We start from the raw sequence: 453,227 nt of genomic DNA, 5'->3' as shown, positions 1-453,227 counted from the left end.
TCAGCTTCCACCACCATCCCTGGCAAGTCATTCCAGGCACTCACAACCCTCTGTGTAAAAAACTTACCCCTGATGTCTCCCCCAAACTTCCCTCCATTAATTTTGTACCTATGCCCTCTGATGTTTGCTATTGGTGCCCTGGGAAACAGGTACTGACTATCCACCCTATCTATGCCTCTCATAATCTTGTAGACCTCTATTAAGTCCCCTCTCATTCTTCTACGCTCCAAAGAGAAAAGTCCCAGCTCTGCTAACCTTGCTTCATATGACTTATTCTCCAAACCAGGCAACATCCTGGTAAATTTCCTCTGCACCCTCTCCATAGCTTCCACATCCTTCCTATAATGAGGTGTCCAGAATTGAACACAATACTCTATGTGCGGTCTCACCAGAGATTTGTAGAGTTGCAATATGACCTCTCTACTCTTGAACTCAATCCCCCTGTTAATGAAGCCTAGCAACCCATAGGCCTTCCTAACTACCCTATCAACCTGAGCAGTGACCTTTTGGGATGTATGGATCTGACCCCCAAGGTCCCTTTGTTCATCCACACTCTTAAGTAACTGACCATTAGTCCTGTACTCAGTCTTCTGGTTTGTCCTTACAAAATGCATCAACTCACACTTGTCTGGATTGAGCTCCATCTGCCATTTTTCTGCCCAACTGTGTAGCCTGTCTATATCCTCTTGTAACATTCAACCACCTATAGCTCCATCCACAACTCCTCCAATCTTCATGTCATCTGCAAACTTCATCCTTCCACCTCTACATCCAGGTCATTCATAAAAATCACAAATAGCAGGGGTCCCAGGACAGATCCCTGCAGCACTCCACTAGTCACCAAACTCCAGGCAGAATACTTTCCTTCCACAACTACCCTCTGCTTTCTTCCTTTAAGCCAATTTTTTATCCAAACTGCCAAGGTTCCACTTATCCCATGCCTCATGACTTTGTGGATGAGTCTCCCATGAGGGACCTTATCAAATGCTTTGCTAAAGTCCATGTAGACCGCATCCACTGCCCTACCCTCATCAATTTCTTTTCTTACCTCTTCAAAACACTCAATCAGGCTCATGACGCATGATCTTCCCTTCACAAAGCCATGTTGACTATCCATGAGTAGACTGTACTTCTCCAAATGCTCATAGATCCTATCCTTAAGAATCCTTTCCAGTAGTTTGCATAAGACTGATGTAAGACTCACCGGTCTATAGTTCCCAGGTTTCTCCCTATTACCTTTTTTAAACAAGGAAACTACATTTGTCATTCTCCAGTCTTCCAGCACTTCCCCGGCAGCCAAAGAGGATTCAAAGATCATAGCTAATGCTCCTGCAATCTCTTCTCTCAATTCCCACAACAACCTGGGGTGTATCATATCTGGCCCTGGGGATTTATCAATCTTAATGTTTTTAAGAAGATCCAGCACTTCTTCCTTAATCTCCACATTGTCCAGCACACAGATCCGCTCTACTTCGATCTCATCCTGATCAAGGTCCTTTTCACTTGTGAATACTGAAACAAAGTATTCATTTAGGACCTCCCCAACCTCCTCCGCTTCCAGGCACATGTTGCCCTCTTTATCCTTTAGCTGTCCCACCTTCGTTCTCGTCATCCTCCTATTCTTCACATACGCATAGAATGCCTTGGGGTTTTCCTTAATCCTACATGCCAAGGCCTTCTCATGCCCCCTTCAAGCTCTCCTAAGTCCTTTCTTTAGCTCCTTCCTGTCTACCCTATATTTCTCACAAGCCCCTCCTACTTCCTGCTTCTTATATCTAACATATGCTTCCTTTTTCCTCTTGACGAGTTGCCTCACATGTTTTGTCAGCCACGGTTCCCTTTTCCTACCATTTTTTTCTTGCCTCAGAGGGACAAACCTATCCAGAACACAGCACAAGTGGTCTCTAAACTTCTCCCATATTACTTCTGTGCTTTCCCCTTTGAATATCTGTTTCCAATTTACTCTTGCTAGTTCCTGCCTCATCCCTTCAAAGTTAGCCCTTCCCCAGTTAATCACTTTACCACTTCATCTGATTTTATCCCTTTCCATAGCTATGCTGAAGCTAAGGGAGTTGTAGTCACTCTCAGCAAAATGCTCCCCCACCAAGAGGTCTGTCACCTGACCAGGTTCATTACCCAGAACTAGATCCAGTATAGCCTCTCCTCTCGTCAGCTGGTCCACATACTGTGTCAGGAATCCTTCTTGAACACACCTGAAAAATTCAGCCCCATCTCTCCCCCTTGCACTCAGGAGGTGCCAGTTAATATGAGGGAAGTTGAAATCACCCATAACTACTACCCTGTATTTCCTGCTCCATTCTAAAATCTGCCTGCTTACCTGCTCCTCGGTGTCCTGAGGGCTACTTGGGGGCCGATGGACTACTCCCAGCACTGTGATTGATCCCTTCCTATTTCTGACTTCCACCCAGACTGACTCCGTGGACACTCCTTCTCCAGTGTCCTCCCTTTCCATAGCCGTGATACTATCCCTGACCTGCAATGCCACTCCCCCCCCCCCTTTTCTACCTCCCATGCTATTCCTTTTAAAACACCTGAACCCCGGGACCTGCATCATCCAATCCTGCCCTTCCTCTAACCAAGTTTCAGTAACTGCAACAACATCATAGTTCCACGTACCAATCCATGCTCTAAGCTCCTTGTTCCTAATACTCCTAGCATTGAAATAGATACATTTCAACCCCTTTAACTGCAATTATGTTCTGTCCCCTGCCTGTCCTTCCTCATCACTCCAAACTCTTAGCATCATGCCCTTGTCCTTCTACCTTAATCCCTGCACTCACATTCTGATTCCCACCCCCCTGCCAAACTAGTTTAAACCCTCCCCAACAGCTCTATCAAACCTGCCCGCCAGGATATTGGTCCCCCTGGGATTGAAGTGCAACCCGTCCTTTTTGTACAGGTCACACCTGCCCCAAAAGAGGTCCCAATGATCCAGAAATCTGAATCCCTGCCCCCTGCTCCAATCCCTCAGTCACTCATTTATCCTCCACCTCATTCTATTCCTATTCTCACTGCCGCGTGGCACAAGCAGTAATCCCGAGATTACTACCCTTGAGGTCCTGCTTTTCAACTTCCTTCCTAACTCCCTGTAGTCTGCCTTCAGGACCTCTTCCCTTTTCCTACCCATGTCATTGGTACCAATATATACCATGACCTCTGGCTGTTCTCCCTCCCACCACAGGATATCTTGGATGTGGTCAGAAACATCCCGGACCCTGGTACCTGAGAGGCAAACTACCATCTGAGTTTCTTTCCTGTGTCCACAGAAATGCCTGTCTGAACCCCTGACTATAGAGTCCCCTATCACTACTGCCTTCCTCTTCCTTTCCCTACCCTTCTGAGCCACAGGGCCAACCCTGTGCCAGAAGCACGGCCACTGTCGCTTCCCCCAACAGTACTCAAACAGGAGTACTTATTGTCAAGGGGTACAGCCACAGGGGTACTCTGTAGTACCTGACTCTTTCCCTTCCCTCTCCTGACTGTCCCCCTCATCGACATCTCTCTATGTTGACAAACCTAATCTCATGGATTTTAGAGTCTACACACAGAAACTCTGATCAAATGGTTGAACCTCTCCATCACAAGCTAAGAACTAATTGATATGACCATTGATTTGTCACCATGGTAAGTACAGCAATTAGCCTGATGCCATTACAGCTCAGGTATTGAAATTCAGAGTTCAGCTCCAGTGTGCTCTGTAAGCAAGTTTGTACACATTTGTTCAGTAAACACATGGGTTTCCTCCAGGTGCTCCAGTTCCTCCCGCAGTCCAAAGACATACCAGTCAGTAGGTCATTGTAAATTGTCCCACAATCAGGCTAGGGTTAAACCAGAAGTAGCTGGGCAACATGGCTCAGGAAAATGGGGAGGCCTGTACCATGATGGATCGCTCAATAAATAAAAGAAGCACATTTTAAAGGGTTATTTGTTAGGGTTTTCAGCAGAGGAATTTTCTAAATCAGCCGAGTTGGTACACAATTGTGGGATAGAAAATTCCTAACTGAATCTTCTGCTGACTTACTTTTAAAGAGGAATTCACCTGCAGTCAAATTCACAGCTTTCATTGCTGCTTCAAGAGGAAATGAATTTCTCACTAGCATGATTAACCCAGGACGCTCAGACCAGTGGTGGAAAAACAGACGTGCTGTATTTGTCAGGGGGAACAGTAAATCGCGTAACCGTGACCATTTAAAGCATACCGGATGCTCCAGCATTACTGGGGCAGTTTTGTCCGTTCTTGCCTGTGCACAGCACACAACTAAAAGAGTTATTCATACATTAGTGGCTCCAAAAATCTTATGCCCAGTTCAAAATTTACCCCAGGAATGCTAGAGGCTGACATTTAAAAAAAAGTCACTTAAAGGATGTGTGACAGGATGTGCTTTTTATGGTAGCATAGGGGTTAAACTGCTGGACTTTGCGTTCAGAAACCAGGATTACTGGCATGAAGGGATCAGAATTCAGCCTCACAGCAGAAAAGCTCAAAGTCATGTAATTAAATCTGGAATAAAAGATTTGACTATGGATTATTGTTAACATACTCATCTAATTCAGCAGTGTCCACCAGGAAGGGAAATTTATATCCTTTCCTGGTTTGCCAACAGGCAATAAGTTGCTGCCATCTAGAAAAATCAGAACCCAACACACCACTTAGCTGAGGGTGTTCGGGAATGGATAATATTTTTTACCAACCCAGTAAATCCCTCATAAATTACAGTTAATGGAAATGTATGTGTCTCCCTAATTCATAAAAAATGGATTGTGATTATTCAGTTTTACTGGCCTTTGATAGAGTTATCCAATTTTAACCCTTGGTCCTGCAAAAATTTTAAAATATTGGCTTACACTCAGTAACCACTTTATTAGGTATACCTACTGGTTGATGGAAATATCTAATCAGCCAATTATGTGGCAGCAACTCAAGATGGGGGTGGGGGGTGGTTTGAGTATCTCAAAAACTGCTGATCTCCTGGGATTTTCATGTCCAACAGACTCTACAGTTTACAGAGAACTATGCGAAAATCAAAAAAAAAATCCAGTGAGTGGTAGTTTTGTGGGTGAAAACACCTTGTTAATGAGAGAGATCAGAGGAGGACGGCCAGACTGGGTCAAGCTGAAAGCAAAGTGACAGTAACTTAAATAACCACGCATTAAAATAGTGGTGTGCAAAAGAGCATCTCTGAATACAGAAAATGTTAAACCTTGAAATGGGTGGGTTACAACAGCAGAAGACCATGATTATACACAGAGTGGCTTCCTTATTAATTACAGGGGGTGCCTAATAAAGTGACACCGAGTGTATATTACCAATCGAATGGTTAAATTGCACCCTAAGCCAACTTAAAGGATCAAGAGGCCATTGGGGTTGGGCAGAACAAAAGGGACATGTTTACTCAGGAAATAATGATAAAGGGACAACATTGATCTGGAAGCTTTAACATGAAGGACTCATAAAACAAAAGGAAATGCAGAGTGGTGTACTTCTGAAGGTTGAACTGTTTGAGTTTCCCTTCTCATTACATCTTGCTAACCATAAAATTTTGTTTAATGCCTGTTCTCTGTTTCTTGCTAGCCATCTGACCTTTTGTCCAATATAATACCTCCTACATGATTAGTTTTTATTTTATACTAAAAACTTTGATGCCACACATGTCCTCTGGAAAAGTTAGTTTCGCACATTCACCAGTTTCCCTTATTACAGCACATGTAATTTTGTTTTTGAAGAACAAAACTAATCAAATATAATTTACCTTTCACAAAACTGTGTTACCTTTGAATTCAGATTTCCATTTAATATCACTGACATACGTTGTGAAGTTTACAACAGTACAGTGCAATAATAAAAACTATAAATTAGAAACATAGAAATATAGAAAACCTACAGCACAATACAGGCCCTTCGGCCCACAAAGCTGTGCCGAACATGTCCTTACCTAAGAATTACTAGGGTTACCCATAGCCCTCTATTTTTCTAAGCTCCATGTACCTATCCAAAAGTCTTTTGAAAGACCCTATAATATCCACCTCCACCACTGTTGCCGGCAGCCCATTCCATGCACTCACCATTCTGCATAAAAAACTTACCCCTGACATCTCCCCTGTACCTACTCCCAAGATCTTTAAACCTGTACCCTCTTGTGGCAGATATTTCAGCCCTGGGAAAAAGCCTCTGACTATCCACACGATCAATGCCTCTCATCAACTTATACACCTCTATCAGGTCACCTCTCATCCTCCGTCGCTCCAAGGAGAAAAGGCCAAGTTCACTCAACCTGTTTTCATAAGGCATGCTTCCCAATCCAGGCAGCATCCTTGTAAATCACCTCTGCACCCTTACTATGGTTTCCACATCCTTCTTGTAGTGAGTCAACCAGAACTGAGCACAGTACTCCAAGTAGGGTCTGACCAAGGTCCTATATAGCTGCCACATTACCTCTTGGCTCCTGAATTCAGTTCCATGATTGATGAAAGCCAATACACCATATGCCTTCTTAACCACAGAGTCAACCTGCGCAGCTGCTTTGAGCATCCTATGGACTCGTACCCCAAGATCCCTCTGATCCTCCACACTGTCAAGAGTCTTACCATTAATACTATATTCTGTGATCATATTTGACCTACCAAAATGAACCACTTCACACTTACCTGGGTTGAACTCCAACTGCCACTTCTCAGCCCAGTTTTACATCCTATCAATGTCCTGCTGTAACCTCTGACAGCCCTCTACACTATCCACAGCACCCCCAACCATTGTGTCATCAGCAAACTTACTAACCCATCCCTCCACTTCCTCATCCAGGTCATTTATAAAAATCACAAAGTGTAAGGATCCTAGAACAGATCCCTGAGGCACTCCACTGTCACCGACCTCCATGCAGAATATGACCCATCTACAACCACTCTTTGCCTTCTGTGGGCAAGCCAGTTCTGGATCCACAAAGGAGGAAGTCATGGAGGGATTGTCTACCGAGTCTCTGTGGGTGGAAGTTAGGAACAGGAAGGGGTCAATAACTTTACTGGGTGTTTTTTATAGGCTGCCCAATAGTAACAGGGATATCGAGGAACAGATAGGGAAACTGATCCTGGAAAGGTGTAATAATAACAGAGTTGTTGTGGTGGGAGATTTTAATTTCCCAAATATCGATTGGCATCTCCCTAGAGCAAGGGGTTTAGATGGGGTGGAGTTTGTTAGGTGTGTTCAGGAAGGTTTCCTGCCACAATATGTAGATAAGTCTACAAGAGGAGAGGCTGTACTTGATCAGGTATTGGGAAATGAACCTGGTCAGGTGTCAGATCTCTCAGTGGGACAGCATTTTGGAGATAGTGATCATAATTCCATCTCCTTTACAATAGCATTGGAGAGAGATAGGAACAGACAAGTTAGAAACATGTTTAATTGGAGCAAGGGGAATTATGAGGCTATCGGGCTGGAACTTGGAGGCTTAAATTGGGAACAGATGTTCTCAGGGAAAGGTATGGAAGAAATGTGGCAAATGTTCAGGGGATATTTGCGTGAAGTTCTGCATAGGTATGTTCCAATGAGACAGGGGAAGTTAGGGTAGGTTACAGGAACCATGGTGTATAAAGGCTGTAATAAATTTAGTTAAGAAGAAAAACTTACAAAAGTTTCAGAGAGCTAGGTAATGTTAGAGATCTAGAAGATCATAAGGCTAACAGGAAGGAGATTAAAAAGGAAATTAGGAGAGCCAGAAGGGGCCATGAGAAGGCCTTGGTGGGCACAATTAAGGAAAACCCCAAGGCATTCTACAAGTATGTGAAGAGCAAGAGGATAAGACATGAAAGAATAGGACCTATCAAATGTGAGAGTGAAAAAGTGTGTATGGAACTGGAGGAAATAGCAGAGGTGCTTAATGAATACTTTACTTCAGTATTCACTATGGAAAAGGATCTTGGTGATTGTAGTGATGACTTTCAGCAGACTGAAAAGCTTGAGCACGTAGATATTAAGAAAGAGGATGTGCTGGAGCTTTTGGAAAGCATTAAGTTGGGTAAGTCGCCAGGACAGAATGAAGTGTACCCCAGGCTACTGTGGGAAATGAGGGAGAAGATTGCTGAGCCTCTGGTGATGATCTTTGCATCATCAATGGGGATGACAGAGGTTCCAGAGGACTGGAGGGTTGCAGATGTTCTTCCTTTATTCAAGAGAGGGAGCAGTGATAGCCCAGGAAATAATAGATCAATGAGTCTTACTTCAGTGGTTGGTAAGCTGATGGAGAAGTTCCTGAGAGGCAGGATTTATGAACATTTGGAGAGATATAATATGAATTTGAATAGGCAGCATGGCTTTGTCAAGGGCAGGTTGTGCCTTACGAGCCTGATTGAATTTTTTGAGGATGTGACTAAACACATTGATGAAGGTAAAGCCGTAGGTGTAGTGTATATGGATTTCAGCAAGGCATTTGATAAGGTACCCCATGCAAGGCTTATTGAGAAAGTAAGGAGGCATGGGATACAAGGGGACATTGCTTTGTGGATCCAGAACTGGCTTGCCCACAGAAGGCAAAGAGTGGTTGTAGATGGGTCATATTCTGCATGGAGGTCGGTGACAGTGGAGTGCCTCAGGGATCTGTTCTAGGATCCTTACACTTTGTGATTTTTGTGGTAATGAATTCCATAGATTTACCACCCTCTGGCCGAAGAAATCCCTCCTCATCTCTGTTCTAATACCCTTGTATTCTGAGGCTGTGCCCTCAGGTCCTAGACTCCCCCCATAATAGGAAACATCCGTTATATGTCCACCCAATATCCTATAGGCCAAGGAGATCTCTCCTCTTTCTTTAAATCTCTAGCAAGTACAGGGTTAGACCCTTCAAACACTCCTTATAGGTTAACCCTTGCATTCCTGGAATCATTCTCATGAAACTTCTCTGGACTCTCTCCAATGCCAGTATATCTTTTCCTACAAAAGGGGCTCACAATACTCCAAATGTGGGCTGACCAGTGACATACATACATGAAAAGCCTGGCATTTCATCCTTGCTGTTATATTTTAGCCCTCTTGAAATGAATGATTGCTAACATTACACTACCCGACACTATATTTCATCTGCCACTTCTTTGTTCATTCTCTCAATCTGTCTAACCCCTTCTGCAGACTCTCCGATATACCCTCCATCTATCGTCACATCGTCCACAAAATTGGCCACAAAGCCACAAAGCCATCAATTCCATCATCCAGATTATTGACATCAAGAAATGGCAGATGAACTTAAAAATACTTTGCAATAGCCTACACTGTGGATGACACCAGCATTATGCTTAAAATTCAAGAGTGATTGTAGTTACTAAGGGAAAGGTGCTTGGGTAGATGCTTGGTCTGAAGGTAGATAAGTCAACTGGACCAGATGAACTACACTCCAGAGCAGACAGATGAAGGAGAGTCACTGAATGATGCACCCACGGATTTACAGAAAGTCTTTGACAAAGTGCCGCCTATGGTATTACAGGAAAAATACTTGCATGGATAGAAAATTGGCTGATCGGTAGGACGCAAAGAGTGGAAATAAAGGGAATCTTTTCTGGTTGGCTGCTGGTAACAAGTGCTGTTTAGGGGGTCAGTATTGGGACTGCTTCTTTTCAAGTTATTTTTTAAAGTTCATCTGCCATTTCTTTGACTCACTGCCTCTCCAGCACCATTTTCCAGGGGTTCAATATCCAACCTATTGTTTCCTGTCCTGCTCTCTGTAGACTAGACTACACTCCAGAGTTCTGAAAGCAGTAGCTGGAGATATTGTGGAGGCATTAGTGATGATTTTTCAAGAATCACTAGATTCTGGGCTGTTCCTGAACGCTGGAAAATTGCAAATGTCACTCTACTATTTCAGAAGGGAAGGAGGGAGATGGAAGAAAGGAAATTATAGGCCAGTTACCATGACTTCAGTGTTTGAAAAGATGTTGGAGGCTATTATTAAGAATGAGGTTTCAGAAAACGAAGCTACATGATAAAATAGGCCAATGTCAGCATGGTTTTCTCAAGGTGAAACCTTGTCTGACAAATCTGTTGGAATTGTTTGAGCAAACAACAGGCAAAATGGACAAAGGAGAGTCAGCGGATGTTGTGTATTTGGATTTTCAGAAGGTCTTTGGCAAGGCACCACACACGAGGCCACTTCACAAGATAAGCAGGAAAGGTACGGACATGGATTGGAGATTGACTGACTGGCAGGAGGCAACGAGTGGGAATAAAAGGAGCCTTTTCTGGTTGGCTGCCAGTGATGAGTGGTGTGCTGCAGAGGCTGGTGTTGGTACTGCTTCTTTTCAAATTACATTGCAATAATTTGGATGAAGGAATTGATGGCTTTTGGTCAAGTTTGCAAATGATAGGAAGACAGGTGAAGTGGCAGGTAGTGCTGAGGAAGCAGGACTTAGGTTGGAAGAATGGGAAAAAAAATGCCAGATGGAATATAATATAGGGAAGTACATGATCATGCACTTCGGAGGAAGGAATAAAGGCATGGACTATTTTTGAAATGGGGAGAAAATTCAAAAATCAGATGTGCAAAAGGATTTGGGAGTTCTCGTGCTGGATTCTCTTGCAGGTTGAGTTGGAAATAAAGAAGGCAAATGCAATGTTAGCATTCATTCCCAGAGGACTAGAATACAAAGTCAAGGATGTAATTCTGAGGCTTTATAAGGCTTTGGTCAGACTGCACTTGGAGTATTGTCAGCAGTTTTGGGCCTGTATCAATTTCTCCAACTTTTGGTGATCTTTCCCCTTCTCCCTTCCCTCTTTTTCATTTGCCCACTCTGGTACTCTTCTCCTTAACTGCCTATCACCTCCTCCTGGTGCCCTCCTTTCTCCCACACTCCACTCTCCTCTCCGATCAGATCACTTCCTCGTCAGCCCTTTTCATTTTCCTTCTATCACCTCCTAGCTTCTGACTTCACCCCTTCTCGCATCCACTGGCTTCTAGCATGTACTCCTTCCCCTCCCCCACCTTCTTATTCAGGCATCTTCCCTCTTCCTTTCCAGTCCTGATTAAAGGCCTCAGCCCAAGATGTTGACCGTTTAATCCTCTACATAGATGCTGCTTGATCTTCAGCATTTTATGTGTGCTGCTCTGGATTTCCAGCATTTGCAGGATGTCTTGTATTTATTCTCCCTCTAGTTATTTTTTCCCCATAAATCAATTATAAAATCTCTTTGGATTCTCCTTAATCTACCCTGCCAAAGCTATATTATGCACCCTCTTTGCCCTCCTGATTTCTTTTTTTTCATACACTTCTGCATCTCCTATACTCCTTCAAGGATTCACTTGATCATAACTGCCTGTAACTAACCCATACCTCCTCCTTTTTTCCTGGCCAGGGTCTCCATATCCTACATCATTCAGAATCCCCATTCTTACCAATCCTACCCTTCATTCTAACAGCAGCACGCAAACCTTGAGATCTCACTATATCACCTTTAAAAGTCTCCCACTTGCCTGCAAACAACCTACTCCAAATCAACCTTTGCAAGCTCCCAACTCATCCCATCAGAACTCACCTTGCCCCAAATTAGAACTAGAACCAGTGGACCAGAATCAGAGTTATATTTACCATCACTGACATATGTCATAAAATTAGTATTAGTAGCATCAACGTATTTTATCACTAGGCTAATCACAGGACAATTTACAATGACCAATTAACCTACTAACTGGTAAGTCTGTGGACTGTGGGAGGAAATCCCTTTGGTCAAGGGGAGAACGTACAAACCCCTTACAGATAATTGAACTCAGCCCCAAGCTGTAATAGTGTCATGCTCCATGAGTTATTATTGTCACATGTACAGTGAAGGGCTTGTCTTGCATGTTATTCATATGGATCAATGCCATATTCAAGTTTGCTGATGACACCACTGATGTGGACTGAATCAAAGGTGGAGACGAGACAGCATACTAGAAGGAGATTGAAAATTTCACTGAGTGGGGTCATAACAATGACTTTTCACTCAAAGTCAGCAAGAGCAAAGAACTGATTATAGACCAAGAGAGGGAAACCAAAGGTCCAAGAGCCAGTCCACAGTGGAGGACCAGGGGTGGAGAGGGTCAGCACCTTTAAATTCCTGGCTGTTACTATTTCAGAGCACTTGCCCTGGACCCAGCATGCAAGCACAACTGCAAAGAAAGCACAGCAGCACCTGGGCTTCCACACAAGTCCAAAAATTCTGCATGACATTTAAAACTTTGACAAACTTCTATAGACGTGCAGCGGACACAATATTGAATAGCTGCATCACAGCCTTGTATGGAAATACCAATGCCTTTGAAAGGAAAATCCTCAGCAGTTAGTGGATTTAGCCCAGTACATCGCATGTAAATACCCTTCCAACCACTGAGCACATCTACATGAAACACTGCCACAGCATCCATCATCAGAGATCTTCATGAACCAGGTCATGCTCTCTTCTCCTGCTACATCATGTAGAAGGTACAAGAGCCTCAGGACTCACAGCATTAGCCTCAAAAACTGTTCCTACCCCTCAACCATGAATATGTAACACTTACCCAACAGGCTGGCATATGTCTAGGGGAAAAGGAGACCCAGCCACACACCAACCCCATCTCCCGTACACGCAGGTGCTGTGAGAATCGAGTTTATGCCTCGCGCCCGCCCACAGTATCAAACCCACAACGAATACCGTTATGAAATACACTTTAAAGAGTTTACTAAAATTAAAAGAGTATTAGGCAATACAATATATATGCAAGGTAAACAAACAAAAAGGCGCCAACTTATCAAAGTTCAGTCAGTTTAGTGCACATCGTTGGAGCTCAAACGTCGAACCATTCGACCCCTCGTCGCTTGCCTCCAACCTCCAAGTCTTCGCACCCGGGACCACGCCTGGTGGTCTTCTGAGCAGTGCAGCGCAGTCCTCCTTCCTCGACGTCTTCCTCCCGCTCCCTCTCAAAAGCCCGCAAAAAAACCCCTCCCCCAAGTTCCCAGCCTCACAAGACAAAATAACATTCCCCATTGGTTAACAAATGAATACAATTACCATATCAACAAGTATAAAGCAAAACAACTGCGAGAGAAACACTTATCAAAGAAGCATTCCTACTCTTAACAAACCAAAAAACCCATTTTGAGTAACATACACAGGACATTGTACAAATAGAAAGGAACAACTACTCTCACTTGTCCTATCAAAGAAATTTTCCCACAACCAATGATCTCACCTTAATTACTGTTTATCACATTATTTCATGTTTATTTATTGCTATTTATTTATATTTGCATTTGCACTTTATTGTCCTCTGCACTCTGGTTGATCTTGCATTGATCTTGTTATAGTTAGTATTCTATAGATTTGCTGAGTTTGTTCACAAGAAAGTCAGTCGCAGTGCTGTGTACTTTCAACTTCTAGAACTTTGGGAATCTATAGAGAAAATGCAGTGCAGGCAATCAGCAAAGTGCAAGATCATAACGAGGTAGACTGTGAGGTTTAGAGTCCAATTTATTGTACAAGAGGTCTGTTCAAGAGTCTGATACCAGTAGGATAGAAGTTGCTTTGAGTGTGCTTTCAGGCTTTTGTATTTTCTGTCTGATGGGAGAGGAGAGAAGAGAGAAGCTTTGGGCTGGGTGGGGTCTTTGATTATGTTGGCTGCTTCATTGAATCGGTGAGAAGTCCATAAGGGGAGGCTGTTTTCCCTGAGCTATGCCCACAAATCTCTGCAGTTTGACAGACTTTCTGGATTTGGTGGGGTTGTCAGATTAAGAGAGATTGAGCAAGCGAAACCTGTATTCTGAATGAGAGGTAACCTCAATGAAGTAAGCAGATTTTTTTTACAGGGCCCAAGAGAGTAGATACTGATAGAAGTTACTTTAGTGAGAACCTGTCTCAAATACTGGCCACAATGACAGGAAAATCTTTAGTTTTTCAGCAACACACTCAAGATGTTGGGAGATCTCAGTAGGTCAGACTGGAATAAAAGGTCAATATTTCAGACTGTGACTCTTCATCAGGAGTGGAAAGGGGGCAGAAGTGAGTAAAAGAAGGTGAAGAGAGCAAGCTGAAAAGAGATAGAGGAAGCCAGTGAGAGGGAAGGTAAAGAGGTCAGGGAGAGGAAGATGGGAAGTGATTTGTGGAAAAGATAAAGAGCTGAAGAAGGAATCTGGTAGAAGTGGACAGTGGCCCATGAGAGAATGTAAAGAGGGTGTGAATCTTCAGAAGTTTATACGGTGGAGGGATGAAGATGCTCTGTTATCATTTGCATTTAAAACAGAGTTTGATAGATTGCTGGATGCTAGATGAATCAGGAGATAGAGAGACATGGGAGAAATAGCTGGACTAGCTGTTGATGTAAAGACCAACCAATATCTTGTTGATAGTGAAGAGGCCCCAAACTGTCTATTCCTGTCGTACATTTTATTTTAATTTTTATTTAGCAATACATTGCAGAATAATACCTTCCAGCCCTTCAAGTTGTGCTGGCCAACAACTCCAATTAAATCCTAACCTATGGGAAAATTTACAACAACCAGTTAACCTAACAAGTATGTCTTTGGACTGTGGGAGGAAACCGGAGCATCCGGGGAAATCCCCCACATTCCTTGGGGAGGACATGCAGAGACTCCTTACAGGGGATGCTGGGATTGAACTCTGAACACCAGCACCCTGAGTTGTATGCTGTGTTCAAACTTAACAAAATAATAATCATCACGTAGGCTTGAGGTTGAGATAATTCAGTCTGATAAGCAGAAATGCTTTAATATGGTAAGAGAACAAATGAAGCATTTGGTTTTGACAGAAAGACACATCAAACATTCTGTGCCAGCATGAATGACACATTTGGTTACTGGCACCAATATAAATATCGAGTGAATTCTTTGCAGTCTCTGGTCCTGTGAAGGACTAGCAAAGGTCCTGGTTGTGAGGCTTATTATGATCCATTTGATAATATTTCAGACTCGAACAGCATATTTATTTAATGAGTTATTAACATTAAAATACATTAACAAAGAGGCCATGGAAAGGGAATAAATGAATTTCTCTTTCAAAGACACAGTGATAGCACAAGGGACTGATTGGATTCTCTTGTGCTATTTAAGGATTCTATGCTGAGTTAGATTCAAAATATTTTTTGAGATCAGTTCATAAGATATAGGAATATGATTAGGCCATTCAGCCTTTAAAGTCAGCTCCACCATTCCATCAGGGCTGCTTTATTTTCCCTTTCAACCTCATTTTCCTGACTTTTCCCCTTAACCTTTGACACCCTCACTAAAGAAGTACCGACCAAACTTTGATTTGAATTCCACAGATTCATCACCCTCGGGCTAAATGAATTCCTCCCCATCGCTGTTCCAAAGAGACATCCTTTTATTCTGAGGCTGTACACTCTAGTCTTTGGCTCTCCAACCATTGAAAATACCCTCAGTTGTTCATAGTCTCATCTCTTTCCTGATAGCCCTGCACTGTGTTTTTCAATCAAAAATGCTCTGCTTGGACGCTGCAACTGAATTTTGACCCCCGCTGTTTTAGGCAGATAATTCTATGTCAATACTGTCATCCACATGACTGGCAATATCTTTATCAACGTCATCTCGACCAACTTTAAGAAAACGATTCAAAAATCACGTATGCTTCAATACTGAACTACCAATTTGAAATTGGACAATGCCTACAAAAATATATTCACGTAAATGGAAAATGTGCTCAAGCACTGTTGCTCAAGTTATCTTTGAAGCACACTCATTTTGTGTGAATATATTTATCCCCAGTACAAATACATTGGATCAAGTATATCCCTAGACTCCGTATCAATTTTAATTGCGCCATATTACTTGTCAAGCCAAGCACAACCTCAGAATACAGGGATGACACTTTGGATCAGAGTTGAGGAGGAATTTATTTAACAAGAGGGTACTGAATCTATGGAATTGATAGTCATAGATGGCTGTGCAAGCCATGTCACTCAGAGGGAGTAATTAAAGCGAAGGTTGACAGATTCTTGATTAATAGGGATGTCAAAGGTCACAGGAGAATGGAGTTGCGAAGGAAAAATCAGCCATGATTGAATGGCAAAGCAGACTCATTGGGGTTAAAGGCCTAATTCTGCTCCTATGACTTATGCTCTAAATATTTGGAAAAATGATAACGTTTATCATTTGCTTGAAGTATTCAAGCAACCTTTCATGGCCTCCAAACATCCCAAAACAATTTAAAATCTAAAAGGGTAACGGAAACAGAGATTCATAGACTTAGTAAACCGAGAAATAAAATGTTCCTCATTGACAGCTTAAACAGATAAGCCCTTAAAATAGATTACATTGTTAGCTTTCCCAATAGCTTGCAGAACCTGGGTAATAATTTTTTACCAATCATGAACTCCAACACCCAGATCCGCAATCTCTAGCAAATGGTGGTCAGAGACAGATCGTCATCATTTCCAGTCCACACCACCACCAGTGCACGGTGAACAGAGATAAATCATCACTACCTCTCATACATGGTGGTCAGACACAGGTCCTCACTAACACCAATCCATGCTGGACAGAAACGGATCCTCCCCATCTCCAGTCCATGTTGAGCAGAGATTCTCACCAACTATAGTCCATGGTGAGTGAAGACAGATCCTCACCATCTCCAGTGCAAGTTGAGCAGAGATTCTCACCATCTCTGGTTCATGTTGAGTGAAGACAGATCCTGAGCAGTTCCAGTCCATGTTGAGCAGACATTGTCAACATCTCTAGTCCATGTTGAGTGATGACAGATCCCCACCATCTCCATCCATGTTGAGTAGAGATTCTCACCAACTCTAGTCCATGGTGAGTGAAAACAGATCCTCACCATCTCCAGTCCATGTTGAGCAGAGATTCTCACCATCTCTAGTCAAAGGTGAGTGAAGACAGATCCTCACCATGTCCAGTCCACGTTGAGCAGACATTCTCACCATCTCAAGTCCATCTTGAGCCGAGATTCTCACCATCTCTAGTCCATGGTGAGTGAAAACAGATCCTCACCATCTCCAGTCCATGTTGAGCAGAGATTCTCACCATCTCTAGTCCACGGTGAGTGAAGACAGATCCTCACCATCTCCAGTCCGTGTTGAGCAGTGATACTCACCATCTCTACTCCATGTTGAGTGATGAAAGATCGCTACCATCTACATTCATGTTGAGTAGAGATTCTCACCATCTCTAGTCCCTGGTGAGTGAAGACAGATCCTCACCATCTCCAGTCCATGTTGAGCAGAGATTCTCACCATCTCTAGTCCATGTTGAGCAGAGATTCTCACCAACCGTACTACATGTTGAGTGAAGACAGATTCTCACCATCTCCAGTCCACGTTGAGCAGAGATTCTCACCATCTCAAGTCCATGGTGAGTGAAGACAGATCCTCACCATCTCCAGTCCATGTTGAGCAGAGATTCTCACATCTCTAGTCCATGGTGAGTGAAGACAGATCCTCACCATCTCCAGCCCATGTTGAGCAGAGATACTCACCATCTCTGGTCCATGTTGAGTGAAGACAGATCCTCACAAATCTCCAGTCCATGTTGAGCAGAGATTCTCACCATCTCTAGTCCATGTTGAGCAGAGATTCTCACCAACCGTACTACATGTTGAGTGAAGACAGATTCTCACCATCTCCAGTCCACGTTGAGCAGAGATTCTCACCATCTCAAGTCCATGGTGAGTGAAGACAGATCCTCACCATCTCCAGTCCATGTTGAGCAGAGATTCTCACCATCTCTAGTCCATGGTGAGTGAAGACAGATCCTCATCATCTCCAGCCCATGTTGAGCAGAGATACTCACCATCTCTGGTCCATGTTGAGTGAAGACAGATCCTCACCATCTCCAGTCCTTGTTGAGCAGAAAATCTAACCTTCTCTACTCCATGTTGAGTGATGACAGATCCCCCAACATCTCTATCCATGTTGAGTAGAGACTCTCACCAACTCTAGTCCATGGTGAGTGAAGACAGATCCTCACCATCTCCACTCCATCCTGAGCAGTGATTCTCACCATCTCCAGTCCATGTTGATTGAAGACAGATCAACACCATCTCCAGTCCATGTTGAACAGAGAACGTCACCATCTCCAGTCCATGTTGAGTAGAGAGAGAGCACCAGCATCTCTCGCCTCCAGTGGGTAGAGTCAGATCATCGGCAAATCTAGTCTACAGTGAGCACAGACAGATCATCACCATATTTATTCCATGTTGGGTGAATGTAGATTCTCACCATCTCCAGTCCATATTCAGCAGAGACAGATCCTCACCATCTCCAGTGCAAGTTGAGCAGAGATGCTCTCCATCTCTGGTTCATGTTGAGTGAAGACAGATCCTGAGCAGTTCCAGTCCACGTTGAGCAGACATTGTCAACATCTCTAGTCCATGTTGAGTGATGACAGATCCCCACCATCTCCATCCATGTTGAGTAGACATTCTCACCATCTCTAGTCCATAGTGAGTGAAGACAGATCCTCACCATCTACAGACAAAGTTAGCAGAGATTCTGACCATCTCTTGTCCATGTTGAGTGAAGACAGATCCTCACCATCTCCAGTCCTTGTTGAGCAGAAAATCTAACCTTCTCTACTCCATGTTGAGTGATGACAGATCCCCCAACATCTCTATCCATGTTGAGTAGAGACTCTCACCAACTCTAGTCCATGGTGAGTGAAGACAGATCCTCACCATCTCCACTCCATACTGAGCAGTGATTCTCACCATCTCCAGTCCATGTTGATTGAAGACAGATCCACACCATCTCCAGTCCATGTTGAGCAGAGATCATCACCATCTCCAGTCCATGTTGAGTAGAGAGAGAGCACCCGCATCTCTCGCCTCCAGTGGGTAGAGTCAGATCATCGGCAAATCTAGTCTACAGTGGGCACAGACAGATCATCACCATATTTATTCCATGTTGGGTGAATGTAGATTCTCACCATCTCCAGTCCATATTCAGCAGAGACAGATCCTCACCATCTCCAGTGCAAGTTGAGCAGAGATCCTCTCCATCTCTGGTTCATGTTGACTGAAGACAGATCCTGAGCAGTTCCAGTCCATGTTGAGCAGACATTGCCAACATCTCTAGTCCATGTTGAGTGATGACAGATCCCCACCATCTCCATCCATGTTGAGTAGAGATTCTCACCATCTCTAGTCCATGGTGAGTGAAAACAGATCCTCACCATCTCCAGTCCATGGTGAGCAGAGATTCTCACCATCTCTAGTCCATGGTGAGTGAAGACAGATCCTCACCAACACCAGTCCACGTTGAGCAGACATTCTCACCATCTCAAGTCTTCATGAGCCGAGATTCTCACCATCTCTAGTCAATGGTGAGTGAAAACAGATCCTCACCATCTCCACTCCATGTTGAGCAGAGTTTTTCATGAACTCTAGTCCTTGTTGACTGAAGACAGATCCTCACCAACACCAGTCCACGTTGAGCAGTGATACTCACCATCTCTACTCCATGTTGAGTGATGAAAGATCGCCACCATCTCCATCCATGTTGAGTAGAGATTCTCACCATCTCTAGTCCATGGTGAGAGAAGACAGAAACTCACCATCTCCACTCCATGTTGAGCAGAGTTTTTCATGATCTCTAGTCCTTGTTGACTGAAGACAGATCCTCAACATCTCCAGTCCATGTTGAGCAGAGATTCTCACCATCTCTAGTCCATGTTGAGCAAAGGTTCTCTCCATCTATAGTCCATGTTAAGCAGAGATTCTCACCAACCGTACTACATGTAGAGTGAAGACAGAACCTCACCATCTCCACTCCATGTTGAGCAGAGTTTTTCATGATCTCTAGTCCTTGTTGACTGAAGACAGATCCTCAACATCTCCAGTCCATGTTGAGCAGAGATTCTCACCATCTCTAGTCCATGTTGAGCAAAGGTTCTCTCCATCTATAGTCCATGTTGAGCAGAGATTCTCACCAACTGTACTACATGTTGAGTGAAGACAGATTCTCACCATCTCCAGACCAAGTTGAGCAGAGATTCCCACCATCTTTAGTCCATGGTGAGTGAAGACAGTTCCTCATCATCTCCAGTCTATGTTGAACAGAGAGAGATTCTCACTATCTCTAGTCCATGGTGAGTGAAGACAGATCCTCACCATCTCGAGTCCATGGTGAGTGAAGACAGATACTCACCATCTCCAGTCCATGCTGAGCAGTGATTCTCACCATCTCAAGTCCATGGTGAGTGAAGACAGATCCTCACCATCTCCAGTCCATGTTGAGCAGAGATTCTCACCATCTCTAGTCCATGGTGAGTGAAGACAGATCCTCACCATCTCCAGTCCTTGTTGAGCAGAAAATCTAACCTTCTCTATTCCATGTTGAGTGATGACAGATCCCCCAACATCTCTATCCATGTTGAGTAGAGACTCTCACCAACTCTAGTCCATGGTGAGTGAAGGCAGATCCTCACCATCTCCACTCCATCCTGAGCAGTGATTCTCACCATCTCCAGTCCATGTTGATTGAAGACAGATCAACACCATCTCCAGTCCATGTTGAACAGAGAACGTCACCAACTCCAGTCCATGTTGAGTAGAGAGAGAGCACCCGCATCTCTCGCCTCCAGTGGGTAGAGTCAGATCATCGGCAAATCTAGTCTACAGTGGGCACAGACAGATCATCACCAAATTTATTCCATGTTGGGTGAATGTAGATTCTCACCATCTCCAGTCCATATTCAGCAGAGACAGATCCTCACCATCTCCAGTGCAAGTTGAGCAGAGATGCTCTCCATCTCTGGTTCATGTTGACTGAAGACAGATCCTGAGCAGTTCCAGTCCATGTTGAGCAGACATTGTCAACATCTCTAGTCCATGTTGAGTGATGACAGATCCCCACCATCTCCATCCACGTTGAGTAGACATTCTCACCATCTCTAGTCCATGGTGAGTGAAAACAGATCCTCACCATTTCCAGTCCATGTTGAGCAGAGATTCTCACCATCTCTAGTCCCTGGTGAGTGAAGACAGATCCTCACCATCTCCAGTCCATGTTGAGCAGAGATTCTCACCATCTCTAGTCCATGTTGAGCAGAGATTCTCACCAACCGTACTACATGTTGAGTGAAGACAGATTCTCACCATCTCCAGTCCACGTTGAGCAGAGATTCTCAGCATCTCTAGTCCATGGTGAGTGAAGACAGATCCTCACCATCTCCAGTCCATGTTGAGCAGAGATTCTCACCATCTCTTGTCCATGGTGAGTGAAGACAGATCCTCACCATCTCCAGTCCATGTTGAGCAGAGTGAGTTCCTCCCCATCTCTTTCCCCACTGGGTATAGAGAGATCCTCGGCAATTCTAGTCTATAGTGGGCACAAACAGATGTTCAACAACTTTATTCCATAGTGGGTGAAGGTAGATTCTCACCATCTCCAGTCCATATTGAGCAGAGAGAGATTCTCAGCATCTCTAGTCCATGTTGAGTGAAGACAGATCCTCATGATCTCCAGTCCATATTGAGCAGAGATTCTCACCAGCTCTGGTGCATGTTGAGTGAAGGCAATCCTCACCATCTCCAGTACATATTCAGCAGAGACAGATCCTTAACATCTCCAGCCCATGTTGAGCAGAGATCCACACCATCCTTAGTCCATGGTGAGTGAAGACAGTTCCTCACTATCTCCAGACCATGTTGAGCAGAGGTTCTCACCATCTCTAGTACATGTTGAGTGAAGATAGATTCTCACCATCTCCTGTCCATGTTAAGCAGAGATTCTGACCATCTCTAGTCCATGGTGTGTGAGGACAGTTCCTCACCATCTCCAGTTCATGTTGTGCAGAGATCTGCAGCATCTCTAGTCCATGGTGGGTGAAAACAGATCCTCACCATATCCTGTCCATGTTGAGCAGAGATTCTCATCATGTCTAATCCATGGTGAGTGAAGTCAGATCTTCACCATCTCCAGTCCATGTTAAGCAGAGATTCTCACCATCTCTATTCCATGCTGAATGAAGACAGATACTTAACATCACCGGTCCATGTTCAGCAGAGATTCTCACTATCTCAAGTCAATGTTGAGCCGAGATCCTCACAATCTCTAGTCCATGTTGAGTGAAGACTGATCCTCACCATCTCCAGTCCATGTTGAGCAGCGTGAGTTCCTCCCCATCTCATGCCCCCACTGGGTAGAGAGAGATTCTCGGCTATTCTAATATCTAGTGGGCACAGACAGATGTTCACCATCTTTAGTACATGGTTGGTGAAGGTAGATTCTCAACATCTCCTGTCCATATTGAGCAGAGAGAGAATCTCACCATCTCTAGTCCATGTTGAGTGAAGACAGATCCTCATGATCTCCAGTCCATATTGAGCAGAGATTCTCACCAGCTCTAGTCCATGGTGGGTGAAGGTAGATTCCCACCATCTCCAGTCCATATTGAGCAGAGAGAGATTCTCACCATTTCCAGTCCATGTTGAGCAGAGATCCTCATCATCTCTAGTCCATGGTGAGTGAAGACAGATCCTCACCATCTCCAGTCCATGTTGTGCAGAGATCTTCACAATCTCTAGTAAAAGTTGAGTGAAGACAGATCCTCACCATCTCCAGTACATGTTGAGCAGAGATTCCGATCATCTCTAGTCCATGGTGGCTGAAGAGAGATCATCACCATCTCCAGTCCATGTTGAGCAGAGATTCTCACCATCTCTAGTCCATGTTGAGTGAAGACAGATCCTCACCATCAATAGTCCAAGTGGAGCAGAGAGAGAGCCTCCCCATCTCTCGCCCACAGTGCGTAGAGACAGATCATCGGCAATTCTAGTCTATAGTTGGCACAGACAGACCATCACCATATTGATTCTTTTGTGGGTTAAGGTAGATTCTCACCATCTCTAGTCCATGTTGCGCAGAGATTCTCACCATCTGTAGTCCATGTTGTGTGAAGACAGATCCTCACCATCTCCCGTCCATGTTGATCACAGATTCTCACTATCTCCAGTCCATTTTGAGCAGAGATTCTCACGAGCTCTGCTCCATGTTGAGTGAAGACAGATCCTCACCATCTCCCGTCCATATTGAGCAGAGTCAGTTCCTCCCCATCTCTTGCCCCCACTTGGTATAGACAAATCCTCGGCAATTCTAGTCTATAGTGGGCACAAACAGATGTTCAACAACTTTAGTCCATGGTCGGTGAAGGTAGATTCTCACCATCTCCAGTCCATATTGAGCAGAGATTGATTCTCACCATCTCCAGTCTATGTTGAGCAGAGATCCTCACCATCTCTAGTCCATGGTGAGTGAAGACAGATCCTCACCATCTCCAGTACATGTTGTGCAGAGATCTGCACCATCTCTAGTCCATGGTGGGTGAAAACAGATCCTCAACATTTCCTGTCGATGTTGAGCAGAGATTCTCACCATGTCTAATCCATGGTGAGTGAAGACAGATCTTCACCATCTCCAGTCCATGCTGAGCAGAGTTTCTCACCATCTCCATTTCATGTTGAGCAGCGTGAGTTCCTCCCCATCTCATGCCCCCACTGGGTAGAGAAGGACCCTCGGCAATTCTAGTCTCTAGTGGGCACAGAGAGATGTTCACTGTCTTTTGTACATGGTTGGTGAAGGTAGATTCTCACCATCTCCAGTCAATATTGTGCAGAGAGAGATTCTCACCATCTCTAGTCCATGTTGAGTGAAGACAGATCCTCATGATCTCCAGTCCATATTGAGCAGAGATTCTCACCAGCTCTAGTCCATGTTGAGTGAAGACAGATCCTCACCATCAATAGTCCAAGTGGAGCAGAGAGAGAGTGTCACTATCTCTCGCCCACAGTGCGTAGAGACAGATAATCAGCAATTATAGTCTATAGTGGGCACAGACAGACCATCACCATATTGATTCTTTTGTGCGTGAAGGTAGATTCTCACCATCTCCAGTCCATATTCAGCAGAGACAGATCCTCACCATCTCCAGCCCATGTTGAGCAGAGATCCACACCATCTTTAGTCCATGTTGAGTGAAGATAGATTCTCACCATCTCCTGTATATGGTGAGCAAAGTTTCTGACCATCTCTAGTCCATGGTGAGTGAAGACACATCCTCACCATCTCCAGTACATGTTGTGCAGAGTTCTGCACCATCTCTAGTCCATGGTGGGTGAAAACAGATCCTCAACATTTCCTGTCGATGTTGAGCAGAGATTCTCACCATCTCTAGTCCATGGTGAGTGAAGACAGATCCTCACCATCTCCAGTCCACGTTGAGCAGTGATCCTCACCATCTCTAGTCCATGGTGAGTGAAGACAGATCCTCACCATCTCCAGTCCATGTTGTGCAGAGATCTTCAACGACTCTAGTAAATGTTGAGTGAAGACAGATCCTCACTATCTCCAGTCCATGTTGAGCAGAGATACTGACCATCTCTGGTCCATGGTGGTTGAAGACATTTGTTCACCATCTCCAGTCCATGTTCAGCAGAGATTCTCACCATCTCTAGTCCATGTTGAGTGAAGACAGATCCTCACCATTTCCAGTCCATTTTGAGCAGAGATTCTCACCATCTCTAGTCCAAGTTGAGTGAAGACAGATCCTAATCATCTCCTGTCAGTGTTGTGCAGAGATTCTCATGCGCTCTGCTCCATGTAGAGTGAAAACAGATCTTCACCATCACCAGTCCATGTTGAGCAGAGATTCTGAACATCTCTAGTCGATGTTGTGTGAAGACAGATCCTCACCATCTCCAGCTGATGTTGAGCAGAGATTCTCACCATCGCCAGTCCATATTGAGTGAAGACAGATCCTCACCATCTCCAGTCCATGTTGAGCAGAGTGAGTTCCTCCCCATCTCTTGCCCCCACTGGGTATAGAGAGATCCTGGGCAATTCTAGTCTATAGTGGGCACAAACAGATGTTCAACAACTCTAGTCCATGGTGGGTGAAGGTAGATTCTCACCATCTCCAGTCCATGTTCATAGATTCTCACCATCTCCAGTCCATGTTCAGCAGAGATCCTCACCATCTCTAATCCATGGTGAGTGAAGACTGACCCTCACCATCTCCAGTCCATGTTGTGGTGCAGATATCTTCACCGTCTCTAGTAAATGTTGAGTGAAGACAGACCCTCACCATCTCCAGTACATGTTGAGCAGAGTTTCCGACCATCTCTAGTCCATGGTGGCTGAAGAGAGATCATCACCATCTCCAGTCCATGTTGAGCAGAGATTCTCACCATCTCTAGTCCATGTTGAGTGAAGACAGATCCTCACCATCAATAGTCCAAGTGGAGCAGAGAGAGAGCCTCCCCATCTCTCGCCCACAGTGCGTAGAGACAGATCATCGGCAATTCTAGTCTATAGTGGGCACAGACAGATCATCACCATATTGATTCTTTGGTGGGTGAAGGTAGATTCTCACCATCTCCAGTCCATATTCAGCAGAGACAGATCCTCACCATCTCCAGCCCATGTTGAGCAGAGATCCACACCATCTTTAGTCCATGTTGAGTGAAGATAGATTCTCACCATCTCCTGTATATGGTGAGCAAAGTTTCTGACCATCTCTAGTCCATGGTGAGTGAAGACACATCCTCACCATCTCCAGTACATGTTGTGCAGAGTTCTGCACCATCTCTAGTCCATGGTGGGTGAAAACAGATCCTCAACATTTCCTGTCGATGTTGAGCAGAGATTCTCACCATGTCTAATCCATGGTGAGTGAAGACAGATCTTCACCATCTCCAGTCCATGCTGAGCAGAGTTTCTCACCATCTCCATTTCATGTTGAGCAGCGTGAGTTCCTCCCCATCTCATGCCCCCACTGGGTAGAGAAGGACCCTCGGCAATTCTAGTCTCTAGTGGGCACAGACAGATATTCACTGTCTTTTGTACATGGTTGGTGAAGGTAGATTCTCACCATCTCCAGTCAATATTGTGCAGAGAGAGATACTCACCATCTCTAGTCCATGTTGAGTGAAGACAGATCCTCATGATCTCCAGTCCATATTGAGCAGAGATTCTCACCAGCTCTGGTCCATGTTGAGTGAAGACAATCCTCACCATCTCCAGTCCATGTTGAGCAGTGATCCTCACCATCTCTAGTCCATGTTGAGTGAAGACAGATCCTCACCATCTCCAGTCCAAGTTGAGCAGAGAGGAGCCTCCCCATCTCTCGCCCCCAGTGAGTAGAGACAGATCATCGTCAATTCTAGTCTATAGTGGGCACAGACAGACCATCACCATAATTATTCCATGGTGGGTGAAGTTAGATTCTCACGATCTCCTGTCCATATTCAGCAGAGAAAGATCCTCACCATCACCAGTCCATGTTGAGCAGAGATTCTCACCATTGCTAGTCCACGGTGGGTGAAGACAGATCCTCACCATTTCCAGTCCATTTTGAGCAGTGATTCTCACAATCTCTAGTCCATGGTGAATGAAAACTGATCCTCACCTTCTCCAGTCCATGTTGAGCATAGATCCTCAACATCTCTAGTCCATGGTGAGTGAAGACAGATCCTCACCATCTCCAGTCCATGTTGTGCAGAGATCCTCACCATCTCTAGAAAATGTTGAGTGAAGACAGATCCTCACCATCTCCAGTACATGTTGAGCAGAGTTTCCGACCATCTCTAGTCCATGGTGGCTGAAGAGAGATCATCACCATCTCCAGTCCATGTTGAGCAGAGATTCTCACCATCTCTAGTCCATGTTGAGTGAAGACTGATCCTCACCATCTCTAGTCCATGTTGTGCAGAGATTCTCACCATCTGTAGTCCATGTTGTGTGAAGACAGATCCTCACCATCTCCCGTCCACATTGAGCAGAGAGAGATCCTCACCATCTCCAGTCCATGTTGTGCAGAGATCTTCACCATCTCTAGTAAATGTTGAGTGAAGTTAGATCCTCACCATCTCCAGTACATGTTGAGCAGACATCCGACCATCTCTAGTCCATGGTGGCTGAAGAGAGATCATTACCATCTCCAGTCCATGTTGAGCAGAGATTCGCACCATCTCTAGTCCATTTTGAGTGCAGACAGATCCTCACCATCAATAGTCCAAGTTGAGCAGAGAGAGAGCCTCCCCATCTCTCGCCCACAGTGCGTAGAGACAGATCACCGGCAATTCTAGTCTATTGTGGGCACAGACAGACAATCACCACATTGATTCTTTGTTGGGTGAAGGTAGATTCTCACCAGTCCAAGTTCAGCAGAGACCGAACCTCACCATCTCCAGCACATGTTGAGCAGAGATCCACACCATCTTTAGTCCATGGTGGGTGAAGGTAGATTCCCACCATCTCCAGTCCATATTGAGCAGAGAGAGATTCTCACCATTTCCAGTCCATGTTGAGCAGAGATCCTCATCATCTCTAGTCCATGGTGAGTGAAGACAGATCCTCACCATCTCCAGTCCATGTTGTGCAGAGATCTTCACCATCTCTAGTAAATGTTGAGTGAAGACAGATTCTCACCATCTCTAGTCCATATTCAACAGAGACAGAACCTCACCATCTCCAGCCCATGTTGAGCAGAGATCCACACCACCTTTAGTCCATGGTGAGTGAAGACAGTTCCTCACCATCTCCAGTCCATGTTGAGCAGAGACTCGCACTGTCTCTATTCAATGTTGAGTGAAGACAGATCCTTAACATTACCGGTCCATGTTCAGCAGAGATTCTCACTATCTCAACTCCATGTTGAGCTGAGATCCTAACAATCTCTAGTCCATGTTGAGTGGAGACTGATCCTCACCATCTCCAGTCCATGTTGAGCAGCGTGAGTTCCTCCCCATCTCATGCCCCCACTGGGTAGAGAGAGATGCTCTGCAATTCTAGTCTCTCGTGGGCACAGACAGATGTTCACCATCTTTAGTACATGGTTGGTGAAGGTAGATTCTCACCATCTCCAGTCCATATTGAGCAGAGAGAGATTCTCACCATCTCTAGTCCATGTTGATTAAAGACTGATCCTCATGATCTCCAGTCCATATTGAGCAGAGATTCTCACCAGCTCTGGTCCACGTTGAGTGAAGGCAATCCTCACCATCACCAGTCCATATTGAGCAGAGAGAGATTCTCACCATCTCCAGTCCATGTTGAGCAGAGATCCTCACCATCTCTAATCCATGGTGAGTGAAGACTGACCCTCACCATCTCCAGTCCATGTTGTGGTGCAGATATCTTCACCATCTCTAGTAAATGTTGAGTGAAGACAGATCCTCACCATCTCCAGTACATATTGAGCAGAGTTTCCAACCATCTCTAGTCCATGGTGGCTGAAGAGAGATCATCACCATCTCCAGTCCATGTTGAGCAGAGATTGTCACCATCTCTAGTCCATGTTGTGTGAAGACAGACCCTCACCACCTGCTGTCCATGTTCAGCAGAGATTCTCACCATCTCTAGTCCATGTTGAGTGAAGACAGATCCTAATCATCTCCTGTCGGTGTTGTGCAGAGATTCTCACGAGCTCTGCTCCATGTTGAGTGAAGACAGATCTTCACCCTCTCCAATCCATTTTGAGCAGAGTTTCTCACCATCTCTAGTCCATATTGAGAGAAGACTGATCCTCACATTCTCCAATCCATGTTGAGCAGAGATTCTCACCATCTCTAGTCCATGTTGAGTGAAGACAGATCCTCATGATCTCTAGTCCATATTGAGCAGAGATTCTCACCAGCTCTGGTCCATGTTGCGTGAAGGCAATCCTCACCATTTCCAGTCCATGTTGAGCAGACATTCTCGCCATCTCTAGTCCATATAACCATATAACCATATAACAATCACAGCACGGTAACAGGCCATCTTGGCCCTCCTAGTCCGTGCCGAACCCTTAATCTCACCTCGTCCCACCTACCCGCACTCAGCCCATAACCCTCCACTCCTTTCCTGTCCATATACCTATCCAATTTTACCTTAAATGACACAACTGAACTGGCCTCTACTACTTCTACAGGAAGCTCATTCCACACAGCTATCACTCTTTGAGTAAAGAAATACCCCCTCATGTTTCCCTTAAACTTCTGCCCCCTAACTCTCAAATCATGTCCTCTAGTTTGAATCTCCCCTACTCTCAATGGAAGCCTGTTCACGTCAACTCTATCTACCCCTCTCAAAATTTTAAATACCCCCTCAACCTTCTACGCTCCAATGAATAGAGACCTAACTTGTTCAACCTTTCTCTGTAACTTAGTTGCTGAAACCCAGGTAACATCCAAGTAAGTCATCTCTGCACTCTCTCTAATTTATTGATATCTTTCCTATAATTCGGTGACCAGAACTGCACACAATATTCCAAATTTGGCCTTACCAATGCCTTGTACAACTTTAGCATTACATCCCAACGTCTGTACTCAATGCTTTGATTTATAAAGGCCAGCGTTCCAAAAGCCCTCTTCACCACCCTATCTACATGAGACTCCACTTTCAGGTAACTATTCCTAGATCTCTCTGTTCCTCTGCATTCCTCAATGCCCTACCATTTACTCTGTATGTTCTATTTGGATTATTCCTGCCAAAATGTAGAACCTCACACTTCTCAGCATTAAACTCCATCTGCCAACGTTCAGCCCATTCTTCTAACCGGCATAAATCTCCCTGCAAGCTTTAAAAATCCCCCTCATTATCCACAACACCTCCTACCTTAGTATCATCGGCATACTTACTAATCCAATTTACCACCCCATCATCCAGATCATTTATGTATATTACAAACAACATTGGGCCCAAAGCAGATCCCTGAGGCACCCCACTAGTCACCGGCCTCCATCCTGATAAACAATTATCCACCACTACTCTCTGGCATCTCCCATCTAGCCACTGTTGAATCCAAGTTGAGTTAGGACAGATCCTCACCATTTCCCGTCCATGTTGAGCAGAGACTCTCACCATTACTAGTCCATGGCTGGTGAAGACAGATCCTCACCATTTCCAGTCCATTTTGAGCAGAGATTCTCACCATCTCTAGTCCATGTTGGGTGAAGACAGATCCTAATCACCTCCAATCGGTGTTGTGCAGAGATTCTCACCATCTCTAGTAAATGTTGAGTGAAGACAGATCCTCACCATCTCCAGTCCATGTTGGGCAGAGATTCTGACCATCTCTAGTCAATGCTGGGGGAAGACATTTCCTCATCATCTCCAGTCCATGTTTCGAAGAGATTCTCACATTCTCTAGTCCATGCTGTGTGAAGACAGATTCTCACCATCTCCCGTCCGTGTTGAGCAGAGATTCTCACCATTGCAAGTCCATGGTGAGTGAAGACAGATCCTCACCATCTCCAGTCCATTTTGTGCAGAGATCTTCACCATCTCTAGTAAATGTTGAGTGAAGACAGATCCTCAACATCTCCAGTACATTTTGAGCAGAGATTCCGACCATCTCTAGTCCATGGTGGCTGAAGAGAGATCATCACCATCTCCAGTCCATGTTCAACAGAGATTCTCACCATCTCTAGTCCATTTTGAGTGAAGACAGATCCTCACCATCAATAGTCCAAGTTGAGCAGAGAGCGAGCCTCCTCAACTCACGCCCCCATTGGGTAGAATCAGATCATCGGCAATTCTAGTCTATAGTGGGCACAGACAGACCAGCACCATATTTATTCTTTGGTGGGTGAAGGTAGATTCTCACCATCTCCAGTCCATATTCAGCAAAGACGGATCCTCACCATCTCCAGCCAATGTTGAGCAGAGATCCACACCATCTTTAGTCCATGGTGAGTGAAGACAGTTCCTCACCATCTCCAGTCCCTGTTGAGCAGCGATTCTCACCATCTCTAGTACATGTTGAGTGAAAATAGATTCTCACCAGCTCCTGTCCATGTTGAGCAGAGATTCTGACCATCTCTGGTCCATGGTGGGTGAAGACAGATCCTCACCATTTCCAGTCCATTTTGAGCAGAGATTCTCACCATCTCTAGTCCATGTTGGGTGAAGACAGATCCTAATCACCTCCAATCGGTGTTGTGCAGAGATTCTCACCATCTCTAGTAAATGTTGAGTGAAGACAGATCCTCACCATCTCCAGTCCATGTTGGGCAGAGATTCTGACCATCTCTAGTCAATGCTGGGGGAAGACATTTCCTCATCATCTCCAGTCCATGTTTCGAAGAGATTCTCACATTCTCTAGTCCATGCTGTGTGAAGACAGATTCTCACCATCTCCCGTCCGTGTTGAGCAGAGATTCTCACCATTGCAAGTCCATGGTGAGTGAAGACAGATCCTCACCATCTCCAGTCCATTTTGTGCAGAGATCTTCACCATCTCTAGTAAATGTTGAGTGAAGACAGATCCTCAACATCTCCAGTACATTTTGAGCAGAGATTCCGACCATCTCTAGTCCATGGTGGCTGAAGAGAGATCATCACCATCTCCAGTCCATGTTCAACAGAGATTCTCACCATCTCTAGTCCATTTTGAGTGAAGACAGATCCTCACCATCAATAGTCCAAGTTGAGCAGAGAGCGAGCCTCCTCAACTCACGCCCCCATTGGGTAGAATCAGATCATCGGCAATTCTAGTCTATAGTGGGCACAGACAGACCAGCACCATATTTATTCTTTGGTGGGTGAAGGTAGATTCTCACCATCTCCAGTCCATATTCAGCAAAGACGGATCCTCACCATCTCCAGCCAATGTTGAGCAGAGATCCACACCATCTTTAGTCCATGGTGAGTGAAGACAGTTCCTCACCATCTCCAGTCCCTGTTGAGCAGCGATTCTCACCATCTCTAGTACATGTTGAGTGAAAATAGATTCTCACCAGCTCCTGTCCATGTTGAGCAGAGATTCTGACCATCTCTGGTCCATGGTGGGTGAAGACAGATCCTCACCATTTCCAGTCCATTTTGAGCAGAGATTCTCACCATCTCTAGTCCATGTTGGGTGAAGACAGATCCTAATCACCTCCAATCGGTGTTGTGCAGAGATTCTCACCATCTCTAGTAAATGTTGAGTGAAGACAGATCCTCACCATCTCCAGTCCATGTTGGGCAGAGATTCTGACCATCTCTAGTCAATGCTGGGGGAAGACATTTCCTCATCATCTCCAGTCCATGTTTCGAAGAGATTCTCACATTCTCTAGTCCATGCTGTGTGAAGACAGATTCTCACCATCTCCCGTCCGTGTTGAGCAGAGATTCTCACCATTGCAAGTCCATGGTGAGTGAAGACAGATCCTCACCATCTCCAGTCCATTTTGTGCAGAGATCTTCACCATCTCTAGTAAATGTTGAGTGAAGACAGATCCTCAACATCTCCAGTACATTTTGAGCAGAGATTCCGACCATCTCTAGTCCATGGTGGCTGAAGAGAGATCATCACCATCTCCAGTCCATGTTCAACAGAGATTCTCACCATCTCTAGTCCATTTTGAGTGAAGACAGATCCTCACCATCAATAGTCCAAGTTGAGCAGAGAGCGAGCCTCCTCAACTCACGCCCCCATTGGGTAGAATCAGATCATCGGCAATTCTAGTCTATAGTGGGCACAGACAGACCAGCACCATATTTATTCTTTGGTGGGTGAAGGTAGATTCTCACCATCTCCAGTCCATATTCAGCAAAGACGGATCCTCACCATCTCCAGCCAATGTTGAGCAGAGATCCACACCATCTTTAGTCCATGGTGAGTGAAGACAGTTCCTCACCATCTCCAGTCCCTGTTGAGCAGCGATTCTCACCATCTCTAGTACATGTTGAGTGAAAATAGATTCTCACCAGCTCCTGTCCATGTTGAGCAGAGATTCTGACCATCTCTGGTCCATGGTGGGTGAAGACAGATCCTCACCATTTCCAGTCCATTTTGAGCAGAGATTCTCACCATCTCTAGTCCATGTTGGGTGAAGACAGATCCTAATCACCTCCAATCGGTGTTGTGCAGAGATTCTCACCATCTCTAGTAAATGTTGAGTGAAGACAGATCCTCACCATCTCCAGTCCATGTTGGGCAGAGATTCTGACCATCTCTAGTCAATGCTGGGGGAAGACATTTCCTCATCATCTCCAGTCCATGTTTCGAAGAGATTCTCACATTCTCTAGTCCATGCTGTGTGAAGACAGATTCTCACCATCTCCCGTCCGTGTTGAGCAGAGATTCTCACCATTGCAAGTCCATGGTGAGTGAAGACAGATCCTCACCATCTCCAGTCCATTTTGTGCAGAGATCTTCACCATCTCTAGTAAATGTTGAGTGAAGACAGATCCTCAACATCTCCAGTACATTTTGAGCAGAGATTCCGACCATCTCTAGTCCATGGTGGCTGAAGAGAGATCATCACCATCTCCAGTCCATGTTCAACAGAGATTCTCACCATCTCTAGTCCATTTTGAGTGAAGACAGATCCTCACCATCAATAGTCCAAGTTGAGCAGAGAGCGAGCCTCCTCAACTCACGCCCCCATTGGGTAGAATCAGATCATCGGCAATTCTAGTCTATAGTGGGCACAGACAGACCAGCACCATATTTATTCTTTGGTGGGTGAAGGTAGATTCTCACCATCTCCAGTCCATATTCAGCAAAGACGGATCCTCACCATCTCCAGCCAATGTTGAGCAGAGATCCACACCATCTTTAGTCCATGGTGAGTGAAGACAGTTCCTCACCATCTCCAGTCCCTGTTGAGCAGCGATTCTCACCATCTCTAGTACATGTTGAGTGAAAATAGATTCTCACCAGCTCCTGTCCATGTTGAGCAGAGATTCTGACCATCTCTGGTCCATAGTGGGTGAAGACAGATCCTCACTATCTGCAGTCCATGTTCAGCAGACATTCTCACCATCTCTAGTCAATGGTCAGTGAAGACATTTCCTCACCATCTCTAGTCCATGTTGAGTGAAGACAGATCTTCACCATCTCCAGTCCATGTTGTGCAGAGAGCCTCCCCATCTCTCGCCCCCAGTGGGTAGAGACAGATCATCGTCAATTCTAGTCTATAGTGGGCACAGACAGGCCATCACCATAATTATTCCATGGTGGGTGAAGTTAGATTCTCACGATCTCCTGTCCATATTCAGCAGAGACAGATCCTCACCATCACCAGTCCATGTTGAGCAGAGATCCTCACCATCTTTAGTCCATGGTGAGTGAAGACAGATCCTTACAATCTCCAGTCCATGTTGAGCGGAGATTCTCATCATCTCTAGTCCATGGTGAGTGAAGAGGGATCCTCTCCATCTCCTGACAATGTTGAGCAGAGATTCTCACCATCTCTATTCCATGGTGAGTGAAGACAGATCATTACTATCTCCAGTCCATGTTGAGCAGAGAGAGATTCTCACCATCTCTAGGCCATGGTGAGTGAAGACTGATCCTCACCATCTCCCATCCAGGATGAGCAGAAATTCTCACCATCCCTAGTGCATTGTGGGTAAATACAGATCCTCACCATCTCCAGTCCTTGTTGACCAGAGGTTCTCACCATCTCGAGTCAATGTTGAGTGAAGACAGATCCTCACCAACTCCAGTCCAGGTTGAGCAGAGATACTCACCATCTCAAGTCCATGTTGAGCTGAGATCTTCACAATCTCCAATCCATGTTGTGCAGAGAGCTTCACCATCTCTAGTAAATTTTGAGTGAACACAGATCCTCACCATCTCCAGTCCCTGTTGAGCAGAGATTCTCACCATCTCTAGTACATGTTGAGTGAAAATAGATTCTCACCAGCTCCTGTCCATGTTGAGCATAGATTCTGACCATCTCTGGTCCATGGTGGGTGAAGACAGATCCTCACTATCTGCAGTCCATGTTCAGCAGACATTCTCACCATCTCTAGTCAATGGTCAGTGAAGACATTTCCTCACCATCTCTAGTCCATGTTGAGTGAAGACAGATCTTCACCATCTCCAGTCCATGTTGTGCAGAGAGCTTCACCATCTCTAGTAAATTTTGAGTGAACACAGATCCTCAACATCTCCAGCCCATGTTGAGCAGAGATTCTCACCATTTCTATTCCATGTTGAGTGAAGACAAATCCTTATCATCTCCAGTACATGTTGAGCAGAGATCCGACCATCTCTAGTCCATGGTGGCTGAAGAGAGATTATCACCATCTCCAGTCCATGTTGATCAGAGATTCTCACCATCTCTAGTCCATTTTGAGTGAAGACAGATCCTCACCATCAATAGTCCAAGTTGAGCAGAGAGGAGCCTCCCCAACTCTCGCCCCCAGTGGGTAGAGACAGATTATCATCAATTCTAGTCTATAGTGGGCACAGACAGACCATCACCATAATTATTCCATGGTGGGTGATGTTAGATTCTCACGATCTCCTGTCCATATTCAGCAGAGACAGATACTCACCATCACCAGTCCATGTTGAGCAGAGATCCTCACCATCTTTAGTCCATGGTGAGTGAAGACATATCCTTACAATCTCCAGTCCATGTTGAGCGGAGATTCTCATCATTTCTAGTCCATGGTGAGTGAACAGAGATCCTCTCCATCTCCTGAGAATGTTGAGCAGAGATTCTCACCATCTCTAGTCCATGGTGAGTGAAGACAGATCATTACTATCTCCAGTCCATGTTGAACAGAGAGAGATTCTCACCATCTCTAGTCCATGGTGAGAGAAGACTGATCCTCACCATCTCCCCTCCAGGATGAGCAGAAATTCTCACCATCCCTACTGCATTGTGGGTAAATACAGATCCATCTCCAGTACTTGTTGAGCAGAGGTTCTCACCATCTCGAGTCAATGTTGCATGAAGACAGATCCTCACCATCTCCCGTCCATGTTGAGCAGAGACTCTCACCATTGCTAGTCCGTGGTGGTGAAGACAGATCCTCAGCATTTCCAGTCGATGTTCAGCACAGATTCTCTTCATCTCCAGTCCATGTTGAGCAGAGATTCTAACGAGCTCTGCTCCATGTTGAGAGAAGACAGATCCTCACCATCTCCAGTCCATGTTGAGCAGAGATCCTCACCATCTCTAGTCCATGGTGGCTGAAGAGAGATTATCACCATCTCCAGTCCATGTTGATCAGAGATTCTCACCATCTTTAGTCCATATTGAGAGAAGACAGATCCTCACCATCTCCAGTCCATGTTGAGCAGAGAGAGTTCCTCCCCATCTCTTGCCCCCACTGGGAAAAGGGAGATCCTCAGCAATTCTAGTCTATAGTGGGCACAAACAGATGTTCAACATCTTTCTTCCATGGTGGGTGAAGGTAGATTCTCACCATCTCCAGTCCATATTGAGCAGAGAGAGATTCTCACCATCTCTAGTACATGTTGAGTGAAGTTAGATTCTCACCATCTCCTGTCCATGTTGAGCAGAGATTCGGACCATCATTAGTCCATGGTGAGTGAAGACAGATCCTCACCATCTCCAGTAAAAGTTGTGCAGAGTTCTGCACCATCTCTGGTCCATGGTGGGTGAAGACAGATCCTCACTATCTGTAGTCCATGTTCAGCAGAGATTATCACCAAATCTAGTCAATGGTCAGTGAAGACGTTTCCTCACCATCTCCAGTCCATGTTGAGCAGAGAGGAGCCTCCCCATCTCTCGCCCCCAGTGAGTAGAGACAGATCATCGTCAATTCTAGTCTATAGTGGGCACAGACAGACCATCACCATAATTATTCCATGGTGGGTGAAGTTAGATTCTCACGATCTCCTGTCCATATTCAGCAGAGAAAGATCCTCACCATCACCAGTCCATGTTGAGCAGAGATTCTCACCATTGCTAGTCCATGGTGGGTGAAGACAGATCCTCACCATTTCCAGTCCATTTTGAGCAGAGATTCTCACAATCTCTAGTCCATGGTGAATGAAAACTGATCCTCACCTTCTCCAGTCCATGTTGAGCAGAAATCCTCACCATCTCTAGTCCTTGGTGGGTGAAGACAGATCATCACCATCTCCAGTCCATGTTGTGCAGAGATCTTCACCATCTCTAGTAAATGTTGAGTGAAGACAGATCCTCACCATCTCCAGTACATGTTGAGCAGAGATCCGACCATCTCTAGTCCATGTTGAGCAGAGATTCTCACCATCTCTAGTCCATTTTGAGTGCAGACAGATCCTCACCATCAATAGTCCATTTTGAGTGCAGACAGATCCTCACCATCAATAGTCCAATTTGAGTGCAGACAGATCCTCACCATCAATAGTCCAAGTTGAGCAGAGAGAGAGCCTCTGCATCTCTCGCCCACAGTGCGTTGAGACAGATCATCGGCAGTTCTAGTCTATAGTGGGCACAGACAGATCATCACCATATTGATTCTTTGGTGGGTGAAGGTAGATTCTCACCATCTCCAGTCCATATTTAGCAGAGACAGAACCTCAACATCTCCAGCCCATGTTGAGCAGAGATTCTCACCTTTTCTATTCCATGTTGAGTGAAGACAAATCCTTAACATCTCCAGTACATGTTGAGCAGAGATCCGACCATCTCTAGTCCATGGTGGCTGAAGAGAGATTATCACCATCTCGAGTCCATGTTGATCAGAGATTCTCACCATCTCTAGTCCATTTTGAGTGAAGACAGATCCTCACCAACAATAGTCCAAGTGGAGCAGAGAGAGAGCCTCCCCATCTCTCGCCCCCAGTGGGTAGAGACAGATCATCGGCAATTCTAATCTGTAGTGGGCACAAACAGACCATCACCATATTTTTTCTTTGGTGGGTGAAGGTAGATTCTCACCATCTCCAGTCCATATTCAGCAGATACAGGACCTCACCATCTCCAGCCCATGTTGAGCAGAGATCCACACCATCTTTAGTCCATGTTGTGTGAAGACAGATCCTCACCATCTCCCGTCCATGTTGATCACAGATTCTCACCATCTCCAGTCCATTTTGAGCAGAGATTCTCAGGAGCTCTGCTCCAAGTTGAGTGAAGACAGATCCTCACCATTTCCAGTCCACATTGAGCAGAGTGAGTTCCTCCCCATCTCTTGCCCCCACTGGGTATAGAGAGATCCTCGGCAATTCTAGTCTATATTGGGCACAAACAGATGATCAACAACTTTAGTCCATGGTCGGTGAAGGTAGATTCTCACCATCTCCTGTCCATGTTGAGCAGAGATCCTCACCATCTCTAGTCCATGGTGAGTGAAGACAGATCCCCACCATCTCCAGTCCATGTTGTGCAGAGATCTTCACCATCTCTAGTAAATGTTGAGTGAAGACAGATCCTCACCATCTCCAGTACATGTTGCGCAGAGTTTCCAACCATCGCTGATCCATGGTGGCTGAAGAGAGATCATCACCATCTCCAGTCAATGTTGAGCAGTGATTCTCACCATCTCTAGTCCATGTTGAGTGAAGACAGATCCTCACCATCAATAGTCCAAGTGGAGCAGAGAGAGAGCCTCCCCATATCTCGCCCACAGTGCGTAGAGACAGATCATCGGCAATTCTAGTCTATAGTGGGCACAGACAGACCATCACCATATTGATTCTTTGGTGGGTGAAGGTAGATTCTCACCATCTCCAGTCCATATTCAGCAGAGACAGATCCTCACCATGTCCAGCCCATGTTGAGCAGAGATCCACACCATCTTTAGTCCACAGTGAGTGAAGAGAGTTCCTCACCATCTCCAGTCCTTGTTGAGCAGAGATTCTCACCACCTCAGTACATGTTGAGTGAAGATAGATTCTCACCATTTCCTGTACATGGTAAGCAGAGATTCTGACCATCTCTAGTCCATGGTGGGTGAGGACATTTCCCCATCATCTCCAGTCCATTTTGTGCAGCGATCCTCACCATCTCTAGTCCATGTTGTGTGAAGACAGATCCTCACCATCTCCAGTCCATGTTCAGCAGAGATTCTCACCATCTCTAGTCCATGTTGAGTGAAGACAGATCCTCACCATTTCCAGTCCATTATGAGCAGGGATTCTCACCATCTCTAGTCCATGTTAAGTGAAGACAGATCCTAATCATCTCCTGTTGGTGTTGTGCAGAGATTCTCACGAGCTCTGCTCCATGTTGAGTGAAGACAGATCCACACCATTTCCAGTCCATTATGAGCAGGGGTTCTCACCATCTCTAGTCCATATTGAGAGAAGAGAGATCCTCACCATCTCCCGTCCATGGTGAGCAGAGATTCTCACCATTGCTAATACATGGTGAGTGAAGACAGATCCTCACCAACTCCAGTTCATGTTGTGCAGAGATCTGCATCATCTCTAGTCCATGGTGGGTGAAAACAGATCCTCACCATTTCCTGTCCATGTTGAGCAGAGATTCTCATCATATCTAATCCATGGTGAGTGAAGACAGATCTTCACCATCTCCAGTCCATGTTGTGCAGAGATTCTGAACATCTCTAGTCCATGGTGGGTGAAGACATTTCTTCATCATCTCCAGTCCATGTTGCGAAGTGATTCTCACCATCTCTAGTCCATGTTCTGTGAAGACAGATCCTCACCATCTCCCGTCCATGTTGAGCAGAGATTCTCACCATTGCTAGTCTATGGGGAGTGAATACAGATCTTCAGCATCTCCAGCCGATGTTGAGCACAGATTCTCACCATCTCCAGTACATATTGAGTGAAGACAGATCCTCAACATCTCCAGTCCATTTTGAGCAGAGATTCACACCATCTCTAGTCCATATTGAGTGAAGACAGATCCTTACCATCTCCCGTCCATGTTGATCACAGATTCTCACCATCTCCAGTCCATTTTGAGCAGAGATTCTCACGAGCTCTGCTCCATGTTGAGTGAAGTCAGATCCTCACCATCTCCAGTCCACATTGAGCAGAGTGAGTTCCTCCCCATCTCTTGCCCCCACTGGGTATAGAGAGATCCTCGGCAATTCTAGTCTATAGTGGGCACAAACAGATGATCAACAACTTTAGTCCATGTTGTGCAGAGATTCTGAACATCTCTAGTCCATGGTGGGTGAAGACATTTCTTCATCATCTCCAGTCCATGTTGCGAAGTGATTCTCACCATCTCTAGTCCATGTTCTGTGAAGACAGATCCTCACCATCTCCCGTCCATGTTGAGCAGAGATTCTCACCATTGCTAGTCCATGGGGAGTGACTACAGATCCTCAGCATCTCCAGCCGATGTTGAGCACAGATTCTCACCATCTCCAGTACATATTGAGTGAAGACAGATCCTCAACATCTCCAGTCCATTTTGAGCAGAGATTCGCACCATCTCTAGTCCATGTTGCACAGAGATTCTCACCATCTGTAGTCCATGTTGTGTGAAGTCAGATCCTCACCATCTCCCGTTCATGTTGATCACAGATTCTCACCATCTCCAGTCCATTTTGAGCAGAGATTCTCACGAGCTCTGCTCCATGTTGAGTGAAGTCAGATCCTCACCATCTCCAGTCCACATTGAGCAGAGTGAGTTCCTCCCCATCTCTTGCCCCCACTGGGTATAGAGAGATCCTCGGCAATTCTAGTCTATAGTGGGCACAAACAGATGATCAACAACTTTAGTCCATGGTGGGTGAAGGTAGATTCTCACCATCTCCAGTCCATATTGAGCAGAGAAATTCTCACCATCTCCTGTCCATGTTGAGCAGAGATCCTCACCATCTCTAGTCCATGGTGAGTGAAGACAGATCCTCACCATCTCTAGTCCATGGTGAGTGAAGACAGTTCCTCACCATCTCCAGACCATGTTGTGCAGAGATCTTCACCATCTCCTGTAAATGTTGAGTGAAGACAGATCCTCACCATCTCCAGTACATGTTGAGCAGAGATCCGACCAGCTCTAGTCCATGGTGGCTGAAGAGAGATCATCAGCATCTCCAGTCCATGTTGAGCAGAGATTCTCACCATCTCTAGTCCAGGTTGATTGAAGACAGATCCTCATGATCTCCAGTCCACATTGAGCAGAGATTCTCACCAGCTCTGGTCCATGTTGAGTGAAGGCAATCCTCACCATCACCAGTCCATATTGAGCAGAGAGAGATTCTCACCATCTCCAGTCCATGTTGAGCAGAGATCCTCACCATCTCTAATCCATGGTGAGTGAAGACTGATCCTCACCATCTCCAATCCATGTTGTGGTGCTGCGATCTTCACATCTCTAGTAAATGTTGAGTGAAGACAGATCCTCAACATCTCCAGTACATGTTGAGCAGAGTTTCCGACCATCTCTGGTCCATGGTGGCTGAAGAGAGATCATCACCATCTCCAGTCCATGTTGAGCAGAGATTCTCACCATTTCTAGTCCATGTTGAGTGAAGACAGATCCTCACCATCAATAGTCCAAGTGGAGCAGAGAGAGAGCCTCCCCATTTCTCGCCCCCAGTGGGTAGAGACAGATCATCGGCAATTCTAATCTGTAGTGGGCACAAACAGACCGTCACCATATTTTTTCTTTGGTGGGTGAAGACAGATCCTCACCAACTCCAGTTCATGTTGCGCAGAGATCTGCATCATCTCTAGTCCATGGTGGGTGAAAACAGATCCTCACCATTTCCTGTCCACGTTGAGCAGAGATTCTCATCATATCTAATCCATGTTGAGTGAAGACAGATCCTCACCATCAATAGTCCAAGTGGAGCAGAGAGAGAGCCTCCCCATTTCTCGCCCCCAGTGGGTAGAGACAGATCATCGGCAATTCTAATCTGTAGTGGGCACAAACAGACCGTCACCATATTTTTTCTTTGGTGGGTGAAGACAGATCTTCACCATCTCCAGTCCATGTTGTGCAGAGATTCTGAACATCTCCAGGCAAAGGTGGGTGAAGACATTTCTTCATCATCTCCAGTCCATGTTGCGAAGTGATTCTCACCATCTCTAGTCCATGTTCTGTGAAGACAGATCCTCACCATCTCCCGTCCATGTTGAGCAGAGATTCACACCATCTCTAGTCCATATTGAGCGAAGACAGATCCTCACCATCTCCAGTCCATGTTGCACAGAGATTCTCACCATCTCTAGTCCATGTTGAGTGAAGGCAGATCCTCAGCATCTCCAGTCCATGTTGAGCACAGATTCTCACCATCTCCAGTCCATTTTGAGCAGAGATTCTCAGGAGCTCTGCTCCATGTTGAGTGAAGACAGATCCTCACCATCTCCAGTCCATGTTGTGCAGAGATTCTGAACATCTCTAGTCCATGGTGGGTGAAGACATTTCTTCATCATCTCCAGTCCATGTTGCGAAGTGATTCTCACCATCTCTAGTCCATGTTCTGTGAAGACAGATCCTCACCATCTCCCGTCCATGTTGAGCAGAGATTCTCACCATTGCTAGTCTATGGGGAGTGAATACAGATCTTCAGCATCTCCAGCCGATGTTGAGCACAGATTCTCACCATCTCCAGTACATATTGAGTGAAGACAGATCCTCAACATCTCCAGTCCATTTTGAGCAGAGATTCACACCATCTCTAGTCCATATTGAGTGAAGACAGATCCTTACCATCTCCCGTCCATGTTGATCACAGATTCTCACCATCTCCAGTCCATTTTGAGCAGAGATTCTCACGAGCTCTGCTCCATGTTGAGTGAAGTCAGATCCTCACCATCTCCAGTCCACATTGAGCAGAGTGAGTTCCTCCCCATCTCTTGCCCCCACTGGGTATAGAGAGATCCTCGGCAATTCTAGTCTATAGTGGGCACAAACAGATGATCAACAACTTTAGTCCATGTTGTGCAGAGATTCTGAACATCTCTAGTCCATGGTGGGTGAAGACATTTCTTCATCATCTCCAGTCCATGTTGCGAAGTGATTCTCACCATCTCTAGTCCATGTTCTGTGAAGACAGATCCTCACCATCTCCCGTCCATGTTGAGCAGAGATTCTCACCATTGCTAGTCCATGGGGAGTGACTACAGATCCTCAGCATCTCCAGCCGATGTTGAGCACAGATTCTCACCATCTCCAGTACATATTGAGTGAAGACAGATCCTCAACATCTCCAGTCCATTTTGAGCAGAGATTCGCACCATCTCTAGTCCATGTTGCACAGAGATTCTCACCATCTGTAGTCCATGTTGTGTGAAGTCAGATCCTCACCATCTCCCGTTCATGTTGATCACAGATTCTCACCATCTCCAGTCCATTTTGAGCAGAGATTCTCACGAGCTCTGCTCCATGTTGAGTGAAGTCAGATCCTCACCATCTCCAGTCCACATTGAGCAGAGTGAGTTCCTCCCCATCTCTTGCCCCCACTGGGTATAGAGAGATCCTCGGCAATTCTAGTCTATAGTGGGCACAAACAGATGATCAACAACTTTAGTCCATGGTGGGTGAAGGTAGATTCTCACCATCTCCAGTCCATATTGAGCAGAGAAATTCTCACCATCTCCTGTCCATGTTGAGCAGAGATCCTCACCATCTCTAGTCCATGGTGAGTGAAGACAGATCCTCACCATCTCTAGTCCATGGTGAGTGAAGACAGTTCCTCACCATCTCCAGACCATGTTGTGCAGAGATCTTCACCATCTCTAGTAAATGTTGAGTGAAGACAGATCCTCACCATCTCCAGTACATGTTGAGCAGAGATCCGACCAGCTCTAGTCCATGGTGGCTGAAGAGAGATCATCAGCATCTCCAGTCCATGTTGAGCAGAGATTCTCACCATCTCTAGTCCAGGTTGATTGAAGACAGATCCTCATGATCTCCAGTCCACATTGAGCAGAGATTCTCACCAGCTCTGGTCCATGTTGAGTGAAGGCAATCCTCACCATCACCAGTCCATATTGAGCAGAGAGAGATTCTCACCATCTCCAGTCCATGTTGAGCAGAGATCCTCACCATCTCTAATCCATGGTGAGTGAAGACTGATCCTCACCATCTCCAATCCATGTTGTGGTGCTGCGATCTTCACATCTCTAGTAAATGTTGAGTGAAGACAGATCCTCAACATCTCCAGTACATGTTGAGCAGAGTTTCCGACCATCTCTGGTCCATGGTGGCTGAAGAGAGATCATCACCATCTCCAGTCCATGTTGAGCAGAGATTCTCACCATTTCTAGTCCATGTTGAGTGAAGACAGATCCTCACCATCAATAGTCCAAGTGGAGCAGAGAGAGAGCCTCCCCATTTCTCGCCCCCAGTGGGTAGAGACAGATCATCGGCAATTCTAATCTGTAGTGGGCACAAACAGACCGTCACCATATTTTTTCTTTGGTGGGTGAAGACAGATCCTCACCAACTCCAGTTCATGTTGCGCAGAGATCTGCATCATCTCTAGTCCATGGTGGGTGAAAACAGATCCTCACCATTTCCTGTCCACGTTGAGCAGAGATTCTCATCATATCTAATCCATGTTGAGTGAAGACAGATCCTCACCATCAATAGTCCAAGTGGAGCAGAGAGAGAGCCTCCCCATTTCTCGCCCCCAGTGGGTAGAGACAGATCATCGGCAATTCTAATCTGTAGTGGGCACAAACAGACCGTCACCATATTTTTTCTTTGGTGGGTGAAGACAGATCTTCACCATCTCCAGTCCATGTTGTGCAGAGATTCTGAACATCTCCAGGCAAAGGTGGGTGAAGACATTTCTTCATCATCTCCAGTCCATGTTGCGAAGTGATTCTCACCATCTCTAGTCCATGTTCTGTGAAGACAGATCCTCACCATCTCCCGTCCATGTTGAGCAGAGATTCACACCATCTCTAGTCCATATTGAGCGAAGACAGATCCTCACCATCTCCAGTCCATGTTGCACAGAGATTCTCACCATCTCTAGTCCATGTTGAGTGAAGGCAGATCCTCAGCATCTCCAGTCCATGTTGAGCACAGATTCTCACCATCTCCAGTCCATTTTGAGCAGAGATTCTCAGGAGCTCTGCTCCATGTTGAGTGAAGACAGATCCTCACCATCTCCAGTCCATGTTGTGCAGAGATTCTGAACATCTCTAGTCCATGGTGGGTGAAGACATTTCTTCATCATCTCCAGTCCATGTTGCGAAGTGATTCTCACCATCTCTAGTCCATGTTCTGTGAAGACAGATCCTCACCATCTCCCGTCCATGTTGAGCAGAGATTCTCACCATTGCTAGTCTATGGTGAGTGAATACAGATCCTCAGCATCTCCAGCCGATGTTGAGCACAGATTCTCACCATCTCCAGTACATATTGAGTGAAGACAGATCCTCAACATCTCCAGTCCATTTTGAGCAGAGATTCACACCATCTCTAGTCCATATTGAGTGAAGATAGATCCTCACCATCTCCCGTCCATGTTGATCACAGATTCTCACCATCTCCAGTCCATTTTGAGCAGAGATTCTCACGAGCTCTGCTCCATGTTGAGTGAAGTCAGATCCTCACCATCTCCAGTCCACGTTGAGCAGAGTGAGTTCCTCCCCATCTCTTGCCCCCACTGGGTATAGAGAGATCCTCGGCAATTCTAGTCTATAGTGGGCACAAACAGATGATCAACAACTTTAGTCCATGGTGGGTGTAGGTAGATTCTCACCATCTCCAGTCCATATTGAGCAGAGAAATTCTCACCATCTCCTGTCCATGTTGAGCAGAGATCCTCACCATCTCTAGTCCATGGTGAGTGAAGACAGATCCTCACCATCTCTAGTCCATGGTGAGTGAAGGTAGATTCTCACCATCTCCAGTACATATTCAGCAGAGACCAAACCTCACCATCTCCAGCCCATATTGAGCAGAGATCCACACCATCTTTAGTCCATGGTGAGGGAAGACAGTTCCTCACCATCTCCAGTTCATGTTGTGCAGAGATCTGCACCATCTCTAATCCATTGTGGGTGAAAACAGATCCTCACCATTTCCTGTCCATGTTGAGCAAAGATTCTCATCATATCTAATTCATGGTGAGTGAGGACAGATCTTCACCATCTCCAGTCCATGTTGTGCAGAGATTCTGAACATCTTTAGTCCATGGTGGGTGAAGACATTTCCTCATCATCTCCAGTCCATGTTGTGAAGTGATTCTCACCATCTCTAGACCATGTTGTGTGAAGACAGATCCTCACCATCTCCCGTCCATGTTGAGCAGAGATCCTCACCATCTCTAGTCCATGGTGAGTGAAGACAGATCCTCACCATCTCTAGTCCATGGTGAGTGAAGACAGTTCCTCACCATCTCCAGACCATGTTGTGCAGAGATCTTCACCATCTCTAGTAAATGTTGAGTGAAGACAGATCCTCACCATCTCCAGTACATGTTGAGCAGAGATCCGACCAGCTCTAATCCATGGTAGCTGAAGAGAGATCATCAGCATCTCCAGTCCATGTTGAGCAGAGATTCTCACCATCTCTAGTCCATTTTGAGTGCAGACAGATCCTCCCCATCAGTAGTCCAAGTTGAGCAGAGAAAGAGCCTCCCCATCTCTCGCCCACAGTGCATAGAGACAGATCATTGGCAATTCTAGTCTATAGTGGGCACAGACAGACCATCACCATATTGATTCTTTGGTGGGTGAAGGTAGATTCTCACCATCTCCAGTCCATGTTGAGCAGAGATCCACACCATCTTTAGTCCACAGTGAGAGAAGACAGTTCCTCACCACCTCCAGTACATGTTGAGTGAAGATAGATTCTCACCATTTCCTGTACATGGTAAGCAGAGATTCTGACCATCTCTAGTCCATGGTGGGTGAGGACATTTCCCAATCATCTCCAGTCCATTTTGTGCAGCGATCCTCACCATCTCTAGTCCATGTTGTGTGAAGACAGATCCTCACCATTTCCAGTCCATTATGAGCAGGGATTCTCACCATCTCTAGTCCATATTGAGAGAAGAGAGATCCTCACCATCTCCCGTCCATGGTGAGCAGAGATTCTCACCATTGCTAACACATGGTGAGTGAACACAGATCCTCACCATGTCCAGCTGATGTTTAGCAGAGATTCTCACCATCTCTAGTCCATGTTGAGTGAAGGCAGATCCTCAGCATCTCCAGTCCATGTTGAGCACAGATTCTCACCATCTCCAGTCCATTTTGAGCAGAGATTCTCACGAGCTCTGCTCCATGTTGAGTGAAGACAGATCCTCACCATCTCCAGTCCATGTTGAGCAGAGTGAGTTCCTCCCCATCTCTTGCCCCCACTGGGTATAGAGAGATCCTCGGCAATTCTAGTCTATAGTGGGCACAAACAGATGTTCAACAACTTTAGTCCATGGTGAGTGAAGCTAGATTCTCACCATCTCCAGTCCATATTGAGCAGAGAGAGATTCTCACCATCTCCAGTGCATGTTGAGCTGAGATCCTCACCATCTCTAGTCCATGGTGAGTGAAGACAGATCCTCACCATCTCCAGTCCATGTTGTGCAGAGATCTTCACCATCTCTAGTAAATGTTGAGTGAAGACAGATCCTCACCATCTCCAGTACATGTTGAGCAGAGATCCGACCATCTCTAGTCCATGGTGGCTGAAGAGAGATTATCACCATCTCCAGTCCATGTTGATCAGAGATTCTCACCATCTCTAGTCCATTTTGAGTGAAGACAGATCCTCACCATCAATAGTCCAAGTGGAGCAGAGAGAGAGCCTCCCCATCTCTCGCCCCCAGTGGGTAGAGACAGATCATCGGCAATTCTAATTTGTAGTGGGCACAAACAGACCGTCACCATATTTTTTCTTTGGTGGGTGAAGGTAGATTCTCACCATCTCCAGTCCATATTCAGCAGATACAGGACCTCACCATCACCAGCCCATGTTGAGCAGAGATCCACACCATCTTTAGTCCATGGTGAGTGAAGACAGTTCCACACCATCTCCAGTCCCTGTTGAGCAGAGATTCTCACCATCTCTATTACATGTTGATTGAAGATAGATTCTCACCATCTCCTGTCCATGTTAAGCAGAGATTCTGACCATCTCTAGTCCATGGTGAGTGAAGACGGATCCTCACCATCTCCCGTCCACGTTGTGCAGAGATTCTGAACATCTCTAGTCCATGGTGGGTGAAGACATTTCTTCATCATCTCCAGTCCATGTTGCGAAGTGATTCTCACCATCTCTAGTCCATGTTCTGTGAAGACAGATCCTCACCATCTCCCGTCCAGGTTGAGCAGAGATTCTCACCATTGCTAGTCCATGGGGAGTGACTACAGATCCTCAGCATCTCCAGCCGATGTTGAGCACAGATTCTCACCAGCTCTGGTCCATGTTGAGTGAAGGCAATCCTCACCATCACCAGTCCATATTGAGCAGAGAGAGATTCTCACCATCTCCAGCCCATGTTGAGCAGAGATCCACACCATCTTTAGTCCACAGTGAGTGATGACAGTTCCTCACCATCTCCAGTCCTTGTTGAGCAGATTCTCACAAGCTCCAGTACATGTTGAGTGAAGATAGATTCTCACCATTTCCTGTCCATGTTGAGCAGAGATAGTCACCATCTCTAGTCCATGGTGAGTGAAGTCAGATCCTCACCATCTCCAGTAAATGTTGAGCAGAGTTTCCGACCATCTCTAGTCCATGGTGGCTGAAGAGAGATCATCACCATCTCCAGTCCATGTTGAGCAGAGATTTTCACCATCTCTAGTCCATTTTGAGTGAAGACAGATCCTCACCATCAATAGTCCAAGTGGAGCAGAGAGAGAGCCTCCACATCTCTCACCCCCAGTGGGTAGAGACAGATCATCGGCAATTATAGACAATAGTGGGCACAGACAGACCATCACCATATTGAGTCTTTGGTGGGTGAAGGTAGATTCTCACCATCTCCAGTCCATATTCAGCAGAGACAGATCCTCACCATCTCCAGTCCCTGTTGAGCAGAGATTCTCACCACCTCTAGTACATGTTGAGTGAAGATAGATTCTCAACATCTCCTGTCCATGCTGAGCAGAGATTCTGACCATCTCTAGTCCATGGTGAGTGAAGACAGTTCCTCACCATCTCCAGTACAGGTTGTGCAGAGATCTGCACCATCTCTAGTCCATGGTGGGTGTAAACAGATTCTCACCATTTCCTGTCGATGTTGAGCAGAGTTTCTCACCATTTCTATTCAATGGTGAGTATATACAGATCCTTAACGTCACCGGTCCATGTTCAGCAGAGATTCTCACTATCTCAAGTCCATGTTGAGCCGAGATCCTCACAATCTCTAGTCCATGTTGAGTGAAGACTGATCCTCACCATCTCCAGTCCATGTTGAGCAGCGTGAGTTCCTCCCCATCTCATGCCCCCACTGGGTAGAGAGAGATCCTCAGCAATTCTAGTCTCTCGTGGGCAGAGACAGGTGTTCACCCTCTTCAGTACATAGTTGGTGAAGGTAGATTCTCACCATCTCCAGTCCATATTGAGCAGATATTCTCACCAGCTCTGGTCCATGTTGAGTGAAGGCAATCCTCACCGTCACCAGTCCTTATTGAGCAGAGAGGGATTCTCACCATCTCCAGTCCGTGTTGAGCAGCGTGAGTTCTTCCCCATCTCATGCCCCCACTGTGTAGAGAAGGATCCTCGGCAATTCTAGTCTCTAGTGGGCACAGACAGATGTTCACCGTCTTTTGTACATGGTTAGTGAAGGGAGATTCTCACCATCTCCAGTCAATATTGAGCAGACAGAGATTCTCACCATCTCTAGTCCATGTTGAGTGAAGACAGATCCTCATGATCTCCAGTCCATATTGAGCAGAGATTCTCACCAGCTCTAGTCCTAGGACAGATCCTCACCATTTCCCGTCCATGTTGAGCAGAGACTCTCACCATTGCTAGTCCATGGTGGGTGAAGACAGATCGTCACCATTTCCAGTCCATTTTGAGCAGAGATTCTCACCATCTCTAGTCCATGTTGGGTGAAGACAGATCCTAATCACCTCCAATCGGTGTTGTGCAGAGATTCTCACCGTCTCTAGTAAATGTTGAGTGAAGACAGATCCTCACCATCTCCAGTCCATGTTGAGCAGAGATTCTGACCATCTCTAGTCCATGGTGGGTGAAGACATTTCCTCATCATCTCCAGTCCATGTTGCGAAGAGATTCTCACATTCTCTACTCCATGTTGTGTGAAGACAGTTCCTCACCATCTCCAGTCCCTGTTGAGCAGAGATTCTCACCATCTCTAGTACATGTTGAGTGAAGATAGATTCTCACCATCTCCTGTCCATGTTGAGCAGAGATTCTGACCATCTCTAGTCCATGGTGAGTGAAGACAGATCCTCACCATCTCCAGTAAATGTTGTGCAGAGTTCTGCACCATCTCTGGTCCATGGTGGGTGAAGACAGATCCTCACCATCTCCAGTCCATGTTGAGCAGAGAGAGATACTCACCATCTCTAGTCCATGGTTAGTGAAGACTGATCCTCACCATCTCCCATCCAGGATGAGCAGAAATTCTCACCATCCCTAGTGCATTGTGGGTAAATACAGATCCTCACCATCTCCAGTCCTTGTTGAGCAGAGGTTCTCACCATCTCAAGTCCATGTTGAGCTGAGATCTTCACCATCTCCAGTCCATGTTGTGCAGAGAGCTTCACCATCTCCAGTCCATGTTGTGCAGAGAGCTTCACCATCTCTAGTAAATTTTGAGTGAACACAGATCCTCACCATCTCCAGTCCATGTTGAGCAGAGATTCTGACCATCTCCTGTCCATGGTGGGTGAAGTCATTTCCTCATCATCTCCAGTCCATGTTGAGCAGAGAATCTGACCATCTCTAGTCCATGGTGGGTGAAGACATTTCCTCACCATCTCCCGTCCATGTTGAGCAGAGATTTTCACCATTGCTAGTCCGTGGTGGGTGAAGACAGATCCTCAGCATTTCCAGTCGATGTTGAGCACAGATTCTCTCCATCTCCAGTCCATGTTGAGCAGAGATTCTAACGAGCTCTGCTCCATGTTGAGTGAAGACAGATCCTATTCATTTCCAGTCCATGTTGAGCAGAGATTCCGACCTTCTCTAGTCCATGGTGGGTGAAGAGAGATCCTCTCCATCTCCAGTCCATGTTGAGCAGAGATTCTCACCATCTCTAGTCCATTTTGAGTGCAGACAGATCCTCACCATCAATAGTCCAAGTGGAGCAGAGAGAGAGCCTCCCCATCTCTCGCCCCCCAGTGGGTAGAGACAGATCATCAGCAATTCTAGTCTATAGTGGGCACAGACAGATGATCACCATATTTATTCCATGGTGGGTGAAGGTAGATTCTCTCCATCTCCAGTCCATGTTGAGCAGAGATCCTCAGCAGCTCTAGTCCATGGTGAGTGAAGACAGATCCTTACCATCTCCGGTCCATGTTCAGCAGAGATTCCCACCATCTCAAGTCCATGTTGAGCCGAGATCCTCACCATCTCTGGTCCATGGTGAGCAGAGAATCAAGCCATCTCTAGTCCATGTTGAGTGAAGACTGATCTCCACCGCCTCCATCCATGTTGAGTAGAGATTCTCACCATCACTAGTCCATGATGAGTGAAGACAGATCCTCACTATCTCCACTCCATGTGGAGCAGAGATTCTCACCATCTCTAGTCCAAGCTGAGTGAAGACAGTTCCTCACCATCTCCAGTCCATGTTGAGCAGAGATTCTCACCATCTCTAGTCCATGGTGAGTGAAGACAGATCCTCACCATCTCCAGTCCATGTTGTGCAGAGTTTCTCACCATCTCCATCCATGGTGAGTGAAGACAGATCCTCACCATCTCCAGTCCTTGTTGTGCAGAGATCTTCACCATCTCTAGTAAATGTTGAGCGAAGACAGATCCTCACCATCTCCAGTCCATGTTGTGCAGAGTTTCTCACCATCTTCATCCATGGTGAGTGTAGACAGATCCTCACCATCTCCAGTCCATGTTGTGCAAATAGATCTCGCCCCCGCTGGTTAGAGAGAGATTATCAACAACTCTAGTCTATAGAGGGCACAGACAGATCTTCACCACCTTTAGTCCATGGTGGGTGATGATAGATTCTCAGCATCTCTTGTCCATGGTGTAGAGAGACAGATCCTCACCATCTGTATTCAATGGTGAGCAGAGGTTGTTCATGTGAAAATGGTTTATTGTATTTAATTGCTCAGATACTGCAGAGTTTGAAGACTAGTTTATTCAAACTTCACGGTGCTGGCATTTAATCCCTAGCGCCCGCCCTCTCCGGGCAGAAATGACGTCAGAGGTGCATTACCAAAGTCTCCCCCTGCGCGCTGGCTATTTGTGAGCCAGTTCGCCTGCGCAAAAGGTGGATCGCCATATAACCCCCCCACCAGAACCGGCGATACACCCCCTAATGTCCACAGTCTGGATCAGCCTCTGTTTGGGAGGTCTGCCTCTGCGCTGCAGTGCCTAAACCTCGACTGGCTGCACCAAATCCACATGGGCTGGTTTGAGTCGGTCCACCATGAAAATCTCCTCTCTCCCTCCAATGTCCAGAACGTACGTGGACCCGTCGTTGTTGATCACCTTGAACGGCCCCTCGTATGGCCACTGTAGCGATGCCTGGTTTCTGCCCCTTCGTACAAACACAAACTTACAGTTCTGCAGGTCTTTGGGTACATTGGTTGGGGTCAGTCCATGCTGTGAAGTTGGTAAGGGGGCCAGGTTGCCCAGCCTTTCGCGTAGTCTGTCCAGGACTGCTGTGGGTTCTTCCTCTTGCCCCCTTGGGGCTGGTATGAACTCTCCTGGGCCGACCAGGGGTGTGCCGTACACCAACTCAGCCGACGAGGTGTGCAGATCATCTTTGGGCGCTGTGCGAATTCCAAGCAGGACCCAGGGAAGCTTATCCACCCAGTTAGGTCCTCTCAGGTGGGCCATGAGAGCAGACTTCAAGTGACGGTGGAAGCGTTCTAATCCTAATGTTATAACTCTGCCTAAATGTGCAAAGTGCCATTTATAGTAATTTATAATAAAAAGTATGTACAACAATATAACATCAAAATACAGTTGTGTCAGCATGAATTAATCAGTCTGATGGCCTGGTGGAAGAAGTCCTGGAGCCTGTTGGTCCTGGCTTTTATGCTGTGGTATCGTTTCCCAGGTGGTCACAGCTGGGACAGTTTGTGGTTGGGGTGACTCAGGTCCCCAATGATCCATCTGGTCCTCTTTTCACGCCTGTCTTTGTAAATGTCCTGAATCATGGGAAGTTCACAGCTACAGATGTACTGGTCTGTCTGCACCACTCTCTGCAGAGTCCTGTGATTGAGGGAAGTACAGTTCCTATACCAGGCAGTGGTGCAGCCAGTCAGGATGCTCTCAATTGTGCCCCTGCAGAAAGTTCTCAGGATCTGGGGGTCATACCAAACTTCCTCCACTATCTGAAGTGAAAGAGTTGTGCCTTTTTCACCACACAGCTGGTGTGCATGGACCACGTGAGGTCTTCGGTGATGTGTATGCTGAGGAACTTAAAGCTGTTAACCCTCTCAATCCCAGATCCATTGATGTCAGTAGGGGTGAGCCTGTCTCCATTCCTCCTGTAGTCCACAACCAGCTCCTTTGTTTTTTGTGACATTGAGGGAGAGGCTGCTTTCTTGACACCACTTGACTTCCTCTCTGTAGGCTGCCTCATTATTTGAGATTAGGCCAATCAGTCTAGTGTCATCAGCAAATTTAATTATCGGATTGGAGCTGTGGGTGACGACACAGTCATGGGTATACAGGGAGTAAAGAAGGGGGCTTAGTACACAGCCCCGAGAGGCTCCTGTGTTGAGAGTTATAGAGGTGGAGTTGAGGGAGCCCACTCTTACCACCTGCCAGCAATCTGACAGGAAGTCCAGGATCCAGCTGCACAAGGCAGGGTGAAGGCCATGGTCTCTGAGCTTCTCGGCAAGCCTGGAGGGAATTATGGTTTTGAATGCTGAACTGTAGTCCAAGAACAGCATTCTCACATAAGCATCCTTCTTTTCCAGATGTGTAAGGACTGTGTGTAGAGCTGTGGCTATTGTCCTTGACCAGCCTCTCAAAGCATTTGCTTATTATTGAGGTGAGTGCGACAGGACACCAGTCGTTCAGACATGTTACCCTGGTTTTTTTAGGTACAGGGACAATGGTGGATGTTTTGAAGTAGGAGGGCACCCCACACTGGGAGAGGGAGAGATTAAAAATGTCTGTAAACACACCTGCCAGTTGTGCTGGACACACTCTGAGTACCCGTCCTGGGACGCCGTCCGGTCCCACAGCCTCGTGACTGTCCACTGGTTGGAAACGTCAGTGTACCTCAGCCTCAGAGATGACCAGGTTGCAGGTTGTAACGGTGACCTTCCTCGGAGGCTCAGAGTTAGCGACATCAAACCGAGCGTAAAAGCGATTGAGCTCGTCTGGGAGAGAGGCCCCGATGTTGACCACAGCACCACATTTGGCTTTGAGATCTGGATGGCATGCAGCCCTCGCTACAAGCCACGTGTGCTATTCGTGGTGAATCTTGACTCAGTTTTGTTCCCGTATTGTTTTGCAGCCTGGATCGGTTTGCTCAAATCATGGCTGCTTTCCTTAAGCTCAAGCTGACTTCCGGCAACACAATCTCTATGTCACTCGGTAAGCACTGCTCCCACAGATCTAGGGTTTCTGGTTCATGAAGAACTGGCTGAGGGGTGGAGGCTTGATAAAATGGCGGGCAAAGACTTTGTTCAGACTAGCGCTGATGTAGCGGAAGTGGTACCTGGGAGTGGGCTTTCCAGGAGGAGGAGAGTGTAGGAGAGCTGGCTGAATGGCAAGCCAAGTCTCTTGTAGCTGGAATCAGAGACTTCAAAGACAGGGCACTCGCATTTCTGTGGAGCGAGGAGGAGGAGTGGCCTGATGAGTCCCACAGCAAATTCTCTCTGGCAAATAGATGACCCAGTGCCCAGGCAGAGGGTCCTAGCTATCGAAAGCTGATGAGGTTTTCTGGAATGAAGCACAACCCGAAGGGGAAGAGGAGTATGAGATTTGGGCGGAGCAGACTCTCAGCTGTTAGACGAGTGGCAGTGCTCTGATGATGTGAAGAGACAGGGCGGACTGCTGACATTGTGAGAGATGTGAAGGCACAGCACCCCCTTTTCACTGGTGCAGCTTACGTGCAAGCACTGGAACAGGCGGTTGGCACAACGGGGATAGGCTGGCTTATGTAGCATTGGGGGGACAGAGTGCTACGGTTATCCCCCTGGTGAGATATTTCACAACCCTTTATAAATGGATTGGAGGTTCTGACATCACAAAATTCTTTTGAAAATAGTGTTATTACAAATGGGATGACAAATTATTTCAAAGTCATGACTATTTTGGTGGGGGAACAGTGTAATTCCCTGGTTCACATGGTTCATATATTTTCCTCTGTTAAGCTTCTCTGTGTGACCTGCCTCTTTGGGTTACTGTTGAAGATAAGACAGGAGAAATGTGTGCCATCCAATGGGGATGAACAGATTCAGGGGAGGTTTCTCTGGTGAGAGATACAAAGTTTAGGCTTGGGACTTTTGAGAGAAAAGAGAAGGCTCTTGAATGTCTGGAATACTGCAGACATCTTCCACTGTGAAGATTGAGGCAAAATACACATTCAGTTCCTCTGCCATCTCTGCATCTCTCATTACAGTATCTCCAGTGTCATTTTCTATTAGTCCTATATCTACCCTCAACTCTCTTTTACCCTTTATATACTTAAAAAAGCCTTTAGTATCTTCTTTAATATTAGTCACCAGCTTCCCTCCATAATTCATCTTTTCCTTCCTAATGACCTTCTTAGTTCCCTTCTGCAAGTTTTTAAAAGCTTCCCAATCCTCTCTCTTCTCACTAGCTTTGGCTTTCTTGTATGCTCTTTCTTTTACTTTTACATTGGCTCTGACTTCACTTGTCAGCCACGGTAGTGTCCTTCATCCATTCAAAAATTTCTTATTTGGAATATATCTGTCTTGCACTTCCCTCATTTTTCGCAGAAACCCCAGCCATTGCTGCTCTTCTGTCCTTCCTGCTGGTATCTCTTTCCAGTCAACTTTGGCCAGTTCCACTCTCATGCCACTGTAATCTCCCTTATTCCACTGAAATACCGACACTTCAGTATTCAGTTTCTCCTTCTCAAATTTCTAAGTTTCAAAGTGAACTTGATCATATTGTGATCACTATTCCCTAAGGGTTCCTTAACCTTAAGCTTTGTTATCACCTTCAGATCATTGCACAATACCCAATCTGGCACAGCCGATCCCCTAGTGGGATCAAAAACAAGCTGTTCTAAAAAGCCATCCCTTAGGCGTCCTACAAATTCTCCCTCAAGATCCAGTACAGGCCTGGTTTTCCCAATCCTCTTTCATGTTAAAATCCCCAACGATTATCATGACATTGCCCTTCTGACACGCCTTTTCTATCTCCTGCTGTAATTTGTAATCCACATCCCGGCTGCTGTTTGGAGGCCGGTATACAATTGCTGTTAGGGTCCTTTTACTCTTGCCATTTCTTAACTCAACCCATAGAGACTCTACGCCTTCTGATTCTATGTCATCCCTTTCTAATGATTTAATATTATTTCTTATACACAGGGCCACACCACCCGCTCCGCCTACTAAGCTATCTTTCCAATACACCATATATCCTTGGATGTCCAGCTCCCAATGACAGCCATTCCTTAGCCAAGTTTCAGAGATGGCCACAATGTCATACTTACCAATCTGTAGCTGAATTTTAAGATTGTCCATTTTATTTCTTATGCTGCGTGCATTCAAATATAACACTTTCAGTCCAGTATTTCTTGCTTCATGTTTTAACTGCACCTCACCTCTATTGCCCTGTAACTCATCCCACTGGCTGTGATTATCCCTCATCTCCTGCCTGATCTTTCTATTATCTCTGTTACACGCTATCTTTGATTTAGTTCTGTTTTCCCCTTCCTCAGCCCTATCACTCCAGTTTTTGCCAAATTAGTTTAAACCTTCCTGAGCAGCTCTATTAAATCTTCATGCTAGGATATTGGACCCCTTTGGGTTCAGGTGTAACCTGTCCTTTTTGTACTGGTCGTTCCTCCCCCAGAAGAGGCCTTAATGATCCAGGAATCTGAAGTCCTGCCCCCTACACCAGTCTCTCAGCCATGCATTATTATGCCAGATCATGTTGTTCAATAGCATGTGGCACAGGCAGCAATCCTGAGATTACTATCCTGGAGGTCCTGCTTTTCAGCTTCCTACCCAACTCCCTGAATTCTCTCTTCAGGACCTCCTCCCTTTTTCTACCAATGTCATTGGTACCAACCTGTACCAAGACTTCTGGCTGTTCACCCTCTCCCTTCAGAATACTCTGCACCCGATCCGTGACATCCCATACCCTGGCACCTGGGAGGCATTTTTGTGGTACTCATTTGTAACAGGAGCATTCACCCCAACAGGGGATTCGAGGTGCTTGCACTTCAGTCTCCCACGTCTTCCCGAAACTTACGCAGCCGACGAAACATAAAATAGTTACATAAAATTGAGGGGTGTAGATAAGGTTGACACCCACCAACCCCCCAGGATATGGCAGTCTAAAAATTAAGAGCATAAGGTTAAGATGAAATGGAAGCGAGAGGCAAGTTTATCGGTGATGTTAGGTATATGAAATGAGATAGCCAATGACGTGCGTACAATTAGAATGTTCCTAAAGACACGTGGATAGGAAAGATTTAGAGGGATATGAGCCGGATGTAGGTGAATGACACTAAGCCAGGAAGACACCCTTGGGTGTTACAGTCGTCAGGCTGAAGGGCCTATTTCTGTGCTGTATAACCGACTCTGACTAAACAAAACAGATTATATGAGAAGACCTTCCATAGCAAATTTTGTCTAAGAATTTGGATATAATGTAGATGCTGGAAGATTACACTTGGAACATTATGTGTCATTCTGGTTGTACTATCACCAGGAGGATGTGATTGAGACAATCTCTGGTCCTTTCTCCTTCAACTTTTATATAATTTTACATTATTTCAGGTTTGAAATTCAAGCAGACACAACACATTCAATTATCAGCTAACACCCTTTATGTCAGTTCTCTTTTGCATTAAGTGTGTGAACTCTGCTATCTACACCACATGCTGCTCTGCAACGGTTTCCACGGCAGCAAGTGGTTAGCGCGACACTATTACAGTTCAGAGTTCATTGTCCATTGTAAGGAGTCACGCTGTATGTTCACCCCATGGAATGCATGGGTTTCCTCTGGGTGCTCCAGTTTCTTCCTATATCCCAAAGACATACCTGTTAGTAGCTTCCTGATTTAGAAGAGGATTAAACTGGGAGTTATGGATAGTGTGGCTTGAAGGACCTAATAATAAAATAATTACAGCTTTTATCTTTAAAATATCCACAAGCTAAAATGAAAAGCCCTAATAAATGAGGCATTTCAGTAAAATTACGCCCCTGCACCATTTGACAATGGAGGGGATGAGCAACATTACTATTTGCACAATTATCAAGAATCGAGAAATCCTGGGGGAAGAAAGAACCTGCATTGCATTGCATTTTTCTTCATAACCAGTGTAAAAATGTGACTACTGTTGCAATATAAAATTCACTAATAATAAGACTGATGGACTGTAAAAGGCAGGATGATCAAGGGAGTTCAGAAAAAAATGCACAGGAACAAGGGGTCATGGGAAAAATGCTCTCTGAGGGAGACAGGGAGGAGTCCTCATTTCAACAGAATGGGTGCAGCCATTATGTGATCACAGATCTCAGGGGGAAGGTACTGTTCACTAAATTACTTTCAGCAAATTAATTCACAGCTCTAAAATTACAAATCCTGAGCGAAGCATGTAGGTTTGACTTCTTGCACAAATAAATTGATTTACTTTTAAAACAAAATTGGTACTTCTTTTAAGCAAACTGAGCTCCAATTCATTTTAAGTTTCAGAAGTTGCAGTAATAGAAACAGAAAAAAATTCGAAGCAACACAAGCGAAATGCTGGAGGAACTCAGCAGACCAGGCAGCATCTATGGGGATGAATAAGTCATCGATATTTCAGGCAGAGGGGACTGCAAAAGGGAGGGGAAAGAAAGAAGACAGAATAAGAAGCAGAGGAATGGGGAAGGAAGATAGCCAGAAGGTGAGTAGGGAAAGAAAATGGCTGGAGAGGAAAGAACCTAATAAGATTGGAAAGTGGACCAAAGGAGAAAGGGTAGGAGGGGGGGCCTAGGGAGAGGTGAAGGGCAGCCGAGAAGAGGCAAGAGGCCAGAATTGAGAATAAAAGCGGGAAGGGGGAGCAAAATTCATTTTAAAAAATTGGAAGGAGAAATTGATATTCACGTTGTCAGGTTGGAGGCTGCCCAGACAAAAGAAATGCGTTGAGAGTGAGAGTGGCTCACCCTGAGAGTGGCTCATCTTGACACACGAGGAGATCATCGATGGGAATGGGAATTGGAATTAAAATGTTTGTACACCAGGAAATTCAGCTTTTGACAGATGGGATGGAGGTGTTCGATGAAGCTATTCCACAATTTATGACGGGTCTCACCAATGTAGAGGAGGCCGCATTGTGTGAATTGGATACAATAGACTACCCAGCAGGTCCACAGGTGAAACATTGTCTCACCTGAAAGGACTGTTTGGGGCCCTGAATGGAGGTGATGGAAGCAGTATAAGATCAGGTGTAGCATTTTAACAGCTTGCAGGGATATGTGCTGGGATGGAAATTAGTAAAATTCCCTTCCCGACGCATTTGACTGCAGCAGCTTCTATGGGGTCAACCAAAGATGTAAGTGCTTTTACTAAATGTATTTTTTTTACAATGTCAAGATCTGCTGAACATTAAGATCTTAAAGTACTGTAAGTCTACCCCATCAGTGAGTTGCTCGTTGGTAGAGAATCAAAGAGCTACAGGTGGTGCAGATTGTGCTGCTGTCTGCATCGAAGAGGCAAGAGATCATCTCAGCAGCTTTTCGTGTGATCACAACACCCTGTTAGAGGTTGTTAAGCCTGATTTACTGATGTAGTGCTGTATGGCAGGGGAGCTGGAAGGCCCCGGTCAAGGACTAGTGCTCATGTCACAGTTTTCAGCTGCCCAGGAGAGAGGCATCAGATTTGGTGTACTCCATCGGAGCTGGTGTGGTGTGGCATTCAAGCTGGAGTCAGAACTGCCCCCTAGTGTTTGCTTGGCAGAAGACAAGCTGTACTCTTGGACTGCAGACTCCTGGGACACTCATGCATCCTGTGTCTTGGACTATTTTTCTGGTGTGACTGTATTTTACGGATAGCTTATGCATGCTGTCTTATATATGCCTTGTGCTGCTTGTGATAATTGGCACCTTAGCCCCAGAATACAGTAACACTGTTTTGTTTGGATGTATCCACGAGTTTTCATGTATGGTTGAATGACCGGAATTTGAAACTTGAACATAATGGGGAGGGACAAATGGACAAAGAACTCATGGAAGCAGCAATCCCTATGGAAAATGGAGAGAGGAGGGGAGGTAAGGACATATTTGGTGGATCCCTTTGGAGGTGGCAAAAGTTGAGAATGATGTGTTGGATGTGGAGGCTCATGAGGTGGTAGGCAAGGGCAAGAACTCTAGCACTGTTAGGGCAGTGGAAAGATGGGGTGAGCATGCATGCATGTCTGGGAAATAAGACCATAAGACACATGAGCAAAATTAGGACATTTGGCACATTGAGCCTGCTCCACCATTCAATTAATGCTGATCCTTTTTAATCCTCCTCAGCCATACTCCTCAGCCTTCTCCCCATAACCTTTGATGCCACGTCAAGAACCTATCATCTCTTTGCCTTAAATACACCTAACGACCTGGCCTCCACAGCTGCCCATGGTACCAAATTCTACAAATTCACCAGCCTCTGGCTAAAGAAATGTCTTCCCATCTCTGTTTTAAATGGATTCCCCTCAATACTGAGGCTGTGCCCTCTTGTCCTAGACTCCCCCACCACAGAAAACATCCTTTCCACATCTACTCTGTCTAGGCCTTTCAATATTCAAAAGGTTTCAATGAGAACCTTCCCCCACTCCCCCCATTCTTCTAAATTCCAGCAAGCGCAGACCCCGAGCTATCAAACATTCTTCATATAATAACCTATTCATCCTTGTGAATCTCCTCTAGACCCTCTCCAATACCAGCACATCTTTTCTAAGATGAGGGGCCCAAAACTCTTCACAATATTCAAAATGAGGCCTCACCAGTGCCTTATAAAGCCTCAGCATCACAACCTTTCTCTTGTATTCTAGACCTCTTGAAATGAATGCTAACATGGCATTTGCCTTCCTCACCACTGACTCAACCCGCAAGTTAACCTTCAGGGTGCTCTGTATCTCAGATTTTTGGATTTTCTCCCATTTAGAAAATAGTCTGCACATTGATTTCTACTACAAAAGTGCATGACCATGCATTTTCCAAAAGTGTATTTCATTTACCACTTTCTTGCCCATTCTCCTAATCTGTCCAAGTCCTTCTGCATACTGCCGGTTTCCTCAACACTACCTGTCCCTCCACCAATCTTCGAATCATCTGCAAACTTGGCAACAAAACCATCTATTCCAACATCTAAATCATATATATACAGCATAAAAAGAAGTGGTTCAAACACCAAACCTGTAGAAACCACTAGTCACTGGCAGCCAACCAGAAAAAGACCCTTTTATTCTCACTCACTGCCTCCTACCAATTAGCCAAAGCTCTAACCACATCAGTAACTTTCCTTAACTTGGTAAGCAGCCTCACGTGTGGTACCTTGTCAAAGGCCTCCTGAAATTCCAAATATACAACATCCACTACATTTCCTTTATAATCTCCTCAAAGAATTCCACAGAGATGTGGATGAGGGCAGCGTCAATGGTGGAGGAAGGGAAATCGTGTTCTTTGGAGGAGGAGGAGATCTCTGATGTCCTGAAAAGGAGGGCCACATCCATGGAACAGATGTGGCGTCAATGAGGGAACTGAGAAGAAGGAATAACATTTTTACAGGAGACAGGATGCGGAGAGTTATAGTCAAGACAACTGTGGAAAATGGTAGGTTTATAAAATATGTCGGTTGACAGTTTGTTTCTAGAAATGGAGAAAGGAGATAGAGGTGTCAGAAATGGGCCAAGTGAATTTATGGGCTGGGTGGAAGTTGGAGGCAAAATTAATGAAACTGATAAAGAACTCAATTGGCTTCTCTGCACCAGTGGAACGGCAATCTGATATTCAAATGAATGACTAAAAATGATGCAAATACTGGAAATCTAAATATAAACAAAAGTTACAAATATTCAGGCCAGGCTGCATTTGTGGGTGAGAAACAATGTCTGATGGGTTTTTGTCCAGAAATGTAAACTGTTTCTGTTCTCACAGAGCCTGCCTGACTGGTTGAGTATTGCCAGTATTTCATTACTATTTAGGTATTGCAGTCCAGTGATACTAATTTGCTAAACAGGGAACTGATGGTTTCTGTAAAACAGGGCTTTGTAACTCAAATGTCGTCAATAGAAAGACAACTGGAGATTTAAAAGGGCCTGCCATTTCAGGGACACCATCAAACAAAATCAGTTTACTCATTGTATTTTCAATGGAGACCGAAGGTAAACAAGCCAGTAATCGGATAGCTGGGGGTCAGGATTTATCCACCATAGCCAGACTCAAAGTCATTCTTAGAACCATTGGTGAAAATCTCATTCTGAGTGTTTCTCAGTGGTTACCATTTTAAGGGATTAAACACTTTACAGTAACTCACCTGGTTTCAAAAATTACAGCAGCTGCCTTTCACACAATCTTACTAATGTACTGTGAAGCCAGCAGTTAATCTGTTTCAACAATGTTGGGTAAGATACAGAAGTTAGCATATGAAACCTTTTCATTAGGCATTCTTAAGAGAACCACTGGCACTATCTGATGTCCATCTCAATAGGCAGAATTAGTGTAATAGCTTGTTACACTGCGAGCATGATGCTGATGACACCACTGATGTTGGCAGAATTTCAGATGATGATGTGGAGGAGTACAGGATAAGATAAATTATCTGATTAAGTGTTGTCTCAATAACCGCTTCACACTCATTGTCAGTAAGACAAATAACTGACTTCTGGAAGAAGTCAGGAAAACTCACACCAGGGGATTCGATAGTTAGGGAGACAGATGAGGTTCTGTGAGAGAGATCCAGAATCCCAGATGGTCTGTTGCCTCCCTGGTGCCAGGGTCCACAATATCTCAGTTCGAGTTCTCGGTATTCTCAGCAGAGAGGGTGAGCAGCCAGATGTCATGGTCCATGTGGGGACCAATGACATAGACAGGAGTGGGGATGAGGTCCTGAAGAAGAAATATAGGGAGTTGGGAAAGAAGTTAAAAATCAGGACCTCAAGGGTGGTAATCTCGGGATTGCTGCCTGTGCCACGAGACAGAGAGGGTAGGAACAGGAAGTTATGGCAGATGAATGTGTGGCTGAAGAGTTGGTGTAGGGGGCAGAGGTTCAGATTTCTGGATCATTGGGATCCCTTCTGGGGAAGGTCTGACCTGTACAGGCTGCACCTGAACTGAAAAGGGATCGATATCCTGGCAGCAGGTTTGTTAGAGCCATTGGGGAGGGTTTAAACTAGTTTAGCACGGGGGTGGGAATCAGAATGTGAGTGCAGGGATTAGGATAGAAGGACAAGGGCATGATGTTATGTGTTCTGAGTTGCTGAGGAAGGACAGGCAGGGGACAAAACATAAATGTAGCCAGTTAGAGGGGTTGAAATGTGTCTATTTCAACGCTAGCATTAGGAATAAAGGGGATGAATGTTAGAGCATGAATCAGTACGTGGAACTACAATGTTGTGGCCGTTACTGAAACTTGGCTGGAGGAAGGGCAGGATTGGCTGATGCAGGTACTGGGATTTAGGTAAAAGGAATAGGATGGGAGGTAGAAAAGGGGTGGGGGAGTAGCATTACTGGTCAGGGATAGTATCACAGCTACAGAAAGAGAGGACGCTGCAGAGGGAGTGTCCACAGAGTCGGTCTGGGTGAAAGACAGAAATAGGAAGGGATCAATCACTGTGCTGGGAGTAGTCTATAGGCCCCCAGATAGCCCTCGGGACACTGAGGAGCAGATAAGCAGGCAGATTTTAGAATAGTACAGGAAATACAGGGTTGTAGTTATGGATGATTTCAACTTCCCTCATATTGACTGGCAGCTCCTAACTGCAAGGGGGATAGATGGGGCTGAATTTGTCAGCAGTGTTCAAGAAGGATTCCTGACACAGTATGTGGACCGGCGGACGAGAGGAGAGGCTATACTGGATCTAGTTCTGGGTAATGAACCTGGTCAGGTGACAGACCTCTTGGTGGGGGAGCATTTTGGTGAGAGTGACCACAACTCCCATAGCTTCAGTATAGCTATGGAAAGGGATAAAGTCAGATGAAATGGTAAAGTGCTTAACTGGGGAAGGACTAACTATGAAGGGATGAGACAGGAACTAGTGAGAGTAAATTGGAAACAGATGATCAAGGGTGAAAGCACAGAAGTAATGTGGAGGAAGTTTAGGGACCACTTGTGCTGGGTTCAGGATAGGTTTGTCCCACTGAGACAAGGAAAAAATGGTAGGAAAAGGGAACTGTGGTTGAAGAAACACATAAGTCAACTCATCAAGAGGAAGAAGGAAGCATATGCTAGATATAAGAAGCAGGAAGGGCTCATGAGAAATATGGGGTAGCCAGGAAGGAGTTTAAGGAAGGACTTAGGAGAGCTCAAAGGGGGCATGAGAAGGCCTTGGCATGTAGGATTAAGGAGAACCCCAAGGTGTTCTATGAGTATGTGAAGAACAGAAGGATGACAAGAATGAATGTGAGGCCGCTAAAGAATAAAGAACGCCACATGCGCCTGGAGGTGAAGGAGGTTGGGGAGGTCCTAAATGAATACTTTGCTTCAGTATTCACAAGTGAAAAGGACCTTGAACAGGGTGAGGTCGAAATAGAACAGCCCCACGTGCTGGACAATGTGGAGATTAAGGGGAAAATGTTGGATCTTCTTAAAAATATCAAGATTGTTAAGTCCCCAGGACCGGACATGATACAACCCCAGGTTGCTGTGGGAAGTGAGAGAAGAGATCGCTGGAGCAGTAGCTGTGATCTTTGAATCCTCTGACTGCAGGGGAAGTGCCAGAGGATTGGAGAATGGCAAATGTAGTTCCCTTGATTAAAAAAGGTAATAGGGAGAATCCTGGGAACTAGACAGGTGAGTCTTACGTCGGTGGTCTGCAAACTATTGGAAAGGATTCTTAAGGATAGGATCTACCAGCATTTGAAGAAGTAGTCTACTCAAGGATAGTCAATCGTGCCTCACAAGTCTAATTGAGGTTTTTTTGAAGAGGTAACAAAATAAATTGATGACGGTAGGGCAGTAGATGTGGTCTACATGGATTTTAGCAAGGCATTTGACAAGGTCCCCCACGAGAGACTCATCCAGAAAGTCATGAGGCATGGGATCAGTAGAACCTTGGCTTACAGGAAGAAAGCCGAGGGTAGTTGTGGAAGGAAAGTATTCTGCCTGGAGGTTGGTGACTAGTGGAGTGCCGCAAAGATCTGTCCTGGGACCCCTGCTATTTGTGATTTTTATAAATGGCCTGGACGTACAGGCAGGATGGGTGAGTAAGTTTGCGGATGACATGAGGATTGGAGGAGTTGTGGATGGAGCTGCAGGTTGTCGAAGGTTACAAGAGGATATAGATAGGATGTAGAGTTGGGCAGAAAAATGGCAGCTGGAGTTCAATCCGGGTAAGTGTAAGGTGAAGAAAGACAAACCAGAAAGCTGAGTACAGGGCTAATGGTCGGTTACTTAAGAGTGTGGATGAACAAAGGGAGTTCAAATCCATACATCCCTCAAGGTTGCTGCGCAGGTTGATAGGGTAGTTAAGAAGGCCTATGGGATGCTAGGCTTCATTAACAGGGGGATTGAGTTCAAGAGTAGAGAGGTCATGTTGCAACTCGACAAATCTCTGGTGAGACCGCACTTAAGAGTATTGTGTTCAATTCTGGTCACCTCATTATAGGAAGGATGTGGAAGCTATGGAGAGTGTGCAGAGGAGACTTACCAGGATGTTGCCTGGATTGGAAAACAAGTCTTATGAGGCAAGGTTAACAGAGCTGGGACTTTTCTCTTTGGAGCGTAGAAGGATGAGAGGGGACTTGATAGAGGTCTACAAGATTATGGGAGGCATAGATAGGGTGGATAGCCAGTACCTGTTTCCCAGGACACGAATAGCAAACACCAGAGGGCATATGTACAAAGTTAAGGGAGGGAAGTTTAGTGGAGACATCAGGGGTAAGTTTTTTTTTTGTTTGTTTTTTTTTACACAGAGGGTTGTGGGTGCCTGGAATGACTTGCCAGGGATTGTGGTGGGAGGCTAAAACGTTAGGGGTATTTAAGAGCCTCTTGGACAGGCACATGGATGAAAGAAAAAGAGGGTTATGGGGTGGTGTGGGTTTAGTACTTTTTTTTAAAAGAATATATGGGTCAGCACAACATTGAGGACCGAAGGGCCTGTATTGTGCTGTAGTGTTCTAGTGTCTAGTGTCCTCACTGAGGAGACAGTGGTGGAAATGCTGAGCAGCTTCAAGTTCCAAGGCATCAATATCAAAGCGGATCTATCTTGAGTCAACACATCGAAGAAAGCACACCGGTATCTTAATTTCATTAGGAGTTTCGTCTCTCACTAATGATTCTAGCAAATTCCTTTAGATGTATAGTACAGTGGGGAATATTTGCAGTGGTTGCTTCACTGGTGTGGATGCTCTGATGCACGGTATCAGAAGAGGCGGCTGAGGTTACAACTTGCATCCCCCCATTCAAGAGTCAGTGCCTCAAAAAGGTGGCACCTGTCATTAAGGATCCTCACCATCCAGGCCATACCCTCTTTCTTGTTTCAACTATCAGGAAGGTGATATATGAGCCTGAAGACTTCCTTCCTTCCTCTTCACCACCAGGTTTCTGAGCGGCCCATGGACAATCAACACAACCTTGTTTTTCCTCTTTTATTTCTGTAACTTCTGGTTATTTCTTTGCACTGTACTGCTGCCACAAAACAAGACATTTCACAACATACTGTACGTCAGTGACAATAAACCAGATTCCTGAAGAAGCTCATCTTATAATGAGTCAGAATATTTTCATAACAGAGCTACAGTCACAGGAAGCAGCCAATTTAAGAGGTTCACGTAGACCACCAGAGGTTGGTGTACTAATGTAGTTGAACAATAAAATGAGCAATTCTGTGATCAATTGAATACACAAAGGTTCTTGCTTCATTTAAACATTAATAGTCACAAACAGAAAAGCTCTCAAAAAGTAGTGGATACAGCCTAGTCCATTGAGCGCATCCATCACCATGAACCCTCACCATCCATGTCATGCTCTCTTCTCAATGCTGCTATTGGGAAGGAGGTACAAGAGCCATAGGTCCCACACCACTGGGTGTTGGAACAATTATTACCCTTCAACCATCAAGCTCCTGAACCAGTGTGTATAACTTCATTCATCTTTGATTCTGCAACCTACAGATCCACTTTTGAGAACTCATTTTCTCAATATTATTTATTTATTATTGTTTTTCATTTTGTATTTGCACAGGTTGTCTTTTGTGCATTGGTTGTTCAGTCTTTGTGTGTAGCTTTTCATTGATTCATTTGTATTTCTTTATTTTACTGTGAATTCCTGCAAGAAAATGAATCTCAGGGTTGTATGTGGTGACATATATGTACTTTGATAATAAATTTACTTTGAACTTTAGATGTTTAATAAAAGTGTCTTGTATTGTGCTAATTTGTAAATATGGAGATAGACCTAAACAAGTCCTTTAAAATGATAAACAATTTCCTTCCAAAATGCTTGATGAACTCAGCAAGCCAGGCAGTATCAATGGAGGAGTACGATAAACCTTTTCCGTCAGCAATGTGCTGCTGGGCTCATATTGATGAAGAAAGGATTAAGGCACACAGCCATTGATCATCAGGAAATGCTAAGGCTGCTGGGCTGAATGAAAGCTTCAAGACTAAGACACTTCTGTTGATCAAGCGATATGGGACAAAGGAAAATCAAGAAGCACATTTGTCAACAGAGGACAAGTTTTAGAGGTCCAAGTTAATAGAAAATATTTATAGCCAATGAAGCATGTTAAGCACTGCCACTTTTGTCATGACAGTAGGCAGCTTGTGGGAGCAAAACAAGCTCCAATACAGGTAATATTATTTAGAAAGATAAATATTGATGAGAGCTCCTGGATTTCTTCCACCACAAAATCTTTTTGGCATACTCAAGGACAAAAAGAAGCTTTTTTTCAAATCATCTTAGAGGCAAGTGCACACAGTGAAGCTCTTCCTCAGCACTGCTCTGAAGTGCTAGTCTCGAACATGTGACCTAAAGAAGCAACCTTCTAATTCCAACGAAGTATGTTGGCAGTATTTCAGAGCTGATACTGTCAGTATGATCCCAGCAGAGTCATATAGCATCTACTGCCAGATTCTAAGAGTACATTGCATGGGAGGGGATGAAGATTGTCCTTAAAACTGGAAATGGTGCAGTGGAATTACAACAGTAAACAAGGTAGTCACCCAAATCCTTCTAAAAAGTACTTTATTAATTTGGTCTTTTATTTTTACACCAGGTAACATACTGTAAGAAACGTATGTGGTCGCAATACATTTGGCCTCTTTACAAACTAAACATAAGTGTGGGTGTGTGTTTGTAAGTAACATTAAATGATGACAAAAAATAGTCAAATATTGTCAAATTGCAACCACTGGCCCACCCTGCCCAAACCCAGCCTGCCCTGTGCCCAAGTTTAACTTTACCCTTAGGAAACCTGGTTGCATGCCATAAACACAACCCGAGATCACAAATAGCTTGGCCAATAAAAAAAAAACATGAAATGTTTTAACTTTCCTTCATGAACTTAAGCTCAAGTCTCAGAATACAAAGGCTCTATTATAATTCTATTACTGAACAATTCCTACTGGATCTACTTTATAATGCAAGCTAAGAATTACTTCATTTTAAAAAATGCACAAGTGAAATGAAGGCCACAGACAGCTTTAAAAGATCTTTTTGCACAGTCAAGAATTACATGTTGGAATAAAAATCAATTCTTTCATATTTAAAACTGCATCACTTATTAAAATTATATTATCGAAAACCAGCTAACATCCCAGACACCAGTGTTGCATTTCCTCCATCCAATCAAGATACTGATACCAGGATTCAATCAGACTCCTTTTATTAGCTGCTCAAACTGCACCATCTAATTACTATGACAGGAAATTATTTCACCAATTAGACTGTAATGGTGGTATACACTCAGAAGTAAACTGAAATTTTCAATTTTTAAACAATAGAAAGATTTAGTTAGTATCTGGAATGTTAAAAGTGCTGCCACGTTAGACTTATCATCTGGGATTCTTAAAACCATCAACCAGTCCCAATATTGTGCTTAAACGGGTGAATGTACATTAAACTTAATTTTATTAGTTACACAAGACACAATAAAATGCAATCTTAAAATCTTAAAACCTTAATTACATCCAAGTGAAATCAAAACAAACCCCTCTTCTAAACTCACAAAAGTGAAACATTTAACGTTCGTTTGTAACTAATAAGGAATAAATAGTCAGAAGTCTGCAGAGGAGGACTTGCCTGAGAAACCATGCTGAAATGTTACAAAGCCCAGTATAGGTACTTATAACTTTAGAGACACATTCCAGTATTAGCACTTACAACTTGATAGACACATTTGCACTGGGTAAGAAATGGAATGGAAGTTAACTGCTATGAAGCATCAAAGCATACAGAAGACCATTAAAACATTTATCTATCTGCAGAATTCTTATTTAAAAAAAATGAGCTAAGAGAACACAAGCTGAAAACTGGTAAGACAAACGGTCAAGTAAAAGGCTATTGGGGAGCTTCAATGTTTCAGGCACTGAGCATCACCACAGTTTATGCAGTTTAACCCTAATTACTTATTATTTCAGAATACTGACAATTACATCAGCTGACACTGGCTCTCTGGAACTAGGCTGCTGCAAGCAATATAAAAGTGCTCAACTGGACAAGAAAGTTTAATGAATGGAAGTTGAAATCTGTGAGCAAGTTCTGTTGAAAATAGGAGTGCACCCTTTGAGTTACACAAGTTACAGCAAATAACATAAATCTGTATTATCAACGTGAATGAAAAATCAGCAATGATTCTGGTAACAGTTATTGATCTACTTGTGATAAAGGCTTGTGGATCATATTTATGTGTGTATCTTGACCTTCCTGAGAGAGATAATGGGATGACTATCATAGATGACTTTAGCAATTAGATGTCAAAGGTTCTTTAGACAGTTGAGTGCTGGCCAGAAAGCAGAAATGCAGGGCTCTTCATTGACATCCATAGTGTTATGTGGCCTCAACACCTAACTATCTTCAATTGGTTACACTATTCATTCAGAAAGGCTGCAATATGATACTGAATCCACCAGTCCTAACACTCAAGGTGGGGAAAAGACAGGTTTGGTCAAGGGAACAGAAAAGTCCATTCCATACATGCCTGAATTGGGGTTGAAGATCCAGGGAGTTCATCAAGACGCTAATACCACCCATATCAATGGATGTGTATGAAAACAGGATGGTGGCTTAGAAATGAATTGACCATACATTTGGGTGATTTGGGGAGGGAGACTTTTTTTTTTGAGGAATGGGATTTAGAGAAGAGTTCACCATTAAAAAATACAGAAGAAATTTAAAATCCAGACCAAGAGACAAGCCCTGATTGGAATTAATGGTGCAAACAGTAACTTAATTTGAGACTCAATTTTTCCATGTATAAAGTGAATAAACAACCAGCTAGCCAGTTCTTCCTCATTTAGTCAAGCCAATTAAAATAAAATCACTCCCATCACAATTTTCATGGGGCAAGAAATAATAAAAATAATAAAATTAAGCAGAACTCAGTTACACCTGTAAACAAAGTTATATTCAAGGCACAAAACTTACTGCAGCAAAATTCATATCAGTACATTGAGGGTTACTTACATTTTAAATATATGTTAAATGAATTTGCAGCTTTGTAGCTAATAAAGCCATTTTCAAGCCACCACTTTAACACTTAAAATTCTTACGTAAAGAATGCTAGTTGTGCAAACATTGAGAATCAGGAGCCATCTATGATTTACATGCAACTTACTTGGACAAACCAACTTTCTCACATATAAAAGAACTTTTTTTGTTAACAAGGACACAAGTGGTTTGACATAATGGCCATCTCATTTTGTTAAGCCACTGCTTTATGCTTGTAAAGGAATCAGACTTAATTTCTCACATGCTCTAAACAACTAAAATGCACATCTAGAAATATGGCTTATCATGCCCCACATAACTGAATTATGGTGAGTTTTGCCAGCACTAACAACATTTTGCTAATTCTACAAGCATATGGGTGATAACTTCAAAACAAAGCTTTTTTGTAAAAATAAAATTAATTAAATAGTACAAATTTTGCATTATCAGGGGATAGAAAGACTGAAGTTTGTGATGCATTTATGGTCTTAAGTCTCTGGTAAAAAGCTGTTAAAAGCAGAAAGCTGATTTTAATTGATGCAGTCCTTCCTCTGGGATCCTCCATACCAAGCAGTTCAAGTAACTGTGAAAGAAAACAAAAAATATATATAAAATGCTGAAAAGCAGTCTAGTCCCATAAAGTATTCCACATTTGTCTGCTCATTCTGTGCAAACGTTTTGGCCCAATAAATCAATGGTCGTAGAAATTCCCAGGTTTAAACTCTATGGCTGGCCCCACATGTTGCAAAGTGCTGTTCTGAACAATTGACCAGTAGGAAAAAGCCTAAAATGTTTAATAGCTTATTCCCCCAGGCCAAGTGACTATTGAACCCCCTGCCTCCACCGAGGTGTCGTCATGAATGAAAACAGCATCTGCAGATTTCCTCGTGTTAGCATTATACTGAATACTTTTTGACTTGAGTTGTAAATGCACCAACCTATTATTTGTTAATTTATTTGTGGTAATATTATTTTTGTGTTGTGCGAGAGTTACATGTACTGTATTGTGTTGTGCACCTTGGTCCAGAGGAACAATGTTTCATTTGGCAGTACACATTTATATGATTGAGTGACAGTAAGTTAGAACTTCAATTTATAGCGTAAGCAAGTTATAATGGGAAACATAACATAGTATCAAGTACAGACATCTTCCAGTGTTGTACATCCAAAAGTTGTTACTCTTGATTAGTAAATGTAAAACTAGTATGATTGCTAAGTTATTGCCTGTGTGTCACTGCTCCTGAAATCACAGGATTACTTTTACATGGCTTAAGTAGTTAATTAGTTAACAGCAGGCAATGTGAGCTTTTCACTACAGGGAATCGTTTATTTTCAAACCACTGTTCATGCAAGACCACTAGTAAGAGCACTCACCACTGAAGTGGAAAAAAAAATCCAGAGATTCTAATTTCAAGCCCGTTTTTGCAGGGAGTAAAATTAGATTTTAGTCTGAGATGTTTATAATTTCCACCATCCATTAACATAACAAATATCAAAGTAGCCTCAACCAAATCTATAAAGGAGCATTTGATGGCTTTGGATCTGTACTCACTAGAATTTATAAGAATGTGGTGAGATCTCGTTTAAACCTATCAAATATTGAAAGGCCTGGCTGGAGTGGATATGGAGAGGAGGTTTCCTATTGTGGGGCGAGTCCAGTACCAGAGGACACATCCTCAGAATAGAACAACATCCATTTAGAACAGAGATGAGAAGAAATCTCTTTCGATGAGGGTGCTGAATCTGTAGAGCTTCACCACCTGTAATGTTGTGTCATCAGTAAATTTATAGACGTTTGAGCTGTGCCTAGTCACACAGTCATGACTGTAGAGCGAGTAGAGCAGTAGGCTAAGCACACATCTTTGAAGTGCACCAGGTCAGCGAGGAGACGTTAGTGCCAATCAGAACAGATTGAGATTTCCCAAAGAAAAAGTCCAGTTGCAGTGGGAGGTACTGAGGTCCAGGTTTCAGGGCTTTTTGATTAGAACTGAGGGTATGATTGTTTTGGGGTGTAGTTAATAAACAGCAGGCTGATGCAAGTATTACTGTTGTCCAGGTGATCCAAGGCAGAGTGGAGAGCCAGTGAGATTGCAACCACTACAGACCTATTGTGGCAATAGGCAAATTGCAGCAGGTCCACATCCTTGCTTCGACAGCAGTTGGTTCTAGCCATGACTAAGCTCTGAAAGCATTTCAACACAGTAGATGTGAGTGCCACTGTGTGATAATCACTGAGGCAGCTCACCCTCCTCTTCTAGGGCACTGGTGCCCTTTTGAAGTAGATGGGAATCTCCAACTGCAACAGTGAGAGACTGAAGATGTCCTTGAACACTCCTGCACAGATTTCACAGCACTATCTGGGCCTGATGTCTTGCAAGGGTTCACCTTGAAAAATGTTCTGACGTCAGCCTCCGAGACAAGAGATCACAGGGCAACCGGATGAAACAGAGACTTGAATAGATGTAGTTTCATTCTACCTTCCAAAGGATGCATAAAATGCATTGATCTCATCTGGGAGTGAAGCATCACTGCCATTCATTATGTTATGTAGGAAGTAATGCCTGAAAACCCTGCCAGAGCTGATGTGCATCCTAATCCATCTCTAACCTCAATCAGAACTGTTTCTTTCCTCTTAAGTCAGCCTTCTATAGGTCACACCTGGACTTACTATGTAGTTCTGGATCACCAATCTTAAATGCCACAGATCTGCCCCTCAGCAGACTATGCTTCACCCCACAGCCTTTGATTTGGGGATGCCCGCAAAGGCACAAACTTATCCTTATAGGTTATGATGAAGTTGGTGACAAATGTGGCATATTCAATTAGACTTGAAGATGAATTGTTGAGCATTGTCCAATCCACTGTCTCAAAGTACTCATCTGCCTCCCTTGACCATACCTTCTTGTCCTCACCACCACTGCTGCGGTCTTTAATCTGTTTATACACTGGGAATAGAAGTACAGCCAGGGAACCAGGCTTTCTTAAGTGTGGGCGTGGGATGGCACGGTCAGCATTCATGATGATGGTGTAACAGTGGTCAAGGGTTGGCTCCAAAGGTGATACAATGCTGGCAGCAGCTCAAAGACTTCTTCACACTGGGTACACAGTTTTATGCCTCCTCATTTCTCCACTCTCCAGAGTTGCCTAACATTCAATGTACACTGCTACCAGGATGATGGAGGAAAACTCCCTCAGCAGATAAGATGGGTGAGCAGGAATGGGAGAGAACCACCATCAGGAGTTAATCATAAAGCATACGCCACCTCCCTGCGTGCCTTTGCGGAGAATGATAAAGCCATTGAGCTGCAGGGCTGCATTTGAAATGGCGGGTGTGAGCCATGCTTCTGTGTAGCAAAGTACACAGCAGTCCCCGATGTCCCTCTGGTACAAGATAGAGTGGATGTGGGAAGATGTTTCCTACAGTGGGTGAGTCTAGGACCAGAGGGAAGAACCTCCAAATAGAAGGACGTCCATTTAGAACAGAGATGAAGAGGGATTTCTTTACCCAGAGGTAGTAATCTGTGGAATTCATTGCCATGGACGGCTGTAGAGGCCAAGTCACTGAGCATATATAAAGTGGAGATTAATGGGTTCTTGATTAGTCAGGTTGTCAAAGGTTATGAGGAGGTAGCAGAATGGGATTAAGAGTGATATAAATCAGCCATGATAGAATGGCAGAGCAGACTCAATGGGCTGAATGGACTAATTCTTCTCCTATGTCTTATGGTGTTTTGGTCTTATATAATATTTTACTAACAGTTTAAAGGTTATAGGAATAATTTTCCCATGAAAGGGAGAGAACATTTTGCTCAAGACATTTCTACCATTTTCAATATTCTGCTTTTAATTTCTTTTTTAAAAGCTAACATGAAAATTGACTATACAGGAGGAACTATTGCGAAGTAGTTGCCAAGGCCAAATGTGCAGGGAAGCAGAGCAGTCAAGTTCAATTAATAACTCATCCATCTTTACAGACCAATTTCAACATGCTCATTAATTCCGTACGATAACAGCGAAGGACAGTAATCTGCTCCGTCACTTCCCTGATTGCCATGACCAAGCATTAGAGTGGCTGAACAGGATACTGAAACCAACTAGCTACAGTGCTGGACTAACTCCATGGCTGTGGACACACTTTTGGGACTCTGCAATTCATGTTCTGTATGTCATTTGTACTTTTTTAAGAACTGTTTGCACAATTTGCTCCTTTTTTTGCACATTGGGTGTTTGATGGTCTGTGCCATGTGGGTTTTTTTAAAATGGGTTCTATTGCGTTTCTGTTTTGTGGCTGCCTGCAAGACAAATCTCAAGATTTTATATGGTATGCATACTTCGATAATAAATATACTTTATTGCTTCTTTGAAACCTTATGCAAAGACAAGTAAGCAGAGCAGACAGGCTCAAGATGCTCACCTTCATCTTCACTTCTTAGAAGAGGCCACAATCCTTCAGGTTGTTCTTGATGATGACATCAGTGACTGCATCAAATACAAACTGCACGTTCTTTGTGTCGGTGGCACATGTGAAGTGTGTGTAGATTTCCTTGGTGTCCTTCCGCTTATTAAGGTCTTCAAATTTGGTCTGAATGTAGCCAGCAGCTGCATCATACTCATTTGCTCCTGCAAACAAAGGGAACAATTTAGTGAGTCACATGCATACCTGCAAGGGTCAAGACAGACTCTTAGATGCTTACTCCAATCCCCTAGGTACCACAAGCACAATCCGGACAACCATTACTTATGCTTCATTCAATGCTTGATTTACCGGCTACTGGATCACATGCATCTGAAATTTTCAAAACAGGGCAAATAATTAATAAAATTGCTTGATATGGAATGGCTCCTAACCTGATCTCAAGAAGAAAGTATTTCCATCTTTCTGTTTTTTTAATTACATTTCTTTCTGTATTGCCTTTCACATGGTCTGGAACCTCAGGAGGAACACAGGAACATTCTCTGTCTTCTTGCTCCAATCCGAGGTTAGTGATGTGAGTGAAGCTATGATTTGAGTTCTGTAAGACGTGGTATACTTGGATTTTCAGAAGGCCTTTGACAAGGTGCCACATATGAGGCTGCTTAGCAAGTTAAGAGCCCATGGAATTACAGGGAAGTTAGCAGCTTGGGAGGAGCATTGGCTTATCAACAGAAAACAGAGAGTGGAAATAAAGGGATCCTATTCTGGCTGGCTCCTGGTTACCAGGGCAGTTCCACAGAAGTTGGTGTTGGAACTGCTGATTTTTACGCTATATGTCAATGATTTGGACTACAATGGATTTGTGGCAAAATTTGCAGATGATACAAAGATAGGTGGAGGAGCAGATAACGTTGAGGAAACAGAGAGCCGGCAGAGAGACTAAGATAGTTTTGGGGAATGGGCAAAGAAGTGGCAAATGAAATACAATGTTGTAAAGTGTATGGTCATGCACTTTGGTGAAAGAAATAAATGGGCAGACTCTTATTTGGATGGGGAGAGAATTCAAAATTCAGAGATGCAATGGGAATTGTGCAGGATACCCTAAAAGTTAACCTCCAGGTTGAGTGGGTGGTGCAGAAGGCAAATGCAATGTTGGCATTCATTTCTCGAGGTGTAGAATATAAGAGCAGGGATGTGATGTTGAGGCTCTATGAGGCACCTGTGAGACCACACTTGGAGTATTGTGCGCAGTTTTGGGCTCCTTATTTTAGAAAGGATATACTGACATTGGAGAGGGTTCAGAGAAGATTCACGAGAATGATTCCAGGAATGAAAGGGTTACCGTATGAGGAACATTTGTCAGCTCTTGGGACGTATTCCCTGGAGTTCAGGAAAATGGGGGGGGGGGGGGGGGGGGTCTCATAGAAACATTACAAATGTTAAAAGGCCTGAACAAATTAGATATGGTGAAGTTATTTCCCATGGTAGTGGAGTCTAGGAAAAGAGGGCATGACTTCAGGATAGAAGGACGTCCATTTAGAACAGAGATGCGGAGAAATTACTTTAGTCAGAGGGTGGTAAATTTGTGGAATTTGTTGCCACAAGTGGCTGTGGAGGCCAAGTCATTGGGTGTATTTAAAGCAGAGATAGGTAAGTTCTTGTTTAGCCAAGGCATCAAAGGGTATGGGGAGAAGGCAAAGGGAGTGGGGATGTCTGGAAGAATTAGATCAGCCCATGATTGAATTGAGAAGCAGACTCGATGGGCCAAATGGCCTACTTTTGCTCCTATATCTTATGGTCTTATGAGTAAGATCTATCTTAGTTAGCTATGAGACCATCAGGAGGAAATAGCTAGGTCTTAATGAAGTCTTCTGCATTCAGATGTGAGATGTCAAAATATTAGGAAAAGCCAATGCTGCTTCTTTGTTAACAAAAGGGCAAGCCATAACTACAGGCTACATCAATGGTACAAAAATTATTGGACAAACCCTTATGGGATAGGATTAATGTGAATGGATGAATGGAAGAGCAGGAAAGGACAGGGACAGTCAGTATGGTTGAGGGACATCATGCATCACAGATCTGATTGCATTTTTGATAAATGAAGAATGAAGACAACCGGCCATTAGATAGTATCTATACGGACTTTAGTAAGGCTTTTCACAAGGTCCCACGTGGTAGGATGGTCAAGAGGCGAAAGGACATGGGATTCAAGGCGAGCAGGCTAACTGGATCAAAAGTTGGTTTGGTGAAGAGAGGCAAAGAGTAACAATGGAAGGATGTTGTTCTGTTTGCAATCTGTGACCAGTGATGGACTGTAGGGATTGATGCTGGGACCTTTGTTGTTTGTGATGGATATCAATGACTTGGATACAAACATAGGAGGTATGACCAATAACTCAAAGGTTGATAGTGAGGTCGGTCATCCAAGACAACAGTAAGATGTAGATCAGATGGAAAGACAGACAGAATCCTGACAAATATAAGATGATGGATTTTGAGTAATAAGGTGTAGAACATCATAGAACATCAAACCAGAGCATGAAAATAGGTCTTTACACCCAACTGGTCTACACTGACCAAGATGCTCCATCCAAACCAGTCCCATTCCCCAGCATTTGGCCCATAACCTTGTAAACCCTTCTAATCCATGGGTTGTGCCCAACACTCTCTTAAAAGTTGTTACTGTACGTGCCTGATTCACATAGATACCATGCTTTGTGTGAAAATTAGGTTCCCCCTCAAATTCCTTTTAAATCCTTCCCTTCTCACCTTTAAGCCGTGCCCTTTAGTTTGTGATAACTCAACTCTGGGGGGCGAAAGTTAGAACGCATACACCCTATCCATGCTGTCATGACATACACAGTAAATGGTAGGGCAATTAGGAACGTTTGGTTTCAAGTCCACAGTTCCTCAAATGAGGCAACAAAGTTGCATAGGGTGGTGAAAGCAGCAAATGGCATAATTGCCTTCTCAGGTTGAGGCATAGAATATGAACCTTGCTATCTTCTGCTCCAACTTTACAAAACTCTAGATAGGCCACACTCAGAATAATGTTCATTTCTGTTTACTGCACTGTAAGAAGGATGTGGCAATGCTGAAGACTGCAGAGAGGTTTCACCAGGATGTCATCTGACTGGAGCACTTCAACATTATTAAGAGTTTGAGGCGATTTAGTAGGTCAAAGAAATGGTGATGCTCAAGGTGGCAGTATTCATCATTAAGCACCACCACCATCCAGGATGTGCCCTCTTCTTTTGGGAGGAGGCTGAAGTCCCACCCTCAATAATTCAGGAACAGCTTCAGATTTCTGAACAGTTCATGATTGCATAAACGCTACCTCATTATTCCTGTCTTGCACTATTGATTTTGTGATTTATAGTAATTTTATTTATTTGCACTGCTGCTGCAAAACAACACATTTCATATTTGATGATTAACCTGTTTCTGATGCAACTGATGTAAATAAAATTATAGCAGGAATAATAGGTCAGACAAAATCTTTTTCCCATTATATGGGTATCAAAACCAAGAAAGCTATCAGAAAATGTGGTGGAATCAGATAAGATCATAACATTTAAGAGACATTTATACAGGCATTAAAATAGGCAAGGCATAGAAGAATGCCTATCTAATGTGGGAAATGGAATTAGTGCAGATGGGCATTAAAGTTGGCATGGATATGTTTATAGTAAGTATTAATTATAGAACATTTTTCATAGAGATGATGGAGTTCAAAATGCTAAAAGTACAAACATGAAAAGAAATGATCAATAGTTAGTGTAAAAACAAGGTAAACAAAAAGATTTTCAGCTGGCATTTAAAAGTGTGGACAAAGTCTGCATCCATTATAGCTTTATGCGTTGAATTCCACGGTTTAGGTGTGCAGTTTAGAAAAGTTGACCTGCGAATTATTTTTGGGGGGAGATTGTTTTAATTTAAAAGACCAGTGGAAAAAGAGCTGAGAGCTGGAGCAGAATTATAAAATGAAAGCAATTCTGTGATGTACTCTGATGCTCCCAGACCATTGAGAGCTTTAAAAACAAGAGAACTTAAAAATCAATTCTAAAAGACCCAGGAAGCCAATGCAGAACAGCCAGGATGGGAGTGATATGTTCCCCCATTCTGATTTTGGTTAAAAGTCTAGCAGCTGCATTCTGAATGAGTTGAAATATCTGTTGAGTTAAAGGACCCATATCTTTGTTGTACAGCTGTAGCATTTAAGGTCCTTCATGTGTGATATATAGCATCCTTTAGCTCTATCTATCCTGTGGTTCATTAATCTTCAGACTGAACATATTGTAGCAGCTCAGCAGAATCTGCAGCTGAAGCAGTAGCAGTAAATTAGCCAACACGGAGCCGCAACTCAGCACACTGACATTGCTCCCATTAGATGAATGCAGTGAGCTGCCAGCTGACAGCTATTGTGCTATCTCGTGTTTTGGCCACTGAAGCCTGTGCCAGTTTTATTAAAGCAACACCAAAAACTCACTGTCCTCTGCAGCTATTCTTCAGGTTCAGAGAAAGTCACTATAAAATTACAGATGTCCTCCTCCTGTACCCAAACTCTTTCAAATAAAGCTCATATTATTTCTCAGCAGGGCAGACAATATCTGTACAGGAAAATGGACAGTAGACATTTTGAGTTAAGATTTTCATCTGGACTGAGTTGACCAGCATAAAAAGGTGTTGGGGGGTAGGGGGTTAGAGTAACAGCTGTCAGGGGAAGAAAACATCTTCAAAGCTGACATACTTAAAAGAGACCTTGCATTGGAGTAGCCAAGTGGGGACACAGGAGGCTGCAGATGCTGGAATCTGGAACAACAGTCACAGGTACTATTGCTGCAGTAATCAGTCAGCTTTTCCGTCCACCTTCTTTTTAGGTATTGGCTTTTTTATTTTCTCCACTATCTTTCTTCAGTGGAAATAAAGGGTCTTGACCAGAAACAATGACTGTTCATAGATGCTGCAGTTCCTCCAGTGTTTTGTGTGTTGCTCTACTTGGAGACTATGTTTACCTGGTCAGCTGCATAATCTCCTGCTGCACCACCAGAATCCTACAATTCTTCTCATTTCAGCCAGCATTTTACAGCCAATCTATTGCCCAAAATGGTGAAATGTGACCATTCATACGTTGAGTATTTGCTACTCTTTTTTAAAGTTTAGCTTTGTCACATGTACATTGAAACATACAGTGAAATGTGTAGTTGGTGTCAAATCAAATCAACATTAATTGTGTTGGGAAGCCCCACCACCAGCACCAACATAGCATGCCCACAACTCACTAACTCTAACCATACATCTTTGGAATCTCAGAAGAAACCAGGATACCTGGAGGAAATCCAGGTGGTGATGGGGAGAATGTACAAACATCTTACAGACACTGATGGGAATTCCCCAGTCTTACAGCTGGTGTATACTACCACGCTGCATATCAAAGATTCAAATAACATTAAATGAGCTAAGAAACCATTTTGCCCATATGGACTGCACTGGCTCACGGAAAGAGTCCCACAATGAACCCTCTCCTAAACCTACTAATGCTCCCATTTCATACTGAACTTCCTTCTGAAAGTTATATTTGAATTGACTATTGCCAAATTTTCAAACAACAAATTCCACAGCAAAGGGCTGCACATACAAAAATACCAAAACCACTAGTTTGAAAGGAGCCTTGAGAGTGCCATCCAGTGTTAGTTTTCATTCAGAAGTATTTAAATGAGCAGAAACACCACAGATGAACATTGCTAAGCAAGGATTGATCTCTGAACCTGACCAATTAATACAAGCCAGTGTCAAATAGAAGAAAGCAGGTAATTAGAAAGGAACTGCAAGATGACTGGAGTACAAGAGCAGATGAGACCTCTGGAATATCAGGAATAATTTGTCCTTTCTCCCAAGAACTCCCTTGTTACTGAGATAGTGCAATGAAGAATCACTAGACATGCTCCTGGGACGGCAGGCTTATCAGGTAAGGAGTGATGGAGGAAGCGAGCCCTGCAGTCTTTCCAGCTCAGAAAAATGTACGGTGACTCCACTGAACAATTCATAAATTCTGAGTGGGCTCAACAGGATAGATGAAGAAAGTTTCCTCTGAGGAGTCTAGAGACTGGGGTCAAAACAAGGAGTAAGCCATTTAGGAAGAACACTTGGAGAAACTTCTCCAGAGGATAATGAATCTCTGCCTAAGCTGACGGAGGCTGTCTTTATTCTATGTAGAGCTTCAGCACGGAATAGGCCCTTCTGGCACTTTGAGCTGAAACGCTCAGGGACCCCCAACAACCCCACTTTAACCCCAATCTATCACAATGACCAATTAACCTATCCAGCAAGTCTTTGGACTGTGGGAGGATAACGCAGAGAAAACACATGCATTCCATGAGAACGTTCAGACTCCTTTCAGAGGACGCTGGGGTTGAACTCCACCTCTCTGAGCTGTAATAGCGTTGCATTAACCGCTATGCTACCGTTACACCCAATTATTGACTGCATTTAAAATAAGAGAGCAACAGCTTTCCATTCAATAAAGGGGAAAAAAAAGGGCTATTGGGATAGGGCAGGAAAATGGTGCTGAGGTAAAAGATGCACCGCAATCTTGTTGAACGGTGGACTGGCCTGACTAACTCCTGTAGTAACACCATTTCCTTTTCACTGAACAGTAGTAAACATTACAGTAAGTAACATAATCCAAATGAGACAGACAAAGCTAAAGTATTACCTTTATCCACTGTGCATTTCCACACAGAAGCTTATAGCTATATACAGATCAACTGAACAACGTGAACATTAAGCAATTATTACAACAGTGCACTGTATATTGTAGTAATACTGGAGGCTTTCCAGAGAAGTTATATGCCATATGACAATGATACTGCTAGTAACTTGCCGCTCTCTTCATAATACAAACTGGTTATGTTACACTCAGCTAATAGCAATTGCATTGTGCAAAAGTGAACCAACCACCCTTTGATCTCCCCGTAATTTTTAATAATGCACATCTTATAGTAGCTGAGTAATGTTGTCCATTATTTATGAATACAGAGAAACAATTTGACAATCGCAGCTGTCGGGACAAAGGACTCTAATGCAATTCACTGAGATTAAGAATATATTTATGATACAATTCATACAATATAACCACATTTATTTAGGTATTTATTTTTATATAAAAAATGTACACATGAAAATGTTCTGAGAGAAAAATTGAGACACACAAGGATTATAAAGCATCTGTTGGTGGTATCAACTATAGATATTGTGTCCCAACTGGCTAGATACATAGGCCAGGGCAGTACGATATGGAGAACAAGCTGTTGCCCATGTAGCAGGCTCCCCTCTCCATGCAGCAAATTGAAAGGAATGGCAGGACTGATACAGTTTTGCACCAGTGGCGTCACAGAAGATGCCAGTCAGCGTTGAACTCAATGTAAGACTGCCCTAGGGGGTCGAGAAATTAGAGTCATAGTTATGCATTAATGCAAGTCCAACCTGTGCGTGGTGACCAAGAAATCTTCCCCATTAACTCCCATTCACTTGTGTTTGGCCCATAAACCTTTTCTATCTAAATTAGTGAAGGTGCCAAGTATCAAAAAAAGGTGGGAGGTTGGAGGGAGGACTGCAGATTTGGAAATCAAAACAAATAAATAATGAAATAATGGAAAGTGATGCAGTTGTCTGGCATGCCAGGCAGAATCTGGGGAATGAGAAACAGAGAATGTTTAATTAAGGGTGACAACCTTTAATTGCAACAGAGCAAGTCCTTGCAATGACTAGGTTCGGTACGATAGCAAGAGTTTGTAGAAGGTAAAGCTCTGATCAAGTTCTGGGGGTTGTTAGGTGAGATACACTCCAGAGGTGTGCTGCAGGGAGACCAGGAGAAACAATGGTTACAAATAAAGACTTGAATTCAATTGCTGATCACAGAGAAATTCTGATGTCACTTTGGGAAAGGAGCAGGAGATAAAGTGAGCCTTGTGATTCCAACCCCCACCCTCCACTCCTGCGTGCACCCCATCCTCTGAATAGCTTGTGTGCCATGGAACTCTGATTAGATCTATGGAGACCAGGAAGAAGAGTGTAAAGGAATATCAAGGGTTGAAAGTTGAATGAGATCAACCTCAAATGCTGATTGCATACTGAACAAATTTAGGGCATCTGTCTGAGAAAGAAGTCACTTTGTGATTTAAAATTGGCCTCTGAGGTTTGAACAATACTGACCGTAGCTCACAAATTATACTTGTCATTATCAGACTTCAGTATTTCAGAACTTTCTGCATTTCCTACAATAAGCTCTGAACTGTATCAGATCAATTCCAAGAACATGGCCATGTCCCAGTTGCTGATCGAGGGCCTCCTACGCCTGGAGGGCTCTCTTTTCATGCAAACTTTGATGCGGATGTTTTCACCTTGGTGGGCTCGGTTCACTGCCCCGTGCGAGTCATGACTCAGCAAAAATGTTTAATCATACAACTCTGATGTCGTTCTTCCTCTTCACATACGTAACAAGTACTTCACTGTTTCTAAGATGCTTGAGGTGCCATGAGACAAAAGTGGTTTATAAATATAATGCATTTAAAATAAATTATAAATGAGCATACATTGCAAATATGAGGGGGGAAATGGTCAGTCTTTGTTAGCCTACAACCTGATAGTTTCAACATTGGGTTCTCCAACTGCAGTTAATTTTAGCCCCCTCTTCATTGTAATAGGGGACTCAATAGTCAGGGGTTCAGACAGGCCGTTCTGTGGAGGTGATCGGGAGTCCCGGATGGTAGTTTGCCTCCCTGGTGCCAGGGTTCGGGACGTTTCTGATTGCGTCCAAGATATCCTGAAGTGGGAGGGTGAGGAGCCAGAGGTCGTGATACATGTAGGTACCAATGACATAGGTAGGAAAGGGGAAGAGGTCCTGAAATGAGAGTATAGGGAGTTAGGAAGGCAGTTAAGAAGAAGGACCGCAAAGGTAGTAATCTCGGGATTTCTGCCTGTGCCATGCGACAGTCAGAGAAGGAATGGAATTAGGTGGAGGATGAATACGTGGCTGAGGGATTGGAGCAGGGGGCAGGGATTCAAGTTTCTGGATCATTGGGACCTCTTCTGGGGCAGGCGTGACCAGTTCAAGAAGGACGGGTTACACTTGAATCCTGGGGGGACCAATATCCTAGCGGGGAGGTGTGCTAGGGCGACAGGGCAGACTTTAAACTAGTAAGATGGGGGGGGGGGCAGGAATCAATTTGAGGGAACTATGGGAGAGGAGGTTAGTTCACCAGTAGAGCAAGTAAATAGACAGTGTGTGAGGGAGGAAAGGCAGGTGATGGAGAAGGGATGCACTCCAGCCGAAGATGTAGGGGAGAAGAAAGAAAAGGATAATAAATTTGAATGCATTCTTAGGGATGAAAAGAGAGGAGGAGGTGGAGAGTGTCTTAAATGTATCTATTTTAATGCTAGGAGCATTGTAAGAAAGGTGGATGAGCTTAAAGCGTGGATTGATACCTGGAATTATGATGTTGTAGCCATTAGTGAAACATGGTTGCAGGAAGGGTGTGATTGGCAACTAAATATTCCTGGATTTAGTTGCTTCAGGTGTGATAGAGTAGGAGGGGCCAGAGGAGGAGGTGTCGCATTGCTTGTCCGAGAAAATCTTATGGCGGTGCTTTGGAAGGATAGATTAGAGAGCTCCTCTAGGGAGACTATTTGGGTGGAATTGAGGAATGGGAAAGGTGTAGTAACACTGATAGGAGTGTATTATAGGCCACCTAATGGGGAGCGTGAGTTGGAAGAGCAAATGTGTAAGGAGATAGCAGATATTTGTAGTAAACACAAGGTGGTGATTGTGGGAGATTTTAATTTTCCACACGTAGATTGGGAAGCTCATTCTGTAAAAGGGCTGGATGGTTTAGTTTGTGAAATGTGTGCAGGATAGTTTTTTGCAACAATACATAGAAGTACCGACTAGAGATGGGGCAGTGTTGGATCTCCTGTTAAGGAATGCGATAGGTCAGCTGACAGATGTATGTGTTGGGGAGCACTTCGGGTCCAGTGATCACAATAGCATTAGCTTCAATATAATTATGGAGAAGGACAGGACTGAACCTAGAGTTGAGATTTTTGATTGGAGAAAGGCTAACTTTGAGGAGATGCGAAGGGATTTAGAGAGAGTGGATTGAGTCAAGTTGTTTTATGGGAAGGATGTAATAGAGAAATGGAGGTCATTTAAGGGTGAAATTATGAGGGTACAGAATCTTTATGTTCCTGTTAGGTTGAAAGGAAAGGTTAAAAGTTTGAGAGCACCATGGTTTTCAAGGGATATTAGAAATTTGGTTCGGAAAAAGAGGGATGTCTACAAAAGATATAGGCAGCATGGAGTAAAGGAATTGCTCGAGGAATATAAAGAATGTAAAAGGAATCTTAAGAAAGAGATTAGAAAAGCTAAAAAAAAGTTACAAGGTTGGTTTGGCAAATAAGGTGAAAGTAAATCCGAAAGGTTTCTACAGTTATATTAAAAGCAAGAGGGTAGTGAGGGATAAAATTGGTCCCTTAGAGAATCAGGGTGGTCAGCTATGTGTGGAGCCGAGGGAGATGGGAGAGATTTTGAACGATTTCTTCTCTTCTGTATTCACTAAGGAGAAGGATATTGAATTGTGTAAGGTGTGGGAAACAAGTAAGGAAGTTATGGAACCTATGACAATTAAAGAGGTGGAAGTACTGGCGCTTTTAAGAAATTTAAAAGTGGATAAATCTCCGGGTCCTGACAGGATATTCCCCAGGACCTTGAGGGAAGTTTGTGTAGAGATAGCAGGAGCTCTGACGGAGATCTTTCAGATGTCATTAGAAACGGGGATTGTGCCGGAGGATTGGCGTATTGCTCATGTGGTTCCATTGTTTAAAAAGGGTTCCAGACGTAAGCCTAGCAATTATAGACCTGTCAGTTTGACATCAGTGGTGGGTAAATTAATGGAAAGTATTCTTAGAGATAGTATTTATAATTATCTGGATAGACAGGATCTGATTAGGAGTAGCCAGCATGGATTTGTGCGTGGAAGGTCATGTTTGACAAACTTTATTGAATTTTTTGAAGAAGTTACGAGGAATGTTGACGAGGGTAAGGCAGTGGATGTAGACCATATGGACTTCAGCAAGGCCCTTGACAAAGTTCCACATGGAAGGTTAGTTAAGAAGGTTCAGTCCTTAGGTATTAATGCTGGAGTAATAAAATGGATTCAACAGTGGCTAGATGGGAGATGCCAGAGAATAGTGGTGGATAATTGTTTATCGGGTTGGAGGCCGGTGACTAATGGGGTGCCTCAGGGATCTGTTTTGGGCCCAGTATTGTTTGTATATACATAAATGATCTGGATGATGGGGTGGTAAATTGGATTAGTAAGTATGCCGATGATACTAAGGTAGGAGGTGTTGTGGATAATGAGGTGGGTTGTCAAAGCTTGCAGGGAGATTTATGCCGGTTAGAAGAATGGGCTGAACGTTGGCAGATGGAGTTTAATGCTGAGAAGTGTGAGGTTCTACATTTTGGCAGGAATAATCCAAATAGAACATACAGGGTAAATGGTAGGACATTGAGGAATGCAGAGGAACAGAGAGATCTAGGAATAACAGTGCATAGTTCCCTGAAGGTGGAGTCTCAGGTAGATAGGGTGGTGAAGCAGGCTTTTGGGACGCTGCCCTTTATAAATCAGAGCATTGAATACAGAAGTTGGGATGTAATGTTAAAATTGTACAAGGCATTGGTAAGGCCAAATTTGGAATATTGTGTACAGTTCTGGTCACCGAATTATAGGAAAGATATCAATAAATTAGAGAGAGTGCAGAGTCGATTTACTAGGATGTTACCTGGGTTTCAGCACTTAAGTTACAGAGAAAGGTTGAACAAGTTAGGTCTCTGTTCATTGGAGTGTAGAAGGCTGAGGGGGATTTGATCGAGGTATTTAAAATTTTGAGAGGGATAGATAGAGTTGACGTGAATAGGCTGTTTCCATTGAGAGTAGGGGAGATTCAAATGAGAGGACATGATTTGAGAGTTGGGGGCAGAAGTTTAAGGGAAACACGAGGGGGTATTTCTTTACTCAGTGATAGCTGTGTGGAATGAGCTTCCTGTAGAAGTAGTAGAGGCCAGTTCAGTTGTGTCATTTAAGGTAAAATTGGATAGGTATATGGACAGGAAAGGAGTGGAGGGTTATGGGCTGAGTGCGGGTAGGTGGGACTAGGTGAGATTAAGAGTTCGGCACGGACTAGGAGGGCCGAGATGGCCTGTTTCCGTACTGTCATTGTTATATGATTATATGGTTCTCTTCATCTATTCCCCACTCTGGCCTCTTACCTGTTCTTCTCACCTGCCTATCACCACCCCTCCTCCTTCCCTTTTTCCCACGATTCACTCTCCTCACAGATTCTTTCTCCAGCCCTTGGCCTTTTTCACTTATTACCTCACAGCTTCTTACTTCAACCTCTCTACCTCCCACCCCCCCCATCCACCTGACCTCATCTATCACCTCACTCTCCCCCCCACCAACCTTTTCATTCTGGTTTCTTCTCCTTTCCTTTCTAATCTTGTTGAAGGGTCTCAGGCTGAAAGGTCAACTGTTTATTTCCATAGATGCTGCTAACCTGATGAGTTCCTCCTTGGTTTCAAGCATCTGCAGGATGTCTTGTTTGGTCTTTGTTAGGAACACTACTGAGTGAACACACACTGGAAAGCAGGAACGTATACTTGCATTTAGACGATGCCATTCACAATTCCCGAACTGCTGACACCTTAAAATTTGCACCGTTGCGACTGTGGGAACTCTGAGCATAACATGGGGCACGTGGTTTCAGGGCATGATAGACTCCCATTTGCTTTTCTACACATCAATGGTATGGTTAGAAGACTTGGAATTTATATTGTGATAATAGCTTCTATTCCTAAAAGTTACAAGAATACCCACACCAAATACAAATTAGGTGTTACAGACCAACAATAGGGTGCCTCCAATCCACAGTAGGGCCACATTTACCTACAAAGAAGCTCCTCTTTATTGAAAATTCAATAAAAGACCTATTAACTGCTGGAATTGTAAGGTTGAGTAAGTCAGGTAAGAGACTCGCTTCAACAGAAGATTATTTTCATAAGTTCTTGGCATCAGAAGCATCATCTGGGTAATAAAACAGCTCCCTGCAATTCAACCAACTCTGTACAAATTCTGAAATCAGAAACTGCACACTATGAATTTAATTAAATTGCAAGCACTGAAAAAATCTCAAGTTAAAAGTGGTGTTGATTGCAACATTAAGCCATCCAGAATAAAAGTATAGTCAAGGATCTGTGGGAAAGCGGCACAGACAAGGTGAACATCAATGTGCTGTGTTAGCTGTTTGAAGGACATTTATTATGATGGTTGCTGTATGGAGCAGCATGGATGACTGAACACATCACAGACTATTTATGCACATTTCTTTAACCAGGTTCAACAGTATACCCAGAATCAAAGCAATCAGAAACATCGATTCTTCTGCCCCCAGGAAAACTCAATGTTTTTGTTAAGCAAGGGTAGTGGTGCTGGTGGTAGCCTGACCTCTCCAACAATGACAAGAAAATCTGTGGGAGAGAGTTTTTAAATTGGAAAAGCCATTACACTGGGGCACTTTCACTCTCTCGACCTCAGAAGCCCAGGTCCAATGATATGAGTACTCATCAAAACCGGGGTCTTCCCAGTGGGTCACCATGAGTTATTCTGCGCGTCACCATGCTCTTCTCACTTCATGGAGCACTGCAGAATCACCTTCCTGACCACAGGGTCTAACTGTAGATCTTACCTGCCCAGTCTGCCAGAGCTGACTATGCTTGTTACGATAGGCATGTCCCGAATTCACTGGGGTGAGGCAAGGATATTAAAGATTACTAAACCAAGTTGTAAAGCAGTTCAGCCAAGACCAAACTAAATGGTGCAACAGACTGAACAAACTAATAACCACTCATCTTCCGGAATTTCAGGCTAGGATTCTGAAGCATTTGTTAGGCCTGGATTAAGCAGTAGTGTATTCACCACATCCTGGGACAACTGAGTGACATACTCTGCTCCAACAAAGTCTGACCTCACATCAATCACTGCCCGCATCCCAGTCGTAGTGACCTTCACTGATTTATTCCACACACACCATGAGCAGTGCTGCTGACAATCTCAATACTGACGGGAACAGCAGTTTGGCTAATTCTCCCTTTTACCATAAAACATAAGAGCAGAACTAGACAATTTTGCCCATTGAGACTGCTCCGGCATTCCATCGTGACTGACCTATCATCCTTCTCAACTCCATTCTCCTGCCCTCTCCCCATCATTTTTAATGCCCCAACTAATTGAGAACTTATCAACCTCTGCTTTAAATATACCCAATGGCTTGACCTCCGCAACCGACTGTGGTAATAAATTCTACAGATTCACGATCCTTTGGTTAAAGAAATTCCTTCGTATTTCTTCTAAAAGGATATCCTTCTATACTGAGGCTGTGTCGTCCAGTCCACGATAGGAAACATCCTCTCCACGTGCAAAAACTCAACTTCTGCAGAAGGTTTAACCCAAGACCCACATGAAACCAAAGTTAAGGGCATCAGCCTTCCAGTACAATGGATTTGCATACTTGAAACAAAGCCAGCAAGTAGAAACCAATGTGGATGACTAATTTTACAATGTATGTTTTAGATACAGCAAATGTATCTAGGAATGTTACCACATGTAAAGCTAATTAAATGGTTCGTTTGTTTCTGTAATTTGTAAAAGTATGATGCTGGCAAGGTCAGATTTCATTATTTGTTCCTAACTCATCCTTACTCTACTAGCACTGCAAGTCAAACCCATTCTTATCAGGATAATTAACACATTGAGTAAATCTGTACTTACACACGAACAGAGAAAACAAGGGGACCAGAGTTCCTCGTAGGACTTCTGTCAGAAATGGATTTTATGACAAACTGGGCGGTTTCATTGTCACCATATGACCTGGTTCCAATGAGAAAGTCTAGAAAAAGTGGTGGATATAGCACAGTCCTTACCACCACTGAGCACATTTACAAGCAGCTTGACTACTAGAAAGCAGCATCCATCATCAAGGACCTCCTCTTCTCACTACCACCAAGCTTAGGAACAGTTACTGCCTACAACTATAAGGCTACTGAACCAGAGTGGATAGCTTCCCTCACCTCAATACTGAACTCATGCCAAAGCCTATAATCACTTTCAAGGATTTAGATTTTTTTTAATATTATTTGCAGCATTTGTACATTGGTTGTTTGTCAGACTTTGTTATTTATTGTTCTTTCATAAATTCTTTGGTAGTTTATTTTTCTGTAAATGTCAAAAAGAATATGAATCTCAGGGTAGTATATAGTGATGTATATATACGTAGATAATAAATTCACTTTGATCTTTGACTTATATTAGCTTTCAATTCAGCAAATTTAAAACCCCTTACTGCCACTGTAAGATCTGAACTCGTCACTACACAGAACTAACCTCAGCATTATTAGGCCAATAAAACAACCACAGGGCCATTATACTCGATAAGAGGCATTCATTGGTCAGGATCAACCTTAGGTGTTCTGTCCTAACTGTCTATGTTGTTGGTGCAGTGCCATCAACTGATAAGCAGGCCAGAGAGTGAGCTGTTGCCCAAGCTGCTGATGAATTCAGAAGAATAGCAAAAATCAATACAGTTCGACACTAGTGTCATCGCAGGAGTTGCCAGGCAGTGTTGAACTCAACATAGGACTGCCTTAGGGACTCCAGCTCTGGATTTTGCCTCAGGTTTTACTCCCGAAGCCTTCCCCATGTGCAGCTATAGCCGCAAGAAAGCAGAGATTTGCAGTCAGAGTTTTCCTTCTCTTAGATGAACTCAGGAGCCCCATCTGCCTGAACTCTAGAACCAAAGTAATACACTGAGCCATTTTATACTGCAACCTCAATCAACAATTACAATGGGGAAAATGTCGACGGGAATGCCATCTGTCCGAACTCTAGAACCAAAGTAATACACTGAGCCATTTTATACTGCAACCTCAATCAACAATTACAATGGGGAAAGGGGGCAAAAGAAAACAGGCATAGGAGCTGATTAACACTGTTCGTTAAATTCATCTATCCCCTTCATTCACTACCTTTGAAGAAAACAAAGATATCATCAAATTCAGTTCTGAATTTTCAGATAATAGAATAAACCACATTTCCTCAATCTCCAAGGTTTCTGCTGACATCATCCACTAACTATTGACCTGTAAACGTGATATCTTAAAACAGAAGAGATTTAGCCAATGCAACACACACACAAGATGCTGGAGTAACTCAGCAGATCAGGCAGCATCTATAGAGAGGAATAAAAGATTATAGTTTCAGTCTGAGACTCTTCATTCGGACTTGAGTACTGATGAAGGGTTTCTCGCTGAAACATTTCATTGGTTATTTCTCTCCACAGATGCTGCCTGAGCCACTGAGCATTTTGAGAATGTGTCGTTTTGCTCCATTTGAACTGCTTCTCCAAGCGTAGTAACTCTAACTGTTCAAACCCTTCATGTATTTGTACACTTCAATGAGATCACAATTTAATTATACTGAAGTGAAGGCAAGCTTAACCTCATTGCATAGCTTTGCCCAGCAACTTTTCAAAACCTGCTGAATGCTTCTAACGTTCTTGTTTTTTGCTTTAAATTTCCAGCATTTGCAAATTTCTCTTACAGCCTTCTGGGGGAACTTGTGCAACAGTTGTTTTGAGGCCTGTAGACCTCTTTGGAGGTACAGTGTGCCAAGCAGAAAACAGTATTCCAGAATTGCAAAGACAAAATTCTCTATGTGTGAAGAATGATCTTAACATTTAAAATTAAGCCCAAAATCAAAAGGAAGATGAGGTGCTATGGTCGTGTAGCAGTTAGTGCGATGCTATCACAGCTTGTGGCATTGGAGTTCAGAGTTCAACCCTAGCATCCTCTGAAAGAAGTCAGATGTCCATCTTCCTCCCACAGTCCAAAGACAAACCGGGTAGGTTAACCGGTCACTGTAAATTGACCCATCGTTAGGTTAATGTTAAATCGGGGGTTGGCAGGTGACACAACTCAAAGGGCCGCAAGGGCCTATTCCATGCAGTATCAATCATTCAGTAAGCAACTCTGAAATAAAGCCAGAGTAAAAATTTATGCCTGCAGCCTGACAGATGATTAATTTGATGACAGTAACATGTGACTATTACTTGTAATGCATTACAGAGCCCATTATTCTCTGTCACTAAACGCACACATTATATACCTACCTGTATATTCAGGGAAACAGATAGTCAAAGCACTCTTGGTGATCTTCTCTTCAAAGAGATCCTTCTTGTTGAGGAAGAGAATAATTGAAGTTTCGGTGAACCACTTGTTGTTGCAAATACTGTCGAACAGTTTCATGCTCTCATGCATGCGGTTCTGGAAGAGGAAATGGGTATTGTTTTGTACTGACAACCATCGTCACACAGCACATGACACCCAATGAGCAGTGACAAGCTCAGAATACAACTGCATAGTTTAAGCATCACATTATGCATAATAATGTTTGCATCTGTGACTCCTTGAGGTAATTGCAGATCCAGTACTTAAGATATTTAAGGCCACAAAACAGAGCACTTTCTATCTCTGTTCCTTGAGGGTCTCGGACAAAGTTACCTGTACTGCACTCAATATGCTAAAGGTGGCGGCATGTCCTGGGGTCAGAGGAATGCACTCGCTGGGGGAGGGAGGGAGGAGAGGGGCTTGTTTTGCTGTTGTTTTGTTGCTTGTTGTGTTCTGTGTTGTTCTGCTGAGCATTGTGGCCATGCTCTGTTGGCATCAGAATGTGTGACAATACTTGGGGCTCAACCAGCACTCTCAGATGTGCTGGTTGTTAACACAAATGTTGCATTTCACTGTATACTTTGAGGTACTTGTGATAAATAAACTAAACTACTGAATCTTGAATGTCCAAGCCTCCAATTCTCTCCCAATTCCAATTTTCCAATTCCAGTTTTCACATGCCACAACACTTACTTGAGCAGCAAAGTGCCGTAGGTTTAGATAGGCTAGAAACTTCTCAAATTTACTGCAATTGTCAGCCTTCCAGAGAATACTTGGATCCTATCAAATACAAAATATACCCTCCAAGGCACTCAAGATACAAAACCATTTTTTTTGTGCAATAAATTGAATCTACTTTTTGCAATATACTTGATTTGGCCGTATATGGAGGTGGAGTGGGAATGACAGAGAGAGCTTACAGAACTGGAATAGGAGGGGAGTATTTGGTCACTGAAATCTCTGCCATTTAATAAAATCAAAGTTGTAAATTCTTGTAAACACTTGTCTCTACAAAGGACTGTTGAGAGGATTCTTTCTTGGAGACATTTATCAGGAGTGCTGCACATGGAGGGTAATCCATCCAACAATCTCTCTGACCACATGCCCCCATCATCAGGGAGGTGGTACTGTAGCATTGGGACAAAACTGTTCGGATGGGAAACAGCTTTTTGCCCAAAACTGCAAGACCACTGAACACCCCCCCCCCCCCACCCCCCGTCTCCACCCAGGTCTGACCACATATGAAACACCAGTAGCATTATACTGTTTACCTTTTAACTTGTATCATATGTGCATTCTCTTATTTTTCAGCTTTATGAGAGTTATATGAGAGTTGAGCACGTTGGTCCAAACAAACATCGGCCTGTTTGGCAATATGACAATAAACTTGACCTTGAACACTTACACTCTCACTCTCCTCTAATCCTGTGGTTTACCAACTCAGATTTGCAAGACCCCAAGTTCCAATTTTTAAAGAGAATTGAATGCAAGGCTCAAGAACAACCCCTTCCAGGCTGGTGCTTGGGTTTGGCATTGAACCTGCACCTAGTGAATTTGGGCAAATTTCCAAAATTCACTGGCCACGATGAATACAAATTTTGATGTTACTTCCATTAAGATCATAGCACCACCCTGGCTTATCTCTCTTCTGCTCACAAAGCTAGTTATCTACGAAGGCTAGTTCTACATGAACAACATTCAACAGGTCAGTAAGATGGTTATGAAAGGAACATGGAATGCTGGCTTTCATTAGTTGGGTAATTATTCAAGAGCCCTGAGGTAACATTGTACCTCTAGAAAACTCTGGTTAGACCACATTTAGAGCATTGTGTTCAGTTCTGGTAGCCTTATTATAGGAGGGGTGTGGAAGTTTTTAAGAGACGGTGGAAAGAATATTTACTAGGATGCTTCATGGATTAGTGAGCATGTCTTATGAAGATATGTTGAGAGACCTAGTGGTTTTCACTTTGGAGCCAAGAAGAATGAGACACAACTTGACAGAGGTGTACAAGACGAGAAGATGCATGAATTAAGTGGTACCCTTAGACTTCTACACAGGGTGGAAATTTACTAATACAAAGGGGCATAGTTTTAAGGTATTGGAGGATAGTTTGTTTTCAAACACACAATAAGTGGTGGGTGCGTGAAACACCCTGCCGCAGGTGGTGGACAACACGGATGCATTAGGGGCATTTAAGAAACTCATAGATAGGCACATAAAGAAAAATGGAGGTCAATGTGAGGGTGGGGGGCAGGAGGGAGGGTTCAGATTGGTCCTAGAATAGGTTAAAAAGTCAGCACAACATTGTGACTCAAAGAGCCAGTACTGTGCTCCACCATTCTATGTACATTGGATTGAAATCAGATCATGGAAAAGATCACAATTAATGGAGATCAGTCTATGCCATGCAATTAACTCTTAGCAACTGGACAGTCTTCTGAAGTTATCAATACTAATTTTATATATTGCAAAGAGAATGAATTTGAAAACTGCACATGCATATTACTTACCATTTCCTCATCCTCAGCAAGAACCAAGTCATAAGCACTAAGAGCGACACAGAAAATGATAGCAGTGACACCTTCAAAGCAATGGATCCACTTCTTTCTCTCAGATCTTTGTCCTCCAACATCAAACATCCTGAAAAACAAAGTTTAAAAAATGAAATGTTTCTGTTCAATTTGGTTTACGTCTGAGAGAAGTATTAGATCTGAATCAACAAAGGTAAAATGCAAAAACAATTCTTGACCAGAACTTTAGACATCCATCAAGACATGCACTAGACAAATTTGAAACTCTCACACGATCTACTTCCAGGCTCTGGTCATACAGTCATCAAAACCTGAACATAGAAAACAATCAGCTCCATTTCCTTTGCATCCAAAACAATTTTTCTTAGTCTAATAAAAAGGCCAGTGGACACCCCAGGTCAACGATGGCAATTCCTACTTAATGCTCTTGTTAAGCATCAATGCTCAAATTGCAAGCAATACAAGCATCAGGTTTCATAATCTTTAATCAAGCTTGTTTTACACCACAAAGGCCAGTCAAGCTGGGATAAATACTTCAGTCTTTCAACTCAGCATTAGTTCATTTGTCTCAATTTAGTTTTGCGACAGAGCAGTAAGCCAGAATCCCATGGAGCAGAAGCTCCCTGATTATATTTATTAAACAACAATATGCATTTATACGGCATACTTAACAACCCTACAACTGAAAATGACTGAGGCTGTCAGCTTAGACAGAGTTGAGTAATATACTGCATTTGCATTTCAAGCTCATTTGCGTGAGACTTTGTCTACATTGTGGATTCAGCCCAAATTATATACTGCTAGCATGGTTTTCTATCTGTCAACTCAATGAAAAGTATACAGAAAGTATTCCATTTATCTTTCTAGTAACTCTGGGTAATGACGATATGGTAATACACACACTTGATGTATTTGCTTAAAAGACATGTAGGTCTTTCAATGAATTTTACCTTACCGTGTGAGCAGAGATACAATTAATACACAATATCTCTAAAAACAAGGGTAACTGTAAAACCTGAAACATTAAGTCATGAGTTTCTGGGCATGCACATATGGGCAATCCTTACCTAGTCCCGCAACATCACCATTTTGGTTAAGAAAACACAGCAGCTTCTCCATTTCCTGAGGATATTGAGGCAAGTGAGGTGACCCCCTTTCCCCATTCTACATTCAAACCAATTTCTACAGAAGAACCATCAAGAGTATCCTGACCAGCTGCATCATTGTTGGGTAGGGAACTGTAAAGCAAATGACCACATTCCCTCCAAAGAATTGCAAGGACTACTGACTGGATAATCTGGGTCTCTCTTCCATCCAGAGGTATTCATCAGCCACAAGACCCTTAGCATTGTCAATGATACCTTCCATCCATCCAACAATCTCGTTCATCCCTTACTATCAGGCAGCAGATACAGTAGCTTTATGCCAAGAACTGTTATGACGGGAAACAGCTTTTTTCCCCAGGCCATAGGACTATTGAACGCCCTGCGGCCACCCAGGTCTACCAGTACTGAAATACAGTTTACTTTTTAAACTTGTGTCGCAAACTCACCTTATTATTTAATTTACTTGTGGTAATATTATTTTATGTGTGTGGGTTATCTGGAGTGTTGTTTCGTTTGGCAGTATACATGCACGGTTGAATGACAATAAACTTGTACTTGAGTAAATTAAGGCTGGACTTGGCAAGAGAAGCATTGCCACATCTGTGTCAGGTGTGTCGAGCTGCAGCTCTGAGGGGACCGCATTAGGGAACTGGAGCTGCAGCTCGATGACTTTCGTCTGATCAGGGAGACTGAGGAGGTGATGGAGAGGAGCTATAGGCAGGTAGTCACACTGGGGCCTGCGGGGGACAGATAAGTGGGTAACAGTCAGGAAAGGGAGGGGCAGGCATCAGAGATTTGAGAGCACTCCGTGACTGTTCCCCATAACAATAAGTACTCCTGCTTGAGTACTGTTGAGGGGACAGCCTACCTGGGGGAAGCAACAGTGGCCGTGCATCCGGCACAGAGTCCGGCCCTGTAGCTCAGAAGGGTAGGGAAAGGGAAGAAGGCAGCAGTAATAGGGGACTCGATAGTTAGGAGGTCAGACAGGCAATTCTGTGATGCAGGAAAGAAGCACAGATGGTAGTTTGCCTTCCAGGTGCCAGGGTCCGGAATATTTCTGATGGCGTCCACGATATCCTGAAGTGGGAAGGAGAACAGCCAGAGGTCGTGGTACATATTGGTACCAACGACATAGGCAGGAAAAGGGTGGAGGTCATGAAAGCAGACAACAGGGAGTTAGGAAGGAAGCAGGACCACAAAGGTAGTAATCTCGGGATTACTGCCTGTGCCAAGTGACAGTGTGTATAGGAATAGAGTGAGGTGGAGGATAAATGCATGGCTGAGGGATTGGAGCAGGGGGCAGGGATTCAGATTTCTAGATCACTGCGACCTCTTCTGGGGCAGGAGAGATCGTACAAAAAGGACGGGCTGCACCTGAATCCCAGAGGGACCAATATCCTGGCAGGGAGGTTTGCTAAGGTTATTGGGGAGAGTTTAAACTGGGATTGTTGGGGGGTGGGAACCAAACTGAAGAGACGAAGGAAGAGGCGGTTGGCTCACAAATAGAGAAAGCTTGGAGACAGTGCGAGAGGGAGGATAGGCAGGTGATAGAGAAGGGATGCACTCAGACCGATGGTTTGAGATGTGTCTATTTTAATGCAAGGAGTATCATGAACAAAGCGGGTGAGCTTAGGACGTGGACCAGCACTTGGAGCTATGATGTTGTGGCCATTACAGAGATTTGGCTGGTGCAGGGGCAGGAACGGTTACTTAGAGTGCCAGGCTTTAGATGTTTCAGAAAGGACAGGGAGGGAGGCAAAAGAGATGGGGGCGTGGCACTGCTGATCAGAGATAGTGTCATGGCTGCAGAAAAGGAGCAAGACATGCAGGGATTATCTACGGTGTCTTTGTGGGTGGAAGTTAGGAACAGGAAGGGGTCAATAACTCTACTGGGTGTTTTTTATAGACCACCCAATAGTAACAGGAATATCAAGGAGCAGATAGGGAGACACGATTCTGAAAAGGTGTAATAATAACACGGTTGTTGTGATGGGAGATTTTAATTTCCCGAATATTGATTAGCATCTCCCTGGAGTGAGAGGTTTAGATGGGGTGGAGCTTGTTAGGTGTGTTCAGGAAGGTTTCTTGACACAACATGTAGATAAGCCTACGAGAGCAGAGACTGTACTTGATCTGGTATTGGAAAATTAACCTAGTCAGGTGTCAGATCTCTCAGCGGGAGAGCATTTTGGAGATAGTGATCACGATTCTATCTCATTTACCATAGTATTGGAGACGGATAGGAACAGACAAGTTAGGAAAGTGTTTAAATTGGAGTAAGGGAAAATATGATGTTATCAGGCAGGAACTTGGAAGCATAAATTGGAAACAGATGTTCTCAGGGAAAAGTATGGAAGAAATGTATCAAATGTTCAGGGGATACTTGCATGGAATTCTGCATAGGTACATTCCAATGAGGCAGGGAAAGGATGGTAGGGTACAGGAACCGTTGTGTACAGAGGCTGTTATAAATCTAGTCAAGAAGTAAGGAAGAGCTTACAGCTAGGTAAAGATAGAGAGTTGGAAGATTATAAGGCTAGCAGGAAGGAGCTCAAGAAAGCGGCCAGTGAAGGAGTTGAGCTTTGAGGCTTTGTCTCAAGAGGCTTCAACAAGAAGAGGCAGAGAACGAATTTGTTCCGAGTTAGTCTTTGCAATGCCTCCTGAGATGGTGATTTGCCTCTCCTGTGAGATGTGGCAGTCTTGGGGGAACACCCCTCTCCCGCAGAGTCACATCTGCCAGCAGTGCTTGCGGCTGGGTGATCTGGAAGACCGTGTGAGGAATCTGGAGCAGCAACCGGATGACCTTCGACTCACAAGGGAAAATGAGGTAGTCATTGATGAGAGCTACAGGGAAATAGTCACACCTAGGCGGCAGGAAGCAGGTAATTGGGTGACAGTCCGAGGGGGGAAAGCCAAGGAGAATAGACAGATAGTGCAGAGCACCCCTGTAGCCATTCCCCTGAATAATATGTTTACCGTCCTGGATACTGTTGGTGAGGACGACTGATCAGGTGTGAGCCACGGTGGCAGGGCCTCTGGCACTGAGTCTGACCCTGTGGTGCAGAAGGATGGGACGGAGAAGAGGAGAGCTGTTGTCATTGGAGACTCTATAGTCAGGGGAGCAGACAGGAGATTTTGAGGACGTGAGAAGAAAACCCGCATGGTTTGTTGCCTCCCGGGTGCCAGGGTCCGGGATGTTTCTGACCTGGTGCATGACATCCTGGTACGAGAGGGAAAGCAACCAGAAGTCGTGATACATGTTCGTACCAACGACGTAGACAGGAAGAGGGATGAGGTCCTTAAGTGTGAGTTTCGGGAACTAGGGAGAAGGCTGAAGAACAGGACCTCAAAGGCGGCGTTCTCAGGATTGCTGCCAGTGCCATGTGATAGTGATGGTAAGAATTGGAGGCAATGGCAGTTGAATGCCTGACTGAGGAGTTGGAGCAAGGGGCAGGGTTTTAGATTTTTGGATCATGCAAATTATGAGGCTATAAGGCTAGAACTTGCGGGTGTGAATTGGGATGATGTTTTCTCAGGGAAATGTACTATCGACATGTGGTCGATGTTTAAGGATCTCTTGCAGGATGTTAGGGATAAATTTGTCCCGGTGAGGAAGATAAAGAATGGTAGGGTGAAGGAACCATGGGTGACAAGTGAAGTGGAAAATCTAGTCAGATGGAAGAAGGCAGCATACATGAGGTTTAGAAAGCAAGGATCACATGGGGCTATTGAGAAATATAGGGTAGCAAGAAAGGAGCTTAAGAAGGGGCTGAGGAGAGCAAGAAGGGGGCATGAGAAGGCCTTGGCGAGTAGGGTAAAGGAAAACCCCAAGGCATTCGTCAATTAAGTGAAGAACAAAAGGATGACAGGAGTGAAGGTAGGACCAATAAGAGATAAAACTGGGAAGATGTGCCTGGAGGCTGTGGAAGTGAGCGAGGTCAATGAATACTTCTCTTCAGTATTCACCACTGAGAGGGAACTTGATGATGGTGAGGACAATATGCGTGAGGTTGACGTTCTGGAACATGTTGATATTAAGGGAGAGGAAGACGTTGGAGTTGTTAAAATACATTAGGACGGATAAGTCCCTGGGGCCTGATGGAATATTCCCCAGGCTGCTCCACAAGGCAAGGGAAGAGATTGCTGAGCCTCTGGCTAGGATCTTTATGTCCTCATTGTCCATGGGAATGGTACCGGAGGATTGGAGGGAGGCGAATGTTGTCCCCTTGTTCAAAAAAGGTAGTAGGGATAATCTGGGTAATTATAGATCAGTGAGCCTTACGTCTGTGGTGGGAAAGCTGTTGGAAAAGATTCTTAGAGATAGGATCTATGGACATTTAGAGAATCATGGTCTGATCAGGGACAGTCAGCATGGCTTTGTGAAGGGCAGATCGTGTCTAACAAGCCTGATAGAGTTCTTTGAGGAGGTGACCAGGCATACAGATGAGGGTAGTGCAGTGGATGTGATCTACATGGATTTTAGTAAGGCATTTGACAAGGTTCCACAAGGTAGGTTTATTCAGAAAGTCAGAAGACATGGGATCCAGGGACGTTTGGCCAGGTGCATTCAGAATTGGCTTGCCTGCAGAAGGCAGAGGGTCGTGGTGGAGAGATACATTCAGATTGGAGGGTTGTGACTAGTGGTGTCTCACAAGGATCTATTCTGGGACCTCTACTTTTCGTGATTTCTATTAACAACCTGGATGTGGGGGTAGAAAGGTGGGTTGGCAAGTTTGCAGACGACACAAAGGTTGGTGGTGTTGTAGATAGTATAGAGGATTGTCGAAGATTACAGAGAGACATTGATAGGATGCAGAAGTGGGCTGAGAAGAGGCAGATGGAGTTCAACCTGGAAAAGTGTGAGATGGTACACTTTGGAAGGACAAGCTCCAAAGCAGAGTACAGAGTAAATGGCAGGATACTTGGTAGTGTGGAGGAGCAGAGGATCTGGGGATACATGTCCACAGATCCTGAAAGTTGCCTCACAGGTAGATAGGGTAGTTAAGAAAGCTATGGGGTGTTAGCTTTCATAAGTTGATGGATAGAGTTTAAGAGACGCGATGTAATGATGCAGCTCTATAAAACTCTGGTTAGGCCACATTTGGAGTACTGTGTCCAGTTCTGGTCACCTCACTATAGGAAGGATGTGGAAGCATTGGAAAGGGTACAGAGGAGATTTACCAGGATGCTGCCTGGTTTAGGGAGTATGTATTATGATCAGAGATTAAGGGAGCTAGGGATTTACTCTTTGGAGAGGAGGAGGATGAGAGGAGACATGATAGAGGTGTACAAGATATTAACAGGAATAGACAAGAGTGGATAGCCAGTACCTCTTCCCCAGGGCACCACTGCTCAGTACAAGAGGACATGGCTTTAAGGGGAGGAAAGTTCAAGGGGGATATTAGAGGAAGGTTTTTCACTCAGAGAGTGGTTGGTGCGTGGAATGCACTGCCTGAGTCAGTGGTGGAGGCAGATACACTAGTGAAGTTTAAGAGACTACTAGACTGGTATATGGAGGAATTTAAAGTGGGGGGTTATATGGGAGGCAGGGTTTGAGGGCTGGCACAACATTGCGGGCTGAAGGGCCTGTAATGTGCTGTACTATTCTATGATTTAAATAAATTAGAAGAGACAGAAGGGGCCTTGGTGGACAGGGTGAAAGAAAACCTCAAGGCATTCTACAAGTATGTGGAGAGCAAGAGGATAAGACAAGAGAGAATCGGACCAATCAAGTGTGACAGTGGAAAAGTGCATATGGAACCAAAGGAGACAGCAGAGGTACTGAATGAGTACTTTGCTTCAGTATTCACTATGGAAAGGACCTTGGCAATTATAGGGATGACTTACCAGTGAACTGAAAAGCTTGAGCATGTAGATAATAAGAAAGAGGATGTGCTGGAGCTTTTGGAAAGCATTACGTTGGATAAGTCACTGGGACAGGTTGAGATGTACCCCAGACTACTGTGGGAGGTGAGGGAGGAGCGTTCCCGATGTTCCATTATTCAAGAAAGGGAACAGAGATAGCCCAGGAGATTACAGAACAGTGAGTCTTATTTCGGTTGTTGGTAAGTTGATGGAGAACATCCCGAGAGGCAGGATTTATGAACATTTGGAGAGGTATAATATGATTAGGAATGGTCAGCATGGCTTAGTCAAAGGCAGGTTGTGCCTTACGAGCCTGATTGAATTTTCTGAGGATGTGACTAAACACATTGATGAAGGAAGAGCAGTAGATGTAGTGTATATGGATTTCAGCAAGTCATTTGACAAGGTACCCCATGCAAGGCTTATTGAGAAAGTAAGGAGGCATAGGATCCAAGGGGAAATTGCTTTGTGGATCCAGAACTGACTTGCCTACAGAAGGCAAAGTGTGGTCGTAGACAGGTCATATTCGGCATGGAGGTCAGTCACCAGTGGAGTGACTCAGGAATCTGTTCTGGGACCCTGACTTTTTGTGATTTTTATAAATGACCTGGATAAGGAAGTGGAGGGATGGGTTAGTAAATTTGCTGATGACACAAAGGCTGGAGGTGCTGTGGATAGTGTAGAGGGCTGTCAGAGGTTACAGCGGGACATCGATAGGATGCAAAACTGGGCTGAGAAGTGGCAGATGGAGTTCAACCCAAATAAGTGTGAAGTGGTTCATTTTGGTAGGTCAAGTATAACAACAGAATAGAGAATTAATGGTAAAACTCTTTGCTGTGTGGAGGATCAGAGGGATCTTGGGGTTCGAGTCCATAAGACGCTCAAAACTGCTGCGCAGGTTGACTCTGTGGTTAAGAAAGCATATGGTGCATTGGCTTTAATTAATTGTGGGATTGAGTTTAGGAGCCGAGAGGTAATATTGCAGTTATACAGAACCCTGGTCAGATCCCACTTGGAGTACTGTACTCAGTTCTGGTCGCCTCACTACAGGAAGGATGTGGAAACCATAGAAGGGTGCAGAGGAGATTTACAAGGATGTTGCCTGGATTGGGGAGCATGCCTTATGAGAATAGGTTGAGTGAACTCGGCCTTTTTTCCTTGGAGCGATGGGGAATGAGAGGTGACCTGATAGAGGTGTATAAGATGATGAGAGGCACTGATCATGTGGATAGTCAGAGGCTTTTTCCCAGGGCTGAAATGGCTAGCATGAGTGGGCAGCTCTTTAAGGTGCTTGGAAGTAGCTACAGAGAAGACATGAGGGTTAATTTTTTTTTATGCAGAGAGTGGTAAAGTGCATGGAATGGGCTGTCAGCAATGATGGTGGAGGTGGATACAATAGGATCTTTTAAGAGTATCCTGAACAGGCATATGGAGATTAGAAAAATAGAGAGCTATAGGTAACTCTGGGTAATTTCTCAAGGAAGTACATGTTCAGCACAGCTTTGTGGGTTGAAGGGCTTGTATTGTGCTGTAGGTTTTCTGTTTCTAGAACCCAAACTTGGATTTTATTTTTGTTTATTACTCTCAGCTCAAAAGCATGCTTCTCCATCAATGTTCCCCCTTTCACACAGTCAGAAATCTCTGAAATGTTACTAATTTTCAGCAACTTTCTGCTGTGCCACCAAATGCCCATTCCTCAAACAGGAAGCACAGTGGTATGTGTCGATTACTTAAGCGATTCCGGCTCTCATCGCTACAAGCTGGAGTTGGGCCTCCTGCAGATTATTCTCTTAGCAGCCAGTATCATTACAAGGTGATCAGCAGCTTGAGGCCAAGCGTTTCTCTCTCTTCCACAGCGGACACGAGGGTAAAAAATGATGTTCGAATGTCACCTTTAAGTTTATTGGACTGTACACATATTCAAACAAATGAAACAATGTTCCTCCCCACCATGATGCACCTACAAAACAGTTCAACACTCAGCACCTAAAGCAAAATATTACCACAAGTTAATAAAAGATAATACAAAATGCTTGTGAAGCGTGCAGCACTGATAAACAGTAGACAGCTCACTGTCCGAGTGATGAAACCTCAGTGTTGGCCGGGTATTCATTAGACTCCCGGCCTGAGGGAAGAAGCTGTTACCTCGTCTGGCAGTCCCAGTCCTGATGCTCCTGCACTTCATTCCCTCCTTCTTGACAGTAGGGGGTCAGAAAAATTCTGGGATGTGTGGGAGGGATCCTCAACAATGCTTCTGGCCCTTTGTCTGCAATGTTCTCAGTAAATGTCACATATGGGGGTGTGGGAGACCCTGACGATCATCTCGGCAGTTTTTACTGTCATCAGTAAAGTCTTGCAGCTTCCATACTACATAATAATGCAGCCAGATGGGACAAGCCTTTCACAGCTCAATCTCATCAGAAAGTGCAAGACGCTGCTGTGTTTTCTTGACTACTGAGGTGGTGTTGTGGGTCCAGGTCAGATCGTAAAACCTTTACTTCTCAGAACTATTAAATCCATACATGCGTGTCCCAGTTAAGAGTACAATACATCTGTACCTTCAGATACTACATAGCACCATAATTGCTCCCACAATGAGATTACAAATGGAAACATGGTTCCAGAACCATTGTACCCTCCAGCATGGGAGGCAATCACTTGGCCCATCAGATTCGTTGTATCCAAAAATAACACATGCTTAGGTTAACCTCATATCCCTGCTCTACGTTTACACCCTTGCCAGGGTCTTCACAACCTACCCAGGGAATTCTGAACACGGTGGGATCCAGGTGTAGTATCATACCACACTGTAGCACAAAAATGGGCTCTTTGGTGCGGGCCTCATTTTCTTCCTAGTCCCATCGACCTGCACCCAGATCACAGACATACATACTCTTCCCATCCGCACACCTATTCAAACTTCTCTTAGAAAGAAAATAAATTACTTGCATTAAATGGCTTGTTTACCTTGCAAGTTATCAGTTTGGAGCACAATTTTCTGTGAAATGGCACTAAGGAGTATTAGATCTGCTCCTATGGAGTCAAGGTGGAAGACACAGGTACAAGCAGTCATACATAGTATAAGGCACACACAAGATAGCAGTAAACAAATAGCCACACAAAAAATGTAATATAGCCCAAGTTCAAGTGACACATCCTGCAAATTGATGATGCAGAGATGTTAGAGCCAGCAGTTAGTTCTCAGCAGGCTGCAGCAATCCAGCTTGTCTTCCATCAAGTGAACACTAGAGGGCAGCATGAATGGGCGGGGCCAGTCTGCAATCCAGCTTGGATGAGGCACCACACTGCCTCTGGTGTCTCCCCATGGGACTGCTGCAGCAAGCAAGCCCGCAGCTTGAATGCAATAAGACCTTGCAGCTTGTTTAAAAAAAATCCTGGGCTTCAGTTACACAAAAATTCTGGAATCCATAATTAAGGAGGAACAGCATGACATTAAGAAAAAAAAAGGACAATCAAAGGGAGTCAACATGGTTGTTTGCAGAGGAAATTGAGGGAGCTTCTAATTTTGGCAATAATGGGTGAGGTGACCAAGTGTACTGTAGTACAATTCACTAGTAAAGTACACTAAAGTGCAGTTACAGTAAATACTTAGGAATGTTTAGAGAGTTTTGGGTTTATCACAAAGGTTTTGGAGTAGAAATTACAGATGCTTTAAAACTGATCAGACTAAACTAAAAGGCATGGGAAGAGAAGGGACATACAATTTTATGATCAATATTTAAGGATTTATTTTCATTGAAGGCAGTGGAGTAGTGATGTTGGTTCCTGGTTTGAAGGGTTACGTATAAAGAGTAGTTGAACATATACTTACCTGCATTTGGAAAAAAAAACTGACGCATCCTCAGTGGATCTGACAGATAGCTGAACATATTTGTAGTGGAATATCAGATATTTGAACTACATAGCAATTACAGGGTGTGGGAAGAAGACTCGGATGTGCTATTGAAGCCAAGATTGATCAGCCATGGTCTTATTGAACAATAGAATAGGCTCGAGAGGCTGTCACTGTGGTGCAAACTTTCTGAGCAAATCTACAACAACTGAAATGGTTCATTTTGGTAGGTCAAATTAAGTGTGTGTGGCCTCTGTCGGTCGTGGTCGACCATGGGTACTGTGCCTCTGGTAGTCACTGGTTTGTCGAGCAGCGTCAACTGTGGCTATTGAGGCCGATCCTGGAACAGTAGGCTCTGCCACAGTTGATGCATGAGTAGGGCATTGTGGAATTGTTGTCCGCTGTGCTCCCCGCTCCTCAAACTGACTCAGGGTCACTCATTCACCTTGCTCTAGGTGTTGCTGAAGAGTACCTCACCATTTGTTCCGGTCATCTGCTGTGTCCTCCCAGCACTCTGTATTGATTTTTAAGGCTTTCATGTCGCGCTTGCAGAGGTCCTTGAAGCGAAGCTGGGGTCTACCAACGTTCCTCTTGCTAGTTCTCCGTAGAGGATGTCCTTTGGCAGTCTGCCATTCTTCATATGACAGACGTGGCCTGGCCAGTGCGGTCTGAGTTGTCTTAAAAGTGTGAGCATGTGGGAAATCCAGTACAGGAGAGGACTTTGTCTCTCCAAGTGATACCGTGGATGCAGTGAAAACTATTGAGTTTCCTCTCCTGTTTGGAGTAGATGGTTCAAGTCTTGCTACCATACAGGAGGGTGCTGATAACACATGCATTGTACACTGCAGTCTTGGTCTTTGTAGCAAGTTTCAGATTCTCCCAGACCCGTGAAGAGAGTCGAGCAAGAATCGATGTTGCCGATACGCCTATTGATTTCAGCTTCGAGGGAGTGTGTCGCGAATAGTCAATCCCAAGTATGTGAACTCATGGACCACTTCTGGATCGTAATCGTTGATGGTAATGACTGGTGTCTCCACTACGCTCTGGGAAAGGACATTTGTTTTCTTTAGGCTGATGGTAAGCCCAAAGTCCTTGCATGTCTGAGAGAAGCAGTTCTTGAGAGTTTGTAGTTGTTTAGTGTGCAAGGTTATAGCATTATCATCAGCAAAAAGCAAGTCACATATTAAGATCTTCTGCACCTTTGTTCTTGCTCTCAGGCGCGCAGGGTTGAACAGCTGCCCAAGAGACCTGGAGTGCATGTAGATTCCTTCTGTTGACATCCCAAGCGCGTGCTTCAATAGCAGAAGAAGATGCCAAATAATACTGGGGCCAACACACATCCTTGCTTGGTCCCACTACGAATAGTGAAGGGTTCTGATGAGCTGCCATTGTACTGAACAGCAGCCCTCATGTCGTCATGGAATGACTTGATGATACTTTGGAGTTTCGGGGGACAGACGATCTTGAGGAGAATCTGAAAGAGCCCATCCCTGCTGACAAGGTCGAATGCTTTGGTCAAGTCAATGAAAGCGACATAGAGGGGTTTCTGTTGTTCCCTGCTCTTCTCCTGGAGTTGACGGAGTGAGAAAATGTCGACAGTTGACCTCCTTGCGCGAACACCACATTGGGACTCAGAGTAGTGTTACGAAGGTGGAGCAACTCTGAGGGGCCGAAGGGTACAAAGTCACCCCCTCCTTTTTGAGAATCGCAAGATCGCTATTATTTCGGGTCTGAGTCCCAGGAAATGAGAGAGAGAGAGAGACGCAGAATACACAAGGTTTGGAATGTCTCATGACATAAGCGGAACAGAACCACTTACTACTGCTATTGTCTCTTGGAGAAGGAATTGTGTATTGAGTACTGTACTATACATTGAAACCCCTCGGGGGACAAACAGCTTCTAACAGCTCGAAGAGCCTGGGGTGTTTGGTCAGACGGTGAACGCTTGTACTCTGTGAGAGCTGCACGCTTGGCTTCGATGACAGGAGTCATGATGTTGGACTTTGCCTCAAACCAGTCACTGCTCTTTGTGGTCCTTCTTCCACAGATAGAGAGTGCTGATTCGTGGATGGTGTCGCGAAGGTATGACCATCGTTCTGTTGCAGTATCTCCTTGTGAGGAGGTAGTCATAGCACCGGGTATTGACTTGGCAAACTGGTCAACCTTTTCTGACTGTTTCATCTCTGTTGTGTTGGTGCGAGGTTTTCCAGTTTGTTTGGAGTGGTGGATTTTCTTCGGACGTAGTTTGATCTTGCAGCATACTAAAGCATGATTTGTATGAAAGTCTGCACTGTGGTATGAACGGGTGATTAGTACAGAGTTGATGAAAGAGTGCCTGGTAATGATCAGGTCAAGTTGGTGCCAGTGTTTAGACCATGGATGTCGCCATGAGACCTTGTACTGCAACTTTATCTGAAAGTAGGAGTTAGTTACACACAGGCCGTGACAGGAGCAGAACACCAGGAGACATTGTCCATTGTCATTTATTTTGCCAATTCCAAAGTGGCCAAGACAAGATGGCCAGGAATCGTTATCAGCTCCCACTCTGGCGTTGAAGTCACCAAGGAGAACGAGTTGCTCATTACTGGGAATATTCCTGACAACAGCTTCTAAATTGTCATAGAACATTCGTTTGCCTCAGAGGTGGAGTTCAAGGCAGGGGCATACACACTGATGAGAGATACGAGTAACTCTTTGTTAATGACCGCTGTTTTTCATACATCTTCCATGTTCTTGAGGTTTTGGTCAAGTCCAGTCATCACTGTGTGGACATTCCAACATCCCAACTTGTGGGGAGCTGTCTTATTGGATTTGTTTTCTTTCTTGTCAGCTCTTCGTGGAATAATCCATAATCCCCATGCACCCAATGAGGAAGACTGGCTGGAGGGACAGCACTTTATTGGCTAGGGGCTTCCCAGCCTGAGGCGAATGGTAGTGCTGTCCAGTGAAACGCGATGCTCTCTCCCACCTTCAGAAGCAACCCCTGGCGCCATGCTCTACGCCAGTCAAGCATTATGACTTATAACCGGTAACTCCTACTTCCCGTGTTTGTCCAGCACTAGAAAGCGAAACTGAAGTGGCCTCTCCAGGGTGCAATATGATGGCAGGATATAGTATTAATGGTAAGACTCTTGGCAGTGTGGAGGATCAGAGGGATCTTGGAGTCCAAGTCCATAGGACACTCAAAGCAGCCGCGCAGGTTGACTCTGTGGTTAAGAGGGTGTATGGTGTATTGGCCTTCATCAATCGTGGAATTGGATTTAGGAGCCTTGAGGTAATGTCGCAGCTATATGGGACCCTGGTCAGACCCCATTTAGAGTACTGTGCTCAGTTTTGGTCACCTCACTACAGGAAGGATGTGGAAGCCATAGAAAGGGTGCAGAGGAGATTTACAAGGATGTTGCCTGGATTGGGGAGCATGCCTTATGAAAACAGGTTGAATGAACTCAGCCTTTTCTCCTTGGAGTGACAGAGGATGAGAGGTGACCTGATAGAGGTATACAAGATGATGAGAGGCATTAATCGTGTGGATAGTCAGAGATTTTTTCCCAGAGCTGAAATAGTTGCCACAAGAGGAGACAGGTTTAAGGTGCTGGGGAGTAGGTACAGAGGAGATGTCAGGGGTAAGTTCTTTACTTAGAGTGGTGCGTGTGTGAAATGGGCTGCCGGCAATGGTGGTGGAGGTGGATACGATAGGGTCTTTTAAGAGGCTTTTAGATAGGTACATGAAGCTTAGTAAAATAGAGTGCTAAAGGTAAGCCTAGTAATTTCTGAGGTAGGGACACGTTCGGCACAACTTTATGGGCCAAAGGGCCTATATTGTGCTGTAGGTTTTCTATGTTTCTAACTGCAACGGTGAACAATGAATGAGCTCAAAAAGGAGCTTCAAATGATTTTAGGAAGAAACAGTGCAGGTGATCAGCTTGTCATACATTAAGCAAGGCTGACAACTAATGAGTTCGAGCCCATGTAACTTAAAAGCATCACTTCCAGTGTAGCAATTGGTTTAATAGGCTCAATAATGCCTTTACTGCCCTTTGCGTTGAAACTGTATTGAAATACTCAGTGTTCAGTACAACACAAAGGACATGCCCTCTCCTCAATGCTCCCATCGCAGGAGCCTGAAGACATACTCAATGTTTCAGCAACAGCTTCTTCCCTTCCACCATCAGATTTCCGAATGGACAATAAACCCAAGAACACATCCTCAGTACTTTTCCCCTTCATTTTGCACTATTTATTTTTTTATATATACTTACTGTAACTTATAATTTTTGTTATATATTGCAATAGACTACTGCGGCAAAACAACCGATTTCACGCCATATGCCGGTGATATTAAACCCAATTCTAAATCTGATGCTTTTTTATGCAAACAAAAGTCACAGTGTGCTCATTACAAATGAGCAACATATGGCAATGAAAGCCATCAGCAATTCAACATGTGGAATGTGCTGATATCCATAAACCTTTGAAGTTTCTTCTTGCAGGTCTGCAGTGGCATCAGATGAATTTAATGACAGGCACTGTGCACTGGCAGCTATTTACTGAATGAATAAGGCTGCCTTTGAAAGCGGTACAGAAATGACAGCCTGAGCTGTCAATTGAAGAATCTGTCAAGAGCAACAACTGTAGCAACAGCCAGTAATTCAGGTCAGCCTCCAATTTACGCCTGGGTGTTCCGCATTTGTGATGTTTTGCATAATCAGAAAACATGTCAATCAGAAAACATGTCAATCAAAAGCTTTTTTTGCAAATACCTGCAAAGCTTCCAGTGTTGTTGTGTTGTCCCAAACAATGCCCCACATAGAACATTAATCCAAATAACATTGCCCACTACTTTCTCTATTCTACTGAGCAGAACCTGACTTTCATTTTAAAGTACTTGGGTAAATGGTTGAAAAATTGAAACAATTCCTTGCAAATGGAATTTGCAAGGTAGTGCAGTGGCTAGTGTAACATTATTACAACGCCAGTGACCCAGGTTCATTTCCTGACCCTGCTGGTACATTTTCCCCATGACAGCAGGGGTTTCCTCTGGGTGCTCCAGTTTCAAGTTCAAGTTTAGCTGTCATTCGGCAGTGAAGAAAGTCACACACAAAAAACATATAGCTCAAGTCCCTGTCCGAGTCCTTGGATCTTGTCAGCGAGAACAATTCTCCAGCAGTCTGCAGACAAACGCAATCCAGCTTGTTTTGCACCAACACCAGCATGGAGACCGTGCTGTGCCACACCACCTCCAGTGTCACCTGTCCTGCGTGAGGCCTAGTACGTACTACAACCAGGGCAATGCAGCTCCCACCAATAAACCAACGGACCACTTGCAGCATTCCACATTACCAAGGCCCAACAGCATCTTGTGTTCACAAGAAAAATGACTAAAACAATCGCTCACCATTAAAACTGCACATATTCCAAAGACATACAGGTTGGAAGGTTAACTGGTCACATGGTGTACAGGGCAGCACATACTCATTGGGCCGGAAGGACCCGTTACTGTGCTCTATCTCTTTAGTGCTAAAAAATGATCAAAACTTCGATCGTCAAGAAAAACTTATTATATGAAGAATTTAAAAAAACACAAAATGCTGGCAGAACTCAGCAGGCCAGACAGCATCTATGGGAGGAGGTAATAACGATGTTTCGGGTCAAAACCCTTCATCAGGAAAAAACCAAGTTCTGCCAGCATTTTGTGTTTTTTATTTATTTCCAGCATCTGCAGATTCACTCGTGTTGTATATGAAGAATTTATTCATTTTCGTGCTGAGTTCCTCTCGCACTGTGAGCGTTTCTGCTTCCACAATTCTTTAAAACTGAGTTATAGTTCCCCAACTCCAGATAATTATTTTGTGTTCAACACAACCCTCTACAATCACAATGGATGTATGGCAGAGTGAGAATTTTTTTATATATAAAACTTAGGGCTGCGAACAGCACATCAACTTGTTTGAGAATGAATAAGATAAACCATTGTTGAATAAGATGATGGGAAGTTGAAGAAAACAAGAGCTGCAATAAGATCCTACAATACAGTCCTGAGCAGCATAAAAAAAATAAAAGCAATGACAAAAGATTAAATGTCATGAATTTGGTTCCCCAACCATCAGCAATGTGTGTAACATGACAGAAAACTTTTAAAACAGGAATGGTCCTGGTTACCAAATGTTATTTGTTACAATAGCAGCAACCTGCATTTCTTCTCTGCTTCATTAAGCAGGCAGAATACCTCTGAAATCTTTGCAGATCCATGGGAGAATACGGAACAGTGAGCAAGTTGAAGCCAAGAGAAGAAGCTAAATGTATGGACTGTTATGTACCCCAGGGCTCATAGTTTCTATGGCCTATCACTTTAAAATGTCAGGAGAATGAGACTGGCTTTTGGACACTGTTTGAGTTGTTACAGAAAGAGAGGGACGAAGCCTGCCTTGAGATGGTGTTTATACGAAGTCTAAAGCTTGTTTTGAATATACAAGGACACTGCCTGCTTGTGAGTTTTGGAGGATCGATCGGGAGAATCGATCAGTGGCTCTCGCAGTGTGAAAAGGTGTGACCAGTGGGAAGTTATCAGTGTGTCCAACCCTTGCCTGGGTTGATAACTTTACCACAGAAGACAGACTCCTTTTTGTGGTCACAGTTGGTGACTTTAAAGGAAGCGAAGAGGGGAGAGGAAGGTTTGAAACAGAAGAAACCTAGTGACAAAGAGGTCACTGTTTGGACTCTCTCCTCTGTAGCCCATAAGGGTGAGTTTGAGTTCCATTCGAATATGAAAGTGTGACTGTCACGTAGTTAATCCACAGGAGTGGGTTCTCTGGTGAGGGGGAAGCCTTTGTGATTACCACTTGTGTGTTACCCTTGTCTGGGTGTGGTAGCTCACTGAAGAAAGGCACCCCTGTGGCAAATCACTGTAGGAGTTATTTCATGTGTCGTGGAACTGGATAAGTGACTATCACAATTGTGTGTTTGACGTAACCTTGTGTGGAAACTACCTGTGTGTGATAATCTTGGCCTGGGTTAGTAGTTTTACCACTTGAAGATGGTACCTTAGTGATAAACTACTGCTGGTGATAATCCATACATGGATTCTGTTTGAGTATCCTGTGGTCACCACTTTGAGATGTCTCGTAGCTGAATTTGGGTGTGGTACCACTTGTGTTGAAAGGATATTCGTTGAAGATCATTGTCGGTGATACTTAGTGTATGGAGTGGAACAACTCTGGAGATAAAACCTACTGCTACTGTTATTTTGGAATATCGACATAATTGCCTTCTCACAACATACACCTTCGGATTACAAATCTCTCTCTCTTACCAACAACAGCAACCTCATGCATTGAACTGATCTTTCTTACGTACCATCGTAAGACTGTATCTTTACACCACCTGAGCTGGAAGAAGTTTGGGGGAACTTTATTTACTCACTTATAACTGCATATACTCTGCTAACCTGTTTGCCTTACCTTGTTTTATATTACTTTACCACGTAGTTACTAATAATATAGTGTTTGTAACGGAAGACTCGGACTCCAGGTGTGGCCCTTTTTAACCCGTTACGGGATACGTAACAGGACTCGGATGTGGACTTGGGAAGCTGAGTTACAAAGAGAGGCTGTGCAGACTAGGATTTTATTACCTGGAGTTTAGGAGATTGACAGATGATTTGATAGAGGGATACCGACATGGGAAGAGGTGCTAAAATGAGAAATCACAGGTTTAAGATTAGAGGTGAGGGATTTAAAAGGGACATCAAGGGCAGTTAATTCATGCAAAGGGTGATGTGTATTTGGATTGAACTGCCAGAAATTGTGGTTGAGGTGGGAACATTAGCAACGTTTAAAACCCATCCAGATCAGTGTTTGACAGGCTATGAACCAAATGTGGACAGTCCATGCCAACTGGTCAACAGACTGTGTAGAACAACTGTACTCAGTGATGGGGCATTTTTAAGAGCAGTAAGGATATAGGGAGCCATGGTATCAATAACCTCTCCTGAAAGAGTAAGTTTCACAAACAGGTCACTTTCTGATGTTATAATTTCATTGGTGCAGAAAACATGAGAGAAAGTGATAGGCTTTAAGAACTTTTTGTAGGTTTGAAGGACAGGTAGGAAAGGTAGACAGTGTTCATAACAGTGAGCACACAGACAAAAAAATTGAGACAGAAAAGGCAAGAAACAAGGAAAATAAAAAAGCTTTCAAAATCTTTTACGAATAGCACTGAAGAATTCATATGATAAACCCAAATTCAAGTTCAAATTATTGTCATTCAACTGTACACATGTATACGACCAAACCAGACAATGTTCCTCCTCACCAAGGTGCACAACACAGTACTTGTAACTCACACAACTACAAAGTAATAATACCACAGATAAATTAATCAATAATAAAGTGCACATGGGATGGAAGTTTAAACAGTATAATGAGATCTCATGATGAAATTGATGCGTGGTGGCAGGGGGTTCAGTAGTCTTACACAAGGTGCCATGACAGGAAGAGGAACTCTTCTGCACCTGGATTTGTCAACAGGTAAGGTCTATGTGAATGAGTTGGAAGGAGGAGAACACTCAGCCCTCCAGCCAGGTCCATCAATTACAAAGTTCATGGATGATTGCAACATCAACTCTACAGTACCTTGGCTGTTTAGCAAGTTCTCACCCAACTATGCTTTTAGGCTCAAATACTTTTCCTTGAAAGCCCTTTGAGGAAGAGAGATGCAGAGATTTATAACCCTCTAGGTAAAGAAAGTCTCATCTGAAATGGGCAATACGAACAATTCTTCCTTTAGATTCATATTGAGTACAGTACTCAAAAATGTGGTTTTGCCAATGCTCCAGACAACTGTAAGCAAACTTTCTCTGTTGTGTTAAATTTCCCTAGCAATAACATTTTTCTCCTGCTAAATCGACAATTACACATTACCACAAGTTTCTATCATCCATGTGCCTATCTAAGTTTCTTGGATAGCCCTGATGAAGGGTCTCAGCCCAAAATGTCATCTGCTTATCTCCTCCACAGATACCTCCTGACCTGCTGAGTTCTTCCAGAATTCTATGAGTATTGCTCTAGATTTTCAGGATCTGCAGAATCTCATGTTTAAGAGTTTCTTAACTGTCCCCAATGTATCCGCCTCTACCACCATCCCTGGCAAATCATTCTACACAGCCCTGCTAAAAATCTCAAATCTGACATCCCCTCTGTACTTGCCTTCAATCATCTTAAAATTATGCCCCACCGATACAAGGGAACTGGTGGATATGCTACACATGGATGCCCAGAAAACATTCAGTGAAGATCAGAAAAGGTTAGTGCAGCAAAACAAGTTCAAGGGATAACATTTTGGTGTGGATAAAAGACTGGTTGAAAAGTTGCACCATGTCGTGTGCCAAATGAGTTTGGTGATGGGGCCACCACATTTTACACCTATATACAAGACTTGGATGAAGGCACCATGACACTGGTTGCAAAATCCACTGAATAGAAAGACTTAAATTTGTTACTTTTCAATCTAATGGAATCTTCCACAAATGCAGGAAACTTATAGAGAAATGAAACCAGTGCATTGATAGAGCTACTGAAGAACCACATGGAGTGTTGGTTTTCATTAGTCGGGGGTTAAGTTCAAGAGCCGTGAGGTATTGTTACAGCTCTATAAAGCACTGGTACCCTGCACTCAAAATATTATGTTCAGTTCTTGTCATCTCATTATATGAAGGATGTGGCAGGGTTGGAGAGTGTGCAGAGGAGATTTACCAGGATGCTGCCTGGACCAGACAGCATGTCTTATGGAAACAGAAGATAGAGTGTACAAGATGATAAGAGGCATAGACAAGAGTGGACAGCCAGACAACGCCAACGCCTTTGAGAGTAAGATCCTCAAAAAGTAGTAAATTTGGCCCAATACATCACAGGTAAAACATTCCCAACCATTGAGCACATCTACATGAAACAGTGCCGTACGAAAGCAGCATCTATCATCAAATATTCTCACCATGCAGGTCATGCTGTCTTCTTGCTGTTGCCATCAGGAAGGTACAAGTGTCACAGGACTCACACCACCAGCTTCAGAAACAGTTACTACTCCTCAATCATGAGGCCCTTAAACAAAATCGCACTCAAAGTTTCTCACCCTCTGCATGCTAACCTGGCTGAACCAAGGAGTACTTTCAGTAACAGACTAAGACAACTGCTCCAAAGAGTGCTCTATGAGACTATATAGGCTCTATAATGAATTACCCTATTGCTGAGGAAATAATGGCCCCCTTCTGTTAGACTGTGGTAACTTATTTTTTATTCCTTCGACTGCTCTTCTAATATTTATACCTGTGCACTTGTAAATGCTAGTGTGACACTAATTTCCTTTGGGTTCGATAAAGAATCTATGTATCATTTAAAGACTCTTAACTTGTTATTCCATGCAAGTTATTTATTGCTATTTATTCATAACTGCTTTTGCAGTTTGCTGTCCATTGATCCGGTTTCCAATTACTGTTCTATAGATTTGCCAAGTATGCCCGCAGAAAAGGGTTGTATATGGTGACCATGCATGTACTCCGATAAGAAATATTCCTTTGACTTTCGACTTTCAGGTTGAGCAAGCTGGGGCTTTTCTCTTTAGAGTAAAGGAGGTGATTTGATGGAAATGTACAAGCTAAGAGGCATAGATCGAGTGAATAGCCAGAGATTTTCCTCGCAGGGCAGAATTGGCTAATGCAAGGGGCATAATTTTAATGTGGTTTTAAGCCTGAGGGTGGGTGGGGGGGGGGGGGGCGAAGATGATAAGTCAGACATATGTTCTTCACTTAAGAGCAATGGGTGCATAAAACGCCCTGCCAGGAGTGGTAGTGGAGGCAGACATATTAGAAGCATTTAAGAAACTCGTCGATAGGTACATGGATGTGGTACCTAGTGCATAGGTACATATTGGACAAAGGAGAGGCAGTGGATGCAATTTGTTTGGATTTTCAGATGGCATTTGATAAGGTGCCACACATGAGGCTGCTTAAGAAGATAAAATCCTATGGCATTGCAGGAAAGATACTGATATGGATAGAGGAATGGCTGACAGGCAGATGAGTGGGAATAAAAGTAGCCTTTTCTGGTTGGCTGCCAGAGACCAGTGGTGTTCCTCAGTGATCAGTATTGGTATTGCTACTTTTCACCTTGTCGATGAACCAAATAATAGAATTGATGACTTGATGGCAAGGTTTGCGGATGATACAGTGGAGGGGTAGGTAGTGCTGAGGAAGCAATGCGATTGCAGCAGGACTTGAGACAAATTTGAATAACGGGCAAAAAACTGGCAGTTGGGAAATGTACAATAATGCATTAGTAAAAGGAACAATAGTGTGGACTACTATCTAACTGTGGAGAAGATTCAAACATCAGAGGGGCAGTGGGAATTTGGGAGTCTTCATGCAAGACTTCCAGAAGGTTAATTTACAGATTTGAGTCTGTGGTAAAGAAGGCAAATGCGACGTTGGCATTTATTTCAAGGGGAATAGAATATAAAAGCAGGGAAATAATACTGACCCTTTATAAGCCACTAGTCAGGCCGCACTTGTCAACAGTTTTGGGCCCCATACCTCAGAAAGGATGTGTTGTCATTGGAGAGAGTCCAGAGGATGATCCTGGGAGTGAAAGGGTTAACATACAAGGTGATTTGGCAGCTTTGGACCTGCACTCACTGGAATTTAGAAAAACGCAGAGGTGTCTCATTGAACCATATTGAATGTTGAAAGAATTAGATACGTTGGATGTGAAGAGAGGATGTTTCCTATAGTCAAGGTATCCAGAACTAGAGGGCATGGCCTCAAATTGAGGGGAAACGATTTGGAACAGAGTAAGGGAGGAATTTGTTAAGCCTGAGAGTAGCGATCTATGGAATGCTCTGCCACAGACTGTGGTGGAGGCCAAGTCATGGGCATATTTAAGACAGAAGTTGATCGTTTCCTGATCAGTCAGGGCTTCATAGGATATGACGAGAAGGCAGGTGTACGGGGTTGAGTGGGATGAGGGATCAACCATGATGGAATTGCGGAGCAGACTCGATGGGCTGAATGGCCTAATTCTGCTTTGACGTCTTATGGATGATAGAAAAATGGAGGCCTATGTAGGAGAGAAGGTTTAAATTGTACTTAGAGTAGGTTAAAAGCTTGGCACAACCTTGTGGCCAAAGGGCCTATGCCATGGTGTAATGTTCTAAGTCTGACCATCTCACTTGCCACTTTATCTCTTAAGACTCATGGATAATGTCCATCAGGACCAGGAGACTTATTTACACACAATACCAACTATTTGCATACCACCATTTCATTGATGACTCCACCTTCCCTGACCTTCCACTAAATTCCTCCTCCAAGTCCCTGATTTATGCTCATCCTAAGGAAGCTACTTGAATACTCATTATGCGATCTCAAGTTCCAAAAATCCTGACAGGGCCCACTTGCTTTTCAAATCTCACACTTACTGGAAAAAAGTCAGCACACAAAGAAATCAAAGAAATGTACTTGCTTCGTAATGAGTAACTGCTAATTTCATTCCCCACAGATATACAGTAGCTTTGTTTACCACTCCTTTCTTTGTCAAAGCTGGCAGATGAGTAATTTCTCATGACAAAGCCAACTGAAAATTCCAAACACCATATACAGCGACATGCAAAAGTTTGGGCATCCCTGGTCAAAATTTCTGTTACTGTGAATAGTTAAGCGAGTAAAAGATTTCCAAGATGCATAAAGTTAAAGATGACACATTTCTTTAATATTTTAAGCAAGATTACTTCTTTATTTCCATCTTTTACAGTTTCAAAATAATAAAAACAAAAAGGGCCCGAAGCAAAAGTTTAGGCACCCTGCATGGTCAGTACTTAGTAACAGCCCCTTTGGCAAGTATCACAGCTTGTAAACACTTTCACAGCTAAGAGTCTTTCAATTCTTGTTTGGGGGATTTTTGCCCATTCTTCCTTGCAAAAGGCTTCTAGTTCTGTGAGATTCTTGGGCCGTCTTGCATGCACTGCTCTTTTGAGGTCTATCCACAGATTTTCGATGATGTTTAGGTCGGGGGACTGTGAAGGCCATGGCAAAACCTTCAGCTTGCGCCTCTTGAGGTAGTCCATTCTGGATTTTGAGGTGTGTTTAGGATCATTATCCTGTTGTAGAAGCCATCCTCTTTTCATCTTCAACTTTTTTTTATATAGGTGGTGTGATGATTGCTTCCAGAATTTGCTGGTAATTAATTGAATTCATTCTTCCCTCTACCAGTGAAATGTTCCCCGTACCACTGGCTGTAACACAAGCCCAAAGCATGATCGATCCACCCCTGTGCTTAACAGTTGGAGAGGTGTCTTTTCATGAAATTCTGCACCTTTTTTCTCCAAACATACCTTTGCTCATTGTGGCCAAAAAGTTCTATTTCAGCTTCATCAGTCCACAGGACTTGTTTCCAAAATACATCAGGCTTGTTTATATGTTCCTTTGCAAACTTCTGACACTGAATTTTGTGGTGAGGACGCAGGGAAGGTTTTCTTCTGATGACTCTTCCATGAAGGTCATATTTGTGGAGGTGTCAATGCACAGTAAAACAGTACACCACCACTCCAGAGTCTGCTAAATCTTCCTGAAGGTCTTTTGCAGTCAAACAGGGGTTTTGATTTACCTTTCTAGCAATTCTACAAGCAGTTCTCTTGGAAAGTTTTCTTGGTCTTCCAGACCTCAACTTGAGCTCCACCCTTCCTGTTAACCGCCATTTCTTAATTACATTACAAACTGAGGAAATGGCTGCCTGAAAACCCTTTGTTATCATCTTATAGCCTTCTCCTGCTTTGTGGGCATTATTTATTTTAAATTTCAGAGTGCTAGGCAGCTGCTTAGAGGAGCCCATGGCTGCTGATTGTTGGGAGAAGGTTTGAGGAGTCAGGGTATTTATAAAGCTTTGAAATTTGCATCACTTGGCTTTTCCTAACGAAGACTGTGAACAAGCCATAGCCCTAACAAGCTAATTAAGGTCTGAGACCTTGGTAAAAGTTATCTGAGAGCTCAAGTCTCTTGGGGTGCCCAAACTTTTGCACGCCATTGTATTCTGGAAATCTGAAAACAATGCTGTAAATACTTGAGAAGTTGGGCAGCATATGTGGAGTTAATCACTTTAGTTTACAACTGGGAAAACCTGTAAGCAAATTTGAATATAGGATGTGGGAAGTATGGTGCCTCAGTAGTGTAGCAGTTAGCACAATGCTATTAGAGCACAGGGGACATTAATCTGGAGATTAATTCCAATTTTATCTGTAATTAGTTTGAACGTCCGCTGTGGAATTCATGTGTTTTCTCCAGGTGTTCTGGTTTCCTCTCGCAATCCAAAGACATATCAGTTAGTAAGTTAATTGTCCCGTGATATTCTTCCATGTTTTTCCTGGTGTTTCTCTCTCCATGGATATTGCCTGACTACAGTATTTATTTCCTGTGTTTGAAGGAAGCTGTTTAACTAACTCTGGCCTATTGACACAGCGTTCTAATGATTCAAGGCAAAAATTGTACTCCACTTCCATCAAGTCAGCCCTAGAGCCCAATAAACATTAACTGTTCAAATGAACTCCCACATAACATTTGCAACTTGGTGTACATATATAAATGTGTGATTTTTCCCTTCTGATTGATGCCTCAAATTCTGAATAACCCAAGCAAATGCCAGAGACAAAATAGGGTTCCTCGACATATTGCTTCACAAGAGGACAGTGCACTAGTGAAGCGGTTAGTGCAAGAGCTTCACAGCACCAGGGATCACTAACTGGCATTCGATTTCCACCACCTATTGTATGCTCTCCCCATGACGTGTGGTGTTTTTCCGTTTCCTCCCACATTCTAAAGATGTGCCGTTAGGGTGAGTGAGCTGTGGCTTGTAGAGTCATAGACCATGACAGCACAGAAACAGGCCCTTTGGCCCATCTACTCCATGCTGAACTAATAGAATCAGAAGCAGAATCAGGTTTAACATCACTGGCATACACTATGTTGTGAAATTTGGAGAATTACTACAAAGCAATACATACCGTAGATTCCGGACTACAGAACGTACCTGATTAAAAGCCGCACGCTCTAATTTTAGAAAGAAAATCAATTTTGTACTTGTACAAGCCGCACCGGATTTTAAGCCGCAGGTGTCCCACGTTGTAATATGAGATATTTACACAGAAAGATATTACACGTGAGGATTTTTCAACTTTTAATTAAATCCATATGGTAACATAAACAAATACACATTGCAAATGCTTTTTTTCGAACAGTGCCTCTAACACAGCTACTTTTAAATATACATACGTATCGGTAACACACAAATTACATTGCGTATACTTTTTTACTGAACAGTGCACAAACAACATTCCAATATCTCCTAACGACTGGTAAAAAAATATATATATACTGCAGCCTACCAGGAAAAGTTATTGATCGCCTTTAACTTAAAAGCTGCATCATATGCTTTTCTTCGAGTGTTTTCCATGTTGATGAGGGTGAGTACAAATGACTGATTTACTATAATTTAATTGTGAAAGTGCACTTGATTTATCATACAATTTCATTGGACCTCTGTGAACTACTCATCAATTTTATTGGTCTTGCTATGATCCCAGCCCCCTCCTTTGTGAGAATCGCAAGAGCACCCGTCAAAGGGGGGGGGGGGTCAGTAGACCCAGTAGGAGAGAGAGAGAGAGAGAGAGAGAGAGAGAGAAACGTGCCAAATTACACGTTCCACCCTGGATGCAGAATAAGGCGACAGCGACTATTGTCTCATGGAGACCACGTGAAAAGCCCTCGGGCAAGGTGGGCTGGTTGAGAGAGAGATTGCATCATCCCAACCTGATTGACACCTGCGACCCCGTGAGGAAGTATAAAGGAGAGTCTCAGGGGGACAGCCCCTTCAGATGCACCAAGAAGACACGAGAGTGATCCCGCCGTAGCGGGAAGCCATTCTGAAGGAAGCCATGTGCATTAGATTCCGGGATTGGAATTTGTGGCTGGAATCACAGAAAACCGCTTTTAACTAACATCGGGGAGAGGAAACCAACGCTCCCCCGATTTCACGGAAGATTCATCAAGACTCGGCAAGTTCTTTCTCTTCTCCCCCAATCTCTCTCTCTCGGTCGCCCCACGTGAAACCCAGCGATTTTCAAAGGGCTGAGGCCTGCAGACTTTCTGAGTGACTTTTATATTTCCAACGGACAATCTATTAACCCCTAGACAACAGCAGAGCTCACTTAATGATGAGTATTACTATACCCGCGCTTTAGATTGAGTGTTGACGATGTGCACTATCTGAATGTATGTATTAACCCTACTTTTGTGTCCCTTTATAAATAAAACGTTTGAAAATAGTGACATCAGACTTCAACGGACCTCTCTATCTTTGCTGGTGAGTTCTCCAGTTACGGGATTCGTAACAGTCTACTGTTACGAGGCAAAATGTTTTTGGCGGCGTGAAAAAAAAATGCATTAGCCGCACCGTAGTATAGGCCGCAGTGTTGCTGCAGTGTTCAAAGCGTGGGAAAAAAGTAGCGGCTTATCGTCCGGAATTTACGGTAATAACTATAAATTATGAAAGTATAAGGATATACACACACACACTATATATAATAGTAGATTTTATACACACTGTATCTATATATAATATATAAAATACACATACACAAAATGTTTATTAAATTAAGTTACTGCAAAATGAGATAGTGTTCATGTGTTAATTCTCCATTCAGAAATCTGATGGCAAAGGGGAAGAAGCTGTTCCTGAAACATTGTGTGTGTGTCTGCAGGCTCCTGTACCACCACCTATTATTCTGAAAGAGAGAGAGAGAGAGACAGAGAGAGAGAGAGAGAGAGAGAGAGACAGAGACACAGAGACAGAGACAGAGACAGAGAGAGAGAGAGAGAGAGAGAGAGAGAGAGAGAGAGAGAGAGAGAGAGAGAGAGAGTGTGTGTGTCTGTCTTTAGGCTCCTGTACCACCACCTATTATTTTGCCTAATAAGTTACATTAGGGCCAGAAGTCTGGTGACACACAGGCTGCACCAGTACAATACTTGCTGATTTGATTTGACAAAAATAATGCATTTCACTGTATATTTCCATGCACTCTGCCTTCAAGTACAACCTTTCAAAAATGTTATCACTCCATACTTCTCTGGATTAAGTATCCCTGGAAGTGAATGAACTGGAGGCTGTTACGATGCTGATTAGGTACACAGTACAGCTATCTGCATTGTAAATAAACCACAGAGTACCAATTTATCCAATGATTGTATGACTGCCTATTATCACGACTGAATCTAGTATGTAAGTCGTAAATTCAGGGATAATTTTAAACCAAATGACTTTTCTCCAAATCTTTTTTCTCAAAACAGGATAGAATGGAACCAAAGATTTATGTTAGACAGAGAAATCAAAGAACATTTGCCCTTCTGTGTTCAGTTTAACACATACAGATCTGAATAAGTGGCATATTCCCACACAAAAATCGTTTATGAATTTTACGTCAGAGTGTGTGTTTTGACATGAATAAATATTCATGGAACTGGAGGCACAACAGTTTTTCAAAAAGAAATATATAGTATAATAGAGAAGTAAGAGGAGAATGTTCTGCTCCCTTGATGTTACAGCAGAACTATGCTCATTCAACACAACATCACAATAATTAAATGGCTCACTGTGTTTTGCACACTTCACCCCAGCAAGGAATATACACAGATTAAACTGGAATTACATTAAGAAAGATGTTTTTAGTATTTTTACTATCAGACTTCCCATCATTACAGAAGAAAATACATCTTTCTTCTCCTTTCTGCTTTCCCTACCCATCCCTCCCATGAGTGTATACACACCCCGCATAAAACAGCAATGATTTGCTGATTGCAGCAGCAACAAAGATCAAATCCAAGCTCCTCGGTGCCTTATGACACTGGCTGTTCCTTTCTTCTGGAGTTCCTGCACATCTAATAGGAGAGCCTCACAGTGGGGCAAATGATAGGTCCAACTAACTGACACATGCAATAACAATCAAGTTCCTGAAATTGAGGCAGCACAATAGGAGACTATGTCAGAAATCCACAGGCAGAGAACTGGCCTTGTGTTCATTTTACCATGGTGATTAAAAAAAGGTAGACTTCCATAAATGGTTCTTTAATCCCAACTATTTCCATCTGTTTACTAGTGTGCATCAGTGGCTGCTCTCCATCATTTAAAACTGCAGATAGACACAACCTGGGAATAATTTGGCAGAACATCCCATCCCTCCCCCCTACCCAGCTGCCTCTCACTGATATCACAAATCTGGTTAACAGATTGGGGATCAATATCCACTCTTGGAAACAGTTTTTAATCAGCAGAAGTCGTTAAAAACAAAGTGGCAAGGAGCAATTAAGACCTTGATAATTCAACAGATGCTATTGTTTACAACACATACCATGGAAAAATTCAATATTCGCACTGAAACTCCTTAGAGGTGTAAATTAAATCAATGCATTATTTTTCTCTCCCAAAGAAATTCAACCAGATTTTGAATTAACAAAACTCTAGGTTGTAAAATAAAGTCAAAGCTAACTTGCACAGATGATTTCAACTTGCTATGAAGTTGATCCTGCTGATTTTCTTGTGATTCTACTTTAAAAATTCTTTGCTCCCATGCAGACCCCAACATTATTTACCTGTCATTCTAACTTTAACTGTAAACTAATTCATGCGCTACAGAAGCAGGGGATTTCAGTCAGGCTAGGAGGGCCAACTTTCATGATGTGACCTTTCTGCACAGTTGAGAAGCCTCCTGCAATTAACATACACAATTCATGAACCTGTAATAACACAAACATTTTCTCTGGTCCTAGTATGAGGTACAGTGCTGTAGCCACACGTCGTTGTGGTTCTTTGTACTGGCTATTGTCCAAATTTCCTTTGCTCAGTCACACTCTGGTTTATTTATTTTATTCCTTTGAGTTACTAAAATTCACAGAAAGATCAATACTTAAGACATTAATTTGTGTTTTTTTAAACATGGAAGGTCATTTGGACTATCAAGTCTGCAATGGCTCTCAAAATTTCCATCAGCCCCTTTCCTCCACTTACTGTAGGTCCATGTCATCTTTTCCGTCTGACATTGAATGCAAAAGGTTATCCAGAGTCACAATAGCAAACATACAAAAACCAGGCTCAGGATCAACCAGGCTACTGGAGAAGTGCATCAGCAGCACTACCTTCCAGCCATTACCCAAAACGAATGCAGAATAGTACAGTAACAGGCCCTTCAGCCCATGACATTGTGCTGACCTTTTAACCTACTCTAAGATCAATTTAATCCTTCCCTTCTATATCACTCTCCATTTTTCAATAACCCACGTGCCCATCAGAGAGTCTCTCCGGCATGGCTTTACGCTGGTGCTAGAAAGCAGCTTCTTCGAGCTTAACTGTGGAAGCAGCTGAATTTCTATCTTTAACGGCTCTTTTATTCCTTCTCAAGGAGGATGGGGTTCTGTCGCGGTCTCTCACCTACAGCTGCACTCCAGTTCTTTACGACAATGGCTCCTGCTACCATTTCTCAATATCGCAAGGATGCGGTTGAAAAGTCGAGTACACCCCAGGGATGCTGAGGGTCTGGTGACAAGCTGATTCCATGCCGGTGCCACTGACCGAGATAGTGAGGGAAGTTTGATGTCTCTGGGTCTGTACTTGCTCAAATTAACAATGATGGGGGCAGGGGAATCTCATTGAAACCTTCTGAATGTTGAAAGGCCTAGACAGAGTACATGTGGAAAGGATATTTCCCACAATGGTGGAGTCTAAAACAGATGCAAAAAAAATATTCAGCCAGATGGTGAATATGTGGAATTTCTTACCACAGGCAGATGTGGAGGCCAGGTCAATGGTTGTATTTAAGGCCTCTTTTAAAAATAAACCTACATTTGACATCTTATCCTCCACCAACATTAAAATTATGTCCTCTCACACCATCCATTGTTGTCCTGAGAAAAAAAGCACTCACTATTCACTCTATTAATTCCTTCTATGATCTTAAAACACTTTATCAAGTCACTGCTGGTTCTCCTTCATTCCAAAGAGCAGACCTAGCACACTCAACCTATCCTCGTATGACATGCTCTCTAGTCAAGGCAGCATCCTGGTAAATCTCCTCTGCACCCTCCCAAACATGGAAGTTTTAGAGAGAATCCATGAGATAACCAGAAGTGGACAATATACCAAGTGTGGTCCAACCAGAGTTTTATGCAGTTGCAACATTACTTCCCAGTTCTTGAACTCAATCCCCTAACTACTGAAGCCCAACACACCATTTGCCTTGTTAACCATCATATAAACTTGTGCAGCATCTTTGAGGGATTTGTAGATCTGGATCCTAAAGTACATCTGTTCCTCCCACTGCTAAGAATCCTACCTTTGCCCTTGTACTCTGCTTTAAATTCCACCTTCCAAGGCATATCATTTCTCACTTCTTTGGATTGAACTCCATCTGCCCTAGCCCAAAGCATTCCTGGAAGAGAACTAAATGGAGACTGTTACCATGCCGATTAGATACACAGTACAGCTATCTGATTGTAAATAAACCACACAGAGCACCAATTTACTTAATGATTGCATGACTACCTATTATCAGGACAGAACCCAGAATGCAAATTATAAATTCAGAGACAATTTTAAACAAATGACTCAAAGAACCTCAACATTTCAGCAGACATTTTGACTACACATAAGACTGATGTGTAATTATTAACGGGTGTGATTAAAACAAAAAGGGCAATTACTGCTGTTTATCAGTAATAGCAGACATCACACTGTTAGTAAGAGTCACCATAACAATTACACTTGAAACTGAAATTTCTTGGGGAAAGTTGAGGCCTCCATTCATCAGGGTCAACTATGGATGCTGCGTTCTTCCTGTCTACGTGATTCGCACACTGGTACACAAACCAGGCCAGTATGATATAGAGTGCAACCAGTGCCCATGCAGCAGGCTCCCCCCTCCACACAGGTGATGAATCCAAAGGAATAGCATAGACCATTTTGACATCAGCAGAGTCACAGTAGTTAAGACGTACAAAAAAGCTGGATGAACTCAGCAGGTCGGGCAGCATCCGCTCCATCGGATGCTGCCCGACCTGCTGAGTTCATCCAGCTTTTTTGTACATCTTAATTTGACCACAGCATCTTCAGTGCACTTTGCGAGTCACAGTAGTTACCAGTCGGCATTGAACTCAACGTTGAACTGCCTTAGGGGCTCTAGATCCAGACTTTACCTTTGGGTATCGCTGCAAGGCAGCGGAGGCTTGAGATCAGCTTTCCTTCTCCTAAATGAGTTGCCAATCATGGCTGACAAGCCCCACCTGACCAGACTGACTGGTTTTAAGATTCCTTTCCCATTTCTCCTCTCCTGACTGGAGAAAGAGAGCAGGTGTAAATATTAGGGGGACAAATTCACATGTGCTGAGTTCAACAAAATGACTACCACCACTGCAAAATCCTAGTGCAATAAATAGGGTTCAATGGCAATATGACTGGGGGAAGAAAATCTTTAAACAGAATCAAAAGCAAACAGGCTTTCAATTTTATTACAGTATCAGCACTTTTCCTTCACTTTAGGATTGTGGTAAAGCTTACTTCAATTAACTTTAGCTATTCTTCCTTCACATGTCATTCTACATAATGAGAATCAGTGTTCTGCTTTACAGTGAAACATTGAGCAGCACACACCCTTCGACCCACAATGTTATGCCAACCTTTTCACTACTTTAAGATCAATCTAACCCTTCCAACATTGGCAATAAAGGCAGTAAAAAAAAATGACGGGCATTCTAAGAGTTTCTTCAATGACCCTAATGTAGCTGTATGTATGACTGCCATTGGCAGGGGATTCCCCTCTGTAATCATTGCAACCACATCCTCAGCAGATGCAAGCACATGTATTTACTTAGAGATTCAGCACGTAAACAGGCCCTTCTGTCCAATGACTCCCATGTAACCAATTAACCTACTGACCTGTACCTCTTTGGAATGTGGGAGAAACTGACACAGTCACAGGGAACACACATAAAATGCTGGAGGAATTCAACAGGCCAGGTAGCAGCTATAGAAAAGAGTATGGTCAACGTTTCAGGCTGAGATCCTTCCATCAGGACTGGAGAAGAAAAAATGAGACAGAGTTAGAAGGTGGGGGAGGGGAGGAAGAAACACCAGGTGAAAGATGAAACCAAGAGAAGAGGAAATGGCGATAGTATGAACATCCAATCTCACAACAAACAACCGCAGAATTTGCCCTGGGTCATTAGTGTTGTAATAGTGTTACACTAACTGTTACACTAGTTGGATTCAATGGATAGGATTGGAAGCTCCACCCCATTTTTCCGTTCAATCCCAAATGAGAAAACTTGTGTTGGTTTCAAATCTACTCAGCAATCTGAAACTTTATCCAGAGTTATAAGGAACCATCTCACTACTTCTGGGCTGCTTTTGTGGATTCCAGTGATTTCTTAAGTAGAGGAGTGGGCAAGATAATTTTCCATGATGTGCATGGAGCATTCAGATACGCTGTGCTTTAAAGCATTAACAACATGGTATGTCTCAAGACACAGAAACCTGACAGCTTGGTCAATGAATCTATGATCCACTTTTTGCTGAGGTCAGGGCTCTCTGTTTCTTACATTTCCATTAAACCATATGCCGGCTGGTGTTGTAGTGGCATCAGTGCTGGACTTTGGGGCAAGAGGTCCTGAGTTCGAATCCGGCACGGTCTCCATCCATACCTGGGTTGTGTCGAGCCAGCAACTCGACCTCATAAAAATGAGAGGGATGGGTTTCAGATGCCCAAGACATGCCATACAATGAGCAATCACCAAAAAGATTGGTGCAAAAAACTTGTCATGATGGCACCCCAACAACTCCACCAGGAGTTAAAGGGGCACATACAAACACACACACTAAACCATGATCATTATTCAGCAAGGTTGTCATAGCCAATGGAGGGGGAGGTGGGGTTTTGGCCATGTGTCTCAGATAGCCTCTGACAATGAAGTCCAGCTCTTGGCCTTCATGTGGCTTAGTTACAAAGCCTGGCAGAATAATTTCTACTGACATGAGAATGGACAAAGGTGGGTTATTTAAAACTAGTCACTTTAGGCAGATGGGGCTCGTCAGCCATGGCTGGCACCTGGTAAGGCTCTGAAAACCTGCCCCAATCAACTGGTGGGAGTATTCAAGGACATTTCCAACCTCTCACTGCTATGAGCAGAAGTTCCCACTTGTTTCAAACAGGCAACAATTATATCCATGCCCAGGAAGAATAATGTGAGCTGCCTTAATGATTATTGTCCGACAGTGATGAAATGCATCGAGAGGTTGATCATGACTACACTGAACTCCTGTCTCAGCAAGGACCTGGACCCACTGCAACTTGCCTATCACCACATTGGTCAGCAGCACATGCAATCTCAATGGCTCCTAACACGGCCTTAGACAACCTAGACAACACAAACACCTATGTCAGGATGCTGTTCATCAATTATAGCTCAGCATTTAACACCATCATTCCCACAATCCTGATTGAGAAGTTGCAGAACCTGGGCCTCTGTACCTCCCTCTGCAATTGGATCCTCGACGTCCTCATCGGAAGACCACAATCTGTGTGGATTGGTGATAACATCTCCTCCTTGCTGACAATCAACATTGGTGCACCTCAGGGGTGTGTGCTTAGCCCACTGCTCTACTCTCTATATACCCATTACTGTGTGGCTAGGCATCTCAAATACCATCTATATAATTGCTGATGATACAACCATTATTGATAGAATCTCACATGGAGACCAGAGGGTGTACAGCAGTGAGATATGCCAACTAGTAGAGTGGTGTCGTAGTAACAACCTGGCACTCAACATCATTAAGATGAAAGAGCTGATTGCATACATCAGGTAGAGTAAGATGAGGGATTATAAGGAGAGAAAGTCAGCAGTTTCAAGTTCCTGGGTGTCATGATCTAAGGATCTAACCTGGTCCCAACATATTGATGCAGCTACAAAGAAGGCAAGACAGTGACTGTACTTCATTAAGAGTTTGAAGAGATTTGTTATGTCAACAAATACACTCAAAAACTTCTGTAGATGTACCGTGGAGAGCATTCTGACAGGCTGCATCACTGTTTGATATCAGGGGAGTGGGAGGGGGGGGGGCTGCTGCACAAGATTGAAAGAAGCTGCAGAAGGTTGTAAATCTAGTCGGTCCCATCTTGGGTACTAGCCTACAAAGTACCCAGGACATCTTTAGGGAGCAGTGTCTCAGAATGGCAGCGTACATTATTAAGGACCTCCAGTACCCAGGGCATGCCCTTTTCTAACTGTTACCATCAGGTAGGAGATACAGAAGCCTGAAGGCACACACTCAGCGATTGAGGAACAGCTTCTTCCCCTCTGCCATCTGATTCCTAAATGGAAACTGAAGTTTTGGACACTACCTCACTTTTTTTAATACAGTATTTCTGTGTTTGCACGTTTTTAAAATCTATTCAATATATGTGATTGATTTACTTGTTAATTTACTATGTTTTATTTTATTTTTTTCCCTCTCTGCTAGATTATATATTGCATTGAACTGCTGCTGCTAAGTTCACAAATCTCACATCACATGCTCATTCTGATGTCCCATATGGATCATGAAAATTTGAGGCTGTGTCTTGGTGGGCAACTTCCGATTCATTTCTTGATCTCTAGGAACCAAGGTCTTCTAGACCCAAGCTGCTAAGCCAATAAATAGACCAACCAAACCATATTTCCATTTGCGTTAAATTCCTTTAGTGTATTGTAACAGTTCTACACTCACCCAATTCTTTCCTAACTTTCAAATTTGCAGCCGATAAGAACTCAGTATGGTTTAATGTTCACTCACCAACTGATCTGCTGTATTGATACATCTCAGTGATTACATCCAAACACCTAGGTGTAAACAGCAGTAAATGGCAGATCATAACCATAGTTACTGCAGTGAATCACTGGTTAGGGTGAGGTTCAAGTTCAAGTCTTGACTGAACATACTGGTGATGAACATTCTACATAATCTAGATTTGGCACAAGGAATAAACTTGGCAAAACACAACATATTTAGTTGGAAATCTCAGGAACAGCAATAAACTTTGGAAGCAAGTTAAAACAATGAAAAGTATGTTGCTAGATGTACAAACAGATCAGGATTCTAATTTAGTTTTTCATAGTGAAATACTGCAGCTTCTGCAAATCTTTAAATATGAAGAGAAAATGCTGATTGTCCACAGGCAGGGCGGCATCTCCAGAGAGGAGAGCAAAAATAACATTCAAAGATGATTTTTCTCACAAAGTATCAGCATAAAAATGTTAACCCTATTTTTCCTCTCCACAGATTGCTGGATATTTCCAGCATTTTGTGTTTTATTCAAAATCATTCTTTCTTTATACACAGATCATGAACCAACTGAACTTCAAGTCTGGCATGTAATTGCTCAGTAATAGGCCATTCAGCCAACTACATCTGTACTGAACATGACACCAAATTGTACTGATCCCTTCTGCCTACACGTAATCCACATCTCTCCATATTCATCTGCTTACTTAAAACACTACCTACCACACTTTAAAAATCTATATGCTCTGCACATATCCTTTAAACTTTCTCCTTTCACCTTAAAGCTATGCTTTCTAAAACACAATATTCCTTTCTTGAGGAAAAAGATTCTGTCTATTCCACCTATGTCTCATCTGAAATGTTATAAATTTCTACCAGGACCCACCACTCTAGCCTTCAATGCTCCAGAGAAAACAATCCAAGTTTGTCAACCACTCCTTATAGTTTAATTTTCTAATCCAAGCAGCTTTCCTGTAAACCTCTTAAAACTTCTCAAAAGCTTCCAAATCCTTCCTGTAACATAGCAACCAGAACCATATGCAATACTTGAATGTGGCCTAACCAAATTTTCTTACAACTGCAAGATGACTTGGTGACTCTTACACTCCATGCCCTGAGCAATGAAGGCAAGCATGCTAAACACCACAAAATGTTACTGTGCAATTTCCATGCATAAATTTAGAACTGTGTTTCAGAAACTGATGGCATTTCAGAAAGGAGAATGACCCATGGGACACCCATTATTGGACTACACTTCACTATGCCATTTGGAGACTGGCTCAGTTCTGGCTTACAATTAATTCAGACATCAAAATGGCTGTACATTAAGTCAAAACAACTACATCTCCTAGTAGTCACCCTAAATCTGCCCCTTTAAGAGCAGAAGCAAATTAGCAATAGAAGGGGTGAGCAGTTTCAAGCTCCTGGGTGTCAAAACCTCTAAAGATCTATCCTGGGCCCAACATACTAATGCAGTTAAAAAGTCATGATAGATTTCATTAAGAGTTTGAGGAGAATTGGTTTGTCAAAGGTACTCACAAATCCCTCCAGATGGACCAGGGAGAGCATTCTAACTGGTTGCATCACTGCAAGGTATGGAGGGGCTACTGCACAGGTTTGGAGAAAGCTGCACAACGTTATAAACAACCAACTCCATGGTGGGCACAAGCCTCCCCAGCATCCAGGACCCCTTTAAAAGGCAGCACCCATCAGTAAGGACACTATCATCCAGGACATGCCCTCTTCTCATTGCTACCATCAAGGACGTGGCACAAGAACTTGAAGACACACACTCAACATTTCTGTAACAGCTTCTTCCCCTCTGCCATCAGATTATTGAATGGACAATGAACCCATGAACACAAAATGCTGGTGTTATGCAGCAGACCAGGCAGCACTCATAGGAAGAAGTAAGGTCGACGTTTTGGGCCGAGACCCTTCGTCAGGACTGACTGAAAGAAGACAAAGGGTCTCGGCCCGAAACATCGACTGTACTTCTTCCTGTAGATGTTGCCTGGCTTGCCGCTTTCCACCAGCATTTTGTGTGTGTTGCTTGAATTTCCAGCATCTACAGATTTCCTAGTATTTGACTATTTCCTCCCCTCTCATTTTGCACTATTATTTAATTTGATTTGTTATGTGAGTAAAATTGATACAAATATAAACAAATATATATTACATATTGCAATGTACTGTTGCCGCAAAACAAATTTCATGTGCGAGAGATATTAAACCCAATTCAAAGTTCTGAAACGAAATAGAACTCTCTTGGTGGATGAGTGAAGGGGTAAAACAAACACACTGTCCATACCCACGGATCAGGACAGCATCACGCTTGGACCACTGTGGCATTCACTTAAGTTGCTTGTAGAGGTCCACCAACCAACAACATCAGCACAACACTGAAACAGCAGAGTACATCTTTCTCTCGCCAACAACGTTCATATCACTCAGGGACTTGGCATGCATCTTTTGTGTGACGATGTTTACTGCCATTTTATATGTGTTATTTGAAGCTTTGTGCTGTGTATGACCATTGGTAATGAGTTTTGGACTTGGCCCTGGAGGAACACTGTTTTGTTTGGCTGTATTCATGGATGGTTGAATGTCAATTAAACTTGACCTTGAATATGAGCAGAGGGATCATACAGCTAATCATGTCAGTGTCAGACCTTGAGAGAGCAAGCCAAATAATTCCACACTCTCCTATTCTCTTTCCCCAAAGGACTGAAATTTTCAACTTGCAACATACAAATCCAATTACCTTTTGCAAGCTCTTACATACATTACAACTAAGATAGCACTTGGAAATATACTGAACTGGTTCTTAAGCTATGTTGCAATTTTACAAAACACTGGATAGGCTGCATTTGGAGTATTATACACAGTTCTGGCTACCATATTATAAGGAGGATGTAATCATACTGGAAGGTGCACAGGGGAGATTCACTGGTATGTTTGCATGGAAATGAGGACTTTAGTTATGCAGAGAGACTGGATATGCTATGTTTTTCTTTTCACTGACGTGAAGGAAGCTAAGGGTAGATAATCAAAATTATTACCCCATTGTAAGAGGCAAAAAGGGTTAGAATGGATAGGTGAGGTGGTCAGCATAAGATATTATAAATCAACCAAACCAGATGGAGTGTGTGGCCTAATACTTTTGTTATGTTGTATAGTTATAAACTTGATGGGCTGAAGTGCCCATCTCTATGCTGTACAACTCCATGGGACAATCTGTGACTGTCTACAAAGTTCTGCACACTGTATATCTGCTTCACTTAAACATGAGTGCATTTTAGATCATCACAATTCAGTATAATAAATTAATCCTTTAATTTCTAGTCTGAAAAATTTGCTCGTCACACAGTGCTTCAGATAAATATTACATCCAGTTCCAACCATGAGGAAAATGAGATATTCTGCTCTGGAAATAACAAAAGATTAACAAGATAGAAAAGCTATGGTTATGTTACTGGACTATAAATCTAGTGATATGAGCTCAAAACCTACAAGGAGGGTACCTGGCCTGTTTCTGTGCTGTGCAAGTATAATTCTGTGATTCACCAATAGGCCTTAGAGAAAGAAATCTGAACTACATTAGATTCCAGGGCAACGTGCTCGATTATAAACTGTCTTCAGTTTTAGAAGACTGTTGTTTTCTAACAATAGTTAGAAAACCAGTCACACTAAGAATGGAGGAGTAAGCAAGAGTTAATGGAAATTGCTGCATTTTGTGAGGATTCATCTTGAAGATAGTGTTCAGTGAGATACCACTAGTCCATATAGAATGACCAATGTGTGAAATAAGTTTCTAAACTTCGAGTTCAAAGCCCTCTCCACAAGAAGTAAAAGAATAAAAATGAGACAGCACACGCTAAAACCTAGAACTAAAACAGAATAATGGCATATTATGATGATAGAAGATGATAATGGGGAAAAGAAACTAGTTACACTGACTCTTCATAAGGGCCGCAAAACATCCAAAGCTCAATAACATGTCCTAAGCTGGTCATCTATAGTATCTCAGACCTCTTAAGTGACAACTTTTCTCTGCCAGGGCAGACTATTTGCTGAATACAATATCAAACGGGTGACCTTGTAGAAAAATGCAGAAATCAAATGGCTTCGATGAAATGACAGAAGCCACTTGACAAATTTACCCTCCATACCTGATGACTCAAAGCAATTTAATTTGTTGGATACTTCTGATGTTTTCAAATTCCCTTGCTTTCTAGATTGTAATCAACAATTTCTGAAACTAAAGTCAAGTTGGAAGCTGGTTATTGAATAACGAGAGGGCATCATTATCAGGTGATTGTAGGAAAGAATGAGGGCGATGTCAGAGATAGGCTTCTTTACCAAGTGTGGTGTGCCTCAACAGGGTCAACCCACGCAAGGCTGCTGGACCAGACAATATTCCTGGTAGAGTGCTCAGAGGATGTGCAGACCAGCTAGCAGATGTCTTCACTGACATTTTCAACATCTCCCTGAGCAACGCCACCGTTCCAACATGCTTCAAGGCCGCCACCATCGTCCCCGTGCCGAAGAAGTCTTCAGTGTCCTGCCTCAATGACTACCGTCCCGTTGCACGCACATCCATCATCATGAAGTGTTTCGACAGGCTCATCATGAGGCACATCAAGACCCTGCTGCCCCCCTCACTGGACCCCCCGCAGTTTGCATACCATCCCAACTGCTGAACAGATGACGCCATTGCCATCACCCTCCACTTGGACAAATAAAAGACACGCATGTTTGAATGCTGTTTATAGACTTCAGTTCAGGATTCAACACAATCATCCCTCTGATTGGAAAGCTTAGCCTACTGAGCCTGAACACCTCCCTCTGTAACTGGATCCTAGACTTCCTGACTGGGAGACCTCAGTCAGTCTGGATCGGGAGCAGCATCTCCAACACCATCACACTGAGCACGGGGGCTCCCCAGGGTTGCTCAGTCCACTGCTGTTCACTCTGCTGACCCACAACTGTGCTGCAACACACAGCTCAAACCACATCATCAAGTTCGCCGATGACATGACCGTGGTGGGTCTCATCAGCAAGAACGATGAGTCAGCTTACAGAGAGGAGGTGCAGCGGCTAATGGACTGGTGCAGAGCCAACAACCTGACTCTGAATGTGAACAAAAGAAATGGTTGTTGACTTCAGGAGGGCACAGAGCAACCACTCCCCGCTGAACATCGACGGCTCCTCAGTAGAGATCGTTAACAGCACCAAATTTCTTGGTGTTCACCTGGTGGAGAATCTCACCTGGCCCCTCAACACCAGCTCCATAGCAAAGAAAGCCCAGCAGCATCTCTACTTTCGGCGAAGGCTGAGGAAAGTTCATCTCCCACCTCCCCCCATCTTCATCACATTCTACAGGGACTGTATTGAGAGCATCCTGAGCAGCTGCATCACTGCCTGGTTCGGAAATTGCACCATCTTGGATAGCAAGACCCTGCAGCGGATAGTGAGGTCAGCTGAGAAGATCATCGGGGTCTCTCTTCCCACCATTACAGACATTTGCATTACATGCTGCATCTGCAAAGCAAACAGCATTATGAAGGACCCCACGCACCCCTCATACAAACTCTTCTCCCTCCTGCCATCTGGGAAAAGGCACTGGAACATTCAGGCTCTCACGACCAGACTATGCAACAGTTTCTTCCCCCAAGCTATCAGACTCCTCAATACCCAGAGCCTGGTCTGATACCAACTTACTGCCTTCTACTGTGCCTATTGTCTTGTTTATTATTCATTATAATGCCTGCACTGTTTTGTGTACTTTGGGTACAGACCTGGGTAGGTCTGTAGTCTAGTGTAGTTTCTCTTTTTGTGAGTTGTTTTTACGTAGTTCAGTGTAGTTTTTGTACTGTTTCATGTAGCACCATGGTCCTGAAAAACGTTGTCTCTTTTTTACTGTGTTCTATACCAATTATGGTTGAAATGACAATAAAAAGTAACTTGACTTGGGTTCATGGAACACCCTGCCAGTGGTGGTGATACAGGCAGATACATGAGGGATAAACATGACAGTCTACAGATTCTGGAAATCCAGCAAATCAAAAACACAAAAAATGCCGGAGGAACTCAGCAGGTCAGGCAGCATCTATGGAAATAAATCAACAGTTGATGTTTTGGGCCAAGACACTTCTTTGAGTCTGAGAAGGAAGGGAGAAGACACCAGAAAAAAAATTTGCGGGAAGGGAAGAAGGCTAGCTGGAAGGTAACAGGTGAAGCCAAGTGGGTGGGAAAGGTCATAGACTGGAGAAGAATCTGATAGGAGAGCAGAGTGGACCATAGGAGAAAGTGATGGAGGAGGAGGTGACCAAGGGGGAAGTAAAAGGCAGATGAGAAGAGGTAAAATGTCAGAGTGGGGAATACTCATGCCATCAAATTGGAAGCTAACCATTAGGGACATTCAGAAATTCTCAATAGGCACATGGAGGCAGAGGGAAGAATTAAAATGATCTGACAGGTTGAAAGGTCAGCACATCGTGAAGGGTCTGTGCTGTGCTGTATCGCTCTAGCTTCCAAAAATTTGAATGGTATAATTATTTGGTAATAAAATTTGTAGATGGTATTAAAAAAGGTTCAATGAGTATTTTCAAAAAAATTGACATAATTCAGGCTCCATTACAGTCAAAATCATGTGGACCATTATGACCACACTGACTTCTGCGCATCCAATAACCCAAGATCCTATTTTATGCCACCTACGTTTCCATCAATTTCTACCATTCACCTCCACACCAAGAACAGTTTACAGTGGTCATTTAACTGACCAACCTACACATCTTCGGGACATGGAAGGAAGCTTCCCAGGAGAAACGCCAGTGTCAAAGGGAGAACAGGTAAACTCCACAAAGACAGCATCAGAGGTCAGTGTTATAAAGCATCCAGAAGCTGTTTTTACTATCTGCACCAGTCCACTGCCCTAACATACTCTGACTTAGTAAATTCACTGCATTCCCACTTATCTGTCTTTTTGAACCTTCAACTTAAGCGATACTTTGTTCATTTCTTCCATGGTCGGTCCCAAACCTGGCTGTGAAATGAGAAGGTTGGGAATGGGGCTAGCAACCCCATACCATAAAAACCCCGGGGCACAGAAATGAGAAGGTTGGGAATGGAGCTCGCAACCTCATACCATAAAAGCCCTGGGGAACAGAAATGAGAAGGTTGGGAATGGAGCTCGCAACCTCATACCATAAAAGCCCTGGGGAACAGAAATGAGAAGGTTGGGAATGGAGCTCGCAACCTCATACCATAAAAGCCCTGGGGAACAGAAATGAGAAGGTTGGGAATGGGGCTCGCAACCCCATTCCATAAAAACCCTGGGGAACAGAAATGCCAACAGAAGCTCCAAAGACCTCATCCCAGGAGAGGAAAAACATGAAAGACTGGCCCAGCACAGAGGAATCCGGTGAGCTGTTGTTAGCAATCTGTGCCCCAGTAGGGGTGATGACCTTAAGATGAAGAATGCCATGTTCAGCTTCCTGAACAACAGTCATTTTTCCAAGGTTGTGGATTTTGTCAATGGCAAGAACAAAAATGGTGCCATCACACAAAAAGATGAGCACTGCTCCACAGTCTGATAACATCACTACAACTGCGGCCTCTTCACATCTACCAATTCTGAATCAAACAGCTTCATCTTCTCAGGCTTGTTCTCCATCAGTTCGAAGTGGAACAGTTTTCCTGCATTGTATACTGCAGCTGGCCAGGAGTCACACTATTTAGATGACAAGTGTTGTGTCTGAAGAGTATTGCTGAAACAAGATCTATGGAAGTTAACTCATTGCAGAGGGATGCCCAAGGTTTTCCTTCACAGGGGTATTTCATTGTATGCAGCTTCACAAATACAAAGCTCGTATCTGAAGCATTTGCAAAACATCCCTATATCTCCTTTTTAAAGAAACTTCACCTTCATGACTACATGAAGCTTTACTCACATCTGCAGCTGTGGCCTGCAGCCATCAGCACTTGCCCGAGTGCAGAACTGGTTCCGTGGCTGTGGCCTGCAGACATCGCTGAACTGGCTCTGTGATTGTGGATGTGTTTTCAGGGACTCTGCAGTTCATATTGTGTCTTCTTTGTTTATTTTTGTTTATCGTTTGCATTTATTTTTTCCCTCCGCACAATAGCTGTTGAGTGACTTTGTTGTGTAGGGTTTTTTACCTAACACCACTTCCCTACTAACATGTATTTCTCTCAGTTCCATCTCACTGGACCCTCGGTCCCCTACTATTTCCGGAAGATTATTTATGTCCTCCTTAGTGAAGGCAGAACCAAAGTAGTTATTCAATTGGTCTGCCATGTGCTTGTTCCCCATGATCAATTTACCTGTTTCTGACTGTAAGAGACCTACATTTGTCTTAACCAATCTTTTTCTTTTCACATATCTATAAAAACTTCTACACAGTCAGTTTTTATGTTCCCTGCCAGCTTTCTCTCATAATCTTTTTTCCTTTTCCTAATTAAGCCCTTTGTCCTCCTCTGCGGGACTCAGGTGTGCCGCTTTTTCTGGCTAATTTGTATGTTTCTTCTTTGGACTTGATACTATCCCTAATTTCCCTTGTTAGCCACAGGTGCACTACCTTCCCTGGTTTATTCTTTTGCCAAACTGGGATGAACAACTGTTGTAGTTCATCCATGCGATCTTTAAATGCTTGCCATTGCATATCCACCGTCAACCCTTTAAGTATTATTTGTCAGTCTATCTTAGCTAATTCACGTCTCACACCTTCAAAATTACCCTTCTTTAAGTTCAGAACCTTTGTTTCTGAATTAACTATGTCACCCTCCATCTTAATGAAGAATTCATATTGTGGTCACTCTTACATAAGGGGCCTTGCACAACAAGATTGCTAACTAACCCTTCCTCATTGCTCAATACCCAGTCTAGAATAGCCTGTTCTCTAGTTGGTTCCTCTACATGTTGGTTCAGAAAATCAACCTGCATACATTCCAAGAAATCCTCTTCCTCAGCACACTTAACAATTTGGTTCACCCAATCTATATGTAGATTGAAGTCACCCATTATAACTACAGTTCCTTTATTGCACACATTTCTAATTTCCTGTTTAATGCCATCCCCAACCTCACTACTACTGTTAGGTGGCCTGTACACAACTCCCACCAGTGTTTTCTGCCCCTTAGTGTTATGCAGCTCTACCCATATCGATTCCACATCCTCTAGGCTAATGTCCTTCCTTTCTATTGTGCTAATCTCCTCTCTAACCAGCAATACTACCCCACCTCCTTTTCTTTCCTGTCTATCCCTCCTGAATATTGAATATTCCTGGATGTTGAGCTCCCATCCTTGGTCACCCTGGAGCCATGTCTCTGTGATCCCAACTATATCATATTCATTAATAACTATCTGCACATTCAATTCATCCACCTTGTTACGAATACTCCTCGCATTGACACACAAAGCCTTCAGGCTTGTTTTTACAACACTCTTAGCCCTTATGTTGAAAAGTGGCTCGTTTTGCTTTTTGCCCTGGTTTTGCCTGCCTGCCACTTTTACTTTTCACCTTACTACTTTTTGCTTCTACCCTCATTTTACACCCCTCTGTCTCTCTGCACTTGTTCCCATCCCCCGCCACATTAGTTTAAAGCCTCCTGAACAGCAGTAGCAAATGCTCCCCCTAGGACATTGGTTCCAGTCCAGCCCAGTTATGCTGCATTATGTTTGCAGTATTATGAAAGCTTATGTTGCATTGGTTTGATTATTGGTTTGGTTTAAAAGACAAAACAATTGATAAATGATGATTGGGAACAATCAAGTTTAAAAGCTACACTGGCAAATTCCAGAACACACCAGTAACAATTCCCAAGTTGTCCTCTGTTTTCCTCTCCAGGGCTCCTTAATCAATTACTCTGCAGAAATAATAATGGTATTGGATAACTCTACCAAATAGAATGAGTCAGCTAAAACTTTGACCAACTTCTATAGAGTGTGCAGTGGACAGCATATTGACTGGCTGCACCATGGCCTGATATGGAAAGCCCCTGAATTAAAATCCCACAAAAAAGTAGTGAATATGGCCCAGGTCATCACAGGTAAAGACCTCGATACTATTCAGCGCATCTACACACAAAGCTGTCGTCAGAAAGCAGCACCACCCAGGTCATGCTTTCTTCTCACTGCTGCCATCAGGGAGGTGGTACAGGAGCCTCAGGACTGACACCACCAGGTTGAAACAGTTGTTACTCCTCAACTATAAGGCTCTTGAAGCAGGAGGGGATAATTTCACTCATTTTCACTTGCCCCATCACTGAAATGTTCCCATAACCTATGGACTCACTTTCAAGTCCAAGGACTCTTCATTATAATACTAAATAATTACAATACAATACTGTATTGGCACATTGGTTGTTCGTCTGTCCTGTTGGGTGTCGTCATTCATTGATTCTATGGTGCTCCTTGTATTTACTATGAATGCCTATAAAAAATTAACATCTGGGTTGTATCTGGTGATGTGCAAGCAAAATTGACGATAAAATTACTTTGAACTTACAGCAGGCCTATTTGCAGGATTGTGTTAACTGCACAGCATCATGAAGGAGTTCTACTCCAGTTATTGGGCAAAGACAATACTTTGATCTAACTTCCTTCTTCTGAAAATACAGTCTCCTTCCTTCAGCGATATTTGAATATATGGCCTTTGAGCTGCCAGCTGCTGCACTGGAGGCCTGACATTTGTAGCTGTTGCTTTTTCTGCACATTCCGAGGATACATTGTTCCTTTCCTGCAAGAAGCCACTCCCATAATCCACGAACAAGCACCACTGAAACAGCATTGGTCCCTCCGCACCATTGCCTTAAAGGTGTGCTTTGAACGAAGTATTTCATAGATTGGCTAGAGGTACTCAAATGGATTAATTAATTGCTATTACATATCCCTCTGATATTTAACACAAGAAGCCAATCATTATCAAACTCATGAAATCCACTTTAATAAAATTAAATTCAAAGTATGCTACACTGGAAAAGGATAAGAGTAATCTTTCAATATTAATATTTTGTTATGTAAAAAATGAGTGGAGTACCCATCAGCCAATCAAATATGCAAATTTCTGTGAAAGATCTCATGGTTTGCTTTTTTTTAAAAACAGGAACATATAATGTAAATGAGAAGACAGATATGGGAAATCAGAGGCAGAGGCGGCCTTAAAACCAAAAGATGATGGGGAGGACAAATATACACAAGTGCTTCTGTGGTTCATATTAATTCTGCAGAACTTCCTCAGCTATTCATCTTATTTCTATAAAAAGAGCCCATCTAGTTATCCACACAGATCGTGGTCTTCTGGGTAGGAAGTCAAGGATCTAATGCAGAGGGATGTACTGAGGCCAGGTCCCAAGAACAGCAGTGAGAGCTGCCCTAATAGCTATTGGCCAGTAGCGTTCACATCCATAGAGATGAAATGCTTTAAGTTGTTGGTCATGGCTAGAATCTACTGCGACCTCAGGACCTGGACCAACTGCAATTTGCTTATCGCCACAATAGATTTACAGTGGACACGATCTCAGCGGTCTTGGATCACCTGGACAATAAAAACACTTATATCAGGTTGCCATTCATTGGCTATAGCTTAGCGTTTAACACCATCATTCCTACAGTCCTGATCGGAAAGCTACAAAGCCTGGGCCTCTGTAACGAGAGGATTGGTCAGTGGCAGTTCATTATTAACCACATTAGCAATGGCCCTGTATCAGACATTGGCCACACCAGAGAAGAAGAACAAGTTTTCTTCACTGAAGTACTTTAGTTCTTCATGGTAATCTGACTGTAATTATTGACCTTTTCCCCAATCCTTTGCTCCATTACATCAACTGCTTATCTTCTACATTCTATTCTCAATAGATCAATACTCAACTCAAAAAAGCAGCATTGGCAACAATCTACTCATTGCTTTGGCAGAAAACCCTTTAGCAGAAAATTGTGCTTGACCAAGGGAAATAAATGAAAGAGATCTCAACATAAACAGCTATAGAAAATGTAGAATCAATAACTTACAAAGTTCAGCAATGATAAATGAACTTTGACATGTTCCTAGCAAACAATAACATATTCCTTAATAATCATTCAGATCTTGCTTCAGGCTCGCAAGGGGCCATGTTTCCATCTAAAATATATTATGGTATTGATTTGTGCAGTGTTTGCTTTTAATCTAATCAGAAGCAAGAGCATTGACTGCAAATTTAATTATGTGATGCTTACTTGAAATGTAGGTCCTTAAAAGTAAAATGGGTCTCTACGATGCCTGTGGTCTTGACTCTGGTCCGCAGTACATCCTGCTGGGTGGGGATGTAATCAGATCTTGCTATCCTTTCAAGATCATTCAGATAACTGTTTAAAAAAAAGCAACAGAAGGTCCAAATTAATTATCCAGTGCTCAGAAGGCAATACAAAATAAAAATACACTAATTTTTCAGAATGGACTACTGCAAATATGAGAAATTCAACAAAATGATGGATCATATGATGTGCTCCTATGTTGGATATAACACTAGTGAGAAATGGGTAAATGAAAGAAAAAGCAATTCTTCACAAGTAAACTATCAACCTCTTTTAGCACTGACTGACCCACTCACCACTTTCCTTAACAACCCCAGTGGCCTGTTTCTACAACATTGGAACAGAGTTGAGATGCAAGATTATTTGACCTCCACTCTTGTTCAAGGTGGTTACAGTTAGAGGCCCATGAAAATTCTGCAAACCCAGCTTTTTTTCTATCTGCAATAAGTATCCATTTTCAAATAAGTGCCAGGGGTTAGCTGATCTTTGCTAAAGAGGAAAGCGCACTGCAGTAACTTCACAATGCAGTAATGTCACGAAGTTGAATGAAGTCCACGTTCTTAACTGCAACATTAGGCACTCTAAGTTTCTGAATAAAGGTACACATGCTTGTTATGATTTCAATGAAATGTAAAGGAACTTCCAAGCAACAAATGGGATTAATCCAAATGAATTTCATTAAAATTTACTCTTAAAATTGAAAATAAATCCAGAAAATCATCACCAACTGCTCTACTCTCAACCAGCAGCAAAGTGAAAGAATTACAAGCCTGGGGAGAAATGATGTGGATGCTGACAAACCCTGCCCTCAGACACCTGGCAAGGTCATTTGATTCCAAACAATTGGTTTATTGATCATTACAGAATGGATCTCTGGTGCTTCCTGCTCCCTCCCCCTTGTTCCAACCCATGATTCCCCTCTCCCTGCACCCTTCCCACTGTCAGTCCACAATAGAGACCCATATCAGAATTAGATTTTTGCACAGTGCTGTATGCTGTTAACTATGTCACCAAACTGCTCATCAATGACCAGTGTGAGCTTTGCCAGCACATTACCACAGCCTTGGTCCAAACAGGGAGCAAAGAACAGAGACCTTTAGCCCAGCTGCATATTCAAGATCAAGTCCTTTAATGTCAAGGATAAATAATTGTGTACAATATCAGTCTCCCTTCCCAGGGAAGAATAAACTTGTTTTGAATTCATCAGGTTGGCTCCCGAGGTAGCAGAGGATAGATAACAGGAAAGAATATGTCAGCCTTTGTTCTCCTGAGTTCAGAACAAACAGAGGCAACTTCATTGAAGTGTATAAATATATAATGGGCTCAACAAGGTAGAAGATGGAACTAAGTGCCACCATCTCAAAATAAGAGGCAGGCCATTAGGGACTAAAAAGAGAATTATTTTGAGAAGCAGTAAATATTTAGAAGTCTGCAGAGAATTAGGCATTGAGGTTGATTCAAACAGATTGATAGACCTAAGTACATTAAACAAATATGGGAACAATGAGATAAAAGAACAATTACTATCTTGCTAAATGACAAAGGCTAAGTGAGCTGAATGGATAATTCTTGCTTCTATTTCATTTGCTTTCCTCCAAGGTGCAACCCACACTGATTGGAAAGTACAATGCCGGTTGGTCAGCAGTGGACCTAAATTCTGGAATTTCCAATCCTTCAACACAATAAAAGCAAAATCCTGAAGTGGCTCAAGGTAGCGGCTCACTACCACCTTTTCAACAGCAATTAGGGATGAGCAACACATGTTGGTCTGACCAGCAAGGCCAATGACCCACACAAAAAAAATCTTACAAAGTAATCAATTTTAATACTTGAAGGAACTTGCAGAATAATTAACCATCAGTGGTCATCAAAATTGTGATTACAAGGAAAGGTCTGAAGGTGTAGGTTTGTACTCCATTGGAGATTTAGATTAGATTCAACTTTATTGTCATTGTGCTAAGTACAGATACAAAGCCAATGAAATGCAGTTAGCATCTAACCAGACATGCAAAGAATAGTGTTATTTACAAAATAACTGCAAATAAAAAGTGCTACAGCACACAAATATTAAAGAACTGAGACAGTCCAATATGGGTGTGCTGTGATGTGAGGTTCAGCAGGGTCACAGCCTCAGGGAAGAAGCTCTTCCTGTGCCTGCTGGTGTGGGAGTGGAGGCTCCTGTAGTGCCTACCGGTTGGGAGGAGAGTAAAAAAGTCCATGGTTAGGGTGAGATGCATCTTTGATAATGCTTTTCACCTGCCCAGGCAGCATTTATGGTAGATGTTCTCAATGGTGGCCAATTGGGTGCCGATAATCCACTGGGCAGTTTTCACCACATGCTGGAATGCTTTGGGGTCCGATACAGGACAATTGCCATACCACACGGTTGGTGAGTATGCTCTCAATGGTACAGCGGTAAAAGTGTGATTAGAGTGATGATTGAACCATGCAAGATCTCTAAGGTCTAGACAGCATGGATGTGGAGAGGATACTGGAGATGTAGACAAGGGTTCTCTGCCTGAAAACAAATAACCCTTTTAAGATTAAGATGAGGCAAGATCTCTCAAAGGATCATAACTTTTCGACTTCTTCATTAAAGGAAAGTGAAAATGAATATTTAAAGCAGCTTCTTATCTTGGCTTCTTCCCATTCCTTTCCAGTCCTGATGAAGGGTCTGGAAAGGAATGGGAAGACTGTTCATTCCTCTCCATCGGGGCTGCCAGACCTGCTGAGTTCTTCCAGCATTTTACGTTTGTTTCGCTGGATTTCCAGCATCTACAGAATCTCCTGAATTCAAGGCAGAGACATACAATTCACCCTCTCAGAGAATGAAAGACTAGGGTGGCTAGGTATTACTTCAGAGTTGAGGTTATATTCAGATCAGCTGTGATCTTATTGAATGATGGATTAGGCTCAATCAGCTGACTCCTAATTCACGTGCTTGTATCAAACTGAACTAGTAACCTTAATTTAGCATCTTACTTGAAACTAGCTGCTGAGGTAGCCGAACCACGTCACAGTGTATGGCAATGTCAGGCTGGATTATAAACTGGTCTCAAAAGGAGACAAAACTACAACTTGCTGACTCATGAGCTTTTCCCAGTATGCATCAAATGTTTCACTGTGCCGTGGGATGTGAATCTTATTGCAGCCAAGGTGAGACACTTTCACAAAGAGAAACAGGGATAATTTATCCTGGACTTGGCAATGATTCTCTTGCTCTTTGCTTCTGGCCAAATTGCAGTGGCCTAAGTTCCAATTACTAGGCCATATAATGAACGAAGCATAACTGGCATAACCAAACAGGAACCACCAGCAGAAAGAGCACCTCTGCTTTACCTTACATCCTTGCAATCCTATCTTAACTACACAGATTTTCAAGAACTTTCATCAAATTTAAGCCAGGCTGGATATGAGTTTCAAGTTCAATTGTCATTCAATCATACCCACGAACACAGCCAAGGGAAACACTGTTTCTCTGGGGCCAAGGTGCAAAACACAGTACCAACAGTCACACAAAACACACAGAAAATAGTACATATAATTATGATAGAAGAAAAACAGTAATAATTTTGCCCAAGTCCCTGAATGTCATGGCCTGTAGATTAATGGTGCATGGATGTTGTCCTGGAGCCATGTTTCTGCAAGAACAAGCTTGGATTAGTCTTCACGCGTGTAAGTGCAGCCGTGGACTAACACAGACCAGCTTGTCTCCCACCAAGCAAACACTACTGGGCAGCACAAATGGAAAGGGCCAGCCCCCAACCAATATGCCACACACCACAGGTTTTCTGCCAGCTTCTCATTAAAACTGTACATTTGTAAGCAATGTGTGTTTGCGCCAACAATCAATTTGAAATCTTGGATTTTACCCAGTTACAGAATGTGCACTTGGGGAGCAAAAGATCTGAATGCAACTTGTTTTGGATATCAACCAATAAAACAAATGAGCTTTCTGGCACACATAATCGGGACACACAATCAATGATACTGAGGAATTACTAAAGGACAGAGGGACCTTGATGTATACGTGCCCAGATCCCTGAAGACTGCCATACAGGTTGGTAAGGATGATTACAAGCCACAAGGGATACTTTTCATTAGCTGGGATAGAGAATAAAAGAGCAGGGAACTGATTATGTAAGTCACGGCTGGAGGATTCACTGTAGTTTTGGTTGTCACATTATAGAAAGGATACACAACCTCAGAAGAAAGGGATGTGCCTTTAAAACTGTGAGGGCGATGTACCTGTGGAATTTGTTGCTACAGAAGGTGGTGCAGGCCAATTCACTGGGTACATTTAAAGCAGAGATTGACAAGTGCTCGAATATTAAGAGGGGTTAAAGGCTACAGAGAGAAAGTGAGAGAATGGGGTTAATCTTTTTTAAATCATAAGTCAATGGTGTGCAGGCTCAATGGGCTGAATGGCCCAATTCTGCTTGCATATCTTATTGTTTTATGTGAACAGTCTGGAATGTGTGGAATGGAAATTTACCAGAATGTTGCCAGAGATGAGGTGCTTTACCTCTGAGAAAAGAACGGCTAGACTGGGTATCTTTTGTTGAAACAGAAGCTTGGGGAAAGGAGGGATGTTAATTTGATTGAGGTATACAAAATCATGATGGACATAAATAGGGTAGACAACAAGAAACATCCCCCCTAGCTGCAGAGATATTACTTTAGTCAGAGGGTGGTAAATCTGTGGAATTTGTTGCCACGAGCAGCTGTGGAGGCCAAGTCATTGGTGCATTTAAGGCAGAGATAGATAGGTTCTTGATTAGCCAGGGCATCAAAGGGTATAGAGAGAATGCAGGAGAGTGGGGATGTCTGGAAGAATTGGATCAGCCCATGACTGAATGGCGGAGCAGACTCAATGGGCCGAATGGCCCACTTCAGCTCCTGTATCTTATGGTCTTATCTTCGGCTGTAGTTTTAAGATGCAAGACAATGCCTATACACTAGGTGGAGGGAGGGGAGATCATTTAAATCTGTTCACTTTAAGTAATCAGGTATTGAAGGCAGACTGCAGTCAGGTTGTTGAATGTCTTCTCCCACACTTCTTCAAAGCATAGTGTGCTGTGATGGACACCGGCTCCCAAGCCACAAGCTCCCTGACTAGTTAACAAGCTCCCAAACAAATAATCTCACTCACTTTTGTACAGGACACCCAGACAGCTGAGAGACCTCCTACTAGTCTTGCTCCTCCCTCCCCCGCAAGCAAGGGGAAAGAAACCTAGGCGGAGTGTGGTTCACTAACTGAACGCAGAGTCTCAGGGGACAGGGGCCACTGATTGGGGAGTTTCTGGAAGCTTAAATTTACTGCAAACTACTGAAGCACAGTGCCAATTAAGCAGCCTGCCCAGCTCCCAGTGGTTCTATCCTGCTTTCACACCCAACTCCAACTATACATGCTCAAAAAGTTACTTGAAAACAATCTCACTATTTTCATGTCACATTATAATAAAATCACATTGAAGGTGGCCTAGTAGGGTACGAGGCATGCCTTTGCCTCTCAGAAGAATAACAAGAGCACTAAGAGGGACGCTGGATTCATTAACATTAACAGACATGTCTTGCAATGCATGCCTGACGTCCGGCCTACGTGCAGATCCACTTGCTTCAGACAGAGCCTGTAAATTTATTACCATGGAAACGTTCAAAATGGGAAGAGAATTAAAACAATCTACAGTAACCATCTATTAATCACACCATCCGACTTTGTTGCCCATTTCTAGACTTTTCTTTCAGACCAAATGTTTCCTCCATCAAAAGCTCCAAAAAAACTGTTTCAACAAGTATTTCTACAAGTTTTGGAATTGCATATTATGTCTGTAAATTCAAAGTCCAAAAGTTCAAAGGAAATTTATTATCAAATGCCCTGCCAGCAATGGCGGTAGAGGCGGGATACAGTAGGGTCTTTTAAGAGATTCTTGGATAGGTACTTAGAGAATAAAAAATAGAGGGCGATGAGGTAGGGAAACTAGGCAGTTTCTAGATGAGGGTGCATGGTCGGCACAACATTGTGGGCCGAAGGGTCTGTAATATGCTGTAGATTTCAATCTTCTATATATGTCACCATATACAACCCTGAGATTCATTTTCTAGCAGACCCTAGCGGTAAGTACAAGAAACACAATGAAAGACCGTAACCAACAGGACAGACAAACAACCAATAATGAAAGACAACAGAAATAGAAATAATAATAAATAAATAAGAAATAAATATCAAGAACATCAGAGGAAAAGTCTTTGAAATCAAATCCATAGGTTGCAGAAACAGTTCAGTGACGAGGCAAGTTAAGTCATCCCCTCTGGTTCAAGAGCCTGATGACTGAGGGGTAATAACTGCTCCTGAATCTGGTGATGTGCGTTCTGAGGCTCTTGCACCTTCCTCCTGCTGGCAGCAGCAAGAAGAGAGGGTGGCCTGGATGACAGGGTGGCCTGGATGACAGGGGACCTCAATGATGGATGCTGCTTTCCTGCAACAGTGCTCCATGCAGCTTTACCCATGATAGATTGGGCCATTCCACTGCTTTTTGAAGGCTTTTCTTTTCAAGGCATTGGTCTATCCATACCAGGCTGTGATACAACGCAGCCAATATACCCTCCATCGCACATTTATAATGTTTTAGATAACGTTGAATCTTCACAAACTTCAAAGAAAGTAGAGGCAGTACTATGTTTTCTTTGTAATGGCATTCATTCAGACCAACAATATTTACATATTGTTTGTAATCAAAGAAATGGAGAGCATATTTGAAAAGCTCTTACAAATGTCTATAGGGCATTAAAGGACATTTTCAACCTCTCACTATGGGCAGAATTCCCACTTGCTTCAAAAAGGCAACCATTATACCCGTGCCTAAGAAGAATTAAGTGTGCTGCCTTAATAACTATCACCCAGTAACACTCACATCTATAGTCATATAATGCTTTGAGAGGTTGGTCATGACTAGACTGAACTCCTGCCACAGCAAGGACCTGGACCCATTGCAATTTGCCTATCGTCACAATAGGTCAACAGCAGATGCAATCTAAATGGCTCCCACACGGCCTCAGACCACTTGGAAAATACAAACACCCATGTCAGGACGCAAACACGAGGAAATCTGCAGATGCTGGAAATTCAACCAGCACACACAAAATGCTGGTGGAACGCAGCAAGCCAGGTAGCATCTATAGGGAGAAGTGCTGTCGAGGTTTCGGGCCGAGACCCTTCGTCAGGATGCTGTTCATTGACTCTAGGTCAGCTTTCAATGCCATAATTCCCACAATCCTGACTGAGAAGTTACAGAACCTGGGCCTCTGTACCTCCCTTTACAATCTCGACTTCCTAACTGGAAGGCCACAATCTGTGCAGATTGGTAACAATATCTCCTCCTCACTTGCAACCAACACTAGTGCACTCAGGGGTGTGTGCTTAGCCCACTGCTCTACTCTCTCTATACCCATGACTGTGTGGCTGGGCATAGCTCAAATACCATCTATAAATTTGTTGATGATACAACCATTGCTGGCAGAATCTCAGATGGAGACCAGAGGGTGTACAGGAGCGAGATATACCAACTAGTGAAGTGGTGTCGCAGCAACATCTTGGACTCAACATCAGCTGATTGTGATCTTCAGGAAGGGGAAGATGAAAGAACAAATACCAATCCTCAGAGGGATCAGAAGTGGAGAGAGTGAGCAGTTTCAGGTTCCTGGGTGTCATGATCTGAGAACTCAGCCTGGTCCCAATATATTGATACAGATATAAAGAAGGCAAGACAGTGACTGTACTTCATTAGGAGTTTGAAAAGATTTGGCATGTCAACAAGTACATTCAAAAACTTCTACAGATGTACAGTGGCGAGCATTCTGACAGGCTGCATCACTGTTTGATATCGGGACCGGGGGGCAGGGGGGTCTACTGCACAGGACCAAAAGAAGCTGCAGAGGGTTGTAAATCTAGACAGCACCATCTTGGGCACTAGCCTACAAAGTATCTTCAAGGAGTGGTGTCTTAGAAAGGCAGCATCCATTATTATTAAGGACATCCTGCACCCAGAGCATGCCCTTTTCTCACTGTTACCATGAGGTAGGAGGTACAGAAGCCTGAAGTGATTCAGGAACAGCTTCTTTTCATCTGCCATATGACTCCTAAATAGACATTGAACCCACGAATACCATCTCACTTTTTTAATATGTATTATATCTATTTTTTGCATGATTTTATGCATACTGTAATTGATTTTACTTATTTATGAGTATTATTAATTTTTATTAATTTTTCCTTCTATTTTATGTATTGCATTGAACTGCTGCTACCAAATTAGCAAATTTCAGGACACACGCTAACGACAACAAACCTGATTCTAACTCTGATAGATGTAGCATGGAGTACATTCTAACTGGTAGAGTGGCGCCAATATACAGGATTGGAAAAAGCTGAAAAGGTTGTATGCTCAGTCAGCTTCATCACGGGCACAAGCCTCCCTACCACCATCGAGGACATCTTCAAAAGGTGCCTCAAGAATCCGCTATTCAGGACATGCCCTCAAAGAGGTGCTGCAGGAGTCTGAAGACAAGCATGACATTTTAAAAACAGTTTCTTGCCCTCTGACAGATTTATGAAGGGATCCATGAACACTTTCACCTTTTTCTCAACTTATTCATTTCTATGTTACATTTGCTTATTGTAACTTATAATAGTGTTTAATATATTGCATTGTACTGCTGCTGCAAACCAGGAAGAAATCTGATTTCAAATCTGAAATGCAAACCACTGAAACTGTTAAGATGGTCAAAATTGCCCACATTTGGTGTTCTGATCTGTATTATACTTGTTTTAAATTCAATCTGGTCACAGTCAATCTCTAAATTCCTCAAGATAGGGTGATGGTGAACCATCTTGAACTGCTGAACTATGAGAATGAAGGTAAACCAACCGTTCCTGAGAAGCATGCGGTTCTAGTGTTCACACCAGCAGTATTTCTCCAAGTCAGAACAGGATGCACTGCAGGAGCCGAGATGGCACACCAATTAGAGGAAATGAATGCTTAGGGCGACTGACAAGCTGCTTTGTCCAGGATAGTGTCAAACTTCAAGAGTCAATGCAACACTCATCTCATTCTCCACATTCATACCTTATAGATGGTGGGAAAGTATTGGGAGCATCAGAAGGAAAGAGTTGGACACCTCACAGAATAGCCTTCTCTCAGAACTATTACTTACAGTATAAAGTTTGTATACTTGAATTTCTGACCACTGCTGAACCTCAGGATATGGACATTGGGAAAGAAATGAAAAGAAAAATTTAAATATGAACTTTATTGTCATAGTGAATCGTGCTATTTGTGTCAATGGTCCGAGCACGTGCTAGGAGCAGTCCACATAAGCATCCCATGCCACAATTCACTAACCGTAAAACACACGTGGAATGTGGGGGGATACCGGAACTCAAGGAGGAAACCCACATGGTCATCAACTCCTTCCAGAGAGCCGCAGGAACTGAAGTTCAAATCTTCTATACACTAAGCTGCATTCACAATTCACCCACTTCTCCCCATGGCCAGGTTTAATGCAATTTTAAAGTTAGGGGGAGGTGGTTGTAGCTTATGCTGCTCTATTCTTCTTCCCAGTTGCCCCATTATAAGGAGATTGTGATGGCTCTGCAGAGAGCTCACGAAAGGTTTATCGGGATGGTTGGAATCTCTCTCTCCAGAACTAGAATGTCTAATACTTGAAAGCATGAATTCAAGGTGTGAAGAGGAAGGTTCAAAGGAGATGCGCATTGCAAGCTTTCCTTAAACACAAAATGGTGGATGCCAGCAGTGGTGGTGGAGGTAGCAAAGGATAGAACCATTAATGAGACTCTCAGACAGGCACACAAAGGTGCAGAGATTGGAAGGACCCAGACAAATGCAGGCCAAAAGGATCAGGTGTCACTAGCTTAATTAGTTTGGCACAACATCATCAGCTGAGTGATCTGTTCCTGTGTTGCAATTTTCCTTTCTGCCTGCACATGATCTGTATCCTTCCCATTTCTGCACATTAAACTATGGTTGCACTTCAATCAGCGTTCTGGTGTTTTCCTGTCATTATGTTTAAACAACCTCCATTGCAATTCACATTATATCATGTTACACAAAAAGGCAGTGGCCTCAAAACTGATCCTTGGGGAAATCGTGCACCCCTCCCAAACAAAATAATTCACCACAACTCTAATTTCTTCCAATTTCACATCCACACTGCCACTATTCATTCCATTTCTAAGAATTTAACAAGTTTTGTCAGAGAAGTTAAATTTCATTCGAAAGTCCTTAAATACATGAACTGCATTTTTAGGGTAAACCATCTCCCTTACTTCACAAGATTATCAAACCTAATTTGTCATCAACAAATATGTGCTGTTTATAAACTCTTTCCTGGACAATTCCCCTTTCTTTGATGAATCCTCATATCCACCACTTCTGTAGCTGTTGTAGCAGAAGGTTGCATGGTAGTGCAGCAGCTAGTGTAATTCATCAGTCGGATTCATCACAGGCGAGGCACTCCCCCACCGTCATGCATCTGCAAGGAGCGCTGATGCAAGAAAGCAGCATCCATCATCAAGGTCCCTCATCATCCAAGCTGTGCTCTCTTCTCACTGCTACCATCGGAAAGGAGCCTCAGGACCCACACCACCAGGTTACCCCTCAAACAGGCTCCTGAACCAGAGTGGATAAATTCACTCACCTCAACACTGAACTGATTTCACAACCTATGAATGCACTTTGAAGGACTCTACAACTCCTGTTCTCAATATTATTTATTATTTTTTTAATATTTGCACAATTTGTCTTTTGTACATTGGTTGCTTGTCAGTCATTGCATGTATTTTTTTTTAAATTGATTCCATTGCATTTCTCTGTTCCACTATGAATGGCTGCAAGAAAATTAGTATTCGGGTTGTATATAGCAACATGCATACTTTGTTAATAAATTTACTTTCAACTTGAACTTCTTTTCCTCTGATACAAAAGATAACAATGTCACAGCATCACTCGAAGTTGCCTCTAATTTATTGAAGGGAATCATTAGGTAAAGGAATAGACCTGCCTGGCTTCAGAGTTGCTTATCAATCAGATAACTTTCAGATTTTAGAGTCATTTATTGCATTGGCATAGTGGTTAGCTCAACTCTATTACAGCTCAGGCCAGAGTTCACAGTCCAATTCCAACGTCATCGAAAAGCAGTCTGCACATCTTCCCCTCGGAATGGTGGGCTTTCTCTGGGAGCTACTGCACCCTTCCACAATCCCAAAACGTACCGGTTACAAGAGTATTTGGTCATTGTAAATGGTTGTCAAATTAGGGGTTGCTGGGAGGTGTAGTTTGAAGGACTGGAAGGGCTTATTCCACACTCAATTGAATATCAATCAATAGATACACAAACATATCCAGTGAAATGCATTGTTTGCATTAACACTCTTGCCTCCACTCTTTAAGAGGAGAGGGAAGCAGGAGAAAGCAATAATAGGCCGGTTATCCTAACTTCAGTGATGTTAAAAATGAAGTCTATTATTAAGGATGAGGGTTCAGGGTACTTGGAAGCACATGATAAGACAAGCCTGAGTTAGCATGGTTTCCTTAAGATAGGGATCCCCAAGCTTTTTTATGCCATGGACCCTTACCATTAACACCAGGTTCCGTGGACCCCATGTTGGGAACCCATGCCTTAATGGGACATCTTGCCTTACAGTCTATTGGAATTCTTTGAGGAAATAACAAGCAGGACGACAGTGATTGTTGTTTACTTGGAGTTTCAGAAGGCCTTTGACAATGTGCCACACGTGAGGCTCCTTAACAAGGTAGGAGTCCATGCTATTGCAGGGAAGATACAGGCATGGCTGATTGGTAGAAAGCAATGAGTGGGAATAAAGGCAGCTGTTTTCTGGTTGGCTGTCAGTAACTCGTGGTATAGTGCAGGGGTTCTTGCTGGGATCGCTTCTTTTCGTGTTATACGGCAATGATTTGCTGCCCAAATTGATGGCTTTGTAGACAGGTTTGCGGACAACATGAAAATAGGTGGAGTGGCAGGTAGTGTTGAGGAAGCAGGGAGTCGGCGGAAGAACTCGAGACAGATCGGGGGATGGAACATTGTATAGGGAAGTGAATGGTCACTCACTTCGGTGGAAAGGATAAATGTGGAGACTATTTTCTAAATGAGGAGAAAATTCAAAAAATTATCAGAGGTGCAAAGGGTCTTGGGAGACCTGGTGCAGGACTTCTTAAAGGTTAGGTAAGGAAAGGAAAGGAATGTAAATACAATGTTCACATTCATTTCAAGAGGGCTAGAAAATTAAAGCCAAGATATTGAATTGTGTAAGGTGTGGGAAACAAGTAAGGAAGTTATGGAACCTATGACAATTAAAGAGGTGGAGGTACTGGCGCTTTTAAGAAATTTAAAAGTGGATAAATCTCCGGGTGCTGACAGGATATTCCCCAGGACCTTGAGGGAAGTTTGTGTAGAAATAGCAGGAGCTCTGACGGAGATCTTTAATATGTCATTAGAAACGGGGATTGTGCCGGAGGGTTGGCGTATTGCTCATGTGGTTCCATTGTTTAAAAAGGGTTCTAGAAGGAAGCCTAGCAATTATAGACCTGTCAGTTTGACATCAGTGGTGGGTAAATTAATGGAAAGTATTCTTAGAGATAATATTTATAATTATCTGGATAGACAGGATCTGATTAGGAGTAGCCAGCATGGATTTGTGCGTGGAAGGTCATGTTTGACAAACCTTATTGAATTTTTTGAAGAAGTTACGAGGAATGTTGACGAGGGTAAGGCAGTGGATGTAGTCTATATGGACTTCAGCAAAGCCTTTGACAAAGTTCCACATGGAAGGTTAGTTAAGAAGGTTCAGTCGTTAGGTATTAATGCTGGAGTAATAAAATGGATTCAACAGTGGCTAGATGGGAGATGCCAGAGAGTAGTGGTGGATAATTGTTTATCGGGATGGAGGCCAGTGACTAGCGGGGTGCCTCAGGGATCTGTTTTGGGCCCAATGTTGTTTGTAATATACATAAATGATCTGGATGATGGGGTGGTAAATTGGATTAGTAAGTATGCTGATGATACTAAGGTAGGAGGTGTTGTGGATAATGAGGTGGGTTGTCAAAGCTTGCAGGGAGATTTATACTGGTTAGAAGAATGGGCTGAACGTTGGCAGATGGAGTTTAATGCTGAGAAGTGTGAGGTTCTACATTTTGGCAGGAATAATCCAAATAGAACATACAGAGTAAATGGTAGGGCATTGAGGAATGCAGAGGAACAGAGAGATCTAGGAATAACTGTGCATAGTTCCCTGAAAGTGGAGTCTCATGTAGATAGGGTGGTGAAGAGGGCTTTTGGAACGCTGGCCTTTATAAATCAAAGCATTGAGTACAGAAGTTGGGATGTAATGCTAAAGTTGTACAAGGCATTGGTAAGGCCAAATTTGGAATATTGTGTGCAGTTCTGGTCACCGAATTATAGGAAAGATATCAATAAATTAGAGAGAGTGCAGAGACGATTTACTAGGATGTTACCTGGGTTTCAGCAATTAAGTTACAGAGAAAGGTTGAACAAGTTAGGTCTCTATTCATTGGAGCGTAGAAGGTTGAGGGGGGATTTGATCGAGGTATTTAAAATTTTGAGAGGGATAGAGTTGACGTGAACAGGCTGTTTCCATTGAGAGTAGGGGAGATTCAAACTAGAGGACATGATTTGAGAGTTAGGGGGCAGAAGTTTAAGGGAAACACGAGGGGGTATTTCTTTACTCAAAGAGTGATAGCTGTGTGGAATGAGCTTCCTGTAGAAGTAGTAGAGGCCAGTTCAGTTGTGTCATTTAAGGTAAAATTGGATAGGTATATGGACAGGAAAGGAGTGGAGGGTTATGGGCTGAGTGCGGGTAGGTGGGACTAGGTGAGATTAAGGGTTCGGCACGGACTAGGAGGGCCAGGATGGCCTGTTTCCGTGCTGTGATTGTTATATGGTTAAGATGTAATGCTATGGCTTAATAAGCCATTGGTCAGACTGCACGGAGCACTGTGGGCAGTTTTGGGCTCTTATCTAAGAAAAGGTGTGCTGCCACTGGGGGGCCCACAAGAGTTTCACAAGAATGATTCCGAGAATGAAGGGGTTAACATACAAGGATGGCTCTCGCTGGAGTTTTTAAAAAATGAGGTAGTTGGGATCTCAAATAAATCTATTCAATACTATAAGATCCGAATGAGGGGTTCCCAACCTGGGGTCCATGGGGTCTCCTGGCTGAGATAGAGGGGAGGTGGAGAGGATGTTTCCTATAGTATACAAGTCCAGGACCAGAGAGGACAGCATCAGAAGAAAGGAAAATTCTCTGTTGCTCCAAGGAAAAAAGGTTGAGTTCAACCTGTTCTCATAATGCATGCTCCCCAAACCAGGCAACATCCTTGTACATCTCCTCTACACCCTCTCTATGGTTTCCACATCCTTCCCATAGTGAAGTGACCAGAACTGAGCACAGTACTCCAAGTGGGGTCTGACCAGGGTCCTATATAGCTGCAACATTACCCCTCGGCTCCTAAACTCAATCCCACGATTGATGAAGGCCAATGCACCATATGCTTTCTTAACCACAGAGTCAACCTGCACAGCAGCTTTGAGTGTCCTATAGACTCAAACCCCAAGATCCCTCTGATCCTCCACACTGCCAAGAGTCTTGCCATTAATACTATATTCTGCCATCATATGTGACCTACCAAAATGAACCACTTCACACTTACCTGGGTTGAACTCCATCTGCCACTTATATCCCGCTGTAACCTCAGACAACCCTCCACACTACCCACAACACCCCCAATCTTTGTGTCATCAGCAAATTTATTAACACATCCCTCTACTTCCTCATCCAGGTCATTTATAAAAATTATGAAGAGTAGGGGGTCCCAGAACAGATCCCTGAGGCACACCACTGGTGACTGACCTCCATACAGAATATGACCTGTCTACAACCACTCTTTGCCTTCTGTGGGCAAGCCAGTACTGGATCTACAAGCAATGTCTCCTTGGATCCATATTTATTATATTTTCTATTGTTGTCTACTTTATCTTAGTCTGTTTTATTTTGGTGCTGCATTGGGTCTAAAGTAACAGTTATTTTGTTGTCCTTTGCATTTGTGTACTGGAAATGACGTTTCCAGTTTCCAAAAACACTTTTCCAAAAACACTTTTGAATCTTAAAATGCTGCCAACTTTGCAGAACTAAATTTGAACAATTCTTGACAAACTGGTTCTGAAGAAAGATTCTTCCTTCCTATGGACTCTGCCTGATGTCACAGATTTTCCCAGCCCTTTAATTGGTTTGCAAAATCAGGCCTTTCCCCTCATTATACAGAATCAGAATATAGGTCCATACAAGTTTATAAAATAATGAAACCAAAGAAGAAAGGTAGAGGCCCCTATGGTATTGATTTGTATAGGTTGAGACAGCATAGATACAATTTTTTTTATGGAAAATAAGTTTCTTTACACAAAGCTACATAATTCAGATAAATGGAATGTGCAATTTTTCCTTTCAAAAATAAGCATGGTGGAGACAACAGATAACCTGGCTGAAATTACAATATACATTTCTGACAAGGCAGTTTGTAAACAAGGAAGGGTAATTCTATTGATGGATAAAATGATTCACTTTTGAGGGTCACAGCTAGTGCCAGTAATTACAGGCCAGTGAGTTCAACATCTTCTCCAAGAGGACCACAACTTTGTCATGGTTTGGAGGCTTGTGTGCCTCAATGACCAGAGAGCTATGCTGGCTGGAGTTGGAGCTTCATGCTTTAGACTCTTGGTAGGGTCACCCATGCCAATCAGTGGAGGCCAGAGAAGGAGTTGTCCACTGTTGCTCCAGGTTCGGGTGTTCAGCTCAATGGATCTGGGTCTGTACTAACAACCGAGTTGTTGAGTTCGATTCCATGCCTTGGCGTTTCTTTAGTATTTTGTCTGTGTTTTACGAGGCCGAGTTGCTAGCTCGACACTCAACCCAGCACGGATGGAAAGCGTGCAAGGAGCCAGCCGTATTCGAATCACATGCTTCGATGTCTGGTGTGGATGTCGCTGCACCACTGGCCAGCCAACAATCCTGACTGGCAACACAAAATTGTTACAGAAACAGCAGTAAATGGTATTCTTGAGTCTGCACACAGGACTCGTGAAAACCAAGAGGAAGCGACTGACACTATGAAGGAAGCCCAGGACATCAGAGATGGAGGAACTTCATTGTAGCCTAACCACCAGCAGCATAACAGCAGTAGGAGTTTAATGTCTGTAGTATGAAGATGTCCTGCCCATGGCCAAAGAGCTTGCACAGAGGGGCAGGGATTCAGGTTCTGACAACATTGGGCTCTCTTCTTTCATAGAGGCCACCCATACAAAGGCATTTAATGGATCTGGGTCTGTACTCACAAGGTTAGAAGGAGGGGGGATGGGGGGGGATGTTATTGAAACTGATTAAATATTGAAAGGCAAAGATGGAGTGAGCATGGAAGGGATGCTTCCTATTGTGGGGGGAGTCGAGGACCAGAGGGCATAGCCTCAGAATAGAAGGACGTCCTTTTAGAAAAGAGATGACAAGGAGTTTCTTTAGTCAGAGGATAATGAATCTGTGGATGGCAAAATTTGTGCACTGGCATAAATGGGCAAGAAAACCATTGGATAATGTGCCATTTTGACAATTACTTCATTACGTTACTGAATATGGAACTGAAGGACAACAGCAAATTGGATTATCAGTCAGGAGAAATCTGAATAAGAATTAATGGCAGAGTGGTTGGAGGCTGGCAGTGCTTTCTCATACTTCAACACTTGGTACATTACTTTTCTGGATATGTGCCCAGGGCAGCAGTGGCCAACTACGCAGATAAAAAAGGCCAGTTCCCCAGAAGACAAAGGTTACAAAGTTATATGGATAATCACAATGGTTACAAGACAGGAAGCAGTGATGTGGCCTGTCAAATGACTACAGGCTAAAGTCAAATCAGTAAATTCCACTTCCCTGTCCTCTCTCCAGTGCCCAGCAATTACTTTCCATTCAGATGCTCATCAGGAAGGAGGCACAGGAGCTTCAAGACTCAGACCACCAGGTTCAGGAACAGTTACTTCCCCTCAACCATCAAGCTATTGAATCAGAAGGGATAATTTCACTTGCTTCATCAATGAACTGTTCCCACAACCTCTGGACTCACTTTCAAGGACTTCATCTCAGGTTCTCAATATTAATTGCTTACTCAAAATTCCACTTCAGTACCAAAGGACAAGAAGCACAATGAGAGAAATGATTCTTAAGGAGTCCATTTAGAATGTGCTGACACAGAAAGAACGTGCAAAGCAACTTGCAGGGCAACGTATAAACCAATTTGCAAAATCAGGATGAAACAATAGCTTGCTGATTAAAGAAGCGATACGGGTAACGGGAAGACATGCTTAACGGTTGAACAATAACGGTGTTAATGCGCTGAGGCTGATAAGTGGGCCAAAGGGGTAATCACATTTGTAATTTTGTAATGAGAATAAAGAAGAATGTAGGGTATAAAAAACTGTGCAAAGTGTAATTCGGCACTCAATCTAGCAGGAGCTGGTTGGGTCCGACTCTGAAGACTCGAAAAATAAAGTTTACCGTTCTGCAAATTGCTGAGACTCAGTGTGTTTCTGACAACGTGGGGGCTCGTCCGGGATCCACACTCCGGCCGCGGTGGACACGAGGAAGGACATCGGAGACGGTGCACCCCGCCGAGTTTGGCGGTCCCTGACTCCTTGCTCGTCGCTCCAGCGCGGCTTGAGCGAGTGATATCCGGACAGCGCAGAGCGGTAAACGGGGAGAAGGGGACAGTACCTGGTACTGGAAGTCCCCAGGACGCACCGGGTAAGTGCCTACTATTATAGTAGAACGGTGCGGGAATAAGTAAGGACGGAGAAGACCGGGATCGCTACCCGGGGGTCCTCCTGATTAAGTAAGAGCGGAATAAGATGGGAGGGGGTGGCTCTAAAAAGAAAGAGGAGACGGAGAAGACCGGGACCATACCCGGGGGTTCCTCCTGATAGCCCCCTCGGTAGAATGTTTGAGAATTGGGGATGTGGAAGACTAAAAGGGAAACAAAAGAAAAAAATGATACAGTACTGTTTAATTTGGTCGAAACAGCCGATAGAAAAACCTGCGGTCTGGTGGCCGCAGCTTGGGTCTGAGGAGGATTGGGTACGACAAGCCTTAAACATTTACGTTAATTCAAAACCAAATGTAAAACCGGAAGAAATTGCTTATGCTTTTTGTTGGGCTCCCTGGCCAGGAGTAACAACAAAGAGTTTTAAGTTGGGCATTAAAGGGGAGCGGAAGTGGGACCCACTCGATCATTTACCCCCTCCCTATGTCCAGCCTTCTGCGCCCTTTGCGGGAGCAGAGGGAGGACGTGAAGAAAGTGAAAAAACAGAAGAAATAGACCAGGAGGGAAGAGAGGGATGTTAGGGAAAAAGCAAAAGCAAGGATCGAAACAAGGAGTGTGACAGGAGCAGATAAGAAAAAGAAAGACGAATTAAAAAAGGAAGAGGTACAGCTGTGTCCCCTTCGAGAGGTTCCAATGGGAGGAGAACGGGGAGGAACAGGATTTGTAAACGTCCCTCTGACAAGTACCGAAGTACGAGGATTTAAGAAAGATATGAAAACTTTATTAGAAGATCCGATGGGACTGGCAGAACAGTTGGATCAATTCTTAGGACCTAATGTTTACACTTGGGAAGAAATGCATGCGATTATGGGAACGCTATTTTCTGCACAAGAGAGGCAAATGATACGACAAGCTGCAATATCAATTTGGGGAAGGGAACAGCCGAATGAGTTACCGGGGGACCGGAAATTTCCAGTAAACGACCCACAGTGGGACAAACAAGCAGAAGAGAGAAGACGGCAATATCCCATTGCCATGGAAGGGAGGAGGGGATTACAACCTGTAATTGAGACATTAGTATCAGATGGACTCCTGGAAGAATGTATGTCACCCTTTAATACCCCCATCCTACCGGTCCGAAAGCCCGACGGCACGTATCGAATGGTTCAAGATCTGAGAGGCTTAAATGCGGTAGTCCAAACACGATACCCGGTAGTGCCTAACCCCTATACATTAATGAGCAAAATACCTCCTGAACATGAATGGTTCAGTGTGATAGATCTAAAAGATGCCTTTTGGAGTTGCCCGTTGGAGGAAGGTAGCCGAGATATGTTCGCATTTGAATGGGAAAATCCCTTCACTGGGCGGAAGAAGCAACTCCGGTGGACCGTCTTGCCCCAAGGGTTCACGGAGTCCCCAAACCTATTCGAACAGGTACTGGAGCAAGTATTGGCTGGATTCCATTGTACCGAAAAGAACCAACTATTACAGTATGTCGATGACCTACTACTATCGGGACCAGCAGAGGAGGTAGTGCGAGACGATACTATAAGACTCCTGAATTACCTAGGAGAAAAAGGATTGCGGGTGTCCAAGAAGAAACTGCAATTTGTCGAGAAGGAAATAACATATCTCGGACACAGAGTCAGTAAAGGGCACCGCCAAATAACCCCAGAAAGAATAGCGGGAATAACTAAAATACCGCTTCCCAGGACAAAGAAGGAAATAAGACAATTTCTGGGCTTAGTGGGCTATTGCCGGATTTGGATAGAGAATTATACCTCCCTGGTGAAGTTTATGTACGACAAATTGGCAAAGGAAGACCGGGGAATAATCAGCTGGACCGAAGAAGAAGAACAGAAGTTTAGGAAAATAAAAGGGCAACTAATTCGGGCCCCGGTATTAACACTGCCAGCACTGGAAAAGTCCTTTCAGCTGTATGCAACAAACAATGAAGGAACTGCGTTAGGAGTACTAACCCAAGAAAAAGGAGGAAAGCGGCAACCTGTGGCCTTTTTATCAAAAATGTTAGACCCGGTATCCCAGGGATGGCCGACGTGCATACAAGCCGTAGCGGCAGCAGCCGTACTAGTAGAAGAAGCACGGAAATTAACCTTTGGGGGAAGAATGACGGTGTATACCCAGCACTCCGTTAGCACCCTCTTAGCCCAAAAAGCTCAGCGGTGGTTGACGGACTCTCGCATACTGAAATACGAAACCATTCTGATGGTCGGGGATGATGTAAGCTTTGAAAGGAACAATAGTTGTAACCCGGCACAGTTCTTATACGGGGAATCAACAGGGGAGCCCGACAAACATCAGAAGGCGAGTGGAAGACCCCCGACGGACGGCAAGTACTGAATAAGGAAGTAACTCGTCATATACTGCAACAACTACACCAACAAAGCCATTGGGGAGTGCAAGCTATGTTGCGACACTATCCTAAGGGACTATGTTTGTAAAGGGATATTCACACTAGCTCAACAGGAGGTGTGGGGCTGTTACCTGCCAAAAGGTAAACAAGAAAATGATGCGTGCCACCCATAAGGGGGGACAAACACTAGCCGTCCGACCGTTCCATCGGATCCAAATAGACTTTACGGAACTACCACAAGTTCAGAGATGGAAGTACCTGTTAGTAATTGTGGATCACTTCACTAGGTGGGTGGAAGCATTCCCAACCACTAAAGCGGACGCCCCTACAGTGGCACGGATCCTATTAGAAAATATAGTCCCGAGATATGGAATAATGGGGTCTATTGATTCAGATAGGGGAACACACTTTGCCTCAAAAACACACCAGCTAATCTGTGACGCCTTAGGAATCCAGTGGAAGCTGCACACCCCCTGGCACCCTCAGAGCTCAGGAAGAGTTGAGAGGATGAACAGTACTTTGAAGACGCAATTGACAAAACTAATGATGGAAACCAAGCTACCCTGGACCAAGTGTCTACCCCTGGCCCTACTAAGAATCCGCACGGCTCCTCGAAAAGATATAGGAGTATCCCCTTATGAAATGTTGTTTGGCCTTCCATATTGGAACAAGGTGGAGGGCTATCCTTCCCTGCAAGGGGGAGATGTCTTTGTAAGGGACTATTTACAGGCACTGTCTCGTTCTTTTGCAGAATTGCGCAGGAAGGGGTTACTCGCACAAACCCCACCTCTGGACTTCGCACTCCACCGAACTCAGCCCGGTGACTGGGTCCTGATTAAGACTTGGAAGCCAGAGAAGTTACAGCCGCAGTGGGAAGGCCCATTCCAGGTGCTACTGACCACCGAAGCCGCAGTAAGGACAAAAGAAAAAGGGTGGACCCACGCCGCGAGAATCAAGGGACCCGTAAAGCCCGAAGAAGGTGCAGAATGGACTTGCGTCCAGGGAGAAGACCCGATGGTGCTAAAGCTCAAAAGACGGACAGAATGAACTTTGGGACTGTAATGTATATACTGCTATTGTTGAGAAGCGCTGAAGGGGGATGTGATAAGTGCAGGACAACGGTAAGGGTGGGCATGACGGTTTTTCCAGGGTCCTTTGTATCACACTCTCATGTAAACGAGAAATGTTATGACTACAACAAAAAGGAGGAGTATGTGGAAAGTTTAATCTAACCAACTGCTGCTTAAAGATAGATGACAACGGAAAGGTGGTTCAAAAAAATATCAGATAAAATAAGGAAACTGGCCCACGTGCCGGTACAGACCTGGAAGCCGCTGGGGTATTGGGACTGGCTGGACGGATGGTTGAAAGGAGGCTGGTGGCGAACCGCTTTAGGGGTTATAGGAGGGGGATTGATGGTCCTCCTTCTGCTACCATGTCTGATCCCCTGCTTGCGGGAGCTAGTAGCTCGGGTGGCAAGACAAGTCATGCAACCAGGGGCCCCGGCTGATCCTGTTCAGGTACTCCTACAAAGGGAAATAGAGCTAGAGGAAGAAGCCTATGTAAACCCGTGGCAAAAGCCCAACTGATAGCACATTCTAAAAAGAAAAAGGGTGGATTGAGAGAAATGATTCTTAAGGGGTCCATTTAGAATGTGCTGACACAGAAAGAACGTGCAAAGCAACTTGCAGGGCAACGTATAAACCAATTTGCAAAATCAGGATGAAACAATAGCTTGCTGATTAAAGAAGCGATACGGGTAACGGGAAGACATGCTTAACGGTTGAACAATAACGGTGTTAATGCGCTGAGGCTGATAAGTGGGCCAAAGGGGTAATCACATTTGTAATTTTGTAATGAGATTAAAGAAGAATGTAGGGTATAAAAAACTGTGCAAAGTGTAATTCGGCACTCAATCTAGCAGGAGCTGGTTGGGTCCGACTCTGCAGACTCGAAAAATAAAGTTTACCGTTCTGCAAATTGCTGAGACTCAGTGTGTTTCTGACACACAATTAACATGTATAGACACGTCCATACTGAGCATGAAGGAACAAGCCAGGTATATAAAGGAAGATGCAGAGCTTCTTAAATATATTAAATCAGCATTTGTTAATTTTAACTGCTTTCATTATAACCTTATTAACTAGTCACTGTTAAAGTAGGAGGTTTAATGTTTCCTGCTTATTTGTTTTACTGGAAAGTGGATTGCAGAGATCTAAGAGACAGATTTCTGGGATGACAAGTTTGTCCTAACTGGGATATTTGGGATTTGGGTATGTTAAGCCTCTATTCTCCAGAAGAACAAAGAGCAAGCTCGGTGAGACATGAACTGCTTAGAGAAGCCGGGTTGGGGGGGGGGGGGGGTGGTAGATAATGGGACTAGATCCAATTCAAAATTTCAAAGAAAGCAGGCCATTTAGGCACAAGCAATTTCTCTATTCAGAAGATGATGGATTTTTGGAATTCTCTACAAGAGAGGGAGGCAGAGGCCGCGTGTCACTGCATTCAAAGTAGAGATAGACATATTTCTGGATATTAAAGAAATCAAGGAAAATTGGAACAGGGCAGCAAAACGGTAATTCAGATGGAAGATGAGTCACAATCTTATTGAGGGGCAGAGCAAACTCTAGGGAGTGAATGGCCTACTGCTGCTGCTATTATTGTGTCATGAGTTAGTTACTTTTCTCCGCATAGTAATTGTGTGGGATACCAAAAGAATGAATGTTGATTCACTTCCTGACGATTGAGTGTGTTTACTAACACACCATCCCCCCTCCCCGGGCATGATTAAAATAGTCAATACCTGTTGTTAGAACAATTATTTAAGTTCAACATTGAACAGAAAACTTACATCACTCAGAGAGTTTCATGTCAGGGAAAAATTGTGTCTGGAAACAACATTTACTTGATAGCACTGAGACAAAGATTAATTATATCACTTAAAAAGAGCAAAAGCATATGGCTCCACACACAAGGAAGGATTTACAATGGCCAATTAACCCACACGTAGTTAGGATATGGGAGGAATCCAGAACATTTAAGAAATGTGTGTGTTCACAGGGAGCAGATGCCAACTCCACACAGTCAGCAGCCAAATTCAGAATTGTACCCAAGTCTCTAGCACTACCAGGCAAGACTACTGGCTGTATCACTGTGCCAGTCTCCTGCCATGTTTACCGCTTTGAGGAAGCACTGCACTTCAAAGTATTTTGGGTACATTAACAGAGGGAAGAAAAAGATGCTATATCAATGCAATCTTTATTCTGCTGCTCTTTCTGTTAAAGTAGCAATGCTGGTGTTCTTGCAAGGGACTGGAGATGTGCCTTTCAGAATACTCATGTTTTCCCATTCACAACAACTAAAAGCGTTAATACAAACTGGCCTTGCCATTTCTCTTGCTGAGTGTGGATGGGCGGATTGACACTTCCATTCAAGCTAGTTTTTGTGGCTTTCCATTAGTTCCTTACACAAACCATTCCCAGCCTTGCAAGACAAAAAAATGTTAAAAGAAAAGCACAATGTAAATAGCAAATTAATTCCCTTGGGAGTAGTTTCCCTTGAGTACTGTGAAATTGGTCTTCAGTGAAGCCACAGCATCTTCAACCAGAAGAAATAGGAAACTACTTTTTATCTGAAGCACTGTGATAACAGAGGTCACATCTCTAGCAATATAGCTTATCAGGAATTTTTATATTCCCGGATCAGCTAAGATAACTTACATGGACCACCTCAATATAGGTTGCCATGTTTGCAAACCTAGCACAGATATAGGCATAGGAGCCCAAGGATGCAACAATTTTGGCAGATTATTTTCCTTCATCAGCAAGAGCTGCTTGATCTCAGATGAAGAGAAACAACTTTCTGGGTTTAAAAGAATAAGGCATAGGTTGGGAAGACAAAGAAGGAAAAAGGTGTTTGGTACTTGTCAGGTGAGGATCGTGCTATGGTAGCACCTCTACTTCCTTAGAAGTTTACACAGATAGGGGAATCAAGGGATATGGGGACAAGGCAGGAACTGGGTATTGATAGGAATTGATCAGCCATGATCTCAGAATGGCGGTGCAGGCTCAAAGGGCCGAATGGTCTACTTCTGCACCTATTGTCTATTTGGCATGTCATCTAAAACCTTGATAAACTTGTATGGATGTGTAGTAGAGGGTATTCTGACTGACTGCATTATGAGCTGGTATGCACACACCAATGTCCAAGAACTGAAAAGCCTCCAAAAGGTAGCAGATACAGCCCAGTCCATCACAGGAAAAGTCCTCCCCAGTATTGAGCACACCTGCAAGGAGCACTGCCACAAGAAAGCATATCCATCAAGAACCCCCATCATGCAAGGCATTGCTCTTTTCCCTCTGCTGTGATCAGGAAGGAAGTTCAGAAGATTAAGGTCCCACACCACCAGGTTCAAGAACAGTTATTACCTTTCAACTATCAGGCTCCTGAAGCAGTATGTATAACTTCACTCATCTCAATGACCTGATGGCTGAGAGGTAATAAATGTTCCTGAACCTGGTGGTGAGAGTCCTGAGGCGCCTATACCTTTCTGATGGCAGCCACGAGAAACGAGCATAGCCTGCGTGGTGAGGGTCCTTAACACTGGGTACTGCTTTCCCGCAACAGTGCTATGTAGCTGTGCTCAATGACGGGCCTAATCCTGAACATTCTGTGACGTACCGCACTGCCTTCCTCTACCAATGGATCTCCGGTCTGCTGAGTATCCCCAGCATTTGAAGGTACAGTGAACAATCAAGGTTGTCAAAGTTTCAAACTGGATATACATCAACTGGGAAAGTGGGAATGAAAAGCTGAGATGGTATTTAACTCAACTATCAGGCTCCTAAACCAAAGGCGATAACTTTACTTGTCCCATCATTGAAGTTGTCCCACAACTTCTGCCCTCACTTTCAAGCAAGGAATTTATGTTGAGCCTGTGGAGGACAACTGGAGAATCACCTCAAATTTTAATCACCAGATTTTGAAATAACCATTGATAAGAGTGCAGAAGACTTGCTTGAATGACTCCAAGGTGAGATTTCAGATTCATTTACAATTAGCATATCAAACATACAGTGAAATGCACTGTGCCCAATAACAACCAACACAACCCAACTATGTATGGGAGCAGCCCACAAATATTGTTACACATTCTGGTGCCAATATAGCATATCCACAAACAAGCAACAACAGTAATACAACAAGAGAAACCCTTTTTCTCCCTCCCACTCTCACACACAGGCCTAAACTTGCAGGACAAGGTACTCACTTAGACTGGGGAAGCTCATGTTCTTTACTTTGGAATGAAAGAGCTTGCAAGGAAATACAGGTTCAGATAAAGTCAATCGAGAGGTATTCCCATCAACAGATGACTCAAGAGCAAAAACTGAATGCAGAGGATACCAGTTAATTAGGACTTCAGTTATTCCGGGCAGTCGCTTATGTGGGACAACTCTTAAAGAGCAAAAACTAATCAAGAAAATAGCTGTGACTTCCTTCATTCATTTGGGACACTATGCTGCTTAATTGGGACAGGAGACTTGATGGACAGTTTCTAACTAGCTTCTATCATGTGCGTGTCATGTGGACATTATAATGTACTTAGAGTAAACAGTTTTTAAAATAGTGCTTCTTCCATGTGTTCATACTCAAAAAGTGGTAAATAATAAGCAACAAGACAACTTCGAGACGGTTTTGCTCACTGCGGTTTCAAACATTCTGGCTTGGATATGCCCGAAATAGCTGGGAGTGAAAATGAAACGATTTCACTACTTCAACAAGTTGGGGTCGGCGAAGAATTTGAAGGTATCAACAATCATCTTGACTGTCACAACAAAAATCAATAAATGAAAGATACAATCATCAAAAGCATTGTTTTAAGGCAGTCAATAATTTACACCAGGTGTATGGGCTGATTTTGTCCAGTTACAGTCAATCAAAACATGGCAGTGTACACTAGATTAGTTAGACCATAAGATATAGGAGCAGAATTTGGCTATTCAGCCCATCGAGTCTGCGCCATCATTCAATCATGGGCTGACCCACTTCTTCCAATCATCCCTATTCCCCTACCTTCTCTTTGTACCCTTTGATGCCCTGGCTAATCAAGAGCCTACACCCAATGACTTGGCCTCCATAGCCGTTCATGCTAACAAATTCCACAGATTTACTACCTTATAACTGAAGTAATTTCTCTGCATCTCTGTTCTACATGGACATCCTTCAATCCTGAAGTTGTGCCCTCTTCTCCTAGACTCCCCTACCATGGGAAATAACTTTGCCATATCTAATCTGTTCAGGCCTTTTAACATTCAGAATGTTTCTATGAGATCCCTCCTCAATCTCCAGGAAATACAGCCTAAGAGTGCCAGATGTTCCTCATACAGTAACCCTTTCTTGAGTTGAATCGTTCTTGTGAATATCATGAACTTCTGTCAATAATGATTTGGAACTAATACATAGTTTAAGAGTACTGTAGTAGTTTTGGTACTGCTCTAATTTGTTCTGTATTCTATTTAAATACACAATTTGTTACTCAGTTAAATGGTAGTTTGTCTTTTTATAGCTTTTTAAACAATTTCCATTAAAGTCTGGCTAATTGATTGAGACAGCCACTTAATCGTCACGATGTGTTCCAATTAACTGGAATCCACTGTATACCAAAAATTGGAACAACAGATGCAGAGGGTGTGAGGATGATCTTTTGGTTGAAGTTGTTAAGAGCTGGAATTAATTGCCAGTGGGGATGGTGAAAACAGTATCAAATCAGTGGATTGCTCTTTCAGCAGTAAGAATGTATTAGATAGGCCAAATGAGCCTCATGAAGCTCGAAAACTCAAGATAAAAGTTTCCTTAAAGGTAACACCATTTACATTTAGAAAAGAGTCAGAAGTTAAAACTGGGGTTATCACAATCAGGTGCATTCATGCAAAAACAAACCCTTGTGTGATTATCAATGAATTTTTTTGTAAAGATCACAAACTTACAGTAAACAACTGCCTGTACTTCACAGTACTTTTCTCAAATTCCCATTCACAGCTGAGAACTGCCCAGACTGACATCTCCAAATCTGTAACTTTAAAATTTAAGTTAGTAAGTTTCCCCAGTCATATTTGAAAGTGAACACCTTCAACACTGCCTTATGCAATTGGGTCCTCTATTTCCTCACTTGCGAAACCCAGTTTGGATTGGCAAAAACAATTCCTCCACAATCTCCATCAGCACAGGTGCATCACAAGGCTGTGTACATAGTCTCCTGCTCTACTAACTTATATTTAAGACTGATGCTAAGCACAGGTCCAATGTCATATTGAAGTTTGCTGATAACACCACTATTGTTGGCCAAATCAAAGGTGGCGATGGAGAAGAGGGAGAATGAAAATCTGGTTGAGTGGTACCACAACAACAACCTCTCAACTCTATGACAGCAAGACCAAAGAGCTGATTATTGACTTCAGGAGGAGAAAACTAGAAGTCCATGAGCCAGTCTTCACTGGGGAGTCACAGGCAGGGAGGGTCAGCAATTTAAAAAATTTCTCAGTGTCATCACTTCAGGGGATCTGTCTTGGGCCCAGCACTCAAGTGCAAATAGAAAGAAAGCACAGCTGCACCTCTACTACCTTAGAAGTTTGTGAAGATTCAGCATTGTCGGGCTGTTAATAGGTCAATCCTACGCCACTCAGTTAGCCACTTCCACTTGAGAGGAACTCATATTGTATAAGCAGCGTTATCAATAGAGTTCAGCTGAATAAGCCTGCATGCTGCCATCCGGGCCTGTCCGCTGCACTCTACCGTAATAGCAAACACAACAGGCATGACATTTAAAGTTCGACAAACTTCTGTAGATCTATGGTAGGGAATGCATTGACTTGTTGCATCATGGTCTGGTATGGAAATGCCGAGTGAATACAGTCCAGGAGCCTCAGAGCCCACACCACCAAGTTAGGGACAATTATTACCTCTCAACTATCAGGCTCTTGAACCAATGGGGATAACTTCACTCAACTTCATTTGCTCCATCACTGAACTGTTCCCACAACCCATGGACTCACTTTCGAGAACTCTTCTCACGTTCGATTTTTTTTTGTTTATTTTTAATGTATTTATTATCAATTCCTTTTGTATATTCAGATTATTCTCTTTTGCACATTGGCTGTTTGTCCATCCTATTGGGTTCAGTCTTTCATTTATTCTATCCTGTTTCTTGGATTTACTGTGAATGCCTGCAAAAAATAGAATCTTAAAGTCATATTTGGTGACACACATGTACTTTGATAACAAATGCAACAAATTTACTTTGAACGTTTAAGATATGCATTTCATCAGATGGCTTAAGACTTCATCATCAATATCCAACCTCAATGAATAGTGGGTCAAAAGTCATGGAGAGTGTACTAATTTTCCAGAGTCTTGTCACAGGAGGCTGCACAGTAGCGACTAGCTGGTAAAGCAGCTCCACTGCTCAGAAGTGTAAGGCCCTTTCTCTCATTACAGGTAGTCCCCGAGTTACGAACATCCGACTTACGAACAACTCGTACTTACAAGCCGAAGAAGAAGAACACCGTCCACCATTTTAAGTCAGATCGCGACACCGTCTGCCGTTTTAAGTCGTTGCCATTGACACTGTGTTGAGTTTGTAACTTTGTATTTAGCTTAAATTTTTCTTAGCAAGATTCACTCTGATCCCACCCCACTTTTTCCAGTCAGCTGGTGGTGCAGTGAGATCAGCGCCGGGCTCGAGTACAGAGGTTCCTGAGTTCGATCCAGTGACAGACTGCTTCTAAGCACACTCTCCATTCCTTGCCAGGTTGATGTCAGGCTCGCAACTCGACCTTGTAAAAAAATAACACTGCCACCTCCAGTTTAAATTCCCATGCGGAATATTGAGGAGGATCAAATACCCAAACCCAGCACAGCCCTCACTTGTCCCATTTAACCTGTTTCAGTGCGGTGGACTTTAGGACCCGGGGAATTCAGTATGGTGGTCCTTAGGACCTGGTGGAGTTCGGGACCCGCTGCCTGCAGTGTTTCTGTTCCATTGATGGGAAGTGATCATGATTGAAAATAAAGTAAAAATAATAAAACTTTTGGAAAGAGTTGAAACGCTATCTGTCATTGGAAAAGCGTTAGGCGACATTCGGCCAACAATGGGAACAATTTTAAAGAATAACGGATAAAGTGAGAATAATGAAGCACATGAAAGGCCCTGCCCCGATGAAAGCTACAATTATTACTAAGCAAAGCAGTGGTTTAATTATTGGAATACATACGTTTCTTAAGTGTTTTATATGCATAGAAAGGTAAAATATACACTATATACTAAGACAAACATTTGACTGACGCTAAATAATACCGGATGTACTTGTTCCGACTTATGTACAAATCCAACTTAAAGACGGACTCAGGAACGGAACTCGTTCGTAACCCAGGGACTGCCTGCATTTTATATGCTGAAACAATGATGATTCAGAGGTCAACAATGCAAGGGTCGCTTGGGTTCTGTAGACTGAGAACTAAAGTTGGAGTGACCTTGTTTAGTGAGTGGAGATAACGTTGCTAAAGTAGTCTCCCATTTGTGTCCCATGGATGAGCTCCAGTCTAAAGTGAAATCTGGGAGGGAAAGTGCAGCACTGCAGCAGAAATGAATAACAAATGTCTGTATTGAAGATAGTCCCTGGTCTAGTTGCATTCACTGTAAGCCTGCTCTAATAACGTTATGAAATACTTGTTTGTTATGACAAATTGAGATGGTTTACATTAGACCTATGGCTGATAAAATGCTTAAAGGGCTTGGACTTGTCACAACAATATTATGTTTCACATCAAAAACATCTCAGAACCTCATTCTATTTGGGGAGCTGGCAGTTGCTGTATGATAATACTGCCAAGGCAGGTGATTGCAAATGTCTGCATTGCCAATGTCATGAAATACCGATGAATTGATCTCAACCCAATCAGCTCTGTTGGTGCGGACTGAGACAAAGGCCACAACCGAAAAAGCTGATGGTCTCGAGAAGCACACAAAGATAGTTCTCACAATCGGATAGATCCATGGGTGGATGTTGGCCACCTTGAGACACAATGGACTTCACCACTCCAAGTGGACTTGTCAGTTGAGAGGGATGTTGAAACATTCATCCCCGACTTGACAGCATATTCCAGAACAGGGAAATAGATAATGTAACAATTCAAAGATGGTAAGACTCAATGGTCACTTTGTGAGGTACACATGCTCTTTAATGCAAATATCTAAACAGTCAATCATGTAGCAGCAACTCAATACATAAAAGCCTGTAGACATGGTCAAGAGGTTCAGTCGTTGTTCAGACCCAACATCAGAATGGGGAGAAATGTGATCCAAGTGACTTCGACCATCGAATGACTGTTGGTGCCAGACAAGGTGGTTTAAGCATCTCAGGGACAGCTAATCCCCTGGGATTTTCAGGTACAACAGGCTCCAGAGTTTACAGAGAATGATGTGAAAAACAAAAAATATAGTGAGCTGAATTTGTGTGCGAAAATGCCTTGCTAATGAGAGAGGTCAGAAGAGAACGGCCAGACTGGTTCAAGTTGACAGTAACTCAGTAGCAACAGCGGAGTGCAGAAAATCAACTTCGAATGCACAGCACTTTGAACCTTGAAGTGGATAGGCTATATAAGACCATTAAAATGCACTCAGTGGCTACTTTACTAGGTATAAGAGGTTCCTAATAAAGTGGTCTCTGAATGAAATTTCAGAATAATCAAGACACACGTTAGCATATACCATAAAGACATTCCTACCCCATCCAAAATAGTTCAGCTTTACAAACACTTCGACATTCTCCACTCCCTCATTCTAAATACCCATGTAAAATTCATTGTTCTGTATATTTGAAACATTGCACAGCTAATGTGATAGCACCAAGTTGCTTAAGAGTATTGTTTGTAAATTAATGCTTAAGATGACACACGTTGCAATTTTAGGGATCTATCAGAGTACCAGAAGCATAATCAACACTGCTTTTTAAAGTTCTTTGTAATCCATTCATTGCATTGAATACTGAAAAGTCTGGATAAAGTGGATGTGGAGAGGGTGTTTCCTATAGTAGGTGAGTCTAGGACCGGAAGGCACAGCCGCAGAATAGAGGGACGACATTTAAAACAGCAATCAGAAGGGAACTTCTTTATCCAGAAGTTGGTGAATCTGTGGAATTTATTGCCATGAACAGCCCTAAAGGCAAAGTCATTGGGTATATTTAAAGCAAAGGTTAGTCAGGGTGTCAAAGGTTATGGGGAGAAGGCAGGAGAATGGGATTGAAGATATTACAGAATGGTGGAGTAGACACAATGGGCTGAGCGGCCTAATTCTGCTCTTACATAATAGTGAAATCTTATTAGCTCAGCCACATCATGCAGATAAATTTTGGCAAATCCATAAAGGAAAGTCAATCCAGCATCAAAGACCCACAGTCTAGAGATGGACTCTCCAGCTACGTTTGGCTGCAATTTTCATTTCAACTTTGTTAAATTTATCTGAAAGCCAGTGAATCGGGCTTTCAAATGAACAGCCTTTCTACACATCACTCTCACTTCAAATTATCCTTAAAAGGATCAGACCACTATCAGCTAGTGCCTGCGTAATCAGCTAGAATATTATGATATTATGAAGACCTTTCATTAAGTAAATTAGTTGCAGTTATAATGAGGCAATTTCTGGCACTGTAATCTTGTAATTATAGCAGCAAGCTTCAAAATGACAAATCCCTTCAGACAATGAAATCAAGAGGTGCAGAAGTACCACAGCTCTTGCTAGGTAAACTCACTAATCACGTTATATCATATTCATTTGTTAATTGTTCATCAACCTCATCTGTGGGACTTTCCCCTTCCAAAAGGCCTCTTCACTGCTTACCATCAGTACAGGTAACAGCATTTTCCAATTAAACAAAATAACAAAATCAATGTGTTCTCCTGCTCTCTTCTGGTTTCAGGTGTCCCAGCCTTTGTTTCATAATTTCTTCCCAATTAGTTCAATGATTGTTGTAATGAGAGGCTTTGATTATGTTGGACTCAAATGTAATCTTTAGCTACCCCACATTCGAACATGTTACAGAAAGAGCTGAGCAAATGAATTTGTAATCAAGAATGTCATGAGTTTCTTGGGTGAAGTGTGAACCAAACAAGCTTATATAAACTGCATTTAAAGACACATCTGGAAACATAATGGGGTTCCATGCAGCACTGGTATGGTGCAGGCACTCAGATTTTCTTCCTTGAAGACTACCTGTGATGAAACTTTTTCCCATTTTAGTTCTTTACAGTGGGATTTTAAACTCTTATTCCTCAGTGCAATTAGCTATTCCACAAGGTACGAGGAGCATTTGATGGCTCTAGGCCTGTACTCATTGGAGTTCAGAAGAATGAGAATATCTCACTGAAGTCTATTGAATACTGAAAGGCCTAGATAGAACAGACATGGAAAGGATGTTTCCGAGAGTGGAGGAGTCTTAGATCAGAGGGCACAGCATGCAGGATACAAGGACTTCCCTTTAAAACAGATAAGGAGAAATTTCTTTAGCCAGAGGGTGGTGAATCTGTGGAACTCATTACCACAGACTGCTGTGCAGCCAAGTCATGGGGTATATTTAAAGTGGGAGTTGATAGTTTCTTGATTAGTAAGGGCATAAAAGATCACAAGGAGAAGGCAGAAGAATGGGGTTGAGTGGGATAATAAATCAGACAATTTTGGAGCGGACTTGATAGGACGAATGGCTCTTATGTCTTATGGGGGTCTAATACCAGCCCTTCCTCAAATCCTCAGTGATAGGCACAGAGTTTGAAGGCTTCAGACAACATTTTTTTAAACAGTTATATAGCATAGATGGTGGTGATGGAGATAGATATAATAGAGGTGCTTATGAGGATTTTATTCAGGTACATGAACGTACAGAACTTGGCCCAAAACATCGGCTGCTTTATTTTCTTCCATAGATGCAGTCTGACATGATGAGTTCCTCCAGCACTTAGTGTGTGTTGCTCAAGATTTACACCATCTGCCGAATCTTGTGTTTATACATAGAGGGATAATGTTTCATATGCAGACAGAAGGGACTATGTGTCATTTAACTTAATGGGGCAGATGGCCTTTCCCTGTGCTGAAAATAGGCCTTGTGGTTCATCACTCCCACAGTGGTCACCACCCAATTCTCTGTGCTAATCCATTTATCACCACTGTGTGTCTTCAATGCCTTGATTGAAAAGCTTGTCAAGATGTTGTGCAATTTGTGCCTCTACCAATTCCTCAAGCAGGGCAATTCAGTCCCCAACCAGAGCAAAAGAAAAAAAATTCCACCTCATCCTATCTAAACCACTTACCTTTCACTTTACACACATGTCCACATTTAGACATGCCTGACGTGAGGTTCCCAATTCTGAATCCTCCTCCAAACAATATTAAATCCAATTTCAGTTGATTAAGTATTCCATATCTCACATTTACATTACCGAAAGTTCAAAGTACATATGTCACCATATACAACCCTGAAGTTAATTTTCTTGCAGGCATACATCGTAAATCCAAGAAATACAAACGTTTCAACGAAAAATCGCACTAGACTACTATTGTACAAAAGGCAACAAACTGCAAATGCAAAGGAAAATAATATCTTCTGTACACATCTTGCCCAAAGTTCATGGTGATACGTGTAGAAACTTAAACAAATAAATGTGCAATAGAGTGAGTAGAATATAAGACAGAGCAGCAGGATACAACTGATGGATGAGTATGAAACACAAGTATCTATGATATCAACAAGCAAAGAAAAATCAGTGCGATAAAGGGAAAACTTTTCACAGAATTTATCTCAAGGCTTAAGAAAATCTGCCAAACTGAGCCCCAATAGCAAAAAAAAGGCAGTAAATGCTTTCACTATACGTGTATCAGTGTATTAACTTGGTATGATATCTTAGTCTGAAACTGATCTAGAAAATTTACAAAGAAAAATAAGAAATGAAATGATAAAATTTAGAAAACACTGTACACTTGAACGTACTTAAACTAACTTTACCTAGGATAAAAGGTGGAAGAGGAATAACAAATGTTACAAACCTATACTCTCAGAAAACTGCCAAGATATTTTCATCAATGAAAACTGGATTCAGCACTCCTGATAAGTATGCATCACTAAATTAAAATGAAAGCCTGAACCAAGAAAAATGTTCAGTACAGAAGAAAAAGTTAACCAATGGAAGAGCATGGCTCTCCATGGAAGACATCCCCATGATCTGAGCAGACTAGATATCCACAAGGAAGCATTGAAAACCTGGCTCAGAGTTGGAGAACTCTTCCCAGAAACTGAGAGGTTCCTTGTGATAATTCAGGACCAGGTGGTCAACACAAAAAAATAACAAAATTACTTAATAGAAGACAAAGACAATACATACAGAAAATGCTGAGAGAAACCAGAAACAATCCAATCCAATGCAGCAGTTTTAATTCAATCTGATACTAACACAAGGCACAATCAAGTGACATAAGTCATTCATCAAAATCTTGCTTTAAAATGCAAACTCAAAAGATACCATAACACAAGACATTGGAAGTAATTTGGCATATTGAGTCTGCTCCACTATTCAATCATTGCTGATCTTTTTACCACTCCTCAGCCCCACTCCCAGACATCCACCCTTTAATCTTTGATGCTATGTCCACTCAAGAATCTATCAAGCTCTGCGTTAAGTATCCCCAACCACCTGGCCTTTACAGCTGCCTGTGGTAATAAGTTACACAAATTCACCAACCTCCAGCTAAAGAAATTTCACTGCATCTCTGTTTTAAATGGATGTCCCTCTTTCCTGAGACTGTGCCCTCTTGTCCTAGACTCCTCCACCTTGGGAAACATCCTTTCCACATCTACTCTGCATAGGCTTTCAACATTCGAAAGGTTTCAATGAGACCCCCCCCCTCATCTAAATTCCAGTGAGTACAGACACAGAGCTAGTAAATGTTTCTATGTGAACCCTTTCATTCCCAGAATCATCCTTATGAACCTCCTCTGAACTCTCTCCAATGCCAGCACAACTTTTCTAAGATGAGGGGCCCAAAACTGTTCACAATACTCAAAGTGAGGCCTCACCAGTACCTTCTAAAGCCTCAGCATCACATCCTTCCTCTTGTGTTCTAGACCTCTTAAAATGAATGCCAACATTGTATTTGCCTTCCTCACCACCAACTCAACCTGAAAGTTAACCTTTAGGGTGTTCTGCACAAGGACTCCCAAGTCCCTTTGCATCTCAGAAATTTGGATTTTCTCCCTGTTTAGAAAATATTCTGCATGTTTATTTCTTCTACCAAAGTGCATGACCATGCATCTTCCAAAATTGTATTTAATTTGCTACTTTCTTGCCCATTCTCCTAATCTGTCTAAGTCCTTCTGCAGCCGATCTGTTTCCTCAACACTACCTGCCGTTCCACTAATCTTCATATCATCTGCAAACCTGGCAACAAAGCTATTTATTTCTTCATCTAATCCATAATAACCATATGGATATAATATTATAGGATAAACAAACAAGAACATATATATTATTTAATAGATATATCCATTCCAAACACACACTGAAAAACTCCAGAAATAAGCTGAATTAAAGAGGAAATTGAAAGGCTATGGAACTAAAAGAGGGTATACATTGCCCTAATAATAGTATCTACAACTAATATCATCCCAAAGACACTGCACAATCACATTAAACAACCAGGGTTACACAGTAATTCTTATGTAAATCCACACCACCAAAAGTCCAAAAGTTCCCAGCAATTAAGAAATGAGAGTGCTTGGCTATGCCTGTATCTCAGAATTTACCAGCATAAGCTGAGAAAAAATAAAAATACAAAAATAATAATAATAAGTAAGCAATACATATCGAGAACATGAGATGGAGAGTCCTTGAAAGTTAATAGGTTATAGAAATAGGTCAGTGATGAGGTGACTGAAGTTGAGTGAAGTTATCCCCTCTAGTTTAAGAGCCTGGTGGTGTGGGTCCTGAGGCTCCAGTGTCTTCCTGACTGCAGCAGCAGGAAGAGCATGGCTTCGGTTGCTGAGGTCCCTGATGATCGATGCTGCTCTCCTGTGACACCACTCTGTGTAGATTTGCTCAATGCTTGACCCTACGATGGACTGGGCCATATCCACTTTTTGTAGGATTTACCTACAAAACCTTTCTCATGCTACTTTGTGTTTTGCCTCTTCCTTTATATCACCCCCACAATCCTCTCAGCCAGCACCATTGTCAACCTGTCCACACTATTAGATTTGCTTTCACTTTCTCTGCCTCTCCCACACCCCCTTTCAGTGCAACTTAAATCAGATGAAAAGTCCTCAGCCTAAAGTGTTCACATTCCAGAGTATTTCCAGTGCTTTTCTTCTGGTTTATATTAAATAGCTCTAATACCCATTAATAGATTGCTCAGGGAGTTATTCCTTCACCCAAAACCTTCCTCACCTTAGTCTGCATCTTCACATTAACCAACCAGCAGTGACAGTCATGATGCTGAAAACTAATCACTGCTGATTTGCTCTGGCAAGCTGACTGCACGGGGACTAAAGGAAAGCACAGAATATTACTGCACAGTCCTGGCACTTCAACTCACAATGTTTTAACCTACTCCAAGATCTATCTAACCCTGCCCTCCCTTTTTCTATCATTTACCCTGAGTTTCTTGAATGTCTTGAATGTATCTGCCTCTAGCACTAACGCTGGCAGGCTGTTCCATGGACCAGCTCTGTGTAAAGAAACTTAACTTTTAAATCCCTCCCTACACATTCCTCCAATCACCTTACAATTGTGCCTCCTCATATTTGATATTTCTGCCCTTGGATTTTTTGTTTCTTTTATAAAAACAAACAGTAAACTAAGAAAAGGATGAGCAAATATTATGCACCAATAATCAACTTCCAATGGCATTCCTGATAAGTTGACTTCTGTCCTCCCATTTTTCTGTGTTTCACCAAGAACAACATTTATTATTCATCTCCTATGGGCCTCAAGGTTGTGACAGACCACTTTAACCTCTGAAGATAATTTGAAGGATAATTAACAGGATTGTTCCAGCAATGAGACCTAACAAAAATAAAGGGAATGGAATGTTGGAAGTCGGGATGGTAGATTGGAGAGGAGTTAGTAGCTGTTGCCATGCATCTGCTGGTAGAGAGAGGGGCAGAGACTGCAAATGTGGAGGGTGCTGGTGCAGGTTAGTTGAGTAACAGCAGTGCCGCTCATTGATGGCATATTCTGTAGTCAAGGTGCACCATTGATGGTTGGGGTGCTGAAGTGGGCTGTTCCATCCTTGAACTTGGTGATTGCTGCCACAGCTCCATTCATTCATAGAATAACTCATCACACACCTGATCCAAAGTGTAATGATGTGTTGTACATGGTGGTAAGATTGGTGAAGCCAGTGGGCATGCTATGTTAGTGCCAGAAGCCTGGTGACACTCGCGGACTGCCCCCAGCACATCTTCAGTATGTGTTTTCGATACTGCAAACGACGCATTTTACTGCATGTTTAATGTTTCGATGCATATCTGGCAAATAAAGCCAAACTAATCTAACCCAACATGAACCATGGCAACATGCTGTGAGCTGCTTACAAACTCTTAATTTGTTCACTATAGCACACAACATTTTGTCTGCTTGTAATCACTGTTGTGTGTGGCAGCCCTGTTATATTCCAGATCAATGATGGAATTCACAACATTAAGGGCAAATCAGCCCAGCCCCAGATTGAGTGAACTTTGACAAACTTCTCTATGAGACAGGCATGATTAGTGATAATACCACAAGGTTCATTTCTATTCGCAGTTGTTCAGAGAATTAAGCAGCTCCCGACTTGACCTAGGAAAACATACAGGTATGGACTAATAAACAGCAACAATTCATTAGTAATGATCAAGGGTGTGAAATAATCAACAGCATTCTGGTCCCACTGATCTTGCAGCTTTAGGTGTTGGGTGTCAATTGAAGTGATTTAGTGTGGGATATGAATGTCATTTCTCCTCATTACTCCATCCACTAAAATATTAGTGAGGAATTTTAGATAAACATTATGTACAGGTGGACCCTGTTTTCCTAACGTTCGCTTTACGACACCTCACTGTTACGAAAGACCTATATTAGTTACCTGTTTTCGCTAACAGACGAGCCTTTCACTTTTACGAAAAAAGGCAGCTCACACCCGAGCAGCCAAGCTCCTCACCCAGAACTGCATTCCAGCCACCATAGCTTAAACACGTGCCTGTGAGTATCTCTGCTTTATCTCGATTTATTTTGTGCATCCATTAGCAAGATGAGTTCTAAGGTATTGGAAAAGCCTAAAACAGTTCGTAAGGGTGTTACACTCAGCGTAAAACTAGACATAAGTGTTTCGATCGTGGTGAACTAAGTAAGGACATTGACCGCACGTTGAACTTGCCTGTGTCCACCATTTGCACTATTTACACACAGAAAGAAAGAATCTTGAAAACTGCCAAAGTTACTGTTGGCTCTGCTCGTAGCGAAGTGGTCTCTTATAGTCGGCATCCAATAATAGATGAAATGGAAAGTCTATTGCTCGAGTGGATTGATGGGTGTACAAAGTTAGCTTATACTTGAGAAATCAGTCGGTTTTTTTAATAAGCTGACCAGAAAGCACTAGACGATGGTGATTAAAGTGTTGTGAAAGTGGAATTTAAAGGTAGTCATGGGTGTTTTGATCGGTTTCTGAGGCGAGAGCAGCTTCATAGCTTAAAGTTTATTGGAGAGAGTGCTTCGGTTGATAACGAAGCTGCCAAGAAGTTCCCAGCAGAACTGAAGAAAATAATTACAAAAGGTGGTTATTCGTATAAGTGTTTAACTGTGACGAAACTGCAATTTATTGGAAAAAATTGCCGAGGACCCCAACCTCCGATGACTCAGCCTAACACACCGTCATCAGTGTGCTCGCTGTCTTCCCGATTCCGGTACGTGAAACTACACTGCACATACATTATTTCTACTTTATATAGGCTGTGTATTTTTGTCTGTTATTTAGTCTGATTTGGCAGCTTCATAACTGGAGAGACTGCTTCCAGCGAGACAGCTTCCACTACGTAGTGAGATTTTCGCTATGCTACAACGCTTCAATGATTGCAGAAAAGTATTTCTACTTTATATAGGCTGTATATTTATCATATCATTCCTGCTTTTACTATATGTTACTGTTATTTTAGATTTTATGTGTTATTTGGCATGATTTTGTAGGCTAATTTTTGGGTCTGGGACGCTCACAAATTTTTTCTATATAAATAAGTGTAATTGCTTATTCACTTTACGACATTCCGGCTTACGAACCGTTTCATCGGAATGCTCTACGTTCAGATAGCAGGGAAAACCTGTACCTATTCCCTCATTACACAATTCCTTCACGTATAGTTCTGTTTCTGTGCAACTATTTGACAGAAGTATTTTGTCCAGTTTCCAGAAATGACTGGTTCATTTACTGATTAAATATGCAGCAATTCGATCATAACTATTTTTCTTTCACAACTATAACTCTGCACAGTCACAGATTGCTTTGCATGCCTGCATAACACTACAATGTCATGCATCAACTCCTCCCCCCTACCATTAAGCAATCAATATCTTGCTTGTTTTTCTGGTTTGCCAATTGTAAAATGTGGTTAAAATTGAAATGCTGGCTCCACTTTACAAAAAGGTTGCTGAATGGGTGTAACCCCCTGGGTCACCTCAGGCTCGCTCACACTCGTTCTCGTCTAGGGGGGGCAGCCTTCGGCCCCGCCAAACTGGGTAATCAGCTGGTGTGGATGCTGTGTGATGTCCCCGCCTCGCCCAAAAACAGACAGTACACCATATGCGATTAAATTAGTACAATTTATAAAGGTTACTATAACTAAGTGATTAATAACGATACAGTATATATGAAGAGAAAAAAAATAAAGAAAAGGCGCCAAACTTATCAAAGTCCAAACCACTTCGTGCACAACCGTTGGAGCTCAATTTCTGAAGTCTTCTGGCCACTATTTGATCCCCTCCAAACTCCTCGACTCGCATCTCAGGACCCTCCGAGTGGTCAACCAAGCACATCTAGCTTCATCCCCCCTCCTCGGAGTACCTCCCGGCCTCGGACCCCCGCTTGGGGTCCGATCCTCGCCCAGCTTACAGCATTGCGTCCTCTCTCTCGACCCCCTCGCGCCGATCTCCCCAAAAGCCCGTCAACAAAAGCTTACAGACTCAGAAGAAAGAACATTAATCCCCATTTGGTTTACAAAGGAATACAATTCTCCCAGCACTCTCTTGCAACAAAGAAGCATTCCTGCTAGTTAACAAAACAAAAGAAGCCCTTTTGATTACATACACAGTAACAAAGAAAAAAACCCCTTTTACACGGGAAACCATAAGCTATGTGAAATAATGCAAGTTCAACCTACATCCTCTATCATCGAGGCTGGTAAATGTAATTCCAATTGGAGTCTGCTCCAAGTATCTCAGGTTTCATTTATTAGAGTAAAGCGTAGGAGCAGAGTCAAGTCATTCGGCCCACTGAGTCTGCTCCACCACTCCATCGTGGCTGATTTGTTATCCCTCTCAAACCCATTCTCCAGGCTTCTCCCCGTAATCTTTGACACCCTTACTAATCAAGAACCTCTCAACCTTCACTTTAAATAAACTCAATACTTGGGCTCCAAGGCAACTGTGGCAATGAATTCCACACATTAAACATCCTCTGGATAAAGGAATTCCTCCTCATCTCTGTTCTTAAGTGAAGTCCTTGTATTCTGAGGCCATGGCCTCCAGTTCTAGATACCCCCAATACAGGAAACATCCTCGCCATATCTACTCTATCTAGGACTTCCAAGAGATCAAGGAGATGCCGCCTCATTCTTCAAATTCCAGCCAGAGCCATTAAAGACTCATCAGCAGTCACATGATACAGGATGAAGATGGGTTAAATTCTGCTGTGGTCCTCAATTTGACCAAGACTCGCGCATCAAAGGTCAACAGTGATGGAACCAGACCAGATGCTAATCACTATCGAGGGGCCAGAAACATGGGAGCAAGGAAAAAGTGGCACGAAGGAACTACCATGCCAGCTACTAGAATCAAACAGTACAATGCTGGATTTTGTGTCTTGCTTTCAGTGCTAACTCCCATGACTTCAGTACTATACAGTAAACAAGACACTGCAGATACTGGAATCTGGAGCAACAATTTGCTGGAGGATGTCAATGGTTCATGCAGCATCTGTGGAGGGAACTGGACAATCACTGATTCTGATGAAGACCTTTTGTCAGGATTGGTCCATATGAAAGGTCACGAACTGAAACTGTGGCTGCTCAATTTCCTCCTCAGATACTGTCTGACCTGCTGAGTTTTTTTTTCTGGGCCTTGTTTATTACCTGTACAGGTTGCGTGTCCAGGTAGTATAAACCTGTATCATCACCCCCATCTGATCGCCCATTTCCTGCAGCATTAGACAAAAATGGGTGGCAAAAATTTGCCAGAGCATCTTCAACTGCAAGCCAAGCGGTCAAGTACAAAAGAAACAAGTACACAGAAACACAGTCTCCAAAACATTTATTGTCCTGACTTGGAAATGGTTCGCTGTCACTGTTCAAAATTCTGGAACTCTATACTATCAGAGTATCTTTGAAGGTTTGGTGGCACTCCTTTACTCCAACATCAACTAAGGATTCTTGCCAGTGACACCCAAAACTTGTGAATAAATTAACTTTTTTAAAAAATGCCACATGCAAAACTGACTCCAGTGATTCTTTTTTGTTTCCCCAATAAAGATTTAAAGGCATATTATTCCTCAAGACATTCTAGAATCCACAAGATCTCTCATATTCTTGTTGTTCACTAAAATTAGCAAAAAATATTGAACTGGACCAAGACTTCAAGGTGCACACAAAAAAATATCAATTAACTACATGAAATAGGAAAGATAAATTAGGCTAAAATGTTTTCTTTACACTGAAAACCCACATTTCTATTATTCACATCTCATTCATACTGGGAACAATAAAGAAAATCATGTTCTATTTCAAATAATATTGCACAAGTTCATCCCAACCATTGTTAACTCCCATTCGTCACACCAGTGTATATTTACACTGAATATTAAAATATAGTTTGTGTTTAATCAATGGGTGTCAGTAACTCCAACACCTTTGTTGTCCTTTACATTATCTAACAAATAACTGTTGTCTGCTGTCAGTCTTTAAGTGATTAATAGCTACTTGTATCCTTATCTAATCCACAGGAAATACAAGTGGGGTCGTTGTTTAGCAATGAGATCGGAACAAGTTGGTAACATGAACAACAATTTCTCAGCTTTGTGTGAAGGTTGTCCCAAGTTCTATTCAAAACAGAATTCAAGACTTCACCTTTAATCAGGCCAAAAATAACAGCACTGCAGAGCACTGCACATTGTTAAAACTGTCTGAATATGATGTCAGATAGCAGGGACACTAACAAGTTATAAATCCGTAATGCCAACCATCTTCAAATAATGCAAATGCCTTAAATCCAATTGGAATATTATAGGAAAAAGCAGATTCTACAACAGCACACCATGTGGGTTCCCGGGTCTCTAGCTCCTCTTGCAGATGCTCCCTAGGTCTGTTAGCTATACAACCAATAAAGCCGCTCAACTTCCTGGATGGCAAGAATGAACTGCATAATTAATTACATCAACAGTCTGATGAAGGGTTTTGACCCAAAGCATTATATGTCCATTTCCCTCTGTAGATGCTACCTTAATCAGAGACCCTCCAGCATTTTGAGCTGTTTCAGATTCCAGTACCTGCAATATTGCTTACAAAGGCATACAATATGAAGGATTTTACATTCAACATTCACAAGACCAAGGTTCTTTATTGTGTATTTCAAAACAACAATTATTCTCAAATAACATACAGCAACACTAAACAGTTTTCTTTATATAGCACCATTGCCACTCATTTGGCCCCCAGGTGCAAAAGACCCTTTTGTCATTTGAGGGGCTTCCTGAAGGGACATGGCCTCCTAATGTCCAGTAGTGGAAAGACCCTGAACAGGTCAATAAAGACCTAGGTTTGATTAGGTCTTTTAAGATCAGCTTTATTTACCACGTCTTATGGTCTTTCTTATGTACAATGAAATGCGTTGTCTTGTGTTAACAGCAGTCATTGATTCCGCTGGTGCAGCTCGCAAGTGCTGGCCTACTTATGGCACCACATTGCATGCCAACAACTCACTCATCTTAACTGAAGATCTTTGGAACATGGTCAGAAACCAGAGCATCTGGAGGAAACCCACACAGTCACGTGCAGAAGGAACAAACTCCTTGCAGACAGCAATGGGAATCGAACTCTCATCAGTGATCATGTACACTGTAAAGTGTTTGCACTGACTGTTACGCTACCGCACTGTACGAATCTTCAAGCTCCTGAACCTTCTCCCGGAGGGAAGTGGGACAAAAAGTGTGTTGGCTGGTTGGGTCATGTCCTTGATTATCCTGGCAGCGCTGCTCCGACAGCGTGCGGTGTAAAGTGAGTCCAAGGATGAAAGATTGCTTTGTGTAATATGCTGGGCTGTTCACGATCTTCTGCAGCTCCTTCCGATCTCAGACAGGACAACTTCCATACCAGGTTGTGATACACCCTAGAAGAATGTTTTCTACAGTGCACCTATAAAAATTAGTGAGGGTTTTAGGGGACAGGCCAAATTTCTTCAGCTTTCTCAAGTAGTAAAGGCGCTGGCAGGCCTTCTTGGCAGTGGACACTGCTTGGTTAGACCAAGTCAAGTCATTTGTGATATTCACCCTGAGGAACTTAAAGTTTTTGACCTGTTCCACCTGCGCACCACCAATGTAGATGGGGTTGTGCAGTCCGCTACTCCTTCTGAAGTCAACAACCAAATCCTTCGTCTTGCTGACGTTGAGGGACAGGTTATTGTCTTTGCACCATGCCACCAGGTTCTTAATTTCTTCTCTGTACTCAGACTCATCATTACCCAAGATACGGCCTACAATTGTGGTGTCATCAGCAAACTTATATATTGAGTTTGATGGAAAGAACTGCTGCAGGAAGAAGCTGGGACCAATCAGGCACTGACGATATATTACATAATGATAAGAAGCTGCTTGCTCTTCTCAGCACTGAGGATTCCATTAATTCTGACCAGATCACCAACTCCATTTGCAGAAATGCAGCCCCAAACCTGCAGAGAACCTTAATTGTGCTTCACTGTTGGCTGCAGACACCCATCTATATAGCGCTCTCCAACTCTTCTATAAAGTGCCTCCTGGTTGAGCCAAAAATTTCAAATTTTGACTTGCCAGTCCACAACACCCCAGTCCTTGTATTTCTGTGTGTCGGTGAGTCAGGCTTTGCTTCCATTTCAGGGGAATGGCTTTTTGGCATGAAGACCATCAAAACCACTTCTGACAAAATTTCTTTGGACTGTAAAATGGTGTATTTGGATTTCAGTTGTTTCCTTCCTCCTATTTAGAAAGGAATCAGTTTAACAAATCTCTTGTCTGCTGCATTCAGTTTCCATGGCTGACCACTGTTTCTGGTCCTCAACCTTACCTGTTTCTTTGTGCTTTTTCAGAACAGCTTGGACAGCACATCTTGAAACTCTTGTTTGCCACAAAATTTCTGCTTGGGAGAGACCTTTCTGATGCAGGACGTCCACCTTGTGTCTCATTGCTATGCTGCTTTAAGAACTGACAATTGGAAGATTGTCTGCCACAGCCTCACATTTTAGTGTGGTTGTCCTTCGATTCCTTCTACACCCATTTCTGTTTCAGTTAATCAGTTTTGTTCACTCAACTGATTATGCCATTGATCATTAGCATCCTGTTTGTTATCTTTGTTTAATCATGTACTGGGCTATATACCTACAGTCATGTTTTTATTTCATAAGTGTTCTTTACCTTAATATCTTCTTTAATGATATCAGAACATTCCTGTAACTTTTTTTTCGAAAATGTTCTAAAATCTAAAACTTGCTCTTTCCTATTGACACATGAATGCAGAAGACAAAAAAAAGGAACGAAAACAAAATTTATATTAAAAAAAAATGGCAGGTGCCCAAGACTTCTGCACAGACAGACAAAAACACCAGGGCCTCCACTTCCCCAGGAGGCTAAAGAAATCCAGCAAGTCCCCTCTGCTCTCACCATTTTAATTTTTTAAATGCATCAAAGAAAGCACTGAATTTACATGCATCACAGCTTGGTATGGGAGCTGCACTGTCCTTGACCGCAAGAAACCACAGAGCTGTGGAGGCAGCTCAGCACATCACAGCAACCAGAACCCCTCCACAGATTCGGTCTTCATTTCTTGTGGCCTCAGTAAAGCCGCAAGCATAATCGCAGATCCCACCTACCCCAGACATATTCTCTTTTCTCCCATCAGGCAGAAGACAGAAAGGGAGTAGTGAGATATAGATCATGGACAGGATTAGTTTAATCCAGCATCATGTTCAGTACAGACATCATGGGTGGAAAAGCCTATTCTTGTGCTCTATTGCTCCATGCATGTTCCACAAAACATACCAGAGGGTTGTCCTTATGGAGCCAGCAGATCAATTGATCCCTATGTGTCTCCTCTTGGTTGTGTTTTTCTTCATCCAGCTCAGAAACCAGGACTGAACTGTTTAATAAATGAATTCCAATTAAAATGACATGGAAGATTATCCTGTTATCCCCGGCATCTCAGCATCTCAAGTGCCATAAAACATGCTGTATATGTATGCAGTGACTTTTCAAAAGCTTTACTGAAAGGGAATTGCTCCGAAACATTACTTCCCTTTCAACCAATACCATATCAGCCTCAAGAACAGCTTCTATTGCTTTGTTATAAGACTATTGAATAATACCCTTGCAGGAATAAAATAAGACTTTTGACCTCAGCTAAGCTTGTTATGATCATAAACAAGAGATTCTGCAGTTGCTGTAAATCCACAGCAGCACATACAAAATGCTGGAGGAACTCAGCAAGTCAGGCAGCATCTGCAGAGATGAATAAATAGTGGGTGTTTTGGGCTGAGGCCCTTCCAATGATGAGCCTCAGCCCAAAACACTGACTATTCCTTTCCTTTGATGATGCCTGACTTGCAGAATTCATTGCAGTATTTTCTGTGTTACTCCCCATCCTATATGCTTCTGAGGCCTACAGCAGGTAGTTCTGGACAGAAACTATTGATAGAGTGTTCAAAATATTCCACAAGGTCAATCAGATTAGTAAACTCAAAGCGTTCTCTCCCACAGCAACATAGCTAGAACTGAAGTCCAGTTACTCTCAGTTAGATAAGGTACACTAGCCATGCCAGTCACCTACCGAGCACTGGACTCACAAGACTTGGCCCATTCAGAAATCTACCATGGGAGGTAGACAGAGAAAAGCCTTCCAATTGAGAATGCATGTCCATGCATCAAGCACCAGCATACACCTTGGAAATGTGCACATCACCAATGTCCTGTAATGGAAAATCTTACATGTAGTAGTGGATACGGCCCAGTCCATCATGGGTAATGCACATTTAGATAGAGTGCTGTTGCAGAGAAGAAGCATCCATCTTCAAGGACCCCGACCATCCAGGCCATGCTCTCTTCTTGCTGTTGCCATCAGGAAGGAGGTATAGGAGCTTCAGAACCCACAGCACCAGATTCAGGAACAGTTATTACCCTTTAGCCATCAGGCTCTTGGACTATAGGGGATAACTTCACTCACCACATTCCCACAACCTATGAACTCACTTTCAAGAACCTTTCATCTCAAGTTCAATATTTATTACTATTTATATATCATTATTATTTTTTTTCTCTCATTCATATTTGCACAATTGGTGGCATTTGCACATTGATTGTTTGCCCATCCAGTCGTGTGGGTTTTTTCATTGATTCTATTATGTTTCTTGTATTTATTGCAAATGCCTGCAAGAAAATAAACCTCAGTAGTGTATGGTGATGTACCTGCACTTTGAACATCTCACAAAATGCTACCCACCACCTCCTGCCCCATCAATGGAGGTTTGCACTTATTTCCAGTTGGTCTCCATCAACTATTAATCCCAAACTAGAGTGTAACCAAGTAAACCTTAATCCTGAGAGATGAACCAAAATAAAGCCAATAAGAAATTTAAAAGAAATGAGGAAAAGTAATTATAAATTTACCAGAATATGAGGAAAGCACATCCACAATTTTAATCCCCGTTATCTGTCAGGAGTTTGCATGGGTTAGCTCCAGGCGTTCCAGATTGCACCAAGGACAGTAGTGAGTTGTGGACAAGTGAACCTTAAAGAGCTGCCCAACATAATTCTTGCTGATTTGATGCAAATGATGCACTTCACTGCACGTGTTGATGTGCACGGGACAAATAATGCTAATCTTTAAATCTTTAAAACATACTTCAAGGAAGGATAATTTCCACAAACTGAACTCCAAGGGGTTCATACCTACCAATGTGCCTAGGTCTTAATAGTTTACTTAGTTCAGGGTAATAAGGGATATGCAGTCAATGGTGGCAGATTTAAAAACAGTACTAGTGCAAGGTAGGATTATTGGGCAATGACATAACTAGTGTCAACCACATTGAAATCCATTTTCATGTTGAAAAACCTTCAATTCAAACTGGTAGCAGGATTCACAACAAGGCTTGGAATATCTTGATCCAATAGCAAGCATGCTGGAACTGCCACCTTGTATCTGCCTGCAATAATAGATTTCAGATGCTGGAATCTGGAGCAACAACCAGTCTGCTAGAGGTACTCAGTGGGTCAAATGAAGGGTTTTGACTTGAAACATTGACAATTTCTTTCCTCTCTTAGATGCTTCTGAGCTCCTCTTACAGAATATTACACTCTAAACCAACAGCAGTTGGGCATACAGTGCTCAAAAAGCAAAGTAGAAAAGGTTAATTGTTTTTCCTACCCCCCCCCCCCGCCCCCCAGTAAAAGTGATAGTGATAATCAAAGTACAATCTGGGAACTGTGTTAGTTAGCTGATCATTATTCTAGCACACAGCTTGATGGAGGCAAACACCACGGGAGTCTGACATTTTTTTTAAAAAGCTGTAAACCTTATGTTCTGTTCCCAGTGCCCATTTAGAGCAGTGCTAATTACTTGTGAGGTCAGATTCTAATGCCCCATGTTGGGAATACAATTAACTATTTCAAAGATGATGGAGACAGAAAAGACAGATGGCAGAAGAAAGTTGACGAAGACCGAGGACAAGATTGAGATTTTTTAAAATTGTTTACAACACAGATATAATCAAAGTTAATTGAAGCATGCATCCCAAAATGAAATCAAATTCAAGGGGAGTGAAAACTATGCCAAGGTTATTGAAAGTACACAGGAACTTGAAATGTTAATTTTCATGAGCAAACTGGAAGAGCACTTTGAAAGAACTTGGCTTTCTGAGCATTTTCTCGTAATGTGAGCAATAGATTTTCTCTTCCCAAGTCAGTAGTAATATCAACAAGTTCAAGATAGTTTAATATAGACAAAGTCATCAAACACAAACAAAAAACAAAGAACTAGGCAAGGTGTAAATCTGGCAAGGAAAAATCAGCAGCAGCTTATAAAGTAGCCAGCTCATTTAATGAATTAGGTTCTTGAAAGTGGAATTAGTCATTTGGAGATCTTGTCCTAAATCCAGAAATGCCCTGCTCATTTTCTCCACAGTGAAAATTGGGATCAACATGCACAAATTGTTCATGTTTCAAGGGGACTGATGACCAGCTGCAAGTGTGGGAAAAATACATTATTGGGGATGGTGGAATTGTGGGGAAATTAGAGGATGGTGGAATTGTGTTTTCATGAAGACAGACTGATGTAGAACACAGAACAGTAGAGCACAGAACAGACCCCTTGGCCATGATGTCAATGCTGACCAGGATGCCAATTTAAACTAATCCCATCTGTCTGCACATGGTCTATATCCCATCATTCCCTGTATGTTCATGTGCCTGTCCAAACATTACTACCATATCCATTTCCCTGGCAACACATTCCAAGCAAGTACCTCTGTGTAAAAAAAAAACTTGCCTTTGTCAATCTATAAACATACCCCTCTCTCACTTTAAACCTATGCCCTCTTAATATTTGATAAAACTATTCAGAGACAAAGACTGAACAATTACCCTGTATCTATCATTTTATATACTTACAATACTATACAGAGTCTTGGGCACATATATACAGCTAGGTGGCAAAGACTTTTTCACAGTACTGTAATTGTCAACGTGAAGCACCGCAGGAGTGATGTGGGACAGGTGGCGGAGATGCAGACACATCCAGCCTTGAGACATTCAGGCGAGGTCATTTAATTCCAAACAATGGATTATTGATCATTACAGAATGTCTCTGGTGATTCCTGCTCTCTCCCTTCTCCTTTCCCCAACCGTGATTCCCTCTCTCCCTGCTTCCTACCACTCTCAGTACACAATATAGAGACCTATATCATGATTTATCACTCACATATCATGATTTTTTTGCAGCAATACACTGAAATACACAAGATTACTACAGTACAGTGCAAAAGTCCAGGCACCTCAGCTATATACACTTGCCAAAGACTTCTCCAGAGTACTGTATATTTTAATGCTTTATTTGATCTGGCAGTTAAAAAGCAGGTTTGCAGAAAAAAGATCTTATTATGCAACAGTTATTGCGGAGCAATTTCAAACACAAAATAACATCTTCATTTTTTTAACATCAACCGATCAGTTTGTTGTCCATACATGAGAGTACTCATCTAAAATCTTCGTTTCCACACCCCACCCCTCCCTTCAATACAGAGGTGCTAACCTCCCAACATTACTTCTTTTCAGGTGTCAAACCTCCAACATGGAGCTGCAGCTGCCTTCATTCACAATACATAATCGCAATACGTCTGCCTCTACGGTCACATAGCAGAAACATTAGAACAGAAAAGGGGAACCTAAGGGAGATGGTCCACAAGTGTAAGCAATATTCTGTTCTCACTCAGATAGAGAAGTGTGACAAACTGCAGTCCTGGTAACTTTGCAGGCGCCAAAATTACCTGTACAGATGTCCCCCGCTTTACGAATGTTCGCTTTACGCCACTTTGCTTTGACAAAAGACCTACGTTAGTAACCAGTTTTCACATTACAAAGAGGATTTTCACTTTTACAAAAATTTTTCCCATATAAACTAATGGTTCTTTGCTTTACTTCATTTCCGCTTAAGAAAGGATTCGTAGGAACACTCTACTTTTGTAAAGGGGCGACACCTGTAACTGTCACCACCAGTGTAAGCTAAGGCTTTATAAGGCATTTATCAGACCACATTTGCAGCAGCCTTGAGCCCCTTATCTAAGGGAGGATGCACTGGCATCGGGGAGCGTCCAGAGGAGAATCAGGAATATGATCCTGGGAATTAAAGAGTTACAGCATGAGGAGCATTTGATGGTTCTGGGTCTATACTTGCTGGAGTTTAGAAGAATGAGAGGAGTTCTCATACTGAAAGGCCCAGATAGAGGAGACAAGGAGAGGATGCTTCCTATAGAGTTGAGTTGAGATTTTTGATTGGAGAAAGGCTAACTTTGAGGAGATGCGAAGGGATTTAGAGAGAGTGGATTGGGTCAAGTTGTTTTATGGGAAGGATGTAATAGAGAAATGGAGGTCATTTAAGGGTGAAATTATGAGGGTACAGAATCTTTATGTTCCTGTTAGGTTGAAAGGAAAGGTTAAAGGTTTGAGAACACCATAGTTTTCAAGGGATATTAGAAATTTGGTTCGGAAAAAGAGGGATGTCTACAATAGATATAGGCAGCATGGAGTAAAGGAATTGCTCGAGGAATATAAAGAATGTAAAAGGAATCTTAAGAAAGAGATTAGAAAAGCTAAAAGATACAAGGTTGGTTTGGCAAATAAGGTGAAAGTAAATCCGAAAGGTTTCTACAGTTATATTAAAAGCAAGAGGATAGTGAGGGATAAAATTGGCTCCTTAGAGAATCAGAGTGGTCAGCTATGTGTGGAGCCAAGGGAGATGGGAGAGATTTTGAACGATTTCTTCTCTTCGGTATTCACTAAGGAGAAGGATATTGAATTGTGTAAGGTGTGGGAAACAAGTAAGGAAGTTATGGAACCTATGACAATTAAAGAGGTGGAAGTACTGGCGCTTTTAAGAAATTTAAAAGTGGATAAATCTCTAGATCCTGACAGGATATTCCCCAGGACCTTGAGGGAAGTTTGTGTAGAAATAGCAGGAGCTCTGACGGAGATCTTTAAGATGTCATTAGAAACGGGGATTGTGCCAGAGGATTGGCGTATTGCTCATGTGGTTCCATTGTTTAAAAAGGGTTCCAGACGTAAGCCTAGCAATTATAGACCTGTCAGTTTGACATCAGTGGTGGGTAAATTATTGGAAAGTATTCTTGGAGGTAGTATTAATAATTATCTGGATAGACAGGATCTGATTAGGAGTAGCCAGTATGGATTTGTGCATGGAAGGTCATGTTTGACAAACCTTATTGAATTTTTTGAAGAAGTTACGAGGAATGTTGACGAGGGTAAGGCAGTGGATGTAGTCTATATGGACTTCAGCAAAGCCTTTGACAAAGTTCCACATGGAAGGTTAGTTAAGAAGGTTCAGTTGTTAGGTATTAATGCTGGAGTAATAAAATGGATTCAACAGTGGCTGGATGGGAGATGCCAGAGAGTAGTGGTGGATAATTGTTTATCGGGATGGAGGCCGGTGACTAGCGGGGTGCCTCAGGGATCTGTTTTGGGCCCAATGTTGTTTGTAATATACATAAATGATCTGGATGATGGGGTGGTAAATTGGATTAGTAAGTATGCTGATGATACTAAGGTAGGAGGTGTTGTGGATAATGAGGTGGGTTGTCAAAGCTTGCAGGGAGATTTATACTGGTTAGAAGAATGGGCTGAACGTTGGCAGATGGAGTTTAATGCTGAGAAGTGTGAGGTTCTACATTTTGGCAGGAATAATCCAAATAGAACATACAGGGTAAATGGTAGGGCATTGAGGAATGCAGAGGAACAGAGAGATCTAGGAATAACAGTGCATAGTTCCCTGAAGGTGGAGTCTCATGTAGATAGGGTGGTGAAGAAAACTTTTGGAACGCTGGCCTTTATAAATCAAAGCTTTGAGTACAGAAGTTGGGATGTAATGTTAAAATTGTACAAGGCATTGGTAAGGCCAAATTTGGAATATTGTGCGCAGTTCTGGTCACTGAATTATAGGAAAGATATCAATAAATTAGAGAGAGTGCAGAGACGATTTACTAGGACGTTATCTGGGTTTCAGCACTTAAGTTACAGAGAAAGGTTGAACAAGTTAGGTCTCTATTCATTGGAGCGTAGAAGGTTGAGGGGGGATTTGATTGAGGTATTTAAAATTTTGAGAGGGATAGATAGAGTTGACGTGAATAGGCTGTTTCCATTGAGAGTAGGGGAGATTCAAATGAGAGGACATGATTTGAGAGTTAGGGGGCAGAAGTTTAAGGGAAACACAAGGGGGTATTTCTTTACTCAGAGAGTGATAGCTGTGTGGAATGAGCTTCCTGTAGAAGTAGTAGAGGCCAGTTCAGTTGTGTCATTTAAGGTAAAATTGGATAGGTATATGGACAGGAAAGGAGTGGAGGGTTATGGGCTGAGTGCGGGTAGGTGGGACTAGGTGAGATTAAGAGTTCGGCACGGACTAGGAGGGCCGAGATGGCCTGTTTCCTTGCTGTGATTGTTATATGTTATATGGTTATAGTGGGAGAGTCTAGGACCAGAAGGCACAACATCAGAAAACATGGATGTCCCTTTAAAACAGAAGTGAGAAGATTTTTTTTTAGCCAGATTCTGTTGAGTCTGTGGAATTCATTGCCACAGCTGACTGTGGAGGCAAAATCCTTTGGTATACTTAAAACGAAAGTTGATAAGTTCTTGTTCAGTAAGGGCATCCAAAGTTAAAGGGAGAAGGCAGAAGAAAAGGGTTGGGGGAAGATAATACATCAGCCATGCTGAAATGGCAAAGCAAAGTATGGGCAAAATAGCCTAGTTCTGCTCCGATATCATGTCTAATTTATGAATCTACATTTAGCTTTTTGACTGGATAAGGTCTTCCCAGATTAACAGTCTTTGCTTTTCAAGCCACACTGAGGTCTTTGGCTTTGGTAATGAGTCTCTGTATCAAGTGTTTATTTTTTAATCATCAGGATGGTAGTGGGGGACCATCTTTGTGCTTGAACTCAGGAGAGCATGGACAAAAACTTTGCACTCTGACAGTGATCAGAGAATGCCCAACTACATTGTTACTCAAACTATTCATAGCATTCACCTTAATCAATGGGTCAGACTACTTTAACAGATTTTAATAGTTGAAAATCACTGATGCAAACACTGTCAATTGATTTTAATTGGTTTTCATGGTTCAATGCATTGAATAGACATCTCTATACACCTACATACTGTATTTTAAAATAAATATTCAACTACCTGTTTTTCCCATTTTTAAGATGTGACCATTGCGGACAAGGATAATCCATTACAGTACTGGATCTACTGTAATAGAGGGGGAGGGGGAGGCGGGGGGAAATCAGAGTGACACAGAGCATTTAAGGTGACCTGTGGGTGAATACTCTAAATCACCCTTGGATGCTGAACTGAAGCATCTTGCTAAATAGTTACATAATATGCAAATGGAATTGATTTCCGCAGCATGGTTGAGACCACATTAAGACCATCAAATTGGAAGTGGATCTGAATTGCTCAGGAAGGCACTTGTGACCCTCAGCAACTTCTGGCTAGAGGAAAACGAAACAAGGATAGCAACTAAATACTTTGTTGACCACACTTTTTCTGGCAAAAGATCTCAACTCTGTTGACTGGAAAGACTTCCATGAAGACATCTCCATGGGCCACAAATTTCATCCAGAAGTGCACCGAGGATGTTGTCCCCCAGAAATCAGTCAGGGTCTATCCAAACCCAGGCACCCCGGATCAACAGTTCTGTGTGAGCAACACTTAACGCGTGAGACAGAGCTTACATCGCCGGTAATCAGCAAGAGCTCAAGAAATGTGGCTACAATCTGCGCAAAGTCATCAGGCAGCCAAACAACAATACAGAGACAAGATTCAGACTCAACTTTCCACCAACAACACACAGTTTATGGCAAGGTCTGCACACCATCACAGATTTCAAAACTAAACAAAGTGGCATTCCCAATATTGATGCCTCTCTCCCAGATAAGCTAACCTCTTCAACATTCGATTCAATGTCACCAATACTGAGCCCAAGGAGACCTGCAGATGACCAGCAGCTTGGTCACCTCTGGTTAAGGACAACATCTGCAGCATGCTGCCACCCACACTAGACCTCCTGCAATTCGCCTACTGACACAACCAATCGACAGATGATGCAACAGCCACAGCTCTACGCACCATCCTTACACATCTGGAGAAGAGGGATGCTTATGTGAGAATGCTGTTCTTGGACTACAGTTACACCATAATTCCCTCCAGACTCGACAAGAAGCTCAGAGACATCAGCCTTCACCCTGCCTTGTGTAGCTGGATTCTGGACTTCCTGTCAAATCGCCAGGGCTGTGTACTAAGCCCCCTCTTTTACGCTCTGTATAACATGACTGTGTCGCCATCCACAGCTCCAATCTAATTAAATTTGCTGATGACACTAGACTGATTGGCCTAATCTCAAATCACAATGAGGCAGCCTGCAGAGAAGTCATCCCCCTGACATAGTGGTGTCAAAAAAACAACATCACAAGAACAAAGGAGCTGGTTATGGATTACAGGAGGAATGGAGACAGGCTAACCCCTATTAACATCAATGGATCTGGGGTTGAGAGGGTGAACAGCTTTAAGTTCCTCGACAAAAAACATCACCAAGGATCTCATGTAGTCCGTATATATTGACTGTGACTCAACAGTGCCACTTTCACCTCAGAGGGTTGAAAGAGGTTTGGTATGGCCCCCTAAATTCTAAAAATTTTCTATAGGGGTACGATTGAGAGCATCCTGACTAGCTGCATCACTGCCTGGTATGGGAACTGTACTTCCCTCAATCGCAGGACTCTGCAGAGAGTGGTGCAGACAGCCCAGAGCATCTGTAGATGTGAACCTCCCACTATTCGGGACATTTACAGAGACAGGTGTGTAAAAGCCCCACCACCCAAAAGGTTCATTGGGGACCCAAGTCACCCCACCTCAAAATGCTCCAGCATTTTGCATAAAATACTGCAGCATAAAAACCAGGACCAATGGGCTCCCAGAACAGCTTCTTCCACCAGGCCATCAGACTGCTTAATTCATGCTGACGTAACTGTATTTCTATGTTATATTGACTATATTGTCACACATATTATATATTACTATGATTGCATATTTGAACAGAGACAACAATTTTTACTCATGTATATGAAGGCTGCAAGTAATAATGTCAATTCAATTCAAACTGCAACTTTCCACTGGACTGACGGGAAGGACCAAGGCGAGGCAGCGGGCCCGTCACCTACAGCATGGAAGAGCATGAAAGATCGTGCATAGACCAGATCGAAGCCAGGTGAGACTGAGCACAATCTGCGGACTGAGATTTACAGGCTGAATCAAAGCAGGAAAATCTGGCATATCCATGTGGCAGAAATATGTTGATCTTACAGAGGGTTAAGTGCCGGGCCAAACTGAAAAAGTCAGGGGGTTGAGACGGGGGGGGGGGGGGGGGGGGGGCGGTTAAAATGGCTGCTTGAAGCAGAAGAACCCAACATTTGGAGAGAGAGTTAGGTACCGGGCCGGATTGAAAATTTCAGCATGTAGGGGCCTCGAGGTGAAGTGGGGACCGATTAAGATTGCTGAACTTGGTTCTGTGCTGAACTATGGGTCTCAGACTCTCATGCGGATTTCAGTTCAGAAGTACTGTTTACTTGCAGTTACTGTTTGCACAATTTTTGACTGGAAGAGAAGAGGTAAAAACACAAGTGTTGCATTTCCTGCAGCTTCCTGGGAAATGGCATGAGAAGGAACACTGGCAGGTGAACATCGAAGAGTAAGCCATGGAGTCAAGGAGCAAAGAGCTCCCTTCAAAGTGCTGAATGAAGGAGGGGGTGATGTAGAGTAGGAGTAGAATCTGGTTGGTGATGGCTGAAAGGCAAGGACAAGGGATGTGTAGCAAGTTGGCTAGGGGAAGGATTTCACTAATACTGAAAGATATAATAAAAGTATGGAAAACTTATTGGGAAATCTATTCAACGGTGATAAAGGTTTGATTAAGCAGGTTTTCTTTATAAATGCATATGAACTTAGAGACAAAACCAGGAACTCATTCACTAACCTACAACCAGTTAAGTTATTCTTTTGGGACCCAATGAAACCTGAATAAATAATTCATATCAACCAGCATTTCCACATCCTTCCAAACTCTGAAGAGGGAAGTGTCTGGCAAATAACCAGAGCATAAAAGATGTTGCCATATACCACACCACCCAGAAAATGCTGGAGGAACTCAGCAGGCCAGGAAGCACCTACAAAAGGTCTCAGCCCCAACAGTCGACTCTCCTGTTTGCCATAGATGCTGCCTGGCCTGCTAAGTTCCTCCAGCATTTTGTGAGTGTTGCTTGGATTTCCAGCATCTGTAGATTTTCTCTTGCTTATGTTGCTATGCACATTTATTTGTCCAAGTGAGATACATGGTTCGTCATCCTCAAACTTCTTACGCGAGACAAAATTAGAATTTGCCAGTGGCCTCTCTTTCCTTGCCCAATTTCTAGTATTATTTTAAAGAATGATAAGCAGAAAGGCAAGGCAGATGAATGACTGAGAGTGGTTGTTTAATCTTGTGTTATATTATTGCCTTGTAACACAATCCAGCCTCTGGACTATTTGACAAGTTTTCAATCTTTTTTTGGATGTTAGTGAGAAAATGAACTATGGTGTATGTATTTAAATCCCCAGCCTCTTTCCCCAGTATCTTCTCTTTTCATTAGGAGTGTGCAGAATGGGAGGGAGTCTCTGGTTACAACCCTTTCCTATACTCCTGTGAGCTTGAACTTACTGAGAGGATGGCTGAAATGCACTGTTTTGTGTCTTAAGGCTTTCTGAGTTCCTCCAGAATTTTTTGTTGCTCTGGTTTTCCAGCATTGGCAGAACCTCTGTTGTTTATGTCTTTTGTGTCTTCCTCGCCTCCTGCCTCTTTGCAAACAGAAGGATATTTCAAATAATATCTTGGAGTTTAGAAGTGCTGGGACAGTATTCAGAGTCACACCATTTCTTTACTTTCTCTACTCTACAAGAGGAAGAATGCAGGCAAAATGGTACGTCCAAGTGTCAACAGCCACAAAACCCTATGAAACCTCTTACTGCTGCATGCACACCACTCCTCGGGATATTGCACATCCTTATCTAAACACTTAATTACCTGCAGAGCGTCACCTCAATTTTTGCTTCAGCTTCCATCACTGATGAGCTCCCACATTTTAAGGGAGTTCTTTTTTCTCTTTTTTGAAATCTGTGAAACTAACATTTTGAAAGTTGGCAAGATTAGACAGTTTAACTCTTGCAGAGCAACACACACAAAATACTGGGAACTCAAGCAGATCAGGTAGCATCTATGGTAAGGAATAAAGACTGACGATTTGGGCTAAGACGCTTCATCAGGACTCGAATCCTTGCATATTTTCTCTGGTTTTCTACTTGCACATTGCAACCACCATACAGATCTACACAGCAAACAATAGCATCCGAAATTGGGTGACACTCTGGTTAAAGTAAAATGCCATAGTTGGCAAGCCACAAAATTAAGACAGTGAAAACAGGTTTTATTAAAATTCAGTCATGCTTATTTCAAGAATAGATACTGGTTGGTATCCATGACAAACTTCTTTCAGATGAAATGTTAAATTAGAGTCCAGTTGGTCATGACAGATGATAAAGATTTTACAGTTCTATGTCAAAGAGAAATGGAGTTCTTCCTAGTGTTTTGGCAAATGTTTGTTTGCTGTATCACATTCAAACCAGATCAGCTGGTCATTATTATATAGCTGCTTGTGAGAAACTTGGAGGGAAAATTTCAGAATGTGTGTTTGCCTATTTAAGGTGAGGGTGAGGAGGAAGTAATATCTAAAGTTTTCCACTTCAGAAAACTGCAGAAGCTGAAACAATGAATACAGTTAATGACATTATAACTTATATTCTCAGTATTATTTCTTTGCTTTTTTGTATTTACAATTTGTCTTCACATTGTCAGTCTTACTTTGTGCATAGTTTTTCGTAAATTCTATTGTACTTCTCTGTTCTACAGTGAATGCTGGCAAAAATGAGCCACAAAGTAGTATATAGCCACATAGGTGTACTTTGATAACAAATTTACTTCGAGCTAGACCCATGAGGTGTTCAAAGGCTGAGGGTATACGTGGGTAAAGATGAAGAGGCACCAAGGCCTTGATCAGATCTGCTGTGATCGTATTAAATGCTGGAATAAACTTCAGGGCATTCAGTCCTCCTATTGCTGTTTCTAATTTTTGATAACTGAATACTCAGTTTACCATATTACAAAAGTAACCGAACTTCAATTATATTTCATCATCTTATTTCCAATCCTGTTTTGTATTCTTCAAACACTACCACAGCATTTTGTTCATCCTAGTTTCAACAACTGACAGAAAGGGGAGCACACTCTGTTCTGGTCACATTCTTCTCAGTTATTGTACTGTTCACCGAAAGGGATGTAGGGTAAAGTTGGTTATTTGGAGCTTACTTGCAGAAAACCACAACTGCACATTTGGTGGGAACAGGCTAACAGTCTGGAGATCGGTTTGATCTCTAAAACCTTTGACTCAGACATGCATAGCCTAACAGCCATTCTGGTCAAACGGCCGGGGAATAGAACCAAACCAAAGCATTCTGGGTCTCAAATGCGATTACCATCAATGGCTAAATAGACAGGAACAACCCCACCCTGCTGTCAGCAGGGACCAACATCAGGTCAAGAGTCAGTGGAAACAAACATCAATACATATGGAGAATCTGTCTTATATTTGAGCAATGGGCAAAACTTTTATTTAGCTAATTATCATTTAGTCACATAGAGTGAAGCACATCTTTAAATGACAGTTCCTTTCCATAAACATACTACATTTGAACACATGGGTAGCCATGTAACTACTGATGCAGAGCTTAATATAACTTTATCTTAATTTATTCAGACCACTTGTTATTTTGAGAATTGACTATTTGTAACTGAGTTCGCAGAGTTATTTATAACTTTATTAACTAATTCTAGTAACTCAGCCACTAAATACAAACTAAACCTGCCATGAAATATTCTGGATTTAAAAACAAAATCAGGAATTAGACAAAGCCTAGGAAGTTCTACTATTCTGAAGCACATCCTACTGGGGTCACTGTTATTTGGCACTAATGTCAGTACATCACAAACTAGGTTCCAAATTGCCATCCAGAAAGTGAAGGGACAATTTCAGTCCAATAGAGCGTAGAACAGTACAGGCCCTTGATGTTCTGTTGATCCTTTAAACTACTGCAAGATCAATTAAAGCCTTCCCTCCTTCAAAACCCTCAATTTTTCCATTTTCCATGTGCCTAAGAGTCTCTTATTTGCTCCTACCCACCACCCCAGCAGTGCATTCCACACACCTACCACTCTAAAAAAAAAATGCCTCTGAAATCTCCAATAACCTGAAGAGTATGTTGTTTTGTGTTGGTCACTGCTGCCTTAGAAAAAAGCGCAAGCTGCCCACTCAATCTATGCCTTTTAAGATCTTGCATGCCTTTATCAAGTCACCTCTCAATCTCCTCTCCAAAGTGAAAAGCTGTGGCTCACTGAACCCATCCAACCTCATGACACATGCTTTCTAATCCAAATCTGCTCTGCATCCTCTCTAAAGCTACCACATCACAGTTGGAGGATAAAAATGACAAGAGAAAATGACATTCAGTTCATGAAACACAATGTTTCCCAAGCAAAAATATCATGGACTCAACCCAGAATATTCAATACACTAAAAAAGCTTTCAATAGTTACTACCTATGCCCTGAAGGAAGTTTGGGACAGACTTCCACTCCAGCAACCTAATTCCAGATCAAGTTACGAGTTATAGGATGTGCATGTATGGTGAACAGAACTAGTTTTGCTGTTGCTGTTTGTTTTGTTGTGATCTGGGATGTTCTATCAGGCAATGTGTGCTTGCTACGTTGGCACCAGACTGTGTGGGGACACGTGCAGGCTGACCTCAACACGTTGGTTGTAAGTGCAAACAATGCATTTCACTGTATGTTTTGCTGTAAAGTGATAAATACACTTTAACTTTGAATCTGAAGCCTTGAACAGGATCAGTTATATCTCTTGGCCAAACATTAAGACTGAAGGTCCTGTCCAACATTTGGTATTCATCTCTGGCAGCAGCCTTCATAGCTCAGATCCAAATGTCCAATCAATTTTCCTTAATGTCAGAACTTGTTTTAGGAAGGCAAATACTACTACACTGTAACATTAATCAAGGTCAGGAGAAACTGGCAAAACAATGAGAAAACCTATGAAGAGAAATGGAATATCACAGTAGCAATGGCACTGAATAGCAAAGATTAATGCAGATTTGACTCAAGCAGGAGTTAATTTCAGTAGTTCTCATTTCACTGAAGAATGGAGTCTTTTATTTTACTTGGCTAGCATTTTATTTATTACAATCCAAGAAGTGAAATAATTTGCCAGAGTAATTATTTTCACCTCCCTTCCCCCAAACATTTTTTTGCCAAAGCTTTGACACTGTATTATTTAACATAGTAAGAGTGCACGCTGCTTGGAGCAGTCTTATTCAAAGATCTTTAAGGAGATATATTATTCTTCTATTATTTAAAGCAAAGATCATTTCCTGAAAAATTCAATTGTTTATAATTAGTGAATTAAAAGTCATGATGTTCTCATATTCAAAACTGATTAAATATTTATTCACTGCATTTCTGATACAACTTAAAAAATTTATGTACATCCAGATTTTTAAAATTTCTAAAGCGATTTGAAGATGAGCTTTATTTGTCACATGCAAACTTGGAAAAATACAGTGAAATGCTGGGCAGCTTGCAAGTGTCACCATGCTTCCAGCACCAACGTAACCCACAACTTACTGACCCTAACATGTACATCTTGGGAAAGTGGGAGGTAACTAGAGGACCTGGAGGAAACCCAAGTGGTCACAGGGAGAATGTACAAACATTTCATAGATCACGGCCGAATTGAACCCACGTTGCTAGCTAGGGCTGTAATAAACAGCACAGGCATATTTAGAACCCTGTGGTGAATTTAATCTGAGTTTTAATGCTAAAAAGCAAATGAACACACTGCTTCCATGGGTTGAACACTAGGAGTGCGTTCCTGACATAGGCTGAAGAATAAAATCAATAATTTAATTTAAAATCATAAAATTAATGTTTCACCAATAAAGATAAATTACAATTTGAATTAGTGGTGCCCCAGCTGTCAATCTTGTGGAACAGACTAATTCAATACCAAGATCACCATGTATTACTCAAGTGGTAAATGGAAGACAATACTTTAGCAATCGTCCTTTTGCAGAAACTGATTAGTTGCCAAAAAAGATCAGATGTAATCTGCTCTATCCACATGCTTCAGTCTCATTGGAGAAAAGAAGGAACAGGGTGATGATTCTTGGAAACTGGATTGAATTCCTTACTTGCAACACCAAATAACTTGGCATGGACACATACTAGGACTTACCCTCAAGAACACACCCACAAACTGAGACTCAATGAAAGGAAAGCATCAAGTTAAGACTCAGTCTGGGAGTACACCATCTCAGGTGAGAGCTTATGCAGTACTTTTAAATAAAGCAAAGTATACTCTTCATCAGTTGTCAGTGGTGTGTCTTTAAAAGGAATATTAATGTGCCCCAGTTAATTGGGACACATCAAGACCAGTACTATTTGGCCTAATTAAGCAGCTGCCCCAATTAGCCAGTTTCATGGAACTAGTTAAAAAGGACAATCTGAGTAATAAATTACGTTTTGCAGAGCTTAGGAGGACAATGGTGGCTAACCACGACTCCTTGGCTTGCATCTTCGGAAACTATCTTTAACATCTCTTTTTCTCCTTTCCGGGGTTCCTTTGAAGACCCTGACCTGGAGTTACACACTGACTTCGGTTCTCTCCGGGAATAGGACCCGTTTCCGGGGGTCTCATGACTGGCCGCTATTCCTTATGCCAAAGACGCAGCCTAGAAGACCAGTGCTTCTTCAGGGCGCTGGTTTCCTGCGGCTCTGAAGGCGGGTAGACTCTAGGTCAGTGCCCAGTGCGTCATGGGAGACGGAGATCGAAAGCAGCGAGCTGGCTGTGTGCCCAGAGACCCCAGTTTTTTGGGCACAGAGCTCAGAAGAAGCAACACAACAGACTTTTAACATCGTAAACCAGCCAATTGTTTGTTATGTCTCCCCTCTCACTGTGAAACAGTGACACCTCTTTTTCCATTATTAGGGAGAGGGCAAGAGCCTGTGGTATGTCGAATTACCGGGTGAATGAGTGGGTACTGCAAGTCTGTGTCTTTCCTGATGCTTTGCTGCACGCTTGAGTGCTCAGTGGAGGGGGGGGCTGATGGGCCTTTTTACTGGTGGGGAGGGGGGTCATGGCCTTATTGCTGCTTATGAGTGGAAGGGGGAGCCGGGAGGGCTTTGGGGTTCTAACATTTAACTGTCATTCATTCCTTGGGGCACTCCTTTGTTTTCGTGGATGTTTGCAAAGAAAAAGAATTTCAGGATGTACAGTGGCATGCAAAAGTTTGGGCACCCCTGGTCAAAATTTCTGTTGCTATGAATAGATAAGCGAGTAAAAGATGACCTGAATTCCAAAAGGCATAAAGTTAAAGATGGCACGTTTCTTTAATATTTTAAGCAGCTTACTTTTTTATTTCCATCTTTTACAGTTTCAAAATAACAAAAAAGGAAAAGGGCCCAAAGCAAAAGTTTGGGCACCCTGCATGGTCAGTACTTAGTAACACCCCCTTTGGCAAGTATCACACCTTATAAACACTTTCACAGCTAACAGTCTTTCAATTCTTGTTTGGGGGATTTTCGTCCATTCTTCCTTGCGAAAGGCTTCTAGTTCTGTGAGATTCTTGGGCCATCTTGCATGCACCGCTCTTTTGAAGTCTATCCACAGATTTTCAATCATGTTTAGGTCAGGGGACTGAGGGCCATGGCAAAACCTTCAGCTTGCGCCTCTTGAGGTAGTCCACTGTCGATTTTGAGGTGTGTTTAGGATCATTATCCTGTTGTAGAAGCCATCCTCTTTTCATCCTTTTTTTTTTACAGATGGTGTGATGTTTGCTTCCAGAATTTTATGGTTTTTAATTGAATTCATTCTTCCCTCTACCAGTGAAATGTTCCCTGTGTCACTGGCTGCAACACAAGCCCAAAGCATGATCGATCCATCCCTGTGCTTAAAAGTTGGAGAGTTGTTCTTTTCATGAAATTCTGCACCTTTTTTCTCCAAACATACCTTTGCACATTGCAGCCAAAAACTTTTTTAACTTCATCAGTCCACAGGACTTGTTTCCAAAATGCATCAAGCTTGTTTAGATGTTCCTTTGCAAACTTCTGACGCTGAATTTTGTGGTGAGGACGCAGGAAAGTTTTTCTTCTGATGACTCTGATGAAGGTCATATTTATGCAGGTGTCACTGCACAGTAGAACAGTACACCACCACTCCAGAGTCTGCTAGATCTTTTGCAGTCAATTGGGGGTTTTGATTTGCCTTTCTAGCAATTCTACGAGCAGTTCTCTTGGAAAGTTTTCTTGGTCTTCCAGACCTCAACTTGACCTCCACCGTTCCTGTTAACCGCCATTTCTTAATTACATTACGAATTGAGGAAAAGACTACCTGAAAACCCTTTATCTTCTTATAGCCTTCTCCTGCTTTGTAGATATCATTTATTTTAGCTTTCAGAGTGCTCGGCAGCTGCTTAGAGGAGCTCATGGCTGCTGATTGTTGGGACAAGGTTTGAGGAGTCAGGGTATTTATAAAGCTTTGAAATTTGCATTACCTGGCCTTTCCTAACGATGACTGTGAACAAGCCATAGCCCTAACAAGCTAATTAAGGTCTGAGACCTTGGTAAAAGTTATCTGAGAGCTCAAATCTCTTGGGGTGCCCAAACTTTTGCATCGTGCTCCTTTCCTTTCCCCCCCCCACTCTAAAATGGTACAAAACAAAAATAATACACTAATCTTGCTTAAAATGTTGAAAAGAATGTTTCATCTTTAACTTTATGACTTTTGGAGATCAGTTCATCTTCCATTCATTAACTATTCAGAGTTACAGAAATTTTGACCAGTGTGCGCAAACTTTTGCACGCCACTGTATATTGCATACATTTCCCTGACATTAAATGTACCTACTGAAACTGAACACTACCTATAGTACTATCGTCTAGGAGAACCACAACCCCGGTCATGGTTTGGAGACCTGTGTGCCTCAATGACCTGGACAGCTATGTTGGCTGGAGTCAGGGCTTTATCCTTTGGCTCTTTGCAGGGTCACCCATGCCAAACAGATCAAAGGATGGAGGACATACTAAGAGAGGTTCACCAATTCTCCAGGTTTGGGGGTTCAGCTCAGGGCTAACAAATCTGACTGGTAAAATAAAACTGTTATGGAAATAACAACAAAGAATCCTTCTACAGGCAAGTACAATGGTATTCCAGACTCTCCACCCAGGACTCCAATGACTGATAGTAGTGAAAAAGGAATCTACTGACACAATGAACACCACCAAAGATAGAGAACCCTAAATGCCAACAGCATAATGGGAATTAATAGTACTGCAGTGTAGTAATTCCTATAGTTATCGATTGAGGAATTCATCCACCATACATAATGAACAAAGTCTGTGTATAAACCTAGTATAGATGATGGACTGCCATCAATTATTACATCCTGCAAATCTTTGTTACCATTGTAACATTCAAGATCATTGCCAATAACTTGAAATTCTTTGAACTCCTAACTTGTTGAACGAGTGAAGCCATTTCATCTTCACTCCCAGCCATTTCTAGTATCTCCAAGCCCGAATGCTTGAAACCCCAGTGAGCTGTCTCTTTGCTTATTTCTCACCAACAGTCAAGTGACAGAAGTCACTGCATTCTGAACAGAACTGATGCTATTTAAAAACTGTTTGCTCGAAGCAAAGTGCAGTGCCTGATGGCCACACACATTGGAATGTCTTCGGCAAGAATAGTGACCCAAATAAACAAAGAATCCCAGCATTTTCTCCATTAGCCTTTTTTAAAATAAATGTCCAAAATAAGAGGCTGCCCTAATTAATCAGTAGCCCAACTAATTGGAATCCACTGCATGTCTAATTCCAGAAGCTAAATAGTTTATGACTGCCATCAGCCATCTCTTGTAGAAGAGTGCAATTTAACACCATGCACAAATGTTGTCTACCCATTTTACAGCCAACTTGTCATTAACACAATGCCAAATTGAAATACCGAACTATATCATTGTTACACGTCATTAACCAATTAATTATGGGAGCAATTACACACTACAAATGGTCCACAAAATTAACAATAATTATCAACAATTACATTAAGGATCAATCATCTCCAAAAATGGAGTGCAGAACTTTGGTGGACCATTTTAGCATGCTACTGCCTTGGGGTACATTCGGAATGGATCGCATCGTCACAGCTCAAAGCTTTATGTATCTGGTGTTAAAGTGTGCTTGGCAGCGCAGCTAAACATCATCAACACTAGCACACAACTTCCAGTCTCAGACTGGCAGTTGTGAACATGAGCCATACATCAGTTTTTTTTAAGAAAAAGCACATCACTTTTCATCAGAATTAATGGAGGAGAGCCAGCACCCTGGAAGATCACACAATCACACAAAATGTACAATACAGAAGGAATCCATTTAGCACATCATGCCTTTGGCAGGCCCAAAAGAACTACAAAACCAAATCCAGATTGCGATACTGCTGAGTAGCTCTGAAGGTCAAGGCTCTCCAAGCATATATATCAAATCACTGCTTAAATACAATGAGGATTTTGCTCTATTATATACTTTACAACACTGGACCAGAAACAGGTTATTAATTCTTGTAAGTGATCGCATTCAAAGAGAATGGCTGATCAACATATTCCTTAATACTTTTGCAGTACAAATCTCCAATTTCAGACTCAATGCATGTTTCATCATTTTTGTGGGAACACTCCATACTTTTGTTTTACTACATCTGGCGTTTTCTGACTCAAAAAATATTAAATACACAACACTTAAATCTAGGCCAGCTTATAGGACAATTCAGTTAATTCTTTCCCTCCTTCTCCTAAAACCCTATAAATCTAACTTAAAACATTTATCCAGTAAGGAATAACTGACATAATGTATCTCAGATCAGAAATAATTTGCTGACGAGGAAGTCTATCATGTGCTACCCATGTATTTTTTGCTAAAATTACCTTAAGGTTGGGAATCAGAACAGATTACTTACCTTTATAAACCACAGAAAATTTGCAGGTGCTGGAAATCCAAGCAACACACACCAAATGCTGGACACCCAGCAGGCCAGGCAGCATCTGTGGAAAAAAGTACGATGCACGTTTCGGGACAAGACCCTTCAGCAGGACTAGAGAGAAAAAAGGTGAGTAGAATTAAAAGGAAGGGGGGGGGAGAGAAACACGAGGTGAAAGGTGAAACCGTGACGGGGAGGGAGTTGATTAGTGAAAGAGATACAGTGCTAGAGAAGGGGGAATCTAATACAAGACAAAAAGCCATGGAAGAAAGAAAGGGGCCGAAGCACCAATGGGCAAGCAAGGAGATAGGGTGAAAGTGGGAAAGGGGATGGGGGTTGGAGAATAGCAGAGGCAGGGGTGTGGTGAATCGCAGGATGGTTGTGGGGAACAGAGACAGGGTGTTGAATCAACAGAAGTTCAAAAACAAAAATCGATGTTCATACCATCAGGTTAGCGGCTATGCAGTTGGGATACGAGGTGTTGCTCCTCCAAGCCAAGTGTAGCTGCATATTACGACAGCAGAGGAGGCCGTGATTTGACATTTCGGAATGGGAATGGGAAGTGGAATAAAAATGGGTGGCCACAGGGAGATCCCACTTCATCTGGCAGACGGAGTGAAGGTGCTCGACAAAGCAGTCTCCCGATCTCTGCTGGGTCTCACCGATATACAGAAGGCCACACTGGGAGCACTGAGACCCCAACAGACTCTGATAAAGTGTCACCTCACCTGGAAGGACTGTTTGGGGCCCTGAATGGTAGTGAGGGAGGAGGTGTAGGGTCAGGTGAAACACCTGTTTCGCTTGCAAGGATATGTGCCAGGAGGGAGATCAGTGGGGATGGACAAATGAACAAGGGAGTTGCAGAAAGTGGGGGGAGGTGAGGACAAGAGGAACCCTATTCCTGGTACGTTGCGGGAGTTTGGGGTAAGAGCAGATGGGTATGAAATGGAAGAGATGCGGTTGAGGACAGCATTGATGATTGAGAAACAAAGCCCCTTTCTTCGATAAAGGATGACATCAGCTTCGCTCTGTAATGAAAAGCCCCATCACGGTGCCTAGTGCTCACTGCAACCCAAGCCATGAAAGATCCCCTAGTATCAGTCTTGCCAACAAACTAGTGAACCGAGCTTGTAGTATTCTATGTGGTCAATGTCCAACAGGATCTTCCAATTCCAAAAAAAATGTCTAAGATAAGCACTTGCTTTTAGACTGCACACCACCTTGGTGCATTGCCTCTGATGCCTTTCTGTAGCAGGCAACACCACAGTCTGCACCAAGTCCAGCTCCTCCATTACTTCTGCAGTACTGAAGTTCTTGATGTCCAGCAGTGACTTGCGATCATAAAAAACGACCAAAACACCTTTGAATGGCTGCATCTGAATGTGCTGCCATCTTACTACGCAAACACGAGGAAATCTGCAGATGCTGGAAATTCAAACACACACAAAATGCTGGTGGAACACAGCAGGCCAGGCAGCATCTATAGGGAGAAGCACTGTCAATGTTTCAGGCCGAGACCCTTTGTCAGGACTAACTGAAAGAAGAGAAACTAAGAGGTTTGAAAGTAGTGAGGGGAGGGGGAAATGCGAAATGATAGCAGAGGACAGGAGGGGGTGGGGTGAAGCTAAGAGCTGGAAAGGTGATTGGCAAAAGGGATACACAGCTGGAGAAGGGAAAGGATCATGGGACGGGAGGGTTATAAATAAATCAGGGAAATACGCCAGACTAAACAGCGCCCCCGCCCCCCCAATCAGCGAGTTTTATAGTGAGGATGGGATTGGTGCGGAGGGAATGGAAAGCAGAGCGTTCTGAAGGAGTGAGGTTGGAATTGGAACAGGGTGTGGTGAAGTCAAGATGGTTTATGGCCCGTCGGCAGTTAGCAATAAAAAGATCCAGAGCAGGCAGAAGACCAGAGCAGGGTGTGCTACCTGGACTATTCCTCTTCCCACCCTGTCTCTTGAAAAAATGCCATCCCCTTCTTGCAATTCCTCCGTCTCCACCGCATCTGTTCTCAAGATGAGGCTTTTCATTACAGGACGAAGGAGATGTCTTCCTTTTTTAAACAAAGGGGCTTTCCTTCCTCCACCATCAACTCTGCTCCCAAACCTCTCTCTCCCATTTCCCGCACATCTGCTCTTACCCCATCCACCCACCACCCCAGTCGTGATAGGGTTCCCCTTTGTCCTCACCTCTCACCCCACCAGCCTCCGGGTCCAACGTATAATTCTCCGTAACTTCCACCACCTCCAACAGGATCCCACTACCAAGGACATCTTCTGCTCCCCTCCTTTCTGCAGAGATCGCTCCCTACACGACCCCCATGTCCATTTGTCACCCCATCCCTTCCCAACGATCTCCCTCCTGGCATTTATCCTTGTAAGCAGACCAAGTGCTACACCTGTCTTTACATTTCCTCCCTCACCACCATTCAGGGCCCCAGACAGTCCTTCCAGGTGAGGCGACACTTCACCTGTGAGTCGGCTGGTGTGGTTAACTGCGTCCGGTGCTCCCGTTGTGGCCTTTTATATATTGGTGAGACCCGATGCAGACTGGGAGACCGTTTCGCTGAACACCTACGCTCAATCCGCCAGAGAAAGCAGGATCTCCCAGTGGGCACACATTTTAATTCCAGGTCCCATTCCCATTCTGATATGTCTATCCATGGCCTCCTCTACTGTCAAAATGAATCCACACTCAGGTTGGAGGAACAACATCTTATATTCCGTCTGGGTAGCCTCCAACCTGATGACGTGAACATTGATTTCTCTAATTTCTGTTAATGCCCCTCCTCTCCTTCTTACCCCATCCCTGATTTATTTATTCCCCCCCCCCTTTTTTTCTTCTCTGCCCATCACTCTGCCTGTTCTCCATCTCCCTCTGGTGCTCCTCTCCCCTTTCTTTCTCCCTCGGCCTCCCGTCCAATGATCCTTTCCCTTCTCTAGCTTTGTATCACTTTCGCCAATCACCTTTCCAGCTCTTAGCTTCATCCCACCTCCTCCGGTCTTCTCCTATCATTTCACATTTCACCCTCCCCCTCTCAAATCTCTTACTATCTCTTCTTTCAGTTAGTCCTGACGAAGGGTCTCGGCCCGAAACGTCGACAGTGCTTCTTCCTATAGATGCTGCCTGGCCTGCTGTGTTCCACTAGCATTTTGTGTGTGTTGCCATCTTACTAGATGGTTACCAGAAAATCATTCACAACAAAACTCCTGAGAAGCACATAGCAGATTCTTCCCTTGGAAGTAAATTTCTTTGAAGAGCTAAAATATCAACACAAATCACTGTTGCTGGAAATGTGAAGTATGAAAATGCAGCACAAAGTACAAAATGCAGCTTTGGGGCAGAGAAAACACAAGTCCAGAGGTTCTTGCTTTCCTGAATAAAAATGACTGAGGGATAATAATTTGGGGACATTTTGTGAAAAATCAAGTACAAAATGATTAATCTCAGCATCACAGCGCTTTAAAATGCGAACGATCAGAAGGTGCAGGTTTAATTCCTGCTGTTGTATAGACATTCTTCGGGTGATTGGGTGGGTTTTTTCTGAGTGTTTCAGTTTCCTTCCACTATCCAAAGACATGCAGGTTAGGGTCAGTGTAGGCAAATATGTTGGTGCCAGAAGCATAGCGACACTTGCAGGCTGCCCCAAGTACATCATTGGACTGCGTTGTCACTGACTCAACAATACATTTCCATATAACCATTTAACAATTACAGCATGGAAACAGGCCATCTCGGCCCTTCTAGTCCGTGCCGAACGCTTACTCTCACCTAGTCCCACCAACCTGCACTCAGCCCATAACCCGCCATTCCTTTCCTGTCCATATACCTATCCAATTTTTTTTCTTAATGACAATATCGAACCTGCCTCTGCGACTTCTACTGGAAGCTCGTTCCACTCTCTGAGTAAAGAAATTCCCCCTTGTGTTACCCCTAAACTTTTGCCCCTTAACTCTCAACTCTTGTCCTCTTGTTTGAATCTCTCCTACTCTCAATGGAAAAAGCCTATCCACGTCAACTCTATCTATCCCCTTCATAACTTTAAATACCTCTATCAAGTCGCCCCTCAACCTTCTACGCTCCAAAGAATAAAGACCTAACTTGTTCAACCTTTCTCTGTAACTTAGATGCTGAAACCCAGGTAACATTCTGGTAAATCTCCTCTGTACTCTCTCTATTTCATACAATTTCAATGTACGTTACGATGTTTTGATCTACTGCACATGACAAATAAAGCAAATCTCTTTAAAAATTAATTGGGCACATCTAATTTGGATTGAGCCAGGTGTATGCAATGATAAACATTCAGATTTACAAGATATTTAATCGGAAAACTCTCCCTTTACATAATGCCACAGGCTGCAAGCATCTGCAAGCAAGGTAGAAATAAGACAGACTTTGTGCACCCAGTATATTAGATACAAGGGTGCTAGGGTATGTTCAAGAACCAACCTCCTCTGCTGCTCAGTTATACCTAATTGTATGATCAAATTAAATTAAGGGATCTATTTCACATCTATTGTGAGACTATGAGGTGTGCGCACGTGACTTGTATTGGCAGGAAAGCAATGCTCCTCGCATAACTGAGTTTTGGACTCATACAAGGAGAAGTTGGTAGAAATAGGTTCCTCGCATAACTGTGAATCCGCATTATTATAGATCCTTATTGTGAGGATCTATTGTGCAATACAAAACTCAATCACAATTCTATTCCAGCATATTATGATTATTAAAGACGAATCATCTAAAGATTAGCTTTGTCACATATACATCAATACATTGAAACATACAAGGGGTGATTGATAAGTTTGTGGCCTAAGGTAGAAGGAGTCAATTTTAGAAAAGTTAGTACATTTATTTTTCAACATAGTCCCCTCCTACATTTACACACTTAGTCCAGCAGTCGTGGAGCATACAGATCCCTGCTTTGTAAAAGTCGGCGTCTTGGACCTCCAGAAAGTGTCCACAGCAAGGGTGATTGATAAGTTTGTGGCCTGAGGTAGAAGATGAGTTATACAGCTCTCGTTACATGCATGTGCAGTTCAACTCTGAGTGATTATGCAGAAAATTTGAAGTTAATAATTCATCTCCTTTTCCTCAGGCCACAAACTTATCAATCACCCCTGCTGTGGACCACTTCTACAAAGAAGGATCCATATGCTCCATGACCGCTGGACTAAGTGTGAAAATGTGCTAGGTTTTCTAAAATTGACTCCTTCTACCTTAGGCCGCGAACTTATCAATCACCCCCCCCCCCCCCCCCCCAAATACTGCAAAATGTGTCATATTAAGATGAGGTCAACTCTACACTCCCTCACAGACTGAAGTATCAACCACAATTCAAATATATTACCGTAACATACATCTGTGATCATGGTTGTCCCACAATGGAAGACTGCTACTTAAGTGGAATTAGAAATCTACTCTGGCAGGAACAGGATAATTTTCTAAATTACTGTGTTCTACTTAAGACTTGTATAGAGCTGCTTGGATACACAGCAACTAGCAAAGGTATTGATTCATTTGTCGGGCACAATGGTATTGTGTTGGTTAGCATGACATTATTACAGCTCAGAGCAATGGAGTTCCATTTCAGCACCCTCTAAGGAATTGCTGCATGGGATGTGTGGGTTTTCCCTGGGTGCTCAGGTTTCCTCCCACAGCCCAAAGATGTACCGAGTAGGTTAAGTGGTCATTGTAAAATTGTCCCATGATCGTTAGGGTGGAACTGGGGTTGCCGGGGTAGCGCAGCTTGAAGGACCAGAAAGGTCCACTCCACACTGTATTCTAAATAAAAATTTAAACCACCACTGCCTTATATTCACAACACTACCAGTATTAATCCCATTCAGAGCAGAGGTCAGACCTCAAATCAACACAAACTGCTGATAAAATCTACCCTTCAGGAAGTGGACGACTTAAATGGTCCCTTGACTCCTAAGGACCCCACCTAAACACTGCCAAGCATATCTTCTCTCAAAAAGTAAAAGCCTACTTATTAGTACCAGAGCAGACAGTCTATACAAGGCCATTTGCAATAACAAGAGGAGCCAAAACAAGTACATTTAAATAGCAAAGCTGGACATGGATAACTGATGCCTCTTTATTCTGGCACTCTAATCTATATGACTGTGCATCTTCCAAAGTACAGATTAAATAATTCATCAAGTCACAACCCTGTCAATTTAAAGCAATGACCCAAGTGATTTAATGAAGCTGGGTATCAGATATCCTGTGGAATCCACCCTATCCTCGTTATATGTGTCTCCAGACTATGCGCATTCACAGTTATGCGACAAACCTATTTCTACCAACTTCTCCTTATATGCATCCAAAACTCACATTTATGCAAGGAGCACTGCTTTTCTGCCAATACAAGTCACGTGGGCACGCCTCACAGTCTCACTCCCACCAGTCCTGCATTGGTTTTGGCAGCATGTGGATGTGCGATCTTGAACTCTTAAACTTTTGTTGTTTTTACCTACGGTGCAGTGATTTTGTGCTTGACATATTTAACTATGCCTCCTAAGTGTCCGATGTCAAGTCCCGGGCCATCAGCCAAGCGGCAGAGAATCACTTTAACACTTGAAAAAAAGTTGGAAATTATAAACAGGTCGCCCTGTTTGCCGTCAGGTGAAGGTAACACAGCTCTGGGTCACTACTTCGGCCTGGGTGAGTCCACAATCAGAAACATACAACTGCTGAGAAAATAAAAAGTGCAGTGTTTGATTCATCACAGGTGTCTTCAAAGATTGTTACCAAAGTGCGCAACCCCATTATGACAAAAATGGAGAAAATGTTGAGTTTGTACACTGAGCATGAAACAAAGAAAAAAAGCACTTAGTTCCGATCATTTTCGTGTGAAAGCTTTGGAAATTTATGGTCGCCTTTGTTTAGAGGCTAGTGAGGAAGTGTCAAGTGATATTGTTAGCTTTAATGCAAGTAGGGGATGGTCTTTTAAGTTTGTTAATCGTCACAGGCTTAGCTGTGCATGGTGAGCAAGCTAGTGCTGACCACGAAGCTGCCGAATGCTACCCTGTGCAGTTGCGGGCTATGATAGCTGAGTTAGGCATCACACCAAAGCAAGTGTCTAATGCAGACGAGACCAGGCCTTTTTTGGAAGCGTATGCCGAAACGCACTTACATAAGTTGACTTTGCCTATGTGTTCCAATGCCGAAGAAGACTGTAAGATGAAGCCTCTCTTAGTTTACCATTCACTAAACCCCCGTGCTCTTATGGGTTTGAGTACTGTACACCCTAGTATGTTAACTTTCTATGATTTATTACGTTGAATATTACCTTAAATTGATGAAATATAATACAAATGTTGTCTTGTGGTACTGCTTTTGTGTTGTATTGGTATGAAAATGTGAATAAATTACAGATAAAACATATTTAGGGAACCCTCTGGAATGCATCCCTATTTTCTCCATTTAAATAATTGTTCATATTATGTGTTGCCTGCGAGGAACGTATTCCCCACATAAAACGAAGATAGGGTGTATTTTTACATTCTTATACACATTGCCAAGTCGTAAGTACTGGAAATACTTGCCTGTGATTATGTAAAGAGCAAGTTTACAATATTAAGTTCAAGTTTATTGTCATTCAACCAACATGCATACCACCAAATAAAACAACATTCCTTCAGACCAAAGTGCACAACAAGATACATATAACCCACACACAACTCGTAAAGTAATATTATAACCAATAAATTAACAAATAAGATGCAAATACTATATAAGTTAAAAAGTAAATAGTACAACACTACTGCTCTTTCATACATGATGGGTCTTGGGTGGTGGCAGGGAGTTCACAGCCAGTGGGAAAAAGCCATTTCCCATTCTAACAGTTCTTGTCCTAATGCTACAGTGCCCTCTGACTGATGGGAGGAGATCACAGAGATTGCTGAACGGATAGGAGGGGTCACTGATAATGCTAAGGGCCCTGCCCACTCAGCACTCCTGATAAATATTTCTAATGGGTGCAAGAGTGATTCCAATGATCTTCTCAGCAATCCATACAATCCTTTGTTGGGACCTACAGTCAGATCCTTCATCTATTGTCTTCATGTATTCACACTGCCTTCATATATTGTACACAATCTAGTGAAATAGCTTAGATTATGAACATCCCACCAATAATAAGGCATGACAGTGGGGGGGGGGGGGTAATGGAGACAGAAAGGGAAAACTTTGCAGGAGCAAGACCCAAGTGCCAGGGCAGAAAATTATGTCTATATAGTGATGAAGATTCTTGATGTAATTTATTCACCATCTTATTCTCTCTGCAAGGTATATTTGTGCAACACAACATTGGTATGGCAGCAGCAAACACAAAATGGAGGAACTCAGTGGGCCAGGCAGCATCTAAAAAGTACAGTCGATGTTTCAGAGTGAAAGTCCTGCCGAAGGGTTCCTGCCTGAAATGTTGACTGTTCTTTTTTCCCAGAGATGCTGCCTGGCCTGCTGAGTTCCTCCAGCATTTTGTGTGTGTTGCTCAGATTTCCAGCATCTGCAGATTTTCTCTTGTTTGGAATGGCAGGCAGAATTTCCGGACAAGATAAAGGCTCAGGGAAAAGTGACCTCTGAGGTTGAGCAGTCACTCCGGTACCCACTCGTAAACTAGCGATCCTATGTTATAGCAGATTGGGTGATAGTAATTTGTCCTTACACAATTAGCAAGTCAGAATTTTTAAGAATGCAATTCACTTTCGCAGAATTAGCTGAAAAGGGATTTTATTCGTCAAGTCTTCTTTCTTGACGGACACCCAGGAACCATGTTATTTAGGTACAACTGTATGCTAATGCAAATACTGCATCTATTCAGACAACCAAGTGGCATGACTCAATGCATAAAATCAAAATCACGCAGACATGGTCGAGAGGTTCAGTTGTGCAGAGCAAACAACAGAATGGGGAAGAAATGTGATCTAAATGACTTTGACCATGGAACAATTGTTGGTGCCAGATTTGAGTTTCTCCAAAACTGCTGATCTCCTGGGATTTTTATGCACAAATCTCTAGAGTTTATGGAGAATGATGTGTAAAACAGAAAACATCCAGTTAGTGGAAGATAATGAGAGGTTGGAAGAGAATGACCAGACTGGTTCAGGCTGTCAAGATGGCAGCAACTCAATTCAACATCCATTGGAACAGTGGTGTGCACAAGCACATCTCAGAACTCACAACACAGAGCCCTGGGGACAGGAGCAGTACACCACAAACACACTCAGTGGCCACTTCATTAAGTACAGGAGGTACCAAATTAAGTGAGCACTGAGTACATGTGATTTTGCTGCTGAGTTGGAGTTGTTTTATCTGCGCTGTGGAAGATACATAGTTACCTCAACTGGTAGCATTTTGTGCAGGATCCATGAAGGAAAAATTTGCCAGCTTTGCAACAGCCACTTAGCATGGGAGATGTCTAAATTATAGAACACTGACAGTAGTTACAATGAAAATTATTCTTCTGGGTGCTGGGGTCAGCTAGCTCTTAGTCAGATAACCATGTTGCCATGCAATGCATATTAAAAAAGATTAGCTTTGTCACATGGACATTGAAACATACAGCAAAAAGTATACTTTGCATCAAATCATAAGACCATACGACACAGGAGCAGAATTAGGCTGTTCAGTCCACTGAGTCCATTCTGCCATTCATACTGGCTGATCCCAGATCCCATTCAACCCCATACACCTGCCCTCTCACAATATCCCTTGATGCCTTGACCAATGAGGAATCTATCAACTTCTGCTTTAAATATACCCATGGACTTGGCCTCAGCTGCAGTCTGTGGCAGGGCGTTCCACAGATTCACCACTCTTGCTAAGAAAAATTCCTCCTTACTTCTGATCTAAAAGGTCACCCCTCAAGTTTGCATGCGTTCTTCTAAATTCCAGTGAGTACAGGCCCAAAGCTGCCAAATACTCCACACTTTAACCTTCATTCCCAGAATCATGCTCGTGAACCTCCTCTGTACTCTCTCCAATGACAACACATGCTTTCTGAGATATGGCACCCAAAACTGTTGACAATATTCCAACTGTGGCTTGACTACCGTCATCTAAAGCCTCAGCATTATCTCCTTGCTTCTATATTCTATTCCCCTTGAAATAAATGCCAACATTGCATTTGCGTTCTTTACCACAGACTCAACCTGTGAATTAACTTTCCTGGAGTCTGGCACAAGGACCTCCAAATCCTCTTGCGCCTCTGAAGTTTGAATTTTCACCCCATTTAGTTAATAGTTCACACTTTTGTTCCTTTTACCAAAATGCATTATCATACATTTCCCAACACTATTCCATCAGCCACATTTTTGCCCATTCTTCCAATTTGTCCAAGTCCTGCTGAAACCGCATTGCTTCCACAGCACTACCTACCCCTCCACCCATCTTCGTACCAACCGTTGCCACAAAGCCAAATCATTGACAAGCAATGTGAAAAGTAGTGGTCCCAATACTGATCCCTGAGGAACACCACTTACCATTGGCAGCCAACCAGAGAAGGTTCACTTTATTCCCATTTGCTGCCTCCTGCCCGTCAGCCAATACCTCTATCCATGCCAGTAACTTTCCTGTAATGCCACAGGATTTTATCTTGTTAAGCAGCTTTACATGTGGCACCTTATCAAATGCCCTCAGAAAATCCATGTAAATGACATCCACTTTCTCCTTCGTCCACCTGGATTGCTTCCACTACAAATCAATCTAACAGTTTGCCAGGCAAGATTTCCCTTTCCAGAAACCATGCCAATTTTGACTTATTTTATCACGAGTCTCCAAGTACCCCGAAACCTTGCCCTTAATAATGGACTCCAACACTTTCCCAACCACTGAGGTTAGACTAACTAGCCTATAATTTCCTTACTTTTGTCTTCCTTCCTTCTTAAAGACTGGAGTGACATTTGAAATTTTCCAGTCCTCTGGGACTATGCCAGAATCAAATGATTCTTGAAAGATCATGACCAATGCATCTGTTGTCTCTTCAGCAACCTCTCTCTGGACTCTGGGATGTAGTCCATCTGGTCCAGGTGACTCATCCACCTGAAGGCCTTTGAGTTTGCCGAGCGCTTTTTCCTTTGGAACAGCATCTACGAGGATTGCATTGGGGGCAACATGCAAGTATTGCCATGCTTACAGCGCCGACATAGCATGTCCACAACTCATCAACCCTAACCCCATATGCCATTGGAAAGTGAGAGGAACTGGGAGGAAATCCGCCTGGTCATGGGGAGAAAGACAGCAGCAGGAATCGAATCACGAGCCGAAAAACTCTGCACTAATCATGCCACCACACTTGATCTATGTTTCATTTTTCACAATTTGCTTGAATATGGATTGCTTATCTGTCACCTTCTTCTCCACTTGCAACCCTCCCTCCCACAGAGAATATGTCTCAAATACCCCTTCTGCAGAAAACCACAGAAAGTTGTAAGCTCAGCCAGCTCCATCGGGGCACATGCCTTCACAGCACTGAGAACACCTTCGAAAGGTGATGCCTGGAAAAAGTGGCATCCATCATCAAGGACCCCCATCACATGCCTTCGTGTCATTGCTACCATCAAGGAGCCTGAAGACACACTCAACCTTTCAGGAACAGCTTCTTCCCCTCTGCCATCAGATTACCAAATCACTTTTTTTCCTTTGCTCTTTTTGCACTATTTTAACTTTACATACAATAATGTGCAAAAGTCAAATATTATACACACGTTCATATATACATACACAAACTTTTGGGTAGTATTGTAGTTATCAACAGAGGAGCAAAGGATATTGGGAATGGCGAGGGTGGAGCACCACTTGGGGGGGAGGGGGCGCGTGGGACAATTGACAGAGAAGTGCCGGGGTAGTATGGGTGCACACCCACCCAGCTCTGAGACACAAGGCAAGGTCACTTCTTTCTAAATGATTGGTTCATTGATCATTATAGAATATCTCTCTGGTGCTTCCCGCTCCCCTCCCCTTATCCCAACCATGATACCCCTCTCCATGCCCCCTTCGCACTCTCAGTCCATAGTAGAATCAGGTTTATCACTCAATATGTGATGATTTTGGTTTTGCAGCAGCAGTACCGGCAATACAAAACGTACTACATTGCTGTGCAAATGACTTCTGCATGGTACTACAGTACAGTTTTCTTTATTACCATGTATTGCATGTACTGTTGCTGCAAAACAACAAATTTCCCAACATATGCCAGTAATATCAAAGCTGATTCTGCTTCATGCAGCACAGCTAGTGCGAGTAAGCAGATTTATAGCTGAGAACTGTAAAGTCAAACTGGATTCCGACAGTGCAATTTTCAACAAAATGTAATGGAAAGCAACAGAGGGCAAGAATCACTGTTCCCTCTAAGGTGTACAGCAACTGAAAAGTTCCCACGCAGCTTTAATTTTCTTTGGTGAAATGTTATTAATTGTGAAATACTCTGTACTAATTGTGTTAAAGAACATAATCCACAAGTATTCCAAATAACAACAACTTTTACCATGTAACATTTTGGAGCTTCAACGCAATTAGCATCAGTACTTCAAGTTACAACACTGCAACAAACTGTAACAATAAAGACTGAATGGAATCAGTAGCTCATTCTTAATAGACAGCTGGCCCATTGAATGTCAACAAAAAGCTAACAAGCTAACTCTAACTAACTCTAACAAAAAGCTACTATTACGAACTACGACAAAAGTATTACCTCAAAATTATTGCAGCCATATTATGATTTCAAAGTTGTTCTTTCTGAGAAAGACTGGTTCAATTAAGACATTCACAGATATGTTGAACTATGTGCTTAGAAACAAAGAATTTGAAGAACTGTCAATTCTTGTTGACATCGTTGGAACATCTTCAAACATTTTGTGTTAACTGTGAACGTGGAGTCAGTCTTATGAATTCAATCAAATGTAAATCCAGAAACAGACTGAAAGTAGAACATTTTAATGATCTAATGAGGATTAAGTCACATCTTCCATCTGGATGCGAAATTAATCTAGATAGTGTTCATAGACAATGAATTTATAATAAAGAGAGACAAGAAAAAGTTTATGAAATATGATAGATTTACAGTGGCATGCAAAAGTTTGGGCACTCTTGGTCAAAATTTCTGTTACTGTGTAAAGTGAGTAAAAGATTACCTGATTTCCAAAAAGCATAAAGTTCTAGATGGCACATTCCTTTAATATTTTAAGCAAGATTACTTTTTTTAAATTTCTCTCTTAGTTTCAAATTAACAAAAAAGAATAGGGCCTGAAGCAAAAGTTTGGGCACCCTGCATGGTCACTGCTAAGTAACCATGGTCACTGGCAAGTATCACAGCTTGTAAACACTTTCTGTAGCCAGTAAGAGTTTTTCAATTCTTGTTTGAGGGATTTTCGTCCATTCTTCCTTGCAAAAGGCTTCTAGTTCTGTGAGATTCTTCGGCTGTCTTGCATGCACTCTTCTTTTGAGGTCTATCCACATATTTTCGATGATATTTAGGTCGAGGGACTGTGAAGGCCATGGCAAAACCTTCAGCTTGTGCCTCTTGAGAAAGTCCATTGTGGATTTTGAGGTGTGTTTAGGATCATTATCCTGTTGTAGAAGCCATCCTCTTTTCATCTTCAGCGCTTTTTTTTAAACCGACGGTGTAATGTTCGCTTCCAGAATTTTCTGGTATTTAATTGAATTCATTCTTCCCTCTACCAGTGAATGCTCCCCATGCCACTGGTTGCAACAGAAGCCCAAAGCATGATCGATCCACTCCTGTGCTTAACAGTTGGAGAGGTTTCATGAAATTCTGCACCTTTTTTCTCCAAATATGCCTTTGGCTCATTGCAGCCAAAAAGTTCTATTTTAACTTCATCAGTCCACAGGACTTGTTTCCAAAATGGATCAGGCTTGTTTAGATGTTCCTTTGCAAACTTCTGACACTGAATTTTGTGGTGAGAATGCAGGAAAGGTTTTCTTCTGATGACTCTTCCATGAAGGTCATATTTGTGCAAGTGTCACAGCACAGTAGAACAGTGCACCACCACTCCAGAGTCTGCTAAATCTTCCTGAAGGTCTTTTGCAGTCAAACGGGGTTTCTGATTTGCCTTTCTAGCAATCCTACAAGCAGTTCTCTCAGGAAGTTTTCTTGGTCTTCCAGACCTCAATTTGACCTCCACCTTTCCTGTTAACTGCCATTTCTTAATTACATTACGAACTGAGGAAACAGCTAACTGAAAATGCTTTGCTATCTTCTTATAGCCTTCTCCTGCTTTGTGGGCATCCTTTATTTTAACCTTTAGAGCACTAGGCAGCTGCTTAGAGGAGCCCATGGCTGCTGATTGTTGGGACAAGGTTTGAGGAGTCAGGGTCTTCATAAAGCTTTGAAATTTGCATAGGCTTTTCCTAACGATGACTGTGAACAAACCATAGCCCTAACAAGCTAATTAAGGTCTGAGACCTTGGTAAAAGTAATCTGAGAGCTCAAATCTCTTGGGGTGCCCAAACTTTTGCATCGTGCTCCTTTCCTTTTCCCCACTCTAAAATTGTACAAAACAAAAATAATACACTAATATTGCTTAAAATGTTGAGAAGAATGCTTCATCTTTAACTTTATTACTTTTGGAGATCAGTTCATCTTCTACTCACTTAAGTATTCACAGTAACAGAAATTTTGACCAGGGGTGCCCAAACTTTTGCATGTCACTGTACTTTGTTGTACTGTATTTCATTATACCCTTCAATTACTAAAATAAAAAGTATATTTTTAATATCCATTCTAAATATTCATATTATACACATTGTAAAAAAGTATTTAAAGTGCTGTACAGTTTTCAGGCTGTGTAAAAAATTCCTGTACAGAGCAATGGTTGCAGCTGTTAAAACAAAAATTGGCAAGAGACCAGCCAGGTACAAGTCAATGGCAGAAATATACTTGCCTTTCCTAACCCATGATCTTGTAATGACATCCGATGGGGATCATACACTGCTTTAGTAAAATATTTTAGATTAGTACTGTCCGCTTTTATGCAATCATCATTCCTTATATGAACTTAGCTGAAGCCTCTTATGTTCAGAAATGTAAAGAAAACACTGATTCCTCTGCATTTGTAGATTTAAGAGAAGAAATTCTAACAAGCATTCACTATACCAGTATCAGAATCAAGGATACGTGTTGCTGTAAACCAATGAACCATTGAAGTTTACTGTCACTTAATAGAGACAGAAAAGATCAAACAAAAAGAGCACAAAAATTCAGGATTAAAGCACAACAATTAGTGATTAATCTCACAAAACTGCAGTAAGAAGCAACTCTAAAATGTTATTCCATTCCAGGATCATGCTTAGAATCCAAGTACAAAATAATTATTTTGACAAATGCTGCAATAGACTGATATTATAAAACTCTTATCATTTCTGCCATTAGTATTTGGAAACATAACTGCAATACTATCATTTTCTACAAAGACAACCAAACTTCCTTGCACGTTGTTCAGATTTTTTAATATTTATATATAATTTAAGAATTTCACAGACAGAGCAACAGAAAAATTTGAAAGGTTTTGTGCCCTCATTTATCATCCTACTCAATTAACTACTGAGAATGGCTTTGTGTACAGAAACCCAACAAGGAGGAAAGGGAAAGATTGAGAGACTTACTATGCAGCAGAGTCATTAAGTTGGTATTCTCTGGATCGGCCAAAACAAGCTTGAACTCCAGCATCGCCCCAAAGCCTCCTGATCACATTTGCCAGGTCTTCGGGCAAGATGCCTTGCTCCTCAGCAGTCCCAGACAACGCAAACAATTGGCGAGCATCATCCTGCAGAAAGAACAAAGGTGAGAAATGGTCCTATCATGGTCAACTTCATACTGGCAATCTCCACAGGACAGCAATTTGGGAAACGATATTTCCCCCTTGAGGAATTCACAAATCACTTTCAAGATTTGTGTGAAAATGAAAATAATTTATTTTTGACCGTCATTTCTTAACACACGCATAGTGATACTGTTTCACATTATGTAAAACTGTGTTATGGACCACTATCTAGGAATGCAACCACCCAATAATGACGTAGTCAGCTGTATGCATTTGTTTTCCCTCTCCTCCACCAGCCTCGAATCCAAATACTCTTGTCTCCAAAAAGATCATCGAACCTTCAGCACAGTACAGACACTTCAGCCCATGGCACTGTCCTGACCTTTAAACCTGTACTAAGATCAGTCTAATCCTTCCCTCCTACATACCCCTCTATTTCTCCATCATCCACGTGCCATTCTCATCTTGACACACACTACCACAATACTAAGAAAAGTCATAACATTGCAAATCAAGAACATTTGAAGATAAATGCTTGCTCCAGAGCACTGGTGTTTCAATCTTAAATAATGGTGCATCCTAACAACAACATGATCTTTAATTTACACCAGCTTTCCTTATGACCTCAGTGTAACTACCATTTTAAGTTCAGCCAAACTATAAACTTTGTTGCTGGACTTGGATCCCACTACCTCCACAAACTAAATTCAAATTGTTCAAACTGATTGCCACTGGGTCTCCAACAGCCAAAACAGAATCACATGCTATGTGCCACTCAAATTTTGAACCAGTTCCTGACAAGATATTGAAGCTTCCTGCTCAAGAGGCAAGCGCAAATCTGAAGAAGATATTCCATGTCAATTAAAGAATTATCATTTATTCTGACATTATTAAACTATTCCATCTTCTTCCTTTCATTGAGAATTCTTTATAAAGTGATCATGAAACTAAGAGATTGCTAACTCCATTTACTGCAGATGATAGTAGACACCAACAGAATTAGTAACTTCAAACCACACAAGGAAGTCAAACAATGTTAATTCTGATCAAGGGTACACACCCTGAATATGACCAGTTTTGCCCTTCACAAGCTCACTGAGCTTGTGCATTTTACAATTATTTCCAGCAGTTTACTCTTATTTTATAGCTTCTTCAACAATTGAACACCCTTAAATTTCTCAAGCTTACTTTTTATAATATTTAACCTGCTTGAGCTCTCAGGTCTCTGCCAGTCTCTTAAAAATAAATAAATTTTATATATCTCAAAAGATAATTGACAGGTCATTTCTTTAACTACACACCTAAACTGTGGAATTCAATATCTAAAGCTATAATAATGTCAATCCAGATGCTACTTTGAATTACATCTTTATGAAAAGTGCTCCATAAATAAATTATTATGCAAAAACTTGATTCTGAAAGTCTAAACCACAAAGAGATCTCTAAAAAAAAACCTGAAAAGTTCCGAAACAAAGCAGCAAATTTTGATTCAGGAAGTGCAGCTGTTTTCCAAAGATGTTAGTTGTGCCATAGATGCAGCAGATAGCAAACTCTTTTAATGTATACACCCGAATTGACCATGGTTTCCAAGCTCACCATTTCCAGAATAGGAATAAGGAGCTTTAATAATAGAATGAAAGAAAAATAGAACTATTATTATTTCCTCGGTCTTGTTCTGCTCTCTAGGGAAAAATCAGAATTACCCAGGGAGTCTTGCTAATTTCTAAGTGGACTAAATTTCCTCGGAACTTTACCAAAAACTTTATCCAACAGAATGAAGAGCCAAGACCAAACTGCAATCCTGCAAGGAAAACTTGAAAAAAAAACAATTCAGTGGTCTTTTGGGATTTAAGTGGCTACATCAAGCATCATTACAGTGAATAAAATGTTATTCCTCTTGAATTGCATATACCTGCAGCTTATGAACAAGATCCTGTCAATAGTACAAATATTTATTAAATCACTTAACTTATTTTTCACGGAGTAACTGAGGAAAATAATTTTAGGATTGTTTAAAACTATACTGAGAACTAAAAGGAATCTCATCATCCTAGAATTAATAAAGTCTATTGCAATAAGTTAACTACAATTCAGATGTAGCAGATTTCATTGAACAGTACCACACAGTCGCCTTTGGCTAAAATAAAAAAAGAAAATGAGAGCCAAATATCAAAACTGGCACAGTGGTAAAAGTGACAGCATATATTGCAGAATGATTAGGAAAGTATGAGATCTCTGGGAATTCACACATTGAGACATCGTGTTCAATAAAAGCTGAACTTCCATAAAGCACCATTAAAATATCCTTAATTCCAGCAGTAACACTTAAGGATTTGAGAATCCTAGAGATGGCGCAGTGATCAAATAAAGGAGGAGGCCCATCGGCCCACTGTCTCGAAAATAGCTCTCAATCACATTCCCCCAGCATATTCCCTTAATCTACCTTCCATCACTTACACATCAACTCCCCAATGCTCCCACCACCCACATTGGGAATAATTTACCTTCTTGGTGTGGGAATAATGAAATTTAATATTAAAGGATGGGAGATGAGAGGGTTCAATGGATCCCCATATTTGAATAGATTCCACAATTAATTATTTAATACAAGGATTGTAAAATCACCAGCAATAGGTTGGAGACCATCCTTCAAATTAAGTAACCAATTAACACATCCTTGCAATGTGGTCAGAATGAGAGGACACAAGATAAAACCATGTGGTGATGATCTGAAGGTATAAACTCCACATAAGACCAAACCCAAGTCAGGATTAAACTAAGGTCACCCAGCGCAGCAACAGCACTAGATGAAGTACTGCCGTGTCGCACTGCTATACTACGACTCCATGAGCGAGGATGCTCAACAACTCCCCAAAGGGAGAAGTTGAAACTGCAAAGGATTTGATGGAGAGGAGGGGTATTTAAATTCATGGAGGATTCAGACAAAATAGACAGAACAAATCCCTTCCACCTGGCAAAGGGCCAAATCTATCACAGAATGGAAGCTGATTGCCAAAACAGCCAAAATAAACACAAGGAAAATATTTTATACAGTAACTGGCTGAAGTCTGACATGCTCTGCCAGTAAAAACTGAGGCAGATTCAATTGCAGAACTCAGAAGGGAGCTAAAAAATTATCTTAAAGGATTTACAGGATAAGGCCATTGGCAGAGTGTCCAGTTGATTGATCTTGTATAGAATTGCATGGATTCAACAAAAATGGCATATATTACTTTGCTTTTACCTTTGACATGACCTCCAACTTCGACCTCAAGTGCTACTTAATTCATATCAGTTGGCTGCCAGAAAATCAATACAACTTTTGAATTAAATCCTCATAGTTTTTTCGCTTCCACTACACAATCAGAAACTGTCAAGAGAATAAGAAGCATCGGTAGAGGGGAACAGTTAATCTTTCAGGTATATGATTTGATCAGAACATGTTAACCTGAAAAATTAAGGAAATTTAATATTTCCTGGATCTCCTGCTTTGGATTATTTCCAAATGGCCATTCTGGCAGGATTTGCAAGACATTACTTTCTAGAAAGCGAAACCCAATAGCATGAATGGCAGCGATGCTTCACTACCAGATGAACTCAATGCTTTCTATACACACTTTGAAAGGGAGAACACAACTACAGCTGTGAGGATCCCTGCTGCACCTGATGACCCTGTGATCTCTGTCTCAGAGGCCGATGTTAGACTGTCTATAAAGACCGTGAACCCTCGGATGGCAGGAGGTCCAGACGGACCACCTGGTAAGGCTCTGAAAACCTGTGCCTACCAAGTAGAGGGAGTATTCAAGGACATTTTTAACCTCTCACTGCTATGAGTGGAAGTTCACACTTGCTTCAAAAAGGCAATTATACCTGTGCCTAAGAAGAATAATGTGGGCTGCCTAAATGACTATTGCCTGGTAGCACTCACATCTATAGTGATGAAATACTTTGAGAGGTTGGTCATGACCAGACTGAGCTTCTGTCTTAGCAAGGACTGGACCCACTACAATTTGCCTATCAGCACAATGGGTCAACGGCAGACACAATCTCAATGGCTCTCCGCACGGCTTTAAACCACCTGGACAACACAAACACCTATGTCAGGATGCGGTTCATTGACTATAGCTCAGCATTTCTCAACATCAATCCCACAACCCTGATTGAGAAGTGGCAGAAACTGGGCCTTTGTACCTCCATCTGTAATTGGATCCTCAACTTCCTAACTGGAAGACCACAATCTCTGTAGATTGGTGATAACATCTCCTCCTCGCTGACAATCAACACTAGCGCACCTCAGGGGCGTGTGCTTAGCCACAGCTCTACTCTATATATACAAATGACCATGTGGCTAGGCATAGCTCAAATACCATTTATAAATTTGCTGATGATACAGCTACTGTTGGTAGAATCTCATGGTGATGAGAGGGTGTACAGGAGTGAGTTGTGCCAACTAGTGGAATGGTGTCGCAGCAACAACCTGGCACTCAACGTCAGTAAGACGAAAGAGCTGATTGTGGACTTTAGGAAGAGTAAGACAAAGAAACATATACCAATCCTCAGAGGGATCAAAGTGGAGAGAGTGAGCAGTTTCATATTCCTGGTGTGAAGATCTCTGAGGATCTAACCTGGTCCCAATATATCAATGTACTTATAAAGAAGGCAAGACAGCGGCTATACTTCATTACAAGTTTGAAGAGATTTGGCACGTCCATAAATACACTCAAAAACCTCTACAGATGTACTGTGGAGAGCATTCTGACAGGCTGCATCACTGTCTGGTTTAGGGGCAGGGGGGCTACTGCACAAGAAGCTGTAGAGGGATATAAATCCAGTTGGCTCCATCTTGGGTACTAGCCTATAAAGTACGCAGGGCATCTTCAAGAAGCGGTGTCTCAGAAAGACAGCGTCCATTATTAAGGACCCCCAGCACCCAGGGCATGCCCTTTTCTCACTGTTACCATCAGATAGGAGGTACTGAAAGCCTGAAGGCACACACTCAGTGATTCAGGAACAGCTTCTTCCCCTCTGCCACCTGAATCCTAAATGGATATTGAACCCTTGGACACTACTTCACTTTTTTTTTTAAATATACAGCATCTATTTTATCTATTCAATATATGTATACTGTAATTGATTTACTTAGTTATTTTTTTTCTCTTCTAAATTATGTATTGCTTTCAATTGCTGCTGCTAAGTTAACATAGTTCATGTCACATCGGTGATAATAAACTTGATTCTGACATTGCCAGAATTTTTCATTTGAGGTGTTTCAATGTTTACCGTTTCGAAGAATTTACACGGGTAGTTCTCAGAGTGCATCAAATCTGCTGATATTGAACTGCAGCAGCCTGTGTTCTTAAATAGTTAGTGAAAGAGTTGCATGAAACATGCGAGGAGAAAAGCTTCACACTAGGTATATTGCACAGATAAGAGGGAGAAGGTTTATAAAGGGAAAAGGAAACACGACACGATTACAGCTCAGGTGGAGTTTGGAAACCATTTTTGGTGTCATCTGTAAGGAGTCTGTACCTCCTCCTTGTGAAATGCATGGGTTTTCTCCAGGTCCTTCAGTGTCCTCCCGCAGATCAAAGAGATAGGTTAATTAGTCATTGTAAGCTGTCCCATGATTAAGATGGGGTTAAATCGCTGTTGCTGGCAATGCAGTTCAAATAGCTGATAGGTCCTATTCTACACTGTATCACTAAATAATATATATATATATATACACTTTTAATATAAATCACATTATCCATCAATGCTGCTGAAATGGCTTTGGCATAAAGTTATCTCACTGATTAGACACACAGGGTACAGTACTGAATCTAGAGCACAGCAAGTAAGCAACAAAGTCAATGCAAAAACAAAGTACTAAATAGCCAAAAATAAAAAAAGTACTTAGGTCGGACAGGAACTGTAAAAAAGTACAGCTAACGTTTCATTTGAAAAATCAAACTGAAAACAGGTAAAGACATGATTAACCACTTCTGGAACCATGTTGTCCAAACTGTGCAAGAGCAGCAAATGTCTTCCACCCTTTTTATTAAGAGAGAATTGAGTAATTCCTGCATTATCAGGATTTCCAGAGTCTTCTGAAGGCACTGCAACATTCAGCCATTATGCATGGTAATAAACTTGAAATGCAAAATGTTTAGTCTATTTCCTACCAGCACCTGCTGCATTCAGGTAAACTATACCAAACAGGCTTGTTTTGAGTAAATCCAATAGAGTAACAAAATTCATGCAACAGTATGTATTCCATCAAATTAATCGATAATTACCATAACATGGAAATATTTTAGATTTAAGTGACTCACAGCACAAGAATTACTTATAAGGAAGTATTACTGCCAGATCAGCTTATAACCCCTCAAGATGTGATACCAAAGTATTGGAGGTTTTAAGAGCAGCTGTCCACTTAACCTCACACATATCATCTTGGGGAAACATGACATAACATCAACAGATGATCGCTGAAGCCATCTGATTTCATTCCAGGGTACTGGAACTTAACTGTACAATTCCTTTCTCTTCTTTACCCAGCCATTTGCTCATCCTGCCATCTTGGCTACACCCTATTACCAAAGATACTTCTTCACTATTGTCCCAGAAAGTATCAAATTTTGATCATAATAGCAACTAAACCTTTGTATACCATACCAAATGCCAAATGACAGCTGCTACTAGTTAAGAGTGTTCATTAATATTTTTAACCTTTTGCTCCTGCAATCTGAGGTAGCCACCTGCTTCAAGCTGGTCAATTACATCAGTGCCCAAGAAGAACGTGGTAACATGCCTCAATGACTATTGTCCAGTAGCACTTACATCCATTGTGATGAAGTATTTTGAGAGATTTGTGATGAAACCCTGAGAAGTAACTTGATTCCACTCTAGTTTGCCTACCAGAGCAACAGGTCCAATTCAGATGCCATTTCCATTGGCAGTTTAATTCAACCTCGGAACATCCAGACAGCAAAGATGTATACATGAAGATGCTCTTTATCAATTACATCTCAGTATTATAGACAATAGGTGCAGGAGTAGGCCATTCAGCCCTGAGCCAGCACCACCGTTCAATGAGATCATGGCTGATCATCCACAATCAGTACTCCGTTCCTGCCTTCTCCCAATATCCCTTGACTCCACTATCTTTAAGAGCTCTATCTAACTCTTTCTTGAAAGCATCCAGAGAATTGCCCTCCACTGCCTTCTGAGGCAGAGCATTCCACAGATCCACAATTCTCTGGCTTAAAAAGTTTTTCCCAAACTCCATTCTAAATGGCCTACTCCTTGTTCTTACACTGTAACCTCTGGTTCTGGGCTCCCACAACATCAGGAACATGTTTCCTGCCTCGAGCGTGTCCAATCCCTTAATAATCTTATATGTTTCAATCAGATCCCCTCTCATCCTTCTAAATTCCAGTTTATACAAGCCCAGTTGCTCCAACCTTTCAACATATCACAGTCCCGCCATCCCGGGAATTAACCTCGTGAATCTACGCTGCACTCCTTCAATAGCAAGAATATCCTTCCTCAAGTTTGGAGACCAAAGCTGCACACAATACTCCACGTCCATGTTCCAAGCCTAGACAGGTATCTGTCCCCCTCTTTTCCTTTGCTACATCGATGACTGCATTGGTGCTGCCTCCTGCATGCATGCTGAACTCATTAACTTCATTAACTTTGCCTCCAACTTTCACCCTGCCCTCAAATTTACCTGGTCTATTTCTGACACCTCTCTCCCCTTTCTTGATCTTTCTGTCTCCATCTCTGGAGACGGCCTATCTACTAATATCTACTATAAGCCTACAGACTCTCACAGCTACCTGGACTATTCCTCTTCCCACCCTCTCTTGCAAAAAGGCTATCCCCTTCTCACAATTCCTTTGTCTCCACCGCATCTGCTCTCAGGATGAGGCTTTTCATTCTAGGACGAAGGAGATGGCTTCCTTTTTTAAACAAAGGGGCTTCCCTTCTTCCAACATCAACTCTGCTCTCAAATGCATCTCTCCCATTTCCTGCACATCTGCCTTCACCCCATCCGCCCACCACCCCACTTGGGATAGGGTCCCCCTTGTCCTCACCTACCACCCTGCAAGCCTCTGGATCCAACATATAATTCTCCGTAATTTCCGCCACCTCCAACGGGATCCCACTACTAAGCACATCTTTCCCTCCCCCCCTTTCTGCTTTCCACAGGGATCACTTCCTACGCGACTCCCTTGTCCACTCGTTTCCCCCCACCCCCACCCCTTCCCACCGATCTCCCTCCTGGCACTTATCCTTGCAAGCGGAACAAGTGCTACACCTGTCTTTACATTTCCTCCCTCACCACCATTCAGGTCCCCAGACAGTCCTTCCAGGTGAGGCGACACTTCACCTGTGAGTTTGCTGGTTTGCTATACTGCACCCGGTGCTCCCGGTGTGGCCTTTTATATATTGGTGAGACTCGACGCAGACTGGGAGACCGTTTCGCTGAACACCTACGCTCGGTCCGCCAGAAAAAGCAGGATCTCCCAGTGACCACACATTTTAATTCCACGTACCATTCCCATTCTGATATGTCTGTCCATGGCCTCCTCTACTGTCAAGATGAAGCCACACTCAGGTTGGAGGAACAACACCTTATATACCGGCTGGGTAGCCTCCAACCTGGTGGCATGAACATTGACTTCTCTAACTTCCATTAATGCTCCTCCTCCCCTTCTTACCCCATCCCTGATATATTTAGTTTTCCCCCCCTCCTTTTTTTTCTCCCTGCCCATCAGTCTGCCTGTTTTCCATCTCCCTCTGTGCTCCCCTCCCCCTTTCTTTCTCCCTAGGCCTTCCGTCCCATGATCCTTTCCCTTCTCCAGCTCGGTATCACATTCATCAATCATCTTTCTGGCTCTCAGCTTCACCCCACCCCCTCTGGTCTTCTCCTATCATTTCGCATTTCCCCTCCCCCTCCTACTTTCAAATCTCTTACTATCTTTCCTTTCAGTTAGTCCTGACGAAGAGTTTCGGCCCAAAACGTCGACAGTGCTTCTTCTTATATGTGCTGCCTGGCCTGCTGCGTTCCACCAGCATTTTGTGAGTGTTTCCTGAAATTTGAGTCACTCCTGGATTTTTTTTTCTTCAACAACTTACATTGATCCACAGCTTTGCATTTCAGAAAATTGTGGTACATTAACACAAGGGTCACCTATAGAAGAAACTTTCACGACGTTTGTCCTTGTATATTACTTACGGCTCTGCTGGGCTCTCCAAAATCAATCTTCAGGTTTCCCATAGCTTTGATGATGGCCATTATAGACTGGATGGTATTACTATACACCACAGCTTTGTACTGCCTGCATTCTTCTTCTGAGTATCCATCTTCATGAATAATCCTATGGAAATTATAAGATGATGAATCTGAATCTAAGAATTAATTATTTGAGTAATACCGTGAAAAGATGCCAAAATTATGCACAAATTTCTCACTGTTTAACATCTGTTACATCTGAGAGCTAATTGCAAAAGTCTCTCAGTCACTTGATTCTAAAAAAGCATATATAGATTGCGTTACATACCTGGAACAATCCAAATTAGAGTATATTATTTTTTATTTCAAATCTTAAAGCTGCTCTGCACATAAGCATTCCAGAGTAAAGGCATTAAGCAATCATTTAAGAAGCATAAAGTGTTAAATTAACAAACAGGAACTGAAACTTAAATTAATGATTCATTTCTCATGGTGTCAAAATGGTTGTTGTGATGTATCCAGTGTGATAGTGTAGTTGGTGGTGCATGTCAATCTCACTTTCAGCGCGGGCTTGCAGTCTTGCAAAAAGGGAGCAAAATATGAAAGTCTCTCCCTACCAGTAAATAGCCTCTCCAACATTATGCCTCATGTAGCACCTCCTCGCTGGTGACATGCAGAAACTGAGTTCCCTTTGGACTCAGGCTGTACTACAGAGGACAGGGAGGAGGTCTGGACCCTGCACACATAGTGCGCAGGTTCACCAGTGTGTGGTCACACCCTTGTGCTCCTGAACCAGATCCCAGGATATGGGTAAATAGCCTTACTGCTTTGTGGGCAGCCTTGGGAGAGACTAAGGCTACAGGAGTAAAGCAAAATAGCAAATCTGGAGTGCAGCCCCTAAAGTGGGTGGACATCACTGAACATCCTTCCGGCAGCTCCTGCAGTCAAGCTGGTGTCAAACATGTTTGCTTCATGAGCTTTCCTTTGGATTTTACTGGTGAGGCTGAGAGGGGGATGCTGATGGCTGGCCATCTTAGGACCTCCAAACCTTCCACCCAGGCTTGATGATGACAACCAAACAAACCATCCTTATGAACACACTCAGTGATCCCAAATTATATTGGAACTTCACAAACACAAGAACTAGAAACACTTTACAATTAAACAGAGAAATAGTAGACAAGATAGAGCAGAATTAGGCCATTTTGCCTGTGTCTGTTCCAACATTTCATTATGGCTGAACTATTATTCCTCTCGGCCCCAATCTCCTACCTTCTTCCTGTATCCCTTCTTGCCTTGACCAATCATGAATCTGTGAATCTCTGCCTTAAATATTCATAAAAACTTGAACTGAATTAACTTTATTGCTTCCATCCTTCAAATACATGAGGAATAAAACTCTTTACGTTACGTCTCCATTCAAATATGCAACTACAGTAATTTATAACAATTATTATGTACAACAGGATGGTCAATATAACACAGAAATACAGCAGCATCAGCATGAATTAAGCAGTCTGATGGCCTGGTGGAAGAAGCTGGTTTTTATGCTGCGGTACCATTTCCCAGATGATAGCAGCTGCAACAGTTTGTGGTTTGTTTGACTCGAGTCTCCAATGATCCTTCAGACTCATTTTATACATCCGTCTTTGTAAATTTCCTGAATAGTGGGAAGTTCACATCTACAGATGCCAAAGCTGCTTGCGTCAACAAATTCCACAGATTCACCACTCTCTGGCTCAAAAATTTCCTCATCTGTTCCAAAAGGCGCCCCTCTATTCTGAGGCTATACCTTCTGGTCTTAGATCCTCCCACCACAGGAAACATTCTCTTCTGATCTACTTTATTAAGTCCTTTCACCTTCACTAGGTCTCAGTGAGGTCACCTCTCATTCTTCTGAATTACAGAGAATACAGACCCGAAGCCATCAAATGCTCTTCATGTGACAAACCATTCAATCCTGGAGTCACCTTCATGAACCTCCTTTGAATGCTGTCCAGTTTTAGCACATCCTTTCTAAGATAAGGGGCCCAAAACTGCTCACAATATTCCAAGTGAGATTTCACCAGTGACTCAACATTACTGCCAAACAATTGATACTGGAGCGTACAATCATCACAGCGATAGTTGATTCTGCGCTTTGCGCTCCCTGGAGTACAAATCAATAGTAAATATAATAAAAAATTAAATTATAAATCATAAATAGAAAACAGAAAAGGGAAAGTAAGGTAGTGCAAAAAAAAATTGGAGAGACGGTACCAGATATTTGGAAGGTGCAGCCCAGATCCGGGTCAGGGTCCGTTCAGCAATCTTATCTCAAATCCGGCTGTACAAGCCTTCAAGTTCCTGAACCTTCTCCCAGAGGGAAGAGAGACAAAGTGTGTTGGCTGGGTGGGTCATGTCCTTGATTATCCTGGCAGCACTGCTCCAACAGCATGTGGTGTAAAGCGAGTCCAAGGACGGAAGATTGGTTTGTGTGATGTGCTGGGCTATGTTCACGAACTTCTGCAGCTTCTTCCGGTCTTGGACAGGACAACTTCCATACCAGGTTGTGATGCACCCTAGAAGAATGCTTTCTACGGTGCATCTATAAAAATTAATGAAGGTTTTAGGGGACAGGCCAAATTTCTTCAGCTTTCTCAGGAAGTAAAGACACTGGTGGGCCTTCTTGGCAGTGGACTCTGCTTGGTTAGACCAAGTCAGGTCATTTGTGATAGTGACCCCGAGGAACTTAAAGCTTTTGACCTGTTCCACCTGCGCACCACCGATGTAGATGGGGTTATATTACATTCTTGTCTTCTTGAAGTGAATGCTAACATTGCATTGGCCTTCCTCACCACAGATTCAACCTGCAAATTAACCTTAAGGGAATTCAGCACAAGGAATCCCAAGTCCCTTTGCAAATCAGTGTTTTTGTATTTGCTCTCCACTTAGAAAATAATCAGCCTTTCATTTCTTCTTCCAAAATGTATGACTATACACTTCCCAAGACAGTATTCCACCTGCCATTTCTCTGCCCATTCTCCTAATCTAAGTCCTACTGTAGCCTCTCTACTTCCTCAAAACTACCTGCTCCATCCAACTATCTTCATATCATCTGCAAACCTTGCAATGAAGCCATCAGCTCAATCATCCAAATCATTGACATATCTCAGAAAGAATCAGTACCAACACAGACCGCTGTGGAACACCACAAGTCTCCAGCAGCCAACTGGAAAAGGCTTCTTTTACTCCCACTCTTTGTGTCCTGCCAATTATCCACTGCTTTATCTTTCCTGCAATACCACGGGCTTGTAGCTTGTTAGGCAGCCTCATGTGTGGCACCTTGTCAAAGGTCCTCTGAAAATCCAAGTACACATCAACCAATTCTTTTTTATCCACTCTGTTTGTTATTCCTTAAAAGAATTCCAACAGATTTGTCAGGCAAGATTTTCCATTAAGGGAACCATGATGACTATGGTCTATTTTATCATGTGCCTCCATATACCCTCAGATCTCATCCTTAATAATCAACTCCAATATTCCCAGCCACTGAGGTCAGACTAACTGGCCTATAGTTTCCTTTCTTCTGTCTCTCTCCCTTCTTGAAGAGTGGAATGACATTTACAATTTTCCAGTCTACCAGAACCATTCCAGAATCTAGTGATTCTTGAAGATCATTACAAGTGCCTCCATGATCCCTTCAGCCACCTCCTTCAGAACCCTGTGACGTGCACCATTTGGTCCAAGTGACTCAGGCCTTTCAGTTTCCTAGAAATGGTAACTTCACACTTCATGACCCCCGACACCTGGATCTTCCACCATACTGTTAGTGTCTTTCACGATGACAATTGATACAAAATACTTATTCAGTTTGCCTGCCATTTTTTTGTCCCCCATTACCTCTCCAGCATCATTTTCCAGTGGTCCTATATCCTCTCTTTCCCCTTTTACACTATGTATCCGAAGAAACTTTTGATATCCTCTTTAATATTATTGGCTAGCTTACTTTTGTATTCCATCTTTATCTTCTTAGTGACTTTTTAGTTGCCTTCTGTTGGATTTTAAAAGCTTCTCAATCCACCAACTTCCCACTTATTTTTGCTCTATCAGATGCCCTCTCTTTAGCTTTTATATTGGCTTTTGACTTCATTTATTAGTCACTGTTGTGCCATCTTTCCTTCAGAATACTTCTTCTTCTCTGGGATGTACATTTCCTCGCCCTTCCAAATTGCTTCCAGAAATTCCAGCCAGTGCTGCTCTGATGTCATTCCTGCCAGTGTTCTTTTTCAATCAAAACACAAAAATACAACTGCAGATGCTGTGGATCAAAGAATACATACACAACACTGGAAGAACTCAGCAGGTCAGACAGCATCTGTGAGAAAAGAGTTGCCAACGTTTCAGGCCGAGACTCATCATCAGGAATGGGGGGGCAGAGAGGACCGAAGCCAAGTAATAGAGATGGGGGAGGGAGTAGGGCCTAGAGGCGCTAGGTAGAAAACCAATCAGAGGAAAGATAAGGGGGGGAGGGGTAGGAGATAAGCATGAAAGAACTGTAGAGATAAAGAAGCAGAAAGTTGAAAGGGGAGAGAGGCAGAGAGGGATCTGTGATAGGGGGAGGGAATTACCAGAAATTGGAGAATTCAATGTTCATACCACCAGGCTGGAGGCTACCCAGACGGTATATGAGGTGTTGCTCCTCCAATCTGAGTTTGGTCTCATCATGGCAGTAGAGAAGGCCATGTATGGACATATCTAGATGGGAATGAGAGGCAGAGTTGAAGTGGGTGGCAACCGGGAGGTCCTGTCTATTGTGACGGACGGAGCGTAGCTGCTCGACGAAGCGGTCCCCCAATCCGCATCGGGTCTTGCCGATGTAGAGAAGGCCGCACCGGGGGCACCGGATGCAATAGACTCTTTTATGCTTGCGGGGATAACTGCCAGGTGGGAGTTCTGTGGGGAGGGACGTGTGGACCGGGTAGTTGCAGAGGGAACAATCCCCGCGAAAAGCTGAGAGGGGTAGGGAGGGAAAGATGTGCTTGGTGGTGGGGTCCTGTTGAAGGTGGCAGAAGTTGAGGAGGATAATATGCTAATGCATATGTCCCCACACCTCCCCCTTACCACCATTCCAGGCCACAGACAGTCCCTCCAGGTGAGGCAACACTTCACCTGTAAGTCTGCTGGAGTCGTCTATTGCATCCGGTGCTCCACTTTGTGCGTGTTTTATTGATTGAGAAGGCATTTGACAGCCTAGAGAGAAAGTCAATGTGGTGCATCTTATGACACTATGGTGTACCGGAAGAGATGGTGAATATCATCAAGCAGCTTTATGATGGCTTCTCACGCAGGGTCATCCACGATGGGAGACTTTCCAAAGAGTTCCTGGTCACTACTGGAGTAAGACAGGGATGCCTGCTGTCGCCTCTACTTTTTCTTGTGGTACTTGACTGGGCAACAAGAACAGCCTATACTGGCTCAGAGAGGCATCCAGTGGACGTTAACAGGGAAACTGGAAGACCTGGCATTTGCAGATGATCTCGCTCTTCTCTCACACCGGCTTCAAGATATGCAGAAAAAAGTAGATTCCTTGGGAGAGACGTCACAGCGAGTAGGTCTTAAGATCAGTCAGGAGAAGACCAAAGTTCTACGCATTAATAACAAACAAGAGGAGCCATTACGGATTGAAGGACAAATAGTTGAAGATGTAGACAAATTCATCTACCTTGGAAGCAAAATCAGTAAATCAGGAAGTACAGATGAGGACATCAGAGTAAGGATCGGAAAAGCCCAACATGCCTTCACAACCCTGTGACCTGTTTGAAGATCTACAGCCATTTCTGTCAAAACTAAGCTCCGTATATTCAGCTCCAATGTAAAAGCCATCCTGCTATATAGATCCGAAACATGGAGAATCACTAACACCAGCTGCAACAAGATCCAGACCCTTCTCAACAAATGCCTCCGGCAGATCCTCCGCCTCAAGAGATACGACAGGGTGTCAAACCTAGAACTATGGAAGGGAGCCCATTGTATTCCAGATAAGGAGGAGGAAGTGGAGATGGGTCAGCCACACCTTGAGGAAGAGCCAGTTGAATGTCACTCAACAATCACTCGAAGGGAATCCACAAGGGAAGAGGGGAAGAGAAGGTCACCCAAAGCAAACCGGGAGGTGTAGGCTTTTGGATGAACTGAAAGCTGCCGGCCAAACTTCGGAGACTGCAAAAACATCTGCTAGAGATCGCAGGAAGTGGAGGACTTTTGTTGAGACCCTATGCTCCATAACGAGTGAAAAGGATTAAAGAAAAAAAAGATGGGGATTAAGGGTGACAAAGAAAGGGTGCAGTGCTGAGCTTTGGTCTCTTGGTTGAGATTCAGCAGGCCAGTTTGTGAAATATGTTCACCGCAGCTGTGAGCCATCTGACAGTCACAGTTAGAAAGGTATCATAACACATTTGAAGAAAAAACCTCTGACACCGACACTGGAACTGGAACTCAACAGGTCAGGCAACATCTAAGCACAGGAATGAACAGTTATGTTTTGGACTAAAACACTCTCATTCGGATTGTACATCTGAAGCTATAGTTGTGAATTCATACTGAAAAACACAACTTGTTATTTTGGGCCATAACAGTGCCCACTATTATACAGATTGATTGTCTAGTCTGGCAGACCCCTTCCTGCCAAACTCATGGAAAAATCAGATTACATGACCAAATGGCATCAATTTTAGATAGCATCTCAGTGGTAACAAGCTCAGAAAAGTGATGCAACTGCACTAGTAACATGGGAGTTGCTCCAAGTAGATTTGAGCCAATATGGAAACTCTTAATCACCCCTCTTCAATTACTGAAAACCTCACTTCCTGAACTCGAGACTCACTCCAAATCTGAGCTTCATCATTGCCAGCTAATCCTTCTGCTACCAAAGATTTAAGGTGGCCATATTTCCTGTTTTTACCTGCACAATGATGCCTCGTTGAAAAGTAATTTATCTTGCATGGACCCATTTAAAGTACCCAATGAACTCAACCGAACAAGATGTCTCACTACTGATATTAATTGTCAAAAGCTTTTACATCAGTCAATAATTCACAGTGATCTCTTAAAGTTAGAAGCTCTTTGCACATCTTTCCAACTCTTAAAAATTAATATGATGATGGTACTGAATTAATTTATCACGCCTGAATCTTGAATTAATGCTTGGAAATCGTAAAGTGACATCAAGATGCAAGAGCAGAATTGAGCCATTCCATCATGGCAGATTTATTATCCTTCTCAACATCATTTTTCCTGCCTTCTCCCCATAACTTCTGACGTATTTGCTAATCAATCAAACAGTGCTTTAAGTATACTCAATGACTTGATCTCCATAGCCACTTGTGGCAATGAATTCCACAGATTCACCACCCTCTGGCTAAAGAAATCCCTCACCTATGTTCTAAATGATCATCCCTTTATTCTGAGGCTGTGCCTCTTATCCCAGACTCCACCAGATTGACCCAGGCTTCAAGATTTATACAGTAAATCCATTACATGTTACTGAAAGTCAAATTAAGATGATGCCATTGTCAATCAAATAAATAAAGGCAGATCATTGAGTCAAACTGCTCAAAGCCTGGAAGAGCTGCCTAAAACTGCAAAAAGAAATACTTACTTCATCTGTTTCACGATTGTGCTTTTTCCTGATTCGCCAGCACCTGTGAAGATAAAAAAAGTTAATTTATTTCCAAGATTTACAATCTGATCAGGAAACTTTACACTATAACCTGTTGGAGACTATACAACAGTTAACATTTAACAGTAAGCTCCACTTGTATTGATTGGAATATACTTAGAAAATCTTGAATTGCACGGACGCAATTCCATTCCACAAATGTTGAAGATCAGATTCTATTACTGATCAAATTCCAGTGTTCAGGGGGTAAGAAGAAAATTGACTTTCCACAATCACGAAGGGCATACTGCTTTCTTAAATTTGATTTTAAAATTTGTATTTTGGTAAATGGGATGTCACTGAAATCTGTATGGTGAGGAAAATCGGAATCGATTAGTTGGAAATTCACAAATAGCTTATTATGGGACAGAGGCACGAATCAGTACAGCTAACATCTCCCTTCCAAAGTGTAATAAATCTGTGTTGGTTGCTGAACATCAGATTTAAGTAGATTAACTTTCTTTTTCTATATTAAAAAGAAGAGAAAGATTAATGGTCTCTATTCTGTTAAGAAATTTAAAATTTCAGTTTAAATGGTCTACACATTATTCATCTCTCAAGGCCCTTAAAAACACTCACGTTTTAAATGATATCTCCCCACATCTTTTCAAACTCTGAAGAATGCAATCACACTGTACGAATCACCTCAGAACTCACAAAAAGAAACAAGTCATTCTAGATGCCAAGGACTTGCCTAAACAATACTAATAATAAGGCAGATTTCATTTTAGTGTCTTTTTTCACTTTGTCATTTAGGAATTATTATTCTAGTTGTGTGCTATTTTTAAATGCAGCAAAATTGCATCTATGCCATTTGTCCATTGGACTCCCAATCATTTTCCTGCCATTTCTGATAGAGACCGTTTTAAGATATTTCTCTCCACAGTTACAATGAAAGTACTAATCTGGTTGATAATCGTAGCAGAAAATTTCCAGACTGCAAAAACTAGACCTCAGTAATAAAATTACTGAATAACTACTCTCAAAACGGGCCACTTCATAACAAAGGACTATTCAGTGGTATAGAAAAAAGGTTTTGAAATAAATTGCTTGGTTTACATTTGACAAATGTGTGAAAAAGATACTATAATGTACATAATGGGTGGTGCTTCAATTTAATTCCAAACTTTTGTTTTACACTGATTCATGCTGACATCTTCGTAAAAGGAACATCACACTGTTGCAAATACTGTAATATACAGTTAGTGCCACAGCAAACAAAAAAAAAGTTGCAGATATAAACAAAGGCCATTCCAAGCCCATCAGCTTCATACATTTGTAAATGGAACGCAAATTTTTGTCCCCTTCTGCTTGCATGACAAGTACAGGTAGTCCCCGAGTTACGAACATCTGACTTACGGACAACTCGTACTTATGAACTGAAGAAGGAGGATGCAGTCTGCCATTTTAAGTCGGATCACAACGCCTTCCACCATTTTAAGTCGTTGCAACTGACACTGTGTTGAGTGTTTAACTTTGTATTTGGCTTAAATTTTTCTTAGTAAGATTCACCCCAAGTTTGATTTAGTGACAGACCACTCCAGTGCCGGGTTGATGTCGATCCAGTGACTCCCGTACCATCCGTGCCAGGTTGATGTCAAGCTCAAAACTCGACATCATAAAAAAAAAACACTGCCACCTCCAGTTTAAATTCCCACGCGGAATATTGTGGAGGATCAAATACCCAAACCCAGCACAACCCCCATTTCAGGACCCAGCGGACCTCGGAAGCCGGCTGAGCTCGGAACCTGCTGCCCACAGTGTTTCTGTTCCATTGACGGGAAGCAATCGTGATTGAAAATAAAGTGGAAATAATAAAGCGTTTGTAAAGAGGTGAAACGTCATCGGTCACTGGATAAGTATTAGGCTACAGTCGGTCAACGATCGGAACAATTTTAAAGGATAACGGATAAAGTGAGAATAATGGAGCATGTGAAAGGTCCTGCCCCGATGAAAGCTACAATTATTATTAAGCAACGCAGTGATTTAATTATTGGAATGCATACGTTTCTTAAGTGTTTTATATGCATAGAAAGGTTAAATATACACTATATACTAAGACAAACATTTGACTAACTGACGCTAAATAATACCGGATGTACCTGTTCCAACTTATGTACAAATCTGACTTAAAGACAGACTCAGGAACAGAACTCATACGTAACCTGGGGACTGCCTGTAGTCAAACCTCTTGTATGTACATATTAAAGTTTAAAATATTCAAAATAGAGCCCTCAGCACTAAAAGGTGACCAATTCTGAGCTAGTCAGAGAAGGAAACTTGATAGTTTCTACCTGTCTACGAGGTAACTCGGGATTTAAAGTAGTATATTTTGTCTCTTTGAAATGCAATGAAAACCCATTCAAAGTGAATGGCAATTAAGAGATAAGAACAAAAATCTGGATTTTTCAGTGATCAATCCCATGAATTAATTCCTTCTAAGTTAATTGAGAAATTGATTTTTAATAAAACGCCTTTCTACATTCACACCTTAAGATGATGCAATTACTCTTGTCACTTGAGCACTGATGAAACGCATAGGCTGTCAAAGAGAAGGTTAATTGCAATAAATTGACCGATGTTTCAAAGGGGAACATAATACTGGCCAAAATGAAATGTTACCCATTTTTGGAAGACTGTCCTAAGAGAAGTAGAGTTTGCTTGGTGGAAGAACAAGCTAGGCACTCAGGGACTTGGGCTACTTTTTTAAAAAATATTTGTGACTGAATATTTGTTTATCTAAAATATAACCATATTTTCTATTTGTGCTGTGTGTCATGTACTTTGCACCTTGGCCCCAGAGAAGTGCCATTTCATTTGTCTATATATTCATGGTTGGTTGAATGATAATTAAACTTAAACATTAATGCTCTCTATAAGCACAGCAGCTGAATTATTCCGTACAATAGCTATGGATTGGATTCCAAGTCAATCACATAATCACCTATGTACTTGCCCTTTGGAGGAATGAAGGTCAATAAACTGACATTTTCCTCCAAGATCAAATGAAAGTGTTAAATCCTAATAATTTTTGTCATCACAGTTTCACATTAAATACAGCTAATTAAGGACTAGTGAACAATCTGATCAAGTTGAAGGAAACCCAAACAGATCTTGACAAATGAAAGCAATAATAAAGTCACCTCCCTACTCTGCTTAACAGCTAAAAATCAAATAAAATGAAATTTTCCACTTCAAAAGAACGCAAGTATTGCAAATCTGATTTTCATGCTTATGCATCTAATTTAGCTGCCAAGCCTGCAGTGGAGATGCTGACTAAATGGAGAATATCAACTTTTTAAAAAATTATTATTGATGTTGTTTGTAAAATGTCGATGACTCATTTCAAAGTTCAAAGTAAATTTATCATTGCAGTGCATATATGTCCCTATATATTACCTTGAGATCCATTTCCTTGATGGCATTCACAGTACAAGTTCTGAAATCAGGTCTGTATTTAAATCATGAGGGTACAAGTTAGATGTGCAGTTAATATTTTTAAAAAAACTGAATCAACAGAACCTAATTTCTGAAGACCAAGTAAGAATATCATTCGATTCATGTAGACAAATGGGAGTCAGAAGGAACTGCAAGTGCCAGTGTCACCTGGAGAGGCATTGGAGTTGGTGCATTCCACAGGAGGCAGTGTTCAAGTTGGAGTCAGTACTGTTCCCTAGTATTTGCTCAGCAGAGGACAAGCTGTATCATGTTAGACTGCTACAACATGCATGGATTCAGGACCTTGGACCATTTTTTTTGTGCGTGATTGTAATTTACTGAAATCTGAAATGTGCTTGCTACCATATGCTCCATATGAGTGCTGATGCTGTGTTTGCACCTTGGACCCAGAGGAACACTTTCCTTTGGCTGTATTCATGGGTATTCATTTATGGTTGAATGACTATTGAACTTGAAAACAGTAGTAACAAAAGTACAGGAGAGCTCAAGAATCAGGCAGCATCTATAAAGGGAAATGGACTGTTGAGATTTCAGGTCGAGAACCTTCATCAGGAATGATGCTGGACTCACCAAGATCCTTCAGCTCCGTTGTGTAAAGCTGAAACAAAAATGAAATTCTGCCTCACAACTTATCTTCACAGATGTGAGCTGAATGGCTTCCAGCATTTTGATTGTTCCATAACATAAAATGGCAATAAGAAATAACTGGTCCAAGGTAAACTTAATTTCAACTGCAAATCCTTTTTGGTGAGGTTGGTTTTGGGTCTTTTATCCCCCAGCAGGAGATGGAGAGAGAAGATGCTGAAGAGAACCAGTCGGAGAATATGACCCGATGGGGAAACCCATTTGTTTGAGATGGACTGTAAGTTATGTTCGGAAGCTGGTGCGTGCTTCCACGTAGGGCCCGATACATGGATGATGGAGAAGTTCAAGATGAGTTCCAACTTCTGCACAATTGACTATTTAATTATAATGGGCTTGTTTTTGTTCAGTAAGATGCAAAAATTTAATTGCTTTAATCGTATGCAGGGTGCTGTCTTATTTCTTGGCAATGAGTTGTAAAAGAGTAACAAATTACACAGCATCCACACAAACCAGGCTTTGGGGTGGGAGGCCATTTCAGTCTCACGGATTTGGCAAGACTGGAGTGTGTATTCCCTAGATTTACGCAACCAAGGAAACCAGGTGGTTTCAGCCCCTATAAAAGACATCTAGACAACAGGCTGACAAGGTGTAAGGAGAAAGTGGGAAGACAGTTTAGAGACATAACATCAGCAATGAGCATACTGGAGGTCAAAGTTTGCTCAAAAAGGGCCAAATAAACTCTTTTCACTTTTTTTATTTAACACCTCAGGGTATCATTGTGCTCAATGAGAAAATCCTTTGCATTACACATCTTTCCAAATTAGACACTCAACATCAGTCCTTAATCGTCACTGTTTCTAATTCAAGTTCACTGTCATCTGACTGTAAATACATACAACCAAATGAAACCATGTTCCACCAGACCATAGTGCACCCACAAAACAAATCACAGCACAGAAAACAAAATATTACAATTAGTTATTAACAGAATTCCAAATACAAGTAGCACACAGCACAGATAAACAATCTGCTGTCCTAGTGACAAAACCTCGGTGTTGACAGTGTCTTTAGTCTCACAAGCTGTTACCCAGTTTGGCAGTCCTAGTGCTGATGCTCCTGGAGCCTCTTCCTGACAGTAGTGGGTCAAACAGGTTGTGGGATGGGTGGCAGAGATCCTCAAGAATGTTGTGGGCCCTTCATCTGCAACACTGCAGATAAATGTCACAAATGATCCTCTCGGCAATATTACTCTCAATTCCTGGGACTAGCAGCATTGCCTGAATGAATGAGCCAATTCAAGGAGCCAGTCAAAGACAACTACACAAACAATAGATATTGACCTCTCCAACAACACCCATAATGGAATCCATAAGAGAAAAGACTAGCAAGAAAATTTACAAGGACATTGCTGGGGTTTGAGGACCTGAGTTAAAGGGAAAGGTTGGATAGATTAGGACTTTATTCCCTTGAGTGCAGAAGAACGGGGGAAATTTGACAGAGATATACAATGAGTATAGATAGGGTGAATGCATGCAGGCTTTTTCTCCTCAGGTTGGTGTGACGAGGACTAGAGGTCATAGTTTATGGTCAAAGGTGAATTATTTAAGTGGAACCTGAGGAGGAACTTCTTCACTAAGAGGATGGTCCATGTCAGTGGAAGAGATTTGATTGCAACATTTGACAGATTTGGATAAGTACATGGATGGGAGGAGTATGGAGGGATACATGTGTGGGTCAATGGGATTAGGCAGAAAGACTGTTCAGCACAGACTAGATGGGGTGGAAAGACTCACTTCTGTGCTCTAAGATTTTCTATGGTACAATAAATGCAAAACCATCAGTTACAAAGAGATGTACAAATTAACAAAGTTGGCCTTGGAAGAGATCAAAGGTTCAAGTTCAAAGTAAATTTATTATCAAAGTACATACAACCCTGAGATTCATTTTCTTGTAGGTAATCAGAGTTATTACAAGAAACACAATAGAATCGAAGATCACACCCAACAGTACAAACAACATGTGCAAACACTAAACATACAAAAAGAGAAAAAAGAAATAATAATAAACAAGCAATAAATAATAAGAACATGAGTAAAGAGACATTGAGAGCTGGTCTAGGTTCTGGGAATAGTTCAGTGATGGTATGTGAAGTTATCCCTCTGGTCCAAAAGTCCTGATGATGTGGGGGTGCTGAGGCTCCTGTACCTTCTTCCTAGTGGCAGCAGCAAGGCGAGAGCATGGCTTGGATGGTGGGAGCTCTTGATGATGGATGATGTTTTCCCACAACAGTCCTTCATGTCCATGTGCTCAGTAGTGGGGAGGGCTTTACCTGTGATATCCATTAATTTTTAATGTAGGCTTGTCCCATACAAGGGCATTGACATATCCAGATGCAACCAATCCATATACTCTCCACCACTTATCTATAAAAGTTTGTCAGCTTTAGCTGACTTGTCAAATTGTTGCAAACTCTGAAGGAAGCAGAGGCGCTGTTGTGCTTTTTTCATAATGGCACGTATGTGCTGGGCTCAGGACAGGTACTCTGAAATGATATCACAGAGGAATTTAAAGTTGATGACCCTCTCCACATCTGATCCGCCAATGAGAATTGGCTCATGGATCTCTAGTTTCATCTTCCTATAGTCAATAATCAGCTCCTTGGTTTTGCTGACACAACATGAGAGGTTGTTGCTGTGACACCACTCGGCCATTCAATGCTGATTTGTCACCACTTTTAAATTGGCCAATAGCAGGGATGACATCAGCATAGTTAACTATCTTATTGGAGCTGTCCTTTACCTGACAGTCGTAAGTGTAAAATGAGTCAAGCAGGAGGCTCAGCAGTCAGCCTTGTGGTGCACCTGTGCTGATGGAGATTGTGGTGGAGATGTTGTTACCAATCTGAATTGACTGAAGTCTGCAAATGAGGAAATCAGGGATCCAGTTGCACAGGAAGTATTGAGGCCTATGACTTGAAGCTTATAAGTAATTTTGAGGGGATGATAATATTAATTGCCAAGCTATAGTCAATGAAGAACATCCTGATGTATGCCTTTTCGCTGTCCAGGTGTTCCAGTATTGAGCGAAGAGCCAATGAAATGGCATCTGCTGTTGATTCATTGTGATGGTAGGCAAAATGGAGTTAATCCAAGTCACTTCTCAGGCAGGAATCCTCAAAACACTTCATCATGGATCTAACTGCCCAGTAGCAGTAGTCATTGTGGTAGGTTGCCACTTTCTTTTTAGGCACCAGTATAATTGAGGCCTGTTGAAGCAGATGGGTTCTTCATACCGCAAGAGCAAGACTTTAAAGATATTGGTAAATACTCCAGCCAGTTGATACCCCATCTGAGTTGGAGGCTTTCTGTGGGTTCACCCTCTGTAGAATGTGCTCATGTCAGCTTCAGAGACCAAAATCACAGGGTCATCAGGGCTGTGGGAGTTCATGAAGGTGCCTCCATGTTTTGACAGTCAAAGCAAGCGTAAAAGCTTTGTGCTCATTTGGGAGTGAAGCTTTGTTGTCATCTGTCACTTGGTTTTACTTTGTAGGAGGATGTCATGGGACAACTTAACTCTTGAGCATAAAGTCATAAAGAGCTTTGATGAAGGGCATCAGTTTCCAGATGAAGATAGACTGGTGACCACAGAATACAAGAGAAAATAAAGATCAAAGAGAGAGAATAAAAGATAAGTACTGTGATCTTACTCTAGTACCCAAAAGGATGATTACATAACGTAATGTTCATAAAAGGAATTACATGAACACTCGAAAGGGAAGTGATTTACATTGTTGAGAGAAAGGACTGAGGACACACTAGCATGAGCTGAATAGCCTGCTCATGTTGCATTATTTAGGTTTGCTTAAATAGAAGAGTCACATTTTTCTGACCATTGTATTAATCATTGATGCAGTCCACTCACTTCAAGATTTAATGTGCCGTGTGTTCAGACATGCTCTCCTGCACACCACTGTTGTAACACATGCCTTTTTGAGTTACTGTCAACTTCCTGTCAGCTTGAATCAGTCTGTCCATTCTCTTCTGACCCTCCCTCATTAACGAGACATTTTTGTCCAGAGACCTGTCGCTCACTGGATTTTTTTCCCCCGCACTATTCTCTGTAAATCCTAGAGACTGTTGTGCATGAAAATCCCAGGAGATCTTCAGTTTCTGAAATCCTCAATCCAACCCGTCTGGCACCAACAATCATTCCATGGTCAGTCACTTTGAACACATTTCTCCATTCTGATGTTTGGTCTGAACACCAGCTGAACTTCTTGACCACGTCTGCATTCTTTAAACACTAAGCTGCTGACACATGATTGGCTGATTACTTATTTGCATTAACGAGCAGATGTATAGGTATACCTAATAAAGTGGCCACTGAGTGAATATTGAGATCTTCTATTTCAAGTGAAAAGATGTCCAAGAGTAAATGACATTTCTAAAATAGTCTAAAGTAACAGATCTTAAGACTGCCAACATTTACCAAGATTGCAACATCCACAGGGGAATTTAAAAGTCAACAGAAAGTGGTTTAATGCATCTTGCATTAACTCCAGGGATAATGTACATCAATACACTTTTCCACTCAACACCCCTTCAGTCTGGTGCTCAATGACAATCAAACTCATCTTTTCTCCCCCCCCCCCCCCCGTCTAATCTTCGCAGCAGCAAAAGCCACTCATATAGACAACACAAGATGATGTGTAAGATTAAGTGTGAGATGAGAGGCATTGATTGTGTGGAGAGTCAGAGGCTTTTTCCCCAGGGCTGAAATGGCTCAACATGAGAGGGCACAATTCTAAGGCACTTGGAAGTAGGTACAGAGGAGATGTCAGGGGCAAGTTGTTTTTTAAAAAAAACAGAGAGTGGTGAGTGCGTGGAATGGGCTGCTGGCGACTGTGGTGGAAGCAGGTATGATAGGGTTTTTTTTTAAAAACTCTTGGATTAGTACATGGAGCTTAGAAAAATAAAGGACTATAGGTAACCCTACGTCATTTCTAAAGTACGTACATGTTTGGCACAGCATTGTGGGCCAAAGAGCCTGTATTGTGCTGTAGGTTTTCTATGTAACAAGAGATTCTGCAGTTATTGGAAATCTAGAGGAACACTGACAAAATGCTAGAGGAACTCAACATATCAGACAGCATCCATGGACAGGAATAAACAGCTGACATTTCGAGACAAGACCCTTCAAAGTAAAAAAAAAGTCGAAGTAAATTTATCAAAGTATATGCCACCATATACAACACACAATTCATTTTCTTGCACGTACAAAAAAAAAACACAAGAAACATCATAAATATCGAACATTAAATGAAGTGTCCTTGATGGTTCATCATTAAAAGATGGTCATCAATAAAATTAAATGAATTTATGATTTCTTTATCCTGTCCTAAGAATGTGGAACTTACTACCAAAGAGTAGCGGTTGATACTAGTGATATGAATGTACTTAAGGGGAAACTATGGAAAAGCATGAGAGAAGAAAGCAGCAGAACATGGTGATAGGTCCATTATAACGGGCTGAGTGGCAACTGATAGATCACTTGGGGCAAATGGCCCATCACTATGCTGCAGAGGAACGCTGCAGTAATTCTTACTGAAGTCAGCTAAGCTGTGAACGACAATAAAATCTGATCTCCCAGTGTTCTACAAAATCCACAATTCTTGAACTGACTGGAGAAGCTTTCTCCTTCTGCATTCTCTTTCTCCAACACCACCACCTAAGCCTGTGCTTTAGCTTCTCAGTTCCACCATTACTCCCCCACCAGCCTACTAAAAACATCTAGAACTAATACTTTGCATTCCAAGTCAGTGATCATTCACTAGAAGAGAATTTCAATACTCCAGATCAGAATTACAAGATTTTTAAGGTGATAGCCTTGAATAATATTTTACAGATCATTAGGAAGTGGCCACAGACTACGCATTAAATGGAAGCTGGGAATCAAAGCAGAGAAGAAAACAAATACAACTGTATGTAACCCTCACACAGCTGTTCCTTATAAATTCCCCAATAGTGATATTATAGCAGAAACCTCCAAGATATTTCACAATATTAGGAGCATTATACAACACATGAGATAAAATCATGGTTCTCACTTAGGGGAAAAATAATCAATAAATTTTTAATCAACTCAACATTTTCTTCCAATTTTGGTTACTTTCTAGCTGTAGTATTTTCTGCCAATATTCTCTGCCACCATTCCTTTACTATTGATGATAAGGACCTACAAGAGCTCGGGATGCATCTGGATGACAGACTTGAGTGGACATTAACACAGAGGCTGTGTGCAAGAAGGGCCAGAGTCACCTCCATTTCCTGAGGAGACAGGTTCTTTGGAGTATGCAGGCCTCTCCTTCTCATGTTCTACCAGTCTGTTGTTGCCAATACAATCTTCTATGCGGTGGGATGCTGGGGCATCTGCATCAACACAGGTGAACATCATTACATTTCTTCCTGAAACATCCTTCGTGCCATGAATTTATGCCTCAAAAATACTTCAGGGTACTATTGAAATGCAAACTCTTCGATGGCCTACTCCAATCCTAAATAAGCACAGTTGTTTAGCAAATGTCCAGAATTGGTGCATAACATACAAGGTGGAAGAAATAAAGAGCAAAATTAGTGGCAGTGCAACAAGCGCAGATCCCTCTTCCAAGATGTTTGATAGATATTTTAAATGAAACTCGAAAGATTAAACAGCTGAACTGTTGCAGCATAATAGGTGGCTATTCAGCATAAGTAACGTTATGGCAACTCAAAGTGTAATCAGCCCTCAGAGCCCTGCAATTGTTTTTCCTCAAATCCTTCCACATTTCAAAACTCCAGAACCAAAGTCTTTGTAAATTAGTAAGGTAACCATGAAACACAAAGCCTTGAAAAATCTCCATGACTTTGTGTATTACACTTCAATGCCTTCCATCACCTACACCCATTGTGATTCTCAGTTGTTTACACGTCAGCTTATCAACAGCAGATAGCCAACTGAACTGGTGCGAAAATCTACATGGATGAGAAGTAATGCACAAATGCATCTAAGTAGTTTATGTCTGCGCCTAAAACAAGCATGCTTCCTAATGCGACACACACAAAATGCAGGGGGAACTCAACAAGTCAGGCAGCATCCATGGAAATGATTAAACAACCAACATTTTGGGCAAAGACCCTTCACTAGGATTCTGCAGAATCTGTTTATGTTCTCCAATGAAGGTCTTTGACCAGAACTTAACTGTTTCTCTCTCCACATATACTGCCCGACCTGCTGAATGTTTGACATTTTCTTGTCTGTTAAAGATATTAAGGACCTTCAGCAGAGCATTGTTACAGACATTCTGAACAATTATAGGCTTAAGATATAAGTAGGAAATTGAGTTTCAAATTCAATTCTTGCATCAACCATTTGGAAGAAGAGTTCTACCAGAATGTAGTGTGAGAAAATAGACAACCCTTTTCCAAAGAATAATCTTTTACACTTAACCAAATCATCACAGGAAATCTGACAGTCAGCCCAATGTATGGGATTAATCACTTCGGAATATCTTATGCTTTAACTGCTCATTCTCTGCAAATACAGCTCTGCACCAGCAGATGAATGCATCATTTGTTAGTGATAATGGATGTGATTCTGACTCATGTGCAGTACATTCACACAAATGGCTATTTGGGATGGATTTACTGGCAACTGCAGGGGGTGGGGGGGAGAGAACATAGGGAGGTCCTACATAAAACGTTTTGGGGGTTGTTATTACATGGGTAGGCACAATGCATGGAGTTCAAAGTAAATTTATTATCAAAGTACATATATGTCACCCTGAGATTCATTTTCTTACAAGCATTCATAGTAAATGCAAGAAACATAAGAGAATCAATGAAAGACCACACTAAACAGAACAACCAAAGTTTAAAAGAAAACATCAAACTGTGCAAATTCAAGCAGAAAAAGAATAAAAATATAGAAAGGCAAGCGCTTTATTTATCATGGAGAAACATTGTTTGGCAGGACTGTGCAAAAGGGTTTTTGAAAACTCTGTGCAACTTGGTAAAACGAATACAACAGAAGGAAAGGAATCAAGAGCTAGAGAACAAGCACCATGGAACTCTCAAAACTGAAGCAGGATTATATAAGTACAGTCCATGCCCAGAATTTTGCAGAATTTCTTTCTTTTTGTGTTTCATCTTAAGCCAAGAATGCTGCCTTCAGCAAAACATAGATTATCTTCCAATCTCCCCAACATAAGCGGCAACCTTGGACATCTGCCAGGGAACCCCATAGAGTCACAATGGAGTTGTGGTATTAATTACATTGTACCATGCATCTGTTCTTATTCAGCTAATGGTTCAATTCCGAAGTGTGGATACACCCTCACTCAGGAGCCAAGTGAGCCAGATGCAGATTCCACAGACATCTTCACAACCAAACACTGTCAAACATGATACAAATTTACTGTCCCACAAATGCATCATATAACAAATAACCATATTACAATTACAGTACGGAAACAGGCCATCTCCGCCCTTCTAGTCCATGCCAAACACTTACTCTCACCTAGTCCTACTGACCCACACTCAGCCCATAACCCTCTATTCCTTTCCTGTCCATATACCTATCCAATTTTACTTTAAATGACAATATCAAACCTGCCTCTACTACTTCTACTGGAAGCTCGTTCCACACAGCTACCACTCTCTGAATAAAGAAATTCCCCCTCCTGTTACCCCTAAACCTTTGCCCCTTAACTCTCAACTCATGTCCTCTCGTTTGAATCTCCCCTACTCTCAATGGAAAAAGCCTATCCATGTCAATTCTATCTATCCCCCTCATAATTTTAAATACCTCTATCAAGTCCCCCCTCAACCTTCTACGCTCCAAAGAATGAGGACCTAACTTGTTCAACCTTTCCCTGTAACTTAGGTGCTGAAACCCAGGTAACATTCTAGTAAATCTCCTCTGTACTCTCTCTATTTTGTTCACATCTTTCCTATAATTTGGTGACCAGAACTGTACACAATACTTCAAATTCAGCCTTACCAATGCCTTGTACAATTTTAACATTACATCCCAACTCCTATACTCAATGCTCTGATTTATAAAGGCCAGCTTTCTTCACCACCCTATCCACATGAGATTCCACCTTCAGGGAACTATGCACCATTATTCCTAGATCACTCTGTTCTACTGCATTCTTCAATACCCTACCATTTACCATGTATGTCCTATTTGGATTATTCCTACCAAAATGTAGCACCTCACACTCATAAGCATTAAACTCCATCTGCCATCGTTCAGCCCACTCTTCTAACTGGCCTAAATCTCTCTGCAAACTTTGAAAACCTACTTCTTTATCCATAACGCAACCTACGTCATGTAGACATCTAGGTTAATGCATCAATGATTAGTACAATGAGAGATTTTTTTGGGGAGGGAAGAAACACATCTAATGAGTATTAAAATGGAATAAAGAAACTACCCAACTTTACCCTTCCCACATCAATTCTGGTACATCTGCCCTTCAACTCGCCCTCATGAGGTTTCAGCATTTGTATCCTTTGTGTTTCTGCTCATCTATAAACATCTTCATCTTCCCCACCCCTCCCCTGGTCCCCACCCATCTGCCCATTTTTTTGACTGCCTCCATCCACTTGTCTGTCTTCCAACTCCACTGTTCCTCTCCCATTTTGCCTTTGGTCCAGCAATCACCTGTGGAAGCCATCTCACCACTCCCCCTCTTCTATGTACTGGCCATCTCTGCTTTCCACTCAGTTTTTCAAACTAAAATGCCAGCAATTCATTTCCTCCTACAGCTGCTCATTGATGCAAGTCCCACCAGCAGAGGGTTTGTTGCTCCAAATTCCAGCATCTGCAATTTCTGGTGTCTCAGGTCTATAAGCTCCATTTAACAGATTATAAGCTTCAACTTGTTTACATGAAAGCAGTATCATTGCTGGTTTCCTATTACCCATTTGAATTGTATCCAAGTACATCTAAAATACGTCTTCAGAACAATGCCCGAATTTCCTCAAATACTATTCTACATAACATCATGTTCAATTGCATGAACTTCCTGGTTGCTCCAGTCTGATGAAAGATTTGACAAATCAACAGCAAAAAGTAATACACGTAGCTATTTAATGTCATCTGCAGACTTGTATGGTGCTCTCTCAATATGGAAAAACCATTATGCTGAAGAAAAATAACCAATGGTCATGTAGGATCTTGGCCTGAAACGTCAACTGTTTACCATATTCATCTTTACAGGTGCTTGCCTTTACTGTTTACTTCCAGCATTTTGCGTGTGTTGCTCTAGATTTCCAGCATCTGTAGGGTCTTTTGTGTTTAAGGTGGATATACATTTCCCTAAAACTGACTATCACTGCAGTTGATATTTTTCCTTCTCTTATTCAACAATGGCAAAAATGTAGATAAATAAAAGGCAATCTACATCGTGGAAGGCAAGGGGATAAAAGTCTGCACATTTGTGCACACTTGTTTCTTTTGCATCTTTATTTATTCCCCCTCCAAGAGAAAAAGTATAAGAGTGACTTTATAATCTATTTCTCAGTATTTTTTATTGCTTAATTCTGAAAAGATGCATTTCCATTACCCAAACTACAGTAACCTGAAGGTACACAGTATAATTTTCACTATTCTGTATCTTTATTATAAGATACTGCAGCTTATATTTCCTCCCCACTCTTCAACAAGCAGCAATGAATCATAAGCCAACCACCATCTTATCATATTGTCAATGCTATTAATCAAGACGTGCATGCCTTATGGTGGAAGAAAAATAGCTGATAGCGCTACAGTAGCATATCAGTTAGCTCAACGCTATTACAGCTCGAGGCGCTGGAGTTCAGAGTTCTGTCCTGGTGTCCTCTGTAAGGAGTCTGTAGTCCTCCCCAAGGAATGCTCCGATGGTCCAAAGATGAAGTGGTTAGCAGGTTAATTGGTCAATGTAAATTGACCCATGATTACACTAAGATTAAAGTGGGCATTGCTGGGCAGCGTGGCTTTAAGGGTCACAAGGACCTATTCCACGCTGTATCACAATAGATAAAGTCTTGATAACACTGCATTAATCAAAAGGTGCAGTGCATTATAGTGGAAGAAAATCAAAGAGGTGTGCACATTCAGCAAGTCAACCAGCATCAAAAAGCTACTCCTAGTCAGCAATCTTTTAATCAGCAATATCAGCTAAAGCACAATGTTTTTCCAAAGATATTGCCCATCCTGCAAAAAGATCTCCAAAATTTGGCATGTTTTGTTGGCATTTTATGTAAGGGACTCAAGAAAAAATTTCATCCAAATAAAGAATATCTAATGCAGGGCAAGATGAAAAAAGAATTAAGGGCATGACCCCTTTCTCACACTGCAGAACTAAAATAGGTTCCATAATTTACAGTGTGGCATATTCAAAATATAAAGCCAGTCATGTTAACAAGAAATACTCTAAAATACCACGAGAACTGGACATCTACACTGATACCCCATGCGAACTAACAATGATGGATCATGAGGATTCAAGACCCTGCCCAAATTATCTTTACATTTATAACTTTCGCAGGTCATTTTTGTTGAGGGTTCATCAATCTGTCTGGTTCAGCCTTTCGAAGTGAGTAACACAGCATTCCGTAATAGTGTGAGTGAGTGAGTGAGTGAGTGAGTGAGTGTGAGTGAGTGAGTGAGTGAGTGAGTGAGTGAGTGAGTGAGTGAGTGAGTGAGTGAGTGAGTGAGTGAGTGAGTGAGTGAGTGAGTGAGTGAGTGAGTGAGTGAGTGTGTGTGTGTGTGTGTGTGTACGTACACATATACACCCCCCCCCCAAATGAAACAATGCTCCTTCTGGATCATGTCACACCCTCAAAACAAACAAAAATATTACAACTAAGTTAATAAAATAAAATTAAAATGCATGTAGTGTGCAGCAAACAGTACACTGTCCTAGTGACGAGACCTTGCTGGTGGCAGTCTCACAGCCTGAGGGGTGAAGCTGTTGAACAGTCCGGCACACATAGTCCTTGAGATTCTTGCACATCCTTCCTGACAGTAGTGAGTCAAAGAGTTTGCAGGATGGATGGTACAGATCCTAACTCCATCCCATTTCTGCCAAAAGATCCATCCAAAAATTGTAGCAAGAGTAGGTCATTCAGTACTAGGATTCTACTGCACTGTTCAGTATTTTCATGGTTAATCCCCTATCCTTGGGCTAAATTCCCAATTTCTCTGACTACCCTTAGTGACATAGATCAATCTCAGATTCAGATTCATTTACTACATGTACATTGAAACATACAGTGGAATGTCATCTGTGTTAACAACAGAAACAAAACCAGGATTTAAAGAACTTCCCAAATACATTCCAAAATCCAATTATATCTCCCCACCTCCTCTTCACCCCACAACTGAGGGCAAACATAACTCTGCCACCGATTGCCTCGTATTTATTTATTTATGGATACAGACCCGAACCTAGATTTAACCCTAGCCTAATCATGGGACAACTCACAATAACCTACTAACCGGTACATTTTTGGACTGTGGGAGGAAATAAGAATGCCCAGAGGAAACCCACAGGTCACAGGAAGAATGTACAAACTCCTTAAAGACAGCGTCAGCATTGAACTCCGAACTGCGAGTGCCACACTAGCTACTATGCCACCATTGCCAGTGCTCCTGTCTGAACTGTGAGGGCACGTCTTTGCGTTTATAAAGCAAAACAATAAATCACAATCCCAGCTGCTATAGTAGCTCTTTGCAAATTTGAGCAGTTAAAAAGAATTAAAGCATTCAGTAAAATAAACATTTGGAAAATCAATTGGGGAGCACTTTATGATTAGGCTAATTTATTATGAAGAAACTAAACAGAAAGCTTGCATTCTTAGGCAGGACTGTATCGCTGACACAGTGACTTCCACAGCAATGCACAAAAAGCTGCTGGAAGAACTCAACAGGTCAGGCTGCATCTGCAGAAACAAACAAACAAGTTGACATTTCAGGCCAAGATCTTTCATTAAGAATGGAAAGGAAGGGAGAAAATTCCAGAATAAAAAAAAGTATGGGGGGGGGGGGGGGGCAGGAGTACAATTATAAGCTGGGAAAGGCAATGGGCTGCAGAAGGAATCTGATAGGAGTGTGGGAGAAAGGGAAGGAGGAACACAAGGGGGAACTGGTAGGCAGGTGAAGAGAAGAGACAAGAAGCCAGTGTGGGAAATGTAAGAAGAGAGAAGAGCGACAGGGAAAAAGTTACTGTAAGAAAAAAAATCAATGTTCATGCCACCAGGTTGGAAGATACCTAGACTGAATACGAGGTGTTGGTCCTCCACATTGAGAATGGCCTGACTGTCACTTCCATGTTTTTTCTCTTCCCATTTTGAAGAGCTGGGTTTGTAATCAGGTTGAAAATAACCTTCCAGATTTTGATCTTGCGTCAAGATTCTGGCCACCAAGACCCTTCAATACAAAGTTACCAACAATTTGGCAATGAAATTTTAAAAGTGCTTTAAGAGTGCATGAAGTTGACATGTGTGAGTGGTAGTGAGAGAAGGGATTCAAGTACAGGATTATTATAAGCAACATTCTGTTGTGTGCAGAAGAGTGATTTTGTACTCAAAGTTTAAAAATTTAAATTAAGCCTATGTGGTATTTGCATATTCTCTGTCACCACAATCGTTTCCTCATGGTGTTCCAAATCTCTTCAACATCCCAAAGAGAGGGTAATGTAGTGGTTAATGTGACGCCAACATCAGAGTTGGAGTTCGATTCCAACATCACCCTCAGAAATGCATGAGTTTACTCCAGGTGCTCCAGTTTCCTACCACAGTCCGAAGATTTACCAGTTAGGAGGTTAATTGGTCATTGTAAATTATCCCATTAGGCTAGGATTAAATCTAAATTGCTTTGGTAGTGTGGCTTGAAGGGGACACAACCTGTATTTCAATAAGTAACTATTTTGGACAATGTTTCTCACCCTCTGCTGAATAGAGGAATACTTTTAGTAATAGACTTCGATTACTGCACTGCTCCAAAGAGCTTTACATGAGGTAATTTTTACTCTCAGCTATTAGGCTCTACAATGAGTCAGCCTACAGCCGGGGAAGTGGTGTCTGCCTCCTGTTAGACTGAGGTAACTTTTTTTTCCCCCTCTTTCTCCTCTTGTAACGTTTGTATGTCAGTGTCAGTGTACTTGTAATGCTCCTATGACACTAATTTCCTTTGGGATCCCTCTAAATAGCAAGAGATGAGTGGACTATAAACTAATTGGTCACTGAAATGTCCCTACTATATGTGGGAAAGAGAATCTAGGAAAGCAGGGAATGTGGGTTGGGAAGAGAGGAGGTGAACAGGTATTAGGGAAAATTAGTGGGCCATGGCATTGCTCAATGAGTTGGCAAAGAGTCCATGGGCTGAAACAACCTCCTATCCCACACAGAAAAAATAGAAAATTTCTACAACAGTATAACCTATTAGCATTTTAACTTTGGAATTCAAGCCACAAACAACCAACCATAAATTGGGGGTTAGAGTCGATACCAAAAGGGTTTCTACAAATTATGAAGCGTCATAAATACTTCTGGTACATTATTTCAAAAGCTCAGTACAAGGCCCAAAATGACCATTTCAAAATAAAAGATCTGAATGCACAGAAGCAAACAGAGACAGACAAACCACTTAACAAGACAGGTTAATAAGGTCACACAAAGGCAAACTAAATACTCAGTTTGTTTCTGCAAGGAGCTACTGGAATAGTACATTTGTCATCATAGAAAGGAAACAACCAGAAAATTGTGAGAAATTGTTGCTTTATAAGGTATTGGTCAAATCACACTTGGGAGTATTGAGCAGTTTTGGGCGCCTTACGGAAGAAAGAATTTTCTGGCACTGAAAATCCAAAAGTTCACAAGAATGATCCCGGGTATGAAAGGGTTAAGGTATGAGGAGTGTTGATGGCTCTGTGCCTAGACTCATTAGAGTTTAGAAAAAAAGGGGTGGGCGAATCTCATTGAAACCTATTGAATGAAGGTCTTGACAAAGTGGATATGGAAAGGATGTTTCCTATGGTGTGAGAGTCCAGGACAAAAGGGCACAGCCTCAGAATAGAAGGACGTCCATTTGGCACAGAGATGAAGAGGAATTTCTTTAGCCCTGAATTTGTGGAATTCATTGCCACAAATGACTGTGGAAGCCAAGTCATTGAGTATATTTAAAGCAGAGGTTGATAGGTTCTTGATTAGTCAGGGTGTCAAAGGTTACAGGGAGAACAGAGGTGGAGCAGACTGTATAGGTTGAATGGCCCACTCTGCTCCTTTATCTTATGGGCTCTCCACCAAAGCTTTCACCTGCCAGTCCTTTCTCCACAGTCTTGCAATTTTTCTTCACCATTCACTCATCCAATTCTCACTTGGCTCCATATCTGCAAGCAGTACATTTACGTTCCAACGACATGCTGCATAAAAGCATTTCTTCCCCTCCCCTTCCACACTCAATTATCTCCCCCCCTTTATACAAATGACTTCCAGCCCTTTACTCCTCCATCAATGAGAGCAGCCTTCCATTAGCAACTTTCAGACTTTTTATTTCATATATTACCACCAAATGATTTGCAATAAAGTTCCCATCAATGCACTTTTGTCACAGGAGCATAGCCAATGATCACAGTTGGGGTTCGATTCCAAGTGCTACCAAGTGATTCCAAAGCAGTTTGTACTTTCTCCCTGTGACCATTTTGGTTTCCTCCAGGTGTTCCAGTTCCCCCCTCGTTCCATAACCATACAGTCAGGGCTAGAGTTATTAAGACATGGTTATACTATGTTGTTGCTGGACAACATGACAGTACTTGCAGGCTGCCCCCAGCACCATCTAAGGACTGTGTTGGTTGCTGATGCAAACAATGCATTCCACTGAACAAAATGCTGGTGGAACACAGCAAGCCAGGCAGCATCCATAGGAGAAGCACTGTCGACGTTTCAGACCAAGACCCTTTGTTAGGACTCAGCCCGAAACATCGACAATGCTTCTCTCATAGATGCTGCCTGGCCTGTTGTGTTCCACCAGCATTTTGTGTGTGTTGTTGTTTGAATTTCCAGCATCTGCAGATTTCCTCGTGTTTGCTCTTTAAATGCATTCCACTGTATGTTTTGATGTTTCTTGGTACTTGTGACAAATAAAGGTCATCTTTTAAAATTTTTAAAGCTATCAAGAACATAACTGATACGCAAAACTTACACCATAACAACGTGCTGTGTCCACGAGAGAAGCACCAATGAGGGGTTCTCATCTCTGTTCAGAATAGAAGTCCTAAAAATTCTGAATAGCTTACATAAAGTAAGAGAGGGAAAGGCCAATTGAGGGCAACTATATATTGGGACAAGTAATAGAGAGTTAAGCAATAACATAAAATGGATAACTAAGGGTAGGAAATAGGTTTCATCAAAAAAAAACTGACTGGGTTGATTGCCCTGGTTCAATGCCAAACAATCCACATTATTAACAATTATTTTTAAATTAGAAAATGAAGAAACACCAGTAGCTTTATACTGTTTAACTGTCAACACAAGACTGGATTTGAATGAGTGTGACAGACCTCCTCCTCTAATCGTGGTGGGTGGAACGCCAAGCAACTTCCGTGGCACTTCCGTTATGGGAGGAAAACAAAGGTTTGTAGTACACAGACTTCTAACCGAAGTTTTAAAAATGTAGACATGGGTAATCTAAAATGAAAACAGGTTGCTAGAAGCAGACTAGATGCCACTTTTGAACAGAGAAACAGTGGCATTTCAAACCTTTCACCCATTCAGAGCTGAGGGGAAATAAACCAATATGTATCACAGTGACAGAAGTCTGGCAGACAAAAATGATTTTTGTCATTTTGTTAATGAGAAGCTTAAAAATATGGGAGCCCAATGAAAGTAACTTGATTTATTGAATTTCTTGCTTACATTTTAGTGAAATACTTCTGCAAGTTTGTGTTTTTTTCATGAAGGCTGCCTGGCACTCTTTTAATCGAGTCAAGCATCGCCAAAGAATAGCATATCATCTGCTGACTCATTTCTGGGATGAAACATTTAATTGTTAAAACATTTTGGCAAACATTATATTTCATCTCTTCTGGCATTTTTGGTTCGTGTAACTATTCAGTCACACACCAAATCAAGATTTTCCAGGTGATCATTTGATTTGTTTTTGATATCTGGTTACACTGGAGACCTCTTATCAATTCAACTCCCTCTGCAAGCACTGTACCACAGCAAAACACAACCTGAGAGGGGCATGGGTAATTTGCCCAAACACTGCTGCTGCAACTTGGTGGAGACAATGAGGTCCAGAGCCTTCCAGACAAGACAAAAGGAAGTAGCTCTAAAATGGAAGTAATGAACCTTAGACTTAACTCTTAATGAATACACCCAAAGGGATAAACTAGATGAGGTGCAGAACCCAGACACGGTGAACTTAGACAACAATTTTCCTATTCTCAACATAAAAATGTGATTTATAATATTAATCTACTTCGTTATTTCTCCAACTCCACAACACATTCTCAGGGAAGCACGAGAACTTCTTTCAGAAAGCCCAACTTCAATTGATCCAGACCAAGTGATAGCCATTCATTTGCCACACAGTATTTCCCTAAACATTAGGTCATCATTTAGGTCTTCAGACCAATTCGAGCACTCCAGGGAGCCTTGAGGACTGACTTAAGGGTTCCAGCTCCAGATTTTTCCTTGGGGTGTCTCAAATTCTTCCTCATCAGTGGGTAACAACCACAAGGCAATGAAGAGATAAGATCAGAGTTTTCCTTCTCCCAGATGAGCTTCCAACCACAGCTGATGAGCCCCATGTTTTCAAACACACTTTAATAACATGACAACATTAGCACAAATTGAAGGAAATACAGTCCAAGGTAGAATTAAGGTTTTTCAGGTCATTTCCAGAATAGGTGGCAGTAAGGAATAAGTTGTGGTGAACCTTGAAGCCCAAACAGTCTGCTAACACTTTACACTCGTGAATAATTCACCCAGAGAATGCTAACACGTGGAGAAACGAGTGATCAGATGTAATCTCATGAAGGGAAGAGATTTTATATGCACAGGAAAAAAAAATTGTAATAATGGGAAATCAGAATCATGGAACATGATCCGGTTTCAAGTTTGTTGAACTGGAGGACATGTAGTTACCTGAATGAGCAAAACAAAGATAAGCTAACCGCACCCCTCGCTATAATGAAATTTTGCTACAGCACTCATTTGTTTCAGCCAATGAAACAGACAATGCACAATAATCATCATACAGGCTAAATTATTGCTTATGGATCCAGCTTTTACATACAATTATTAAATTATACAATTCCCCAGCCTCCCACTCTTTCTACAGATGTCATTAGGAAATTTGTAAACTTAAGCTAAAAGATATTCAAGGGCTATCTGATGAAATTAATTAAAATTATAAATGGTACACAGGATAGATGTAATGTGCTTAGAGATTTAAAGGAAAAAAAACATTTACACAAGTAATTCAGAAAATGGTGAAAATCCACAGCAACACGCACAAAATACTACAGGAACCATCCAGCCTGTCAAATAGAAATCTACTGTGTGTTAATAACTGCAACTGACCATAATCCATTGGAGAGAAATTTATAGCTTCATTGTGCTTTGGTTTAGGTGGGATTACTGTTTTGCCTTGCTCTAAACCCCCTCATTGTGGGTTCACCCACTCAGATTAAACAGCTTCACCATAACTATCCTCTCAAACCACCACAATCATCCTTCATTTTAAATAGTCAAAATAAATTGAAAATGTTGCAACAACCATGGTAGTATTTTAGGAAACCTGCAGTCCCATGGCAATCTTTATCAATGCTCAGTGACAAAATAGTTGAAACCGGACATTGAAATTTTTGGAAGCCAGGCATGTCAGCCAACATTTAGAGGAAAAAGGTGAACTCAGTGCCAAAGATCAGTTTTCATTAAAATTTTCCTCGTTTACTCCAAGGAAAATGTCTTTCTTTGGTGTCCTGATGAAGGACAACTGTTTATTCTTTTCCATAGATTCTGTCTGACCTGCTGAGTTCCTGCAGCATTTTGTGTTGGTTGCTCTGGATTTCCAACATCTACAGAATGACTTGTGCAAATGATTTTCTTTTTCTTTGCGTCTCCAAATGTATTACACCTATAGCAGAGATAACGTAATGCCTCTCGGCTCACAACCAGTGGTTCAGAAGGACAACCCACACCGTCCTTCATCCACAGATTGCATGGCTCCTATGATAACAACACAAACAATGCCGCCTTGGCACTCAACAGACTGTCAACATTAAATTGCAACACACTCAAATGTTAGATCTCCAGTATTTGCAGATTTTTTTTTGTGTTTGTGTGTCAACAATTGTTGAACTGGAAGCCCCAGCCACTAAACTTCCTGTCATCAAATTTCAGAGGAAAACTTCCTGTCATCAAATTTCAGAGGAACTATCCTGAACCCAACAACTGCTCAATCACAAAGAAGCCATGCCGACGGTTTGATATGTAACCAAAAACTCGACAGATGTACTGTGGAGAGCATTCTGACTGGTATGGAGGGTCCAAAACACGGGATCAAAAGAAGATGCAGAGGGTTCTAGACTCGGGCAACTCCATCATGGGCACTAGCCTCCCCACCATCTTCAAAAGGTGATTCCTCAATAGAGCTGCATCCACTAAGGACCCCAAATATTTAGGCCATGCCATTCCTCTTCTAATCACCATCATCGGGGAAGAGATGCAGGAGCTTGAAGACACTCATTTTCCCCTCCGCTAGTAGATTTCTGAACCGTACACATATACTACCTAGTATTTTGATTTTTTTTATATTTCATATAGTAATCTAGAGAAATTTATGCGTTGTACTGCTTCTGCAATACAACACATTTCACAACATGTCAGTAATAATAAACCTGATTCTCATTAAATATTTCCATTCACAAACTTAGAGGGAGGGGGCAGGGGCACATGAGGGGGCGCGAGACAGTGAACCATATTTCAGTGATCAACACGCAGTGTTACATTCACTTTTTGATTTGACAATAACTAGTCATAGTTTATCCTTGTCACTCAGCCAGCACAGACCTTATGGGCTGAAGAATCTGTTCCTGTGATATACTGTACAATGCTCAATTTATATAATTTACAAGCATATTCAACTATGTGTTAATACTGTAATACTTCTACATTTCAGATACACATGCAATTTGGATAATACAAGCCATAAAGTGTAATACCTATGCAAATCTGCTACCTTGAGCAATTATAGAAACATAGAAAAAATACAGCACAATACAGGCCCTTCGGCCCACAATGCCGAATGTACTTACTTTAGAAATCAACAAGGATTACCCATAGCCCTCTATCTTTCTAATCTCCACGTACCTCTCCAGGGGCCTCTTAAAACACCCTATCATATCCGCCTCCACCACAGTCACCGGCAGCCCATTCCACGCACTCACCACTCTCTGCGTAAAAATTCACTTGACATTCTCTCTGTACCTACATCCAAGCACCTTAAATCTGTGTCCTCTCCATGTTAGCCATTTCAGCCCTGGGGAAAAAAAACCTCTGCCTATCCACATGATCAATTACCTTATATACCTCTGTCAGGGCACTTCTCATCCTCCGTCGCTCTGAGGAGGAAAGGCCGAGTTCACTCAATCTATTCTCATAATTATAACCAGGGACCATGGAAAAACTGAAATTCTTGGCCTTAGATACCACCTGGCCCTTTGCATCCAATTGACCCAATCCAGCCTTAGTAAGATATCATTCTTATCCCTCTACCTCAATCCAAGTTCCCGTATAGGTACAGAGAAAAAAGAGAAGCCACATTATGGTATATATAGCATACTGGTTAAGTTATTGAACCAGAAGCCAGAATTCATCATCGAACCTGGATGAGTGTGCTGCAGTTGTTACCAACCTCATTAAACCCTGGCTGGATGAGTGTGTGCCTACTAAGACTTACTGGTCATACCCAAACCAAAAGTTGTGCATGAACCAGGAAGTATGTCATCTGCTGAAGGCTAGATCTGTGGCATTCAAGTCTGGCAACCCAGGCCTGTACCACAAAACCAGGTATGATTTGCAGAGGGCTATTTCAAAGGCGAAGAGACAATTCCGAATGAGGTTGGAAGTGACATCGGAAGCAGGACAACTCTAACAGGGCTTGCAACACATTACTTCCTACAAAGCGAAACCCAATAGTATGAATGGCAGCGAAGCTTCACTACCAGATGAACTCAATGCCTTCTATGCCCACTTTGAAAGGGAGAACACAATGACAGCTGTGGCGATCCCTGCTGCACCTGATGACCCTGTGATCTCTGTCTCAGAGGCCGATGTTAGACTGTCTATAAAGAGAGTGAACCCTCAGATGGCAGCAGATCCCAATGGAGGACCTGGTAAGGCTCTGAAAACCTTTGTAGGTTTTCCATGTTTCTACGTTAACTAGTGGAGTGGTGCCACAGCAACAACCTGGCACTCAATGTCAGTAAGACGAAAGAGCTGATTGTGGACTTCAAGAAGGGGAAGATGATGGAACACATACCAATCCTCATAGAGGGATCAAAGTGAAGAGAGTGAGCAGTTTCAACTTCCTTGGTGTTAAGATTTCTGAGGATCTAACCTGTTCGCAATATACCAATGTAGTTATAAAGAAGGAAAGACAGCAGCTATACTTCATTATGTTTGAAGAGATTTGGCATGTCAACAAATACACTCAACTTCCTACTGCACAGCACTGAAAGAAGGTGCAGAGGGTCATAAATTTAGTCAGCTCCATCTTGGGTACTAGCCTACAAAGAATCCAGGACATCTTCAAGGAGCGGTGTCTCAGAAAGGCAGTGTCCAGTATTAAAGACCTCCAGGACACAGGGCATGTCCTTTCCTCACTGTTACCATCAGGTAAGGAGGTACAGACGCCTGAAGGCACACACTCAGTGATTCAGGAACAGCCTCTTCCCCTGGGCCATCCAATTCCTAAATTCTACATTGAACCCTTGGACACTACCTCACTTTTTCTAAAAATACACAGTATTTCTGTCTTTTGCACATTTTTAAATCTATTCAATATAAGTATACTGTAATGGTCATGTTGTTGGAGAGGCACGCTAGCGTAGTGGTTAGCGCAATGCTATTACAGCATCAGGGACTGAGCTTCCATTCCCACCATTGTCTATAGGGAGTTTATGGTCTCCCCGTGACCACATGGGTTTCCTCTAGGTGCTTTCGTTTCCACACACATTTCAAAGACATGAGGTAGTAGGTTAATTGGTTACATGGGTCTTTTTGGACACTGCAAACTTGTTGGGCTGGAAGAGTTAGTTATTGTGTATGTATACCTAAATAAAAAAAATCTGACATACGAACATCAAAGAAATTCATTACATCGAACTTCCATTCCACCAAGGAGTTCAAAGCTGGGGAACTCGCCATGTGGAACATTCCTTGTACCTCCTCCCATTCCCAAGCCCACTCAAGCAGGAATGGACTGGAAGTAGATTTGCAGAGGCCAATGTTGCAGCTTGGGTCTCCAACAAATATACACAGAAAACAAGCCCTGTTTTATTTCCAGGCACGAATTGTTTATAGTATTTTCCCGCAGCTGCTAGTTTAAACAAATCAAAGCTCTTAATTTTTTTTCTCCCTTTTTTTTAAATGAAAGACAACAATAATCCTTTGATAGTCACAGTATGAACAAGTCTTTCATGCTACATAAATCTTCCAGCAGTCAAGCAATAAACAAGGCGGGAGAGCAGGAACACTAATCCACTTTTGTCACCCAGTGAACAATGGTAGATGTGTTACTGACTCTTTTGCTGTAAAAGTACGTTCTACATGGTATGATAATCAGCCACCCATTTCAACCCAGATATAAACACCCATGACAATATCCAAGGTAAAGATCAGTCATTCCACTTGTAAAGATGAAAAATAATAACAAGTTATCCTGCAAGATATTGAAGCTCGAGTTGGGAATGAGACTGCTTTAAGCCAGCAGACTCAGAAGAACTGTATTTTTAACAGATTGTATTATGTAATCCACAAACACCATTTCACTTTGTTAACCCAAGTGTGCTTCAGTAGTGTACAGACCTCAGCATCAGCATTAACTAATGCAATGGACCAAACAGCCATCACTTGCGGTATAAAAATATTCTAATTTTTAAAAATAATTTCTTGTCAGTGAAGGATCTGCAACAATGCAGTTAAAGATACAAAGTCAAAGGATCAGCTTAATTGGGCCAGCTGCTTATCTGGGACTTTCAAAGAACATATTAATCGAGAAATTAGCAGGGAGCCCCTTTGTTTCTTTGGGACACCAAGCCACTTAACTGGGACACAAGACTGTTGTAGCAGAGTGTTTGGCCACTTTGGGCCTGTACTCACTGGAATTTAGAAGAATCAGTGGGAATCATAGAACACTCCAGCACAGAGAAACAGACCCATTTGCCCAAATAGTCTGTGCCAAACTATTATTTTGCTCAGTCCTATCGACATGCACCCTGACCATAGCCCTCCATACTAACCACATATCTGACCAAATTTCTCTTAAATGTTGAAATCAACCCTGCATGCACCACTTCCGCTGACAGCTCATTCCACACACTCACCACCTTCTGAGTGAAGTTCCTCTCATGTCACCCTTCACTCTTAACCCATGACCTCTAGAACTCAGTGGAAAAAGCTTGCCCTATCTATACTCTCTGTACTCTCAATTTTGTATACCTCTATTATATCTCCCTTTACTGTCCTATGTTCCAGGGAATAAGCATTCTCTATAACACCAAATGAAAAGATTTTGCTCATCTTATCACATCCCTGATACTTCTACCCACTGATCATCATTAAATGTATGCTACTAACATTTTGACCACATAGTTAAGAAAAATAAAAATCAGTACTTTGTACTTATCTAGGCCCCTCAATTTTACTCACCTCCTCTCAACTTCCCTGTTACAAAAAAAAACTATTTCTGCTTGTGCAATTTTTCCTCTTGGCTAACATTTTCCAGTCCTGGAATTAGCTAGGAATTTCCACTGCATTGCAGCCATAGCACTGTTCTAGAAATACAGCATGCTCCTTAAACATTTATTCATCAGGCTGCTGCAGATTTAGAGTCTTGCCCTTGATATTCTTTTAGGTATAACAGAGCTTGACACTGCATCAATCCTTCAGTAGGAAATCATTCACACCACCAATATTTAACAGTAAAACTCATGAGTTTTGCAATAACTTGGATTTACAAGTACCTTCGAGGTCATTATTAAGAGATACAGCACGGAACAGGCTCTCCTGTCCCACACTGCTCAGCAAACCACCAATTTAATCCCTTGCTCAATCACAAACAATTGACAATGGCCAATTTAGCTACTAACTGGTCTACCTTTGGACTATGGGAGAAAACCAGAGGACTGGAGAAAACCCACATATTTCACATGGAGGACAGACAGACATTCCTTACAGAGGACACTGGGATTGAACTCTAAATTCCAATGCCCACAGTTGTAACAGCGTCGCGCTAACCACTGCACTACTGTGGTGCCTAAGTAACACAGGACAATTTGTAGGTTTTACAATAACTTGCATTTATACAACACCTACTAGGTCAAAATATCCTGAGGAGTCTTACAAGACAACCAGACGAGGACGACATTAGAATAGGTGACTAAAAACCACTTTGTCTGTCAATAACACACACACAAACTGCTGGAGGAACTCAGCACTTTGGAAAGGAAGCAGTTGATGTTGAGTCGAGAACATTCATCGGGACTTTCTTTCAGGGAGATCTTAGAAGGGAACACTACCAAGTCTTCGGGTGAAGTAGCTCCAGCCATGGGTAATAATAATGTTCCCTATGATTGCTCAAGCATTCAAGCCTCGTGTTATCTCAATCTTTCCAAAGTACCAAAATTCAATATTGTTGATGTCATTTCCAGTACAAGTGAAAAAGAAAGCAAAATAATTGTTACTCCAGGATCCAATGTAGCACAAAAAAAACAAAAAGGTTAAAGAAAATAATAAAACAATAAATATAAATACACATAGCTTACAGTATACATGTACGTTGACTGTATATCCATAAAGTGATACAAGGCTGAATGTACGGTGACTGATGGGAATTAATAAAGTAGTGGTGGAGTTAGTGGGTGGAAACGTTGATCAGTCTTACTACTTCAAGATGCAGCAAGAATAAAGTTGGTACAAAACATCAAAGGATATACTTTAAATCGAAAGGACAGGCAGGAAGGCATAGGTGGTGGTGTGGCTCTATTGGCAAGAGATGGAATTACCTCTTTAGAAAGAACTGACAGGGGGTCAGATAATGTTGAATCTTTGTGGGTGGAGTTAAGAAACTGCAAGGGTAAAAGATATATATAGACCTACAAATCGTAGCCAACATGCAGGGTTGAGATTACAAAGGGAGCTGGAAAAGGCATGTAATAAGGGTAATGACACAATTGTATGGGTGACTTCAATATGCAAAGAGATTGGGTAAATCAGATTGATGTCAGATTGCAAGAGGGGGAATTTGTTGAATGCCTGCGAGATGCCTTTTTAGAGCAGCTTGTACTTGAGCCTACTCAAGGCATGAGAGAGGAGCTTGCCCAGATGGACTGGAGGGGGATGCTGGCAGAGATGACAGCAAAATAGAGATGGCTGAAGTTTCTGGAAATAGTTCACAAGGCACAGGATAGATATGTTCCACAGAAGAAGTTCTCAAATGGCAGAGTTAGACAACCATGGTTGACAAGGGAAGTTAAGGACTGCATAAGCAACAAGGGCATACTCAGTAGCAAAAGTGAGTGGGAAGTTGGATGATTGGTAATCTTTAAAATCCATCAAAAAAAACTAAAAAACCTACAAGGTAAAAGACGAAGAGGGCAAACTAGCCAATAGTAACAAGCAGGATACCATATTTTTTTTCAGTTATATAAAGAGTAAAAGGGAGACAAGAGTTGACATTGGACCACCAGAAAATAATGTTGGCGAAGTAGTAATGGGGTGAAAGAAATGGCAGATGAACAACAAGTATTCTGCTTCAGTCTTCACTGTGGAACACACTAGCAGTGTGCCAGAGGTCTAGTGTCAGGGAGCAAGAGTGAGTGCCATTGTTATTTCAAAGGAAAAAGTGTTAGGCAAACTCAAAGATCTTACGATGGATAAGTCACCTAGACCAGATGGACTACATCCCAGAGACTTGAGAGGGGTTGCTGAAGAGATAATGGATGCATTGGTCATGATCTTTCAGGATTCTGGTACAGTCCCAGAGGACTGGAAAATTGCAAATGTCACTCCACTCTTTAAGAAGGGAGGAAGGCAAACAAAAAAAGGAAATTATAGGCCAGTTAGCCTAACTTCACTAGTTGGGAAAGTATTGGAGTCCATTATTAAGGACAAGGTTTCAAGGTACTTGGAGACTAATGATAAAATAAGTCAAAGTCAGCAAGGTTTCTGTAAAGGGAAATCGTGCCTGACAAATACATTAGAGTTCTTTAAGGAAGTAACCAGTAGGGTGGACAAATGATAGGCAGTAGATGCAATTTACTTGGATTTTCAGTAGGCATGATAAGATGCCACACATCAGCCTGCTTAACAAGGTAAAAATCCTATGGCATTACAGGAAAGATATTGGCATAGTTAGAGAAATGGCAGTCAGGTAGGAGGCAGTGAGTGGGAATAAAGGGAGCCTTTCCTGGTTGGCTGCCAGTGACTAGTGGTGTTCCTCAGGGGTCACATTGTTCATCAACAACTTAGACTGTGGTATTGATAGTTTTGTGGCAAAGTTTCCGGATAATACAAAGATAGCTGAAGAGGTAGGCAGTACTGAGGAAGCAATGCAATTGCAGCAGTACCTAGGAAAAACTGGAAGAATGGGCAAAAAATGTAGCAAATGGAATACAGTTTTGGGAAATGTATGATAACACACTTTGGTAAAAGGAACAATAGTGCGGACTATTATCTAAATGGGGAGAAGGTTCAAACTTCAGTGTCTTCGTGCAAGACTCCCAGAAGTTTAATTTACAGGTTAAATCTGTGGTAAAGAACGCAAATGTAATGTTGGCATTTATTCCAAGGGGAAGAGAATATAAAAGCAAGGAGACAATGCTGAGACTTCATAAGATTCTAGTCAGGCCGCACTTGGATTGTTGTCAACAGTTTTGGACTCCATATCTCAAAATGGATGTGCTGTCATTGGAGAGGGTCCAGAGGAGGTTCACAAGGATGATTCCAGGAATGGAGTGGTTAACATACGAGGAGGGTTTGATAGCTTTGGGCCTGTACTCGCTGGAATTTAGAAGAATGCGTGGGAATTTCATTGAAACCAACAGACTGTTAAAAGGACCAGATACATTGGATATGGAGAGGATGTTTCCTATGATGGGGGCATCCAGAACTAAAGAACACAACCTCAAAATTGAGGGGCAACATTTTAGAATGAAGGAAAGGATTTCTTTCTGCCAGCAAGTAGTGAATCTGTGGAATGCCCTGCTACAGACTGAGGTGGAGGCCAAGTCAGTGCACACTTTTCAGGCAGAAGTTGATAGTTTCCTGATCGGTCAGGGGATTAAAGGAAACTGACAGCATGACCTTCATGGACCCTGTAGAGTTTACAGATGTTTGCTGTCTTGAGGCACATTAGGGTGGATAAAAATAAAAAAAAACCAGGAAATTATAGGCTGAGCCTGACAGCAGTAGTGGGAAAGTTATTTGTATAGACATACTTATTAGGGATAGTCAGCATGGCCTCATTGGTCATAGGTCACATCTAACCAATCTTACAGAGATTGATCTTAAAGATGATAAGGGCAAGGTAGTGAATGCTGTCTGCAGGGACTTTAGCATGATATTTGACAGGATCCCGCATGGGAGTTTGGTCAAGAAGCTTCAGTTGCTCTACATTCAAGATGAGGTAGCAAATTGGGTTAGACATTGGATTTGTGGGAGAAGCCAGAGAGCAAAAGTAGATGATTGCTTCTCTGACGAGGCCTATGACGAGTGGAGTGCTGCGGGGATTGAACCTTGGTCCATTGTTGTTTGTCATCTGTATCCATGATCTGGATGATAATGTTGCTAACTGGATCAGCAAATTTGAGGATGACACTAAGATTGGGAGCGTAGTGGACAGTGAGCAAGACCATCAAAGCTTGCAGCTGAATCTGGACCAACCAGAAATATGGCTGAATTTTCTATGACTAGGTAACATTTGGTCTACAAAGAACAAAACTTCGTGTTAAGCAGTTGCATACTCAATATCTTACTTTCTAAAAATAAATATGCAAAATACAATTTGTTCTGATAAGCACTGTTTTTTAAAGTAACTTTTTCAAATCCTTCCCATGGGCAAAATTGTCTTAATAAATATCAAAACATGCCACAGATCCAACGATCACTAAATTAACCAATTCAAACAAGTACACAGGAAAATGTTTGGGCACATGTAGTGTCTCTTAATTGCATCTGCCATTTTGACAGAGCTATTGACTTCAGTACACTAGACTGCAAGATCCTGCTAATGACCATGAATGCATTCTGAGAATGACACATTCAAGTGAATAGGTTCACTCTCTGTAGTGTAGAACCTCATCAGCTGTTTATATTGCTGCAACACACAGCTCAAACCACATCATAAAGTTTGCCAATGACACAACCATGGTGGGTCTCATTAGCAAGAACGATGAGTCAGCATAGAGAGAGGAGGTGCAGCGGCTAACGGACTGGTGCAGGGCCAACAACCTGTCCCAGAATGTGAACAAAAGAGATGGCTGTTGACTTCAGGAGGGCACGGAGCAACCACTCTCTGCTGATCATCAACGGCTCCTCAGTAGAGGACCAAAGAGCACCAAATTTCTTGGTTCACTTGGCGAAGAATCTCACCTGGTCCCTCAACCCCAGCTCCATAGCAAAGAAAGCTCAGCAGCGTCTCTACTTTCTGCGAACGCTGAGGAAAGTCCATCTCCCACCCCCATCCTCACCACATACTACAGGGGTCGTATTGAGAGTGTGACGAAACCCCGTAACTGGGTCACTTACCAGCAAAGATAGAGAGGTCCGTTGAAGTCTAATGGTACTATTTTTAACAGTATTTATTGATAAAGGGGCACAAAAATAAGGTTAATGCAAACATACAGATAATATGCATCATCAATACTAAATCTAAAAGCGCGGGTACAATAATAATCAATAAGAAATAGCTCTATCGTTGTCTAGGGGATAATGTATTGTCCGATGGAAATATAAAAGTCACTGATAGTTCGTTCAAGCTACAGCGTTTTTGGGTTTTAGAGAGAGACGGGTTAAACTTGCCCAGGTCTTTTATGATGCCAATCCTTTGAGTTGTGGGGAGTTGGTTTCCCTGTTGTTAGCTAAAAGCTGTTTTCCATGGTACAAGCCACCAGTTCCAGGCAAACGGAACCGAACGCACGTGGCCTCCTTCCAATGGCTTCCGCTATTACGGGATCGCTAGCGTGTCTTCTGGTGCATCTGAGGGACTGTTCCCACAGACCCTCTTTTATCCTGACTCACAGGGTCGCAGATGTCAATCAGGTTGGGGGTGATGCAATCCCTCCCTCAACCAGCCCACTTTGCCTGAGGGCTTCCACATAGCACAGTATTTCAATCCACAAGTTCGTCTTCAAGAGACAATGGCCGTGTCCCGTAGCTTTATATTGCCGGGGGAACGAGACATTCTGCACGTCTCTCTCTCTCATTTCCTGGGTCTCCTGACCCAACCCAATAATGATCTTGCGATTCTCACAAAGGAGGGGGCTGCAGGCGTAACAAGAGCATCCTGAGCAGCTGCATCACTGCCTGGTTCAGAAATTGCACCATGTCGGATTGCAAGACCCGGCAGCAGATAGTGATGTCAGCTGAGAAGATCAAAGGGGTCTCTCTTCCCGCCATTACAGACATTTACACTACACGCTGCATCTGCAAAGCGAACAGCATTATGAAGGACCCCACGCACCCCTCATACAAACTCTTCTCCCTCCTATCATCTGGGAAAAGGCACCGAAGCATTCAGGCTCTTATGACCAGACTATGCAACAGTTTCTTCCCCCAAACCATCAGACTCCTCAATACCCAGAGCCTGGACTGACACCAACTTATTGCCCTCTACTATGCCTATTGTCTTGCTTATTACTTATTGTAATGCCTGCACTGTTTTGTGCACTTTATGCAGTCCTGGGTAGGTCTGTAGTCTAGTATAGTTTTTTCTACTTTGTTTTTACGTAGTTCAGTGTAGTTTTTGTACTGTTTCATGCAGCACCATGGTCCTGAAAAACGTCTCATTTTTACTGTGCACTGCAACAGCAGTTATGGTTGAAATGACAATAAAAAGTGACTTGACTTGATATTCCTCACTATTGAGTTTACTATTAACTAACTCTCACCATAGATTAAAGATCAGCTTCATTTTTTCACTTTATCAACAACCAAGTCCAGCTCCTGGCCTTCATAAACAAGAAAAAATCTGCAGATGCTGTAAATCCAAACAACACACTCCAGCATTTTGTATGCGTTGCCTGGCTTCCGTGTGTGGCTTAGCCATGAAGCCCAGAAGAACCATTTCTGCTGACGGGAAAAAGGCAAAGGTAGGTTTCACGCGCCTTAAAACTAGTTGCTTCAGGGCTCATCAGCTGTAGTTGGCAGCTCACCTAGAACAAAAAAAAACTAAAGAACTCTGATCTCAAACCTACACTGCCTTGTGGCTATACCCACTCAAGGGGAAGGCTTCAGGAGAAAACTCGAGGAAAAATCCAGAGCTAGAGTCCCAGAGGCTGTCCTACATTGAGTTCAATATTGACTATCAACTTCCATAATGATGCTGGTGCCAAACTGTATCTGTCAGCTATTCCCTCAACTGCAGGGAGGGAGGGAGCCTTCTGCATGGGCAACAGCTTGCTCTCCATACTGTACTGCCCTGGCTTGCATATCATGAGAACAGCAAGGATGCAACAGCCATGGTCGACTTCAAGCAGTGGAGAGCCTCTTCATGGACAGAGCAACACTGAAACATCCAGTAAAACGCACCATCTGCATTAATAACCAAAAGTGGGAATTGTGCTGAGGGCAGTCAGCAAGTGTTCCTTTCAGTACCTGAACAGTCTGCCCATAACATACTCATCCTAATTCATGTGTCTTTGGAAAGTAGAAGGAAACTGGAGTTCAGAAACCCATGCGGTCATAGGAAGAACATGTTATGGACAACACGGGGAAATCAAACTTCAACTGGTGATTGCTGACGTTGTAAAGCAATTGCTATGCTACCATGCCAGTCATTCAAGCAAACAAGCTCAGTCTCCATACTGAACAACTTCTCGTCGGCTGTTTGCTTTCCTCACTACCCTGTGTTTACGAGACCTCTATTACTTAACCCTTATTGAAAACAAACTGATAATCTGCTTTTCATCATGCTCGCCTGTTTAAGTAGACCTTCTCTCGTGGCTTTGACGTTCATTTTCTCAATCACAAGTTAAACCATCGCTGATCATTTCCTTAAACCCCAATCCTGCATGGCTCCAAAGAGCGCCATATGATGTCATTAGGCTCTACAGTGAGTCAACCTATAGTCGGGGAAGTGATGACCTGCTCCTGTTTGAGGTAATTTATTTTTTTATTCATAATATTTATATCCATGCACTTGTAATGCTACTGTGATGCTGGAATTTCCTTTGGGATCAAATAAGTATCTATATCAATCAGGTTGGAGGCAACACACGATTTGAGACACAAAGGAGACTTCAGATGCTGTAAATTTGGATCAACATCCAAATGCTCGGGGAACTCAGAAGGCCAGGCAGCATCTATGGAAGGAAATGAACAGTGACATTTTGGACCAAGGCCCTTCATCAGAAGAGTGGTGAAAGATTGATACGATTCAGGAAAAAGAGCATCTTTTCCTGTCAATCACTGCCTTAACTTGAACAGGATGCACTGAAGGCTGTTCAATGGACAGAGAAAAAATTTGTGCGTGAACAAATCCACTCTGAAACAAATGTGGACTGTGATAAACACACAGAAAACACACCAAGCAGCTAAAAGGGCATCATGTTTTACGAAGCCAACGGAGACATTCCCACTCTGCCAATAATTAACATACAAGCCAGCATTGGGAGAAATCTTCATTCCCCCTCCACCTTCACAAGTAAATATTTTTTGTGGAATTGGCATTTCCATTTGAACTTTAATTTGTTGTGTGCTGTTGAAGCATGGAACATAAACATAGAAAACCTCAATGTACATTTTCCAGAAAAAAATCTTCAAACTTGCCCAGCAGTCAGAATTTTAAATTGAATTTAAAAGAAAAGATATTTTGGTGTCCCCCATAATCTATCATTCCAGATATAATCACCCTAAAGCTTGCACTTACATAAGTTTCAGAAGGATCTGAATTTGACCAATACTTTACATCTTGCAGGAGTACAAATTTATATATGTCTGGACTATCAGCAAACAAGGTGAATTCAGCTAATGTTACCAACTCTGTTAAAGGGAAGTCTGTGTCTTCACATTCCATATCTATGCAGTAGTTAAAACAAGCATTCCAGAAACACAGGGCATCTAAGATACAACACCATTCAAATACACAGACTTAACTCCATCAAACGGTTGAGTAATGGATATCTGTACTGCATTAAAGTGTGGTCTAAGTCTATGCTAATGAGTGGAACCTATCCCCTTCACATCCCATTATGAAATTCAAAAGGGAATTCCAGAAACTGAACCAAATTTCCTGGCACACAACAGATCCTTTGACTAAAGGCCAACATTTAATAATAAGAATTTTACTGTCCATCCCTCCAATCCTGTGCAAACAACCATTGGTTTATATGATCGCATAGCCTAACCAGAATCAGGTCATAACTGGGATTCAAGATATGGCATTATTGTTAACAGCCTCTGTTTGGGGGGAGGGGTGAGGAGTTGTCAAGTCAATTCATCGACAATCTCAGGATACCCACTCAGCACACAAGTTCTTCATTCCACAATGCTTAATTCTAATGAGCTTCTTCAAAACTACCCTAACCCATCCCTCCTCTCTTTCGGCCTCGGTGTTGCCTCAAGTTGATTGTGTATATAAATTCCTGGATGAGAAACTGCAGGCTGCACAGTTCAAAAGTTCAAAATTCTAAGTAACTTTATTATTAAAGCCCAATGTCACCATATACAAACCTGAGATTCATTTTCTTGCAGGCACTCATAGTAAATACAAAGAATCAATGAAAGACCATATCCAACAAGACAGACAAACATTGTGCAAAAAACAAAACTCTGCAAATACAAAAGGGAGAAAATATTACAAAAATTATTAAATAAACAATAAATATGATTGAGAACATGAGATGAAGAGTCCTTGAAAGAGAGTCCATAAGTTGTGGGAACAGTTCAGTAACCCCTCTGGTTCAAGAGCCTGATGGCTGAGGGGTAATAACTGCTCCTGAAATTGACATGGGTCCTGAGGCTCCTATATCTTCTTCTCAATGGCAGCAGCAAGAAGAGAGCATTGCCTGGACAGTGGGGATCTTTGATGGTAGTCTCCGCTTTCCTGCGACAGCTCTGTATAGTTGTGCTCAGTGGTGGGGGAGAGACATTATGGACAAGGAGAAGATTTCAAGGGGATCTGAGAGGCAAGCTTCCCATTCTCCTCCCAAACCCTATATGGAAAACGGCAAGTATATGGATCAAGCTTACAGAGGAAATGGTAGATGGAGGTACAACAGTATTTAAGACATTTAGACAGCTTTATGGATGGAAAAGGTTTAGGGAGTTGCAGACCAAATGCAGGCAAATGGGACTACTCAGGAAAGGACTTTCAAAGGAATGGATGAAATGGGCCTATTTCCATACTGTATAATACTATGAATCTGAAGTGGTATTACATCCCATTGACAATCCCGAGATATTTACAATACCACTATAGCAGGGGTCCCCAACCTGGGGCTCACAGATACCTCATATTAATAATAGGGGCCCATGGCACAAAGGTTGACAACCCCTGCATAAGCAAGACAGACTATAAAACAATTCTGAACAAGCCATTTGGCCCACAATGTGCCAAACTATTCAGAGATCAATCTAACTCTCCTCTACTACATAACCCTCTACTTTTCTACCATTCATTAAGAGTTTCTAAAATGGCCTTAATATATCTGCCTCTACCACCATCCTCTTTAAAAAAAAGCTTACCTTTGATACAATAGAAACCATGAATTTTGTAATACATTTAATCAAAGTATATTTCTCTAAATCAGTGAAATATAGAGCTCCCAACCTTTATGCCATGGGCCTCTACCATTAACCAAGGGATCCATTGACCCTAGGTTGGTGCCCCTGCTCTAAATGAATTCATTGCCAAACTCCTCACTCAAACTATATCATAACCCATTAGATTGGCTCAGCTGTTGTCATGCAGGATGCCAATTATGGAACTGGGAAAGTAGTAGATATGTAATTAAATGTGAGGCAACAGTGGGAATGCAGTTAAGTGTGGAGGCCCTCCATTGGTCAGTGTTGTCCATGGTGACATGTGTACTTAGATAATATCATTTACTTTGAACTTTAGATGTTCCATCCGAACTGTCTACACAAGCAAGGGCAGTACACTATGGAGAGCAAGCTGTTGCCCATGCAGAAGGCTCCTCTTCTCCATGCAGTTGATGAATCCAAAGGAATGATAAAGACTATTACAGTTTGGCACCAGTGATTTCACATGAGCTGCCAGTTAGTGCAGGATTGTCTGAGGGACTCCATCTCCAGATTCCGGGTTTACTCCTGAAGCCTTCCCCATGAGTGGGTACAGCCACAAGGCCGCAGAGCAGAGGAGTTTTCCATCTCCAAGAGCTGCCCATGTATCCAACAATCAAATGAGCTTCTAGGTAAAAGTATTGATGATACAAAACCAAATAAAATCAAAAAGTACTGGAAAGACTGTCAAGCAGCATCAGTCAGGGGAACCAGAGTCAACTTTTCAGGTCAGGGAGAACCAGAGTCAACTTTTCAGGTCAAGGGCTCTGGAGGTGGGAAATGAGAAAGTAAGAAAGGGAAGAGTGGAGAGATCAAAGGAACATCTAAAACAGGGAGCAGGCCAAAGTTATCCGAATAACTTTATTAAAGTTTAGCAGTAAAGGGAAAGTAAAAGAGAAAATTGTGAGTGAAAAGTATAGCCACAGGTACGTCTGGATGCATGAACAAGGACTGATAGAATTGAATTAGACAGCAAGTTCCAAGGGGAGCAACACTATTTTATTCTGAGGCTTTGAACCTGGTTAATGTGATCCATCAGCAGGGATCTTGACAGCACAAGGCCAGATGGCTCACCTAACATCCCAACTTTGCGCACGTTGGTGGTGCCACAGCTCAGCAACAACACCTCACATGGCGGTACGACAGCTTGTGTACGGTGCTGTATTGTGCAGCACTGCCGCAGACACAGGGCTGCATAGCGCAACTATTCAGAATCAGGTTTATTGTCAGCGGCATCTGTTGGGAAATTTGTTAAGTTAGCAGCAGCAGTACATACTACAAAAGAAAAAAATAATAAATCAATTGACAGTATATGTATATTGAATAGATTAAAATTGTGCAAAAAGCAGAAATAATTGTATATTTAAAAAGTGAGGTAGTCTTCATGGGTTTAATGTCCATTTAGGAATCAGATGGCAGAGCAGCAGAGGGCATAGCCTCAGGATGGAGGGGTGCTTTTTCAAAACAGATGCGGAGAAACTTCTTTTAACCAAAGGTTGGTGAATTTGTTGCCACGTGCAGCTGTGGAGGCAAGGTCATTGGGTGTACTTAAGGTAGCATTTGACAGGTTCTTGATTGGACATGGTATCAAAGGTTACGGAGAGAAGGCCAGGAACTGGAGTTGAGGAAGAGACTTAAAAAAAAGGTTCAGCCACGACTGAATAGCAGAGCAGACTCGATGGGCCAGACAGCCTAACTCTGCTCCTGTGTATTTTGGTCTAAGTTGTTCTTGAATCACTGAGTGTGTGCCATCAGGCTTCTGCACTTCCTACCTGATGGCAACAGTGAGAAAAGGGCATGCCCTGGGTGCTGGAGGTCCTTCATAATGGGTGCTGCTTTTCTGAGACACCGCTCCTTGAAGTCGTCCTGGGTACTTTGTAGGCTCATGCCCAAGATGGAGCTGACTAAATTTACAACCCTCTGCAGCTTCGTTCAGTCCTGTGCAGTAGCCCCACCCCCACCCCCTATACCAAACAGTGATGCAGCCTGTCAGAATGCTCTCCATGGTACACCTATAGAAGTTTTTGAGTGTATTTGTGGACATAACAAATCTCTTCAAACTCCTAATGGAATATCGTCACCGTCTTGCCTTCTTTATAAATTGCATCGATATGTTGGGACCAGGTTAGATCTTCAGAGATCTTGACATCCAGGAACTTGAACCTGCTCACTCTCTAATAGGAGGGATTTAAATTCAGTTTGTAAGCAGAATACTCAAATCTTTTTGACACAAGAGATTCTGCAGTCACTGGAAGTCTTGAACAACAGGCAAACAAAATGCTGGAGGAACTCAGCAGGTCAGACAACACCTACAGAGAGGGATAAACAGTCAACATTTTGGCCAAGATCTTCAGGTCAACAAATCTCATTTTACTTCCCTCTCCAGCTTCCATTAGCATGGCACGACCGTAGCCTTAAAGTGTGTATTTAAAGTAAATTTTAATGTTCTTTTGACAAGTTAATATAAATCTTTTGTTCAGCTTGTGATTGTTTTTCCATATACCACTCACCATTGCCAGTCAATCAGCAAAATCCCCACTTCAATCCAGAGCATAGCAGGTATACTTTATATCACTTTGCACAACTGCAAAGTTTTTCAGTGCAAGTTTATTGTCACCTGACTGTACATATATACAACTAAACAACATTCCTCAAGACCACAATACACAAATCATGCACAGTACAGAAAATATAACCATAAATAAGTTAAAATATAATTCAAAATGCCTGCAGTGCACAGCACAGGTCACCATAAACAGGCTGCTGTCCTGACGAGACCGCAGTGGTGACAGGTTGCATGGTCTGAGGGAAGAAACTGTTACCAAGTCTGGCGCTCCTAATCCTGATGTTCCTGCACCTCCACAGTGGGTCAAACAGATTGTGAGGTGGGTGGTAGGGATCCTCAATAATGCTTTGGCCCTTCATCAACAATGTTTCTAGTAAGTGTCACAAATAGGGAGGGAGAAAGACCCCAGTGATCCTCCAGGCAGCTTTTACTATCCTCAGGAGAGGCTTGTGGCCCAATGCCTTATACATTCGTACCACACAATAATGCAGGTGGACAGGACATTCTCAATATTGCCCCTTTAAAAGGTTTTTCAATGAGAGCAGGGAGCCTCATATACCTCAATTTCCTCAAAGGTTAGATACCACTATGTCTTCTTGACTAATAACAATATTCTGTTGGTCCAAGTTAGATTGTTCCCCTCCACTCCAACAGCAAAGACCATAATTGAGATATTCCCAAACATACACAAGTTGTAAGTTACTTCACCGATGCACTCACATCTTATAAATCAATCCTATTCATCATGTACAAATCTGCCATATGCACAAGCTGAGGCAATCGTAGTCATCGCAAATAAAGCCAGGAACTATATTTTGTACTTATTTAACAGTGTTTTAAATTTAAGTGCCATTTCTCAAGATTTTGAGCACATCCAGGTCCTTCTCCAGATTATGTTTGTGAACTATTCATAACCTGGACAGATTTCAAATATGGAGCTGCAAACAAGAGTTCCTGCCCAGCAAAAGATGCCTGCAGCAGCCGGTTTCCCCAAATATGTTTATATGGACCGAATGCTTGTAACACTGCAATGGACTGGTACTAGCTCAATTTGAATTCTCATTTTATAGGCTGTTTCAAAGTTCAAAATAAATTTATTATCAATATTGTTATATTGTGACATATATTGGATGTACTTTGATAATACTCCAAGATAATTTTCTTGCGGGCATTCACAATAAACACAATAGAATCAATGAAAGCACACACCCAACAGGGCGGGTAATCAATGTGCGAAAGACAACTGTCCAAACAAAAGAAAAAATACTTGAAAGAGAAGGTAATAAAGAGTCCCAACAGTAATATCTACAACTTGTCTCATCCCAAAGGAACTACACAATAGCATTAAACACCTAGGGCTACACAGTAATAACTATGTAATACTAGAAAGTCACGATACTAAACACCACTACAAGAGTTGGAACATTCCTAGCAATTGACAAATTACTTGGCTATGCCGTACCTCAGGTTTTATCAACTTGAGCTGTAAGTTATTTATATAAAAGTAGCAATAATCATTGAGAAAATGAGATGAAGAGACCTTGAAAGGGAGTCCGTACATTGTGGGAAGTTATGTTGGGGGAGTGAAGTTGAATGAAATTATTTCCTCTGGTTTAAAACCCTGATGGTTGAGGGGTAAAAAGTGTTTCTGAACCTCCTACTACCCCTGGCCAATATATAGCTCCCCCCACTCATCCTGCAAGTCAAATACAACTAATTTCAATCTTGCTGAAGTGAAAGGCAAATATTTTGGCTTGTTTTCCTTGCCTAATGTTTACACCTGTAACAGTGAAACATTGGAGAGAGGGGTATATGGGGTGGTGGTGAAGGGAAAACCAGGAAGGAGAGGCGAGAGCAAGGGGTGAAAAGATCAATGGTGGGCAGGAGATGGTAAAGGAGAGACTACTTCTAACTGTGATTCAATCTCAGGCTAGGTTAGAGTCCAGAAGTAAAAAAAAAACAAATGCTGGAAAAGTATGGTGCCACAGTAGTGTAGAGGTTGGCATAACATTATTACAGCTCAAGGCATCAGAGTTTGGAGTACATTTCCACCATGGTCTGCAAGAAATTTGTACACCTTCCCCGTGGAAGTATGGATTTCCTCCAGATGCTCCAGTTTTCTCCCACAGACAGGCAGTCCCCGGGTTATGAACCAGTTCTGTTCCTGGGTCAGTCTTTGTCGGATTTGTATGCAAGTCGGAACAAGCACATTGGGTATTATTAAATCTCAGTTAGTCAAACTTTTGTCTTAGTACATAGCATATATTTTACCTTTCTATGCATATAAAGCACTTAAGAAATGTATGTATTCCAATAATTAAACCACTGCGTTGCTTAGTAATAATTGTAGCTTTCATCAGGGCAGGGCCTTTCACATGTTCCATTATTCTCACTTTATCCTTCATCCTTTAAAATTGTTCCGATCGTTGACCGACTGTAGCCTAACACTTTTCCAAAGAACGATGGCGTTTCACCTCTTTCCAAACACTTTAATTTCCACTTTATTTTCAATCGCGATCGCTTCCCGTCAATGGAACAGAAACACTGCGGGTGGTGGGTCCCGAGCTGCGCCAGCTCCCGAGGTCCGCTGGATCCTAAGGACCACCGCACTGAATTCCCCGGGTCCTAAAGTCCATCGCACTGAGACAGGTTAAATGGGACAAGTGTGGGCTGTGCTAGGTTTGCGTATTTGATCCTCCTCAATATTCTGCATGGGAATTTAAACTGCAGGTGGCATTTTTTTTTACAAGGTCGAGTTGCAAGCTCGACATCAACCTGGCACGCCTGGGAGCAGTCTGTCATTGGATCGAACTTGGGAACCACCGTTATCGAGCCCAGCGCTGATCTCACTGTGCCACCAGCCGACCGGAAAAGGAGGGGGCGGTGCTCAGGGTAAATCTTGCTAAGAGAACTTTAAGCCAAGTACAAATTTACACACTCACAGTGTCAACAGCAACTACTTAAAATGGTGGAAGGCGTCGCGATCTGACTTAAAATGGCAGAAGGCATCGTGATCCGATTTAAAATGGCAGACAGCGTCGCGATCCAATTTAAAATGGCAGATGGTGTCGTGATCCGACTTAAAATGGCAGACAGTGTTCTCCTTCCTCAGTTCGTAAGTCAGATATTCGTAAACTCAGGGATGACCTGTACTAAATTATTCTGGACAGTAGATCATTGTAAATTGTCCTGAGATAAGGCTAGGGTTAAATTGGTCATCTGGGTGTTGCAACTCAAAGGGCCGGAAGAGCCTGCTCCACGTAGAATCTCAAAATAATAAACAAAAAGTTCTGATCAGAAAGCAAGAGAGTTAAATTCAGGGTAAAGACCCTTCATCAGAACCGAGAAGGACAGTGGTCTTTGAGTGAAATGCTAATTGCTTTTTTTCAAAGATGCTGCTTGACTTAAGATTTTTCAAGCATTTTATGCTTTCATTTCAGACAATATCTGTAACAGTTGCACCTCAATACTGCTTTTGCATTTATTTTTATTTCTTTACTGTAATGTATAGGAACTTTTGTATTGCATGACATTGCTGCTGTAAAACTAATGTTACAACTGTGTCAGTGATAATAAACTTGATTTGATTCTGTAGTTCCTGTTAGATTTTCATAGGCACACATCTAGGCAACTTGGTAAATGCTGATTATCTAATCATCACATCGATAATTACTTGTGCAAACTAGCTGCTGCTTTTCCTACAGTAAAATAATGACCTTGTGTTAAAATACATTCATAAACAAATTTACTTCAGCATTAATTCCAGAAACAGGCCATCAGTGCTGACCCCAGCAGTCCACATGAAAACTAATTTTCAACCTCTTCTCAACAGTTCTCACTGCATAGCAACAAAACAAATCGGAGCTAATCTCATCAGAAGCACACAAACAATATGCAGAAACTCAAGGGAATATATTTATAGATACAGTACGGAATAGGCCCTTCCGGTCCTTCAAGTCTCACTGCTCACCAATCTCCGACCGTCCTGATTTAACCCCGATTTAATCACAGAACAATTTACAATGACCAATTAATCTACCTGGTATATCTTTGGACTGTGGGAGGAAACTGGAAGACCGGAGAAAGCCCACAGATTCCACAAGGAGGACATAAAAACACTCTGTACAGATGATGTTGAACTGATCTCCAACTCGACACCCCGAGCTGTAACAGAGTCATGCTACCATGGCATCCGAAGATATTTCATTCTTTTCAAGTGTTCCAAAAGCCAAGGTTTTGCACACGCTACTTGATGATATCTCTATCCCAGACAGAAGCTCATTCAGTCATGACGTTGTTACTTGAACATGCATTCTAAACTTCAATTATTTAATCAGACGCTGTACTGAAGAAACGCTCTGCTCTCCTTGCTTGATTTTAGGCTCATTATAAATACAACTCCTTCCTGCTCTATTCACTATCTAACGGCTCAGATGTTTCCTCCACTTTTCAATTCGGCTTCCTTGACCTGCTTGAACTGAATTAGATAACGTACACCCTTCCATGTAAACAGAATGAAACCATACTGAAAAAATCACCAGGGTGATTTACCAGTCAGGCAAGGTTAACTAAACTAGTTTGAAGACATAACCTTAAAATGAATTAATGCAAGTCTGACTGAAGGTCTGTTGAAAGGTGCAGCAATTTTGCTGAAGTCCAAAAAGTAGAAGTATTTGACCACAGGAGAGCGAGATCTGTTTCCCCTGAGTCCTCCACCCATTAATCAAAATGGCAAGATCTTCCAATGAGTTACAAGTCAACAAAAGGGCTCAAAATACAAGACGGAAAAATTATTGATATTTTGGACTGACATTATGTGCACATGCTGATGTCACTCTGGTATTGAAAAGGATTTTAACATTGACTGGAAGCCAGATCATTCAGCCCATGAACCCTGCTACGTCATTCCATCATTGAATTATTTTCCTCTCAAAACCACTCTCCTGCCTTCTCCCCATAACCTTTGAAACCCTTACTAATCAAGAACCCATCAACCTCAGCTTTAAATATACTGAATAACTTCACTTCCAAAGCTGTGAACAGTCTGGGATGCACAACTTCATCTTCCTGATCGAAGTACAGACTATGCTATTTCAATTTTCATGGAGCTTCCCGCTTTGTGGAAACAATGACAGTCTTTGTCAGGTTCAAGTATTAGTCAGTCTTAGTATGTTCAGAAGCATCAAAAATTTAAACTTTCCATTCATCAGCTATCAATCTTTCAGCCCATTCTGTGCATTTTTGTTAAACTGCATGCTTATTGGGCCAGAGTCAGAATTGGCAAAGATTTTATTCAAGGCCAACTGTTTGCACTTACCGTATATCTACACTTACAAATTTCTACAAATGTACTGTGAAGAGCATTTTATCCGGTTGCATCACCATCTGGTATGAAGGGGCCACGCACAGAAGCAGAAAAAGCTGCAGAAAGTTGTAAACTCAACCAGCTTCATCATGGGCACAAAACTCCCCAGCGTCGAGGACACCGAAAAAGGCAAAACCTAATTAAGGACCTCCATCACCCAGGAGATGCCTCTTCTCATTGCTACCATCAGGGAGGGGGCACAGGAGCCTGAAGACACACACTCAATGTTTCAGCAACAGCTTCTTCTCATCCACCAGATTTCTGGATGGACAATGAAGTCCATCTCAGCATATTTTTTCTTCTTTTTGCACTACCCATTAAATTTATTTTTATATATCCAGTACTTGCAATTTATAGTTTTTATTATATATTGCAATGCACTGTTACTGTAAAACAACAAATGTCACAACAGATGCCAGTGATATTATAACAGATTCTCATTCTGCTACATGTGCCTTCAATGAACTGCACACTAAACACATGGGCAGACACGAACAAACCCACGGCAGCCCTGCATCGCCTTCCATTAATTTCACTGCCAATTAAATAGTATTAAAAATGTAATCCTAGTCATAATGGTGGTTCATCCAGTAGTCCATTTGCTCACAATAAGGTCCAGCAGACAAATCAGAATTAATCAAAGTTTCAAAGTAAAAATTAGTGAAGTATGTATATGGACCATAAATTACCTTGACATGCATTGCAGTTATCAACATTTGTTCAAGAGCCTGATGGCTGAAGGATAGTAACTGTTCTTGAACTTGGTGGTGAGAGTCCTGAGACATTTGTACCTTCTACCTGACAACAGCAGCATGAAAAGAGCCTGGCCTGGGTGGTGAGGATCTTCGATGGTTTCCTAGATGTGCTCAATAGTGCTCAAGAGGGCTTTCTCCATGATATACTGGGCTGAATCCATTACTTTCTGTAGGATTTTCCATTCAAAAGCATTGATGTTCCCATACCAGGCCATAATCCAGCCAGTCGACACAGTTTCCGCTACACCTCGATAGTAGTTTGTCAAAATTTTAATATCATGCCAAATCTCCACATACCAAATAGAGGCGCTGACAAGCTTTCTTTGCATTTATGATAGGTCTCTGAGATAGTGACATGCAGGAATTTTAACTTACTGACCCCCTCCACCTCTGATGAGGACCAGCTCATGGATTTCTGGCTTCCTTTCCTGAAGATCACAACCAGTTCTTTGGAATTGCTGACATTTGAGTGAGAAGTTGTTGTTATGACACCACTCAGCCAAATTTTCCATCTCACTCCTGTATGCTGATTCATCACCATCTTTGATACAGCCCACAACAGTGATGTCATCAACAAACATGAATATGGTGTTGGAGCTGTACTTAGCCACACAGCCTTGCCCAAGCAATTTCATTTTAAAGATCTGCCCCAACTTTTTACAAATGTGGGTAGTTGTTTGTCAACTGCAACTTGAATTCACAAGAAACCAAAAAAAATTATGATGCTTGATGCAGACAACTTACACTGCACAATTTACGATGCAGGACCTCATCTCACTTCCACCACTCACTCACTCTTTCCCCATAGAGGTTTTAATTAGATTATGCTGCCACATTGTTGAAGCAGTCCAATTTCTCACTAAATCTAAACCTTATCCAAACTTCAACTGACAATCAACTTCCTGAACAAAATTGGAACAAAAAGATACTTAAAGTTATTTCGATGAGACATTTGCAAAATATTCTGTTTCTAAGCTGCTCACATCCAACTCATTGCCGCAAATGGCTATAGGGGCCAAATCTTTGGTTATATTTAAAGTGGAAGTTAATAGGTTTTTATTAGTAAGGGCATCAAAGGTTACAGGAAGAAGGCAGGGGAATGGGGTTGAGAGGGATAATAAATCAGCCATGATGGAAAGGCAGAACAGACTCTGACTGAATATCCTAAGTCTTATGGACCTATGGTCCTTCTGTTTCTACCAACAAGTATTTTGGCACACTTCTCAAGTGTACTTACTAAAATGAAGTGAATTTGAAGAGCTGTAGTCAGCAATGGCAGCAGATGCTGAGTGAGCACTTCATGAGCATTTGTGTAATCACCAATTGTTTAAGGGCCTTGATCTCTAGTTTTTGTTCAACTGTGACAAATTACCTGCCACGGTAGATCATCGCACCTAGTTAATGTCTCCGCAGCTGATATTCAAAACTGGCAATTTGAATGCAGAGAGATAAGGGTACATGAACCTATACTGCAAGGTTCAACTACAGTCTTTCTCACTACCATCAGTCTCTTGAATACAAGACGCAACAGAGAGTAGTGGACTCAGCTCAATACATTATCGACAAATCTCTCTCCAATAACTTTGTCCAAAAAAGTGTTGTTTGTTTTCTCGTGAATAACGCTTATCTGACGCTGCTGCACATTTTTGTTTTACTCTGCAAATGTTTCAGTGTCTTCATTTTCATCAGCAAATATATGAGAGGGGAACAGAATTAGGCTATTCAGCCCACCAAGTCTGTTCTGCCATTCCATGATAGCTGATTTATTACCCCTTTCAATCCCATTCTCCTGCTTTCCCTCTATAGGGGTAACCATAGATTAAAAATCAGAATAATGACCTGGTTGGAGCTCATGGATAACATTCCATTGTGAAGCATTTGGACGTTTACCAGGGCTACTCTGCAGGAATATAATTGCAATGAAAAATATTTGGCAGCTTTCAATAATAACTAAGCAAAAAGGAAATCAGACAGGCAATCCTGCAAGTCTGAATTCTGAAAGTTTATTTTAGAAGCATTTGCTTGCTTTGATAACTAGAAAACAATTGACAGTAAGCTCAGAAAGCCATGGAAGGACAAGAATTTTTACACATTCGAGCAACCTACACATCTCTCCTCAAGATCATCAAATTCCTTTCTATACAGAAGGGAGAGCCTGACTTTGAAAACACATTACTACACTGAGCATAACTGACACTATGGGCAAACAATTTCTCCCTGAACCTCATTAAACAGGCAGTTCCCAAAAGAATGCCATAATTGGACTCCATTCCAAATGCACAGTTGTTATTAAAATCACTGCAGAGTATCTGTTCTCACCTAAAGCTAATTTCATCTCCAGAGCTGAACTTTCCACATGTCTAGTCTTTCATTTTGTCTACTCCATCCAGTGGGTAGTTTTCTATAAACTAGCTTGACAAATGATCCACTATAAACTCCCTAGCATATGCTTGCCAAGCCTGTCCTCCTCCTGTTTAAGTCACACCTTTCAATAGATGAGCTAGAATAGAGTTTTTGGTGTACTTTCCACAGATGGCCAGTGATACAAAGAACAGTCGATTCAATGGAGATCTGTCAGAAGCAATGATCAGATTTGAAAATTAGTTTCCATCACTCAGCAAGCTCATGGTCAATCCTGAAATGCTTTTTTTTAAAAAAATGACTATATTGCTGAAAACTTCCCTAGAGCTTCAAGAAAATCTTGATTCAGGGGGTCAAAATCAAATAGGAACCTCCACCATTAAGTAGATTTATAGAATAGATTGTATGCACTTGGCACTCAAAGACAATAAAAATCCAACCAAGCTGAACCTACAGCCTTTCCAAATGTTAACACCTCAAGATTTCTCATCAAAATTCACAACACCACTCCAAACTAGGTTCAAGTATGTACTTTCTTAAAGCATGTTAAAGGCATTCTTGCACAGATGTACGTACATTGGAAAGCATTCTGACTGGTTGCATCGCAGCCTAGTATGGAGGCTTTAATGCCCAGCAACACAAGAAACTGGAGATTGGGCTCAGTCAGTTCCATCAGAAGGTGAAGCCCTCTCTAGAATAAGGGCATTGATAAAGCTGATACCTCAGGATGACACCATCCATCACCAGGGGCCCCACAGGCTAATCCCATTTCTTTTTAATGCCCTCAGGCACAGATGCATGAACCCAAATCTCAAGGTTCAACTACAGTTTCTCTCTCACTACCATCAGGTTTTTGAAACAACCCGATTATATTTCTGTATTTCACTAAGGTTAATTTTATTTTGTTGTGCATGTATGTTAATTAAATTCATGTTAATTTATGTTTGCAATAGAGTTGCTGCTGGAAAAAGCTAATTTTACTGCATTTATACCCTGCTTATGACATAGACAATGAACTTGAACTCAACAGTTCATTCATACTAATAGTGAAACCAAACTACTCCAGTTCTCAACTCCATGTCTACACCATCTGTCCTAAACTGGGTGAGACAGAAATTTCCTGATTGCACTGGAAAATCCCAAATTGTCTCTGAAACTTGTTATACTCCATATACCACAAGCAAAGATTTAATCTAATGCCCAGCTAATGAACAAATTAACAATTTGTTCATTTCTAAATTCCCCAACCCACCATACCCAAGGTCACTAAAAATTACATACATGATTAAATATGAGGGACATACTTACAGGATGCTTCAGGCAGATGGGGCTTGTCAGCTGTGGTTGGCAGCTCATCGAGGAGAAGGAAAACTCTGATCTCAAACCTCCACTGCCTTGCAATTATAGTCACTCATGGGGAAGGCTTCAGGAGTAAACCCCAAGGGGAAGACCTGGAGCTGGAGTCCCTAAGGCAGTCCTATTTTGAATTCAATGCTGACTGGCAACTCGTGTGACACTTTAAGTATCAAACCATATTGCTCTCTGCCGTTCCTTTGTGTTCATCATGGAGAGGGGGAGCTTGCTCTCCATATCATAATGCCTAAGCTTACGTATCTGGACAGCTAGGACATAATATCCATGGTCTCACTTGCAGGATGTGATAGCAGTTTGAAATGCCAAAACTTATTACAAATCCCTGAATACCCCCAACATATAAAATGCTGGAGGAACTCAGTAAATCAAGAGGCAATCGTGGAGAGACATTTCAGGTGAGGAACCCTTCCTTGGAACTGAGAGAAAGAGTGCAGAGAGTTGCAGTTTTTAAAACCAGGGCTGGGGCTGGAGGCAAGTACAAGAAAAAAAATCCTCAAATGGCTCGAGATAGTGGTAGTATATCACCATTTTGAATTACACACTGCAGTTCTGGTATAACCGAGTGCTTGGCTCAGCCATTTCAATGCAGTGTGGATCTGGAGCTGCATCAAGCTGGTTTAAAAACAGCTTTCCTTCTCCAAATGAGTTAGTGAAGCTGACGGTTTGGGACAATCCAGTGATTTAAGTGTTACTGACATGAGCTTATTTCCTTCCAGACCTATTTCACAGAATAGCATGTCATTTGGCCTACCAGATCTCACTAACTCTCTACCATAGCAACTTACCAGAACCAAGCCACACACCTTTCGCCAGAGACAAACAAATCTTTGTTTGGAATCTAGTTATCCAGTACTATCAAAGGCCACAAAAAACCATGAAGCATCACACCTACAGATACGGCATTCCAGGGTAAAAGAATTATTGTTCCCTGCTGTAGCTCTTCACTCCAGAGAGAAAAAAAATCAAAGGAACAGTCAATGTTTTTGGTCAAGGCCCTTCAAATTGTCTGAAAGATAGGTGGAGACTACCAGTATGACCTAATGTGGAAAAAGATCATATGTTCTCTATGGTTCTGCAAATCAGAAACATATCAAACCTACAGCCCTTTGGCCCATAAAGTTGTACCCAACATGTTCCTACCTCAGAAATTACTAGGCTTACCTATAGCCCTCTATTTTACTAAGCTCCATGTACCTATCTAAAAGTCTCTTAAAAAACCCTATTGTATCCACCTCCACCACTGTTGCCAGCAGCCCATTTCACACACACACACTACTCCGAGTAAAAAAACTTACCCCTGACATCTCCTCTGTGCCTACTCCCCAGCACCTTAAACCTGTGTCTTCTTGTGGCAACACACACAAAATGCTGGTGGAACACAGCAGGCCAGGCAGCATCTATAAGGAGAAACACTGTCGACATTTCAGGCCAAGACCCTTCGTCAGGACTAACTGAAAGGAAAGATACTAAGAGATTTTCTCAATTTTTTTTTTAAATCTCTTAATATCTTTCCTTTCATTTAGTCCTGACGAAGGGTCTCAGCCCGAAACATCGACAGTGCTCCTCCTTATAGATGCTGCCTAGCCTGCTGTGCTCCACCAACATTTTGTGTGTGTTGTTTGAATTTCCAGCATCTGCAGATTTCCTCGTGTTTCCTCTTGTGGCAACCATTCCAGCCCTGGGAAAAAGCCTCTGATTATCCACACGATCAATGCCTCTCATCATCTTATACACCTCTATCAGGTCATCACTCATCCTCCGTCGCTCCAAGGAGGAGGGGCTAAGTTCACTCAACCTATTCTCATAAGGCATCTCCCCAATCCAGGCAACATCCTTGTAAATCTCCTCTGCACCCTTTCTATGGCTTCCACATCCTTCCTGTAGTGAGGCGACCAGAACTGAGCACAGTACTCCAAGTCCACTGGTTATCAAAAACTTATCAGTGGAAGTAGCTTTTCCCCCAATCTCTACAAATAAAACCACTACTTCAGAAGCAAGACAGGCCTGGAGTCCATACTCTCAAACATCGTGGCATCACTGCACATGCTATTTTTTTTCTAAGACAACTGTCAAATTGCTTCTAAATGCAATGCTAAAGGGCTGAGGGAAGGGAAGGGTGACAGTAAATCCCCTCACCCCCATGCAAATTTGGAGTTAAAATTAATCTGGTATAAACCAGATTATAATCCATGTATTTAAATGTCCAATCATTTAAATTCAAGGGGCAAATTAGATATAGTTTCAAAATGGCTCTTGTTCTGTTTCATTTGTTTTGAATTGCAACATGCAGGCAGCTAGAAAATGGCTCTATAGAGAAGTACTTTCTTTTTGAAGTGCATATTAGCATGTTGTAAAATTCTGTGTAGCACAGGTCAAGCCAGGGGTCGGAGAGGCCTGATACACCACCTATCAGGCCACACAGATTTATATAGCTATGGCTGACTATTCTAATATTGGTCTTTTATTTAAAATTCAGTCACAAACCTCAAGTGAAAAAGTAAACACCTTAATATTTTTATTTATTTAGTACTGTCACAGAAAATTAGCGTGGCTGGAGCACCCCATGAGAGAACAAAGCTGGAGCAAGTGAGATCATGTCCGTTCTAATCATCCCAACCACACAATGGAAAGCTCGCACCCTGTTATGTTGGTGGGGTGGGGTGCTTATTATATTCCTAGAAAGCTGTCTCCTATAATGCAAAACTGCAAATCTACCTATGAATCAAAAATCTTTTGATTTATTCCCTGATTTTTTTTTAAACACACACACACAAGCCTTGTTCCCCTTTCACAGACAGCCTTGCTACGGATTTTTGCCTTTTGTATATATTCAGCTGACAAGCACTTTTAGAGGAGGCAAATAGCATGTTTATACATTAAATTTTGATACAATCAGCAAAAAAAAATCAATTGCAAGGTTCACTGTGAAAAGGGGAACAAGGTTATTCCCAGCAAAGGCAAGACAATGTCAACACAACCTCAGGCCGGAACACCGTACAGAAATCTTACAAATTACTTCTATGCCTTTGGACCTGTAAAGATCAAATTAAAATTGAGAATTTGTCTAATATCAGAGCTTGGAAGAACAGCATGCCGTCAATTTTGTGGAATAAACTCACACCTTTAAATTATCAGTGCCTTGGAAAAAAAACCTCAAAGAAAATTCTACCTGCCATCCTGACCCTGTAAAATCTACCCAATGGCACAAGTCAATTGGAAGTGCTGCTGCACTCATATTGATGCACTTGCATTTTTCAACCCTCTATTTCTGCAAGGCATATTTAAAGGTTTGCTGGCATATTCAGTTAGCAATGTTGAATATAGCCTGAGACTTCTGGCCTTTGTTGGTTACCAATATCTTCAGTATTTTGTGTTGATAATTTTAGTTAAGGATTCCGCTGTGACCGTTTCCATTGGCACCAAATCCAATCCCATTTTGACCCATTATAATCCTCCTTCAACTTGTACATCCCTCTATGCAATTTATTCTGTCCTGCCTACAATCTGCACAACTTCTTTTATTCCATCCTCCACACCCCCAACCACCATTTTATCATTTCCTTTAAACTAAGCTGCCAGCCCCCAACCATGCAGGGAAATATCAGAGGCAGATAATCGAAGCAGCTCCATGAAAGCAGTGGGAGCTTCCATCTTATAACAGAGCATCCAAGCAGATGTTGCCACAATGATAGTCAAAATGAAACTCAAATGCCTAGGCTATAGAATTGAGCAATAAGCAGCAACTGAGAATTATGGTATGCAACACTTTACTATCATGGTTCAAGTCAGTAAGCACAATTTAGTGCAGTGAACCCAGCTACTGCAGAGGTACAGAAAGGAATGTCAGTAAGCCTTGGACCAATTCCACTTTCCTAAATCAGTTTAAAACAGTGGGACAGCAAAACTTGCCACTGTAGCGATGTGCTACACACAGCACTAAAATAATGACACGCAGTTGGTAAGTCGTTTCAAGACTAGTTTATTCAAACTTCGCGGCGCTGGCATTTAATCCCTAGCGCCTGCCCTCTCCGGGCAGAAATGACGTCAGAGGTGCATTACCAAAGTCTCCCCCTGCATGCTGGCTATTTGTGAGCCGGTTTGCCTGCGCAGAAAGTGGGTCGCCACATAACCACCCCCCCCCCCTCCCCCAAAGTCCACGGTCTGGATCAGCCTCTGTTTGGGAGGTCTGTCTCTGCGCTGCAGTGCCTGAACCTCGACCGGCTGCGCCAAATCCACATGGGCTGGTTTGAGTCGGTCCACCGTGAAAACCTCCTCTCTCCCTCCAATATCCAGAACGTACGTGGACCCGTTGTTGTTGATCACCTTGAATGGCTCCTCGTATGGCCACTGTAGCGGTGCCCAGTGTCCGCCCCTTCGTACAAACACAAACTTACAGTTCTGCAGTTCTTTGGGTACATGGGTCAGGGTCCGTCCGTGCTGTGAAGTTCGTACGGGGGCCAGGTTGCCGAGCCTTTCGCATAGCCTGTCCAGGACTGCTGCGGGTTCTTCCTCTTGCCCCCTTGGAGCTGATATGAACTCTCCTGGGACGGACAGGGGTGCACCATACACCAACACGGCCGACGAGGTGTGCAGATCCTCTTTGGGCACCGAGCGGATTCCAAGCAGGACCCAGGGAAGCTCATCCACCCAGTTAGGTCCTCTCAGGTGGGCCATGAGAGCAGACTTGTGGAAGCGTTCCACTAGTCCGTTCGACTGTGGGTGGTAGGCAGTTGTGTGGTGTAGCTGCGTTTCCAACAGGCTGGCCACAGCTGACCACAGGCTAGAGGTGAACTGGGCACCTCTGTGGGAGGTAATGTGGGCCAGTACCGCGAAGCGTGCTAACCACGTTGCGATCAGTGCTCGGGCGCAGGAATCGGCAGATGTGTCAGTGAGCGGGACCGCCTCTGGCTACCTTGTGAACCAGTCTACCATAGTTAGGAGGTACTGCGCTCCTCGGGACACTGGTAGGGGGCCCACGATATCCACATGAATGTGGTCGAACCTCCGGTGGGTGGGTTCAAACTGCTGCGGCGGGGCTTTAGTGTGCCGCTGCATCTTGGCTGTTTGGCACTGCACGCACGTTCTGGCCCATTCGCTGACCTGCTTGCGAAGTCCATACCACGTGAACTTGCTGGAGACCAGCCGGACGGTTGTCCTGATAGATGGGTGCGCCAAACTGTGTATGGACTCGAAATCTCACCGCTTCCAGGCTGCCGGGACGATGAGGCGAGGTTGGCCGGTAGCCACGTCGCACAGGAAGGTCCTCTCACCTGCGCCTACGAAAAAGTCCTGCAGCTGCAAACCCGAGACTGCGGTCCTGTAGCTGGGCATCTCATCGTCTGCCTGCTGCGCCTCCACCAGTGCTGCATAGTGAACCCCCAGGGACAGGGCCTGGACAGCTGGTCTGGAGAGTGCGTCCGCCACGACGTTGTCCTTTCCTGAGACATGCTGGATGTCTGTCATGTACTCGGAGATGTAGGACAGATGTCGCTGCTGGTGAGCCAACCAGAGTTCAGACACCCTCGTGAACGTGAAGGTCAACGGTTTGTGGTCCGTGAACACTGAAATGCTGGATTGCCAGATACAGTGCCAACAGCTCCAGGTCGAAAGCACTGTACTTGAGTTCGGGTGGTCGTAGGTGCTTGCTGAAGAACGCCAGGGGTTGCCAGCGCCCCTCGATGAGCTGCTTCAGCACCCCACCGTCTGCTGTGTCGGATGCGTCCACCGTGAGGGCGTTCGGAACATCCGTTCTGGGGTGCAACAGCATCGCAGCATCTGCCAAGGCTTCCTTGGCTTAAACGAAAGCGGCCTCCTCGTCCCAAGTAATGTCCTTGCCTTTACCCGACATCAGGGTGTACAAAAGGTGCATGATATGGGCTGCTGAGGGGAGGAAATGGTGGTGGAAGTTTACCATACCAACGAACTCCTGCAGGCCTTTGACTGTGTTGGGCCGGGCAAAGTGGTGGATCACGTCTACCTTGGCAGGCAGAGGTGTTGCCCCGTCTTTGGTAATCCTGTGGCCCAGGAAGTTGACAGTATCGAAACCGAACTGGCATTTGGGCAGATTGATCATGAGGCCAAAATCACTCAGGCGGGAGTAGAGCTGGTGGAGGTAGGACAGATGCTCCTGACGACAACTGCTGGCTATAAGGATGTCGTCCAAATAGATGAACGCAAAGTCCAGGTCGCGTTCCACCACCTCCATGAGCCGCTGGAACGTCTGTGCGACATTCTTCAGGCCAAACAGCATTCGGAGGAACTCGAACAGGCCGAACAGGGTGATGAGTGCTGTTTTGGGGATGTCTTCAGGGTGCACCAGAATTTGATGGTATCCCCGGACGAGGTTTACTTTGGAAAAGATTCTTGCCCCGTGCAGGTTTGCTGCAAAGTCCTGTATGTGTGGCACGGGGTAGCAATCTGGAGTTGTAGCCTCGTTCAGTCTGCAGTAGACGCCGCATGGTCTCCAACCCCTGGCTGCTTTGGGCACCATGTGCAGGGGGGAGGCCCATGGGCTGTCGGACCTCCGTACGATCCCTAATTCCTCCATCCTCTTGAACTCCTCCTTCGCCAGGCGGAGCTTTTCCGGGGGGAGCCTTCGTGCGCGGGCATGGAGGGGTGGTCCCTGGGTCGGAATGTGGTGCTGTACCACGTGTCTGGACATGGCTGCCGTAAACTGTGGTGCTAGAATTGATGGGAGTCCACCAGGATTCTGGTGAATTTGTTGTCCGACAGCGTGATGGAGTCCAGGTGTGGGGCCCGCAACTTGGCTTCACCCGGGGAGAACGTCTGGAAAGTCTCGGCATGTACCAGTCTTTTCCCTTGCAAGTCGACCAGCAGGCTGTGAGCTCGCAAGAAATCCGTCCCCAGGAGTGGTTGGGCCACCACAGCCAGTGAGAAGTCCCACGTGAACCGGCTGGTGCCAAACTGCAGCTGCACTGGGCGGGTGCCGTAGGTCCGTATCGTGCTGCCGTTTGCGGCCCTCAGGGTGGGTCCTGGCTTCCTGTTGCAGGTGTCGTACCACATTGGGGGCAAGACACTGATCTCTGCTCCGGTGTCGACCAAGAAGCGGCGTCCTGACTGTTTGTCCCAACGTACATGAGGCTGTCCTGGTGGCCAGCCGCTATAGTCATTAGCGGCAGCTGGCCCTGGCCTTTGCAGGGTGGGCGACAACAGCGAGCTTCTGTGCCCCACCGCTGGTGGTAGAAACACCACTGTTCACTGGCCTCCTCACTCCTGCCTCTATGTTATGTGCGCCCCTCTGCCAGGCCTGCTCTGGTCCACTGTTGGGCACGTGGCCTGGTAATCTGACCGACGGGCGCCACGCTCTGCCTCTTGGCTTTCCACAGCATGTCTGCCCGGGCTGCCACCTTCCGGGGGTCGCTGAAATCTGCTTCGGCCAGCAGCAGATTTATGTCCTCAGGCAGTTGCTCTAGGAACGCTTGCTCGAACATGAGGCAGGGCTTGTGTCCGTCAGCCACGGCCAGCATCTCGTTCATCAATGCTGACGGCAGTCTGTCTCCCAAAGCGACCAGGTGAAACAGGCGGGCACCTCACTCACGCCGTGAGAGGCCAAAGGTCCGAATGAGGAATGCTTTGAATGCTTCATATTTGCCTTCTTCTGGGGGCAACTGTATGAAATCCACAACCTGGGCAGCTGTCTCCTGGTCAAGGACGCTCACCACGTGGTAGTAACGTGTGGAATCAGAGGATATCTGCCGAATCTGGAACTGGGCTTCTGCTTGGCGAAACCACACACGTGGTCGCAGCGTCCAGAAAGTCGGCAGTTTTAGCGAAATTGCGTAAACAGATGAAGAGTCTGTCATCTTTCGTCCAAATCCCGTTTGGACCGTCGGGGTCACCAATGTAGCGATGTGCTACAGACAGCGCTGAAATAACGACACACAGTCAGTAAGTCATTTCGAGACTAGTTTATTCAAACTTCACGGCGCTGATATTTAATCCCTAGCGCCTGCCCTTTCCGGGCAGAAATGATGCCAGAGGTGCATTACCAAAGTCACCCCCGCGCGCTGGCTACTTGTGAGCTGGTTCGCCTGCGCAAAAAGTGGGTCGCCACACCATTCTAAATTTGATAGATCTTACAAAAGAGACAGTTATGAAATATAGAGTTTTAACAGGTCATGGATTTTTGAAGAGCTTTCTTTTAATTAGAAAATTGCACATCACTCCACTGTTTAAGAAATGTGGCAAGGGGGAGAAAACCAAGGAATTATGGATGAACCATCTTAAAACTAGAAACTCTAATCAAGGACAGAATGACTTCAGGTAACAGAACCAGCACATACCTGTAGAGTTTGATAGGGGCAAGTTTACAGACCAATGACTGCAGTCTTTAAGAGAGCATTAGCTGAAATGGAAGTCAATGAAAGTACACTGTTTACATCAGGGCCTGGTATAGAAACCAACAAAGCCTAGGAACAGAAAAGGCTGCAGCAAGTAGTGGACACAGCCCAGGCCATCGCGTGCAAAACTGTTGCCACCACTGAGCATATTTACATGAAGCGCTGTCACAAAGCAGAATCCATCATGAAAGATCCCACCACCCAGGCCATGCCCTCTTCTCATTATTTCCATCAAGCAGGAGGTACCGAAGCTTTGGGCCCCAACACCACTATGGTAAGGAACTGTTATTACCCTACAACCATCAGGCTCCTGAACCAGTATGGATAATGTAATTCGATTCTGCAGATACTGGAAATCCAGAGCCACACACAAAATACTGGAAGAACTCTGCAGGTCAGGCAGCATCTACAGGGAGGAATTAACAATAGACATTTTAGGCAGAGACCATTCATCAGGACCAGAAAGGAAGCTAGAGCAAGTTAGTGGATGAAAGGAAGTAGTGCTAACTAGCAAATGGTAGGTGAAACCAGGTGAGAGGGAAGGGTTAGTAGGTGGCAGAGATGGAATGAGGTCAGAAGCTAGGAGGTGATTGGTGGAAAAGATAAAGGGCTGAAAAAAAGTCTGATAGGGGAAGAGAGTGGACCATTGCAGAATGAGAAGAGGCATCAGAAGGTGGTGGTGACAGATGAGAACTTCATTCACGACTACTCGGAAATGATTTTATGACTTAAAGACTCAGTTTCAAGGGCTCTTTACAAGTCTTGTTCTAACTATTAGTTTTATTTGCAAAGTGTGTCTTCTTTTGCACATTGGTTGTCAGTCTGTGTGTTTATGTATGGTTTTTTTGTAAAATTCTAATGTATCATTTTACCCTGTCAATGCCTACAAAAAATGAATCTTAATATATGGTAACATATACTTCAGTAACAAATTAGCTTTAAACTTTACAGTGAATGCAAATTTGGCTCAAACAGTATCACAGCAGAAGAAAACAGATAATGGCCAAGTACTCTAAGAAGATATAACTAGTTGTGGGTGCAAAGTGTTGGATCAACACCACTATATTTATCAGAAAAGTCATGCACCCCAGTTTAATGATGCAGAGCTAACATTGTAGGCTGTATAACAATGTTATTAACACTCTGAACAGATCACAAAACTATAATAAATGGGTTTCAATATAGATAAATGAGATCATCTGCATAGACAAGGGGTTCTATGGCACTTTTCAAAATGGTGAAAAGCCAGAAGCAGCTGAGGTCCAAAAGTCTTGGAGGCCCATGAAGATTGCTTTAAATGCTCAATATCTTAATGAAAGAAAAGCTAAAAGTCTTCCTACCTAGAGTACATAAAGTAGAAAATTTGCAGAGCAACAGGCAATGATTGATTAGCAGATTGAGTCTGATTCCTAACTAAAGCCCAACAGGCAACTATTCATCCTGTCACATCTATGCTAGCTCTCTGCAAGTGGAATCTATTTAATCCTCCCAATAATCACCATGAGGTAGGCTAAAATTGCCAGAAGCCCATAGAAAGAAAAGAGAGAAGTCAAGAAAAAGCAAAGGCTAAAAACATTCCCCTTCCACCATTCAGGCCAAGCTCCCTTCTCGCCACTGAAGCCCGAGTTCATATACCACTGCATTCAGGAACAGTTATCATACTACAACAAACATCTGAACCGTTCTGGATAACTTTATTCACCAGCACTTTGAACTGATTCTACAACCTACAAACTCAATTTCAATGACTCATTACAACCTAGGTTCTCAATTATTTTTATTTGCCCATTTAGTCTTCTTTTGCACTTGGTTGATGGTCAGTCTTTGTCTACTTGTGCAGACAAATTCTATTGTACTTTACAAATATTATATTGCATTTGATACCAACAAGAAAATTAATTTCAAAGTAGTATCTGGTAACATATAGCATATGTACTTAGATAATACACTCACTTTGAACTTTGAAGATTTCATAGTAGTCATCTGCTTGACTATGATACTCAAAAGAACAGCCAGCATTCTTCCTATACATTAAGGAGAAAGACAAACAACTGTCCCTCCTCAGCTAACTGAAGATTGAAGTTAAGCTTTCTAGAGCAAGAATCAAAACTCTACTTGTATGTATTAAGAACAATATTTAAATGCAAGATACTAGCTGGTCCTTTATGACCGAATACCTCAAGTAGATATTTCAGAAGGGCTCAAGATTTCTATTTACAAAGCTTTTGATAGCCACTTTATAGTTATTTTGGAGTGTAACAGCAGTTGTGATGCAGACAGCATAGCAGTTGCTTCATGTCCAACAAGCTCCCATTAAAAGAAATTTCCCAAAAGGGATAGTTATTGGCTGGAATTCTAGGGAGAATGAATGCCACTATTGTGAAAGCTGTTCAATGCTTCTTGCTGTTTCTCAAGACAGAACTGCAGGGGCTCAAAATGCAGAAGTAGAAAACTTCCTCTATCATCAACTGTCCCCCAAAAATAATTTTAAGAGGTTCGGCACTTTCCATGCACCAACCCACCCCATTATTTTCCCCATCTCAATTGTATTACTAGTAAGCAGTCTCAAATTGCAAAACCTTTGATTCTTAAGAACATAAGGACTTAAACGCTATGTGTCATTTCATGGAATTAGAGGCCGAAGCATAAGTGAGGCAATGATCACATGGGTTTCTGCACAACCCATGACCAAAGAGAAGTATTGTGAAAGCACGAAGCAAGAGCAAAGAAACCAAAAGCTTCAGATGAGATTCAATGTTACCCCAAGGTTTTACCACTTTCTACTCAAAGCCAAAGTTCAAAGTAAATGATCAAAACACACCTATGTCACCATACACTACCCTCAGATTCATTTTGTTGTAGACAATTCACAGGAAAACAGAGAAAAATAAACACAAAGATGACTGACAGCCAGGGTGCATACTATGCAAATAAAATAAATAATGCCAATAAATACTGAGAGCATGAGTTGTAGAGTTTTTGAAAGTGAGTCTATAGGTTGTGGAATCAGTTCAGAGTTGAGGTGAATGAAGTTATCCATGCTCATTCAGGAGCCTGATAGTTGTAGGGTAATTATTCCTAAAGCTAGTGGTGTGGGACCCATCTCCTTCCAGGTGGCAGCAGCTAGAATGGAGCATGCTCTGAATGGTGGGGTTCCTTGGTGATGGACCCTTCTTTCTTATAGTGCTGTCAGAAAAAAAAAATCATTCCTTGCTCATGGATCCGTCCCCAAAGATACCTCATTCATTGTAACCGTTCTATCATTCAGCCCCAGCTATCTAAGTTTCATTGTGAATCTATAATGGAATATGGCCTCAAGTCAGAAAGCCCAAACACTCCTTAGTGTGACACTATTACAGGTCAGGGTGTCAGAGTTCATTCTGGCATCTTCTGTAAGGACCCCATGGTATGCCGTGATCTTTTTTCCTCCTTCAATCCAAAGGCCCTCTGGTTAGTAGGTTCATTAGTCATTGTAAATTGTCCTGTGATTAGGCTAGGGTTAAATTGGGGTGCTGGGCAGTGTGGCTCAAAGGGCCAGAAGGGCCTCTTCCAACTCTAACTTTAAATAAAATAAAAAAATTAAAATTAATGGCAAAAAAGCCCAAGACCAACTAACAGCAACTCCTGTGCTTGCATCTTCAGAAAAAGCACTATTTCCATCTTTAATATCGCTATTTTTCCCTTTCAGGGTTCTTTTGAAGACCCTGACCTGGAGTTACACACTGTCTACGGTTCTTTACGGGAATGGGACCCGCTCTCGGGGTTTCACAACTTGCCGTTACCCGGCATGCCGAGGGCTTGGCCCAAGAGCTCTGCTCGAGTTATCACGCCTCTGGAGACAGCCGGGGGGGGGGGGGGGGGGGGGGGGGGGTGGAAATCGGAGGTCAAACCCCAAGCAGAAGACCGGTGTGTAAGGCTGTGGGTCCAGAGACCCAAGATTTCTGGCCACGGAGCTCAGAAGAAGCAATGCAACGGACTTTTAACATCGTAAACCAGCGAGTTGTTTGTTACCTCTCCCCTCTCACTGTGAAACGGAGCCACCTCTTTCTCCCTTATTAGTGAGAGAGCCTGTGGTATGTCGAATGCCAGGTGAACAATGTAGTATTTGGAGTACTGCAAGTCTGTGTCTTTACTGTTGCCTTGCTCACGCTCGAGTCCTTGGTTGGGGGTGCCGATACTTCTTTTTGCTGCTGGGGGGGGCGGGGAGCGGGAATTGTGACTTGCTGCCGCTTACAAGCGGGGGGGAGCTGGGAGTGGACTTCAGGGTTCTAACATTTAACTATCATTCATTCTTCGGGGGCACTCCTCTGTTTTTGTGGATGGTTGCGAAGAAAAAGCATTTCAGAATGTATAGTGTATACATTTCTCTGACATTAAATTAACCTTTGAAACAGCAAATCATAATTGGCAATGTAATTCAGCAAACATTCTGCTCCAATTCCATGAGCAAATCACAGACCCATTCATCAAAGTACTCAGTCAGATTGCTATGCTATGTTGCCTCCAAAGCCTATCCATTTAAATAACTAAAACTGAATGCATACTTCAAGCTAACAGCACCTCAATTTGTTGAACATATGATACAACCTCAAGACAACTCCAGCCCTCCAAAAAAATCTCAGTGTAGCTACACTCAGCTCTGAACTGATTCCACAACCAGACTCATTTTCAAGTACTCTTTACAACTCATGTTCAGTTTTTATTTGCACAGTTTGTCTTTTGCACATTGGCTGCTTATCAGTCTTTATGTACAGCTTGTAATAAATTATACCGTATTTCTTTATTAAAAATGCCTGCAAGAAATGAATCTCAAGGTAGCATATGGTGACATATACCTACTTGGGTAATTTTACAAGGGGAAGTGTATCCCCATATTATAGAAAGATTGCATTACTAGAAGACTGCTGGTATCACAATTCCCTGCAACACAAATCCACCCTTTCCCAGCATTGACTCTCATGTTATCCAAAGGCAATGTGCTCTCACAGGAAACTTCTCCTTCAGAAATTCTCCAACAGGTCTATCGGCAAGAGAATTCTTAAATCAGAATTCGGTTTAATATCATTGGCAGATGTCATGAAATTTGTTGTTTTGCAGCAGCAGTACAATACAATCTACAATATAAAATTATAAATTTTAATAAGTAGCTATAAAAATTTGAAGTAGTGCAAAAAGAGCAAAAATACTGAGGCAGTATTCATAGCTTCACTGTCCATTGAAATTTGATGAGAGAGGCAAAGAAGCTGTATGTGAAATGTTGAATATGTCTTCAGGCTCCTGTACCATCACCTTGATGGTAGTAATGAAAAGATGGCATGTTCTGGGTGATGGGGGTCCTTAATGATAGATCTGAGTAATGGGATCAACATGCATGAAACAATGCACCCTGATGCCTTCACCATCATTTTGGGAGATTTAAACCAGGCCAGTCTGAAAACAAAATTACTACTAAGCAATTACCATCAACAGATCACTTGTAATACCAGAGGAAACAACACACTGGACCATTGTTACACCACCATCAAGAATGGCTACCGTGCTATTCCACACCCTCACTTTGGGAAGTCTGATCACCCGGCTGTACTCCTACTCCCTGAGTATAGGCAGAGACTGAAGACTGCAGCACCAGCAGTGAGAATCAAGGTTTTGAGATGGGAAGCACAGGAGCATTTACAGGACTGCTTTTAATCAGTGGATTGGACTTTATTCAAGGATGCTTCTTCGAACCTCGATGAATATGCTGCAGTTGTTATCGACTTCATTAAAACCTGTCTGGATGAGTGTGTGCCTACAAAGCCTTACTGGATATACTCAAACCAAAAGCCATGGATGAACCAGGAGGTACATCATCTGCTGAAGGCTAGATCTGTGGTACTCAAATCTGGCAACCCAGGCCTGTACGACAAAACCAGGTATGATTTGCAGAGGGCTATTTCAAGGGCAAAGAGATAATTTCAATTGAAGTTGGAGTGATATCAGATGAACAGCAACTCTGGCAGGATTTGCAACACATTACTTCCTACAAAGCGAAACTCAAAAAGAATGAATGGCAGCGATGCTTCACTACCAGATGAACTCAACGCCTTCTATACACACTTTGAAAGGGAGAACACAACTACAGCTGTGGAGATCCCTGCTGCACCTGATGACCCTGTGATCTCTGTCTCAGAGGCCGATGTTAGACTATCTTTAAACAGAGTGAACCCTCACAAGGCAGAAGGTCTTGATGCAGGATCTGGTAAGGCTCTGAAAACTTATGCCAACTAACTAACAGGAGTACTCAAGGACATTTTTAGCCTCTCTCTGCTACGGGCAGAAGTTCCCACTTGCTTCAAAAAGGCAACAAATATACCATTACCTAAGAAGAATAATGTGAGCTGCCTTAATGACTATTGCCCAGTAGCACTCACATCGACAGTGATGAAATGCTTTGAGAGGTTGGTCATGACTGGACTGAACTCCTGCCTCAGCAAAGACCTGGACCCATTGCAATTTGCCTATCGCCACAATAGGTCAATGGCAGACACAATCTCAATGGCTCTTCACACAGCTTTAGACCACCTAGACAACACAAACACCTACACCTTCATCAACCATAGCTCAGCATTTATTACCATCATTCCCACAATCCTGATTGAGAAGTTGCAGAACCTGGGCCTCTGTACCTCCCTCTGTAATTGGCTCCTCGACTTCCTAACCGGAAGACCAGTCTGTGCAGATTGATTAGCCCACTGCTCTACTCTCTGCATACACATGACTGAGTGGCTAGGCAGAGCTCAAATACCATCTGTAAATTTGCTGACTATACAACCATTGTTGGTAGAATCTCAGGTTGTGACGGAAGGGCATACAGGAGTGAGATATGCCAACTAGTGGAATGGTGCCACAGCAACATCCTGTCATTCAACAGCATTAAGATGAAAGAGCTGATTGTGGACTTCAGAAAGGGTAAGACAAAGGAACAGATACCAATCCTCATACAGGGTTTGGATATGGAGAAAGTGAGCAGCTTCAAGTTCCTGGGTGTTAAGATCTCTGAGGATCTAACTTGGTCCCAACACATCGATGTAGTGACAAAGGGAAGACAGCAGCTCTTTTTTATTAGAACTTTAAAGAGACTTGGCATGTCCACAAATAACTCAAAAACTTCTATAGTTGTACTGTGGAGAGCATTCTGACAGGCTGCATCACTGTCTGCTATGGAGGGGCTACTGCACAGGACCGAAAGAAGCTGCAGAAGGTTGTAAATCTAGTCAGCTCCATCTTAGGTACTAGACTACAAAGTACCCAGGACATCTTCAGGAAGCGATGTCTCAGAAAGGCAGCATCCATTATTGAGGACCACCCCCCCCCCCCCACCCCCAGCACATGCTCTTTTCTCAGATAGGAGGTACAGAAACCTGAAGGCACACACTCAGTGATTCAGGAACAGCTTCTTGCCCCTGACATCCGATTCCTAAATGGGCTTTGAAGCTTTGGACACTACTTCACTTTTTTAATATACAGTAATTCTGTTTTTGCACATTTTGTAATAATCTATTCAATATATGTAATTGATTTAATTTTTTATTATGTTTTATTTTATTTATTACTTTTTTCTCTCTGCTAGTTTATATATTGCATTGAACTGCTGCTGCTAAGTTCACAAATTTCACGTCACATGCCGGTGGTAATAAACCTGATTCTGATGCCACCTTTTGTAAGCATCCTCGATGCTAGGGAGGACGGTGCCCATGATGGAGCTAGCTGCAGCTTTCTTTCCGATCCTGTGCAGTGGTCCCTCCATACCCAATGGAACCAGTTGAAATGCTCTGCATGGTACATGGAGATGGTAATTTAGACAGAAAAGGGGTAAACATTTAACTAGAAGCTTAAGTATAATGATACAATTAAACATTACAACAAGTACAAGAGTCAGTCTTGTTGGTTGCCAAATTAAACAGCTTACCTCTGAACTAATTCCCTGCAATTCTTCCCCCCCACCCAAACCTGGTAAACTAGTTCTGTTATTTTATACATTATTCCATTCATAATGGCAACCCTCCCCCCCCCCCCCACCACTCTTATAAATTCCATAAGAGTGTATTTTTATTCTGCATGTCAAATAATTTAAGTTTCACAAATTCCATAAGGGTTCATTTCCAAAAGGCCATAACGTGGGTTCTTACAATGTAATTTCAAGTGAAGGTGAATAATACAGGAAATAAGACAGACAAGCATTGCTTTGAAAATTCAATGAAATGCAGTACCTAAAAGTTACCCCAGTGTAAGGGTCAAAACTACTCAGATTGGGCTCCTGCACTCTTAAATCAATAGGGAGTCTTAGATATTGTAATACTACCAGTGCAGGTATCCCCCGCAATCCGAAGGTAGACCATTCCTATGAAACTGTTTGTAATCCGAAATGTCGTAAAGCGAAGAAGCAATTACCATTAATTTATATGGGAACATTTTTTGAGCATTCCCAGACCCAAAAAAAACCTACCAAATCAAAGCAAATAACACAAAACCTAAAATAACACTAACATATAGTAAAAGCAGGAATGATATAATAAATTTGCACCCTATATAAAGTAGAAATATTGTAGGTACGGTGTAGTTTCACTTATCAAACTCGGGAAGGCAGCGTACCAAAATCAATTTGGAAAAAAAAATCGGCACGTACATACATACGTACGCATGTACATGCATACACACATGCGCAAACAACTGCCCGCACAAGGCTTCACGGTCATTGTAGTCTTTCTCGGGATAAACACACGTATAAAGCAGGCGTCTTTTTTTTTGTAAAAGCGAAAATCCTCTTTGGTTAGCAAAAACAGGTACTAATGCAAGTCTTTCATAACAGCGAGCTGTCGTAAATTGAACGTTCGAAATGCAGGGGCCACCTGTGTTAATTTGTTTTTCCACCACAGTTTGAACTGTGGCAGGCCAGACAACTCTATGAACCAATTTAAAATAATCGATGCACAGGAATATATGTCTATTTAAAGTGCAGAGAAGGCCCTTCTGGCCCTCCGAACCTTGCCACCAGCAACCCCAATCCCATCACAGGATAATCCATAATAGCCAATTAGTACAGCTTTGGACTGTGGTAGGAAACCAGGACACCCAGAGAAAACCCACCCATTCTACATGATGGCTGTACAGACTCCTCACAGAGGATGTTAGAATTTAATTCCGAACTCAGACAAGTAATTCCAGTTCACTTGCCAAGACTGTACCTGTTGCATTTTGACTATCAAGTCAAGGATTACATCATGCTTGTACTTAAGTCAAACAGCAAGCTGATTAACTGCTCTTCTGGACATCTGCCCACTAAATTTGCACATTTTAACCGTCCAATTAATTGGGTTTGCAAAACACGCGTAATGGTCAATAAACACTGAAAGATCAAACAAAATCAGGAAGTTTGCCCATAAATGAGTTTTCATCTTGTGCTCAATTTGCATCTGATCACTTAAAAGTAACCATTTGAAACAAAAGTTTTCACTTATCTCCCACTGCATCATTGTGGGCAACCCAAACCAGAGGAATAATTCTCCAACAAACTATACTAAAACCTGGCTTGTCAATCTCCGGCTATCAAGCTATTGTTTTAGTTTCATTTGGCTGACAACTCCTTGTTCGCAAGCAGCCGAGTATTTGCAATAAATTATGGAACATTTACCCTCTCAAAAGTGAGAGAATACACCTTCATGCCTCCATAAACAGTACTGTGCAAGAACCTTCGACATGTATATAGCTAGGGTGCCCAAGACACTTGAACAGTACTGTAGTAATTTTATGTACTGCTGCAAAAAAAATTAATGATCCATGTGTGATGATAATCCTCATTCTGATATCAGAGACTGAGAGTGGGAAAGGGCAAGGAAGAGGGGAATCATGGCTGGCAAAAAGGGGAAGGAGAGGGGAGGGCACAGGAAGCACCAGAGAGACATTCTGTAGTGATCAATAAACCAATTGTTCGGAAACAAATGACCTTGCCTGGTGTCTCAGAGTACCCACACGATACCCCGCCCTGGCACTCCTGTGCCACCTGCTCCATACCCCTTGTGGCACTCCACACTGTTCCCAACATCCTTTGCTCCCACCAGATTTACAAATTCACTCTCTGCTCAACATCGCCAAATACAGTACTGTGCAAAAGTCTTAGGCACCCTAACTTTTTATATACATAATATATTGTTACGTACTCGTGACACAACAGTGGTACCCTTGTCACGTGACTGGGGTTGAAGCTATACTGGACTTGAGGTAATGGTCTTGTGATGGTGGAGTGACGTCATTTTCCCGCCAGTAGAGATCATGTGACAGTTTTTTTTTCAGGTTATAAAAGGAAGACCCCACCCTGTGAGGAGGGGCAGTTCGTGGCTGGATTTGCCAAGTTGGCTTCATGCCACTGCGTGATTTAATGTGATGACGCAGTTTAGTTGAGAGATGAAGTTTTATCTAATGCCTAAAGTTTAAAAGGTTATTGCCAGCAGGTTCTTTACAATTCTGCTAGTTTGAGAATCAGTGGAGAGTGAAGATCGGAGTTCAGGAGTTAAAGATTGAGGAGAATCGATTTCTACGGTGAAACGGGTTCAACCTTTGTTTGATCCTTATTCGGAAGGATTTCATTGACTATTCTCGTGTTAATCCCTGGGAATACCAGAAAGGATTGAGGATAGTGTGGAAGGAAAGGTGGGTGCCTTTAAGCCGTTCCGTTTCGTAAAATTCTTTGTGGGAAAAGTTCGACGCTGGGGATCGAAGCCAAGCGACGTGAAAGAGAATTTAAATCATCTTATAAAGTCTCTCCTTTTAAATGCACTGTGAGCATATCGAACTTTTGGCAAGACCACTTTAAAGAACTGTTTTTGCAATATCGCTTTAAGAACTGTTTGAGCTGCCACACAGCAGTTGATTTCCAGTTACGTTAGTGTTTGTTTACTTTTGGGGGTTTTGTTTTCTGTGTTTAATAAAAGTGTTGTTTGTTATAAAAAAAACCCTTGCCGAACTCATATATTTATTGTTGCCTGAATACGTAACAATATACACATGCAAACTTTTGCACAGTGTTGTGGATAAAATACAACAGGATGCACCTGCCACCAGCAAGGCCCAATCCCAATCACGGGACGATCTACAATGACCAATTAGCCTGCTGATCAGTAGTTTTTGGATTGTGGGTGGAAACTGGAGCAGCCAGAGATAACCCACCCATTCCATGGGATGGATGTACAGACTCCTTACAGAGGAATCTGTAACCATGCTTGCTTTTCTGAATTATTTCCACTTTTAATGTTATCCGTTAAGGTGACCTCAACCAATAAGTTTCATGTATAATCCATTCACTGATTATCAGCACTGCCTTTTTAACAGACATGTTCTATCTATTTTTACTCAACAATAGGCTTCTTGCAAGTTAAGACTATGACTCATATCTTCTGAAGAAACAAGCTCACTTCTCAGTTTTACAACTTGAAAGATTCTTCATCCACTCGCTTGTTGCTTTCAATGGAATTCTTTTCCTAAATATTTTAAACACATGTCTAGTTTTAGACATTTGCAGTACAGGTAGTCCCCGAGTTACAAACATCCAACTTATGGACAACTCATACTTATGAGCCGAGGAAGAAGAACTCCGTCCGCCATTTTAAGTTGGATCGCGATGCCGTCCACCATTTTAAGTTGTTGCCGTTGAGTGTTTAACTTTGTATTTGGCTTAAATTTTTCTTAGTAAGATTCACCCTAATCCCACCCTCCCGTTCCGGTCGGCTGGTGGCGCAGTGAGATCAGCACCGGGCTCAAGTTCGATCCAGTGACAGACCACTCCTGTGCCGGGTTGATGTCGAACCAGTGACTCCAGTACCATCCATGCCAGGTTGATGCAGAGCTCGAAACTTGACCTCGTAAAAAAAACACTGCCACCTCCAGTTTAAATTCCCATGCAGAATATTATGGAGGATCAAATACCCAAACCCAGCCCAGCCCCCACTTGTCCCATTTAGCCTGTCTCAGTGCAGTGAAGTTTCAGACCCGGGGAATTCAGTGCAGTGCTCCTCGGGACCCAGCAGACCTCAAGAGCTGGCGGAGCTCGGAACCCTCTGCCCACAGTGTTTCTGTTCCATTGACGGGAAGCGATCGCGATTGAAAATAAATTGGAAATAATAAAGCGTTTGGAAAGAGGTGAAACGCCATCGGTCACTGGAAAAGCATTAGGCTACAGTCGGTCAACCATCGGAACAGTTTTAAAGGATAACAGATAAAGTAAGAATAATGAAGCACGTGAGAGGCCCTGCCCCGATGAAAGATACAATTATTATTAAGCAACACAGTGGTTTAATTATTGAAATACATACATTTCTTAAGTGTTTTATATGCATAGAAAGGTAAAATAGATACTATACAAACGTTTGACTAACTGACACTTAGTAATACTGGATGTATTTGTTCCAACTTAAAGACGGACTCAGGAACGGAACTTGTTCGTAACCCAGGGACTGCCTGTATTGACTTTATGTACTCCACTCTACATGTCAGCTCCAGCACCCCATTCCTCTAACTGAGGGTAGTTTCAAGACATTTGACATGGAAGTTCCAGGAAGTAGGTCAAAATTGAAACTGGATGAATATGCTCTCAGGGTCTCTTTCCTCCTCACTGAATCCATGGCAGAAAATTCTGGAAGTAACTTCTTTGGTGAAATTGCCTTTTACTTTCAATCAGTAAGTATTTAAATAGAGATCATTCAATGCAATGAGGCATTTTCTCTTTTCATGCATTTATCAGAATATCACATTACTGGCAAGTTTATCATTATGTTCCATGCAGAAATGCTCTTGAGGTGGTCTGATACCTACATAAAACATTGTCAGGATTTAAACTCTACAATGAAGGATAAGCAAAGTTACTGAGAAGCTGATCCCCTGTGCTACTTGGAAAGGAATATGCAGGGGACAGCATTCTTATCCACCTGTGACAATTGTCAGTGTTGGTGAAACAGGCTGTGGAGCTTGTGAAGTCCTGTTGAAAGAGTGTGAAGTACATTTTGCATGTAGTACACAAGCAGCCACTGCACCATTGGGATAGAGGAAATTACTGCTTAGGATGGCAGATGGAATAACAGTAAAGCAGGCTGCCTTATTCATCTGAGCATTGCTGCAGCTGCACTCAAGTCGTATTTTAACCAGGTTTTTGATGCTTGAAATAAGGGAGTTAATTTTACACTCAAAAGACATATACATCAAGGAGGAGCAAAATACTGCAGACACTGAGAAATCAGAAATTGAAAACAGAAAAATGGAAACACTGATCAGGCAGCATCTGTGAAAAGATGAACAGGATTAATGCAAGAGGTTGCTGACCCGTCATTAGAACTGGGAAATATAAAAATGGGTTATATTTTTAGTGCTTTGAGAGATTGAAGGTAATAGCTGCAAATGAAGAGAATGAATTTGCTGCAGAGAAATGATGCAGACTCTTCATAGCTTTTCCCGCTGAAGCAGAGATTAACAGAAGATAAACAAGGGCAGAAACAACACTGGAATTGAGACAAGCAGTTGCTGGAATACTCAAAATGTATATTTTTTTAAAAAGCAGTTGGAAACAACGAGCAGTCTCTACGGAGAGAAAAAACTTGAGTTAAAGAGATGGTCTTATTTGAACTAGCCAGCCACGGCAAACTGAAAAGGATAGTGAACTGAAATTACTTCAACTCCCAAGGACTGTAACGTGCCCAGTGAGAAAATAAGCAGTTGCAAGCTTACATTTAAGACAGTGTAAAAGGCCAGTCAGAGATCAGACAGGGAACAGAATAAAAAATTAAAGAGACATGAAACTAGAAGCTCAGGGTCAGCAAAGCAGTGCTCAGAAAAGTGGCACACCAATCTGCATCCGGCTTCTCCAGTGTCCAGGAGGCCATCGCGAGCACAGTGCTACACTGAAAGTGCAAGTCCATTGTTTCACCTGGGAGCAGTGAGAAGGGCCCTGGATGGTGGGAAGGAAGAGATAAAAGAGCAAGTACTATTTCCCTTCTCCCCACCAGTTGCACAGAACGCTGCTAGAGGAATGGATGGTCTTTCAGACAGAAGCATGAATTTCATTACGGAGCACAACCTTCATGGAATGCACATAGAGGTGTTGAGGGGAATGAGAGGGTTGATTGCTTGGCCAAAAAAAACTTAAAAGTTTATTTACGGATATAGACCTCCCACTTAGCAAATCAGAAGTTAAGGGGTTGGTGGAGCTAAAAAATTAGGGGATTATGGCAAGACTCGTGGGATAATGGACACCCTTATAGAATACATAAACCTGTTGGATTAATGGGAGAAGGGGCAAAACAAGGAAGAAAGGAATTATATTGACTCAACTTAAAATTGGGCATATTATGTTTAATTATTCCTGATTTCTTGTTAGAAAACATCATTCAGGGGGGGTGTAGGTTTTGCCATCATTATGAAAGTCTTTTACAATGAGACAGAAAAAGGATAGTAGGGTACAGGAACCATGGTGAACAAAGGCCATTGAAAATTTAGTCAAGAAAAAAAGAAAAGCTTATGAATGGTTCACAGAAATCGGGTAATGATAGAGATCTCAAGGATTATAAGGCGAGCAGGAAGAAGCTTAAGAATGAAATTAGTAGAGCCAGAGGAGGCCATGAGAAGGTCTTGGCAAACAGGATTAAAGAAAGCCCCAAGGCACTGTACAAGTATGTGAAGAGCAAGAGGATAAGACACGAGAGAATAGGACCAATCAAGTGTGACTGTGGAAAAATGTGTATGGAACCGGAGGAAATAGCAGAGGTACTTAATGAATACTTTACTTCAGTATTCATTACGGAAAAGAATCATGGCGATGATGTAGGGAATCATGTAGGGAAGATTTACAGCAGATTCAAAAGATTGAGCATATAGATATTAAGAAAAAGGATGTGCTGAAGCTCTTGAAAAGCATCAAGTTGGGTGAGTCTCCAGGACTGGACAAGATGTACCCCAGGTTACTGTGGGAGGCAAGGGAGGAGATTGCTGAGCCACTGGTGATGATCTTTGCATCATCAATGAGGATGGGAGAGGTTCCGGAGGATTGGAGGGTTGCAGATATTGTTCCCTTATTCAAGAAAGGGAGTAGAGATAGCCCAAGAAATTATAGACCAGTGAGTCTTACTTCAGTGGTTGGTAAGTTGATGGAGAAGATCCTGAGAGGTAGGATTTATGAACATTTGGAGAGGTATAATATGATTAGGAATAGTCAGCATGGTTTTGTCAAAAGCAGGTTATGCCTTACGAGCCTGATTGAATTTTTTGAGGATGTGACTAAACACATTGACGAAGGTAGAACAGTAGATCTAGTGTACATGGATTTCAGCAAGGCATTTGATTAGGTACCCCAAGCAAGGCTTATTGAGAAAGTAAGGAGGCATGGGATCCAAGGGGACATTGCTTTGTGAATCCAGAATTGGCTTGTCCACAGAAGGCAAAAAGTGGTTGTAGATGGGTCATATTCTGCATGGAGGTTCATGACCAGTGGTGTGCCTCGGGGATCTGTTCTGGGACCCCTTCTCTTCATAATTTTTATAAATAACCTGCATGAGGAAGTGGAGGGATGGGTTAGTAAATTTGCTGATGACACAAGGGTTGGGGGTGTTGTGGATAGTGAGGAGGGCTGTCACAGATTACAGCGGGAGATCAATAGGATGCAAAACTGGGCTGAGAAGCAGCAGATGGAGTTCAACCCAGGTAAGCGCGAAGTGGTTCACTTTGGTAAGTCAAACATGATGGCAGACTATAGAATTAATGATAAGACTCTTGATAGTGCGGATGATGAGGGATCTTGAGGTTTGAATCCATAGGACACTCAAACCCACAGCAGGCTGACTCTGTGGTTCAGAAGGCATACGGTGCATTGGCCTTCATCAAACGTGAGATTGAGTTTAAGAGCAGAGAGGGCTATGGTAACCCTAGGTACTTTCTACATGTTCAGCACAGCATTGTGGGGTGAAGGGCCTATACCAGGGGTCAGCAACCTTTACCACTGAAAGAGCCATATGGACCCACTTCCCACAGAAAAGAAAACACTGGGAGCCACAAAACCCATTTGACATTTAAAATGAAATAACACTGCATACAACATTTTTTTTTGCCTTTATGCTATGTATAAACAAACTATAATGTGTTGCATTTATGAAATTGATGAACTCCTGCAGAGCAAACGAAATTACATTTCTGCATGCAACAAAAACATTTTGAACTCCGAAAAAAAGACGTTGGGTTGAAGGTTACTACATCGTTAGCCTACCTTGGATCGAAAAATTAAAAGAAATCGAAAAGGATGTCAGGCATTGGCAGTGGTGACGAATATTGATAGCGATAAAAACATGTTGTAGCGGTGTGCTACACGCAGTGCTAAAATAACGACACGGAGTGGTTAAACTGCAGTCAAAGATAACTTCATTCGAACTACACAGCCTTGCTTTTAAGCCTCTCTCAACCTGCCCCCCGTGGGCGTGGATGCTCCAAAACACACGTACTCACAAACCCCCGTAGGCTATCACCCTTAGCCGGAATGCTGGCAAATTGTGAGCCGGTTCAGATGTGCCAGGAAATGGGTCGCCATAACGTTTTATTTAGATTATACAAGATCACCATAATCTTCAAATTTAGAATTACATTTCAAAAACTAACAAACATAAAATACATTTTAATTAAATACTCATTTATTTTCCAAAGCCACAGGGAGCCGCAGCACAGAGTTGAAAGAGTCGCATGCAGCTCTGGAGCCACGGGTTGCCGACCCCCGGCCTATACTGTGCTGCAGGTTTTCTATATTTCTAAGCATACAAGGCTAAAAGAAAGCAAATGCAGGATACAGGATTAGCTTCAGCAATTGACAGTTTCCATTTAAAAACTTTATTCAGTTATGCAAGTGACTAACTCACAATACTGTCTTTCATGATTTACAATCTATTGGGCTTTTTACAGTAATTTAGCTTTTAGTTTATGTAGAACTAGTAGGGGTTTTATTTCGCAACTCTCTACACCACACTCCAGTTGGTGACAGGAATGCACCATTAAGTTGGATTGCCAACCACCATTAGAAGTCAGAGGAGGAAGAATGTTAATTTGAGGTAGCGTGCAGGAAGCAGGGAAGATGAATCGTGGCAAAATTCAAAGAATAACCCATTGAATGTGGAAGCTGATTGGTGTAAAGAAAAAGAGAATCTTACCTACACTCCAGATCAGAGGACAGGAGGACAACATTCAGGAAATGGAACAGGGAGCATATCAACTACAGTAGCAGAGAAAACAAAATAGAAATAAAAAGACAAATTATGGGAAGATGATCTTTGCTGATATGAACTGTGGGCTGGGTAGTGTTATTCCAAATCCAAATGTTTTCATGTTAAAATATTGTGACATCTTAACATCTTTGTAAAAGACAAACTATACTGTTGGAAAATATTGTAATATAGTTACTGAAAGGAGGAAGTTGATGCTAGTTCCAAGGACAAAGAATTGAAATACAGCACAAATACTCCAATGTCTTCAGTCAAAGCTTGAGATATTAATATCTGTTCTTGACTGTAGCTTCACAGATTTAAACGTGCAACAATATTTTGTTCTCCTCCCCCTGCATTACACATCAGCCAAACCATCATACTTAAAATAAAGCCAATTAATGGTGTACAAGTGCTCACATAACAGACTTTACTATGGTCAATAGTCTTTATTATTGTCAAAAAGCTTCTGACAACCAGTCCAGCTCCGGGCTTTCACATGCAGCCTAGCCACCAAGTACGGAAAAACTGTTTTTACTGACAAGGGGCAAATGCCAGTTAATGGCACCTTAAAAACAGTCACTTCAGACAGATAGCTGTGGTTGGCAGCTCATCTAGAAGAAAAAAGTCTCAAACCTCAGCCTCCTTGTGGCTATACCCACTCATAGGGAAGGCTTCAGGAGTACACCCAGAGGAAAAATCCAGACCTGGAGTTCTTAAGGCAGTCTTGCGTTGAGTTTAACACTGACTTGCAACTCCTGCGACACTGCTGGTGTCAAACTGCAAAGGTCTCTGCCGTTCCTTTAGATTCCTCCAGTATCCTGCACAAGGAATCCAAAGTCCCTTTGCATCTCTGAATTTTGAATACTCTCCCCACCTAAATAATAGTCTGCCCGTTTATTTCTTCCACCAAAATTCATGACCATACATTTTCCAATACTATTTCATTTGCCACTTCTTTGCCCATTCCCCTAAACTATCTAAATCTCTCTTCAGCCTCTGTTTCCTCAACACTACCGGCTCCTCCACCCATCTTTGTATCAACGGCAAATTTAGCTACAAATCCATTAATCCCACAGTTCAAATCATTGACGTACATCGCTAAAAAGCAGCGGTCCCAACACTGATCCCTGTGGAACTCCACTGGTAACCAGCAGCCAGCCAAAATAGGATCCCTTTATTCCCACTCTCTTTTCTGCCGATCAGCCAATGCTCCACCATGTTAAAATCCCTAGCTTATCAGGACATTGCCCTTCTAACACGCCTTTTCTATCTCCTGCTGTAATTTGTATGGAGGCCAGGATACAACTGCCATTAGGGTCCTTTTACCCTTCTCATTTCTAACTTAACCCATAGAGACTCTACACCTTCTCATGTCATTCCTTTCTAATGACTTATTACTTGAGCCTGCATTAAAAGCTCTACTAAATTCAAACCTTGTATTGCCATGACTGCGTTACAGCAAATTCAGCAAGATGACACCTGCTGTTAGTCAATAATCTGCAATCTAGATGCACATGAGCCCAGTTTGACCCAGCAAAGTTAACCCAAAATAATTTCAGTGTCAATTAAATACAACTCCCTTAAAATGTTTGATTTGTAATGCTGATTTTTTTGCACCAAAACTAAACATGCAAAAGACAGTTGCTTAGAACCATAGTGTAAGCAATGGATATTAAGATTCCAGTAGCAAAATAATTGGTACAAAAGCAATAATCACCAGATCGTAAATTATTGAAAATAGATGTAGGAGGAAAGGGTTATATTGATCTTAGAGTAGATGAAAAAAAGTTGGTACAGCATTATGTGAAGGGCCTGTACTATACTATGTGACGGACTGGGGCATTTGGGTGATGTAACAACTTCTCTTATGCTCCTAATATACTTTTGCCTCTACTATCATCCACCTCTGGCGTACACCCTGTAAAAATACATTTACTTCTTAAAATCCCATGTCATTTCCTCCAACTACCTTAAAATTAGTCTTCTTTTCCCTGGGTACAGGGGAGGTCTCTGGCTATCCACTCAACCTACACATCTTAACACCCAATACAACACTACATCAATTCTGCGCAGTTTGTAATCTGCAAATGACGCACGACATAAGCCACATACAAAAAGACCCCAAAAAATTGATAAATAGAAGCTATTACAAAGCAATATGTTTGAAGGGATTCAGATTTAGGCGGTCAATCCATCAAAAACCAGAATTTCATAGTCTTTTGGAATCAATTCACCAGTCTGGTTTTGCTTTTATGCATTGCTCCCCGAGTTGTGCAGACGCGCGGCTGCGCAGTAACGGAAACGCTCCCATGCACATAGTTTGTTGCCACGCAGCTGGCATAAAGAAATGAGGAAAAAGTTTATGAAACACGAGAGATTTTCTTTGTTGTATACTGCGTTTCAGTACACACTTCAATTAACAAATCAAATAGAAGAATATGAATTTGTAATTTTCATTCTAAATATTCATAGAATGTATATTGCAAAAAAAGTGCAGTCTTCGGGCAGTGTAAAAATTTCCAGCTCAGAGCAATGATTGGTCCATGCGGCTGTTAAAATAAATAGAGGGAATATTGTTTTTATGTGACTAACCATTCGTTAAAAAGGGCTTACAAACTGCAGTCATGCATTACAGTTTCAAAACATTATAAAACTAATCAATATTCTCTGCCAAATCACAAAAAAATTTCAGCCATACCAGGTGTGAAAGTTACAACAATCTCAGACTAGAATTAATAATTTCTCGCTACCTGGTGAACCAACTACAAACGATGGCTACCCAAGAAACGTTTGATGCCAAATAGCAAGATATTCATGTTGCAAATAAACATTGAAAGCATTGAAGGCACTCTGCACTTCCTCAGAAACTCAGTACTCAACAACCCTGCCCTTCCTGTTGATGTATCACGTACAGTTAATCATAATATTAATCTTAACATTTCATAGCATTCAGACTGCATCACAGTACGAATTACTACTGGCATGAGCTAAAACATTATGTGAGCATTGTTGACAAACCTCTGATGTCTCATAAGGGTTGAACACAGTCTTTAGTATTCGGAGTTTAGAATAACATTCTGAGAGAAAGTTGAGGGAACATGACAGGAAAGAGACAAGAAGCATCCCTTTGTGGCAGAGCCGAGACCTCTGGCTGGTATTAATGGTTTCTCACATCCAGTGGCCAATGACAATGAAGCAGGATGAAAGATTGAGACAAATTTCTCAAGATTGTCAAAACGTCAGAGTTTCTATCCCAGAAAAATTATGGACCAATGAAATGTCAAATTGCACTGAAAGTACAACGCACTGACTTGGCGCAGAGGCAGAAACACAAGGAACACATACTCTACCAAGATTTAAGATTTAAGAGACATTCAGACAGACAAACAAATGAGGGAAGTAGAAAGATTTGGACATTATGAACACAAAAGATTCCATACTGACATTGTGTAGGCAGGAGCGATTAGAATTCATTAGAATGCCATTTTATTACTAATTTAATTGTGACGTAACATTTAGGGCCAAACGGCCTGTTCCTGTGCTGTACTGCTCAACGGTCCGACAGGCCAACGCTTTGAAAATCACTGATTAGCTGCAACAGGCACATCACATTCCAGACATCCATATATGTACTGCAGCTGCATTGTCCAAACTTGCACTGCCTTGGGACTTACTGCAGAGTCCAGGAGTGCTCCATAACTTAGAAGATGAATGCACTTCACAGCTGGCCCCTCAGCTCCAATGGAGATACCGCTTACAAATCTAGTGCAATCACAATTCATTTGAATGGAATCACTAACTCATTAATTAAAAAAAAAATTTCATGAAGTATTTTAATTAGCATTTGCATATTTTCTGGCCCTACAAGCCATGACCTCAATTAACTGAGCAATCGTAGGACATTTACCATGACCAATTAAGCTACCTGGTACGTTATTGGACTGTGGGAACCAGTGCATCTGGGGAAGGCCCATGCATACTACAGGGAGGACATATAGAGGCTCCTCACACAACAGTGCTCAATTGAAGACGGAACTCCAGAATGCCCCAAACCATAACAGCATTGCCCTAACCACTGTGCCACCATGGCATCAATTAGAGACATATTTAAAAAATTATGAAGCGGCCTCTGTTAACAAGGAATCTGAAACAAAAAGATAGGAAGGGTGACAGTGGAAAGCATCCTGACTGGTCGCCTGGCATGGAGAATCTAATCTAAGCAAGAAGCTGCAAAGGTTGTGAAAATCAATGGAACCATCATTGAGAACATGAGGTGGTGACTCAAGGCAGTGGCAGTCATCATTAAAGACCCTCACCATCTGAGACATGCCCACTTCATTACCACCATCTGGGAGGAGACACAGGAGAATGAAGAGTCACACTCAATGTTTTAAGAACAGCTTTCCCCCCTCCAGCATCAGATTCTGAACAGTCCATGAACACAACCTCATTATTAGTCTTTTGTACTATATTTTATCATTGATGTTAAATTTTATATCTTGCACTGCAATGCTGCTACAAAAAAATTTCTCGACATACGTCAATGATAAGTCTAATTCTGATTAGAGATGTGGTTTAAATCTCATAGATACAAAAGACTTCTGCCGAGCTGGCATGCAGTCTGCTATATCCACGAGAGATGGAAATGTTTCTTCTACCAAGGAAACAGATGGTTTAGAAAATCAGGCAGGTGAAGCAAAGAGCAAAATCAGATTAGCAAGCATCTAAGTTCAAACTAAATTTATTATCAACGTAATATGTCACCATATCAAACACAAATTAATTTTCTTGTGGGCATTCACAATAAATACAAAGAAATGACAGAATCAATGAAAGACCACACAACAAAATGGACAAACAGCTAAAATGCAGAAGACAACAAATTATGCAAATACTTATGTACTGCATATGTTAATCAAAATGACTTCTTTGTTTGTTAAAAGTAAAACTGCTTCTTTGTTATGCTAACTGGTGAGAGTGCTTTTCTCAAGCTTCTAGAGAAGCTTGTTTGGGTTTAAGTTGCTGATAACGGGGATTGTATTCATTTGTTAACCAATTGGGTTGGATGTTATTTTCTCTTGTGAGTCTGGGAGCTGGGATTGCGCAGTCTTTTTGGGAGTCGGGAAGAAGGACGAGTGTTGCACTGTTGGTCGATCACCGAGTGTGATCCAAGGTGCGCGGGTCATGGAGGTCAGAGAGGAGCAAACAGTGGTCGGACGGTCGATGGTTGAGCTCCAGCGATGTGCTCTAATTGACTGAGCTTTGATAAGTTTTGGCACCCTCTCTTTATTTTCTTTCCCTTCATATATATTGTATCGTTATTAATCACTTAGTTCTATTAAGATTTATAAAATGTATTCTGTAAACGTACCTGGTGTGAGCTTGATATTGTGTGTGCGACGTTGCATTAATGTGGATTCCACAGCATCCACGTATATGGGAGGCACGGTTTGGCGGGTGGGTGGAATTTCCCCTAGACATACACTAGCCGGTCACGCAAGCGTTACACTTATTTAAATAGGCAATAAATACAAAACTTGAAAGGAAGAGTCCATGAAATGAGTCTGTAGGTTGTGGTAACTGCTCAGTGATGAGACAAGTGAAGTTCAAAGGTTCATTTATTATCAATATATAACTGAGATTCTTCTTCTCCAAGTAGACATGAAACAATTCAGAGAGAAACAGCAAACCCACACCCCCACCAAGAAAGGAACTGTAGCACTATCTATCCCCAACATTCCCCCTTCCCCCACACAATACGCAAGAACACTGAACCAGACACCCCTCCCCTGCACAAAATGCCACCAGAACATCAACCTCCCCGAATCCCCCTCCTCCCCACACAAATAAACAAGAAAGTAGAGCGAGAAAACAGAACACCAAACACAAGACTAAAAAAAAGTCCATACAGGCATCAATGTCAGTAACATTAACTAACCAGCATCATCAAAGGAGACCCAGAGGCCTACCTTCCGGGCACAGCGATAGGCCACACAGGCCTCCTATTCAGGTGCACAGCAATCCTACCTGCGATCACAGGACAGGCTATTTGGTTCAGGAGCCTGATGGGTGAGGGGTAATAACTGTTCCTGAGCCTGATGGTGTGGGTCCAGAGGCTCCAGTACCTTCTTCCTGATGTCAGCAATGAAAAGAGCATGGCCTGGATGGTGGGAGTCCCTCATGATGGGTGCTGCTTTTCTGCCAGAGAATTCCATGTTCAATGGTTGGGAAGGCTTTACCTATGATGGACTGGGCTGTACCCACTTCTGTTCTGTTCAAGGGCATTGGTGTTTCCATACCAGGCTGTAATGCAACTAGTCAGGATATTCTCCACTGCACATCTATAACAGTTCATCAAATTTTTAGATAATGTATTGAATCTACGCAACCTTCAGAAAAAAAGTAGAGGCACTGCCATGCTTTCTTTGTCATGGCACTTACATGCTGGACCCAAGACAGATCCTCTGGGACAGTAACAGCAAGGAATTTAAAGTTGCTGACCCTCTCCTCCTCTGATTCCCCAATGAAGACTGGCTCATTGGCCTCTGGTTTCTCCCCTTTAAGTCAATTATCAGCTCTTTAAGCTTGCTGACATTGAGAGGTTGTTGTGGCACCACTCTGCCAGATTTTCAATCTCCCTGCTATATTCTACAAGTGGTAAACAATCTGGAGGGGTCAGGTAACCCATTCCTGTTTCAGTGTCTTATGATCTTTACCTGGGTAGAGAGAACAAAGAGGTCATCAGCAATCTTCGCTTCCAACAATTTGCTGGTGATTAATCCATCTGAACATCAGGGAATATTGTGTAATAATCCTCACTGCTGCTGTCCATCAACCCAACCTCTATTTAAATACTAAAGAATCCTGCAAAGGACAAACACAAATTTAGTCACTGGTGCTACACCAAAGTGATCAAAGATCAGGAAAGTGAGTGGCAACGGAAGTATGAACTGGTGATTTTTAAATTAAAATTAAAACATTACAGAGCTGGACCAGTCCGCCCATAACAAAGGAAAGAACAAAATTAATCAAGATTTTGGGAAGAGAAGATGGGCACTTAACCAGATAAACAGCCATTTCCATCATATAGGCACCAGCCTCGCCAGCATGCAAGACACCTTCAAAAAGCGACGGCTCAAAAAGGCAGCGTCCATCAAGGACCCCCATCACCATCACCCACCACAAGCCCTTTCCTCATCACTACCATCAAGGTGGTGGTACCAGAGCCTGAAGACACTCGCTCAATGTTTCAGGAACAGCTTCTTCCCCTCCACCATCAGATTTCTGAATGAATGATGAACCCATGGATACTTCCTGATTTTTTTCCTTCTCTTTTTGCATTAATTATTTTTTATATATACTTATTGTAATTTATAGTTTTATTATGTATTGCAATGTACTGCTGCCACAACACAATTAATTTCAGGGCATATGCCAGTGATTGTAAACCTGGTTCTGAACCTAAATTTACAGGGCTGTACTACTGTCCTGTATGAGGCAATCATGGACAATTTGAACACACATAAGATGCTGAAGGAACTCAGGTCAGGCAGCATCTATGGAAATAAGCAAACAGTTGATGTTTTATACCATGACCCTTCATCAGGTATGATGCCTCGGCATTCAAAACATTTACCAACAACAATTTATAATCAGAACTGAATAGGCCCTTCCAGGAATGCTACCTTAAAAACCCCCGATTCAACCTGAGCTTAATCATGGGACAAGTTACAATGACTAATTAACCCTAACTAGCATTGTCTTTGAACTGTGGGGAAAAAAAACTGGAGATCCCAGAGAAAACCCACACATTCCAACTGGAAAGATGTACAAAGTCCTCGGAGGACTTGACTTGAACTCTGACGCTCCAAGCTGTTACAGTGCTGCACTAAGCACGACAATACCCTGGCACCCTTGACGCACATCATCTTTCAATCTCCTGCAGAACATCCCATAGCACCTTGTAGCCATTAAAATACTTGTAAGTGCAACTGTACTTGCAGGAGTAAAAGCTTGGCAGTAATTCACACACAGCAAACTTGCACAAACAGATTAATCACTCAAATGTGTTCTTCGATATGCCTTGGAATCAAGGATGTCAAGTGTTCACTCCGTTACAAGCCATCTATTAAAGTCAATCTGGGAAGCACTTCAACCAGTGAGCCAACAAAGTAATCAGTTCCAGTGACACTGGTAGACAAATATTGTCACTGCCTTCAAGGACAATACCCTGGTCCTCTTCAAAATAATGCAAAAGAGTCTCTCACAGCCACTGTTAGAGCAAAGGGGTGCCTGGTACAGTCTCATTCACAAGACCGCACATCTCAATGGAGGTAATTTCTGAATGTTGTGGAGAAGCATCCAGGACCTTTGCAAGTTGATTTATTTTCCTGTGGTTCCTGTTTTATTTCTCAATGCATCAGCCAGAGGTTGTCACTGCGATTTAAATCACTTCCACAAGGATATCCCTGGTATCAAAACGCTGAACTAATGAGGGTTCAATTAGCTGAAGCTTTCTTGGGAAACATGTTGACAAATTTGCTGACATTTTCCCAACAAGCAACAGCTGTGGGATTTCCGTGCATGGTACATTCATGCAGAAGTCCCAAATGCACTGGTGGTTTCCCCACACAGTGAAAGATGTTAGAGTTTTCAGAACATCCCAGCGGTGCATATTGCCCATGACTTGAGAAATGTGTACTGTGACCCTGCACCAATTAAAGCTAATGCTTTTGGACCTCCTTTTCATCTTCATGGAGGGGTTGACTGTGAGGGCAACTATCAGTTGTTTTGTTAAAATTTCTAATACTTGTACTATTTACTGATTTTTAAAAATAACTGAAGCAGCTTTTTGAGAATAGGTACCATCTTTAAGAGCTCGTTATGGGTAGGGCTTCAAACCTGCCAATTCATTCTTTGTGGCTAGATACTTCCTGCTCTTTCTCGTGATCATACAACAGCAGTAAGGGAAGGCCTTTCAATACACAAGGCCCTGGTGAGCAGGATTGATTCCTTTGCAGGTTACCACCATTTCTGAATATGGCAGTCAATATGGCAAGCTTACTGCTCAGTGCCTAAAATTTATTCAAACATCATTGAGTCTCACAATCCAGAAATGTGTCTACAAAATTTCAAACAGCACTTCGTTATTTCAAAGCTGCATAACTTGTAATATTAGGGGTAACTGAGCTGCTTTTAGTGACGTACAAACAAGGCTCAATGATGCACCATATTGGCTGACTGGACACACTTAGATAATGATGTTAGGTTTATTTATTAGTTGACAATCTTTCCACCTGAAGTTTGTTCTTCCCATCAATTTGGGCAAGGGTTAAAAAGTTGAAAGCACAATTCAAATATAAATTCCTTCTTTCCATCCATGTGGTTACATTTGAACTACATCATCCCACATTGCTGTTATTATTCCTTGCATTTTAAGGGAAGAAAGTGGTGGTAAAGAAAATATATTGTACATGCAAACTATAGTTTCCATGGCAGGCAATGAAACTTAATTCAATTCATGTGGGTGACATGGCATTATTGGTACTTGCTGACTACCATTAACTGCCCCCAAATTCACACCCCCCCCCCCCCCCCCGGCCAACATTTGGGCCTGATCCAATCAAGGAACGTTTTCTTCTTAAGAGTTAACAAAATCGATTTTTACAATGATCAAGTGTTTTCATGGTGATCGCAAATTAAAAGCAGCTTGAATTCCAGAGTTATTTAGTTAAACCTAAGTTCCCAAACACAATGGTAGGATTTGAAATTACATTTGGATTGATGGTCAAGAACTCTGAATGGTAGCCCATGAAATTAACCATAAGGATACCTACCTTACAGGCAAATTACCATGGGCCATTTCCTCATACCCGTTTATTCTAGGATCAGCTAACTATCTGATTATACCAAGAACTGGTCACACAAAAATCATAACTTCCCAGAAATTATTTAATTGCTGAAAGTTTGCAAACCCAGTTAAATAAGCCACTTGAAGATTTGTTTTTTTTTTAAATATATTTAAAGATTCACTTATTTTCTTGGTCTCTAATCAACTTGTACTGTCTGCAGGATTCATACACTTTGAAAACACACATCACTATAAATTTTCATCTAGAGACATCTATAAATTTGCTGATGATACAACTATTGTTGACATAATTTCAGGTGATGACAAGAGGGCATACAGGAGTGAGATATACCAGCTAGTTGAGAGGTGGTGCAGCAACAACCTTACACTCAACATCAGTAAGACCAAATTGTGATCAATTTCAAGTTGCTGTGTGCCAATATCTCTAAGGATGTATCAACACGTACAAACGATCTGGATGAACTCAGCAGATCGGGTAGCATCCGTTGTCTGACCTGCTGAGTTTATCCAGCTTGTTTGTATGTGTTGATTTGACCACAGCATCTGCAGCATACTTTGTGTCTCTAAGGATGTATCAACACGTACAAACGATCTGGATGAACTCAGCAGATCGGGTAGCATCCGTTGTCTGACCTGCTGAGTTTATCCAGCTTGTTTGTATGTGTTGATTTGACCACAGCATCTGCAGCATACTTTGTGTCTCTAAGGATGTAGCTCGGCCCCATCATATCAATGCAGCTATAAAGTCAGACAAGACAGCGGCTATATTTCATCAGGAGTTTGAGGAAATTTGGTTTGTCACCAAAAAACACTTGAAAAGTTGTACATGTGAACCATGGAGAACATTCTGACTGGCTGCATCACCATCTGGTATTGGGGGGGGGTGGGGAGGGGGGAGATCGAAGTAAGCTTCAGAGTTATAAAATTAGACAGCTTCATCATGGGTACTAGCCTCCCACTATCCAAACATCTTCAGGGAGTGGTGCCTGAGAAGAGTGGCCTCCATCATCAAGGACTCCCAACACCCAGGACATGCCCTCTTCTCATTGTTACCATCAGGAAGGAAGTACAGAATCCTGAAGACACACTCAGCATCCCCAACTTCTAAATGGACATTGAACCCATGAACACTAGATCACTACTTTTCTTAAATTTAAATTTGGTTTTTTGCACTACTCATCTTAACTATTTAACATACATAAATAATTAATGTACTTCTTTTTTTCTAGTTATGTATTGCACTATACTGCTGCTGCAAAATTAACAGATTTCACAACATATGCCGGTGATATTACACTCGATTCTGAAAGCCAAACAATTGTGGACTTGATAAAGTATGCAAAGGGTTAACACGGTCAGGCTGTCTTTTCTGCAAGAAACTGCTGATGATCTACAGATGTGCTAAGCCATATTTCTTCTTGGAGAAAGACAGTGTTTCAGGGTCCTTGCCTCCTTGTGCAGTCATAGGTAAGACCGCCCAGCCTGTTCTGTGTATGTGAGCATTATACCTATTCTGTAATTTGTCTCTCGGTACTGTCATGCACACAGATAAGGCCGGCTCCAGCTTGGTATGTGCGGGGGTATCTGAATGACTATATCTATTCTGTAAGAGGAATTGCCAGTTAGTTGGTGGACTGAGCAGGAACAGTCAGACTGTTCCCATGTGAGCGACTAACTGAAGTGGCTTAGAGGCTTTGAATAAAGAGTTTATACGGTCTCTGAGTGAGTTTATCTGGATTCAACTTCCACAGCCTCCAATACAGAAGTTGACAAATGGACCAGGCAGAAAATGAAACCTTAATGTATCCAGTGGGTCAAACCAGTCAAAACCCATTGCACTAGACTGCACATTAGAGATGGATGAACTGTCTGAGTATAGATTTAGCTTTAAAATACACACAAAACTCATATACAATCAATTAAAAATGGGCCTGTTGAACGAACTACAAGCAGACAAACAAGAAAACATAGCAGGCTTCTTGAATGGATCAATGCCATTTACTTGAACTTGTTATCTCAGACCAAAATACAAATTCCATGCGGACACAGGAATCGTATTGGGGTGCCCCTCCCACCCAATCTCCAAAGGCAAGATGAAGGGCAAAATGAAATGCACACATACTCTACAAGAAAATGAAAGACCGAAGGGGAATCTATAATATTAATTGCGGTGCAACACTGTGGTTGGTTATACAAGACTACACTGCAACACAAGCAGAATTCTTACCCTGCCCCATTCTGATTCTTCTATTTGCTCCATAACCATTATTACGCAAATGGGTACCTGAAGGCTTCAGAACTTGCCCATGCCAAGCTACAGTTGTAGCCACTAAAAAGTGTCCACCAGCATGCTTCTCATCTAAACTGTGTGTATGTTAACTACAACTTAGTTGCCAGACTGTCACAAAGTCAAAAGGTCCATGCCAATCACAAAGCATTTAGGCTAACCACACTGTCAAGATCTGTCTTAAAAGCTGATTTTTGATCCTTCCTCTGATCATTAAGGGATTTGACCAACATTTAGCTCTTTCTGTACTGTATCTGCACCCTTCTTTGAAATACTCCTGCCTATGTTAACCTCTGCCAACTTCAGCCCTTCATCTAAAAGGATCCTTTTGCAAAGAGAAACCATTCGCTGCAGATTGGCCTCATTTTTATGCTTTGACTAAATCTTCCCTTAGCCTATTCAATACAACTCTAACTTCAAATTTCTTCTATATTCAATCAAGTGAAACAGCAACCTCTCAAATCAGAAGATATAACAAACTGAAAATAACTTGACACAGCACATTATCCTAGCTAAATGTAATGATGCGAATGGTAGAACAAGTCTCAGCTTACTGACTCCAGTGTCCTCTCCCAGCATTGCCTCATTGTTACACAGCAATCAAGCAACAAATACACTGCAATAGTAAATGCATAATTTACCATTCACCAAAACACTACCATAAATCTAAATGTGCTGCTGTCTTGAATTTAAATCTTATAACATAAAAGACCAGCAGAAAAGTACATCAATGATGCTCATCGGCATGATGTCCAGGCCCATTTCAGATATTCTGATAGCACTTTAAGGTCTACTAATGTCAAAATGTTTTTACAAAATTTTACGATTTCCTCTCAAGCTATCTATTAATGTCTCTTTACTATCAATTAAGACCAATAAATAAATGGGGATAAAAGGAAGATAATGGGTTTTTGTGGTTGTAATAGCATAGGAATGTAATCTAAATGAACACACGGTGTGGCACCAGCAGTACCTGATCTCAGGATAACACACACACAAAGTGAGGAGGAAGTTAGCAAGTTAGGCAAGATCTCTGCAGTGGAATAAACCATTAACAAAAGGATCTTGACTCAAAACATCAGCTCTTTTTCCTTTTCCTTAGAAGCTGTCTGACCTGCTGAGTTCCTCTACCATTTTGTGCATGCCATTCTGGATTTCCAGCATCTGCAGAGTCTATTGTGTACCTGATTTCATAACAGGTTCAAATAGATTTGGTGTCCTTTATAGTTAATCATTAAAGGATCTTGTTCCTAATTAAATTTTGTCTCCTCCATAATTCCCAAATTTTTGCCATTATTTTTAAACAAATGATTACATAAATGGCTACACATACATCTGTTTGAAGCCATTAAAACATTCTGTAAACATGACCATGGAGCAGGATTATCATAACCTTCACAGGAACTGAACCAACAACATAGGTCATAGGTTGCAAGTTCAAGTAAAAATACAACATGCCTCAGCACCCTGGATTGTGCAAATTTGACCTGCCCAATCAAAAGCAAAATGAGTTTCCTTTCTGCCAATGATGCTACTGACCACCTGAGGTGAGCATGGGGGAAAAACAGCCTCGACACACACCCATTACAAAGGGGAACAAGTGTTTGGACTGAAACTGTTAGGGTGGAAAACAACTTCCCTCAGGTCGGCAGACTATTGAACTCTCTGCCAGCACCCAGGTCTCACACTTGAGGCACTGGTTTACAATGTTTACTTTATAACTTGTTTCATATCTGCACCTTATTTGTTAATGTATTTGTGGTCAATATTCTATCCCAACTGTACAGAAGTGCAGCTGCACAGTAACTGAAACTTTCCCATGCATATAGCCTCTGTTGCCATGCAGTTGGAATTTTATTTTATATAATGCTTTATTAAAGTGTTGCAGTTTTCAGGCCATGTAAAAAAAATACTACTGGAAACAATGGTTGGTCAGCACACCTGTAAACAAAAGTTAGAGGAAATGTTGCTTGGATAATATCACCTTGTGTGAGATACTTTTACTGTGTTGTGCACCTTGCTCTGGGGAAACGTTATCTCGTTTGGTGATTATACATGTGTGCAATTGGATGAAAATTAATTTAAGTGAGTTAAAACTGGACAGATCTGAATTAGGGCATATCATTCGGTAAACAATCATGGACTAGCGCCGATACCGACATTATTATCTGGTTGCCATATCCAAATCCTTTCAAGCCTTGCCTATTTAGGTGTCTAAATATCTATTAAAAATAATGTTAGGACCTGGTTCTGTAGCATCCTCTAACAGTGTGTTCTAGATGCCACTAACTGTAAAAAATCTTTCCTTTTCATTTAACAACTTCCCTCTTGCATCTGATGGCCTATTATGAAGAAAACTGACTATGTTGTGTAATATTTTACACATCTCTTGCAGGTCATCTTTCACCCTTGTTCACACAAAGCAAAATAAATCCAGTCTATCCAATCTCTCCACATAACTCTTTTGCAAATCTTGTGTGCACTCTCTCCAGTGCAAAATACCTTTCCTATTGTGTGGCTATCAGAACTGTGCACAACCCTCCATGCAGTCTACTCAATGCTCTGAACGGTTGCAACATATTGCCTTGGCTTTAATAGTCTATGCCCTGCTTCGTGAAGGCAAGCACCTGCTCTTGTCCAGATTATTGGGGCGGTGCAGTACCGAAAGGCAAAACACTTTATGGTACCAGCGACACACGTTCAGTTCCCACCTCTGCACATTCTCACTGCGATGTGTGGGTTTCCTCCACATGCTCTGCTTTCTGCCCACAGCCCAAAGTATCAGCTGGTACGTTATGTGTTCACTATAAATTATCCCATGATTAGGCTAGAGTTTAAATCGTGGGTTGCTGGGCCATTTGGCTCAAATGGCTGAAGGGTCTACTCTGCAGTCTATCTTAATAAATGAATATGGTCTTGAAACCGCAACACCCACCCCCACCCCCCCAGCCCAAAGGAGTCTCTGCAAAAAAAATAATAAATTCAGCAATCCAGGACAGAGTATGAAGGGAAAAGAACCAGAACAAAGTAGAATTAAGTGAGGAAGCAGATGAGGAGTACATGGCACCAGGTAGGGGTTTGGTTGGAGGTAGAGACAGAGGCTGGAAGGTGATAATTGGAGACCACAATGGGCAGCAGATTCTGAAATCTGATGAGGGAGGGGACTAAAAAAACCAAAAGAAAAAGGAATGAGCAGATGAAGCCGGTGGGGAGGGGGGGCGTCCAGCGGGGAGAGGTTGCAGGTTACTGGGTTGTAGAATACCCCAGTGGAAAATGAGCAACTGTTTGGTTTGCATTTGGCCTCATGTTGAGCATGGAGAAGGCAAAGAACATATGTTAATATGGAATTGGGAAAGGGAATTCAAATGGCCCTTCTATTTGGCCATTTCAGAGCACAAGTGTGTGAAACATTTGCCTGTTCTACATCTGGTCTCACCTGTTAGCAATTGGCAATGTTTAGAGGACTTGCTTGCGAATATCTGACTTGTCTCTCCATGGTGAAGAGGAACCTGGTGTTGGCACAGGTGTTCTAGCTCCTACTGGCAAAAGTGATATCAGGTTCAAAAGGAGTAAAATTATGGCAGCAGGTTATTGATGCACAAGTATCTGCATTCTATGATCCTCTCCTTTAAAACCACTCATACCAGCTGAGCTCTTGATCAATGTTTCCAATACCGCCTGCGCCTTAATCTTCCCTTTAAACTGGCATTACCTATTAAGCACTTAAGCTCTGTCTTAAAGTGAAAATTATACTGGATAGACATCACCCCAAGTTACACTCACAAATTCCAAAATAATCAAAATATCAAAATAAAACAATTCCTAACAATCCAAGTTCTGTTTTGATTTCAAAGGCTTCCGGTAACTCCAACACTGTTTTAAAAAAGTCAAAATAAATTTATTATCAAAGTACGTCCATGTCACCATGTACCACCCTGAGATTCACTTCCCTCATTTTAAAAATTCATTTTCAAGATGTTGTACTGTGAAAGTGTGCATGCAGTATTAGGGTTAATATATACACTTCTCTTTGAAAAGAAAGTCCATTCAGAATTAACATCAACTGAAACAGGAAGTGTGACGGTTTCCACTCCAACCCATATGGTGTCAAGTGCACATCACTGCACTTTATCTTGTACCTCAGACATGCAAGAAAACCACACCGGGGTAGCAAACGGAGCCTTGGGCAAGGAAGTCATTCAATTACTAATTCATAACCATAAATAACACTGCTACCTGCCATATTACATATGCCCAACTTTAATTCCAATGCAGGCAACTTGAACTATACTTTTTGTGCAAAGGACAACAAGTCCACCTCTGATAAATCCAGTAGTGAACTAGGACAAAGGAATCTAAAAGTTGAAGATGCTGACTCAGACAGCTGGTGAGGTAAATAAACCAAATTCTTGTGTGCATGTGGGAAAGGGGAAAAATGAACAGATCAAGGTCATCGTCATGCACATGAAAGCAGTTGTTCAGTCAGAGTTAGTGGGACAGTAACTTCAGAAACAGGTTGATACTCATGGGTATACTGGATGTTGCAAAATTTGTTTTTCAGCCACAGTATAATGCATGACAAAACTTCAAATATGAATGGATAGTATAAAAGACATACAAGATGGTGTTGAAGGACCGTTCAGAAATCTGATGGCAGAGGGGAAGAAGCTGTTCCTAAAACATTGACTGCGGGCCTTCAGGTTCCTGTACCTCCTCTCCTATTATCTTTAATGATCATATATCTTCAGAAACTTGCAAGAATCCTTGCTGACATACCAAATCTCCTCAAACTCCTAATGTAGTAGAGCCACCAGCATGTGCTTTATTGTAAATGCTTCAATATGTTAGATCCAAGATGGACCCTCCAAGATGCTAACGCTCAGGAGCTTGAATCAGCTCATCCCTTCCACCATAGACCTTCAATGAAGACTGATGCCCATTCTCACAACTTTCCCAATTGCACTGTCTAATTCTCCCTTGGTGTGTTGTATCTACAGCATAAACTGCAACAACTTTCTGTAACGTTTCTAGCAGTGCTTCTGAAGTCTTCAATATTTACAAAAGCAGTGAGTTTAATGAAATTGTTTGATTAGCTGCATATCTCAGTGAAACTAAAGATTACAGCACAGTGCAGACCCTTCATCCCAGAGTTGTGCTGACCTTTTAACCAACTCAAAGATCAATCTAACCCTTCCCTCCTACATAACCCTCTATTTTTCTATCATCCATGTGCCTATCTAAGTTTCTTCAATGTCACTAATGTATCTGCCTCTACCACCACCTTGTCGGGGCATTCCTCAGAATATGAATAGAGGGGAAAGAGTAGGTCTCGTCCCCTCACTTACAGGAGTGAAGTGTGAACAACTCTAGCCTACAAATAGGTAGTTCTTCTCATGAAGAATTTGTCCATAGTTACAGGAGAAATTGCAGGCATGGAGTTCGTGCCAGTTCAGGACCTTCTATTATAGAACTCTCCACAAGTTCCAGTCACAACCTGCCCCTTAATGTTGGAAAAACACTGACCACCTTGAAATAGAAACGCTGCCACTGCGGTAATACTTCCTAGCTTGCAATGGAATACTCTCTCCCAGAGCACTGCAATTCAGATAATTAACAGCACTTACTTCCCCCAGAAACCCTGGGCATACAAATGCTAGCCTTTGCAACAGCTCCTTTGGCCTGCAAAGAAAATACTTCAATTGAAATTAATTCATTCCTGGTAAAAGCCTTAAACGGTTCAGAAAAAAAAGAGGCAGAAATGGAATAAAGTCCAGTAAGCCCACACTGAAGGTTATTCATATTCTTTGACTCCTTGTACATAATTTACTCTGTAGTTTTCTTTAGGCTGGGAAAAAAACAATTTGTATAATATCCTGGTCAGACTCCTATCAGGTTTTTAAAATACAACTGCACTCTTCCCATTACAAGGCATGGACTTCACTTTACTTACGATAAAAAAAATTATTGTTTTCAAATTTGATGTCCAACATTTCCTCAAACCCAAGGAGTAAGCTTTCCCAATGCTCATCTCATTTGAAGAATTTATTTCAGAAATACGAGAAACTCTGCAGGCGCTGGACACATAAGTCTGCAGGACTGGAAAAGAAGGGGGAAGACACCAGAATAAGATGGGGGGGGGAGGGGGAGGAGGGCAAGCTAGAAGATGATAGGTGAAGCCAGGTGCATAGGAAAGGCAAGGGCTGGAGATGAAGTAATCTGATAGGAAAGGAGAGTGGACCGTAGAACAAAGGGAAGGGAGAAGGCCCAGTGAGACGTGATAGGCGGGTGAGAAAAGGCATGAGTCCAGAGCGGGGAATAGAAGAGGGAAGGGAAGGGGGAAGAAAACACTTAAACCAGAAGGAAAAAATAGATACGCATGCCATCAGGTTGGAGGCTACCGAAACAAAATACAAGGTATTGCTCCTCTACCCTGAAGGTAGCCTCATCGTGGATCAAGAGATGGCCACGGACTAACGAATTGGAACCGCAATGGGATCCAGACTTAAAATGTTTGGCCACCAGGAATTTCTGCTTTTGGAGCAATGTGTTTGAAAAAAAAAGGACCCCAATTTAGGATGGGTCTCAATGTAGAGGAGGCCACATCAGATGACCCCAGCAGGTTGAAAGAAACAGTTCATCACGCGCCACTAACCCTGCAAATGGCCAAAACGCTACACCTGCCCATTCGCCTCTTCCCTCATCTCCATTCAGGGCTCCAAACAGTCCTCTCAGGTTAGGCAACACTCACATGCAAATTTGCTGGGGTCGTCTATTGCATCTGGTTATACATTGAGCTATCCTTCTTCCCCTCACTCCACCTTTTTAATTTGACATCTTCCACTTTTCTTTCCAGTCCTGGAGAAGGGTCTCAGCCCAAAATGTCAACTGTTAATTCATTTCCATAGATGCTGCCCGACCTGGTAAGTTCCTCCAGCATTGTGTGCACCCAACTTAGTTCATGTTCCCTCATTAACTCAAATTGGTTATGTAAACTGTACAATAACTCAGTCTTCCTTTGGTAGGCACAACTTTTCATTCTGTGTTGCCATTAGTCCAACAAGAATTGAGGTCATGTTGAGTTTGAGTGCTATAAAATTAAGTACAGAGACACTTAAGCTACAAATTACAGTCCAGTATTTGGTCCATTATTCCACAACTTAAGCTGGAATAAATCAATTTCACAAAGACCTTCATTAGCTTGCTCAGTGAATCAACAATACAGCAATTCATCATTTAATGCCAATTTGTCATCAGAAGGATCTGGGTAGTTTCTTGCCCTCTACAGTCATGGATATCTGTTGGGAATCTTCACAAGCTAATAAGAAATGCAAAACACCGTACAATTGAGATTTTTCAAATGCTGCATACCCAGTTACAAAGATATCGTCCAGGAAGTCTCTTCTGCCAAAAAACATCTCACCACATTACCACAACACCATGGTAGCGAAGCAGCTTGCATGACGCTATTACAGCTCAGGATGTCTGAACAGTTCAATCCCAGCATCCTCTGTACATTCTCCCTCTGAAGTGTGTGGATTTTCTCCAGGTGCTCCTGCTTCCTCCCATTGTCAGGACATACCAGACAGCTTAACTGGTCATGCTAAACTGTCCTGTGATTCGGGTTAATTGGGGATTGCTGGGCAGTGGAGCTTGAAGGGCCTGTTCTACCCTTTATCTCTAAATAAAATTTTAAAACAGCAGCCTGTAACCTAATAAAAACACAAAATGCTGGCAGAACTCAGCAGGCCAGACAGCATCTATGGGAGGAGGTAGTGACGACATTTCTGGCCGAAACCCTTCATCAGGAGTGAAGTAACATGGGATGGTCGAGGGGGGATAAGAAGTGGGGGGAGGGATAAAGTAGAGAGCTGGGAAATGATAGGCTGAAGGGAAGGTGGAGAATTATGGGAAATAAAAGGTAGGGCTGGGGGGCTCCACCTTCCCCCAGCCCATTTCCCTTCAGCCTATCACTTCCCAGCTCTCTACTTCATCCCTCCCCCCACTTCTTATCCCCCCTCGACCATCCCATGTTACTTCACTCCTGATGAAGGGTTTCAGCCCGAAACGTCATCACTACCTCCTCCCATAGATGCTGTCTGGCCTGCTGAGTTCTGCCAGCATTTTGTGTTTTTATTTATCTCCAACATCTGCAGATTCACACGTGTAGCCTGCAACCTAATTGAACTGGTTTATTATTGCTACATGCACTGAGGTACACTCTATCCTCATTTTATGTGGGGAATACGTTCCTTGCAGTTGACGCATAATGTGAATAATTATTTAAATGGAGAAAATAGGAATGTGTTCCAGAGGGTTCCCTAAATATGTTTTATCTGTAATTTATTCACATTTTCATAACAATACGACACAAAAGCAGTACCACAAGGCAACATTTGTATTATATTTCATCAATTTAAGGTAATATTCAATGTAATAAATCATAGAAAGTTAACATCCTGGAGTGTACAGTACTCACCAACAGTGGCAGGTGTGTTGGCTCCGGGAGATGAGTGGTTGTTGTGGTGTCGGGCAGCTTTACATGGATGAGGTGGATGGTTGTGGTCGTCAGGATCATATCCAGCACAGCAAGGGTGAAGGAAGACTCACAGAACTCTTAGAACTCCCGGCAGCAGCAGATGACACCAGTTTGAAGAAAGTGGTGAGGGTTGTTTGCTTGACAGCATTTTGCTTTTCAGCATAAATTTGCTTGTAGGGAAGAAGGGTTGATGGCAGGGAACAACTGAAATGCTGACTCCATTCTAAACTTGGGTCCATTTGTGCCAAATGTTCCAATTTCCACCATTCCCTCACCGTTGGTAAACTCCCAGAATTTTCAAAATTGTCTGTTGCTTGCAGCATCTGAGAGATAGTTCACCATAAAAAAATACACCTTGAATGTGGATCACACCTTGTCGAATGGTTGAATCAGCGATGTTGTGTTAGGCAGCAGGAAACGCACTGTTATGTTAGGATGAATGCTGTCCAAATGTTTAGGATGGGCTGCTGCATTATCAAGCAACAAAAGAACTTTAAAGGCAAGATTCTGTTCCTGGCAGTAGTGTCCCAGAGCCATGTTACCTTCACCTGTTTACAATTTCTAACTTTTTTCAAGTGTTAAAGTGGTTCTCTACCACTCGGCTGATGGCCCAGGACATGACATCAGGCACTTAGGAGACATAGTTAAATATTTCAAGCACAAAATCAATGCACCGTAGGTAAAAACAAAAGTTTAAGAGCACAAGATCGCACATCCATACGTTGCCAAAACCAATGCGAGACTGGCAGGAGTGAGATTGTGAGATGTGCGTACATGACTTGTATTGGCAGGAAAGCAGTGCTTCTCGCAGAACTGAGTTTTGGATGCATATAAGGAGATGCTGTTAGAAATAGGTTCCTCACATAACTGTGAATCCGCATTGTCTGAAGACGCATATAATGAGGATAGGGTGTACACTGGAAAAACTGTTTTAAGTACTGTTCATATAGATTAATACATACTGTTCATATAGATTAATTCATTACATGGTCCACTAAGGTAGTATACACAGTAAAATGACAGAATTCAGAACAAAATGAAACAGCTACAGAAAAAAAGCAGTGCAGGCAGACCACGAGCTACAAAGTAGATGGTGAGGTCAAGAGTCTACTTCATGTTTCTAGGGAACCAACCATTCAACAGTCTTCTAACAGCCGGATAGAAGCTCGGTGATATGCGTTTTCAGGATTTTCTATCTGCTACCCAATTATGGGGGAAAGGATGGGAAAGAGGGGGCACTGGTACATGTTGGAACAGAGCATCTCTGTGAATGGATCAGAAGAATGCATTAATGTTCATCCTAAACAATGTTCACTCCTAAACAAGCAGCTCTCAATCCTCAAACTCGGCACTGCTGTCGTCAACACGAGCATGTGCACTGCCCCCCTTTCCTGAAGTCAATCTCCAGCATTATTGTGGTACAGACCACTTTTTCTCATGCCCATTTCCCCTTACAAAAACTGAAGAGAATATCTTCCATTACAAGCTACCTGCTGAATTGAAATGATCACACACACCCGTTACTGCCTTGAGCAAATTTATCTATTGATTTAAACCAATTGCCCAAAATTAAAACAATTCTCTCCAACAGCTGCTCAGTTTCTTAATAAGTATAATTTGAAAACAATCTGATCACTGCTTGGCACACATTCAGCAATAAAAAACAGCACTGATTCATTGCGACTCCAAGGATAACTGTTTTTAGAAAGCTAAATTCACTCTTATGTGGCTTACTGCATTCTTCTCAAATCATGATTAATCAATGCAGTTTTATCAGTACAAAGGAACTTTACGAGCTCAAGTTCAGCATTAAGTTTATCAGCCCAATCCCTATCCATCTCTTAAGCAACAAATTACAGTTGAGCTTTTACTTCATTATTCAGTAAACTCACCTTTACTCTATTACCCTTATGGTATCTTTGATGTTAAAAAACAAACAATTTGCTGAGAGTTTCTGCAAACTCCCAAGCCAACAAGGGGCACCACTGTAGCATTGAGGTTAGCGTGATGCTGGTACAGTTCAGGGTGGAGTAGGGAGTTCAATTCCGCACATCCTCCTCATGGAACGTGTGGGTTACATCTGGGTACTCCAGCTTCCTTCCACAGTCTAAAGACATACCAATAAGTAGGCCAAATGGTCACTGCAAATTTAACTGACCGATGATTCAACTATTAAGTCAGTACATTGTTAGCAACACAGCTGCAAGGGATGGAAGTTGCACGCTGTATCTCAAAATAAATAATGATCAACTCTACAAGCAACATGACCGTTGGGAATATCGGTCAGATTAGCTACTGACAATGTGCTGAGACAAACAATGTAGGATATACACAACCCAAAACAAATCTTATGGGTTAATTTCTTCATCTGCCTCCAAGCCTCGTGTCCATTGGCAGGGAGGTTTATCAACCATAATTATTTTTGACAGTAATTATCTTGTCATAGAACCATGCAGAACATACAGCTCTTTTCAAGCGTGCTGGATCTTTCCTCTCAATGATGCACATCGTGGTACTGAACAGTTCTTGCCTTCCTCTACAAAAAATGAATAGCAATTCAACAGAAAACTCCAGCCCATCCACCAAAAGTGGAATTTTCCAGTGATCAATCATTTTAATTCCTCTCTTCTCAGGAAAAGGGAGGAGATCCTGAAGAGAAAATCAAGAGAGTTGGGTAAAAACTGAAAATCAAAACCCTGTGCGACAGAATTCTGAATCACTGGGATCTCTTTTTGTACAAAAGGGACGGATTACACCTGAACCCAAAGGGAGCCAATATCTTTGTGGGCAGGTTTGCTGGAGCTGCTGGGGACAGCTTAAAACTAATATGGCAGGAGGATGGGAACCAGAGTGATAGGGCTAAAAAAAAAAAGTGGCAGCTGGTAGAGGAAACTTGCAAACATCATACCACTCAAGAAAGGGGGGCAGAAGAAAGGAATTTATAGGTCAGTTAGTCTTACCTCAGTGGTTGGGGAGAAAGTTTGCAGTCAGTTGTTCAGGAGGGGGCCTCAGGATACTTGGAGGCACATGATAAAAGTCACATAGGTCAAAGTCAGTGTTTTTTTCTCTTAAGGGAAAACCCTGCTTGATAACTCTGTTGGAATTCTTTGAGGAAATAACAAGCAGGATAGATAAAGGAGAACCACTGGATGTTGTGTACTTGGATTTTCAGAGTCCTCTTGTCAAGTTGCTGCATGAGACTGCCCACGGTATTACAGTAAATATTCTTGCATGGATCAAGGATTGGTTGATTGGCAGGAGGCAAACAGTGGGAATAAAGGGAGCTTTTTCTGGTTGACTAGTGATGCACCGAAGGTGACCTTGATGGAACCGCTTCTTTTCACATTACATGTCAATTTTGGAGAAGGTATCAAACGCTTTGTGGCCAAGTTTGTGGATGATACAAAGATAGCTGGAGGAAGGGGTAGTGTTGAGGAAGCAGGATGTCTGCAGGAGGACTGTTTGAGGGGAATGGGCAAAAAAGTGGTCTTTGTCTAGGAAGTGCATGGTTATGCACTTTTGCAGAAGTAATAAATATGTGGACTATTTTCTAAATGGGGAAAAAATTCAAAAAATACGAGGTGCAAAGGGACTGGTGCAGGATTCCCTAAACAGCCTATGCAGAGGTTGACGCCCTGACACAGTGGTGCCAGGATAACAACCTCTCCCTCAATGTCCAAAAAACAGAAGAGCTGTGGATTACAGGAGGAACGGAGACAGGCTTGGTCCAATCAACATCAGTGAATCTGCAGTTGAGAGGCTGAGTAGTTTCAATTTCCTCGGTATACACATCACCGATGATCTCACCTTTACTGTACGGACCGACTTTGTGGCCAAAAAAAGCAGCGTCTCTTCCACCTCGGGCCACTGAAGTTCAGCATGGACCCCAGATCCCCAAGGCCTTCTACAGGGACACCATTGAGAGCATATCTGACTGTCTGTATCAGCGCCTGGTACGGGATCTGTACCAGCCTTGATTGCTGTGAACTGCGGAGAGTGGTACGGACAGTCCAGCACATCTGTGGATATAAACTTTCCTCCATTGAGGACAGCAGCAGGTGAGTAAAGAAGGCCTGGGAGATCACCAGGGACACCAGTCACTCCAACCATAAACTGTCTCAGCTGCTTCCACCTGGCAAGCAGGATCACAGCATTGAAGCCAGGACCTACAGGCTAAAGGACAGCTCATTTCTACAAGCCATTAGTCTTTTAAATTCACATCTGTACATCGCAACAGAGTCATAACAAAGATTTTTACTCCCTCATGTTGTAAGATGGATGCAAGATTTAAATTCTAAATTCCAAAAAGAGGTTCACTTGCAGATGGAGTCAGTAGCAAGGAAGGAAGATGCAATGTTAGCATCGATTTCCAGAGGACTAGCATACAAAAGCAAGGATGTAATACTTAATGCTGAGGTTTTAGACAGCATTGGTCAGACCACAGAGTATTACAAGCAGTTTTGGCCCCCACATCTCAGATGCACTGGTGTTGGAGAGGGTCCAGAGGAGGTTCACGAGAATGATCCTGGGAATGAAAGGGTTAATATACAAGGAGTGTTTTATGGTTCTGGGTCTGTCTTTACTGGAGATCAGAAGAATGAGAGGGGATCTCGCTGAAACCTATCAAGTAATGCCTAGACAGAGTGGATGTGGTGAGGATTTTTCCTATAGTGGGGGGGGTTTCCTGCAGTGACCATAAACTGTATTCTACATTTGCTGCTGTAACAGAAAGTGTGACGACACAAGTACTCCTGCACCAAAAGCAGGCCAATTCTATTGAGAATAAGACATAATAGCAACCATTATGAATTTTGTATTATGTCTCATCAAAGTGTATTCCTCCAAGTGCCATACTCCTCCTGAAACTGTATCATAAACCATTAGCTCCACTCAGCAGCAATCAGGTTCCATCGACACTAATTTCCACCTCCATCCAAAACCAACCTTCAGACAGTTATGTATGTGCAGTACAGAGATGTCATTTGTCAGAAGCATTATTTATAAATATGTAGACAAAACCCAAAATGTTTTTATTCGCTTCTACTCTCCGAGTTGGAAACCTCCCAGTACTCTGCTCTGGATTTGTACCTCACTTTATTCCAGTGGTATTTATTGCCTATGCCTCTGACTGATTTTCTGGACTTTGTCCTACATGAATTATCAGTCTCAAAAAATAGAGTTTGCACAAAAAAATTAATGGCTACAAAGCTATGGAGGGAAAATATGTTATATAATTATAAAGTGTTTTCACACTGCCCTCTCCCTCACTTTGTTGCCTCATCAGAATACCGCAAATTCTACTCAGACATTAAAAGCACTGTAATATAACAGGGCATTGTTTGAAAAATTACATTGTAAATAATTTAATTACAAATAATTTTACTTCTCTATATTAGACACACACACACACTGTAAACAGCTATGCTCACTCATTTAACTCAGTATTAAATTTGTAAATTGATGTCCTCTAAAAGGTTCTGTTACTTTCCTGGCAGCAACAACATGAACCCATCAACACTTGTATTTATCTCCACTTCAAAGACAATTTGACAGCCCATTAAATTAGCGACCCTAGTTCTATGACTCTTGCAATTTTCTCCTATGCATACACAAACTCTGCAGTGTTCCTTTTAAAACTATGTCATCCACTTGCAAGTTGAAAATTGGCAATTTTAAGAAATGTACTGTCACAGTGGGCAGAAGGCATTCATATATTTTTACTAAAGTTTATATTACTTACCAAAGCTCAAGGATAAATAAAGATATGAAAAAAGTTAACCATGAAATTAAAGGAGAAATCACAAAAGGTACAGAAGCAGACACCACACTCACCTTGAGCCCTACAGAAATTGGATTTGATGATTTGCTGAACATGGAAATTTCTCAACATTTGGTTTGATCAGTTCTGTTACAATTAAGGTCATAAAGCATGCAGAAATAGGCCATTTGGACCAGCGAGTCTGCTCTGCTATTTCATCACAATTGATTTATTATCCCTCTTAACCCTATTCTCCTGCCTTCTCCCTTACGAGTCAAAACCTATCAATGTCAACTTTAAATATACCCAATGATTTGGTCTCCACAGCCATCTCTGGCACTGAATTCCACTGATTCACCACCCTCTGGCTAAAGAAATTAATCTTTTCTGAAGGTATGTCCTTCTATTCTGAAGCTGTACAATCTGGTCCTAAACTCCCCCCACTATAGAAAACACCCTCTCCACATTCACTCTATTTAGGCTTTTCAATATTCTGAGATCCCTCTTCATGCTTCTGAACTCCAGTGAGTACAAGCCTGGAGACATCAAACATTAATTCTTTCACTAAAATATTCTGTCAAAATCCCGTTCATGATATGATAGTGAATCTTACACTTGTTAAAAAGTTAGTTATGCTTAATGCTTGGAGCTGGCACTAACTGCGAGCACCAGGTGACAAAGTTCTACAGTACCTGGTAGGTTAGTGGCCATAAACTGGGAAATCCAGAATCGGAAATGATCTGCCCTGACACCTTCTATACAAAATCTCAAACTCTAACCTATCTGCAATTCTTCCCACACATTAGACACTCTTTTGCTTGTTATCGGTAAATTTCTAATCTGGAGCACTAAATGTGAGCTTGCCAACCAGTCATGGATGTCAAGAGAATTAAATTTCAATTTAAAAAAATCACGTACAAAGTTCATATTTATGAATTTCCAAGTTTTACAGCACTGAAAAATCATTTGGGACTCGATGTGTCTTTCAGGGAGTAGTTTTGTGAAACATGAAGCCAAAGCAGATGCCAAAATGACGAATGAAATGGATAGCAGCCAACAGAGTGGAGGCCCAGCATTTCACACTTGTGTTCCACTCAGTGTAAAATCAGATAAGCTATGCAAGTTTTCCATTATCAAAAAATTGAATCATTCCCCATAAACAATTTTAGCTTGCATCTCATGTGAGAGAACCCATAAGCAACCTAATTGCAAGTACCAGACTGAACTGCACTAAACATTATTTAAATCAACAGGAAAATAGCCCAAAAGAGTTCTGGAAGGGCAAGGTTTATAGGAGGAGTCATTTCTCAAAGCTTCATGGTACAAGGGTGTATATGCCTGAGCACTCAACTCTAGACAAAAAGCATGCCCACTGTCATAAACAACCATGTTTAAAACCCATTCAGTTTTTAAGCATATTGAATTGTTCAAATAATATGAAATGTACTCATGTACAAAACTATTTTTGCTACTATTTTTGCTTTGTGCAATTTATCAAATCTGTGTTGATACTGTCCTTCCCAACAAAAGCATTAACAAGTTCATCTCTTGACTTTGCAATGATGCCAATGATTATAGTGAAGTTGCAATGTTAAGTATTTGCAATAGCTTGAAACAAAGTTGAGACAAAGAAAATCCATGGACAATTTTACATCATACTCAAAACTGAACACGGTCAAAACTTCCATTACTGATTTATTCAATTATATCGACGCAGAACTTATATCGACAGAGAAACTGGACAAGTTAAAAGAATGTATTACAGCTATTTGTTAGGAGCTAAAAGCTGGCTTTAGTGAGGCAACTTCAAAACACATATTTAGTTGAACAGTGTGAGCTGAACACAAAGCTTAAACTTCATAGTAATGGCCTTCAATTAGACCACTACCTCTGCCCTATGATGCAGCTTCACCATACACAAGTAAACAGGCATATTATTTTTAAAACTTACCAGATACCAAAGTGCAAAATGGAAATTTAAACAGTGCTATAAATACAGCATCTGCAGAGGGAACAAGCGACCGCTTAGATCAATGATCTTCCTTCCAACGGCTGCTACCTGACCTGCTGAATATTCCTAGCATTTTGCTTTTGTTGTCTCCATCCAAATACTTACAATTCCCCTAAAATATTAGCTTTGGATCTGACTGTTTAATGCTTTAATTCTTAGACTGCACTGATTAATTGCTATTTTCTTTCCAGTTTAACAATTAATTCTGCTTATGTTTAAGTAATTTTCATATGCATAAAAGTATTTTAATATGCGTCTTGTGGCTAAACACATAATTCTGGAAAGCTCTGCAAGCTTCTTTGTTCTGCACTATTTGAATAACTGCTTTCTCATTGGTTAACTTGGCACTGCAGTATTTGAATATCTTTCTAATTGGTTAATTCTTATCCAAATTGAATGACATTTTTCCCCCATTTCTGTGGTGTAAAAAAAGTTGTTCTAAGTTTGGCACCGTCTTAGTTCCTTTCTTTCTCTTTGCTAAGTAGTCCTCTTATTGCTTGTTCAATTGTTGATAGAACAAAGCAAAATTGATCGTGAAGCAGCAAGTTTTGTGCCTCTTTCCTGACTTGCAAAAGAATCTAGGATTAAAACAACAGAATCCAACAATTTAGTCAAATTCTCACAAAATTATATTCAAGTTTGTATTTAAAATTATTTGATATTTCACCACAGTGTAGGAACATACAATTAATTGATGACTATACCAATGAATCATTCTTCAAGTGTCAGTGATTACTAGGAGATATTTAGATTAATTATCCTTTCTAGGTTCCTAAGGTGGTCATAGGGTGGTAGTGGAAATAAGCTTCCACTACTTATACTGTGCTCCAAACGGTGTGCAACTCTAACGGCTTCTGACAACCAAGTCCAACTCTTGGCCTTCACATGTGGCTTAGCTACTAGGCCTAGTGGAACTGTTTCTATTGACAGGAGAATGGGCAATGGACCACTGGCCCCTCAAAACCTGTTACTTAAGACTTGTAGGGCTTGTCAGCCTTGGATGACAGCCAACCTAGGAGAAGAAAATCTCTGATTTTAAACCTTGCGGCCATACCCACTCATAGGAAAGGCTTCAGGAGTAAACCCTGAGGAAGAAATCTGGAGCCGGGGTCCCTAAAACAGTTTGATGTTGTTCACAACTCAACTTCAATCTGGCAACCTCTGCAACATCGGTGCCAAGCTATATCGGCACTTGCCTTCCCGATCAAGATCAGTGACGTGGAGAGGGGGAACTCACTGCATGGGCAACAGCTAGTTCTTCAAATCTTCCGACCCAGGCTTATGTCCTGGAAAGGACACAGTCCAGAGGTACAAACCCATGATCCCCTGGGATCAATGGCTGCCAACTAGCATCCTTTCTACGGAACACCACCACCAACAAACAAATGTTGCTCTCCAAGTAAAGGGTGACAGCACAGACCTAGGATTCAACCTCAGGCTGTCAACTTCATTTTAAATGGGTTGTCTGGTGATATCTTTCTCCTCAAAATAAAAACAATTAATTCCTTTGACTAACAATGCAATTTTTTTTCCCTTGAACGAGTCAAAATCCAAATTTAATTAAGATGAAATCAACTAAGACTCCTTTTATTTTTGGGGTCCTAATCGCACCCTCAACATGTGATCTTCAAGATGTTTTCCCTCAGGCCAATCACATCCACACCTTTCTACTCTCCAGCTCCAAACACAGTGTCATGTAATGTTTTCTCCACTCTGTAGTAAGTTTCATCTGCACCATGCTTGCCCATTCCATAAGACTGTTCATATCTTGTTGCAATAACTACCTTGTTCAGCGTTCACTATACTGTGATGCCCCAAGTGGTATAGCACTCGCTAACTGCTACATTACCTGTTTTGATATTTGGGTGCCATGGTAATGTGTAACATTTTAGTAACATTTCCTTGTGGAAGATAATTCCAGCAGTTAAACAAACCCCTTTTCAACTGTCAGCTGAGCCTCAAGTTACCCACAAAGAATTGCTGATTCTCAACAGCACCTTAGTGTAAGTTTACAACAGTTTCCCCATCAATCATCCAAATGAGCTTACCACGTTAATATCGGTATCACTCAATGCAATATCTTTGCTTAGTTTAATTCTGTTTAGGTCAACTACAACTTCACATTTCTGGAAAACTTGCAACGAATCAGACCATCTGTCCTCCAGGAAAACTGTTTGACTTGTGGAGCTCCTCCACTATCTTATATATGGCACTGAACATCCCAGTTGTGTTTTACCATTGGGAATTTCCTTTTGACCAAAAGGAAAGGTCCTCAGAAGGGTTTAAATTTCCATTGGCTTCTCACTGTAATATTATGCACCCTGAGTGAGGCGCACTCACAGCTTTCTGACGTGTCATGCTATATTTACAGATTCAATAAATCCTAGAATTAACCTTTTGTTTATTATTGAAGAAATTCAGTTATCTAACTTGGGACAACTAGAAACTCAACTAGAAATGGCAACTTTTCGAACTGTTATCTCTTTAAAAATGACCAATTTTCACAAAATAACCAGAATTCAAACTTAGAAAAGAATCAACTTCTAGAGACTGAGATACCAAGAGATCTTGTTAGCATTTTATACACACGATAGTTAGTATGATTTCAAAAACCAAGCAGTTCATTCTGCTCCATTAGTAAATAACCGAATGGATGGCAAGGAAGTACTTCATTTACCAGGTGAACAGGATCAAGGTTCATTCTAACTAACAGTGAAGGATCTCTAGAGGAAAGCTGAATATAATTTCATGGGATCTCTGATACCCCTTGTATTACTCAGGAACTGGAAACTGGAACATGATGGAAGCCTGGTTTGATAAAGCACTTTCAATGTTGAACTGATACACGCATTTTGGCAGCTTGTAGTTGTTTCAGAAGCCTACACCAAAAAATGATACTTAGTGGACACCACACAACTGCTTTAGAGTATCATTTTGTGACACCTCCAATAATATCCTCCCCCAAACTTTCCTACTGGGGATCAACATTTCAAATTTTCTAACGATCCAATTCTCAACCACTTCATCTGACAACCACAAGCTTCTTTTTAAAACTGTCCTATCTCTTGCTAAAATATCCTAAGCTGCCATCTAATGTTTCTAGACCCATATCTGACTTGCATTGTCAATTTTAAATTTGCTTTCCCTACTGCCTATTCAGTTGGAGTTCTCCAAATTTAATTTACTGTCAGAAATAAACTCAGTAGCCACTTAATTAGTATTAACTGTATAACTGCTCATTAATCAATATATCTAATCAGCCAATCATATGGCACCAACTCAAAGCATTAAAGCATGCAGACATGGTCAAGAGGTTCAGTGTTGTTCAGACCAAACATCAGAATAGGGAATAAATGTGATCAAATGACTTTGGCTGTGGAATGATTGTTGGTGCCAGACAGGGTGATGCGAGTGTCTCAGAAACTACTGATCATCTGTGATTTTCACACACAACAATCACTAGAGCAGGGGTTCCCAACTTTTATGCCATGGACCAACACTATTAAGCAAAAGATCCATGGACCCCAAGTTGGGAACGCCTGCACTGGAGTTTACATAGAATGGTGCAAAAATAAAAACAAGATCTTGTGAGTTGCAGCTCCACAGCCGAAAACGTCTTTTAACAAGAGGTCAGAGGCGATTGTCCAGATTAATTCAAGCTGACAGGAAGGCGACAATAACTCAATTAATCATACTTTACAACAGTGGTGTGCAGAAGAGCATCTCTGAATGCAGAGCATGTCAAACCCTGAAGTGGATCTGTTACAGCAGAAGGCCACAGCAAGTTCCACTTCTGTTTAATTATTCACGGAGTGCTTATTTACAGTAAAGGACATTGACAGGAGGGTAGATCGCTACTCTTACAATTCCTCCCCTCTAGTCCTCTACCACTTCCTTCCACAATGCTCCTGATGAACCTCTTTATAACCAAACTTTCAAGACTCTGAACTAATTCCTTGCTGATTAGAGCAATTTTTTTTTGTTTAATAAGCTCTTGTGAAGGGTCCCATGATGTTTATTCTTCAAAAGCATCATACAAATTAAAGTTCTGTTGGGACTGACTGCTAGCATTCAGCAAACACTTAGTTATTCAATGCACAATAAATATAAGCAAGCCCTTGCACGCCAACAATTACAACTCCTTAAAAATGATTACAAAGCTCCTACAGAACCAAGATATCATTTCAGTTGATTCTGCACAGGAAGTCACTCAGTAAAGTTGTTCATATAATGTGTATTAAGGTACAAGGATCTGTTTAAATGCGGGCCTGAAATTTGCCCATGATTACAAAACTCAGATTTGCACAAAGCATGTTTGTACAAGAGAAACTAAGATTGTTATAATCCACAACATAAATGATCTGAACAGATTTCACAGCGAACCATAAACAAGAGTAAAATTGTCTTTGCCAGTCCATAGCTGGAATGTTAGTGGGAGACCTGTAACAGGCCTCTGTCTTAGGACAACACAACCTTGTTCAGCTCCTGCTGTTAATGTGTACATGTCTGCTGAAGCAAGGCTCAGTGAATTTGGTTGTGCAGGTCAAGCAGTCATGGTTCACCTGGTATGGAACCACACATCTCAACACTGTTCCTGGCTTGGCCAATGTAGACTGCCATTCCTAATGGCCCCAGTGAGTAGTAGTTAACAGTCAAGCACACATTGCCAAAGCAATGTCCCCTTCCCTAAAAAGCTTGTGAAAATAACCCTTTACAACAATCAATCAGTTCTATGGTCACCATATCTGCCTTAATTCCAGTTATGTACATGATGGATTAAACATTTTTCAAGGAAAATAAAGGGATTTGAATTAATCAATAATCCAAATTCATGGAGAAAGTGTCACCCTTTGCAATTCTCTTCCATTCCTATTTGGAATGTGGATAAATGTGCGGTTATCCACTTTGGTTGCAAGAACAGAAAAACAGATTATCTGAACGGTGGCCGATTAGGAAAAGGGGAGGTGCAACGAGACCTGGGTGTCATTGTATACCAGTCATTGAAGGTGGGCATGCAGGTACAGCAGGTGGTGAAAAAGGCAAATGGTATGTTGGTAATCATAGCAAAAGGATTTGAGTACAGGCTTAGGGAGGTTCTACTGCATTTGTACAAGGCCTTGGTGAGACCGCACCTAGAATATTGTGTGCAGTTTTGGTCCCCTAATCTGAGGAAAGACATTCTTGCCATAGAGGGAGTACAAAGAAGATTCACCAGTTGATTCCTGGGATGGCAGGACTTTCATATGAAGAAAGACTAGATTGACTAGGCTTATACTCACTGGAATTTACAAGACTGAGGGGGGATCTTATTGAAATGTATAAAATTCTAAAGGGATTGGACAGGCTAGATGCAGGAAGATTGTTTCCGATGTTGGGGAAGTCCAGAACGAGGAGTCACAGTTTAAGGATAAAGGGGAAGCCTTTTAGGACCGAGAGGAGGAAAAACTTCTTCACACAGAGAGTGGTGAATCTGTGGAATTCTCTGCCACAGGAAACAGTTGAGGCTGGTTCACTGGCTATATTTAAGAGGAAGTTAGATATGGCCCTTGTGGCTAAAGGGATCAGGGGCTATGGAGAGAAAGCAGGTACAGGGTTCTGAGTTGGATGATCAGCCATGATCATACTGAATGGCGGTGCAGGCTCGAAGGGCCGAATGGCCGACTCCTGCACCTATTTTCTATGTTTCTATGAAAGGATGGAGAAGGATTTAACAGTTCTTTGCCAGTCCAAATCAGCAAATCCTTGAGCTTCATTCACATTCTACATTCTGAGAATGCAAAAATGTACTTGTTTAACATCCAATCAATTTGCAGAGTAACTGTTCCAAGCCTTTCTTTTGAAACAAAGGGTATTAAAAACTAGCAGGCAAGATACATCACTTTCAAATCCCTTCTCAGCTATTCGATAGATTAGAGTTGTAAATCTAAACTAAACTGGAGAGCACGCACAATAACCTGTACATCTGTTGAAAGAATAGATTCTGTAACATAACAGGTTTGAGTACAAATTCAACCACAGAACTAAAGTACACAGTCTCATGGACATTAAAAAGGAATACATCAAGGAGGACAGATTCTGTATCTGTACATAGTGAAACAAACCTGATCTGATCCAAGACTCAGCAAGGATTTGTAACGGGTAGATCAAAGGATTTTTTTTTATACATCGTTTACACAAATGTTCTTTTCGCACATTGGTTATCTTAGTGGTGTGGTGATTTTCATGGATCCTATTGTGTTTGTTTTGCGATTGACTGCAAGCAGCTGAATCTCAAGCATGTATATAGTATACATACTTTAAATGTACTTTGACTTGAATATTTACATGAATTTTCCAAAGGTTCCTGAAAAGGTCCCATGCAAGAGACACTGCCAGGGGCAGGTGATCAATTTGGAAAGAAGTCAGTGCAGCTGCACAGCAGGACCTGGAAGAATTATTGGTATTTCTATATTGATCAAGGATTTAGAAAAAGTAGCAGCATGCTGTGAGTTCTTGAGACATGCAATTAGTAATACACAGAAGCGAAGTTATAAATTAATAGTAATGAAGAGGGTAAAAAAATTGGAGCATTACGAGTCTGACTGAGGGAAAAGCTGATGTTAAAAGCAGAGGAGCTTTGAATTAGGCCAGTTAGAAATGACAATTCATAATATATTCTTCATTCTGTAGGAACATTGTCTCATTTTTTTAACTGCATTGCATTTGTGGTTTCTAAATGACAATAAACAATCTGAATCTATAACCCAACTCCCCCAAACTGAAAGCCAGGCACTCTTCTGACTACACAACCAAGATGGGTAGCTATTAAGACACTGAATAAGCCTGCTATAATTGAATAGCAGAAGAATGGTCCTTTTCCTATCCAGAATCATTTCATATCAATCATTTTCCCCATTCTCAATAATTGTCAAAGCAATTTTTCAAAATTTATTGGAAATAAAGCAGTGAGTTTATGTGAAGACAACAGGAAAAACCTGGCCCTACATTTCAGATAGTAGCAGGTAAATGTGGAACAGGGTTTGTGGAACTCTGCCACGAGCAGTGGTGGAGGCTGACATATTTGCGACATTCAAGAGACTTGGAAAGGCACACAGATGAAAGAAAAAAACGGAGGGCTGTGTAAAACGGTCAACACAGCATCTTGGGCCAAACTGCCTCTATTGTGCAGTACTATTCTAAACAGGGTGGCTCTTTGTCTTAAATTTAACTTTCTAAAACTGAATCATATTCTCCATGATCCCAAGTGACATACAATCTGGCCTCATTCAGGTTTGGCTAAGATCCTCACTCGAAGTCCTTCAGTATCAAGTACTGCTTAAAATCCAAACAATTTTGATAAAAGGTTGATAACAATCATAAAACACTAAATTAGGAATTTCTTACTTAAAAAGTGCAACTTGATGTTGTTGCCCTGAAATTAAGGAAGGTAGCAATTTTCATTAACATGGAATGTCAACTCTTTCTCCATAGATGCTGCTTGATCTGCTGAGGATCTCTAGTATTTTAATTCCAGAATCTGCAGTATTTTCTTACGCTAAAATTACCTGGTTGCTAATCCTGGTGCCTGCATTAAGGAGACAAGGCAGTTGAAGAAGCATCCCTGATATTTAAATAATAACTTGCTAGGTGAACTTGATCAAAACAACTCAATAACAAATATGTTTAAAGCAGAATATTTTCTGGCTCAACAATTCATTCAACCTCCTCTTTGCAGATCTCTATATACGTAAGACAGAAGAGCATGACCATTCAGCCCATCGAATCTGCTCTGCCATTCCATCATACTGATTTATGTTCTCTGTCAACCCATCAAATGTTCCTCATATGTTCTTCTTTCATTCCTGGTATCATTCTCATGAACCTTCTTTGGACCCATTCCAACACCACCACATCCTTCCTAAGGGGCCGAAAATTGCTCCAAGTGCTGTCTGACCAATGTCCTATAAAATCTCAGCATTACACCCTTGCTTTTATATCCTAGTTTTTGAAATGAATTAACAGAGCATTTTTATTCAACATGCAAGAGTTAACTGCTCTCAACACCCATTCAAGCCTCCCATGCTAAAATCAAGTTATACCATCAGAAAGCAAGTTTATTTAATCCACAGTGAACTGTAACAAAGACTGACTGATGAACTGTCCAAAACTGAAGCACAGGCCCTTCTCTTTGTTCAAAAAAGCCCTACACACCCTTTCCTTTGAAAATACAGTTCTGCTGGAAGTCACATGGATATCCACTTCCTTATTCAGAAAATAACAAAAAAATCAACTAAACTCAGGATAGAACAGCTCCTGTTTCTTCAAACTACTCTGCCAAGGGTCCCTGCTAAATTCGAGACCAACATCCTGGCTCTACTGAACTAATCTCACATCACATCTTCATATGCAATCTGAGAGAAATTCATTGTGAAGAACAAGCATTTGATTTCTGGAAACCTCTCGCTCATCAAAAAAAATACAGAAGAGGAAGTGAGTCAGAAAAGTGAAATAATTGCTCCCTCATCTGACAGCATTTCAATCTCTGTAAGATGCAGCCTATCCACTCTTCCCAAATGTAATCAATTATAGTTACAAGTCATTCATGCCTTCATCAATTATTAATTTATGTTTAAAAGCATTACAATGAAAAAGGAAAAGGTCAGACACAGCTCTGGTTGTCAGCATTGTTACAGCTAATTACCCATTCATCATTTTGGCCATACCACGATGAGAGTCACATTGGCGCAAAAATAAGTTTTATTCCAATGTCAAGAGTACTTGATTCACATCTTGTGCAGTATTTTATTTATAACACAAAAGATTCTGCAAATGTTGGAAATGCAGACTAACATACACAAAATGCTGGAGAGGAATAAAGAGTCGATTTTTCAGGCTGAGTCTATTTAAAATATCAGCAGGATTTTTTGGTTAACTGACAGAAAAATTAGCAGTCCTGCCGAAGAGTTTTGCCCCGAAACATCGACTGTACTCTTTTCCATAGATGCTGCCGGATCTGCTGAGTTCATCAGCATTGTGTGTTGCTCCAATTTCCAACATCTGCAGATTTTCTCTTATATACTATGCCTTTGACTGGAAGAGCTCACATTTAAAATGCTTACACACAGAAATCATGCAGATGCTGGAGATCCAGAATAAAATATATGAAGTACTAGAGGAACTCAGGTCAGACAGCATCTATGGAAAAGAATAAACAGTTGACATTTCAGGCCACGATCCTTAATCAGGAATGGAAAGGAAGGCGAGTTAGCTCGGTGGAAGGTAGGTGGTTGGGGGAGGTGGCAAGACAGGAGGAGGTCATGAAGTGAGAACCTGGGAGCTGAGAAATAGAAAATGCTAGGGCTGAGAAGGAATCTGGTAGGAGAGGAGAATGGATCATTGGTAAAAGGAGGGGCACCAGAGGAAAGTGATAGGCAAGTGAGGAAAGGGGGATGGGCAAAAATTAACTGATGTTAGAGAAATTAATCTTCATGCCACCTGGTTGGAGCCAACTAAAGAGGTATTGTTACTCCAACCCGAGAGTGGCCTCATCATGGCATGAAAATTAAAATGCTTGGCCACAGGGAAATTCTGCTTGATGCAGATAGATCAAAGGTGCTTGACAAAGCATTCCCCCAATTTACATCTGGTCTCACCAATATAGAGGCTGCATTGCAAGCACCAGAGAAAGTAGATGACACACTTGCATTTGCAGATGAAGTGTTACATCACCTAAAAGGAGTGTCTGGGGCCCTGAATGGAGGTAGTTGCAACATTTCTTCCACTTGCAGGGAAAAGCGCCAGGAGGGAGAATAGTGGGGAGAGACAAATGGGCAAAGAAATCACACAGAGAGTGATCACTGCAGAAAGTGGACAGTGGGGGCAGATAAAGAGGTGTTTGACAGTAGGATATCATTGAATATGGTGAAGTTACAGAGAATGATGTGCTGGACCCCAAGGCTCATGGAGTAGTTTGCAAAGACAAGAAACTCTATCCCTGTTAAAGCAGCAGGAAGATGGAGTGAGAGAGGGCTGATGCCCAGGAAATGGAGGATACAGGTGAAGGCAGCATTGATGGTGGAAGAAGGGAAAGCCTGTTCTTTGAAGGAGAATGACATCTTTGAAGTAACAGATACTCTTGAGATTTTGATCATGAGGTAAAAAGGTAGAATGTCAGATCAGCCATCATCTAGAGAAAAGGCAGCATCAGTACAAGACAGTGAATAGAGCTAACCTGCATCAATCTTCCCTGAAATCACTGTTCTCCACTGACTTTAGACAAGCTGTTAAGAAGAAATACAAAAACTATAAATGTCATTTCTGAGTTCTGACTCCAATTGGCACCATCTAGATGTGGACCACATTAAAAGGACTTCATACGGGTTTTATAAAATTAAAATTGTATCAAAAAACCAGTTTAATTTAAATGCCCCCATTGCCCAAATCATGTCCTCCCATTCTTTCTCCAACTCTTCCAGCCACATAACTTGCCAAGATCTTCACACGCTTCCAATTCTGGGGATTTTCATATCCAGCTCTTCAGTAAGTGCACCTTAATGCCAAAGCACAACAGCTCCTCAAAGCTCCTCTACCTCTTTCTTTCAAGATGCTCCTTAAAATCTCTCCTTTTTATATAAACTTCAAGCAATCTGCCCAAATTCACTATCTACAGATCAATATCCAATTCTGCACAATGCTCCTGGAAAATTATTCAACTACATTGTTTTTTTACTACATTGAAGCCATGATGTGAAAAGCAAGTTGGTATTCCTGGGTTGTGGCATTTATAGCACTGACTACAGAGACTAAGGTTTTGACCACAAAGAGTGCCAGAGTTGATCCTGAAAGGATAAATGTTTCCTGATGAACCAAAGGAGCACTATTACCATAATACTATAACTGATCCATGGAAACACACCATCAGCTCTAGAAAGCAATTAGGATGTTCAAGAAAGCTGCCCGCTTCCCCAACATTGATTCAAGAAAACAGATACCAATACTGTATCTAACCTGGCCACATCATAGAGGTCATTACATTGGAAATCAATGGCAATAGTGTCCTTTACTTTTCCACAGTAATTTAGTTCTGCACTTCTCCCAATAACAGACAATATTTTGGAAATCTAATTCACCGAACAGAAAGAGGGTTCAATCTTTTAAATTACTTAATTCAACATGGATTTTACTTGCAAGACAGAACACAGTACCCACTCTTAATTGTCCCTTGAACAGAATACTTTATTTGATCGAGTTATGGATAATTAGCAGAGAACTGCATTAATTTTTTTTGTAACTGTTTCTCTGCAATCACAACAATATGTGCTTTTTATGCTGTGTGCCATGGGTAATGAGTGCTGCACCTTGGCCCCGGGGGAACGGTATTTCATTTGGCTATATTCGCATATGGTTAATTAATAATTAAACTTGAAATTTGAAGTTAGTCTGTGTAACAATAGCAAAACTTTTTCAGATGCAAGTGCCTTACACTGGAATGCTTCATGTATACTGATCCCTTTTTGTGGGAACAAGTTTTATTTTTACCCCCATTTCAAAAACTTCTCTCAGCAACCCATGAAGCAACCCATTCAATTGCTCATGGAGATAAGACCCTATTATCCCCAACAGCCTACATCCTAATTCAGCCACCACTAGGTTTTTACTTGATTATTCTAACTACAATACTCATCAGTTTAATTGTAGCCACACAATACAAATACACTTTCCTGTGAACAACCATTGTACATACATGTTTTCAGGCCAGGAACTTAAATGAATCTCGTACCTTAGAACTCTGTAGTAGTATTGCAACAATGACAATGAGAAAACCAGAAACAAGAGTACGGTTCTGATTTTTCCTTTATAGATTGCTTCCATTGCTGGAAAGATGGCCAGTTTGTGTCCGGGCGACAGGAATTAAGCTCACTTTCAATCACTGAATCCAACTCCAGCAGGATCACTCCTACAACATCCGCACCCCCTTTCCAATATCTCCATCAAACCTCTATTGAGAGTAATTGAACAATATAGTCATAAATGCTAACAAGATACAATTGTAGTACATTCTCAGCCAAAGAGAATTGCATTTCACAGTTAAGAGTTGGAAAGGACTGTTTCTTCCCACTTCCTTCAACTGGAATGTTGCCACAACTACTAACTTTGAAAGGACAATATTCAAATTACACCACAGTGGAAACTTGGCCCAATGAGTTAAGCTGCTTTGAACCAAGGCTTTACTCAGAAAGAGGGTCAGCTAAAACATAAACTTTAAATAAAAATATTGCATATCCTGTAAATGAGAAACCGCTGGAAAGACTTTGCCAACAGTGGTAGAAATGGAATCAGTTAACACCACAGTTTAATGATAATATACAACAAAATCTAGATGCAGCAAAAGTTCATACCTTAAGATATGAAGCAATGTAAATACTGTCAAAAGGAAGTTGATAGAATAAATGCCTTCAAGCACTTTTACTCTTGACCTAGAGCAGGGGTTCCCAACCTGGGGTCCTTGGACCTCTTGCTTAATGATATTGGCCCATGGCATAAATAAAGTTGGGAACCCATGATCTAGAGTTACTGCAGTACAGGCCATTCGGTCCATCAAGTCCATACCAATTCTTTGTACATCAAACTATTCAGTCCAATTTCCATTGTCTATTCAATTCTCCCTGCACAGATCTCCTGATTATTTCCACCACTCTGACTTCTGAGGATATGGACATGTGAAAGTCACCGTTCCATTATACTCATTACACATTTCCAATAGTGTCAGTTAAACATTATGAAACTATTTACTCCAAATCCAAGTGATTAATATCTCTCAAGTACGGATCCCAGTAAAACTTCTTGAATTACCTTTGCAGATCATCTTCTGTAAGCTGAAGAATCATCCACATTTTAATGGCTGGCTCAGACTCATTTAGTTTTGCCTGTCAATCTGTGATTCTGTCTCTACCCAAAACTTTGAATGTAGATTCATTTCATAGATGTGGTCCGGCCTGCTGAGTTCCTCCAGCATTTTGTGTTGTTCTGGATTTCCAGCATCTGCAGAATCTCTTGTGATTACCATTCTAATTTACACACAAATTCATTTTCAGTTCAAAAGTGGCATCCTTCCAATCAAGTACTTCTCCAGAATACTGGGCCTTTTACATCATAAATCAAAACCTTATGATACAATGACTGTTTCTCAGAGCCAGGTTCCAAAAATCCATTTTCTTTTTGACTGGAAACAAAGTTTCATCAGAAATCTTTCCCACCACCACATCAACCCCTTATACCAGGGGTGGGGTCCAGGGACACCGTGTTAAATGGCATTTGTCCATGGCATAAAAAGGTTGGAAACACCTGCCTTACACTAATGCTACCCCTTTCCATACAACCAAAAATGACATTTGTCAGAATCAACAGTTAAAAACTATCGTTGAAAGGGTAATATTTAAAAGTATTTCATGAGCATTACAGAGTTCAACTTTTGACCAGAGCTCATGCCAATTCTGAGTATGACAACCTCATCTCCAACTTCAGCCCTAAGAATTTTCTTGCCAAGTACCATTTAAATTCCCTGTTTAATCACAGCACAAATCTGCTTCCACCACCCTTTCAGGTAGATTACTGCTTTTTGCTTGTGCAAATGGTGGCTCCCACCTAACCTGCAATATTTTTACTTAAAAAAAGTGACACGCTGCAGGCATATAAAGCTTTGGTTAGGCCTCATTGGGAGTATGCTGTGCAGATTCGCTCACCACATTACAGGAAAGCTTTGAGAGGTTCAGCAGAATGTTGCCTCAATTAGAGAGTTATGAGTGGTTGGACAAACATGGACTGTCTTCTCCGAAGTGACAGAGGCTGAAAGGTGAACTGATGGAACTATGTTACATTATTGCTGACATCAACAGGATACATGGTAACCTTCTCACCCATCCTCTTCATCAAGTGCAAAAATGTCAAACGTCAGAGGGCATAGTTTTGAAGAGTACAAAAGTTACAAAAATTACTCAGCTTTTTTTCATTACACAGAGGGTGGTAGGTCCATGGAATGCACTGCCAAGTGGTAAGAGAATAGCAATGTTTAAAAGACATATAGACAAGCACAAAGAGGCAGGGAGTAGAAAGATTACAGAGCACATACAAACAGATGAGATTTTGACTGACAGCAGGCTGGCACAGATCATCATGGACAGGTCTGCTCCTGCTCCATGTTCTAGTCTGCAGCCATAGGCAGGATGTACAAAAATGAAGTTTCCAATGGTGACTTTTTCACCTCCTCCTGCACCTCCCTACACCTGGAGGAAGAAACCTCCCATGACCTAGATTTAAAGCCAACACAATAAATTGTTTAATTTGCCAAGCAAAGAGCGAGCCATCTGAATGCCAGACACTTACGTTCCTCAAGGCCCAACCATCTTCAGATTCTTCTTACATCACCTGTACTCATCAGGTCAGAGACAGAAATGGACATAACTGTAGTACCCAGCTAGCACTACAATCCATCAAAAGAGAAAGCCCATGTCTGTTTGCATCACAACCAACTATTGGCTGCAGTAGCCAGAATAATGGCAAGTATCATGCACATGACAGGCTGACTGACTCCAATAAAATTTAGCTATCTATGCTTGGATTTCACTACTACCCATCACTGACATCCAAAATAGCTGCCAACAATCAGCAACATAATTGGATAAGTTCTATAAATTCCATACAGCTAGGACAGATCAAAGAACGGGCAATCCGTAGTGAGTGCTTACATACACAATCTCAAAGTAGGGCACAAATCTAATGGGAAATACCCCACACCTTGATAAGCACAGCTTCATTGTAAGTATAAAATGAAATTAGCTTTTCGTTACTACGACCAACATAGATCAAGGATTATGCCAGCATGTGTCATCACATTTCTGGCGCCAGCATACCATGCCCACAACTAAAACCCTAAACTCTAACCGTATGTCTTTGGAATGTGCAAAGAAATCAGAGCACCAACATTCCAAGTAAATTCTATTATTCAAGTACATATATTGTATGTCAGCACATGCAACACTGAAATTTATTTTTTTGTGGGCATATTCAACAAGTCTATAGAATAATTGCTGTAACAAAAATCGATGAAATATGTTGTGGGAACATTTCAGTGATGGGCTGAGTGAAGTTATCCCCTTTGATTCAAGAGCCTGATGGTTGGGTGATGATAACTGTTCCCAAACCTGGTGGTTAGGACCTGAGGCTCCTATACCTTGCTCCTGTTGGCAGCAGCAAGAAGAGAGGATGGCCTGTGCAGTGTGGTCCCTGCTGATGGATGTTGCTTTCCAGAAAGCGGCCAGAATTGAACCTCAATCACTCATTCAAAAACGTAATGCTTTCTAGAACTTTGACCATCTCCCGACCTATAGAACTGAACATTTATCATTCCTGCCAGCATAATATACTGACTAATACACACAAAATGCTGGAGGAACCCAGTTCAGGCAGCATCTATAGAAGTGAATAAACAGTCAATGTTTCGGGCTGAGACCATTTGTCAGTACTGGATGTGCAGCACCAACTCTAAAAAGCTTCATTAACCACACAAGAGAAACACAAAAGAACAATGGCAGCCATTCCTTGCTCAGACACAATCATTACATCAACAAATAGCATAGCAGTTAGGACAAGGCTTTGCAACACCAGTGAAGCTAACGGGTTTCAATCCTGGCCGCCGTCTACAAGGAGTTTGGACTTCAGTGCTCTGATTTCCTCCCATATTCCAAAGACGTATGGTTAGGGTTAGGATTAGAGACTTCTGGGCATGCTGTGTTGGCACCAGAAATGTGACTGCCAGAACACAATCCTCGAACTGTGTTGGTCATGGAGACAAAACACATTTTACTGTATATTTTGATGTGACAAATAAAGATAAACTTTAAAAAATCTTTTCACCAATGTCACCAAGTCAAAAGCCTGGCAAATTAGAGATCCCAGCAGGTCATTGCATAACAGATATAGACTATACAGTCTCCCATGTCAGCTTCATCTTTCAGGAATGATCACAGCTGAAGCATTCCCTTAATACCATTCCCTATATTAATCCTAAGGCCTAAAATCCCTTTATCTCTACAAATATATTGTTGAGTAACAAGCATCACTCGGCCCAGGATTCCCACATCTCAGTGATGCTGGGATGCAGTGCCCACATTTGGGTGCTGACTTCATTTTCTAAACAGTTAGGTTTTAAGTACAGCACTGAGCCAGGAAAGCAAGATACAGATAGCATCAAAGTGCTTCAAACTGCTTTACCGCAGCTTATCGTTCTGACCTAACAGCCCCAGAAGCAACTGAGAAGTGAAACTGCACAAAATGGGAGTAACAATAGGTGTTGAAATAAACTTTATTCAATTACTGCTCCAATAAAGCTAAAAAAAAATGTAACAGGAGAGAGGAAAGTAGGAAAAAGAGTTATGAAGTGGATGTACACTATCCTCAGATTGTTAGAACATCTGTCAAAGATGGGTAGAAATGTTTCCTAAGCCAAAAGATGATCATCTTCAATCCACTGAAAACCTACTTCCTAACTACTAGCTTCATCCTTTTCCACTGGAAGCAACTGAGTAAGTTTACCTGCATGTAATCTCTATATTTTCAATACAGGTTGAGTACCCCTTATCTGCAATTCCGAATTCCAGATTTTACTTGAGCACTGATACGTTATAGATGGAAAATTCCACAAGACACTGGGAAAGTTCCTAAACAACGTGCGCACCATTGATGCTTCAGAGGAGTGATCTCACATATGTAATGAGCAGAAGTTAATGTGGAAAAACTGGAAAAAGCAAAAACTGAAATTCTCAATCATGTATTGACAGAGTCAGACGGGACATATATTACTTAACAAGATGCCGATGATGAAACAAGCAAAGGTCGACCACAATGAACTGAAAATTGAAGGTAATTGTGAATATTCAACAAATTGGTTACAGAAATTTGTAAAAATATACAGCATTAAGTTTTTAAAGCATCTGCTGACCATGAAAATCTAGTACCAGAACAAGTCTATGATGCAGATTGTTTTTATACATTTCATTTTGGCATTAAATTTTTAAAGCATCACTGATGAAAATCTAATACCAGAACAAATGTACAATGCTGACTGTTTTTATACCTTACATAAAACCTAAAAAAACTAGACTACAAACACATTGTACTATAACATTTTAATCATAACATGGCATTGCAGGAGGAAACTGAAAGCCTGCCGTTGTTTGTTGTTGTCCAAACAGCTGATTCAGGTATTCTGCCAATGCTGCTGTACTGCTTTTGTTACCTTGTACTTTCCTTGATTAACGGCATGTAATCACTTCTACTGTTAAGTACATGTGTGATGAAGTGAAAGACAGTATTGGAAATGATGGCAATCCCAAACTATCTCATTATACATTCCAATCTCTGAAACATTGCCAGCTCCAAGCATTTTGGATAAGAGGTACTCGACCTGTATTATGACATTTCACCCCTATTCAGGTATTGCCAAAACTCATATCCAAGTCCTTTGCCTCCAGATTTTGACTCTTCCAACCTCCCCTGTTTTACTCTGGAAATTCAGTCACTGCTGTTCTCCACCCACTGACCCCCCCCCCAGGTTCTTTGTGCCCTGCACTCATCATTCCAAATCTTTGCACAGCCCAGCCTCCACCTCCCCATCACATACTTGAGCCTCTCCATTCGATAACAACCACAATCTTATTCTGGCCTCTTGGCCACCAATAGTTTTAATTGCTCCATCACTGACCTAAATTTGGGAACTTTCTGCCCAAACATTTGGCACCAGTTCCTCCTTTAACGAACTTCACACAACCCCTCTCATCAAGCTTCTGGACATTCATTTAACAGCTTTCCTGTGGTGATACCATACAATGGAGTTTACTCTTTTTTAAAAAAAACTGCATGTGATAATTGCTTTATGTTGTGCTTGCTTGCCTATAATTACTGATGAGACCAGAGACAGGAGAGAGAACAAATTCAGAACTCAAAATAAAGCTTTATTCAGTAAAACCATTCCACTTTAGAACCTCAAATCTTAGCAGTACATCCATGACAATTTAAATGGTTTACTCAAGAACATTTCAGATGTTGATAGGAACAATGAACCACCAGTACATAGAACTTGACATGACACCAAACCACAGAAAGAAATTATCATGGAGATTATCAACAACAAGATTAGAGGAAGTTAAACAAAATTCGGGGGAGGGAGAGAAGACTACAAGACCATAAAATTTAGGAGAATTGGGCCATTTAGCCTATTGAATCTGCTCCACGATCCCATCATAGCTGATTTATTTTCCCTCAACTCCATTCTCCTGCTTCCTCCTAACACCCCTAATAATCAAGGACCAATCAACTTCCACACTTCCCCTTTCAATATACAGTACAAAATTACTTCACATCCACAGCTACCTGTGGCAATGAATTCCACAGATTCACCACCCTCTGGCTAAAGAAATTTCTCATATTCCACATATTTTGAGGCTACGAGAGAGAGGGAGACTGGCAACTCTTGGGAGTGTTGGAGACATCAGGAAGCCAAAGGGGCCAAAGTTGTATCAGAAATGAGAGTTCTTGTACAGGGTGAGTGGGTCACACCACAATGCAGTTTCAGATGTGCACAGATAAAAGAGAAAACCACTGTAAAGAGTCCAATCCAGGGATCCAAACTTGGTTTCAGGACAGACAGACTTCCAAAATAGTTTTGATAGCTGCTTCCTGCATGTGCTAAAGAAAATATTTCCTGTGGGCAAGGTGTTTATAATTTAGAAGAGCAAGACAATAAACGAAGTTATTGAAGCTTTAAACTTTGGCTCAACTCTCAGCATTACCATCTCAAATACAGGGTTATCTTGAGAAAAAACATACAATTGCCAAGAACCTTTTCTCCCCAAACAGCTTTTCATAGAACATTTACAAAACGCAGCTGAAATTATCAATATATAAATCTGTACTGCAGCCCAGTTCTCTGATTCACTCATTCAGCAAACATTCCACAGTAGCAGAGCAGTTGTCACAACACTATTCCAACTCAGTGTGGAGTTTGGAGTGAGTTTTCTCCAGATGCTCTGATTTCCACCCAGTCCAAAGATATACAGATTAGTAGGTTAACTGGTTGTTTTAAATTGTCCCGTGACTAAGATTAATCTGGGGTTGCTGGGTGGTGCAGATAGAACGGCTAGAACAGCCTATTTGATACTGCATCTCCAAATGAAAATCAACTTTCAACTTCAACTCCTATCCAACTCTAGCACAAGGCAGACTAAAAGTACATCAATAAAATACAATAAATCAATGGTAACACGAGTGAATCTGCAGATGCTGGAAATAAATAAAGACACAAAATGCTGGCAGAACTGAGCAGGCCAGACAGCATCTATGGGAGGAGGTAGTGACGACGTTTCAGGCCGAAACCCTTCATCAGGAGTGAAGTAACATTTGATGGTCGAGGGGGGATAAGAAGTGGGGGGAAGGCTACTCCCCCCACTCACAGAGTAGCCTCCTACCTGCCGGCATGAACATTCAACTCACAGACCTCTGTTGATACCCTTGCCCCCCCCCACCCCCATCCCTATCTATAATTTTAGTCTGGTTCTCTTTCTCTCTCTTTCCCCCCAGCCCTACCTTTCTTTCTTTTATTTCCCATAATTCTCCACCTTCCCCCAGCCCATTTCCCTTCAGCCTATCACTTCCCAGCTCTCTACTTCATCCCTCCCCCCACTTCTTATCCTCCCTCGACCATCCCATGTTACTTCACTCCTGATGAAGGGTTTCGGCCCGAAACTTTGTCACTACCTCCTCCCATAGATGCTCTCTGGCCTGCTGAGTTCTGCCAGTATTTTGTGTTTTTACAATAAATCAATGTTTTAACCAGGATCTCGACATACAGGGAAAGCAAAGCTTCTCAAATAGTGTCTTTGACAAAAAAAAAGTGAATTCATTTTCTATAGTTCCAATAAGGAGTTGGGGTGGGGTGGTAATCATAGGGGAAGATAGAACAAAAGCCAGAAGCAAAATTGCCAGTGATGATATTATTTGTCCGCTTCCATTAAGTGACTGCCATACACACACTGATGTTAATCATTTACTTTAATAATCAGTTATGTTTTTATGGCACTAGGTCTGTGCAAGCAAAGTCTCCCTCAGAAGACAAGACAACGCACACCTGCGGAAGTTAAGGATGGACAACGTGAAGACATGAAGTTCATTGTCAGTATTGCTAGAGTTTTTAATCAAATTGTTCACCCTCAGACTACAAAAAGCAAATTTGTTTCTGCAATTAACCGATGCACCTCTAATTTGGATTCCACATTGCTGTGAACAAAAATCTTTATGTAAAATTTTGTTCTCACCACCACTTTTTCATCCTTGGACACAACTTCCTTGTAGGCATGGCAAAGATGGTATCGTTAATCGTGTTCCATTCAACATTCTTCGAATGGGACTAGCCATCAGGCATTTCAGTCAGGGATGGAAATAAAGAGAAACACAAACCCATCCACACCCGATTGATTCTCATGCACAGATTGCCCAGATTGTCTCTCTGATTAGGAGCCAGTTCTCTCCATCAGAATGATTTGTAAACATTATTTTGCACCCAAGACCAAACCAATAGTGTGGATCGACACAACTAGGCAGCCAACTAAAGGCCTTCCCTGTTCAGTAATATGCTAAAAACTGAACCAATTGTTTTCCACTTTAGCAGAAGCATTTTATTCCCTTGCCTGTGAAGTCAAATGAGATTAATCATGCAGGCTTCAATTTTAAATAGAGAAACAGTGAAGTAATTAAAACATCTTGTAAATCCATTTGATGTTAAGTGATAATTAAGAGAACAATACCTAAAATAGTGAAGTAATTAAACATCTTGCAAGTCTATTTGATGATGTTTGTTAAGTGATCATTAAGGGAACAATACCCAAATGAACAGAATTAAAGGGTTGTATTATATTCTGTTTACATAGAGGAAATTGTACATTATAATAGGCACTTTCCTGACTAAATAAAAGTGAATTTACAGACCAACATTCATACTCAAGTCAGTTTCCTGAAGGACTAAAGAAATGCAATCACTCGGTAGGTGTGGAATTCAGCTCTCAACAAATGTGAACAACCAGAAATCTTTGCATGTTGAACAATATTGGCCAGGATGCAGAGGAAAACTGCTGCAAAATAGTGGATTGAGATCTATTATTTGTAAAGACATCTATTTTATTTTTATTTTAAGACACAGCCCTTCCAGACTTCAAGCACCACCACCCAGCAACCCCTAATTTAACCCTAGCCTAATCACACAACCTACTACCCAGAAGGTCTTTGGACGGTGGGAGGAAAGTGAAAACAGCTGGAGAAAATGCACGCATTCCCTGGAGAGGACTTGCAGAGGATGCTGGAAATGAACTCTGACACCAAACTGTAATAGTACCATGCTAATTGCTACACTGCACTGGCACTCTTACATAAGGTGACACCACTTAATGCCTGTCAAGGCAATGCTTGACCCAAAACCTCATGCTTCAGAACCAGAGATAGCAAATAAGACAAAATTGGTAGCACAAAACTGTTCACATTTGTCAAGCAACATCTTTGTGGAGGCGTGCTGGGAAGGCAGCATTAAGAAGAGGGACACCTCACGTCTTAATAAGCTGGTAAGGAAGGCGGGCTCTGTCGTGGGCACAGAACTGGAGTGTATGACATCGGTGGCAGAGCGGAGGGCGCTGAGTAGGCTACAGTCAATCATGGAAAACCCTGAACATCCTCTGCACAGCACCATCCAGAGACAGAGAAGCAGCTTCAGCGGCAGGTTGCTGTCAATGCAATGCTCCTCAGACAGGATGAAGAGATCATTACTCCCCAGCGCCATTCGGCTCTACAATTCAACCACCAGGGGCAAGACATGTTAAAGTGCCAGGGTTAGGACTGAGCTTAAGTTACCACTCAATGCACTTTAGTAACTATTTAAGAACTTTTTAAAAGCTATTTATTAAAGCTTTTTTGGAGGGTGATTTTAGATACATATATTTATACTGTTAAATACTGTATGTAATTAGTTTTGCTACAATAAGTGTATGGGACACTTGAAAAATGTTGAATTTCCCCTTGGGGAAGAATAAAGTATCTATCTATCTAGAGGTGAACTCAATCCTTCTATCCAGTACAACTAATGTATATTATCATAGTAGATGAAATAAGCATCACCAAAGAACAGTACAGCACAGTAACAGGCCCTTTGGCCCACAATGCCAAATTAAACCAATCCCTTTTGTCTGCACAATCGAAATCGAAACCCCCCCCCCCCCCCCCACCACACACACGTTCATGAGCCTCTCTAAAAGCCTCGAACACTTTAACTGGATCCGCCTCCATCACTGACACCTACCACTCTCCTCTGCATTCCTAAACTGACAAAAAACTACAAATTATAGAGATTTATATTTCATCAGCACTTGCCAGTCAGATAAGGAACTAGAAGAAAGAAATTGTTTAACCCAAAAAGCATTTCTGACTTAAAAGTAGGGGAAGTGAATTTCTGCAGACATTAATTCATATGCACTTTGGCAATGCTGTCATTACTCTTATAAGTGCTAGCTCAATTCTTTCAGTCAATCCCAGAATTGTTTTTCATTGTTCAAACATAATCAGAAAGCAGAGGGGAATTCCAAGTACAAGCAGTACCCAGGTTATGTCATGGTTCCATTGCTGAGAATTGTTTGCAAGACGATTTCTCAACAAGTCAGAAATTTCCATTTTCTAATATGAGGGGGCAATATTTTGAGGTAATTGGAGGAAAGTATATAGGGTGGATGTCAGAGGTAATCTTGTTTTTAAAAACGCAGTTTGGTAGGTGCATGGAATGTGCTGCTCTGGGGATGACGGTAGAGGTAGATACATAAGGAACATTTAAGGGACTCAATGGATGAAAGAAAAAAGGAGCATCATGGGGAAGGGAAGCATTAAATTGTTCAAGGTTTGAAAAGTCAGCACAATGTGATGGGACAAAGTGCCGAAACTATGCTGTAATGTTCTATTCTTTTTCACTCCCTAATTTACTGTTCTACATAGACTCATTTCATAGAGTCACAGAACACTACAGTTCCATATCTCTCCCATCCAAATTTCTTTTAAAGGCTGAAATCAAACCAGCATCTATCACTTCCACTGGCGGCTCATTTCACACTTTTACCACCCAAGTGAAGTGCCTCATGTTCCCCTCAAACATTTCACTTTTCACCATTAACTCATAACCTCTAGTTCTAGTCTTCTCCTAACAGCAAAGAAAAAAGGCCAGATTGTATTTATCCTAGCTAAACCCCTCATAAGTTTGGATACTTCTGTCAAATCTTCCGTCAATCTCCTATACTCCAGGTAATGAAGTCCAAACCTGTTCAACCTTTCCCTGTAACTAACGTCTTCAAGTTCTGGTAATGCCCTTGTAAATTTTATTGAATAATCACCCTACCTAAAGAAATATAAACCATATTCAGTCATTCGTGAATACAGTATCATAGCAGTTAGCGTGACACTACTGCAGCTCAGGACGCAGTCCAGAGCTCAACAAGGAGTCTCTATGTACTCCCCACGGAATGTGTGGGTTTCCTGCCACAGGCCAAAGGTGTACTGGTTAGTAGGTTAATTGGTCATTGTACGTAGTCCCCTGAGTAGGTGAGGGTTAATCAGTGGGATGCTGGGACAGTACAGCTCTAAGGGCTGGAAAGGCCCGTTCTGTGCTGCATCTCCAAACAAATGCCATGAAACATTTCATTACTGGCTTTAAAAATATGGGAGAATCTATTTAAGCCAGATATCCATAAATCAGGTCATCTGTAATTCCAGGCACTCTGTGAACCTTAACTCCTATAAAAAAGTTTAGATTTTAATTAAAAATGGACATTCTGCTGATGACAATTCTTTGCTCAACCAATTCCAATTTTAAAATGTTTCAATTCAGCATCCACCTCCTCCTAACTGCTTGCTTCATCACCCCTTGATGAATAATAGCACTGCACAGCATATCAGTGTCTGCCAATCATTCCATGAACTCAGACTCGATGCATCCAACCTGTCTCTTAAGTAGGCAGTACATTCCACTCACCAACTCTAATTGGTTGCTAAGCGATTACATTCAGTTTCTTTCCAAAGTCATGACCTTCCAAATTTCCTCTTTAAAACATATCAAATATTGAAAGGTCTAGGTGGAGTGGACATGGAGAGGATGTTTTCTGTTGTAGGGGAGTATAGCACCAGAGGGCACAGCATCGCAACAGAGGGATGTCCATTCAGAACAGAAATGAGGAATTCTTTAGCGAGAGGATGGTGAATCTGTGGAATTCATTGCCACAGACAGCACAGAGGCCAAGCCTTTGAATATATTTAAACCAGAGATTGACGTGCTCTTGATTAGTAAAGGTGTCAAAGGTTACTGAGAGAAAGCATGAGAGTGAGGTTGAGGGGGAGAATAAATCAGCCATGATGGACAGAACTTGATGGGCTGAAAGGCCGAAATCTACTCCGATGTCTTAGTCTAAAAAGCCATGCATATTATCCTTTTCATAACATACAACTTTGCTTTCGTGAAGCCAGCTATCAAGAGGAATGGAAGAGCAATGTCACATCACGCAACGGTTAGGCTTGTGGATTTCTCCACACACACTGAACAAGATGACACTGCAAACAAATAATAATTCCTTTATGAAAATAAACAAATAATAATAGTCAATGAAAAGCAATGCCTGCCTGACAAATTAGCTGGATTGCAATTGAACTTTATGCAGTAACCACTAAATTGTTTACCAAATCAGAGTCAGGCACATGAATTTAAACTACTTTTGCACAGAAATGTTTACACTCAGAGGGTGGTGCAAGTGTGGAATGAGCTGCCAGGAAAAGTGGTGATTGTGGGTTTGATGCGTGTCGATGGGACTAGGCAGAAAAATAGCTCTGCGAGGACAATCTGGGCTAAAGGACTTGTTTCTGTGTTGTTGTGTTCTCTGGTTCTAAGCTCACAAATGGATTAATGATGCGGAGAATCATCTCCTTACCCTGCCTTTGCACACCCTCCAATACCACTTTCTCTTCAATGAACACATAACTATTTCAAATATTGTCGGTATTAGAATGAGAAAATACCAGGTTTATATTTAATCTTTACCTTGTCTGAAGGATAGAACCTAGACAAATATTTCACTTGAAGCATCCAGGTCCCATCCATGTGGGGAGGACAGATATATCAACACGAACCACCTGTATGGATCAGATCTATCACCAGCATATATTGTGAAACTTGCTGTTTTGGGGCAGCAGTAAACTGCAGCACATCATAAAAATCAATAAATTAAAGTATATATATTTTTTAAATTAAGTAGCACAAAAAGAGGGGGGAGAAAAAGGGGGAAAATAGTGGAGGAGTATTCATTGCACATCCAGAAACCTGAAGGTGGTGGGGAAGAAGCTGTTCCTGAAACATAGTTTGTGGCTTCAGGCTCCTATACCTTCTTGATGGAGACACACTCTGTTTTCAGGAATGTTAGTTGTTTTTTGATACAAGATCAACTTTCACTATAGCAAAGGTGAGCATGAAAAAGAAGAAATTGAAGACAACTCTAGACACTCATGTTTCACATCCACAAATGCTGCCCAACTTGCCGGGTACCACTAACGCTTCATTTCAATCAGATTTTCACCATTCACACTCTGATTTCACAGAGTAATGTTCCTCTATTTACCACTCAGCTGGTCTTTTGAATTAAAATTTAGATCCCTAGGTAGATCCACAGCATACTAACACATGCTAGTAATTTCCATTAACCTCTAATTTTGTATATATGTTTAATTACTGTACCAATTTTACTTTGAAAATTCTTCTGAGAACCTACAATGTAAACATTCTAAAGTAAAACCACACAAGAGAATAATTAGCTGCCTCTTGCTGCACTGGAAGCAAACCACAAAGGAATACACAGCATCATTAAATTCATCCCTTCCATCTCTTTAGCTAATTACGTTTATCCATTTATCACATTAACATGTTGCAAACAGAAATTGCAAAGATCTGAATGGGACTCACTGATAACAATTAAACTGAGCACAAAATTGAATCTGTAATATTTCAACTATGCATTATTCACAAGATGCAAGAGTTACTGACAAAGTTGATTATTGCACAAGACTAAAAACTCTTAAGATGAATAGCCAACCCAATTGACTTTAAAAAATTTAAAATCAAAAGGCTGCAGAAAGCTTAAACTTATTATCAAAGTAGATGTCACCACATACAACCGAGATTCATTTTCTTGCAGCTGATCACAGTAAATACAAAGAAACACCATAGAATCAGTGAAAAACTGTGCACAAGGACAAACAACTATTGTGCAAAAGATAAAGTGTGCAAAGACAAAAAAAAAACAAGGAATAAATATAAAGAACATGAGAGGAAGAGTCCTTGAAAGTGAGTCCACAGGTTCTGGGAATGGTTCAGTGATGTGGCAAGTGGAATTATCCCCTCTGGTTCAAGACCTGTTCCTGAACCTGGTGTTTGGGTCCTGTACTTACTTCCTGATGGCAGCATGAAGAGAATGGCATGGACACTAGATAACTGAAAACCTGAACTACCTCCACGTGTGGCAAAAGCTGCTGTGAACCCAAACATTAAGATCTGCGATCGTGAGAATGAAGACAGGGTACCAATTCTGCAGGATCATGGCTTCTTCAGACAAGTCACCCCAATGTCACAGGAACAACACTTATCCAGGTATGCAGAGAGTTTGCCTCCAGATTCCTGATTTGTACCTTGTAATTGGTAGAAATGCCTTGTGGAATCAGTCGCCTGCACTCTCACAGAGTATTTTCATGGCCATTCCATTTATGCTGGGGAGGGGGGGGGGGGGGATCTGCAGTCAGAATCTTATAAAAGCTCAACTTATCCACAGCAAATACAGTGTGAACAAGCATTTGTGAGACTGACAAGGAGGATTTGCCAACCACTGCAGGCATCTTCTGCTATACAGGAACTCTATTCCATTAGGCCATTCAGCCCATCCAGTCTGCTCCACCATTCCATCAAGGCTGATATTTTCCCCATTAACCCCATTCAATACAGCTGATGGCTTAGCCTCCACAGCCACCTGTGACAATGCATCCACAGTCACAAACAAGAGAAAATCTGATCATGCTAGAAACCTGACACACGCAAAATGCTGGAGGAACTCAGCAGGCCAGGCAGCATCTACGGAAAATGAACAGTCAACATTTCGGGCCAAAACACTTCAGCAGGACAGATTAACTTTCACTTAATGCCAAAGGGTTTTGGCCCGAAACGATGACTGTACTTTTTTTCCAGGGCCCAAAGTTAGCAGGACTCTGTCTCTCCTGATCCTTCCCCCAATAATTTTAAACCTGGCATCACCACCCTGGCTGCAAAAACAAAAATTACTCCGTCCCTGTCCTCAAAATTCTCATCACCTCATTCCACTAATAGTATCTCATCTCCAATATCAATGCCTGCCTTACTTACAGTTCTACCCTTAAATCATTCCAAATGTGCTGAAACTGCTGCCACCAAAATCCATTCTTTGAAATCAAAGTGGAATGAACACCCCTTTTTTTCTTAATGTCTCCACCTTCCTTTTGTTGCTGGGTGGAATGATTCTTAATTCATCAAACTACAACCACTTACTATGGATTCTTATCCATCTCCAAAATCCTCTGAAAAGCTACATTTGGTCTTCTACTTCTCTATGGAGAACTACCCATATTGTTCCAAGATAGAACATCAGGTTTTTATAAATATACAAAGCAGAAGAAGACAACGTACTTCCCTTGGAAGACAAAAAGAGGAAATTGATATTGGGTGATAAGGAAATGGCTGAGGCATTGAACGACTATTTAGTGTCGGTCTTCATGCTGGAGGACACGTCTAATATGCCAAAGAAGAATATTATGGACGAAATGGGAGGTGAGGACCTCGATAAAATCACTGTCACTAAAGAGATAGTGATGAGTAAACTAGAGGGCCTGAAGGTAGATAAGTCCCCTGGTCCTGATGGGATGCATCCCAGAGTGCTGAGGGAATTGGTGGAGGTTACAGTAGACACGTTGGTAATCATTTACCAAAATTCTCTGGACAGGTCCCGGCGGATTGGAAGACAGCAAATGTCACGCCACTTTTTTAAAAATGGATGTAGGCAAAAGATGGCCAACTACAGACCAGTTAGCTTAACATCCGTAGTCGGGAAAATGCTTGAAGCTGTCATTAAGGAAGAGAAAGCAAAACATTTAGAAACGAGGGGTTCCATTAGACAGACGTAGCATGGATTCAGAAAGGGCACTTCCTGTTTGACTAACACTGGAGTTCTTTGAGGACATAATGAGTGCAGTGGATAGAGGGGAACAGGTGGATGTCGTATACTTGGATTTCCAGAAGGCATTCGATAAGATGCTGCACAAGAGACTTATAAATAAGATACGGATGCACGGAGTCAGAGTGTATTGGCATGGATTGTGGATTGGTTAACCAATAGAAGGCAGGGAGTTGGTATAAATGGGTGTTTCTCCAGTTGGCAGTCTGTGGTGAGTGGGGTGCCGCAGCTGTTCACCATTTACATTGATGATTTAGAAGAGGGGGCTGAATGCAGCACAGCAAAATTTGCTTACAATACTAAACTGAGTGGAAAAGCAAATTGTACAGAGGATGTGGAGTCTGCAGAGGAATAAGATAGGTTAAGTGAGTGGGCCAAGGTCTGGCAGAGGGAATGCAATGTTGCTAAATGCGAGATCATCCACTTTGGAAGGAATAATAAAAGAGCAGATTATTTAAATGGTGAAAGACTGCAGCATGCTGTTGTGCAGAGGGACTTGGGAGTGCTTGTGCATGAAACGCAAAAAGTTGGCTTGCAGGTACAACAGGTCATTAAGAAGGCAAACAGAACGTTGGCCTTCATTGCTAGAGGGATTGAATTCAAGAGCAGGGAGGTCATGTTGCAACTATACAGGGTACTGGTGAGGCTGCACCTGAAGTGTGCAGTTGTGGTCTCCATACCTGAGGAAGGATATACTGGCTTTGGAGGGAGTGCAGAGGAGGTTCACCAGGTTGATTCCAGGGATGAAGGGGTTGACCTATGAGGAGAGATTGAGTCACCTGGGACTATACTCTCTGGAGTTCAGAAGACTGAGAGGGAATTTTACAGAAACATACAAAATTTTGAAAGGGATAGCTAAGATACAAGTAGGAAAGTTGTTTCCATTGGTAGGTGAGACTAGAACTAATGGACATTGTTTCAAGATTCAGGGGAGAAGATTTAGGACAGAGATGAGGAGAAACTGTTTTTCCCAGAGAGTGGTAAATCTGTAGAATTCTCTGCCCAGGAGAGCAGTTGAGGCTTCTTCACCAAATATATTTAAGATACAGTTAGATAGGTTTTTACATAATAGGAGAATTAAAGGTTATGGGGAAAAGGCAGGCAGTTGGAGATGTGCAGATCAGCCATGATCTTATTGAATGGCGGGGCAGGCTCGATGGGCCAGATGGCCGACTCCTGCTCCTATCTCTTATGTTTGGATGCAGGGCCCATGGCACTCAGACTCCTCTCTGCTGTATCGCACGCTTGTTAAAAACGTGATGAAGAATTTCCAAAAGCCAGTCTGTGGTAGAGTGGAAAAGCACACTTGAACCACATCGTAGATACAATGCCTGACACAAATCCTGCTTTCAGCAAAACTGAATTTTCAATCACTCAGACCACTTTCAGGACTGCTCCTCCTTGTCTCAGTATATGAGGGGTGATCGATAAGTTTGTGGCCTAATGTAGGAGTAGTCAATTTTAGAAAACCTAGCACATTTATTTTTCAGCATAGTCCCCTCCTACATTTACACACATAGTTCAGCGGTCGTGGAGATTACAGATCTTGGACCTCCAGAAAGTGTCCACAGCGGGGTGACTGAGAAGTTTGTGGTCTGAGGTAGAAGGAGATGAGTTATTAACATCAAACTGTAAATGTAGGAGGGGACTACGTTTGAAAACAAATGTGCTAAGTTTTCTAAAATTGACTCCTACCTTAGGCCACGAACTTATTAATTGTCCCTCGTATCTAGTAATAGAACCATCAAGTGTGACTTAATTAAGCTTGGATGAGACTACTGTGAAAACTATCCCCGGCAGCCTCCCATCTCTACCCTACATAAATCTGAACTCAAAAATCTTTATTCACCAAGCTCCCACTTATTCATCATGCCCATGATTTCACACTTATTCCAAAGTTCAAATAAATCACCATCTACATCTCTGAAACTAATTTTCTTGAGGGCAAATAAATTCATAATAGAATCAAAGAAAGACCGCACCAACTTGAGTGTTTGACCACTATGCAAAAGAGCTAATACAAAATACAAAAAGAAAGAATAGCCTCAGGAACCTGGTGGCACAAGCCCTGAAGATCTTGTATCTTCTTCCTGATGGCAGCAACAAAAAGGGAGCATGTCCTGGGTGGTGGGTGTCTCTGATGATGGATGTTGCTTTCCAGTGACATGTAGGTGTGCTCAATAGAGCTTCACCCATGATGGATTGGGCCATATCCACTATTTTCCATTCAACGATAACATAAGTTTGTGGAAGTTATATTTGTCATGTGAATCTTCACAGCTTTCTAAGGAAGTAGAAGTGCTGCTGTCTTTCTTCACGATTGTACTTACCTGCTGAGCCCAGGATAGGTCCTCTGAAATAATAACAAGGAGGAATTTGAAGTTGCTGACCTTCTCCAACTCTAATGAGAACTGTCTTATGGACCGCTGGTTTCCTTCTCCTAAAGTCAACCAACCACCATGTTTCTTCTCTAATTCCTTTTTCTCTGCAGCCTTGAAACCCATCTTTGCACTCTCCCAAATCAGCCCACCATGAAAGGTGCTATATAAATAAAGTTATTATTACCAAACACTTTTTGTTTTAATCGCTTTCACCAGCTGCCTGCCTTCAGTCATGTGGTTTCAAGCTCAAGACTTCCAAGGCTCTTAACTATTGTCTAAAAGATGCTCATTAAAATCCACCCCAGGACACTGCATGGACAAAGTACCAGGATACCCTACACCAATACACTTAGTCTCCAGCAACAACTGCCTTAATCAGAGATGTGAAATATGTACAGTACTACGCAAGGAATCAAAGATCCTACGAATTCAGTACAGCTTCCCCACTTTCAGAACAGAAACGCCAGTTCTTTGTTCACACATTTCATGTCTTTGTTATCCTGTATCAGTAATTTGAATAAAATCCAATGCTGTAAAGCAGTACCTTAAGCACAGAAACCTCAAATCTTATGGAGGATACACAAGTGACATCACCACATTACAGGAAGGATGTAGAACAACCAAAGGCTGCACACTGCTGCAGACCAATCATCTCGGCCCAGCATTTCCTGGAACATTCTCAACTGAGCCTCCTGAAGTGGATTTGAACTAACATCTGAAGGACCAAGAAAGACAAGGCAACTAACTACCTTGCTCTTCTCAAAAGAGAACAATTCACAATGATAAATTCATTTCTTGGTATCAGTGTTCAATGCTGAAAATATGTTATACAGGAGTTATATTAACTACCAATGTACCATTATTTCCCTTTTAGATTGTTGTTATAAGAGAATCCAAATGCAATCAGAAAAAAAACCGATCTCAACAGGAAATTATACAACCTACTCCAACACCACAGATGTTACCTCATCCGCTGGCCCCACACCCAAAGGATGTTTTTTTTTGTTTTAATTAAATTCAGTTTTCAAAGTGGAAGATTAATTCCTGATATAAACACAGCACTCAAGTGTAGTTAAAGTAGATTAGGTAGATCTAATCTTGGCTAACCTACACAAAATACCAAATAACCTGTATTTTCAAAAGTTGCCTTCAATGGAAACCTAGCGTATACACTCACCGCAATCGGGAAATGTGCTTAGCGGGGCGGGCGGGAGGGAGAAGGGAGTTCAAGTAATTTGAGCGAATTGTCTACAAAAACAAACATTAGAAATTTGAAAGCAATTTAAATTAAATATTCAAGCTTTGACAGTTTCCAAGTTTCACATTGTGTAATACAAGGGACCTATTCTTTTCGGAGCATTTCCCTTCGAATTAAATTGCCCTTTTAAAGTGATTTTACTCTGACGTAATTGCGTGATTTGGTGGAAATTGAAAATTTCTAGTTTTGCCGAGTACGCAATTAAATCGACTAACGTAACCGACAAAGCGAGAAACTTGCTTTAATAAACAAAGTAAATCAGTCAACGACTCAATTTTAGCTTTGTGAAATCTCTCGGCCCTTTCCTGTTAGAAGCTCTGCAATTTCTGACTTTATGATGCCCACAAGAGGACATGACGGGCTCTAGACAGTCGCTGCTGGACTTACAGTAGAGCTCGTCTTTTCGGAAAAGAATCCCTCCATTCCTTCTTTACTCTTACAGAATGAATGCGACATCAACAATAGCAGCCATTGAGATGGACATCCAGCCTTCACATTATTTTACGCCACAATAAACCAACGGAACAATTAATTAACTACGAAAGCTACCATCGCTGTTATTGGAAATCCAGCTTGCAAATTTCGAAGATAAATTTAGACTTAGATCTTAAAAGGTTATTTTTGTATGTTTGCTTTTGAAATAGAAATGAAATGGTTACCAGCTCTATCCTAAGAACGCCGATGAGTGTTCACAAACCTGGATTAAATACCCATACACTTTTAAAATATCCGGGACAAAAGTGGTTAATTTGAACACTCGAGCAATTTCAAATTACTTCCTTACTGGAAAGGAGAGTTTATGAATAATTGGAGATGTTTAGCAATAGAAAAGGCCTGTTTCTGAGATCTCTCTTCACACAACTTCCCTTTTCCGTTATAACAGTTCTTTCTCGCTGAAAAGAAAAATCACACAGATTGGAACCCAGACAGGAACTTGTGTGTCGTGAAAGACTGCACGGTAAAGTTGGGGGGGGGGGTACACAGCCTGGCAACGCTTCTCTTAAGGTGTGGCGCTTCTCCCACCCCCATCCCCAATGAAACGTCGCCCCGGCTGAGCACCAACTTACCCAGCAGCAGCAACTTCACCTCCCGGGCCGCTTTCTCGCCGTCCTCCCGCAGATTTTTATCAATCATTTTTGAGCGCTCCGCGGCTGCCTTGTCCTCGGCGCTGATGGTGCAACCCATGGCCAGTTAGGAAGGGATAAATTCGTTTTAGATGTGTTTGAAAAGTTCTTCTTTAATTCAGATTCCAACCTCCAAGAGGTGAAAAAGAACCAGCCGACGTCTCAGCAGAAACTTCTCATTTGATTGTTACAAAGTGAAGGTTTCGGGCGAGATGCAACAGGCTCGGGCAGCTCTCCCTCTCCTCTCGGGGTTGTCCGCCACACCCCGCTCCAGCCGCCAGCTCCGGGCTCGCTCGCTCGCTCGCTCGGCGCGCGGGCTCCCGGATGGGACTGGCACGGCCACCCGCGCAGCCGACTGGGACCTGTAGTTCCGCCGCCCTCCTCCCGCCCGCCGCGCTCGCACTCAGCAAACGACAACTCCCAGCATGCCGCGAAACTCCTCCTTCTCCTCGGGCACGTTGATTGACTACGGGACTTCTTTCTCTGGCTGTTCATCTCTGATTGATGGTGTTGCTCGACATCGCATTTTATCGACTTAAATTAGATATATTTTTCATGATTATATGCTCACTTCTGATTTACTTTTCTTGGTTTTAGATGTAAAGCTTTAATTACACTTTCATTTTAAGTGTTAATTCATTTGTTCTGCTCTATTTCAACAGACTTGTTGCAAGACAACGGCATCCTATCACCGTGCTGACAACGGGCAGGTATACAAATCCTTCGAAATCAACCAAATTCAAGTTAAAAAGCGTCGTTATCAACCGATCCAGGCTTGAATAGTGTGTAATAACACACAATACTTATATGAACATATGTATTATAAAAATAACGAATCCCCTCTTTCAAAAAGATTTGGTTGCTGAGATGTGTCACCGTCTCGGTTTGTGATTTTCGCCGTACAGATGCTTTTGGACCGTTAAAAGAACGTTAAACATTGCCACAAGAAAGGGAAGTAGTTGTTACGTATTAAATGGACATTGTAGTCTGCTGACTATAATTATTGATATTGTTAAAATACCTGCATCTTTCCAAGTTACAGTACGATGTTCCGGGGAAGAAATGAGCCGACTTGCACTCAAAGTGCACATACATTAGAATACCTGGCACGTTTTATCCACGTTAGTTTTTTTTGTGTAATTCCATGGCCTTTTAACTTGTGAAGCAGCCTCGTGTGACACCTTGTTAAAGGCCTTCTAAAATACAAGTACTCCACGTCAACCAATTGTCCCTTGTCTATCCTGCTTATTTCTTCAAAGAATTCTCACAGATTTGTCAGGCAATATTTTCCTTTGAAGAACCTGTTTTATCATGTGCCTCTAAGTATCCCTAAGCCACATCCTTAACAATCAATTCCAAGGTCTTCCCAACTACTGAGGTCAGACTTACTGACTTACAATTTCCTTTCTTCTGTCTTTCTCCCTTCTTGGAGTGGAATGACATTTGCAATTTTCCAGTCTTCCAGAACCATTCCAGAATCTTTTGATTCTTGAAAGATAATTACTAATGCTTCACAATCTCTTCAGTAATCCCTTTCAGAACCCAGGGGCATGCATCATCTGGTCCTGGTGATTTATCAACTTTCAGACTTTACAGTTTCCCAAGAACTTTCTCCCTAATAATGGCAACTTCACACACTTCTGACCCCTGACACTCTGGTCATACACAGAAAGGAAAAGAAGCAAAGATGCTGTGGGTTACCTCCATATGTTGCTGATTGTCAGGGCACCAAGTTCAAGTTTATTGTTTTCATCAGCATACACAGAGTATAAATGTTATGAAGATCAGATTTTGTAGCTACAGTACATTACAACATAACAAACATAAGTTAACCTAAACATAATTAATATATTTCATTTAACTTCTCCAGTTTCTCTTATTAAGGATTTTCAAAAATGGGCTACACCTGGGATAACTTGAAAGACTGGCTCAAGACAGAGGACTAGCGAACTACAGGGGTCTTATGCCCCAGTAGGGATGATGGGCTTAAGAAGAAGAACATATTACTTATATGTACAAAAATAAGCAACAAAAAAAGAAAAGAGGCCTGTGCCAGATTGAGAGAGAGAGACAAAGGATACTTTAAAATTGTTAAGTGATAGAATCACACACCATGAAAATAGGCCCTTTGGCCCACCAGTTCCTTGATGACCTTCAAATACACATCCAGAATTTGGTCCATAACTTCCTATGTCCTGCAATTCTAATACTGATCCAGAAACTTCATAAATGGAACCCCTCTGTCTCCCCTCAGGAAGCATGTCACATGTTCCAACAACCCTCTTGGTGAAAATGTTGTTCCTCATATCCTATCCAAACTTCTGTCTCTGCACCCAAACCTAAATCTAGAGAAAAGCTGCTTAATATATATGCTATCTATGCCCCTCATAATTTTTCACTCCTTTGTCAGATTCACTTTCAGAATTCAAAGTTCAAAGTAAATTTATTATCAAGATGCATAAATGTCATTATATACAACCCAGATATTCAATTTCTTGCAGACATATTTAGTAAATCCATAGTAGAATGACAACCATAATAGAATCATAAAAAAAACTGCACTTGCTTGGGTATACAACCGGTATGCAAAAAACTAACTATATAAATACAAAAAGAAATAAATAATAATAAATAAATAAGCAATAAATATACAGAACATGAGATGAAGAGTCCTGGAAAGTGAGTCCATGGGTTGTGGGAACATTTCAATAATGTGGCAAGTGAAGTTATCCCCCTTGGTTCAAGAGCCAGATAGTTGAAGGCTAATAACTGTCCCAGAATATGGGAGTGTGAGTCCTGAGGCGCCTGTACTTTTTTGACAGTAGGAAGAATAGAGCATGTCCAGGGTGGTGCAGGTTCCTAATGATTGATGCTATTTTCCTGTGACGACGTTTCATGTAGATGTGCTCAATGGTGCGGAGCCATGATGGACTGAGCCATATCCACTAATCCACTACTTTTGATAGGATTTTCCATTCAAGAGCTTTGGTGGTCCCATACCAGACTGTGATGTAGACAGTCAATATACTCTCCACCACACATCTATAGAAATTTGTCAGAATTTTAGATGTCACTCTGAATCTCCACAAACTCCTAAGGAAGTAGAGGCACTTCCTTACTTTCTTTGTAATTGCACTTACAGTATGTGCTGGGCCCAGGGCAGGTCCTCCAAACTAAGAACACAGGAATTTGAAGTTGCTGATCCTCTCCACCCCTGATCCTCTGCCTCTGATGAAGACTGGCTCATGAACCTCTGGTTTCCTTCTTCTGAAGTCAATAATCAGCTCCGTGGTCTTGCTGAAATTAAGCAAGAAGGTGTTGTTATGGCAGCACTCAGCCTGATTTTCTGTCTCCCTCCGATATGCTGATTCATTACCACCTTTGATTCAGTCAACAACAGAGGTGTTGTCAACAAACTTAAACATGACATTGGAGCTTTTCTCAGCCACATAATCAAAAGTGTAAAGTGAGTAGAGCAGGGGCACATGGCCTTATGGTGCACGTGCTGATGGAGATCGTGGAGGAGATGTCTTTGCCAATCCAAACTGACTGTGGACTGCAAGTGAGCAAATCAAAGATCCAATTGCACAAGGAGGCATTGAGGCCAATGTCTTGGAGCTTATTGATCAGTTTTGAGGGGATGATGATATTCTATGTTGAGTTGTAGTCAATAAAGAATGTCCTGATGTATGCACCTTTGCTGCCTAAAAATTCCAGGGTTGAGTGAAGAGCCAATGAGATGGCATCTGCTGTGGACCTGTTGCTTTGATGGGCAAATTGGAGCAGATCAAGTCACTTCTCAGTTAGGAATTGATATGTTTCATCACCAACCTCTCAAAACACTTCATCACTGTTTATGTGAGTGCTACTGGATGACAGTCAGTTTACCATGTTCTTCTTAGGCATCAGTATAATTAAAGCTTGCTTGAAACAGGTCAGTATCTCAGATGCCAAAGCGAGAGGTTAGAGATCTCAGTGAACAACCAGCCATTTGAACATCACAAGTTTTTTAGTACTTGGCCAGGTACCCCATCTGGGACGGATACCTTTCATTGGTTCACACTCCATCTGCCTCAGGGACTGAAATCACAGGATCATCAGGGTCTGTAAGAGTTCCATGTTGGTTCCTCCATGTTTTGACAGTCAAAGCAGCATAGGTTTTGAGCTCCTCTGGATGTGAAGCCCTATTGTTGCTAGGTCACCTGATTTAACTTAAGAGGTGATTGTATTCAAGTGCTGCTACAACTGTCCAGCATCCTTCGCTGATTCAAGTTTAGTCTGAAATTGCCACTTCGCCCGTGAGAAGGCTTTCTGGAGATCGGACCTGGACCTATTTGACTTAAATGCCTCTAACCTAGCCCCAGTGGATTATGGATCACATGATTCATCCAGGGCTTCTGGTTGGAAAAGAGCCTGTAAGATTTTGAAATACACTGAATGAGCTTCTTCCATTCCACTGAAAACAAACCTAACTTATCTAATGTTTCTTCATACTTAAAGTGTTCTACTTCTGGGAACAACACATTGTCTTCTGCACTGTCTTGAGCGCAAACATGTCCTTTCTTTAGTAAGGCAAACAGAATGCACGTAATTCTCCAGCAGCGGTTTTATATAATTATATTGTTATTTCTGTTATACTTTTATATTCTATGTCCCAGCTAATTAAGGAGAGCAATCTATGTATTTTCTTTACCATCTTATCTGCCTGTGCTACCTTCTTTTGGAGCCTGCGGACTTGTACCTCAATATCCATTAGAACCCGATCATCCTTGGTGTATTTCTTATCATAATTGAACTTCCCAAAATATATCACCTCACACTTATTTGAATTAAATTCCACCTATCATTGTGCCACTCAGTTTATTAGGTGATATCACACAGCCCAATACTGCAGTCTTCACTATCAACATCACCTCCAATTTTATGAAGTGTTTGTTAAATAGGATAGGATCTTTTGTTAAAAATATAAATATGAATACATGCATCACCGACTCTAGCCTACCCACCATCAAGGAAAAATATATAGAAAGGTGCCATCAGGGAGGAGGCTATGTTGCATCCACACCTGGACCACCAGTGTCAAGAACAATTACTTTCCCCAAGCAGTAAAGCTGATCAACATCTCCACTCACTAACTCCACCATGACTTTTTTTTATTATGTAGTTCAGTCTAGTTTTTTGTACTGTGTCATGTAAACCATGGTCCTGAAAAACGTCGTCTCATGTTCACTATGCACTGTACCAGCAGTTATGGTCGAAATTACAATAAAAGTTGACTTGACTTGACTTTATTATTTCCCATCAGTCACCTTACGTACAGACCAGTGTCATTTTATGAACATGCAATCAATCTCTGTATATAAGCTATCTTACGTATTTATATTTATCGTGTGTTTTATTATTATTATTGTGTTCTTTATCTTTTGAGTTTTTTTTTGTGCTGCATTGGATCTAGAGTAACAACTATTTCATTCTCCTTACACTTGTGTTCAAGAATTAAACAATCTTGATTCTGTAAATAATTTAATATATGTCCTGCATAATTTAAATAGAATTAATAATTAATTCAAAAAATCAATGTATGTTGCTTTTGATAGCTTATAACGATTTGGCATTTTGTGAGTGTAAGTAATGCAATGTATTTTGTGAGAATATACCTTTAAGAACTGAGCGTACAATGTGGTATGACCTTGTTACGTTGTTGTATCAAACACTGCTGTTCAGATGGGAAAATTGGCTGCTGTTAACTCTGTTCAGTGTGAGGAATAGCATAGGGAGTCCCCAGATTCCAACCGGGTTCCGGTTCTGAGAACTGAACAGTGTGTAAGTCGGCAATACAGTGGATTCCAATTAATTGGTTCACATCAGGACCAACTTTTGGCCCAATTAAGTGACTGCCCTAATTAGCTGAGGTTTCATGGATATAGTTAAAAAGATATTAAAAAAAGATAAATCTAATGTTTAGCTGAGTAACCAATTACGCATTTAAGTAAAACACAGAACAAATTGGAACATTATTTACTGTACTATAAAATTGTGTATCAGTTCCTAATAGTTATTGATGGTCAGGGTACACTGGCGTGTTCTTTTGATTGGCTGTAAATGAACAAAATCAACATTGACACCTTCTGTAAATAATGGACTGTCTTCATATAACCCTGTAGACAATTGCATCCTCCAAATCTCATTTTCATTGTAACATTCAAGATGATTCTCGATATATTCAAATTATTTGTTGTTAATTTGTTGAAAAAGTGAAATCATTACATTTTCACTCCCAGTCATTTCTGGCATCTTCAAGCCTGACAACTGAAACCACAGTGGGCAAAACATTTCTGAATTGTCGTTCTGCTCATTTCTTGCCAACTACCAGGGAAAAAAATTACTTGTTTTTGAACACAGACCGATGCAACTGATATTATTTTAAAAATATTTGTTCAAAGTATGGTGTGATGTCTAATGGCCACACCAGTGCCCGTTAGAAACAAATCAGCAAGTCTCCTATCTCAATTAAGTGGCATTGTGTCCCAAGTAAATGAAGGGAATCCTGGTTATTTTTTGACTCGTTTTTGTTCTTTAAGAGTTTTCCCAAATAAGCAGTTGTCGCAATTAACCAATGGGCTGGAATCCATTGTGTACAGAAACAGGCATGAAGGAGAGGATCACAGAAACAGCTGTTGCAGGAGAGTTAGCAGGCGAGGGATGAGAGGCCACCAGCTAGCTTGCTCAGCACTCTCAGCTCTACTTGGTTTCATCCCGCGGCTTGGGGAGAGGATGGGGGGAAAGAATGGGAGAGAAGAGGCACGTGGAAAAGGCCCATACACATCCAACAAAACAGGAGCCAGTAAACCCATTCTGCCATTGTCCCAAATGCCTGTTCGTGTGAACAGTGATGCACCATCAATAACTCACTCTGAGACGTAAGGCGAGATATCGGCTTTTTTGACTGAAGAAGGAACCAGCAGTGAGTGACCATCATATTACATCCTGGAGAATGAGGCAGAGGATCAGACCTCGATCGCCTTTATACAGGGGCCTGTGGGAGGAGCCACAGGAGCAGTCAGAAGGGGGCGTGTCTAGACAGGCACATAGTTCACCACAAACAGGAGGGTCATAAATCGGGTCTTGCCAATTCATGGATTATCACAAGGACAAAGGAAAAACACTTCAAAGATAACATCAGGATCAGCCCAGTTATGATGACTATTCACAGAGTGGAACTGCCCCGCTATCCAAGGATTTTCTACTTTAACAACTCTCCTGAACAGGTTTTCCTTTCATCATTGGATACGACGAACAACCACCATCTCAGCTGTAACACAGCTAAGTGTATTTCTATATTGTAAGTGTCTTTATGGGCACTCAGGATGGGCTGGGAACTTCCAGGCAGGACCAGCAAAGAGTGCACTTCCACATTCTACCTGGACCTCTCCTATCAACAGGCTCAAATTTCCAAAGATACCATCATTCAGATATGTGGCAACTACAAGAGGGCTGCAGCCATAATCTACTACCCGCACTTCTCTCCCAGTGGAACTCAAGGTAATGTTGAACTTTGAACTAGTTTGTCACACAGCACAGTGGCAACAGTTCATCTCTACCATTTCTCCAAATTTGCAGCTCACTGCTGCAATAGAGATAGAAGATAAAACATGACAACACAGTACAGGCCCCATGGCCCACAATGTTGTGCCGACCTTTTCACCTTCCCTCCTACATAGCTTTCCATTTTTCTTTCATCCATGTATCCATCTAAGAGTTTCTTAAATGCCCCTATTGTATCTGCCCCTACCAACACGCCTGGTAAGGCACTTCATGAATACGGCACTCTTGTATAAAAAACATAGGTCCTCAATACACCTGAATGTTACTCCCACTCCCTTGTATTAGCCATTTCCAAACTGGGCAAAAGTCTCTGGCTATCCACTCGATCTAACCTCTTATCGTCTTGTACACTTCTGTCAAGTCACCTCTTACCCTCCTTCACTCCAAAGAGAAAAAACCCTAGCTTACTCAGTTTACCTTCATAAAACACGCTCTCTAATCCAGGTATCATCCTGGTAAGCCTCCTGTGCACCCTCTCTGAAGCTTCCACATCCTTCGTATAATGAGGTGACTAGAACTGAGCACAAGACTCCAAGTGTGTTCCAAACAGGGTTTTATAGGGCTGTAACTTTACCCAAGCACTGTATCTGTAAAAAAAAACTTAGCTACTTCGGATAGAGTGAGAATGAGTATTGAAAAATGGCATTTGCTAGCTTGGAAACTATGGGCAGGTGAATCTTACATCATTGGTAGGAAGTTACTGGGGAAGATTCTGAAGGACAGGATTTATGTTCACTTAAAAGGCTGGATCTGACTAGGAGTTAGCATGGTTTTAAACCAGGAAGATTGACACACAAACATGACAGAGTTTTATCAGGAGGAGACAGAGAAGCTTCACTAAGGCAGAGTGGTAAATGATTAAAATGGATTTTAATAAGGCTTTTTGCAAGATCATTTCATAGTTAACTTGCCTACAGGGGATTCAATGTGTGTTGGCAAACTGGATCCAAAACTGGTGGCTGAATGATAGGAGGCAGAAGGTATAGGTGGCAAGATGCTTTTCTGGCTGGACATCCATAACAATCTGTGATACACAGAGATCAGCTTATCTATTAATCCCACTAGCTCTCACTATACCTCTTTCCAACCTGCTACTTCCCCTTTCTCTCACCGCATCTCCTCTAAGGATAAGGCTCTTCATTCCAGAATGAAGGAGGAGTCCCCCTTCTTCAAAGAAAGGGGCTTCCCTCCTCTACCATCAATTCTGCCCTCAACCACATCTGTTCTATTTCACGCACACCTGCCCTCACCTCAACCTCCTGCCACCCCATCTTTTGTCCTGACCTACCACCCCATCAGCCTCCAAATCCAGCACATAATTCTCTGCAACTCCTGCCATTTCCAATGAGATCCCACCACCAAGCACATCTTTTCATCCCCCTCCCCACTTTCTGCTTTCCACAGGGATTACTCCCTAAGTCCATTGGTCTTTCCCCTAGCACTTATCCTTGCAAGCGGAACAAGTGCTACCCCTTCTCCCTCACTACCACTTAAGGCCCCAAACAGTCCTTCCAGGTGAGGCGACATGTCAGCTGTGAGTCCATTGGGGTCATCTACTGTAGCTAGTGCTCCCAGTGTGGCCTCCTGTATATCAGTGAGACCTGATGTAAATGGGAAACAACTTTGCCAAGGACCTACGCTCCATTCACCAGAAAAAGCAGGATCTCCCAGAGGCCACCCATTTTAATTCCACTTCCCATTCCCATTCCACCATGTCAGACCATGGCCTCCTCCACTGTTGTGATAAGGCCATACTTAGAGGAACAACACCTTATATTCCGTCTGGGTAGCCTCCGACCTGATGGCGTAAACCTCGATTTCTTGAACTTCCAGTAATAACCCCAACCTTCACCATTGTCCATTTCCTTTTCCCTCCTCACCTTATCTCCTTACCTGCCCATCAACTCCCTGTGGAGCTCCTCCCCCTTTTCTTTCTTCCATGGTCTTCTGTCCTTTCTTATCAGGTTCTCCCTTCACTAACCCTGTATCTTTCTCATGAATCAAATTCCCAGCTCCTTACTTCACCTCTTCCCCCCTAGTTTCACCTGTAACCTTGTGTTCCTTCCTCCCCTCCCCCTACTTTCTTACTCTGACCTCATTTTTTCTCCTGTCCTGATGGAAGGTCTCAGCCCAGAAGGTTGACTATACTCTTTTCCATTGGTGCTGTCTGGTGGCCTGCTGAGTTCCTCCAGAATTGTGTGTGTGTTGCTTGGATTTCCAGCACCTGCAGGTTTTCCCTTGTTTGCCATAGAGATCAGTGCTAGTGTCTATGACTCAGGTGAGAATGTAGGGTATATGATTAGTAAGTTTGCAGATGACAAAGTTATAGAGTGTATAAACTTGATTAAGGATATATTGAGATATAGATCAACTGAAAAGTTGGACAGAGAGGAGGTAGAGGTAATGACAATGCACTTTAGGAAGTCAAATTTCAGACATTGGGAACTATGTTATACAGAGAAATCTTGGGTTGCAAATCCATATCACCCAGAAAGCAGTAAGTATCACAAGTGGAAAGGGTGTTGAAAGAGGCAATTGTTACATTTGGCCTCAAGGCTGAGACATTGAATACAAGAGTTGCAATTGTGCAAAAGATTGGTGTGCAGTTCTGGTAACCATACTATATGGGATGTGGTAGCAATTGAGAAAGTGCAGAAGAGATTCATCAAGAAGTTGCTTAGAATGAAGGGTGGTAGTTATAATGAGAAATTCAGTAGCCTGGGTTTATTCTCAGGGTGATCTTGTAGAGATTTATAAAATTATGAGGGGTGAATAGACAGGATTTTTTCTGATTCTTATCAGCATATCTTTTTTAATTTTAAGATTTAATGATTGTTTCTTGGTGAACAATATGGTACCTAGCTTTTAATTCCAGATTTATCAGATTAAGTCATCTTAATACTATTTCCAAGCAATTAGGTTTTGGAGATGGTTAATAAGAGGATGAAGCTCACCAAAATATTAAGACCATAAGACCTAGGAGCAGAATTAGGCCATTTGACCCATTGCGTCAGCTCCACCATTCAATCACGGCTCATCCTATTTCCTCTCCTTAGCCCCTCTCCATAACCTTCTCCCCGTAACCTTTGATGATGTGTCCAATCAAGAACTTATCACTCTCTGCCTTAAATACACACAACAACCTGGCCTCCACAACTGCATGTGGTAACAAGTTCCACAAATTCACCACCCTCTGGCTAAAGAAATTTCTCCGCATTTCTGTTCTCTGTTTTAAATGGATGCCCCTCTTGTCCTGGACCCCCCCACCATGAGGAGCATCCTTTCCATATCTACTCTGCCTAAGCTTTCAACATTTGAAAAGTTTCAATGAGATCCCCCCCCCACCTTCTAAAGTCCAGCAAGTACAGACCCAGAGCTATCAAACATTCCTCGCATGATACCCCTTTCATTCCCAGAACCAAACTTGTGAACCTCCTCTGAATCTTCTCCAATGCCATCACATCTTTTCTTGGATGAGGAGCCCAAAGCTGTTCACAATACTCAAGGTGAGGCCTCAACCAAAGCCTCAGCATCAGATTCCTGCTCTTGTATTCTAGACCTCTTGAAATGAATGCTAACATTGCATTTGCCTTCCACACAACCAAATCAACCTGCAAGTTAACCTTTAGGATATTCTACACAAGGGCTCCCAAGTCCCTTTGCATCTAAGATTTTTGGATTTTTTCTTCGTTTAGAAAATAGCCTGTGCATTTATTTCTACTACCAAAGTGCATGACCATGCATTTTCCAACATCGTATTTAATTTGCCACTCTCTTGCCCATTCGCCTAATCCATCAAAATCCTTCTACAGCCTGCCTGTTTTCTCAGCACTGGCTGCCACTCCACTAATCTTGGTATCATTTGCAAACTTGTGAACAAAGACATCTATTCCATCATCTAATTCATTGATATACAGCACAAAAAGAAGTATTCCAACACCGACCCCTGTGGAACATCACTGGTCACTGGCAGTCAATCAGAAAAGGATCCTTTTATTTCCAATCACTGCCTCCCACCAATCTGCCAATGCTCTAACCATGCCAGTAAACTTCCTGTAATACCATGGGCTCTTAACTTGGTAAGCAGCCTTGTGTGGCACCTTGTCAAAGGCCTTCAGAAAGTACAACAACATCCACTCTATCCCCTTTATCCATCCTACATATAATCTCCTCAAAGCCATCCAACGGGTTTGTCAGGTAGGATTTTCCTTGAAGGAAGTCAGGCTGACTTTGTAATACATTGTGCTGTGTTATGAAGTACTCCATAACCTCATCCTTAACAATTGACTCTAACATCTTCCCAACCGCTGAGGTCAGGCTAACTGTCTATAATTTCCTTTCTGCTGCCTTCTTCCTTTCTTAAAGAGTGGAGTGACATTTTCAATTTTCCAGTCCTCTGGCGCCATGCCTGCATCCAAAGATTTTTCAAAGATCATTACTAAATCCTCCATAATTCCATCACTACCTCTTTCAGAATGTTAGGGTGCTGTTCATCTGGCCCAGGTAACTAATGTGCCCTTAGGTCTTACAGCTCTTTGAGCACTTTCTCCCTTGTAATAGTGACTGCACCCACTTCTCTTCCCTCACACCCTTCGATATCTGGCACACTGTTAGTGTCTTCCACAGTGAAGACCGATGCAAAGTACTTATTTAGTTCATCTCCCATCTCCTTGTCCCCTGGCTTCATTTTCTATATCGACTCTCATCTCCCTTTTGTTTTTTACATACTTGTAAAAGCTTTTACTATTCACTTTGATGTTGTTTGCTAGCTTGCTGTCATATTTCTCTTTCCCTTCTAATGATGCTTCTTCTTTCTTTCTGTAGGTTTTTAAAAGCTTCCTTATCCTCTATCTTCCTGCTATTTTTTGCTTTGTTGTATGGCCTTTCTTTTGCTTTTACATTAGCTTTGATTTCCCTTGTCAGCCACAGTTGTACAATTTTGCCATATGAGTCTTTGTTTTTGGAATACATCTATCCTGCACTCCCCTCATTTATCCTAGACACTCATGCCATTGCTGTTCTGCTGTCATCCCTGTGAACATCTCCTTCCAATTTCATTTCGCGAACTGCTCTCTCATACCACTGAAATGTCCTTTACTCCATTGAAATACTGCTATGTTAAACTTTAGTTTCTCCCTCACAAATTTAAAGTTGAACTTAATCAAATTGTGATCACTGCCTCTTAAGGGTTCTTTTACCTTAAGATCCCTAATCACCTCTGGTTCATCCAATCCAGTATAGCTGATCCCCTAGTAGGCTCAACAACAAACAGCTCTAAAAAGTCATCTTGTAGGCATTCAACAAACTCACTTTCTTGAGATCCATTATCAACCTGAATTTCTCATTCGACCTGCATGTTAAAATCTCCCCATGACCACCATAACATTGCCCTTTTGACACACCTTTCCTATTTCCTGTCGTAATCTGTGGTCCACCTCTCAGCTACTGTTGGGAGGCCTGTATATAACAACCAGCAGGATCCTTTTGCACTTGCAGTTTCTTAATTCAACCTACAAGGGTTCAACATCTTCTGATCCCATCACATCATTCTGCTGATATGATGCCATCTACCCGCAGAGCCACCCCACCCCCTTCCTATCCCTCCGATACAACATGTAATCTATAAGTCACTCTTCCTTCTCAAAAGAAATTGCCATGAAGTGTTCAGTTTCTCAGTAGAATAGAAACAGTTCTGACAATATTAAAGGGTGTTAGCCTGGAGTTAATGATTAAATCAGGAACTAAATCAGGAATGTTACCATTAAATCGGTTGGAGACAATGAATATGAATAATTAAAAGACATTTGCTTCCTTTGGGAGTAGGAAAACAATAAGTCTGTGTGTCCATGGGAACAAACTTGTGATTCAATACTGTGATATGTGAACCAAACACAATCTGAACATTACTTCCTCTTATCACTTCCCATTAAATCATTTATTTTCAGTTAGGAGAAAAATAGGAAAGGAAATGCTATTTTTAATAGACATATAACTTTATCTATTTATAAATATATATTTGTATTGTTGTTTTTCTTGGATGGTGCACCAACATGCCAACACTTCATTACTCTGGGACTTATCAAACATTAATCTCGACTGGTGGTAAGTTGTTTCCGATTGATGCCATCACCAGGACTGAATTAAGTTTCGGTCAGATTGCTCAATAGAATTGAGGAGGTTATTTTAGAAATATATTGAAGTGGTTTTGACATTCAGTTTCAATCTACATCCTCAGTTCTATCATTTAGATTTTAATTTTGTATCTTTGGCCCATTCTTCTAGTAACCATAATGTGGAAGTTGGAGAAGTTATTGATCTAGCATTGTACATGTATAGTATATGCAAAGTTCAAAATTCCAAGTAAATTTATTATCAAAGTACATATATGTCAATATATACAACCCTGAGATTCATTTTCTTGAAGGAATTCACAGTAAATTGAAGAAACATAATAGAATCAATGAAAGACAGCACCCAACAGGACGGACAAAAAAACAGTGTGTAAAAGGAAACAAATTGTGTAAATATAAAAATAATAAATAAGCAAACAAACAAATAAAGAAATAAATAAGCGATAATTCTCAAGAGCAGATAAGGGGTCCTTGACAGTGTGTCCATAGGTTGGTGGAACAGCTCAGTGATGGAGTGAGTGAAGTTACCCTCTGTGGTTCATGAGCCTGATGGTTGAAGGGTAAAAGCTGTTCTTGAATTCATGGGTGTGGGATTTGAGGCTCCACAGGTCAATTTATTTTGAACTTCTTCCTGATGGCAACAGCGAGAAGAGAGTATTGTGCGGGTAATGGAGGTTCTTGATAACAGATGCTGCTTTCCTCAAAAGCGCTCCATGCACATCTGCTCAATGTTGGCAATAGCTTTATGGACTGAGCTGTCTCCTTCAATTCTTTTGTTGGATTTCCATTCACTAGTATTACCTTTTGTTATATCTCTGCAGTGTTGCCCTACTCTGTCCCAACTCAGCTTATCTGCTTCTGAAACCTCATCAATGCTTTTGACATTTGACACTTTGATTCTTCCACCGTACTCCCGGACAACCTCTCACGTTCCATTCTCCATTAAGTTAGTGAGATTAGCTCTGTGCCTTGGAACTAATTCAGACCCCATTCCTTTCATCCTTCTCCATGTCATGCTCACACATCTTCATGAACTCCTAGTCAAGCAATGTTTCAGTCTTACAGTTATCTTTATCCTTGCTCCTCCTTATTATAATCTTCTCCAAACTTTGGAGGTACTGCATGATCTAATCAAAGAACACCCCAACCATTGGCTGTTGTGGGTTCAGCTGCATTCAATGAAAGTGATTTTCCTTCATCAGAGAAGCCAATCACAAAAATTCATTATTAAGCACATTGGCTGTTTCATACACCACAGCCCAACATATCCTTGGCAATCTTTTTACTCCACAGTAAGCCCACATGCCCACTGATGACCATATTACCTGACCTACAATATTTAAGTATCTATCTAATGGCCTTTCGTATGGAGTAATGGGATCTGATTTGACCTCTTTCTTTGGTAATGTTTGCGTAAAACAAAGCCTAGGACACCATGGTCCTGCAGTGTGTCACGGTAACACAACGGTTAGTTCAGTGCTGTTCCAGCTCGGGACGTTAGAATTCGGAGTTCAATTCCAATGCCATCTGTAAGAAAGTATATACATTCTTCCCATCAGCATGTGCTCGGATGCTCTGGTGTCCTCCCACAGTCCAAAAATGTACTGTTTATTATTATAAATCATCCTGTGGTTAGGTAAAGGTATTGGAGGGTTTACTGGGTGGTGTGGCTCGGTGTGCCAGATGGACCAGTTCTGCACTGTATCTCTAAATAATACAATATAATAAAAACTCTTATCCTCATATCTCATTTTTGGTATCCCTACCACAGGAAACAAATTTTCACTATCCATGTCTCTCATCTCATCATCAGCTTATCGGGTCCTATCAGGTGTACCCCTCAGTCTCCTCACCATGGGAAGCAAGCCCAGATTATCCAAGTTCTCCCGACAGCTAAAGTCCATCTTTCAAGATAATGTCCTGGTGAATCACCCATGTACTTCCTTCACTGGAATCTTTCTTATCATGTGGCAACCAAAACTGAACACATTGCTCACTCCAGGTACAGTCTAATTGGTGTTTACTAAAACAGCAAATATTACAGCGTTGTACAGGCCATTAAGCCCATAACGTTTGCCTATCTTACTTACTCCAAGACCAGTAATGTTGAAATGTTCTCATTGTTTTTTGTAAGTATGAGAGAACTTCATGAAACAACATAACCAGTTTGCTGATTCTATGTTGAGCATTTTGGGAAAGGCTGTAACGGAATTCTTTGTGGAAAAATAGAAAATCCCTGAAAATGTATAAAGAGATTTGCTCATTCAAAATTGTACGTGTGCTTGTGTGTTTGCACGTACCTGTAATTGCCAGTAATTAAATTTCTTCTTAGTGTGCTTATTATTTGCTACTGAAGCGATTGTGTTGTTGGACCTTGAAGTGGAAAACTGCACACAATACTCCAGGTTCAGCCTAAGCAATGTTTTGTAAAGCTGAAACATAATGTCAGCTCCTAAATCTCTTAAATTCTATGCCTGACCTTTGAAAGCAAGAAAACCATTTACCCTTCTCACAACTCCTTTACTGTTTACTAGAGAACAATAGATTTGGACACCTGGGCTTCTCTGTTCATCAGTATTCCTTTGTGCCCCGTCATGTACTGCATATATCCTACCCCTATTTGACATCCCAAAATGCATCACCTTGCCGTTATCAGGATTAAATTCAATCTGAACAAAATTCTACTGAACTCCCCATCTGATCTATATCCTTAAACAAACTTCCTCATTATCCACAATACCACCAGTTTTCATTGTCATCTGCAAACTTACTTAATTTTCAGCAACTTTCCTTTAATTAGTTCAATCATTAGGGTTATACATTAAAAGGAACAAATTAAAGCATACCTTTACTGAAAATTTGCTTGTAATTTCATATCACCAACAATATGCGATGTGAGAGAATATGGCCAATCTAGTATGACTGTGGAAAAGTGTGACTGGAACCAGAGGAAATAGCGGAGGTACTTAATGAATACTTTGATTCAGCATTCACTACGGAGAAGGATCTTGGTGATTGTAGTGATGACTTGCAGCAGACTGAAAAGCTTGAGCATGTAGATATTAAGAAAGAGGATGTGCTGGAGCTTTTGGAAAGCATCAAGATGGATAAGTCACTGGGACCAGACGAGATGTACCCCAGGCTACTGAGGGAAGCGAAGGAGGAGATTGCTGAGCCTCTGGCAATGATCTTTGCATCATCAATGAGGACGGGAGATTGGACGAGATCCAGAGGATTGGATGGTTGCAGATGTTGTTCCCTTATTCAAGAAAGGGAATAGAGATAGCCCAAGGAATTATAGACCAGTGAGTCTTACTTCAGTGGTTGGTAAGTTGATGGAGAAGATCCTGAGAGGCAGGATTTATGAACATTTGGAGAGGCATAATATGATTAGGACTAGACAGCATGGCTTTGTCAAAGGCAGGTCATGCCTTACGAGCCTGATTGAATTTTTTGAGGATGTGACTAAATACATTGAAGAAGGTAGAACCGTAGATGTAGTGTATATGGATTTTAACAAGGCATTTGATAAGGTACCCCATGCAAGGCTTATTGAGAAAGTAAGGAGGCATGGGATCCAAGGGGACATTGCTTTGTGGATCCAGAACTGGCTTGCCCACGGAAGGCAAAGAGTGGTTGTGGACGGGTCATATTCTGCATGGAGGCCAGTGACCAGTGGTATGCCTCAGGGATCTATTCTGAGACCCCTACTCTTTGTGATTTTTATAAATGACCTGGCTGAAGAATTGGATGGATGTAAATTTGCTGATGAAACAAAGATTGGGGGTGTTGTGGATAGCGTGGAGGGCTGTCAGAGGTTACAATGGGACATTGATAGGATGCAAAACTGGGCTGAGAAGTGGCAGATGGAGTTCAACACAGTTAAGTGTGAAGTGGTTCATTTTGGTAGGTCAAATATAATGGCAGAATATAGCATTAATGGTAAGACTCTTGGCAGTGTAGAGGATCAGAGGGATCTTGGGGTTTGAGTCCATAGGACACTTAATGCTGCTACGCAGGTTGACTGTGGTTAAGAAGGCATATGGTCCATTGGCCTTTATCAATTGTGGGATTGAGTTTAAAAGCCAAGAGGTAATGTTGCAGCTATATAGGACCCTGGTGCTCAGTTCTGGTCACCTCACTACAGGAAGGACATGGAAACCATAGAAAGGGTGCAGAGGAGATTTACAAGGATGTTGCCTGGATTGGGGAACATGCCTTATGAGAATAGGTTGAGTGAACTCGGCCTTTTCTCCTTGGAGCGACAGAGGATGAAAGCTGACTTGATAGAGGTGTATAAGATAATGACAGGCATTGATCATGTGGATAGTCAGAGGCTTTTCCCCAGGGCTGAAATGGCTAGTACGAGAGAGCATAGTGTTTGGAAGTAGGTACAGAGGAGATGTCAGGGGTAAGTTTTTTATGCAGAGAGTGGTGAGTGTGTGGAATGAGCTGCTGGCGGCGGTGGTGGAGGTGGAAATGATCGGATCTTTTAAGAGGCCTCTGGATGGCTACATGGAGCTTAGAAAAAGTGAGGGCTATGGGTAAAGCCTAGGTAGTTCTAAGGTAGGGACATGTTTGGCACAGCTTTGTGGGCTGAAGGGCCTGTATCGTGCTGTAGGTTTTCTATGTTTCTAATATGTTTTAACTTCCATGGTGGTAATGAAGTGATATTAATTAAATCTAAGTAAACTCTACATACAAATTTTGAGAAGCATTTAGATTAAATCAGCTGCCTGCATTCTCATTTATAAGATTAAGAATTCTGATATGAATCAGTTAATTACATGCTTTTCTTGAAGTAACAGATTTCATAATTATTCAATAAAAATATTGTTCAGTGCATATACATATCTAAGTTGTTATGTCAATCAATTAATAGTTCAATTTGCAAGACATGCTCTCACAAATCTGAAATTTACCTGCATCAATGTGTTTATGTGGTATTATTTGATTTGCGTCCTGCTGATTTAGACAAATTTGGAATTAATTAGTATACTCAATTCAGGTTTATATCCACCATCACAGCCATGTCCAATATTCAATAAACTAGTTATCAAATGCTATAAATAGATCAAAGGATGTAATAGCAAGGATATAATGTTGAGGTTTTATAATGCACTGGGAAGGCCTCGCTTGGAGTATTGTGAGCAGCTTTGGCCGCTTACCTTAGAAAGGATGTGCTGAAACGGGCGAGGGTTCAAATGAGAGAGAGGCACAGCTAAGGTGGAATGTCTCCAGCTAACAAAAGAGAACGGAACCATTGATTACTGCTCTTGTCTTTTGGAGAAGGTTTGTGTACTTGGTACTGTTCTATTCATTGAAACCCCTCGGGGGCAACCAGAGTGGGCTGGTTGAGGGATTGCATCATCTCAACCTGGTTGACACCTGAGACCCCGTGAGTGGGGATAAAAGTGAGGTCTGGGGAACACCCCTCAGACGCACCAGGAGAGACGCTACGAAGCCGGTGGGGGCTTGTGTGTGTGTCCACCCTTGCCTGGGTGACGAGTCCACCACGGAAGAACGGTCTAGCTAAAGAACGGAGGGGTCATACGTGAATGGCCACAATAACGCATCGACGGATCAAGATCGTAAAGGAAAGTCGGCAAGTCCATAGCTGTTACTGTTCTCTCTCTCTCTCTCTCTCTCTCTCTCTCTCTCTCCAACAATTGAAACACCACGACCAACAACTACTGCAGCCTGCATGAACTGAACTGAACTTTATATTTCCATCCAACAATTCTTTATCCCCTAGACAACGATAGAGCTTGATTCTTATTGATTATTATTATACCTGCACTTTTAGGTTTAGCATTGCTGACATATATTATCTGTATATTGACATTGAGATTATTTTTGTGTATTTTTACTAATAATTACTGTTATGAATGTACTACAGCTCTGAGGGGTCAAAGGAGTGGGAGCAGCCCCCTCCTTCCGGAGAATCGCAAGATTGCTATTAATTCGGGTCTCGGAAGTGAGAGACAATGCAACGGTTTTGGCCATTGTTCTTAGAGGCACCTGTGTGACGTGCATGACCCTGCTACGTGACAGCTACCATGGACATGGACACCCTCGGGCAATGTGGGGGTGGGGATTGCATCACCCTACTTTGATGGACATCTACAACTCTGCAAGTCAAGATAAAAGGGGACTGCAGGAGGCAGTACCCCAGCGACGCACCAGAAGGACACCCTCGCTCAGTGCTCCCGTAATAGCTGGAAGCCACTCAACGCCACGTGTGCTCCTAACTCCTTTGCCTGGGGAGCGGGTGGCTGATAATACCGAGAAGGATTTCGAACTAACAATGGGGAAACAACACTCCCCTGATTTAACGGAGTGGCTTCATAAAGACCCGGGCAAGTTTTTCCGTTTTTCACCAATCTCTCTAAAACACATGAAACCCAGCGATTCCCCGAAAGGCTAAAGTCTGCAGACTTCTGAGTGACTTTTATATTTCCAACGGACAATATATTATCCCCTAGACAACAGTCGAGATTACTTCTTAATGATGAACATTACTATACCCGCGTTTTAGATTGAGTATTGACGACGTGCTTTATCTGAATGTTTGTATTAACCTTACTTTTGTGCCCCTTTATAAATAAAAACGTTTGAAAATAGTGACATCAGACTTCAACGGACCTCTCTATCTTTGCTGGTAAGTTATTCAGTTCCGGGATACGTAACAATACTGTTGAAAATAGTATCACCAGACTCCAATGGACACTTCTATCTTTGCTGGTAAGACACCCAGTTACAGGGTTCGTAACGTTAGAGGTTGTTAGATTCCTGATTAGTCAGGGCATGAAGGGATATGGGGAGAAGACAGGAGATTGGGGCTGAGAGAAAAAATGGATCAGCCATGATGAAATGGAGGAACAGACTCGATGGGCCAAATGGCCTAATTCGGCTCCTATATCTTACGGTCTTTTGGTCTAAATACCTTACCATCCACCTTTGAACGTATTGATCTGGTACAGATCGTGTTCAAGTTCAGTTTATTGTCATTCAACCGTACACATGAATGCTGCTGGAGCAAACAACTTTTCTCTGGACAGTACATAGTACATACAACTCACACATATAAAACATAAGTTAATATTACCACAAATAAGTTAACAAATAACAAGGTGCACATACGATACAAGTAAAAAAAACAGTATATTGTTATTGCCAATAGTCAATTATATTTTGGGAGCCAAGCACTGAGTATTTATGGAGCACCTGAATTGAGGTTTGGTGCTTAATCCTAAGCCTACTCGTGGTTTTGCCTAAGGTTTGTTTTGTGGTTTGATTCTCGAACCAGTTTGAAACTGTGTCTCGATCCTAGCCTCAGACCCTCCAGCTTTTGGGTCCAAGCTGTTCTTGTCAAGGACTCTTGTCACAGTTGTGCCCACATCTCTCTGAAGTTTCTTGAGGTCACGGGTAAAGCAATTTGGATACCAATCCAAGATGCATTTGAATAAAATGCTTTCTATGCTGCAAAACTCAGGATGGACCTTAAACAGTGGTCTTTAACATGATGCACAAATACTTTGAGTTATTTTAAAGATGTGCATTCACTGAACAGATGAAGTTAACTGAGAGTTCAGCCCCATAAGGAATAGATGCTAGCATCATGCACCATGATTTTAATGAAACACCTTAAATCAAAGCAGAGAAAAAAAAGGGAGGGGGAAATAAAACCAAAGACCTAGATATGCGTTTGTTTAGTGTAATACTTCATTTGCTATATTTTAGAATTTTATTGAAAAGCTAGTGACTGGATTGAACTTACTGTTTCATGGATTTGGTGAGAAATACTTCCATTCTCTAATCATTTAAGCCACTAACACATAGCAAGACTCTGACACTGCGCCATGGCACAGTGGGCAAAGCAAGTATCTTTGTGTACGCTAAACTTACCGAAGTCTATCCTACCGTGCCTGCAGCTTGAGCTTCACGCACAAAAGAATTTTGCAGCAAAGCATATGTTACCCGGTGGCACATGGGCTGTTTAAGGTACCTGAGATGGAAATATTACTAGGCCAATTTCTTTGTGTTTTATTACATTTATCAGAAACAGGTTTATTATCACCGGCATGTGACGTGAAATTTGTGAACTTAGCAGCAGCAGTTCAATGCAATATATAAACTAGCAGAGAGAGATAATAATAATAATAATAAAACATAATAATAAATTAACAAATAAATCAATTAAGTATATTGAATACATTTTTTTAATGTGCACAAACAGAAATACTGTATTTTTTAAAAAGAGAAGTCATATTAAAAGCTTCAATATTCATTTGGGAATCGGATGTCAGGGGCAAGAAGCTGTTCCTGAGTCGCTGAGTGTGTGCCTTCAGGCTTCTGTATCTCCTACCTGATGGTAACAGTGAGAAAAGGGCATGTCCTGGGTGCTGGGGGTCCTTAATGATGGATGCTGCCTTTCTGAGACCCCACTCCCTAAAGAAGTCCTGAATACTTGGTAGGCTCATGCCCAAGATTTACAACCTTCTGCAGCTTCTTTCGGTCTTGTGCAGTAGCCCCTCCATACCAGAGAGTGATGCAGCCTGTCAGAATGCTCTCCACAGTACAACTATAGAAATTTTTGAGCTTATTTGTTGACATGCCAAATCTCTTCAAACTCCTATTAAAGTATAGCCACTTCTTTGCCTTCTTTATGACTACATCAATATCTTGAGATCAGATTTATTGTTGTGCAATGCACAGAAGATAAACACTATCCCTTCCCTCTCCCCTTTCATTTTAAACATATCTTGGTTTCTTCCTCATGCCCCTCACAGATTAAATATTGAGCAACTGTACCACTGTGATTTTCTTTTGAAGATCGCAAAAGTACATGTGACTCTTTTATCTCACATGCTAATCATGCCCTATAAGACTTGTGTGCTATGAACCACATCCTTGAAAATTGTTTTGAACAATTTTTTTCCCAAAGGTGGGGGAGGTGTTGTTAGGGGGAGTACTTTTGGTCTGACGCTTTTACAATATCTGCTTTAGCAAACAAGTTGCTTATGTAATGAAATTAAACTTTTATTCTCTGGTGCCATGAGTTAGGGTTGCTTGAGTCTAACAATTAACCGTATCATGATAAAGCCACTTACAGTAGGAAGGCTAAGGATCGTTCAGTCCAGGGAATTGAGAATAATCACAACATAAGACTGCCTTGTACAGGATAAACTGCTAATCATCTGTTATTAATTGAAATCATCTACAGGACAGTCATCGGAAAATACAATAGGGTATAATTTAGACTAGTGAAGGATGATGTGAGTCTTCAAGTTCAAAACTCAAAGTAAATTTATTATCAATGTAATGTGCAAATATCTTAGGCACCCTAGATTTCTTAACTGGCTTCAGATGGTATATCCTCACAGAGCTTTCATATCAATGTCATCAGGGCTGTCTGGGATTATCTGGGGAGACAGAAGCAATTAAGATAGCCGAAGTCTGCAGAAGAACTGTGGCAAGTGAAGTTATCCCCTCTGGTTCAAGAGCATTGTTCCATTCTCCCTCAACAGGTTTGCAAATTATATTCTGAGCTAGAAATCACTGTAGTAAGTCTAGTTTCTGAACACTGGGTTAACATGCAATGAGGTAGGTCAACATCACTTTGGCAACTGGAAGACCATGGCTGCAGTCTCTGAATGCTGAGTAAACACGTTGTGTTTAGTGAGAAGGAAGTAATGGCTTTCCCATCAAATTGGTCAGCAATGGTGAACCAGGCTGGCAATCTGTTTCTCTAAAAAAGAAATGTTGCGGTGTTTTTAATATTATTCTTTCATGGTACATCGATATTGCTGGTAAGGACACAACTACACATTTCCAAATGAACTTCCTATTGTTGTTGGTGAGTTTGAAATGCTGAAGTTCATTTGAAGTACGTATGATTCAGTACAACTAAGAATCTTTGATGGTCATTTCAGAGGGAAGTTGGGAGTGAATCATGTTTTTTATTGAGATACAGCAGAGATCAGGCCCTTCTGGCACAATGGTCTGCACTGTCCAGCAACCCAGCCTAATCAATGACCAATTAACCTACTAACCAGTACATCTTTGCACTATGGGAGGAACCAGAACATCTACAGAAACCCACACATTCCACAGAGAAGAAAGTACAAACTCCTTACAGATGATGTTAGAATAGAACTGCAAACTCTGATGCCCAGAGCTGTGATAGTGCCACGCTATGTTACTGCAGTCTGGACTGGCATGTTGCCCAGTTTGGTTGAAATGTCAGATTTTCTTCATCAAAAGACACTCATGAACCTCAGGTTTTATGACACACCTGTAGTTTAAAGGTCACTGCATCTGATGGAACGTGTCTACTGCAGAATTACCCTGAAGCATGTTGGGATTCAAACTCACATCTCTGGTTCTGTAGTCTAGTTGGTCCTATACAGTGGAATAAATTAATTCCTGTTGAATTATTATACATATTGATTCAGTGCTTATAAAATAACAAAAGTTAATGATTTCATTATCTCACTAAATGTGTTTTTGAAGCGATCAAAGAAGATTAAGGACATATGTGAAAGGCACAATTTAGTTCAGTATAATTCAATACCAGAACACCCTTGAACACATGCTCATGCCCAGATGATTTACAAGAATAACATGTACAAAATGCTAGAAGATTTAAAAGCCGTTTAACTTGTACTCTTTCTCCTCTCCACCTCCTTTATTCTGGCTTCTTCCCTATTCCTTTCCAGTCTTGATGAAGTATCTTGGCCCATAATGTCGGCTTTTTATTCCTTTCTATAGATGCTGCCTGACCTGCCAGCACCATCTGTGGAAGGAAATGGACAAATGATGTTTAGAGTTAAACCTTTCAACTGGACTGAAATAGTAGAGGGGAGATAGCCAGTTTAAATGTGAAGGGAAGGGGTGGGAAGTGATTGGTAGATGGATATAGTGACAGAGAATTGGTGGTGATGGGTGGAGGTGACTAAGGACTGCAGGTGAAGAAATTTGAAAGGAGAAGGTGGAACATGGAACCGAATATGGGGTTGAGGTTGGCAGATGACAAAATGGGAGTAGGGAGAGGAAAATATTGGTGATAGGCATATTGAATGGGCAGAAGGGAAAGAAATAGGGTGGCAGGGTGTTACATTGGAGAAACCAGGTGGATCAAGAGGAGAGATAAAAGCAACAGAGAGGGAGCAGTTTGCCTGAAATTGGAGAATTTAATGTTCATGCCATCAGGTTTTAGACTACCTATGGGATGTTGTTCCTCCAGTTTGCATATAGATTCGCCTTGGAAGTGGACAGACATGAGGATAGGAATGCATACATCACGATGCTCTTCATTGATTACAGCTCTGCATTCAACACTACGAGGAGTGATTGATAACGTTGTGGACTAAGGTTGAAGGAAATAAGTTATTAACTTCAAACTTTCTGCATAATCACTCAAAGAGGTTACCTGCACGTGCATGTAATGAGAGCTGTATAACTCATCTCCTTCGACCTTAGGCCAAGAACTTATCAATCACCCCTGTTGTGGACACTTTCTGGAGATCCAAGATCCATGTGTAGGAGGGGACTATGTTGAAAAATAAATGTTCTAGGTTTTCTAAAATTGACTCCTTCTACCTTCGGCCACGGATTTATCAATCACCCTTGGTATCATCAAAACTAATCAATAAGCCCCAAGAACTAGGCCTGAACACCTCCTTGTGCAACTGGGTCCTCAATTTCTTCACTTGCTGATCCCAGTCAGTTTGGATTGGCAAAAACATCTACTCCACAATCTCCGTCAGCACAGGTTCAGTGCAAGCTGTGTGCTTAGCCCCCTGCTCTAATTGCTTTACACTGATAAATGTGAGGCTAAGCACAATTCCAATGCTACTTTTAAGTTTGCTGATGACACCATTATTGTGAGCCGAATCAAAGGTGGTGATAAGTCAGTGTACTGGAGGGAGATTGAAAATTTGGCTGGATGGTGCCACAACAACAACCTCCTACTCAATGTCAGCAAAACCAAGAGGCTGATTATTGACTACAGGAGGAGGAAACTGAAGGTCCATGAGCCAGTCTTCATCAGGGGATCAGGTATGGAGAGGGTCAGCAACTTTGAATTCCTCAGTGTTATAATTTCAGAGGATCTGTCCTAGGTCCAGCATGTAACTGCTATTACAAAGAAAACACAGTATTGCCCCTACTTTCTTAGAAGTCTGTGCAGATTCAATATGCTGTCTAAAAAATTGACAAACTTTAAAAGAGAGTATACTGGCTGATTGCATTACAGCCTGATATGGAAACACAAATGCCCTTGAATGGAAAAAGCAACAAAAAGCAATGGATATAGCCCAATCGATCACAGGTAAAACACACTCCACCAATGAACTCATCTACTTGGAGCACAGTTGCAAGAAAGTAGCATCTAACAGCAAGGATCTCCTCACAAGCATTTCAAACTAACTAGAGAACTGAAACACGAGGAAATCTGCAGCTGCTGGAAATTCAAGCAACACACACAAAATGCTGGTGGAACACAGCAGGCCAGGCAGCAGCTATAGGAACTGAAGAGAACTGAATGTCATCTTCAGCTGTCCAATTAAGAATAATTGCACCAATATATAACCATTCAGCAGTAATCGAGTGCTGGACATAAAAATCAACTTCGCAAACTGGGACTCTGATTTATAAGCAGTTGATTCCATATCTGAAACACCACATAACATGCAACAGCACAATTAACATGGCAATTGATTTTCCACCAGATTTAAAATTGATAAGTTAATTTTCTCTGATGGAAAAACAATTCCATTGAAGATGGTCTTTGGCAATAAAATTTTAAAAATTATTATCCAAATTGACAGGTTACTTGCTGAATGTATTAACATTCTCGCCAAGAAACAACATAACAACAGTCCACTGTATTTATAATGTTCCTTTTAGCTTTAGGAGAAGATGTTGAAGTACTTTCCAATTGCATGATAGTAAACAGTCCTTGTTGGAGACAGAATCATTTATTGCTACGTTTAAAGAATGACAGACTACTCTCTGTTTAACTCATTGAGAACTTCTCAGTTTTGAGATTTATTGTAATTTTTGAAACTGGCCACATGGTGGTTAATTTTTCAAATATTTTGTTGAAACATATGCCGATTGTTTCATTTCCTGCCCCACCATCCCAATCTTTTAAACAGAAAAATGTGCCTTTGTACAACTTGACACAGATTGGACAGAAAATTCATCCAGCAAAATTAAATGAAAAATTATAGTTCATAATTTCCTGACAGAGCCATAGCTTAATTGGAAACAATATTATCTGTTATTTAGCATATACCAGACCTAATGTGAAAAGTCAAGACTAAATTTCTAGTGCAGTACTGGGGAGTTGCTGTCGTGCCGGGGAGGCATCTTTTGGAAAAAACCTGAAAACTCAATAAATGACCGAAAAAAATCCATGACATTATTTTCTTGAAGAGTGGGTGATGTGTCTTTTATGTCCTGACCAAGTTTTATCTGTCTTTGGCAATGTTTATCCATTGCCAAAAAAACAGATCAATCAGTCATTGTCATTTTTCTTCTTGGGGAACTTGGCTACCATGTTCTATCACAAAAGTGACCATGTCTCAAGATTACTTCATTGGACACCCCTTCTCCTCCCCTTCTCTCAGTTTGCCAATCACATATGGCCAATGACTCACCACTACTCTCTTTTTTTATTGGCTATCTCTTCCTCTACCTCTGAGCCCTGATGCAGGGTTTTGATCCAAAAACATGGACAATTCCTTCCCCCCATCCCACAGATACTGCTTGACTCACTGAGCACCTCCAGCAGATTGTTCGTTGCTCCAGATTTTAGCATCTGCCGTGTCTTGTGTCTCTACTAAATGTAGACCCTTTTAAATGTATGTTTGATCTGGCAGATCGTCAGTTCAGGGAAGTAAGAATAAAATCCAGCGTACCCTGGTTGTTATTCTTTAAAAATGGTGTTTGAAGGGCTGCTTCTCTTTCCTGGAGCTATGTATGTTCAATGTAGGGATGCCATGCCTTTGGATTTAAGTAGCTATTTCATCTGCTGGTGACCATCTCAGCCACCTTGTGCCCCATCTGAGAAAGGGCCTGCAGTTCCCATGTTGACGTCATTGGCCAGCTCAGTATCCATCAGTCCCAAATGGTACCAAGTTATCATCGTTCCCAATGGTCTGCATTGGAAGGAAAATAAGCAGAGGAGGAAGATATGCTCCTTCAAGCATGCTCGTCTGTTTGATAGGATTCAAGCTGATCATGAACAATTTCCCAATTGTTAGAATGGTGAGAGAACAACAACTTGAGTCTCAATGTGGATAAGACCAGAGGAATGACTGTGGACTTTAAGACAGACCACTCCTCACTGCACATGCACACAGCTCCTCCATAGAGACAGTCAGGAGCATCAAGTTTCTGGCAGTGCACATAATGGACGATCTCATCTGGTCCCTCAATGTCACCTCTTCAGTCAAGAATGTACAGCAACATCTCCACTTCCTGAGGAAACTGAGTGTGGCTCCTTCCCCCTCTCTATTTTAACCAACTTTTATGGAGCACTATCAAGAACGTCCTGACCAGCTGCATCACCATCTGGTATGGGAATTGCAAGGCATCTGACCCAACAAAGGATTGTGAGCACTGTTGAGAGGATCATCGGGTCTCTCTTCAATGCATCAGAGATATTTATCAGAAGTGTTGTGTACACAGGGCCCTTGGTACTATCAATCATCCCTCTCACCCATCAAACAATCTCTTTGACCCCCCACCATCAGGCAGGAAGTATGGTAGCATTAGGACAAGAATTGTTATGATGGGAAACAGCTTCTTCCCCCCAGGTTGTAAAACTTTCGAACTGCCTGCCGCCACACCAGCAGAGTTATGCTGCTTTTTAACTTGCATCATATATGCACCTTATTATCTGTTCATTTATTTGTGGTAGTATACTTGATGTGTGCGAGGTATATTTAGTGTGTTGTGCATCTTGGTCCAAAGGAACACTGCCTCGTTTGACAGTTGAATGACAATAAACTGAACTTGATCTTGATTTGATCCATATTTTTTTCTTAATTTTCTTTGGGTCTATATATCAGGCACTCTCAAATCTAAATTTATTCAGTTGTTGAGCATGAATTCTCTGGGGCAGAGAATTCCAAAGAAACTCAAAATAAATCAACACGCACAACACGCCGGAGGAACTCAGCAGGTCGAGCAGCATCCGTTGAAAGGAGCAGTCAATGTTTCAGGCCGAGACCCTTCGTCAGGGCTGAGGGAGGAGGGGGCAGGGGCCCTATAAAGAAGGTGGGGAGGAGGGTGGAAGGTGCCAGGTGAAAAACCAGTAAGGGGAGAGATCAAAGGGTGGGGGAGGGAATAGGCAGAGAACGTGACGAAGGAATGTAAGGGGAAAGCACTATGGGTAGTAGAAGGAGATGGAACCATGAGGGAGGTGATAGGCAGCTGGAGGAGGAGGCAGAGTGAAACTGGGATGGGGGAAGGGAGGGGGAGGGAATTACCGTAAATTGGAGAATTCAATGTTCGTACCAAGGGGCTGGAGACTACCCAGACAGTATATGAGGTCCAGCCTGAGTTTGGCCTCATCATGGCAGTAGAGGAGGCCAGGTATGGACATATCCGAATGGGAGTGAGAGGGAGAGTTGAAGTGGGTGGCAACCGGGAGATCCTGTCTGTTGTGGCGGATGGAGCGGAGGTGCTCGATGAAGCGATCCCCCAATCTGCGTCGGGTCTCGCCGATGTAGAGGAGGCTGCTCCGGGAGCACAGGATGCAATAGATTTACCCCAACAGACTCACAAGTGAGGTGTTGCCTCACCTGGAAGGACTGTTTGGGGCCCTGAATGGTGGTAAGAGAGGAGATGTAGGGTCAGGTGTAGCACTTACACTTGCAGGGTTAAGAGCCAGGTGAGAGATCTGTGTGGACCAGGGAGTCTCAGAGGGAACGATTCTTGTGGAAAGCAGAGAGGGGTAGAGAGGGAAAGATGGGCTTAGTGTTGGGGTCCTGTTGAAGGTGGCGGAAGTTGCAGAGGATAATGTGCTGGATCCAGAGGCTGGTGGTGATACCACTACGCCACCAGCCGGCCTAACAGCTGAGACTACATGGCCAAAAACTAACACTTTGCTCTATCTTCTTTAATCAAAGTTAAGATCCTTCGCATGTTCTACATCAAATCCCTCTAGTTCTTCTCTGATTTACCCGAGGTGATGATTTTATTTCTTGTGATCCTTAACACTCAAATGCCTGCATTTTTTTCACATTCTGCTCAAAGGTAATTACTCTTATGACCAAAATATTTCATTTGATATTGATTGGCATTGACATTGATTGTGTCTGACTATTGGTACTGTGTTTTGCACCTTGGTCCTGGAGGAACACTGTTTTGTTTCGCTATATTCAAGGATATTCATTTTTGGTTGAATGGTAATTAAACTTTCTATTTAGATCCATTTTGATTCCACAAGCTCTAACTCAAATAATGATGAAATAGAGTACAAGAAGAAGACAGAGAGCTTAATGATATGGAGCATTGACAACAATTTTTTCCCTTAATGTCAACAAAACAAACTGCTAACTATTGACTTCAGAAAGGGGGGACAGTGTATATGTTCCTGTTACATTAATGACACTGAGGTCAAGAGGGTCAAGAGCTTCAACATCACCAATAGTCTGTCCTGGTCCAACCACTTAGAGGCAATGGCCAAGTAAGCTCACCCAATGTCTCTACTTCATCAGGGGGCTAAAGAAATTTGAAATGTCTCCTTTGAAACTCACCATTTTTTATTAATGTTCCACAGAAAGCATCCTATCTGTTTGCACCATAGGTTGGTATGATATGTGCTCTGCCCAAGATCACAAGAAACTGCAGAACATTGAGGACACAGCTCTGAACATTACAGAAACCAGCCTCCCCTCTCTACTTCCTGCTGCCTCAGAAAAGCAGCCAGCATAATCAAAGATTCTACCCACCCCAGACGTTATCTCTCTTCCCTGTCCCGTCAATAGGAAGATACAAAGGCGTGTAACCTCGAGGACAGCTTTATCTTGCTGTTGGAAGATTTTTGGAATGTTTTCCTATTACAATAAGATGGACTCAGAACCTCACAACCTACCTTGCACATTACTGCCTACCTTCAGTGCACTTTCTTTGTAGCACTCTTACTGTTTTACCTTATCCTACCTCAATGTTGTAATCAATGATATGAACAGTATATCTGACCAGTTTTCACTATGCCTCAGTAGATGTGACACTAATAAACAAATTTCATTTCCATGTTCCACTCTTGCCAGAGATTATGAAATCCATCTTAAACATCTAATAGTTCTTAGAATGTTTTACATTACTTATATCACCATTAAATTTAGACATATGTTTATCTTATCCTATGAGTTATTATTTGTGTACATAATAAAGAAATTCAGTTCGCAGTGCTGTTCATGCAGAACCAGGTATGACATTGGTGAGCTGGTCGAGCTGAAACCAATCCTCAAGTGTCCCGAATAAAGGCATGTTAGTTTTTACCCACGCTAAGAACAAATATAACATCCTCTACTCATTTATTCATTTTATTCGGGGTATAGCACTGAGTTGGCTCTTGCATTCCCTCGAATCTTGCCACCGGCAGCCTCGGATTTAACCCTAGCCTAATCATAAAAATTTACAATGATCAATTGACCTACTAACGAGTATATCTTTCAACTGTGGGAGGGAATTAGAGCACCTCGAGAAAATCCATGCCTTCCACGGGAAGGACATGGAAATTGGTTAGTGAGGATGCTGGGGCTGAACCCTGAACTCTGACATCCCAAGCTGTAATAGCATCGCTACTGTGGCATCCAATCATTTCAACACATTGAGGAGAGACCATCCTGGAACAAAACATCCCAGAGCCACTTGTCATCCAAACTGTTCTGCGTTCATATTATCTGTTCCTAATCACTCTTTTCACCCTTCTCTTATTTTATGCCACATTATCTTATTCAGTAGTTTCCTGTGTAGTAAACTGAATACTTCCTAAAATTTCACATGCATGCAGATTGCTGCATTTCCCCAGCACTATATCAGTTGCTATGTCAATGAGTTAAAAATATTTTCTCATTGTAATCCAGTGAAATTTGTACTGCCTGCAATCATCTCTCTTTAATTTTACTCTGCAGTAAGTTTAAATTGCAGCTCATACTTGAGATTTAAGTTAGGAACCCACACTGAAAAGAAGAGGGAAGTGATGATGAGACCAAAGCTGGAGTTAGTGAAGAAAAAAGTAAGAGTAGATTGCATAAAAGTAAACAGCAAAAATCACGTAGGTCACTAGATTCTAAAAGAACAATGAGTATAAGGGCACTTTATCTAAATGCCCGTAGTATTAGAAACAAGGTTAGTGAACTTGTAGCACAGATCAGCACCAAGTATAGGAAACTGATACAGGACTTTGTGATATGATGCAACTCAAACTACCTGCGTCTCAATATCACCAAGACCAAGGAGATGGTGGTGGACTTTAGGAGGCCTAGGCCTCATATGGAGCCAGTGATCATTAATGGAGAAAGTGTGGAGCAGGTTAAGACCTACAAGTATCTGGGAGTGCAGTTAGACAAGAAGCTAGACTGGACTGCCAACACAGATGCCCTGTGCAGGAAAGCACAGAGTCGACTGTACTTCCTCAGAAGGCTGGCGTCATTCAACGTTTGTAGTGAGATGCTGAAGATGTTCTATCGGTCAGTTGTGGAGAGCGCCCTCTTCTTTGTGGAGGCATGCTGGGGAGGCAGCATTAAGAAGAGGGACGCCTCACGTCTTAATAAGCTGGTAAGGAAGGCGGGCTCTGTCGTGGGCACAGAACTGGAGTGTATGACATCGGTGGCAGAGCGGAGGGCGCTGAGTAGGCTACGGTCAATCATGGAAAACCCTGAACATCCTCTGCACAGCACCATCCAGAGACAGAGAAGCAGCTTCAGCGGCAGGTTGCTGTCAATGCAATGCTCCTCAGACAGGATGAAGGGATCATTACTCCCCAACGCCATTCGGTTCTACAATTCAACCACCAGGGGCAAGACATGTTAAAGTGCCAGGGTTAGGACTGAGCTTAAGTTACCACTCAATGCACTTTAGTAAACTATTTAAGAACTTTTTAAAAGCTATTTATTAATGCTTTTTGGGAGGGTGATTTTAGATGCATATCATATTTATACTGAGTTAAATACTGTATGTAATTAGTTTTGCTACAATAAGTGTATGGGACACTGGAAAAATGTTGAATTTCCCCTTGGGGATGAATAAAGTATCTATCTATCTATCTATCTATCAAGGCATATGATTTAGTGGCCATTACAGAAACCTGGATGCAAGGTGGTGATGACTGGGAATTAAATATCCAAGGGTATCAGGTAATACAGAAAGATAGGCAGGAAGGCAGAGGAGGTGGGGTGGCGCTCTTGATTAGGGATGAGATCAGGGCGATTATGAGAGATGATATAAGATCTACAGAGCAGAATGTTGAGTCCATCTGGGTAGAAATTAAGAATAGTAAAGGGAAAAAATCACTGGTGGGAGTTGTCTATAGGCCACCTAATAAAAATATTGCAGTGGCAGAGGCGATTATCCAAGAAATGACTGAGGCCTGTAAGAACGGAACGGCAGTTGTCATGGGGGATTTTAACTTCCACATAGATTGGGTGAATCAGGTTGGTCAAGGAAGCCTTGAGGAGGACTTCATAGAATGTATCCATGATGACTTTCTTCAGCAGCATGTTAGTGAACCTACCAGGGAAAATGTTATCTTAGATCTAGTCCTGTGCAATGAGACTGGTAAGATTAACGATCTTGTAGTCAGGGATCCTCTTGGAAAGAGTGATCATAGTATGATTGAATTTCACATTCAGATGGAGGATGAAATAGTTAGATCTAAAACTAGTGTATTATGCTTGAACAAGGGAGACTACAGCGGGATGAGGGAGGAGTTGGCTAATGTGGATTGGGAGCACAGGCTATTTGGTAGGACAGCTGAGGAACAGTGGAATACTTTCAAAGTGCTCAACAAAAGGATATTCCAGTCAAAAGTAAGGACAGTAAGTGTGGGGAGAGCCAGCCTTGGATAACCAAGGAAATGAAAGTTAGTATCAAATTAAAAGCTCATGTTTACAAAGTCGCAAAGAGTAGTGGGAGACTGGAGGATCGGGAAAACTTTAAAAAGCAATGGGGAACAACTAAACAAGAAATAAGGAAAGAGAAGATAGAGTATGAAAGTAAATTAACACAAAATATAAAAACAGATAGCAAAAGTTTTTATAAATATATAAAGCAGAAGAGTGTGGCTAAAGTCAATGTAGGTCCCTTGGAGGACAAGAAGGGGAAATTCATATTGGGTGATAAGGAAATGGCTGAGGCATTGAACAACTATTTTATGCTGGTCTTCATGGTGGAGGACACGTCTAATATGCCAAAGAAGGATATTATGGACGAAATGGGAGGTGACGACCTCAATAAAATCACTGTCACTAAAGAGATAGTGATGAGCAAACTAGAGGGCCTGAAGGTAGATAAGTGCCCTGGTCCTGATGGGATGCATCCCAGAGTGCTGAGGGAATTGGCGAAGGTTATAGTAGATGCGTTGGTGATGATTTACCAAAACTCTCTAGACTCTGGGCAGGTCCTGGCAGATTGGAAGACAGCAAATGTCACACCACTTTTTAAAAAAGGATGCAGGCAAAAGACGGGCAACTATAGACCAGTTAGCTTAACACCTGTAGTTGGGAAAATGCTTGAAGCTGTAATTAAGGAAGAAATAGCGAAACATTTAGAAAGGAGTGGTTCCATTAGACAGATGCAGCATGGATTCAGAAAGGGCAGGTCCAGTTTGACAAACTTACTGGAGTTCTTTGAGGACATAATGAGTGCAGTGGATAGAGGGGAACAGGTGGATGTTGTATACTTGGATTTCTAGAAGGCGCTTGATAAGGTGCCACACAAGAGACTTATAAATAAGATATGGATGCATTGAGTCGGAGGAAGTGTATTGGCATGGATAGTGGATTGGTTAACCTATAGAAGGCAGAGAATTGGTACAAATATGTGTTTCACCAGTTAGCAGTCAGTGGTGAGTGAGGTGCCACAGGGTTTGGTGCTGGGCCTGCAGCTGTTTACCATTTACATTGACAAAATGGAAGAGGGGACTGAGCTTAGCCTAGCAAAATTTGCTGATGACACTAAACTGAGTGGAAAAACAAATTGTACAGAGGATATGGAGAGTCTGCCGAGGGATATAGATAGATTAAATGAGTGGGCCAAGGTCTAGCAGATGTAATACAACTGTAAAGGGGGTTTCTTCTTTTTTCTTTGTTACTGTGTATGTAATCAAAAGGGCTTCTTTGTTTTGTTAACTAGCAGGAATGCTAATTTACTGATAACGAGAATTGTATTCCTTTGTAAACCAAATGGGGATTAATGTTCTTTCTTCTGAGTCTGTAAGCTTTTGTTGATGGGCTTTTGGGCAGATCGGCGCGAGGGGGTCGAGAGAGAGGACGCAATGCTGTAAGCTGGGCGAGGAACGGACCCCAAGCGGGGGTCCGAGACCAGGAGGTACTCCGAGGAGGGGGGATGAAGATAGATGTGCTTGGTTGACCACTCGGAGGGTCCTGAGCTGCGAGTCGAGGAGTTCGGAGGGGATCGAATGGTGGCCAGAAGACTTCAGTAATTGAGCTCCAAGTGGTTTGGACTTTGATAAGTTTGGCGCCTTTTCTTTATTTTTTCTCTTCATATATACTGTATCGTTATTAATCACTTAGTTATAGTAACCTTTATAAATTGTACTCATTTAATCGCTTATGGTGTACTGTCTGTTTTTGGGCGAGGTGGGGACATCACACAGCATCCACACCAGCTGATTACCCAGTTTGGCAGGGCCGAAGGCTGCTCCCCCTAGACGAGAACAAGCTGAGCGAGCCTGAGGCGACCCAGGGGGTTACACAACGTAGGTAAATGCGAGATCATCCACTTTGGAAGGAACAATAGAGGAGCAGATTATTATTTAAATGGTGAAAGACTGCAGCATGCTGCTGTGCAGATGGACTTGGGAGTGCTTAAACATAGAAAACCTACAGGACAATACAGGCCCTTCAGCCCACAAAGTTGTACCGAACATGTTTCTACCTTAGAAATTACTAGGCTTACACCTAGCCCTCTATTTTACGAACCTCCATGTACCTATCTAAAAGCCTCTTAAAAGACCCTATTGTATCTGCCTCCACCACCGTTGCCGGCAGCCAATTCCACGCACTCACCACTCTCTGAGTAAAGAACTTACCCCTGACATCTCCTCTGTACCTGCTCTCCAGCACCTTAGACCTGTGTCCTCTTGTGGCAACCATTTCAGCCCTGGGAAAAAGCCTCTGACTATCCACACGATCAATGCCTCTCATCAGCTTATAAACCTCTGTCAGGTCACCTCTCATCCTCTGTCGCTCCAAGGAGAAAAGGCCGAGTTCACTCAACCTATTCTCATAAGGCATGTTCCCCAATCCAGGCAACATCCTTGTAAATCTCCTCTGCACCCTTTCTATGGCTTCCACATATTTCCTGTAGTGAGGCGACCAGAATTGAGCACAGTACCCCAAGTGGGGTCTGACCAGGATCCTATATAGCTGCAACATTACCTCTCGGCTCCTAAATTCAATTCCACGATTGATGAAGGCCAATATTCCATACGCCTTTTTAATCACAGAGTCAATCTGTGCAGCTGCTTTGAGAGTCCTATGGACTCGGACCCCAAGATCCCTCTGATCCTCCACACTGCCAAGAGTCTTACCATTAATACTACATTCTGCCATCATATTTGACCTACCAAATTTAACCACTTCACACTTATCTGGGTTGAACTCCATCTGCCACTTCTCAGCCCAGTTTTGCATCCTATCAACGTCCTGCTGTAACCTCTGACAGCTCTCCACACTATCCATAACACCCCCAAACTTCGTGTCATCAGCAAACTTACTAACCCATCCCTCCACTTCCTCATCCAGGTAAATTATAAAAATAACGAAGAGTAAGGGTCCGAGAACAGATCCTTGAGGCACTCCACTGGCCACTGACCTCCATGCAGAATATGCCCCATCTATAACCACTCTTTGACTTCTGTGGGTAAGCCAGTTCTGGACCCACAAAGCAATATCTCCTTGGATCCCATGCCTCTTTACTTTCTCAATAAGACTTGTATGGGGTACCTTGTCAAATGCCTTGCTGAAATCCATATACACTACATCTACTGCTCTTCCTTCATCAATGTGTTTAGTCACATCCTCAAAAAATTCAACCAGGCTCGTAAGGCACAACCTGCCTCTGACAAAGCCATGCTGACTACTCATAATTATATTATACCTCTTCAAATGTTTATAAATCCTGCCTCTCAGGATCTTTTCCATCAACTTACCAACCACTGAAGTAAGACTCATTGGTCTATAATTTCCTGGGCTAGCTCTACTCCCTTTCTTGAATAAAGGAACAACATTCGCAATCCTCCAATCCTCCGGAACCTCTCTAGTCTCCATTGATGATGCAAAGATCATTATCAGAGGCTCAGAAATCTCCTCCCTCGCCTCCTATAGTAGCCTGGGGTACATCTCATCTGGTCCTGGTGACTTATCCAACTTGATGCTTTCCAAAAGCTCCAGCACATCCTCTTTCTTAATATCTACATACTCAAGCTTTTCAGTCCGCTGCAACTCATCACTACAATCACCAAGATCCTTCTCCGTAGTGAGTACTGAAGTAAAGTATACATTAAGTATCTCTGCTATTTCTTTTGGTTCCATATACACTTTCCCACTGTTACACTTGATAGGTCCTATTCTTTCACATCTTATCCTCTTGCTCTTCGCATACTTGTAGAATGCCTTGGGGTTTTCCTTAATCCCTTCTCATGGCCCCTTCTAGCTCTCCTAATTTCCTTCTTAAGCTCCTTTCTGGTAGCTTTATAATCTTCTAGATCTCTAACATTACTTTGCTCTCTGAACCTTTTGTAAGCTTTTCTTTTCTTCTTGACTAGACTTATTATAGCCTTTGTACACCACGGTTCCTGTATCCTACCATAACTTCCCGGTCTCATTGGAACGTACCTATACAGAACTCCACACAAATATCCCCTGAACATTTGCCACATTTCTTTCGTATTTTTCCTTGAGAATATCTGTTTCCAATTTAAGCCTCCAATTTCCTGCCTGATAGCTTCAAAATTCCCCTTACTCCAATTAAACACTTTTCTAACTTGTCTGTTCCTATCTTTCTCTAATGCTATTGTAAAGGAGATTGAATTATGATCACTATCTCCAAAATGCTCCCCCACTGAGAGTTCATTTTCCAATACCAGATCAAGTACAGCCTCTCCTCTTGTAGACTTATCTGCATACTGTGTCAAGAAACCTTCCTGAACACGCCTAACAAACTCCACTCCATCTAAACCCCTCGCTCTAGGGAGTTGCCAATCGATATTTGGGAAATTAAAATCTCCCACCAGGACAACTCTGTTATTATTACACCTTTCCAGGATCAGTTTCCCTATCTGCTCCTCGATATCCCTGTTACTATTGGGTGGCCTATAAAAAACACCCAGCAAAGTTATTGACCCCTTCCTGTTCCTAATCTCCACCCACAGAGACTCCGTAGACAATCCCTCCATGACGTCCACCTTTTCTGCAGCCATGACACTATCTCTGATCAACAGTGCCACACCCCCACCTCTTTTGCCTCCCTCCCTGTCCTTTCTGAAATATCTAAAACCTGGCACTTGAAGTAACCATTCCTGTCCCTGAGCCATCCAAGTCTCTGTAATGGCCACCACCTCCTAGCTCCAAGTACTGATCCACACTCTAAGCTCATCCACTTTGTTCTCCTTGAATTAAAATAGACACATCTCAAGCCTTCAGTCTGAACGCGTCTCTTCTCTGTCTATCCTCCCTCTCGCACTGTCTACAGGCTTTCGCTATTTGTGAGCCAACCACCTCTTCCTCTGTCTCCTCAGTTCGGTTCCCACACTCCAACAATTCTAGTTTAAACTCTCCCCAGTAGCCTTAGCAAACCTCCTCGCCAGGATATGAATCACAAAAAGTTGGCTTGCAGGTACAACAGGTCATTAAGACGGCAAACAGAATGTTGGCCTTCATTGCTAGAGGGATTGAATTCAAGAGCAGGGAGGTCATGCTGCAACTATACAGGGTACTGGTGAGGCTGTATCTGGAGTACTGTGTGCAGTTCTGGTCTCTATACTTGAGGAAGGATATATTGGCTTTGGAGGCAGTGCAGAGGAGGTTCACCAGGGTGATTCCAGAGATGAAGGGGTTAACCTATCAGCTGAGATTGAGTTGCTGGGACTATACTCTCTGGCGTTCAGAAGAGTGAGAGGGGATCTTAAAGAAACATATAAAATTTTGAAAGGGATAGATAAGTTAAAAGTAGGAAAGTTGTTTCCATTGGTAGGTGAGATTAGAACTAGGGGACATTGCCTCAAGATTCAGGGGAGAAGATTTAGGACGGAGATGAGGAGAAACTGTTTTTTCCAGAGAGTGGTGAATCTGTGGAATTCTCTGCCCAGGGAAGCAGTTGAGGCTTCTTCACGAAATATATTTAAGAAACAGTTAGATAGGTTTTTACATAGTAGGGGAATTAAGGGTTATGGGGAAAAGGCAGGTAGATGGAGCTGAGTTTACGGACAGATCAGCCATGATCTTACTGAATGGCAGGGTGGGCTCGATGGGCCGGATGGCCTACGCCTGCTCCTATTTCTTATGTTCTATCTGAATATTATATGTTCAAACTGTTGGTAAAATTTAGGAGAGTAACAGATGTTTTATTGGCAGTAATATACAGTAACAAGATCATACAGGTGTCCCCCGTTTTTTGAACATTCACTTTATGACACCTCGCTGTTATGAAAGACCTACATTAGTTACCTGTTTTTGCTAACAGAAGGTGTTTCACTGTTACGAGAAGAGGCAGCTCGCACCCCGAGCAGCCAAGCTCCTCCCCCTGAACTGCATTCTAGCCGGCATTGCTTAAACACGTGCCTGTGAGCATCTGTGCTTTATGTCGATTTATTTTGTGCATCCGTTAGCAAGATGAGTTCTAAGGTTTCGGAAAAGCCTAAAAGAGCGCGTAAGAGTGTTACACTTAGTGTAAAACTAGATATAATTAAGCATTTCGATCGTGGTGAACGAAGTAAGGACAAAGTGAGTTTGGCTAAGGAGGCTGTGTTTGTGGAAGTTGATGAAGATGATGTTGCAAACTTGAGGAAATCTGCAAATGCTGGAAATTCAAACAACACACACAAAATGCCGGTGCAATACCAGATGTTGTGGTCCCTGTAGGGACCAATGACGTGGGTAGGATGAGTGAGGGGGTCCTGCGTAGTGAGTTCAGGGAGTTAGGTGTGAAGCCGAAGGGCAGGACCTCCAGGGTAACAATCTCAGAATTGCTACCTGTGCCACATGCGAGTGAGGCAAGGAACAGAACGATTACACAGATTAATATGTGGCTGAGAGGATGGTGCAGGAGGGAGGGATTCAGGTTTTTAGATAATTGGGCTTTGTTCCAGGGAAGGTGGGATCTGTTCCGACGGGACGGTTTACACCTGAACTGGAGCGGTACTAACATTCTTGCAGGAAAGTTTGCTAGTGCTTCTCGGGGCGGGGGTTTAAACTAAATTTGCAGGAGGCAGAGATCCAGAATGTGAGAGAGGATAACGGGATGAAGAATAAAGGACAGGTGGGGACTACACGGTTCTGGAATATTAAGTGTGTAGCAGAGAAAGGTGAGGCGGAACAAGTGATAAGGAGGACACATGTACAGAGGGATGGTCTGACGGAACATGGAGTTAAATGTGCAGAAAGAATAAGTAAATTTAGGAAGGACAACAAAATTCTAGGGGCGTATAGCCTGATGGGAGTTCGGGGAGCTGGGTTAAGCACAATAGGCAGCGATTTAAACAGAGAGAGGAGAAATGGGCTAAAAATTCTATATCTGAATGCACAAAGTGTCAGAAATAAGGCAGATGAGCCTGAAGCTCAGGTGCGAGTGGGTAACTATGATGTTGTTGAGATAACAGAGACATGGCTGCAGGGAGATCAGACCTGGGAAATGAATGGACAAGGGTATAGGTGCTATCGTAGGGACAGAAATGTGGGCAGAGGGGGTGTGGTGGCCCAGTTGGTGAGGAATGAGATTCAGTCCTTTACAAGGGGGGGACATAGGATCAGGAGAAGTAGAGTCTGTGTGGATAGAACTGAGGAACAGTAAGGGCAAAATGACCCTAATAAGTGTTGTCTACAGGCCACCAAACAGTAGCATGGATATTGGGTGCAAGTTGAATAGGGAGTTAACATTGGCATGTGGCAAAGGCAATGTTGCAGTAGTTATGGGGGATTTCAACATGCAGGTGAACTGGGAGAATCAGGTTGGTGCTGGACCCCAGGATAGGGAGTTTGTAGAGTGCCTACAGGATGCATTCTTGGAACAGCTTGTACGAGAGCTGACCAGGGACAAGGCTATTCTGGATTTAGTGTTGTGTAATGAACAGAATTTGATAAGTGATCTTGAAGTAAAGGAGCCATTAGGAGGTAGCGACCATAATATGATAAGTTTTTATCTGCATTTGAGAAGGATCAGGGCAGATCGGAGGTGTCAGTGTTGCAGTTGAACAGGGGAAACTATGGAGCCATGAGGGAAGAGCTGGCCAAAGTTAACTGGACAGATATTCTAGCAGAAAAGACAGTGGAACAGCAATGGCAGGTATTCTTGGGAATAATGCACAAAGTGCAAAATCCGTTCATCCCCCGGAGAAAGAAGGATTCGGGGGGGGGGGGGGAAGGGGCCACAGTGGTTGACAAAGGAAGTCAGAGATTGCATAGCATTAAAAAAAAAGGAAGTATGACAGAGCTAAGGTGAGTGGGAGGACAGATGATTGGGAAATTTTTAAGGAACAACAGAACTTAACTAAAAAGGCAATACGGGGAGAAAAAATGAGGTACGAATGCAAGCTAGCCAGGAATATAAAGGAGGATAGCAAAAGCATTTTTTAGGTATGTGAAGAGAAAGAAGATAGTTAAGAACAATGTTGGGCCCTTGAAGAATGAATTGGGTGAAATTGTTATGGGAAACAGAGAAATGGCAGAAGAATTTAGTAAGTACTTTAGATCTGTCTTCACTAGGGAAGACACAAGCAATCTCCCAGATGTATGGATGGGCCAAGGACATAGGGTAACAGAGGAAATGAAACAGATTGACATTAGGAAGGAAACAGTGATGAGTAGACTGATGGGACAAGTCCCCAGGTCCAGATGGTCTGCATCCTAGGGTACTAAAGGAGATGGCCCTGGAAATTGCGGATGCATTGGTAATCATTTTCCAATGTTCCTTAGATTCAGGATCAGTTCCTGAGGATTGGAGAATGGCTAATGTTATCCCACTTTTTAAGAAAGGAGGGAGGGAGAAAACAGAGAACTATCGACCTGTCAGCCTGACATTGGTGATGGAAAAGATGCTAGAGTCCATTATTAAAGATAAAATAGTGGCATATCTGGATAGCAGTGATAGGATTGGGCCGAGCCAGCATGGATTTACCAAGGGCAAATCATGCTTGACTAATCTATTGGAGTTTTTCGAGGATGTAACCAGGAAGTTAGACGGGGGAGATCCAGTGGATGTAGTGTACCTCGATTTTCAGAAGGCACTTGATAAGGTGCCACATAGGAGATTGGTGGGTAAAATCAGAGCTCAGGGCATCGGGGGAAAGATATTGGCATGGATAGAAAACTGGTTGGCAGATAGAAAGCAAAGGGTAACGGTGAATGGGTGTCTCTCGGAGTGGCAGGTAGTGACTAGTGGGGTGCCACAGGGCTCGGTATAGGGACCACAGCTGTTTACAATTTACATCAACGATTTAGATGAAGGCATTGAGAATAACATCAGCAAGTTTGTTGATGATACTAAGCTGGGTGGCAGTGTGACATGTGATGAGGATGTTAGGAGATTTCAGGGTGACTTGGATAGGCTGGGTGAGTGGGCAGATACTTGTCAGATGATGTTTAATGTGAATAAGTGTGAGGTTATCCACTTTGGGAGTAAGAACAGGAAGGCAGATTATTATCTGAACAGTGTAGAGTTAGGTAAGGGAGAAATACAAAGGGATCTAGGAGTCCTTGTTCATCAGTCACTGAAAGTGAATGAGCAAGTGCAGCAGGCAGTGAAGAAGGCTAATGGAATGTTGGCCTTTATTACAAAGGGAATTGAGTACAAGAGCAAGGAAATCGTTTTACATTTGTACAGGGCCCTGGTGAGACCACACCTGGAGTATTGTGTACAGTTTTGGTCTCCAGGGTTAAGGAAGGACATCCTGGCTATAGAGGAAGTGCAGCGTAGATTCACGAGGTTAATTCCTGGGATGTCTGGACTGTCTTACGCAGAGAGGTTAGAGAGACTGGGCTTGTACACGCTGGAATTAAGGAGTTTGAGAAGGGATCTGATTGCAACATATAAGATTATTAAGGGATTGGACAAGATAGAGGTAGGAAATATGTTCCAGATGCTGGGAGAGTCCAGTACCAGAGGACATGGTTTGAGAATAAGGGGTAGGTAATTTAAGACAGAGTTAAGGAAAAACTTCTTCTCCCAGAGAGTTGTGGGGGTCTGGAATGCACTGCGTCAGAAGGCAGTGGAGGCCAATTCTCTGGTTGCTTTCAAGAAGAAACTAGATAGGTTAGATAGGTATCTTATGGATAGGGGAATCAAGGGATATGGGGACAAGGCAGGAACCGGGTATTGATAGTAGATGATCAGTCATGATCTCAGAATGGCTGTGCAGGCTCAAAGGGCTGAATGGTCTACTTCTGCACCTATTGTCTAATACAGCAGGCCAGGCAGCATCTATAAGGAGAAGCACTGTCGACGTTTCGGGCCGAGACCCTTCGTCAGAACTAACTGAAAGGAAAGATACTAAGAGATTTGAAAGTAGGAAGAGGAGGGGGAAATGCAAAATGATAGGAGAAGACCGGAGGAGGAGGGATGAAGCTAAGTGCTGGAAAGGTCATTGGCGAAAGTGATACAGAGCTGGAGAAGGGAAAGGATCATGGGACGGGAGGTCTAGGGAGACAGAAAGAGTTGGGGAGCACCGGAGGGAGATGGAGAACAGGCAGGGTGATGGGCAGAGAAAGAGAAAAAAACAAACAACTAAATATTGTCAGGGATGGGGTAAGAAGGGGAGGAGGGGCATTAACGGAAGTTAGAGAAGTCAATGTTCATGCCATCAGGTTGGAGGCTACCCAGCCGGTATATAAGGTGTTGTTCCTCCAACCTGAGTGTGGCTTCATCTCAACAGTAGAGGAGGCCATGGATAGACATATCAGAATGGGAATGGGACGTGGAATTAAAATGTGTGGCCACTGGGAGATCCTGCTTTCTCTGGTGGACCGAGTTGTTTGTTTTTTACCCTCTCTCTGCCCATCACTCTGCCTGTCCCCATCTCCCCTGGTGCTCCCCCCTCCCCCTTTTTTTCTCCTGCGGCCTCCCGTCCCATGATTCTTTGCCTTCTCCAGCTCTGTATCACTTTCACCAATCACCTTTCCAGCTCTTAGCTTCATCCCACCCCCTCTGGTCTTCTATCATTTCACATTGAAGATGTTTTGGCATCCCATGACCAAGAACTGAGAGATGAAGAGCTGATGCAATTGCAAGAGGAAAGGATAACAATTGAAACTGAACACAGTAGCGAACGGACTGAAAGTGAAGTCGTCTGGGAACTGAACATGAAGCAATTGCGTGAGGTTTTCGCTGCGATTGACAACACTGCAATGATTGCAGAAAAGTATGACTTTAATTTTGAAAGGGTATGTAGGTTTAGGGCATATTTGTAGGATGTTTTGAGAGCTTACGAAGAACTATATGATAGAAAAATGCCCAAGGCCAAGCAGTCAAGCATACTGTTGTTTTTGAAGCCTTCCCCATCAGCCACAGCAGATGACGACCCCCACCCTTTGACATCGAGGCAGGCAGACACAGAAGAAGGTGACCTGTCTGCCCTGATGGAAACAGACGACGGTGAGATGACACCCCAGTCTCCCACCACCCCAACCTCTGACGACCCAGCCTAACACACCATCAGTGCGCTCGCTGTCTTCCCGATTCCGGTAAGTGACACTACACTGGACGTACATTATTTCTGCTTTATATAGGCTGTGTAATTTTATGTGTTATTTGGTAGCTTCATAGCTGAAAGGTTACTGGAGAGTGTGCTTCTGCCGAGAACACTTCGCTTACGTGAGGTTTTTGCTACGGTGGACAGTGCTGCAATGGTTGCAGAAAAGTATTCCTACTTTATATAGGCTGTGTATTTATCAGATCATTCCTGCTATTACTATATATTACAATTATTTTAGGTTTTATGTGTTATTTGGCATGATTTGGTAGGTTATTTTTTGGGTCTGCGAATGCTCACAAGTTTTTCCCATATCAATAAATGGTAATTGCTTCTTCACTTTACGACATTCCGGCTTACGAACCATTTCATAGGAATGCTCTGCCTTTGAATAGCAGGGGAAACCTGTATCATTAAATAATTCTAATCTATCTCAGCACTCAGTGAGTTTCAGCAGAACTGGGATATATCGCCATGTACATATATTCTTTTATATCCTTTCAAATCTTTGACTAATTAAAACCATTTCTGAAAATCCTGGATTTGGATTTTAGACTGTTCTCCCTGATCCTCAACTCCCAATCTCAGCAAATACCAATTCCATTCACCTCAGTGCTTTGAGGATTTAGATCATATTTTCCTTCCTTAACTTTTAGGGAATCCAACCCTAATTTGTGTAATCTGATGGTATAATTTAACTCTTGAAAATGCATCATATTCTGACCAGAGAACTGCAAAGAGGTTATGTATCACTTCAGTCATTCAACCTTCCAGATCTCTTCATTTATTCAGCCACATTTCAAGTTTTAAGGCTGATTTGGAAATGTTGGTATAAAAGATTTGTCTTTATTTATTGAGAGATACAGTGTGGAATAGACCCCTACTGCCCTTTGAGCTGTAGTGTACTTAGTAATTAGTGAGGGTCATCCCTGGCAACCCCTGATTTCACCCTATCCTAATCACTGGATAATTTACAATGTCCAATTAACCTATTAACTAGTATGTCTTTGCACTGTGGGAGGAAACTGGTGCACTCAAGAAAACCTGCACATTCCACAAAGAGAATGAGCAGTCTCCTTGCAGAAGACACTGCAATTGAACTCCTGATCTGACTGAAGCCCTGTAATAGTATCACACTAATTGCTATGCCACCATGGCACCCAATGTTACTAAAAGTAGATGAATTTATTTTTTGTTTGACGATGAAATGGAACTGTTCAATCAGGTTAAGAACCTGTTGGTGAAGAAGGCAGAGCACTGCTCATGGTTTACATGTACTTCAGTAAGGCTTTTGACCAGGTTCCACATGGAGTTGGTCCAGAAGGTTCAGGCACAAGAGATCTGAGGTGTGTTGACAAGCTGACTACCAAGTTGGCTTGCTGATAGGAGGCAGAGTGGTAGAAGGTGTTTTTCAGACTGGAAACTTGTAACAAGTGCTGGAGTGCAGGGATTGGAGGAGGGACAGTTGTTGTTTGTGTTATGATACAGCAACAATGAGTATAAAATTGAGACTGTTTTTTATAAACAAATAAAATATATATTTAAACAGCTCAACAACAAATAAAAAGTAAACAAATGACGAACTTAACTGGAAGTTAATTGCTATACGGCAACTCAAACAGTTCTTAAAGTGATAAATGCGAACACAGTTCTTAAAAGTGGTAAAAACGAAAATCTGAATGATTTACACAGTCAATTAGGAGAGACTTCCCTGAAGTAACAAATTCCTCGATGATTGCTAATCCCAGCTGAAATATGCCTTGCCCAAAGGATTTACGATGAAGGAAGTAAAACGGCTTAAAGGAACTGACCTTTCCTTGGTGAATACCGCTGCGCCCAGCCCTTTCTGCTTTCCCAATGCAGGGGCTATCTCAGATGCAGGTTACTACCTCCTTGAATGAGGATTCAATAAGGTTTATCCTGTAGTAAACTGCCGACGACATCACCTTTTCTTGATCCTTCGGGTTTTCCGTACTTCGATAAATTCTTCACTCTCCGACTGGACTAAAACTGGCAGCGTTGTGAAACTGCCGGCAATAACCTTTGAGACCTAAGGCAGAAAGTAAAATTCCACTTTAAAACAAAACTGCGTCATGAGACGAATACACAACATAACTGAGTAACTGACGAATTAAACCACGAACTGACCTGTATCACAGCAAGTCTTTCCCATTTTATACCTGTTGAAACAGGCCATCACATGACCTCTCACTGGTGGGAAAATTACATAATGTGACCTCACACTGGCGGGAAATTACATCACCCCACCATCACAAGACCATTACATCATGCTCATAAGACAGTCACAAGATACCCACGGGGTATGTAACATTTGTAATATATGTAAATATATTAGATGAAAAGGTATGCAGTCTAATTAGTAAGTGTTAGGCCTGCACAGGCAGGCGCCACCCAGCTAACAGGAGTTGCTTGCCACTTCATTTCAACTCATCACCTGCAGCCTATTTAAACCCAGCTTTCAGCCACTATCCTTGTTCACTCATATCAACTAGCCAAACTCAATCCGTTGCCCTGAGCCTTCAGTTACCTTGTGTTTGGTATCTTTCCTCTCTTGTTTTGCAGCCACTTGTGGCTTCAAATTGTGCAATTTATTATTAAAGTATTGTTTGCTGCCAAATCATCTCTGCAACTCTGCTTTTGGGTCAAACCTCCTCTACATTTCCTGACAGTAAGTTTGCAGATGACATGAAAATTCGTGAAAATAGACAGCAAATAAGGTTGTCTGGATTTTGAGCCATATAATTCAAAGATTCTCTTTTTTTGTATAAAAAAATTGCAAAAATATTCTAATACTTGGATGGATAATTTGAAAGAAGCAAATGCATAGTTTTATTGAACTATATGGTAGTATTTCATTGAAAAATTTCAGCAACTAATCATTTCTGTTATACGTAACTGTAACAAATGTTACAGTTTTCGTAAAATTAATAGTAATAATGTTTTGCAGCACTGTGGAAGACTTTTGCCTTGGTTTATAATTTGCAAGAAATTTACTGGGAATAATATTTATGTTGCTTATACTTGACAAATATGAATTGATCTTTTCATTATTTCCAACTCCCTGTTATTTTCAGAATCTTTCTCATTTTTTATCCACTCTATCCTTTACTGGTGCACAACTCATCTTCGGATTTGTGACCATGCAACTCTTATTAGAAAGCCAGGAATTTTTCCTGTCTTAAATAGATCCTTTAATCTGATGCTGCCTGTATCTGTTTTTGAAAATATAAGAAATAGAAGTAGAGCATTTGGGCTCTTTTTCATTGTGACATTCAATTAGATAATAATTCTATTCTTTTATCTGTGAATGTCTTTCCTGTTCTGCCCAAATCCCTGGTTCAAAAATCTGTTGAGCTCTGTTTTGAACATACTTGGTGACCCCACAACCCTCTGTGTGGAGAATTCCAAAGATTTGCCAAATTGACAGTGAATATACTTCTCCTCTGACTCCATAATAAACAGCTCCTCTGATGGAGACCATGATTCCTAGTTGTGCACACCCTAACAGGTGCTCTCCTTGCATCTGCCCTGTTAAGCCCCTGTAGTATTTTGTATGATTCAAGATCACTTCTGATACTTGCATACTCCAATAAGTTTATACAAGTCTGCTGGATCCCTCCTTATAGAAAACCATCTATCTTGAAAGTAACTCTACTGAACCTTGGTTTCACTCGCCCTGGTGCATGTATATCCTTCCTTGGATAGGCATCCAAGAACTGTACACAAGGTTCTGTATAACTCCATTTATCAGAATTAGAATCAGATTTAATATCACGAAATGTCATGGAATTTGTTAACTTTAAAATAAGTAAAATAAATAACCTCCTCTCTATAGGCTGTTTCCTTATTGTTGGTGATGAGCCCACCATTGTTGTGTCACTGGTGAACTTGACAATGTAATTAATCTGATATTTGGCCAAGCAATCATGTACGTGTAGCACACTATAGAAACTTAATGGGATAGGCAGCATTTAAGGAGGAGAGCGGACAGTCGACATTTGGGTTGCGGCCATCACTGGCACTTCACAGCAGCAGTACAATGAAATACATGATAATTAAGTGTAGAGGAAAAAACAGTATCATAGTAACTATATGCAGTATATGTATGTTAAATAGTTAAGTTAAAATAAGTCATCGTGACTATCCCACGAGGTCGAGGATGATGGTCTTAGTTTTGTTTCCACAGAGCAAAGATGCCTGTGCGTGTATTTGTTTAATGTGTACTTGATGTTACACTCCAAGAAGCACACCATACTTCACAAATCAACCAACTGATTCCAGTGGCATGGAAACCATGACGATTGGAGCTAATGGATTTGTTGCAGCCTTCATCCGCCTTCACAGCCATGGAGTTCGAAGTAACTTCATCCGCCTGTTCCACCGTTGAGGTCTTGGTTGGATTGTTCTTTGTCAGGGACCTCACCCTCGACCTTACCGCCATGGGTGACCCTACCAGGAACATAGCCCTTGAGATCTCAGGACCACACTAGCTTCTCCACCGCAACATGGTGACAATCCATGGAGAAGTAAACTAAGTAGTGTAAAAAAAACAAAATAAAAATAGGGAGGTAGTGTTTCATGGGTTCAACGTCCATTTATGAATCAGATCCTACTTAATAAATCCTGTTATCCTAGCACCTCTGATACCTGGATTTCATTGACAGTCATGATCTAAATGCATGGGTGTATTTTCATCACATAAGATGTTGTTAATCATCTGTTTTAATGACTTGGATGAGAATATTGCTTTCGTAGTTGTTAAGTTGGCGAATGACACTGAAATTGGTGGCATATTGGACAGAGAAGAAAGTTATCTAAGTTTACACCAGGAAGTAGATCAATTGGGAAAGTGGGGACAAGAACGGCAGAAGAATTTTAGCTTGGACAAATGTGAAGAGTTGCATTTTGTTAAGTTGAATGTATATTATGAATGGCATGTCCTATGTATTGATGAACAGAGTTTCTTGAAAGCAGTGACACAGGTATACAAGGTAATGGCTTTAACCATCGGGGCATCATGTACAGGACTTGGGATGTCCTATTACAACTGTCCAGGAAGCTGATAAGACTACATGTGGAATATTGTATGCTGTTCTCATCACTTCACTATAGAAAGGATGTCATTAAATTGAAAACGGTGCAGAAAAAAAATTCATCAAGACATGGAGGGCTTGAGTTATAGGAAGAGACCTTCTATTCTGGGACACTTCTCTCTGGAACATGGAGAGCTAACAGAGGTATATAAAATCATGAAAGGCACAGATGAAGTGAATAGTCACAATCTGTTTCCCAGGGTGCAGGAAGTGTAAAACTAGAGATTTAAGGTTAGGAGCTAAGATTTAAGGGCAATTTGACGGCCATGATTTTCACACAGAGCATAGTGGGTATATGGAACGAGCTGCCAGAGGAAGTAGTGGAGCAGATGCAATTACAACAAGGATAAGATAGGAAAGATTGAGGAATACCAACCAAATGCAGGAAATAGAGCAAACTCAAGTAGGCAACTTGGTTACCAAGGGTCCTGTTTCTGAGCTGTATCATTCCACAACTCTGTCTGGGTCCACAGCTACTTGTGGTTAACCTTCATGACCAAATGTGACATGAAGGTGGAGGACAGTCTGATTCAAACAGTAACTAAGAAGCGGGCTGACATGGGTATCTAGAAAATGGATTTTATGACTAGAATGTGGGGCAATGGACATTCTTCCAAATAATTACACAGAAGAAATTTATGCTCACACTATGCTAGTTATTGGACAAATAATTTAGATGATCTTGCAAGATGATGGCAAGATAAAATTGAGCCTTACGTGTAAACATATGGAATGTGATGTTATATTTTATGTGACCTCTCTGAGGAGCAACATGTGGGTGATAAATATAAGGGTACACAAGCATAGATCTTTGCACAGCAGAGATAACATCAACGAAGAACAACCATGACTAATGAAGCGGAAAATACAAGAATGCAAGTGATACAATGTGAAAGATTTATGGTTGGACATCACCGGTTGATGTTCAGTGTAGGGGAGAATTACATTACAATATAGTTGAAAGTTAGGATACATGTTGTATTGATCTGCAAAGAGAAAAAAATCCAGAGATCTCTCTATCCTAGTGTTGAGTTTATTGTTAGTTGTTGAAATATTAGTTTGTGTATTACAGCTACTCCAAAAGTTATAATTAATTTGAATATTTCCAGAGGAAAAGAAGTTCAAGTTCACACCTTGATGTATACTGCAGGTGTAAGGAAACAAGGTATGGCTTGTGGATTGCAAGTCTGGTTTGAAGTGTTTCCTCTATCTCCAGGCAAAATAAACCACAGGATGTGTTTTAAATGCTTTCATCAAGTTTCCTTCCAGGAGGCCAACCAGATTACTAAACTGCTGGTGGTTAGAGCACAGGGATGGCAAGCTGATATCACAAATCATGGGAAGACACTGAACATCACAAATTGTAGGGAAGTTTGGACATTGCCAGATATTAGGTGTTAGATGCTGAGTTACTGAAATTTCCCATACAGAGAGAAGCCATTTGACTTAGAGACCTTGCTGGCTAAAACTATAGGTGTGCAGCAATGCACAAGATACTGGATGAAGTCAGTGGGTCATACAACATCATTGGAGGAAAATAGACAATTGACATTTTGTCAATAGGACTGGCTATATCTTTCACCATGACCATATGGCCTTCATCAGGACAGAACTATAGGTGTGTATATTACTCTCACTTGCCAGCTCTTGTTAGTCCTTCGCTAACCTAGTATTTAAATGTTATGTGCAACTTTGACTAAACCATTCTTTCAGGCAATGATTTATAAACTCTGCTGCTTGTTGGGTCCAAAAAACTTTACTCAACTCTCCTATGGTCCATGAATTTAAATTAATTTTATATGGCTATCGACCATTCACAAAAGGAATTCAATCCTTTCTATCCTGTGTTTCTCAGAATTTTATGCACAGCAGTTGAATCCCCTGACACTTTCAATGAAAACAGGTGCTGATGGGTTAGTCTTTTATAGAATCATAGATCACTGTAGCACAGAAACAGAGCCTTCGGCCCATCTACTGCATGCCAAAGTACACATGGAAAAATCATAAACACCAGAAAATCTGCAGATGCCGGAAGTTCAAACCACACATACAAAACACTAGAGGAACTCAACAATCCAGGCAGCATCTATGGTAAGGAGTAAACAGCCAACATTTTGGGCTGAGACCATTCGTAAGGACTGGTAAGGAAGGGAATGTGACTATTTTCTTTTTTCCGTAGATGCTGTCTGGGCTGTTGGATTTCTTCAGTATTTTGTGTGTGTTACATATGGGAAAGGATAGGTCTGCTCTATGGGTTGAGTTTAATTGGAGAAAGGCCAATTTTGATGGAACCAGGAAGGGTCTGGCAAGTGTGATTTCGGGACAAGCTGTTTTCTGGCAAAGGTGGACTTGGTAAGCGGGAAGCCTTCATAAGTGAAATGTTGCACATACAAGCCTTGAATGTGTCTCTCAGAATAAAAGAAAATGATTACAAATTTAGGACACCTTGGTTTTCAAGAGATATTGAGGCCCTGATTAAGAAAAAAGAGGTATTAGCAGCTGGGAGCAAATAAGGTACAGATGGAGTATGAGAAACGCAAGAGAACACTTGAGGAAATCAGCAGGGCTAACAGAAGGCAGACGAGGTGAAGGAGAATCCTTGGAGATTCTATAGATACGTTAAAGGGCAAATAGATTGTAAGGGACAAAATTAGTCTGCTAGAAGATCAGAATGATAACCTATATATGGAGCCAAAAGAGATGGGGGGGGGGGGATCTTAAATTATGCTTTTTTGCAACAGGAGACGGAATCTAAAAAAAAGTGAGGAAGGTCAGTAGCAACGTTGACCCTCTACAGATGACAGAGGAAGAGGTGCTTGCTGTCTTGAGGCAAATCAGGGTGGATAAATGCCAGGACCTGACAAGGTGTTCCCTTGGACCCTGAGGGATGCAAGTGCAGAAATTGCTGGGGCCCCTGGAGAGATATTTAAATCATACTTAGTGACAGGTGAGCTACTGAAGGATTGGAGGAATAGCTAATGTTGTCCCATAGTTTAAGAATGGCTCTAAAAACAAACCAGGAAATTATAGGCCAGTGAGCCTGATATCAGTTGTAGGAGTATTATTGGAAGGTATTCTAAGGGACCGGATAGACAGGGACTGATTAGGAAGAGTCATCATGGCTTCATGCATGGTAGGTCATATCTAACCAATCTTATAGAGTTTTTCAAGGAAGTTACCAGAAAAGTGGATAAAGGCAAAGCAGCGGATGTTGTCTACATGGACTTTAGCAAGGCATTTCTTAAGATCCTGCATGGGAGATTGGTCAAGAAGTTTCAGTTGCTCAGCATTGAAGATGAGGTAGTAAATTGGATTAGACATTGACTTTGTGGGAGAAGCCAGAGGGTGATAGTAGATGGTTGCCTCTCTGCAGGAGTGCCGCAGTGATTGCTGCAGGGTCTGTATTGTTTGTCACCTATATCAACAATGTGGTTAACTGGATCAGCAAATTTGCAGATGACACCAAGATTGGGGGTGTAGTGGACAGCGAAGAAGACTATTAGTGTTTGCAGCGCGATCTGGACCAGCTGGAAAAATAGCAGATAGAATTTAATGCAGACAAGTGCAAGGTGTTGCACTTTAGTAAGTCCACCCTGGGTAGGGCACTGAGTAGTGTGGTAGAACAAAGGCAGCTTGGAATATATAATTAATTGAAAGTGGTGTCACAGATAGATAGGGTTGTCAGGAAAGCTTCTGGCACAATGACTTTTGTAAATCAAAGTACAGAGTAAAGGAGTTGGGATGCTATGCTGAAGTTGCATAAGACATTCATGAGATCTAATTTGAAGTATTGTGTGTAGCTTTGGTCACCTACCTACAGTCAAGATGTAAGTAAGAAAGCTGTGACATCGGATTGGAAGACGTTCAACCCTTGTGGGTTGAGTTAAGAAACTGAAAGGGGAAAAGGATGCTGATGCCAGTTACATACAGGCCTCCCAACAGTAGCTAAGATGTGGACCACAGATTACAACAGGGAATAGAAAAGGTGTGTCAAAAGGGCATGATAGTTATGGGAAATTTCAATATGCAGATCAATTGGGAAAATCTGGCTGAAAATGAATCTCCAAAAAGGGAATTTGTTGAATGCCTACAAGATGGCTTTTTAGAGCAGTTTGTCAGTGAGGCTACTAGGGGATCAGCTATATTGGATTGGCTGTTAATGTGATGAATTGGATGTGATTAGGGAATGTAAGGTAAAAGAACCCTTAGGAGACAGTGATCATAACATGATTGAATTCAACTTGAAATTTGACAGGGAGAAAGTAAAGTCTGATGTAGCAGTATTTCAGTGGATTAAGGGAAATTACAGTGGTATGAGAGAGGAGTTGACCAAAGTAAATTGGAAGGAGCTGCTGGCAGGGATGTCAGCAGAGCAGCAATGGTGTGAGTTTCTAGGAAAAGTGAGGAAGGTACAGGATATGTGTATTCCAAAAATGAAAAGATGCTCAAATGGTAAAGTAGTACAACCATGGCTAACAAGGGAAATCAGAGCTTTTGTAAAAGCAAAAGAGAGGACATACAAACAAGCAAAAATTAGCAATGAGATAGAGGATTGGGAAGCTTTTGATAATCTACAGAAAGAAACATTAGGAGGGAAAAGATGAAATATGACAGCAAGCTAGCAAACAATATCAAAGTGGATAGTAAAAGCTTTTTCAAGAATGTAAAACATAAACGAGAAATGAGAGTGGATAAAGGACCGCTAGAAAATAAGGCTGGGGAAATAATAACAGGGGACAAGGAGATGGCAGATGAACTAAATGAGTATTTTGCATCAGTCTTCACTGTGGAAGACACTAGCAGTGTGCCAAGTTGAAGAATGTGAGGAAAGAGAAGTGAGTGTAGATACGATTACAAGGGAGAAGGTGCTCAAAAAACTAAAAGACCTAAGGGTACATAGGTCACCCGGACCAGATGAACTGCATCTTGGCTTTGTTGCAGATGATAACAAGATTGGTGGAGGGACTAGTAACATTGAGGGAAAATGTAGGCTGCAGAAGGACTTAGACAGATTAAGACAGGCAAGAAAGTGGCAAGTGAAGTACAATGTTTGAAAATGCATGATTATGCACTTTAAATAAATGTACAGACTGTTTTCTAAACAGGGAGAAAATCCAAAAATCAGTTTTGATAGCCCTCCATATCCCTTCTATCCATGTACCCGTCCAAATTTCTCTTCAATGTTGAAGTCAAACCTGCAGGCACTACTTTGCTTTTGAGTATAACTCTACAATGTTGGCAACATCCTTTTGACCTTCTAAATGTTATCACACCCTGGACATTGAGAAGAGTTGTCTAATATTTTGGGGGTTTGAAAGATCAAGGTTAGAAGCAAGGCACTGCAAGGAGGTGGTAGACATAGTGGGCTTCAGTGGAAGGTACAGTCTAGACATTGCTGTGAATTAGGCTCTATGGGGTTTGATAGATGGACAACATGAAGCTAGGAGCTGGGTGATTGCAGGAGTGCAATCAAATGGTATAAAGCCTGTTGAAACGGAAGAAAACTTTCCTGAAAGGCCTGGATAAAGTGGACTTGGAGAGGGTGCTTCCAGCAGTAAGAGAGTCCTGGACCAGAAGAAACATTACTTTAGACAGAGGGTGGTGAATCTCAAGAATTAATTGCCACAGTCAGCTGTGGAAGACATATTGTTGGGTATATTTAAAATGGAGGCTAATAGGTTCTTGATAGGTTCCTAAGAGTGCCAGCAGTTATGGAGAAAAGGCAGGAGAATAGGATTGAGGGAAAATAATTCAGCCATGATCAAATGGCGGAGCAAACACAATGGGCTGTAGAGAGTATTTCTGCTCTTACCGTAAGTCTTATGATCATTTTCTGTTTTTATTCCTGATTGTGAGATAATTGTTGAAAAGTTCTAGTTCATGTATTCAGTGAGGATAGGATCAATTATGATGCACCCCACAATGAAACCACTGCCATTTACTTTGTTCTCAAAACTGGAGAGTAGTTATTTGGATGAGATGTTGGAAAGCTGCCAATTCTTGTGGAGCTGTAACCCAGCAACGACCAGGGCCTTCAGGAAGAGGAGAGAGAAATGTGGAAAAGCACAAATTAAAATAGGTGCCACAGAAGTAGACACTTGGCTGTAGGGCGCCACTCTGTTCTTTGTTACGCTTCTGTGAACTTATTTTTATTCAGCTAATTCACTGTTCCAGAATATTACTATCTTCCTGAATATGAAGTCAGCAACCCTTCCTTTAAATAGCTGCCTAAACTTAAATCACATACCCCCTTGTGTCTTCAAACTTGTTTTTTAAACATCAGCCCTGGATCAGTGGTTCCTAGCAATGACAGTGAGTCAGAAGGCGAGGGTATCAAACCTCATTCTGTGCATAATGTAGACGGACAGCACTGATACGCTGCCAGACATTCTGATATACCAACACTGAGTCTGCCTTCTCAGCTGAATGTAAAACATCACTTGGCACTCACAAAGTTTTAGTCCTCTTATGATGCTATTATAAATATAATGCCGTGGAAGCTAAACTAATACCAGAAATACGAAGATTGTCTGGTGAGGAAAGGTTGGCAAGTTGGATTTGTTTCTGCTGGAGTTCACAAGTGTAAGAGGAGATTGAATGAAACATAGGGGAGCCTGAGAAACTTTGGCAGGGTCAATGTGGAGAAAACATGTGCTGTTATGAGAATGGGGAAGGGGGAGCAAGTGTTGTTTTAAAATCAGATAAAGCTAAAGTTCTTTCCTCTCAGAGGATGATATGCATTTGGAATTTTCTTCCTGAAAGGGTAGTAAAAACAGAGATTTTGAATATTGTTAAAATCGATCTGAGTTGATGGGTAGGCAAGAGGACGAAAGATTATTATCTGTGAGAGGGAATTACAATCAGATCAGCATTCCTTTTAAAGCAACACACACACAAAATGCTGGAGGAACTCAACAGGTCAGGCAGTACCTGTGGAAATAAATAGTCAGCACCTTGGGCTGAGACCCTTTGTCAGGACCGGAAAGGAAAAGGGAAGATGTCAGAATAAAAAAGATGGGGGAGGGGAAGGAGGATAGCTAAAAGAAGAAAAATGAAACCAAGTGGGTGGGCGAGGTAAAGGGCAGGAGAGGAAAGTATCTGATAGGAGAATAGAGTAGAATTCAGGAGAAAGGGAAGGAGGAGGGGACCCAGAGAGAGGTGATAGGCAGATGAGAAGAGGTAAGAGGCCAGAGTGGGGAATAGAAGAGGAGAGGGGAGGAAAGAAAATTCTTTTGATCAGAAGGAGAAATCAAGGCTACCCAGATGAAATATAAGGTCTTGCTCTTCCAGGCTGAGGGTGGCCTCGTCGTGGCACAAGAGAAGGCCATGGACATGTTGTAATGGGAATTGTAATTAAAGTGTTTGGCCACCATCAAGTTCCACTTTTGGTGGTTGGAGTGGAGGTGCTCGACAATGAGGTCCCTCAGTTTACAATACTTCTCACCAGTGTAGAGGAGGCTGCATTGGGAACACCGGACACAATAAGCAACCCCAGCAGATTCAGAGGGAAAGTGTTGCCTCACCTGGAAGGACTATCTGGGGCCATGAATGGGCAGGTGCAGCACTTTGGCATTAGTGTAGGTATTAGTGCCAGGAGGGTGATTAGCGGGGAGGAACAAATGGACAAGGGAATCACAAAGGGGGCAAACCCTGCGGAAAGCGAGGAGTGTGGGGCAGTAAAGATGTGTTTGGTGGGGTGATCCCTTTAGAGGTGGCAAAAGTTGTGGAGAATGAAATGTTGGATGAGGAAGCCTTCCTGTTAAATGACTGCCTCCGTGGGCTGAGTGGCCTACGTCTGCTCCTAACTCATGTGTTCAGAAAAATTCCTGAATTATGAACTATATTGAAGTGTAATCTTAATTTTATATAGGCAAATTCACAGTGAACTAGACCACAAAAGGATCGCACTGAGATGAAATGAAATGATAATGTTGACTGAGTGATGAAAATAAGTGGGGATATTGGAAGGACTTATTCACCTTTCTTTCAGTTACATCGTGCAAACTTAACACTGACCTGAGCAGGTAAATAACGACCTTCAACAACGCAATACTAGTTAAATCTAAATCATTTAACTTCCTGAAATGGGATTTGAACTTAAATTGCTGACTTGGATGTCAAAGCTTATCACAAAACAAACTGATAAATAAATCATGTTAACTTTGTTTTTTTTAGCACTGAAGCTGAATTATCCTTCACTGATATATATTACATGATTTCTGTCTTCTGGACATATACCAACAGCTCAAAATCTCTAGCCTGTGCTGTTAGCCATAATAAGAAACAGAAAATCTGATCAAGAACAGATTAGGGGATAAACCCTGGGTTTGTTTGATGCCTTTCACCAACAATAATCAAAGGAATATAACTCCACAGAAGGTTAAATGATAGCATTTATTTCTGCGAGTTATTCATCAGGTGAGTGTACAAAAGCAAAGACAATCACTGGCAGTTATCCAAAGAGATTTTCTGTGGAAATACAATTATATTTATTTGGCAGACACTGCCTTCTCAGTTCCTCAGAGAAACAACCTTTAATACCGAATGCTTGGGCATAGATTAGATAGAGTGAATACAGTACACAGTGGAAACTGTCAGCAGTTTCAAACTCCTGGGAGTCTCCATCTCAAGTAGCCTCTCATAGTTTCTCAACACATCATACACAATCAGGAAAGCTCGGTGATGCCTCTCTTTTCTGAGGAGACTGAGAGAGCTGTACCATGTTCTATACACCGTACATATACATCTGGAGAAGAGGGATGCTTATATGAGAATGCTGCTCCTGAACTACAGTTCAGCTTTTAACACCATAATTCCATCCAGACTTAACAGGAAGCTCAGAGACCTCGGCCTTCACCCTGCCTTGTGCAGCTGGATCCTGGACTTCCTGTCAGATTGCCAGCAGGTGGTAAGAGTGGGCTCCCTCACCTCCACCCCTCTGACTCTCAACACAGGAGCCCCTCAGGGCTGTGTACTAAGTCCCCTCCTTTATACCCATGACTGTGTCGCCACTCAGAGCTCTAATCTGCTAATTAAATTTGCCAATGACACTACATTGATTGGCCTTATCTCAAACAATAACGAGGAGACCTACAGGGAAGAAGTCATCTCTCTGCCACAGTGGTGTCAAGAAAACAACCTCTCCCTCAATGTTGCAAAAACAAAGGAGCTGGTTATGGACTACAGGAGGAATGGAGACGGGCTAACCCCTACTGACATCAACGGATCTGGGATTGAGAGGGTAAACAGCTTCAAGGTCTTCTGCATCCACATTACCGAGGACCTCACGTGGTCTGTACACACCAGCTGTGTGGTGAAAAAAGCACAAGAGTGCCTCTTTCACCTCAGACAGTTGAGGAAGTTTGGTATGAGCCCCAAATCCTAAGAATTCTACTGGGGCACAACTGAGAGCATCCTGACTAGCTGCACCACTGCCTGGTATGGGAACTGTACTTCTCTCAATCACAGGGCTCTGCAGAGAGTGGTGTGGACAGCCCAGTGCATCTGTAGTTGTGAACTTCCCATGATTCAGGACATTTACAAGGATGAGTGTGCCAAAAGGGCCTGAGGGATCATAGAGGACCTGAGCCACCCCAAGCACAATCTATTCCAGCTGCTACCATCCCAGAAACGATGGCAGCAGCATAAAAGCCAGAACCAACTGGCTCTGGGACAGCTTCTTCCACCAGGCCATCAGACTGATGAACTTATGAGTATATCTCTATGTTACATTGACTGTTCTATCTATTATAAATTATTATGATTGCACATTGCACATTTAGATGTAACATAAAGATTTTTACTCCTCCTGTATGTGAAGGATGTAAGAAATAAAGTCAATGTACATCTATATTCATGTCATTCTATAGATGCAGAGCGACGAGCATTGTACGGAAACTGCACTGCAGCAGATTGGAAGAATTTACAATGGGCAGTCAAAACTGCCCTATGCAACACTAGCACCAGCCTACATACCATCAGTGACATATATACAGAAAATTAAAAAAAAATCATACTGGAAAAGGGTCAGTAACATCATTGAGGATCCCATCCACCTTGTTCATGGACTGTTTGTCCCAGTCCCATCAGGGAAAAGCCTACTTAGCACCCATGCCAGGACCACCAGACTCAAAAACAGTGACTTTCCCCAAGCAGTAAGGTTGATCAACACCTCCACCCACTAACCCACCCCACCACCACTAATTTATTTCCTGTCAGTATGTACAGACACTCCTGTACTTTATGTTACTTCATGGACATCCAATCAATATATGTACTGTATGTATTTATATTTATTTATTGTGTTTTTTTCATTATTATTGTGTTTCTTATTGCGTTTTTTTTTAGCTACATCGGATCTGGAGTAACAATTATTTCTTTCTCCTTTACACTTGTGCCCTGGAAATGACATTAAACAATCTTGATTCTTGAATTATTTGCATGAGCAGACTTGCAAAGTTTTTAGAAACTATTCTAAATAATTGGAGAGAATCAGATTTTAAATTGATTTTCCAGATTAATCTTTAGTGAGGTATCTTGACTCCATATTAATGACCCACATAGTTTTTTTCTAACAGAATTTTATTGGAGAATATAGATGTTTTTAGCTTAATACTGGTTTTATTCTTCAAGATAACATTTAAAAGGAGAAAATAATATTTTGCTTTGAAAGGGTAAGTTCAGAGCTCAGGAACTTGGAACTATTTAGAGTCTGCTATGAGCACTGGCTTTTCAAATGCATTTTTTACACTGTGTTCCAAAAGGCAAGGGTAATATTCAATTTTAGCAGTTACACCTTCACACCTTGATGCACCATCAATAACTCTTGGAGACGTGAGGTGAGATATAGGCTTTTATTGGCTGGAAGAAAGAACAATCAGCAAGTGACCACTACACAACATCCTGGAGACTGAGGGAGGAGCAGTGCCCCAATCGCCTTTATACAGGGGTCCGTGGGAGGAGCCACAGGAGCAGTCAGCAGTGTGGGGGGGGGGGGGCGTGTCCAGACAGGTATGTGTAGTTCACCACACACCTTGAAATTTGGACCAAGAATGTGTCCAATTTTCATCCTATTGACTTCCACCAATCACATTCTGCAATACACAACTCACCTATTACTAGATATACTCGAGACATGTTTTTTTCTAATTATCCATTATCATCCATCAACTTTTTTCTTTGGTAGTTGGTAGGGGGTTGACTTTTTTATATAAAAAATTTCTTTTATGATGTATGACCTATCTTTAAATTTTTGATTCCAGAGTGGTATACCTTTATGTGATACGCTATAACATTTTGATCAATTTTATTACAATATATGAATGTACACAATTTACGTTGAGATGTATCTATGTGTTGCACTCTGTAAATCTTGTCTTTTTTCTTCTGAATAAAAATATTGTAAAAAGAAAAGAACTCATCTTGCTAACGGATGTACAAAATAAATCGACATAAAGCACAGATGCTCACAGGCATGTGTTTAAGCAATGCAGGCTAGAATGCTGTTCCGGGGGAGGGGCTTGGCTGCTCGGGGTGCGCACTGCCTTTTCTCGTAACAGTGAAAACACCTTCTGTTAGCAAAAACAGGTAACTCATACAGGTCTTTCATAACAGCAAGGTGTCATAAAGCGAATGTTCAAAAAACGGGGAACACCTGTATCCTCAACCTTACCCCTGCATTCGATTATTTCAATGCACTCCACTCCAAGTATGAGCTTGTTAACCTATAGTTTAATCACAGGTCCAATTTTAGAATTTTTATGTACATTTTCAGTTCTCTCTATGGCCTTGTCCCTGCATATCACAATAATAATTTCTAGCCCAACAACGAAGGTATTTGTGCTTCTTGACTTCTGCCCTCTCAGTTATCCTTGAATTATACTGGAGATTATCCTTGAATACTGGAGATTATTCCTTCAGCTGCCATAGACTTCAACTCTGGAATTCTATTCCAAATCTTTTTTTGCTTCTTTCCTTCCCTTTCCTCCTTTAAGATGTATCTCAGATATATATGACATGAAATTTGTTGTTTTGTGAAAATCCTACCACTGCCTATAAGGAGTTGCCTCACAGGTAGATATGGTAGTTAAGAAAGCTTATGGGGTGTTAGCTTTCATAAGTCGAGGGACAGAGTTTAAGAGACGCGACGTAATGATGCAGCTCTATAAAACTCTGGTTAGGCCTAACTTGGAGTACTGTGTCCAGTCCTGGTTGCTTCACTATAGGAAGGATGTGGAAGCATTGGAAAGGGTACCAGAGATTTACCAGGATGCCACCTGGTTTAGAGAGTATGGATTATGATCAGAGATTAAGGGAGCTAGGGCTTTACTTTTTGGAGAGAAGGAGGATGAGAGGAGACATGATAGAGGTGTACAAGATATTAAGAGGAATAGACAGAGTGGACAGCCAGCACCTCTTCCCCAGGGTACCACTGCTCAGTACAAGAGGTACCTTTAAGGAAAGGGGAGGGAAGATCAAGGGGGATATTAGAGGAAGGTTTTTCACTCTGAGAGTGGTTGGTGTGTGGAATGCACTGCCTGAGTCAGTGGTGGAGGCAGATACACTAGTGAAGTTTAAGAGACTACTAGACAGGTATATGGAGGAATTTAAGGTGGGGGGTTATATGGGAGGTAGGGTTTAAGGGTCGGCACAACATTGTGGGCTGAAGGGCCTGTAATGTGCTGTATTAATCTGTGTTCTGTGTTCTGTGTTCTGTGAGTGTTCTCTGTGGGTTTCCTGCATGTGCTCTGGTTTCCTCCCACAGTCCAAAGACCTACCAATTATTTGGTTAATTGGTCATTTTAAATTGACCCATGATTAGGCTTGGATTAAATCAGGGATTGTTGGCAGTTAAAGGGCTAGAAGGGCCTATTCCATGCTGTATTTTGATAAAATAAATAATCTGTAAATTTCAAAAGTGAATACTGCACCAAAAAGGAATAACACGGTAGTGTTGATGGGTTACCATCTTGACCGGGATTCCGATTCATTACTTTTATTCTGCTTTATTTATTGTGTGCCAATGATGTCACAAGAGTGAGCACACAGCAGGGAAGCTGCTTTAACAGAGTCATTGACTGTGACAGCATGAAAAGGGTGAATTAACATCCAGATTTTTTCTCAGAAAGCCAGAAGTGTTCCACATTTGTTAATGCAATTTTTTTCATTTGCTCTGGTTATTCTAGTTTTATTCTTTTGTTTGATTTAGCACTGGGAATGATTAAAATTTTAACTGAAATATTATTTGATTTCAAAACATCGTGAAGTGTAAGGCACAATTACATCACCTGATCTCACTAAAAATTTCTCCATTGGATTGCATTGTGTTTTTGCATGTGATGCCGTAACAGACACTAACCCCAATTGCAGAAAAATATTCTGCAAATTCTGGAAATCCAGAGCAAAACACATAAAATGCTGGAGAAACTCAGCAGCTCAGGCAGAATCTATGGAAATGAAAAAAACAGTCAACACTTCAGCCCTAGACCCTTCTTCTGGACTGTTACAATTCAGTTAATTGATTTTGGATAAAATTGCTCACAGATTAAAAAAAAGTCCATACAAAAGAGTCTAACTTAAAAAAAAGTCAATGAAAACATACCGTTCGAAGGATATTATGAGTGAAAATATTGATATGGTTAGATACATAGAAAACCTATAGCACTAGACAAGGCCCTTCAGCCCACAAAGTTGTAGCAAACATGTCCCCACCTTAGAAATTACTAGGGTTACCTATAGCCCTTTATTTTTCTAAGCTCCATGTACCTATCCAAAAGTCTCTTAAAAGACCCTGTCATATCTGCCTCCAACACCGTTGACAGCAGCCCATTCCACACACTCACCACTCTCTGAGTAAAAAACTTACCCCTGACATCTCCTCTGTACCTACTCTCCAGCACCTTAAACCTGTGTCCTCTTGTGGCAACCATTTCAGCCCTGGGAAAAAGCCTCTGACTATCCACACCATCAAGGCCTCTCATCATCTTATAAACCTCTATCAGGTCACCTCTCATCCTCCGTCACTACAAGTGGAAGAGGCCAAGTTCACTCAACCTATTCTCATAAGGCATGCTCCCCAATCCAGGCGACATCCTTGTAAATCTCCACTGCACCCTTTCTATGGCTTCCACATCCTTCCTGTAGTGAGGTGACCAGAACAGAGTACAGTATTCTAAGTGGGCTCTGACCAGGGCCTATATAGCTGCAACATTACCTCCCACTCATAAATTCAATTCCACGATTGATGAAGGCCAATACACTGTATGCCTTCTTAACTGCAGAGTCAACCTGCGCAGCTGCTTTGAGCATCCTATGGACTCGAACCCCAAGATCCTTCTGTTCCTCCACACTGCCAAGAGTCTTACGTTTAATACTATATTCTGCCATCATATTTGACCTACCAAAATGAACCACTTCACACTTATCTGGGTTGAACTCCATCTGCCACTTCTCAGCCCAGTTTTGCATCCTATCAACGTCCTGTTGGAACCTCTGACAGCCCTCCACACTATCCACAACACCTCCAATCTTAGTGTAATTGGTAAACTTACTAACCCATCCCTCCACTTCCTCATCTAGGTCACTTATAAAAATGACGAAGAGTAAGGGTCCCAGAACAGATCCCTGAGGCAATCCACTGGCTCTCGAACTCCATGCAGAATATGACCCGTCTACAACCACTCTTTGCCTTCTGTGGGCAAACCAGTTCTGGATCCACAAAGCAATGTCCCCTTGGATCCCATGCCTCTGTACTTTCTCATTAAGCCTTGCATGGGGGACCTTATCAAATGCCTTGCTGAAATCCATATACACTCCATCTACTGCTCGTCCTGTGTTTAGATACATCCTCAAAAAAATATTCTATCAGGCTCGTAAGGCACGACCTGCCCTTGACATGCTGACTATTCCTAATCATATTATACCTCTTCAAATGTTCATAAATCCTGCCTCTAAGTATCTTCTCCATCAACTTACTAACCACTGAGGTAAGACCCATTGGTCTATAATTTCCTGGGCTATCTCTACTCCCTTTCTTGAATGAGGGAACAACATCTGCAACCCTCCAATCCTCTGGAACCTCTCCCATCCCCATTGATGATGCAAAGATCATTGCCAGAGGCTCAGCAATCTCCTCCCTTGCCTCCCACAGTAGCCTGGGGTACATCTCATCCCGTCCTGGTGACTTATTCATCTTGATGCTTTCCAAAAGCTCCAGCACATCCTCTTTCTTAATATCTACATGCTCAAGCTTTTCAATCTGCTGCAAGTTATTTCTACAATCATGAAAAACCTTTTCCTTAGTGAATACTGAAGCAAAGTATTCATTAAGTACCTCTGCTATTTCCTCTGGTTCCATGCATACTTTCCCACTGTCACACTTAATAGGTCTTATTCTTTCATGTCTTATCCTCTTGCTCTTCACATACTTGTAGAATGCCTTGGGGTTTTCCTTAATCCCTTCTCATGGCCCCTTCTGGCTCTCCTAATTTCCTTCTTAAGCTCCTTCCTGTTAGCCTTATAATCTTCTAGATCTCTAACATTACCAGCTCTCTGAACCTTTCGAAAGCTTTTCTTTTCTTTTTGACTAGATTTATTACAGCCTTTGTACACCACGGTTCCTGTACCCTACCATAACTTCCCTGTCTCATTGGAACGTACCTATACAGAACTCCACGCAATTATCCCCTGAACATTTGCCACATTTCTTCCGTATTTTTCCCTGAGAACATCTGTTTCCATTTTAAACCTCCAATTTCCTGCCTGATAGCTTCAAAATTCCCCTTACTCCAATTAAACACTTTTCTAACTTGTCTGTTCCTATCTTTCTCTAATGCTATTGTAAAGGAGATTGAATTATGATCACTATCTCCAAAATGCTCCCCCACTGAGAGATCTGACACCTAACCAGGTTCATTTCCCAATACCAGATCAAGTACAGCCTCTCCTCTTGTAGACTTATCTATATATTGTGTCAAGAAACCTTCCTGACCACACCTAACTCCAGCCCATCTAAATCGCTCGCTCTCGGGAGATGCCAATTGATATTTGGGAAATGGCCCCTTCTCATGGCCCCTTCTGGCTCTCCTAATTTCCTTCTTAAGCTCCTTCCTGTTAGCCTTATAATCTTCTAGATCTCTAACATTACCAGCTCTCTGAACCTTTCGAAAGCTTTTCTTTTCTTTTTGACTAGATTTATTACAGCCTTTGTACACCACGGTTCCTGTACCCTACCATAACTCCCGTCTCATTGGAACGTACCTATGCAGAACTCCACACAAATATCCCCTGAACATTTGCCACATTCATCCTGTACCTTTCCCTGAGAACATCTGTTCCCAATTTAAGCCTCCAATTTCCAGCCTGATAGCCTCATAATTCCCTTATTTGCTGCTGTGGAATTAATCTCACTTTATTCATTCACTGTGACTAACCTTTCATTAAAATTTGTGCTAATGGTACATCATATATTATTCATAATTCATAATGCTACATAATTCATTTGAAATACCATACTATGCTTCAACAAACTTGAAGGGTATTATCACAGCATTGAAAATTTCTTTTACTTGGGGGGACAAATTGGATTACTTTGGCTGTATTATGTTAATCCTGTGTAGTTACATTTGCAGCAATGTTTCCTGAAATGACCAATTCAAAGGTCAAGTCATGTCCTGGAAACTTGCTTCAAGTTCTAGGGTATTTTTCACTGAGGTGTTCTGTCAGCTTCAATCTCACCATTTACTCTTAGGAATGGATTTTATGTGCTCTATCTTTTATGTTGCAGCTGTTCAACAAAGTACATGAATCCTAAGCAACACACACAAATACTGGAGGAACTCAGCAGCATTTAGCTGATCAGAGCTTGGCCTCAATACCTTCTTGAGCAATTGGGATCCTCAACTTCTTCATTTGCAGTTCCCAGTCTCCTCCACAATCTCCATCAGCACATGTTTACCACAAGGCTGTGTGCTTAGCCCACTGCCCTACTAACTTTTCACTTTTGTCTAAATACTTGTGCCCGACGTCGGCCCCCGGGTCGACGTACGACTAAGCACAGTTCCAATGCCATATTTAAGTTTGCAGATGACACCACTGTCGTAGGTGACGAATCAGTGTATAGGAGGGAGACCGAAAATCTAGCAACTTTTTACTCAATGTCAGCATGACCAAGAAGTTGACTATTGACTTCAGAGGGAGGAAACCGGAGGCTCACGAGCCAGTTCTCATCAAGGGATCTGAGGTAAAGAGGTTTAAATTAATCAGTACTATAATTTCAGAAGACGTGTCCTGGGCTCAACAAATACGCAGCATGGCCACACCTCTACTCAGGAGTTTGCGAAGACTCAATACGACATCTAAAACTTTGACAAGCTTCTATAGATTTGTGGTGGACAGTGTACTGACTGGATACACCCAGCCTGGTATGAAAAAAAACCAATGCACTTCCCTCTAAAAGTAATGGATACACCATGGGCATAACCTTGAGCTTGGAGCATTGTCACAGGAAAGCACCATCCGTCATCAACTTTAAACTTATGGAAATGAGTAAACAGTGAATATTTTGGGTGTTGGAAAGGAAGGGGGAAGATGTCGGAATGAGAAGGTGGGGGAGGGGAAGGAGTACAAGCCAGAAGATGATGGGTGAAGCCAGGTGGGTGGGAAAGGTAAAGGACAGGATAAGAAGGAATCTGATAGGAGAGGAGAGTGGACCATGGGAGAAAGGGAAGAAGGAGGGGACCAAAGGGAGGTGATAGGGAAGTGAGGAGAGGAGGTAAGAGGCCAAAATGGGAAATAGAAGAGCGAAGGCAGAGGAGAAAAGAAAAAGAAGAAATGTTTACCAGAAGGAGAAATCAATGTTTATGCTGGGTTGGTTGGAGACTACCTACGGAGGCCACCTCCACAGAATGTGAGGTTTTGCTCCTCCACCTTGAGAGTGGACTCATTGCAGCAGAATAGGAGGCCATGGATTAACATATCAGAATGGGAACGGAGATAGACATGAAAATAGTTGGCCGAGCACAGGTGCTTGACAAAGTAGTTAAAAGGAGTGTGTTTAGTCCATTGTAACCTAACACAAACAATCGCAATTCATAGCATGGTAACACAGTGGTTAATCTTTATCCAGAAATCTGAGCCACTACACTATGGTGGCTGGAGGCTTTAAGTTCACTTAAAAGATGTGATTCACTGGAGAGGTTGTAGAGAAGATTCACCAGGACTTTTCTGTGGATTGGAGGACCTTAACCATGAGAAGAGATTAGATAAACTGCCTTTGTTTTCCCTGGAGAAAAGGAGACTGATAAAGCTACTGTATAGGGCAGAGAGTGAGGATATTTTTCCCACAGTCGGGGCTTAGGTTTAAGGTTTGATAGTGATTAAAGGGGAAAGTTTTGTTACCCTGCCCGTTATTTGGTGCTCATTGGCAGAAGAGGTGGTGGAACCAGACAGAATCATCATGCTAAGTGTACAAGGTATAGAAGGAAAGGAATCTAGTGTAGGAAAATGGCCAAAAACTGTTGATTGGTTAAAAGGTTGGCATGGGTAAGCCAAAGGACTTATTGTCACTAACTAGTAAAACTGATCAACACCTCCACCCACTAACTTCACTACTACTTTATTATTTCTTGTCAGTCACCCTATGTACAGCCAAGCATCACTTTATTGACGTATAATCTGGACCGAGATCTCAGATGCTGTTCCTGGGATTTTGTGGAGCCACTTTCCCAGTCCAGGTGTCACAGCTTCAAGTGCTCCTATCATCACCAAGATTACCCTGGTTTAACCTTCCACATCTCCTCTTTAAAGCCCTAGTATTTCTCCAGCTTCTCATACTTTTCCTTCCTGATGTTACTGTCATTTCGGATTGCCACATCTATTACCTTTGCTTTCTTCTGTTCATTATCCAGTATTGCTATGTCTGGTTGTTTGGCCAGTAGCTGCTTATCAGTCTGTATCTCGAAGTCCCACAGGATCTTAGTTCTGTCATTCTCCACTACCTTCTCGGGCGTTTCCCATTTGGACTTGGGAGTGTCCAAACCATACACATACTCAGCGTAGATGTTCTTTTGTGTTTTTCTGTGCTGTTTCATATCCCAAGTAACAATTATTTTGCACTCCTTACACTTGAGCACTGGAAATGAAATTAAACAATCTTGAATCATGAAAGGCCAAAGAGCCAAAAAAAGAAAGTCAATGGGCACGAAGAAACTGAGATATTACATGGAAATCTGAAATAGATAACAACTGTCAGGACAGACCTGCCCTAATATGTTAACCCATTCCGCAAATTCTTACAGACCCAATATATAATATAATAACTCATATGATTTCACTGATCTCCTTCAAAGAAAGGAACTCTGCTGTTCTGACCCAGAACCACTCATATATTTGACTCTAAGTACATTCTGAATTGCAACAAGCCACTCAGTTCAAAAGATAATAATGCCTTGCCATTGAATTGTAGTCCTTTGGTGACATCTACATTTTGTAAATAAACAAAAAAATGTCTGAAAATACAGTGCAATCTGGTGAATACACACTGAAAATTGATTTATTATACATACATGAAAGAGGATAACATGATTATCAAATTGGATATACTAATTTCCTTCTGCCAAATTTCCAAGTAGAAAAATGGAAGTGTACTCTAGACACTCCACACTACATCCTACTCTCCAACTAACAATCCTGAATGCACTAGCAAGATAATTAGATAATATACAACATGAGATCACTTTGGCAATTTGCTGACTTGAGAGTAAAAGAAAAGCTGTTTGAACTGCCTACACTTTGAAGTTAAGCTCTCTGAACTAGTGTTTGATGGGAAGGAAAAGGCAAGTCCTTATGTTTACTGCTATCTTAGATGTGCTATATGTGCCCTGTGCTATGTTTGACTGTTGGTACTGTGCTTTGCATCTTGGTCCCAGAGTTACACTATTTCATTTGGCTGTATTCCTGGCTATTCACATATGATTGAATGATAATTGAACTTGTGGGCTGAAGACCTGTACTGTGCTATAATGTTATATGTACTGACATATCACCTGTAAGGAGAGAAACAGGGTTGATGACCATTCATTGGAACACAGTTTGCTTTACGAACTGCAGAGTGAATGTACTTTTGTTTTCTTCCCCAATGCTGAAAAAGTCAAACCATAATTCTGACAAACTTCAAAATCATAGTTAATATTCCTTGTGCCACCTTGTTGCCTGCTTTCTTCTTCTTACACAGCACCTTGAAATCGAGGTTGACTTCCATCCTCAATTTCAAATCAAACCATTAATTGATTCCCATCTGGTCTGGGAATTGCAAGTCCCTACAGGAATCACAAGGACCGTTGAGAGGAGCATCAGGATCTCTCTTCCACCTGCTGCATACACAGGATGCTTAGCATTGTCAATCATCCCTCCCATCAGGCAGGAGTTACCATAGTATTTAGACAAGAACAGTTAGGATGGGAAACAGCTTCTCCCCATGGCCGTAAGACAACTGAACTTCCTGCCATGAAACAGGTCTCATCATGTACGAAGAGCCAATAGCATATATATTGCGTAGATATAGCGTGTGTGTGTACACACACACACACACACACACACACACACACACACACACACACACACACACACACACACACACACACACACACACACACACACACACACACACACACACACACACACACACACACTCCCCGAGATACGAACGCCCGATTTAGGACAACTCGTACTTACGAACCGAGGAAGGAGAACGCCGACTGCCATTTAAAGTCAGATCACGACGCTGTCCGCCATTTTCAGTCATTGCAGTTGACACTGTGTCGAGTGTGTAACTTTGTATTTGGCTTAAATTTTTCTTAGCAAGATTCACCCTGAACAGCCCCCCCACCCCATTCCAGTGGGCTGGTGGTGCAGTAAGATCAGTGCCAGCTGGAGAACGGAGGTTCCCGAGTTCAATCCAGTGACAGACCACTCCTGTGCCAGGTTGATGTCGATCCAGTGACTCCCGTAACATCTCTGCCAGGTTGATATTGAGCTCGCAACTCGACTTCATTTAAATTCCCACGCAGAATATTGTGAAGGATCAAACCCAGTACAACCTCCACTTGTCCCATTTAACCTGTCTCAGTGCGGTGACTTTAGGACCCGGGGAATTCAGAGCGGTGGTCCGTAGGACCCGGTGGAGCTCGGGACCCGCCACCCGCAGTGTTTCTGTTCCGTTGACAGGAAGTGATCACAATTGAAAATAAAGTGGAAATAATAAAACGTTTGGAAAGAGGTGAAATGTCAACGGTCATTGGAAAAGCGTTAGGCTACAGTCGGTCAACGATCGGAACAATTTTAAAGGATAAAGTGAGAATAATGAAGCATGTGAAAGGCCCTGCCCCGATGAAAGCTACAATTATTCCTAAGCAATGCAGTAATTAAACTGGAATACATATGTTTCTTGTGTTTTATATGCATAGAAAGGTAAAATATATACTATATACTGAGACAAACGTTTGACGAACTGACACTAAATAATACCGAATGTGCTTGTTCCGACTTATGTACAAATCTGACTTAAAGGACTCAGGAACGGAACTTGTTTGTAACCTGGGGACTGCCTATATACTATATACCAGAACAGACCTGAATCTTTAAAGTGGTCATGCCAGCTATCGTACTCCAACGAGTTAGAGCATCTAAACCTCAGAAGCTGACATGGATGAGGACCCCCTTTCCTAAGGCCGACATCTGACAGCCCTGGCTGCTCAGAGAGATGATGATTGTAGTCACTGATGAGAGCCAGATCTAAGATGTCTCTTTCAGGCACACAGCACCTCTCCTTTGGTCCAAATCCCTTCAGTCCATGAGATATTATTGAAAACCTCAAACAGTACGCAAGTCCAAAGTTCTTCTTACGGTGAAGATCTGGGTGGTGGCGGGGCTGATGGCGGTGGGCTAACAGGCTTTAAGTTGGAAACGTGGAAAGTGGGATTGATCTTGAGGGTCTTGGGCAGCTGCAAGGTGTAGGCACCACATTTACTTTCCCGAGAATCCTGAGGAGTTCAATGAACTTGGGTGCCAATTTCCAAGACCCCACTTGGAGAGGCAAATCCTGTGTTGACAGCCAGACCTGTTGCCCAGGTCCCAAAACCGGTCCCTGTCTTCTCTTGTGGTTAGTCATTACTTCAGCCTTCCAGGTAGAAGCTAATTCTGGAATGGGAGGGTGAACAGCCAGTGGTCGTGGTGCACATAGGTACCAACGATATAGGTAAAAAAACGGGATGAGGTCCTAAAAGGTGAATTTAGGGAGTTAGGAGATAAACTAAAAAGTGGGACCACAAAGGTAATAATCTCTGGATTACTACCAGTGCCACGTGCTAGTCAAAGTAAAAATAGGGGGATATTTCAGATAAATACGTGGCTTGAAAAGTGGTGCAAGGGGGAGGGATTCAAATTTCTGGGGCTTTGGAACCAGTTCTGGGGGAGGTGGGACCGGTATAAACAGGATGGTCTGCACCTGGGCTGGACTGGAACCAATGTCCTAGGGGGAACGTTTGCTACTGCTGTTCAGGAGGCTTTAAACTAATGTGGCAGGGGGATGGGAACAAGTGCAGAGAGACAGAGGGGTGTAAAATGAGGGTAGAAGCAAAAAGTAGTAAGGTGAAAAGTAAAAGTGGCAGGCAGGCAAATCCAGGGCAAAAAGCAAAAAGAACCACTTTTCA

The 453,227-nt window shown here is 42.2% G+C and overlaps 1 protein-coding gene across 1 annotated transcript; it reads right to left on the bottom strand.

Moving 5' to 3' along the window:
• Positions 1-68,231: 68,231 nt before the first annotated feature.
• Positions 68,232-380,827, bottom strand: LOC132378087 (guanine nucleotide-binding protein G(i) subunit alpha-2). The gene is made up of 9 exons (XM_059944831.1): positions 380,447-380,827; positions 242,512-242,554; positions 234,879-235,020; positions 225,495-225,655; positions 142,957-143,085; positions 94,978-95,107; positions 92,409-92,562; positions 75,126-75,331; positions 68,232-71,294 (listed from the first exon to the last, which is right to left on the bottom strand). The coding sequence occupies exons 1-8, from the start codon at positions 380,562-380,564 to the stop codon at positions 75,141-75,143; spliced, it is 1,068 nt and encodes a 355-aa protein (XP_059800814.1). The 5' UTR covers positions 380,565-380,827; the 3' UTR covers positions 68,232-71,294; positions 75,126-75,140.
• Between the last annotated feature and the right edge of the window lie 72,400 nt (positions 380,828-453,227).

This window comes from Hypanus sabinus, chromosome 19, assembly GCF_030144855.1.
Source record: "Hypanus sabinus isolate sHypSab1 chromosome 19, sHypSab1.hap1, whole genome shotgun sequence".
In the NCBI taxonomy this organism is placed as follows: Eukaryota; Metazoa; Chordata; class Chondrichthyes; order Myliobatiformes; family Dasyatidae; genus Hypanus; species Hypanus sabinus.
Note: the sequence above shows the minus strand (reverse complement) of the source record. Positions and strands in the feature narration are given on the sequence as shown.

What these genes read in the sequence shown, in the direction of transcription:
- LOC132378087 (XM_059944831.1), bottom strand. Translation starts at nt 380,564, where the DNA reads ATGGGTTGCACCATCAGCGCCGAGGACAAGGCAGCCGCGGAGCGCTCA. An exon ending in ACAATCGTGAAACAGATGAA is followed by an intron (nt 235,021 to 242,511) that starts GTAAGTATTTCT and finishes TAATTTCCATAG; the next exon opens with GATTATTCATGAAGATGGAT. An exon ending in TTTAAGGACCTACATTTCAA is followed by an intron (nt 95,108 to 142,956) that starts GTAAGCATCACA and finishes TTTGTTTTTCAG; the next exon opens with GATGTTTGATGTTGGAGGAC.